We start from the raw sequence: 576,716 nt of genomic DNA, 5'->3' as shown, positions 1-576,716 counted from the left end.
TTAAAGTCCTTATTAACAACCGGAACTAATGCAGGGCTGGCTGTGATCTAGCGTGCTGGCCTTCATTATTAATTGGGGCACTGCATTCAAGAGAATCAGAATCAGATTTAATATCGCTGGCATTTATCATGAAACGTGTTATTTCGTGGCAGCAGTACATTGCAATTGTTGAGGCCCTCTGTTGGTCGGTGTTGACCACGGCAATTGCGTCCCGGCTGTCTACACGATATGCAAGCCCAGGCAGTACGATACGGAGAGCAAGCTGTCGCCCATGCAGCAGGCTCCCCCCCCGCGGCCGATGAATCCAAAGCAACGGCAGAGACCGATGCAGTTCGGCACCAGCGGCATCGCAGGAGTTGTCAGTCAACATTGAACTAAACGTAGGACTGCTTCAGGGACTCCAGTTCTGGATTTTCCCCTCGGGCTTTACTCCCCAAGCCTTCCCCATGAGTGGGTATAGCCACGGGGCAGCGGAGGTTTGAGATCAGAGCTTTCCTTCCTCTTAGATGAGCTGCCAGCCACGGCTGACGAGCCCCCTCAGCTCGAACTGACCAGCTTTAGGGCACCAATAACCTGCCTTTGCCCCTTTCCCAGTAGAAGCAGTTCCACTGGGCCTAGTAACCGAGCCACACGTGACGGCCAGAGCTGGACTTGGTTGTCAGAGGCTCTTTAAGATGCACAATATAGGGAGCATTGAACGGTTTTCCAACTACCTCCCCTGCCTATAACAACTTTAAGAAACCAGTATATCTCAAAACATAACAAAATAACTATAAATTACAATAAGAAATATATATATATTAAAATAAATAAGTAAAGCACAGAGAGATCACTGAAAGGAAACAAAAAGTGAGGTGGTGGGTATAGGATTTGAACCATCATTGCTCCTACCTGATGTTGGCAAGAATGTGATTCATATAACCATATAACAATTACAGCACGGAAACAGGCCATCTCGGCCCTTCTAGTCTGTGCCAAACTCTTACTCTCACCTAGTCCCACTGACCTGCACTCAGCCCATAACCCTCCATTCCTTTCCTGTCCATATGTCTATCCAATTGAACTTTAAACGACAACATTCACCATACTAACATGTCAGACAAGAGTAGAAATGACATCCTGCCAATAGTGGTTAGGCTTGTTAATTCATCATTTAAAAATTGAAAATGAAGTGGACTGAAAGCTACCAATGGACGTTATCGGGACACAGCGCGGAATAGGTTCTCCCGGCCCTTCAAGCCGTGCTGGCCAATGGTCCCCTATTTAACCCTAGCAATCTACAATTACCAATTAACCTAATAACCAGTATGTCTTTGGACTGTGGGAGGAAACTGGACATCCGGTCAAAACCACAAGGAAGAGTTACAGATTCCTTACAGATGACCTCAGAATTGACCTCCGAACTCTGACACCCTGACCTGTAATAGTGCCGCGTTAACAGCTAGGCCTCAGGTCCCACACCACGAGATTCAGGAACAGTTATCACCCTACAACTGTCGGGCTCCTGCGCATTGGTTGATTGCCATTTATTGTTTACCTATACGATTTAGCTCGGTAGCGTAGTGATTAGCACAACGGTTTACGGTAGCGGCGACTAGGGTTCAATTCCCGCTGCTGCCTGTTCTCCCCGTTTTCGCGTGGGTTTCCTCCCACAGTCCGAAGAATTGTTCATTGTAAATTAATTATTCATTGTAAATTGTCCTGTGATTAGGCTAGGCTTAAATTGGGGGTTGGCTCGGCTCGAAGGGCCGGAAGGGCCGATTCCATACTGTATCTCAATAAAATAAAAGAAAATGCTGGAGGAACTCAGCAGGTCAGGCAGCATCTATGGAAATGAATAAACAGTCGACGTTTCGAGCTGAGACCCTTCTTCTGGCCAGAATGAGAAAGTCGGGGGAGTGGAAGGAGTACAAGCTAGAAGGCGACAGGTGACGCCAAGTGGGTGGTACATTATCGATATATTTTTTCATAAATTCTTTATTTTCCTGTGAATGCCTGCAGGAAAATGAATCTTAAAGTGGTTCTTTGATAATAAATTGACTTTGCCTTTGAGTGATGTGTCACTTCTGATGTGTTGCCCAGTTCTTTCAGCTTTTGAATGATACATCGTTGCTGGCGTAACAGCGGATCCGCCCCCTCCAGTCTAACTTCGGGCTCTCTTCATTGATTGACTCATCCCTTATGCTTGACACCACAACATACTGATCAGGCGTGCTTTATTCCCTAGCGGAGTAGGTACGAAGGCTAAAAAGTGTACCCATGTTCCTATAGGGGCAGACTTAGTCAGGAACATAAGAACATAAGAAATAAGAGCAGGAGTCGGCCATCTGGCCCGTCGAGCCTGCTCTGCCATTCAATAAGATCATGGCTGATCTGGCCACGGACTCATCTCCACCTACCTGCCTTTCTCCCATAATTCTTAATTCCTCTACTATGCAAAAATCTATCCAATCTTGTCTTAAGTGTATTTGCTGAGATAGCCTCTACTGCCTCATTGGGCAGAGAGTTCCCCAGATTCACCACTCTCTGGGAAAAGCAGTTCCCCCTCATCTCCATCCTAAATCTACTCCCCCCAATCCTGAGGTCATATTTTTTATGATGCAGTCAGGTTGAAAGAGGAATCTTTGAATGTGTTTATGGGTGTGGCCTCAGAATCAGGTCAAAATCGAGCTCAATATCAATGACTTCGTGAAATTTGTTGTTTTGCGGCAGAACTGTGGCCAGTAAAGCTACTGTCTCAAAGGTCCAGAGATCTAGATTCAATCCTGACCTCAGGTTCCTATCTGTTTCCACATTCTCCCTATGACTACTTTGCTCTCCGCTGGGGCCTCTGGTTTCCTCCCGTGCCTCACGGTATGGTGGGGTAGTGGTTAGCACAACGGTTTACAGTGCAGGTGACCCGGGTTCAATTCCCGCTGCTGCCTGTAGGGAGTTTGTACGTTCCCCCCTGTGACTGTGTGGGTTTCCTTTGGGTACTCCAGTTTCCCCCCACAGTCCAAGGGCATACCGGTTAATTGGTCATTGTAAATTATCCCATGATTAGGCCGGGATTAAATCGGGGATTGCTGGGCGGAGTGGCTACTGAACATATGTCAACAAATGAATAAACCTGCAGGTAGATGAGTCAATTGGCCTCTGCAATTTGTCCTTAGGGTGTAGATAGGTAGAGAATTTTGCGAGAATTAATATAGGTTGTGGAAGAACTAGATGCCCTCCGCCATCGTATTTCTCAATGGTCCATGAAGGTACAAGAGCCTCAGGACTCGCACGATCAGGTTCAAGAACAGTTACTACCCCTCAACCATCAGGCTCTTCAACAAAGGCGATGCCTACACTCATTTAAGGACAATTTTATCCTGTTGTTTCACACTTGTTCCTATTGCTGTTTATTTACTATCTGCATTTGCCCAGTTTGTTTACAGTTTACAGTTCCTGACGTTTACAGATCCCGTTTACAGTTACTGTTCTATAGATTTGCCCACAGAAAAAGAATCCCAGGGTTGTATGTAGTGACATGTATGTACTCTGATAATGAATTTTACTTTGGACTTTTGCTCACTTTCAAGGACTCTTCATCTCATATTCTTGATATTTAATTATTTATTCTTATTATTTCTTTTTATATTTGCACAGTTTTTTGTCTTCTGCACCTTGGTTGAATGCCCATTTGGTGTGGTCTTTCATTGATTCTATTATGGTTATTATTCTATTATGGAGTTACTGAGTATGCCCACAAGAAAATGAATCTCAGGGTTGTATATGGTGACACAGGTGTACTTTGATAATAAAATTTACTTTCAACTTTGAATCGATGAAAAACTCCACACGGAGACTGAACTACCAACCAATGTGCAAAGAAGACAAACAGTACAAATACCAAAAAAAAACAAGTAATAACAGATAAGTAAATAAATAACACTGAGAACTTGAGTTGTAGAGTCCTTGAAATAACCTTTGCTTCCAGATTAGGAAACTGGCAGTTTAATAGGTATTGATGTTCAGTGTGGACTCAGTGGGGTCGAAGGGCATGTTCCCATGCCATATGTCTCTATGACTACGACCCTTAATAGAAAAGCAAATACCCGTGAATCTAGAGTCAAAAACAGAAAATACTGGAAAAGCTCAGCGGGTCAGGCAATGTGTGGAAAGCCAACCAGAGTTAAAGTTTCAAGCTGAAAGAAAATGCAGGGTCTTCACATTGAAATATTGGTTGTACCTTGGTCCATTGATAATTCCTCACCTGCAAGTTTCTTGCGCTTTCTGCTTCATTTTTAGTTTCCTTGATGTCCTGGCCAAAATCAACACCACTGAAAAAAAGAACATTTTTATCTTTTACTCAAGCCTGCTTTTAGGACTTTGCTGTATTAAAATAAGCTCTGATATTTCTGTATGATATTAATGACATTTCAACAGTTGTCATTTGGTTTAAAAACTCCTAAACATGCCAAGTTTGTGAAATGTAAGATATAAGTGTATATTCATTCAATTTCTTTTTGCAACAAGCATCTTATGGGGATAGATTTTTTGTGCTTCTCTCTCGAAATAATTTGGTGTTTGCAAGAGGGATGAACACATGTTGTTGAAGTTCCCGTTGAGGGAAAAAAAGGGAAAAGATTTGAGTTATAAAGGACTTTTAGCTATCTCACCATGTTTTATTCAACCAGGGAAGTACCCTTTGAGGTTTAGTTAATAATGTGGCAACAAACTTTGTGCACAGGAGGTGAAATTTAGATGCAGGGAATTTTTGTTGGTGAGGCCACGCCTGAGTACTGGTTTGATCCCACTACCCAAAACAGGATATAGTAACTTTAGATTTAGATTCATTCTGAAAGTGTTTCACTGAGCTAGTTCCTTGGATGACAGAATTGCCCTGTCAAGAGATACTAAACTGGTTATGTCTGTATTCTTTGGGGGTGAGGAGGATCTTAATGAAACATCTAAGATCTTAAGGGGGAAAGGCAGGGGAGGTGTCAAGTTGTTTTCCGTAGTTGGAGAGTCTTGACGAGGCATACAAAATTATGAAGGGTATAGATAGAGTAAATGCAAGCAAGCAGCCACTGAGGTTGGGTGAAAGTACAACTAGAGGTCATGGGTTCAGGGTGAAAGGTGAAATGTTTAAGAGGAACATGAGGGGAAACCTCTTCACTTGGGTGTGGAATGAGATGCCAGTGCAAGTGGTGGATGCAATTTCGATTTCAACATTTACGGGAAGTTTGGATATGTACGTGGATGGGAGGTGTACAGGGGGGTTATGGTCTGGGTGCAGGTTGATGGGGCTAGGCAGTTCAAATGGTCCAGCATGGACTAGATGGGCCAAAGATCCTGTTTCTGTGCTATCACGTAGCTTCAAGATGAGTAACCAGCCTTTGAAACTGAAGTATATAGAAACTTCTTAGTGGTTTATGGATCTCCAGAATTAATTATTCCTAAGAACTGTGGAGGCTGGATCTTGTGAAGGGTTTTGTCCCGAAAAGTCAACTGTACTTTTTTTTCCATAGATGCTGCCTGGCCTGCTGAGTTCCTCTAGCATTTTGTGTGTGTTGCTTGGATTTCCAGCATCTGCAGATTTTCTCTTGTTTGAGGCTAGCTCTTGTCAGCTATTCAAACAAGAGTTAGATGCATTTTTTTTCAATATTGGGAGATTAAAGTGACTGACATGGAGAGTGAGTTGAGGCCTGTACTGAATGACAGGGCAGGCTTCAGGAGTTGGGTTGCCAACGTCTGGCTCTTGTTTCTGATGTTTACAGAAAACTCCCACCTAGCATTGAGATTCTAAGACAATACCCTTATTTTGGATGTTTATGTCCAAGTCAGTTTTCACATAGTCTTCAAAACAGGAACTTTTCCATGGAGAACCATTAGTTTTTTTTCATCCAAAATATGCATTATGGGAATTATAACATTCCTGCATTCCGGTACCAGATTTTTATGTGCTTTGATCACCAAAGTGGAATTTAAACTCCTGATTTCCTAATCTGGAAGCAAAGGTTATTTCAAGGACCTTACAATTCATGTTCTTAGTATCATTTATTTACTTATCTGTTAATACTTTTTTTTGGTATTTGTACAGTTTGTCTTCGCATATTGGTTGTTTGTTCAGTCTATGTATAGTTTTTCATTGATTCAAAGTTCAAAGTAATTTTTTTTCGAAGTATATGTATGTCACCATAGACAACCTTGAGTTTCATTTTCTTCTGTGCATACTCAATGAATCCATAACAGAATAATAACAATAATAGAATCACTGAAAGATTGCACCAACTTGGGGATTCTACCAGTGTGCAAAAGAAAAACTGTGCAAATACAAAAAGAAAGAAATAATAATATTAAATAAATAAACAATAAAATATCGAGAACATGAGATGAAGAGTCCTTGAAAGTGAGCCCATAGGTTGTGGGAACATTTCAGTGATGGGGCAAGTGAAGTTGAGTGAAGTTATCCCCTTTGGTTCAGGTAATAACTGTTCCTGAACATGGTGGTGTGAGTCCTGAGGCTCCTGTACCACCTTCCTGATGGCAGCAGTGAGGAGAGAGCATGGCCTGGGTGGTGGGGATCTCTGATGTTGGTTGCTGCCTTTCTGCGACAAAGCGCCGTGTAGATGTGCTCAGTGGTGGGGAGGGCTTTAGTTGTGCTGGACTGGGCCATATCCCTTATTTTTTTTAAGGGATTTTTCCATTCAAAGCATTGTTTTTCCATACCAGACTGTGATGCAGCTAGTCAATATACATCTATAGAAGTCTGTCGAAGTTTTAGATGTCGTACCGAATCTTTGCAGACTCCTAAGGAAGTAGAGGCGCTCCGTGCTTTCTTCATAACTGCACTTATGGGCTAGGCTCAGGACAGGTCCTCTGAAATGGTAACACCAAGGAATTTAAAGTTGTTGACCCTCTCCACCTCTGATCCCCTGTCTCATGGACCTCTGGTTTCCTCCTCCTAAAGTCAATAATCGGCTCCTTGGTCTTGCTGACGTTGAGTGAGAGGTTGTTGTTGTGGCACCAGTCAGCCAGATTTTCGATCTCCCTCCTACATGCTGATTCGCCACCTATGATATGGCCTACGACAGTAGTGTCATTAGCAAACTTGAATTTGGCATTGGAGCTGTGTTTATCCAGATAGTCACAGGCATAAAGTGAGTAGAACAGGGGGCAAAGCATAGCCCTGTGGTGCATTTGTGTTGATGGAAATCATGGAAGGGAAGTTGGTGCCAGTCTAAACTGACTGGGGCTTGCAAATGAGGAAATCAAGGATTCAACAGGAATTCTGCAGATGCTGGAAATTCAAGCAACACACATCAAAGTTGCTGGTGAACGCAGCAGGCCAGGCAGCATCTCTAGGAAGAGGTACAGTCGACGTTTCAGGCCAAGACCCTCCGTCATGATTCAGGAATCAAGGATTCAGTTGTGAGGCCATGAAGCTTATTGATTGGTTTTGAGGAGTTGATGGTACTGAATGCTGAGCCATAACTGATCAAGAGCATCTTCACTGTCCAGATGTTCCAGGATTGAGTGATGAGCCAATAAGGTGGCCCGTACGGTGGATCTGTTGTACTGGTAGACAAATCTGAGCGGATCCACCTTGCTTCTCCGGCAGGAGTTGAGATGTTTCATCACCAAACTCTCAAAATACTTCATCACTGTGGATGTAAGTGCCATTGGACAATAGTCACTGAGCCCGGTTACCACGTTCTTCTGAGGCACCAGTATAGGTGAAACCTGCTTGAAGTCATTGGGTACCTCAGACCGCTGAAGTGAAACATTAAAAGATCTCAGTGAACACTCCAGCCAGTTGATCAGCACAGGTCTTTATCACTTGACCACGTACCCCGTTCGGGGCCGGATACTTTTCGTGTGTTCACCCTCCTGAAGGCTGCTCGCGCGCCATCCTCTGAAACTGAAATCACAAAATTATGTTGCATTCCTTTGTTCTACTATGAATATCTGCAAGAAAATGAATCTCAGGGTAGTATATGGTGACATGTACATACTTTGATAATAAACTTACTTTGCAGTTTAAAAGATTTTATTGAGAGAGCTAGGCCTACTTTTTTTTTCTAGTTTCTCCCCCCCCCACCCTATTTTCGCTTGTGTCCTCTCTAAGCTTTTTTCTTCTTACCAATGAGGCATACCTGCTGTGAGCAGGTACCTGCCACATGCTGGGCATCTCGGTTTCCTTCTGGCTCCGAGTTATCCATCCCCCCCCGTTTGGATACTGTCCTTCTAACCATTTCAAATATGCTCTCACCTCACTGCCTCGAACATTATTTTTTTTCTATTGTAACAGGCTGCTGCCCTGTCTCGCATATTTTTGTTTCCAAGGTATGCATTGATTTACTGCATTGATTTACTGATTTACTGCTCCCATTGGAGCAAGTTGAGCTTCTGAGTCCCTGAAGGGAACCAAGGCCACCCTGTGATCCAGTACTGCCGCAACCATGTATTCTGTGCCATGTGTTTACATGTGTATTGTGGTAACCGGTCACACGAGCGGGGAGGGTGTGGTAGAGGAGAAGGGAATAAGTTTCATATTCTTGCTTATTTTGTGGCAGCTTGGAACCAGCAGAGGTCATAGCCAAAGGGTGGTGAAGGTGTGGAATTTGTGGCCACATGCAGCTGTGGAGGCCAGGTCGTTGGGTGTATTTAAGGCAGAGATTGAGAGGTTCTTGATTGGACATGGCATCAAAGATTACGCGGAGAAGGCCGGGAACTGGAGTTGAGGAGGAGATAGAAAAAAAGATCAGCTATGACTGAATTGTGGTAAACCATATATATATATATATATATATATATATATATATGTTGTAACTGGGCTAACTGTCTGGACACGCCCCTCTGCTGACAGCCCCTGTGGCTCCTCCCACAGACCCCTGAATAAAGGTGATTTCGCTCTGCTCCTCCCCCTCAGTCCAGGGGCAGACACGCAGCATGCTGGAAGTCATATTTTACTGCGAATAAAAGCCTTTCAGTACTTACCCTACTTCAGTCTTTTGGAATAATTGAAGGTGCATCAATTTTATTCGCAGTTAATTCTAAAGCACGGAACACGCCCTGAGACCCGACAAGTTAGACCTCAATCCGCAAACACCTGAAGCTGGAAACGCTTTCGAACTCTGGCTGGCCTGCTTCGAATCGTACCTATATATATAGTTTACCACATGAATGGTGGAGCAAACTCAATGGGCCAGATAGCCTAATTCTGTTCCTATATCTTATGGTCTTGTATCTTTGCTGACTGCTTAATATCACCCAATACCACTTAATGTCACCTCAAGATTGTATGATTGCTAATAAAGGATTGGACTCTGAAACAATCATTTCATTGGAACTGAGGATGAATCAGGCAAGTATAGCAACTCCTCCTGAGGTCGCGGGCTGGCGGTAGTTGTTTCGTTTCGATTTTGGATCAATTTTTGCCACTACAAAAACCTCAAACTTGACTTTCCCATATTCCTTCGCGCTATTGATTAACAAAATCCTTCAGTCTCCAATTTATAATTAACATTCGATGAAGCGTCGGCTGTCATTTGTCAAGGTTTGTTTTTTTTCTTTTTACCATGCTTCTTAACTTCTGAATGACCTGGCTGTAGTTTGTAGTTTGGCTCCCCGTCCCACAGAAATAACTTCACTCCATCAATTCCTCTGAATGTCCACGGAACTTTGACCTAATTAACCCCTCCCCCACCCCATCCTTCTAAATTACAGGGACGACAACTCCTGTTTTGTATAATCTCTCTGTCTAATTTAATGCTTGGAATCCAGGTGGCACTTTGGTAAATTTATACTGCTCTCCCCCCCAAAGCCGCTCTATCCCACCTAAGGCATAGTTGCCAGAACACCTTTCATTATTTCAGGTGTGGTCTAACCATGCCTATGACATAAGATCTCCTAACTTTGCACAAAGGCTAGCATTCCGTTATGAACGTGTGGTTGTCAGTCTCTTCACACGGATGTTACCTGACCTCCTGATTATATGCACAATTTTCAGTTTTATTTTAACATTCCATTAGCCCTTTCTGATTATCTTTGACACCTGAACATTTTACTGGTGCGTCGAGTCTATTTCTAGCTTTCTGTCGCTCACAGTTTATATTTTTAAAAACTCTTTTCACTGAGCTCAGCTGTGGCATCCATCTACGGGTCAGCCGGTTGCAGGTTTAAGACGAGCTCTGGAATGTAAGGTCAAACAGATTCAGGGCAGTGCTGAAGGAGTATTGTGCTATTAAAGGTGCTCTTCCCCCCCCCCACCCCCATTCTTCATCGTTGAGGACAAGTACCTTTCGGATAAAATGAAAAACGCAGACCTTGAAATGCTCAGCCGAATGAAAAGCATACCACAGCATGACATTGATAAAGAGCAGGGGAGATATCCCTGATATCTGTGCTCTTGTGTACACGAGGAAGTCTGCAGATGCTGGAAATTCAGAATACACACACTCGCACTCTGTGGACCTGAGTAAACAGTCGGCGCTTCGGCTGAGAGCCTTCTTCAGGGCTGAGAAGGAACGGGGGGAGAGAGATGCCAGAATTAAAAGGTTGGGGGGAAGAGGGGAAGGAGGCTAGCTGGAAGGTGATAGGTGAAGCCAGGTGGGTGGGAAAGGTCAAGGGCTGGGGATGAAAGAATCTCAGAGGAGAGGGGAGTGGACCACAGGAGAAAGGGGATCCAGGAGGGAGTAATGGGCAGGTGAGAAGAGGTGAAAGGTCAGAGCGGGGAATAAAGGAAGGTGGGGTGGAATTGTTCACCGGAAGGAGAAACTGATATTCATGTATTTCCCCCCCCCAACCCCTCCCTTCCCTTCACCCTATGCAGTTTGGCACCGGTGGTGTCACAGGAGTTCCCAGTCAATATTGAATTCAACGTAGGGCTGCCTAACGGACTCCAGGTGTGGATTTTTCCTCAGGTTTTACTCCCGAAGCCTTCCCCGTGAGTGAGTGTAGCCGCAAGGCAGCGGAGGTTTGAGATCAGAGTTTTCCTTCTCCTAGGTGAGCTGCCAACCACGACTGACGAGCCCCCTCTGCCCGAAGCGACTGGTTTTAAGGTGCCAGTAACCCGCCTTTGCCCCTTCTCCTGTCAGTAGAAACGGTTCCGCATGGCTTGGTAGCTAAGCCACACGTGAAGGCCAGGAGCTGGGCTTGGCTGTCAGGAGATATTTCAATGGATTCAAAGTACATGTATTATCAAAGCACGTATAAATTATGCAACCAAGATTATTCTGCTTGCAGACAGCCACAAAGCAAGAAACCCAATGTGCAGAGAAAGAGAGAGGGCGAAAAAAACACGAATCATGCAAGTAACAGAAGCAAGCAACACCATTCAGACCCAGAATCAAGTTTATTATCATGTGTCACGACATTTGTTAACTTACAATGCAATACATAATAAATTAATTGTAGTAAGTATATGTGCATACTGAATAGATTAAAAATAGTGCAAAAGAAGAAATTATGTTATTAAAGAAGTGTGGTGGTGTTCATGAGTTCAATGTCCGTTTTAGGAATCTGGTTCTGAACCAAACTGAGTCCGTAGGCCTGAATCCCAGAGCAGCAGGAGTAGGCCCAAAGCCTCAGTCTCAGTACATCATATAGCAGGGCAAATCACCGCGAAGATCGCAGACGCAAAGCGCGAGGTAGCCAGAGCAGCTGGCTTAGGAGACGCATACAATGAGGAGCATTTAATAGGTAGTGGGAGCTTATCCCCACTACCACTTCCAACTCTAACAACTTTAAAGAACCTGGAAATACTGACAGAGCAAATGTAAATATAAATCTTAAGTAATTATTCAGAATACTCACCACTTCCATATTTTAAGATGGACCTCAGCTCTACAAAATCGTTGGCGTCGTGGCTATACCTCGAGGTCGAGGATGACGGTCTTCGTTCTGTTGATCTACTTATGGGCTCTTCAGCGGCTCATGAGTCCAATCTTGGCTTTGAAAGTTCTTCCGCGTTCAGGACAGGTAGTTCCAGATGGCAGATCGGGCTTTGGTTGTTGCTGCCTCTCTTTCCATTTTCTTCTCTTTTCTTCTAATTCTGCACATCTGTTGGCTTCGAAAGTTGCTGTTCCTTCTCGGATGACAGCTTGCCAGAGTTTCCTGTCCTTGGCATCGGTTTGCCAATTGTTGATGTCGACGTTACATTTCTTCATGTTGGCTTTTAAGACGTCTTTGAATCTCTTCTGTTGTCCGCCTCTTTTACGTTTGCCTTCTTTAAGCTGGGAGTAGAAGATTTGTTTCAGCAGACGTTCGTCTTTCATCCGAACAACATGAAGATTACCCATTACTACCTCCAGACCAGCTTTTGCCTGCATGATCTCCTTCATGCCACCATTGATGTTCTTGTCTTCAGCTGTTTGTGAAATCTGAAATCCTCCAGCCTCCTCTGTCCATCCTCTCAGATCTTGTTGGGCAAAGTTTTGAGACTGTGTGTCAAATCTATTTTAGTTATTTGCTTGTGAAAGCACAGCATCTTTTTTTTTTAACTCCGTGTTATTGCTGTGGCATTGAACAGTCTACATTTCAGGCTGAGACCTAGTTGACGTTTCGGGCCGAGAGCCTTCATGGTCTCAGCCTGAAACGTCGACTGTTTACTCTTTTCCGTAGATGCTGCCTGGCCTGCTGAGCTCCCCCAGTATTTTGTGTGTGTTGCTTGGGCTTCCAAAATCTGCAGAATTTTCTCTTATTTATGACTTGGCTAAATATTTTCAACGTAGGCCAGGAGTCAAGGGTACACCTCATTCTGAGGTGATCCCTGGCTTCTATTTATAATTTTTTTTTCCCACCCTCCCTGTTGGTATTCCAAATTCCGGAATTGACCCTTAGGTTTTCAATCTTCCCTCTTTTATATATTTCTGCTTAGAGAGCTGTCGTAGCATTTAGTATAACTTGTGTGCTGTCAAACTAGGCCACACAGTAGCCTAGTGGGTAGCACAACGGTTTACAGTCCAGGTAACCTGGGTTCGAATACTGCTGCCGCCTGTAAGGGCATTCCGGGCATTCCAGTTTCTTCCCACAGTCCAGATCGTACCTGTTGGTCAGTTAATTAGGCATTGTCCCATGATTAGGCTCGGGTTAAATCGGGAGATTTCTGGGCAACGCACCTCGGAGGGCCGGAAGGGCCTGTACTGGCGGGGCCATGGTAGCGCGCAGTGGTTAGCACAATGCTTTACAGTACAGATGACCCGGGTTCGATTCCCGCCACTGTTTTGGGCGGTGTGCCTCAAAGGGCCCATTCCATGCTGTATCTCAATAAAACAATAATAATGAATAAAAATCAAAACTGCTAATTGGACAGTATTAGATTATGAGGACACACAGTCCTCTTTTATTGTTATTTAGTAATGCATGCATTAAGAAATGATACAATACTCCTCCAGTGTGATATCACAGAAACACAGGACAGACCAAGACTGAAAAAACTAACAAAAACCACATAATTATAACATATAGTTACACAGTGCAACAATACCATAAATTGATGAAGAACAGGCCATGGGCACAGTAAAAAAAGTTCAAAGTCTCTCGAAAGTCCCACATCTCATGCAGACGAGAGAAGGAGAAAACTCTCCCTGCCGTGCCCGACCGCAGTACGACTCTGAGTCGCCTGAAAACTTCGAGCCTCCGACCAGCCCTCCGACACCGAGTACCGAGCGCCGTCTCTGCCGAATGCTTTGACCCCAGCATCGGTCACCAGCAGCAGGCAAAGCCGGGGATTTTGGGGCCTTCCCTCCAGAGATTCTCAATCGCACGGTAGCAGCGGCAGCGAACCAGGTATTTCAGAAATTTCTCCAGATGTTCCTCTGTGCTTCTCACGTCTGTCTCCATCAAATCAGAATTGTGCATGGCATCCTACTTACAAATATGATATCACTTCACCGGAGAGCTGCGCGGCGCTGTGTCACGTCGCCATCTTCTCCTCCTGCCTCTATACTCCTCTGTGAATGTACTCATATATTATACTAAAACCTTAGCTGTAGTATGATTTAATATTTTGAGGGATGGCACAGTGGTAGAACTAGTCCGGCTGCTGTTTGTGTTCAGGTCTTACCTCTGGAGCTGACTATGAAGTTTGCATATTGTCCCTGTAACTGGGACACAAGATATCCTGAAGATGCTGGAAATCTTGAGCAAATCACACAAAATGCTGAGAAACACACGAGACCTGATGAAGGGTGCCAGGCTGGGTTTTTTTTTGGCCCCCCCCCCCAGAGATGCTGCCGAGTTCATTCAGTTTTTTTTTTCATTGAGGTACAGTGCAGAATAGGCCTTTCTGGCCCTTCGAGCCGCATTGCCCAGCAGCCTGCGATTTAACCCGAGCCAAATCGCAGGGCAATTTACAAAGACCAATTAACCCACCAACTGGTACGTCTTTGGACTGCGGGAGGGGAAACCCACACAGTCGCGGGAAGAACGTACAAACTCCTTACAGGCACCAGGGGGAATTGTGTATTTTGTGTGTGTGGCTTGCTCCCCGTGACTGCATAGGTTTCCTCCAGGAGCTGCAGTTTCCTCCCAGATCCCACTGTGGGTTAATTGGCCACTGTAGATTGTCCCTAGTGCGTGGATGCGAGATAGAATCTGGGGGTGCAGGAGTTGAGGGGTGTAAACGTGCACTTCAAAGTTCGAAGTACGTTTACTATCAAAGTATGTATACATTATACAACCTTGAGAGTTGTCTCCTTATAGGCAGCCACAAAACCAAGAAACACAAAGAAAAACTATAAAAAAGATCATCAAACAACCAATGAGCAGAGAGAAAAAAAACAAATCATGCAAACAATAAATGCAAGAAATAGCGTTCTGAACTTAAGTCCACAAGGAGTTTGTCTACAGTTTGTCTTTGGTTTAGGGCAGAGACGAGTAAACGTAGCAGAGCAGCCCGCTGAACCGCCCCATCTCTCGCTTCAGGGCCCTGACACCCTGACCTATTCAAACTGGCCTGGCACCTAAATCGTCATCCAAACATCAGCTTCAGTCGTTCCGGTATGTCCTAGGGCCTGGACCCCTCTGCCTTGATTTGGCTTGTATCCAATCTTTCCCATTCGGCCCGGCACTTAAATCGATTGGACCTCGGGCCTTCCTTGTTCTCGGTGACAGGCCTGCTGCCCCGGTTCTGCCACAGTGAATTGCCTCCAAGTCCAAACGGATTTGATAGCATGGACTTGATGGGCCAAAAATCCTGTTCACAAGCTGCAAGACTTGCTAATTGAAAAGCAAGACTGTCTGTAACCAAAAACAAATACTTGGCCGCGCAGTCATTTATCAAAGCTGCCTATGAAAACAGTAGTGGTTAGCACAAACAACAGGAATTCTGCAGATGCTGGAAATTCAAGCAACATACATCAAAGTTGCTGGTGAACGCAGCAGGCCAGGCAGCATCTATAGGAAGAGGCGCAGTCGACGTTTCAGGCCGAGACCCTTCGTCAGGACTAACTGAAGGAAGAGTGAGTAAGGGATTTGAAAGCTGGAGGGGGAGGGGGAGATGCAAAATGATAGGAGAAGACAGGAGGGGGAGGGATGGAGCCGAGAGCTGGACAGGTGATAGGCAGAAGGGGATACGAGAGGATCATGGGACAGGAGGTCCGGGAAGAAAGACGGGGGGGGGTGACCCAGAGGATGGGCAAGAGGTATATTCAGAGGGACAGAGGGAGAAAAAGGAGAGTGAGAGAAAGAATGTGTGCATAAAAAAGAGTAACAGATGGGGTACGAGGGGGAGGTGGGGCCTAGCGGAAGTTAGAGAAGTCAATGTTCATGCCATCAGGTTGGAGGCTACCCAGACGGAATATAAGGTTAGCACCACGCTTTGCGGTACCAGCGACCCAGGTTCAATTCCCGCCGCTGCCTGTAAGGAGTTTGTACGTTCACCTCGTGACCGCGTGCATTTCCTCAGGTGCTCCAGTTCCCCCCCCCAATCCAAAGACATACTGTTTGATTGGTTAGCAACACACATAAAAGTTGCTGGTGAACGCAGCAGGCCAGGCAACATCTCTAGGAAGAGGTACAGTCGACGTTTCGGGCCGAGACCCTTCATTCTGACTTTTATGTGTGTTGCTTGAAATTCCAGCATCTGCAGATTTCCTCGTGTGTGCTGTTTGATTGGCTAATTGGTTGTTGTAAATTGTCTTGTGATTAGGCTAGGGTTAATTTGGGGGACCTATTCCACACTGTACCTTTACATAAATAATTAAAATGGTACAATTTCAAAAATCAGCTGCACTTTCATAGACTTTTAACCTTTTGCTTACAGAACTAACTTGTGGTTTTGGGGATTATGTTAACATATTTTAAAGGGAGGTCCCAAACACGATAAAATCGGTAGGTGCTGGAAATCCGAATCAATGCACACAGGCAGACAACGTGCTGGAGGAACTCGGCAGCATTTGTCTTAAAAGGAGGCGTTTTGGAAGGGAGCTAGCTTCTCCACCACACGCATTGTTTTTGTTTAGCAGACGGAACTTTTGAGTTTCTTTGCATAAGATGTAGGGATCTGGAAGTATAGCAGCGGAGGCACTGGAAGCTTTGGGAAGGGATGCTGTCACCTGTTTGCGAGATAACTGCAAGTTGGGAGCTGCAAGTGAAACAAAGGCCGAGTTGGGGGGGGGCGGGGGGGAGGGAGGCTGCCCTCACCCAGGATGCTTTGCGCTCGAGTGTCCCAGTGTAGCGCCATGTTGTAGAGAGAGAGGACTGAGAGGGGCCGCAATCCGCTGCAATCTGCCCGCTCTGCCGGTGAGTATCCCGACCTGACCTCACCAGTCGACAGCTTAGACACCCGCGCACCCGGCCGGCCCGGTATTGCGGGGCGGCGGGGCGCCGGCGAGGCAGAATTCGCGCGGCTACTTTTCCTCCAGCTCCCTTCTCTGCCCAGTATTTTGGGCTCGGGGGCCATTGTTGTAGTGTGTGTGTGTGTGTGTATGTAAGTGTGTGTGTACATGTATGTGTGCGTGTGTGCTGTAGGAGCGGGCTGGAGGGCAAGGGCTAGCAGCATTGCAAAGAAGGGAGGGCATATTTATGTTGGGGTGAGTGGGGGAACAGAGGGTGAATTTTAAGGCCCCCGTCCACCTCTTGCACAAAGCCAGATGGTTAAACTTTGATGGAAAAATTGCTTCTTTCAATTATTTCAGGAAACGAATGGGGAAGAAGGGCTGGTTTCAGTGCACGAAATGCTTGAAATGTTCTCCTTAGTACAAAATAATTACTTTTTTAAAAGGCTTGAAATGCAGATTTGAATTTTGAAAAAAAGGTTGTGAAATGTGTACTGTGTGTATGTGTTTTCAATGTGGAGGTATTGCAGTTACGCAAAAACAACAAAAGTATTCCCCTGAAAAAACAATTTATGTTGCCACCTCGTGCATTCTTCGGAGAAATAATAATCTTTATTTTTCTTTTTTTGGATAAGGTATTTGGTTGCTGGGGAATTTTGTAGAAAGTCTGCTAATAAAGAGAGGGAAGACTGTTACAAATCCAATTTTTATTTCAAACTGGTCTGAAATATTATGGATTTGAAAAGTAACTATGCCCAGAATCAGCTGGATTCAGTATTTCGACATGAAAATTGGGTCTGGTTTTGCTTTAAGTTTAGATATTGTGATTTTTCCCTACTCGTGCTGTGTACTGGTGTAGGCCTTAATAAGGAAAGTTGTATGCCTTATGCATATACCCCTAACTGTAGCTGTTTCAGAAGCTTGTTTTTTGCTTTAGAAGTCAATGTAATTTTTTTTACTCTCTTGCATGGTTTTATAATATGTACATTTTGCATCAATTAAAATTTTTTTGCTTCAAACCATGTTGAATCTTGTTTCTTTCAAGTGCTTTAGATTCAGCTGAAGGTAATGCACGTTCTTCACAAACACATTGTTTGAACAAAAAAATGTCTACTGAAGCAACCTAGCTTCATTGCAGTTGTACAGAACAAATATTTAATTGGAACAAGTAACATGCTGAAAGATCTCGGAAATGCATGTGCACACAACCTGTTAAAATTTATTTATTGTTGTTGGATGCATTTTCCCCTTTTAACATGTAAAAGCAGCACAGTGGATTGGGCTTTGAATTAAGAGTCAGGGAAGCTTGTATTGAACTACCGTGGAACAACAAGACAATTTTAGAAAGTGTTTTGATAATGTGGAAAACAAGGATGTTAGGCAGAAGTCGCTAGCTCTGTTCAGTTATTTAATACATAAATTTTACCTTCAGTGGATATAGTAACATCAGGAAGGCTTGGAATTCCTCATAAGATCAGAATATCCCCACCCAGTGCCTTTAATACATACTCTGCATGTTTTCAAAGCTTGGGCCCACTTCTTTGTTGATGCAGCACCAAAGCACACACAAGGGGGAGGGGGTTATATGCTCCTTGCTTGTCAAGTAATATTGCTATATTTTGAAATAATGCAAACTAAAGCAAGGATATATAAAAATTATCAGTATAGCACATCAAGGGTGAAATAACATGTTCCTTGCAATTGGAATAGATTAAATATATACATTTTTTTCTGGCTTGTGCCCAAGTTTGTCCATTGTTGATTGATTTTCTGCATTGAGAAACACATGGTGTGTTGGGGATTCACGTGCTCTTCAAACCACGCTTCAGTAGATTCTTCCCTTTCAGTACTGACTTACACTTGTTCAAATCAGGTAATGGGCACTGAGCTGTTAAGTTCAAGTATTATTTTCCGGGGGTGGGGGGGGCAAACGCTTAACAGTATAGGCCTTTCGGCCCACAATGTTGTTCCAAACCAGTTGAAAAGTAAATTTAAAAAAACTCAAAACTACTCCTCCTATCTACACAATGTTTGTATCCCTCCATCTTCATATTCACGTGCCAATGTAAATGTAAAAGCCTCTCCTGTATCTGCATCTACCACCAACCATAGAAAAAAAGTACAGTGCAAACAGGCCCTTTGGCCTGTCTAGCCTGTGCTGAGCCAGCTTACTATTTCAGAACATCGTACAGACCCTCAGCCCACAATGCTGAGCAAGTTAATTTTTTAAAAATCAAAAAAAAACCTACCCGCGCAATGTCCCTTTTCCTCCAACTTCCTTATGCCCATGTGCTTATCCAAGCGTCTCTTTCAATATTTTTATTAGTTTCTGCGTAGAATACAGAGTACAAGAAGATATATTATAAGTCAAAAGAAAAGAATAAAATACTACTAAATACATTGTATTTAAAAATAGTTACAATCACAAACCCTGTATTCATAAAAATTAAATTGTAATATTGAAATATTTTGTTATACAGAAAAAAATCTAAACCTACTATCAAAGTCTCTTAAAAGCCTGTAATGTATTTGCCTCTACCACCATACCGTAGAAAAGTACAGCACAGAAACAAGCCCTTCGGTCCATCTAACCTTTACTGAGCCATCTTTCCATTTTCAGCAGCAGGTTAAAGGCAGCACATGGGGAGCTATCAAACCACTTTTTTAGTGAGGGTGAAGACCAAGTTCTTTAATTTTTCACTGAAAGCTGAATGTTGCACTGGAGATGTATGTGTAAAGTTGTGTTTTATTTTTTTCTCTCTGTTTTTCAGGACTAGGTGGGATGGTTGTTCCCTGTGTTTTTAAGGTATGAATGAAGTGCTCTGGCAGGACTCCCTCCCCCAGCAGCAGTATCAGCCGCCACCGCCGTCACCCCAGGACAGTCTCGGTAACAGCGTTGTTCACAACATGCCCGTAGTGCTAACCGGACCCTCCTCTGCCGGCTCCCAACAGCAGCAGCAGCAGCAGCACGCCGCCTCGCAGGCGCTCGCCGCCGCCTCGGTCTCCACGCAAGGCCCCGGCTCAATGGGCCCCCCCGTGCCGGTGGTGGTGCCAGCCCTGGCGCTGGCCGCGGGCCGCTCGCAGGACGATGCCATGGTGGATTACTTCTTCCAGCGGCAGCCCGGGGAGCACCTGGGAGGAGGCGGAGGCAGTGGAGTAGCAGGGGGCGGTGGTAGTGGCGGGGGCGGAGGAGGTGGCGGCGGCGGTTACAATGGCAAGCACCGCTGGCCGACAGGCGACAGCATCCATGTTGAACATCACCAGGTCAGTGACATTTTCAATAGATGGTCTTTAATAGTACTCTGCTTGAGCTTTAAGCTTTGATCTGTTTACAGTCCCAAGTCCTATGTAGAGTCTGGCTCAATAATTGAATGAAGCTAAAGCAGGAACTTTAAATCATAATCCAGATCTGCATTATTTTTGGTGTAAATACAGGCCAGTCCTGATGAAGGGTCTCGGCCCTAAACACTTCTGTGTAGATGTTGCCTGGCCTACTAAGTTCCTCCAGCACTTGTGTGTGTTGCTTGGATTTCCAGCATCTGCTGATTTTCTTCTCCAATTTTAAGTTGGTTCCCTTTGCTCCTTATCAAACTCAGTATATCCTATGCTCTTCTATTGGATATTTTTGCTTGGAGTGCACGCTAGCTGTTCTGTGCAATGAGTTCCAAATCCTTTGGGGGTGTGAAGGATCTCTCTTAAATAATCCTACTAAATATAATGGTAGCTGCCCTACATCTCCTTCCTTTGAGGAAATGAAAAGAGTTTCTCCATTTCCTATTGTAATTGTAAACTTGTTACACCACTCAGCTTTATTTTGACCCTGTCTTCCCTTTCTACTGTGTGCATTTCTGATGAAATCTCTGATCTCCCAAACCATCTCCAATGCCTCATTTTCCTCTTCATAATGCAGTGACTAGACCCATGGGCAGTGTCCACACATTAGGTCTCAAGCAACAGGAGAGAGAGAGAGAGAAAAAAAGTTTGGTTTGTAACTTCTAACAACAGAAACAAAAGTTTATTTTATACTTAATGTATTGAATCAAGATATTCTGATACAGTACTAAGAAAATGCATCTTTCTTCATGCCAGTTTTTCAGGAAGGTGTTAATTAAGGATTTGTTTGGAACCAACTAAGATTTTGGGAAGTTCAGTGTCCATGCCAACATTTGCCCTTCACTTATTTCTATTAAAGCAGATTATCTGGTCATCTGTCTTTTTTTTTTGGATTTGATCTTGTCTGTGAATTGCAGTTGTCTACCTAATGATGCAGAAACTTGGAAAAGCAGTTCATTGTAACAGCTTTCAAAGTTTCCAAATCATGGATCACACTCAGTAAAGGCACAGCAACAGCTTTTGGTGTGTGTGTCACTGAAGTGTTCTTGTCTTTACAAATTCTCTGAATTCTGTAAGCAAGTTGTGCACCTGGATTTGCTGAATATCATGCAGAATTAAAATTACGACTTTTTTTGACTTTTTAAAAATGTCTCCTCGTCTCCCATTGCCTCAACACTCTTGGCACAAAGGCTGAAGTAGCTGATAGAGTAGGCCAACTGCTACCTTTTCATCAATATTAATGATTGGTAATACATGCTTGGCATTGCACTCTAGTCAAGAGCAATTAAAAAAAAAATCAAGTCTGAGCACACCAGGGTTAATTTGGGCTGTCCCTCAAGTGCCAACCTAATTAAAAGTAGATCTGTTGGTCACTTGTGGTCGGTGGCATTTTGGTTTGTGTGTCTTTAACTCAGCCGTCAGCAGGGGACACTTTTTCCCCCCCTCCAGTATATAGAAATGCAAAAATTGCATTTCACTTTGGGTAAGGTCAATAGTACTGTTAGGAATGCATAAAACTTAACATTTAATTCTCAAACAGTAATGCACAGCTTTTGATCTTTGCACTTATTTAATTTGCGAATACAGTTCTCTATATCTTCCCTGCATGTAATCCTGTTCATCAGAAACATTGAGTCCAGAACAGACGACTAAATTTGCACATCTGTTTTAATACCAATTTCATAGTCTGTAATTGAGCAGGAAACTTCCAGTGGATGGGAAGCATATCTGCTCTACGTCCTGCAAAAGGGCCATTTTCAGGATTCATTTCAACCGTGGAAGCACAACTAATTTTATTGGAGTGAGTAGCCTCTTACTAGCAGCTTTGAAGATTGTTACGGGAAGGAATAAAATAATAACATTGCATGAAGGCTAATTCGATTTCTTTTTGCTTTAAACACCTTGTGCTAGGTCATTTGAAAGGGATATTTGTTCAAAGCCTGTGCAGTTAAAACAATGCAATGTAGAAACATGCCCTTTTGGCCCACAATCTGCACAGTGTGGGGCAGGTAGGACAGGTTGTGGGGAGAGAAATGGAGTTAGTGTTTCAGATATACTTGGTTTATTAACAGCAGTCCTGAATTACAATGAGTAGTGATATTAGACAATGAATACGACAGAGCAACACACACAGAATTTTGGAGGAACTCAGTAGGTCAGGCAGCATCTATGGAGAGGAATCAACAGTTGACGTTTCGAGCCAGGACCCTTCTTCAGGACTAATGAAGGGTCTTGACCCGAAACGTCGGCTCTTTATTCATCTCCATAGATGCAGCCTGACTTGTTGAGTTTCTCTAGCATTTTGTGTGCGTTGCTCTAGATTTTCAGCATCTGCAGACTTTCTTCTGTCAATGAATACAACAGTTTTGCTCCACCCAGATGCACACAAAAATGCTACTTTACTATGATGAACTTCTTCAGGTTTATGCCTTGGTGACCATTACGAAATGGTTAGAGCGAAGAGACAAGGAATCTGATCCAGATTTGATGGTCGTAGATATAGCCTTCTCAGCAATTAATGAGGGATTGTACTCAAAGTATTTTTAAAGAACATTCGAGCTTAGCTCTGATCTTAACAAATAAAGGTCTGAAATTAAACTGGCGCCTTCTGTGTTTTGGAACTATAAAGTTGCTGCCTTTGCCAATTAGTTTGGGGAGTTTGTAATTTTTACTTGTATATTCCTTGGACAAAAACAACCCCCAGCATGGGGAGCTGAAGAAATCTAGAAGTTGGGCTTTGCCTATCTCAGTAAATCAAGCTGTATGTGTATTTGCTTTGATTTGTGGTGATAGCTTGAGGGGGGTGGGTGAAAAGAGAAAACAGCTTGAAATTCTAGAGGAAGGGTGGGGCTTCACTGTTTCTTACCTGACAACACTCTAAATTTATCCATATCCTCTTGTCTGCTTGGGGAAGGTACTGTGAGGCTGCTGGCCCTCTTGGGACCGGAATGAGCAGGTGCTGATGCTTTCATAAGGAGGGAGGGATCGAGCAAAAATATAATTACTGACACATACTGTCTTCTTGTAAATTTTGTCTATAGATTCTTTTGGTATAAACTTTGCTTAATTATTTTCAACTTGTTGGGAAGTTAGCGATTATGGATCCTGATTTATAGAGTTGATGCAGCCAAGATAAGCAATTTAGCACAGAATATTCCAGAACACTTCCAAGAGATTGGCAACAGCAAGTAGACATTGTAATGTTGTACAGTTATCCATGGAAAACACGAATTGGAAAGAATACTTCTAAGTACTTTTGGTAAATCAGCACGTTTAAGGTTGCAGTTAGAATGAAAGTACACATGAATGGTTCACCTTTAAGTCCTCATGCAACAAATGTTTTTTGAAAGTAGCTATCTGTTAAAGATCACTTTTGGGGTAAATAAATTTTTCTTTGTGGGCTTGAAAATATTATCTGGCACTCTGTGTAGTTTGAGGGTGTGGAGAGCAGGGTTATTTTCAGTGGCTGTTTAACCATAAGTCTTCAGTTTGACTGACTTAAAGTTGGAGCCGCTAATGGCAATTTCTCTTCATCTCATCCTATTCCTGGCCTACAGGGGTATCCATTCACCAGTATCATCTTTGCAATTTTAAGTCAAATATTAAAATGTACAAGTTACATGTATAACTAATAATATTAAAAATACCATTTAATCTTCATGTTCTGTAATAAAGAAATGGGAATGGTTTGGGAGCAGGCAGGATAATGGGAACTGGTGGATACTTTTTTCAGCTTCCCAGCTTGATTGTTCCAACGTTGCTCTGAGCGTCCTTCTGTCTGTCTCATTTATAAGCTAGCATTTCTGAAATTCAGTTTCCTTTGTTCAGTCACTAATACTTCTTGTTCTTCTGCCCTTGCGAATCTCTGTTGCCTTTAGCTCTTCGGTGCTTCTAATGTAAAATTCTCACTGCGTTGTCTGAATTGATCTAATCTGATAATCATTCTTTTTAAGCCCGTCACCCCTACTGGGGAGAAGGCTGCAAACAGCAGCTCGCTAGAGTCATCTCTTACTAGCTCTTCTTCCAGTTAGTCCTGATGAAGGGTCTCGGCCCGAAACGTCAACTGTACCTCTTCCTAGAGATGCTGCCTGGCCTGCTGCGTTCACCAGCAACTTTTATGTGTGTTGCTCGCTAGAGTCATCTGTTCTGGGCCAAACGAAGTTTGATTGGTCCCATGGCTTCTGCTTCCACCATTCTATTTCATAAGTCTTCCAGGTGAGGATCCATCTTCTCCCAGGGATGAGGTATTTGGAGCTTCCACTGGCATTTCTGCAGCTCTGGGTTTTTACGAGATGCAGTTATTAGCCCCATGCCCAACCCTCCTCCGTCTGCAGCGGGGCTTGGGTGACGGAGTTCTTATAACCATGGCATTGTGTTTCATGATCTGATGACGTAACTCCCTCTCCCACCATTTTACCTGTGACCCCACATAAGGAAACTGGGGAAGTTTAATCAAAGTAGCATGAAAGAGGTCCCCTGGCACGCTCTCCATCCGTGCTGGGTTGAGCGCCGAGCTAACAACTCGACCTCGTAAAAAAGAAATTGTCTGCTACAGAAACATCAACAGCAAAAAGTTGATGGCCTGTGCTCCCTGTGAGTTTAAAAGGCAATTTCCTTTTTCCATGACAGAGGAATAGGAAATGGCTGGATTGATGGAAGGAACATTACTGAACTTTCCTGGTTTAATAATATCCTGGGTAAGAAATATGTCATCTTGCCTCTGTATCTCACCAATAACACCTACAGACCTATGAACAAAATAAGGGGTAAACATCTTTTGCATCACTCCTGAGATTGTTTGGCATGCTCTTCTGCCATTTCCCTTCTAAATCCTATGATTTTCTGTATTCCTATAGAAAACCTTTCTTGCTGCTCAAGCTATCAGTCAACACACTTAACACCTCTTTAGGTTCCGTGCCATTTTTTGTTTGAATTATGCCCAAATAAAACTGCTTGGTTTGTTTCTTCCAAAGTCAAAATCACTTTGACTAAAGCAAGTTATTTTTTACTGGTACAATACCATATAAGAGAGCTTTAGTGTTCTACAATGGAATGGAATCTAAAACTGATTAAAATTAAAATGGTTTCCCTGCTGAAAACCGTACGAGTCAACAACTCATGAATTGACGATTGAAGTTTATTGCTTAGGATTCTGAACTTAATTATTTCTTTTTGAAGAGTTCAAACCTTGCTTGAAATGAAATTGCGACAGTAGATTGGGTAGCTTATTTGTTGCTTCCAGAAGAAATGAGCATGATTGTAATGTGAATGCTGAAAACCCTCCAGTAGTTCATATTGCATTAGAAGAAGACAACAATATAGTCCCACAAACAACAGGAATTCTGCAGATGCTGGAAATTCAAGCAACACACATCAAAGTTGCTGGTGAATGCAGCAGGCCAGGCAGCATCTCCAGGAAGAGGTGCAGTCGACGTTTCAGGCCGAGACCCTTCGTCAGGACTAACTGAAGGAAGAGTGAGTAAGGGATTTGAGAGGGGGAGTGGGAGATCCAAAATGATAGGAGAAGACAGGAGGGGGAGGGATAGAGCCAAGAGCTGGACGGGTGATAGGCAAAAGGGATACGAGAGGATCATGGGACAGGAGGTCCGGGAGGAAAGACCGGGGGGGGGGGGACCCAGAGGATGAGCAAGGGGTATATTCAGAGAGACAGAGGGAGAAAAAGGAGAGTAAGAGAAAGAATGTGTGTATAAAAATAAGTAACAGATGGGGTACAAGGGGGAGGTGGGGTGTATAAAAATAAGTAACAGATGGGGTACGAGGGGGAGGTGGGGTGTATAAAAATATAGTCCCACGGTTCAAATGTATCATGACTGATTCTTGAACTCGGTGTCCTAGCCTCATAACTTGATTATTATTTTAAAAAGACAGTGATTTCAGACATGGCCATATTTGGTGACCATGGGCTGCCTGTTAAGTGTCCTCTGGGTAGGGAAATCTCCCTATTCTGAATAACTGACCCCTTATTTCAAGCATTCCAATTGCTGGAAATGTTGACTATAACCATCCTGTAAAGTTGTAGAATTCTAGCTAGGAGGTTTCTTATCCTAGTCCGGTCTGGCTTTCTAGTCCTTTAATGTTTTTAAGTCTTGGTGAATTGTAAAGCAGTTGCTATGATGGACTACCCTCACTATCGCTGTGGGAAGAACACCTCCACTTGTAGAGCAACAGTGACCTGGGAGTGCTCATAGCCGTCACCTTTGAGAAATGAGCCATTGGCAGAATCAATGGGGAGAAAAAAGCATTGGGAGATTACGAAATGCAGTCCTTTTGACCAGAATTAAGGAATGAGATCATAATGTCAATTTTAATGGTTAAAAATTACTTGTAAGATTAAACATGTATTGCTTGATGGATAATCACTTCTGGGAGCTAGAAGGTTTTATTGTGGATCACTTGAGAGCCTACTTGACCTGTTGTAACAGTTCATTGTTGAAGTGTTAGCTTAACCAGTCCAACTGCCTTGTTCTACTCTGGACATCTCTTTTCCTCTACATTTAACATCTTCCTAGAAAGATAAATGGCATCTGCCTTATTCATTTTCTGCAGCAAAAATAATCCACGCTGCAGCAATAAATTTCCATATTTCACCTCAGTTTAAAAAAAAACTGGAGTAAAGTAAAAGATAATTCCTCTTGGCTTGACAATGTTTTGTGATCTTCCTCAACCACTTACAGATCTACAGGTAGAAGGGAGTAAAGTTGATAATGTGGTTATGGGAGGGTAGTGTTGCATTTGGGTCATTTAACAAGTTGATGACCAGCTGATCTGCAAATCTTGCAGAAGTTGTAACAGAGAGAACCAGAATGAACTACCCATGACCAAATTTGATTTGGAGTTGCAAACTCTTGGCTTATTTGGTTCAACCCCATGCAAAGTAGACATTTAACTTAGAGTATGTCTTATGTGGTACCGATTCTGAATAAAGTTCCTGTTTTTAAATCTCTCTCAGTGCAGCCGCTTTGCGTCTCACAATGCATATGCAGTGAAAGCTTAAAATGCTGGAAATAGTCAGGCAAACAAGCTGCATCTGTGAAAAGAGCTGATGTTTTCAGGATTAAGACATTGCTGCAGTTCTGATTGGAACTGATAGAAATACTGATTGTTTCTCTTTCCACATGCTGCCTGGCATGTTGAGTATTTCCAGCATTTTCTGTTTTTATTTCGGATTTCCAAGGACAGTTGCTTAGCTCAAGTGAATAGGTAGGTTTTGAATCTAATCTTCTCCCTGCAATGTAGGTTGCCTTGCCTCTGTGGAAAATCTTTCTAATTTAGTCCTGGCCTTTGCTTTGGCTGCTTGTATGGAGTTTTTTAATGTTAGGTTAAGCTATTTCTTGCCAATGTCCCTTGCAAAGAAATGCTGGGATTCTGAATATAATACCAGAGAAAATACTCAGTTGGATTTGCCTGTGAAAGCTTACTTTGCTGGTTTTCATATAGGGTGAAGGCTTATTCTAAACCTTGGGTTCCGTTCAGACTTTAGTCTGTAAACACAAACTAGTTATGTGAATGCTGGTTATTTGTATCTACAGAGGTCAGCTGATCTGAAAGGAAAGCATTGGGGCATCTTGAAATAATTTGTAGCCAATTAAATCCAGTTGAAATGCTGTCATAATTACAGTTGTGGAGGACGGTGGCCAATTTCTATAAGTTGAACTCTCATACAAGAGTGTGATGGTGGTAAGGTAATTTGGTACTTGTGACCAAGGTTCTGGTTGCGTATCAACTTGCATGTGGCTTTGGTTTTGATTTATTTTTATACACTTGGTCCTCAATTATCCATTGACTTACAATCTGCAGATCTCCATACTTGTAGGTTGGGAGTGTTGTGATTAGGTGTGCGGCCGGGGTTGTGAATGTGGGTCAAGCTGCAATTTGGGCTCTTGGGGTGGAGCTGGGTCTGGAATGCTTGTTTCAGTGAATTGGCAAGCTGTAACTTAAAAAGTATAATTTCTTTAGGAGAGGTTAATTGCTGTATGTCATTGCATTCTTGGTGACAATTGTCAACACCCTTCAGCAGTACCTGTAGGTCCTTTTGTAATCTCCCCTCCGCTACTAAGGAGAATTTCAGTCACTTGTAATTTCATTGACAGTTGGCCTTTTAAGTTTTTAATGAAAACGGTGTTCTTTTCAAGTTATGGTAGTAACTTTCACAAATAGTTTTCATTCCTGGAATAGAGTGGTTGTTGGAGCAGCCTGCATTTATTTCCCATTTCTGGTGACCTTCATTACTAGACCATTTCAAAGAGCTGTTACCCTTGTGAACTTTATACCAAACTAGGTAAGGGTGCCAAGTCATCTTCAGCAAAACACATTGAACTAGATAAATGTTTACAACACTCCAATCATTTAGTAAGCACCAATCTAGATTTAAAATGTTTAGCGGCTCAGGTAAAATTTAAACTTAATTGGTCATTAGTCTAGGCCTCCTGAAAGACTAGTCCAGTAACGTAACCACAAGTTTACTGTGCCCCATCAAAATACTGGTGTGGAATTTCTGCAGTCCAAGTCATGAATTGTGCCTGCATAGTTCCTGTGTTTATTGGTTACTGAACTAATAACCATAATACTGTGGGTGTTATGGTTATTAGCGCACTTGTCTCGTATGAGTCAGGTTGCCAATCCAAAATACTGAATAGCTGACATTAAATAAGTTTCAAACTTCCTCAGATCCTTACGGCTGTCATTTTGACTGTACCCCTGCCCTCTTGTTGAGTACAGCGGTGTTGCATTGGGAATCTGCCTAATCGAGCGGCGGCAGGTTAGATATGGTGTAGTTTCCCTTTCAGTGGAGAGGACTGGCTATGAGGGGATAAAGGCAAGTTCACCAAATTTATATACAAATAATTGAGTTGAATGTCTTGGCTTTAGTTTTTTTTCCCCCCATGTGTTTTTTGCTGTTTTTTAAAAAAAGCATCCTTAGTGTTTCCATATTTCTAATTTTCTATGTGAATCTCAGCCACACAGACTTGGTCTCAACTGTAAACATAAATTTGTTGGATCAAGTAACAACAGCACAAAAAGATCATTATTTATCTTTTCACCCGTTTATTTCTTCGAGCTCAGCTGGCGAGTGAACTTGGTCCCGACATCAGGGAGAGAAGCGTTCTCATCTGCCCGGCGGTTCAACAAGTTCACTGCCTGATGTCAGAATTGTTAGAAGTTATAAGGCCACCGATACAAAAGAACAATCAGTTTGGTAAGCATTCCAGCCAAGTCAATAGACTATTGATACAGAGAACAATCAGTTTGATAGACACTGCAACCACCTTAATTAAAGAAAGGAATGTCCTACCTGGTTTGTTGGAGCCACAACTTAATTAGAAAGATAAGAACATATATCAAATTTATGCTTTAATTAAGAAAGGAATGTCCTGTGTAATTTCCATCAGGTACTGCCTTTTGTCAAAACCAAAAGGTGTGAAAAGCCAGGAGACATCTTATGTGGATCTGGGTGAACTTCAATCCCTGTCTTGCTCCAAAGAAAGGAGCTGTGAGACATTATTTAAACCCACTGCAGTCACCCACAAAATACACAGACATAGTCGGTACTGAACCCATTGTTTACAGGAATCTGAGAATCCTCCATTCCCTTAAACTTTATCACAATTTTGACTGTCAGTAAGCTTGAGGGTGCTGCTGTCCAATTATGGGCTTATAATGGGACAGGCTTCAGGTTTCTGCCATAGGAAGTAGCAAGTAGCAAATGCATTTGGTACATCAAGGGTATATTGGACAAATAATGACAGATTGTTTATGTATGAGTTAACAGTTTTGAGGGTAATAACCCTTCACACTGAATTGATGAAGGCCTTTGAGCAGGCCTGATAATTCCACATTCACTATACTGACCTGAATGAGATTATAAGCTCGAGAAAATCTGCAGATGCTGGAATTCCAAAGCATCACACACAAAATGCTAGAGGATCTCAGCAGGCCAGGCAGCATCTGTGGGGAGAAAAAGAAGTAAATATTTAATGTTTCAGTCCGAGACCCTTCATCAGTCCTGAAGAAGTATCATGGCCTGAAATGTCGATTTGTTTATTTATTTCCTTAGATGCTGGCTGGCCTGTAGAGTTCCTCCGGCAATTGTGTGTGTAGATGTGAAGCAGATTAGATCAGTTTTAAGAGGAAGTTTGGACAGGATTTTAACCATTATTTGGAGGTTGGTTTTTGGTCATATGCTTCTCTCCTCTCTACGGTGCAGGGTTGAGTGTGTGTTCAGTTTACTGGAATACACTTACTATTTAGGATGAGCACATGTCTGGTTCTGTACCCCAGTGGGCTTTGTAGTGATTTGAGTAACTACAGGTGGTCTGCTTAGAGGACAAGAACAGGTTTGTGGAGAAATGTGATGTTGTATGCTGCTGAAATCGCGTTAATGGAATATTTCAGTAGATACGGTATCATTGTGAAGGTTTTGCAAATGTCCTCCATCACTCACCTCCCTAGTTTTTTAAAAGAGGTCTTTGCAGAGATTACTTGTGTTGACTGTAGCTGCGGTCAAATTGAGTTGCAAGGCCCAGGCTGAAAAGTAGAATTGAATTTACATGCTGTACTGCTCTTGTCAATTAGCCTTAAGCCATCAGGGAAGCCCTTACAAATTCTAAAGCTCGACATTAACAAATGTTATGATTCTCTTAAAGGAAATAATTCAATAGCTGTTGGGTTGGTGAATGTCCCAATGCAATGTCAAGTCGGTGTATCTTGCAGAGAACAGAAGCGATTACCATTTACCAATTTCTTTGTGACCTGTTGTATCTTTTTTTAATCTTGCTTTAATTTTCTTAGCGGCAAGTAATTCTGATCAGGGTTGTCATAATCCATTGTTTCAATTGCATTTGAAAGAATGGGGTGGGGGGGATTTGTCTGGCTGCTGCTTTGGTAAACATTACACACATTTTAAGGAAAGAAACCTGATGAAGATTAATCAAATTGTTATGCTATTTGCTGTTTGCACTACTTTTTGATGGATTTCTTCAGTGCTGAGATTGAATGTGAGCACTGGATAGTACTTTGATAAAGCCAACTTTTAGAACACTACAACACAGAAACAGGCCCTTTGGCCCATCTAGTCTGCAGCCTGGTCTTCTGCCTAGACCTATCAACCTCCATAGTCTTCCATACCTCTCTCCTTGTACCTATCCAAATTTCTCTTCGATGTTACAGTTGAACTCACATCTACCATTCCTAGCAGCTTCTTCTAAGCTCATGACTCTCTCTGAATGTAGAAATTCCCCTTCGTATTCACTGCATATCAGCCATAATGAATTGACGGAGCAGACTTGATGGGCCAAATGGCCTAATTCTGCTCTTATGGTCTTGTAGTTTAAATACTTCAGGTTTCACTGTAAACTTCTGGTTCTAGTCTTGTCCAACCTGAGGGGTAAAAATCAGCAAACTTCCAACATATCTATCCCGAATGTGTTCCGAACTTAATCATTTGAAGGACTTCAGTAGCAGAAGCAGCAATGCTATTGAAGGCTGCCCAGCTTTATTGAGCAGTTTATTTTAAACACGACCAAATACTGCAGGGTAAACGGTAGCGTAGTGGTTATAGCGGTTAGCACAGCAATACTTCCAAAGTTTAGTTCTTGCAACGGCCTGTCAGGAGTTTGTACCTTCTCCCTGTGATCACGTGTGTTTCCTCTGGGTGCTCCAGTTGCTGGGCCGATTCTGAACTGTATCTCAATAAATTTCAAAGTACATATATCACCATATATAACACTGAAATTCATTTTCTTGTGGGCATACTCAGTAAATCCAAACTAGAATAATAACCATAATGGAATTAGTGAAAGACTGAACCAACTTGGGTGTTCAACCAGTGTTCAAAAGATAACAAACTATGCAAATACAAAAAGAAAGAAATAATAAATAAGTAAGTAATAAAGATAGAGAACATGAGATGAAAAGTCCTTGAAAGTAAGTCCATCGTTAGTGAAAACATTTCAAGTGAAGTTTCACTTGTTACGTAATAAAAAGGAGTTTACAGTGAGTTACATAAAGCATCACATGTTTTGTGTTCCTATTCTTGCCGTTGCCTGTCAGGAGTTAGTATGTTCTCCCCATGACCATGTGGGTTTCCTCCGGGCGCTCCAGTTCTCTTCTTCCCCCCCCCCCCCACCAAGTCCAAAGATGAACTGGTTGGTAGATTACTGGACGTTGTAAATTACTGTACGATTAGGCTTGGGTTAAATTGGGGGATTGCTCGGCGGCGTGGCTAGAAGGGGCGGAAGGCTGCATCTCAATAAATACATCGATCCACTAGAGCTCCAGTAAATTGTTTTGATACGCACTGAACCTTTGTCCAGTGCTAACTCTCTATTGGAAACGGAGTTTAAAAATTGACTTGTCTTCTGCAGAGACCACTTAGAATAAACTACGGTGGTTACAATGGAACTTTGGGATAAAGCTAGTTTTAACAGATGTGTTAGTACTTCAGTGAAGCGGTCTTGATTTTAACCATGTTTATGATAAATCTGCATACAAACAGCATGGGATTGAACGAGTCTACAAAGTTGGGGTGGGGGGGGAAGTTGCTGGGTTCCATATTTTAGAAGTTGCACACAATCTTATTTTAATGTGATTTTAGAACCATTGCTCCCTTTTTTCCCCAAGTTCATTTCGTACTTTCAGTGAAGAGATCTTGCGATGTTAAAAGACCTGAACAGATTAGATATGGCAAAGTTATTTCCCATGGTAGGGGATTTCAGGACAAGAGGGCACGACTTTAGGATTGAAGGATGTCCACTTAGAATTGAGATGCGGAGAAATTACTTAGAGGGTGGTAAATCTGTGGAATTTGTTGCCATGAGCGGCTGTGGAGGCCAAGTCATTGGGTATATTTAAGACCACAAGATATAGAAGCAGAAGTAAGCCATTTGGCCCATCGAGTCTGCTCCGCTATTCAATCTTGGGCTGATCCAATTCTTCCAGTCACCCCCACTCCCCTGCCTTCTCCCCATACCCTTTGATGCCCTGGCTAATCAAGAACCTATCTGTCTCTGCCTTGAATGCACCCAATGACTTATCTTTCAATCCTGAAGTCGTACCCTCTTGTCCTAGACTCCCCTACCATGGAAAATAACTTTGCCATGTCTAATCTGTTCGGGCCTTTTAACATTCGGAATGTTTCTATGAGATTCCGCCCCCCCCATTCTCCTGAACTCCAGGGAATACAGCCCAAGAGCTGCCAGACGTTCCTGATATGGTAACCCTTTCATTCCTGGAATCATTCTCGTGAATCTTCTTTGAACCCAATGTCAGTATATCCTTTCTAAAATAAGGAGCCCAAAACTGCACACAATACTCCTCACGAGTGCTTTATAGAGCCTCAACATCACATCCCTGCTCTTATATTCTATACCTCTAGAAATGAATGCCAACAGTGCATTTGCCTTCTTCACCACTGACTCAATCTGGAGGTTAACCTTTAGGGTATCCTGCACAAGGACTCCTAAGTCCCTTTGCATCTCTGCATTTTGAATTCTCTCCCCATCTAAATAATAGTCTGCCCGTTTATTTCTTCCACCAAAGTGCATGACCATACACTTTCGAACATTGTACTTCATTTGCCACTTCTTTGTCTAATCCCATAAACTATCTAAGTCTCTCTGCAGGTTCTCTGTTTCCTCAACACTACCTGCTCCTCCACCTATCTTTGTATCATCAGCAAATTCAGCCACAAATCTATTAATCCCATAGTCCAGATCATAGACTTGCATCTTAAAAAGCAGTGGTCCCAACACCGACCCCTGTGGAACGGAACTCCACTGGTAACCAGCAGCCAGTCAGAATAGGATCCCTTTATTCCCACACTCTATTCTACCGGGTGCAACTCACAAACTTAATCTTTAAGGCAGAGATAGATAGATTCTTGATTAGCCAGAGTATCAAAGGGTATGGGGTGAATGTAGGGGAGTGGGGATAACTGGAAGAATTGGATCAGCCCATGATTGAATGGCGGAGTAGACTCAAAGGGCTGAATGGCCCACTTCTGCTCCTATATCTTATGATATAATTGTTTCCTTCTCTGTTGCTGAATCCTGAGAATATTCCAGATAATTTTCCCTCTGCTGGTGACCTAATTACAAGAGTTACTTTACAAACATTGTGAGCCATGCTGTAGGCAGGAGTAAAATGAACTATGATCGTGTCAATAACTTGATGCTTCAGCTTTGCATGGTGCCTTTTCTGATGTATTATACTTGCACATAGAATATGGTGTGGGGCCCAAGTTTGTCTTTCAAGATAATGCCACGGTTCAGAATAGTAAAACAGTTTAAAAAAAAGAGAATAAATGACTTTTAGATGAATGAAAGTCTGAAGATTATAAAGATTTAACTGTTCATAAAACTAAACAAACCTAAGGAAGGTTGATAGTGTGAATTTTATTTTGTGAGAATGCAGCCAGAAAAGAATTAATGATAAAAGGAATTGTAAATCATTAGTTCAAATTTAGATACTTTTTCTGTTATGTGAAACTTGCAGTGTATTAGGTGCCAGCTAGCCCTCAACCTTCAATTCTGTTAGGATGTTCCCTGCCTCTCAACCCCCTTGCCTGTTTGGAAGCACCACTTGCTGGTGAAAATATTTTTTAGTGGACAGAAGATGGTTCTTGTGGACTGTGCATATCCTCTAGCTTCACATTTGACCCATCTCCAAAGGTTCATGCAGACTTCTCTCAGCAGGGTGAAGTGAGCTGAAAAGTATAATTCACAATGCAAAGCAACACATAAAGTGCTGGAAGAACTCTTCAGGTCAGGCAGCATCTATGGAAATGAATAGATAGTTGAAGTTTCAGGCTGAGATCCTTCAGGACGGGAGAAGGATCTCGGCTTGAAACGTTGACTATCTATCTGTTCATTTCCATAGGTGCTGCTTTACCCGCTGAGTTTCTCCAGCACTTTGTGTGAGGTTTCTTGGATTTCTAGCATCTGCAGACTTTTTATAATTTACAATACACTTTACCTATATGCTTTTCCCTGAATTTTTATGTACAGTTTTTGAAAATGTATATTTTCACTTCATTCTTTTTGCTGTAACACTTTTCTGTTTGAAAAGGAAGGTATTTACCGCTAATGTTATAGTCTTACCTATTGCTTTAGGTAGGGTTTTTTATGCAGGCAGTTCATGACTTTCTTGCTGTTTCATTAAGTACATGCTTGAAAAACTGGTATAGTATAGTGTTTCTTTCAGTATGAAAGTTAAATTGTACTTTGTTTTGCATTGACTCAAAAGCTGTCCAGATTTTTGTCGTTCCCCAACTATGATGGAGTTGGGAACTGTGTGATGCTGAACGCTGCTTTGAAATTAATATAGTTTTGCATGAAGTGTGACAATAATGATGCTTTAGTCATGCTGTTGCAGAGTTTTATTTATGATTTTTACAAAGAGAAGGTGGGGGCAAATGAGGCTCGATGGACTTATATCTGTAGGAGTGCTGGTAAAGCTTGGCATTGTTCTTACAACAGAATTCTGTCATCACTGTTTACTTTCTAGTGATTGACATTTGAAATTTCAGACAGCTGGGAACCAGATGCTAATTTACAGTAAAAACACTTCTCAATTTTGAGGAGGAAAGGTGCTTGAATATCGTTTGCAGTGGGGAAAGTGCAAAGAAAAACCCACCTATGCTGGCAATCGGAAATTTAAAAGAAAGCAAATACCAGGTATACTTGTGGGCCAGGGAGCTTATGTAAAGTAACAAATGAGAGTTAATGTTTTGGGTAGTTGAAGTGAAAATTCATCAAGCCTTGCAGCCCTGAATTTTGTTTCTCTCTCCATGGAATGCTGCCTGACTTTCTGAGTATTTCCAGCGTTTCTGTTATTTAATCTTTAAAGATATCAACTGTTTGCCTGAAGTATGAGTTTGTTCCTCTTTCACTTGCTGATCAGTTCACTCCATTTTCTTGATTTTTATTTGAGTTTTCTCCTGTTCAGTGCAACAAAATAAGACTACAGCCAGTATAACAAAATTTTTCTGTGATGTTTTACTTGTCGCTGAAGATTTTGAGGGTTTCCAACTATTCTATGATATATACCAGAATGTATTGAAACAAGATTTTTTTGTGTTGCAAATATAGTTGCTGTTATACCATTGGATCTTAGAGGATTAGAGAAGTGAAAGAGCTTCTCATGATACTTGGTAGAAAAAGATTTTGGAAGATCTTTTCTGATTTTTCTCACTAAAGCCTCAATGATTTGAATGAAGATGTTTTGAAGAGTAATTAGTAGTATGTTTGCTGTAAATGCTGGTGGATCTGTTGAAAAGCCTCATTAATTGACCATGGAGAAATGATGTTTAGTTGCCAAACTTCAGGATAAAGGGGATTTTTTTTTAAAGGATGCAAGAAATCCAGAAAATAAGCTTAGAAGACATTTGTTTTCAATTAACAAATGCACGAATTGAGATTGAAGATCTCAGTCTCAATTGCATATAAAACCAATGATAAAATAGTGTTTTTGAAAATTCAAGTTTTATTCTGCAGTGACTCAAGCCATGCATGTTTGAATTTGGTTCTCATTAAACCACAACTTTTTATATTAAAAAAAAACAGAACCTCCACTCTATAAACCTCCATTAACTCCCATACCACTTCAGATGCCATTTTGTACTTCTGGCCCTCGGTTGATGCCAGATGGTATCTCTGTTCAGTGTTTAAGCTGATAATATCAGTTAACATATTGCACATTCGAGTGATTTCTTATACAGACAGGTCCATAATCCCTTATCTGAAATCCTTGGGGCTAGTTGCATTTAGGAATTCAGAATTTTTTGGATTTCAGACCCCGCCCCGATACAAAAAAAACACGTATGCTGAAGTCCCTTATTTAACCTGTCTCAGTGCAGTGGACTTTAGGACCCAGCGGTGCACCAAACCTATGCACATCCTCCCGTATACTTTAAATCATCTCTAGATTACTTATAATACCTAATATAATGTAAATGCTATGTAAATAATTGTTATACTGTATTGTTTAGGGAATAATGACAAGAAGAAATTTTATTTCCAACAGAAACATCCAATAAAACATAAAAATATACAGCTTCAAACAAACCGAATCAAACACATGGTAAATGACTTATTGGAATTAAGGTAGAACGTCACTGTCACTATAAAACTTCAGTAACTTGTCTTTCTGTTTATTTAATCATGTACAGTGGTAGTTCCGACACTATTTTCTTCAGTAAGACGCTGCACAGACACACCACGATCAAGCTTCTGCAATAACTCCACTTTCTGTGTTATTGATAAGAGAAGATTCCTTCTCTTTTTCTCATTGTTACCCATAGGGGTATCTGCAGCTCTTTTTGACATTTTCACAATGAAATTAAACACAAAGTCAACAGTGAACACAAAATATCAGCGAACAGCAAATACACGTGTAACCAGTACGAGCTCTGAGCCACAACTGATGCCTGGCGGCATCTGCTAATGCTACCACGTCACACCTGAGTGATGTCAGCTGTCGGCAAAAAAACTTCGGTTTTCAGAGCTTTTTGGATTTCAGAATTCTGGATAAAGGAATGTGCACCTGTAGTTGCAAGTTGATGAAATATGTGTTTAGACTACATGTGAATGTACTTAGCGTCTTGAAGTTAAATATTTTAATTTGTCATGTATTTTATTGAATGCTTAATGTACCTCCTGATATCATTAATGACTTCATGTAACCAGTATGAAAATGCATCTTTTTTAGACTATACTGGAGTGCAACTATGGATAGTTGCCATTTTCATTGAACCTCACCTATTGTGTGGCCAGGCTGCCCTTGTTTCACAAACTTGCCGTCTGTGGGTCCGTGCATCTGCCACAGATAGGGAGTGTTGGTAAGGATAGTACATTTGTGCATAACCCCCTTCTGTAGTGTCTGAATAACCCTGTTCACTTTGAGACTGATTTCAATTTGCATTGTGATAGCAGGTAGTAAAATATTAATCAGTGCACAGTTATGTTAGGAAGACTGGGAGCTTGAAGTGTTGATTAAAATGTCCAGATGGAGTAGGGGCCCAAATTCTGGTTCTGAATTGCTACTGGAGCTATACTGGGGAGCACAAGTAGGAGGGTGCACATGGTGGCAAGATCATGGGTAAGTTTGTGGCTGGTACTGGGGTTCTGAGTGGGTTTTATTTAGTTCTAGAAAAAGATGGGACTGGTCTGTAAGTTAAAGGCCCTAAATTTGAGCAAGGCTAATTTTGCTGGCGTTTGACAGGAGCTTGTAAAGATTGATTGGGAGAAGCTATTAGTATATAAAGGGACATTTGGTAATTCAGAGGCTTTAAAAGTAAGATAGGAAAGGTTCAGCATGTTTCTGATTGGGTAAAGAGCAAGGCTGGAAGTATTAGGTTGAATAGAACTATTGAGGCTCTTGGCAGGAAAATTGGGTTCCATGTTGGCATACTTAGCTGGGATCAAGCAAATGCCTTGATTGTGTGGGTTGTAGGTGTACACATAAGAAAAAAATCAGGAAAGCTCAAAGGGGACACAAGATAAAGGAGAATCCAAAGAGGTTCTATGAGTGTTGAGCAAAAATCTAACTAGGAAGTGAATCGAACCACTTAGAAATTTAAAGCCAAGGGAGGTAGGTGAGGCCTTAAGAAAAAATCTTATTCAGCACCTTAGGAACTAGGGAAATCAAGAAAGGGAATGGCGATGTCATGAAACATTGATATTATGAAAGATATTGGCACTCTTGAGGTGCATGAAAGTAAATAAATCCCCAAGGCCTGATCAAGTCTATCTTAGGACATTGTGGGAAGCAAGTGAAGAAATTGCTGAGGCCTTGGCAGAGATTTTTGTATTTTCTTTAGTCGAAAGTGATCCGCTGGAAGACGAGGACAGTCATAGTGCTTTCAGTGAAGAAGGACAAGCCAGTGAGCCTAACATCAGTGGTGGGAAAGTTACTGAGAAACAGGATCTATGTATTTGGAAAATTCAGGGGCAGGTTGGGGATAGTCAATGTGGCTTGCTGCAAAGGGAATTGTTTCATGAATTGGAGTAATTTTTGAAGATGTGACCAAGAAGTTAATGAGAGCAGGGCAGTAGATGTGGACTTCAGCAAGGCTTTAGACAAGGTCCCAAATGGCTGGCTGGTCTGGTGAGTGAGTGAGTGAGCTAATTGGATATAAATTGGCTTGGTAGAAGAAACTGAGACAGTCGTGGAGGGATTTTCAGTTTGGAGGCCTGAAGCCAGTGGTTTTGCTTTAGCGATTAGTGCTGCTGTTCATCTCATCTATTAATGATTTGGTATGATTATTAAATTTGCAAATGAGACCAAGGTAGCTATTGTGAAGATGATTGTCTACAGTTATAACAGGATCTAACTGGGAAAATAGGCCAAGATTAGCAGATGAAATTTAACTTGATGCGTGTGAGGTGATGCTTTTTGGAAAGTTAAACTAGGACAGAAATTGCACAGTAGATCACGTTTCTCCATGGAATGTTGTAAAACAGAGATGCCTGGGGTACAAGTACATACCTCACTGAAAGCGGTGACATGCTGAGGGCATCTATCATGATTGCCTTCATTGGATGGGGCACGAGTACAAAAATTGGGATGTCACATTATAAGTGTAGAAGATGCGGTAATATACAATTCTTTTTGGCAGGGGTCCCCAACCTTTTGCGCACCGCGGACCGGTTTAATATTGATGATATTCTTGCAGACCGGCCGATGGTGGGGGGGCGGGGGGGAGGTGTTCAAGTTCAACAATGCGTGACAGGGAATGAGGAAAGGTGCGCCTGATTCATCGTTTCATATCGCCAAATCATATCATTCCCTCGCGGCCTGGTACCGGTCCGCGGCCGGGTGGTTGGGGACCACTGCTTTATGGCACCAGCAACCTGGGTTCCATTCCTGCAGCTGTCTATAAGGAGTTTGTACATTCTTCCTGTGCCAACATGGGTTTCCTCCCACAATCCAAATACCTACTGATTAGTAGGTTAATTGGTTATTGTCCCATGATTAGGCTAGGATTAAATTGGGGGATTGCTGGGCGGCGCACCTGAAAAGGCCAATTTCATGCTGCATCCCGATAAATAAATAAAGGTTCACAAGACCTTACCTGGAATATTGTGTGCATCTGTGCCCACCATACTACAGGTATGATTAATGAGAGAATGCAGAAAAGATCCTGCTTTGTTCCTGGGACCAGAGTGCTGAGGTATCAGAAGAAACTGGATATGCCAGCACTGCTTTTCATTAGTTGAGCTGTGACCTTGGAGTGGTTCCTCCCTCTCTTCCCCCCCCCCCCCCAGGGTAAGGTAGGCTAAAGGTAGAGGCCATGGGTTTCAGGTGAGAGGAGAAAGGTTTAAAGCGGACTTTTTAATCCAGAGTGTGCTGCCAGAGGAAATGGTGGAGGTGAGTACAATTATGTTTGGACACGTTCTTGATTTGGAAATATTTACAGAGATACAAGCCCAATGAAGGCAAATGGGATGAACTTTGGTCTGCATGGATGATTGTGGCCAAATTTCCATGTTCCTTGAACACTAGTATCCTTCAAGTTGTAGATTTGTTCTTATATCTACAAGTTAGGCGCGGGTCATGCCAGTTCCGCGCACTCTTCTACAATGTTCACTCCTCTCAGTATGCTGTATCCCAAACTGGTACAAGTGATTTTGTTTGAGGTTGGTGTGAAATTTTGCCTCGTCCTTCAGGAATAACTGGAACTTAGTTTAGGGACGTGAGGCTGCTGGAGATCTGGAGGACCACACAAAGGAGCTGGATGAACTCAGCATTTGTGTTGATTGTCCATTTCTCTCTGCAGATGCTGTCTGGCTCACTGAGTGCCCCCAGTTCCTTTTGTGTGTAAGAGTTTGTCACAGGTCCTGTTTTTCAATTGATATACAGAAGGCTCTTAACATAGAATAGTTAAGTTTGCCATTGAAGCTAAGTTTTTGTTTTGTTTATCCTTAAGTGTACATTTGAGTTTGTTCAGTGTTTGAATTAATGGGGCAGTCAGTTCACCAAGGGGTTAGTGGAAGAATATATATTCATTTATAACTTTGGAAAATAGTTTGGCATGTTGTATTGCATAATATCACGAGGTAACTTCTGTTTTATTCTTTCTCGTGCAAAGAGCTGTTGTTTAGCATGGCTTGAATGCAGAGCATATTGATTTGTCTTCCTAAGGCTTCCTTTTATTCGGGTTGGCCTGTTTGTCTTACAGTCTGCCATTATATGGAAGGTATCTGAGATTTCTTAGGTGTTTTGACTGGTGGCATCAACAAGAGTAAGTGTTCTCAGGCTTTCAAGGCAGTTGCTACCATTTCTCTTGACAACTAACCTCCAATTTGTTAGTGTTTGTGTGTCTGTTAATTAGTGGTTTCTCATTCAATCTAATGAACATAGATGTCATTGGGAATACTAAACATACGTGGATCTTGAGTTGCATTTGAGATTAAAAGGTAGTGGCCTTCAGGACTCCACAACTCTTAAGGCATTGGGGCTAAAGGGTATCTTATCACTCCTTCCCCACCCATACATTCCCTTTTGTGCTACTTTGGACTTGCTTTCCAAAGCTGACAAGAATAGGACATGAACCCAGCTGCCATTTGTACTCCAAAATTCAAGTGTCTTGTGCTGGAACACATTATGAGTTTTTAAAGATTTGTCTACAAATTATTAGGGGCATAGTCGACCAACAGATAATTCTGAACTGAGGCACAGTAAAATGAACGTTTATGATGTCATGAGGAAGCGGCTGTGACAGTTCAGTGCGTACTCTGAAGTCATAAACATTTAGGTTTTCCGCTTCAGAATAAGAACTGTGTAAGTTAGGCAATCTGCCAGGATGTGTTTGACTTTTCAGCTTCTCACTTGAAAACTGAGAGATGGGACTAGGTTTAAAAAATTGATCTGCATTCATCCAGCATATACACTTCTTCAAGCTGGCATTCCTGTGATAGCATAATATTGATGTGCGGTAAACTGAAAGGCCTAAAAGGTAATTAAACAGAGCACAAGTACCTTAATATCAGAAGTTTTCCCAATATTTCATAATAATTTGTGTTTACCTTTCTAGTTACAGTTTTACACAATTCTCCAGGCAAAATTTATCCATGGTCATTATATAAGTGTGCAACTAATTAGGAGCAAGGGAATGTGTGACCTTGCATCAGCTAAGTGTTGCTTTTTGCATAGGACTGTTCTGTCAGACTTGCCTCCAATATTATACTTCCGGTAGTTTTCTTGATAATTTGTGAGGAATTCTTGTTGCCCATATTCCCTCTTGCTTTAATTGTTCAGCTCGAGCTCCCTGGTGTTACTGCTTTTACTGTACAAATGCATTATTGAATCATCCATGTTGTGGGGAAAGTATTTGTGGGTGGTGGTATCTTTGTATTTATACTTAATTAGTTACATTTCATTACTAGCTTGTATTGTCCATGGAGCAGCATCTATATCTTGAACTGTGCAGGTTACTTGTCTTCGGATATTGTGAATCTGAAGTATTGCCAATGTGGTTTTGTTTCATTCATTGTCAAGCCTTACTCAGAGCATCAAGACTTGGTAGATTTGTTCTTGAATCTACAAATCAGGCGAGGGTTGGGCCAATTTTGCACGCTTTCCCGTGATGTTCATTCCTCTCTCCACGGTGCTGAGGCTGTGAGACTGCTCTGGCTGGTACTCGCTTCGTATCTGCGAGTTTCGTGGTGATTTTCCCCACCATATGATGAACTGAGACAGGGGCTTTGGGCCTACTCTCACTGCTCACGTCTGTGCTCTTGCTTCTGTTGTTTACATAATTTGTGTTTTTTCTCTTTCTCTGTGCGTTGGGTGTTGGTCTTTTTTATTGGGTTCTTTTGAGTTTCTAGCTTTGAGGCTGCCAAATGTTGTATAATTTATACATACTTTGATAATAAATGAACTTTGAATCCTTTGAAATATTGAACATGCTGAGGCTTTACACTTTACCATCATCTGTGCCAGGTGGTGTCGTGTAGTTTGGTGTGTAAATGAACTTTGAAAAATGATAGGTTGTAGGTGACCCAGGGAGTTCAGGAGGAAATCCAAGGCAGTGTCCTTGAGGCAGTCCGGATGGTGCTTTAGGAAAATATTGACCGTGGGAAATTTAATGTACTGTTCAGAAACTGTTCTAACTACATTTGTTGTACCAGTTTCATCTGTTGACATGCAACAAAATAAAAATTGTTGCAAAACATGACCAGTGTTCACCTGATGTTGATTGGCCTCTGTCCTGTTACAAGTTGATATCCTGCCAAAATTGTGTTGGTTCATGTGGATTCCAAACTAGCATTTGCTAAAGGAGCCACTTCAGGCCTCAGTAATTTGTGTTGAGATGTGCCAGCTTTTTCCAGTTCAATATCTTGACAGTGCGTTGTTATAACTGATGGCTGACAGTGAACTGTTAATTCCCGCCACTGCCTGGAAGGACTTTGTACATTCTCCCAGTGACCACCTGACCTCCCACAGTTAAAAGACGTACCGGTTAATAGGTTAATTAGTCATTATAAGTTTTCCCTTGATTAAGCTAGTGTTAATTTGAGTTGTTGGGCGGCGTATCTTGAGGGCCCTATTTCATGCTACAGCTCAATCAATCAATAAAAATAAAATTGATCAGTAAAACACTGATGTGAGGGCCCGAAAAGCAAAACAAACTGCGGAGACTGGGAATCTGGGATAAAATGACTGAAATTGTTCGGAACATTACAATGTACGGAGAGAAAGTGTTTTGGGTTAATAACTTCCAGTGAGAGCAAATAGAAGATTCTTGTTCTAAAACATTCTGTTTCTAACTTTTCCTCACTTGATCTGAGTATTTCTCAATGTTTTCTGTTTATTTTGATGTGATTGAACTCTGAGAACAAATTTTTAGCCGTTAGCAATGGCAAAGTACTATGATTCACTGCTGTAATATCCTGGCAGAAATTTATGCAGAGAACTTAGTAATTTCTGGGCGTGATCACAGTGATGTAGGTGAGAATGTAATGCAGCTGGTGATGGAAAGGCTAAATCAATGGCTTCTATGATACTGGTGTTATTTCCTTGAAGAATTTTTTTCCCTCTATTTATCCTTCAAGCACGATTTGGATAGTGACGTTTGGTAGACAGATGTTGATATTAGATATTGGGTAGAGATGTTTGGAGGAGTTGAAAATGTGGGCGAGCTGAAATGTTCTTGTTTTTATTTGGTCCAGTATATTCACAGTGCATTTTATTTTGAATATCAAGCTACAGTGTACAAAGTGCTAAGAATGTTATTCTAGAACAGAAAGGATTTGGGTTTTTGTGGAGTAGTGGTCTCAGTTCTTTATTCAGTTGTCTATTTTCAGCATTTGGACATTGCTGGTGGGGCCGGCTCTAATTGGCCATGAGAAGGTGGTAGTGAGCCATTGCTTTGAATTGCTACAGTTACTCTGGAGAAGGTACTGGCTGAACTGTTGCACGACCTGGAACCCAGCAAAAACAAAGGTACGGTGATGGACATCAGGAGTGTGTGTAATTTGGCAGGGAACCTCCAGGTTGTGGAGTCCTTGCTTGAGGTGGTGGGTTTGATGTACTGCTGGTGTAGTCTAGGCCAGTGTGGTGTACACTGCAATCTCCATTCAGCTGATGAGAAAGGAGTGAATGTTTAAAGTCACTGGAGCCTTAGTCATGATGGCTCCTTGGAGGGCGCAAAGTATTTTGAGAACTGTTGAAGCTTCTTTTGGGTAACTTCCATCACACTTAAGTCTTTGAGATGCCAGGTGAAGTGCTTGGCACTTTTATTTTTGCAGTACCAATGTTCTGTGCATCAAGGCTTTTGCCGTGTGCAAACATAGACTGTTTCATTTGGTGAGAAACAAATGGAGTTCATTGTCCGATCATCAATGCATTCCCCCATTCCTGACTTGATGAAGCAACACAAAATGATAGGGGCAGGGTTACTACCCTGAAGAACTATGCAATTATGTCCTGGGGCTGGGATAATGGTGATCTTCCACAATCACAGACACTCTTGGATCTTTATCTTCCCTGCAGCATTTATCAGGGCATGTTTGTCGAATGCTTTATTGGTGAAATAGAAAGCCTTGTTTGTTGCTAGCATTCGGATTAAAGCTCTGCACCATTGTTACATTTCTACCAGTGTATTTCCCCAGAGCTTGGTGCATGCAAGGTTAGTAAAGCATTTTGGATTTGTTATCCATGTATGTTGGGGCATTCATCAGTGGAGTTGTTCATACTGTTCTGTTCTTGATGCTTCAGCTTTCTCAGCCCTGTTTAAGAAACATTGAATGCAGCCCATTACACTGTGTTTGATCTTCCAGTGATTATAGATAGTAAACAGCAATCCATTAACCAATTCTTGGTGCTTGGTGTTACTTTTGCCTCAAGCAAAGCAAGCATTGGAAAGGCGATGTAGGGTTCCACCAAGATTTGGTGGTCTTAATTCAACAGTGTTCAAAGTTTGAACTAAATTTTAATATAGGAGTACATATACAACTGAGATTCATTTTCTTGCGGGTGTACTCAATAAATCCACTATAGAATAATAACCGTAATAAGACTCAATAAAAGACTGACCAAATTGGATTCAATTAATGTGCCAAAGACACAAACTGCAAATACAAAAAGAAAGAAATAATAAATAAATAAGCAATAATTAAAGACGTTATTGGAGGTCAGAGTGAGGGCTAAAATTAAATGGTTAAGTGAATGGTAGCCTGCATCAGCTGGGCTTGGCGATTGTGCCGAGGTGTTAACCGTAGTGACTGCCAAATAACTACTTGGGAGTATAGAACAGTACAGCACAAGAACATGTGCTTGGGTTCAGAACATGTACCGACCATGATGACATTAAAATAAATCCTTTTGGCCTGCACATGTTCTATAATCTCTTACAACAGGAATTCTGCAGATGCTGGAAATTCAAGCAACACACATCAAAGTTGCTGGTGAACGCAGCAGGCCAGGCAGCATCTGTAGGAAGAGGTGCAGTCGACGTTCCAGGCCGAGACCCTTCGTTCTTCCTACAGATCCTTTTAGGTTCTGGAATGGTTCTGGAGGAATAGAAAAATTGCAAATATCACTCGACTCTTCAAGAAGGGAGGGAGGCAGAAAGGAAATTTCTAGGCCAGTTGGAGGAACAACACCTTATATTCCGTCTGGGTAGCCTCCAACCTGATGGCATGAACATCGACTTCTCTAACTTCTGCTAAGGCCCCACCTCCCCCTCGTACCCCATCTGTTACTTATTTTTATGCACACATTCTTTCTCTCACTCTCCTTTTTCTCCCTCTGTCCCTCTGAATATACCTCTTGCCCATCCTCTGGGTCACCCCCCCCCGTCTGTCTTCCCGGACCTCCTGTCCCACGATCCTCTCGTATCCCCTTTTGCCAATCACCTGTCCAGCTCTCTGCTCTATCCCTCCCCCTCCTGTCTTCTCCTATCATTTTGGATCTCCCCCTCCCCCTCCAACTTTCAAATCCCTTACTCACTCTTCCTTCAGTTAGTCCTGACGAAGGGTCTCGGCCTGAAACGTCGACTGCACCTCTTCCTACAGATGCTGCTTGGCCTGCTGCGTTCACCAGCAACTTTGATGTGTGTTGCTTCTATAATCTCTTGTCTCTTGTTCGTGGGCCTGGCTAAATGCCTGTTAATGTTGCTGCCTTGTGAGCTTCCACTACTTCCCTAGCAGCATGTTTCAGGCACCTCATGCTTATAAAGAAGAAACTACTTTTTGAAATCTCATTTAAACTTTCTTTCACTTTCGATCTATGCCTTCTAGTATTGGACATTTCCAATCTGGGGGGTGGGGGGTGGAGACTACCCTATCTCTGTGTTGCCTTTCCCAAGGTTATATCCTTCTATTGGGTCTCCCACACCCCCATCCAATTAATATCCTGGTGAACCTCCGTTTGCACCCTCTCCAAAGCCTCTGCATCTTTCCTATAGTGTGGTGACCAGAAGTTTAGTATCAGAGGTTTAGTGTCAGAAGTTTACTATCTGAGTTTAGTACAGCTGCAGTGTGCTCTTTTGTCTATTTTTGTAGTCAGTGGTCTGACTAATAAGCGCAAGTACACCTTTGTTACCACCCTATTTACCTTAGCTGCCACTTTCAGGGGGTTTTGATCACTCTGCACGAGGCGAAAAGTGTTGCAAACTGCTGTAGACTTTTCTCTGATATTCAATTCCATCCCACACCCAAAATATAATGTCTTATCTGGACTAAACTTCAGCTGCTTTCCTGTGATTCATATTTCAAAGTGATTTATATTCTGTATCCTCTGACAACATTCCTCACTGTTCACATCCCTGTCAATTTTTTTGTTGTGTGTAAACTTGCAAGTCAGCACACCTACATTTTTGTCCAAATCACTTGCATGTAACACAAACGGGATCACGGCATTGATTCATTGGTCACAGACCTCCACTCGAGCTTCTGTAAGGGTTCTGTTTTGCTTCCAGGATGTTCAGGATTCACCCTTTTGTTATCAGGCACTTTTATCTCAGACAGTCAGTAGCACGTTATGCATCATGCACATTCTTATTGATAATGTTGAACATAAAACCAGTCTGCATTCTTCTCCTCCTAACAGTATTTCTTTCCAGACAAACAACTTTTAGAGGAGTATAACTCTGGGGGAAAAAACCCTGCAGACGTAGAAATCTAAAACATAAAATAAAATGCTTGGGATGCAAAGTTGTTTGGTGCAACTGTGGTGTAATATATCCCAACTCTGATTAAAAAGTTCTCACCTTAGTGCAGGGGTTCCCAACCTTTATAATGCTATGGGGCCTTACCATTAACCTGGACTCTGGGGACCTCTGCTGTAGAACATGGAATAAACTATTCAGCAGTGCTGCCTGACCAGCTCTGTGTTTTCAGCAGTTTCTAATTCCAAGGATAGTACTGATGGAATAGGCTATTTGTCTTCATTCACTGTTCCTGCTGCAACATCTTTGCTTGTATGTAGCCATAGTGTGTTTCTCTGTCAATGACCTAGTTATATAAATATACCTGGGTGTATTTAGCCAACTAGCATAAACTGGAGTCTTACATAAACGAATGGACAGAGGCTCCTGATCAATCAGTGGTTAATTCTGTTCTGGCGGTGGCTGTCTTGAATTTAGACGTGTCGAGCGGGGTGTGGGGTAGTTACTTTTGGGAATGTATAATATCGAAGAGAAATTATGGTGAGTGAAAGATTAAACATTTTGTGTGTTTTTTTAGAAGTGTACACTTGGTACAGGAAAATCAAGACAGTGAGAAACTTAAGGTAACCAGTACGAATAAAGATCAGGTAGTATAGAAATTAGACAAAAACAGCCAATTTGGAGCCTGCTCCTCAGAGCTTTAGTTGGGTATGTTGGTGATCATCCGCAATTCTCTGGTGTCTGGTACTGTCTCAGTAGATTGGAATTTATCAGTACACACTGAGGAGAAAATCTAGAATCTACACCAGTAAGCCTGACTCAAATGCTAGAATCTCTTGTTGTGCGCGAGTACAGCACAGCACATAATTAGGAAGAGAAGTAGTGAGGTAGAAGATGGTGGGCTGCAAATTTTACTGAGACTGTTCATGGCTCTGGAGCTCATTTGGTATATATTGATTCCAAAGCTTTCATCCCTAAGTGAGGGGATTGCATTGTGAGGAAAGATTAAGATAATCTTGTGTCTATTGAAATTTAGAAGAATGAGACTAATAAATTTTCAATTTATCAGGGCTTCTGTCTTCTTTAGCTGGATACGTGAGACACCAAATACAGGTTTCCCCCGCCATCCGAAGGTAGAGCGTTCCTGTGAAATGGTTCGTAAGCCGGAATGTCATAAAGTGAAGAAGCAATTACCATTTATTTATATGGGAAAAATTTGTGAGCGTTCACAGACCCAAAAAAAACCTACCAAATCATGCCAAATAACACATAGACCTAAAATAACAGTAACATATAGTAAAAGCAGGAATGATATGATAAATACACAGCCTATATAAAGTAGAAATACTTCCCTACAATCATTGCCGCACTGTTCTCCGTAGTGAAAATCTCAGGCAAGTGCTCTCGGCAGAAACACTCTCTCCAGTAACTGTTAAGCTATGAAGCTGCCAAATCATACCAAATTACACATAAAAATACACAGCCTATATAAAGTAGAAATAATGTATGTACAGTGTAGTATCACTTACTGGAATTGGAAAGACAGTGCTGAGCACACTGATGGTGTGTTAGGCTGAGTTGTTGGAGGTTGGGGTGGTGCAGTGGACCCCAACCTCCAGGCCGCCGACCGATACCGATCTGTGAAGCATGTAGGGGTACAGCGGTAGCAGGGGCGCACCCAACACATCTTTAAAGCCAAAATAAACAAGCTAATTAAATAGGTGCCGGTCGGCAATCGCCTCTGATCTGGGCCGACATTTACATGCCGGGTGGCACCTAATTAATTAGCTTGTTTATTTTGGCTTTTTTTCTTAAAGATGTACTGGGCGCGTCCAGGCTGCCACTGCATTCTCCGCGGCAATGTATCGGTCCACGGCCCAGGGGTTGGGGTGGTGGGACACTGGGGTGTTATCTCATCGTCGTCTGTTTCCATCAGGGCAGGCAGGTCATCTTTTTCTATGTTTGCCTGCCTCGATGTTGAAGGTTGAGGTTCGTTGTCTGCTGTGGCTGATGGGGAAGGCTTGAAAAACGACAGTATGCTTGACTGCTTAGCCTCGCGCATTTCTCTATCATACAGTTCTTCGTAAGCATTCAAACCATCTTGCAAATATGCCCTAAACCGATGTACTTAAAGTCGTACTTTTCTGCAATCATTGCAGCGAAAATCTCACGCAGTTGTTTCAAGTTCAGTTCCTGGACAACTTCACTTTCGGTTTCGATTGTTATCCTTTTCTCTTCCAATTGCATCAGCTCTTCATCTATTAGTTCTTGGTCATGGGATGTCAAAACGTCTTCAACATAATCTTTGTCAACTTCCACAAGCCAAACTCACTTTGTCCTTACTTCGTTCACCATGATTGAAACACTTAATTATGTCTAGTTTTACACTAAGTGTAACACCCTTATGAGCTCTTTTAGGCTTTTCCGATACCTTAGAACTCATCTTGCTTACGGCTGCTCACAGGCACGTGCTTAAGCAATGCCAGCTAGAATGCAGTTCCGGGGGAGGAACTTGGCTGCTCGGGGCGTTTTCTGTTAGCGAAAACAGATAACTAATGTAGGTTACACATAAAAGTTGCTGGTGAATGCAGCAGGCCAGGCAGCATCTCTAGGAAGAGGTGCAGTTGACGTTTCAGGCCAAGACCCTTTGTCAGGACTAACTGAAGGACAGTTAGTCCTGACGAAGGGTCTCGGCCTGAAACGCTGACTGCACCTCTTCCTAGAGATGCTGCCTGGCCTGCTGCGTTCACCAGCAACTTTTATGTGTGTTGCTTGAATTTCCAGCATCTGCAGAATTCCTGTCATTTGCGTTTTTAAACTAATGTAGGTCTTTGGTAACAGCGAGATTTCGTAAAGTGAATGTTCGAAAAGCAGGGGACACCTGTAGATACACTCAACATGCACCAGGAGCCCCCCGCACTCCCCCTCCCCCACCCATTCCCCTCTCTCACCGTATGTCCTTGCCTGCCCGTCGCCTCCCTCTGGTGCTCCTCCCCCTTTTTCTTTCTTCCATGGCCTTCTGTCCTCTCCTATTAGATTCCCCCTTCTCTACCCCTGTATCTCTTTCACTAATTAACTTCCCAACTCTTTACTTCACCCACCCCCCCCCCACAGTTTCACCTGTCTCCATATGTTTCTTCCTTCCCTCCCCTCCCACCCTCTTATTCTCACTCCTCGTCTTATTTTCTCCAGTCCTGTTGAAGGGTCTTGGACTAAAACGTTGACTGTACTCTTTTCCTAGATGCTACTTGGCTTGCTGAGTTCCTTGGATTTCCAGCATCTGCAGATTTTCTCTTGGTTGTGGTTGAGACATCAGGTAGAAGCAGGACTGAGCCACATTGCTGCCAATCGCTGACAAACTTGGTCTCGGCTTCATCTCGTTTCTGCTTCCCTGCTTAGTCCTCTAAAAAGCACAAACCTCATCTGTCGATGTTTTTTGCTTCCTCTCTTCCGAAGGGCAGAGAATTCCAAAAATTTGTGATACCTGGAAGAAATTCATCTCTTCACTTTTGAAGCGGCCACCTGTTCTGAAACTTTATCCCCTGGTTCTAGAATTTCCCGTGAGGAAAAATTGTATCACCATTTCCCTTCTCAAGCCAATTGAAGAGTTCCTGCAGCATTTTGTGTGTGTTACTTGGATTTCCAGCCTCCACAGAATTTCTCGTTTGTGATTGAGACACCAAGTAGAAGCAGGACTGGGCCACATCATTGCCATTCATTACCAAGTTGATCTCTGCTTTCCTGCAGAGATGGAAAGTGGATGAGGTATAGTCATGATATTGTGTGGCAAGAGCTGTATAGCCAACTTTCTCTGATAATGTCTCTGGAGTTGAACTGAGAGGAGGACAATGTTGGAACAGGCTATTGACAACACAATGAAAGTGTACAGAAAGAGCACTGCTACAGAAAGAGAACTTGTACAGTACTGTACAAAAGCCTCGGGGGTGGGGTGTGTGCGCGTGTGTATATATTCAGGTGCCTAAGACTTTTGCTCAGTATTATTTATTGGTTAAAATAGGAAGGTGGTTGGGAAACAGAAATAAGAGTGCTTAGCTTTGTTATTGTGAATTGCTTCTCTTTCAACACAATACACTGCAAGCAATTTAAGTATTTCTGAAATTACCGTCATAGAGAGATGGGACTGCCAGTGTGATGCAGCAAGGTTCTTTGAAAATAGTGATTTGAGATAATGTTGATATGAGACAAGCGAGATTTGTGTGACATTGTTAATGTCGAAAGAATTCAAAGAAGCTTTAAGCATGAAAGAAGGTAAAGGAAATGATTGTGGTAGGTGAACTGTTTATCAAATTTAAAATAAATATTGGGTCAACTTTTTTTTTAGACTTCAACTCTTAAGTACTTTCCTAGACATAGACATAAACCAGTACAGTGCCTGACCTCTCATTATTTTATATACAGTGGTTTCCGGTTAATTGGGGCACATTGGGACCAGTATGTTTTGACCCAGTTAAGCGGCTGTCCCAGTTATCCAAAGTTTCATGGAAATAGTTAAAAAGGTATTTAAAAAAAAATACAAACTATGGTTTAACAGAATAACAAATTATGTATTTAAATGAACTACAGAATAGATTAGGACACTAGCAATATTACTGCTTTACCATAAAATAGTGTATAAGGTCGTAATGGTTACTGTGGGGGGTAGTTGATAAATAATTAATTCACCGAGTGTACTTTGGCAGAAGTAAACCATCCATTCTTAGCCCCTTAAGGTCTTGAGATTTAATGCTTTTCCCAACAGCCAACAATTTCCTTTTATCAGTTCCTGACGTATTTGAATAACACAACACAGTTATAAGGTTTGTTTTGTTTGCATTGTAAATTTCATCTGCACAAAGTTTTTGAAGCAAGCTGGGGAGTTTTGTGGATTTTCATGTTTCTGCACTTACCTTCCTCACCTTGTGCTTTCTTGCATTCAGTGTGAGACAATGACTACCTGTTGCTTTAAAATCTTCATGACCCAACTTCTTAGCTAGCTCCCACCTCATTCGGTTATAGAGGAACACCATTGATTGAGGGCCTCATTAACACCTGGATCCTTACCTTCATGATTTTGTTTATGTGACGTTCCTCAGGTAGGCCCATTCTTCTTGCAGTTTATCTTGCTGATGTATCAAGTGTGTAATTGTAGATTTTGGCACCCCAGTTATCTCTGCCAGCTGTTGACGAGTGGTGTTATGCACATGGCTTTTAATTTGGTCTAGTTGGGTAGTTTTTTTCAGCTAATGTGAAATCTTTTCATGGCAAGAAACACACAAGTTTCTGAAATCAAAATTTTTAAAAAATTATTAGAAACACTGCTTTTTGAATGGATAACAGCTCCTCAGCTCCTCAGCTTCTGATGCTCCATAGAAAACAGTGCAACAGTTCAATCTCCAGTCAAATACTCTCTAATCCAGGCAACATCCTTGTAAATGTTTTTTGCACCCTCTCCAAACTGTCCTCATCTTGTAATGTGACGGCTGGAACTGCGCATAACACTTCTAATGTGGTGTGACTGAAGTTTAATACAGCTGCAACAGACTTTTATATTCAGTGCCATGACTGCTGAAGGCAAGCATCAGTGAGCCATGAACTTGCAACCCAAGAACTCCATTTACTGTATACTTTACCCTTGCATTTGACTTCCCAAGATTCAACACATTAAACTCTACTGCCATTTCTCTGTCCATATTTAGAACCCATCTATATCCTGCTGTATGATTTGGCAACCTTCCTTTATTATCTATTACTTCAATTTATGTCGTCTGCAAACTTGTAATCCTTGAGGAAAGCCGCAGGTCCTAGACTGAGTTGGAGAAGCACCTTTTCTCTACTACCCATTGTCATCCTTGACCAAGCTAGTTTTGGAGCTGGTGTACCTGCTCACCATAGATCCCATGCAACTTAATCTTATACAACCTTGGGTCCACCGTTCCTCGCTTAATGGTATCGGTCCATTGCATAAAAAGGTTGGGATCCCCTGTTCTACACCAACCCTTGTAAAATGGATCTTGACTAAAGTCCCTGTTCACATAGACAGCACCCATTGCTCTGTCCTGTGTTTTAAAAATGTTCTCAGTCTGGAGGTTCGAAATGATTTATAAGCAAAGAATAAAGATGTTCCCCCCCCTTCCCCCCTCTGCCATAATTTTTAAGGGTATTCTTTGCCTGTTCTTTTTATATCAAGTTTGTGGCTTATTGTGGGTATTCCATAAGATATGGGAGCAGAAATAGGCCATTTGGTCTATCGAGTCTGCTCTGCCATTTCATCTTGGCTGATCCAATTTTCCTCTCGGCCCCAATCTCCTCCCTTCTCTCTTTATGCCTTGACCAAGCAAGAATCTATCAGCCTCTGCCTTAAATGTACATAAAGACTTGGCATCCACAGCTGCCTGTGGCAAAGATTTCCACAGATTCACCAATCACCTCTGGCTAAAGAAATTCCTCCTCATCTATGTTCTAAAAGGTCCCCCCTCTATTCTGAGGCTGTGTCCTCTGGTCTTAAACTCTCCCACCATAGGAAACATCCACATCCACTCTATATCAAGGCCTTTCACCATTGGGTAGGTTTCAGTGAGGTCACCTCTCATTCTTCTGAATTCTAGTGAATACAAGCCCAGAGCTATGAGATGCTCTTCAAATGATAAGCCATTCAATCCTGGAATCATTTTTGGGAACCTCCTTTGAACCCTCTCTAGTTTCGGTACATCCTTTCTAAGATAAAGGGCCCTAACCTGCTCATAATACTCCCAAGTGAGGCCTCACCACTGCTTTATAAAGTTTCAACATTACGTGCTTTTATGTTCTAGTTCTCTTGAAATGAATGCTAATGTTGCATTTACCTTCCTCAACTTGCAAATAACCTTTAAAGAATCCTGCATAAGTACTTCCAAGTCCCTTTGCACCTCAGTTTTTTTTGTATTTTCACCACATTTAGAAAATAGTCAATCCTTTCATTTCTTCTACCGAAGTGCATGACCATACACTTCCTGACACTGTTCCATCTGTCATTTCTTTGCCCATTCTCCTCAACTGTCTAATTCCTTCTGTAGCCTCTACTTCCTCAAACTACCTGCTCTTCCACCTATTTTCATATCATCTGCAAACTTTGCAACAAGGCCATTCTATCCAAATAATACAAATCATTGACGTATAATGTAAAAAGAATCGGTCCCAACACAGACCCTTGTGGAACACCACTAGTCACTGGTAGCCAGTCAGAAAAGGGTCCCTTTATTCCCACTCTTTGCCTCCTGCCAATCGGCCACTGCTCTATCCATGCTAGAATCTTTCCTGTAATGCAGGGGTCGCCAACCCTTTTTGCACCGCGGACCGGATTATTATTGACAATATTCTTGTGGAGCTGCCGACCTGTTGGGGGGGGGGAGGGAGGGGAGGGTTGCCAACGGACAAGAGTAGCAGTCACATACGTTGTGTTTACCCCGAGAAAGACTGCTGTGACCATGAAGCCTTGCGCGGGCAGCTGTGTGTGCATGTGTGTACGTGCCAATTTTTTTTTCCTACGAATCGTTTTTGGCGATTCTGTTCGCGGGGGGGAATGGTGTTATTCACGACTGGAATATAGGTGATAGGTCAACTGTGTCACTTATAAGTGGCTCATGCACTCAATTTCGTTTCTAAAAGGGTTTATCTAATGAATTTAATATTAAACACAGCACATATTTTCCTCGCATGAATATAGTGATAAGTTAATAGCATAACATTTTAAGTAACATTTGGATATTAAACACACAGCATATATTTTCCCCGTATGAACATATAAAATCATTGCAACACACCAATATCGCTGAATCAGTGGGAGCCCTGGGCTTGTTTCCCTGCAACAACATGGTCCCATCGAGGGGTGATAGGAGACAGCGATACTTGAAGGGGGTTCCTTGTGTCCAGTCTATTCCGCAATTTAGTTTTCCTTGCATTCATTGCAGAAAAGCTCGCTTTGCAGAGATATGTTGGAAATGGAAACAACATTTTCAGTGCTTTCGTGGCTATCTAAGGATATTTAGCCTTGACTTTGATCCAGAATGCCGGCAGAGATGTTATGTCAAACATACTTTTCAGCCCGCTGTCATTTGCAAGCTCGAGGAGTTGCTCTTCTTCCCGCGCTGACACGGATGACGCGTGCGTAATGACCTCGCGTGCGTTCAAGTTCCAACAGTGGGCGTGACAGGGAATGGGGGAGGTGCAGCTGACTCATATCGCCAAATCATATAGTTTCCTCGTGGCCGGGTAGCACATGCATTGCGGCCCGGTACTGGTCTGCCGGCCCGATGGTTGGGGACTGCTGCTGTAATGCCATGGGTTTGTAGCTTATTAAGCAGCCTCGTGTGGCACCTTGTCAAAGGCCTTCTGAAAATACAAAGTACATAAAATCAACGGCCTCCAAGTACCCTGGATCCTCATCCTTAATAATTGACTCCGGCATCTTCCCGACCACTGAGGTCAGACTAACTGGCCTACAGTTTCTTTCCTTCTGCCTCTTTCCCATCTTGAACAATGGAGTAAAATTTAAAAATTTCCAGTCTTCCGGAACCATTCCAGAATCAAGTGATTCTTGAAGGGTCATTACTAACGCCCCCACAATCTCTTCAGCCACCTTCTTCAGAACTCTGGTGTGTACACCATCTGGTCCAGTTTCCCAAGAATCTTCTTTCAGGGTATGGTAACTTCACATACTTCATGCCCCCTGACACCTGGAACTCCTACCATGCTGCTAGTCTTCTCCACAGTGAATGCAATGTAGCTTTCTGGAAGAAATCTGTTTATATCCCCTACTATTGAATTCAGAGTTGCACATACCATTATTTAAAAACAATTTAAAAAAATTGCTGTATTTTGCTTATTCTATATTAAGCTTGTAGGTGACTGCATGTGTTTTCTATCATTGCCTATCATGCTTTACACGCGAGTGTAAATATCACTGCAGCGTAGACTGAAAGTAATGACTAGCAGAGGATGTGAAGAGGCTTTTCAACTCTCCCTAGATAGATGAGCAGATTGTCATTTGCTGTGTCATTCCTATCGCAGATAAATACAGTCTGTTAATTTGCCATGTTCTAAACTGTCTCCACTTAGCTCAGCAATATTGGGTATACAATGTTTGTCCTAGCCAGTATGGGATTATTTCTTGCAAAGCAGTTCATTGACTGCGTTGTTCTCAAGGATGTCTGGGGAATAAATGGAAGTTCCTAATAAGCCAAAATCAGCATTCTCTTCTCACTAACCAACTGAATCCTGTTCATCATAACTTGGTGTTTTGAATGTTCTTGGCATTCACCATAAGAGTCTTAGTTTCCAAATGGCTCTTGATAAATGGACACTTGTACACCCATTGTTAAGTGAAACCAGAAACTTTACTGCTTTGATGCATTAGGTGTGGCTTTATGCTCTACTTAAATTAGCATTTCTAATATTAGCAATACATGTTTGATGTGTGTTACTAACTTTCATGTCTTGAGAATGGTGTACACGCATAGGTTAAATATCTCCCAGCGAATGAGCAGGCACAATGCAGAGGACCTGCATGGATAGTTATGAGGAGGAAGGTTCTATCCCTTCAGTCCAAATACAAGTTTGTGACTTTAGATTGAGTAAAATGTTTCCTGGCTGGTGAAAACAATTTTTTCTTCTCAGTGGGGATGTACTTGTCTAAATAATTTATTATAAATAAGGAAATAACTTGATCTGGCCCAGTTTTGAGCCCTTTATTGTATAGCAGTTGTGTTACTCTTTTACTGAAGTTACCATTGTATTTGGGTGGCCAATTATATTGTCTGATTCATGAATTCTATGTTTTGTGTCTCATTCTTTCCAATTGGTGTTTTATTTCTTCAGGTACGGTCCATGGATGAACTGAACCATGACTTTCAAGCGTTGGCATTAGAAGGGAGGAGCATGGGAGAGGTGAGTTTTATATTCAGAATGGACGATGGAAAATCACGAAGTATTGATATATATCATTTGACCTTTTTTTGTTTTACTCTGTTTCCTGTCTCAAAACAATACTTTCCTTAAGAATGATTTTACAGATCCGGAATTTCTTACTTCCGTAACTTGGTATTGCAGTCAGAAGTGCCTCATGGTCTAAATTGTTTCTGGTGACTTGGATTAGTGGTTAATTTGTGACCTTACACTTCATTTTCTGTTAGTTTGGCTGTGTTGTTCATGAATTCATTTACAATTTACTTTTTTCTTGATTATGTCTGTGAATGTCTTGTAACAAAAAACTGATCATGGAGTTTGATAGTTAATCAAAGTTTAAAAAGTATTGGTACTTGTAGTTCACTGGAATTGTCTGGTGTGATGCTAAAGTGTACACGAGGGTTCTGATCCGTGTGCCAAGTTAGCTCATCATGTTGGTATGGAAGCTACTTTCGGCCTTTATATTCACTGGGTGGTGAGCTTGGGCTGGTGGGGGGACTCTGCTGTGTTGTGATCTGCACTGGAAAATCCATTTTTGCATCTGCGTTCTCACTGACCTTGAGGCTGAAGAGAGCTGGGCCTAGCGTATCCATATTCACATTTTTTACAGATGTGCAGTAGAGAGCATCCTAACTAGCTGCATCACTGCTTGATACAGAAACTGCACTGTGGCGGATAGGTAGTCAAAACTGCCTGATGCATCACCAGCACCCGCCTACCTGCAGTCAAGGGCATGAAGGGCATGTGTACAGAGAGGTGCAGGAAAAAGGCCAGTAGCATCATGAAGGATCCCACATATCCTGCTCACGGACTGTTTGTCCCACCCCCATCAGCCGGACTACCGGACTCAAAAACAGTTACTTTCCACAAACAGTAAGGCTAATCAACACTTCCACCCAACTTTTCAATGGCCAATGACTCTACTTGTCCACTATTTGAAGCTGTGCAACAGTATTTACAATTGAAATGATTCCCTTCAATTTCAAGCTGAGATGGACCCATATTTTGTTCATGGCCATCTGTATGTATCTGTGCAGTGTTTTGTTTCCTGCCTTAGCACAGTTATGGGCTTACATGGACACCCTGTAAACCTGACGCCATTCAAAACTCTTTCTGAATGGGATCGGTGACTCATTACCCCTGTGACGTAGGCCGTGATTTGTCCTGTTCTTTGTAAACCCTCAAATTAATGCACTACTTCTGTCTGCATGTGTATTCTTAATTTTGCTCAGCACAAAGTTCAGTGATTACTGTGTCTTTATTTGTTAGCTCCCAAACTCTTCCTGAATTCTTCCTAGTTATCCAGTTTTTAAAAAAGATTTCCTTTATATGTTTCTAGAGTGTATGTCTTCCTAATTGCAAACAAATTCCTTAATCCCTAATGCAATCTATTTCTTCCTGTCTTTAGCTGTTTATGATTACAGATTTCTAATACTTGAGTTTTCTTTTTGATTTCTATTTCTTTATTCCATCATTTGTTTTAAATATCATTTGCATGCTATATCAGATTCAGAATCAGGTTTAATATCACCGGAGCAACACACACCAAATGCTGGAGGAACTCAGCAGGCCAGGCAGCGTCTATGGAAAGAAGTACAGTCGACGTTTCAGGCTGAGACCCTTTGGCAGGACTGGAGAAGTGTCTTGGCCCGAAACGTCAACTGTACTTCTTTCTAGAGATGCTGCCTGGCCTGCTGAATCCCTCCAGCATTTTGTGTGTATTGCTTATGTGTGACAGTGCTTCTTTGGGCAGTTTGTTTAAAGGAGTTTGTATAAGTGGGACTGCTGTGTTAGATCTCTCTGTTACTTGGCATGTACATTCATTCTGCTTCTGGCTGCACAGATCAATAAAGTTTGTTTTGGAATGTATTTGTAATACTCTATAGTTTCTAGGCAGTTGAATAAGAAAAGCCGACTTTCTCTGTGTGATTTTGGTGATCGATAAGGAGATGTGGTAGAGGATTCCTTAACATGGAAGATAATTGGAGACGATAAGACTTGGGACCCTTGCCTTTTCAACTGCTTCAGTAATAATGCAGTGTTGTTTACGGGGGAATGCATTTTGAGCACGTTTACTGTTTGCTGCTATTTTGTTGAATGAAATTTCTAATTTTCAATATTGCCATACTCTTTGCGAGTCGTTAATGTGATTCTTTTGTATATAGCAATACTCATGGGACAAGCATGTTAATGGAGGCCAACAGTTCTTTCTTTGAAAGTTTTTCCACTTGATCAGTCATTTTTCATTTTCTAGGGCAGATGTATCCACTGACGCCTAATGCAGTCTTGGTTTAAAACTAGTCTAGTTTTTTTAAAGCATCTGATGGACGTAGTTAACTTTCTGACTCCTAACCTTGTGCTTCTGACCAAAACTTGACAACAGATTCTTATAGCTTACAGAAGAATGATTAACTAATAGAATTATAGGTGTTCTTTCATCAGCTCTTGAAATTCAAGTTAATAGGCTTGTTGTCCCAGTAGGATTCCAGCCTCACTTCAGAATTTCAGCACACAGGCTTGTACTTCAGACAAGATAGCATTCCTTAAGTGGCATCTTTCAAAACAAGTGGTGCTTAATGTTATCTGATGGGGATGTGGTGAGGAGGCTTAATTTATTGTCCTGACTAACATTTATCCTTTGACACTGTTAGATTACATGGACTTGTGCCTTTCTCATTAATTTTTGTGCTACCGCGTTCTGGGATTTTAGCAACGCAAGTGAGTTGCTCTTAAAAACAAATAAGCCCTTCAGCGGTATTTTGGTCTATCCAAGGACATTAGGCCCTATGCTGGAGATACAACGGTTCAAGGTAACCCCAAAATTTCGGTGGATGTTTGCTCCTTAACCATGGATTTGCATACACGTTGATAGCAAAAAGGATCTGGCACATCTTAATAGCTGATTCAGGGACAGTGGATTTGCACTGTGTATAGTGAGCCTTGTTAAACTGCTCTTGAGTAACTTAGGCTATTAAAGTATCTCCTAAAACTGTAGGAGAGTAATGTCTCTGTTATATGGATCTGCTGAACGCTTTGTGCATTTTTTTGACGTGCTTTTTAACCTAGGAGCTGCCAATTTGTGTATGTTCTCTGGGATCCATACTTAAAAGTATTCACAGCATACTGAGTTCAGCATTGTCTCCTTTATCAGCCCTCCTGAGATTATGATCCCAATTTTTCCCACTGGGAACAACTCTTTAGTATCCATCCTGTTGGACTGTTGGAGCTCCCGAAGTTTCAGGAAATAGTTACACTTGCACTTTCAATGAGGTCTATTTAATGTAATAATTCAGATTAATGATTGTGTATTAACAAGTTGGAGACATGTGTCCTGCTTGTACAGATGGCTGCATTGATAAAAGCCACTGTGAATGTCAAAAAGAATGAAATGCTCTGCTGGTTTGGTGTTGGAGTTAACAGTATGAGATGGGAGGTTTATGCTGACCCGAACTTGGGAGTATTAGTTATTTGTCAGAGGTTGGAAATGCTCCATGGAGGCTTAGGCAACACAACCTTTATTCATGTCTGGTGAGATTTTTATTGGGTGTGTATTTGGAACTTTGAAGGAGGGGTCTTAAAGAGTTACAAGGCAGCCTCTCACCAAAACATGCACGTGCAAAGTTGGGAAAAACAGGGGCAGCAAGAGAAACATGCTTTTGGAACTGTTTAATTTTGGGGAATCCCAAAACATCTGCAAAATCAGATGCTTGTCCTGTTCTTCTAGACCTAGTCTTGGAATTTCTATTAGTGGTTTTTGAAGGATGATTTGCATACTGGAATACTGAATGTTTTTCCTCTCCAGTCAGCTGAACTTTCCTTGTGCTCATAAACTGAGCTTGGCATGTTTGGATATTGGCTTCCATTTTCGATACAACTACAGTGACCGGGGGCTATATTGTACTTGTACACATTAATAGGGTGTAAAGTATCGATATGTTATTGTGGAGCTGAAAAGTTGAGATGATTACTGTTTGTTTCATGCATTGTGCTGTGAAAAAAGAGACAGATGATTTGTTGTTTTTGGACTGGAAAACCAACACATGATGAAGTACAGGAGCTGTAAAAGACTTGCACTTCTGTTTCGCTCATCTGGACTCTGTCACATTATGCAGTGCTGGCTCCTCAAGTCTCATTTAACCAATTGTGACAACAGAAAGTTTACTTGTGCATAAATTTGGGGATCTGAAGCTTTATAACAAGCTTGCCCTTTGATATTTTGTAATAAGCAGTGTAGGTGAATGTCTTTTTCTTTGTTTTTAAAATGAAATGTAGCCCAAAAAGATTCAGGATGTAAGGTACTTAGGAAATTTTAGATAGATTGGCAATTCATTTTAGACCTTGATGGTGTAATTTTAAGCCACAGTACTTTTTATCTTAAATATTTATATCACCAGCAATTGAACAAAGTATTCATGACAGTCTGAAGTATTTACTTCGAACCGTCAAAGTGCTATGACTTTGGAAGGTCATTTGGAAAGATTTCACTAAGGTGCCTTGTTTAGAACATAGGGCATTACAGCACAGTGCAGGCCCTTTGGCCCACGTTGTGCTGACCTTCTACCCTACTCTTAACATCAATCAAACCCTACCCCTCCTGCATGGTCCTCTATTTTTCTATCATCTAAGTGCCTATCTCAGAGTTTCATTAATGCCCTTAATGTAGTTACCTCTGTCACCTCCCCTGTTTGATCTAGAATTGGTGTGGGGCTTTTCTGAAAAACATTGCCTGGAGGTACAAAGAGATTTTGCATTTGCCGGAAATTATTCAAAAGTGGCAAAACTATTTGATTTTCTTTCCACATTCATGTTTTGTTTCTGCTATTTGCTGTGCACTCGGGAAAGTTCACTGCTGTTGTAGCTTAGTCACCCGGGGAATATTGCAATTCAGAGTCTAAATTCCTTTAAAGGTTGTGCAGGACCTTGTTCCTCCCAATCACTGAGGCAAGAAATCTTGTTCTAATGAATCTGGCTTGCTTTGAAAGAATGAGGAAGGTTAACCTTCTGTGTTTTGTTTATAGCTTCCTCTTGTGTACTTGTTCAGTAATTCCTTTCGTTTCATTAGCCTTCCATCAGATGCCCACTTGACACAAGTAGGCTTGTAGAATGATGCATCACGCCATCTTGGACATAATTGGAGATCCCTGCTGAAATACTGATGTCAGGAATAGCTCCCGTCCAACTGCAGCATCACAGTTACAGTGACGCTACTATAGCTCGGGCCATTGGAGTTCTGTAAGAAGTTTGTATGTCCTTCCTGTGAGTATGTGGGGTTTCCTCCCGCAGTCCAAAAACATACCATTTAGAAGGTTAGTCAGTCATTGCAAATTGTGGTTAGGCTCGGGTTAAATAGGCAGGTTGCTGGGTGGTGCAGCTTGTTGTGCTGGAAGGGCCCATTCGGCACTGGTTGTCTAAATAAAATAAGTAAATAGGTTACGAATTGAATACGAAACCTTTTTTGTCTGCATGGTTTGGTCACTAACTTGGTAATTTGTAATAACTTTGCCATTCTTGAAAGATTTTTTGGCAAGTGGGTTCTCTAGGAGATTTGAGCGTTCTTTTTGCACTTCTGTACACTGGTCAGTTTATAGAATGGAATTTGTTGGCAGCTCTTTTGAGTTCCCATTTCTACGTTATGGTTAGAACCTAACTTCTGCATTGTATTGGATTTCCTTGAACTTGTTGCATCTTAATGTGTAACTGCTGTCAGCAGTTGGGGTAGAGTCTCGGTCGAATTATCTGGAAGATCGATGTGTGTGTCTGAACCAAAGAAAAGAACTGTTTATTTGCTTATTAGCAAATTACTGTAATAGTTTCTAATTGATTTTAGGATTAATGTGTATTGGTCATAATCTTTCTGTTGCCCTTGTGATTTGATAGGCATTGGGTCTTGCTTGCACTGTCTCAGAAGTGCTTTTTGACAAAAACTGTTACTTTATTATTTTTCTCTTACACAGCAGCTTCTGCCTGGCAAGAAATTCTGGGAGTCTGATGATACAAACAAGGATGGGCCGAAAGGGATATTTCTTGGGGATCAATGGAGAGACAGTGCATGGGGACCTTCAGGTAAGGAGCATGAGCAAATTTCATTTTTTTAAAAAAAAAGTATGAATGCTAAATTAATACCTCCAGCCACTGAGCATTGATACATTCAATTCGGAAGAGAGATAGCTCAGGTGGTTGATGGTTGAGTTGAGTTGTTCTCTGATCTGGGCAATTTACTTGTAAACATTTCATCACCATGTGAGCAGATATCGTCAGTGCGCTGTTGATTGTGGTGTGTCCTCCGAATGCATTGCCTTTATATAATTTACAAACGCATTACTGGCTATAAAGTGGCATGATTGACTCTCCCTAGTTTCTACCCATGAAGAGTGACAGGCGCAAATTCGACTGGGCATCAGTGAAAGCCATGTCATAAGCAAACATGTGGCATCGAAGAGAATTCCTAAAAGTGTGGTTTTCCGCGAACAATCCTGTAAACAAACACGTAGGCCTTGATCCTGTTTATGAACTGATGTGGGCAAAATGCCCGACCACAACACACAAAGTTAGCTAATCAGTGATGAGATTCCCTCACCACATCACTCGAGTTTCTAAAATGACGTCCATTCAGCTGATTTAAAAAGTATATGAAGGCCAAGCATTTGGAGGACACACCATAATCAACAGCACACTGACGATGTCTCCTTGAATCGCGATGAAACGTCAAGTAAATTGCCACGAGCAGAGAACAACTCTACCCAACCATGGATATAAACCTTCTTTTCTGGATTATCTTACTTTTTTTTGTGTTGACATTGAATACAGAGCCATTTAAGTGGTCCGGAACATCTGGAATAGTTGCACAATCTGGACTGTCCAGTTGGAAATCTCTTAAATTTTTATTAGTAAACGTGCCCTCTTTGCTAAATTGAGACTGCACATTTACATCAGGTATGATGACATGCCTTTCCTGATCCTTGGTAAACAAATTATGTTCTTTGCTTTAGTTCTATGTTGAGTCATGGAACTATACTATGCAGAAATCGTTCCTTTTTGCCCAACTAGTCAGTGCCTGACTGACCTAGTCCCATTAGCCTACATTTGGCCCACCTCTAAACCTATCCTATCCAAATATTGTTCGAATGTCTTTTAAACATCTACCACTTCCTCAAGCAGTTCATTCCATCTATGTTGTACCCTCTGTATGGAAAAAAGCTCCCTTTCAGATTGCTGTGAGGTGAAATCAACCTACTGGCAATGATGTGGATCCAGATTTCACCTATTTGTCTTACTTGCAGGGAAACTGAGCTTCAGATTACCCTGTCTCATTTTGAGTATTATTTCTATCTGTGCTATTTTCAGGAGTGTGCAGTTCTTGCCTGGAAATAGTGCTGGTGGCTCTCCTAATGTGTGCAGCCAATGCACTCAGACTGCTTAATGCTGATGATGCGTTACTCGGAGGTGGAGCGCTGCGTAAACCAGCGCTGTGTGGAGTCGTTATGCGTAAATGGACGTGTATGCCTGGTTTTTAAAAAAAATCAAACCTGAGATGTATGATACATTATTTTATGTTTAACAATTAATTTGTGGAGGAACAAACACACAAATAGGCCTAATCTGTACATCTGTGGAGCAGCAACACATCACAGCAGCAGAAGAGGGAAGCAGGTGGTGGTTACACCTTAGAGGAGGGACCAGGCTGAGGGTCCTCCTCTAACTTTAGCTTCTTCAAGTAGCGTCGAGATTTGGCTGCCTTTTCTTAAGTTTCCTCTCATGAAGCAGTTCTCGGGAACAGGAAATCATGTCGAGAACTTTTGCTTCCCAGTCAGGGTAATTAGCAGTGAACTCCATGATTTGTGTGCTCGTGGTGATGCTAGTACTGAGGAATTTTGTGTGAGGTTTCTTGTGGGTGCTTCCTCTCCCCGATCTGGGTCCTCAGATTCAGGCCATTTTGCAGACATTATGTGTGGTGGAGAAATGGAATAATTTGACGAGGGAACAAGAATGTTTACACACGCGGGGGAGGCAGAGCGTGAACTGGTACGTGAATGGCTGTGAGTGGCTTAGAGTGCATGAAGCGCTGTCATTGGCTGATTGGATGTTTACTATAATGGCAGCCACTCAGAAGTTTTAAGTGTTTAGAATGAATTTTTGTCATTTTAAAAAAATTCTTTAATGCATTGAATAACCATCTTGTAATGACTCAGCGTGTGGGGTCTGAGTGTATGAGTATTTGTATTTGCTGTAAGGATTCTCAAATCTGGTATTCGTCTCGAGAGGATTGAATATGTTTGGACTAGAGTTGATCTTAAAAGGAGAGTATTTTTGAACTATTTTACAATGGCTTTTTGGGTTCCAGTGTGGATGGTGCCAAGTTTGGAATTCCCATTTGAAGGGAGCTCCCAGGATTTAATGTTGCAATTTTCTATTTAAAGACGAACATTTACATTTTGCTGCATGCGATTTCATTTGGGGAAACCATCTGTGCAGCTGATTTCCAGTAAACTGTAATGTGGCTATGTGGAGCACTAAAAAATCTCTTCAGTTCTGAGTTGGTGGTTAATAACAGGGACTTGTTCCACTTCTTGCTCAGATCACTCTGTGTCACAACCAATCATGGTGCAGAGACGTCCTGGTCAAGGATTCCATGGCAGCAGCGAAGTCAACTCTGTTCTGTCTCCACGTTCTGAGAGTGGTGGGCTTGGTGTCAGCATGGTGGAGTATGTACTGAGCTCATCTCCTGGGGAAAAACTGGAATCCTGCCTCAGAAAAGGGCCATTTGTAAGTATTGGAAATGTTTGATTTTCAATTATAGGGATAGAGGAACAATAGGAGATGGTTAAATGCATTATTATCAAAATTTGAACAATGAATGTTGTCTGCTATGTATGTTCTTTGTCTCAAGCTTGCCTTGATGCTATCATCTCCCCAACAGCCTATTGTTAGACAACCTCAAATGTTATCTGTGGTGCCAGCTCAAATCACCATCAGTTGCAAGCTGTTTATCGTAAAGTATTCATGTAATAATCTAACATTGATAATTTTCCAGCAGAGGGGTAGATGGTGGTCTGTAAGGTATTTACTTATGTGGCTGATCTTAATTGCCGAAGGTGGTATTTTTCTGTCGGTCTATCTGGTTTAGATCAGCTTTATAAACCTTTTAGGCTTATTTATCTAAGTTAGTATTTCATTAAAACATTTCATTTCGTTTCCATAAGGATCTACTATGCAATTGGTAGCCCTATTCACAAAGTAATTCACTGCTGAGAATTTCTTCTGTGATTGGCATCATCAGTAAAATTGGTCAAAGCTGTGACCTATTTCCTCAGCTATTTAATTTTTTGTTTCACCAGTACGTCATCAGTATGTGTAGTGCTGATGACATCAGAAAGTTAATTGTACTTCCTTGGAGCATTGTGTATGTGCACTTGAGCTCTCCAGGAATCAGAGTAACAGCAGTGATGCTTTGTCACCAGTGCTGAAATCTGTAAAACGCCAGCATGTTAGAATAGTTGGTAAAATGTCCTTTCTGCTTCTTTTTCTCTGCCTTTGTTTAGGGTTCTGGAGATACGGAGGCTCACAATGAAAAAGGAGACAAGAAAGGAAAATCTTCGTTTGATGGGGATAAGATGGGGGACCTGAAAGAAGTAGAAGATGATGGAATTGACAAAACAAATGGCTTGGTGGTGCAAAATGGCATAGATTCTGATAAAGACTTCAGGTATTTGGTAAAATCTACGTGGTTCTTGGTCAGAATTACTTTTTCTATAACCATCAATTATGATATATTTTCATTTTGAAGGGGTTTCAACAATCAGCACGTTTAAACGCCCATCATGTTACATTTAAGAAAAATCCTATACTTCCATCTTGACTTTGTGAGCAGAGCGATTATTAATCTTTTTAATTCTAAAATTATTCAATAACAGAATTATTTCTACTTGCACAATGTAGTCTTCCTGTTAGTGACTTTGTTATGGCTTAAAATAGTTATGGTTTACAACTGCAGAAAGATGGCTGCTGCTCCTGGGGTGGAATTCATTTAGAGCAGGGGCTCCCAACCTTATGCCATGGACCACTAAGCAAAGGGTCTACAGATCCCAAGTTGGGAATCCCTGACTTAGTGGTTCTAAATGTTTCCAGACTTAGTTTTGGTCTAAGGCAGTACTTGATACTAGTTATGAACTTTTGCTTTCAAAACCTCAGTGAATTCAAATCTCAATCAACATTAATTTTTGCATGTTCACTTTGAATTTCCTGTGACCAACTTGTAGTTGTGTAATTGCTGCTAAATGTGCATGTCCTTCATCAGTATGAGATGTTACTTGTGCATAATATTCATGAGGAACTTCTGTTTGTGCAGCCGAACCCCTGGCAGCTGTCAGACCTCTCCAAGCGAAGTGGTGGATCTACTTGGACCTAACCAGAACAATTCAGAAAGCCTGAGTCAGCTGACCAACAGCAACAATGTGAAGCCTACAGAAGATTTCAATAACGTTGAGTCACAGAATGTGCCCTTGGATTCTATGGAACCTGTTGGACTGGATTCGCTGCAGTTTGATTATTCCAGTAGCCAAGTGCAAATGGACTCTGGAACAGCTGCTGTGAGTCTGTTTGATTACAGCTCACAACAACAGGTCAGTTTGTCTTCCGCGCAACCCAGTTTATGTTGGAGAATTGCAGAACTTCCCTGAGCGGAGAGATTAACGTGTATTCCTAATACAAACTGAGGTACCTCAGCCCCTCTTACCCCTATGCCTTTTTATCCTCTGTCAAATAGTGGTGCAATTTTATTTGAACAGCCAAGTTACCATTTAAATAGTTTCAAAATACTGAATGTGTTTTCAATTCTCTAGTGGACTGAAACTGAGTTATTCTGGTGTCGAGGCCCAGAACAATGGCCAGATTTTGAAGAAATATTTTATCTTGGAGACCACAGCCATGAAGTATAGATTAAAGCACTATTTTGCAGAGAGAGCAATAAGAAGGGCATATTGGACGACTGGTGTAGGGGATATAAACTGATCTGAAGACCATGTGTCCTTGTTACAATTTCTTCATAATTGTATATCCCGTTCTTTGCCCTTGAAGCTCATGTTTTTGCACAGAATATGACTGTCATTTTGCTGTGGTTTACATTTTAGCAACGCCTGATACTGTCTTTCCACAATGTTGGCATTCATATATCCTGGAGCATAGCAACAGTGAGTGTGAATACCAGCTGTTTTTCCTGACGCCTGACCTTTAGTCAGAGTTACACAGTGCGGAAGTGAGCCCTTTAGCATAAGGCTAATTGAAGAATATCACTGAGCTGGGAGATGTGTCCTCAATTTGTTTTTACTTCTAAGCGAGACACCCACATGTGACCTGGTGGCATAATGATGTATGTATTCGCCTACTGTTACATATAACATGTAATGAATTATGTCAACAGCAAAGAATGCTTAATCAAACAATATATTTACAATATTCCTCAAATACTAAATACACAACACAGATCACTACCCAAACTTTGCAATGCAGAGTAAAATTTGTGAAGTGGTGCATGCAGTGAGTTTGGTGCTAAGACCTTTCTTGTTTCGAATATATTTTAATGACACGGTTACCGTGGAAATTTGTGGTGTTATGGGTAGTCGGGAAGATGGTTGAAGGCTACCGGAGGATATATTTCAGATGGAAAGTTCTGCAGAGCATTAGCAGAGGAGCTGAATTCTGAGAAATGTGAGGTGATGCATTTTGGAATGGTAGGACACGATTGAATGTTGATGAACAGATAGAGAATGCAAGTTTCAAGTCCACAGTTGATTGAAAGTGGCAAGACAGGTAGGTAGATTTTTGCCATCAATAAGTTGGAACTTTGAATATTAGGAGCAACAACTTAGGTACAGTTGGAGCATTGTGCTTCATGGTAAGAAACATGTGATTGTGCTTTAGAGGATGTTGCCTGAATTGGAAGATTTTAGTGGAGTGAGCTATGGGCTGGGCATCTTTCTCCTGGACTGAAAGTCTATGGCTGTTGCGGTAAGGGTATTATAAGAGGCAAAGTGTAGTTTGTCAGAGTCTCTTTCTTCATCATCATCATCATTATGTGTCCTGTTGTATAATGTGGGCAATCCATTGTTCTCGACAACTTTTTGTACAGAAGTGGTTTGCCATTGCCTTCTGGGCAGTGTCTTTACAAGATGGGCGACCCCAGCCATTATCAGTACTCTAAAGTCTGGTGTCAGTGGTTGCATAATCGGGACTTACAAAATGCACCAGCTGCTCATACGACCATCCACCACCTGCTCCCGTGGTTTCATATGACCCAGATGGGGGGGTTGGGGGCCAAGCAGGTGCTACACCTTGCCCAAGGGTGACCTGCAGGCCAGCATTGGGAAGGAACACCTTACACCTCCTTTGGTAGAGACATATCACCTCTCTGCCACCTGCTGTTTTTTTTTATCAGGGTAGAGATTAAAAAAACAGGAAGTTTAAGAAGAGGGGGAGGAATTTTAAAGGGGATCTGAGTTTTTCAATGTTTGATATCTGCAGTGTTCTGCCAGAGGAGGTGGTAGAGGTGGGATACACTCACTGTTTAAACACTGAATAGGTAAGAGATGGCAGGATGCCAACTTAATACAGGCAAATAGGATTCGTACAGGTGAGCAAAATGGTCAGCAGCAATTGGTAAGATGAGTGGCCTGCTTCTGTGCTGGTTGTTTTTCACCCTAATTAACGCTTACTGTGAACCTTAAACTTGTAGATCTGGAAGTAATCTAGGCACGTGCAAATTAACCAAAGATGATAGGGCTTCAGTTAAACAAAGTTTCAGGTTGGGTAGTATATGGCAGCCAGAAACCATTTGGAGAATAATTTTAATTTACTCTCTGTGGACTTGGTTGATCCTGACTGAGCAAGGTGTTGTTCTGACTGAGGAAACAAAGTTGCTGTTCCTAGCATAAGGGAGATTTTCCCATTCAGCATTTTTTTGAGGGCAGGCAGCCCCAAACTGCCTCTCTAACCCAATTATGCTTCTGTCGGTTTCTTATCGAGAAACGGTAGTTTTAAAATAAGTCATAATAGGTTGGCAAAGCAGCGGCTGAGTTGGTCTGGTATTGGCATAAATATGTTGCATCAGAGTAAAAAAAATTCTTTCATTCTGTTTAGCTTTTCCAGAGGCAGAATGCGTTGACGGTTCAGCAGCTCACAGCTGCCCAACAGCAGCAATATGCACTTGCAGCTGCCCAGCAACCTCACATAGGTAAGGGAAACTTTATATTGAACCTGTCTCAATACCTATACTGCGCCCAACTAAAACAATTAAATTATCATTCATTAGTTGTGAAAATTAAACATTAATACATGTTAAATGTGCAACTGTTGACCTGAATCTTTGATGTCAAATTTATTGAGATACAGCGCGGAAAAGGCCCTTCCAGCCCTTCGAGCTGCGCCGCCCTGCAATCCCTGGGTTTAATCCCAACCTAGTCATGGGACAATTTACTTACCAACCGGTAGGTCTTTGGACTGTGGGAGGAAATCCACACAGCCACGGGGAGAACGTACAAGCTCCTTACAGTCGGTGGCGGGAATTGAACCCTAGTGGCCTGCATACCGTTAAGGGGTGTGCTAACCACTATGCCACCGTGCCGAACCTAAATTTAAAGGAAACCTGAAGAGAAAACTTAACCTTGTAGGTAATTGGTTACTTAATGTGGAGGGTGGGGAAAGAGTGAACAGTATTTAACGACAAAGGTGACGCCCTATTGTTACTTGGAAGTAATCCAATATAATTAGGACCTACACTTCGTTTATAGTTTCATTGCTTTCAGGAGCCACTGAGCTTTCAAGAAGATGAGTCAAATTTGAGCAAAAGTGCTCAAGGGTTCTGTTGAAGTAAAATGTATTAGGTTGGCTCACTAAGTAAATTGTTAAGGGATTTTAAAATCAACCTGTAACCTTTTACTGGATACATGTTGAAACAGATGCACTTGGTTCATCCCAACTCCAATTACTGTGTTTAATTACTGTCTGGTAAATAGAGGGAAATGGCTTCTGAGACATAATTGCTGCTTCACTGTTAAGACTGCAGCTTTTCCATTTGAGGAAATTTTCTGAATTGAATTATGTTGCCACTTCCTATTAGTTAGGTTACAGTCCCTTAAATCGTAATTAATCACAGTGCAGTAGTACTGGGACAACAGAAGGAGCAATGAAATTGTAGTACTATGATGCTTGATTAAATAATATGTTTTTATGCAACTTAATGGATAACCAGCAGGAGAATCCTTGATTTCCTCGACCATTATTTTATGTGTTTTGCTCATAAGAAGTAATAACGTGCATGTCATGGATTTGGGAACCTTCTTCAAAAATAGACCAGTGTGGTACCACTGAACCTTGATAAGATTATAAAGTCCTTAGTTGTCACTCAGGCATTGTTTGTATGTAAGCATTTGGAAGTGATAACATGCTGGAAAGAGTTCTGCATTGAGGGCATTTTGTGCCATAATGAGATCTCGACGAACTGTGACTGGTTGGAGTGGGGTTGTTATGGATTTATCAATGTTTGCAGGTTCACTCCACAGGATGGCTCTGTAGTCTGTCTTGGAAATGCATCGTCCCATACCGTGAGATATAGGAGCAGATTTGCTGCATTTAACAACTAAAGGAGCAGAATTGGCATTCTTTTTCCACTTTAGTTATAATTGGTTGCAGTACACTTGAATCATTCAGTCAGTGGTTCAGCATACATGCCACAACAATTGCTCTCAAGCAAATTAGATACAACGTAATAACCTCCGTTTGGATCCACCGAGGATCCCAGATACTTAGATTTGATTGACAGCTTCTCCCTTCAAATTGTACACACTACCCTTTCTGCTAGGCGAAGTTACCTGCAAGCCCTGTCTCAGCTAAAGCTCTGCGCCCCTCTCTCTACCATTGGCCGTGGACCTCTCTGACATTTCATCCTCGGCTGGATCCACGCCTTCAAACCACCAAATCTTCACCTTCCTTGTGTCCAGGGAAGGATCAGAAGATTACTCAACTCCAGACTGTGAGTCCCACATTCTCCCACCCCGGTTCCAATGGCCCTTCCCCCCTCCACCTTTTTATTTTGGAATTTTCTCCTTTCCTTAATAGTCCTGATAAAGAATCTCGACCCAAACGTCAACTACTTATTTATTTCCATAGATGCTACCTGACCTGCTGAGTTCCTCCAACGTTTTGTGTGTGTTGCTCTGTATTTCCAGAATCTGTGTTTACTATCTAATAGCCATTTGACTACTACTTAAGCTTGAATAACTCCTGTAGAGTGAACATGGGTTTCATTTTGCTACATTTTATGTGCCTGTTCCTGAGATTTTAATTTAAGTTTTTAATGCTTGTAGAAAGAGCTTCCTATAATTTTCTAAATGTTTGGTAGTGTGGTTGCACTTGGAATTAATCAGCTTCAGGTTACATTGCTCAAAGTTCATGTGAGCAATCAGAACCAGAAACAAAGGTAATTTAATAACCCCAGTGATTGTTTAAAACAAGATATGGAGGTGATTCTATGTGATTTTACGTGTTTTATTCTTGTATTACACAGGTATGTTTTCAGCCGGCCTTGCTCCAGCGACATTTGTTCCTAATCCTTACATCATTAGTGCTGCCCCTCCAGGTACAGACCCTTACACTGCAGGGCTTGCTGCGGCTGCAACTCTGGCAGGTAAAACTTTGACAACCATTTCAGTGATCTGAATGAAGGTAATGGCACTACTTGTTTAGTTAGCCCCCTCCCCCTCCCCGCAGCACCATAGAAGGTAAGCGTAAGGAATGGTGTGTAAAGGGGAAACATTCAGTTTGTAATAATTTTTCTGGATGGAAAAGGACATGGAGCGCTGTGAATGGTTTTATCTCATTATGGATACTTTATCTCAATTGCTAGTCTTAGGTTTTTCTTGCACATCCATTTAAATTGATGATGGTCAGCCCACGCAGTGAAGCGTGTTTAGGGGGATGGAGGGTAAGTTTGTCAGTCAGTTTGAAAAGCAGAAATGTCAGTGATTGAGCAGTGAATCACCAGAAGAGGCTGATCAGGCAAATGATGGGAGGAGGTAACGTTCATTAAATGACATTTTGATTAAAATAGAAGTAATTTGAGACCTATCATACAAAGCATTCCTGTGGAGGAATAGATTATTCTGGATCTATGTTGTGGATTTTTTTGTCCTTTTTCAGTAGAGTTTATTCATGCGCCCATCAGTTCCGTCATCTGTCATCTCGTACCAGGATGTTTGAGGCAGAATTAGTTGGCTGTGCCATTTCTTCGCAAGTAATTCCTTTGATCGTGCTTAAAACAGATGCTGAATGGAAAGGCATATAATCCCATTACCCAGATGCAGTCTTTGAGAAACATGGCATCAGATATTTTGTATGATCTTGGAAGTGATCTGGGCGGGTAACCCAATAATTGAGAAATTATTATTTTATTTGATAGCTCCTGAGCTAATTAAAGAAAAACACCTCATATTACAGGTGCATTTGTGAAGAATACATGTTGTATTTTTAAGTAACTGCATAATATTATTCTTTGTGAATGGAGAGGTTCAGAAAATTGTTACTTGGTCTCGTCTGCAGTGTTCTTCAAAGTTTATACTAGTATTTATTGTAACGTTAATAAAATAGCTACAAGTTAAATTTGTTTTCAGCTCCTTTTTGAACAGGGGCATCAAAGGCAATTCGCATCCGAGTCTCACATTGAATGCTTCTGTTATTGTTTATGTTTTGTGGGAAAAGTTAGAATAAAAAAAAAACTTCTCTTTGTTTAGGATGGTGGTGAATATTGGCTGCTGGGGTTGAGGCACTTGATGTTGCAATGGTCGCTGAGCTTGGCAGTTTGCTTGCATACGTTTCAGCAACAGTCGAGGTGACATCTTCAGTGCACAATTGTTGGTGTTTCCCTCTGGGAGTGCTCGCATTTATATGGGCTCCCATTCGCTTGCCTCGGCCCTGAAGAGGTGGCCATTCAAAACCGTGGCAAGTGAACGGGGCCCGTATATACGCGAGCACTTCCAGAGAGAAACACCAATGACTTTGCAATGAGGATATCACCTCGACTGGTGATGAAACGTCTTCAAGCTTTGCGAACACTGCCACCTCAAACTTCTCTTTGTCTTCCGCTCAGAAAAGATACAGTGAACTATAGGGCTGATTTGACTTTTGTGTAGTAATATTGGTCATATTTTTAAATATGACCAAATCATTAAAGCTTTTTTGAATGTGTTTTTATTTGCTGCCGATTTTACTGCCTATGGCTTTTAGTTCAGAAAAATTCCCCTTAACAGGAAGGATGACTCCCAAAGCCGAAGCATAATGTACAATCTTGAAAAGGCTATTTTCAACACATGCTTCAGAACCTGTTCTGTCATGATTGTGGATGTTGATTGTGGTTATGGCAAACTTATTCCGTGTGCGGTAGCTAATATCCTTTTCATTAAGGTTTACACTAAGAATTTGCACTTCATCAGTGCCAAGTTTCCAGTGTTGCAAAACTGGATTCACTGGCATAAAGTAGTTTGCTGCAGAAAGGAAGCAGGCCATTTTATTTTTTAAAAGTGCTAAGAGAGTTGGTCTGGCAATGATGACACACTTGCCCTCACTGAGAAGAATATTCAATAATGAAAACTTAATTCTGTACTCAAATCTGAGCCGGACTAACCATTTAGCTGATGAAGCTCTAAATCAATGTTGTTACTTCTGTTAATAGTTTATCCGTATGCATCTCTTGCTGTAGTTGAGGTAGGAATGCAATTGTATTTGAGGAAAAATGCTTTTATGTGGGGATGAGAAACTTCTTTTCAATTGATTTGATTTAATTTTGTGCAGCTGGACAATACTCCAACCTTCAATAATCCAGGTTTAATTTCAAACATCTGTTTGTGCCTTTAAACCTTCCAAATAGTCAATGGTTAATATAGAGTTGATGCAGCTTAAGAGGCTATTCTAATATACTAAATTCAGCTGACATGTGAATCAATACCTGAGTTCATTAAGAAGGCCCAACTCTTATATAGAGTCAATGGTCAATGTAGTTGTTAGCACAAGGTTGGTTTCTTCGCACAGTCTTCCCACGTTACACAGCTGAGATCAGATCATCTTCAAGAGAATTTCATCTAAACTGTTTAACTCGTCTGCGTAATATGTGTAAAATTAGCAAGGTTGGGTGGGTCATGGGTTAAGGGTAAAGGTGAAAAGTGTAGGGAGAATGTGGGGAAACTTCACTTAAAAGGTAAAACAAACTTGCAGCACAGGTGATACATGCGAGCTCGATTTCAATGTTTAAGAGAATTTTGGATAGCTATGAAGGGCTATGGTCCTGGTGCAGGTCGACGGGAACTGCAGTTTAAATGGTTTGGCATGGACTAGATGGGCTGAAGGGCCTGTTTCTGTGCTGTACTTTTGCCACATTTACTGAACCTTAAGAGGCTATTCTAATATACTAAATTCAGCTGACATGTGAATCAATACCTGAGTTCATTAAGAAGGCCCAACTCTTATATAGACTTATAATCTTTAAGTAAAAGTTTTGGTATCGGGAACTTCTGCAAGAAAGGAATAAGATATATGGAAATGAAGTCATACAATTTGTGGCTTATTGATTGGAGAAATGGATTGGTTGAAATATCTTTCATGAAAGCTCATTTGTGATGTTCCTTGGATTTGTGCAATAATGTTAAAGTTCAACATTTTGTTTCCAATGCCATTGTTTGCTGTATTAGGTCCTGCAGTGGTCCCACATCAGTACTATGGTGTTCCGTGGGGTGTTTATCCAGCAAATCTCTTCCAACAACAAGCTGCAGCAGCCGCAGCTAACAACTCAGCAAACCAGCAGGCTGCATCACAGGCACAGCAGGGCCAGCAACAGGCAAGTCACTTGCATATTTAACCAGCTTGTTGTAAGAGAACGTGACAGTGAATAAGGAAAACTGTGGGAGTGGTAATAGCTAATTTATGATTATGCTGTAGTCTTCCATGATATTATCACCTTTAAGGCATTTCTAGGATTACTAGTCTGTGTTTCAATGATTTGGATCAAATGTGTGGTTAAAAACAGTAACAAGTTATTTAGGCAGCCTGACGATCGTGACAAATCTGCTGTCATTATTTGAAGATCCCAGCCCAACTAGAGTACACTGATGCCTGAGAAAACCTAATGTGGAGGGTGATCCTGGAATTATATTGGTGATCTTCCTTCATTCAGCAAATAGCTGAAGCATACAAACAAAGTCACCTATTTGGTTGTATTGCTTAAGTGAAGTGCTGAGTTTCAACTTGCAAGCATTTGATTAGGAAAGTCAACAGCAGCCAAATCTTGTCCTAATTCTAGTACATCACCCTCTGCCAGGCATGTCAGAATTCAAGAAATAGAAGTAAAGTCGGCAGTTTAAGCTGTTGCACTTTTAACTAAGTTTGTGGCTACTCTTTTGCCTATAATGATACTCCTTAATCAGTGCCAAGAGTGTTAATTCTCTAAAAACTAAAACAATGTCTGTTTATCTTGAATATGCTTCACAGCCCTCTTGGGTAATGATTTACAAACTCAGGTAGAGATATTTCTTTTCAATCTCTCCTGATTGGCTGACCTGTTACTTTGAGACTCCAATTAAAGGTTCTAGGCATGTCAGCCTCATTTGGACATTTATCCTGTTAAACCTTATGGGGTGTAGAAGGTAAATCGTTCGTCATTGTATATCCAGATTCTGACTTGTTCCCATAGCTGCCTTGTTTATCTGTTTGCTCCATTTGGGTTTCTGATCAATGGTGAGCACAGAATGTCGATAGAAGGCTTGGCAATAAGAATGTCATTGTGTGTCGTTGAACTTTTGGTACCTTCTGTGGCACGAATGCTACTTGTAGCTGGTGCTTCAATATTCTTGTTGTCTACAGGCAAGGAATGCTTCATTGAGTTGTAAATTTTGCAATCATCGAAGACTGTCCCCAATTTGCCTTTGTGCAGCTTCGTACCCAGTTATTTTTTGATGCTCTTTTAAAATCTTGTTCAACACGTTGCTTCATTGGGTGAAGATTTGATGACCCTTTCTTTGTCTTTTATACCAGGTTCTGCGTGCTGGAGCCAATCAGCGGCCTTTGACCCCAAATCAAAGCCAACAAGGCCAACAAGCAGATAGCCTGGTAGCAGCTGCTGCTGTTAACTCAGCTTTAGCTTTTAGCCAAGGACTGGCTACTGGAATGCCAGGTAAGATGCCATTTTACTCCGTCCAGCAGAGATGTGTTTTATTTGGTGGTTGGTGGTTTGCTAAAAAGGTGGCTTTGTAAAGAGGCTAAATATTAGCATTGTCAGAGCATGGTTGTATAGGGTAAATTGTTCATTTCCCTTAAATATTTTTATGACCATTTGCAATAAATAATGCAAAGCAAACTTCTGTTACATGATTTAAATTATAACTAGTTTGAAGTTTGTTTTAAGCAATTGAAATCTCTATGCCTATCCTCCTCAATGCTGCAGTTAAACTCACACAGACCTTTTGGGATAGAATTCGTTGTGCAGTGTGACTGTTTATTGATGGATGTTATCATAGTGACAGAACAGAATCAAGAAGAAGTGTAGTTCCAATTTGCACTTTTCAGTGTTAACTCATTCTGGTATCAGCTGGTATCAAGTCCAGCTGTAATGATCGATGCCCATAATGTTGATGGATAACTTTAAAGATGGGGTTTTCCTACTGACTGTTACGTTAAAGGTTTTTTTTTGGAACTGCATTCTTTTAATTTGTCTGGCAATGATGACACACTTGCCCTCACTGAGAATATTGTTCTACCGTGAGGATGTCACTTGTTCACGACCTGAGCCAGCCAGGGCCTGTGTTACAGGCTAAAGCAGTAACTTGCTTAAAACACTTTTTAAATGTTATAATAGTTCTTCATATTTAGTCTTTGTACCTATGCTAATGCATACTTTAATTTCCAGTTGTTTAAAACACATCCCCAGCGCTTGTTATTACTAAATATAGCAAAAGGTTTGTTCTTTAGGCTGTGTGAAAGATTGCAGAAGAGTGTGGCCAGAAATTTGGTCATTCATTATATCACAGGGCACTTCAGAAAAGGAATTCAAAGCAACTAAATGGCAAAAGAAAGAGTGCTGGGGGTGGGGGCAAGTTAGAGTACAGGATTGCGCCACAGGATAGAATAAATCAAATGCAACAATAGGTTTTGAAATGAAATACTCCACTGTGTTTTGCGAATAAGGTGAGGGCAATGTCAAGAGGGGATCCTAAGCACTAAGACCAAGGATTTACAAACACAAGCTGCTACAGATGTTGGAAGTCCAGAAAAACACAAAATGCTGGAGGACCATGGCAGGTCAGGTGGCATCTATGGAGAGGATGAAAGAGCGGACGTTTCTGACCTTCAGTCAAGGAAGGGTGAAGAAGGTGGGAGAGGGGAAAGCGTGTACAATCTGGCAGGTGATGGGCGAATCCAGGAGATGGGAAAGATAGGTGGGTGGGGAGGGGGGGGAGGATGCAAGAAGCTGTGAGGTGATAGGTGGATGAGGTGAAGGGTTGAATAAGATGTAATCTGATAGGAGAGGGGATTGGGCCGGGGAAGGAAAGTAGGTGATTGCAGATTTATATTACAAAGAATTGATGCCAGTGAGAACTGGCTGTAGTGTGTGTGTGTGTGATTTCAGTGGGCCTTAAACAAGGGCAACAAAGTTGAATGGTGGAAGTGTTGACAGGACAATGTGGAATTGACAGTGATTGAGAGTTTTAAACCAGATTATTCTCAGCTTGGATAGAGGTGAAGAATTTTAGGCAGTGGCCAGAGGAAGCATAGCGATGGAAGTTCACTTGGAGTTGGAGAGGGCAAGATGACCTTCCTTCAGCCTTTGCCCCTAGATCGGTTTCCGTTTGACATTATTGATTGTTAGCAGGTAGTGCTAAGTTACGACCATAATCATGCCTTATTTCAGGTTATCAAGTCCTTGCTCCAGCCGCTTACTATGATCAGACAGGTGCTCTTGTGGTGAACGCCGGGGCTCGGAATGGCTTGGGGGCTCCTGTGCGCCTTGTTGCTCCAGCACCTGTCATTATAAGTCCATCCGCAGCCCAAGCAGGTAAGGTTGGCTTTTTGGGAAGACGACTGAAATTAGATTTATATCCTTCAATTCTATTTGTTTACAAACCGACAATGTTCACTGCATCTTAAAACCAAATCCTGATAGATCATTTCAGATGTGTGCGTTTTAAAACTGAACCCTGCTAGGTCATTTCACATGTGCATTGTTTTAATTGAACGACGAACTTGTGAACCCTGCGGTATGACTTGCCGGTAATTCTTCAGTGTGTGCTAGTTCAGCTTTTGATGCTGAATTTTAATTTCTCTCTGGGGTCATAACAGATGAAACTATTGATTCAGCAGAGAAGTTTCACAGCTTCTTAAACACTACCATTTCCTTTCCATTTTCTCACATCCCACCCGAGTGCCTGCGCGTTTTCTAGCTCTGCAGTTCAATTTTTGATCTTGAGGTCGGACTGGTTCAGATAACATTCCAAATTTGGGTGTATTCGGTAATTACCCAAGGCATCAGATGCATTGCAGAAGAAACCTGTTATGCTGGCCAACCTGTTAAGTATTCTAGACTGACATGGTAGTTGGTCATGAATTGTTTGGGAAACTAGCTTCCTCAGCATATCGCACACCTTAAAAACTGATTTATAAAATTCTGGGAATTTAATCATAACATCATAATACATTACAATGTAATTGTTCAGATTTATGTATTCAGATTTACTTCGTTTGAGGTGCTAGTGTATGAATGGTGTAGTTATAAAAGTTTTCTTTCTGTAATGTACTGATTCCTCAAATGTTCAATTACAAGTTAATGTTCTGTAACCTAATACTGGGCCTTTGCAAAAATGTAACACGAGGCATGTTGTAAAACATCAGATTGTAGTGCAGAGCAAACTTTACAATATTTGTTCCTCCTCAAACCTTTTGTGGGATTGGTCATGAGCATGGCAATGACATAATGTCAAGAGCACACATTGTTTCGTGGGAGGTTGAACCTAACCTGGTTTGCCATCCATGTTCCTGCAAAGGACGTTCATAATCTGACAACGGTTGGTAATCTTGCTGTGTTTGGTTGAAATCCCATTGTCTACATGTTTAGTACTAGGCACTTGAATAAACCTTTTGTGTTCCAGCAGTTGAAATCCCATTGTCTACATGTTTAGTACTAGGCACTTGAATAAATCTTTTGTATTCCAGCAGTTGCAGCAGCAGCCGCCTCAGCGAATGGAACAGCAAGTGGCTTAGCAGGGACATCAAATGGCTCCTTTCGCCCGATGAGTAATCAGCAGCCTCAACAGCAACCACAGCAACAGCCCACCAACAGTTTGGCCTCAAACTCATTCTATGGTAACAATTCCCTGTCTAGCACTTCACAGAGCAACTCACTGTTCTCTCAGGGGTCTGGCCAGCCTGGTGGCACCTCCCTGGGCTTTGGAAGCACTAGTTCACTTGGGGCAACACTCGGATCTGCACTTGGAGGATTTGGATCAGCAGGTATATTTAAACTGTAATCGTACAATACTAAGTGCACAACTTCATTGTACAAGCTCAGCCGTCGTGTTTCCCATCAGGCATGCATCTTGCTTTGGACTATTTAAGATAGTGGTCCACGTTGTACCTACTTGGAGAGCAGAAACTTATTTTTGTCTCTCCAGCAAGAAGTTCCACACTATAATCTTAAGTTCTTAAGTAATTTATTTGACATAAAAGGTAATGGCACATACCAAACAGGTAATAATCTGATACTTCATTCTTGCACCGAGGTGTCTTCAGCTTAATTTCAGTTCACTTTTCACATCTTAACCAGTCTTCAATATTATGCCATTGCAATCCCCATGAGCAACATAACTGCAATAGCCATTATTTTCCACCCTAACAGTTTAAAGAAATTATCTTTCCCGTCTTGTTTGCAAGGATACTATCTGTATCTACACTGCTGGGTGGTTTATGCTATTATAAGTGAATTCAGCATGGGATTTTATCCACCAGTGAGAGTTATAGAAATTATAGTCAGAGTATTTTTTTAAGGTTCAAAGGTTCATTTTTATTGTCGAAGTATACAACTCTGATATTTGCCTTCTCCAGATAGCCATGAAATGCCGAAAAACCACGGGTGTTGTGGAAAGAAAACACATCAACCTCCCCTTTCAGAAAGCAACAGCACCAATAACATCAAACCCCCCAACCCCTTCCTCTCAAAAATGAACAGCGACAAAAGCATCAAACCCCCAAACCCCCCAACGCGCACGCGCGCACACATACGTGCGCACATACACGTGCGCACACGCATGTGCGCACATAATCGCCCACACACACGAGTGTGCACATAATTGCCCACACACACACAAGTGTGCACATAATCGTCCACACACAGGCGCACACAATCGCGCACACACACACACACACACACACACACACACACACACACACACACACACACACACACACACACACACACACACACACACACACACATGCATTGTCGCCCACACAGTAAAACAAGAATAATGGACCCTAAATCCCCAACCCCTCCTTAAGTATTTAGAAGAGTTGGAGAGTATCTGATCATTATTTTTCCAAAAAAGCAGAATTTGTCTCTCTGGGTCTTTTGATCATAACTAGTACAAAACATTTTTGGCTTTATTTGCTGAGTTGCTATCATGAGATTTATAATTAGCAAGTTGTGTTTATGTACCCAGATAAAATGCTTTTGGTGATCTGAATACATCAAAAAATGCCTTTAAAAGGCTTATTTGTGTGGCCTTGATAATGTGCACAGATGTTGCTATTGTAAAGAATTAAAAATAAACCACTTTTTAATTCTCTTAAGTTGGCAGCTCAAACACTAGCAGCGGCTCAAGGAGAGACTCACTAACTGGGAGCTCTGACCTATACAAGCGAACAACCAGCAGTCTCGCTCCTATAGGCCACAACTTTTACAACGGATTGGGCTTCTCATCTTCCCCTGGCCCAGTAGGAATGCCTCTTCCAAACCAAGGACCCAGCCACTCGCTAACACCACCACCATCATTATCGTCCCATGGATCGTCCTCGAGCCTTAATCTGGGTAAGAGGGGTGGGTAACTCTCAGTTAATTTTCTCTCGTTCTCATTATACCAGGATTTTTTTAAAGTAACTTGTTATGGATATTTAGCATGATGTTAGCAGTTTATTGTGTGATATTTGTTTTTTTACAGATTGTTAGAATTAGATTTGAACAGAAAGCAGAACTTAGTGCGAATAAATAATATGGTATTTGGAATTACATGGACAGGGCTGGGAAAAACAAATTGTTAATATGTCTTGAATCCACTGGCTTTGGTATACCCCCCAGAGCTGTTCCATTCTGTCCTTTTATGGGACTTCTGTGTATTCATAGTTATTGATTTCATATGAGCTAAAATACATTTTCAAAGCTTGCCCCTTCGCACCAGTGTTGTGCAAATCACAATTATGCTGGAAGTGTTACCTCACTGAAGGCAGTAGATGGTCCTTCTCATTGAAGGTTACTGTTATAATAAGCCGTTACCATCTCAAAAGCTATTCATATCTAAACATTGCTTTCTTAACAAATACTAATATTTTGTGCTAGTTGCCTCAGTGGACGTTGGATACATTAAAATCTTGATGCATTTGTGTGACAGGTGGACTTACAAATGGCAGCGGAAGATTTATTTCGGCCGCCCCAGGAGCTGAAGCCAAGTACCGCAGTGTTAACAGTGCCTCCAGTCTGTTCAGCTCCAGCAGTCAGTTATTTCCGCCATCACGTCTGCGGTACAGCATGTCAGATGTGATGCCGTCGGGCCGCAGCAGACTACTGGAGGACTTCCGTAATAATCGTTATCCAAACCTTCAACTCCGTGAAATAGCTGGCCACATTATGGAATTCTCTCAGGATCAGCATGGTTCAAGGTGGGGAAAATTGATGTATCTTGCGGCATCCAGCATTTAAACAATGCTTCCGAGCAAAGTCAGAAGGTTTAACCTCATTTAGTGAAGTACTACCATTACTTTTCTGGCTAATTAATTTTTTATTATGCTACTCTGTTGTTGCACTTGATCAAAGTATGGGTAAATAAGCAGCCGTACAATATTAAATGGAAGTTGGTTAAAAGGAAAGTTGCAGAATATTGTGCAAATAAAGCCAAAGTAACCCTAGCTCCGATGACTTGTATAGGTAATAGATCGTTACGGAGTCATTTTGACAATTTTGTGGGAAGGCACACAACCATGTAACAGTTGGCCATTTCACAGCTTGTATTACAGAAGAAAAGCAAATGTGTCATATATCGTCGTAAACAAGTGCAATATGTAACTTGCAAGTTGATAAGCATGAACTCGCAAGTTGATAAGCACGCCCGGGCTGAGTAAAATTTGCACTGTTGCTTGGAGCTGGAGATAATATTATGAAGGATGCAGAAGGCACAGATAATGAAGATCGTAACCAGACAGAAGATTCTACTTGGTAAAGAGTACAGATTCACTCTGGAATGGGTTCACTGAAATTTGGCAACTTAGAAGATAGAGATTACCTTATTTGTCGCATGCACGTTGAAACATGGAGTGAAATGCATGATCAAATCTGTAACAATTGTACAAGCGTCGCAGTGCTTCCTGTGTCAGGGTAGTATGTCCACAAATTAACCCTAACCGTACATCTTTGGAATATGGGCAGAGGAGAACATATGAACTCCTTCCAGGCAGTGGCAGAAATCGAGAAGCCTGGTGCAAACCACTGCACTACTGTGTCACCCTACTTTGTAGAATTTTGCAGTTGATGATTCCTGAATATGGTCCATAAACCACTTGGTGCGTGCCCCCGAGAGCCGATGTGCCTACGAGCACCATGATGAACTGCTGCTCTGGGCTGGTATGTCAGATCACCTTGAAGTGCCTTTTAATGAGGTCACTGCTTGTAACAGAGTAGTAAGAACTTTTGAGGAAGTTATAGGGATGAGTAACATTTGGTCATTACTAGGAGAGGCGGGTGTTTAGAACCTCTTTCATGAAAGCTGATCTGTGTGTGATTTTCAAAGATAATTCAAAACATGCGAAGCATTTGGTATGAACTACAAGACCTTTCTGACTCCTTGAAATATCTTGTGGGCCCCCAGGTTCATTCAGCTTAAATTGGAACGAGCTACCCCTGCAGAGAGACAGCTGGTCTTCAACGAGATTCTGCAGGCAGCCTATCAATTGATGGTGGATGTTTTTGGAAATTATGTAATTCAGAAGTTTTTTGAGGTAAGCAGGCAAGAGAAAATGGAGATAATAGTTTAATTTTTGTTTTACATTGCTCATGCTCACAGTGAAAGTTAAGGCCTTTGAAATAAAGAAATCAAAATTAGATGTGAAAAATGCAGTCTGCCTTTAATAAACAAGCTTGTGATTTTTGCTGTCCCAATCTCCAGTCTTCAGAATGGGAAGTAAAGCATTTTAGCTTCATTCCTGCTGACATATGCCACCTCCCGTATATTTTTGCCTGTTAGATTACCTTGTAGAATACCCAAATTTCCTTTATTCCTTGGCCTTTCTATGTATAAATATTTTCCCATTAAGGGTGCCAAGTGCTCAAGAGAATGAATGTTGTCTTTCCCAACTTGGATGAGGGACAGAGGTTGTGCTACGTAATATAGGGCTCAGTGCGTCGATAGGATTTCTACCTTACTGATTTATAACAGACTCCAGCTTTCAATGGGATCTTGTAGATCATTTTCCTTTAATAAAACATATTGTTGCTGCTGCTGCTTTTGATAAAAAGATTGTCTGGATTTATAGAAACATAGAAAATAGGTGCAGGAGTAGGCCATTCGGCCCTTCGAGCCTGCACCGCCATTTATTATGATCATGGCTGATCATCCAACTCAGAACCCCGCCCCAGCCTTCCCTCCATACCCCCTGATCCCCGTAGCCACAAGGGCCATATCTAACTCCCTCTTAAATATAGCCAATGAACTGGCCTCAACTGTTTCCTGTGGCAGAGAATTCCACAGATTCACCACTCTCTGTGTGAAGAAGTTTTTCCTAATCTCGGTCCTAAAAGGCTTCCCCTTTATCCTCAAACTGTGACCCCTTGTTCTGGACTTCCCCAACATCGGGAACAATCTTCCTGCATCTAGCCTGTCCAATCCCTTTAGGATTTTATACGTTTCAATCAGATCCCCCCTCAATCTTCTAAATTCCAACGAGTACAAGCCCAGTTCATCCAGTCTTTCTTCATATGAAAGTCCTGCCATCCCAGGAATCAATCTGGTGAACCTTCTTTGTATTCCCTCTATGGCAAGGATGTCTTTCCTCAGATTAGGGGACCAAAACTGCACACAATACTCCAGGTGTGGTCTCACCAAGGCCTTGTACAACTGCAGTAGTACCTCCCAGCTCCTGTACTCGAATCCTCTCGCTATAAATGCCAGCATACCATTCGCCTTTTTCACCGCCTGCTGTACCTGCCCACTTTCAATGACTGGTGTATAATGACACCCAGCTGTCTTTGCACCTCCCCTTTTCCTAATCAGCCACCATTCAGATAATAATCTGTTTTCCTATTTTTGCCACCAAAGTGGATAACTTCACATTTATCCACATTAAATTGCATCTGCCATGAATTTGCCCACTCACCCAACCTATCCAAGTCACCCTGCATCCTCTTAGCACCCTCCTCACAGCTAACACTGCCACCCAGCTTCGTGTCATCCGCAAACTTGGAGATGCTGCATTTAATTCCCTCATCCATGTCATTAATATATATTGTAAACAACTGGGGTCCCAGCACTGAGCCTTGCGGTACCCCACTAGTCACTGCCTGCCATTCTGAAAAGGTCTCGTTTATTCCCACTCTTTGCTTCCTGTCTGCTAACCAATTCTCCATCCACATCAATACCTTACCCCCAATACCGTGTGCTTTAAGTTTGCACACTAATCTCCTGTGTGGGACCTTGTCAAAAGCCTTTTGAAAATCCAAATATACCACATCCACTGGTTCTCCCCTATCCACTCTACTGGTTACATCCTCAAAAAACTCTATGAGATTCGTCAGACATGATTTTCCTTTCACAAATCCATGCTTTAATCTTCTGAGTATATATTCAGTCACTGGGGTGAAGCATCTTTACCCTGTGAGTGGTGGAGATGTTACCACTCAGTTTATTTACAGCTGGTGGATTGAAGAAGCATACAGGGTTGGGTGAGGGAAGGAGATCTGATTGAAGCAAGAATGGCCTGTATCTGTGTTCTTGTGCTTTCCAGTAAAATGTTTGTGCTCCTTGCCTCTAGTTCGGAAGCTTGGATCAGAAGCTGGCTCTCGCTCAGCGTATCCGTGGACATGTTCTCTCTTTAGCACTGCAGATGTATGGCTGTCGTGTGATACAGAAGGCCCTGGAATCCATTCCCCCAGACCAACAGATCATTGTAAGTTTGATTTTAATGTATGGCCCAGCTATTTATTTCAGGCACTTTACACGTTTCCACAAGGGAATTTGTCATTCAGTCGTACGTACATATACCACCAAGTACCAAAATATGTACAATACAGTACATATAACTCATGCACGTTACACATGAACTTGTATTGCCACCAGTAAATTAACAAATAATGTGTATTTACAACACAAGTTTAAAAAGTAAACAATATAACGCTATTGGCACTTTTTACATATGAGACCTGGTTGGTGGCAGGGAGCTGAGTAGTCTTGTGGCCTGGGGGAAGAAGCTGTTTCCCATCCTAACAATTCTTGTTCCTGCTGTCTGATGGTAGGAGGTCAAAGAGTTTGTTGGACGGGTGGGAGGGGTTGACAATGCCAAGGGCCCTGCATATGCAGTGCTCCTGATAAATGTCTCCAATAGGTGCAAGAGAGACCCCGATGATCCTCTCAGCAGCCCTCGCACTCACTTGTAGGGACTTGCAGTCAGGTGCCTTGCAGCTCCCGTATCGGAAGGTGATCGGGACACTCTTGATGGTGCTCCGTGAAAATTGGTTGGGGGTGGCGGGATTAGGGAAGCCTCACTTGCGTCAATCTCCTCAGGAAGTGGAGATGCTGCTGTGCTTTCTTGACCAAAGAGGTCAAGTTGAGCACACATATTGAAAACATGTTTTTCTCTCCATTAAATTAGAATGGGCAGAACGTGATTAATGGTGGGTGTACTTTCATAGAAATGGTAAAATAGAAAATCTGTCCATTATTCACTTTGCATGCTGACTTTGATTTCCTATACAGCTTTACAGAGTGTACTGTAAAGACAAAGAAAAATCCACAGTTCATATATAATTAATACCAATGTATCCATGAATGCTACATCATTAATCTTTATTTGTACTATTTATCTTTGTATTGTAGATTTTTGTGCCTTTGCACTCTATTTCTGCTGCAAAGCAGCAAATTTCACGTCCTGTGACCGTGAAATAAATCCGAAATTACTTTTCACTTGGGAAAATTGACCACTTCAAACTTGGTCAAACTGCAGAATTAAACTTAGACAGGGTTATGCTTTCCAGGAACATAATCAAACTAGAATCTAGAGTATCTTAAGACCATGAGACATGGGAGCAGAATTAGGCCATTCAGCCTGTTGAGTCTGCACCATTACGTCAGGGCTGAAATAATACTGCTCTCTACTGCATTCTCCTACCTTATCCCTGTAACCTTTGACGCTCTGATTAATCAAGAATCTATCACCCTCTGCCTTAAAAATACCCAATGAATTGGCCTGCACAGCTGCCTGGCAGTGAATTCCACGGATTCACCACCCTCTGGCTAAAGAAATTTTCCCTCTTTTCTGTTATAAATGGATGTCCCCCTATTCTGAGGCTGTGCCCTTTGGTCCTAGATTCCCCCACTATAGGAAGCATCCTCTCCATGTCCACTCTATCTAGGTCTTTCAATACTCGATAGGTTTCAATGAGATCTCCCGTACCCCCAACAATCCTTCTAAACTGCAGCGATTACAGGCCCAGCGCCATCAAGTGCTCCTCATATGTTCACTCTCTTCATTCCTGGGAGAATTATAGTGAACCTCCTCTGAACCCTCCCTAGTGCCAATACATCTTCGGTAAGGGGCCCAAAACTGCTCTCAGTGCTCCGGGTGGTCCGACCAGTGACTACTTAAACCCCAGTATTACATCCTTCCTTTTGTATTCTACACTGACTCAACCTGCAAATTAACCTGTAGGAAATCCTGCATGAGGACTCCCAAGTCCCTTTGCACCTCTGATTTTTGAGTTTTCTCTCCATTTAGAAAAAGGTCAACCCTTTTATTTCTTATGCCAAAGTGCATGACCATCACTTCCTGACACGGTATTCCATCTGCCTCTTCTTTGCCCATTCCCCTAATCTGTCTAAGTCCTTCTGCAGACACCTTGCTTCCTCCACCTATCTTGGTATCATCTTCAAACGTAGACACAAAGCCATCAATTCCTTCGTCCAAATCATTGATATATAATGTGAAAAGCTGTTTCAAGACCGCTAGTTGCTGGTAGCCAACTAGAAAAGGTTCTCTTTATTCCCATTCTTTGTCTCCTGCCAGTCAGCCAATCCGCCTTCTGTCCATGCTAGTATCTTCTCTATAATACCATGGGGTCTTGTTAAGCAGCCTGATGTGTGGCACCTTGTCAAAGGCTTTCTGAAAACCCAAAGAAACAATATTCACTGATCACTGATCAGGTAGTCCTGACGAAGGGTCTCGGCCTGAAACGTCGACTGTACCTCTTCCTAGAGATGCTGCCTGGCCTGCTGTGTACACCAGCAACTTTGATGTGTGTTGCTTGAATTTCCAGCATCTGCAGAATTCCTGTTGTTTGAATATTCACTGATTCTTCTTTGTCTATCTTGCCTGTTATTTCCTCAAAGAATTCCACAGATGTGTCAGGCAAGATTTCCCCTTTAGAAAACCATGCTGGCTTTGGCATGATTTATCATGTGCCACCAAGGACCCTGTATAATAGATTACAAAATCTTTCTAATTACTGAGGGCAGGTTAATTGGCCTGTAATTTCTTTTCTTCTGCTTCCTTCTCTTGTTAAAGAGAGCAGTGACATTTACTACTTAACAGTCCTCCAGAGCCTAGTGATTCTTGAAAAGTCATTACTAATGCCTCCACTATTTTGTCAGCTACTTATTTCAGAACCCTGTCTCACTATACATTGCATCCATTTGTATACCAATTGTCCCACCCTCACCCTTATCACTCTGGTTCCCATCCCCTGCTAAATTAGTTTAAACCCACACTAACAGTTCCAGCAAACCTACCTGCAAGGATATTGCCTCCCTCAGGTTCAGGTGTAACCCATCCTTTTTTTACAGGTCATCCCTCCCCCCAGAAGCGATCCCAATGATCTAGAAATCTGAATCCCTACCCCTTGCAGCAATTCTACAGCCACACATTCATCTGCCAAATTATCTTGTTCCTCCCTCACTGGTACGTGGCATAGACAGCAATTCAGAGACTTCTACTGTGGGAGATAGATAGATATACTTTATTAATCCCGACGGAAACTTGGTTTCGTTACAGCTGCACCAACCAAGAATAGAGCGTAAATATAGCAATACAAAAAACCCCAACAATCAAGCACCAAAATGCAAACTATGCCAGATGGAAAATAAGTCCAGGACCAGTCTATTGGCTCAGGGTGTCTGACCCTCCACAGGAGGAGCTGCACGTTCAATGGCCACAGGCAGGAACGACCTCCCGTGCTGCCAGTGTTGTATCACGGTGGAATGTGGCCGAAGTCCAACAGTAAAAAGTTCAATATCCAGTCTGCAAACACGTTCCTCAATCGTAATATACCCCGGATTGCACCATCCGTTGTTAACCAGATCAGTAAGCATGAAACTCCTTTACGCTTACTGCTCTCGGTGCACTTCCGGTCAGCCGGAACGGTATTATCCACCGAACTCCTCTTCTCCAAAAGTCTCTGTTGTCTCGACCCGGTCCTCTTTCCTTGGCTTTGTGATCCCCCTCTGTGTGTTTTCCTCTGGATTTCAGCAGGGGTGTCCACCGCTCTGTTAGCTAAGCCGGCCGGGATTTGCTGGAATACACAGTGCGACCTTGCTTCTGTCCTGCGTGTCGGGATGTAACCATTTCCAGCGCTAAAGAAAACCCAAATTAAACTCTCTACCAGCATGTTAGATAGGGTGCAGCTTGGACGTGTTACCGTGAGAAAAAAAAACTGCTTTCCAGTTTTCTGCCTAACTCCTTTCCTCATATGGGCTGTCCCTGCACTGCATCCATACAACCAACCTGATCTATTAACTTCATGTTTGGTTATGGATGTGTGTGGCATAAAGTGACCATTTGACCATCAACCCTGCACCAAAGCTGTCTTAGTTGTGTTCTCCTTTACCTTCCTCCACGAGAAATCTTTTCCAAATAATGTGCAAACTGCACGCCAACTGCAGCACGTTCACGCTTGAATTGTTTCTGGCACTATGAGACGGTGCCTCTCCTAGCTGGGTCACTGCTACACTGGGAAAACTATCTTAGCTGGTGTTTGTCAAGTGCTAGTGGTGGGCTGCGATGCAATTCTGGATTTCTTTCTTGAGCAGAAAACTAGGCGATGACAGTGGGAGACCAATTTTTGGATTGGTGATTATAATTCAGTTATATTTACATAGTATCAAAAGGAAAGATAGAATTGTGGTTAAGTCAACCGATAAATGATTTTGTGTAAGTATATTGGAAACAGCTTCAGTATAACAAGTTGAGACAATGACGGGCTTTCAAGAAAATTCTGTGGATTTAGGGTAAGTATTCTCACAAATTTAATGGGACTTTCAGACATAGGATCTCTGAAAAGATTATCAGACACTGAGTACTTAATATACCAAGAAGTCTTAGAGAGTAAAGGCACCGTGGGAGTGAAAGCAAGAGGGAGACTAGGAGAATGACAAAAGAGTATGAAAAATAAAGGCAAGGAAATTGCAAAGTTGTATTAATATTAGGGAGCTTAAGAAAAAGTAGTGGTTAACTACCCCTGTATGTGGTGGTGGACATTGGACAGGGAGGTTCTCGGACATTTTGCAATCCAGGGAAGGGTGACAAAATTGGCTGGCCAGCCGGGAGCACTGGGGGCTGTGAGGTTCACAAAACTTAATACTTTTGATGTATTAATAATCTAGTTCTAAATTGCGAAAGCGTGAACAGAGTTTTCGGATAGTACAGAAGTTAACAGTGTGGTTTACAGTGGGAAAGAAGGATTTTTTTGATTGCAGAAGGATCAAAAGATGGCCAGGAGAATGACAAATGGAATTTATTTAGGGAAGTGAGAGGCTATGTTTGGGTGGTGGAATGTGTAAACGTGAGGATATTGAGATGCATGGAAGAGCACAGGAACTGTATAGAGGTATGCAGATCAATTGCTGAACGTATCAGGATATGTCAATAAGGAGGTTAAAAAGGCAGATGATTTAGGAAATATGTGATTGCACAAGAAGAGACGGGTAATGAGTGGAGATTAGTCTCTACCAAAGGAGGTGAAAGGCACTCCTTCCCTCCACTAGCCTGCAGGTCACCCGTGGGCAAAGAGTAGCACCTGTTGAGCCCCCGATCAGGATCATGTGAAGCCCTGGAAGCAGGTGGTGGATGGTCATATGAGCAGTTGGTGCATATCACGTCCTGGTTATGTGAGCATCCACTGACTTCTGAAAATTATTGATAATGGCTGCGGTCATCTTCTGTGTAAAGACACATTGCCCAGAAGAAGGCAATGGCAAACCACTTCTATAGAAATTTTTTTTCCAAGAACAATTACGGTCATGGATGGACCATAATCGTGTACATCATACAACATGGCACATAATGGTGGTGACTGCAGAGATCTTCTCAGGGCTGGAACGTTTTACCTGTGGAATGATTGGATAAGCCGAGTTGCTTTCTATGGAGGAGAGGAAGCTGCGAGGTGATTTAATTGGGAAGATTTAGGGTGCTTAGAGTAATCTACCTGCAGCTCAGGGGCTAGTAACCAAAGAGATTTAAATACAATTAGAAGATTGGAGGAGTTATGGCAAAAAAAAAGGTGTGAAATTCTCTGCCTGAAGGATAGTGTTGTGAGAAATATACCTAAAAGTATATTTACCTTTGAGGTAAAGTCGAAGTGAAAACATAGGTGAAAATATGTATGACTGTTTTTTTCCTTTATCATGTACACATATTGAGACAGCTGGCCTCCTGCGTCAGATTTTCTGTAACTATATGACTGAAGGTTTCTCGCATAACTGTAGTCCTTCATCCCTAATTCAGTTGAGCACAGTATTCCAGATGGAGCCAAGCCTTTTTTTTAATATCGACATAGCAAAACTTCCTGGCTTTTGTTCTGAATCACTCAGCTATTTGTTCTTTTTCCTTCAAAAAATTTATGCCTGACAACTCAAGTTAAAACCCATCAGGATAATATCTCCTTTGTCATTACTAACCTCATTAACTCTGGAAAAACTCCAATCCACTGCCACCAACTCACGCTGCACTGCTTATCTCTTACCCAAGATCCACATACCTGACTGTCTGGGTAGGCCTGTTGTCTTTGCCTGTTTCTGTCCTACTGAACTCAAGTCCTCAAACCTCATCTTCATTCTATCCCCTTTTCCACCTACATCCATGACTCTTCATGTACATTCAATCTCCTCAACAACTTCAGATTCCCTGGCCCTGACCACCTCATTTTTCACCATGGATGTCTAGTCCCTATACACTTCTATCCTCCCATCAAAAAGGCCTTAAAGCTCTCTGCTGCTTTCTTGGCAAAAGACCCAACTAGTTCCCCTCCACCTCTGCCCTCGGTCTGGCAAAACTGAGCCTCATCCTCAACAGTTGCTCCTTGGCTCCTCCCATTTTCTCCAAACTCAAGGGATAGTGGTGGGAATCCGCATGGGACCCAACTATGCCTGCCTTTTCGTTGGCTATGTGGAACAGTCCATGTTCCAAGTCTTCCCTGTTAATGCTCCCCAACTCTTCCTTTGTTACATTTACAACAACATTGGCGCTGCTAAGCTCATCAATTTAACCAACTTCCAACCTGCCTTTAAGCTCACTTGGCCCATTTCTAACACCCCCTCCCCTTTCTCAATCTTTCTGTCTCTATCTCTGGAGACAAGCTGTCTACCGACATCTTTTATAAACCTACAGATTCCCACGACTATCTCGACTGTATGTCTTCCTACCCTGTCTCCTGACATCCCCTTTTTTCAGTTCTTTTGCCTCCACCGCATCTTTTCCCAGCTTGAGGCTTAAGTTTTCCTTTCCTCCACTATTGTGACTCACCTCGGCTCCATTTCCTCCATTTCCCATACATCTGTGCTCACCCTCTCTTACTGCCGTCTTAACAGCAATAAAGGTCCTCTTGTCCTCACCTACCACCCCATGAGCCTCTGCATCCGACATATCATTCTCCGCAACTTCCGTCATCTTCATCATTCCTCCCTCCTGGGCACATATCCATGCAAGTGACAGAAATGCTACACCTGCCCGTTCACCACCCCCCTCACCTCCATTCAGGGCCCCAAACAGTCCTTCCAGGTGAGGCAACAAAAGGCGAATCTGTTGGGGGTCATCTATTTTATCTGGTTTTCCCGATGCAGCCGCCTCTATGTTGGTGAGACCCAACATGAATTGGGGGACTGTTTTGACATGCAACTTCTCCATCTGCCAAAAGCAGAATTTCCCTGTTTTAATTCCTATCCCCATTCCCATTCTGATATGTCAGTCCATGGCTGCTGCTTTTTGCTAAGATGAGGCCAGTCTCAGAGTGGAGGAGCTGAACCTCATATTGCATTGAGGTAGCTTCCAATCAGATAGCATTAACGTTGGTTTCTCCTTCTGGTGATTTTTTTTTCCTCTTCCCCTTCTCTCTCAACACTTATTCCCACTTGCCTTATCACCCCCCCCCCGGTGCCCCTCCTTCCCTTTCTCCTGTGGCCCACTCTGCTCTCTCGCCCTTGACCTTGCTCATCCACCTGGCTTCACCTATCACCTTCTAGCTGTCCTCCTCTTCTCCCCCTTCCCCTCACCGCCCTCCCAAATCTTTATTCTGGCGTCTTCCCCCTTTCTTCTCAGCCCCGAGGAAGGGTCTCAGCCCAAAATGTCAACTGTAATTCATTTCCACAGAAGCTGTCTGACCTGCTGAGTTCCTCCAGCATTTTGTGTGTGTTGCTTTGGATTTCCAGCATCTGCAGAATCTCTAATGTTTGACATTTGTTAGTAATCTGTTCTTTTCCCTTCTTCCCATTGAAATGATATTCTTGTACTTCGTCATTGCACTACTTCTGTCACTTGTATTGCACATTCCCAGCCCATCTGCTTTTATGTCCTCTTGTGACCAATTTACAAGTTTCATGTTATCTGCAAGTCTTGGGATTCCAAACTAATTTGTTAATACTCAGATTTTGAACTTGTTAACTTCTTCCTTGGTTTTGTGCATTGCTGTTTAAGCTGTACGTTTGCTGATGCAGCAAATTACTGTGTGAAGTTCTATTTCTCACATTCTCAAGAACATTCTTACTTCCTTGATCTCACGGTAGAGGTGCACAGTGAGCAAATGTATAACTTCCCCACTAATAAGCAGGATTTAATTTGTTGGCAATGGCTGAGCCATTGAGATAGTTTATAAAAAGAAACGGAATATTAAAAAATCTATGCAGAAACTTGCTTGAGAATTTGCATGTAATTTGTATGTGAAAGCGAATGATTTGGGTAGTTTGCATTGTTTCCAGCTTAAAGTGTAACTTAATCAGTGCTCATTCCTGCTGGTTTTCAGAATGAGATGGTAAAAGAACTTGATGGGCATGTCCTGAAATGTGTCAAAGATCAGAATGGAAATCACGTTGTGCAGAAGTGCATTGAATGTGTTCAGCCACAGTCGCTGCAGTTCATCATTGATGCTTTCCAAGGACAGGTAGGACCTGATTCCCTCCATCACCACTTTAAACATGGGCTGCATCTTGACCAAGTAAAATTGTTCTTCGCGTTTTATCTCAAGTAGCTTAGATGTTAGTGTGGGTCATTATGGTTGTCCACACTAGCAGCCAGGAAGGGAAACCACATAGTTGGTTGTGAAAGTAGGAATAGTTTTCTCGGCTGACTTGAAATCAAGTCTAAAGATCAAAACTGGTTCCTTAACATACTGGCTTAGCATGGAGCTCTGCTTTCCTTCAACAAGGACTATTACAATTTCTATAGGAAACTTAATCAAGTTTTAAAACAGAATGAATTATTGACTGATGTAGTTATTGGTAAAGGTGAGTTATTTGAACAATCTGTCCATGGGTTCATACAGCAATACAGCGTGGTTACAGAACCTTTGGCCCAAAGAAGTCCAGGCCAACCCTGATGTGTTCGATATGAGCAGGGATGCAGAGCACACAGTAGCACGCAGGCTATCCTTTATTGATAACACTGCTGCTACAATACATGAATTCCTCCCACATGGAAGTAACTGAGTGCACAGGATTAATGCATTAACTAGGTTGACTCTCAAGTGCCTTTTAATTATTTCCCCTTTCATTCTAAATCTATGCCTCCTAGTTCTGGTCAATCCTACACTGTGGTAAAGACTGTTACTGTCCACCTTAGCTATGCTTCTCACATTTAAGCATTTCTATAAGCTCACCCCTCATTCTGCTATGTTCTAAGCAGTAAGGACCTAGCCTGGCCATCCTATATTTGGGGAGCACAGTACTGTAGCACACCGGGATTCACTTCCTGCCACTGTCTGTAAAGAGCTTGTGCGTTCTCCCCGTGACCACCTGGGTTTCCTCCCACAGAACTGAGATGTACTGATTGATGGGTTAATTGGTCATTGTAAATCGTCCTGTCATTAGGTGAGGGATAAATGGGGGTTTGCTGGGCGGTGTGGCTCGAAGAGCTGGAAGGGTCTGTTTCACGCAGTATCTCAATAAATAAATAACGCAGGCCTCTAGTCCTGAAAACATCCTCAAGTCTTTTTCTATGCTCTTTCCAATTTTATACCATCTTTCCCATAATGGTGACAAAAACTGTTGACAGTACTCCCAAATTTATAATATCCCATCTCTTTATCAGACATCTTCCCTGACTGATAAACAGTGCGCTTAACATCCTTTTCACTGCCTGGTGTATCTATGATGCCCCTTTCAATGAACTATGCGCGTGCATTCCCAATCACCCTGTTCTATTACACTCCTATTACTATTAATAATATCAGTCCTACGCTGGTTTGACTTTCCAAAATGAGAGATACCCGAGAGATGATCAACCTGTATATAAACCTGAAGTGGAGAAAATGGTAGGAAAGCTAGAACGTGCAAGTTATTTGAATGGCAAGTTTGTGTTGTACCAGATTGCAAAACATTACCAGGTTAACACGTTTTTTACTACATATAAAACGTAAAATTTATCCTACCTTACAGATTTCCTCTTTTGTGACCTGGTGCTAAGCTGTTCTATTTTTGCTAAAGGTTTTTGCTCTGTCGACTCATCCATATGGGTGTCGTGTTATCCAGCGAATTTTGGAGCACTGCATGCCTGAGCAGACCCTGCCTATCTTAGAGGAACTACATCAACACACAGAACAGTTGGTTCAGGTATGTGTCTTTGTATGCTCATGCAACTGTCTTTGTCTTACTATCATTCTATGATTTAGAGACATGGAATATGAAGCAAGCCTCACTACTGGCCCTTGTGTGTAGTGCCTCTAAACACTGAGATTCTGCCTTTTTATTCTTACCCAAGGGTTCCCAACCTCAGGTCCATGGACCCCTTGGTTAATAATAGGCGTCCATGGCATAAAAAAGGTTGGGGATCCCTGTTCTAGATAGTGCAGTGAGGACTTCTTAAAGGGTGCTGGATAGATATGTTGATAAGGTAGAGATTTCCAGTCTCTTAAGAATTTTCTTTTTGAATAAACTTTTCAGGAAGATGTATTTAGTCTGTTCTACTCAAAGAAAATCTCTCTGACAAAGAAATCAGCTTGATGAAGTACCATGTTGCCTTTATATAAAGAGACTAAAACTTTTGCACACAACGGTGTGTTATAGCAATCGTGTAACAGCTTAAGACATCACTCTCGTAATCCTTTTTTTAAAATTAAGATCAACATACCTTATAAATTTACTTGCTGTGTACTTTGCCACATTCATACAACAGTACGGATTCTATGTGTCCACAATTCCCAAACTCTCGTGAGTTTGATAACCTATTCTGTGCTTTCCCAACAAGGTGGGTGCGTGGATTGCACTGCCAGCGAAGCTGGTAGAGGCGGATGCAATAGGATCTTTTAAGAGACTCTTAGATAGGTACATGGAGCTTAGAAAATTAGAGGGCTATGCGGTAGGGAAATTCTAGGCAGTTTCTAAAGTAGGTAACATGGTCAGCACAACATTGTGGGCCGAAGGGCCTGTAATGTGCCGTAGATTTCTATGTTTCTAAGGTGGATAATTTGATACTTTACATTATATAAGATACAATTTGGCTCAGTTACTCAGCGTGCCCAGTCTACTGTAAAGTGCTGATAATCTGGCATATTTGGGTTTGGGGCTGATTTAGTAGATTGTCTGGACAATTGGATGTTATTTATTCTGATAGTTAATGATTAAACCCAGCACATTTGTTGTACATTTTTTAAGATGTACAATATAACATAATGTTCTACAATTCCCTCATGCACCCAGTAATGACTACAATTAAAGTAATTAATTTTTTGTACAACGGAGACTTCTGGAATCTATCAAATGGAGCATGTGAAAATGGAGCTTGAGTTGTTTGAAAGAGAAATGCAAGGATCAGGCTGATGAATCAAAGGCGAGCATGGTAAACATCTGGTGAGCCAGTTATCAAACCATTGGGTTTCTGAATGGTTGAATATTATGGACTGCTGTAGTTTTTGCTTAGCTCCATATTCCTCTAGAGCAGGGGTATCCAGTTATTTTTTGAATGCCTTGGGCCCCTATTACTATCCAAGGGGTCCATAAACCCCAGGTTGGGAACCCCTGCTCTGGAACCTTTTTCGACTTCCTTGTAGGTTTCAAGGTTTCAAAGGTACATTTAATGTCAGAGAAATGTATACAATATACATCCTGAAATGCTTTTTCTTTGCAACCAACCACGAAAACAGAGGAGTGCCCCAAAGAATGAATGACAGTTAAATGTTGGAACCCCACAGCCGCTCCAGCTCCCCCTCTCCCACCCGTAAGCTGCAACAGAGCAATGATCCCCCCCTCCCCCACCAGCAAATAGAAATATCGGCATCCACCACCGTGCACTCAAGCGTGCAGTAAAGCACAGACTCGCAGTATCCCAAAGGCTACTCATTCCCTCGGTATTCGACATATCACAGGCTCGCGCTCTCCCTGATAAGGGAGAAAGAGGTGTCTCCATTTTACAGCGAGACGGGAGACGTAACAAACAATTCGCTGATTTACCATGTTAAAAGTTTGTTGTGTCGCCTTCTCCATGCTCTGCCCAAAGATCTCGAGGGTCTGAGCACACAGCCAGAGATTTTCCATCTCCCACAACACACTGATTTCCTGCTGAGGCATCAACCTTTGATCCACCCATTTCCAGGGCCACGGAATCCCGGAACTCCGAAGGCAAGCTAATCTCTTAAGGCCGCATCCTTGGCTTATCGAATAACAGCCAGTCGTGAAACCCCGGGAGCGGGTCCCATTCCCGCAAAGAACCAAAGTCTGTGTAGCTCCAGGTCAGGGTCTTCAAAAGAACCCTGAAAGGGAAAAATAGGGATATTAAAGATGGAAATGGAGCTGTTTCTGCAGATGCAAACAAAGGAGTTGCTGTTAGGTGCCATTGTCTCCTCCTAAGCTCCTCCTCCTCTTGTATGAAATGATCAAAAATATTTATCAAAAATTACAAGTGTTACACTTGTGATACTCACCTAAAGTATTGATTTAGATTTTACATAGTTGAGGCCCAAGTCTTTGGGGGCAGTTCACTGTAGCATTTTTTAACCAGGTTTTACTAAAGAGTGGACCAGTCTACCGGTCTTGCCTCTGATATTTTATACAGGTAACTATTCTATTTAATTGTGGTTCATCTGGAAAAGTAGTTGGTGCAATTAATCAACTGAAAACTTTACCTCTAGATATAAATCATGTTTGTTTAAAAATATTACGCAAGCTTACTGAAGTAAAGGTGGATGTGGAAAGCAATGGACTTCAGTTGATCTTTTATGAAACCCTTTGCAGGATTATGGAACTCCCAGTTGGTTTTGTTACAAATACTTTCATGTAGTCATTGTTATAATCTGACAGTTGTTGCCATTTTGCAAGGTCCCACCATCAGCGTTGGTGACTACACTTCTTAAAGGATTCTGAATGATCCTCCTCCGGTTTGAACTGTGCCATGGCTGCTTTTTAATCTACCCGAGTGGGAGGCAACTCCCAGGCTTTGGGTTTCTGCTCAGAGACGATGCCTTGTGATTGTGGCCTGAGTTGCTTGATAATGCACTAAATTGTCATTCTGGAGGTAGCTTTATTGTAGAAAATTTCTGACTAGTCTGCATAATTTTTAAACACATGTTTTGTTATCTAAGGACAAATAATGTAAAATATAGGGATCGAAAATGAATCTTGCATTTTCATTCTGCTCTTTTTGTTTGTGGTTGCCTCTGCACAGTATTTGAACCTGTGATCACTGATCGGTAGTGCCATGGGCCAAGCAACTGTGCAACAGCAAATCCTTGTGATAACTGGAACTTCTCAGCATTGGACACTGAGCTGTTTTTTTAAACGCAAGGGACATGTGTAAGATGTATGGCTCAGAATCACTGGGTGTTGCAGTTGCAATAAATTAATGACGTATGGGACATGCTACTGATTAAGTAATCTGGAGATACTCCTCACTCTGAGGTTGTAGCCTCAGGAAAAGGCATCTCATGTCATCTTTGATCAACAACTTGTCAATTAATTCTTCCACAATTGAAGCTGTGTACTCAATTTCGATATATTGCAATAATTGCTTCCTGATTTTAATTCAGCTCCTCAGATCCGCAAAGCAGAATGATGCATTTCTCTAACAAGGGATACTGAAAATCTAGAGTAGTGGTTGCTAACCTGTCGATCGCGATCGACCGGTCGATCTTTGAGACTTTCCCAGTAGATCCTGAAAAAAAAATACACAAATACTGTCGTAATGTGAGCATTATAAAAATAAGTAATACTAATTAGGATAATGGTAATATAGCAATACTTTCGCAACTGAAAACTCTTTGTAAAGAGAGATTGTTTCTGGGTTACAGGGTTTTAGTTCCGTTCTTTCTGCCCAGTGTGCATGTGTGTAGCTCCCCCGCCATGCACGACGTTTTCAGCGTAGCCCGTGCTGCATCAAAGTGACCAATTAGATTAGGTAAGAGTACAGACTGTCGCAAACATCAATATACTGCAGTGATAGTTGGAATGCACCCAGCTCATCTTTAAGAAAAAAGCCGAAATAAACAGCTAATTAATTATGTGCCGCCCGGCATGTAAATGTCGGCCCAGATCAGAGGCGACGCAATCGGCAATCACCTCTGATTTGGGCTGACATTTACATGCCGGGCAGCACCTAATTAATTAGCTTGTTTATTTCGGCTTTTTTCTTAAAAATGTGCTGGGTGCGTTCTGGCTGCATTCTTCGTGGATCGGTATCGGTCCGCGGCCCGGAGGTTGGGGACCACTGATATACGACACTCGCTGGTGATATCCTGATAGCGTGGTGGAGGCTCCACGAAAGAAGGCGAAAACGTACAAATTCCTTCCAGAATGGGAAGAGGAATTTCTATTTACCTTGGTGAAAGACAAGTGTGTATGTATGTTGTGCCACCAAACATAAGCACTGACTAAAAGAGGGAATCTGGAGTGGCACCACAGCACCAACCACCAACCAGAAATATAAAGACACCTACCCCCCCAAAGAGTGCAATTTGCGCCAGGAAAGTTGAGGAGCTGAAATCGGGGTCGAAGGTCAAGCAATCATTTTTCACAAAACATTCTGCTCGAAATAAGGCTGCTATTGAAGCATCATTTCGTGTAAGTCACCTTTTGGCTAAGCACAAGAAGCCTTTTACAGATGGCAACTTACTCGAGGAAGCAATGGCCATTACCGCAGAGACTGTTTTTAGTGACTTTAAAAGCAAAAACGGCATCACAGCCGCAATACATAATATACCGTTTGGCCCTGCAACAGTGACAAGGAGGGGTAGAGTCACTGTCAGAGGATGTGGATTGACAAGTGTTAAAGGACTTGTCACTCTGTGAATATTTTTCACTACAGTTCGATGAATCCCTGGATGTAGTGCAAATGGCTCAGCTTGTTGTATTTGTCTGAATGGCTTTCCAGGATTTTACAGCAAAGGAGGACTTCCTCACTCTTGCAATTAAAGGAGAGAAGGAGAGGTGAGGATGTTTACAATGAGTTTAAAAAATACGTCTGAAAATGACATCCCCATTCATAAACTGGTGGCAGTTACTACTGATGGGGCCCCAGCAATGCGCAATGGTTTTATAGCACTAAAAGTCAGTGCCTACTTCGGGTCAACATATCAATGTGAAATTGCATTTTCACAGATGAAAATTATTAAATCTAAGTACAGCTGTCTTACTAACAGACACCTCACAAACTTTCTCAGACTGGCTGGCTGTAGTTATGAGCCAAATTTCAGGGAACTAGCTGAAAGTATTCAGCCCCAGTCATCACACTGAGTGCAACAGTCAATTTTTATTCGTTTATTTTTCGTGTTGAAATAAAATTAAGTAATGAAACTTAGCAATAAAGGTAATAAACTTGGTAATAAGTAATTAAAGAAAAGTAATAAAGGTGTGAAGTATTGTAATATTCTTAAAGACAGCTATGGCCTGTTTGATATGCTAGTTACAGTGTTTTCTTGTTTGCCATACTTACAAATTAATTCAGAAGTATTTTGTGTAATTCAAATACAATTAGCCCAAATAAAAGGAAGTACAATCTGAGCTGTTTTTTTCTCTAAAGGATTTAGTAGGTAGATCTTGCTAAGGTCGAGGCAGGGGATCTTGGACTTAAAAAGGTTGGTGACCACTAATCTAGAGCAATCCACACAATGTGGTGGAGGAGCTCAGCAGGTCAGGTAGCATCTACGGACGGGAATAAACAGTCAAAGTTTATGGCCGAGGCCCCTCATCAGGATGTTGATGCAGGGTCTCGGCCCGAAACATTGACTGTTTATTCCCGCCCATAGATGCTGCATGGCCTGCTAAGCTCCTCCAGCACATTGTGATGCATTTTGCTATTTTTGTTTCACATTTTCTTTGCTTGAAAAGCAAAGAAGCAGCAGAAAGTAATGCCAGTTCCTTCAAAGGAAAGTACTGTCAAAGCAGTTATTTTTTAAAGCAGCAGAAGGAAGGCTGTAATTTAATTGTAATATTAAGAGAGAGAGCATATTAATCATGCCCTTCAATAACAACAAATGTGTTTCATAATTAAAATTTACAAAGGCTTTTATAGATGCTGATTTAAGACGCATACTTAATTTAGGTTGTTTATACCCAAGTATGCCTTGTAGTCAGAAAGTGCAAGTGTTAGATAGTAATATTTTTGAACTTTTGAACGATCCTAATATCCACCATGTATGCCCCAATTTCTTTAACCTGCTGAATTCAAAATGAATTCCATATTCAGTTGTGTGTAACATATCAAGCAAAAATTCTTCAAAATGTAATGTAAAATACAGAGTAAAATCTTTTTAGAATGTTATAGGCTTTGTCAAGTATTCTTGAACTATTAAACAATTTGAGTTAATTAGAATACTCGACAAACCACCCTCCTTACCAGAATGAATACACTGTCTCACCAGCAGCGGAAGCTGAGGAGAATATTCCTGGCATGAGTGGTGCTCACTTGCACAGTACTGTGGCTTCTGAGCAAAGCAAATGTCACATCTCACTGGCTATGGGATATGGGTGTTTGTTGCCGATTGTGACGATTATGCCATTGGAACTGAGAAAAGTCAGCTGGAAGCTGGATGTGTGTAGCTGAGGTGTTTTGAAATTGAGCTTTGTAGTCACCCAATGTGAGGTGAAGGAAATTGGAGTTGTGCAAGAATAGGTAAATTGCACTGTGATCTGAGTGTTGTTTTGGATGAACATCAGACTACATTTTGTGATTAATTAATGCAGAAAATGACATAGTTACATAGTTTCAAAGGGTTCACACTTTTTCTTGCAATAGTGCATATATGTTTTCATATACTCCCCTGAGATTTGCTCTCCTAAGAGCATATTCAGCAAATCTGTAGAATAGTAATTTTAACAGGATCAATGAAAGATCAACCAGAGTGCAGAAAACAGCAGACTGTGGAAATAGAAATACTGTATAAATAAATAGCAGTAAATAATGAGGACACGAGATAAAGAGTCCTTAAAGTGAGATCATTGGTTGTGGGAACATTTCAATGTAGTTATCCCCCTTTGTTCAAGAGCCTGATGGTTGAGGGGTAGTACTTGTTCTTGAACCTGGTGGTGCAAGACCTGAGGCTCCTATACCTTCTACCTGGTGGCAGCAGCGAGAAGAGAGCATGGCCCGGGCAGTAAGGATCTCTGATGATGGATGCTGCTTTCCGCCTACAGCACTTCATGTAGATGTGCTCAGTTGTTGGAAGGGCTTTACCTGTGATGTACTGGCCCGAATCCACTGCCTTTTGTAAGACTTCCCGTTCAAAGGCACTGGTGCTTCTAAACCAGGCCATGATGCAGCCAGTCAATACTATCTCCAATAAACAACTATAGAAGTTGGTGTATATGAAAAATAAAACTACTTCAAAGCTCTGAGAAGGTACTTTAATGATATATAGTATTCTTCAAACTAGTGATGAAAAAACACTTAATGTTAGTTTGGGTATTTAGTGGGATCCTTGCAACATGTAAACTCGAGTTTCTGAATATCTGGTTGCATCTTGGTTAGTTGAAGATTCCATCTTTTGACTACATCAAGATGGTTACGAGCTTTTGATAGACCTTAAATAAAACCAAATCCAATTAAAAATAACTGCTTTCTTCCAGAGCTGTGGAAATTTATTTTGAATATCACCAGTTATGTAGAAATTTTGCTCGAACTGTTATATCACTCTGGTAGGCTTCACACGTTCTTGCCGCTCTGCAGTGTAGCCGTTTCTGGCAGATGACCCCTCTGCGGGTTAACTGCAGCCTTCATGTCATGTTTAATAAGTCTTATAACACGCACGGGTCAGTGGAGGGCAGACAGAACCAGCCTTTTGCTGCACACTCGCTGATTGGCCTCGCTGCTGATAGCCCCCACCCAGTCTGCAGTTTGTGATTTGGGGGCGGATGTGGATTAAGGCTCAGTGGGCTGCCCTGCAGGGTGTGAATGGTAATTCGTGTGAATTGTTAAGCAGGAGCAGAGATGATGGCTGCACCCCACACACAAAAATCTGTTTTGCTGCCTCATTTACATCATCTAGCATATTTTTCCATTAATTTCATTCAGGATTCCAATTACATAGACTTATTTATTTTTGTTTATATATGTTAGTAATATTTGATTGAAACAGTAAACTTAAGGCCTTTTCAGGAACTCCTATGGCTGCCAGTTTCTTGTATTTTTCTTGTGGCCCCTACAACATCCAGCGTGGCCCATGGGGAGGGGGAGAAGAGGGTGGATGTAGGTGGTAACCTCTCGCATCTCCAATTCCATCCTGCTCGCTCTGACAAATGGAGGCATGTCAAAGTTTGTTCCTTTTGCAGTGTTTGTTTTTACCCCCGTGTCAATTCTGTGAGAGTGAACTTCATTCCTGATCTCAAATATATTGGTAATGATTTGTGAATTCCATTTACGTGACTTTTCATAACCGGCACAGCTGTGATGAGGGGCTTGTCTGTACAGAGAAAAGAAAGTCCTTGTAGATTTTTGCTCATGAGAATGAGAATTCTTAATTGCCATTAGGGATGTTAAGGCAGGGTTTTTCCATTGAACCGATAATTGTCATTCATGTTTATAATCATAATTAACTCAGTTAATTTTTCGACTTTTTCTAATTTTCTAACTGCAACTGCTTAAATGGTGTTGGGGGAAATCATTGGTTTTCCTGAGTGTATGAGAAACTTGTCCCTTTGTATCATCAGTACACTGGACGTTGATTACACCCCCCCCCCCCCAGTTGGTGTTTTTGTGTGGCCTTTGCTGACTGGTGCTGCAAATAATTCTGCACCTGAGTAGCCAAGCAGCCATTCTAGACCAGACTCGTAGTATTAATGTTGACTGGCATTCAGTGTAATTGCTTGTGCATAGAGGGAACTCCCCATCTGTTGCTGTTGTACTTTTAGCTGATACCCACAATCTTTAGGTTTCTTTTCCACTTCAGCATTGTATGTTTGCCGTAAATATTGGAAACTTTTCTATCTGATTAAAAATGTACTGCATTGGAGAGGGACCAGAGAAGGTTCCCAAGAATGATTCAGGGAATGAAATGGTTAATTTAAGAGGAGCGTTTGATTGCTCTGGGCCTGTACTCACTGGAATTTAAAAGGATGGGGAGATATGGGATCTCACTGAAACCCACTGTATATTGAAAGACCCAGATAGAGTGGAAGTGGAGAAGGTGTTTCTTACCATGGTGGAGTCCAGTAAAGAGGGGCACAGCCTCAGAATAGAGGATCATCCCTTTAGAACAGAGATGAGCAAGAATTTCTTTAGCCAGAGGATGGTGAATCTGTTGAATTCATTGCCACAGGTGGCTTTGGAGGCCAGCTCATTGGGTATATTTAAAGTGGTGGTTGATGAGGTGAGAATGGTAAACCTGATGGCATGAACAACGATTTCTCGAATTTCCAGTATTCCACCCCCCCCCCCCGAATCATTCCCCATACACTTTTCCCTCTCAACTTACTTCCTTCCTTACCTGCCTATCACCTCCCTCTGGTGCTCCTCCCCATTTTCTTTCTTCTTTGGCATTCTGTCCTCTCTCAGCAGAGTTCCCCTTCTCCAGCCCTGTATCTCTTCCACCAATCAACTTCCCAGCTCTTTACCTTCCCCACCCTTCCCGTTTCACAAGCCCATCACTTTCTGTTTCTTCCTCCTCTGCCCCAACTTTCTTGCTCTGACTCTTTTTTCCAGTCCAGATGAGGGGTCTCTGTCCGAAACGTTGACTGTCTATTCATTGCCGTAGATTCTGCCTTGACCTGCTGAGTTCCTCCAGCATTTTGTGTGTGGTACGTTTAGTTTATCTTTTTGGTTCATACTGCAGAGCTTGTACTTGTGATAGCTGTTTTATTTCAGTGTGCAACACCCTGGAATATTGTGATTTTTGAGGCAGCACTGTATTTTGAATGTACAGAGGTGAGGAATAGGGCCATTGAGGTAGAATAGATTTTCTCAGGGAGGGCCATTACCCAAAGCATTTTCTGCTTTCTATTCTAATCAACAACTACTCATTAAATGGAAAATGACGTCAGTGTTTTCTTACATAATCCTCTGATCAACAGTATGTTAAGTGTTGATGGCTGATTATGTAATTAGCATGGGGTGATGTTTACTTAATCACTATTATGCATTTTGTACCTCCCAGCTGAGTAAGTGCCTTATCCTTGAAAGCATCATTGTACAAATCTAATTTGAGCCCTTAAAAAAAGTGTTGAAGTACCTAGTATGTTAATGATTTTGGTTCTTTTGTTACTTTAACTTTATTCGCTTACTTACAGGATCAGTACGGGAATTACGTCATTCAGCACGTTCTGGAGCATGGCCGGCCTGAGGACAAGAGTAAGATCGTGTCTGAGATCCGAGGAAATGTCCTTGCTTTGAGCCAGCATAAGTTTGCCAGGTACGGCTAGCGATACTCAGTTGAATTAGCGGAACTGGAATCTACCTTTGATTTGGTGGTGTGATCTTTTGTACAATGGAGCTCCTAGTTTACGTCCTCAGGCCCATTTTGCAGTGCACTGTTCCTTATAAGCTGCGCGGGTACACAGCTGCGCAGCAACTGAAATGCTCCTGCGCACATAACCTTTGTTGCCACGCAGCTGGAATTTTCTTTAACATGAAGTTTTATTAAAGTGCCGCACAGTTTCCAGTCTGTGTATAAAATAAATAAATAAATATTTCCTGGTCAGAGCAATGGTTGTTCTGTGCAGCTGTAAAAACAAATTCGAGGGAACATCGTTGCAGTGAAAAGACATTCTGATTTACAATTGAGAATTCAGGATTTTTTTATTCTAAGGAGATTGGAAGCCTTTGGGGGAAAATTTAAAAAAAAAGGCTTTTTCATTCAAGCCAGCTAAATTGCCATTTGTGTTCCAAGTTTCTTACCCTGTTCAGTTAACCTGAGGCTTGGATCATCTATGAGCTTTGGATACAGCTTTCTACTCTTAAAATCTTGATCGTTCATAAAGAATGTGAAGAATTGAAATGAATTCCGAGGGTTTGAATTTAAATATTGATTTAAATGCTGATCTCAACTGAAGCATTATTGAACTTCACAGACAGCATCATCCTGTTCAATATAGTGTGTCTGGGACATCTGGTTACTACTTAGTAGAGTGCTGTACCTTTAGTTGAATTGGAAGTTTGTGAACAGTTTGCTGCTTAATGCTTGGAACAGCCAAGTGAGTCTCCCTTTTGCAGAATCTTAAAGTACAGATAGAAGCCATTCAGTCTTTTCTGTTCCTACTGTCTTTTCTGAGCTGAGCAATTAAATCCCATAATCCAGCAAAAAAGGTTTCTTTTCTGTGAAATACCTCATGATTATTTCTATGGGACCTGATTCTGCTGTCCTTTCCGGTAGTTATAACAATACGGTTAGCGATCGGGTTGAAAGATTGCTGAGAAAATTTATAAGGATTTTGATGTGACTAAGTTATAGGGAAAAGGTTAGAACTTTCCACCCTCATTTTCCTATGCTGCAGGGAATATAGGAGAAACCTGTAAGGAGTTCCTATGTTCACCCCGTGACTGCGTGGTTTCCTCCCTCAGGTTAGTTTGGTCATTCTAAATTGTCCGTGACTAGGCGAGGATTAAATCGGGATTGCTGGGCGGCGTGGTTTGAAGGGCTGTAAAGACATATTCCGTGCTGCATCTTTATAAATAAGTAAACAGAATTTGTGAGGGTGGAGGGGTAAATACATGCAGCCCCACCCCCGAGATTAGGTGAGACTAAAACTAGAGGTTATTAGTTTAGGGTGAAAGGTGAAATATTTAAGGGGAACCTGGGGGTGGGGGCTGAACTTTCTTCACTCAGGGTGGTGTGATTGTGGAACAAGTAGTGGTTGTGGTCCAGGTTCTGGTAGATGGGCCACAGGATCTGATTCTGTGCTGCAGTGCTCTATGGTTTTGAAATAAATGTTCTCTTTTTCCTTCTGCTCTGGTGTTGACCGTATTTGAAGGGTAGTCCCATTTGGTTCAGAAAGAGAGCTCCTCATCCAGTCCCCTGTTAAATGTCTGTTCTTTTGGCAGACCCAGTGATTCCCAAACAGCACCCTGTGGCCAAGGCAGCTAGGGTGCAAAGTCTAATTTTTTCTTTTCCTGTTGATATTTCAGCTTTAATAATGTTGAGCTAATTTCATGTTTCACAGTCCCCCTGTGTAAGCCTTTGTCACACCCAGTCTTGATTTTACATCTGACCCCGGTTGGTTGTCAGCTTAGAGGTGCGAATGGATTTTCCGTTTAGCTATATTAAAACGTAGCTTAATTCGGAGTAGTTATTTTTAGTCATTGAACTTGTCAGCTGTCACAAGTGTGGATGCCTTTGTTTTCCAGCAATGTTGTGGAGAAATGTGTGACCCACGCCTCTCGTGCTGAGCGAGCTCTGCTGATTGATGAAGTGTGCAGTATTAACGATGGTCCTCACAGTGCCTTATACACTATGATGAAGGATCAGTATGCAAACTATGTGGTGCAGAAGATGATTGACGTGGCAGAGCCAGCCCAGCGCAAGATCGTGATGCATAAGGTGGGTTGAATACAACACTGATGTATTTTCAGTTTGACAAAGGGAAAAGCTTCATTTGTCACGGTACGTCGAAGCCTACAGTGAAATCCGTTGCTTGCGCCGAATCTTATCAGCGAGGATTTTTGCTGGGCGGCTCGCAGGTGTCAGCGTGCTCCTGGTTCTCACATAACATGTTGCCAATGACTTGCTAGCGCCGACTGTAATCTTTGGAATGTGGGAGGAAACCAGAGCACTTGGATGAAATCCACACGCTCACGGGGAGAACAGGCAGGGTCAGGAATTGAAGCCTGATCTTTGTAGAGTGACTGACGCTGTGAATGGTAATGCTAACGGCTATGCTACCGTGCTGCCTCCAGATGACCCGTTTGTCAAAATGGTCATCTCCGGGTTGCCAGAGGTCAAACGCACTTAAAATTTTTAATGTAATATTTTTTTACTTCTCTGTTTAACACAGAGTATGTAAATAGTTTCTTAATGAAAACTCAGTCCCCAAAATTTTTGTAAATATATCCTGGACCAAATCTTCAGGGGTGTCCATGCCCAGCTTAACAGGCAAGACAAAATATATTTGGGTTAAAAGATCTTGTTTGGGTTACTTTGTGCCCGTGATTCTGAAGTCATAAATTCCAGATTCTTAAGTTGTGGATTGTGAGACTGGTGCAGTGATGCGCTCGCTTGTGTTCTTGCTGCCTGTCCCCTGCATCACGCTGATTCCCATACTGTAGCTTAATCACGCTTCGCATCAACTGGAGGTTTCTTTATTGAATGGTGATGCATGGAATGACGACAGTGAAGTAATGACTCTCCTGACAGACAAAGGAATGTTCAGTCCATTGAGTTATAAATGAAAGTTTGTAACATCTGCCCTCAGGGAGTTCCAAAGGCATAATCTTGTACTCCCAAATCTTGAGACTTATTTATTTGATACTGCAGTTTTTCTCCTTCCTCCTCCCCACATCAAAGTTCTGATGTTTCTTTTTGCTCTTTCCCCGAACTGAAGCTTGTTTTCTAGATTCAATCCAACTTTCTTGCACCCTTGACCCATCTCCTACACCTCAGGCCTCCGGCCACCTACTCCTTGTGCATACTGCTGCTGTCCCTGCCCCCTCAGGAACTCTTGCCCTTCAAAGTGCATTGTCGGCGTGCGTTCTCTCCATAGCTGGCAAAATCATCCAAAAAGGGCTCGTTACTGTCCAGCAACTGTCAGTTACCATCTCCTTTTCCTTTCTAAAGTCCCTGAGCTCATGTTTATTTGTGTTTAGGGACACAGCATGGTAACATAGCATTCCGGCCTGACAACCCTGCACTGTCCAATGATGCCCGAGTGTCCAATTAACCTAGTAACTTGTGCGTCTTTGGAAGGTGAGAGGAAACCAGAGCACCCAAAGGAAACCCACACAGTCGCGGGGAGATCAAACACTGCGCACAGCAGCAGTTTTGAACCCGCATCGCTAATGCTGTAATAGCATTACCCTAACTGCTACGTTACCATGCCACAGATTATTGCTCCAGATTCCAGCGTCTGCAGTCTCTCGTGCCTCATTTGTTAGTGTCAATTTTGTTGTCACTTCCGGAATGAGGCTTGAGCTGGAAACAAAGAATCAGTCATGTTATCTGGGCATCTTGTGATCTGATCTATCTTCCCTGCAGTTTGTGGCTTAAATCCCTCGTCATACTTTGTGCCCAAGCTGCACTACTCTTAGAAAAGTTACCTGTTTCTTATCATCTTTTATATCCTCTACAGGACTTGAAGACTCCTCAAGTACTTTAGAAGTGTTGACAGTCAATCTACCCTTAAGGCTTCAACTAAAACCTGATGATAACTAGATGACCTATGTGGAGGGAAACATTCCTAAATACTCTCAAGATAGTTAGACTGAACTGAGTAATGGGCAGCACTTTACTAATGACGGGAAAGTCTTGAGGGTTTGTGATTAGGATCATGATCATCTCTGGTAGCTGTCCAAAGCTGAACCAGACCATTCACAACCATGTTGTTGTGTTTTGACTTCCAATAGATGCTGACTGCAAAATTTACTGCTCATTTTCATCGCGAATGGCATCACTCGATTCCTTTCCTGCCTTATCATCTTCATTCTTCCCTTTTCCCTTTGGGGAAAAGGTAGGAGAAAGGGTTGATTGGGAAAATAAATGGACTATATGATCAAATGGTAGATACAAAATACTCTGCAGATGCTGGGGTCAAAGCAACACTCACAACGTGCTGGAGGAACTCAGCAGGTTGGGCAGCATCCGTGGAAATGATCAGTCTGACTGATCATTTCTACGGATGCTGCCGGACCTGCTGAGTTTCTCCAGTGTGTTGTGAGTGTTGCTTTGATCAAATGGTCGGGCAGATTTGATGGGCTGAATGGCCCAATTCTGCACCCGTCTCTGTGGTCTTTTGGACCTTGGTGACCTGACCAGTTTGTATCTCCTGCCCAAACTTCCTTCTGTATAAATCCATGCAACTAAAACTACCCATGCCTTAATTTGTTCAAAGTCCTGGCCATCTGATCAGTCTTGTACAGTCAGTGCAGTCTTCCAGATTTGGTTTCACATCGTCATCCCTGTTTTCAAATACCTATATAACCTCAGCTTATTTGTGTCTGGGACAACCTTTACTGCTAAATATCTTTGAGATTTCTGTTCTGTTCCAAATCTGATCTCTTCCACAAATGAATTAGAATTTTTCATTTGCTTTATAAACCCACAAGGTATTGAAGCAGAATTAGGCTATTCGGCCCACCATTCACTCGTGGCTGATTTATTATCCCTCTCAACACTAGTCTCTTGCCTTCTTCCTGTAACATTTGATGCCCCATCAACCTTTTTAAGTATACCCAATGCCTTGGCTTCCACAGCTGCCTGTGGCAAAGAATTCCACAGATTTACCACTTTCTGGCTGAAGAAATTCCTGCTCATCTCTTCTAAAAGGGACTCCTTGTATTCTGAGGCGGTTCTTCCACCCCTAGACTTCCCAAACTATTGGAAATGGAAACATCCTGCCCCTGTCCACTCTATCTAGGTCTTTCAGTATTCGATAGGGTTCACTGAGATCCTGTGCTTTGAACTGCCTCGACCCAAAAATCTTCCCACCACTCAAAACCTACCAGTTTGTCCAAGCCTGTGGCATTTCATTTCACCCTGTGACTCATTCCAAACATATTTAATTGGAAGTAGCTAAAATTACATTGAACTGTGTTAACACAAGTTGTTGAATCATGGGTCCCTGATATGAGGAATATTAAAAGGGTAAATGCAGGTAAGCAGTTGGGTAGGATTACAACCAGCAGTCACGGGTTATGTGTAAGGGGAACATGAAGGGAAACTTCACTCAGAGGGTCGAGAGAGTGTGGAACGAGCTGGCAGCAGAAGCGGTGCATGCGAGCTTGATTTCAATATTTAAGACAAATTTGGATAGGTGCATGGATAGTAGGGGTGTGGTCCCTACTGCACGTTGATGGGAGTAGACAGTTTAAATGGCTCAGCATGGACTGGATAGGCTGAAGGGCCTGTTTCTGTACTGTACTTCTCGATGACTCTTAAGACATTGTGAGTGAAATAAACAACTTTTCTTGCCACAGCAGATATTTAACAGTTGGAGAGGTATGGGGGTATCGTCCATGTGATAGGTTTGGGCAGAATAATAGTTTTGCACAGACTAGATGGGCTGAAGGGGCTGCTTCTGTGCTGCAGTGTTTTGTGTCTGCGACAACCCTCCATCTTAAGGATGGTGTATCACATCACATCACCTGTGTATATTCTTCCCTTCTGCCGGTTTCTGAATGGACGTTGAACCCATGAAAACTACCTCAATACTTTTTATTTCCATTTTTGCACTGCTTAATTAACTTTTTTTTAGATTATGAGAACACTCAGTCCTCTTTTATTGCCATTTAGAAATGCATACATGCATTAAGAAATGATACAATGTTCCTCCAGAGTGATATCACAGAAAACAGGGCAAACCAAAGACTAACACTGACAGAACTATATAATTATAACATATAGTTACAGCAGTGCAAAACAATACCATAAATTGATAAAGAACAAACCATGGGGACGATAAAAAGAAAGTCTCAAGTCCCGATGGACTCCCGAGTCCCCGATAGCAGGCGGCAAAAGGGAGAAGCTCCCTGTCATAAACCTCCAGGCATCGACCACTGCCGATGCCTTGGAAGCAGCTGACCACAGCGGACACTGCGTCCGTCTGTTCGAGCTTCCGACCAGCCCCTCCGATACAGCCTCCCGAGCGTCATCCTCTGCCGAGCGCCTTCGACCTCGCCCCGGCTGCAGAAACAAGCAAAGCCGAGGATTCGGGGCCTTCTGCTCCGGGATTCCGGTTACCACACAGTAGCAGCGGCAGCAAAGCGGGCATTTCAGAAGTTTTCCAGATGTTCCTCCGTGTTCTCACATCTGTCTCCATCAAATCAGAATTGTGCACGGTCCCCTACTTGACAGACTACAGATATCATTCACCGGAGAGGCCGCGCGCGCTGCCGTCGCGTCACCATCTTCTTCTCCTCCTCCCCCCTCATATATATTTAATATGTATACTGTAATTCATGTGTTTATATTATTATGTATTTATTGTACTGCTGCTGTAAAGTCAGCAAATTACACAACGTGCTGGTGATATTAAACCTGATTCTGATTCTGCTTCAGTAGGGGAGGATAGTTTGTGAAAAAGCATGTGAAGGATTGGTCTGTATTTCATTAATGAATTGGAAGGTACATTGTTAGGAACTTGTCTTATCTAGGGGTTGGCCGTAGACAAAAAATCAGGCAGCAGGATTGCAGCACTGTCTGATTTGCTCTGCCTTACGCATGTTTCCTGGTCTTGTTATTAGCAGTAGCACACTGAGAGATCAGCTCTTACTCTTGTAACTGCATGTTCAAAAATTTCTTTACAGATCAGGCCTCACATTGCAACCCTTCGCAAGTACACCTACGGAAAACACATCTTGGCCAAACTTGAAAAATATTACATGAAGAATGGAGTGGACCTCGGCCCCATTGGTGGGCCGCCGAATGGAATGCTGTAAATGTGAAATTTTTAAAGCAGAATTACTCCTCCCAACATCCCTTTCCTGGGGGACTAAAACGCGATTGACTGACGTGATAACCAGCAGCCTAATTCTCCACCTCTGCAGGCTCATAGCAAACAAAAAAAACATCTTGATTTTAGGTTGCCATACCATGCTAGCAAAAAGCAAACCAATTTAGTTTCTTCAGTGAAAGCATTTATAAATTTTATTTTGTCTGTTATGTATATATTATATATGATGCTTAGCAATTCTCAAAGTCCTATTTTTTCCAGGAGATGTTCACACTTTTTTTGGTTAATTTTTTAGAAATGATCACTGCCCTGCTTTTCTACCGTGTCTCAGTGATGTATAGGAATAGTGTACATAAGGTTTAAGATAAAGAAAATACATCAAAATTGTGATATTTTAGCCATCCCATTATATGTACAAAAAGTAGAAAAGTTCAGGGTGCTTTTTGGTGAAATTGGGCTTGTGTTAAATGCAGATTTGGCTCAATATACTCCTGCTGTGACAGTAAGATATCCAAGAAGTTGAAATCTACTTGTAATTATCTTTTTTTCTCATTATGGACATGAGCTTTTCAGCAATTATTTGACAAATTTATATTTAAATCAGTTACACAGGTTTTCAAAACATATGACGATTAACTTTAAAATGAAAGTTATTGTGTAAAAATAATAATTAAAACGGGCCCCACGGGTGTCCTTTTTTTCATAATTTTCCCTAACCTGTGGGTGTTTTTAAACCTGAATACCTGCTGTTTTTATGATTTGCATTGACTGCTCAGCCCCAGCTTTCTGGCCGACTCAAATTCCAGGTATGCTGTTTGGTTTTCTTTCATGTTGAGATCAACCATGGAACACAGTTTCTGTTTGTGTGTGTACTCCCTCTGCGGGCGTGCCGCTTGCCTCCTATTCCTTCACAGGTAGGTGTGTACAATAAAATATAGAACCTAGAGGACTGATGTTTAATGAAATTCAGCCTGAGGAAGACAAAATGAAATCCAACCAAATGTTTGGTCTTGCTTATAAATATGTAGTGTATAATTGTTGTAGACTTTGCATATATATTTGTAGGTTTTTTTCCTTTTTGGCAATTTGATGTCTATCTGTATCTAAAATGTACCCTAGTAGTGGAGCATAATTTGACTGTACAATTGTACATTTGTAAACCTCTATAATGTAAATGTGGAAAGTTTGAACCAACTTTAACCCTTTGAAAACAAAAATGAGACTGTGCATTTCAGTGTATATTCACATTTTTTTCCTTTTGTCGTTAGCATATAGTATTGTACAATGTAAATTCTCAATCAGAAGTAAATTTTTGAAGGAAAATGTTCTATCTTTATACAGCTTAGGGAATGTAAAACACTTACTTTCTTTTTAATCTGTCACTTGATGGAACAGTAGTCTTTATAAATGTTGTGGAAAATTAATAATCTTCACATAGAACTTTTACAAATATTGTAATGTTTTTTTTTGTTGTGACAGTAAAAGAAATTGTGCATAGCAACAGAACCCCTAGTTACCATGGAAACGAAACTTCCTGTTCATCTTGTAAAGTGTGGACCTTACCCCTTTTGTACAGAAGATACCTGTATTTTGCATTTTTTGTCTACTTGTAAGTGAATGTATGATACTGTCAATTTTCTTGGTTTGAATATAGAAATGTAACACTACATTCATGATGTACATTTACAGAAAGCCTTGTGTATATTTCCAGAAGAACTTTTGCAAGTACACCTGTAACCATATGTGTATAATTAACAAACCTGTGTATGCTTGGCCTCTGCAAATATTTTTTGTAACTTTTTTCTTGTGTAGATTGTCTCTAAAAACAATGCGTGCTCTTTATTTTGAAAAGAAAAGTACTTTAAAATCTGTACTTGTGTTTTAAAAAAACTCTGGGTGGTTTGGTTAGACATTTTTGGAAAACGTCATTAAAAGAGCTAGTAATTCAATCATTCGATGGTAGCTATTTTATACGTAGTTGTACTTTCGGCATTTTAGTAGCTTGGGATTTTCTGCCTCTTTTTATACCATAAAGGGGTTTTTCTGTCTTGAACTGATGACACATACTCTGGTACACAGTTCCATCTGTTCCTTTATCTCCCTTTTTCTGCAAGAGCTTGACTATTAGTGACAGACTCGATTGTGGGTGTAGAGCGGATGCCTTCTCGTCTGACATCTGCATTCCGTTCCTGGCCCCGGTCACTTATCCCTGGTCGTTTGTTTTCCCGTTGATGCCTCTTGTACAGAGATACAGTTACACTGCTCCCACTGCTGAACACAGTGAACTGTCCAGATCCAGCGCGAAACCGTTCTGCGCAGTGGGCTGTGGCCAGATTCTGCCTGGCTAGTTGTACGTGGGTGGGAGGGAAACACTCAGAATTACGTTCCTATCCTTAATCTGTAGAAATCCTCATTACCTTACGAAGTTCTACATCTGTGAAATATGTATCAAAATCTTGAATGTAAAGTGTTGTATATCTTATACATTTGTAGTCAGCGTTGAAATTATTTAATGTTTTGCAATCAAGTCGTGTTTTTAAATTTTGTGAAAAGATATCTATTAAATCTATCCTTTTCAAAAAAGATTGGATAAAGAATAGAACTTTCTGAAATGAGCATTTTTTTTACCCTGTGCAAAAGTCCAGGAGGTCGTATTTGCTGAAGTGTTAGCATCAGGCTTCCCAGTAAAAGTAAGGTTTGTTGATAACTGACGTGTATTTTTAAACTCAGTAAGATCACTCAAAACTTATGATTAAACAAAACCACTGTTACGTGTGAATTTACCCGTCTTGCCTGGTGTACTTGTAATCAGCATCAGAATCTCTCTCCGCCTGTGTTCTTGGCCAAAATCATAGCTTGGTTTGCAATAATCAACGATGCTGAACAAGTGCAGCAGAGCAGGCTCATTAGGGTCGATTGAGTTACTACCTGTCACACTGCTGGCGTTTAGGGCAGAAATAAAATCTCTGGTGGTCAGGGCTTCCTTCATCGTGTCAGTAGCTTTCCCTCGATTAGGAAGAATAGGGGGTGGGAAACAGCTTTGCCACCTGAAGCAAGTCGGCAGGTTCTAGGGTTTTTCCTGAAATTCAACAGCCTGCAGTTGGCTGGATCTCTTCAAAGTTACTGGAAGTACATTTTCAGTCATCTCTCTAGGGCAATGTAAGGGCTGGCTGTGTCTGACGTGTAGCTGGACAATGGGTGCTGGAAAGCAAAAGGTGTGCCAGTGCTTTCAGTGAGCAAAGGAACTCCAGGCACGAGAGCTAGTTTCATTTCTGATCTCAATAATGGGCTCTCTCAAATACTTTTCCTGCCTTGGAAACCATTGCCGCACAATGTATGTCGAATGTGGGAGCCCCTGACCACCGGAGCCCTGTGCATCCTCTGTCATGCCCTGGTTTGCCAACTCTATTCGGGAGTCTCTGGAAGACGGCGAAAACTTCAGAAAAAGTGATTGGGGCTGCGGACCCCAGAAAAGAACAAATTTGATTACTTCCAGCCCCTCTCTCCCCCCCCCCCCAAGCAGGAGTTCATTTAGTGCTGGGGGCCACGAATAAGGTAGTTCTGGTCCAATGCTTCCTCCAGCTTTGAGAAGCAGGCATGCGGCAACCGTGGTTAATGCATAACTTCACATGGCCAAAGTTAAATAACATGGGTAAATACCACGACCAGATCCCTCCCTCCCGAGAATTGCAGGTTGTACTGGCAATGCGCACGTTTTAAAAAGCTGGTCGATGCACAGGGGCCTGTCCGCCACCTCCCTCACATTGACGTCCTGGGTAGGTTAATTGGTAACTGAAAATTGTCCTCTGATTTTAGTGTTAATCTGGGTTGCTGGGGCGACAGCGAAGAGCCGGAAGGGCCTACCCTGTACTGTGTGGCTAAATAAATATTTTGGCTCTTGGCGATGGACATAACATACCTGAACTTATAGCATGGTAATTGAGACAGGAAGCGGGGAAATCAATGAGAAGTACTTTACGAAGGAGGGTGTGAGTGATTTCCAACCGGGGTGCTTGTCTTTTTCTGAAAGGTTTGGACACACAGTTGGCCTTAGTTTGTTCCTGGCCACCACACCGTTCTGGTATAAGGTGCCTGCCTCTTGTTTGGAGCATTTGAAGATGAAAATCTACACCACGTTCAACCACTGTCAATCTACCCTTTCTGATGTTTATCGGTACTCTCAAGCATCTACTCTGAAGCAGAGCGCAGTGTATCTGTTTTACAGTGAATGACAATTTAGAAAAAAAACACTAGCTTGTGGAAATCTGAAATATGAAAAGAAGTTGGAAAAGAGGCGATGGAAGAAAGAGCAGTTAACATTTCAGAACTGAGAGGGAAGCCAGTGGTAGAAGAGGGGGCAATACAGTAGGTGAAAGATAAAGCGCGTGTGCTGGAATCTAGAACAGCAATCTGCTCAAGGAACTCGGGGCTGAGAGGATGAAAGGCGTTGTCAAAGTTTTTGACCCAAAACATGGCTGACGGGATAAAGTAATTGCCGACGAGCGGCCATTTAACGTTAAGATTCATCTACATTAACGCCTCGCGTTCAGCGTTCACAATGTGGTACCTCAACGCTGGAGCAGCTAAATGCAGACAGGGTGATTGTGCGGTGACAGGAGTGACCCCGAATGCCGAGCTACATGCCACTTTAATCCGTCATCCCGCACGGTTGAAATAAGGATCAGAGCAGAACTGAAGGATAACATCTAATCTCATTTGTGCACAGATGCAGCCTGCAGGCCTCGAACGGCTTCAGATAACTCGGGCGTTCAGTTTGTACTGGACTATTTTGCCCTCGGCTTGTTTCTGCAGCATTACATTGGCTACATTAGCAACATGTTACACAATCAGGAAGCAGAGCAGCTCCCCCGTTATTTCACCCAGTCTGAGAAATTCCCTTTGTCCACCCACTTCCTTCCTCCAATCTCTCCGCTGCCTCGTCCAGTTTGTCTCTTGAATATGAATATCGATTCACAAGCAAGAGAAAATCTGCAGATGCTGGAAATCCGAGCAACACACACAAAATGCTGGAGGAACTCAGCAGGCCAGGCAGCATCTTGGAAAAGAGTACGGTCGACGTCTCAGGCCGAAACCCTTCAAAAGGACTTTCTCCTTTCAGTTAAATAATAACCCCCGTTCTATTCTTCATTCTGGCTTCTTACCTCTTTTCACTTGCCAGTCATCTCCCCTCCTCCCCTTTCTCCTATGGTCCACTCTCTCCTATAAAGATTTCGTCCTCTCCAGCCCTTTACCTTTCCTACCCACCTAGCATCTGGCTTCACCTATCACATTTTAAATGTCCTCCTTTCCCTCCTTCCACCTTTTTATTTTGGCCTCCCCCACCCACTTCCTTTCCGACCCTGAAGGAGGGTTTCGGCCTGAAACGTCCTCCGTTTATTCATTTCCATAGATGCTGCCTGATCTGCTGAGTTCCTCCAGTATTTTGTGTGTGTTGCTCTGGAATTCCGGCACCTGCGGAATTTGTGCTTTTGTTTTTCTCTTCTCTTCCCATGAAGGTACGCAGACCCGCAATGTTAACCCTCTCTCCATGGAGGCTGCGTGGCCCGCTGAGGTTTTGCAGCATGTTCTGTTTAATTGTTTTTCCTCGAAGGTGCACGGATCCCACTACCCCGGCAGCTCGCCACTGCCCTCTGCTGTCTCCAACAGGTGTTTCCACCGGTGTCCAGTGTGGAGTCCTGGTTAGGAAGCAAATTCTTTCACAGACGGGCTTAAGGTCAGAAGTGAAAAACTGCAGATGTCCTTCATCATTAGTCGCTGGTGTAAAGGGGTCATAGAACATTACAACGCAGAAACAGACCCTTCAGCCCATCTAGCTATGCTGGACTATTATTCCGCCTAGTCCTATCAACCTGCACCTGGACCAAAGCCCTCCCATTCGTGTGCTTATCCAAACCAATCTTAAGTGTCAAAATCAACCACTTCCACTGGCAGCTCGTTCCACTCTCTAAATGAAGAAATCTCCCTTAAACAATTTACATTTCACCTGTAATCTATGACCTCTGTTTTTAGTCTCACCCAGTTTCAGTGGGGAAAAAAAACCTCCCTGCATTTCCCTTCCCTATGCCCCTCATAATTTAATATACCTCTATCAAATCTCCCCTCATTCTCCTGTGCTGCGTTTAGGTATCAATTGTGGACAATTATTAAACACAATTATCGCTTCACGTGGCATTGAGGGGAACCTGAAGACCAAGTAAGCGTTTTGTCATTGGTTAGATATCTCTACATAAAATCATCTCAACTTTCCAAAGTAGATTCCTCAGCCATCTGTCAAGGTAGATGGACGAGGGTTAGCTCAAGACCCTAAGACATTGGAACAGAAATAATCCTCTTAAGGCTTAAAGTGTAACAAGAGCTGTTTGTGAATAACACTGTCCACAAAGCAGTCAATTATGCCAAGTTGCTGCACAGGATATTTATCAGACAAGGCTTGGCACTGAGCCACGGAGAAAGTGAACACCATTAGACATAGGAGCAGAATTAGACCATCCTAGTTCTAGCAACACACACCCAAAATGCTGGAGGAACTCAGCAGGCCAGGCAGCACCTACGGAAAAAAGTACAGTCGACGTTTCAGGCCGAGACCCTTCATCAGGACCGCCGAAGGGTTTCGGCCTGAAATGTCGACTACGCTTTTCCAGAAATGCTGCCTGGCCTGCTGAATTCCTCCAGCATTTTGTGTGTGTTGCTCGGATTTCCAGCATCTGCAGATTTCCTCTTGTTTGTCACTCTTTTTTTTGTAATTTATTTTTCATTGAATTTCATCATCAAACATTTCCATAAGATGTATTTCAGATACTGTAAATATATATCATATATTCATATTTGTCACAATCTCCACATAAGATTTATCTGATGTATACACTTATAGAAAGGAGAGGATAGAAAGAACAATCGAAAGAAGAAAACTATGTACAAAGTTGAAAAGCAGGAGCTCAAGGGTGGTAATCTCAGGATTGCTACCTGTGCTAGGTGCCAGTGAGGGTAGGAATAGGATGCTCTGGAGGAGGAACAAGTGGCTGAGGAACTGGTGTAGGGGGCAGAGTTTCAGATTTCAGGATCATTGGGACCTCTTCTGGGGCAGGTGGGACCTGTACAAGAGAGACGGGTTACACTTGAACTACAGGGGGACCAATATCCTTTCAGGGAGGTTTGTTAGTGCTATTGGGGAGGCTTTAAACTAGATTTGCAGGGGGTTGGGAACCAGAGTGCCAGAGCTGACAGTGTGGCTGGGGTGAAAATAAATGATATTGAAGGTTTAAGCAAATCCGCTGATAGAAAGGTTGTGAGTGGTGGTAAAAATCTTCTGAGGTGTATATATTTCAATGCTAGTATTGCAGGAACGGCGGATGAGTTGAGGGCATGGATTGACACGTGGAATTATGATGTTGTAGCAATTAGTGAAACTTGGCTACAGGAGGGGCAGGACTGGCAGCTTAATATTCCAGGGTTCCGGTTTCGGATGTGATCGAGGCAGAGGAATGAAAGGTGGGGGAGTAGCATTGCTTGTTAGGGAAAATATTACAGCAGCGCTCAGGCAGGACAGATTAGAGGGCTTGTCTACTGAGTCCTTATGGGTGGAGCTGAGAAACAGGAAAGGTATGGCCACATTAGTGGGATTGTATTACAGACCACCCAATAGTCAACGAGACTTGGAAGAACAAATCTGCAGAGAGATAGCAGGCAACTGCAGGAAACATAAAGTTGTGGTGGTAGGGGATTTTAATTTTCCATACATTGATTGGGACTCCCATACTGTTAGGGGTCTAGATGGGTTAGAGTTTGTAAAATGTGTTCAGGAAAGTTTTCTAAATCAGTATATAGAGGGACCAACTAGAGGGGATGCAATATTGGATCTCCTGTTAGGAAACGAATTAGGACAAGTGACAGAAGTCTGTGTAGGGGAGCACTTTGGTTCCAGTGATCATAACACCATTAGTTTCAATTTGATCATGGACAAGGATAGATCTGGTCCTAGGGTTGAGGTTCTGAACTGGAAGAAGGCCAAATTTGAAGAAATGAGAAAGGATCTAAAAAGCGTGGATTGGGACAGGTTGTTCTCTGGCAAGGATGTGATTGGTAGGTGGGAAGCCTTCAAAGGGGAAATTTTGAGAGTGCAGAGTTTGTATGTTCCTGTCAGGATTAAAGGCAAATTGAATAGGAATAAGGAACCTTGGTTCTCAAGGGATATTGCAACTCTGATAAAGAAGAAGAGGGAGTTGTATGAAATGTATAGGAAACAGGGGGTAAATCAGGTGCTTGAGGAGTATAAGAAGTGCAAGAAAATACTTAAGAAAGAAATCAAGAGGGCTAAAAGAAGACATGAGCTTGCCTTGGCAGTCAAAGTGAAGGATAATCCAAAGAGCTTTTACAAGTATATTAAGAGCAAAAGGATTGTAAGGGATAAAATTGGTCCTCTTGAAGATCAGAGTGGTTGGCTTTGTGTGGAACCAAAGGAAATGGGGGAGATCTTAAATAGGTTTTTTGCATCTGTATTTACTAAGGAAGCTGGCATGAAATCTATGGAATTGAGGGAATCAAGTAGTGAGACCATGGAAACTGTACAGATTGAAAAGGAGGAGGTGCTTGCTGTCTTGAGGAAAATTAAAGTGGATAAATCCCCGGGACCCGACAGAGTGTTCCCTCGGACCTTGAAGGAGACTAGTGTTGAAATTGCGGGGGCCTGGCAGAAATATTTAAAATGTCGCTGTCTACGGGTGAAGTGCCGGAGGATTGGAGAGTGGCTCATGTTGTTCCGTTGTTTAAAAAAGGATCGAAAAGTAATCCGGGAAATTATAGGCTGGTGAGTTTAACATCAGTAGTAGGTAAGTTATTGGAGGGAGTACTAAGAGACAGAATCTACAAGCATTTGGATAGATAGGGGCTTATTAGGGAGAGTCAACATGGCTTTGTGCGTGGTAGGTCATGTTTGACCAATCTGTTGGAGTTTTTCGAGGAGGTTACCAGGAAAGTGGATGAAGGGAAGGCAGTGGATATTGTCTACATGGACTTCAGTAAGGCCTTTGACAAGGTCCCGCATGGGAGGTTAGTTAGGAAAATTCAGTCGCTAGGTATACATGGAGAGGTGGTAAATTGGATTAGACATTGGCTCGATGGAAGAAGCCAGAGAATTGCTTCTCTGAGTGGAAGCCTGTGACTAGTGGTGTGCCACAGGGATCAGTGCTGGGTCCATTCTTATTTGTCATCTATATCAATGTGGTAAATTGGATCAGCAAGTTTGCTGATGATACAAAGATTGGAGGTGTAGTAGACAGTGAGTAAGGTTTTCAGAGCCTGCAGAGGGACTTGGACCAGCTGGAAAAATGGGCTGAAAAATGGCAGATGGAGTTTAATACTGACAAGTGTGAGGTATTGCACGTTGGAAGGACAAACCAAGGTAGAACATACAGGGTTAATGGTAGGGCACTGAGGAGTGCAGTGGAACAGAGGGATCTGGGAATACAGATACAAAATTCCCTAAAAGTGTCATCACAGGTAGATAGGGTCGTAAAGAGAGCTTTTGGTACATTGGCCTTTATTAATCGAAGTATTGAGTGTAAGAGCTGGAATGTTATGATGAGGTTGTATAAGGCATTGGTGAGGCCGAATCTGGAGTATTGTGTTCAGTTTTGGTCACCAAATTACAGGAAGGATATAAATAAGGTTGAAAGGGTGCAGAGAAGGTTTACAAGGATGTTGCCGGGACTTGAGAAACTCAGTTACAGAGAAAGGTTGAATAGGTTGGGACTTTATTCCCTGGAGCGTAGAAGAATGAGGGGAGATTTGATAGAGGTATATAAAATTATGATGGGTATAGATAGAGTGAATGCAAGCAGGCTTTTTCCACTGAGGCAAGGGGAGAAAAAAACCAGAGGACATGGGTTAAGGGTGAGGGGGGAAAAGTTTAAAGGGAACATTAGGGGGGGCTTCTTCACACAGAGAGTGGTGGGAGTATGGAAAGAGCTGCCAGACGAGGTGGTAAATGCGGGTTCTTTTTTAGCATTTAAGAATAAATTGGACAGATACATGGATGGGAGGTGTATGGAGGGATATGATCCGTGTGCAGGTCAGTGGGAATAGGCAGAAAATGGTTCGGCACAGCCAAGAAGGGCCAAAGGGCCTGTTTCTGTGCTGTAGTTTCTATGGTTTCTATGGTTTAAAGTAGGGAGTGATTTTTTACAACATATTCATTGACTTATGAGAATAAAATCAGGCCTATGAGGTGTTACGTAGTTAAACCATTTTCCCCAGTATGAATAAAATTGTTCCAACTTATGATTAACTGATGCTGTTATCTTCTCCATTTTGTAAATGTCCATGGTAATTTCCATCCATACATTTAAAGTTGGGCTCTCCTGTGATAACCATTTCCTGGTAAGGGTCTTTTTACCAGCCACCAGCAGTACATTCATTAAATATTTATCTCTTTTCAACCATTCTGGAGGTCTTGTTTGTCATTCTAATTCTAGTCTGCTCTGCCAATCCATCATGGCTGATTTTTCAAATTCCTCTCAGCACCATTCTCTTGCCATCTCCCTGTGACCTTTGACACCTTTACTAATCAAAACCCATCATACTCCACTCTAAGGCCATTTTGTTGGTCATTTAATTTATAGAAGGCCCATTTAATTGGGTTTTCAATGCTCTGTGAAACAATGGGTATGTTTAATAGATGCACTCAACAAATTCCACAGTTAAGGAAATTCCTCCTCATCTCTATTCTAAAGGGACATCCTTCTGTTCTGAGGCTGTGCCCCTGTGGTCCTGGAATCTCCCACTATTGAAAGCATCCTCTTCTCATCCATATTATCCCCATATCCCTATCGACATTGGCCCCTCAGCCAGTCATCAAACACAGCCTGAGGAACCACCCACTGTATCTGCTGCTGCTGCTACGAGTTTTCATCATTTACACTTGCTGTGAATCACTGCGAAGTCGGTGGGGAGCCCAATTTGAGAGCTGTAACTTAACTGCACAGAGATTTGCAATACCCTGAGGCACTGAATTTGATTATCGAACAATAACCTGTGCTGGTAACGGTTGTCAAGGCTGCAAGGTCATGTGTATCAGCCAGATGTCTACAAATACATGTGCTTCTTACCTTCCTCGAGGATATTTTTTATTTGTGTTAACGTGAAACAGTACAGCACAGTAACTGGCCCTTCGGCCCACAATGTTGTGCTGACCCAGCTGAAAAGTAAATAAAAGAACACCCAAACACTGATCCCTCCATCCTACACCATGTCCATATCCCTCCATTTTCCTCACATCCATGTGCCTATCCAAATGTCTCTTAAAAGCCTCCAATGTATTTGCCTCCACCACCATCCCAGGCATCCACCACTCTCTGAGTGGAAAAACTTACCCCTCAGATCCCCCGTGAACCAACTCCCTCTCACATCCATTGCATGCCCTCTATTAGACATTTCAACCCTGGGAAACAGATACTCTCTGTCCACTCTCTCTGTGCCTCTCATCATCTTGTAAACCTCTATCAGGTCTCCTCTCAGCCTCCAGCACTCCAGAGAAAACAACCCAAGTTTGTCCAGCCTCTCGTGATAGCACATGCCTTCTAAACCAGGCAGATTCCTGGTGAACCCCTTCTGCACCCTCTCCAAAGCTCCAAAGCCTCAACATCCTCCCTATCGTGGTACAACCAGAGCTGTATGCAATACTTCAGATGTGGCCTAACCAGAGTTTTATAAAGTTGCAACATAACCTCTTGACTTTTGAACTCAATGCCTCAACTAATGAGAGCAAGCATTCCACAAGCCTTCTTAACCACCCTATCAACCTGTGTCACCTCTTTCAAGGACCTATGAACTTGGACCTCTGTTGCTGGAGTGAACTCCTGTAGCTCAGCAGCCTTACTTTGAGGTTAGTAGATCAATTGGTTACATGGGTGTAATTAGGCAGCACAGGATTACTGGACAGGAGGGTCTGTGTTGGCCAGCCTGGACCAGTCATTCACCTCACAAGCGAACTTGTCTTTCCACTTGTAACGAGCAACCCCCATCCACTCGTGCATTCCTCAGCCACCCCTGTGACCCACCCCTGACATCGTAACAGGGAAGATTTACGAGGACATTGCTGGGACTCGGGGGACTGAGTCACGGAGAGAGGACGAACAGGTTAGGAATTGATTAATTGGCGTGTAGAAGAGTTGGTATTATAAAGGTGTATAAAATCACGGGGGGCATAGGCAAAGTGAATGCACACAGTCTTTCCCCCAGGGCTGGGGAAATCAGGAACTAGAGGGCATGGGTTTAGAGTGAAAGGGGGAAATTAGATTAGATTCGATTATGAGGACACGCAGTCCTCCTTTATTGTCATTTAGTAATGCATGCATTAAGAAATGATACAATATTCCTCCGGTGTGATATCATAAAAACACAGGACAGACCAAGACTGAAAAACTAACAAAAACCACATAATTATAACATACAGTTACAACAGTGCAACAATACCATAACTTGATGAAGAACAGGCCATGGCACAGTAAAAAAGTTCAAAGTCTCTCGAAAGTCCCACATCTCACGCAGACGGGAGAAGGAAGAAAACTCTCCCTGCCATGCCCGACCACAGTCCGACTCTGAGTCGTCCGAAAACTTTGAGCCTCCGACCAGCCCTCCGACACCGAGCACTGAGCACCGAGCACCATCTCTGCCGAGCGCTTCGATCCCAGCCCCGGTCACCAGCAGCAGGCAAAGCCGAGGATTTTGGGGCCTTCCCTCCGGAAATTCTCGATCACACAGTAGTGGCGGCAGCAAACCGGGCATTTCAGAAATTTCTCCAGATGTTCCTCCGTGCTTCTCACGTCCGTCTCCATCAAATCAGAATTGTGCACGGCATCCTACTTACAAATACGATACGTAGAGGTTGATGCAAATGCATTAACAATGTTTTTAAGACACCTGGAGAGCTACTTGGATAGGAAAAGTTTCGATGGAGATGGAGCGAACGCAGATAGATGGGATGAGTTTGGATTGGAACTTGGGGTGGCGCGATAGCGCAGTGGCTAGAACGATGCTTCGCAGGACTAGCAACCCGGGCTCGATTCCCACCGCTGTCCGTAAGGAGTTTGTACATTCTCGCTGCGACTGGGTTTCCCCCGGGTGCGCCGGTTTCCTCCCACATTCCAAAGACGTACTGGCCAGTAGGTTCATCGGTCACATGGGTGAAAGTTGGGCAGCGTGGTCTAAACAGGCCAGGACGTTCTGTTAGCCCGTTGTATCTCTCAGGGATCTTGGACTGTATGCACAGGTTGGGCTGAACAGTCTGTTTTCGTGCTGTACAACTGTATGTATGGTGTGGTACCATTAATGGGATAATCCCCCTCTGCTTGGTAGGAGGGAGTATCAAATAAGATAGACGATGAGTCAGCCACACACAGAACTAGGTCACATGTGCCCAAACCTTGGCTAGAGTCTCAATGGATGTTTCAAAGGAGGCAAGTATGATGACAAGGTGTAAGGAGCAGATTACAGACCTTCGACGCCACTCGGCTGAAAACTAGACATGAGCAGCCAAAAGCGATGAAAGGTGAAGATGTACCAGAGGCAGGAGCTCCGACCGAGAGAAGGAGGCTTCTCCAGTGCTGTAGTAATGAAGGACAGGTCAAGTTCAAGTAATAGTGTAGCACAAAGCAGAGTAGAAATCTAGAATTCTTTCCCCACTCCAATCTCCCCCTCACACCACCCACCCCTCCCCACACACATACACCAGATAGCTAGGGTTTGAAAAAGGCCTCACAGCTAGAGGTCATGGGTTAAGGGTGAAAGGTGACATGTCTAAGGGGAAAACGGGGGGAAACTGCTTCACTCAGAGGGTGGGGAGAGCCAGTGCAAGTGGTGGATACAATTTCCATTTCAACGTTTAAGAGAAGTTTGGATAGGTTGTACTCCCCAGATCTTCCTCCATTACATTGACGACTCTATTGGTGCTGGTTCGTGCACCCATGCTGAGCTCGTCAACTTCATCAACTTTGCCTGTACCTTCCACCCTGCCCTTAAGTTCACTTGGTCCATCTCTGACACCTCCCTCCCCTTTCTCGCTCTCTCTGTCTCCGGTCAACTGACATCTTTTATAAACCTAATGATTCCCATGGCGATCTTGACCATACCTTCTCCCACCCTGTCTCCTGTAAAAATCAAATCAGTCTCTTCGCCTCCACCACATCTGTTCAACATGCAGATTTCCATTCCAGGACATCCGAGATGTCCTCCCTCCTCTATCAATGCCACCCTCACCTGCATCTCCTCCATTTCCTGTATATCTGCACCCACCCCATCTTCCCGCCACCGTAGGAGCAATAGACTCCGTCTTGTCCTTACCCACCACCCCACCAGCCTCCACATCCAACACATTATCCTCTGCAACTTCTACCGTCTCTAAAGGGAGCCTCCCTCTAAACATATCTTTACGTCCCCACCTCCTCTCCACTTTCACTGACTCCCTTGTCCATTTTCCCCTCCCCACTGATCTCCATCCTGGTACTTATCCCTGCAAGTGGCCAAAGTGCTACACCTGCCCGTTCACTTCCTCCCTCACCTCATACAGAGCTTCAAACAGTCTGCTCAGGGGAGGCAGCACTTCACCTGTGAATCTCCTGGGGTCGTCTCCTGTGCCTGAGGCTCCTCTACACTGGTGAGACCCATCGTAAGTTGGGGGACCGCTTCGCCCAGCACCTCCACTCCTTCCGTCACAGGTGGGACTTCCCAGTGGCCAAACATTTTAATTCCCACTCCCATTCACGTTCCGTCGTGTCAATCTATAGCCTCCTCTTGTGCCAAGACGAGGCCACCCTCAGGGTGGAGGAGCAACATCTTATATTCCGTCTGGGTAGCCTCCAACCTGACGGCGTGAACATCGATTTCTCCCTCCGGTGAACGCGGTGTTTCCCCCCCCCCCCCCACCCCCCAGTTCCCCCACTCTGACCTTTCACTTCTTCTCACCTGCCTATGGCTTCGACAAGCCGGCTAAACCAGGTGAGGGTAGCCGACGGGTCTCAAACCCTCGGTGAGATAGGGAGTTGTCTATCCCAGCATGTGAAGACAGACTCCGGCAGATTGAGCGGACAAGACCAATGGAAGGCCCAACGGTCAAGAAGGCGGTCTCTGCAAGTGTCGTGGAACGTGTAGAGCAGGACAAGACACAGAAGACGTCCTGGTCATCCACTGCGCCTAGTCCCAGCTCCAGCCGTCTCGACTCTGTCTTGCCACTGGATCCGGATGGGAATTGGGAAGAGAGAGAGAGGCTGATGCTGTGCAACTCTCCCTCACTTAAATCCAAATCAAGCGCTGGTCTCAACACCATCACCATCATAATAGTGTTGAGGGCTTCATCGACGACGACGATGGACAAACACACAATCTGCCTATTACCTCCCTCTGGGTCCCCTCCTCTTTCCCTTTCTCCTGCAGTCCACTCTGCTCTCCTATCAGATTCCTTCCTTTCCAGCCCTTGACCTTTCCCACTCACCTGGCTTCACCAATCACCTTCCAGTTAACATTTTTCCCTTCCAACCCCCACTACCTTTTTATTCTGGAATCTTCCCTCCTTCCTTCTCAGTCCTGAAGAAAGGTCTCGGCCCATGTCGTTGATGGTCCACTCTTTCCCATAGATGCTGCCTGACCTGCTGAGTTGCTCCAGTGTTTTGTGTGTGTTGGTTTGCATAGGAAGGTGGATGGGAGGGGTACGGAGGGTGGGTTATAGCCTGGGTGCAGGTCGATGGGACTAGACAGTTTAGGTGGCTTGACACAGACTAGATGGGCCGAAGGTCCTGTTTCTGTGCTGTAGTTTTCTATGAGTCTAATTAAGTGTGACAGACTTTTGTTGGTTGTTGGTACTGTATAACAAGATAGATGGAATTAAGGTCAAACGGACCTCACAGCTGCTCCTGATTCAACCCAGTCAGCGTTCTCTCTGTCAGGACGGTAAAACCATCCAAGAACTGTAAATCACTAGCAAATCCTCTGAGTTTAAACCATTGCTACTGGAGGGATCGTTTCACAGAATGCACTCCTTTACCCTTAACACTAGTAACTTAATCTCCAGGATTCATTCACCAAATAATTCCAGTGTTTATAGAATCTGCCAAAGATTCATCTTCACTTGATTGCTTTGGAGAGGTCCCTTACATGGTTTTGCATAAAGGCCGTTTTGGAATGGAGAATGAGTTAATTCCACTCTGATCCTGAGCAGCAAAAGATGCCTGTGTGATTATTTTTAACTGGGGTGGCCGATTCACACCTGCTTCCATACTGGCTTGATAGAAGCCTGGTCTAATGCATGACTGGGGACCAGGCTCACCTGCTGCACAATATTAAAGCCACTGTTACCTCTAAGCTGCATGGGTGTGCGGCCGCACTGTGACCGAAATGCTTTTGCACACATAGCCTTCGTTGCCATGCAACTGGATTTTTCTTTTATAAAATATTAATATAATTTTGAAATTGTGCTAATATAACTTTGCAATCTATGTTAATATAATTGTGAAATAACCTGTAATTAATAACGTGATGAATATTATCCATAAATTTTATGAATAATAAACATACCCATTCTTTACTTTGAAACATTTTAGAGCTTCAATGTATTTACATTGTCAGTGTTTCAAATTACAACACTGTTATAAATTGTAACAATAAACACAGAATGGAAGTCGGTAGCTCATAAACTGCCAGCCTGCTGAATGCCAACACCATCTAGTCAAAACGTTTTACTTTTGCCATTGTATCTGTCAGTTGTTCTGAGTCTTTCATCTGGATGTGAAATTAATCTGGTTAGTGATTATAGACAATGGATTTGTAATAAAGACAGTCAAGAAAAAGTTTATTAAATATGAAAGCTTTTCTTTGTTGTGCTATATATTATTATATTCTTCAATTACTAAATAAAATCGGAAGTATCTGATGGTTTTCAGTTTTCAGTCTAAATATTCATAGTATGCATATTACAAAAAAACATTTAAAGTGCCACACAGTTTTCAGGCCCTGTAAAAATTTCCTGCTGAGAGCAATTGTTGGTCCACGCAGCTGTAAAAAAAATTAGGGGAAATATTATAAAGCACACTTTTCCTCAATCTCACCATGGCCTCCAGTCAGAATGACCCAAAACAGAATTGATCATCTCACTCACCTCCTCTCTCCTCCAAGACCCTGCAGCCCAGTCCTGAGAGAGGTGCATATCCTGAGAAAGATGTTGCAATGTAAAACATTCACAAGCACTGTTTTCTTCAGATTCAGTGTGGATAAAAAATACCAAAAATTGCGGAGATAATGGTCTTATGAGTCTAAATGTGGCAGGTCTTTGTATCACTCAGCAGCTTACAGTAGAGCACTGTAAAAGGTTTACTCCTCAGTAATGACCAAAAAGTAAACATTTCCATAATCTAAAAAAACTAACCAATGAACTTGGGCTAGTAAAAATGAACAGGTTAAAATCAGTACTGACCAGTTGCGTCGTTTATGTGCTATACAACTCGATGCCATTATGAGAGTAACCACAAGATGGCAGTATGTCTCCATTTTTATGGTCAGTATTTCCTTTGCATCAATTGCATTGAATTTAAAGGGATATAATCCCTGAATATAATCCCTCCATGCATGTATTTATTGATATGTACATGTTGTTGCTTTGGACAGCGATTACTACCTAAACTAAAGGGTTTAAGTAAAGGATTTTTTGCATATTCAAATGGCACGGCTACATATACATAGTATTGGTACTGGTTTATTATTGTCACATGTACCAAGATACCACGTGTTGGGCGCGTGGCCAAGTGGTTAAGGTGTCAGTCTAATGATCTGAAGGTCGCTAGTTCGAGCCTCAGCTGTGGCAGCGTGTTTGTGTCCTTGAGTAAGGCACTTAACCACACATTGCTCTGGTGTCTGTGTGAGGAGTGGTGCCCCACACAGACTTCCAATCTGCACCTTGTAAGGCATGAGAATGCCTGACGCAGGCCTCTCATGGTCTGAGTCGACGTTCCCTCCTCCCTCCCCCCCCCACCAAGATACAGTGAAAAGCTTGTCTTGCATACTGTTTATACAGATCAAATCATTACACAGTGCACTGAGCTAGAATAAAGTAAAACAATATCAATGCAAGATCCTAACAAGGTAGATTGTGAGGCCAAGAGCCCATCTGATCGTGCAAGAGATCAGAATCACAAACAAGAGAAAGCCTGCAGACGCTGGAAATCCAGAGCAACACACACAAAATACTGGAAGAACTCAGCAGGCCAGGCAGCATCGATGGAAAAGAGTGAACAGTCGCCGTTTCGAGCCGAGGCCCTTCTTCAGGACACCAAATCAGAACCAGGTTTAATATCACCAGCATGTGTGGTGAAATTTATTGCCTTTGTGGCAGCAGTAAAATGCAATACATAATAATAGAAAAAAACTGTAAATTACTGTGAATTGTGAGTATATATAAATTGATAGTTAAATTAAATAACTAGAGCAAAAATAGAAGTGAAATCAGATCATAAGACACAGGAGCAGAGTTGGGCTATTCAGCCCATCGAGTCCAGTCTGCTATCTCATTCTGGCTGATCCCGGATCCCATTCAACCCCATACATCTCCCCTTTCACCATATCCCTTGATGCCCTGACCAATCAGGAATCTATCAACCTCCGCTTTAAATGTAACCACAGACCTGGCCTCCACCGTAGTCTGTGGCAGAGCATTCCACCGACTCCCCACTCTTTGGCTAAAAACGTTCCTCCTTACTTCTGTCAGAGGAGGAAGAAGCGGCTCCTGAACCGTTGAGTGTGTGCCTTCAGGCTTCTGTCCCTCCTCCCTGATGGTAGCAATGAGAAGAGGGCACGTCCTGGGTGGTGAGGGTCCTTAATGATGGACTCTGCCTTTCTGATTCATCGCTCCTTGAAGATGTCCTGGATCTCAAATTCTGGATCTCTGTGCGACAGGAGAACACACATCATAGTACAAAAGTCTCTGAATTATTAGTTCGTACATTATTATTGTGTATATTATTATTCTGTACTTTATTATTAGTTAATATTATTATTATTTATTATTATTGTTAAGTGTGTTTTTAAATGTTGCTGCTGTAACAAAATAATTTCTCACTCGGGATCAATAGAGTACTTGGTGGTGGCATCCGTTAGTCTTGTGAGACCATGGATCTGACCCTGGAAAGTCTCACTTCAGTCTGTGTTAGAGCAGTGTCTGTTGTGGCTGTAGAGGCCCACACGGGAGTGACAGTCTCGGCTGCAGCGACTGCACTTGAAGGCGCTGTCCTCCAGTGTTGTCTTGGTGCTGTTTTTCCGACGAGTGCGCTTTTCTTCAGCAGCAAGCCTCAGATTCTCTTATTAGAGTACTTATTATTATTATTATTATTATTATGATGCTATGGAGGCTGGTGCCCATGATGGAACTGATTGAGCTTCCAACTCTCTGCAGCTTCCTTCGATCCTGTGTATTACTCCCCCCGCCCATACCAGTCATTGATGCAGCCAGTTAGGATGCTCTCCACGGTCCATCTGTAGAAAGGTTCGAGTGTTTGTGGAGACACACCGAAAGCGTGATCCCTTCAAGAGTCTGGTAACAGCGGGATAGAAGCCGTCTTTGGGTCTGGTGGGATGTGCTTTCAGGCCCTTGTATCTTCTGCCCGACGGGAGAGGGGAGTCCAGTGAAAATGTCCGAAGTGTCTGGGGTCTTCGATTCTGTTGGCAACAGGAAGAATTGACAAGACAAACGGAGGGGAGGCTGGTTCGTGTGGTGTGCTGAGCTGTGTTCACAATTTGTTTTTGTGGTCACATGCAGATTGCATGGATGGTGTTTGCTTCTGAGGATCTAGGAGGTCACAGATTCTAACCTGTGGGAGGAGGAGAAGATGGCGACGCGACACAGCGCGCATGGCCACTCCGATGATGTCTGTTATCTGTCAAGTAGGAGGCCGTGCACAATCCTGATTTGATGGAGACGGACGTGAGAAGCACGGAGGAACATCTGGTGAAACTTCTGAAATGCCTGCTTCACTGCCGCTGTTACTGTGTGATCCGAAATCTCTGGGGAGGAAGGCCCCGAATCCTTGGCTTTGCTTGTTGCTTGGCGGCTGGGGCGGGGTCGAAGTGCTCGGCAGAGATAGTGCTCGGTGTCAGAGGGCTGGTCAGAAGCTCGAAGTTTTCAAACGGACTCAGAGTCGGCTGTGGTCGGGTGCTTCCAGGATGCTGCATCGGCAAGTTTGCGACGCTGGAACCTCATGGCAGGGAGAGTTTCTCCCTTCTACCCTCTGCGTGAGATGTTGGGGCTGTCGGGACTTTGAGACTTTTTTTTACTGTGCCCATGGTCTGCTCTTATCAAATTACGGTATTGCTTTGCACTGTTGTAACTATATGTTATAATTATGTGGTTTTTATCAGTTTTGGTCTTGGTCTGTCTTGTGTTTCTGTGATATCATACTGGAGGAACATTGTATCATTTCTTAATGCATGCATTTCTAAATGACAATAAACGAGGACTGAGTGTCCTCATAATCTAATCTAATCTGACTTTAGCCTGACTTGAGTCATTTACTCTCGCCGTGTGTTTTATATTCTTTCGCGGAATGCGAGGCCCTCTGCCACCACTCATTGCCCGACCCCTAAGGTCCTTGAGAAGGTGGAGGTGAGCCAGCCTTCTTGTAACCCCACGGCAGCTCACGGCAGAGGGGTCGATCATTCCAACAGGTAGTTCCTGAACTCCAGAATCACATTTCACCAGGCAGTGTAAGGAGGCAGATTTTCTGCCTTGTGTTTTTTTCACTTCCTGACCACTGAAGAGTGGTAGAATTGGTTTAAAAATCAAACTGAAGCTCAATGAGTTTAAAGAGCACGTTTGTCTTAATATTGAGGCCGAATCTGGAGTATTGTGTTCAGTTTTGGTCACCAAATTACAGGAAGGATATAAATAAGGTTGAAAGAGTGCAGAGAAGGTTTACAAGGATGTTGCCGGGACTTGAGAAACTCAGTTACAGAGAAAGGTTGAATAGGTTAGGACTTTATTCCCTGGAGCATAGAAGAATGAGGGGAGATTTGATAGAGGTATATAAAATTATGATGGGTATAGATAGAGTGAATGCAAGCAGGCTTTTTCCACTGAGGCAAGGGGAGAAAAAAAACAGAGGACATGGGTTAAGGGTGAGGGGGGAAAAGTTTAAAGGGAACATTAGGGGGGGCTTCTTCACACAGAGAGTGGTGGGAGTATGGAATGAGCTGCCAGACAAGGTGGTAAATGCGGGTTCTTTTTTAACATTTAAGAATAAATTGGACAGATACATGGATGGGAGGTGTATGGAGGGATATGGTCCCTGTGCAGGTCAGTGGGACTAGGCAGAAAATGGTTCGGCACAGCCAAGAAGGGCCAAAAGGCCTGTTTCTGTGCTGTAGTTTTTCTATGGTTTCTATATGTATCGATTTCAACTGCAGCTGGATTGTTCAAAGTTCAAAGTAAATTTAGTATCAAAGCACATATATGTCACCATATAGACCCTTGAGGTCTATATGACCCTTGACCCTTTTCTTGCAGACATTTACAGGAAATGCTAAAGAATTTATGAAAAAAACTATACATAACAAAGACTGACAAACCACTAATGTGCAAAAGAGGGCAAATTATGCAAATAATAAAAAATAACTAAATAATCCGGAGAGCATGAGTTGCAGAGATCATCACGGTTAAAGCCCTCCCCGCCATTGAACAAGTCTACGCCAAGCGTTGTTGCAAGAAAGCAGCATCCATCATCAGGGATCCCCTCCACCCAGGCCATGCCCTCTTCTCGCTGCTGCCATCAGGAGGAAGGTACAGGAGCCTCAGGACTCGCACCACCAGGTTCAGGAACAGTTACCACCCCTCAACCATCAGGCTCTTGAACCAAAGGGAATAACTTCCCTCAACTTCACTTGCCCCATCACTGAAACGTTCCCACAACCTATGGACTCACTTCCAAAGAATCTTCAGCTCATGTTCCCGATATTCATTGCTTATTTATTTATTTTTATTCTTTCTTTCTTTTTTTATTCACACAGTCTGTTGTCGTTTGCACACTGGATGGACACCCAATGCCTTTCATTGATTCTATTATGGTCATTATTCTATTATGGACTTATTGAGTATATCCTCAAGAAAATGAATCTCAGGGTTGTACTTGGTGACATTTATGTCCTCTGATAATAAATTTACTTGGAACTTTGAAAGTGAGTCTGTAAGTTGAGATTTTACTGAATATTAGGTGCTGTTGCATTACAAAGTGTACAGAAAACGTCTGCTTCAGTCACCAGGAACAGGTTCACACTGAAGATTTCTTTAGTGTTGGTGTGAAGTGGTTTCCTCTCACTCCGATACCAGCATTACCGAGCGTACATTAAACATCAAAACCTCGGCCCGACAACTCTGAAAGGAAGCAGGCGAGAGATTCCACTCCCAGGTGAAAATAGCACTCTGCCCGAGGCGCACTGAATCCCAACTAGGAGCAACACCTTGTATTCCAGCTGGGTAACCTCCAACCTGATGGCATGAATATCAATTTCTCCTTCTGGTTTAAAAATAAGTTCACCCCTCCCCTCTTCTTCTATTCCTCACTCTGACCCCTTATCCCTTCTCACCTGCCTATCACCTCCCCCGGTACCCCTTCTCCTTCCCTTTCTCCTGCGGTCCACTCCCCCCTTCAGCCCTTGACCTTTCCTACCACCTGGCTTCACCTATCACCTTCTAGCCATCCTCCATCCCCTCCGACAAACTTTTTATTCTGGCATCTTCCCTCTTCCTTTTCAGACCTGAAGAGAGGTCTCGGCCCGAATCGTCGACTGTTTATTCATTTCCGTAGATGCTGCCTGGCCTGCTGAGTTCCTCCAGCATTTTGTGTGCGTGTTACTACAAATTGCATTCATGATGTGACTACAGCATTCCCAACCGAGTTAAACCAGTTTGCTTTGACTCTCCAAGGTGGCCAGCGAGAACAAACTGGAGGAGAGGCTGTAGATCGAAGAAGATGGAGGTGCATAGCCACCAATCCTGGATTCGGGACGGCACCCACTGACTGACTGACTGACTGTAGAGAGCAATTTGCCTGTTTTTACCCCAATTCTGTGCCGGTAATTTGGTAATTTTCTCTCTCTCTCGGTTTAACATACCTCAGTCAAAGATGGTATTTTGTGTCCAGAGTTGTGAAGAATGGGTCTAGCTCTGTTGTTACACAATGTCAAGGGCAAATCACCATCTGTTATGCGCGAAGGGGGGGGTGCGGTTACTGCACAAGATCGAAGTAAGCTGCAGAAACTTGTAAAATTAGTCAGCTCCATCACGGGCACGAACCTCCACAGTATCTAAGACATCTTCAAAGAGCGATGCCTCAGAAAGGCAATGTCCATTATTAAGGACCCCCATCACCCTGGACATGCCCTCTTCTCATTGCTACCATCAGGAAGGAGGTACAGAAGCCTGAAGGCACACACTCAATCATTCAGGAACAGCTTCTTCCCCTCTGCCATCCGATTTCTGAATGGACATTGAACCCATGAACACTACCTCACATTTTCTTTCATTTCCGTTTGCACTCTTATTTAATTTAACTACTTAATACACACACACACACACACACACACACACACACACACACAGAGTGTGTGTGTATATATATATATATATCTACTGTAATTCAGCATTTGTTTCTATATTTATTTCTATGTGTGGTGTACTGCTGCTGCTAAGTTAACAAATTTCACGATGTATTCCGGTGATAATTAAACCTGATTCTGAAGTTTATTGTGATCCGCACAGGTACAGGTATGTACAGGTACAGTTGTGTACAGGAGCGATGAAAAACTTGCTTGTAGCAACATTTACAGGAAAAAAACATAAATGAGACATAAATTATAGACTTTTAAAACAAGAGAACATAATTAAAACAAAAAAAGAGCCAAGTTAATTTTAGCGTGAAGTGATCATAGTGTTGATAAACTGTAGTGATCCACATTTTACCAGTTTATTCAAGAACTAAATGGTTGAAGACAAGTAGGACAAAATCTCTGAGGACCTAACCTGGTCCCAACATATCGATGCAGCTGTAAAGAAGGCAAGACAGCGGCTATATTTCATTAGGAGTTTGACGAGATTTTGTTTGTCACCGAAAACACTCGCAAATTTCTACAGATGTACCCTGGAGAGCATTTTGACTGGCTGCATCACCATCTGGCACTGGGGGCTGGGCCTACTGCACAGGCTGGAAGAAAGCTGTAGACACAGTCAGCTCCATCATGGGCACCAGCCTCCGTGGTATCCAGGACATCTTCAAGGAGCGGTGCCTCAGAAAGGCAGCGTCCATTATTAAGGACCCCCAGCACCCAGGACATGCCCTTTTCTCACTGCTACCATCAGGGAGGAGGTACAGAAGCCTGAAGGCACACACTCAGCGATTCAGCAACAGCTTCTTCCCCGATTTCTGATGGGACTTTGAACTCATTAGCACCACCTCACCACTTTCTTATTAATTTCTGTTTTTACGCTACTTATGTTAATTTAATCTTTAATATACATATTAATTGATTAGATTCAACTTTATTGTCATTGTGCCGAGTACAGATACAAAGCCAATGAAATGCATTTAGCATCTGACCAGAAATGCAAAGAATAGTGTTATTTACAAAATAACTGTGAATAAAAAGTAAGTGCTACAGCACACAAATATAAAAGTACTGAGACAGTACAATATGGGTGCAATACTGCTTAGCGCTGTGATGAGAGGTTCAGCAGGGTCACAGCCTCAGGGAAGAAGCTCTTCCTGTGCCTGCTGGTGCGGGAGCGGAGGCTCCTGTAGCGCCTACCGGATGGGAGGAGAGTAAAAAGTCCATGGTTAGGGTGAGATGCATCCTTGATAATGCTTTTCGCCCTGCCCAGGCAGCGTTTATGGTAGATGTTCTCAATGGTGGGCAATTGGGTGCCGATAATCCGCTGGGCAGTTTTCACCACGCACTGGTGCTTTCTTACTGTAGTTCAGTTTTTTCCTGTTATTCTCTATTGCATTGTACTGCAGCCGCAAGGTTATCCAATTTCACGACGTACGCCGGTGATATCAAACCAGATTCTGATTCGTGTGGCATTTCAGGGTTTTCTACCTCCTGCCTCGCGGTAGCTGTGAGAAGGGGACACGGTCCGGATAGTGGGGATCTTCGATATTAGATGTTTTCTTTTGAAGCAGCGCCTCCTGTACGTAACTAATGGACATTGCTGCAATACATGTCCTTCGGAGAAAAGTCCTTCTAGGGCAGGGGTTCCCAACTTTTCTTTATGCCATGGACCAAAACCATTCAGCGAAGTCTCCACTGACCCCTGAAGCAGGGAACCACCTTTGACCACAGGTCCATCAGGCAGTGGTCAGCTCCGAGGGGCAGTTCCCCGGGCAGGCTATTTAAATCAACTGGCGGAGCCCCTCATCGCTGGAATGCACCAAGACCTTGCCTGGGTGGCGGCCGTGCTTGGCAGGCTGCCCTCGGGATGCCTGTGGTGGAGAGGGGGGAGACTGTGGGCTCGCTAGGAGGCCTTCGTCACAGTTCGTCCTGAGCAGCAGGGGAACAGAGGGCTCCCTGAGCCTCTGGCTCTTCCCAGCGGATGCCAAGTGGCTGCTGGAAGTTCACCAGCTTGCAGGTGGCCCTTGGTCCGGCCGAGACCTGTTGGGCTTCCCGCCGGGAGATACGTTCGAATGGGAGTGCTGCCGACTGGCACTTTCCCGTCGGCGGGAGCATGTGCTGAGGGACACACTAACACTCAATGCATCCGGTGCTGAGGGTCTGTGGGGGCAAGGGTCACTATCCAGGCTCCTTCTGCTGCTGGACGTTGAGGGTCTGACTCTCTGCCGTCACTGATCAACCGGAAATGTTAATCCTTACGAAAGACTTCGAGGCTTTGGAGAGGGCGCAGAAGAGGTTCACCAGGATGCCGCCTGGTTTGGAGGGCGTGTGCTATCACGAGAGGCTGGGTGAACTTCACTCCACTGTAATACTGATACATCTGACTTTAGCTTCTCCTCAAACTGCAGGGTGAATTCCATCACATTATGATCACTGTGAAGGGTTCCTTTACCTTAAGCTCTCCAATCAGTTCCAGTTCATTGCACAACGCCCAATGCAGAATAGCTGACCCCCTAGTGGCATTAACCATGAGCTGTTCTATAAAGCCAATTTGTAGGCATTCTACAAATTCCCCCCCTTTTTGGATCCAGCACTAACCTAATTTTCCCAATCTACCTGCACATTGAAATCCCCCATGACTATCAGAACATTACCCTTTAGACATGCATTTTCTATATCCCATTGTAATTTGTAACCCACATCTTTGCCACTGTTCGGAGGTGCATATATAACTCCCATCAGGGTCTTTTCACACTTACCCTTTCTTAGCTCTACCCACAAGGATTCTACATCCCGGAGGCTGAGGGGGAGATCTGATAGAGGTTTACAAGATTATGAGATGAATAGATAGAGTGGACACAGAGTATCTGTTTCCCAGGGTTGAAATCTCTAATACCAGAGGGCATTGAAAGTGAGAGGGGGTAGGTTCAAGGGGAATATGAGGGGTAAGTTTTTAACTCAGAGAGTGGTAGATGCCTGGTATGGTGGTAGAGGCAAATACATTAGAGGCTTTTAGAGACATTTTGGATAGAGACATGGATGTAAGGAAGATGGAGGGATATGGACAATTGTAGATAGGAGTGATTTGTGTTTGGGTATTTTTGATTTGCTTTCTAGCCCGTCAGCACAACATTGTGGGCCGAATCGCTTGTTTCAGTGCTGTACTGTTCTGTGTTCTATGCCCTTTCCTTCCCTCCACATTCCCACTCTCTGTTTCTGGCACTGAAATTATCACAAATTATTCAATTATTTGTTGAGATACAGAGTGGAATAGGCCATTCTGACCCTTTGAGTCGAGTCACCCAGCATTCCACTGATTTACTCCTTGACTAATCACGGAAAAATTTACAACGACCAATTAACCTACCAATTGGTAAGTCTTTGGACTGTGGGAGGAAACCAGAGCACCCGGAGGAAACCCATGCGGTCACGGGGAGAACGTGCAAACTCCTTGCAGGCATTATTGACAATTAATGACGATACTGCTTTTATAAATTCTCCTTTTATTCCAGGATGCACTAAAGCTCGTTCAGCCACCGCAGAAACTTGGTGTGGCACAACCTCGATCTACGGTCCTCCCTCACTGAACACGAGGGACTGAAACCCGTGTGGGAACCTCAGCGCACTTCAAGGTAAATTTATTATCAAAGTACATTCACGTCGCCATATACAACCCTGAGATTTCATTTCTTTGTGGGCATGCTCAATAAATTTACAGAATAATAACCATAATAGAATCAATGAAAGACCGGGCAACTTGGGCATTCGTAAGACCATAAGACCATAAGACAAAGGAGCAGAAGTCGGCCACTCGGCCCATCGAGTCTGCTCCACCATTTTATCATGAGCTGATCCATTCTCCCATTTAGTCCCACTCCCCCGCCTTCTCACCATAACCTTTGATGCCCTGGCTACTCAGATATCTATCAATCTCCGCCTTAAATACACCCAATGACTTGGCCTCCACTGCCGCCCGTGGCAACAAATTCCATAGATTCACCACCCTCTGACTAATAAAATTTCTTCGCATTTCTGCTCTGAATCGGCGCCCTTTAATCCTTAAGTCATGCCCTCTCGTACTAGGCTCCCCCATCATGGGAAACAACTTTGCCACATCCACTCTGTCCATGCCTTTCAACATTCGTAATGTTTTGATGAGGTCCCCCCTCATTCTTCTAAACTCCAAGGAATACAGTCCAAGAGCAGACAAACGTTCCTCATATGTTAACCCCCTCATTCCCGGAATCATTCTAGTAGAGTACAGAACACAACAAACTGTGTAAATAAAAAAAGAAAGAACTGATAGTAATAAATTAATAAGCAATAAGTATTGAGAAAATGAGATGAAGAGTCCTTGAAAATGAATCCATTGGTTGTGGTGTCATTTCACTGATGGGGCGAGTCACGTTCATTTTACTATGTATAGTGTAAGGAAGCTTGTGTCTCAAACGTACAGGGAGAGGCAAGGGACCATACTGTCACGATGGACCCTAGACCTGTGGAGATTTAAAATCATGATGTTTGTTATTGTCAGACTTGTCGCATGTATTGGGTGGCAGGGTAGAGATACGTCTCTACCAAAGGAGGTGTGAGGTGCTCCTTCCCTCCGCTCTCCTGCAGGTCACCCTTGGGCAGGGAGTAGCACCTGCTTAGCCCCCGATCAGGGTCACGTGAAGCCAGGGGAGCAGGTGGTGGATGGTCATATGAGCAGCCGGTGCAGATCACAAGTCCTGGTTATGCGACCAGTGACGCCAGGTAGACCATCTCTGAAGAGTATTGATATTGAGTCTTGTAAAGACACTGCCCATAAGAAGGCAATGGCAAGACCACTTCTGTAGAGAAACTTGCCAAGAACAATCATGGTCGTGGAAAGACTATGATCACCCACGTCATACGACATGGAGCATAGCGAACGAAGGAACTGAGGTAAAGCGGAAATCTTTCTCTCTATATGTCATTCACACGGATTATTCATTCCTACCGCAGACACCGAGGTAGTTAAAAAGAGAACGGAACCGTGGAGGAGTACGGTACAGAAGCAGGCTCCTCGACCCACGATGTTATGCTACAATAATTAAATTAATAACCAACATGGCCATAAAACCTGTTCTTTTGAAACTATTGATGACCATTTCTTTCCATTTCCTGCAGATCCAAGAGCCTTTTGAACTATCTGCCTGCATCTCCACCCCGGACAGTACATGCCGAGCACTCCCCACTCTCTGTGTAAAAAACTTACCCCGCACATCTCCTTTGAACCTACCCACCCCCCACCCCCAGCCTTAAGTGCGTTAAGCGTTTCATCCCTGGGAAAAAGCTACTGGCTGTGTACACTATTTAGGCCTCTAATAATCTTATGAACCTCCATAACCTTGTCGTTGGGTTTGGAGGCTTGTGTGCCTCAGTGACCTGGAGAGCTCTGTCGGCTGGAGTCGGGGCTTTATGCTTTGGTTCTTGGTAGGGTCACCCATGCCGAGCAGGTCAAAGGGTAGAGGCCAGACGAAGAGTGGTCCACTGGTCCTCCAGGTTCGGGGGTTCAGCTCACCCTGACTGGTCAAATAAATTGTTCCAGAAACAGCAATGAAGAATCCTTAAAGGAGCTTCATTGTTGCTCTAAAGTCTGAAAGCACAATGAGCAGTGAAAAGAAATAAAATCTTATAACCTTCTATCAAATCTCCCCTCAGTCTCCACTGCTCCAGAGAAAACCATATAACAATATAACAATTACAGCACGGAAACAGGCCATCTCGGCCCTTCTAGTCCGTGTCGAACGCTTACTCTCACCTAGTCCCACCGACCTGCACTCAGCCCATAACCCTCCATTCCTTTCCTGTCCATATAGCCGTCCAATTTTACTTTAAATGACAATATCGAACCTGCCTCTACCACTTCTGCTGGAAGCTCGTTCCAAACAGCTACCACTCTCTGAGTAGAGAAGTTCCCCCTCATGTTACCCCTAAACTTTTGCCCCCTAACTTTCAACTCATGTCCTCCTGTTTGAATCTCCCCCACTCTCAATGGAAAAAGCCTATCCACGTCAACTCTATCTATCCTCCTCATAATTTTAAATACCTCTATTAAGTCCCCCCTCAACCTTCTACGCTCCAAAGAATAGAGACCCAACTTGTTCAACCTTTCTTTTTTTAGGTGCTGAAACCCAGGTAACATTCTGGTAAATCTTCTCTGTACTCTCTCTGTACTTCTGAAATGCCCGGTTTGCTGCCGCTACTACTGTGCGATCGAGAATCTCCGGAGGGAAGGCCCCAAAATCCCCGGCTTTGCCTGCTGCTGGTGACCGAGGCTGAGGTCAAAACGTTCGGACAGAGACGGTGCTCGGTACTCGGTGTCTGAGGGAGGGTTGGAGGCTCAAAGTTTTCGGATGACTCAGAGTCGGACTGTGGTCGGGCTTGGCAGGGAGAGTTTTCTTCCTTCTCCCGTCTGCGTGAGATGTGGGGCTTTCGAGAGACTTTGAACTTTTTTACCGTGCCCGTGGCCTGTTCTTCATCAAGTTATGGTATTGTTGCACTGTTGTAACTATATGTTATAATCATGTGGTTTTTGTTAGTTTTTCAGTCTTGGTCTGTCCTGTGTTTCTGTGATATCACACCAGAGGGATATTGCATCATTTCTTAATGCATGCATTACTAAATGACAATAAAAGAGGACTGCGTGTCCTCATAATCTAATCTAATCTAATCAATTTTGTTGACAACCCAAATACAGTTCTACAGCTTCAGAGGCAATGCAGTGCAGGAAGACTGGTGAAGTGCGGGGCCATGAAGCTGACTGGGAGATCAATAGTTCACCTTTTAGCATCTGGAAAGTCTGTTCAAGAGTGTGAATATAAATATTCACTCTTCCTCAGACGTGGTGAAGCACTGGAGATGACGTGGATTTGATCATCGATGTCTTTCTTCCTTGAGGGATGCCTCCAAACTAAAGGACATGAGCTGCCTTTTCTGGTGGTGGACCTTTCCAACCAGAGGACCAGTTGGATGCAGATCGGTAGGAGCTGCAGGTAGTTGAGTGCAGGGCCACGTCCCTGCTTCCCAGTGGAATGGGCTGGTGATGATTTGGAGTTCAGCCCTTGACTCCGACTCAGATGGGCACCTCAAAGCACTGGAGAGGCATCACTGGTGCTACTTTCATAAACGTGTCCACAGGTAGAATAAGTGAACCAACATCAGCCTAGACCAGTCCTAGAGCCGGGAGTCCCTTTATAGCAGACAGCTCTGATGGGCAGGTCACATTGCTTGCACGGCCAACAGCAAATCTTCTGAAACCTTCATTTGTTGGATCCTGATCCTGACGGATCTTCAGGAGACAAGAATGAGGCAAACACATGTAGTTGATAGTCGTTTTCCTCCAAGAAGACCACAACCTTGTCACTGGATTTGAAGGTTTGCGTGCCTCAATGACCCAGGAGCTATGTTGGCTGGAGTCAGGGTTTTATGTTTTTCCTCTTGGTAGGGTCACCCATGCCAAACCAGTAGAGGCCAGACTAAGAGTGGTCCACCAGTCCTCCAGGCTCAGGTCTAATAACCCTGACTGGTCAAACAAAATTGCTACGGAAACAGCAATGAAGAATCCTTCTCCATCTGAGTGTGGTGGTATTCCTGAGTCTCGACCCGGGACTTGCATGACTGACAGTAGTGACAACCGAGCTACTGACACGATGAAGGAAGCCCTGAACACCGCCAGAGATGGAGGACCTTCGTTGCTGCCCTAAACGCCAACAGCGTAACAGGGAGTAAAAATTAGTTCACATCAAAGTTGCTGGTGAACGCAGCAGACGAGCAACTTTGATGTGTGTTGCTTGAATTTCCAGCATCTGCAGAATTCCTGTTCTTTGAGTAAAAATTAGTTGTTTTATTGCACATTACAGAAACTTAGGGCAAACAGAGAGCGAGAGAGAGCTGAGAGAACCAAGGAAAGACAAAGGAATATGCAGTTGTGGTTGTCTCATACTCAGACCAGAGATAACAAAAATTCCCGTGATAATAATTAACCTATAAAATAGCCAGATTTAAACTGCTACCGAAAACTAAAAACTTTCTAGAAAAATTCGGAAGCACCTGTACTGTAATTGCTGGAAAATTCACAGAATTACTTATATATCGATGATAATACAAAAATACAAACAAAAATAGGAGAGTTGAACTACAAGAAAAAAATAACAATTCTGCACCCCCAATGCCGCACGCTCTACCCTGAGCTCCATCACAGCACCAGGTTAATAAAGAGAATAATTTATTTATTGAAGTACAATGCAGAATAGGCCCTTTCAGCCCTTTGAGCTGGACTGCCCAGCAATCCCCCGATTTAATCCTAGCCTAGTTACAGGACAATTTACAATGACCTATTAACCTACTTCTTTGGACTGTGGGAGGAAACCAGATCACTCGGAGGAAACCCACGCAGTCACAGGGAGAACGTACAAACCCCTTACAGGCAGCCTCAGGAATTGAACCCAGGTCACTGGTACTGTAAAGCGTTGTGCTAATCACTACACTACCGTGCCAATAATTCAAAGGTGTTCCCAAAACTTCCTTGATATCTTAACATCTGAACATCTCCATGAGTCCTGGTCTCCATCTCTTCACTGGGAACACGTGGAAGCCCAAGGGTATCAGTGGAAGGAAAGCCCCAACTCATAAATTACCCACCCTGTCAATCCCCTCCTGCCCCACCTGTGCATGCTTCCTACATTGTTGGTTAGATCATTGTCATAAACACGAGGGGAAAGTTTAATTCCTTGCCCACGTGAAGTTCACAGAATAAACAGCATAGACCAACAAATCAAGGGGCAGGAACAAAACAAACAGAATGTTGCAAAGTACAGCAATGCAAATCGAAACAATTCAAAATAAAATGCTGAAATAGCCATAGCAGATTGGTAGAATTAAGGGTTTAAGAACATGGCAACACCCCCAGGAAGGGGATGTGAGAGGGGTGATTGACTCAGAAGTCTGATGGCAATCGGGAAGACACTGTTGTGGAAAAGTACTTTACTTGTAGTAACAAAATGGCATTTTTGTCTGTAACAAAATGGAACCTGTATTGCACCAGAGTGCTTTGCTAACAGTGTTTGTGCAACATTTTGCCGATGGAACCTTGACAAACTGTGGAAAGACAAACGGATATGGTTACTAGAAGACTGATTAAGCAGATGAACATAATACATACTGACTTTGAACTTGTGTATGAAGGAGTGACTATGCCGTCTATTTTTTTTTTGAAGCTATCACCAGCTCTTCTGCAGTGCTAGTCTTCCCTTGCTGCGAGTAAAATAAATGCGCTTATGATTGATTCACTCTGAGTTCATTGTTGTTTGCTATAACACATAGTGAAAAGATGAACGAAATTGTTCTTGAGTCTGGTTATTTGGGCTTTCAATCTCCTGTATCTTCTAAAAGGAAGATGAGAGAATGGGAATGGTAGGCATTCTTCACAATACTGCTAGCCTTCTTGATGCAACACAACGTGAAGGTAGACTGGATGGATGGAAGCGATGCTTGTGTGATGAAACAGGCAGTGCTTATGACTCTCTGCTGGGTCTGTCAGTCCAGAGCAGAGCAGTTCCTATACTGGGATGAGGTGCAATCCATCAGGATACTTTCTATAGCACAGTTGAAGTTTGAGAGAATCATTGAGGAAAGCTAAAGGTTAAAGATAACGTTCAGTAAAATGTGCCGTTTTGCATTAAATCAAATCAGCGAGGATTGTGCTGGGAAATCCATAACAGTGGCCATTCTTATGGCACCAAACAGGCGTACCAACAACTTACTAACCCTAACCCGTACATCTGAGGAATGTGGGAGGAAACCAGAGCTCCTGGAGGAAACCCATGTGGTCATGGCCAGAATGTACATACTCGAAGATTCAAAGTGCATTTATTATCTATGTATGCATTCAGTATACAACCCTGGGGTTCGTCTTCCCCACAGACAGCCATGAAACACATTCAAAGAAAAGCACCAAACTACCAACGTGCAAAAAAAAGAACAAATCATGCAAATGGCAAAATAGAATTGAAGAAGAAACACAGAGTATAAACCTCACCCTACAAGTTCAATGAAACAGTCCAAGCATGTCCAGCTTCAGCTCAGTTCAGCCTAATCCAGCGCAGTCCATCCCGACAGAGCCAGTCCATTCCGATCAACAGCGCACAAAACAGCAAGTGAAAGCAGCGACTAGAAAGCATAAACACGCCACAGCGTGAACTAGAGACCAGTCCATAAACCGCATCAATCAAACCTTGCCTGGCAACTCAAGCCTCTGACACCATTCTCCGGCATCAGTGAGTGAGAACGAGAGAGAAGGAGAAAGAGGGAGAGACCAATTGAACATAGACACTCTTGTCCAGGAGCGGTGAGCGGGAGGGAGAACCAGACCGGTCTTCTCCTTACAGGCAGTGGCAGGAATTGAACCCTGACCTTACACCTGGTGTGGTGAAGCATTGAGCTAACTTCAGTGGTACCACACTGCTCGAAGTGTGCACGCTGACGTGCCCCCTGGATCACCGCGTCCGTGCGATGGGACCAGGTGAGGGCGCTGGCGATGTGGACGACCAGGAGCTCGAAACTTTCGATCGTCCTCGCAATGGCACCGTTGATGAGGGCAGGATCCACCCCACGACTCCCTCGGGTCAACAGCCAGCTCTCGCATCCTGCTCACGTTAACGTCTGAGCTGCTGCTCTGTCACCAGAATGCAGGGCTTGGGATCCCTTCCCTGTTCCCTGCCTCACCATTGTCATTGATCCGGCTGATAACAGGGGTGTCAGGGGCGAGCTTTAAGATTGAGTTGGCTCTGTCTCTGGCCTCGTGGTCATGGGCATGCAAGCTGTAGAGAAGGTCCTCACCAGCCACCACAGAACCCTAGGACTGGAGTTTTTCTCAATCGCTAGGGATTGTCATAGAGTCATAGAGCACTACAGCACAGAAAAAGGTCCTTTGGCCCATCTAGTCTGTACCGAACTCTAATTCTGCTTAGCCCTATTGATCTGCCCCTGGACCATAGCCCTCCATAGCCCTCTCATCCATGTACCCATCAAAACTTGGCTTAAATGTTGCAATCAGACCCACATCCATCATTTCCCCGAGCAGCTCATTCCACAATTGTATCACCCACTAAGTGAAGGAGATTTCCCGTAGGTTCACCATTCACCCTTAACCTACGACTTCCGGTTCTCGTCTCACCCAAACTCAGTGGCAAAAGCCTGCTTGCATTTTACCCTATCTATACCCCTCAAAATTTTATACAGCTCTATCTAATCTCCTTTCCTTCTCCTACATTCCAGGGAATAAAGCCCTAACTTATATAACCTTTCCCTATAATTCATAAGAACATAAGAAATAGGAGCAGGAGTCGGCCATCTGGCCCGTTGAGCCTGCTCCACCATTCAATAAGATCATGGCTGAACTGGTCATGAACTCATCTCCACCTACCTGTCTTTTCCCCATAACCCTACAGTGCAAAAATCTACCTAACCTTGTCTTAAATATATTTACTGAGGTAGTCTCCATTGCTTCATTGGGCAGAGAAGTCCACAGATTCACCACTCTCTGGGAAAAGCAGTTCCCCCTCATCTCCGACCTAAATCTACTCCCCTGATTCTGGAGGCTATGCCCCCTTTCGGGTCCTCAACATCCTTGTAGATTTTCCCTGGGCTCTTTCAATCTTGTTGGTGCCTTTCCTGTAGGTTAGGTGTCCAGGAAGAAAAGATGCACCAACCTGACCAAGCTAAATGGATTCTTGAGAAGGTCGACGTCTGTATCCTACCGCAAAAGAGCGAGGGACAGGGAGAAAACAAGAGAAAGTCTGCAGATGCTGGAAATCCAAGCAACACACGCAAAGTGCTGGAGGAACTCAGCAGGCCAGGAGAGGTAATTGACTCATTCTCTCACAGGGACCGATGAGGGGCCTCTTTCTCTATGCTAAGGTGCTGAGAGTCCTTCCCCATCACTTCCTCCTCTTACTCCGCACCTGTCTGTCAGGTGTGTTGGGACAACTTTTGAAACTTGATTGGGTCAGTACAACAAACGAGTACCTCCCGCCACCCCCACTGTTCCGGCATCTCATTTACATTGTTAGCTTGTGTTCTGCAGTTAATTACCCCATTTATTGGAACCCTTGATCCCTTTGAAGTCTGCCCCTCTCTGCCTTGTCACCTCTCGTGGGCTATAATGTGACCTAGCTATTTCTTGCAGTGCACACTTCCATGTATCCTTGCATGGAACCACTGGTAGATGTTGGGGAAACAGCCTTGCTTGTTTTATAACAGCCAACAAAGGGAGCAACAATTAAAGCATCTTCGCGATGCGATCATTCAAGTCGAGTATGGTATTCTCCTAAGAGGTTGTCTGTTGGTGGGGGCTCATGTGGCTGTAGAAGCCAGCCCGAGATCCGGCCATTCTGGTGCAGTGTTGGCTGTGGTGAATGGTTAGATCTTTGGGTGGTTCTGTTTGCTTTCACAGTTGCTGCTTGTTCTCTGGGGCACGGTGGAGATTGTTCTCGTGCAGTGCAGCTCCTTTCTGAACAGATTTCCTCCAGGTGTATTGATTGAATTCAACGTCATCCCCATTTCCAGATGTAGTGTTGGATTTCTTCAGGCTGATTTTGATGTTGTCTTTGAAGTGTCTCCTTTGCCCACCAGGGGCTGGCTGACCTTCCTTGTGGAGCCTCTTCACAAACATGCAGCTCCACAGATCTTCCTTCTCCTGGTCTTCAGGTGTATAATTGAGCCATGCATCAGTATTGGCGCAGTCATAGTGAAAGGGGACTCTAAAAACACAGAAAATCTACAGCACAATACAGGCCCTTCGGTCCACAATGCTGTGCTGAACATGTACTTATCTCAGAAATTACCTAGGGTTACCCATAACCCTCCATTTTTCTAAGCTCCATGTACCTATTCAGGAGTCTCTTAAAAGACCCTATTGTATCTGCCTCCACCACTGTCACTGGTAGCCCATTCCACGTACTCACCACTCTCTGCGTAAAATTCTTACCCCTGACATCTCCTCCGTACCTACTTCCAAGCGCCTCTGTACCTGTGCCCTCTTGTGTTAGCCATTTCAGCCCTGGGAAAAACCTCTGACTATCCACACAATCAATGTCTCTCATCATCTCATACACCTCTATCAGGTCACCTCTCATCCTCTGTCTCTCCAAGGAGAAAAGGCCGAGTTCACTCAGCCTATTCTCATAGGGCATGCTCCCCAATCTGGGCAACAGCCTTGTAAATCTTCTCTGCACCCTTTCTACGGTTTCCACATCCTTCCTGTAGTGAGGTGACCAGAACTGAGCACAGTACTGCAAGTGTGGTCTGACCAGGGTCCTACATAGCTGCAACATTACCTCTCGGCTCTTAAACTCAATCCCATGTTTGATGAAGGCCAATGCACCGTATGCCTTCTTAACCACAGAGTCAACCTGCGCAGCAGCTTTGAGTGTCCTATGGACTCAGACCCCAAGATCCCTCTGATCCTCCACACTGCCAAGAGTCTTGCCATTAATACTATATTCTGCCATCATATTTGACCTTCCAAAATGAACCACCTCACACTTATCTGGGTTAAACTCCATCTGCCACTTCTCAGCCCAGTTTTGCATCCTATCAATGTCCTGCTGTAACCTCTGACAGCCCTTCACACCATCCACAACACCCCCAACCTTGGTGTCATCAACCATTGTGACTCTCTTAGGCAAACAATCATAGATGGCCTTGTGTCATAGGTGGTTGTCCAAATAATTTTACGTGTAGGACTGACAGATTTTGCTTAACCAGAGACATTAAGAGATACAGTTAATTCGAGGGCTGGGTCACAGATCCCACGTGATCTCAGAATCGGAATCACTTCCATACAGTACAGTGAAAAACTCTTGGACACATATCTATAGCTAGGGTGCCTAAGACTTTTGCACAGTACTGTAGTAATTTTATGCATTGCACTGTACTGCTGTCGCAAAAATAAAACTCATGATTTATGTGAGTGATGATAAATCTGATTCTGATATGGGTCTCTATTGTGGACTGAGGGTGGGAAGGGGGCAGGGAGAGGGGAAGACTGGTTGGGAAAAGGGGAAGGGAGTGGGGAATCATGGTTGGGAAAAGGGGAAGGGAAAGGGGAACCATGGTTGGGAAAAAGGGAAGGGAGAGGGGAATCGTGATTGGGATGAGGGGAAGGGAGAGGGGAATCGTGATTGGGATGAGGGGAAGGGAGAGGGGAATCGTGGTTGGGATGAGGGGAAGGGAGAGGGGAATCGTGATTGGGATGAGGGGAAGGGAGAGGGGAACCGTGGTTGGGAAAAGGGGAAGGGAGAGGGGAATCGTGGTTGGGAAGAGGGGAAGGGAGAGAGGAACCGTGGTTGGGAAAAGGGGAAGGGAGAGGGGAACTGTGGTTGTGAAAAGGGGAAGGGAGAGGGGAGGGAGCGGGGAGCACTGGAGAGACATTCTGTGATGATCAATAAACCCATTGTTTGGAATCAAATGACTTTGCCTGGTGTCTCAGGGCTGGGTGTGTCTGCATCTGTGACACCCCTCTGACCCCCACCCCTGCCGTCCCCGGCACTCCTTCTCTGCCAACTGACCACCCCCCCCCGCCGCAGCACTCCATCCTCACCATTCCCAGCATCCCTTGGTTTCGCCAGATTTACAAACTTGCTCTACACTCCAGATTAACAAGTACAGTACTGTGCAAAACTCTTAGGCACCCTAGTTTTTTATATATATAAGACTTTTGCATGGTTCTGTATGCCATGTAAAAGCATATGTTTTGCAGCAGCAGTATAGCGCTAAACATAAATATTACAATAAGAATGCTATATATATATATAAATAAATCTAGATAATATATATATAAATGCTGTGTGTGTGTATATATATATATATATATATAAATCTAGATAATATATATATATAAATCTAGATAAAAGTGACAGCAAAATGGTGAGGTGGGGTTCATGGGCTCAGAAATCTGATAGTGGACGGGGAAGAAATTGTTCCTAAAATGCTGAGTGTGGGTCTTCAGGCTCCTGTCCCTCCTCCCTGATGGTAACAATGAGAAGAGAGCATGACCTGGGTGATGGGTGTCCTTTATGATGGACACCGCATCTCTGAGGTTCCGCTCCTTGCAGATGCCTTTGAGTAGGAAGATTTGAAATGGATTTGAGGGCACAGTGTGATGAGGCTGGGCAAACTTGAGCTGCTTTCTCTAGAGCACTGTGGGGAGATCTGACAGAGGTTTACCAGATTATGAGAAGGATAGATAGAGTGGACAGGGAGTATCTGTTTCCCAGGGTTGAAATGTCTAATAGAGGGCATGCATTGAAGCTGAGAGGGGGTAGGTTCAAGGGGGATGTGAGGGGTAAGTTTTTTCACTCAGAGAGTGGTGGATGCTTGAATGCGCTGCCTGATAGAGTGGTAGAGGCAAGTGCATTTGAGGCTTTTAATGGGTAAGAAGAAGGGGGCAAGCTCGTAACCCTGGGGTGTACCTGTGCTGATGTAGATTGTGGAGGAGATATTTTTGCCAATCCAAACTGCCTGGGGTCCGCAAGTGAGGAAATCCAGAATCCAATTGCACAAGGGGGTATTCAGGGCAAGGTCCCGGAGCTTATTGATCAGTTTTGAGGTGATGATGTTATTAAATGCTGAGCTGTAATTGATAAAGAGCATCCTGATGTATGCATCTTTGCTGTCCAGATGTTCCAGGGTTGAGCGAAGAGCGAACAAAATGGGATCTGCTGTGGACCTGTTATTCTGGTTATCAAATTGGAGCAAATCCCATGTCCCCTCTCAGGCAGGAGCTGATATGTTTCATCACCAACCTCTCGAAACACTTCACTCTCTGTTTCGATGTACATGTGACAAATAAAGCTCTCCAAGGCAACAAGAGTTAATGCTACACACATAAAAATTGCTGGTGAATGCAGCAGGCCAGGCAGCATCTATAGGAAGAGGTACAGTTGATTATAGATGCTGCCTGGTCTGCTGCGTTCACCAGCAATTTTTATGTGTGTTGCTTGAAATTCCAGCATCTACAGATTTCCTCTTGTTAAGAGTTAATGCTAAGCACAATTTAACCCTTTAATTAGGCTGTAAAGATTAGTTGGAATGATGATAAAAACGCAAAATGGTTGGACCTGCAGACAATATTTGCTAATCCTGAGGTAGAAAAATTACAACCTATTTTTATTCAATAATAGTTTATTATGAATTTAATATTAGTATAATTTATATATAGTGTAGTATAATTTATATATTATTTACGTTCTTCCCCTCTACCATCCGATTCCTAAATGGACATTGAAGCCGTGAACACTACCTCACTTTTAAAATATACATTAGTTCTGTTTTTAATCTATTCAATCTACATACACTGTAATTTATTTATTTATTTTTCTTCTATATTCTGTATTGCATTGAACTGCTGCTGCTAAGTTAACAAATTTCATGACATATGCCGGTGATAATAAACCTGATTCTGATTCTGTGTGGACTTCAGGAAGGGTAGCACGAGGGAAAACACACCAGTCCTCAGAGAGACACACGTAAAAGTTGCTGGTGGAACGCAGCAGGCCAGGCAGCATCTCTAGGAAGAGGTACAGTCGACATTTTGGGCCGAGACCCTTCATCAGGACTAACTGAAAGAAGAGATAGTAAGAGATTTGAAAGTGGGAGGGGGAGGGGGAGATCCGAAATGATAGGAGAAGACAGGAGGGGGAAGGATGGAGCCAAGAGCTGGACAGTTGATTGGCAAAAGGGATATGAGAGGATCATGGGACAGGAGGCCCGAAACGTCGACTGTACCTCTTCCTAGAGATGCTGCCTGGCCTGCTGCGTTCACCAGCAACTTTCATGTGTGTTGCTTGAAATTCCAGCATCTGCAGATTTCCTCGTGTTTGAGTCCTCAGAGAGAGATTGGAAGTGGAGAGAGTGAGCGATTTCAAGTTCTTGGGTGTCATCATCTCTGAGGACCTACCCTGGGCCCAAGATATCGATGCGGCTACAAAGAAGGCATGACAGTGGCTATATTTCGTTCTGAGTTTGAGGAGATTTGGTACGTCACCTAAGACTGTTGCAAATTCCTACAGTTGTGCCGTGGAGAGCATTTGAAGTGGCTGCATCATCGTCTAGTATGGGTGGGGGGCTACTGCACAGGATTGAACTAAGCTGCAGAGAGTTGTAAACTCAGTCAGCTCCATCATGGGCTCCAGCCTCCCCAGCGTCCGGGGCATCTTCAAGGAGCGATGCCTCAAAAAGGTGGCGTCCATCATTAAAGACCCCCATCACCCAGGTCAGGCCTTGTTCCCATTGCTTCCATCAGGGAGGAGGTACAGAAGCCTGAAGACACACACTCAGTGATTCAGGAACAGCTTCTTCCCCTCCACCATCCGATTTCTGAATGGACATTGAACCCATGAACACTATCTCACTACTTTTTTATTTCTATTTTTGTACTACTGATTTAATTTAACATATAGACATACTTACTGTAATTCACATTTTCCCTATTATTACGTACTGCTGCCACAAAGACAACAAATTTCATGACATACGCCGGTGATGTTAATCCTGACTCTGACTGTCTGCATCTCGGAGCCTATGATGTTACCGCAGGCAAGTTTTCATCGCACCCCTGCCTCAGCGTAGTTGGGCGCATGACAATTTTACTCGACTTCAATCCCCCCCCCTGTCACCTGCCGACGATGACAATCTGAACTGGACCCATAAAATAAAATGCTGGGTGAACGCAAGTGGGGGGGGGGGTCGACGTTTCGGGTCGAGACCCTTCCTCAGGGCTGAAGAATGCGGGTCGTTTCTGTTAAACAGGGCTGCAAAACTCAGGTTGCGCGGTGCCTGTAGGGGGCGGATTGGATTGTGTTTAAATTAATTTCTTGGCTCCCTCGCTCTCTCTCTCTCTCTCTCTCTCTCCCTGTCTCTATATCTAGAGAGTGAGCTGGGGGCGGATCGGTACAGTTTCCCAGCACAGAGAGAGAGGGAGAGAGAGAGAGAAAGAACGAACGGTCGGCGGAGGTAAAGAAATCAAAATCCAGAGCGCTGCTGGCCGCGGAGCGCCGAAACTGATCAGGAGAGGAAGGAGAGCTGAGGGACTCTTTACAACCCGCTTCCAAGGGAGGGACAGACACCGGAGAAAGAGATCCATCAGCTCGGATACCGACCCAGCGCTGTATACCCCGCTTTCCCACCATGTCCAAGCTCTCGGTGCTCCTGTTATGCCTGCTGGTCCCCAGCCTGTGCGACATTGTATCGGTAAGTGACAGACCAGCGGCTACATTGTTGCAAAGCGAAACGTTACTGCAGGAGAACTGGGAATTGAAACGCGATGCTGGCGGCTGCTCAGCTTATGAGGAATTGCTGTATCAAATATTTTAAGGAAAGTGTGTGTGTGTGTGTGTGTGTGATGGTACTCATCTTGCAAACTGTTACAGTGCATTGCTTTCGTGACACCAGTGGCTTATTGGAAGCATTTGATTTGTATTTTAATTTACGTTGTAGAAAATCCCAGGGGGGGATCTACTGCACGTAGTCAGGTGGGGCGCTCTCCAGGCGTCGGTGGGGAGCGTTTGGGAATTTTTTTTTTCACCGTGGAGTACTTTAGAGAGGAATTATTTTTGGAGGGGTTGATTCCATCTCCAGGCAGTTACGTCACCTGCCCCTCCCGTCCTTTCTTGTCCACTCTTCCCGGTCCCATTCTCTCCTTTTCCTCGCTGCCCTACCCCCGCCGGGTTCTCTGTCAACCCCTTTCCCTCTCAGATCCTGCAGCATCTTGCCCGGTCCTTCCGATCTCACTCTCCCTCAGCCCCCAATCCCGGGATGAGAGGTCGTTTGGATTTCCTTGCTTGCTTTTCCCATCTTCCATTCCTTGTTCAACCCTCCCCTCAATCCCCTCCCTCCCCTCAATCCACTCACCTTCCCCTCAATCCACTCACCCTCCCACCTTTATCACGGGCACTATCGGGTGCTGGTTATTTTAGCCGTGCACAGAGTTCAGGGGTGCGGAAATCAAAGGATGTTTATTGCTGACGTGAGGTTTCCCCGCTCTGGTTGAAGTGAATGTTGTTTTGTTTGATGAACTGATTTTTGTCGCAGGTGACTTCATAGCCTGCAGGCTTTGTGGAGATTGACCCTCGGGTTGTCTAGTTGAAGTTGTATATGATGCCGATCCGTTAAAAAAATAATGTGTGATGGGTTCAAAAAAAATGTTGGAAGTCAAATTTATGGTGAATTTTGGGTAATGCTCATGGTGCTGTGGTTCATCTTGAGCACGGGAGGTTGTGGATTCGCACTCTGGAGGTGTGATCCTCGAATCTTGCCTGATACTTCAGCGCAGTTTCGATAGAGACCTCAGCGGTCACAGATACAGTGATAGACTGTGGTCCTGTCTACTCGCTGAATTAGGACTGATCTGAGGAAGACCCCACGCCGCCCACTTGTTATGTTGTGGGAGCTTACTGCGGGCAAGCTCTTCAAAGTTGGAACTTCATCGGGCGTGAAACATTTTTCCAAGGTCACGATTAACAAATGCGAAGTTTCTTTTTTAAATTAAAGCAAGAAGACCCGTTCATGCCACCAGCAAAGCCGGAGAACGTTAAACACTATTTTGAAACAAAATAGATAATCTGGGGTAATCAGTACTTGAGTCTCAGATTCCTGTGGGGCCAGAGGAATCTTCATTTGATTGGAAATCAACACATTCGATTCAAATTGCTGCCTCTTGTTGAGACTAAGTAGTTCATTGCAAGTTTCTTAATTAAAAGTCCAACCAATTCCCAGTTGAGTGAGTGACGCCATTATTCTCGGGACTTGTGATGTAAGGCGCAGATATCTTGATTGTGTGTGTGTGGAAGTTAATTTAGGATCATAGTCTCTCTCTTTCATCACTGACTGATTCATGTCTGAGGAAGTTCAACCACAATTGAGCTGGCACGGGTCCAAACTCGCTGTACTCCCAGTTGACTTTGGTAACCTACAGTTTATGATCATGTGTGTGCTTTATATAGTGTCTGCATTTCAGTCCCACCCCCACTTTGTAAAGGGATCAAAACGTTTTCATCATATTTGTAGTAACCGACCAAAGCTAAAAACAAAATCTGTGATGCACTGGAAGTCCATTAATTTATTCCAAGGCCAATTTTTTAAAAACTCCTCTGGTATGGGAATGGCCTGTTCTATTACTAGTAGATTGGTTAATCAATGATGGGTCCCACAGCACTGACCCAGGGGCCCACTTTAAGATGTATTGTAGATTGCACTGGGTTTTTCTCTCTCACTGTCCAGTTGTTATAAGGCCTCTACATTGAACCAAGCCAAGGTACTCGGGGAAAAAAAAAGAAGTGCTTTCTGTGAATGTCTGCTGCTGATGCAGGCCAATCATTTGAAAGCACAGGACAAACTGAGTCTGAGGTAGTGGAGTAATTTTAAAGTTATAATCGAGGGCTCAGTAATTCTGGGATGCCAGCCAGCATATTGTTTGAATGAATATTTTCATCCCACTGTGTGGGGGAAGAATTAACACACACAAAATGCTGGAAGAACTCAGGAGGTCGGGCAGTGTCTATGAAAAGGAATAACTCTGTCAATGTGGAACGTGTGTGCACGCAGGGCATCTCGGTGCAGAAATGACATTCTCTTAAGCAAAGCCTTATTTTATTTCCAGAAGCATGGTAAAGGCGCAAGTTAATTTAATTCCTCCCCTTTTTCAGAAGACATTGCTAAAACTTCCTGCGGCCTACTCTAGAGGAAAGGACGGTGCTGTATAGTGTTTCTGTAAATATCTTGCTGCATTTGTAGTGACCAATAACATATTTCTTCCTAACCAATCCTGATCGGGTGTTGGAGTGCATCTGTTGTAAGACCAGTCGTTGGATTGTTGGTGGGGGAGCGACACGGGTTAGCTTTGGCCTGGCTTATAAAGGGTGCCCTTGCCTATTCTACATGCTCCTGCACCCAGCTGGGCCGAGGCCAGACGTTGCAGGTGCTCTGGGATGTGACAGGCTGCAGTCTTCGGTCAGGTGCTGCTTCTTGGTGTCTAACTGCGCGGGCTTCGCGTGTTGTAGGAGCTGCTCTGGGACTCCAGAGCCAGAAAACTGAACGCACAGACACCAGCCCAGAACTTGCAGGTATGGCCTGGAACGTCTCTGGTGCACTGAAGTTCTGCAACATCAGAGAGGCATTGAGATATTAAACCAGAAATACCTCATGAGCAGGAATAAAAGATCTAATTTAACCGGATGTTTCCTACACTGGGATAGTGTAAGACCAGAAGGTGCAGCCTAAGAATAGAAAGATGTCCCTTTAAAGATTCAAAGTGCATTTATTATCAAAGTTTTTTACACCGAATACAGCTCTTGAGAGTCGTCCTCCTGCAGGCAGCCACGAAACAAAGAAACACCATGGACCCTTGTTCAAGGAAACATCACACTTCAGAACAAAGACGAGGAGGAATTCCTTTAGCCAGAGGATGGTGAATCTGTGGAATTCATTGCCGCAGACTGATGTGGAGGCCAAGTACTTGGGTATATTTAAAGCAGAGGTTGATAGGTTATTGATTAGTAAAGGCATCAGAGGGTTACATAGGGAAGGCAGAAGAATGGGATTGAGAGGGGTAATAAATCAGAAATGATGGAATGGTGGAGCAGCCTCAATGGGCTGAATGGCCTATTTCTGCTCCCATGTCTTCTGGCCTTATCCAAATGCAGTGTTTCATTATCCCCAGCACCAAGGCCTTGCGCAGCAGCACAGAATATCTGCTCAATATTTCAAACATCAAAATTAAATTTTATTATCAAAGTACATATATGTCACCATATACAACCCTGAGATCTGTAGGCATACTCCACAGAATAGTAACTATAACAGAATCAGGGAAACAAACTGCGCAAATGCAAATATAAATAAATAGCAATAAATAATGAGAGCATGAGATAAAGAGATAAAGAGTCCTTAAGGTGAGGTCACTGTGGGAACATCTCAATTGACGGGGCAAGTTCAATAACTACATTCAATGTCAGAGAAATGTATACAATATACATCCTGAATTTCTTTTTCTTCGCAAACATCTACAAAAACAGAAGAGTGACCCAAAGAATGAAGGGTAGTTAAATGTTAGAACCCCAAAGCTCCCCCCCCAGCTCCCCCCCCACACACAAGCAACAACAAGGCAATGAACCCCCCCACACCCCAACCAGCAAAAAGCATCAACGCCCCCTGAGCACTCAAGTGTGCAGCAAAGCATCAGTAAAGACTTGCAATACCCCAAAGACTACAAGTGAAGTTGAGTGTACTTATCCCCTTTTATTCAAGAGTCCATTGGTTGAGGGGTAATAGCTGTTCTTAAAGCTGGTGGTTCATGGCTCTTTCTGAGAGCTTGTTACATGCAAGTGGGCTGCTATGTTTCTAAGATGACCATACAACCATACTTTGACGCCCTTACTTAATGTACCCAATGACTTGGCCTCCACAGCTGCCTGTGGTACCAAATTCCACAGATTCTTCACTCTCTAAATGAAAGAAATTCTCCCTAATCTCTGTCCAAAATGGACGTCCTGCTACTCTGAGGCGGTGCCCTCTGGCCCTAGACTTCCGCACGATAGGGAACATCCTCTCCACATTATCTCTCCCCGAGGCCTTTCAATATTCAATAGGTCTCAATGAGGTCTCCCCTCATTCTTCTAAATTCCAGCGATCACATGCCCAGAGCCATTAGATGTTCCTCATACATTAACTATATATTGTGTGTGGTCAAGTGGTTAAGGCATCGGTCTAGTGATCTGAAGGTCGTGAGTTCGAGCCTTGGCTGAGGCAGTGTGTTGTGTCCTTGAGCAAGGCACTTACCACACATTGCTCTGCGACGACACTGGTGCCAAGCCGTATGGATCCTAGTGCCCTTCCCTTGGACAACATCGGTGGCATGGAGAGAGGAAACTTGCAGCATGGGTCTTCCACACAACCTTGCCCAGGCCTGCGCCCTGGAAACCTTCCATGACGCAAATCCATGGTCTCACGAGACTAACGGATGCCTATACTATGTAGCAACAGTGCTGTCCCTTCCCAATTAACCCTGTCGGTTCTAAGACACTTTGGGAGCATCATGAGATGATAAGAGGTTCCTTAGGACCACAGAGGTTTTAAAAAACATGGGGTGCTGTTGAAAGTTGAGACTTAATTGAGTGAAGAGTTTATACCAACTGTGGCAAGTTAGAAATCCTGAACGTTAAGCCAAATTGCATTAAGATATTGATTTGTGTGCTTTGCAGATGGACTGTAGGGACAGACCCCGGAGGTTGGCAATCAGTACAAATGGAAAGCGAGGAGAAGCAGAGGAGTTCCTCTGTGAGAGCTGCTCTCGTTCATTAACGGCCCGAGATACCCTTTGATTTAGGCCTGTATTTATGTATAACTGCAAATGCCTTGGGGGAAGGGAAAATCAATCTAAACCTTCCCGGCATTAAATTAGCAGAACCCTTGATCCTTATTAGGTCTTCAACTTTGCAACCTCACGTCTTCGTCGCGCCACGTTGCTGAATGGTAAATTGGATATAGCTACCTTTTTTTCGCCCAGTAGACTTACAGCAGCCAATCATTTGTAAAGTGGACTCTGCTTTGACGAATATTTCCTTTTAAAATGTTGCTACGGCAACCACTTGACTTTAAAATCCTGTTTCCAGAACTCTGCCTTCTATCTCCCTATCAGCTTTTCAGCATGCCAGAATCAGAATCAAGTTTAATGTCGTCGGCATATATTGTGAAATTTGTTGTTTTTGTGGTAGCAGTACAACGCAATACATAATAATAGAGAAAAAATGTGAATTACAGTAAGTATATATGTATACATGTGCTAGACACACACACACACACACACACACACACACACACACACACACACATATATATTTCAAAGGTTCAATTTAATATCAGAGAATGCATACAATATACATCCTGAAATGCTTCTTCTTCGCAAAACATCCGCGAAAACAGAGAAGTGCCCCGAAGAATGAACAAAAGTCAAACGTGAGAACACCAAAGTCCCCCCAGCTCCCCACTCCCGCGCGTAAGCGACAGCAAGGCAATGATACCCCCCCCCAGCAAAAGGAAAAGCGCACCCATTATCGAGCGCAAGCGCTAGTAGTTAATATAATGGTTAAATTTAGTAAGTAGTGCAGAACAGAAGTAAAAAAGTAGTGAGGTTGTGTTCATGGGTTCAATGTCCATTCAGAAGTCGGACGGTAGAGGGGCAGGATCTGCACCTGAATTGTTGCCTTGCCACACACACAACACACTGGAGGAACTCAGCAGTCCAGGCAGCATCTACGGAAAAGAGTATTGTTGACGTTTCGGGCCCAGACCCTTCAGCAGGGCTGGAGGAAGAAAGCTGGCTTAGCTTAAAAGGTGGGGGGAGGGGAGAGAGAAGCTCAAGGTGACAGGTGAAATCCGAAAGGAAGGGCCGGGGGCGTGGGGGGTAATGAAGTAAAGAGCTGGGAAGGTGATAGGTGAACGAGACGGAAGACCATGGAAGAAAGAAAAGGGGGGAGGAGCACCAGAGGGAGTCGATGGGCGGGCAAGGAGACGAGGTGAGAGAGGGAAAAGAGGATGGAGAATGGTGAAGGGGGAGGGGTAGGGGCCATTACTGGAAGAATAATTTCTCGAGCCTGCTACTCTCCTGAATCATTGAGTGTGTGCCTTCAGGATCCTGTACCTCCTCCCTGATGGTAGCCATGTCCTGGATGGTGGGGGTCCTTAATGATGGATGCCGCCCTTTTGAGGTATTGCTCCTTGAAGATGTCCTGGAGGCTAGTGCCCATGATGGAGCTGACTGAGTTTACAACTCTCTGGTCAGTGGTGATTTCAATCCTGGTCAGTGTTAGCTCCCAGCTTTGGAGATTTGCACACTTGCCTCCAAATTCCTCAGACTTCCCTCGCTGGGGGTGGCACCGTAGCCTAGTGGTCAGCCCAATGTTATTACAACAGCAGTAGCTGCTGTTGGTAAAACGTTTGTACGCTCTCCCAGGGACCGCATGGGTTTCTTCTGGGTGCCCCGGTTTCCAAACGCGTTCTGACGACATACCACGAATTGGCCAGATAGGTGTGGTTGGGTTTGATGGGCTGAAGGGTCTGTTATCGTTCTGTACCTAAAAACTAAATAAGCGACACATTACCTTGAATTGAATTGACTTTATTACTTACATCCCTCATATACATGAGTTAAAAATCTTTACGTTACATCTCCATCTAAATGTGCAATGTGCAATTTATAGTAATTTATAATAAATAGTATGTACAACAATACAACATCGAAATACAGTTGTGTCAGCATGATTTAATTAGTCTGATGGCCTGGTGGAAGAAGCTGTCCCGGAGCCTGTTGCTCCTGGCTTTTATGCTGCGGTACCGTTTCCCAGATGGTGGCAGCTGGAACAGTTTGTGGCTGAGGTGACTGAGGTCCCCAGTGATCCTTCAGGCCCTTTTTACACACCTGTCTCTGTAAATGTCCTGAACTGTGGGACACTAGTGAATTACCAATTCAACCCCATTTATATTTGAGTTCCCAAGTAATTAAGGTGAGCCTTCCTCTGAGATAGGGAGTAGCTGCCTGGGCAGGTATCTTGATGGCTCATGGGCTGGTGCAGTGTCCGTCTGTACTCTTGAGGTTCTCCAAGCCATCCCAAGTGCCTTTTCTCCACTCTCATGGGACTTGAGACCATCCTTATCAATGTTTCTATCACTCAATGGGGTTTCTTGTTTTGTGGTTGGCTGTGAAGAGTAAGAATTTCAGGCTGCTTTCTGTATATATTCTCTGATATTAAATTGAGCATTTGAACCTTTTTCCATGGTTAGAACTTGGAACGCAGCATCTGGGGGCTGAGGATGTGTCCAAGGTTAGTAGGTAGCTGGCCATTTAAGGGGGTTGGCCTGAGAGAGAAGTCTCACTGTCCTCTCATTGAACTTGGTGGCCCTCGGGTGCCTCTCCCTTCACTTTCTTTAAACTCTCTGTGCTCCTTTGTTCAGGGCACTTCCTTTTACAGTTGGTTTTCTTTTTCTTTTTCTTTTTCTCTCTCTCTCTCTCTCTCTCTCTCTATCTCTCTCTCCCTCTCCCTCTCCCTCTCCCTCTCCCTCTCCCTCTCCCTCTCCCTCTCCCTCTCCCTCTCCCTCTCCCTCTCCCTCTCCCTCTCCCTCTCCCTCTCCCTCTCCCTCTCCCTCTCCCTCTCCCTCTCCCTCTCCCTCTCCCTCTCTCTCTCTCTCTCTCTCTCTCTCTCTCTCTCATTACCCCTCTACCTCTTCCCTTGGTGAAGGTGCTAAGGTGAGGATGTCACTGGTAGAATAGGTAAGGGAAAGCCCGAGGCTGAGACGTAGCTGAATTTTTCAGAGGTCCCACCAAAAAGGTTAGTGCACAAAATGTGTGGCATAGGGCAGCGATTCCCAGACTTTTTAATGCCATGGACCCCTACCATTAACTTTGCGGTCTGTGGACTCCAGGTTGGGAGCCTCTGTTATAGGAGATCATGTAATGGCTTTCATTGAGAATGAGAGAAGGAATAAATGTGAATGACAGATGGACTGATTCATCTGCACTGGTTAAGGTAGGAGATTCGTCATCAATTACCTAAGATATTAAACTCTGCGAACATTGATGCCATTAGGGCCAAATCAACTAATTAATGGAACAGGGCACTCTGCCCTCCTTTGCTGGTATCCCACTCCCTCAGGTTCCTGCTAAATTTTCTTCAAAACTCTCCAATGTATCAATACTTTGCATGAACTTGTATTGTACCATGTAAATTTAATAATCTAATTCAGAGCTTAGACCTTCGCTGTTTGTCATAGAAATATAGGTTCGTAGAAAAGTATAGCACCAGAACAGGCCCTTCGGCCCATCTAGTCCATGCCAAACCATTTAAACTACCTACTCCCATCGACCTGCACCAGGACCATAGCCCTCCATAACCCTACCGTCCATGTACCTATCCAAACTTCTCTTAAACATTGAAATCGAGCTCGCCTGCACCACTTGTGCTGGCAGCTCACTCCACACTCTCACAACCCTCTGAGTGAAGAAGTTTCCCCTCATGTTCCTCTTAAACTTTTCACCTTTCACCCTTAACTCATGACCTCTAGTTGTAGTCTCACAGAGCTCAGTGGAAAAAGCCTGCTTGCAATCACTCTATCTATACCCCTCATAATTTTGTATAACTCTGTTAAATCACTTCTCAATCTTCTACACGCCAAGGAATAAAATCTTAATCTATTCAATCTTTCCTCACAACCCAGGTCCTCCAGACCCAGCAATATCCTTGTAAATTTTCTCTGTACTCTTTCAATCTTATTTACATCTTTCCTGTAGGTAGGTGACCAAAACTGCACACAGTACCCCAAATTAGGCCTCACCAATGTCTTATACAACTTCAACATAACATCCCATCTCCTACGCTCAGTACTTTGATTTATGAGGGGTAATGTGCCAAAAGCTTTCTTTATGACCCGATCTACCTGCACTTTCAATGAATTTTGGGTCTGTATATGAATAGGGCGAGGGAAGGGAATGAAAGAGTTCAAAGTTTGGCAGTGACACTACACGGTGTGGGGTCGTGAACACAAGAAAGCTCCAGGGGGAGGCGGACGGACTGACCAAGTGGAGATGCAGAATAACAGGGATAAATATGGCGTTATCCTCTTGGATGGGAACACCAGGAAGGCAGTGCTGATGTACAAGAAGACTTGGACAGGCACTCTCGAACACTGGGTGCAAAAACATCGGTGCACTGGGCAGCATGGCACGGTAGTGTTGTGGTTAATGCATCGCTTTGCCGCCCCGGCGGCCGCCGATCGGGTTTCAGTTCCTGTCCCTGCCTTTAAGGATTCTGTCCATTTTCCCCAAGACCATGCAGCTTTCCTCTGGGAGCTCTGGTTTCCTCCCACATTCTGGCGATGTACGGCTAAGATTAGTGAGCTGCGGGCATGCTGTGCTAGCACTGGAAACGCAGTGACAATTGCGGGCTCACCGATTTGATTTGATGCAAGCAATGCTTTCACCGCACGTTTAGAAGTTCAAAGTATGCGTACGTTATACGACTTTGAGATTCGACTCCTTACGGGCAGCCACCAAACAAAGACACCCAGTAGAACCCGTTAAAAATAAAAGGAAGATCGTCAAACACCCAATGTGCAGAGAGTAGAAAACATCAAATTGTGTAACAATGAAAGTAAGCAAGTAGCATTCAGAGAAAAGGCGAGTCTATAGACACAGAGCCCGGAGCAGGTGACCGCCTCAGTTCAGCGCAGGGCTGAGTAATCGTTGTGGAGCCCTCAGACACGGAGCCTGGAGCAGGCCACAGCCTCAGCTTCAGTTCAGTGCAGAGCCGAGTAAACGTCGCAGAGCCTGGAGCAGGCCACAGCCTCAGCCTCAGTTCAATGCAGAGCCCAGTAAACATCGCAGAGCCCAGAGCAGACCACGGCCTCGGCCTTGACGTCTATTCGAAGTGTGCATACAGAACCCACCTCTGAGGTTCATCCTCCCGCAGGCAGCCACGAAACAAGGAAACGCCACGCAACCCGTTCAAGGAAATGCCAGACACCCAACGCGCGAGGAAAGAATGAATCCCGCAAACGGCAAGAAGCGAGCGAACAACATGTAGAATATCAAGCAAAGAATACGTGACACGTGAAGCCAATCTCCCAAGTAACTAAGGAGGCCGATGGCATCTTGACCTTGCAGTGAGTGGGCTTGAGTACAGGAGGAACTACACCTAATATGGAGGCTCTGTGAGCCCTGCCTGGAGTATCATGCGCAGTCTTGGTCTCCATCCCAGAGGAACGGACACACTCTGCCGTAAAGGGAGGGCAGGCTGAGGATCACGAACTGACTCCTGGGGTGAACTGCCTCTGGGGAAGGGGGTTACTTTGACCAAATCAGAAGCTGCCAGAGCTCTGAAGAATGAGTGGGTGTCTAATTAGAGCTTGTAAAGTCCTGACAGCGGCTGGAATCTGGGGAATTTCCACGGGCTGGGAGAGCTAGAAAGGGGATTGCCGCCTTAGTTTGCTTGTCAAGAAAGTTAATACTGGAATGAGGAGAAATTTCTTCACTTGGATGGATGTTTAACGAGGAGATGTAGAAATAGTCAATGAGTATGGGGAAGAGCAGAAAACGGAATCACGTTGAATGATGGAGCAGGCTCAGAGGGCTGAATTGCCTACTATTTCCTACGTTTTTATATGGCCAAAGCCTGCAAATCCCCTATGAATGTGCTGAGGAAATTGAGCCCAGTGTCAGTGAACTTACAAGTCAGCTGGAGGCTGGAGGCCAAAGGTGGCCTGTCCCGACAGTGTATGTGGATGGGAGGGAGGAATGTGGCTTGTCGTGCTGCTGTCGATTTGTTGCTCGTCCTGTTCTGCCGAGCATTGTGGGTACGCTAGACTGGCGCCGGAACTCACGGGCTGGCCCCAGCTCACCCTCGGGCCTGTGTTGGTTGTTAATGCAATCGGCACATTTCGCGGTATCTTTTGATAAATAAAGGATCTGAACGCCTCATAACCTTTCGGTCAGCTGACCGGACAACTTCCCGACGTCAGGTTCCGGTCCGCGCGCTCGAGCCAACTTCCGGGGAGCATTTTCCGCACCAGGCGCGAAGCGTTACTTAAAACTTTGCAGGTGGCACAAACTAGTTCCCAGAGCGGCTCTGAGCGAGGAGCGCGGCAGGAAGCCTTGCCGTCGCGAAGGAGGAGTTCGAAAGTAGGCTGTCGAGCTCCAAAGGATTTGTTCCCCATTGGGGAATGGGTGGGGAGGGTGGAATGCATCTTGGGCCTGTAACCACTGGGAGGGTGGAGAGCTGGAGGATGTCAATACAGCAAATTATCATTCAAGTTTGAATTGGAATGTGTTTATCACATGCACATTTAAACGTACAGCCAAGTGTGTCATTTTCACTCACATCCAACACACCTGGGTGTGTGCTGGGGGCAGCCCGCAAGCGTGGCCACGTATTCCAATGTCGACACAGCAGGCCCACAATGCTTAGTAGGAAGCACAAACAACAAACAAATCTGCTGACGACAGGACCTCGAACACGAGGCCTTGAACTCCTGACTCACTGATGATTGGACACTGAACACTAAGCCTCAAACCAGAATCACTGATGACAGGACCCCAAACACTAGGCCTTGAACTTCTGACTCACTGATAGTTCAGACATCCCACCTCTCCCGTTGTACCGGGAGTCTCCCGCATATTGATAGTGGCTCCCTGATGCCCGCAAATTATATACAATGTCCCGGAAATTGATTTTTTGAGAGTGAGCATGAGAGAACGCGTGAGAAAGAGCGAGAGCAAGAAAGCAAGCGCGAGAGAGCATGAGTGAGAGCGAGAGTGTTCCAATAGAAGAAAATATGAAACGTACATCACCCCAGACTACACTAAAGCGTACCCCTGCCTAATAGGGGTCAAAAATAATGACAGTGTTGCTCGCTGCACTGTTTGCAACAGTGACTTTTCTACTGCCAATGGTGGGTTAAGACTGTAAACGACATGTTTAACAGGTGTCATTCGTTCATTAGCATAGCTAACGTTCTTTAAACTAGCTGGCTAGCTACTCAGGAGCTACTCTATTGCAGGCATCCCACCTCTCCCGGAAGTCTCCCGCAAATTGATGGTGCTACCTCTCTGAAATGAGTTTTTGCAGGATGGGATATCTGGATGGTTGGACACCAAACACTAGGCCTTGAGCTCCAGACTCACTGGTGATTGGACACCGAACACTAGGCCTCAAACTCCTGACTCTCTGATGGTTGGACACTGAACACTAGGCCTCGAGCTCCTGACTCACTGATAACAAGACCCCGAACACTAGGCCTTGAACTCCAGTTTCACCGCTTCACATACCTGAAGGGTCATTGGATCTCATTCCTCCTGCCCGCACGGCACTCCGAGAACCTGTTTACAGTATGTTGCACATCCTTCCCACAGCATGGTGCCCTGAAGAGCACTCAATACTTCACGTGTCCCGGACGGAGACCATTACAACTTAATAAAATATTTTGACTTGTAGGCACTTACAGTGCCGGGGAATGGCTGCCTAGTTACTCATACCTGGACTGTGTCTTGGGACAATTATCTTTGGTGAAGGCACAATTATAGATCCAAATGGTTAGTAGCAAACAGGCTGTGCCTGTGTGAAGAGAGATAAGGAAGGGACTGACACATGTGGAATTGTAGCTAAGCCAAAAACAAAGAGGAAAGGGAAGCCCTAGGGGATTAAGTGCCATCACTCAGCTGAGTGCAGTGCTTTGGGAGCCAATGCTGATATCACATTCAAGCTCCATTGCTTGAAGCCATCTTGGAGCACTTTTCACAGAGTGAATCACACAGGAGCTACGCCGTACACGACTACAATTCATTCTGCACAACTGCATCCGGTGGACGACTGACTGACTGATTCGTCGGCTTTGGGTAGCGTTGGTTAAAGGTGGAAGAATGCCTCTAGGGGATTCTTCATCAGTTACCCAAGGTATTAAAGCTCTGGGAGTATCGATGCCGGTCCTGTTTCAGTGGCAAATCAATCATTTCATGCAACAAGGGACCCTGCCCGTCTTTGCTGATAGTCTTCTCCTGCTGAATTGTGTTTTGAAACACGATTCAAAATGTTAACACTTTAGCTGTAAAGAGGGGCTTTTTGGGAGCTTAAGAGGCTTCGGGTGTGTGTCGCTGTGCCAGGGCCCGGGTCCCAGGGCGAGGTGCTTGGACAATTCAAACGCCAGCCCAGATGGACCAGAAAGCCCCAGTGTCGGGACCGGAGGCGGGGGTCAGATCGATTTTGCTCGCCGCCCCGCGATTTTCATTCCTCTCTCCGGCGGCTGGTGAGTTTCGTGGGTTTTTTTTGCCCCGCTAATATGACGAACCGAGATCGAGGCTTGGGCCTGCTCCTGCTGGTCCGGGGAGCGGATCTAAGGACTCAATCTGGTTCGGAACGCCGTCGTTTGCCCTTGTGGTTTGCACGATGTGTGTGAGCGTTTTTCTTCCTCTTTCCCTGCGCAGTGGTTATTGTCTTTTTTTTAAAAATTGGGTTCTTCGGATTTGTGGCTACCTGTAAGCAGACAAATCTCAAGGTGTAGAATTTTAACATTCTTTGACAATAAATGTATTTTAAATCTTTGAAACCAAGGCAGGAATATACACAGTGAACAGTGGGACCTTGAGGAGTGTGGTAGGACAGAGAGGTCTAGGGATACAAATACAAGGTTCTCCAATTGTGGTCATATTGGTAGACAAAGTGGTGCTTGCCTTTGTTGGTCAGAGCTGTGACACTGCATAATAACTTTACAAATCATTGGTGAGACGGCACCTGCAGTATTGTGTACTGTTCCGGCCACCGTACTGCAGGAATGATGCTATTAGGCTAGAGAAGGTGCAGAAAAGATTCAGGAAGATGTTGGTGAGATTGGAGGGTTTGACTGATGAAGAGAGATTGTCTCGGGTGGAACAGTTTCCGTTGAAGAGAAAGAGGCTGAAGGGTGATTGCTCGGAAGGAAAGAGGACCATCATCTTTATCCCGGAGAGGAGGGGGGGGTCTAAAGCTAGAGGGGAATGATTCAACAAAACTGGAGGGCAATTTTTTACTCGGGGAGTAGTGAGCTGCCAAGGGAGGTGATAGAGGTGGATATAATTACCAGGTTTATAAAGTGTTTGAGCAGGTAGATGGACAGGAAAGGAGGCGGATATGAGCCAAATGCAGACAAATGGGACCAGGTCAGATAGGAACTTTGGTCATTGGGCCAAAGGGCTCATTTCTGTGTGGTAGGAATTTATAAACTTGCATCACCCCATGTTATCTAGTTTAGTGTATATCTGTATCACCAGCCTGTTTGCTTTCCTCATTATTGACACTGTGGGCAATGCTCCCTCTCTTCTCCCTGACTTCCTCCATTTCTCTCTCCCCTTCATCCATCTCCCCCTTTAGCTAGACCGTACTCTGCTATTTTTTCATTTCCCTCCTTATTTCCTCCATCCTGCTATCTCTCCACACACCCTCCTACAATTCCTATCTTTCTTTCCCCGATGACCTGACATTGACTTTCAATCATTGTCCATATCTCTCTGCGCCCTCTCTCTCCCCTCTCTGTGACTCTCGCTCGGTCTGTCCGTCTCTCAGTCACTCTTCCCTCTCTGTGCTTCTCTCTCTGTCTGTCTGTCTCCCTCTTTCTCTCTGTTTGTGTCTTCTGTCACTCTCCGTGGGTGTGTGTGTGTGTGAGAGACTGTGCGTGTGCATCTCTTTCTCTCTGTTTGTGTCTTTCTGTCATTCTCCCTGTGTGTGTATGTGTGACTGTGTGCATCTCTGTGTGTCTCTCTGTCTGTCTCTTGGTGTGTGTCTGTGTGACTGTGAGTCTCTCTCTCTCTGTCTCTCTCTGTCTGTCTCTTTCTCTCTGTTTGTGTCTTCTATCACTCTCCGTGTGTGTGTGTGTGAAACTGTGTGTGTCTCCCTGTCTGTCTCTTGGTGTGTGACTGTGAGTCTCTCTCTCTCTCTCTGTGTCTCTGTCTGTCTGTCTCTTTCTCTCTGTTTGTGTCTTCTGTCACTCTCCGTGTGTGTGTGTGTGTGTGTGTGACTGTGTGTGTGCGTGTCTCTCTCTCTTTGTCTGTGTCTGTCTCTCTTTCTCTCTGTTTGTGTCTTTCTGTCATTCTCCCTGTGTGTGTGTGAGAGACTGTGTGTGTCTCTGTGTGTGTCTCTCTCTGTCTCTCTTAATCTCTGTGTCTCTCTGTCACTTTCCCTCTCTGTGACCTGTGTGTGTGTGTGTGTGTGTGTGTGTGTGTCTTTGTTTCTCTGTCTCTCTGTGTCTCTGTCTCTCGGTGTGTGTCTGTGTGACTGTGAGTCTCTCTCGCTGTCTCTCTTTTCCCCCTCTCTCCATACTTCCTTTCCTTGCCAAGCTATGTTGTAGACTTCCAATATTATACTGCAGTTGTACCTTGCCTGAAAATAGAATACACTGTGCGTTTTGCGAAGCTAAGACTGCGATTGCTTGACAAGTTTAATTGTTGTCACAGCAAGTCAATGTAAACTGTGCAGTAGTCGGGTCGGGCTCACGCAGGAAATCAGCTTTGTTTCCAACGGCTTAATCCGTTCACTGACCTACTGACTGCATGCAGAATGGCACTGGTAATCTGCGGCAGTGAACGGGCTGCTTGAGATGAGGCTCGGTGAATCCAAATGGTCAGCGCGTGAGTGGCTGGTTGTACTTTCCTGGTATCCGAATCCCTCGGCAGGAAAGCTGATGATTCCATTTTTTCCTTCTGGGAGCCAAAAAAAAAGAAGAATCGCACCCAGGAGGCATTGGGCAGGGAGAGAGTACGGATGAAAGTCTGCAAGATTAATTTCCTCTGCACTCTGTGAATGTGCTACAGGCTCAATTTCAGAATCACGTTTAATATCACCGGCATATGTCGCGAAATTTGTTAACTTTGTGGCAGCAGTACAATGCAGTACATGATAAATGCAGAGAAAATACTATGAATTTTTTAGATTATGAGAACACTCAGTCCTCTTTTATTGTCATTTAGAAATGCATACATGCATTAAGAAATGATACAATGTTTCTCCGGAGTGATATCACAGAAAACAGGGCAAACCAAAGACTAACACTGACAGAACCACATAATTATAACATATAGTTACAGCAGTGCAAAGCAATACCATAATTTGATGAAGAACAAACCATGGGCACGGTAAAAAAAACTCTCAGAGTCCCGGAGTTGATCAACTCCCGAGTCCCCGATAGCAGGCAGCAAAAGGGAGAAACTCCCTGCCATAAACCTCCAGGCACCGTCAACTTGCCGATGCCTTGGAATCAGCCGACCACAGCCGACACTGAGTCCATCCGTCCGAAAACTTCGAGCTTCCGACCAGCCTCTCCGATACAGCCTCCCGAGCGCCATCCTCTGCCGAGCGCGTTCAACCTCACCCCGGCTGCTGAAACAAGCAAAGCTGAGGATTCGGGACCTTCTGCTCCGGCGATTCCGGTTACCACACAATAGCAGCGGCAGTGAAGCGGGCATTTCAGAAGTTTTCCAGATGTTCCTCCGTACTCTCACGTCCATCTCCATCAAATCAGAATTGTGCACGGTCCCCTACTTGACAGATAACAGATATTCATCACCGGAGAGGCCGCGCACGCTGCCGTCGCACCGCCATCTTCTCCTCCAACAGTAAGTATGTTAAAATAGTTAAATAAATAGTGCAAAAAAAGAATTTAAAAAGAAGTAGTGAGGTAGTGTTCATGGGTTCAATGTCCATTCAGAAATCGGATGGCAGAGGGGAAGAAACTGTTCCTGAGTCACTGAGTGTGTGCCTTCAGGCTCCTGTACCTCCTTCCTGATGTGAAGAGGGCATCTCCTGGGTAATGGGGTCCTTAATGGTGGACACCAATTAGTTTGAGACACTGTGCCTTGAAGATGTCTTGGATACCCGTGATGGAGCTGACTAATTTTACAACCCTCTGCAGCCCCCCCCACCCCATACCAGACAGTGATGCAGCCACTCAGAATGCTCTCTGTTTTCACCCTCACATAAAGACCTAAAGCTCCCTTTCAGGTGACAACAGAAACAGCCGGCCCTACAGACCGAACTTATTTATACAATCTTCTTCCAACTCCACCCTCCCAGAAGGGGAATAGTGAACGTTTCACAAGGAATCTGCAGAGGGGTTTGGATACGTTTGGGGTCAGCCAAGAAAAAGCGATGGAGGGTGAGAGGTGAGCTGATAGAGGTGTATAAGATGATGAGAGACATTGATCGTGTGGATAGTCAGAGGCTTTTTCTCAGGGCTGAAGTGGCTAACTCGAGAGGGCACAGTTTTAAGGGGCTTGGAAGTAGGTACAGAGGGGAATGCCAGGGGTAAGTTTTTTTTAATGCAGAGAGTAGTGAGTGCATGGAATGGACTGCCGGCGGTGTTGGTGGAGGCGGATACAATAGGGCATTTTAAGAGGTTAAGAGGCTTAGAAAAATAGAGGGCCATGGGTAACCCTACGTAATTTCTAAGGTAAGGACATGTTTGGCACAGCATTGTGGGCTGAAGGGCCTGTATTGTGCTGTAGGTTTTCTATGTTTCTAAGATGGTAGATTGAGATGGAGCAGCACAGTAGTGTAGTGGTTAGCACGACGCTTTACAGTACCAGCGACCCGGGTTCAATTCCCACCACCGCCTGTAAGGAGTTTCTACGTTCTCCCCGTGACTGCATGGGCTTCCTTCCACAGACAAAGGAGTACTGGCTGGTAAGTCAAGTCAACACAAGTCACTTTTAATTGTCATTTCGACCATAACTGCTGGTACATTACACAGTAAAAACGAGAGAACGTTTTTCAGGATCATGGTGCTACATGAAACAACACAAAAACTACACTAGACTACAGACCTACCCAGGACTGCATAAAGTACACAAAACAGTGCAGGCATTACAATAAATAATAAACAAGACAATAGGCACAGCGGAGGGCAGTAGGTTGGTAGTCCGATGGCTTGGGGGGGAAACTGTTACATAAATAAACAGCTGAATGGCGGCGTCCGGAATTCCGTCCGTTTCTGTACTCCAGCCGAGAAACTCATTGGAGTTGGATGTAGTCCAATTTAATGTCCATTGGAGAGCAGAATGGACAGGAGAGCTGGCCGGCTAGGGCTTGCTTTTTTCCTGGCACGGACTCCTGCCCGCTCGCCTTGCGTCCGCTTCCTCGCACACCGCCTACGACGTCCCCACCTCCGGCCCCTGGCTTCAGGCGACTCCGAGGACTACAGGCCTGATTCCCTCAGCAAGCCGAGGTGATTCTAGCGCAATTTAACCAGCAGATCTTCATGAAGTTAATTGCTCATTGTAAATCGCCCCGTGACTAGGCTAGGATGAAATCGGGGGGGATTGCTGTGGGGGGGGGGGCACGTGGCTCAAAGAGCCGGAGGGGCTTATCTCAATAAAAATGTGAAAGAACATTCCAGTGGGCCGAGGCGGGGGAAAGAAACTAAAAACCCAAAGAACCCTGCAGGCGCCGAAATCCAGAGAGGAATAAAAAACCCAGTTTTTTTTTCAGTAAATGTTGGTGTACTGACGTACAGAAAACAAACTTGCCCGTAAGATAAGCAAATGGAAGGGCAGCTGGTATTGCAAGAAGGTTGGTGTATGAAACATTGATAGCCATGTCATAACTGTGTGGGGATTTTTCATTATTTGTGGACTCTGTACCTTAAGATACTCTTTGGAGGCACTGCAGCCTTTTTCTTTGTTAGATCCCAGGGTGAGGGGGTTGTTGTATTTTTTATTTATTGGGATACTGTGTGGAATATACCTTTCTCACCCTTTGAGCCACACCGCCCAGCAATCCCCCGACTTAACGCTAGCCTAGTCACGGGACAGCTTACCATGACCAGTTAAACCACCATCTGGTACGCCTTTGGACTGTGGGAGGAAACCGGAGCACCCGGAGGAAACCCACGCGGTCACGGGGAGAACGGACAAACTCCTTACAGACAGTGGCGGGAATTGACCCTGGGTCTCCCATACCGTAAAGCGTCGTGTTAACCATGAGTTGGCAAACCAGCCTCTCATGCTCAGCCTTCCAGCCTGTTGGGTTTAATTTGAAGCAGGAAGTAACCACCAGACAGCCCAACCCTGGGAAGAAATGCTTTTGGATGCATCTTGTGTGAATTAAAAAAAAATTCCTGTGCAAATGGGTCCATTTTCAAAGTTCAAAGTAAATTTTATTATCAAAGTACATATATGTCACTATATACAACCCTGAGATTTATTTTCTTGCAGGCATACTCAGCAAATCTATAGAGAAATACCTATAACAAGATCAATGAAAGATCAACCAGAGTGCAGAAGACAACAAACTGTGGAAATGCAAATATAAATAAATAGCAATAAATAACAAGAACATGAGATAAAGAGTCTTTAAAGTGAGATCACTGGTTGTGGGAACATCTCAATGGATGGGCAAGTGAGTGTGGTTATCCCCTTTTGTTCAAGAGCCTGATGGTTGAGGGGTAGTAACTGTTCCTGAACCTGGTGGTGTGAGTCCTGAGGCTCCTGTACCTTCTACCTGATGGCGGTAGCAAGAAGAGAGCATGACCTGGGTGGTGGGGATCTCTGATGAGGATGCTGCTTTCCTTCAAAAGCGTTTCGTGTAGACGTGCTCAATGGTTGGGAGGGCTTTACCTGTGATGTACTGGGCCAAAACCACTAGCTTCAGTAGGACTTCCCATTCAAGGGCATTGACGTTTCATACCAGGCTGTGACGCAGCCAGTGAATACACTCTCCGCTACACATCTATAGAAGTTTGTCGAAGTTTTGGATGTCATGCAGAATCTCCACAGACTCCTGAGGAAGTGGAGGAACTGTCTTGCTTTCTTCACAATTGTACTTACGTGCTGGGCGTAGGACAGGTCCTCCAGAATAGTCACACTTGGCATCTCTGACTTCCAGCTTTCCCACCTCCCTCTGTATCATTATGATGTCCCCTCTTTAAATTGTTATATATTTATCATTTCAGTAGATTGTTAATGGCTGAGGATAACCTGCTGAATTTTGAGGCAGAACTCATCTAGAAAGCGATCTCTTTATTCCTACTGTTTGTATTCTGCCAGTTTCCGCAGCTCACGTCCATGTCCTGTCTTCGAGGTGAGGCGCTTGATCACATGACCCTTCCCTGCTAGTGCCACTGTTTAAAAATAGCCAAGACATTTGTTTAAAATGACTTTCTTCTTCCTTTCATTAAGCTACATTAACTTTGCCTAATCGAGTTATGTTTCTCTAAATGCCTAATTATTACTTCCTGTAAATATCAGATTCCCAGCATTTTCCTAATGACTGAGGCGTACAAAGTTCAGAGTAACTTTATTATCAAAGTACATATACGTCACCATATACATCAGACTGAGATGCGTTCTCTTGTGGACATTCACAGTAAATACAAGAAACACGATAGAATCAATGAGACCACACTCAACAGGACGCACAGCCATAACAGATATCCCACCCTGCAAAAACTCATTTCAGGGAGGTAGCACCATCAATTTGCGGGAGACTCCCGGAACTCCCAGGAGAGGTGGGATGTCTGCAATAGAGTAGCTCCTTAGCAGCAAGCCAGCTAGTTTAAATAACATTAGCTATGCTAATGAACGAATGACACCTGTTAAACTCACCTCAACATGTCTTTTACAGTCTTAACCCACCATGGGCAATAGAAAAGTCACTGTCATTATTTTGACCCCTATTAGGCAGGGGCACACTTTAGTGTAGTCTGGAGTGACGTACGTTTTATTTTTTTTGGAACACTCTGCCATGGCGCGCTCTTGCTCGCGCTCTCTCTCTCGTGGTCACTCGCGTGCTCTCGCTTTCTCGCTTGCCTTTGTTCTTGCTTGCTTTCTCTCTCGCTCTCTCTCTCTCGCACTCTCTCTCGCGCGCTCTCTCTCTCTCGTGGTCGCTCTCGCACTCTCTCTTGCTTTTCTCTCGCTCGCTCTCAAAAAAAATGATTTCCGTGATATTGTATATAATTTGCGGGCATCAGGGAGCCACTATTAATATGCGGGAGACTCCCGGAAGTTCCGGGAGAGGTGGGATGTCTGCCATAATGCAAATGCAAAACTGCTCACAATACTCCAAATGTGATCTGACCAATGCCTTACAAAGCACCAGCATTATATCCTTTAAAATGAATGCTAGCACTGCACTTCCCTTCCTTACTGTCGACTCAACCTGCAAGTTAACTTTTTGGGAATCCTGCACCAGGACTCCAAAGTCCCTTTGCACCTCTAATTTCTGAACTTTCTCCATGTTTAGGTATGCCTTTATTCCCTCTACCGAGGTAGATGACCGTACACTTCTCCATACTGTATGCCGTCTGCCACCTATTTGCCCACACCACTGGGTACTCAGCCCGTCCATTCCTTCAGCACCCACCGCCCCCCCCACAGATTCCACCAGTCACCCGGGGCACCCAGCCTTGCACAAAGTCACCTTCACGGTCGATGGTAAGCCAACTAGGCTCCACACAATAAAATGTACCTGAATTTATCGGTAGGAAAGGGTTAATTTGGCAATGTCCGTTAGACAACTTCAGAGGTGAGAGTTCAGTTACATCCACCCCTGTTAGCTCCAACACTCCGTTTGTTGGCACACCCATCATCCCAGCAGCACCCACCCCGCACATACACACCAAATGTTGGTTATTTGACGTACCCACTGCTCCAGGCCCTCCCCCCCCCATCACTCAGAAAGCACGCTCTTCGTTATCCAGTTTCTAATGAGAGAAAAGAGACCTGACACCTTAACTTGTTTTCCTCTCCACAGATGCTGCCTGATGCACTGAGTGTTTCAGGAATCTTGTTTTTATGTCAGATTTCTCGCATTTGCAACGAGATCCTTCAGCAGGACCCATACTTCCACAACCCAGAGAATAAAACCCACAGACTACTAGTCTCAGCCATTTCCTTGTTTTCCCTTTCTCATCCTTGAGGGACCTATATTTACTAAGCCACGCTCTTCCATCATATATCTTGGCTCGAAATGTAGACTGTTTATTCATTTTCATCGATGCTGCCTGACCTGCTGAGCTCCCCCAGCATTTTGTGTGTGTGTGGCTTTGGATTTCCAGCAGCTGCAGACTTTCCTGTGTTGCCTAGTCATAAATGATTTTAGCTATAGTCCCATGTTATCAGTCAGTGGGTGTCGTCCCGAACCCGGGGTTGGCGGCTATGCACCTCCATCTTCGATCTGGAGTACAGCCTCTCCTCCAGTTTGTTCTCGCTGGCTACCTTGGCACTGCCCTGCCGAACTCGAGTCCGAGGCTGTGTTGGCCTCCAGCCGCGACCGCTTCTTCGAGCTCGGCCCTTCCTTAGGCGGAGGCCTTGGGCAGGTCCAGGCACACGGTGCAGCGCCCAAGTTCGTCATGTCTCTTCTAACTAGGTGCATAGCACACGATTTGTAGATACGTGGTGAGGCTTTAATCTCTTCCACGGAAGATGGCCGCTGGCTCACATGGAACTCATCCACCCTTTGTCAGGATTTGTTTTTTTCAGTCCTGCTGGGTGTCCACACACCCTCCTCACCAGACTAAGTCCGGTGGGGGAGCTGGCCCAAGTTGCCGACCACAGCCCCTGACCGAGCGCCGGGCGCCTGCCCCATGTTATAAGTCTCAATTATTTCCTGATTGCTCGAGGCTGCTGTAGGCTTTGGTGCAACAAACTTCCTCTAGATCAGGGCTTCATACCTGGGGGTCCATAACATAAGAAAGGCTGGGAACTCTTGCTCTAGGTACATCTGGGTTGACTGCTTCAACCTGTGATCCAGCATTAGAATAAACTCTTGGTGATCTGTCATTACCTCTGCAAAATCAACAGGCTACTGTCCTGCTTGATGACCTTCCTCCATATCTACTCGGGAGAACAATCACAGTGGTAATGCAATTGGGACTTCAAGTTATAAACAAAGATCTCGAATTCAGCAGCAAAAAATATGAGTTATATTCTCAAAGATAGCTTTGAGGATGGGCTTCATGGAATGTATCTGTGACAGATTCTTTAAACAATATCTAACCAGGGAACAGCTTATTTTAGAACTGGCATTAATTAATAATCTCATATTAAAGGAAGAGTGATTATAGCATAAGAGAGTCGCACATTCAGTTTGAGGGTCAGAAGCTGCCGTGTAAAAATAGAGCCTTTAACAAATTACTATTATTTAAATTTTCGATTGGAGAGCAAGACAGTTGATAGACAGTGGTGGACAGTTAGGGATTATTTTCCGATTGATAGCAAATAAATTCTGTTGAGAAACAGAGGCATTTTGGAGATGGCCCACTGAGGAAATCGGGGAAGTTATATTGAATTATAAGAAACGTTCTACAACGTTGTGAAAATAAGTGGTCGGTCAGGAGTCTGGGAGCTTTTAAAATCACCAGAAGATGTGTAAAAAGATAATAAAAAGGGAGAAAATCGATTATGAGAGTAAGCCATCAAGAAATATGGGAAACGACAGGATGAACTTTTATAGATATATGATGGAAGAGCCTTCACATTGGTTCCTTAAGGATGAGACAGGGAAATATGATAGAAAGCAAGGAAACGGCGGAGACTAGTACTCTGTGGGTTTTATTCTCTGGGTTGTGGAAGTATGGGTCCTGCCAAAGGGTCTTGGCTCGAACTGTCGACTGTACTATTTTCCATTGATGCTGCCTGGCCTGCTGAGTTCCTCCAGCTTTTGTGTGAGTTGCTTGTATTGAACTTTGCATTTTTTTTGTAACCCTTTGATGTGACGAAATGAAGTAAACAATCCCAGAATAAAGCTAATACGTTCCAATATATGTACGTGACTACAGGAAATGTGTTTACCAAAGGAATACATGACTACTAGCACCCAATGTACCGAACATTGTACAAGACTAAGGAAATAGCAGAGGCAAAGTCAACTGCAGATGACAGGATGCAACAAATGTGTCCGTTGATGATTGGAAGGACTGAGCTCACTGGAAATAGAAACCTCGTCTTGCTCTTTTGTATAAAAGGAATGCTTTGTAAACGTTGTGTTGGAAGTCTTCTGCCATCCCTGATGGGAGTGGAGATGAACTTTCCCCTTGAAAGTAATAAAAAATAAAGACACTTTATAAAGATCTACTCACTGTTGGTATTGTGTTTTGTGAGACTTAGTGGAGAGATACTCGATAGGGTGTTATTCCACTGTTATTGAAATATTTTTAGTTGCATTGTAGAAGACACCAAAAGTGTTTCAGTAATAGTGGAATAAAGCCCTTCCAACCATTGAATACATCTACATGAAACACTGCCACAGGAAAGCAGCATCCATCATCAGGGACCCCCGCCACCCAGCCCATGCTCTTTTCTTCAGGAAGAAGGTACAGGGGCCTCAGGACTCGCACCACCAAGTTCAGGAACAGTTACTGCCCCTCAGTCATAAGACTCTTGAACCAAAGGGGATAACTTCATTCGCCCCATCATTGAAATGTTCCCAGAACCTATGGACTCACTTTCAAGGACTCTTCATCTCATGTTCTTGATACTTATTGCTTATTTATTTATTATTATATAACACACTGTAAGGTTTCACTGCTAAGGCTAATGTAAGAGCTTCTACATAATGTTCCACTGCTAAGGTAATGGTTTCTCTGTAGCAGCAATGTTTGGGTTATGGCTCGAGATAACGGGGCTTTGGAATGTGGGGATTATCCAATGGGAGAAATGTTCCTTCTTGTGTGTCTGGGAACTGGATTTTAAGCAGTTGATGGAGAGAGAGGATGCGAATGGAGGGAGTTGGAAGCCCACGGGACAGAGTGGATTGAGGAGCAAGGGTCCGAGGGCTGGCTACGCTTGGAGGTCAATGGGAACAAATGAACGAACAGTGAGCTCCAACGATGCATAATAGACTGTTTTGTGAGAATGGGCCCTTTTTTTTTGTTGTTTCTTTGCTAACCATATAGTCAAATTAAGAATTACAGAGATCTGTCGTTTAATCGCATATTGTGTACTGTCTGATATCTTGGATTTGTAACCAGGCAACACATCACGCAGCATCCAATTATTATTTCTTTCATTTTGTATTTGCACAGTTTGTTGTCTTCTGCGTTCTGGTTGAATACTGTAATTGGACAGACTTGATTGATTCTGTTATGATTACTATTCTATAGATTTATTGAGTATGCCTACAGGAAAATGAATCTCAGGGTTGTATATGGTAACATATGTGTACTTTGATAATAAAGTTTACTTGGAATTTACTTGTGATAATAATAAACCAATAGTAAGGAAAGCAGTGCCAACACAGTTCACAGAGAACACGTTTGGGATATTGAAGTAATTGGATTTTCCCTCATTTTTTCTTAAAGATTTTTAATATATTCATTATTAAAATACTGAAGTTGGAACTTTGAAACTGTTTTTCAAAAAAAAAGGTCATCAAGGTTAAAAAGTCTGAAAATCCAAATGTTGCAAATGCTAGAAATCAGTTGTAAAGTCAAAATTCCTGAAATACTCAGTGGGTCAGGCAGTATCTGTGGAGAGAAAAATGAGTTAAGGTGTCAGGTCTTTAATCTTTCATTAGAAACTGGATAATGAAGAGCGTGCTTTCTGAGTGATTTGGGGCAGGCGAGGGCCTGGAACAGTGGGTACGTCAAATAACCAACGTTTGGCGTGTATGTGTGGGTGGGTGCTGCTGGGATGATGGGTGTGCCATCAAACTGGGAGTGTTGGAGCTGACAGGGGTGGAAGTAACTGAACTCTCACCTCTGAAGTTGTCTAACGGACATTGCCAAATTAACTCTTTCCTACCAATGAATTCAGGTACATTTTATTGTGTGGAGCCTAGTTGGCTTACCGTCGACCGTGAAGGTGACTTTGTGCAAGGCTGGGTGCCCCAGGTGATTGGTGGAATCTGTGGAGGCTTGGGTGCTGAAGGAATGGACGGGCTGAGTACCCAGTGGTGTGGGCAAATAAGCGACAGACGGCATGCAGTATGGAGAAGTGTACGGTCATCTACTTCGGTAGAGGGAATAAAGGCATACCTAAACGAGGAGAAAGTTCAGAAATTAGAGGTGCAAGGGGACCTTGGAGTCCTGGTGAAGGATTCCCAAAAAGTTAACTTGCAGGTTGAGTCGATAGTAAGGAAGGCAAGTGCAGTGCTAGCATTCATTTTAAAGGACATAATGCTGGTGCTTTGTAAGGCATTGGTCAGATCACATTTGGAGTATTGCGAGCAGTTTTGGGCTTCATATCGACGAAAGGTATTGGAGAGGGTCCAGAGGAAAATGATCCTGGGAATGAAAGGGTTGATGTATGGCAAGTGTTGGGGGTCTGAGCCTGTACTTGCTGGAGTTTAGATGAATGGTGGAGGATCTCATTGAAATATTGGAAAGCGTAGATTGAGTGGACCTGGCGGGGGATGTTTCTAATAGTGAGCGAGTCCAGGACCAGCGGGCAAAGCTTCAGAACAGAAGGACGTCCCCTTTAGGACAAAGATGGGGAGGAATTTCTTTAGCCAGAGGGTGGTGAATCTGTGGAATTCATTGCCTCCGATGGCTGTGGAGGCAAAGTCATTGGGAGTATTAATTAGTCAGGATGTCAAAAGGTCATGGGGGGGGAAAAAGACAGAAGATTGGGGTTGAGAGCATCCAGGACACTTTCAACAGGCGAAGACTCAGAAAGGCGGCAACCATCCTTACGGACCCCCATCACCCAGGACATGCCCTCTCCTCATTGCTACCATCAGGAAGGAGGTACAGGAGCCTGAAGGCACACACTCAATCATTCAGGAACAGCTTCTTCCCCTCTGCCATCCGATTTCTGAATGGATAATAAACACATCCTCAGTATATTTTGCCTCTCTTTTTGCACTACTTACTTAATTTAATTTTCTTTTTTTATATATACTTTTTTATATATACTTTTTATAATTTATATTTTTTATTACGTATTACAATGTACTGCAGCTGCAAAACAACAAATTTCACTACATGTGCCAGTGGTGTTCAACCTGATTCTGATAAATCAGTCATGATGGAATGGTGGAACAGACTCGATGGGCTGAATGGCCTAATTCTGCTCTTATGTTTTGCGGTCTTATGGCGTAATGAATGCTGAGGCAGGAATATGGGGGGGTGGTCGTGCTACACATTAGACATCAGCATTCATGTGTGAGAGTTCAAAGTTCAAAGTACATTTATTCCTTCCTAGCGTGTTGCACCAGACAGTCGGCCATTCTTGTCTGGCGCGTGGTGTCAGGATTGGTCTCCTTTTGGATTAACCGGGTCACGATATGAAAGTTCCTGACTTGACCCTTGTTTGTTTTTGTTTTTTATGAGGCCGAGTGGCTAGCTCGACACTCAACCTGGCACGGATGGAAAACGTGCTTGGGGGGGTGGCCCGACTTGGATTCGATCTCGGGAGCCTTCGCTCCGGAGTCCGGCGCTGATGCCATTGCCTACATTTATTATCAAAGTATATTGGAACCTTCGGATTCATCTCCTTACAGGCAGCCACAAACCCTATGGAACCCATTAAAAAAGAGCTCTGTGAAACACCCAATGCGCAGGAAATAAAGAGAACAAACAGTGCAAACAGTAAGATAAGGTCATGAAAGTGAGTTTTCAATCATTAAGCCAGTCGCAGCCGCCCCAGAAGCCTGTTATCTGCAGGCCACAGCCTCAGTTTAGTACAGAGATGAGTAAACCTCACCAGGCTGTGAACTGGCCCCTGGCCTGTCTCTTGCCTCTGGCCCCGACACCCTGACCTTTCCAATCTGGGCTGGCACTTAAATTGGCCAAACTTTGGCTCATTTCATCACTTTTGTACCCTGGGCCCTGCCACTTCGATACGTTCTCGGGTCTGGGCTTCGTCGCCTTGATTCGGTCTGTACCCAACCTTTCCAATCTGGCCCGGCACTTAAGTTACTCAAACATCGGCTCGTTCCTCGCTCTTGGGCACGGGCCCCCGCCGCCTCGCCATGACTTGGCTCAGAACCCCCCCGGCTTCAAATCGACTCCAGCAAACCATACGTTGGCTCGCTCCCCGATCTCCGGCCTGGGCCCCATGGCCTCGACTCGACACAGACACAAACATCACGCCGCAAGAAACGCCAGGTCGTACAGGCAGGCTCAAGACTTCAACTCCGAAAGGGAAGTTGCTGTGATCATTTACCAGAAAGAGGTGAATAATAAACTAGTTAACAGTTTTGTTTGTTGCCAGCTGACTCCCAGCTGGGATATTTTAGTCATTTAGGAACGTGATACTGATTAGGAATTAAACCTGGCAGTTTCTTCCCAACACAAGTAATTAGCCTTTGTAGGTGGCACGTAGCTCATGTGTCGCTTCTCAAGCTTCTAATCCACAAATCAATCTACTGAATGACATACGCTGGCTGGAGTCTGACTAACAGCCCAGTCGCATCCAGAGGAGTCAACTGTAATACCCTCTTCTGAGTCACCGATCATAATTTCCCTTCCGCGCTGCAGTCCTTTGACTGTTATGTCGGCTATGACGGTAAACGGAATCCAGACTGCACAGTCTTCCTTTTACCCCAAGCAGTACTTGGGGGGAGAAAACTAATAGGGTTGTTGGGAAGTCCTCCCCTTTGCACTGTTCTCTGTGGCTCTGCTGCGAGAAGATGCTGGCTTGGAATAATAAGCCTCCGTGGTAATTATTTTTTTTTGCTTGGTCACCCACAACTGTCCGTTCACCACAGCCAATCCCAGGAAATCTCGTGCTCCGTTTAATCTTCTGGTTGAAAATATGTTAAGTGTGTGGCAGAAATCCACCTGCCCCAGGCTGGGGAAGAATCCTCCCCATCCAGTGATGAATGAAACTCCACCCCACCCCTCCCTGAGGTTCACATTCTTCAGGAATTTACCAAAGTCCTGTGGAATTGACACATCTTCTCCCACCGAGAGTTCTGAGGACACCATGGATTTGTAGAACCTAGAACCTACTGCACATTACAGGCCCTTCGGCCCACAATGTTGTGCAGACCAATGGTGTAACTTACTTGAGAAACTGCCTAGGACTTCCCTAGCACGTAGCCCTAATTGTAAAGATGTTAAGGAGAATTCGTGTGCGTGTTTCAACTTTCTTGTGAATGCCTATTAGTTCTATAAAATATTGGGGAGGGGGGAATGTGTGATTGTGGTATTGTCGAGGGGGTATTTCTGAGTGTTTGGTTGTGTATGTGTGTTTGACTTTGTGAACCTTCACGCAGAAATCTGCAAAATAATAAATGCTTGGCCCATTCCACTCAGGGTGATGGAACAGAAGCTATTAATATCAGATGCAGACAACAGGAATTCTGCAGATGCTGGAAATTCAAGCAACACACATCAAAGTTGCTGGTGAACGCAGCAGGCCAGGCAGCATCTATAGGAAGAGGCGCAGTCGACGTTTCAGGCCGAGACCCTTCGTCAGGACTAAGTTAGTTAGTCCTGACGAAGGGTCTCGGCCTGAAACGTCGACTGCGCCTCTTCCTATAGATGCTGCCTGGCCTGCTGCGTTCACCAGCAACTTTGATGTGTGTTGCTTGAATATCAGATGCAGAATCACTGCCCCTCGGTTTTGTAACCTGGCCCCGGTGAGAGTACGGCTGATGAGAGTTTACAGGCATGGGGTGTAGGACCGAATGGCCTTGGTGCTGTATTGTGCTGTGATTTACATCTCTGTGTCTTGTCACTCAATACTTGCCTTTAAACGTTAGCTTTATTTCTCACGTTTTGTACATCAAAACGTTGAAATGCCTCATTTGTGTCAAATCAATGGTTCCATTTAATTTCAGAGAAATGTATACAATTATACAATATGATTGAGTTCAGGAGTTGTGAGGTAATGTTACAGCTATGTAAGACCTTGGTCAGACGCCACTTGGAGTACTGTGTTCAGTTCTGGTCACCTCACTACAGGAAGGATGTGGATGTGATAGAGAGATTTACAAGTATGTTGCCTGGATTGGGGAGCGTGCCTTGTGAGAATAGGTTGAGTGAACTTGGCCTTTTCTCCTTGGAGAGACAGAGGATGAGAGGTGACCTGATAGAGGTGTATAAAATGATGAGAGGCATTGATCGTGTGGATAGTCAGAGGCTTCTTCCCAGGGCTGAAATGGCTAACATGAGGGGGCGTAGTTTTAAGGTGCTTGGAAGTAGGTACAGAGGGGATGTCAGGGGTAAGTTTTTCACACAGAGAGGGGTGGGTGCGAGGAATGAACTGCTGGTGACATTGGTTGAGGCGGATACAATAAAGTCTTCTCAGAGACTCTTAGATAGGTACATGGAGCTTAGAAAAGTAGAGGGCTGTGCGATAGGCAGTAGTTTACATGGTCGGCACAACATTGTGGGCCGAAGGGCCTGAAATGTGCTGTAGATTTCTATGTTTCTATACAACCTGAAATTCTCACTCTCCACAGACATCCTTGAAACAGAAGAAAAAACTCTGAAGAATGAATGACAGAAAAACAATAAGAGCCCCAAAGCTTCCTGTTCCCCCATGCTCATGCAGCAGCAAAAGCATTAACCCTCCCCTCTAGTATTCCAACAGAAAGCACCAGCCCTTCCCACCACCTACCATGCCAACAACAGCAAAGCCCCCAAAGAGAGACCACGGTCTACAGTCCATCAAAAACTAACTGCTCACTCCAACATCTCAACATCCCACAGCCTCTCTCTCTCCCTCACTGACAGGGGAGAGACAGATATTGCTCCTTCCACAGCGACAGGGGAGACAACAGTCGCTATTTTGACGTTACAGTCAGTGTGAAGCGTTGCTTTTATTTCGAGTTCCCCGACTCGAGAATCGGCGGGAAATTCTCACTTGCCATTGAGAGAGAGGGAGACAGACAGCGATCAACCACCGAGCTCAGAGGCCTCCGCCAGGTTCGACATATCGCAGACGCGACGGATAGGCGTGCTCCAAGAATGGGAACATGGCGCCGTGTGGAACTGCAGTTTGAATGCCACTGTAGATCAAAGACCCCACCAGCCACCCTGAAAATGAAAATAAGGGACATTAGAATAGGAAGAATTTGTTTCACTGATGAGCTGGGAGAAGCCGATGGGAATTGTGCTGGGTAGCCCACAACACTGGTGCCAACAAAGCATGCACATGACTCACTAAACCCTAACCCTTAAGTCTTTGGACTGTGGGAGGAACCCTGAGCATTCAGAGGAAACCCACATAGTCATGGGGGTAACATCATCATCATCATCATGAGGTGCCATGTCCAGTTTGAGCTTTGACTGCCATGGCCCACACACTCCTGTTTCGGGTCAGGTGGATCAATTCATTGGTATTCATTTCAAGTTCTCCGGCTGCTGTCTCCATCATCATTTGTCTTTGCCTTCCTCTTGCTTTCTTCCCTTCAATCTTTCCCATAATTACCGTGCATTCTAACTCCTCTTTCCTAATCACATGTCCAATGAAGTTACGTTGCCTTTTCATGATCTCATACATTATTTCTCTTTTTGTGTTTGCTCTGTTCATGACATCCTCATTAGATATTCATTTCATCCATGATATTCTTTGCATCCTCCTCAAAAACCACATCTCTGCTGCTTCAATTCGTTTCCTCATGTTACTAGATATTGTCCAACATTCTGAGCCATATAACATAACTGGATAAATGTAACATTTCAGTGCTCTGAGGCGGGTTGTCATGCCTAGTTTAGTGTTGGTCAGTATACTCTTCATTCTCGTAAAGGTGTCTTTTGCCATCCCTATTCTTCTTTTGATGTCCATGTCGCACCTGCCATCTGATGTCACCCAGCTTCCTAAGCAGCAAAAGTTCTGTACTTGTTTTATGTCTTCCTCGTTTATTCTCAGGCTGCAGATAGGATTCTCCTTCTTTTTGGATATCACCATACATTCTGTCTTTTAGATAGATAGACCCATTCTTGCACTTTCTTCAACAACTATATCAATTGTTTTGTAGTTCTTCTTCCGTACTTACAATTAGCACAGTATCATCCACATATCTAAAATTATTGATGTAAAATTATCGATATAAAATTGTTGATTTTCACCGCCAATTTTGATTCCCAAGATGTTTCTTATTTTTTGTAATATTGTTTCACTGTACGCATTAAACAAATAAGGGAAGAAAACACACCCTTGTCTAACGCCTCTTGTGGGGCAACATATGGGCTCCTTACAGGCTGTGGTGGGAATTGAAGCTCTATTAGCTATCACTGGGACTCTAACAGTGTAACGCTAACACTATGCTACTGTTAAGTTTTGGAATTGAGGAAAAAGTATTCCAGAACTCTGGGGAGCAAGGCTGTGGGAGTAATTGGAGAGCCTCTTCCCTGAGCTAGCAGAAGGCTGAATGGTCTCTTTCTCTCATATAGTTCTGACTCTGGATCCCTGTTTTTTTTTCCCTCAATGAAGGTGCTTTCTTGTATAACTGATCAGCTGGCCAGCACAATATTAAAATCTTACTCTAAACAGTGATACAGCTGAAATGAATGAAAATCTAGTCCCTACCACTATGGCGTTTCTAAGTGGGAGACAGAAGGGGCTCGGGAAGCAGAGAAATCACTGGACCAGAGATTAAAGATTAGCATGTGACGTCTGTGTAAATTTTGCTTCTGGTACTTCAGAGCATTTGCCTTTGTTTGCCAGAGATGACCTTTTGCAGAGTACTCAAAGGAAGATCAGTGGACTTGGGTTCAACCAAGTCCACAGACAGATAATCCCTCTCTGTTTGGGAACACAGGAAGAGTCTGCAGCTCAATACCAATACTGTTGGTCTGCTGCACTTGCCTGGCAATTTTCTTTGAACCGTTTCATGGTTCTTTGTTTCGTGACTGTCTGTGAGGAAATTAATTAATTAATTTATTGAGATACGACACGGAATAGGCCCTCCGGCCCTTCGAGCCAGGCTGCCTAACGGGACAATTTACAGTGACCAATTAACTTACTAATGGGATAATTTACAGTGACCAATGAACCTACTAACGGGATAATTTACAGTGACCAATTAACTGACTAACGGGACAATTTACAGTGACTAATCAACCTACTAATGGGACAATTTACAGTGACCAATTAACTGACTAACGGGACAATTTACAGTGATCAATTAACCTACTAACGGGTACATCTTTAGACTGTGGGAGGAAACCCACGCGGTCACGGGGAGAGTGTACAAACTCCTTACAGGCAGTGGCGGGAATTGTACTGTAAAGCGTTTTGCTCACCACTAGGCTCCCATGCCACCCCGAATATCAGGGTTGCATACTGCATACATATTTTGATAATCAATGTACTTTGAATCTTTTCCCCCCTAATCCTTCAGCTCCCAGCCTCTGTCTTGAATAAATCCGTTCGTCATCCACAGCTCTCTGTGGTGGAGAATTCCAAAGGTTCACAACCCCCAGCAAGGAATATATTCCTCATCCCATTACCAAGTGACAATTTGAGAGAATGAGCCCAGGACAAACTGCACCTGCCCCATCAGGACTCCGTATATGATTCAGTGGCATCACCTAATCCTGAGTGACTGATGTCCACTCCAGTCAGTCTCTTCAGATGGGACAGTTCACCCCTTCTAACCTTTGACATGTGGGAATCGGAATTTGTGGTTAAACAGGCAGGGTAAAGAATGTGATTAATCACAGTTTTGGACCAGGTAGGACTAGATTTTCAACTCTCTTTGGAGTTCACTCTTAGAAAGCCCACCCTTGACTGTAAGGGCACAAAGTGGCTGGGCTATTGGTGGATTACAGTGACATTTCTTATAAGAACATAAGAAATAGGAGCAGGAGTCGGCCATCTGGTCCGTTGAGTCTGCTCTGCCATTCAGTAAGATCGTGGCTGATCTGGCCATGGACTCCTCTCCACCTACCTGCCTTTTCCCCATAACCCTTAATTCCCCAACTATGCAAAAATCTATCCAACCTTGTTTTAAATATATTTACTGAGGTAGCCTCCACTGCTTCATTGGGCAGAGAATTCCACAGATTCACCACTCTTTGGGAAAAACAGTTCCTCCTCATCTCCGTCCTAAACTTACTCCCCCGAATCCTGAGGCTATGTCCCCTAGTTCTATTCTCACCTACCAGTGGAAACAACTTTCCTGCCTCCATCTTATCTATCCCTTTCATAATTTTAAATGTTTCTATAAGATCTCCTCACATTCTTCTGAATTCCAGCAAGTTCAGTCCCAGGCGACTCAATCTCTCCTCATCGTAACTTATAGTTTTTTAAAACTTTTTGCACTGTACTGTTGCTGCAAAACACCAAATTTCACAACATACAGTACTGTGCAAAAGTCTTAAGCACGTATATATAACTAGTGTGCCAAAGACTATTGCACAGTACTGTAGTTATTTTATGTATTGCAATGTACTGCTGTCGCAAAAAAACTCGAACTTTATGACATGTGAGTGTTGATAAACCTGATTCTGAAATACAAGACAATCTGCAGAGTGCTGGAAATCAAAACAACACACACAAAATGCCGGAGGAACTCAGCAGGTCAGGCAGCATCTATGGAAAAGAGGGCTGATGAAGGGTCTTGGCCCGAAACGTTGACCGTTCACTTTTTTCCGTAGATGCTGCTTGGCCCTGTTGAGTCTGGGTTTTGTGTGTGAACCTGATATGGGATTGTGGACTGAGAATGGGAAGGGGGCAGGGAGAGGGGAATCATGGTTGGGAAGAGGGGAAAGGGAGAAGGGAGCACCAGAGAGACATCCCGTAATGATCAATAAACCAATTGTGTGGAATCAGATGACCTTGCCTGGTGTCTCAGGGTTGGGTGTGTCTACACCCGTGCCAACCCCTCCGACCCTGACACTCCTCTGCCACCCCTCCCGCGGTACTCCACATTCACCATTCTCCCGTTCCCAATGCCCTTTGCTCCCGCCAGACTTAGAAACCCGCTCTCCGCTCCACGTTGACAAATGCAGAACTGCGCAAAAGTCCTGGGCACCCTCGCTGTATATATGTACCTCAGACTTTTGCATGGTGCTGTTGCAAATGTGTCTTTTTGAAATCTTTTGACGATGACTCTCCAAATTGTGCAGACTGTCTCCCCAAGCTCTTGATTTCTCACAGGAAATAAAAATAAAGATTCCAGGGGGGAGATTTGATGGAGGTATACAAAATTCTGAGGGGTATAGATAGGGTAAGTGCCAGCGTTCTCTAGCTTGGCGGTGTGGCTGGACTAGCTGGTATGGCCTACTCCGTGCTGTATCTAGATAGTCAGACCGACAGACAACGGGGATCACTGTAATTAATAAACCAAGCACTATTAACGAGTGCAATTGTCCATTTTTAATAAAGTAAAAGCTGAAATCTGCGTAACCTGTTTGTCAGATTCCTATGCCAATTCCATGTTGACACCCTCCCAGTACCAAAGTTACTGAGTCATCTGCGGCAGGAGTGGACGATTGCCCTGTGGCCAGTTTCAATCAACAGTCCTCGGACAAATAAGAAGTCACATATTTAAAATGTGTGTTGTATAAAGGGAGAAGGCGCCGAATTCCACCAGCCCGGTTCAGTTCAGTTCTCCCTGCTATCTAACCTTCAGCTGAAGGCTACCGGCAAATTTTAAATTTCCGTATGCATTAAGAGGAAAGATTTGAAAGTCAGAATTTTAAATGCCCTGCCTGTGTTGTGGGACAGATCACGCCGGTAATTACACATCTCTAATACCAGGCAGCTTGTTAATCTCTCGGGGCCTCAGATCGCCAGAGATAGGCCTACAACATTACTGAAGCTCACCGTGGCTTATCCTGATTTCCCAGTGGGAAAGCCAGAGTTCGCCACCGTTCAAATTTAGATCCAGTGCAGGCAATATACTTCAACTGAGTGTCTCGCTTGCCTTTCGACCTGCTCGCGATGGCAGCTTCGCCGGCTAATTAATATTATTTTTCAAGAAGAAATGTGCACGCTCAACTGCCTTTTATTTCTCATTGAAACATCGGGCAGTTTGTGATGAGGTGGCACTTGCTCATACGTGTGGGAAGAATAGCCCTGACAGTTGTGTGCACGCCATGCCTGACTAACGCCAGTAACGAGTCTCAAAATGAACATGTTAATGGGGTATTGGATCTTTGTGGTCTTGTGTAATGACTCAGAAAGCAGCACATTACAAAAGCCAATGTTTGTCCAACTAACTCTCACCAACGTTTGATAGTTACTTAGCATTCTGCTGGCGCTCAGGTTGAAGAGACTTGCTCAATTAACCCACTGGGAACTAACAAAGCATTTAGCTGACCGTCTACCTCCCCTCAAGGTAGCGTAGTGGCTAGCATGCTGCTTTGCAGTGCAGACGACCCGGGTTCAAATCCTGCCGCTGCCTGTAAGGAGTTCGTACGTTTTCCCTGTGACCGCGTGGGTTTCCTCCGGGTGCTCCTTGGGGGGGGGGGTCTCATTGAAACCTTTCGAATGTTGAAAGGCCTAGACAGTAGATGTGGAAAGGCTGTTTGCCATGGTGGGGGAATCTAGGACAAGAGGGCACCCTTTCTGGATAGAGAGATGTCCTTCCAAACCAGAGCCAAAGGGAATTTGTGGAATTTGTTGCCACATGCAGCTGTGGAGGCCAGGAATGTAATTAAGGCAGAGAATAATAGGTTCTTGATTGGACATGGCATCAAAGGTTATGGGGAAAAGGCCGGGAACTGGGGTTGAGGAGGGGAGAAAAAAGGATCAGCCATGATTGAATGGTGGAGCAGACTCGATGGGCCAGATGGCCTAATTCTGCTCCAATGGCTTATCATAAAAAGTTGTTTCTAGTGTTTACAATGCAGTGACTGAGGTAGTAGATAGAGGGGGTGAGGACTTTACTACACTGGTTGATCAGATTAATTGCCTGGGGGAGGAAACACCCTCTCCGTTAAGATTCTCTTTACCACTTCCCCTTTGACTACCTCCCTCAAATCCTCCAACAGAGATCCTCTTCGAAGTCGGCCAGATTAGTGCTCCTGCAGTTTGACTTCGGTCGTTACGCTGTGTAGAAGCAGTTTGCCATCGACTTGACATCTGATTTTTATTTTGGGTGAGGAACTGTCCCACGTCTTGTCACTGCCAAATATTGCATTGACCTTGGCTGTTGCAACTCCAGCTAAAGCACAGCGTTGGAGCTGGGAGTTGAAGATGCTTGGGGTGTGCAGTAACCTGAGGACCATAAGGTTGTCATAGCCGGGGGTGGTAATGGGGACAAGCTCCCACTACCTATTAAATGCTTCAAATGGCGTGCGCCTCAAATAGCTTCAGACAATCTGGTCCAGCTCCTGGACTTCATGTGTGGCTTAGCTACTAAGCCCAATGGAACCAAGAAGAGGCAAAGGCGGGTTACTGGCGCCTTAAACCAGTCGCTTCGTGCAGATGGGGTTGGGCAGCTCATCTCGGAGGAGGAATGCTCTGATCTGAAGGCTTCGGGCGTAGACCCCGAGGGAAAAATCCGGAGCTGGAGCCCCTAAGGCAGTCTTACGTTGAGTTCATCGCTGACTGGCAGCTCCGGCGATGCTGCTGGTGCCAAACCATATCGGTCTCGGCCGTCCCTTTGGGTTCATCAGACGCATGGAGGGGGGGAGCCTGCTACACGGGCGACAGCTTGCTCTCCGTATTGTACTGCCCGGGCTTGTGTACCTAGACAGCTAGGGCGCAATCTCCATGGTCGACCCTGACCGACGGAGGCCTCAGACTCGGGTAGTCCTGCATGAAGCTCCCATCAGGGCAGGACTGGAAGCATGGCGCAGTGGGTGGACGGAGGAGGGGGCTGGAGGTGAGATTACTGGAGCAAACAGAGTGGAACTAATGAACGGCTCAAAACGTGAGGCCATCTGTTGCGAAAGCCCGCCAGGCTGCCGACTACAAAGGTGGCTCCTCCACTTCAATAGGCTGCGTGCTCACTTTGATATTCGAGCTGCTGTTTTTACTGCTTGTACCTTGATGTGGGAGACGGGAGAAGAGTAATATTGTATGCAGATGTGGCTGAGGGTTAACGCTTCTGAAACTTAATGAAGATTGAAGTCTTGGGGTGACAGGGGTGCGGCTTGCGGTTTCCCGGCAGACTCCTGATCCAGCCTGGTGAAGCTCCCTTGGCACTGCAGTCCGCGGCCCTCACCCTGAAGGTACTGACTTCTGCTGACGGGCTTCCAGACCTCCCCCAGCCCGTACGTAAGGACAAACACTTGGGAGACCCTATACGATGGATCTTCCAGCTCCTGCAGAACTGTTGGTGGGGGGGGGGGTGGGCTCTCACTTTGGAATCACATTTCCCACCTGCAGACTCTACAGATCACGAGACCTGTTGCAACCTGGGGAAGATCTGGTACTCAACAAGGCCCCCCTGACGTGAGACAAAATCAAAAACGTTATCTTCCAATCATCAGCCTATTCACCCCTCCGAACCTGGTTGAACTCTGACCTGTCTGCAACAGAACTCCAGTTACCTGGTGTTTTATGTTTTGAAATTTTACAATTAATAATTTTTTTTAGCAGCCTTTCGAGGAGGGGGAGTTTTTAACAGAATCATAGAACATAGAAATCTACAGCACATTACAGGCCCTTCAGCCCACAATGTTGTGCTGACCATGTAACCCTCTCTAGAAACTGCCTAGAATTTCCCTACCACATAGCCCTCTATTTTTCTAAGCTCCACGTACCTATCTAAGAGGCTCTTAAAAGGCCCTTTTGTATCCGGCTCAACCGTTGTCACCAGCAGTGCATTCCACACACCCACCACTCTCTGCGTAAAAAAACTTACCTCTGACATCTCCCTTGTACCTATTTCCAAGCACCTTAAAACTATGCCCCTCATGCTAGCCATTTCAGCCCTGGGAAAAAGCCTCTGACTATCCACATGATCAATGTCTCTCATCATCTTATACACCTCTATCAGGTCACCTGTCATTCTCTGTCGCTCCAATGAGAAAAGGCCAAGTTCACTCAACCTATTCTCATAAGGCATGCTCCCCAATCCAGGCAACATCCTTGTAAATCTCCTCTGCACTCTCTCTATAGTATCCACATCCTTCCTGTAGTGAACTGACCAGAGCAAGTGGGGTCTAACTGATAGCTGCAACATTACCTCATGGGTCTTGAACTCATTAATGAAGGCCATCACACCATCTGCCTTTTTAAAAACGCTGTCAACCTGTGCAGCAGCTTTTGAGTGTCCTACGGACATGGACCCCCAAGATCTCGCTGATCCTCCACGCTGCTAAGAGTCTTACCATGAGTATTATATTCCGTCTTTAAATTTGACCGACTGAAATGAAGCACTTCACACTTATCTGGGTTGAACTCCATCTGCCGCTTCTCAGCCCAGTTCTGCATCCTATCGATGTCCTGCTGTAACCTCTGACAACCCTCCAGACTATCTACAACACCCCCAACTTTTGTGTCATCAACAAAATCTGTTGCACCAGTCCTCTGTCCAGGATGCTATCTGCTGAGGACATGGATCCTCGCCAGGCTCACCATTGAGTTATCCAGGGTGGGGTGGGAGGTAGGGTAAGACCATCTCCACTGCATTGGACTGTCTCACTTGTCCTGTGGCTTCACCACAGGAAGGAAATCTCCGGTCTGGCTTACGAACATGGATGACTCTTATCTGAGTCTGCAGCCAAACAGCAGTTAGGAGTGAGTCAGAATCAGGTTTAACTTCACTGGAATGTGACGTGAAATTTGTTTTGCGGCAATGTATAATCATAAAAAGCTGTAAATTACAGTTTATGGTCGGCGTCCGTCTGCCTCGAAGGACAATGGGTGACGATGATCACCATCACAGGTATGGAGATCCTGAGATGCCCAGTTGTCAAGATCCCCCTCTCGGCCTCACCAGCGAAAGCTTATGAAGCAATACGTTTGGCACCAGCTCGGCTGCAGGAGCTGCCGGAAGGATGTTCAATGACGTCCAGCCCCCTTAGGGGTTCCACTCCGGATTTGCTGTCTGGGTTTACTTCAGTAGCCTTCGTCTCTCCCGAGGCTGCCCACAAGGCAGTGGGACTATTTACCCGTTGCTGGGGGTCTGTTTTACGAGCACCAGGGCGTGTCCACACACTGGCTGGCCTGCGTGCTAAGTGTGCAGGGGCCAGACCTCCTCCCCGTCCTCTGTAGTTCAGCTCGAGTCCGAAAGGAGCTCAGTTTCCATTTGTCACCTGCGAGGAGGCACCACATGAGACTTGCTGCTGGAGAGGCTGTGTACTGGCAGGGAGAGACTTATACACTCCGCTCTCCTTCTCGAAGCGGCGGAAGCTGAAAGTCAGGGCGACAAACACTACCCACTGCACGACCACACTAGACACATCACAACCGCCATTTTGACATACGTATATTAAAAAAGAGGTAGGATTTCAGGCTGTATACTGTATACATTCTTACCGTTGACGTAAGTAGTGCAAAACGAAACAGTAAAAAAGTAGCGAGGTAGTGGTCATGGGTTCAGTGTCCATTGAGAAACCGGGTGGCAGAGGGGAGGAAGCTGTTCCTGAATCACTGAGCGTATGCCATTGAGCTTCTGTACCTCCTCCCTGATGGTAGCAATGAGAAGAGGGCACGTCCTGGGTGATGGGGGCCCTTAATGCTGGATGCCACTTTCGTCCATTAGCACAGATAACTTCCTCATAGAAACATAGAAGCATAGAAATCTACTGCACATTACAGGCCCTTCAGCCCACAATGTTGTGCCAACCATGTAACCTACTCTAGAAACTGCCTAGAACTTCCCTACCGCTTAGCCCTCTATTTTCTAAGCTCCATTTACCTTCTCTTAAAAGACCCTATTGTATCTTCCTCCACCACCATCGCTGGCAGTGCATTCCACCACCCACCACTCTCTGCGTGCATTCCTGTGAATATTTTTGTATATTGAAATACATTTTATTCATAATAAAAATATATTTAGCAGATATGCGTGCATATATGCTTACGAAAGGTTCAAAAAACTAGGTAATGGGAGAGATGTCGAAGATTATAAAGCTAGCGGGAAGGAGCTTAAGAATGAATTTAGGAGAGCCAGAAGTGGCTATAAGAAAACCTTGGTGGACAGGATTAAAGAAAACCCCAAGGCATTCTACAAGTATGTGAACAGCAAGAGGCTAAGATGTGAGAGAATAGGACCAATCAAGTGTGACAGTGGAAAAATGTGTATGGAACCGGCAGAGATAGCAGAGGTACTTAATGAATACTTTGCTTCAGTATTCACTATGGGAAAGGATCTTGGCGATTGTAGGGATGACTTACAGTGGACTGAAAAGCTTGAGCATGTAGATATTAAGAAAGAGGATGTGCTGGAGCTTTTGGAAAGCATTAAGTTGGATAAGTCACCGGGACCGGACGGGATGTACCCCAGGCTACTGTGGGAGGTGAGGGAGGAGATTGCTGAGCCTCTGGTGATGATCTTTGCATCATCAATGGGGAAGGGAGAGGTTCCGGAGGATTGGAAGGTTGCGGATGTTGTTCCCTTATTCAAGAAAGGGAGTAGAGATAGCCCAGGAAATTATAGACCAGCGATTCAGTGGTTGTTAAGTTGATGGAGAAGATCCTGAGAGGCAGGATTTATGAAAATTTGGAGAGGCATAATATGATTAGGAATAGTCAGCATGGCTTTGTCAAAGACAGGTCATGCCTTACGAGCCTGATTGAACTTTTTGAGGATGTGGCTAAACACATTGATGAAGGTAGAGCCGTAGATGTAGTGTATATGGATTTCAGCAAGGCATTTGATAAGGTACCCCATGCAAGGCTTATTGAGAAAGTAGAAGCATGGGATCCAAGGGGACCTTGCTTTGTGGATCCAGAATTGGCTTGCCCACAGAAGGCAAAGAGTGGTTGTAGGTGGGTCATATTTTGCATGGAGGCCGGTGACCAGTGGTGTGCCTCAGGGATCTGTTCTGGGGCCCTTACTCTTTGTGATTTTTGTAAATGACCTGGATGAGGAAGTGGAGGGATGGGTTAGTAAATTTGCTGATGACACAAAGGTTGGGGGTGTTATGGATAGTGTGGAGGGCTGTCAGACCTTACAGCGGAACATTGATAGGATGCAAAACTGGGCTGAGAAGTGGCAGATGGAGTTCAACCCAGATAAATGTGATGTGATTCATTTTGGTAGGTCAAATATGATGGCAGAATATAGTATTAATGGTAAGACTCTTGTCAGTGTGGAGGATCAGAGGGACCTTGGGGTCCGAGTCCATAGGACACTCAAGGCTGCTGTGCAGGTTGACTCTGTGCATTGGCCTTCTTCAACCGTGGGATTGAGTTTAAGAGCCGAGAGGTAATGTTGCAGCTATATAGGACCCTGGTCAGGCCCCACTTGGAGTACCATGCTCAATTCTGGTCGCCTCACTACAGGAAGGACGTGGAAACCATAGAAAGGGTGCAGAGGAGATTTACAAGGATGTTGCCTGGATTGGGGAGCATGCCTTATGAGAATAGGCTGAGTGAACTTGGCCTTTTCTCCTTGGAGCAACGGAGGATGAGAGTTGACCTGATTGAGGTGTATAAGATGATGAGAGGCATTGTTCATGTGGATAGTCAGAGGCTTTTCCCCAGGGCTGAAATGGCTAGTGCAAGAGGGCACAGTTTTAAGGTGCTTGGAAGTAGGTACAGAGGAGATGTCAGGGGTAAGTTTTTTACGCAGAGAGTGGTGAGTGCGTGGAATGGGTGGCTGGCGGTGGATATTATAGGGTCTTTTAAGAGACTCCTGGATGGATACTTGGAGCTTAGAAAAATAGAGGGCTATGGGTAAGTCTAAGTAGTTCTAAGGTAAGGACATGTTTGGCACGGCTTTATGGGCCAAAAGGGCCTGTATTGTGCTGTAGATTTTCTATGTTTCTAATAAACCATGAAATGCCTTTTCATTCTTTAGATTCGAAGTCAATCCTTTCAGGTCTATCACAATTCCTACACATCAACAGGACGGCTGCCACTCCTGTGAGTGAAATACAACGACAGTAATTGAGGGGCTTCCTCCTGTGAACGGATTTTAAAAAATACTGCTGCATGTCGACCCGTTCATAGAGGTGTGTCACAGTCTAGAGGATCCTTGTTGTTGCCTTCTTCCACTAGCTGGTTTAATTGTTACTAGTCAGACTCACTACCTGGTCAGAACCTTCGCCTCAGTTCTTGTCTCTGCTGATGATTTTTACATGGACTCTGATTCTAGCGTGGTCTGGCACCTCAACCTTTTCAAAATGCATCAGAGGTGGATGAGAGATTTTCGGCATGTGGAGTGGGATGGGCTGGACGTTAATGTTCCGGCACCCGAAAGCCGTGCCATCTCCTCGGCAACAGCCAGTGCCTTCTCCCGTGGCTGTGGGATGGTAATGAGCCTGCGCGCGGTTTTCAGCTTTCACGTTTTTCCCGTCGGCGGCAGCGCGCGCTGGCGAGGGAAGTGATCAGTGGAGGTTGGGGTTGGGAAGGAGTGCTGGGTGGTTGGGCAGGGTGGAGCGAGGAAGGGTACAGAGGGACACACGCAAAGTGTTGGAGGAACTCAGCAGGCCAGGCGGCGTCACTGGAGAAGAGTCACGAGGAAGGGTCCTGGCCCGGAACGGCGACTGTTTACTCTTTTCCGTAGATGCTGGGTTCCTCTAGCATTTGGTGTGTGTTGCTTGGAGTTCCAGCATCTTCAGATTTTCTCTTGTTTGTGAAGGGTACAGGCAGATTCTGGTTTTTGGGGGAAAATACCAGTGCCAACTCGAGTGGGTAAACCTCCGAGGAGCACAACCTTGTGGTTTGGAGGCTTGTGTGCCTCAGTGACCCAGAGTTCTACGTTGGCTGGAGTCAGGGCTTTGTGCTTTGACTCTCAGTAGGGTCACCCATGCCAAACAGGTCAAAGGGTAGAGGTCAGACTAAGAGTGGTCCACCGGTCCTCCAGGTTCGGGGGTTCAGCTCAGGGCTAACAATGCTGACTGGTAAAACAAAATTGTTATGGAAACAGCAATGAAGAATCCTCCTACATCTGAGTGTGACAGTATTCCTGAGTCTCCACCCGGGACTTGCATGGCTGACTGTAGTGAAAACCGAGAGGAAGCTACTGACACGATGAAGGAAGCCCTGAACACCACCAGAGATGGAGGATCTTCATTGCTGCCCTAAATGACAGTGGTGTAACGGACAGTAGCGATATTAAACACATGCACAGTGAGCACGCAATTCATTAATGCATTTCCTTCAAAATCCGTCATGCACACAACCATAGTCTGATGGAACGAATGTGAACTTCATTTCCCTCGACATCCATGTAGATAATTCATGGGCCTCTTTATAGAACCTTAATCTTGTGAAGACTCAGTCTGCTAAAACAAGTCTGTTTGTGTGTTAACACTGCACTCTCCTCCCCATCCATTTCCACCCTCAGGCAAAAAAAAACATACCTTCAAGAAGACGGAAAAGACAATAGGGCTACACGGTAGTGTAGGGGTTAGCACAGCGGCTTATGGTGCAGATGAGCCAGGTTCAACCCAGGTTCGATTCCTGCCACTGCCTGTAAGTGTTTGTACAAAGACCGCATGGGCTTCCACTGGGTGCTGTGATTTTCTCCTGCAGTCTAAGGTGCCCTGGTTGTAGGGTTAATTAATTGGTCAATGTAAGTTGATTAAGCTAGGGTTAAACTGGGGGAAAACGGACGGCATGGGGAAATAAACTAGTAGTCTCTGGTCTTTGGTGGAATAATTGAGGATTCTTCTCCCTGATTTGCTCCGACTGTCATGAGCTGTCAGCGGGTGCAGTCCAGCCAAGTGAACCATCCTGATCATGGAAGATGCTCTGCAGTTGGGAGGAGCGTGGTTGCTCAGGGAAAGACAAGACATACCACTGACGCCTCATTGCCACCAGGGTGAGGGCACTAAACAAGAAACAAATGATAAAGCAAACAACTGCTGTCTCTCCCCAGGGATCAGGGGTTCCCAACCTTTTTTATGCCGTGGACCCCTACCATTAACCAAGGGGTCTACGGGCTCTAATCTGGGAACCTCTGCGTTGAAGTAAAATTTAGGTTTGCGTTTTAAACCTTACTGCTGTCATTTAGATTCGCGTTATTTGTACTTAGAATTAGAATTGAATCTTACATCCATCCCACAACGTGAGGGCGTAAAAATCTTTGTGTTATGACTCTGTTGCAGCGTACAGGCGTGTGAATTTAAAAGTCGAGTGGCCCGTAGAAAGAAGCCGTCCCGTGGCCTGTTGGTCCTGGCTTCAGTGGTGCGGCACTGTTTGCGAGAGTGTCACCCAATCCCCCGCTCTTGCGTTAGCTAATGTGTTGCTTAAACAGCTCAAGACGGAAGGGACTGCAGAGGCTGGTGGGATCAGGCCTGATTCACATTGGAGCTGGAGAGAAGAAGTGGACCATTTAGCCCTTTGAGATAGATCTGATATTTTTCATCATTTTAATGTTACTATCTTTGGCGGGGGGAGGGTGCTCGGCAGCCCACCCAGGAGAAGGAAAACCCCGATTTCAAACCTCCGCTAACTTGCGGCCATACCCACCCATGGGAAAGGCTTCTGGAGTAAACCCCGAGGCAGAAATCTGGAGCCAGGGTCCTTAAGCCGGTCTGATGTTGTTTACAACTTCACTCTGGCAGCCTCTGCGACAACACTAATGCTGAGCTGTATCGGCCCTTGCCCTTCCCTTGGACAACATCAGTGACGTGGAGAGGGGAACCCGCTGCCTGGGCAACAGCCGGTTCTTCAAATCTTCCCGCCCTGGCTTACACCCTGGAGAGGACACAGTCCACCAGAGGTGCAAACCCATGATCCCCTGGGATCGACGGCGGCCTACTAATCTAACCTGATGTTACTATCTGTGTAACCATCCTCGAAGTCAACTTGGCGGGAGGTGTCCACGAGTCCTTCAGTTAATTGTAGGGGTCCAATGACATAAAAAAAAGGTTGGGAACCCCTGCTTGAGGTAACTTCTGGTCTGCTGGGAGTGGCTGAGGAAGAGAATTACCCAAAGTCACGAATGGTTTCCTACCAACCCTTTCAAAACTACCTTATATGATACTAATCCATTGTATAATCGTCTAAGATTGTGGAAAATAATTCTCAGCCCCTGATCTTTTCTACACTTTCTCAGAGGCTGCACCAGCAACGTTCTGTCAGCATCATTATATGCCGTGTTGTACGATGTAGGTCGTGACCACGATTATTCTTGGCAAGAGATTCTATATCCACTAAGTAACATTTAGCCGGCTGGTGGTGTGGTGGCATCTGCACCGGACTGCGAACCGAGAGGTCCTGGGTTCAAATCCAGCCGGCTCCTTGCAAGCTTTCCATCTGCGCTGGCAACTCGGCCTTGTAAAAAAAAAAGTCAGACAAACGCTAAAGAGACGGCAAAGTTGCTCCCTGATGCGCCGCGGAGACAACCGATGAAATCTTTGACGTGTTTTTCTGGTCAGGTGTTGGTTCGGCCTTGCAAAGCACAGTGGCGGGTCTTTCAGTCCAACGCTTTCATGTTGGTGTTTCTCCTCCATGTGAGCCTCCCATTATTGTTCACCTTATTTCTTCCGTTGTTCTTGGCCTCTTCCCAATCTTTCTGTCCAAGCTTGTCCCACCAACGTGCGGCATAGTGTATTCAACCCCCAACCCCTCCCTCAATGAGATCTTCAGAAATTAATGTGTCATTTATTAGTGATTATCGTTATCAAACACCTGGCTCCCTTCAAACTGACTCATGGAAATATCTTTGTGTTAACAATTATGAATTGGTTAGATAAGGAATGTGTTTTCGGAGAAAAAGCCCCATCCTGACAAATATAAATTTTCAGCTCTGTTATCATTCAAGTCGACTCTTTTACAACTCGTTTCCATTCTCTCACATGTAACGTTAGAGATCAGAGCTGTCCAGTTTTCCAAGAAAACTCAACAGAGTTTAAACTGGCACGGCCATGAACAGTTTTTACCTTTCAACCGCCAGGTTGCTGAACCAGGACAGATAACTTCACAACCTATGCATTTATTTTCAAGGACTCAGTATTACCTATTTACTAATTATTACTGTTTTGTATTTGTTATTTACTTATTGAGATACAGTATTGATTACCTTCTAGCCCTTCGAGCCACACCACACCCCAATTTATTCCTAGCCTAAACACGAGACAATTTACCAGTAAAAATCAGTAATTTACCAGTATGACTTTGGACTTTGGGAGGAAACCGGAGCACCCGGGGGAAATCCACGCAGAATTTACAAGCTCCTTACAGGCAGTGGCAAGAATTGAACCTGGGTATCCTGCACTGTAAACCATTGTGCTGACCACTACACTATCATTGCCACTTCCTTTGCACATTGGTTGTTTGTCAGTTTTTCATTGACTCTAATTTTTTTTGTTGTTCTGCTGTGAATGCCTGCAAGAAAATTAATCTCATTAATCTGCGCGTAGCCTCTCCGGTGAAATGATATCGTATTTGTTAAATAGGGTACCCGTGCACAATTCTGATTTGATGGAGGCAGCCGTGAGAGCACGGAGGAACATCTGGAGTAACTTCTGAAATGCCTGGTTCGCTGCCGCTGCTATTGTGCGATTGAGAATCTCCAGAGGGGAAGGCCCCAAAACCCTCAGCTTTGCCTGCTGCTGGTGGCCGGGGCTGGGGTTGAAGCATTCAGCAGAGATGGTGCTCGGTGCTCGGTGTCGGAGGGCTGGTCGGAGCTCGAAGCTTTTGGACGACTCGGAGTTGGACTGTGGTCGGGTATGGCAGGGAGAGTTTTCTTCCTTCTCCCGTCCGCGTGAGATAATAGACAATAGACAATAGGTACAGGAGTAGGCCATTCGGCCCTTTGAGCGAGCACCACCATTCACTGTGATCACGGCTGATCATCCACTATCAGTATCCAGTTCCTGCCTTATCCACATAACCTTTGATTCCGCTATCTTTAAGAGTTCTATCCATCTCTTTCTTGAAAGCATCCAGAGACTTGGCCTCCACAGCCTTCTGGGGCAGAGCATTCCATATATCCACCACTCTCTGGATGAAAAAGCTTTTCCTCAACTCCGTTCTAAATGACCTACCCCTAATTCTTAAACTGTGGCCTCTGATTCTGGACTCACCCATCAGCGGGAACATGCTTCCTGCCTCCAGCGTGTCCAATCCCTTAATAATCTTATATGTTTCAATAAGATATGGGACTTTTGAGAGACTTCGAACTTTTTTACTGTGCTCATGGCCTGTTCTTCATCAAGTTACAGTATTGTTGCACTGTTGTATCTATATGTTATAATTATGTGGTTTTTGTCAGTTTTTCAGTCTTGGTCTGTTCTGTGTTTCTGTGATATCGCACCGGAGGAATATTGTATCATTTCTTAATGCATACATTACTAAATGACAATAAAAGAGGACTGTGTGTCCTCATAATCTAATATGGTGATAAATTCATACTTTGGCAAATCTGGTGCTCAGTGCAGACCAAACACTCAAGTCTTCATGATAACTTCCTTGGACTACTCAAAACAAGCTATAATTCACCAAAATTGAAAGGAATGGGTCACTAAAGTATCCAATTAAATGCAGCAAAGTTAAAATAGTTCCCATCTATGAAAGAATAAAAATATTCTTTTTAAAGAGTGTAATTCCAAAAGCAGCCTGTTTACTTTCCATTAGCCTTGCTGAGTCTCTGTGGAGCTGGTACTATTATTCTAGTCCAAGGGCATCTGCAAAACACAACGGGACATCTTGGAAACCAAGTCCGTCAAAGAAAGTTTGATTGAAACAATCTGGACCAACGAGTTAATTTGAGAACAGATTATTTTGATTTCAGAGCCTTTTAATCCCTCGCAGAATCAGAATCAGGTTTATTATCACCGGCATGTGTCGTGAAATTTGTTAACTTAGCAGCAGCAGTTCAATGCAATACATAATATGGAAGAAGAAGAAAAAAAAATAACAAATAATTAAATAAATTATAGTTTATGTATATTGACTAGATTAAAAATCATGCAAAAACAGAAATAATATATATTAAAAAAGTGAGGTAGTGTTCATGGGTCCAATGTCCATTTAGGAATCGGATGGCAGAGGGGAAGAAGCAGATCCTGAATTGCTGAGTGTGTGCCTTCAGGCTTCTGTACCTCCTACCTGATGGTAACAGTGAGAAAAGGGCATGCAGTTGAAGAAAGCAACACACATAAAAGTTGCTGGTGAATGCAGCAGGCCAGGCAGCATCTCTAGGAAGAGGTACAGTCGACGTTTCGGGCCGAGATCCTTCGTCAGGACTAACTGAAAGAAGAGCTGGTTCTTTCAGTCAGTCTTGACGAAGGGTCTCGGCCCGAAACGTCGACTGTACCTCTTCCTAGAGATGCTGCCTGGCCTGCTGCGTTCACCAGCGACTTTTAAATGTGTTGCTTGAAATTCCAGCACCTGCAGATTTCCTCGTGTTTGCAGTTGAAGAGAGTTAAGTTATCACGGAGAGATGTCTTGATGGAAGAAAAATCTGTTGGAAAGCAAGAAGACGAAGGGGATGGAGTTTCGGACAAGAAGCCATTGTCTACTTTGAAGCTGTCACACTCTTGCCCAATGTTTGAGCCAGCTAATACGCCACACTCTCAAAGCCCACCTTGTTTAGGAGTGTCTGCAGTCCATTCTGTGATGGTCTCCAAGCTGGTTTGAACAAAGAGCACTGGACCATTTATCGATGTGAGGTCAGTTGCCGTGCTAGATGGGGCCTCATTGGGACAGTATGATCAGATATATTTCTTCCATCTCTCGAAGTTGTGCAGATATTCCCAAGATCTCTTAGGGTGTATGTGTCGACCAGAACTTGGTGTGTGTTGCTTTGGATTTCCAGCATCTGCAGATTTTCTAGTGTTTATAACGTTGCCATGGTAGTCTTTCTGTCTGTGCTGTATGTATTAAACATGCAATGTAATTACGCGTGCATATTGGTACTGTTGACTTCTGACAGGGAACTGTGCACATGTTATTGTGGTATGCATTTACTGAATACAATAGGAAACTAGTCTGTCAATACAAGAGATTCTGCAGATGCTGGAAATCCAGAGTAGCACACACAAAATGCTGGAGGAACTCAACAGGTCAGGCAGCATCGATGGAGAGGAATAGAGAGCCGAAATTTTGGGCCGAGACCGTTCATCGGGACCTTTCAGGTCTTGATGAAGGGTCTCAGCCAAAAACATCGGCTCTTTATTTCTCTCCAGAGACAAATCTGTACCTGTTTGAGCCTTTTTAAGAGGAAATAGAGCTTTGAAGTTGTTACCTGCTTCCCAGCTATCCAAATATACCTCAAGGAGGTTACACTCCCATCGCTGCAAGGTCAGAACACTGGAGTTGGTTTATTATGGTCACATGTACCAAGACACAGCGTAAATCTTGTCTTGCATACTGTTAGCACACACAAGATGCTGAAGGAACTCAGCAGGCCAGGCCACATCTATGGAAAAGAGTGCAGTCGACGTTTGCACACTGTTATACTGATCTGTTCATTATTCTGTGCACTGAGGTAGTTCAAGGTCAAGCCATAATAAAGCACAATAAAGTTTAAAAGCTACCGAAAAAGTACAGGTAAATGATACTGTGCAAGATCATAATGAGGCACAGGTCTGTGCAAAAGTCTTATATATATATATATATATAGCTCGGGTGCCTAAGAATTTTGCATAGTACTGTATTTGTCAACGTGGAGCAGAGAGCAAGTTTGTAAAACTGGTGGGAGCAAAGGAGGTTGGGAGTAGCGAGGGTGGGGTGCCACGGGAGGGGTGTGGGACAGTTGGCAGAGAAGGAGTGCCGGAGTGGGTGGGGTGTAGACACACCCAGCCCTGAGACACCAGGCAAGGTCGTTTGATTCCGAACAATTGCATTATTGATCGATACTGGTGCTTCCCGCTCCCTTCCCCTTTTCCTAACCGTGATTCCCCTCTCCCTGTCCCCTTCCAAATCTTGGTCCTCAATACAGACCCATATCAGAATCAGGTTTATCATCAGTTACGTTCCCTCTAGGCTGTGTGCGCGCGTGCGCCCACAGCAGCGCACAAAGGAAATTAATGTGCGCACGAAAGGTTAGTTACCTAAAATAATGTAGTAATTAATAATTATACTTATTGATAATAATCTTTTAGCTAAATATGTATATATTTAGTATATACATTTAGTTTATATATTTAGTTAAATATGTATGTTATTTTGTTGTTATTCTGTGCAGTTTTATGTCAAATATTTTATAAACCTACATAAACTGTCCCATGTGTGCATCCAGTGTGCACATACTTTAGTCACAGGAAAAAAATTTGCACAACATAAGACTTCTGCGCACACTGACTACTAAAAATTAGAGGGAACATTGATCATCAGTCACATACGTCAATTTCGTTTTTATAAATTGAGGCAGCGGTACAGTGTAATACATAAAATTACTACTAATACTGTGCAAAAGTCCTAGGCACCCCAGCTATAATATATACACACGCACACACACATCCCTAAACCCCCAAGGCTGTAGATTGTGAGGTCAAGAGGCCATCTTATCATACAAGAGGCCCATTCAAAGAGACTACTAACACTGGGGTAGAAACTCTCCTTCAGCCTGGTGGTACATGCTTTTAGACTTCTGTGCTTTCTCTCCGATGGGAGAGGAGAGAATATCCGGGCTGGATAGGATCCTTAATTAAGCTGGCTGCTTTTCCAAAGCGGTGAGTAGACAGGGCCTCCCCCATTCCTGAACTCAAGGGATGATGAGACAGCTTGTTGTGATTTACCAACAGCGCAGACCAGAGATTTATGTCAGAGCCTCTTTCACCTTGAAGACTTCCAGCATGAATCGACCGGGGGGAGCAAGCTCTTGAAATAATATTCTAATCAATCATTCCAGGGCAGTTTAAACCAGTGAGGTCAATAATGAGTTTAATCCAGACATATTTCCTCAGAGCCCTGGATGCTTGAGACATTCTGAGGCGGGTATCAATACAGAGTTGAGATTTAAACTGGAACAACACACACAGAATGCTCGAGGAACTCAGCAGGTCAGACAACATCTAGCGAGAGGAATAAACAGTTGACACTTCAGGCCAAGGCCCTTCAGCAGGACTTGATGTAGGGTCTCGGCCCGAAACGTCAACTATTTATTCCTCTCCATAGACACGGCCTGACCTGCTGAGTTCCTCCAGTGTTTTGTGTGTGTCGCTCCGGGTTTCCAGCATCGGCAGAATCTCTGGTGTTTGAGATTTAAACTGAACTTGATTTTGGCGGCAGTGCATTAACAAACCATTAAACTATATTTTGTACTGCATGTGAAGGACCAGAAGCACGGTGTTCTCGGCCTGAAACGGCGACTATTTATTCATTTCCACAGATGCTGCCTGACCTGTTGTGCCATCAGCGTTTTGCACGTGTTGCTTTGGATTTCCATCCTCTGCGGACTTTCTAACGTTTACAATTTCTGCTCCCCGCTTGGTGTTATTTTACATGAAGGTGTAAATTATTGTGTTTGTATCTGAGGCAATTGCTCCTTCTCAGAACTTCCACCATTTATCAAACCCTAAAATGATTGGTCGGAATCTGCTTAATGCTGAAAACTCTGAGGGCAAAATTCTGCTGCCCAATGCTCCAATTTTGCCATTTGGTTCACTGGTGTTAGACTGCAGTAGCAGCAGGCAGCCATCGATCCCAGGGGATCACGGGTTTGCGCCTCTGGTGGGCTGTGTCCTCTCCGGGGTGCAAGATTTGAAGAACCGGCTGTTGCCCAGCCAGCAGGTTCCCCCTCTCCACGTCCAAGGGAAAGGCAAGAGCCGATACAGCTCAGCGCCAGCGTCGTCGCAGAGGTCGCCAGAGTGAAGTTGTAAGCAACATCAAACTGCCTAAGGGAGCCCGGCTCCGGATTTCTTCCTCGGGGTTTACTCCCGAAGCCTTTCTCGTGGGTGGGTGTGGCCGCAAGGCAGCGGAGTGCGTCTGCAGAAAGCAGCTTTAATTGTTAATGGACAAGTCTAGGTCTGATTCTGCAATCCCGTCCCCTAGTCGCTTCCCGTTCGGTGAAAACTGACTCCAGACAACTCTACTTCCGAATACTTTTAGCACATGAACCGGGGCTGCAAGTGTCCGCATCAGGAGGGCAGTCTGAGGAGAAATGGGATTTTACTTGGCTGGACAGACCAAGGAGATATGGTCAAACGTCGGACCGATGAGAGATGGCTTCCCAATGTCCTGGCAGGGGAACGATACAGAGCTGTTGGAGCTCTGGGGTTCAGTCATAGAGTTCTGAATGAGACCAAGTCTACAGGTGAATATGTTGATCGTAGGCTTGAGGTTGGAGCTTTTCCAAAACGTAATGCCCATCACTGATCATGGCAAGGTCTCTGGAGAGGGGAAGTGCAATTAATACATCAAGCCATTAACCATTATTGTCAATATATGGTCTTGATTAGGAAATGGTCAGAGTTTTCTTTTTCCATTCCCCATTCTGGTTACCCCCACATCCTTCTGCTCCATGCCCTCATAACCTCCCTCTTGTTCCCCACCTCCTTCCCTTTCTCCCAGGGTCCACTGTCCTCTCCTGTTAGATTCGTCCATCTATCAGCTCCCAGCTTCTCCCTCCCTCACACTCCCACCTTCCCCCTGACCTAACCTCACCTATCCCCTGCCAGATTGTACCCGTTCTCTTACCTCCAACTTCTCATTCTGGCTTCTAACCCCCTTCCTTCTCAGGCCAAAATGTCAACTGTTTATTCCCCTCCATAGACGCTGCCTGACCTGCTGAGTTCCTCCAGCATTTTGTGTGCGTTGAACAGTATTTTCAGCATCTGCAGAAGCTCTTGCGTCTACAGTGCCGGGGATCAAAGGGTGGGATTTTGGACTGGTACTCTTACTGCAGGATGGGCCAAGTGGGGTCTTGGAATAGCTCGGCTGATAGAAAGTTCCATAGCCATATCACATGGACAGCATGGCAAACGGCAAACAGTGCCCATTAATTACTTACTATCCGTTATGCCGCCGGCGTTTAGGGCCGCAATGGAAGTCCTCCATCCCTGGTGGTGTTCAGCGCTTCCTTCATCATGTCAGTAACGTCAGCCATGCAAGTTCCTGGTGGAGACTCAGGAATACCATTCCACACAGATGTAGAAGGGCTTTTCATTCCTGTTTCCGTAACAATTTTGTTTGACCATTCAGGGTTACTCGCCCTGAGCTGAACTACAGAACCTGGAGGACCGGTGGACCACTCTTAGTCTGGCCTCTACCCTTTGACTTGTTTGGCATAGGTGACCCTACCAAGAGCGAAAGCACAAAGCCCTGACTCCAGCCAACAGAGCTCTCTAGGTCACTGAGGCACGCAAGCCTCCAAACCCAACAAGAAGATTGTGGTCTTCCTGGAGGAGTGTATATTAATATAAATGTTGGCGCGTGGCCAAGTGGTTAAGGCGTTGCTCTAGTGATCTGAAGGTCGCTAGTTCGAACCTCAGCTGAGGCAGCGTGTGTGTCCTTGAGCAAGGCACTTAACCACACATTGCCCTGCGACGACACCAGTGCCAAGCTGTATCGGCCCTAGTGCCCTTCCCTTGGACAACATTGGTGGCGTGGAGAGGGGAGACCTGCAGCATGGGCAACTGCTGGTCTTCCATACAACCTTGCCCAGGCCTGCGCCCTGGAAACCTTCCAAGGCGCAAATCCATGGTCTCATGAGACTAATAGATGCCTATTATAAGTGAACAAATAACTTTCAAGACTAATTCTTCTGAAGTATCTCAGAGGCAAGAGTCATCCTCACTGAAACATGACAGACATTAAACAGAAGGCTAGAATATTTAGTTCTGAAGATGGGCTATTGACTTTGTGTGTGTGTGTGTGTGTGTGTGTGTCTTCACTCAGAGATTTGTGAGAGAGTGGAACGAACTTCCAGCATAAGTGGTGCACGTAAGCTCAATTATGATGTTTAAGACAAGTTTGGATAGGTACGTGGATGGGAGGGGTATGGAGGGCTACGGTCCTGATGTGGGTCAACAGTATGACTCTAAAGTTGCAGCAGTGAGTACTATGTACAAGATGCACTGCTACAACACACCAAACTTCCTAAGGCAGCACCTTCCGGACCCACAACCACTACTATCTAGAAGGACAAGAACAGCAGATGCCTGGGAACACCACCACTTGGAAATCCCCCTCCAAGTCACTCACCATCCTGACTTGCAAACATATCGCCGTTCCTTCATTGTCACTGGGTCAAAATCACGGAATTCCCTCCCCAACAGCACCGTAGGTATACCCACACCTCAGGGACTGCAGCGGTTCAAGAAGGCAGCTCATCACCACCATCTCAAGGGCAGCTAGGGATAAGCATTAAATGCTGGCGACACCCACATCCTGTAAATGAATAATTTTTTGAAAAACGGTGTTATATTTTTGATATAAAGTGTTGCCTCGGTTTCTCTACAGATGCTGTCTGACTTGCTGGGTATTTCAAACGCTGTGTTTTAATGATAAAATGTTTATTTTCTTTATATACTTTCTCATTAAGTTGTTGAATATGGAAATCATCACACTGGAGTGAGATTATAATCAAATGCAAATGCGTGGAAAAAGCGGGAGAGCTGGGACCACCCTCCCGGCTGTGATTACCCAACTCGATTAAACCGAAATGGGCATGGAAGGGGTTTGGTATCTGTCTTTCCCACTCTGTTTCCTGAGATCATCGGGAGAGAAGCCCCTGTTGCACTTCATTGCTCCTGACAACAGCCCAGGTCTTGAAAACTATCCAATGCTGAAAGGCCCTGACAGAGTGGATACAGAGTGGATACAGAGTGGATGTAGAGTGGATGTGGAGAGGATGTTTCCTACGGGTGGGAGAGTCTGAGACCGGAGGACACAGCTTCAGAATAGTGCATAGGGGTGTCCTTTTAGACCGGAGATGAGGAAGAATTTGTTTAGCCAGTGAATGGTGAATCTGTGGAATTTTTTGCCACAGGTGGCTGTGGAGGCCAAGTCGTTGGGTATATTTGAGGCAGAGGTTGATAGATTCTTGATTAGTCAGGGCATGAAGGGATACGGGGAGAAGGCAGGAGATTGGGGCTGAGTGGGAAAATGTATCTGCCATGATGAAATGGTGGAGCAGACTCGATGGGCCAAATGGCCTAATTCTGCTCCTATAATTTAAGGTCCTAGGGAAGAATCCATAATCTCTGTGCTGGATTATCTGCATTCAGCCCAGTTGAGAAAATCAAGAACAACTTCTAGCTTGCAGTTTGGTTCCTTCTCAGGGTATCTGCTGCCAAAACTTGCTCAAGCACAAACAAAATAAATGACTCTCGTTTATTGGCAAGCCAAGAGCTCTCTCATTATCTCAGAGCTGCATGAGATTGACATTGGCATCATCAGGATTATTAAATATGACTGCTCGGAGATAGATATGGACTGATTTGTATTGACAAACAGCGAGTGTGCTGTAATATATCAGGAACCTATTTAATGAAGAAGTATTACAACCATGCCTGCACAGAAAGGGGGAAGCACAGATCGCTGCCGGTGACGGGCTGCCCAGAGCTGTCACAGGTTTCGAGGTGCCAGTCCATTCACTTGACTGGTCGTGGTTCATTGCCATGGTAACTGACCCTTTGCTTCCGCTGCATGGGGCAGAGCGAATGGGACTGTTGTTAACTCTTGCTGCTGTCATATCCCGGGGAATACGAGGAAAAAGGGCTGTTATTATCCATTGAAAAGTACGGCGAGGTCTCAGCCGGTCCTGTGGACTGGAGAAGGACCCAAGACTCCACGCCGAAGCCGCACTGGATGAGTTGGGCAAGTAGATCTGTCAAAACAGGCGTCCCTCTCTCAGCTTAACAGCTGGAATCAGCTTCGGCCTGCAGATCTGGAATGACGCCAGCGTGGACGTGCATGCGTGTGCACGTGTGTGTACACAGCTCCTTTCCGGTACAAAAGCCTGCGCACATTCCTGGCCCTGCGATATCCACAAAGCCCCAAGGCAGGCAGCAAGAATCAGGAGAGACTCTCACGATCCGGGTTACGGTCTGATTTCATTACTCTGATTGAGAAGAGGCCCAGGAGCCTGAAGACCCACACTCAACATTTTAAGAACAGCTCCTTCCCCTCCGCCATGAGATTTCCGAACAGCCCATAAACCCAACACCTCATTATCCGTTATTTGCACTCTATATTATTTTTTGTAACTTACAGTAAATTTTATGTAGTGCGGTATACTGCTGCCGCAAAACAACAAATTTCATGACATCTGTCACTGATTATAAATCTGATGCTGGATGCAGTCAAGTCCACTTACCACGGCAAGGGTTCCCAACCTGCGTTCCATGGATCGCCGGCTTAGTGGTATAAAAAAGGTTGGGAAAGGGGGTTTGGATATTATGTTTAGTAACTCCAGAAATTAATCTAAAGAAAATCACAGATGGTCTTGTTACGTTTTTTTAACTTGCAATAAAAGGATGGGGGAACCAAGGGAAAACTAAGGTCTTAGTTCGTCCTTTACTTTAAGCAAGCTGCGCACGAATGCCATTCTTGTACTCTTGTACTTCTTGCATATAAACCGTTGTTAGAACGATTTTTGGATTTATTGCACTTACATTTAGCAAATGACTTTGGCTATCAGTCTTCACATCTGAATATGAATAGTGGATTTAATTTGGAGTACAGCTTTGAACAATGGGTTTCTGAAAAGCCATGAATCTCTGACCAGCCAATGCTGAGACTAAAATGCATTTGGATGCCTGTGGTGTGCGTGCCAATATGGAGGTGTGAAGTTTCTGTGTAGTTTCAAAGAAAGCATTGTCCATACTTTGTAAATATGGAGTTGCCCTTTGACGCTTGGCACATAAAATATGGAGCCCCATATTATATGGGCCAGCAGACCTTTCAGCCGAAAGCATCTCCATATGATGCCTGCTTTGTCGAATAAAGAAGCTGCTTTGTATCGACCAGTACTTTTCTCCGGTGACTTCATCCACGCAACAACAACCATAATGAATTATGTAAACAAACAGAGAATACTTAATCGAACAATATATTTACAATATTACTCAAATATTACTGTAATATTAAATATACTACATTCCTCCCAGCTTAGCTATAAACTCCAACTCAATACAGAATGCATCTTAACTCAAATATGAAACATATTGTGTTCTTGTTATCTATACACACACACACACACACACACACACACACACACACACACACACACACACACAGTACATAACTGCCATATAGACATCTACAACATAGTAAATTTTAGTAAATTTTAAATTGTTCTATTCAGGCCTAAAGATTTAGTCGCTGTGAAGGACTGTGGGATAACGTCTTTCCTGACAAAGGGGATCACTTTAATTGGCTGGTGAGACTTGTGGCTGTGAAACAATCGCAGGTTCTGAGGTCTCCTCGGTGCTGGTTGTAGGAGTTGGCTCTGGGACTGCAGGAAGTGATTCTGACAGCTCCGGATACCTTCCTTCCCTAATGATTGACTGTGTCATCTGCAGATGACATCAGGCGCCATCTCCACTATGTAGAACAGTGGTCCGGTTCGGTCCTTAATCTTTCCAAGTGCCCACTTTTGATCACCTCTGTGGTCCCTCACCAGAGCTGCTTGCCCAGGAGCGAAACCTCGAACCTCCTTGTTTCAGGAGCCCCCGGTTTGTCTCAGCTGTTTGTCTTGAACCCTCCTTCTGAGATTGGGTTTGAGGAGATCAAGTGTGAATGCGAGAGACGACCCAGGAGCAGCGTAGCCGGTGAGTTGCGGAGTGTGCCGCATTGCGATATGCAAGGAGGAAATTGCTGAGGTTCTGATTCAGTGTTAGTGCAGTGTGCTCTGCTAACATTGCTCAGAGTGTATTCTTCCAGATTCCGGACAAACCTTCGTAGCTGGGTGGTAGAGTGCAGATGTAATATGTCTTATTCCTTTCAGTTTCAGGAATGACTGAAACCACTCCAAAACAAATGGTTCCAAAGCACTGCCTAAGTGTTTAGGAACACCAGTCCTTTAGAAGAGGCTTCTCAACACATCAACAGTTGTGAGAGGCTGTAGTGGAGGCTATTGGGAACACTTCTGGTCACTTTGGAGCTGCATCCACAGCTACCAAGACATTAGTGCCCATGAAGGGTCTGACAAAATCCACACAAGTCCTCTGCCAGGCCAATGCACAGATGGAGAGGTGCTGCTCTTGGCATCCCGACCGGAGCATGGCAAGCTGCTCGATCTGCTTATCTATCCCAGGCCACCAGACAAGGCTTCGAGCCAACGCTTTCATTTTGACCACGCCGAGATGACTTCCTACGCTTGAGCTCTCAGCTTGGATGGTACAACAACTCCCAATCCCCACCTAAGGCAATCCCTGTCAAAGGAGAGTTCATCCCGGTGCTGGTAAGAATGAGGGAACTGGAATTTCTGCTGCGCATTCAAGCCAGTGTTGATGGCCATGTAGACCTGACACAGTGTGGGGTCTTTTCCGATTTCCTTTTGGATCATCCCTGCCATAATAGGGAGACTTTTGATTCACATTGGGGAGAATGCAAACACTGACTACGGTTCTCTGCGGGAAAGGGATACGCTCTCGGGGTTCCGTAACTGGCTGTTGTTCAGCATGCCAAAGGCTCGGCCTAAGAGTCCAGCTCGATTCGGAAGCCTAGGATCTCGGGGCTCTGGAGAAGGGAGGGTCGAGGGTCAGTGTCACGACAGGAGGCCCGTGTGTCATCGGGGGAGTCGAAATATCTATGGCTGTGTGCCTGGAGACCCGGGATCTTTGCAGTCTTCAGGCACAGAGCTCGAAAAATGCGACGTAACGGACTTTTAACCGTAAACCAGCGAGTTGTGTGTTATGTCTCCCCGCTCGCTGGGAAAATGGAGACACCTCTTTCTCCTTTGTTAGGGAGAGAGAGAACCTGTGGTATGTCGAATGCCGGGTGAAACGTGAAGTCTTTGGGGGTAACGGCAAGTCTGTGTCTTTGCTATTGTTTTGTTCACGCTTGGGTGCTCGGTGGTGGTGCTGATGTGTGGTTTTTTTCCCCGGTGGGGGGAGGGGGGATTGTTGCTCGCTGCCGCTTACGCCCGGGAGAGGGGAGCTGTGGGGGGTGGATTTTGGGATTCTAACATTTCACTGTCATCCATTCTTTGGGGCACTCCTCTGTTTTCGTGGATGTTTGCGAAGAAAAAGCATTTCAGGATGTATATTGTATACATTTCTCTGATATTAAATTGTATCTTTGAACCTTTGAATACATCAAGAGGAGTGTCCTCTTTTGTAAACCTTTCAGCTATTTCCTTTTTCAAGGGTAAACGGGACAACCCATCAGCACTTCCACAATTAGATGGCTCTTGAATTCGATCGTGGTCAGTGTATTCATTTTCATCTGTCAGATGTGCTCTTTGTATGTGTCATACTTTGTTGCCTTTTCTGCAAATTTTGCCTTTAAGCTCGCATGCCTGGTGTGTGTGAGCCCTTGATAAAACGGTAATGCAGTTTGTTCAGCCAGGCAGGTTTCTGTTTAGATGTTGTAATTTTGTCCGTTCTCCCTGCGATCGCGTGGGTTTCCTCTGGGTGCTCCGGTTTCCCCCCACATCACAAAAAAATGTACAGTTAGGGTGAGTGAATTACGGGCAGACCATGTTTGCGGTGAAAGAGGTGCCCCCAGTGCATGCTTGGACTCCGTAAAAAAACGACATGTTCTTGGGGTGATAGCTGTAACATATGTGGAGAAATTAGACCTATTGGGACCATCCTCTCTGGAGTTTAGAAGAACGACAGGGCAACTTGTAGAAAACTTAATTTCTTTAGCCAGAGTGTGGCCAATCTGTTGAATTCATTGGCACAGCGACTGTGGAGGCCAAGTCACAGGGTGTATTAAGGCAGAGGTTAATAGATTTTTGATTAGTCGAGGCACGAAGGGGTATGGGGAGAAGGAAGGGGCAGGAAGGAAGGGATGGGGAGAAAGAAGGGGCAGGAAGGGGAGAAGGCAGGAGATTGGGGCTGACAGGGAAATCGATCAGCCATGATGAAATAACAGAGCAGATTTGATGGGCCACAAGGCCTATTTCTGCTCCTATATCTAATGGTTTTATGATCCAAAGCTGTTAAGTTCTAGCAGGATTGGTTAGACTACACTAGACTACACACAGGAAGGATGGCTGGAGTGTCCAAAACCACAGAACAGAACCTGAGGTCATGGGGCATGCCATCAAGAACCAAGAACAGGGGAAATGTTTTTACTCAGAGTGTGAACGTGCGGAATTGTCTACCACAGAAGGTGGTGGAGACTGTTCTGTTTTGTAACTTCAAAACTAATTCAAAGGAAGATACACGAGTCCAAAATGTGAGTCTAACTTCGAGTTTAAGCGAGGCACGCGTGTATCATGTGGTAGCGTGATCAAGTGTGCAATTCACGTATTTATACACATAACCCCTAATGAATTATTTAAACAAACAAGATTGCTCAAATATTACTGAAATATTTAATATATAACAGAGACTGTGTCATAAAGAAGGAAATGGATATACATTTATTAATGTTGAAGCAATCGAGGGAAGTGTGGGTATTTGATGTTGCCTGGATTGGAGGACATACCTTATGAGAATAGGTTGAGTGAACTCGGCCTTTTCTCCTTGGAGCGACGGAGGATGAGAGGTGACCTGATAGAGGTGTATAAGATGATGAGAGGCATTAATCGTGTGGCTAGTCAGAGGCTTTTTCCCAGGGCTGAAATGGTTGCCACAAGAGGACACAGGTTTAAGGTGCTGGGGAGTAGGTACAGAGGAGATGTCAGGGGTAAGTTTTTTTTACACAGAGAGTGGTGAGTGCGTGGAATGGGCTGCCGGCGACAGTGGTGGATGCGGATACAATAGGGTCTTTTAAGAGACTTTTAGATAGGTACATGGAGCTTAGTAAAACAGAGGGCTATAGGGAAGCCTAGTAATTTCTAAGGTAGGGACATGCTTGACACAACTTTGTGAGTCGAAGGGCCTGTATTGTGCTGTAGGTTTTCTATGTTTCTATTCCTCCCTGAGCAATTTGAATGGCAAAGTGCACGGTAGGATCCTCATGACTTATCCCCTGCTCTTGTGTTCTGTTTCTTTGTTTCAAACATCAGTCACAAAGACGTTTGCACACATGTGGCTTCAGCATCAGCTCCCGGAGTGATGGATGGGGCAGGCAGTAGGTAACAGGTGAACCTGCTTCACCACCTCGAACTTCAGGACAAATGGGTTTTCCCTTGCATTGCCATCGGCGTGTGCTTTTTTCCTGCTCCCCCCGTCTTCGAGGACTGCCTTCTCCTGCTGTTCTCAGTCAGTTTCCAGGATGGGACTGAGATGCAAGATGCTGAGGAACAAGACGCTTTGAATCCTGCAGGCGGTCAGTTGACGGCAGGTCATTGGGCGTGGAGGTACCGAGTCATTGCTTACTGCAAAGATTAAGCTGCGGTTCGTGCCAGCTTGGTGGACTGTTCCCACCATAACCCAATGCCAGCTCACCTGACGACCTCTTAGGGGACACAGAAGCAAGGCTAGCATTTTCTCCCCTCTGACATGGGTAGCTTTGCAAAGTCAGTGTGTCTCCGACAGCTGTAACCCTAGAAAGCCCTGGGCCCCACTGGGCATGTTTGGCATCCTGTTACATGAACTAGTTACTTCTGTTTTCCAGTCTGGGTCCTGTGTTTCAATATCTCTCCTTTCACCGTGTGTTGATGTCGCTGTGACGAATGGATTATCGTCAAGTTGCAGTCACAGCAAGTGAAGCAATTCCGAACGAAAGTCAAGCCTGAGCAACTTAATGATTAATCTGGAAAGTTCTAAGGTGATCCTGCGTTATCCCCATGTTCAATAGGTGCCCTCCAGTCTAACTCGAGGACAGTGGCTATATTTCATCGGGAGTTTTGAAGAGATTTGGTTTGTCGCCTAGAACACTTGAAAATTTCTGCAGCTGTACCATGGAGTGTATTCTGACAGGGTGCATCACTGTCTGGCCTACTGCATAGGATAGCAGGAAGCTGCAGAACGTTGCAAAATTAGTCAGCTCCATCATGGGTACTAGCCTCCGTAGTATCCAGGACAGCTTCAGGGAGCAGTGCCTCAGAAAGGCGGCGTCCAGCATTAAGGACCCCCATCACCCAGGTCATCCCTTGTTCTCATTATTACCATCAGGAAGGAGGTACAGAAGCCTGAAGGCACACACTCAGCGATTCAGGAACAGCTTCTTTCCCTCTGCCATCCGATTTCTGAATGGACATAGAACCCATGAACACTACCTCAGTTTTTTATATATATTATTTCTGTTTTTGCACTGTTTTTAACTTAACTATTTGATACACATATATGAAGAAGAAGAAGAAAGCCCTTAACTCCAGGTGGAGTCATCGGGACGCCATCATGATGGTGTTTTTTTAGCAGGCTTTCTTATTTTTACGAGGCAGAGTTGCCAGCTCGACGCTCAAGCCAGCACGGATGGAAAGCATGCAAGGGAGCCGGCTGGATTCGAACTCGGGATCCTTCGCTCCGAAGTCCGGCGCTGATGCCACTATGCCACCAGCCGGCTTATACACATATACTTACTGTAATTCATTTATTAATAATTTTTTTCTATATTATCATGTATTGCATTGTACTGCTGCCACAAAGTTAACAAATTTCACGGCACATGCTGGTGATATTAAACCTATTTCTGATTCTGAAAACCCACTTTAACAGGTTTAAACTCATTTGTCACTTGTGCATTGAAACCTGCAGTGAAATACATCATTTGAGTTAACGGATAACGCATTCTGAGGCTGCGCGGGGGGCAGCTCGCAAAATGTTGCCACACTCCTGCACCAATGAAGCATGCCCACAACTCACTAGCCCGTACACCTTTGGCATGTGGGAGGGAACCCACGCGGTCGTGAGGGGGGGAGCGTACAAACTCCTTACAGACAGCGGCGGGAATTGAACCCTGCAATGCAAAGGCATCTACCTTTTGCCACCGTATCTCTCGTTCGTCAGTGCGGTGCGGAGCGGTCCAGTCCTAATCCCTGTACGGAATGATTTGCTGGCCCATTTAAGTGGGCATTTAGGAGTTAACCACATTGCAATGGGTCAAGAGCTGTGCATAGGTTGGGCCAAGTAACATTGGCTGAATTTATTCAGTAAAACACCTCACTAGTCTTTACAGCAGTTTTAGGATTTCTGTAACCAATGCCGGCTGCTTTTGCCAGATTTATATGAAATTAATTCCTGTAGCTGCCTCATTAAGATTCACAGCCCAGGACCAGAAGCATAATCACAACATTATCATAACTCTCGGGACACTTGTATCCTAAAGTTTCCAAGCTTTTCAAAATCACTGTGATCAAAATTTATAACGGGAGCAACAGCTGCTTTGCCAAGGCGTACTCGCGGGTAGGGGGGCGGGGCGGTGAAATACCCTTTTGTTTCACGAAGCGTTAGTACAATGTGAAGCTTGGCCTCCGGGCACCGCGTTGGGCCTCTAAGCGATTCCTGGCAGCAGTGCGCCGCCACCGTATTCCACGTGCCAGTTCAGCGCTCTCACTCCCCTGTGGGGGCTGAGCATCTCATGCAGGGTTTCTCAACCTGGGGCCTACGGGCGCCTCACTTCAAGGTGCTGGTCCACAGCATTCTGAATTTCAGCTGGCACCTCTTTGCCTGTGCCGCCGGACAGCTGGACTGCGGAGAGTTGAAGAGGGCGTGACATAATTCAGATCTGACGATAATCAAGTTCTGCTCAGACGGACACAGAGTTTGAGTAACTGGTCCATAATCATATTGCTGGGTTTTATTTTTGGAGCTTACCACACCTTCAAAGACTGCTACAAACTTTTACGTAACGGCAAAGATTGTGGATTTAAAAAAAAATATCTTGGCAGCTTCGGGCTTGGGCTGAGGAAGTGAACATGCGAATCATCGGAAGATTCCATCCATATAACATATAACCATATAACAATTACAGCACGGAAACAGGCCATCTCGGCCCTTCTAGTCCGTGCCGAACTCTTACTCTCATCTAGTCCCACTGACCTGCACTCGGCCCATAACCCTCCATTCCTTTCCTGTCCATATATCTGTCCAATTTAACTTTAAATGACAACATCGTACCTGCCTCAACCACTTCTTCCATTCTTTTTTGCAACTGATTTGGCCGGAGATTTTGTGGCTGCTGATTTGAGGAGCGAGTAAGAAATGTTGGCTTCAAGCTCTGCCACATGCATCAGGAGTAAATATGGGATTATCTTCATCTTTTAAACCATTTGAACTAGTCCTTCCTTAAACTGCCATGTTGAATTGGAGCAAGTGGGTCTTTCTGCCTTGTCGTCATAGTTTCCATTGTTTATTTTGCACGCCTTTTGAATCAGAATTAGTGTCAGCATCCGGTTTAGTATCACTGACATAATTATGAACCATGTTGCTTTGCAGCAGCAGTTCAGTGTAATCCATAAATTAAAATTATATATAAGAAATTATAAGGCGGCCCGGTAGCGTAGTGGTCAGCACAACGGTTTACAGTGCGGGTGACCCGGGTTCAATTCCCGCCACTGCCTGTAAAGGGTTTGTCCGTTCTCCCCCGTGACCGCGTGGGTTTCCTCCGGGTGCTCCCACATACCAAGATGTTGGTGGGTTAGTTAATTGGTCATTGTAAATCGTCCCATGATTAGGCTGGGGTTAAAACGGGGAATTGCTAGGCCGCGCGACTCGGAGGCCCAGAGGGCCCATTCCGCACTCTATCTCAATAATTAAATATTCAGTACTGTACTTTACTCTCTGGAAAGATTGAGGGGAGCAAACCTAGAGGAAGACCTTGGCTTATGTACATCAAAAGCATAGCCAGGTGGCTACACAGCGAGGAAATAGAAGTTATCCAAAAAACGAAGGATAGATCTATATGGAAAACCACGGTCACCAGAGTGCACATCGGATATAGTACCTAGACAGACAGACTGTGCAAAAGTCTTAGGCCCTCTATAGGTATGCATACACACAGTATATATCTATATCTATCTATGTGCCTAAGACTTTTGCACAGTATGTATAAAAATAAATAAGTAACGCAAACAGAGAGCGAAAAGCAGTGAGTGAGGTAGTGTTCATGGATTGATTGCCTGTTCAGAAATCCGATGAACACATTTTGTGAAACTTCTTTGCGAACTTTAGAAAAAATAAAAATTTTTTTTTGGATTGTGTTTTGAGATTCCTGCAATTTCTCAATTTCTCAAGTCAGTATTTTGATTGGAAGCTATTTGACTGCAGGAAGGTCCTGTGGAGAAGATCCCTTGAAGCCAACACTCTCTCTCTGGATCAGCTGTTTTAGTTCAATTTCAGCAACAACTTGATTCCAGACTTGTGTACTTTCCCCATTTTTGTTTGACAGGTCTCTTTATCAGTTTTTAAGAAACCAGAAAGTGGTTGGGAGCAGGATGGGGTAACTGAAACAGGAGGTCATGTGGTGGAAGTTGCAGGAAGGCTTACAGCTGGCAACCCAACTGTGATGGAAAAGGTAACATCTTAACAAATCTAATGGCGATGTCTCCTGCTGGAAACCACTGTCTTTTTTAAATAATAATTTTTGTAAGATTTGTACTTTTTTAACGAAGTGATGTATTTTTCACAGTCTCTGGCAGAAAGCAGTATAGCAGCTAAACTAACGGTTTATCACTTTTCTCATTTTTCATTGCCTTAGGATTAGCACATTACCCACGTGATGTAATTGTTTTAATTACGTAGCATATTAATTAATTTTATCACTATCTAGGGAACTTTCCTTCTCTCATCTATAAAAGATATAGAGTTTTCAGAAGCACTGTCCTTATACCTTTGTCTTACACCCCTTTGCATTAATTCCACTCTTAATGTTCTTTCTCAGCTTTTTATTTCATTTGCTTAGTATTTGAGTGTTTGTTTGTACTCTAAAATAAACTGAAATCTTGAATTAAGACTGCTCGACATCCCTGACTCCCGAAGTTAAACAGAGATCCAAAACCCACTTTGTACAAGCTGAATTAGACTGAATCCAGTGTAAATCTCTGGCCAGTATCTGTACAGGAACTCTTCAAATCTGCTCTGCAGTTATTGGTGATTAATGAGAGTTACTGGATTGACTTTAAAGTATTACTACTGTTTTATAAAGCACTGAATGGTCTGGGGCCAAAGTACACCTCTGATCTCTTGTTGCATTATGAACCTTCCCAAACTCCCAGGTGATCTGGGGCAGGTCTGCTTACCGTCCCCAGAGTCAAAATTAAAGACGGTGAAGCAGTTATTAGTTACTATGTTCCACGTATCTGGAATAACCTTCCAGAGGATCTGAAGTCTGCTCCAACTTTAAGTTATTTTAAACCGAGGCCCAAAACCTTCCTTTTCACTGTAGCTTTGAGTTGGAATCTCCTGCACTGTAACGTTTAGTCCTTTTTAAATCTATTTATCATATCTATTTTTGTGTGATTTTATTCTCTTTTACATTGTCTGAAATTTGAATGTTTGATTTTTATATTTTGTTCTGTGTAAAGTATTGTGTTTGAAAAATAAAAGTTAAAGTCTGTCCCGAGCCTCCTCATCAGGCTGGTGCTTATGCCGGTTTCCGTGGTGTGAAGTGACTGAGAGTATGAGACCCTCCCCCCGGATAGGATGCCAGTCTATCACGAGGTTAACCCCTAGCATTTGCCGGTGCCCATTTTCAGCTGGGTGGACTGAAGCAATGTGTGATTAAGTGCCTTGCTCAAAGACACAACATGCTGCCTCAGCTGGGGCTCGAACTCGCGACCTTCAGGTTGCTAGTCCGACGCCTTAATCACTTGGCCATGCGCCACACAGGAAACATCCTCTCCACATCCACTTTATCGAGGTTTTTCAATTTCAATATGACTTTCCATTCCCAAAGAGACGTGTTCTCCTCTACTGTCACAATGAGGCCAAACACCTCAAATTCCATCTGGGTAGTCTCCAACCTGATGGCATAAACATTGATATGACTAACTTCCAATAACCACTGCCATCTGTTTTCCCTCCCCACCCCTGACCTTCTTTTTGTTTCTCCCCTGTTCTGGTGGCCTCTTAGTTCTTTTCTCCCCCCACTCCTACACCCTCATGACCTGCCCATCATCTCCCTCAGTTCTCCGCCTCCTTCCGCTTATTCCACTGTCCCCTCTAATCAGATTCTGTCTTCTTCAGCCCGTTTCCTCTTCCACCTATCACCTCGCAGCTTCTCACATCACCAGCCCCTCCCCCGTCCACCCACCTTGCCTGTCACCTGGACTCACCTATCACCTGCAGCTTGTAGTCCTTCCCCTCCTGCCACCTTCTTATTCTGACTTTGTCCCTGTCCCCCTCCAGTCCTGATGAAGGGTCTCAGCTTGAAACATCGACTCATTTCCCACTATAGATGCTGTCTGACCTGCTGGGTTCCTCCAGCAATTGTTCCAATTTAAGACAGGTGTCTACAGGTAATGGTAGATGACATCATAAGCACCAAGAGATAAATTCTCTCCTGCCTTAAATTGTATCGTTGCCCAAGTACCCTGTCCAGGCCTTGGACCTCAAAGATTTTCTTCGATTCCTGAAATATTTTATACAAGCTGCAACTTCACGCATAATTAATTCATTTCAAATGTCAAAGTTCAAAGTAAATTTATTATCAAAATATATATATGTCACCATATACAACCCCAAGGTTCATTTTCTTGCAGGCATACTCAATAAATCTATAATAGAATCAATGAAAGACCACACCAATTTGGGTGTTCAACCAACAGCAACAAAAAGGAAAGAAATAATAATTACAAATAAGCAATAAGTATTGAGAACATGAGACAAAGAGTCCTTAAAAGTGAGTCAATAGGTTGTGGGAACATTTCAGTTATTGGGCAAGTGAAGTTGAGTGAAGTTATCCCCTCTGGTTCAAGAGCCTGATGGTTGAGGGGTAATAACTGCTCCTGAACCTGGTGATGCGAGTCCTGAGGGTCCTGTACCTTCTTCCCGATGGCAGCAGTGAGAAGAGAGCACGTCCCGGGTGGTGGGGGTCCCTGATGATGGATGGTGTTCTCCTGTGATGGAGTTTCAACAGTAGGGAGGGCTTTACCCATGATGCACTCTGCCACTCATGTTCTCAGGATTGTTTAATTACTTCTTTTTATTAATTGCATGATTTGACCTCTTTTGCACATTGCCTGTTCGTTAGTCTTTGCTATGTATAGCTTTTTTTTCATAAATTCTTTAGTATTTCTGTATTTTCCTGTAAATACCGCTGATGGACTGGGCCGTATCCACCACTTTTTGTGGGGTTTCCCATTCAAAGGCATTGGGTGAAGATTAAAGTTACCTACAATAATTAATAACGGGATATTTTCCCCATCTAAACTCCTCCGCCGAAGCATACGCACTTTATACCCTGGATTTCCACTCTTCCCGTAATTATAGCATCAAAGTCTTTAGAGAAATTGGAATAGACCTAGTTTTATAATGATCCTTGTGCTTTTCTTCAGCTATTTGATGACATTGATGTCTGGGAATATTATGGCTAATGAGGACTCTTGTGCAAATGATATGTGTTCACTTGGTACATGTACTTTGTAGTGGCCGATGTATTTATATCCAACAGCAGTAGCTTTACTTTATATTTATTGAGATATAGAACTGGCCTTTTGAACTGTGCCGCCCAGCAATGCCCTGATTTAATCCCAGCCTCATCATGGGTTTATTAACTTACCAACTGGTAGGTCTTTGGAACGTGGGAGGAAACCCATGCGGTCACGGGGAGAACGTACATTCTTACAGGCAGCGGCGGGAATTGAACCTGGGTCGTCGTCTTCTGTGTGCTAATCACTGTGCTACAGTGCCGCCCCCGGGTACATCGCAGCTTTAGTTCAACATGCCAAGTTTTCCTCTCCGAAACAGTTACCAAAATTTGGCACTGAGCCACGTAGCTGGGTGTTGGATGAGTGACCAAAGGCTTCATGAAAGAGGCACTGTTTCAGGTAGGTCTTGAAGGAGAGGAGGCTCGAATGATTTAGAGGAAGGATTGCAGGACCTAAGATCCCCTGATGTGGGTCTGAGCATCAGACTGCAAGGAGACTGCATTCACCACCATCAAAGCTGTTCTCAGATTAGGATGGATGGTTGCTATTAGATATCTGAGGATGGACCTCCAAGGTCAGATGGAGAACCATTTGTTTTCACAAGTGGAGCTGAGAGGGCAAAGTTTGAAGGAGCACAACTGGACAGCAGCTACCAGTTTCTCAAAATAAGTCAGGTGAAGTCCAGTCTCACAGAAACTGCTTGAGCGCATCTGCTCCAGTTCTTTCAACTTTGCCACTCAGATGTAAGAATGAATTGTTCAAATGCAAGAAAAGCCCAAAGTTGTACAAAGGAGGATGCAAGGCGCACAAGATAATAAGAGGCACAGATCGAGTGGTCCGAGACTTTTTCCCCAGGGCGGAAATAGCTAATCTAGGGGGCATATATATTGGTGAGACTCGATGCAGACTGGGAGATCATTTTGCTGAACACCTACACTCTGTCCGCCAGAGAAAGCAGGATCTCCCAGTGGCCACACATTTTAATTCCACGTCCCATTCCCATTCTGACATGGCTATCCACGGCCTCCTCTGCTGTAAAGATGAAGCCACACTCAGGTTGGAGGAACAACACCTTATATTCCGTCTGGGTAGCCTCCAACCTGATGGCATGAACATTGACTTCTCAAACTTCTGCTAATGCCCCACCTCCCCCTCGTACCCCATCCGTTATTTATTTATATACACACATTCTCTTTCTCTCTCTCCTTTTTCTCCCTCTGTCCCTCTGACTATAACCCTTGCCCATCCTCTGGTTCCCCCCCCTTTCTTTCTCCCTAGGCCTCCTGTCCCATGATCCTCTCGTATCCCTTTTGCCAATCACCTGTCCAGCTCTTGGCTCCATCCCTCCCCCTCCTGTCTTCTCCTATCATTTTGGATCTCCCCCTCCCCCTCCCACTTTCAAATCCCTTACTCACTCTTCCTTCAGTTAGTCCTGACGAAGGGTCTCGGCCCGAAACGTCGACTGTACCTCTTCCTAGAGATGCTGCCTGGCCTGCTGCGTTCGCCAGCAACTTTGATGTGTGTTGCTGGGCATAACTTTAAGGTGCTTGGAGGGAAGTATGGGGAGGGGTAGGGTGCCAGTGGTAGTTTTTTTATGCAGAGAGTGCTGGGTGTGTGTAGAGCATCGCCAAGGGTAGATGCATTAGGAACAATTAAGGGACTGGATTGGGGAGGCATTTGAGTGTAAGAAGGCCAAGTACTAGGAGCTGGCGGAGCAGTGCCAGTGTCTGCTTTACCACGACGTGAGTCTTTGAGTTGGGGTGTAGAGGGTTTTTTTGTCTGTTTGCTGTGCAGAATCTACTCTCTCCTTGGCATTACGGGGTGGGGGGCAGGTGGCGGCAAAGAAAAGAGTCGTCAGGACAGTCACAGAGGCGGCTGAATGAGTCCCCAGGTGGCAGTGGATCAAGAGGTGTGACCCGTGGACCAGTACTGCTGGGACGCAGGCCGGGGCTGGATCAAACATGGCTGGGTCGCCTGGGCGAGGGTGTCTGACGTTGAAAGACCCGAAGCACTCGATAACCCCAGGTGACGTGTCCCAGCGCATCCTAGAATCTCAGCATCATGAGGCTCCTCAGGTAGGTTCATGGATGAAAGGAAAATGGAGGGCTATGTGGGTGGGAAGAGATAGACTGACAGAGGAGGTTAAAGGGTTGGTACAACATCAAGGGCCGAAAGGCCTGCTCTGAGCTATTCTACGCTCTTTGTTCCAGAGTGTTTGAGCTTTAGAAAATGGGAATTATTAAATGCAATTTCTTCCCCATGAACTCTTGACTTTCCTTTCTGAGGATATGAATAGTTATTTTTATCTTAAATGCTTTAAAGTGTATTTAAACATGGCAGCGAAGATTAAAGATTGGAAAGGAGCTTAGCTTTATTTGTCACATGTATATTTAAGCATATACTCAGTGGCCACTTTATTAAGTATCCCCTGAGTGTACATTCGTGGTCTTCTGCTGCTGTAGTCCATCCACTTCAAGGCTCTCCCTGTGACTGTATGGATTTCCTCTGGATGCTTTATTTTTCTCCCACGTTCAGAAACGCTCTTCTGCACACTACTGTTGGAACACGTTTGAGTTACTGTTGCCTTCCTGTCAGCTTGAACCGGTTTGGCCATTCTCCTCTGACCTCTCACATTAACAAGGCATTTTCACCCTCAGGACTGGATGATTTTTGTTCTTGCACCACCCTCTCGAAACTCTAGAGACTGTTGTGTGCAAAAATCCCAGGAGATCACCAGTTTTTGAGATACGCAAACCACCCCATCTGGCACCAACAATCATTCCACGGTCAAAGTCACTTAGATCACATTTCTTCCCCATTATGATGGTTAGCTTGAATAACACTGAACCTCTTGACCATGTCTGCATGCTTTCATGCATTGAGTTGCTGCCACTTGATTGGCTGATTAGATATTTGTATTAATGAGCAGGTGTACAGGTGCAATAAAGCAGTCACTGAGTGTACAGTGTAATGCCTCGTGTGCATCAAATCAACTCAGCGAGAATTGTGTTGAGCAGCCAGCATGTGTCACTACACTGCCAACATGGCATGCCCATAACTCACCTAAATGTACGTCTTTGGAATATGGGAGGAAACCAGAGCACCCGGAGGAAACCTCTGTGGTCACAGTGAGAACGTACAAGCTCCTTACAGACAGCAGCAGGAATTGAAGCACTTTCTTTACAGCAGGCAGTATAAAACACCATGCCAACCACTACACAATCATGTCATTATTAATATTGCAATTAATACAGTGTCTTTAACATAGCGAAACTTGCCATGACACATTTCAGCTGCCTCTCAGTTGCTCATTCACTTCTGTGTCCGAAAACCACTGCTGTTTTCCTCAGGGAAACTCACCCAGTTTTCAACAGTGATGACACAACGGATGTAAAAACCCTCTTTGCACACGCTGAGGCTGTAGAACTGGAAACTGTTCTTTCTATATTAATCTTTTTATTGCTTTAAAAGGAACATAAATACAAACGAGGAGAATTATCTCAAATATATATATCAATAACAATACAGACAGAGATTGAAATAGACATTATCAAAATCATACATAGTGTTAAGCTAGTATATAATATATAATGAAAAAGAAAACAGCAATTCTCCTCTTATCAGTTCATGAAGAGGAAAGAAAAAAAACTTTGAATTTTAAATGAAAGAAGAAAAGACCCCACTACACTATACAAAAAAAAGGGACTGGGCAGTCCATTCTGAGGATACGACCAAAAGAAAAAGAAAGACTTTCTGATCAAATCCAAAACTTCGAAAAACAAATTGGAAGAAAATTAAATGAAAATATTGAGTAAAAGTTCGCCAGATTTGCTCAAATTTAAAGGATGTATCAAATGTCTGACTTCTTATTTTCTCTAAACTTATACAGGACATAATGGAGGAGAGCCAGTAAAAGACCGTAGGTGGGTTAGAATCCTTCCACTTCAGTAAAATGGCTCTCCTAGCCAATAAAGTTGAAAAGGCTATCATACGTTGAGCAGAAACAGGAATATTTCCTGGTGTCGATGGGGTAATCCCAAGGAACTGTTCTTTTTTGAAATCCCTTCTTGTGTGCAGGGCGGTTCTTTGCAAGGTCACCGGAGTAGATGGGATGAACTAGGTTTAACGATTCCTCTTTCCTTTGTGCTAATGGTAACGCGCAGTGGTGCCATCCAGTCGCCGAGAGACCAAATTATTTGATTATTTCCAGAAACCTGTAGCCACTTTCCTCTTGAGTTCCTGCAGATGTAAACTCTGCCCTCTTTGCCTCTACTTGTGAAAAGAAATCGTTCTCCATCTGACCCCTAAAGGTCCCATCAGTGACATCTGATTGCAATCACTGGTCACGGTGGCTCGTGACTTTCCCATTGTAATAAGGGTCAATGAATTCTACAGAGGGCAGAGTAAGTTGGAAACCTCTTGCCAACCGTGGCCACTTTCTTTTGGTTTTTAACATTGCTGAGCACCCCAGAGTGCTTTACGCTTTTGGGCTCAGAGGAAGAGGCAGAAGGAGTTTTAAAAAATGAATTAAGTATGATGGGTACTTTGTTGATGAGAAGATGAGAAAGCATTTGAGAATTTGGTACAATGCTGTTGTTAAGAAGATAAGGAAACATTTAAAAGGTTGGTTCAGGCTGTTTTATTTCAGGTTTTCAGCATTTGCAATTTTTTTTTGTCTCATTGGACAACAAAGATTTTGCTTCCTGAATAGTTTTGGGTTTCGGGCTGCTGATCATGAAAATCACCATGAACTTTCCCTATCACACACCTTTTTTTGTTATTTCAATTCACAATTCAAGTCAGAATGCCAAGATTAAGGAAGGCATTTTTGCTGGTCCACAAAAGAAACAGGTCATCAATGACAGGGGACTCGAAGAACTTCTAGTGGGACTGGAGAAAATCGCATGGACGGCATTCAAGGATGTTGTTGAAACTTTTCTTAGCAACGACTGAGCACCAAACTAGGTGCAGTTGGTTGACAACATGATTCAAAGGCCTGAAATGCAACATGACACCAGAGATCCATTTTCTGCATTCCCATTTAGACTTCTTCCCTACAAATCTTGGTGCTGTCAGTGACGATAATGGTGAACAGTTCACCAGAACATTGTAGTCATGGAGAGGTGCTATCAGGGGAACTGGAATCCAACAATGCTGGGTAATTTTTGTTAGACACTTATGTAGAAGCATCAGGCACTGAGTACAAACGAAAAACATTTTTAGCTCAGTTGAACTATTGCAAAGCGTCAGCACCATTATCCAATTAAACACGTTATATTCAATAGAAGTTAATTTCTTATTTCTCCAAATTCCTACATGATACAAGTAGTTTGAAATTATATTGGTGTTCAGCTTCAAGTGGGCTATCATAAGCAAAAATGATTTCTGAGGAAGCAACATTTTGGAAAAAAAATTAGTTGTCCAGTGTTTTTATCGATAGAAGGATTATTTGCTCAATATGACCACCCTATACGTATTTAAAAGAGTTTCTCTGAATCTCACCACTTGCCCTTCAACTAATTATCTAAAATATTTAATGATGAAAATCCATTCTGGGTGCGTTACTTATATTGGAGGTAATCCACATTTAACTGCTGCTAATTAAACAGAATTTACTTGCTTCGAGATTAATGCTGTTTTGAAATCCAAGTATACTTTTTCATCAAAATCCAAAGTTTTCAACATGCTGATCACATGAATACTGTTCTTTGAAAATGTTTTTGATGAGCTTCCAAAGCAGCTGGAAATAGACCCTGGAGCACAGATAATACCACACAAAAACAGACACTCCAGCCCACGATGCTGAGCCAAGCTAATTAAACTTGTAATTAAATGTCTAACTAAACTAATCCTCAAACTCCGAAAGCCTAAACCAATAGCCATATCTCTCTGTTCCCCGCATATTCATGTTTCTATCCAAAGTCCACTCAAGCACCTCGATATATTTCCGTTGTGTCCCAGTGTGACCGAGGATAAGGGGAGTTCCCACTGGAGAACGTGGGTTCTAATCCCACCCCAGGCAGCTGAGCATTTGGGGCGTAGCTGTTAGTGCAGTGGTTTACAGCACCAGCTCGACGATCGGGGGTTCAATTCCCGCTGCTCGCTGTAAGGAGTTTGTATGTTCTCCCTGTAACCAGTTGTGCATGGAAAGGGTAAGCTCTCTCCACATATAATGAGGACGTCTCCTCTTTGGACTGGCCGAATTAGCCTGCGTCCAGGGTACTGTTATGGTCAGTAGTTTTATGTTTTGTCCAGGTGAATTCAGAATTGGCTTGCCTGCAGAAGGCAGAGGGTGGTGGTGGAGAGAGTACATTCAGATTGGAGGATTGTGACTAGTGGTGTTCCACAAGGATCTGTTCTGGGACCTCTACTTCTCGTGATTTTTATTAACGACCTGGATGTGGGGGTAGAAGGGTGGGTTGGCAAGTTTGCAGACGACACAAAGGTTGGTGATGTTGTAGATAGTGTAGAGGATTGTCAAAGATTGCAGAGAGACATTGATAGGATGCAGAAGTGGGCTGAGAAGTGGCAGATGGAGTTCAACCTGGAGAAGTGTGAGGTGGTACACTATGGAAGGACAAACTCCAAGGCAGAGTACAAAGTAAATGGTAGGATACTTGGTAGTGTGGAGGAGCAGAGGGATCTCGGGGTACATGTCCACAGATCCCTGAAAGTTGCCTGACAGGTGGATAGGGTAGTTAAGAAAGCTTATGGGGTGTTAGCTTTCATAAGTCGAGGGATAGAGTTTAAGAGTCGCGATGTAATGATGCAGCTCTATAAAACTCTGGTTAGGCCACACTTGGAGTACTGTGTCCAGTTCTGGTCGCCTCACTATAGGGAGGATGTGGAAGCATTGGAAAGGGTACAGAGGAGATTTACCAGGATGCTGCCTGGTTTAGAAAGTATGCATTATGATCAGAGATTAAGGGAGCTAGGGCTTTACTCTTTGGAGAGAAGGAGGATGAGAGGAGACATGATAGAGGTGTACAAGATAATAAGAGGAATAGATAGAGTGGATAGCCAGCGCCTCTTCCCCGGCACCACTGCTCAATACAAGAGGATATGGCTTTAAGGTAAGGGGTGGGAAGTTCAAGGGGGATATTAGAGGAAGGTTTTTTACTCAGAGAGTGGTTGGGCGTGGAATGCACTGCCTGAGTCAGTGGTGGAGGCAGATACACTCGTGAAGTTTAAGAGACTACTAGACAGGTATATGGAGGAATCTAAGGTGGGGGCTTATGTGGGAGGCAGGGTTTGAGTGTCGGCACAACATTGTGGGCCGAAGGGCCTGTACTGTGCTGTACTATTCTATGTTCTATAAACTAAGTCAAAGGAATCACAGGAGTCCGGGATTACAGATGTAACTTCGCGGTAGCACGTGGTAGCGCAGTGACATGTGCCATTAACATTTTTTACATATAACCCATAATGAACAAGAATGCTTGATTATGGCATCATCTGTCTCAAAGGACAATGGGTGTTTTGACCACTCCAGGGCACGATCCGGGGCGGAAGGTATGGAGATCCTGGGATGCCTGGTCGTCAAGATCCCCCTCTCGGCCTCACCAGTGTAGTCCAAAGGAAATCTTATGAAGCAATACGTTTGGCACCAGTTTGGCTGCAGGAGCTGCCGGGAGGATGTTCAGTGATGTCCAGCTGTGTTAGGGGCTCCACTCCGGATTTGCTGTCTGTGTTTACTCCTGAAGCCTTCGTCTCTCCCGAGGCTGCCCACGAGGCAGCGGGACTATTTACCCACAGCTGGGGATCTGGTTCACGAGCACCAGGGATTGTCCACACACCGGTGGGCCTGCGTGCTACGAGTGCAGGGGCCAGACCTCCTCCCCGCCCTCTGTAGTTCAGCCCGAGTCCGAAAGGAGTTCAGTTTCTGTGTGTCGCCGGCGAGGAGGCAGTACGTGAGGCAGTACGTGAGGCAGTACGTGAGGCACTGCGTGAGGCAGTACGTGAGGCACTACGTGAGGCACTACGTGAGGCAGTACGTGAGGCACTACGTGAGGCAGTACGTGAGGCAGTGCGTGAGGCCGTACGTGAGGCACTACATGAGGCCGTACGTGAGGCAGTACGTGAGGCAGTACGTGAGGCAGTGCGTGAGGCCGTACGTGAGGCACTACATGAGGCCGTACGTGAGGCAGTACATGAGGCAGTACGTGAGGCAGTGCGTGAGGCAGTACGTGAGGCAGTACGTGAGGCACTACGTGAGGCAGTGCGTGAGGCAGTACGTGAGGCAGTACGTGAGGCAGTACGTGAGGCACTACGTGAGGCTTGCTGATGGAGATTCAGGGAGATACTTACACATTCAGCTGTCCTTCTCGCGAGACTGCTAGCCAGTGGTGGGGGCCGAAAGCGAGAGTGACAAGCACCACCCGCTACACTACCACACTGGATGCGTCACAACAACCATTTTGACACAAACAAGAATGCTCAATCAACCAAGATCTCTCGAATATTACTTAAATATTAAATACACAACAGTGGGCCTGCCCTGTTGGTGCTAGAAGTGTGGTGACACTTACAGGCTGCTCACCCCAATCCTCGCTGATTTGGTGTGACGCCAACGATGCCTTTTACCATGCGTTTCAACGTACACGAGACAGATAAAGTTAATCTTTTAAAATATCTTTTAGGGTATTGCTGGCTCCTGTGCTTCAGTGCCAGAGGAAAGCTGTCGTATTGTGCTTTGCGAACCCACCTGCGAAGTGCTTTGGAACGTTCTGCCGAATTAAGGCGTCCCGTCACTGGGAATGGCTGTTATTGTGATTTGGGCTGATGTCGGGATGCCTTGGCACCATGCCAAGCCGCAGTCATTTTTTTTTCTCTCCCTGCTCCTGCCTTATCTTGATCAGAGTTTGCAAGTCTGTGGCAGAATGCTCTTGAAATCCCTGAAAAACGGTTGTAACAAAAGCTCCCTGTATAAAGTGATGTGGGAGGTTTGGGAATTGGGGTGAGTATCAGAAACCCTTATATCTTAAGAAACTAACTAGCAGACTTAACCCGCTAGATTATTGGTGTCCTTGAGGTTTCTGGGTACAGTTTGGGCTGTCGGGGGGGGGCGGGGTGAGGGGACACATTAGGTTTACTTGGAGGCGTCTAACTGTGTGGTAATTGTAACTGGCCTGTGGCTCCCGGCCAACCACATGGCAACTAATGGCCTTTTGCATTTTCGGCAGCAGTTCGTGCGTAGGGCGAGCACTGAAACGCAGAACTGAAGAACCAGTCGTTTTATTCCTGCTTCTGACCAACGAGCATATGTTTCCCATTTGCAATCGACCAAATTAGTTCCCCCTCCCTTCCTACCTTCAGGAGCGGCTTTGATTTGGAAAGATGTGACAAGGGGAGGTTTCTTCCCCCCACCCCCTCACCTCTCTCTTTTTCTCCCCCTCAAGCTCCTAATCAGCTTTTGCCAAAATGCAGCTGTGCTCTTTAATTGGGCCGGATCTCAGTCCATTTCCTGTCAGCCTATTGCTGACAGTGGCTGCCCCCGCACCCCACCCCCCAGCCCACCCTTTGTACCTGGCCTTACTTCAGCCACCATCTCACGTTGAACAGCCCAGCTGACGCGTAGCTGTTTCCCACAAGGACTCCTGTCGCTTCGCACGGGTGGCCCGGCGGCCTAGTGACTAGCACGACGCTTTACGGTGTATGCGACCCGGGTTCAATCCCCTGTTCTCCCCGTGACTGCGTGGGTTTCCTCACGGACACCTTGGTGTCCGCAGTCCAAGGACCTCCTGATTGGTAGCCTGACTGGTCATTGTAAATTAGATTAGATTAGATTCAACTTTATCTTCATTGTGCCGAGTACAGATAGAAAGCCAATGAAATGCAATTAGCATCTGACCAGAAGTGCAAAGAATAGTGTTATTTACACAATAACTGTGAATAAAAAAAGTGCTACAGCACACAAATATAAAAGTACTGAGACAGTACAATATGGGTGCAATACTGCTTGGCGCTGTGATGAGAGGTTCAGCAGGGTCACAGCCTCAGGGAAGAAGCTCTTCCTGTGCCTGCTGGTGCGGGAGCGGAGGCTCCTGTAGCGCCTACCGGATGGGAGGAGAGTAAAAAGTCCACGGTTAGGGTGAGATGCATCCTTGATAATGCTTTTCGCCCTGCCCAGGCAGCGTTTATGGTAGGTGTTCTCAATGGTGGGTAATTAATTGGGTGCCGATAATCCACTGGGCAGTTTTCACCACTCGCTGGAGTGCTTTGCGGTTCGATATGGGACAATTGCCATACCACAGCGAGATGCAGTTGGCGAGTATGCTCTCAATGGTACAGCGGTAAAAGTCCGTCAGTATCCTGGGACAGAGGTGAGCTTTCTTCATGCTCCGCAGGAAGTAAAGGCGCTGTTGCGCCTTTTTGATCAGGATGGAGGAGTTCACGGACCAGGTGTCTTGCAAATAGGCTAGGATTAACTCAGGGGTTGCTGGGCAGCATAGCTAAAAGATCGGAAGGGCCTAATCTGCATGGAATCTTCGTAAGTAAATAAGGCGTTTAGTGAATAAGAAGCTGTGGAGTCCTGGTGTGTCGGTGTCTGATACGCCCGGGGCCGTATTAACAATACTCAATACTAAGACTGTCTGCCTGTATATGTGCAGTTTCTGCCCACACCCCTCCAAATGACCCCTCCCCCAGACTGGGCTAGTCCCCAAGCCCATTCTGCCATTGAAGCAGATAACAAGTGATTCATATCTGAACTCTGATTGTCTGCTTTGCCCTTTGTGCTAAGTGGAAAGGCATTATCAAAGGAACTGTACAGTTCGAGACTAATTTGATTTATCGGTGTACAAGTTTCTCTCTCTCCTCAAAGGTCAAAGCACAAAGTGCATATGTTATCGAAGCATGTTTGCAGTATACAACCTTGAGATTCGTCTCCTAACCGGCAGCTGCATAGCAAAGAAACCTCAGTTAACCCATTAAGAGAAGACTGACAAACACCCAATGTGCAGAAACATAGAAAACCTACAGCACAATACAGGCCCTTCTGCCCACAAAGTTGTGCCAAACATGTTCCTACCTTAGAAATTACTAGACTTCCCCACAGCCCTCTATTTTTCTAAGCTCCATGTACCTATCCAAAAGTCTCTTAAAAGACCCTATCGTATCCGCCTCCACCACCGTTGCCGGCAGCCCATTCCACACACTCACCACTCTCTGAGTGAAAAACTTACCCTGACATCTCCTCTGTACCTACTCCCCAGCACCTTAAACCTGTGTCCTCTTGTGGCAACCATCTTAGCCCTGGGAAAAAGCCTCTGACTACCCACACGATCAATGCCTCTCATTATCTTATACACCTCTATCAGGTCACCCCTCATCCTCAGAGAGAGAGGAGAAAAAAGCACAAATCGTGTGAACAATAAACGCAAGCAAATTGCGTTCTGAACTGAAGTCCGTAAAGAGAGTCTGTCCACAGACCTTCAGAATGGAGCAGCAAGATGAACTGGCCCAACCCTCGCCTCGGACCCCCCTTGCTCTCAGCGACGGGCCCTTGCTGTCTCACCGCGGTCCTGCCGCATCGATCTGCCTCCACGGCCAAAGGGCAGTTCCAGACTACTGATCACTCACCAGAATAAGTGCAATTAGTAAGTATTTAGTTGTTTTCCTTGTTTCATCAGCCACCAGCCAGAGGTTGCCGAGATTCACCAGTGCCATCTGAAACTCCTCTGCTTATACCTGCCATTTTGATCAGGACTTTGATAACTACCTTTGCGTTCTTTTTGACACTTGGTGCGATGTGTGGATTGTCACAGCTTATATGCGACATAAATCCAAGACATTAATCCTAAATTTATTCATCCCTTGAAAAATTTTCATTTAATAAAATTGTTTCTCCCTGCGGGTTCTCTAGATTCCCTAGTTACTTCGCAAGGATGTGCTGGTTGGTTCAACACCCACTATAGATGAACTGAAGTGAAGCTGGGTGGGGCGGACAGATTGGCACGTGGGAGAGAGTAGGTTACAGGCCTACTGTAACGTAGAGCAACACGTTACAGCGTGAGCAATCGGGGTTCGATTCCTGCCACTGCCTGTAAGGAGTTTGCACGATCTCTCCGTGACCACGTGGGTTTCCTCCGGGTGCTCCGGTTTCAGAATCAGGTTTAATATCACCGGCATATGGCGTGAAATCCGTTAACTTTGCGGCAGTAGTACAATGCCACACATGATAAATATAGAAAAAAACTGAATTATGGTCAGTATATATGTATATTAAATAGTTAAAATAAATGTGGGCACGTGGCCAAGTGGTTAAAGCATTCGACTAGCGACCTGAAGGTCACTAGTTCGAGCCCCAGCTGAGGCAGCGTGTTGTGTCCTTGAGCAAGGCACTTAACCACACATTGCTCTGTGACAACACTGGTGCCAAGCTGTATGGGTCCTAGTGCCCTTCCCTTGGACAACATCGGTGTCGTGGAGGGAGGAGACTTGCAGCATGGGCATCTGCTGGTCTTCCATACCACCTTGCCCAGGCCTGCACCCTGGAGAGTGAAGACTTTCTAGGCGCAGATCCATGGTCTCGCAAGACTAACGGGTGCCTTTATTTATTAGTTACGGTAAGTAGTGCAAAACCAGAAATTAAGAAAAAGTAGTGAGTTAGTTTTCATGGGTTCAATGTCTGTTCAGGAGCTGGACAGCAGAAGGGAAGAAGCTGTTCCTGAATTGCTGAGTGTGTGCCTTCAGGCTTCCATACCTCCTCCCTGATGGTAGCAATGAGAAGAGGGCATGACCTGGGTGGTGGAAGACAGGGACGGGGTGAGGTCCTTGATGATGGAAGCCCCTTTTCTGAGTCACCACTCCTAGAAGATGTCCTGGATACTGCGGAGGCTAGTGCCCGTGATGGAGCTGACTAATTTTACAGCTCTCTGCAGCTTCCTCCCGTACTCCGAAGAGTTACGGGTTAGCACTGGAAAGTTATTGGCTCTGGAAGCATAGTGGCACTTGTGGGCTGTCCCCCAGCATGTCCTCGGGCTGTTGGCCGTTGGTGTGAATGACACATTTCACTGCAGGTTTTGATAAGGCTGATTCGTAAAATCTTAGATGCAGTCATCTGTGTACTAGGTGTAAAACTTTACAGGGTAGGCCCTTGTGCATAAAAGGATTACAATTGTCTCCCTTTAAGTAGTGGAACCAACCTGTCAATGGTTCAAGGAGCATCATAGAACATAAGACATAGAAATCTACAGCACATTACAGGCCCTTCGGCCCACGATGTTGTGCTGACCATGTAACCTACTCTAGAAGCTGCCTAGAATTCCCCTACCATATAGCTTTCAATCTTGCTAAGCTCCATATATCTATCTAAGAGTCTTTTAAAAGACCCTATTGTATCCGCCTCTACTGCTGTCACCGGCAGTGTATTCCACACACCCACCACTCTCTGTGTGAAAAACTTACTCTGACATCCCCCTTGTACCAACTTCCAAGCACCTTAAAACTATGCCCTCTCGTGCTAGCCACTTCAGCCCTGGGAATAAAGCCTCTGGCTATCCACACGATCAATGCCTCTCATCATCTTGAACACCTCTATCTGGTCACCTCTCGTCCTCTGTCGCTCCGAGGAGAGAAGGCCGAGTTCACTCAACCTATTCTCTTAAGGCATGCTCTCCAGTCCAGGCAATGTCCTTGTAAATCTCCTCTGCACTCTCTGTAGAAGGTTACTGAGGTCGCCTAATCTGTAGGAAAGTTTGTGAATCTCCGTGACCTGTGCCTAAAATGGAATGCGCAAAACCTTTGCTGACGCACATCACACAGCACCACCCCTCGATTCTTCAAAACCCCCTCCATCAATAAAAAGATGCATTATGATCATCCCTACTACCAAATGAGGCAGCAAAAGATTTTTTTATAACCCGAGAGCAGTGAGATGTTTTCACAGGAAATGTCTGACGCCAGCTAGATGGATCTAAGAATGTGTGACATTCATTGATGCACTTTGGAACCCTTGCAGACCTGGTGTACAGCTCTGTATTTGGATAGTAAACAGTTACCGTAGCAATACTATTTAGAAATGATGTTATTTTTGAATTGTCTTTTTAAAAAGGTAACATTAATAATTCTCATATTTTCTAAAGTGCTTCATTTGTTTCAATCTCGGTGTTTTTTAAATATTAAAACAACAAATATGCATAAATAAGCAACAGGGCTCATCCATTTTCCTTAAAGTCTCATAATTAAAAAAAAGTTCAAAGTAATTTATCAAGGTACATATATGTCACCGTATGCACTTCTGAGAATAACTTTCTTGTGTGCATACTCAATAACTCCACAATAGAATAATAACCATAATAGAATCAATGAAAAACCACGCCAACTTGGGCATTCAGCCAGTGTACGAAAGACAATGACCTGTGCAAATTCAAAATAAAACAATAAACATCAAGAACTTGAGATGAAGAGCCCTTGAAAATGAGTTCATAGACTGTGGGAATATTTCAGGGATGGTCAAGTGAAGTTGTCCCCTTTGGTTCAACTTCCACATAACCCTATTATTATTTCATTAGGTGACATTGAAGGGATAAAACTGAAACTTAAATTGAATAAATACCGGAAAGAATTTATAAAAATTGCATTGGCAGTAGCCAAAAAGGCTATTTCAGTTACTTGGAAGTCGGATTCGTATTTAAGTATGGATCGTTGGAATAATGAAATTTTTAGCTGTATTCCACTTGAAAAAATTACTTATAATTTAAGAAATAAATATGATACATTTTTGAATATTTGGCGCCCTGATTTACAAAAGATAGGATTGTATATATAGGTGCTTCGATGATAAAGATGTTGGTCCTTTGGGGAAAGAAACAAATACATATATTAAATTTATTTTGAATCCCATGGAGCATGTGGAGACCCTCCAATATCCAGGCAGTCTTTCTTTCTTTTTTCTCTTTTTTTTTCTTTTCTTTTAAGTAGGGGTATGTATCGGGGGGAAGGGTTAAGGGGAGGGGGGAGGGTAGATATTATTATTCCATGTAACCAAGTTTGAAAATTGAATAAAAAATTATTTGAAAAAAAGAGCCTGATGGTTGAGGGGTAATAACTGTTCCTGAACCTGGTGGTGTGAGTCCTGAGGCTCCTGTGTCACCTTCTTCCCAGTGTCAGTAGAGAGAAGAGAGCATGTCCTGGGTGGTGGGGGTCCCTGATGACGGATGCTGCTTTCCTACGACAGTGTTTTGTGTAAGTGTGCTCAATGGCAGGGAGGATTTTACCCGCGATGGTCTGGGCCGTATCCATTACTTTTTGTAGGATTTGCCATACCAGGCTGTGATGCAGTCTGTCAATATCATTACTAATTCATTAATCATTGAAAATCTCTGCTCAAAGATACCATGGCACACAGGAGGAACTTTTGGAAGGTTATCACCAGCTTGGGCACACGCTCTGAAAGGTTCGCCACCCCTGACATGCGACAAAATCTTGTCGAATGGTGATGCACCCAGCTTCTTTGGTTAAACTCTTAATATCCCGGCTGACGCCACGATCCTGCGGGCAATCCCCACGATTTCTCACACCCTTATCCTCTCCCTCTCTCACCAGTTTCCCTCGATTGTGTTTTTTCTCTCTCTTATTCAGTCTGTACCTTTACACTTGTGCATCATTTCAAAACAAAAGTTGGAGACACAAACTCCCCCAGAAAAGGTGTGATAATAAGGTTCTTCTGGGGGACAGGAAGACATTTCTAAGTTTCTCCCTAAATTAGAGCACCCACATTAAAAACCTCTGAGTTCAGTTGAAGAACTGACAGACAAAATTGTGGAACATACATCAAAGTTGCTGGTGAACGCAGCAGGCCAGGCAGCATCTATAGGAAGAGGCGCAGTCGACGTTTCAGGCCGAGACCCTTCGTCAGGACTAACTGAAGGAAGAGTGAGTAAGGGATTTGAAAGCTGGAGGGGGAGGGGGAGATGCAAAATGATAGGAGAAGACAGGAGGGGGAGGGATGGAGCCGAGAGCTGGACAGGTGATAGGCAGAAGGGGATACGAGAGGATCATGGGACAGGAGGTCCGGGAAGAAAGACGGGGGGGGGGTGACCCAGAGGATGGGCAAGAGGTATATTCAGAGGGACAGAGGGAGAAAAAGGAGAGTGAGAGAAAGAATGTGTGCATTAAAAAGAGTAACAGATGGGGTACGAGGGGGAGGTGGGGCCTAGCGGAAGTTAGAGAAGTCAATGTTCATGCCATCAGGTTGGAGGCTACCCAGACGGAATATAAGGTGTTGTTCCTCCAACCTGAGTGTGGCTTCATCTTTACAGTAGAGGAGGCCGTGGATAGACATGTCAGAATGGGAATGGGATGTGGAATTAAAATGTGTGGCCACTGGGAGATCCTGCTTTCTCTGGCGGACAGAGCGTAGATGTTCAGCAAAGCGGTCTCCCAGTCTGCGTCGGGTCTCACCAATATATAAAAGGCCACATCGGGAGCACCGGACGCAGTATATCACCCCAGTCGACTCACAGGTGAAGTGATGCCTCACCTGGAAGGACTGTTTGGGGCCCTGAATGGTGGTAAGGGAGGAAGTGTAAGGGCATGTGTAGCACTTGTTCCGCTTACACGGATAAGTGCCAGCAGGGAGATCAGTGGGGAAGGATGGGGGGGACGAATGGACAAGGGAGTTGTGTAGGGAGCGATCCCTGCGGAATGCAGAGAGAGGCGGGGAGGGAAAGATATGCTTAGTGGTGGGATCCCGTTGGAGGTGGCGGAAGTTACGGAGAATAATATGTTGGACCCGGAGGCTGGTGGGGTGGTAGGTGAGGACCAGGGGAACCCTATTCCTAGTGGGGTGGTGGGAGGATGGAGTGAGAGCAGATGTACGTGAAATGGGGGAGATGCGTTTAAGAGCAGAGTTGATAGTGGAGGAAGGGAAGCCCCTTTCTTTAAAAAATGAAGACATTTCCCTCGTCCTAGAATGAAAAGCCTCATCCTGAGAGCAGATGCGGCGGAGACGGAGGAATTGCGAGAAGGGGATGGCGTTTTTGCAAGAGACAGGGTGAGAAGAGGAATAGTCCAGATAGTTGTGAGAGTCAGTAGGCTTATAGTAGATATCAGTGGATAAGCTGTCTCCAGAGACAGAGACAGAAAGATCTAGAAAGGGGAGGGAGGTGTCAGAAATGGACCAGGTAAACTTGAGGGCAGGGTGAAAGTTGGAGGCAAAGTTAATAAAGTCAACGAGTTCTGCATGCGTGCAGGAAGCAGCGCCAATGCAGTCGTCGATGTAGCGAAGGAAAAGTGGGGGACAGATACCAGAATAGGCACGGAACATAGATTGTTCCACAAACCCAACAAAAAGGCAGGCATAGCTAGGACCCATACGGGTGCCCATAGCTACACCTTTAGTTTGGAGGAAATGGGAGGAGCAAAAGGAGAAATTATTAAGAGTAAGGACTAATTCTGCTAGACGGAGCAGAGTGGTGGTAGAGGGGAACTGATTAGGTCTGGAATCCAAAAAGAAGCGTAGAGCTTTGAGACCTTCCTGATGGGGGATGGAAGTATATAGGGACTGGACATCCAAGGTGAAAATAAAGCGGTGGGGGCCAGGGAACTTTTCGATGATTTTAAGTTCCCTGGCCCCCACCGCTTTATTTTCACCTTGGATGTCCAGTCCCTATATACTTCCATCCCCCATCAGGAAGGTCTCAAAGCTCTACGCTTCTTTTTGGATTCCAGACCTAATCAGTTCCCCTCTACCACCACTCTGCTCCGTCTAGCAGAATTAGTCCTTACTCTTAATAATTTCTCCTTTTGCTCCTCCCATTTCCTCCAAACTAAAGGTGTAGCTATGGGCACCCGTATGGGTCCTAGCTATGCCTGCCTTTTTGTTGGGTTTGTGGAACAATCTATGTTCCGTGCCTATTCTGGTATCTGTCCCCCACTTTTCCTTCGCTACATCGACGACTGCATTGGCGCTGCTTCCTGCACGCATGCAGAACTCGTTGACTTTATTAACTTTGCCTCCAACTTTCACCCTGCCCTCAAGTTTACCTGGTCCATTTCTGACACCTCCCTCCCCTTTCTAGATCTTTCTGTCTCTGTCTCTGGAGACAGCTTATCCACTGATATCTACTATAAGCCTACTGACTCTCACAACTATCTGGACTATTCCTCTTCTCACCCTGTCTCTTGCAAAAACACCATCCCCTTCTCGCAATTCCTCCGTCTCCGCCGCATCTGCTCTCAGGATGAGGCTTTTCATTCTAGGATGAGGGAAATGTCTTCATTTTTTAAAGAAAGGGGCTTCCCTTCCTCCACTATCAACTCTGCTCTTAAACGCATCTCCCCCATTTCACGTACATCTGCTCTCACTCCATCCTCCCACCACCCCACTAGGAATAGGGTTCCCCTGGTCCTCACCTACCACCCCACCAGCCTCCGGGTCCAACATATTATTCTCCGTAACTTCCGCCACCTCCAACGGGATCCCACCACTAAGCATATCTTTCCCTCCCCGCCTCTCTCTGCATTCCGCAGGGATCGCTCCCTACACAACTCCTTTGTCTATTCGTCCCCCCCATCCTTCCCCACTGATCTCCCTGCTGGCACTTACCCGTGTAAGCGGAACAAGTGCTACACATGCCCTTACACTTCCTCCCTTACCACCATTCAGGGCCCCAAACAGTCCTTCCAGGTGAGGCATCACTTCACCTGTGAGTCGACTGGGGTGATATACTGCGTCCGGTGCTCCCGATGTGGCCTTTTATATATTGGTGAGACCCGACGCAGACTGGGAGACCGCTTTGCTGAACATCTACGCTCTGTCCGCCAGAGAAAGCAGTATCTCCCAGTGGCCACACATTTTAATTCCACATCCCATTCCCATTCTGACATGTCTATCCACGGCCTCCTCTACTGTAAAGATGAAGCCACACTCAGGTTGGAGGAACAACACCTTATATTCCGTCTGGGTAGCCTCCAACCTGATGGCATGAACATTGACTTCTCTAACTTCCGCTAGGCCCCACCTCCCCCTCGTACCCCATCTGTTACTCTTTTTAATGCACACATTCTTTCTCTCACTCTCCTTTTTCTCCCTCTGTCCCTCTGAATATACCTCTTGCCCATCCTCTGGGTCACCCCCCCCCCGTCTTTCTTCCCGGACCTCCTGTCCCATGATCCTCTCGTATCCCCTTCTGCCTATCACCTGTCCAGCTCTCGGCTCCATCCCTCCCCCTCCTGTCTTCTCCTATCATTTTGCATCTCCCCCTCCCCCTCCAGCTTTCAAATCCCTTACTCGCTCTTCCTTCAGTTAGTCCTGACGAAGGGTCTCGGCCTGAAACGTCGACTGCGCCTCTTCCTATAGATGCTGCCTGGCCTGCTGCGTTCACCAGCAACTTTGATGTATGTTGCTTGAATTTCCAGCATCTGCAGAATTCCTGTTGTTTGCGACAAAATTGTGGAAATGTTATTGATTATGTTAATTTGCAAAAGTCAGCGGGGTAATTGCTTCTGGAAGAAAGCAGCTTATAATATGTCATTTTCAAAAAAAAAACATTTAATTATGCCATTAAGTTACGTCTGCAGAGTCCACCTAGCAAGTATCTTTTTTTAATATGTATCCCCAGATGCACTGAGATCTTTTTGTTGCCATCCAGTGGTCAGTTGGTTTAGTTTGTTGGGTGGGGAACTATCTGCTCCAGGGAGTGGGTATTCAGAAGGCAGAGACCCTGCGAGTGGGTCAGATACAAACGTCTGACCATGGCTGTAGAGATGTGCTGTTGTGGGATATAGTATGTGATTAGGAGCTGGAGGTGGCTATTGAGTCCTGAGCCTCTGCTATTCACTGGGATTATGGCCAGTTCAACATTCCTTTGGTAAGACGTTGGTGAGGCCAAAATTTGAATATTGCATGCAGTTCTGGTCACTTATCTATAGGAAAGATATCAATAAGATTGTAAGAGTACAAAGATGTTGCCGGGACTTGAGGACCATAGTTATAGGGGAAGGTGGAACAGGCTAAGGCTTTTATCTCTGGAGGAGAAGAGAATGAGGGGAGATTTGATAGTGAGGGGTTTACAGTGCCTTGTAAGAGTATTCAGTTCCCAACCACTTTGTTCTTGTAAATGAGGATTACAATCCAGAATTTTGTTCAATTTAACTGAGAATCATTAATTGTGAATTATATGCTTCTTTTTTTTCATGTAGAATCCCCCAAAAGACAGGGAAAATTGTAGAGCGTGAGAAACTAAATATTCAAAAAAACTGTAAGGTCAGCAGTTCAAAGTGTTTGTCCCCTTTACTCGGTACTCCCAGCTCACAGCTATTACAGCCAGTCATCTTTCTGGATGGGTCTCTATTCGCTTAGCATAATGTGAAGGAGCAATTTTGTCTATTCCTCCTTGCAAATTTGCTCAGGCTGTGCCAGGTTAGTGAGGAAGCGGTGGAGAACCGCAGTCTTGAGGTCAGAGACGCTCGATCGGGTTACAGTCTTCCTTCCAAGCTGAACGGCTTAACACTTTCCCACATTATATCCCCCTTTTTCAACATTTCACCCATTTCTCTGTAGGTTACACTTACATTTAAAGATAAAGAGTTTAGCTTCATTTGTCACATGTACGTCAAAAAATGGAAACATGCAGTGAAATCTGTCAAGCAACACACATCAACGTTGCTGGTGAACGCAGCAGGCCAGGCAGCATCTCTAGGAAGAGGTACAGTCGACGTTTTGGGCAGAGACCCTTCGTCCTGACGAGGCAACTTTGATGTGTGTTGCTTGAATTTCCAGCATTTCCTCGTGTTTGCGAGTGAAATCTGTCATTTGTTTTGTGTTTGGGGCAGCCCGCAAGTGCTGCCTTGCTTCTGGCGCCAACGTAGCGTGCGCACAAGTTTCTGAACCTACCAACCCGTACATCTTTGGACTGTGTGGGTGGAAACCCGGGTACCCGGAGGAAACCCACGTGGTCACGGGGAGAACGGACTAATTCCTCACAGCGGCGGCGGAGTTGAACCTGGTTCACCGGCGCTGTAAGGCGTTACGCTAATCCCCACGCTACTGTGCTGCCCTCACTGTGTGTGTAATCCTCCAAATTTTCTTCTCAACCAGTACTGCAGTTTAAAGGAGGTCTTATATATTAATCGCAGATTCCAGCTATCGGATAGGTGGAAGAAGCAGGCACTTTTACACAAGCACAGATTTCTGATAGGAAGGTCAACACTTTTAAACCAGATTAATCAGAAAGGCAGCTGAGGTGATAGACGTTTCCCCAGGATCTTTGATAGCCTGCTATTGATCTCAGGGAACTCTTGACACAACGTGGGGCAGTGCTTTGATGGCAGTTAACGTCCAAGAATGTAGCGGAGCTGTCTTGTTTACCACACTTTAACAAATCCCTGCTTCTGAAACCAATTCTAACCACTCACAAACCACACACGTTAGGTACTGACTCTGTGTCTGAGAGGTAGAGAGGCCCGTCTCTGCCGGTCACCCTTGGGCAAGGTGAAGCATCTGCTTATCCCACCCGATCAGGGTCACGTGAAACCATTCGAGCAGGTGGTGCATATCACAAATCCTGGTTATGTGACCACCATTACCAGGCAATCTCTGAAGAGTATTGATAATGGCTGGGGTTACCCGTCTTGAGAAGGCACTGCCCAGAAGAAGGCAATGGCAAACCACTTCTGTAGGAAAATTTGCCAAGAACCATCATGGTCATGGAAAGACCATGATTGCCCACATCATAGGACATGGCGCATAATGATGATGTTTTATGACATGGCACATAATGATGATATCATATGACATGGCACATAATGATGATGGACCATAATTAAATCATTGAAAGACAGCATCAAATGGGCATTCAATCAGAGTGCAAAAGGCAACAAGCTGGGCAAATAGAAAAATAAAGAAAGAATAAATAAATAAGCAATAACTATTGAGAACGTGGGATGAAGAGTCCTTGAAAGTGGGAACATTGGTTGTTGGAACATTTCGATGGTGGGGCAAGTGAAGTTGAGTGAAATTATCCCCTTTGGTTCCAGAGCCCAAAGGTTGAGGGGTAATAAGTGTTGCTGAACCTGGTGGTGCGAGTCCTGAGTCTTCTTCGTGGCAGCAGCGAGAAGAGGGCATGTCCTGGGTGGCGGGGTTGGCGGGGGGAGGGGTGCCCTGATGATGGACGCTGCTTTCCCGCGACAGCGTCTCATTTAGATGTGCTCAGTGGCGGGCACACCATGGATATGGGCCTTCTGGCCAAACCAGTCCGAGGCAACCACAGTGCCCACCCAGCTAGTCCCAGTTTCCTACGTTCCGCCCTAAACTCTGCCCTTCCATGTACCTACCCATCTCAGGGCCTCTTAATCAACACCACTGTACCACTTCTTTTGGGCAGCTCATTCCACACACTAACCACCACTACATGAAAAAGTTACCTCTCAGCTCTGTCCAAATCTTTCCCCGATCATCCTAAACCTACGCCCCCAAGGTCTGGATTCCCCTTCTCTGAAGAAAAGACTGTTGGCACCCACCTTATCAAGGCCTCTCATAACCGTGAACATTTCTGTGAGGTTGCCCCTCCATAACAGTCCGAGGCAATAAGGACCTTCCTGACCAATCACTCTCGATAACTCATTTCCTCCCTCCTGGAAACAATCTTGTAAATCTTTTCCAGTTTAACCACATCTTCCCTGAACAGAGTGGCCAAAAGTGCTCACAGTTCGGCCTGTCGACAACATGAATACCTGCACTATAATACCCCCTCTCCTGTCGTCAATGCCTTGACAGTTGAAGGCCAGTGTGCTATGTCTTTGTCACCACCATATCTGCCCTTGATACAGTTTCCAATGAACTATGCACCTAAGTCCCTCTGTTCCATTACACTCCCTTGTGTCCCTTGTGAACAGTAGGACACCAAGGAGTGTGGGTGTCCGTGATTCATTGACAGTGATGTCACAGGTAGATAGGGTCGTAAAGAAAACTTTTGGCACGTTGCCCTTCATAAATCAAAGTCTTGACTGCGGGAGGTGGGATGTTATGTTGAAGTTGTACAAGACGTTGGTGAGGCCTAATTTGGAGTATTGTTGTGTAGTTTTGGTCACCTACCTACGGGAAAGATGTAAATAAGGTTAAAAGAGATCAGAGAGAATTTGCAAGGATGTAGCTAGGCCTGGACGACCTGGGTTATAAGGAAAAACGGAATGGTGTCAGACTTGGAACATAGAAGGTTGAGATGAGATTTGATACAAAATGATGAGGGGTATATGCAAGTAGACTTTTTTCCCCACTGACTTTGGGTGGGACTACAACCAGTGGTCATGTGTTAAAGGTGAAACGTGCCCAACCTGCTGAGTTTTGAGTCCATGCTGGCAACCAGGTGGCCATTAAAGTTAATCCCAGTTAGTTCCCAAGCTATCCCCCCACCCATCCCTCTGATTCTATGGCTCAGCCCACCTGACCCGCACACCTTCAGGACGGGACGGGTTTTCAGTGTCTTGTTTTGGATTTTCAGCATCTGCAGACTTCCTGGTGTTTGTGACTAACAAAGATTTAACCCTGACCTGGGATGCTGTCTTTGTGGAGTTTGCATGCCTACCTGTGATCTTCTGGGTTTCCACGAGGTACGCTCCCACCGTCCCGTCCTGAAGGTGTGCGGGTCAGGTGGGCTGAGCCATAGAATCAGAGGGATGGGTGGGGGGATAGCTTGGGAACTAACTGGGATTAACTTTAGTGGCCACTTGGTTGCCAGCATGGACTCAGTGGCTGGAAGTTCTGTCTGCACACTCTATGATTTTATCGCAGAGTTAAAATAATTGTCGAGAAACCAGACGGGAAATTAAAATTATTCTCACAGAGTGGGCTAAGATCAGCAACACAGAAATGGCAGTATAATCAGATTTCAGCGACGTTTGAGCACAGATGAGCATTGTTTGATTATTGTCATTACCCGCTGCCCTACAGCTCTTCCTGCAGCCTCTACGTAATAAAAAAAGGGCATCAAAGTGTTTTTGGGTATGTGAGTCCCTGCTGATTGATCTGTGTTGGGTTTATGTTCCCTAAAGCTGTTTCTGCATTGAGTATTTAGTAGGCTCACTTTCAATGACATTTCATCTCATATTCCCGATATTTATTGCTTATTTATTTATTATTATTATTATTTCTTTCTTTCTGTATTTGCACAGCTTGTTGTCTTTTGCACACCGGATGAACACCCAAGTTGCTGCGGTCTCTCATTGAGTCTATTATGGATTTATTGAGCATGCCCGCAAGAAAATGAAACTCAGGGGCGGGGATGGGTGGCATGGTAGCATAGAGGTTAGCACAACGGTTTACAGTACCAGCAACCCGGGTTCAATTCCTGATGCTGCCTGTAAGGAGTTTGTATGTTCTCCCCGTGACCGCGTGGGTTTCCTCCGTGTGCTCCGGTTTCCTCCCACAGTCCAAAGATTGGTGGTTAATTGGTCATTGTGTACCATAATTAGGCTAGGATTGATTTGGGGTTGCTGGGGCAGTGCGGTTCAAAGGGCCAGAAGGGCCTACTCCGTGTTGTGTCTCAATAAAATAAAAGAAATATAGCGACAGATATGCACTTTAATAATAAACTTACTTTGAACTTTGAACTTTTCCCACTAACTGGATATCAGATGAGATGTGGCTTTCCAAGTACGGCCCAAGAGGTCAGAAATAGCCAACATCAGAATCTATCGCTGTGGTAAAAGCAAAAATTACTGGAACGCACAGCAGATCGAAGGGCTGAAATCTTAACTGTTTCTCACTCTTCAGATGCTGACTGACCTGCTGAGCGTTTCTAGTATTCTCTGCTTTTGCTTTATGTTTTGCGTTCGCAATTTTTAAAGAACTTCAGAGGTATTTACCTGGACATGTCCCAACAGTACTGCAATATAAACGGGAAAAGATGAATTCAGTATGTTGCCCATGGCAACAGAAAAGGTAATTTATCTAAATAGTCTGTTCCAGTATAAACACTGCACACAAAGTAACAAGCATTTCTCTTTACCTTGCCTTTCATTTCCTTTCACGATCAACAGCTTAGCAACTTCAGATCAGGTTGCACATGTAATGCCCCTTTTTGTGCACTGAAATAATCTTCCAGCTGGAATGCGGGGGTTGTGCGTGGGTAATGGTCCCTGTCACGCAAAATGGTGCAGGGGCTTGGCCAGTTGGATTGGGCATCTCAACCGTCTGATACCAGTGCGCGGGAGGGGGGGTGAGCGAAGTTACCCCTTCTCACGTACCTCAAATCAAATATAGACATCTGTGCTCCTTAAATAAAGAGAGTGCACTGTCTATTGGATTTGCAGAACTCTCATGACACCCAGCTTCCTTCCTGGTGCAGGGGGCCAAATAGTTACATCAAATGAACATGTGGTAGAGATGAGGTCCCTCCAGAACTACAGAGGGTTGTGGACACAGCTCAACACATCACAGAAACTAACCTCCCTCCAGGACTCTTCGCTGACTCACTAAAGCAACCAGCACTGTCAAAGACCCCACTGACACCAGACAATCTCTCTTCCCCTCCTCTCCCGTCGGGGAATGACGTACCACCAAGCTCAAGGACATCTTCTACCCCACTGTAATCAGACCCCTGAACAGACCTCGTATACGATAGTCCCTCTTGTCTTCACAGTCTACCGCGTTATAATCTTACACCTTATTGTTTACCTGCGCTGCACTCTTTTGTTAGTTTGTACACTTTATTCTGCACGGTTATTGTTTTCAACTTCTTCTGGCTCGATGCACCGTGTACTGATTTGAACTGGATGAACAGCATGCAAAATTGAGCTGAACATTCCTGGACTGTTTCAATGACTCTGTGGTTTGACGTTTCACGTTCTGTGTTTGCCGCTTGTGTTTCTTTTTGCTGTTTGCATGATTTGTTCTTTTTTTTTGATGTTTACTTTGAGCGGGTCCCATGGTGTTTCTTTGTTCTGTGGGAAGACGACTCTCAGTGTTGTATTCTGCATATGCACTTTAATAATAAATATACTTCAGATCTTTGACACTGTACCTTCACTCACAACGCGCTGGAGGAACTCAGCAGGTCGGGCAGCATCCGTGGAAACGATCAGACAACGTTTCGGGCCGGAACCCTTTGTCAGGACTGAAGAGGGAAGGGGCAGAGGCCCTATAAAGAAGGTGGGGGGAGGGCGGGAAGGAGAAGGCTGGTAGGTACCAGGTGAAAAACCAGTAAGGGGAAAGATGAAGGGCACTGTATCTTGGTGCTTGAGACAATAACATACTCACCGATACCAACGAGGTGCGCCTGTGATGTGGATCCCATGGTTAGTCTGTTTCCTAATACATCGTCTTGTTGCTTTTATGTATCTTCATAACTTGTTGTGTGTTGTTTGTCCGTCTTTGCTTGCGTGCAGTTTTCCCATTAAACCTATCGTGTTTCTTCGCATTTACCATGAATGGCCAAAAGAAAATGAATCCTAGGGGAGGATATCCTAGGGTGACCTGTATGTACTTTGATAATAAATCTGCTTTGAACGTTAGACTTCAAAGCATCATAGGGTAATCACCCAGGCCCACTTTATTGCAAGTACCTGCTGGAGAAAGGCAGTTGTTCCATCTCCGTCTGAGAACAGTGGGTGTTTAAGGGTTTCAAGGTTTCAAAGCGCATCTAATATCAGTGAATGTGTTCAGTATACAACCTGAAATTTGTCCTCTTCACAGACAGCCACGAAACAAAGAAACCCCATAGAATGATAGGAACATCGAAGCCCCCCCCTTCCGCTCAAACAGCAGCAAAACCATTGATTCCCCCCTTCACCCTACTCGAAACAGCGGAAACACCAACACCACCGCCCCCCCAACTCTGCCGCCAACCATGTGAGCAGCAGAACCTCCAGTGAGTCCATCGAACTACAGTTCACTTCAGCATCTCAGTCGGGCTCTTCCTCTCAAGCGAGGGAGGGAGAGGTCGCTCCTGCATCGAGAGCAGAGACCAGCAACTCTCTGTTCCGACCTTACAATCTTCCGCATCGCTTCTCGCAGTGCGCCCCTCCCCACCCCCCACCCCCTCTCAGGGACTGTCCGGCACACTCTCTTCTGTGCTTGCTCACTGCTTGCAAGTTGGGGCCGATGTTCTGAGGCTCACTGAGGCCACCTTATCCCTTGAAGGAAACATCTTCATTCCACCCACCTGGAAAGCACTATGGCACTCTCCTCCTGCATCGTTGCTTTGTTTCATTCCCCTCTTTGAGATTGAGAAGTTCCACGTGTAGAGGTGGGATCAACATTAGAACAAAGCAGCACAGTGCAGCTCTCTGACCCACAATGTTGTGTTGACCTATAAAAAACTACTTGAAGTTCAAAGTTCAAAGTTCAAAGTAAATTTATTATTAAAGTAGATATATGACACCATATACTAGCCTGAGATATTTTTCCATGCAGGCATTCACAGTAGAGCAAAGAAATGCAATAGAATCAGTGAAAAACTACACACAAGGACTGACAAGCAAGTAACATGCAAAAGGAGACAATCTGTGCAAATGCTATAAATAAATAAATAGTTCATGAGCTGTAGAGGTCCTTGAAAAGTGAATCCATAGGTTAGACCATAAGATATAAGATCAGAATTAGGCCATTTGGCCCTTTGAGTCTACTCCGCCATTTCACCATGGCTGATCCACTTACGCTCTCAGCCCTGATATCCTGACTCCTCCCCGTATCCCTTCAGGAGTCTATCAGCCTCTGCCTTAAATAAACGTGACGACTTGGCCTCCACAGCTGCCTGGGACAAGGAATTGCACAGATTCACCCACTCGCTGTCTAAAGAAATCCCTCTTCGTTTCTGTGCGGAATTAGGTCAGAGCTGCGGTGGGTGAAGTTATCCACGCTGGTTCAGGAGCCTGATGGTTGAAGGGGAATAACTGATCCGGAACCTGGTGGTGTGGGACCCAAGGCTCCTGTAGCTCCTTCCCGATGGCAACAGCAAGAAGGGAGCATCGCCTGAAAGGTGGGGGCCCTTGATGGTTGCTGCTTTCCTTTGGCAGTTCTCCACGATCAATCTAACCTTCCCTCCTACAACACCCATAACTCCCCATTTCTATGGTTTTGAATCTTGGCAAGAGTGAATAGTGAGTTATCTTGCCACCTTTCTTCGGTCTCCCTTATTCCTCCTGTGTGTGTGTGTGTGTGTGTGTGTGTGCGCTTTCTTGATTTGTCTCAACTGGCTTGTGTGGGATTCTATAATTTTTTTTGTCTGAAAGGTTTGGTTCAGTTAGTTCAGGGTTGACAAGGATAAGTGCACTCATTTCATAATCTCAGTTGTTCGTTCTAATCTCTGGCATGGTATCTGCCCACCCACTAAGCCATCACCAATACTGATTCTGCGCTCCAAATTCTACTTGTGATTCCTGCTCCTGAGGTAGCTTGATTGGCTCATTCATTTTTAAATGAATATATTTTATTACTTGGTTACTCCCATAATTTACTGACTTTAGTCAGAACGTCTGAGTGTGGGTCAGGGTAAGACTAATTCATAAGTATTTGAGAACTTGGATCCGTTCCCAATATTTTCTGTTCTGTTAAAAGGCAGCCGGTGTTCAACACCTATTGAATTTCAATTATTTGTGTTGGAACCCTCCGATGGCCTTTGCTATTTATTTCAGTTCGTTTTAGAAGAGCTGGCAAGGAAGTTTGGTTCTTTTCCTGCTGTTAAAACAGGTTTCCAAGCAGATTCCCTTGTCCATTCGTCCCTCCCTCCCAGCCCTTATCCCTGCAAGCGGCCATAGTACTGCACCTGCCCATTCACTTCGATTCAGGGTCCCAAATGGCCCTTCCAGGCGAGGCAACAGCTCACCTGTGAATCTGCTGGGGTTGTCCATTGTGTCTGGTGCTCCCGATGTGGCCTCCTCTACGTTGGTGAGACATCTCGTAAACTGGGTGGCAACCTCATCGAGCAACTCCGCTCCGCCCGCTAAAAGCGGAAGTTCCCAGGGGTCAAACATTCGCATTCCCATTCCCATTCCCGTTCCGGCAAGTCGGTCCACGGGCTCCTCTTCTGCCAAGAGCAGGCCACCCTGGTGGTGGAGGAAGAACATCTTACATTCCCGGTGAAGGGTCTCGGCCTGAAACGTCGACAGTTTACTCTTTTCCATTGACGCTGCCTGGCCTGCTGAGTTCCTCCAGTATTTTGATTTCCAACATGTGCAGATTTTTTCTTGTTTATATTCCATCTGAGTAGTCTCCAACCTGATGCCATGAATATTGATTTCTCCTTCCGGTTAAAAAAAAATGTTTCCCTCCTCCTTCCTCTTCTTCTGTTCTCCACTGTGGCCTCTTATTTGTTCTCCCCCTCATATTACTCCCCTGGGTCCCCTTCTCCTTCCCCTTCTCCCATGGTCCACTCAGATCCCTTCCTCCCGAGCCCTTTACCTTTCCCACCCACCCAGCTTCACCTTTCACCTTCCAGATATCCTCCTTCCCCTCCCCCCACCTTTTTATTCCAGCACCTTCCCCTTCCTTTCCAGTCCTGAAGAATGGTCTTGGCCCGAAGGATCAGCTGTTTATTCATCTCCATAGATGCTGCCTGGCCTGCTGAGTTCCTCCAGCATTTTGTGTGTGTTGCTTTGGATTTCCAGCATCTGTGGAACCTCTTGTGTTTATGATTTCTGAAGATCCTCTATCCAGTCCCAAATAACTTTCATCCAAATATTTTCATTTTAATTCATTTTCTAGACTGGCAACTCCAACATTTATTCTCCGAGCCTAATTGCCCCCGAACTGAGAAGGCAGATAACTAAGAGTCAACCACATTGGAGCTCCTGGAGTTGTGTACAGTTGACTGGATAAGGACGGAAGTCCCCCCAACAAAGGACAATAGATAACCAGAGGGGCTTTTACAAAGGTGCAATAATTTCATGGCTTTACATTTTAGTTTTAAATTCTAAAGTTTATTTAATAACTTATTGAACACTGAAAGACCTAGATGGAGTGGATGCGGAGAAGTTGATTCCTATAGCAGGGAAGTCTAGGACCAGAGGACGCAGCCTCAGAATAGAGGGGTGTCCATTTAGAGTGGAGATGAGGAGAGTGGTGAATCCATGGAATTTGTTGCCACAGGCGGCTGTGGAGGCCCAGTCGTTGGGTGTATTTAAGGATGAGGTTGATAGATTCTTGATTAGTCAGGGTGTGAAAGGTTACAGGCCGGAGAATGTGGGTGAGAGGGAAATGGATCAGCCATGATGAAATGGTGGAGCAGATTCAAAGGGCCGAATGGCCTAATTCTCCTCCTATGTCTTATGGTGTAATTGGAATGTAAATTCCCAAGGTGCCATGGTGGGATTTGAACTCATGCCTCTAGTTGAATGATCCAGCACTGTGGCTGCTTGCCACATACCAACTACAAGAAAGCACCTTTCATTTCTGTAGGAATGGGGTACTGGGGAGACCTTAACTGCCGTTCACGCACTAGGTTATGCTGGTCCATGTGGTCATTTCCAGTAACGAGGTCACAACAGAAAGGTGTTGTCATCAGCGTTTATTGTTTGATGGGAGAATATTGCTTCTTCTGCTGTCATGGGACACTCTACTTCCCCTTCAAGCACAGGTAAGGCCCTCATTGAGTAGATATAGAGAGGCAGTGTTGTGAAGGGCGGCACCATAACACGGTGGTTAACACACCACTGACTCTGGGTTGCATTCATGCATATCCAGACATCTCAGGTCAATGGGGTGTCTCTTGGCTTGTCGTCGAACCCAGACTGCAGCCCCAGAGTCACCATTGGACAAATGTGGAGGCCAGATTTTTGGATATATTTCAAGCAGAGGTTCTTGACTAGTAATGTCATCAAAGATTATGGGTGAATGTAGGAGAATGAGATTGAGAGACATCATAAATGTTATTTATTTATTAAGATACAGCATGAAATCGGTCTTTTTGGCCCTTTAAGCCACACTGCTCAACAATCCTCCAATTTAACCCTAGCCTGATCATGGAACAATTTTAAAATGACCAATTAACCTATGAATCTTTGGACAGTGGGAGGAAACCAGAGCACCCAGAGGAAACCCACGTGGTCGCGGGGAGAATGTACAAATTCCTTACAGGCAGCCTCGGGAATTGAACCCAGCTTGCCGGTACGGTGAAGCGCTGTGCTAACCACTATGCTACCATGCCCCCCCAAATCAAATGGCGGAGCAGACTCAATGGGCTGGATGGCCTCACCCTGTCCCTGGGTCTCGTGGTCTTACACCCTTAGGCTGTGTTGGTCGTTAACGCAAACGAAGCATTTCACTCGATGTTTCAAAGTGCTCATGATCACTAAATCTGAACCTGATGTACGGAAAGAACAAAGAGGAAGGGTGTCGGGCTTAGTAAGGATTGGTCCTCATTTCACCCAGAATAAGGCTTGCACACATACTGTTTGCACCCTGTTAACCCCGAGATAGTGAGAGGGGTGGAAGAAGAATTCTGACAGGCTGCATCACCCTCTGGTCCTGGTGGGTGGGTGGCTACTGCACAGGATCGAAGTAAGCCACAGAGAGTTGTAAACTTAGTCAGCTCCATCATGGGCACTAGCCTCAAAAAGGCAGCGTCTTTTATTAAGGACCCCCATCACCCAGGACATGCCCTCTTCTCATTGATACCATCAGGGAGGAGGTACAGAAGCCTGAAGGAACACACTCAGTGATTCAGAAACAGCTTCATCCCCTCTGCCATCCAATTTTTGAATGGACGTTAAACAAACTCACACACACACACACACACACACACACACACACACACACACACATGACAACAAATTTCACGAGGTATGCTGGTGATATCAAATCTGATTCTGATTCATCAACACACACAAAATGCTGGAGGAACTCAGCAGGTCAGGCAGCATCTATGGAAATGAATAAACAGCCCCCAGTTTGAGCCGAGACCCTTTTTCAGGACCATACATTATTCTATATAAGTGTGTTAAGGCCGGGTGAAGGAGCAAAGGTTGATGGGATGTTGGATTCTGTGGCCATCTGCTGATTACCAACGTTAATCTGACGTTAATTTGGCTCGGCAGTAAATTGGAAGTTGCCAGATCTTTTTTCAGATGGCTACTTCCTGTTCGATGGAGAGGGAGGAAGCAGAGGGGGAACTGTTTGAACTCCTGAGTTATTTTCTCCAGAGTTCTGGGGTTTTATGAATCAATTATCCTTTCAGAAGGCTACCTAAGTTAGTCATATGTTAAAAGGACTGTCACTTGAAGCATCTTACAGCATACTAAGTGGAGGTAATTGGAACCAGCTGGTTGTGGCCTCTTGTTGGGCCTCCAGTAAAAGCCATAAAACATAAACAGGCCTACTGGGTTCTCTGACTCCCAGCTCCAGGACGGTTACTAGGCTACAGACTGTTTAAGTTCCCGCAGCAAGCTCGAGAGTATGGACCAGTTCTTTTGCCCGAGGGAGGGTGCACACGCTGATGACTGCACATTTGCACTTTACCAGCGTGTGTTATTGCAGCGAAGCAGATTCAGGAGCCCGGACGATCTCTGTCGCTGCTATTTCTCCCCATCCCAGTTGATCTGGACAACCGAATCTCATCGTCGGGTTTGTTTTGTTATTGGAGGAGCTAGAGATCTTAGAACAATACAGCACGGTGCAGGCTTTCTGGCCTACGATGGAGTGCGACCTTTTAACTAACTTCAGGATGATTCTAACACTTCCCCCCACCCCCCCCCCAAAAGATCAGCCACGAGGCATCCTTGTTGCTTAAACCAGTGGTCCCCAACCACCGGGCTGCGAAGCATGTGCCATCGGGCCGCGAGGAAACGATATGATTTGGCGATATGAAACGATATGAGTCAGCTGCACCTTTTCTCATTCCCTGTCACGCACTGCTGAACTTGAAATAACCTACCAAATTATACCAAATAACACATAAACCTAAAATAACAGTAACATACAGTAAAAGCAGGAATGATATGATAAGTACACAGCCTATATGAAGTAGAAATAATGTATGTACAGTGTAGCTTCACTTAACAGAATCGGGACGATTAAGCCAAAACCGATTTGTAGAAAAAAAATCGGCACGTACACGCATGTGCACACAGGTGCCCGCACAAGGCTTCATGGTCATGGTAGTCTTTCTCAGGGTAAACACAAGTGTCCCGTATTTGACTGCTACTTTTGTCCCTTATTTGGGAGTGAGAAAGTTGGCAACCCTACTTGAACATTCCCCCCGAACCTCCCCCGTCGGCTGGTCTGCAAGAATATTGTCAATATTAAACCGGTCTGCGGTGCTAAAAAGATTGGGGACCCCTGGCTTAAACATTGGATCTGACTGAGGTTGGTGTCTGCGGTGAGTACGGCCACACTATTTCCTCCTCATCCCTTCACTGGGATCTCTTGGTTAGATTGGACCCCAGCTTCGGGTGCTGCTTCATTCTGCAGGGAAAGCAATGTGCACCTCGGTTGCAAGAAACCTTCCAGCAATATAGAATACTTTACTTTATTGTTGCCAAACAATTGATACTAGAGCGTACAATCATCACAGCAATATTTGATTCTGCGCTTCGCGCTCCCTGGAGTACAAATCGATAGTAAATATAATAAAAATTTAAATTATAAATCATAAATCGGCAGGAGGAGAAGATGGCGGCGCGACTCAGCTTGCACGGCCTCTCCGGTGATGATATCTGTAATCTGTCAAGTAGGATACAATTCTGATTTGATGGAGCCAGACGTGAGAGCACGGAGGAACATCTGGTGAAACTTCTGAAATGCCTGCTTCGCTGCCGCTACGACTGTGGATCCAGAATCTTCGGAGGGGAAGGCCCCGAATCCTCGGCTTTGCCTGTTGCTTGGCAGCCGGGGCCGGGGTCGAAGCGCTCAGCAGAGATGGTGCTCGGTGTCGGAGGGCTGGCCGGAGGCTTGAAGTTTTCGGACGGACTGTGAGTCGGACTGTGTTCGGGTGCTTCCAGGGTGCTGCAGCGGCAAGCTTGCGGCCCTGGAAGCTCATGTCAGGGAGAGTTTCTCCCTTCTACCGTCTGTGTGAGATGATGGGCTATCGGGACTTTGAGACTTTTTTTTACCGTGCCCATGGTCTGTTCTTTATCAAATTATGGTATTGCTTTGCACTGTTGTAACTATATGTTATAGTTATGTGGTTTTGTCAGTTTTAGTCTTGGTCTGTCTTGTGTTTCTGTGATATCATACTGGAGGAACATTATCATGTTTTAGTGCATGCATTTCTAAATGACAATAAACGATTACTGAGTGTCCTCATAATCTAATCTAATAATCTAATAAATAGAAAATAGAAAAGGGAAAGTAAGGTAGTGCAAAATACAGAGCATAGCACAATGCAGCACTGTCCAGGCCTTTGGGCCCACAATGCCCTGCTGACCTTATAACCAACTCGAAGATCAATCTAGCCCTTCTCTCCCCCATAACCTTCCATTCTTTCATTCATCCTCGCGCCTATTGAAATAGCTCTTTAATGCTCCTAATGTATCTGTCTGTACTACCACCCCTGAGAGTATGCTCTTGTTCGCTTAGAGTAATCAATTACGGGCTTTATGTAAAATACATTAATTGCATCTGTCATCATGCTACCGCGTGATATGTGAAAATTGAAGCCAGGCAGCACGCACAAAATGCTGGAGGAACTCGGCAGGCCAGGCAGTATCTGCGGAAAAGAGTACAGTCGACGTTTCGGGCCGAGACTCTTCATCAGGACTGATGAAGGGTTTCGGCCCGAAATGTTGACTGATGAAGGGGCTCGGCATGAAACGTCAACTGTTTACTCTTTTTTGCAGATGCTGCCTGACCTCCCGAGTTCTTCCACCATTTTGTCTGTGTTGCTTCGGATTTCCAGCATCTGCAGATTTTCTCTTGTTTCTGAAACTTGAAGGCAGACCTGCATTCCTGGACTCCCATGTTTTCTTTGAATTTACCTAATGTTTTGAAGTTGCAAAACATAAGATTAACATCTTTATAAGATTACTCAAACATCACTGAAATATTAAATACGCAACATCCACCACTTTCTATGTTTGAAAAACCCTACCTCCGATATCCCCTCTATCCTTTCCATAGAAACCAAAGAAACTACAGCACAGAAACAGGCCTTTTGGCCCTTCTTGGCTGTGCCGAACCATTTTCTGCCTAGTCCCACTGACCTGCACACGGACCATATCCCTCCATACACCTCCCATCTATGTATCTGTCCAATTTATTCTTAAATGTTACAAAAGAACCCACACTTACCACCTCGTCTGGCAGCTCATTCCATACTCCCACCACTCTCTGTGTGAAGAAGCCCCCCCTAATGTTCCCTTTAAACTTTTCCCCCCTCACCCTTAACCCATGTCCTCTGGTTTTTTTTCTCCCCTTGCCTCAGTGGAAAAAGCCAGCTTGCATTCACTCTATCTATACCCATCATAATTTTATATACCTCTATCAAATCTCCCCTCATTCTTCTAAGCTCCAGGGAATAAAGTCCTAACCTATTCAACCTTTCTCTGTAACTGAGTTTCTCAAGTCCCGGCAACATCCTTGTAAACCTTCTCTGCACTCTTTCAACCTTATTTATATCCTTCCTGTAATTTGGTGACCAAAACTGAACACAATACTCCAGATTCGGCCTCACCAATGCCTTATACAACCTCATCATAACATTTCAGCTCTTATACTCAATACTTCGATTAATAAAGGCCAATGTACCAAAAGCTCCAACAGATTGGTCAAACATGACCTACCACGCACAAAGCCATGTTGACTCTCCCTAATAAGCCCCTGTCTATCCAAATGCTTGTAGATTCTGTCTCTTAGTACTCCCTCCAATAATTTACCTACTACTGACGTTAAACTCACCAGCCTATAATTTCCCGGATTACTTTTCGATCCTTTTTTAAACAACGGAACAACATGAGCCACTCTCCAATCCTCCTGCACTTCACCCGTAGACAGCGACATTTTAAATATTTCTGCCAGGGCCCCCGCAATTTCAACACTAGTCTCCTTCAAGGTCCGAGGGAACACTCTGTCAGGTCCCGGGGATTTATCCACTTTAATTTTCCTGAAGACAGCAAGCACCTCCTCCTTTTCAATCTGTACAATTTCCATGGTCTCACTACTTGATTCCCTGAATTCCATAGATTTCATGCCAGCTTCCTTAGTAAATACAGACGCAAAAAACCTATTTAAGATCTCCCCCATTTCCTGTGGTTCTGCACAAAGCCGACCACTCTGATCTTCAAGAGGACCAATTTTATCCCTTACAATCCTTTTGCTCTTAATATACTTATAAAAGCTCTTTGGATTATCCTTCACTTTGACTGCCAAGGCAAGCTCATGTCTTCTTTTAGCCCTCTTGATTTCTTTCTTAAGTATTTTCTTGCACTTCTTATACTCCTCAAGCACCTGATTTATCCCCTGTTTCCTATACATTTCATACAACTCCCTCTTCTTCTTTATCAGAGTTGCAATATCCCTTGAGAACCAAGGTTCCTTATTCCTATTCAATTTGCCTTTAATCCTGACAGGAACATACAAACTCTGCACTCTCAGATTTTCCCCTTTGAAGGCTTCCCACCTACCAATCACATCTTTGCCAGAGAACAACCTGTCCCAATCCACGCATTTTAGATCCTTTCTCATTTCTTCAAATTTGGCCTCCTTCCAGTTCAGAACCTCAACCCTAGGACCAGATCTATCCTTGTCCATGATCAAATTGAAACTAATGGTGTTATGATCACTGGAACCAAAGTGCTCCCCTACACAGACTTGCGTCACTTGCCCTAATTCGCTACCTAACAGGAGATCCAATATTGCATCCCCTCTAGTTGGTCCCTCTATATATTGATTTAGAAAACTTTCCTGAACACATTTTCCTTCGATCACTTTAAAATTGTGCCTCCTTTGTATTAGCTGTTTTGTACACAATTATGTGTGTAAAAATATCATAGAGTTTCCCTTCAGCCTAACTTGTCCTGCTGACCAAGGAGCCTATCTGAAGTACCCATTTCTGCATTTGGCCTATACCCATGATAAAAACTTGCAAGATTATGAGAGGCATGGAGAGGGCAGACAGCTACCATTCTTACCCCTGGGTTGACATGTCTCATACTAAAGGGGGTTAATTTAAGGTGAGAGGGGGGCAAGTTCAAAGGGGATTTGTGAGGCAGGTTTTTTTTTCACACAGAGAATGATGGGGGCCTGAAATGCCCTGAGGAGTGGTGGTGGAGGGAGATACAATAAAGACAATTTTAGAGGATCTTGGGTAGGCACATGAAAGTGTAGAGGTTTAGCAAGACATTAATTAGCGTAAATAGTTCAGTGCTCCATTGCAGGCCGAACACAGGCGAGCGCAGTCGAAGGGCCTGTACTTGCGCTGAACCCTTATACGTTTTGCCGCGTTTATTATGGGTAACTTGTCCTGTGGGTTGGGGCGTGGTAGAAGCAAAGAGGATAGTTGTTTATTTATTGAGATCTGACACACAATAGGCCCTTCCGGGCCTTCGAGCCGCATCACCCAGCAACCCCCCACCCGATTTAAGCCTAGCCAAATGACCAATTAACCTACCAACCGGTACGTCTTTGGCCTGTGGGAGGAAACCGGAGCACCTGGAGGAACCCACGCGGTCACGGGGAGAGCGTACAAACTCCTTACAGGCAGCGTTGGGAATTGAACCTGTGCCACCTGTGCTGTAAAGCGCTGTGCTAACCACTACGCTACGTGCCGCCTTAGTTACATACTCATGTCTTGTCTTAGGTCAGTTTAGGCTAGCTAGAGCCAGAGAGGCAGCTGAACTGATATTATATCTTTGTTGACCACTCATTGCAACACTTAAAAGTGTTTAAATATGCTTAAATATGTTAAGATTGCTAATGTTTAATATCTGTTAGAAACATAGAAAACCTACAGCACAATACAGGCCCTTTGGCCCACAAAGCCGTGCCGAACATGTCCTTACCTTAGAAATTACCTAGGGTTACCCTTCTCCCTCTATTTTTCTAAGCTTCATGTGCCTATCCAGGAGTCTCTTCAAAGACCCTATCGTTTCCGTCTCCACCACTGTCGTCGGCAGCCCATTCCACACACCGATTACTCTCTGCGTAAAAAAACTTACCCCTGACATCTCCTCTGTACCTACTTCCAAGCACCTTAAAACTGCGTCCTCTCATATTAGCCATTTCAGCCCTGGGAAAAAGCCTCTGACTACCCACATGTTCAATGCCTCTCATTATCTTACACACCTCTATCAGGTCACCTCTCATCTTCCGTCGCTCCAGGGAGAAAAGGCCGAGTTCACTCAACCTATTCCCATAAGGCATGCTCCCCAATCCAGGCAACATCCTTGTAAATCTTCTCTGCACCCTTTCTATAGTTTCCATATCCATGTTATTTCATTATGTCTCTAGTTTTAGCTCATTAGTTTTTATCGTTACAAAATTGTTCGTCTTTCCTGGTTTCTTAATAAAGGATCGAGTGTACTTCCTTCGATTTAGAACTTCATTCTTGTGGCAGACGATCTCTGAAAAGAAATGATCTTGGCCGGGGTCATCCGTCTTGTAGAGACACTGCCCAGAAAAATCAGAATTAGAATCAGGGTTTAATATCACCAACATATGTCATGAAATTTGTTAACTTAGCGGCAGCAGTAGAATGCAACACATAAATATAGAAAAAATAAATAAATTAATTATATATATAATTATTAAATAGTTAAATTGAAAGTAGTTCAATAACAGAAATAATAAAAAAAAGTGCGGTAGGGTTGTGGGTTCAAGGTCCATTTAGAAATTGGATGGCAAAGGGGAAGAAGCTGTTCCTGAATCGCTGAGTGTGTGCTTTCAGGCTTCTGTACTTCCTTCCCTATGTAACAATGAGGAGAGGGCATGTCCTGGGAGGTAGGGGTCCTTAATGATGAAGATGTCTTGGATAGTATGAAGGCTAGTACCCATGATGGAGCTGACTAACTTTACAACTTTCCGTAGGCAATGGCAAACCACTTCTTTGAAATACAGGAGGGAAAAAAAAAATTTCTGTATTTTGTGGCTATCTGGAGAAGGCGAATATCAGAGTTGTACATGCATGCTTTGACAGTAAAACGAGCCTTTGAACTTCTGTAAAAAAATTTGCCAAGAACAAATTTTGGTCATGGAAAAACCATGATTGCCTGCATCATATGACATGGCGCATAATGATGATGTCATACGACACGGCCCGTAACGAGTTGGGGGGGGTCCTTGGAGCGGGGAGGCATGAGCGCTAACTGCCAGTCTGCCAGTGATGACGTTGCTCAGAATTGCAGAGCCTTAATGGGAACAAAATTTAAGGTCAGACACAAAACCGACAGTGATATGCTATCACAAGAGATTCCGCCAACGCTGGAAACCTTGAGTGATGCAGACAAAATGCTGGAGGACCTCAGATACCCCAGATAGCATCTATGGAGGGCAATAAACGGCAACGCGTCAGGCCGAGAAGGGTAGGTTGGCTTCCCTCCGTAGGTGCAGCCCGGCTCGCCAAATTCCTCCAGCGTTTTGCGGGTGCCGCGATCTATCGATTTGCCTCTGCTTGTTTCGCACTTTCCCACAAAGTCAGTGTCCGCTTCATACTGGAGTTATTTCATCGCCTCTGGTCGGTCTCCTGAGCACACCATCGGTTCAAAGAGAATCTTCCCGGGGCATCTAAGGATGAGCAGCACATAAAACCCTGGCCTTGTTGTCCAATTCCCAAGATCTCCCAGTGGCCACACATTTTAATTCCACATCCTATTCCCATTCTGACATGTCTATCCACGGCCTCCTCTACTGTCAAGATGAAGCCACACTCAGGTTGGAGGAACAACACCTTATATTCCGTCTGGGTAGCCTCCAACCTGATGGCATGAACATTGACTTCTCTGACTTCCGTTAATGCCCCACCTCCCCTTCGTACCCCATCCATTATTTATTTATTATGATTTTATATATATATATATTTTTTTTTCTCTCTCCTTTTTCTCCCTCTGTCCATCTCACTATACCCCTTGCCCATCCTCTGGGTTCCCCCACCCCACCCTTTCCTTCTCCCTAGGCCTCCTGTCCCATGATCCTCTCGTATCCCTTTTGCCAATCACCTGTCCAGCTCTTGGCTCATCCCTCCCCCTCCTGTCTTCTCCTATCATTTCCGATCTCCCCTCCCCCTCCCACTTTCAAATCTCTTACTATCTCTTCTTTCAGTTAGTCCTGACGAAGGGTCTCGGCCCGAAACGTCGACTGTACCTCTTCCTCGAGATGCTGCCTGGCCTGCTGCGTTCACCAGCAACTTTGATGTGTGTTGCTTGAACAACCCTTTATGAAAAGGTTTCTTTATCCAGCACTCGCAGGGAACTTCAAACGTCCTCAAAGCCGCTTCTTCCGAGGAACTCAGGCTGTGCCAGCTATTCTCCGGTGGACAAACGGGATTCGGAGTGCAGTACGCGCGGGGAGGAGTGTGAGCAGAAAAAGGTTGCAGCATTTTCCATCTACAGAGAAACCCAGTCTCATTACTCACAGCTGCCAGCAAGTCGTGCGGAACACTCGCTTTTGAAAGGTAATACATTTGAAAGGAGATACAGGTGAATAGAGCCGAGTCTGTGGGGTGACTGTATCTCAGCCCAGAACAATTTTGTTTCTGGTTTTGGTGTTGGCTTATCACGTCACATGTACCAAGATCAATCTATTACACGGAGCGTTGAGCTGGAGGGGTTCCCAACCTTTTGTAATGCCATGGACCCCTCCCATTAACTGAGGGGTCCCTGGATTCCGGGTTGGGCATCCCTGTAGGCTAGAGTAAAGTAAAACCACAACAATGCAGAATAAAGGCTGATTTATACTCGTGCGTCAACTCGACGCCGTAACCTACGCAAGTGGCCTACGCGCGCTGTGAGCATTTATACTTGTGCGTTGGTGTGTCTGCATCGCTCTGCAATTCGGGCACGTCGCACATGCTCACACACCTGCCCACGCAAGGCTTCATGGTCATGGTAGTCTTTCTCGGGGTAAACAAGATTAAAGCGAGCATCTTTTTCCGTAAAAGTGAAATGTGTCCTCCATAATTTTGGAGGTCTGTAAAGCTTTATGGAAAGCAATGCAGACAGAGTTCCTTCCCTGCCCTTCAGTCGCCCAATGGGAAGCTATTGCAGCGTAGGAGGAAATGCGATGCTACCAGGCGGACCAGTCACAGTTGTTGTGGTCTGCATTGCCGCGACGCACAGTTACATTTTGGGAGAGGTGCGCATCAGGCTACGGCGTAGGGATCCGCGTAGGCTCTGCGTAGGGTTCGCGGTGACACCGTACCTACGGCACTGAGTTGACGCACAAGTATAAATCAGCCTTGAGGAGTAAAATGTACTGATGGAGTGTAGCACCGGTCAATAAGAAAGTGCAAGAGGTAGATCATGAGGTCAAGAGTCCATCTTATCATACAAGTAGTCCATTCAGGAGTCTGATAACAGGGGGACAGATTTGCATCAGAGGTGTGAACAGTAGTGAAGAACGGTAAAGCACAGTACAGGCCCTTAGGCCCACTGTAGTATTCTGATCAACAATGAGAGCGCAGGGGAAATGGAGTTGATGTCCTTGTTGCCCTTTGTTCTGATTTGTTTTTTGCGTGAAGGGGTCGATGTTCTTTGAATCTTTCCATAGTTTTCTTTGTTTCGTGGCTATCTGGAGAAGGCGAATCTCCAAGTTGCATACTGCACACGTATTTTGATAATAAATGTACCTACTTCCAAACACCTTAAAACTATGCCCTCTCATGTTAGCTATTTCAGCCCTGGGAAAAAGCCTCTGGCTATCCACACGATCAATGCCTCTCATCATCTTGTACACCTCTATCAGGTCACCTCTCATCCTCTGTCACTCCAAGGAGAAAAGGCTAAGTTCACTCAACCTATTCTCACGAGGAACGCCCTCCAATCAAGGCAACATCCTTGTAATCTCTGCACTGGCTCTATAGTATCCACATTCTTCCTGTAGTGAGGTGACCAGAACTCACAGGAAGTCATTGTAAATTCTGAATATTTCGTGGTGACACTTTTGGGTTACCCTAATACAATCCTTGCTTACATGATCTGATTGAAACTTCCCTTTTTTTGTATGTTTCTGTATTTTGATGTACATCTTTTGTTCGTTATATGCTGTGTTGTATGACATCATCATTATGTGCCTTGTCATATTACATCATCATTATGTTCGTGATGTATGGCGATCATGGTCTCTCCATGACTGTGATTGCCTTTGGCAAATTTTTCTACAGAAGTGGTTTGCCATTGCCTTCTACAGGGTAGTGTCTTTACAAGTCGGGTGACCCCAGCCGTTATCAATACTCTTCAGAGATTGTCCGCCTGGTGTCAGTGGTCACATAACCAGGACCAGCTGCTCGTGCGGCCATCCACCACCTGCTCCCATGGGTATGTGACCATGATTGTTAGGCTAAGCAGGGGCTACAACTTGCCCAAGGGTGACCTGCAGGCTAGCGGAGGGAAGGAGTGTCTTACATGTATCACTTCCTCCGCACAATACATATACCTGGGGTGCCTAAGACTTTTGCACAGTACTGTATTTGTCAACGTGGAGCGGAGAGCGAGTTTGTAAATCTGGCGGGAATGTTGGGAAGTGGTGAGGGAGGAGCGTTGCGGGAAGGGGGTGGGACAGGTGGCAGAGAAGGAGTGCCCAAGACATGCTCAGCCCTGAGGCACCAGACAAGGTCATCTGATTCCGAGCAATTAGCTCATTGATCATTACAAAATGTCTCATTAAAAATGTCTTTTGTAATGACATTACAAAAGTCACTTTTGTCACTTATTACAAAAGTGAGAGGGCTTCCCACTCCCTCCCCTTCCCTTCTCCCTTTCCCAACCATGATACCCCTCTCCCTGTCCCCTTCCCACTCTCAGCCCACTACAGAGACCTATATCAGAATCAGGTTTATCATCAATCATATATGTCTTGAAATTTGTTTTGTTTGTGACAGCAGTGCACTACAATACATAAAATTACTGCAGTACTCTGCAAAAGCCTTAGGCACCCCAGATATATGTATATATTTGGGCCGTACCCTCCAATTATCCGGACCTGCCTCTTGGTTTTTTTGCACTACCTTACTTTCCCATTCCTATTTTCAATTTACGATTTATAATTTAAATTTTTACTATATTTACTATCGATTTGTACTCTAGGGAGCGGGAAGCACAGAATCAAATATCGCTGTGATGATTGTACGCTCTAGTATCAATTGTTTGGCGACAATACAGTGAAGTAAAGTATATATACAAACGTGTGTGTGTGTGTGTGTGTGTGTGTGTGTGTGTGTGTGTGTGTGTGTACACGCGCGCGCACGCCACAGTTAAGACTTTTGCACAGGACTGTATATTACACAGACCCACTGCCATCCAGTAGTAAGACATTAGAAAATAAGGGAACGAAGCTTATATTTCTTTCAACATCCTTTTCAGCAGATGCTGGAGTGAATGGTGAAGTGTAGTGACCGAGAGAATACAGATAGAATGCTCCTACAAGCAGCAAATTAATAATGAATGAATTGTCCACTTTACTAATGTAGATGTGGAAAAAGTATTGACTTTATGCATTTTATTAAAATAGCCTGTGGAATCTTTCCCATCAGCTTAGAAAGCCTGTTGAGAATATATTCTCGCTATATTTTATTTACAGTTTGTAGGTACAGCAGGATTAGCCCCTTCCAGACCCTCGAGCTGCACCACCCAAAGGTATATGTCGTGAAATTTGTTTGTTTTGTGGCAACAGCACATTGCAGTACATAATAATAATAACTGTAAATTACATAGAAACTTAGAAAACCTACAGCACAATACAGGCCCTTTGGCCCACAAAGCTGTGCCGAGCATGTCCTTACGTTAGAAATTGCCTAGGGTTACCCATAGCCCTCTATTTTTCTAAGCTCCACGTACTTGTCCAGGAGTCTCTTAAAAGACCCTATCGTATCCGCCTCCACCACCGTCGCCGGCAGCCCATTCCACGCACTCACCACTCCCTGAGTAAAAGACTTACCCCTGACATCCCGTCCGTACCTACTTCCAAGCACCTTAAAACTGTGTCCTCTCATATTAGCCATTTCAGCATTTCAGCCCTGGGAAAAAGCCTCTGACTGTCCACACGATCAATGTCTCTCATCATCTTGTACACCTCTATCAGATCACCTCTCATCCTCCGTCTCCAAGGAAAAAGGAACATTAGGAAGTATGAATTTTTTATTATATATATAGACTTACAAAATACACGTGGACTAAGATGTTAACTGTCCTGTGCTATCACCAGTGGGATCATCAGTTGATCTGCCACCTGTCTTCAGGAGTTTCGGCCCGCTTATGATCAAGACTCCCTCGAGGTGGTGGGCCAGCAGTGCTAAAGCACCACCTCCCACTGGTGAGCTTAAAAACTTGGCATCTGCCTCTATCAGTCACTTCCATCCAACAGATAGTCTGCTCTTCAGGTGTCTATGCAACTACTGAAGGGTTTGCAAGATATGTATACACTGTCTGACTATCTGCCCCTCTGGACATACTTGGTCCACACCCATGCTGATCCTTTCTCTGCTGCCTCAACTACAGGCCTGCTGGTTGACTTGATCTCTCTTCTAGTGAAGCCAAGGTCACACAGCCACTTCTGGATATATATATACACATACACACACACACACCTTGTATATGTTTATATATATATACATATATATATATAGATATATATTTACACTAAATATTTAATTTAACATTTTATGTTAAATTAAGTATCCAAGTCAAGTATTCAGTGCAAAAAGAGAGAAGACAGTACTGTATATGTGACAAATAAAGCTAATTTGTAAAAATATTTTCATACACCATCTTACCAAGTTCTTCATGGAATCTGAGGGCAAAGTTTTTTTGTTCTGAGTGAAGTTCCAACCTGGATCTGGCTGCCAGAGGAGGTGAAGGGTCTCAACCCGTAACGTTGACCGTGCTCTTTTCCATCGATCCCGCCTGGCCTGCTGAGTTCCTCCAGCTTTTTGTGTGCATTGCTCGGATTTCCAGCGTCTGCAGATTTTCTCTTGTTTGTAGGAGGAATCAGATGGGACTACTACGTTGATGGAGAATGTAGATCTGTACTGAAACAGGCGAGCATACAAGGAAGCAGTCCTAATGTGGGCAAGTAGAATCTGTGTAGATGGGCAGAAAGGTTGTCATGGGCAGCGTGGCCTGAAGTTCTGAGTCTAGTGTGCAAGGTTCGCTGTTTGAAGAACCATTGTTATGTAGGTAAGCCAGCGTGTCACAGAGTTCAGCATCAGAATCACCTTTATGCTCTCTGACATATGTTGGGGAACTTGCTTTTTCTCTTTGGTGGCAGCAGTACTGTGCAAGACTTAAAAAAATTACTATCATTTACAATAAAAAAAAACAGTGCTGAAGAGAATAATGAGGTCGTGCCCATGGGTTCATGGACCGTTAAGAAACTGGATGGCAGAGGGGAAGTGAAGCTGTTCCTAAAGCATTGATGGTGGATCTTCAGGCTCCTGTACCTCCTCCCTGGTGAAGGGTTAGTGGTTGAAGATGCTTCTGGTAGGGGCCAGGGGAGTTTGAAGGGATGAATTAAGAATAAGCTTACTGCATAGTGAAATATTGACGATTTATCGAGAGACAGTACTGAAACTGTTAAAAGTATCGATTACATTCCAGGTATTTTCCAGCCTGACGGTTTGGAGGTTTTTTTTTTAACCTGTGCTCCAGTACATTTGCTGTCTTACCTGCCCAGAGTCCAGGTGTGATACCGCCTCCGGCCAGCAGGGGCATCTTTCCCTGTGCTGCCAGCTGCCCCCTTGTGGCTCGGAGGACTCTCAGCCGCCCGACCTTCCACACGAGTCCCACACATGCGCTGCTCTGAAGATGTCAAAGAGCTTTGAATCACTACAGCACATCAAGTCCATGCCAGACCGGTGCTTCATGGTTACCTCAGACTCGAAGGGCTGGAGGGCTGTTTGCGTGGTGTTTTTCTCTATGACTTGTAGGTCGTGTCCTCAAACAAGAAAAAATCTGCAGATGCTGGAAAGCCGAGTATAATGCTCGGGTTATGTAGGCTGCGTAAGTCTGGGGAGGACAGTCTCTGGCCCCACCAAGTGTGTGAAATCTCAGGTGTTAAACCTTCTGTTTGTGTGGATGCTGTGTGATCTGTTCCCCTGTTACAAATCAGCACCACAAAATGACAGACAGTACACCATATGCAACTAAACGATTTAGCTTTATAATTCTTAATTTGTCTAAATGGTTAGTAAAGTAAAACAAAAAGAAAAGGGGCCATTTTAATGAGACGGTCTAGTGCGCTCATTGGAGCTCAGTGCTTCCCTTCCACTGGTCCTTCATCGATTTCCCCCGGCTTCGTCCACTCCCGGCCCCACTCCTTCTCGTGTTTACGATCTCTCTGTTCTGGCATCTTCTTTCTTCATCTTCCGCTGAACAAAAGACCTGGATCACCTCGTTCTGAGGATCACAACAAGAGAAAAACACTCCCTTCATTGGGCAGCGCACGTTCCAAAGCCCCCGTTATCTCTCACCATAACCCAAGCACTACTGCTACAGAAAGACCAGCACGTTAGTAGTGAAACCCTTTCCCAGGGTGTTACACCAGCAACACATACAAAGTGCTGGAGGAACTCAGCAGGCCAGGCAGCATCTGTGGAAAAAAGTACGGTCGACGTTTCGGGCCGAGACCCTTCGGCAGGACTGGAGAAAAATAGATGAGGAGCAGATTTGAAAGGTGGGGGGGGGAGAGAGAAACACAAAGTGACAGGTGAAACCGGGAGGGGAAGGGATGAAGTAAAGAGCTGGGAAGTTGATTGGTGAGAAAGATACAGGGCTGGAGAAGGAGGAGTCTGAAAGGTGGGGATAGAAGGTCATGGAAAAAAGAAAATGGGGGGGGGGGACCAACAGAGGCAGGCAAGGAGATAAAGTGAGGGAGGGAAAAAGGGATGGGGAATGGAGAAGGAGGTGGGGAGGCCAATACTGGAAGTTTGAGAAATCGATGTTCATGCCATCAGGTTGGAGGCTACCCAGACGGAATATGAGGTGTTGTTTCTCCAGCCTGAGTGTGGCCTCATCGTGACAGCAGAGGAGGCCATGGATTGACATGTCGGAATGGGGATGGAAAGTGGAATTAAAATGGGTGGCCCCTGGGAGATCCTGCTTCCTCTGGCGGGCGGAGCGTAGGTTGTGTTCCGAGCCTATTGCAATTTTAACCCTCCCGCGCAAAGTTCAGCTGGTGAGAAGACAGTGTCCCCATTGATTTACGTGAGAGGGAATGGCTGGATTCAGAATGGTAAATAGACCTGTTTATTGATAAAAGGCAGCTAATTTAAAAGTATTTATTAGTTTTAAGAGTCCACGTGTTTGTAGAGCTTTAAACTATTTACGTAGTTTTAAACAAGTATAGTTCCTTAAATATTTTGCAGTTTGAGTGCTTCCTGGGTACATCCTGTCAACTTTGACAGCCGGTGAGTGGGGTTGGTGGTGGGGTAGAGACCGATATTTGTGTCGGCATGGCTGTCCTTTGGACTGTGGTGGGTCGTGGTGATGCACTGGGTCTGGCATCCCCACAGGAAGAGGAGCAGGGAACCATGCTTGAGGGACTTACAGTGAAAGAACAGTTTCTTTATGGGTCTTGTGCCCAGACCCCCAGGGTCTACGAGGATGAAAATACTCCTGCGGTCACTTAGTGTATTTGAGAACGGAGATGAGGAGGAATTTCTTCAGCCAGAGGGTGGTGAATCGATGGAATTTGTTGCCACAGGTGGCTGAGAAGGCCAAGTTATTGGGTGCATTTAAGGCAGAGGTTGATAGGTTCTTGATTAACCAGGGCATGAAAGAGAGAAGGCAGGAAAATGGGGTTCAGAGGGAAATGGATCAGCCATGCTGAAATCGATGGGCTGAATGGCCTAATTCTGCTCCTATCTCTTATGGTCCTATGTGTGGCATGTGGCCAAGTGGTTAAAGCGTTGGACTAGCGATCTGAAGGTCGTGAGTTCGAGCCCCAGCTGGGGCAGCGTGTTGTGTCTTCGAGCAAGGCACTTAAACACACACTGCTCCAGTCCACCCAGCTGAAAACGGGTACCGGCAAATGCTGGGGGTTAACCTGGCGATAGACTGGTGTCCTATCCGGGGGGCAGTCTCGTACTCTCAGTGGCTTCACGTCACGGAAACTGGCATAAGCACCAGCCTGATGAGCCGATAAGCTCGGGACAGACTTTAACTTTTAACTCTTATGGTCTTACCAAAGCGGGGCCAATGCACGTTTCGATACAGTACCTGTTTGCTAATACATGTCCCACGCTGTCCTTGACATGGCTGCCAATCTTTCACTGATGGGAGGAAAGTACAGGAGGGATGACAGAGGTAGTTTTTTTTTACACAGAGCATGGTGGATATGGCAGAGGCAGATACATCAGAGACAATTAACAGACTCTTAGATAGGCACATGGCTGATAGAAAATTGTATTTATGTATGTATTTTTTTTATATTGAGATACAGCCCTTCCAGCCCTGTTTTTTTCACAAATGTTTATTCACACAAAATACACATAATGCAAACATCAAGTACCTACAAGTTCAAACTAAAATATGATTATTACTGTCTATAAAACAGTCAATACCCTGGGGGGCCCACCATTGCTGGAGATCCCTCACTATACCCACCGTGACTGCGTGCTCCCTCACTATACCCACCGTGACTGTGTGCTCCCTCTCCAAGGTCACCCGGGCACAAACACATCCAGCCCTCGACCTGGACCGTGAACGGCCATCTTGGCCAGGCCCAGGAGCAAGCCCACCAGCAGATCCTCCGAGCGGCCTGCCCTCCCCCACTTCTGTACTGGGCGCCCGTAGATCAGGAGCGTGGGGCTGAAGTGTGACCGAAACCTGAGGAGCAAGCCTCTTCAGATACTCAAAAAGGGGCTGCCACCTCTCACATTCCACATAAATGTGGCACACAGACTCCTTCCAGCCTTTCGAGCCGCGTTGCCCAGCAACCCCCAGATTTAAACTTAGCCTAATCACGGGGCAGTTTACAAAGACCAATTAACCTACCAACCGGGACGTCTTTGGACTGTGGGAGGAAATCAGAGCACGGGGAGGAAACCCAAACGGTCCTGGGGAGAATGTACCACCTCCTTACTGGCAGCATCGGGAATGAAGGGCTAAGAGGGAGGCGGGCATTAGATTGACCTTGGAGAAGGTTGAAAGGTCGGAACAACACAACAGGCCTGTAGAAGAGCCGGTACTGTTCTCTGTTTCTCTGTTCAGTCTCTGTGTATCCTGTAATGGAGTCTTTTTCACACTATCATCGTCGTGGGCTCTGTGGACCGTAATAAAGTCCGACAGCATCCTCAAAGTGCAATAGTTGGTCGACCCCAACCCATATTTGAAATGACGTTCGTACAGGTTACGCCAATTAAAATGTAGGTAAGCGTTGAAGATGGCGTAGCTCTTCCTGACCCTGGTGAATGGTGAAGAAACTCTGGGATCATTTCCCAAGCAACCATTACATCAGTCTTTAATCAGTGAAGAGCATGGTACGGAGGTCTGTAATCTAAGAGAGGTGCTCTATTTTAATCCTTTCACCTATCAATGACTTTAAGACTTGGAAGAGAAAGCCAGGTTCCAAGTCAATGGGATGGGATCTGTTTCTCGATAACTATCATCCCCTTCACCTCCAGTGCTCGCGCAACAGGTTTAAGCTGAGTAATGATGTATTTGGTTCAGATTGTAAAATGACATAGAGTCCTAGTTATAGAAAATCACGGCACAGAGAAAGGCCCTTCGGCCCATCCAGCTCATGCTGAGTCATTTAAACTGCCTACTCCCATCGACCTGCACCGGGACCATAACCCTCCATCCGTGTACCTATCTGAACTTCCCTTAAGTGTTGAAATTGAGCTTGCATGCGCCACTTGTGTTCCACACTCTCACGACCTTCTGAGTGAAGAAGTTTGCCCGTACGTTTCCCATAAACTTTTCACCTTTCACCTCTAGTTGTAGCATGCGTCCCCAAATCCTAAGAGCTTTCTACAGGGGCACAACTGAGAGCATCCTGACTGGCTGCATCACTGCCTGGTATGGGAACTGTACCTCCCTTAATCGCAGGACTCTGCAGAGAGTGGTGCGGACAGCCCAGCGCATCTGTAGATGTGAACTTCCCACTATTCAGGACATTTACAGCGACAGGTATGTAAAAAGGGCCCGAAGGATCATTGGGGACCCAAGTCACCCGACCACAAACTGTTCCAGCTGCTACCATCCGGGAAACTGTATTGCAGCGTTAAAACCAGGACCAACAGGCTCCGGGACAGCTTCTTCCACCAGGCCATCAGACTGATTAATTCACGCTGACACAATTGTATTGCAACGCTGTATTGACTGTCCTGCTGTGTATCTTACTGTACACACTATTTATTACAAATTACTATAATTTGCACATTGCACATTCAGACGGAGGCGTAACATAAAGATTTTTACTCCTCATGTATGTGAAGCATGTAAGAAATAAACTCAGTTCAATTCAATACCCAATCTCAGTGGAAAAAGCCTGCTTGCATTTACCTCATCTCTACCCCTCATAATTTGGTATATCTCTATCAAATCTCCTCTCAATTTTCTACATTCTAAAGAATACAGTCCTAACCTATTCAATTTTTCCTTATAACTCAGGTCCTCCAGACCCAGCAACGTCCTTGTAAATTTTCTCTGTACTATTTATACTTTATACTTTACCTTATTGTCGCCAAACAATTGATACTAGAGCGTACAATCATCACAGCCATATTTGCTTCTGCTCTTCGTGCTCCCTGGATTACAAATCGATAGTAAATATTAAAAATGTAAATTATAAATCATAAATAGAAAATAGAAAAATGGGAAGTAAGGTAGTGCAAAAAAACCGAGATGCAGGTCCGGATATTTGGAGGGTACGGCCCAGATCCGGGTCAGGATCCGTTCAGCAGTCTTATCACAGTTGGAAAGAAGCTGTTCCCAAATCTGGCTGTATGAGTCTTCAAGCTCCTGAGCCTTCTTCCAGAGGGGAGAGGGACAAAAAGTGTGTTGGCTGGGTGGGTCGTGTCCTTGATTATCCTGGCAGCACTGCTCCGACAGCGTGCGGTGTAAAGTGAGTCCAAGGACGGAAGATTGATTTGTGTGATGTGCTGCGCTGTGTTTACGATCTTCTGCAGCTTTTCTTGGACAGGACGGCTTCCATACCAGGTTGTGATGCACCCCAGAAGAATGCTTTCTACGGTGAATCTATAAAAATTAGTGAGGGTTTTAGGGGACAGGCCAAATTTCCTTAGCTTCCTCAGGAAGTAAAGGCGCTGGTGGGCCTTCTTGGCAGTGGACCTCTTTCAAACTTATTTACATTTTTCCTGTAGGTAGGTAGCCAAACCTGCACACAACCCTCCAAATTAGGCCTCACCAATGTCTTATACAATTTCAGCATAACATCCCACTTCCTGTACTCACTGGAAATACTTGCTGACAGGCCCATCTGATGAAAAGAATACGGGATTACGAGTTTTAATTATAGAAGCTTGGAGTAAGGGAGGAAGTCGTAATTCGACTTAATTGGAGCATTGTGTTCGAACCTGGCTGACAGGGTTTAGGAAGAATGTCACAGGCTCGATGAGGGTGCAAAGGAATTTGTCAGAATGGTTCATGGGATGAAGAGATTCCGGCACTGGTCAATTTAGGGCAGAGAAGGTTCAGGGAAGATTTAAGATAAAAATTAACTTTATTTGTCACATGTAAGTCGAAACATGCAGTGAAACGCATCATTGGCCCCAAATCAAATCAGCGAGGTTTGCCCCGAGCAGCCCACAAGTGTCACCACGTTTCCGGCACCAACTTGGCATGGCCATGACTCGCTAATCCTAACTGTGCACCTTTGGAATGTGGGAGGAAACCAGAGCACCCAGAGGAAACCCGGGGGTGGTCACAGGGAGAACGTACGGACAGCGGCGGGAATTGAACTCTGATCGGCGGTCGCTGTGTAGCGATGCACTAACCACTACGCTACCGTGCAGCGGAGGAGCCCGGTGCTTTCATAGTGCATGAGCTGGCCGGTGGCGCAGTGGCGTCCGCGCCGGACCCAGGGGCAAGTGGTCCTCGGTTCGAATCCGGTCGGTTCCTTGCTCACTTTCCATCCCGTGCTGGGTTGAGCGTCAAGCTGGCGACTCGGCCTCGTTTAAAAAAAAAAGAAGCAAACAAAATGCTAAAGAGACGGCAGAGTTACCACCCCGATGCGCCACAAGGAATCTACTCAGCTCCCCATCTTGATCCACCATTCAGTGGTATCAATCTTGCGCCTTAACCTCATTAAGCTGTTTTTCTCTGTGTCCCTTAACAGAAATCTATCAGTCTGAAAATTTAAGACCATCAATTATGCCGACGTTAACCATCGTTCACGCATGAGGGCTTTTGAACCTTTGCCACAACATCATAAATTATCCTGGAAACCATCAGTTCTCTAACTTTAAGAAAAAAGTTAAATATTTAATGCAGAACTGGTTTCCAAAGCTGAAGCAGCATTGTAGTTGGTTCCAGAGAACAAGGTTAGTCTGGTTCTCTGTGTTCAATTAGTTGGGCAAGTGCTTGAAAGAGAATTCCTCAGGCACTCTGGTTTAATTTCCAAAGGGGCAAAACATTTTTTGGAGCTCCAAAATAAAGGGAGGATAATACCACAAGAGTTCATCTGTCTGAGGTTGGCATTAGGGAAAAATTCTTTATTCAAAATATAGTACTTTCCACCAGAAAAAGTGGGATCCCCCAGTGGCTGCCCATTTTAATTCTGCTTCCCATTCCCATTCCAATATGTCCATCCACGGCCTCGTCCACTGTCGTGATGAGGCCACGCTCAGGTTGGAGGAACAACATCTTATATTCCATCTGGGTAGCCTCCAACCTGTTGGCAAGAATATCGCTTTCTTGAACTTCCAGTAATGACCCCCAACCACCCCCTTCTCCATTCCCCATCCCCTTTTCCCTCGCTCACTTTATCTTCTTGCCCGCCCATCGCCTCCCTCCGGTGCTCCTCCCCTCCTTTCTTCCTGCCATGGCCTTCTGTCCTCTTCTATCAGACTCCCCCTTCTCCAGCCCCGGATCACTTTCACCAATTTACTTCCCAGTTCTTTACTTCATCCCTCCCCCTTCAGGTTTCACCCATCATCTTGTGTTTCTCTCTCCCCTCCCCTCCCCCCTTTTAAATTAAATCCTCAGCATTTTTCTCCAATCCTGCTGAAGGGTCTCGGCCCGAAAAGTCAGCTATACTTTTTTCCATAGATGCTGCCTGGCCTGCCTGAGTTCTTCCACCATTTTATGTCTGGTACTTTTAGATATTAGTTATACATTTATCTATCTCTCTATCTCTATTTGTACCTCTCTATCGCTCTATCTCTAATCTCTCTATTACTCTATCTCTCTCTATCTCTCCATTTATATATCTCCCCACTTCTATATCTATCTCTCTCTCTATCTCTTTATTTTTACAGAGATACAGATTGTTATAGGCCCTTCTGACCCCTTGAGCCACCAGCAATCCCCCTGATTTAATCCTAGCCTAATGGCTCAATTTAATATCAGAGAATGTATACAGTATACACCTTGAAATCCTTACTCTTCACAGACATCCACAAAACAGAGAGAAAAAAACTCCAAAGAATGAAATACAGAAAATCGTTAGAACCCCAAAGCCCCCCGCCCTCCCATGGACCATTTACAATGACCAATTAACCTACCAACCGGTACGTCTTTGGACTGTGGGAGGAAACTGGAGCACCTGGAGGAAACCCAGGCTGTCACAGGGAGAACGTACAAACTCATTATAGACAGTGGTAGGAATTGAACCCGGGTTACCTGTACTCTGAAGCGTCGTGCTAACCTCTACGCCTCCGTGCTAATTTGTAAACCTCTATTAGTCACGAGTTCATTGCAATGACATTGCAGATTATGCATCAGCTAATTGAGAGACAGAACATTATTGAAGGGATGAATGGCTTTCTCTTACTCTGATGTCACTATTTTTCTCATGAGCCAGATCATTTGATGGAAATGTCATGATTGTGGCTTCATGCCTCTCTCCCTTTGACTCCATCTCAGCGTCCTTGGGAGAGAATGGGCCAGGAACTGGGATGCCTTAGCCAACAGCCTTTTGAACAGTGTAAAGTTCATTCACCGCTGGGACGAACCTACTGGAGGAAAGAAGGTGGACACAAGAGGCTGCAAACACTGGAATTACACACGAAGCACTGGAGAATGGCAGCATGTCTGACAGCATCTAAAGAAGGAACTAGATAGTCGACACATCAGGTCAGCACTCTTCGTCAGGACTGAAGGAAGGGAGCTGGTGTAAAGGGGTGGAACAAGAATGTTGGTAGCAGCAAGAGGGAGAACAGTCTGCCCTTCTGTTTAGGGGGCATGCACCTTGCCCCAGATGCTATGCCGAAGGGTTTCGGCCTGAAACGTTGACTGTCCTTTTTTCCATAGATGCTGCCTGACCTGCCGAGTTCCTCCAGCATTTTGTGTGTGTTGCTCAGATTTCCAGCATCTGCGAATTTTCTCTTGTTTGCTATGTGTAGATGTCCACAGATGGTTTCTTTCTAGAGATACTCCCTGACTTGCTGAGTTCTTCCAGCATTTTGTGCTTGTTACTGCGGGTTTCCAGCATCTGCGGAATCTCTCGAACATCAGTCGAAATCAGTCGAACATCCATCTGTCTAACCTCTCTTGACTCCAGAGGAATAGAGAACAATGAGTATTCACAGATCAGTGGTTCTTCTTATCAATTATTTATTTGTCTGTAGGTTTATTGTTTGGCAATATATGTATAATTCGCAGTGCTGAACATGCCTGCTGTGTTTTGGTAGATAACATTCCCAACACTAAACTAAAAGTTCTGGACTCCCGGAGAGTTTAGTGCAAAAATTTTAGGTCAATCTTCAATTGTAGAGTTGAAACTAAACAGGAAGCTTTGACCTGAAGGTAAAACTTTGAAGTGTCAGGGTCTTCACACTAGGACAGGGTTTGCGAGAGGCTAAGGTAGGATTGAGGGTGGATGGTTCCTGATGGAAGCTGTCTTGGAATTGGAATTGGTTTTTGTAGTCACTTATACTGAGGTACAGTGAAAAGCTTGTCTTGCAAATTGATCATACAGACTGGATCATGAAAGTTCAAAGCGAGTTTATTATCAAAGTACATAGATGACAACCTTGAAATGAATTTTTTGTGGGCATACTTAATAAATCCAAAATAGAATAATGACTATAACTGAATCAGTGAAAGACCCCGCACCAACTTGGGGTTCAACCAGTGTACAAAAGACAACAAACAGTGCAAATACAAAAAGAAAATAAATAATAATAACAAATAAATATCAGGAACACGAGATGAAGAGTTCTTGAAAGTGAATCTATAGATTGTGGGAACATTTCAGCGACTGGGCAAGTGAAGTTGAGTGAAGTTATCCTCTTTGGTTCAAGAGCCTGATGGTTGGGGGGTAATAACTGTTCCTGAGCCTGGTGGTGAGAGTCCTGAGGCTCTTGTACCTTTTTCCTGATGACAGCAGCAAGAAGCGGGGGTGGGAGTCCCTGATGATGGATGCTGCTTTCCTGCAACAGCGTTCTGTGTCGAAGTGCTCAGTGGTGGGGAGGGCTTTACCCGTGATGGACTGGGCCGTATCCACTACTTTTTGTAGGATTTTCCATTCAAGGACATTGGTGTTTCCATACCAGGCTGCGATGCGGCCTGTTAATATACTCTCCACCGCACAGCTATATAGCACCCTGAGGTACAACAAGGCAAAGCAATAACAGAATGCAGAGTAAAGTGTGACAGCCATGGAGAAAGTGCAGTGCAGGTAAACAATGAGGTGTAAGGTCATAAGAAGGTAGATTGTGAGGTCGAGAGTCCAACTTATTGTACTAGGGAACTATTTAGTAGTCTTATAACAGTGGGTTTGAAGCTGTCCTTGAGCCTGGTGGGGATGAAGGTAGGTTGCTCCTCATGGAAATTGTGTTAGAATTGGAATATTATTCTCACGTGTACTGAGATAAAGTGAAAAGCTTGTTTTGCACACTGTTCATACAGATTCAATTCAATTCAATTCAATTCAACTTTATTGTCATTGTGCCGAGTACAGATACAAAGCCAATGAAATACATTTAGCATCTGACCAGAAATGCAAAGAATAATGTTATTTACAAAGTAACTGCGAATTAAAAAAAGTGCTACAGCACACAAATATAAAAGTACTGAGACAGTCCAATACGGGTGCAATACTGCTTAGCGCTGTGAAGAGAGGTTCAAAAGTGTCACAGCTCTTCCTGTGCCTGCTGGTGCGGGAGCGGAGGCTCCTGTAGTGCCTACTGGATGGGAGGAGAGTAAAAAGTCCATGGTTAGGGTGAGATGCATCCCTGATAATGCTTTTTGCCCTGCCCAGGCAGCGTTTATGGTAGATGTTCTCAATGGTGGGCAGTTGGGTGCCGATAATCTGGGCAGTTTTCACCACATGCTGGAGTGCTTTGCGGTCCAATATGGGACAATTGCCATACCACACTGAGATGCAGTTGGTGAGTATGCTCTCAATGGTACAGCGGTAAAATCAGATCAATTCACTGAAGTAGAACAAGGTAAGACCATAATAATGCAGAACAAAGTGTACCACTACAGAGAAAGTGCAGAGCAGGTGAACTATAAGCTGCAAGATCATAACTAGGTAGCTGCGTACTTGGACGTTAAGCTCTCAACTATGATCTTCTTTCAGCCACAACTCAATGATGCCCACCATATCATTCCTGCTTATCTCTAGTTGCGCTACAAGGTCATCTATGTTACTCTGTGTACTGCTTGCATTCAAATATAACTTGAGTCCTTTGTCAGGAATAGCAATTCCCCTACCAGGCGGTGATGCAGCTGGTCAGGGATCTTTGTTGTGTATTTAATATTTCAGTAATATTTGAGTAATATATTGTTTGAATAAGCATTATTTGTTGTTTACATAATGCATTGCATGTTATATGTAAAAGTACGGAAATGGCATACGTCATCACGCCACCATGTGATATGCGTGCACGAGTTATGTCCCAGATCCTTTGTTTTCCTTTCAATTTTTTTTTAATGTTTTGGGGTTACAAAATGTAACAACACTCTCAATGGTGCTCGTGTAAAAATTGGTTCGAATGGTGGTGGGGGCGAGGGTGTGGGGGTAGCCTCACTCGCTTCAGTCTCCTCAGGAAGTGGAGATGCTGCTGTGCTTTCTCGGCCAAAGAGGAGGTATTGAGAGACCAGCTGAGCTCATCTTTTACGTGTTCTCCCATAAACTTGGTGCTCTTAACTTCCCGCGGAGGAGCCATTTATATGCAGCGAGGAGCGGTCAGCCTGCACCTTTCTAACATTTGCAATCATCTCTGTGGTCTTGTCCACGTTCAGGCTCCAGATGTTGTGCTTACACCATTCTACCGGCTGTTCCATACCTCCTCCCTGTACACCATCTCTTTGCTGTTGGGAACCAAGGGAATGCACAATTACTGAGGCTCACTTAAACCTTAACTCGCATCACATCGTGCCGTGGTATTAAAAATGTATTAAACCAGTGTGGAAACAGGGGGAAACACAAGAACTTCTCCAGATGCTGGAAACCTAGAGCAATGCATGCAACATGCTGGAGGAACTCAGCAGGCCAGGCAGCATCAATGAAGAGAAATAAACTTGTCCTGTTGAAGGTCTTCCCCTGAAACTTCAACTGTTTATTCCTCTCCATAGATGCTGCCTGAGCTGCTGAGTTCCTCCAGCATTTTGTAAGTCTAGGAGAAAATAGAATCTGAGATTCAACAGAAAAGGAAGAAAGGAAAACGGTTATGAGGCATAGATAGGGAAGATAGCTTAAAAAAAAATTTCCCCATGGCTGGGATATCTAAAACCAGAGAGCAATGGTTTAAGGTGAGGAATAAGAGTTCTACAGCACAGGAGCAGGCTGTTCGGCCCACAATGTTGTCCTGAACCAGCTAAAAAGTAAATTAAAACATCCCAAGAACTAATCCCTCCTACCTACACGATGTTGATATCCCTCCGTCTTCCTCACATTCACGTGTCTATCCAATTGTCTCTTAGAAGCCTCTAATGTATTTGCCTCTACCACCATACCAGGCATCCACCACTCTCCGAGTCAAAAACTTACCCCTCAGATCCCCCTCTCACCTTCAATACATGCCCCCTGGTGTTAGGCATTTCTACTCTGGGAAAAAGGGTAAAAACTCCCTGTCTACTCTGTCTATGCCTCTCATAATCTTATAAACCTCTGTCAGGTCTCCCCTCAGCCTCCGCTGCTCTACAAGAGAAAACAACCCACCTTTGCCCCAGTGTCTCATGCCCTCGAAACCAGGCAGCATCCTGGTAGACGTGAGGAAGAATTTTTTTTCACCCAGCGGACAACTACCTGAGATGGTGCTGGAGGCAGAGACTCTCATGACATCTCGGTGAAATCACTTTGAATCTCCAAGGCATAATCAGGCTTTGGAACAAGTGCCAATGACTGGGAGTGTAGAGATACCTGATGGTTAGCATGGTTGTGATGGGCTGAAGGGCCTGTGTCTGCTGTATGACTATCCGCTCTTTGTTTTGTATGGAAGAGATCCTTTTACACCATTTTGAAGATGAGGCATCCTCAGTAACTCAATATTTATTACTCTTTCGGAGTCACTAAATAAAACACCTGGTCATTATCACTTTGCTGTTTTTAGGAGCATGTTCTTCACAAGCTAGTTGCCATGTTTCCAACCTTAGAGCACTGGCTGTTGTTCAAAATATAAATAGCACTAAAAGAGATATTGAATGTCATTAGAAGGGTAGGTATTTCTTTCATCGGTAACTTCGTTGTTCCTCTCTGCGCCTTGGGCGGCAACCTTGTCATTTCCTTAGCATTTTTGTCTGTTGTTTTTACGAGGCCGAGTTGTTTGCTCGATGCTCAACTCAGCATGGATGGACAGCGTGCAAGGAGTCGGCCAGATTCGAACCCAGGACCACTCACCCCAAAGTCCGGTGCTGATGCCACTACACCACCAGACAGTTACCTGTGTGTAACTTGGCTAAAACTACAGCATATTACAAAGATCAAACTGATGTCAGTTCTTTTTCCCCCTCTCCCTCCCCTGCCACCTTCTTACTCTGACTTCCTTCCCCCTCCCTTCTCAGTCCTGATGAAGGGTCTCGGACCAAATCGTCGACTGTCAGCTCTTTTCCACCAATGCTGCCTGACCTGCTGAGTTCCTCCAGCACTCTGTGTGTATGTGTGTGTGTGTGTGTGTGTGTGTGTGTTACTTTGATTTCCAGCATCTGCAGATTTTCTCTTGTAACTGATGCCAGCTTTTACAGTTATCTCTACAATTAGTGACTCAATATAGAAATAAGGGAAAGAATCAAGCTTGATTTGTGCATGGAATCTCTGGACAGATGCTGTCCGCACTCCCCTCTATTTAAAGGGATCAAAACGGAAACTGTGGGTGTACAATCAGAGTCAAAGGCAAGTGGCACTGTTCTGAAACTGGGATCGGTAATTACGAAACAGAGACTTCTCATAAATCCCATAAAACCTCAGGTCTCCAATCTCCGAGATTTAAACAAATCCTGTGTATTTCTTTATTGGTTTGTGTTTGGTCACTTGAACTAGAAAAGTCACTTCCCTTTCTGTGCCTGGGAGTTAAGGATTTGGGGTCAGCAAGGCTGTATTCTTCAGTTTCTAAATCAAAGATTAAGTGTCAATCTTCCTTCACTCTTTTTCTGTAGAATCCAAAATCCCATTTTCTCCTCACCGGTGAAGTGGCTGTTGGTATGTTTTAATACAGTGGCACACGATGATGTGAGTTAAAGTTTCAATTGGCTTCAGTAATTGTTCCGCATTCCTCTGGCTCCAAAGTAAATTGGTCCTTTTGTCTGCATGGCCTGGGACCTTTGTCCTGTGAGACTGATTGCTGTTGTTTGAAACAACCCTTTACTCCATCTTATTCACGGCTAAATCCACCTTGCTGAGCTGGCCATAGTTTTCATCTTGCTCTGTCCTGCTATGGCAAGAGATTTCTTCGGCAGTGTTGTCATAAGTCTCAGGCTGTCCTGAACAGATCCAGGTAGACAAATCCGCCACAGCAATGTTGTCTTCAGCAAGGATGCCTCAAAAAATTGGCATCCACCATTAAAGACCCTCACCATCCTCTTCTCATTACTACAATAGATGAGGAAGTACAGGAACCAAAAGACGCACACTCATCATTTTAGGAAAAGCTTCTCCTCTGCAGTCAGATTTCTGAAAGGTCTATGAATCCATGAACACAACCTATTTTACTCTCTTTTTACGCAAACACGAGGAAATCTGCAGATGCTGGAAATTCAAGCAACAAACACAAAAAAATGCTGTGAACGCAGCAGGCCAGGCAGCATCTATAGGAAGAGGTACAGTTGACTTTTCGGGCCGAGACCCGTCGTCAGGACTAACTGATAAATGCTGCCTGGCCTGCTGTGTTCACCAGCATTTTTTTTTGTGTGCGTTGCTCTCATTTTACTTTATTTATTCATTTGATGGCTCCGGACCTGTATTCACTGGAACTCAGAGGAATGAGGAGGGATCTCATTGAAGCCTATTGAACGTTGAAACGACTTGACAGAGTGGATGTGGAGAGGATGTTTCCGATAGTGGGAGAGTCGAAGACCAGAGGGCACAGACTCAGAATAGAGGGATGTCCATTTAGAATGGAGATGAGGAGGAATTTCTTTAGCCAAAGAGTGGTGGATTATTAGAATTCATTGCCACAGGTGGCTGTGGAGGCTAAGTGATTGGGTATGTTTCAACCCCGGGATGCAGATACTCTCTGTCCACTCTGTCTATGCCCTCATAATCTTGTACCTCTATCGGATCTCCCCTCAGTCTCCGTCGCTCCGGAGAAAACAACCCAAACTTATCCAGCCTCTCGTGATAGCACACACCCTCTAAACCAGGCAGCATCCTGGTAAACCCCTTCTGCACCCTCTCCAAAGCCTCAACGTCCTTCCTATAGCGGGCGACCAGAACTGTATGTAATACTCCAGATGTGGCCTAACCAGAGTTTTATAAAGTTACAACATAACCTCTTGACTTTTGAACTCAGTGCCTCAACTAATAAAAGCAAGCACTCCAAAAGCCTTCGTAACCACCTTATCGACCTGTGTAGATAGATTCTACACAGGCCGATAAGGTTGAAGCTTCTATCTTGGAGAAAAGCTGGGTACTTTTCCTTGGCGGTCAAGTCAATGATTATTCCTCAGTTGCCATCAACCAAAGAGATTGCCTTATAATTATTCAGGTGCCATTTGTGGAGAACACACACACATTGCCTTGGACATTGGAGTTGATCCCTGCCTGGCTTCAGAGGAGGGGGAGGGAATGTCAACTCAGACCATGAGAGGCCTGCGTCGGGCATTTTCATGGCTTACAAGGCGCAGATTGGAAGTCTGTGTGGGGCGCCACTCCTCGCACAGAGACTAGAGCAATGTGTGGTTAAGTGCCTTGCTCAAGGGCACAAACACGCTGCCACAGCTGAGGCTCAAACTAGCGACCTTCAGATCACTAGACGAACGCCTTAACCATTTAGCCATGTGCCCAACACTAAGAGGAGGGACAACGGATCTATTACATCAGTCTGAGAGGGCAGAAAGGACTTTTGTTTAATGGCTCCTTGGAAGTCGTCACCTCTAATATTGTCCAAGAATCATGACGCCACAGCACAAGGCTAATGAAACTGAAGCAGTGAATAAAGGCTGGACTAATTCTCCATGCATTTTGAACCTGGGCCCTTTGAAATGTCTCAGAGTACTACATGAGCTTAAAGTTCACCACCATTGGCATCATGTCAATCAGTAGGGCTCACAGTAGAGATTACTCTTCAATGTTCAAAGTAAATTTTATTATCGAAGTACCACATACAACTCTGACATTCGTTGCCTTGTGGGCATACGCTATAAATCTATAGAATAATAACCATAACAAAATCAATGAAAGACCACCCAACTAGGTGTTAAACCACAGCGCAGAAGAGAACCAACTGAGCAAAAGTAAAAAGAAAAAAAAAATTAATAAATAAGCAATAAACATGAGAACATGAGATGAAGAGTCTTTGGAAGTGACTCCATGGGTTGTGGGAACATTTCAATGATGGGGCTGAGTTCAAGACCTGACGGTTGAGCGGTAGCTACTGTTCCTGAACCTGGCGCTGTGAGCCCTGAGGCTCCTGTACCTTCTTCCTGATGGCAGCAGTGAGAAGAGAGCACGTCCTGGGTGGTGGGGGTCCCTGATGATGGATGCTGCTTTCCCTACACATGCTTCACATAGATGAGCTCAATGGTGGGGAGGCCTTATCCATGATGGACTGGGCGGTAACCAGTATTTTCTGTAGGATTTTCCGTTCAAGAGCATCGGTGTTCCTGTACCAGGCTGTGATGCTTTTACCCTTCCTCACGTCCAGTTGGCAACAGAAAAACACAGGAACAATGAATTCTGCTGGCTTTAATCACCAAGCTTCCCTCCGACTTGTGTCACCTATGATCGATGCATAGTATCTACTTAAAACGCGAAGCTGCTGTTACCCAGGGACCATCGAGATTAAGATGCAGGTCAGACTTAGGACCCAAGTCGCCAGTTCTAGGAACCAGAATCAGAAACGGGCTCAATATCACTGCCATACGTCGTGAAAGTTGACAGCAAGTGATTCCCATCAGAGCTGCATGCAATACGTCGCCACTTAAAGAATTTCCCACTTGGGATCAATAAAGTATTTACTATTATTATTAATGGCGCCATCTTGGGATGCTACTCTACAACTGTCAGTCTCCTGAACCGACGTGGATAACTGCATTCACCACAACCAACAGATTCACTTTCAAGGGCTCTTTTACAGCTCACGTTCTCATTCCTGGTTACATTTGCAGTTGATCTTCTTTTCCACAATTGGTTATTTGTCAGACTTTATCTGTATATATATAGTATTTTGTAAAACAATGTTGTATTTATTTTGTCCTATAATTGCCTGTAAGAAAATCTCGAGATAGCATATGGGAACATATACACACTTTGATAATAAGTTTGCTTTGAACTTTGACGAGGTAGTCCAGAACGCATAAGTGTTCCTTCACAGAACCGGAAACCTAGCTATGCTTCTGTCTGTGTGGAGTTTGCACGTTCTCCCTGCAACCTTGTGAGCTTCCCTGAGGACTCCTGATTCCACCCACATCCCTCAGACATTCCTGAATTACTCCTGGTGTGGATGGCTGGTAGGACAATCAAGCATTGGAGTATGAAAGAGAAGGGTCTCCAAGGAAATGGGATTGATGAGACCTAGCATGCGGGTAATGGGTTGAATGGCCTCTTATGTTGTACGAAATTAGAAATATTTAAGCGTGAGAAAAGCATAGGTTTGGTAGCTTCACATTGCTGCAGTGAGCTGTTAATGCTCAGTGTCTAGAGCTGGAAGTAGAGAATCGGAGGAGTGTCCTTTGCCGCTTAACAGATGTCCAATCAAGTGGAACAGCCACAAACCATCTAAAGCCAATCTCCTCAACCTTCCCTTGATGCTAACAGTTGATGGATTGTGGCTTTTCCCCACCTCTGTTCCTTTGCCAATCACCGAAAGCGAGGGCTTTCTGCCCAAGTCTCTTTCCTGTGTCTCCATTCCCCACCATCTGCTTTCATCTTTCTCATGCTCTGCACCATTGGAGATGGCAGGAACTCCTGGTCTTGGCTTCAGGGGCCTTCCTGATCACTGTGTAAGTCACGACCTCTGAGGACCTAACTTGGTCCCAACATATCGATGCAGTTATAAAGAAAGCAAGGCAGCAACTATACTTCATTAGGAGTTTGAAGAGATTTGGTACGTCAACAAAAACACTCAGAAACTTCTGCAAATGTAATGTGGAGAAAATTCTGACAGGCTGCATCACTGTCTGGTATGGGGAGGGGGCTACTGCACAGGACCGAAAGAAGCTGCAGAGGGTTATAAATTTAGTCGGCTCCATCTCGGGTACTAACCTATAAAGTATCCAGGACATCTTCAAGGAATGATGTCTCAGAAAGGCAGCATCCATTATTAAGGACCCTCAGCATGCAGGGATGCGATTTTCTCGTTGTTACCATCAGGTAGGAGGTACAGAAGCCTGAAAGCACACACTCAGCGAGCGATTCAGGAACAGCTCCTTCCCCTCTGCCATCCGATTTCTGAATGGACATTGAACCCATGAACGCTTTTTTAATATATATTATTTCTGTTCTTTTTTCACGATTTTTAATCTATTCAATATACATATACTGTCATTGATTTACTTATTTATTATTATTTTTCTTCTTCTATACTATATATTGCATTGAACTGCTGCTGCTAAGTTAACAAATATGGAGAGAAGGCAGGTACAGGGTTCTGAGTTGGGTGATCAGCCATGATCATATTGAAAGGGCAGTGCAGGCTTGAAGGGCCAAATGGCCTACTCCTGCACTTAGTTTCTATGTTTCTATGGCGGTGATAATAAACCTGATTCTGATTCTGTGGCCGCCATTGGAACAGTGGAGCATCCGTTAGCCTTGCGAGACCATGGATCTGCGCCTGGAAAGTCTTCACTCTCAGGGCACAGGCCTGGGCAAGGTTGTATGGAAGACCAGCAGTTGCCCATGCTGCAAGTCTCCCCTCTCCATGACACCAATGTTGCCCAAGGGAAGGGCATTAGGACCCATACAGTTTGACACCGTGTCATCGCAGAGCAATGTGTGATTAAATGCCTTGCTCAAGGACACAACATGTTCCCTCGGCTGGGGCTCGAACTCACGACCTTCAGGTAGCTAGTCCAATGCTTTAACCACTTGGCCACATGCTCACTGCAGTGGAGCAGAACCATAAGAATTGAACTGGGTGCCAGGTATTTACTGATTCTGTCCCGAGACATCCTGCTTCTACCAACCTGCCTATGATGACGTAGCACTGACTTACTCAAAGGAAATCTGATGTTTCTAATTGTGTTTACAGTAAATCATCCCTTTCATGAAGTTTGGTCACGGGCAGGTAGGAAGTATGGCGGCAGAGATGGAACTGGTGATCCATTGTATTTTAGATGTCAGTTAAGGGCCAGGATACTAAGGGGAGCATCCTTACCTTGGTTCAAATGGCTTCATGGGATTGTGCTGTCGTTGTCTGGAATGATCCAAGAAAGAAAATGCTTAAAATCTCCATCCATGTCACTTTGCCTCAACGTTCTACAGAAAAGAGTCTAGCGTTTATACTAAACACAAGAGATTCTGCAGATGCTGGAAATCCAGAGTAACATGTACAAAATGCTGGAGGAACTTAGCAGGTCAGGCAGCATCTATGGAGAGAAATAAAGTTCAAAGTTCAGAAGTTCAAATTAAATTTTATTATCAGAGTACATATATGTCACCACATCCAACCCTGAGGTTCGTTTTCCTGCAGGCATACTCAGCAAATCTATAGAATAGTAACTGTAACAGGATCAATGAAAGATCAACCAGAGTGCAGAAGACAACAAACTGTGCAAATGCAAATATAAATAAATTGCAATAAATAACAAGAACATGGGATAGCAAGACATAGAATCCTTAAAGTGAGGTCATTGGCTGTGGGAACGTCTCAGTGGATGGGCCGAGACCCTTCTTCAGGTTCAAAAGTTCAAAGTTCAACTTAAACATGTAACCACATATAACAACCCTGAGATTCTTTTTCCTGCGGGCATACTCAGCAAATCTATAGAACAGTAACTGTAAACAGGATCAATGAACAACAAACTGTGCAAATGCAAGTGCAATTAAATAGCAAAAAATAATGAGTATGAAACAACAGACTCTCCCACAATAGAAAACACCCTCTCCATGTCTACTCTATGTAAGCCTTTCAATATTTGATAGGCTCTCCCCTCATTCTTCCAAACTCCAGTGAGTACAGTCCCACAGCCATCAAACGCTCCTTTTATATTAACCCTTTCATTCCTGCAACCATTCTCATAATGGCAGTAGTTTATATAACTGCTCTATGTTTCCACTTTTGTTTTCAATGCAAAGGCTTCACATTAGCGCTAATTAACGGATGAGTTTCCAAATGTCGTAAGTAGAATTCTTTTAAACTTGGACTAGGCTGTGGAAAGCTCTACACGCTACAGGATTATCCTAACTTGAACTAGCATTGCACCCCTTCACCATTTTCTTCACGGCCATAGTAATGAAGTGGGCGCTGGCATTAATGATGTAGTCCAAACAACATCAATGGAATTGATTGAACAGTTTCTGAGCATGGGGCTGCTGTGGTACTATTTAATGAAAGCTTTTTTTTATAAACTGAACAATCATCTCAAAGTACAAGATATTTTTCCTCTGAATAATGGGCTCCCTTGGCTTTTAAGTTAAAATAACAGGGCTTGTTCTGTGGAACATATGATTTGGTCATCTTAACAATACTCTTGTCAATCTACTAAAGCAGTTCTTTTTTCTTTAGAGCTGCTCAGTTGGTGTAAGTTTCATACCCTGAGCTCTGCAGTAACCTGAAACATTCCTCTATTACTTTTACAGAAACTCTTCCCCCTTCCCCCAGGAAGGAGTACGGGTCGTGATTAATTGTGCTGGGAAAATATAGCAGGATCGAAATAAGCTGCAGAGCATTGTAAACTTAGACAGCTCCATCATGGGAGCTAGACTCCCCAGTATCTAGAACATCTTTAAGGAGTGATTCCTCAGAAAGGTGGCGTCCATTATTAAGGATCCCCATCACCCAGGACATGTCCTCTTCTCATTGTTACCATCAGGATGGAGGTACAGAAGCTTGAAGACACACACTCAGCAATTCAGGAACAGCTTCTTCCTCTCTGCCATCCGATTTCTGAATGGACATTGAACCCATAAACACTACCTCACTACTTTTTTATTTCTATTTTGCACTACTTATTTAACTCTCTATATATATACTTACTGCAATTCATAGTTATTTTTCTAGATTATCATGTATTGCATTGTACTGCTGCCTCAAAGCTAACAAATTTCACAGCATAAGATATTAAACCCGATTCAGATTCTGATTCTGAAATATTTCATTCCCGGTTTTCCTCGAGCCCTGGATGTGATGAGGAGCTTGCCACTTTTTGTCTGGAGTGTTTCTGGAATTTTCCACTGTTGGAATTCTGTAGTTCGTATTTCACAATTTCTTCTAAGAAAGTGGAAAATCGGTGTTTGCTCCAGTGATGTGAAAACCTGCTGTTGTTCCTCAACATCTGGGATACAAGAATCCCCAGTGAAGCAAAGGGCCAGTTTATTAGAACTTTTCAAATATAAACTCAGTGGCCCTTGTATAGATCCACTTGTGCACCTGTTAATGCAAATCTCTAATCAGCCAATCACGTGGCAGCAACTCAATGCATAAAAGCACGCAGACATAGTCAAGAGATTCAGTTGTTATTCAGACCAAACTTCAGAATGGGGAAGAAATTTGCTGTAAGTGACCGTGACTGTGGAATGGTGCCAGATGGGATAGTTTGAGTATTGCGGAAACAGCTGATATCCTGGATTTTCACACACAACAATCTCTAGAGTTTACAGAGTATGGTGTGGGTGAAACACCTTGTTAATGAGCGAGGTCAGAGGAGAATGGCCAGACTGGTTCAAGCTGACAGGAAGGTGACAGCAACTCAAACAACAGTAGTGTGCAGAAGAACATCTCTGAATACGCAACATGTTGAACCTTGAAGTGGACGGGCTACAACAGCAGAAGACCATGAACATACACTCACTGGCCACTTTTTTAGGTAGAGGAGGTATCTAGTAAAGTGGTCACCAAGTGTATGCATCCAATTCCTTTGGTAAAGTTACAATTGAATCTACTTCAGCTATCACTTTTTGTAGCATGCTCTCCTCACAAACCTATGCCCTCTCATTTTTGACCGCCATTCCCTGGGAAAACTGAGTATATTTATCCTGTCACAAACAAGAGGACATCAGCAGATGCTGGAAATCCAAGCAACACACACAAAATGCCAGAGAAACTCAGCAGGCCAGGCAGCCGTTACGGAAGAAAGTACAGTTGACGTTTCGGGCCGAGACCCTTCAGCGGGACTGGAGGGAATAAAAGATGAGGAGCGGATTTAAAAGGTGAGGGGAAGGGTGGAAGAAACACAAGGTGATAGGTGAAACTGGGATAGGGGAGGGATGAAGTAAAGAGCTGGGAGGTAGATTGGTGAAAGAGATACAGGTCTGGAGAAGGGGGAATACAATAGGAGAGGTCAGGAGGCCATGGGAGAGACAAAAAAGGGGAAGGAGCATCAGAGAGAGATGATGGGCAGGCAAGGAGATAAGGTGAGAGAGGGAAAAGGCAATGGGGAACGGTGAAGTGGGGTTGGGGCATTTCCAGAAGTTCGAGAAATCAATATTCATGCCAGCCGGTTGGAGGCTCCCCAAACAGAATATAGGGTGTTGTTCCTCTGATCTGAGTGTGGCCTCATCGCGACAGCGAATGAGGCCATGGATAGACATATTGGAATGGGAATGGGAAGTGGAATTAAAATGGGCGGCCACTGGGAGATCCTGCTTCTTCTGGCAGACAGAGCATAGGTGCTCGGCGTAACGGTCTCTAAATCTATGTTGGGTCTCACCGATACACAGGAGGCCACATTGGGAGCGCTGGACACAATGTATGGCGCTAGCAGACTGACAGGTGAAGACATTCATTCATCCTGTCTCTTGTCTATGGCCCTTGTGATTTTATACGTCTCTTTAAGGTTTAATATCACTGGCATATATCGTGAAATTTGTTGTTATGTGACAGCAGTACATTGCAATACATAATAATAACTGTAAACTACAGTAACAAATATATATATTTGTTATATAACATAGGGTTCAATGTCCATTCAGAAATTGGATGGTGGAAGGGAAGAAGCTGTTCAGAATTATTAGCTCTGTGCCTTCATGCTTCTGTACCTCCTTCCTGATGGTAGCAATGAGAGGAGGGCATGTCCTGGGTGGTGGGGGTCCTTAATGATGGATGCCGCCTTTTTGAGACATCGCTCCTTGAAGATGTCCTGGACGCTGAGGAGGCTGGTGCCCACGATGGAGCTGACTGAGTTTACAACTGCTGCGGCCTTTCACTTTCCAACATCTGTAGAATCTCCTTCTGTCCTCATAAATATTCTTCTGCTCTCTTTCCATCTTAGTGACGTCTTTCCTACATCAGGGTAACGAAAACTGGACGCAACTACAGCTGGAAGTTGCTCTAAGTTCATACAGAAGGCATGCTTTTAATATACGGCAAAGGGAGAAGGGTTGCCTCCATTGTCACTGTTGTGAGTAAGTGCGTCACAGGTTTTATTTTGTGGAGTTGAAATGAATACAGGGGTCTCTCACTAACTTTGTTGAACCTCAGGTCCTGCTCTGCACAGGAGGATATTCTCAATGCCCCGGCCAATTATCCCTCAATAAGCATCATCAAAAAAAATCCCATATTTGCTCATTCTCAGTTGATGATATGGGATCGCGCTGTGCATAAATGGTCCGTGGAATCTCCTGACTGACATTTCAGAGGTCAGTCTGTTGGCTGTAAAACACTCAAAAATATGCTCACCAGCTTGCAGGTGGGGCTCTGGAAATGCGGGCTTTTTATTGGCTGGTAGCAGGCTGGAGACGTGCTGTAGAGTTCGGGGCGTTGGCGACCCCTGATGGTTGGGAGTGGAGGTGCACTAATTTATGCAACATGGCAACAGGCCTTTCGGGCCCAAGGAGCCCATGTGACCAATTGCTTATTTATTATTTATTATTATTTATTTCTTTTTGCTTTTGCACAGCTTATTGTCTTGAGCACTCTGGTTCAATGGCCAAGTTGGTGCGGTCTTTCATCGACCCTTATTATGGTTATTATTTATTTATTGATTGAGATACAGCACCCAGCTATCCCCCGATTTAATTTTAGCTTAATCACGGGACCATTTACCATGACCAATTAACCTACCAACTTCTGGTGTCTCTTTTATATCTTTCACCATTTACCTTAAAGTTATACCTTCTCGTTCTCCACTCTGGGGAAAATAATAAATGGTGACATTTATCTTATCTATTTCTATAATATTAGACAGAAGACATTTGGTTTTCATCAGTGTTGAGTTAAGGGCCTCGGAGACATTCCTGGTGTGTTATTCACCCATTTGTGGGCATGGCAATCACTATGCTCCCTTATCCATCACTGGATACCCCCATGGGAGCTCCTTCCCGAAAGAACAGCAGGAAACAATTAGCAGTAAAATCTCTGATTACTTTTCCAGTTTCCCAGCTCAATGAGATTTTCGTTCAGTTCTGGCTGCCCCGAATGATGATGGCAGCAAGAGGTTAATTAGCAGATTAAATAAAATCCCACTCTGAGAATTGGACCTGCTATCTGCTTTAATAATCTCTATAGCAGAAAGCTCTAAGAAAGTTATTTCTGCAGTTGGGTTTGTGTAACCAAAGTTGAAATTAAATTTCAAAGTTCAAAGTAAATTTTATTATCAAAGTACATATATGTCACCATGTACAACCCTGAGATTCATTTTCCTGTGGGCATACTCAGCAAATCTGTAGAATAGTAACTCTAGTATTTCAATGAAAGTTCAGCTAGAGTGTAGAACTGTGCCAATGCAGGTATAAATAAATCACAATAAATAATGAGAACATGAAATAATAAGATAGAGTGCCCTTAAAGTGAGATCATTGGCTGTAGGAACATTTCAACGACGGGGCAAGTGAGTGTCGTTATCCCCATTTATTGAGAAGTCTGCTGATTGGGGGGGATTATAAGCGACGATTCGATGACAAACACTGCCATCTTCTTCAGGGACGATGCCTCAAGAAGGTGGCAGAGTTTGTCATCGAAACATCGATTATAAACAATACCTGTACCCGGCTGGAAGCCCAAGAAGAGCTTATTCATCATATATGTAGGGAAAGCACTAGATCCTTTTTTAGCAACCTTTAAGGGGTTGGGACTTGGACCAGCTGGAAAAATGGGCTGAAAAATGGCAGATGGAGTTTAATACTGACAAGTGTGAGGTATTGCACGTTGGAAGTACAAACCAACGTAGAACATACAGGGTTAATGGTAGGGCACTGAGGAGTGCAGTGGAACAGAGGGATCTGGGAATACAGATACAAAATTCCCTAAAAGTGTCGTCACAGGTAGATAGGGTCGTAAAGAGAGCTTTTGGTACATTGACTTTATTAATCGAAGTATTGAGTATAAGAGCTGGAATGTTATGATGAGGTTGTATAAGGCATTAGTGAGGCTGAATCTGGAGTATTGTGTTCAGTTTTGGTCACCAAATTACAGGAAGGATATAAATAAGGTTGAAAGAGTGCAGAGAAGGTTTACAAGGATGTTGCCGGGACTTGAGAAACTCAGTTACAGAGAGAGGTTGAATAGGTTAGGACTTTATTCCCTGGAGCGTAGAAGAATGAGGGGAGATTTGATAGAGGTATATAAAATTATGATGGGTATAGATAGAGTGAATGCAAGCAGGCTTTTTCCACTGAGGCAAGGGGAGAAAAAAACCAGAGGACATGGGTTAAGGGTGAGGGGGGAAAAGTTTAAAGGGAACATTAGGGGGGGCTTCTTCACACAGAGAGTGGTGGGAGTATGGAATGAGCTGCCAGACGAGCTGGTAAATGCAGGTTCTTTTGTAGCATTTAAGAATAAATTGGACAGATACATGGATGGGAGGTGTATGGAGGGATATGGTCCGTGTGCAGGTCAGTGGGACTAGGCAGAAAATGGTTCAGCACAGCCAAGAAGGGCCAAAAGGCCTGTTTCTGTGTTGTAGTTTCTATGGTTTCTATGGTTTAAGTTTTGATGCAAGTAACACAGAGAAGGTGTTTCTACTTAGGCCCTTATCGTCAGCCTAAAGTACAAGATAGGTATTAGTAAATCCATGCTGGGGATTAAAAAAAAATCTAAATATTTATTGATATATCGAGGTACAATGTGGAGTAGGTCCTTCCAGCCTTTGAGCTGTGGCGCCCAGCAACCTCTGATTTAATAGGAGCCTAATCATGGGAGAATTTACAATGACCAATTATCCTACCAACTGGTACACCTTTGGGTTGTGAGAGGAAACCGTAGCACCTGGAGGAAACCTTTGTAGTCATGGAGAGAACATACAAACCCCTTGCAGACAGCAGCAGGAACTGAACTCAGGTCACTGGTACTGTAAATCATTGCGCTAACCCCTACACTATTGTGCCACAAGCTATGCTGCAAAGTTGGATTGTGATGGGAATTTGTTTCCTGGGCCAGTGGGCCTCTTTATTGTTTTTGCCTAACTGCACTTTCTAAACACAGCAGCTGCCACTTGTAAAGATCAAACAGTTGTAAATTAAACTTCCAACTAATATTCTTTGTTTAGCTTTTGGTCATAAGTGGGAGCCAGCCTTCAGTTCTTAAAATGTAAATGGCAAGCAGTAATCAGTTTGAAGTTAAAAACACAGTTTTGTAAACAGATTGTTCATAAAAACAAGATTCTGGGTCACTGCACTTTGCTTATTGCTGCTCAAGAGGAGCAGTTTAAGAGAATGGGTTATTTAATTGGGCTTGTTTCAAAACAGACCATGCTGGCTAAGTTGTTTAGTTCAAGGAAGCTTGTAGACCAATCACTTAGCACATCAATAACTGATCTATTAATAAGCCGGAAGGTTTATATACTCAGAGAAGTTAGCTTCACAGCATTAATTGTGGGAACCTGGGGACTATACAGAAAAACTACACATAAACAGACAAAGAATAACAAATAACAGTGTGCAAAAAGAAGACAAACTGCGCAAAAAAAATTAATACTGAGAACAAATTGTAAAGTGAGTCTGTAGATCGTAGAATCGGTTCAGAGTTGTGATGAGTGAGGTTATCCATAGCAGTTCAGAAGCCTGATGGTTGGGGGGGGGTGGTATTAAATGTTCTTAAACCTGCTGACGTGGGATCTAAGGCTTCTGCATCTCCCACCCGAAGATAGTCGCAAGGAGAGGGTGGGGTCTTTGATGGTGCATGCTGTTTTCTTCAAGAAGTGATGCATCACCCAGGACATGCCTCTTCTCATTGCTACCATCAGGGAGGAGGTACAGAAGCCTGAAGGTACACAGTCAATGATTCAGGAACAGCTTCTTCCCCTTGGCCATCAGATTTCCGAATGGACATTGAACCCATAAACTCTACCTCACTACTTCTTTTTCTCTTTTGCATTACTTATTTAATTTATTTTTTTTATATATATATATATATATATATATATATATACTTACCGCAATTCACAGTTTCTATTATTATGAATTGCATTGTACTGCTGCCATAAAGACAACAACTTTCACGACATATGCTGGTGATATTAAAAGTGATTCAGATTCTCACTACGTTTTCTATCAGTAGTGACGAATCGGTCAGTCTGTAGTAACAATGGAAGGGTCTCGCTTCTGAAACGTTGTCTGTTTATTCCTCCCCATCGATGCTGCCAGACCTGCTGAGTTCATCCAGTGTGCCTGTTGTGTGTGTTGCTCTGGATTTCCAGCATCTGCAGAATCTCCTGAGTTTGGGAAGTTTGGGAGACTTTCCGGGGCAGTGACTATTTAGCATTGGGAATGGAAGGAGGGCTTCAGCGTGACACAGTGTGGCCATAGTCGGGGGCTGGCTGCTACACGGTGCTGGGTAATTTTCATTTTTCTCCCCGAGGGCCTCACGAACAATTAGTTGACTGTAGCTCAGATTTCATTTCCAGGACAGAGTCACAAGCTAACCACACTGAAACATCACATCAAAGGCAGTAAAGTGAGCTCGGCGATAGCAACCCGGGCCTGCGCGACAATGCCTGACTCTGTTCAGTGTGTGCCAACAGTGAGCCGGGGCTGCCGACTGAGTCAGCTCACAGACCGCCTTCAGCAAAATCATCTGAATGCCGAGCCCTGGTCCTGGGGTCGGCTCTTCATTAAGCTGCCAGATTCCCTCATCCTTGAAAGAAAGGAGCCATACAAACCTGCAAACCGGCCCCCGAGGAGAGCCTCGGGCAAGGTCCGGTGAGATGCTGGCCCTACTTCACGAGTTTTGAGGGTTGTGCAGTCAGAATCGGAATCAAAGTTTAATATCACGGGCTTGTGTCGTGAAGTTTGTTAGCTTAGCAATGCACGAAAATAAAAACTGTAAATTACATTAAGAAGTGTACTGTGCAAAAGTCTTAGGCACACCTATATATATATATATATATATATATATATAGCCACGGTGCCTAAGACTTTTGCATAGTATTGTAGTAATTTTATATATTGCACTGTACTGTTGTACCAGCCAGTGGTGTAGTGGCATCAGCACCGGACTTGGAGGTGAATGGTCCTGGGTTCGATTCCGGCCGGCTCCTTCCCTTGTGTTGGGTTGAGCGTCGAGCTAGCAAATCGGCCTTACTAAAGTCCAAAACTATTGAAGAGTCGGCAAGGTGAATCAGGGGGAAGGGGGCCGGGAGCGGGAAGCATCAGAGAGACATTCTGTAATGAACCAATTGTTTGGAATCAAGCGACCCTGCCTGCTCTCTCAGGGCTGGGTGTGTCTGCACCCGTGCCAACGGCCTGCTCCTGTCACTCCTTCTCTGCCACCTGTCCCACGCCCCTCCCATGGTGCCCCCACCCTCACCATTCCCAACCTCCTTAGGTCCCACCAGACTTACAAACTCGCTCTCCGCTCCACTTTGACAAGTGCAGTACTGTGCAAGTCTTAGGCACCCTAACTATATATACGTGCTCAAGACTTTTGCACAGTACTGTGTATATTTTAAAAGATAAATAACTACTGCAAAAGAAGAGGAAAATAAAAGTAGTGAGGCCGTGTTTGTGGGCTCGTCTGTTCAGAAACTGGATGGCAGAGGGGAAGAAGCTGTTCCTGAATCGTTGAGCGTGTGCCTTCAGGTTTCTGTACCTCCTCCCTGGTGGAGGGGGAGAGGGCATGTACTGGGGATGGGGGCTTCTTAATGATGGTCGCCACCGCTTTGAGGTATCGCATCTTGAAGATGTCCTGGAAGCTGGGGAGGCTGGTGCCCATGATGGAGCTAGCTGAGTTTACAACTTTCTGCAGCTTATTTTGATTCTGGTCAGTGCCTCCCCAACCAGACGGTGATGCAGCCAGTTAGAATGCTCTCTGCGGTACATCTGTACAAAGTTGTGAGTGTCTTTAGTTCTCATCTCATTAACTCTTTCCCTGTAAACGATGATCAAGTGGGAGGTTCTCTCTGTCTTGCTCTCGGTCAGCCTTGCCACTCAAAACGTCTCAAAGTAGCGTGACTGAACTTTCTTCTGGTCGGGAAAGACAATCACTTCGTCGAAACAGCCTGTCTTCTGGCTGCACTCCATTGTTTTGTTAAAGTGGGATCCTGACCAGCAATCGCGCAACCCCACTCCCATCCCGACGGGTCACCATACCCAGATCCATGTGAACTTGAAAGTTGAAGATCTCACCGACCTCTGACCCCCCCTCTCCCAAATAAAAATGACTTCTGGGAAAGGGAATTCACATCGTCACAATCGTTCGCTGTGTGCTGCAGCCTGGAGAGGGGAACTGGGGTGAAGGTCAGGCAAAATCTGAGTGTGGAATAAAATCAAAGGATTGAAAGTCCAGTACTCAAGGAGGGGTTTTTGATGTTGGAAGTGGAATCATCAGCTGCCTTTTATGGAGGGGGAGGGGAAATCCATATAAAGTCACAAATCCTTCTTAAAGCTGCTGAACAGCTTCAGATGCTCGATGGTTCGCTTTCAAGCTGATTGTTCGCGAGTTCTGTCAATTTCACGCTCCTGAATTATTTCTGTGGCCTGCTTGCTTGGTCTGGATAAATAGATCTCCCATTTCCTCTTCCTCTTTTATCCTGGGGTGGGGTGATGGACAGGGGAAGGCATCTGGTTTCTTTCTGCATCTCGCTCACGTTTCCCACAGCCTAACAGAAAGGATCTGAGTTCCTGGTTTAAACAGATTATGTTAGAAGCAAAATACAACAGCCCAGGCCAAGACTGGAAGTGTGCTGACTGCTTGTTACATCCAGTACATCTCAAAAACACAGTCCCCTTGTTTTTGAAATTGAATCCATGTGCATTAGGCAAAATTAATTGAGAGTGGGAGAGAGGGTGTGTTGAAGTGGGGGGCAGGTGGAAAGAAATTAAAACAGAATTGAGTTGTGAAAGGTTAAAGGTCATTGCTTCATGTGTCAGAGGTACTGAACAAACAAGCAGTGAAATTTCATGCCGCTGAATATAAAATTCTCTTGATATATCTGAAGATTGTTAATATCCTCTGTGAAATTCAACACATTTGGACCTGAATGATTATTTTTCTTACATTGCCTTTCAATTGCCTGAGACTTTGATTTATGTTTACTTTATATTTTTCTTGTGAAGGCGATGAACATGATCAAGTTCAAGTTGAGAAACAGAATCAGGTTTAATTAATATCACCGGCATTTGTCGTGAAATTTATCGTCTTTGTGGCAGCAGTCCATTGCAGTGCATAATAATAGAGAAAAGAACTGTGAATTACAGTAAGGATATTAAGCAGTTAAATTAAATAAGTAGAGCAAAAATAACAATTAAAAAATAGTGAGGTGGTGTTCATGGGTTCACTGTCCATTCAGATTCGGATTGGCAGAGGGGAAGAAGCTGTTCCTGAATCATTGAGTGTGTGTCTTCAGGCTCCTGTACCTCCCTCCTGATGGTAACAGTGAGAAGAGGCATGTCCTGGGTGGTGGGGGTCCTTAATGATGGACGCCGACTTTCTGAGGCATCACTCCTTGAAGATGCCTTGGGTACTAAGGAGGCTAGTGCCCATGATGGAGCTGACTAAGTTTACAATTCTCTGCTGCTTCCATTAATCCTGTTCAGTAGCCCACCCCTCCATACCAGACGGTGATGCAGCCAGTCTGAATGCTCTCTCTGGTACATCTGTAGAAATTTGTGAGTGTTTTAGGTGACATACCAAATCTCCACGAACTCCTAATGAAATATAGCCACTGTCTTGCCTTCTTTATAGCTGCATCGATATGTTGGGCCCAGGATAGATCCTCAGAGACATTAACTCCCAGGAACTTGAAATTACCTACTCTTTCTACTTCTGATCCCTCTGTGAGGGCTGGTGTGTGTTCACTCCTCCTACCCTTACCCTTTAATTATTATTCAACCATACATGAACACAGCCAAACGAAACTGTGTTCCTGTGAGGCCAAGGTGCAAAACACATTACCAGTAGCACACAGCACATAGCACGTATATTTCGTTCATCCGATATGTGCTGTGCCTTATGACATGGGCAATCATGGTCTTTCCATGACCATGATTGTTCTTGACAAATTTTTCCACAGAAGTGGTTTGCCGTTGCCTTCTGGGCAGTGCCTTTGCAAGACGGGTGACCCCAGCCATTATCAATACTCTTCAAAGATTTTCTGCCTGGTGTCAGTGGTCACATAACCAGGACTTGTGATCTGCATCAGAGTGTAGGTGCGAAGAAGAAGATGTGTGAGAACTATATGTAATTCAAAGGAAGCATTGTAGATACATTGTACCTATAGATAATTGTCCTGCTGTAACCCTTGACCTTTAGCATATAAAAATGCCGTGTAATATTGGGTCGAACAGGTCTTTTCCTCCAAAAGCATCTCATTTTGTTGAACAAAACACGTTGTATCCACTAGCTTTAGTGTCTCTCCAGTGACTTTGCTCTCATACAACAGCACCTGTACTCAAATGTACTTGTGCATAAGACAACAAGCTTGACTTTGACTTTGACAACCCTGATCAAAAAGATAATCTGCCATGAAATTCTATTTCTCTGCACACAACGCATGTTGTTAACTTAAAGGTCACCTTTATTTGCACATCGAAACACTGAAACATACAGTGAAACGTGTTGCTTGCATCAATGACCAACACAGTTTGAGGATGCGCTGGGGGCAGCCCACAAATGTTGGTCGCCATGCTTCTGGCTTCAACAGAGCATGCCCCACAACTTATTAACCCTTCCCAACCCATGTGGCTTTGGAACGTGGGAGTAAACCAGAGCACCCAGAGAAAATGTACATGGTCACAGTAAGAAGGTCCAGACTCCTTACAGGCAGTGATAGGAATTGAACCCCTGTCAAAACAGATTAATGAAAGTAGAGCAGTGGATGTAGTGTATATGGATTTCAGTAGGGCACTTGATAAGGTTTCCCCTGCAAGGCTCCTTCAGAAAGTAAGGAGGCATGGGATCCAAGGAGACCTTGCTTTGTGGATCCAGAATTGGCTTGCCCACAGAAGGCAAAGGGTGGTTATAGATGGTTCATATTCTGCAGAGAGGTCAGTGGCCAGTGGTGTTCTACGGGGTCTGTTCTGGGACCCCTCCTCTTTGTGATTTTTATAAATGAACTGGATGAAAAAGTAGAAAGGTGGATTAATAAGTTTGCTGATGACACAAAGGTAGGGGCTGTTGTGGACAGTTTGGAGGGTTATCAGAGGTTACAGCGGGACATCAAAGACAGAATATAATATTAATGGTAAGACTCTTGGCAGTATAGAGGATCTGAGCGATCTTGGGGTCTGTGTCCATTGGACACTCAAAGCTGCTGCGCAGGTTGACAGTGTTGTTAAGAAGGCGTATGGTGTGTTGGCATTGATCAACCATGGGATTGAGTTCAAGAACCATGAGGTAATGTTACAGCTATATAAGACCTTGGTCAGACCCCACTTGGAGTACTGTGTTCAGTTCTGGTCACCTCACTACAGGAAGGATGTGGATGCTATAGAGAGAGTGCAGAGGAGATTTATAAGGACGTAGTGATTGGAGGGTGTACCTTATGATAATAGTTTGAGTGAACTGGGCCTTTTCTCCTTGGAGCAACAGAGGATGAGAGGAGATCTGATATAGATGTATAGATGATGAGAGGCATTGATCGTGTGGATAGCCAGAAGCTTTTTCCCAGGGCTGAAATGGGTAACATGAGGGGCACAGTTTTAAGGTGCTTGGAAGTAGGTACAAGGAAGATATTGGGGTAAGTTTTTCACACAGAAAGTGGTGGATATATGGAATGTACTGTCAACGACGGTGGTGGAAGCGGATACAATAGGGTCTTTTAAGAGGTTCATAGATAGGTACATGGAGCTTAGAAAAATAGAGAGCTTTGCGCTAGGGAAATTCTAAGCAGTTTCTAGAGTAGGTTACTTGGTCGGCACAACATTGAGGGCCGAAGGGCCTGTAATGTGCTATAGATTTCTATGTTCTATGTTCTTGCTCATTGGGAATGTAAAGTGTTACGTTAGCCACCCTGTGACTCTGCCGCCCTTGGATTGCTTCAGTAATCTTGCGGCGATATGGAGCTTTCCACTAAAACACCCCAAAGCACTTTATGAAGCTCAAAGTACATTTATTATCAAAGTATGTTTAATTATACAACCTTGAGATTTGCCTCCTCGCAGGCAGCCACAAAACAAGAAACTCGAAAGAACCTTTTAAAAAAACGACCAACAAGCACCCACTGTGCAGAGAGAGAGAGGAAAAAATCAGCCTCTGTGCATCACACAGCGGAGCAGGACATCACAATTTAAGTCATTTATTGCAGCATGGTTACTGTTGCTGTGCCGGGAAACGCAGCAGTGAATTATGCGCAGCAAGTTGCCGCCAACAGCCACGTGACCGGTGATCATGTAAAGTAAAGCCCACTCCGCTCAGGATGAGTTCCTGAGGAAGACGGTGCCAAGTCCATCCGTCCTGAAAGGAGTCATTATCATGTCCTGTGCTTTCATTGGCCGAACATCGGCATCGTCCTCGTTGGTCAAGTAAATGTGATCAAAGTGACTGTGTCGGATGAACTGGTTGCACGCGGCAAGCTGACTTTACTCTTTTACCTTGTAAAAATATATGTTTGGGGAAATAACCGCGCAGTGTTCTGTGGGGTAGCAGAATTCCAATGTAGTTTGTTTTTACTGATGTGGAGGGTGGGTAAATATCAGGCAGGGCATTGCTAAATACATCTCTCTGGTTCCTCACCTCCTTCTCTGTATTCTGTGCTCTACTTTTCTCTCCGAATACATTCCTCCTTCCTCGTGCATTTACATCTTTACTGGAAAGGAAGGGGAGAAGTCAGAGTTACAAGGTGGGGGGGCGGTGGGGGAAGTACAAGGTGGCAGGTGGCTTCTCCCCTTTCTGTCCAGTCCTTACGAAGAGTCTCGGCCCAAAGCGTCGACTGTTGATTCCTTTCCATAGCAGCTGCTTGGCCTGCTGGGTTCCTGCAGCATTTTAGACCAAAGGATACAGGAGCAGAATTTAGGCTGAGTCTGCTCTGCCATTTCATCGTGGCTGATCCATTTTTCCTCTCAGCCCCAGTCTCCTGCCTTCTCCTCGTGTCCTTTCATGCCCTGACCAATCAAGAATCTATCAACCTTAAACGTACATAAAGACTCGGCTTGTGGCAGTGAATTCCACAGATCCACCACTCTCTGGCTCAAGAAATTCCTCCTCATCTCCGTTCTGAAAGGAAGCCCCTCTATTCTGAGAGTGTGTCCTCTTGGTCTTGGACTCCCCCCCCCCCCCCAGAGGAAATTTTGTACGTGTTGCTCCCTCTCCCTCCATGCCTTCTTGATCTGGCTTCTGTCCCTTTTCCTTCCAGCCCTGATGAAGGTTCTTGGCCTTAAAATTCAACTGCTTATTCGCTTCCGTAGATGCTGCCCTGATGTGCTGAGTTCCCGCAGCCTTTTGCGTGTCTTGCAAAATACTTCTCTGCCCTTCGAATTACTGCTGGGGAGTGGCTGACACACTCCTGAGAGAGTTCCTCAACTCAATTTATGGTACCAGCCCAGAGCATGAATTGAACCCACGCCTGGCGTGAAAGCTGACGGTGCCACACATGCAGGGCCAAAGCTGACGTGTTTTTATTTGAAGTTATTTTCATTCTGACTCCTTTTATATTTAGAAAGACCTTTCCGTTCAGGAAGTTGATGCCATAATGTTGAGTGGAGTTTATATCAACACGTGTTCCCTTTTCAGGCATCCACAGGCATTGCTAGATCTTTTCTCAAGGCCGGAGCTCCCAGGGGCATTGCTCAGGATACTGCGACCATTGTCTGTGTTGGACTTTGGCAAGGACTCACTTCTACATCTGTTATACGGTCATTTCCCACATTTCACTAAAAAAAAGGTCTATCTGGCCGTCCCCTTTGTATGCAGTAGTGCAGATAAGTGGGAGTGCAGCTTTAAGAGCTGAGCGTACCATCTGAATTACGAATTACATTCCCGAACCAAGGTCACCACGCTCCCCCCACCCCCCACCCCCGGAGCTGAGTAGCTGTTCGCAGGAGAGACTCCTGTCCGTGCGCACTCAGAGGCCAAGGTCCAGGCCAATGTCACAAACACGAGAAAACCTGAAGATGTTTGCAATCCGAAGCAAGGCACACAAAATGCTGGAAGAATTCAGCAGGCCAGGCGGCATCTGGGGAAAAGAGCAAACAGTCGACGTTTCAGGCCGAGACCCTTCATCAGGACTTTGCTTTCCCATAGATCGGGATTTTTCCTGGACTGCTGAGTTCCTCCAGCATTTAGTGTGTGTTACAGGTTAGGGGGGGCTATGACCAGAGGGAAAAAGGCTGGAGTCACTTAGCACTTTTGTGCACGAGTTTCTATTAGGTGCATCAAAATTCAAACTTACAAAAATGAGCAAAAATAGTGAAAACTGTCAATATTTACACAAAGAAATCTACCGGAAAACATACTATTTTTGTCCAGTGTGAACTCCTGTCAGCTCTGATCTCTTTCTCCCGCTGAGAGTGAATACCCTGTTTATTAGACACCAGGATATACCACCTTTAATTACCCACAAAGTTAAATTAAGACTACACATGAATTAGAATAGGATGCACCCACAATGTAGTTACAATCATATTAGGAAATAGACAGAAGTATCTACCTTAAATGCTGTATACAAACAACACATACACATTTACACATCCCCATTACTAAAGGCGTGGAATTTCCCGCCATGTATGGCAGGAAAGGCACCATAAAGTTAACCCGAGCGCATCAGCTCGCTTTAGGATTCATTATGAGTATATACTAGGACAGGGAGAAGACACTAAAGAGCGCATACTCATCGCAACGACAGCAGAATGACAAGGCGACATGTGTGTGTGTGTGTGTGAGTGTGTGTGTGTGTGAGTGTGTGTGTGTGTGTGTGTGTGTGTGCGCGCACGCATGCATAAATGTGCAGGTGTAAGGAATGCGTTTACCGAGTTTTCTCCACGTGTTGGGCATGTGGCCAAGTGGTTAAGGCGTTCGTCTCGTGATCTGAAGGTCGCTAGTTCGAGCCTCAGCTGTGGCAGCGTGTTTGTGTCCTTGAGCAAGGCACTTAACCACACATTGCTCTGGTATCTCTGCGAGGAGTGGCGCCCCACACAGACTTCCAATCTGTGCCTTGTCAGGCATGAAAATGCCCGATGCAGGCCTCCCATGGTCTGAGTCGACGTTACCCCTCCCTCCTCCATCGCTACTCTTATCTGACTTCCCAAAGACGAACTATCTCACACTTGTTGGGATTATATTTTATCTGCCCAACTTTCTATCTCATCTATACTCTGCTGTAGCCTGTCCACTACACGGCCCAGTTTCCATGCCATTGGCAAACTGACAAATCATCAACTCCTCCACCCCAGCCGTGGTATATCGCTGGTCACAGACTTCCAATCAGAAACACTTTCACTTCTCCACCACCCTTTTCCTCCCAAGTGGATCCAATTAACCGGCTCACCTTGGATCCCAGGAGCCTCAACTCCCTGGTCCAGCCTCCCAAGTGGGACCTTGTCAAACTCCTTATTCAAGTCCAGAGGGACAAGATGGACTACTCTGCCTTCATCGATCTTCTTAGTTACCTCTTCAAAAAAGGAAGAGATCAAATTTCCCCCACACAAGGCCAATGATCTATCATTAGCCCTTGCCTTCTCAAATGTACATAAATCTCTTTTTTTTAATGATATCTCTACCTATAGTTACCTGGCTTATCCCTGCTGACCTTCTTAAACAAATCTTTCAATCTTATTGATATTGTTCCTGTAGGTAGATATTCTGGTCACCTACCTACTGGAAAAGTATCAATAAGATTGAAAGAGTACAGAGAAAATTTACGAGGATGAAGCTGAGACTTGAGGACCCGAGTTACAAGGAAAGATTGAATAAATTAGGGCTTGATTCCCTCGAGTGTAGAAGATTGAGAGGAGATTTTGATAGAGATCGTCAAAATTATGAAGGCTATAAATAGGGGAAATTTTTAAAAAACTTTTTTTTTACTGTGCCCATGATCTGTTCTTTATCAAATTACGGTATTACTTTGCACTGTTGTAACTATATGTTATAATCATGTGGTTTTTGTCAGTTTTTCAGTCTTGGTTTGTCTTGTTTTCTGTGATATCATTCTGGACGAACAGATTCTAGAGGCATTACTAACTGACAATAAAAGAGGACAGCGTGTCCTCATAATCTAATCTAATCTAATACAAGCAGGATTTTTCCACTGAGGTTGGGTGGGACAAGAACTATAGGTCGTGGGTTAAGGGTGGAAGGTGAAAGAGGAACACGAGGGGGAACTTCTTCCCTGAGGGTGGTGAGGATGTGGTACAAACTGCCAGAGAAATGTAAGAGAAATTTGGATAGGGAGGGGTGTGGAGGGCTGTGATCCGTGTGCAGGTCGATGGGTCTAGGCAGAATAGTAGGTTGGCACAGACTAGATGGGCTGAAGGGCCTGTTTCTGTGTTGCAGTGTTCTATGATTCTATTGATCATTGACACTTTGCAGCCCCAGGTTCTTTTATCAGAACTCCGCCTGTCTGAAATGTCTCTGATTAAATAAATAATATTAGATATGTTTCAGTGTTTGGCACCTCGCCAATGACTAATAAAGATTCAAGAACCTCTGTCAGATCCCCAGCTATCTCTGTTATTCTCCCCCGATGGACCTCATGTTCATAATGGGACACTTCGTTAACTTCTCAATCATGTGACCGGAGCTCTCGCTGCAAGATGTTAACGGCATTTAAATGGGATACCAGAGCCCTCGTTTGGAGGCTTATCTGCAACCTGTTCTTTCACTTTCATTCCCCCAAGTCTCCCTCGCCACAGCTGATCGATATTTCCAATTGATGCCTTGACGGCAGCTCATACAACAATCGCCACGGAAACCTTATGCCATGCATCACCATGACAACATGTCAATAAGGCATCCCAAGAAAGCGCCTTCAAGAGGTCTGACTAGTGCCCGCACTCTCCCAGCTCGCTACTCGTGTCAGCTCTGTGGCCTCTCGCAATCTTATCTGAATACTCCCCAATTCCCTAAACTCAGATAATGTCTGTTGAAAGGATCAGCCTAATTGTGAGTAACTTCACAAAGGCAAAATTCCTTTTGCATTAAAGGACTGTAACGATGCGTAGCTTAAACCGTTGCCTTTGGTAATCAGGGTCAGGCATCTAGCTGGTGTCTCCTCCAGCCATTGCTTTGTGTGTTCATATCTAAAGTGTGTACGCACGTATACACAGCTTTGAACGAGCACGTGCGCGCAATAACACGCACACTGTAGTGTTCCAGAAGGCCACTTAAGTCCTCCTTCTTGAGACAACTGGAGGCAAGCTGCTGTCCTTGCCAACAATGTCGTCATTCCATAAAGGGAAACCATCACAGACGCGCCGCCTGGAGTGATGACATCATTAAATTATTTTTAAAGCTTCTCACTGTTCAGAGAAACACAAACAGGGGAAAATCTGCAGATGCTGGAAATCCGAGCAACACACACAAAATGCTGCCCGGCCTGCTGAGTTCCTCCAGCATGTTGCTTGTGTTGCTCAGGTTTCCAGCGTCTGCAGATTTCCTCTTGTTTGAGAATGCTTTCCACGGTACATCTGTAGAAATTTGCCAGTGCTTTAGGTGACAAACCAAAACTGAATTGTTGAGTGTGTGCCTTCAGGCTCCTGTAACTCCTTCCTGATGTTGGCTGTGAGAACAAGGCACGACCTGGGTGATTGGGGTCCTTAATGATGGATGCTAACTTTTTGAGGCATCGTTCCTTGAAGATGTTCTGGATACTACGGAGGTTGGTGCCCATGATCGAGCTGACTAAGTTAACAACTCTCTGCAGCTTATTTTAATCCTGTACAGTATCAGACATCCCACCCTGCAAAAACTCATTTCAGGGAGATAGCACCCCTGCCCCCGCAACCCCATATCCCCCCTTCTGTCGACTCCCAAGGGTGTATGTAATACTTTGTTTAGTGATTTTGTCTAATCTGTAAACCAAGTTGGGTATATGCAGCAAATGTGACATTAAAATACATACTTATATTATCATGTTTATTCTATTACAACTTTAAGCAAGTCTACAGGGAGTTTGGCCTCATCACGTAGGACATCAATAGCATAGCTCCTTGGCAGCTAGCCAGCTAGTTTAAATCAGGGGTCCCTAACTTTTTTTGCACCGAGGACCGGTTTAATATTGACAATATTCTTGCAGACCGGGTGACCTGGGGGTGGGCGGAGTGTTGGGTGTTAAACACAACCGGAATATAGGTGATAAGTCAACTATAGGTCATTTGTAAGTGGCTAATACAATTTAGTTTCTAAAGGGGTTTATCTAACGAATTTAATATTAAACACACAGCGCATATTTTCCTTGCATGAATGTAGTGATAAGTCCATTATAACAGTGGTCCCAAACCTTCGGGCCGCAGCGGTACAGCGGTAGCCAGAACGCACCCAGCACATCTTTTTAAAAAAAAGCCAAAATAAACAAGCTAATTGATTAGGTGCCGTCCGGCACGTAAATGTCGACCCAGATCAGAAGTGATGCAATCGGCAATTATGTCAAAGTTATGTCAAACATACTTTTCAACTCACCGTCATTTGCAAGCTTGAGAAGTTAATCTTCTTCCCACGCTGACATGGATGATTCACTGGGGACATTCACAAATGGGTCACAGACCCATTCCTTTACACGTCTTGGGTCACTGATGACCTCGCGTGCGTTAAAAATCAACAGTGCGTGACAGGGAATGAGGAAAGGTACAGCTGACTCATATTGTTTCATATCGTCAAATCATATCGTTTCCTCGTGGCCCGGTGGTTGGGGACCACTCTTAGCACAAAGAGAGACCAATCAGGATGCTCGCTCTCCCTCTCAAAAAAATCGATTTCCGGGATATTGTATATAATTTCTGGGCGTCAGGGAGCCACTATCGATATGTGGGAGACTCCTGGAACTTCCAGGAGAGGTGGGATGTCTGCAGTAGCCCCACCTCCCCTTGCACCCCTGCTACCAGACAGTGATGCAGCCAGTCCAGTTAGAGTGCTCTCCATGGTGCGTCTGTAGAAATTTGCGAGTTTCTTTGATGACATACCAAATTTCTTCAAACTCCCAACGAAATACAGCCGCTGTCTTGCCCTCTTTGTAGCTGCATCAAAGTGTTGGGCCTAACATATCCTCAGAGATACTGACACCCAGGAACTTGAAATCGCTCACTCTTTTCACTTCTGATCCCACGACACGGAACTGGTGTGTGTTCCCTCCTCTTACCCTTTCTGAAGTCCACAACGGGCCCTTTGGTCCAACTTATAGATAGGCATCTTCGTTGCCATGGATACTAGTCCCATTTGGTTGTGTTTTTGCCCATAACCTTGTAACCCATTCCAATTCATGTCCAAGTCTATCTTACTTGCCTCTATCACCTAGCAGCTCAGTCCACCCTCTGCTGGGGAAAAAACCTGCCCCTCAACCCCTTTCAAATCACTAATATATGGCAAATGATTATGATTATTATGATTATGAGGTCACGCAGCCCCCTTTTATTGTCATTTAGTAATGCATGCATTAAGAAATGATAAAAATGTGTTTCCAGAATGATATCATGAAAACACATGACAAACCGACTTAAAAATTAACAAAAACCACATAATTATAACATATAGTTACAACAGTGCAAAGCAATACCGTAATTTGATAAGGACAGACCATGGCACAGTAAAAGTCTCAAAGTCTCTCGCAAGTCCCATCATCTCACGCAGACGGTGAACCTCCAGCGCTGCCAACTTGCCGATGCAGCATCCTGGAAGCATCCGACCACAGTCCAACTCCGAGTCCGTCCAAAAACTCGAAGCCTCTGACCACCTCTTCGACACCGAGCACCGAGCGCCGAGCACCATCTCTGCCGAGCGCTTCGACCCCAGCCCCGGCAACAGGCGATACGCAAAGCCGAGGATTTGGGGCCTTCATCTCCAGAGATTCTCGATCGCACAGTAGCAGCGGCAGCGAAGCGGGCATTTCAGAAGTTTCTCCAGGTGTTCCTCTGTGCTTCTCACGGCTGTCCCCATCAAATCAGGATTGTGCACGGCCCCTAGTTACACATATCGATATTCATTCGGAACGGCCGCGCGCGCTGCGTCGCGCCGCCATCTTCTCCTCCCTCCAAATGATAAAGGTTACACCATTTTGCATTAATTTATATTGAAAATTACAGAAATTGACAACACCCAAAAAACATTAGTCACACCCAAAGCATTGGCGCGCTGAAGCCCCTGGGCTACTTTTCAATGACCCAGAGATGATCATTGACAAATCTCAGCCAAGGGAAAACTGCTTTGTGAGCACACGGTGCAGTTTCAGTTTTAAGAAGGTCTTCCCCAAAATGAGCTGAGCTATGAAGTGTGAATCGGGCCAGCAGAAAACAAACTGAACTAGATATACCTGGGCTCTTTCTTTGATTTTGTGTATTATATTCTGTGTTTTTGGCTTAATTTTTTTTCCCATTTGCACAATTTGATTTTCTTTTGTGCTTGAGGTGGGGAGTTCATGTTTTCCTTCGAATGGGTTCCGTGGTTGTCTGTGAAGAAGACGAATCTCAGGGTTCTATCCTGCACCCCTACTTTGATAGCAAATGTACTTTGAATCTTTGAAGGCTTTCGTGATTTTTTTCATCACGAGAGGAAGGAGTGAATTACAGTCCTGGGAGAGAGATTGATCTGTAAAAGCTTTCCTTTGTAAGCAGCCAACACATCAGTAGTCTCAGAGAGGGATACAGCTAGGAATTAAATTGCCTTGCGCTAAAAAAGAAATGGAGTTTGCCTTCCCTGTTTCTGTAGAGTATTATTATGCGTTGTACTATTATGCACATAATGACGATAATGACTGCAGGCACCTCCTGCTGTGGTTTTGCAAAGACCAGCTTTTGGCAGCAGCGGAGAAAGGCATGGCATGAGCGTGCTGTGATGTCACTCGGTGCCCGGCTGACACTAGGCAAATACCACCCATGCCCAGGTGAACTCTGCAGAGGGGGAGGTGCCCGGGTCAGTTCCACCGTTGTTGCTGTTTCACCCAGAAAAACTATTGCTAATCTAAAACCTGCACGAGAAAAAAGAGCACATCCGTGCACGATTGGCTTTTATCCATTTTCTGCAGAGCAAGGGAAAGATCCAAGATAATCCAAATGGTACAACTTCCCCAGTGTTCCATTTGGTGCTAAATTGCTGTGTTCTTGGAATCGACCAGTGATACGTTTGGCTTAATGAGGTATGTTACTTACGTGGTTATGCCTGTGTGTGTGTGTGTGTGTGTGTGTGTGTGTGTGTGTGTGTGTGTGTGTGTGTGTGTGCGCGCGCATGCACACATGGACGTATAATAAAGCAGATTCACAGGTTTGGTGAACGAGACAGCAAACACTGATTATGCATAAGTATATTAACCGTTTATTTACAAACAGGAAGTGATCTGACCAAACATCGAAGTCCCCACCCCCCAAAAGTTACACAAAAACTACAAAACTAAACGTTCAACACTGAGATTCATAGCTAAGAGTGTGTGTGGGCTCCCCCAAGCCCGGAGCAAACTTTCCCAGTGGTTCTTCAGCACTGGCCGTGTCCTCGGTGCGAAACGGGCCCGAGGGACAACGGGAAAAGAGGCCAAGCCACCCGCACGTGCTACTCTTGCACCCCCGAGGTGCCTGAAACCGGACACCGGTGCCCTGGCACACATGGCGGCCAGTGGGAACGGGCCGCTGCATCCTTCAAACAGGCCGGTCGCTGGACGCGGCTTTCGACCGACAAGTAAACTAGCCCCCACGTAACAGCAGTTGAGAGCGGAAGGCCGAGCTACCGGCACAGATCTGACACAGGAGCTGCCTGCAGATTCTTTCTGTTGCGACCTATAAATGCCGCAGACCCTCTACAGCTGGAGGGCGATGTGTGAGGCTGTCTGCTCAACCAGACCGGGGTCATGTGAACCAAGCTTCAGTCCAATTACTTTTTCTCTCTGGCACTGTTTGGTCTTTTATTGTTCGGTCTGAATAGCTGTGCAACATATACAAGTGTATGATTCGCTATATTTTTAATGTGATTGATACTCAGGAGATTAAAAGATGTAAAGCTGGGGCTGAGGGGGTTGTGTGAAGCAGAAAGGAAAATCTCCCACAGGGTGAGGCTGTGGAAAAGAATGTATCCCAGCTTGGGGGCTACCAGGGGTCAAGACTAATATGGGGAGCCCTGGGGAATTCACACCTGGAATATCGTGCATGGGTCTCGTAACCTCGCTTCAGGAACATTGTTCCTGCAAGTGAGGAAAAGCAGTCAAAGTTCAACACATCGACCCCGGGATTGGGAAGCAAGTGAGAATAAGTTTGCTGGAAATAATTCGGAAAATGTGTAGCTGGGGTTGAGCTGTTCTCCGATCGTGGTGATTTACCTGCAAACGTTTTGTCACCCTTGCGAGGAGACATCGTTGTGCTGTTGATTGTGGTGTGCCCTCCGAAAGCTTGGCCTTTACATTATTATCAATCCGCTGACTGAACGTTATTCCAGAAACTCATTTGTGATGTGGGGAGGAGATCCTGTCGCTCACTGGCTGTGTGGTGAACTCCCTGTGTTGCGGTCAGGAACTTTGCCTGCAGTGGCACATGAGCAGGACTGAGGCCTACGCGTTTGTTTGCGGAACTGCTCACGGAAAGCCAGGCGATGAGACTTCCTCCCTGCATCGCAATCGAGTTTCCGAAAAGCCGATCGATAAGTAGCCGCAATCGGCTGCCCACTCGATGGTGCCTCCTCGTGCAGTGATGAAGCGTTTGCAAGCAAATTGCCAAGATCAGGAAACAGCTCGATCCGACCAGAATAAACCTGAACGCACATTCCTTTGGGTTTAGCAAAATGAGAGGAGATCGCATTGAAATGTGTAAAAATATTAAGACGTGTGAGGAAGTAAATGCCGAGGTGACACTTCCCCTGATTAGGATGTTTGAATTTGGAGGTCACATTCACAATGTTGCCAGGACTCATGTAACTGAGTTATCGAGAGAGGGTGAGCAAGCTGGGACTTCAGTAAGAAAATGCAGGGTAAACTTTAGAAGTACACAAGACTTTGAGGGGTCCCTTTCTGAGGCATCGTTCCTTAAAGATGTCTTAGATACTACAGAGGCTAGTGCCCATGATGGAGTTAGCTAAGTTTACAACCCTCTACAGCTTACTTCGATCTGTTCAGTAGCTCCCCCACCCCCGCCATACCAGACAGTGATACATTCAGTTAGAAGACACTCCATGGTACACCTGTAGAAATTTTGGTGACACACCAAATCTCCTCAAACTCCAAATGAAATATAGACACTGTCTCGCCTTCTTTAAAGCTGTGTTGCTATGTTGGCTCCAGGTTAGATCCTCAGGAGTAGTGACACCCAGGAACTTGAAATTACTCACTCTCTCCGCTTCTGATCCCTCTAGGAGTCCCGCAGGCTGAGTTATCCACATGGGGCTTCACGTTCAGGGGCACTAAGGCTTAATGTGGAGGCCTGGGTTCCAACTTATTCGTCTACTAGAACTATTCTGAGCAAGTCTTTCATGGTGCTCAGGTCTTGATCATGCAGCTTGGCACAGAGTTTGGTCAGTGGACATCCAGTCCAGGGATTGCCATGGTTTGGTCTGCAGCACGATGCTGAAGCTTGCCAGCATGACGACCTGGCCCAGCCGAGAGACGGGAAGGGGCTCAGTGTCACCCACAGCTACTTGAACTGGAGTAGGTTCACAAGAAACAGTTGGCGGCTGATACCTGATGCCAGTCTGACACGTCGAGATAAACCAATCCAAACAGAGCAGTGAACAGGCCAGGGGCCTTCAAATTCTCCAGGTAATACTGCACTCTGTCAGCACTGAGTTTCTGTGTTCAAGCCACAACACAAATTTACACTCATCCTTTTTAATTGTGCTTAAGAGCAATTCAGCCCAGCAAGGCTGATTACAACCTAATTTACCCAAACTGGTGAGGATGAATTGATTTTTATTGATAGAATTAAAGTTCCCAAGATTGAAAATGTAATGAGTAGGTTTGTAGAGAGTAGCTGGCAAAGAGTCACCTCACTCGGACGCCATCTTGTAAAGAGTCACCTCACTCGGACGCCATCTTGTAAAGAGTCACTCTCACTCTGTCACCATCTTCCTTGGGCTGTCCCCCAGGTCTTAGTAGCATCAAAGTTGAAAAAGTTCAAAGTAAGTTTATTATTAAAGTACATATATGCTACCTTGTGAATCATTTTCTTGCAGGAAAGTTTACAGGAAAATATGATAGAATTTATGGAAAACTACAATTAACAAAGACTGACAATCAATGTGCTAAAGAAGCCAAATCATGCAGATGTTAAAAAAGTAAATAAATATTACTGAGAACATGCGTTGTAGAGTCCTTGAAAGTGAGCCCGTGGGTTGTGGAATCAGTTCGGAATTGAAGTGAGTGAACTTATCCAGGCTGGTTCAGGAGCCTGATGGTTGTAAGTTAGTAACTGTTTCTGTGTGAGCACGTGGCCAAGTGGTTAAGGCATTGGACTAGCAACTTGAAGGTCGTGAGTTCGAGCCCCAGCCAAGGCAATGTGTTGTGACCTTGAGCAAGGCACTTAATCACACATTGCTCTGCGACGACACCGGTGCCAAGCTGTATGGGTCCTAATGCCCTTCCCTTGGACAACATTGGTGGAGAGGGGAGACTTGCAGCATGGGCAACTGCTGGTCTTCCATACAACCTTGCCCAGGCCTGCGCCCTGGAGAATGAAGACTTTCCAGGCGCAGATCCATGGTCTCGCAAGACTAACGGATGCCTTTATAACTGTTTCTGAACCTGGTGCTGTGGGACCCAAGTACCTCCTGTCCGATAGTAGTGAGAAGAAAGCATGACCTGGATGGATGGTGAGGGGTCTTTGATGATGGATGGTTCTCTCTTTACTCCTTGTAAGTGTGCTCAGTGATGAAGTGTGACTTCCCCATGATAGACGGGGTTCCGTTCATCGCTGTTGCCAAACTAGACCATGATGCAACCATGATGCTCCTCTGTGCATCCATAGAATTTTCTCCAAGTTTTAGATGACATGCCAATCTATTTAAGTGGAGGCACATCTTCAGTCCTATAATGAGGACTGGCTCAAGGGTGTCCAGGTTCTTTCTCCTCAAGTCATTAATCAGTTCTTTGGTTTTCCTGACGTTGAGTGAGAGGTTGTTGCTGTGGCACCATTCAACCAGTTTTCAATCTCCCTCCTATATGCTGATTCATCACCAGCTTTGAGTTGGCCAGCTTAAGACGTTGAAAGTGAAGCCAATACTGCGATTGCCGTTCTATTTAGGACTATGAGCTTTATTAACATTGACTTTATGTTTTAACCTTTTTAGGTCGACAATCATAGTGAAGTTTTAATGTTTTAAGAGTTCCACTTGACTCTAAGTTTGCATAACGCCTTGAATCAAAGTCCCATCTGGCTTGTCAGTTGGCTGCGGCAGACTGTATGATATTTCCGAAGGAGCATGAGGATCTTATGGGCCAGCAACACCCGTTAGGGAATGCCACCGTCCCTGACACTCTGGCTGCAATCAGCCGAAACCCTTCAGCGAGACTAGAGAGGTTAAAAAAGGACTGGAGAGTACTAAGTAAATTTTATTATCACAATACATATGTCCCTACAACCAATGACTTCACTTTAAGGACTCTTTATCTCATGTTCTCGTAATTTATTGCTATTTATTTATATTTGCATTTGCACAGTTTGTTGTCTTCTGCACTCTGGTTGATTTTTCATTGATCCTGTTTACAGTTACTGTTCTGTAGATTTGCTGAGTATGCCCACAGGAAAATGAATCTCAGGGTTGTACATGGTGATATATATAAACTCTGAAAGTAAAATTTACTTTGTACTCTCCAGTCCTTGTTTTTTTTCGAATCCTGCCGAAGGGTTTCGGTCCGAAACGTCGACTGTACATTTTTCCACAGATGCTGCCTGGCCTGCTGAGTTCCTCCAACATTTTGAGTGTGTGTTACTTTGTACTTTGTAAGTTGGCTGTTGAGGAACCATAAACATGCTGCCTCAGAGCTGTCTTAGTATCGGTTGGGAGTCCCCCTGAGGTAAAGATCAAAAATGTATCTAATCAGATGGTGATGCAGCAAGTTGCAATAGTTCCTTCGATCATGGTGAGCAAAGTTTGATGGATGTACATGCTTGGCGTTCGAGCTCTGTCGGCTCTAGATGTGACTGGCCTGTGGTCCCAGCTGCTCCGTGCTGTGGGGTGATCACTTTTTAATTCTAGTCTGCAAGCTATTGGTGTAAAACAGTATCGGTTTGCCAAGCAGCTGGCCGGAAGACATCTTTACTGCGTACCTCAGAGAGAATATGCATGAGTTTCTGTGTTGACCTTGATGTGCATTGATACCTGGGACTTTTGCATGTGTAATAATTGTGTGTGTGTGAAAGAGAGAGAGACTTCGGATGTATTTCTATGATTGTATAACTGTATGTATATGTCAGTATGGATGTGAATTTATGTCAGTGATTGACATTATACATGAATGTGCGACTTTTCAGAATCTGAATCAGGTTTGATATCACCAGCATATGCAATGAAATTTGTTAACTTTGCGGCAGCAGTACAATGCAATACATGATTAATATGTTGCACTAAGTATATAAATGTATATTAAATAGCTATCTTAAATAAGTAGTCCAAAAACAGAACTAAAAAAAGTAGTGAGGTAGCGTTCATGGGTTCAATATCTATTCAGAAATCGGATGGCAGAGGGGAAGAAGCTATTCCTGAATCACTGAGTGTGTGTCTTCAGGCTTCTGTACCTCCTCCCTCATGGTAACAGTGACAAGAGGGCATGTCCTGGGTGGTGGCGATCCTTAGTATTGGATGCTGCCTGTCCGAGGCATCGCTCCTTGTAGATGTCTGGGATACTACAGAGTCTCATGCTGACTAATTCTACAACTTTCAGTAGCTTCTTTCGATCCTGTGTAGTGTCTCCCCCCGCCCCTCCCCCATTTCAGACAGTGAAGCAGCCTGTCAGAATGCTCTCCACAGTATATCTAGAAGTTTTCGAGTGTTTTTCTTTAGGTGACAAACCAAATCTCCTCAGACTCCTGATGAAATATAGCTGCTGTCTTGCCTTCTTTACAGCCGCATCGACATGTTAGATATGATAGATTGATATATTTTGGATGACTTGTTTGAACATATGCGTCTCCATTTGTGTAAGACCTTGGATAACTTGGTGTGCATGCACAATAAGTGCTTGCTCGTATGTCGGTTTGTGAAATTATGTGTGTGCACTTATGTCTGTGTGTAATTTGCACTGAGCGAGAAAGGTTTCTGATTGCCTCTCCCTCTCTGGGCCTCACCGCGGGGAACTCATTATAAAATTGTGAGCTGTTGCTTGGTCTCTCTATCGAATGTGGGGTTGGCGCACGGGTCAGGATGGTCTCGCATTCGGTCCATGTTCCTCGCAGCCCTCGGAATGGGCAACAGCAGGGGCCGTGCCCACAGTAGAATAGGTGTGTGGTCATAGTGAGAGAATGGGCTTGTGCTCCATGCGCAAACCTGGGCTATGAACCTTGGCGCACTCCCAGATGAGCTGGGGGGTTGGAGGGGGGCAGAGGCACTGAGCAATGCTTTTCTCTGCGCCCCTTGATGGGATGGGACTACATGACAAAAGTGGAAAGACTGGTCTCCTCACAGCCATGTTAACACAATATTCATCATGAGCTTTGTCACAGCAACACTATTAGACCATAAGATTATAAAATATAGGAGCAGAATTAGGCCATTTGGCCCATTAAGTCTGCTCCGCCATTCCACCATGCCTAATCCGTTTCCCTCTCAGCCCCAATTTCCTGTTAGTGTGTAACCTTTCACACTAATCAAGAATCTATCAATCTCTGCCTTAAATAATGTTTTACTATTTTTAATATTTAATATTTGTAATCCAGGGAGCGGGAAGCGCAGAATCAAATATCGCTGTGATGATTGTACGTTCTAGTATCAATTGTTTGGCGACAATAAGGTATAAAGTATAAATATACCCAATGACTTGGTGTCCATAGCCACCTGCGGCCACGGATTCTGGCTGGAAATTTTCCTCCTCACCTCCATTCTAAATGTACATCCCTCTATTCTGAAGTTGTGCCCTCTGGTCCTAGACTCCCCCATCCTGTCCACATCCACTCTATCGAGGCCTTTCACCATTCAATAGATCTTCAGTAAGGTTTGATCTAAATGGGTGATCAGAACAGTCCCGGAAAGAGAAGCGTAGGAATTTACAAAAAAGAAATAGAAACAGGTTTATTATCACAAACTTAGATGATGAGATTTGTTTTGTAACAACAGTACAGAGAAAATCATAAAAAAAGAATTTAAGTTGCAAAAGATTATGGGGAAAAGGCAGGTAAGTGGAGATGAGCCCATGGCCAGATCGGCCATGATCTTAGTGAATGGTGGAGCAGGCTCGACAGGCCAGTTGGCCGACTCCTGCTCCTATTTCTAAAGTTCTTATAACTTTTTAAAAATCACAGCACAGACATAGATATATACTGACCCACAGAGTGCGGCCTGGTCTCATTAAAATCCCGGGTGTATAAACTATCAGTTTTGTTTATTATCGATCTTTAATGGCATCAGCAGATCTGACCTGACTACTGGCCTCAAATGATAATGTCCGTGTGAATAAAGTCTATCCTGTCACGTAAAACCAAAGAAACCATTCTCTTCCTCCTGTGACGTCAGCACTATTTTCATACCCAATCTGAGGGAGAGTGGTATTGTCACTGGAGGAGATTTTCTGAATTCTGTTGCTAAAATGACCCGGAATTTAAAGTTGAAAGTAATTTTTATTATCAAAGTACATATATGTCACCATATACAACCCTGAGATTCATTTTCCGGTGGGCATACTCTGCAAATCTATAGAATAGTAACTATAACAGGATCAATGAAAGATCAACCAGAGTGCAGAAGACAACAAACTCTGCAAATGCAAATATAAATAAATAGCAACAGATAAGAGTCCTTAAAGTGAGATCATTGGTTGTGAGAACATCTTAATGGAAGCATCACAGCTTAACATGTCCTGGTAGAACAGTTTCTTCTAATTGATGCCTGTTGGTGCAGGTAAAAAGAAGGCTAGATAGTGGTTATATTTCATTAGGAGTTTGAGGAGTTTTAGTATGTCACCTAAAATTTCTAGTGACATACCGTGGAGAGCATTCTAACTCGCTGCATCACTGTTGGATATGGGTGGGGTTTTGGGGGGTGGGGGGCTACTGCACAGGATTAAAGTAAGCTGCAGAGAGTTGTAAACTCAGTCAGCTCCATCATGGGCACCAGCCTCCGTAGTATCCAGGACATCTTCAAGGAGCGATGCCTCAAAAAGGCAGCGTCCATCTTTAAGGACCCCCACCACTCAGGAGGTGCCTCTTCTCACTGATGCTGTCAGGAGCCTGAAGGCACAAACTCAACGATTCAGGAACAGCTTCTTCCCCTCCGCCATCCGATTTCTGAATGGATATTGAACCCATGAACACTACCTCCCTACTTTTTTACTTCTGTTTTTTGCACGACTATTTTTAAGATAGTTATTTAATGTACATTTGTATACTTACTGTAATTAATTTTTTTCCCTATATTTATCATTGAACTGCTGCTGCAGAGTTAACAAATTTTGCGACATACGCCGATGACATTAAACCTGATTCTAATTCTGATTCTGAACAGGCTACCAGGTTGCACTTATGGGTGACGTATACAGAATGCTGGAGGAAGGCTCAGCAGGTCAGGCAGCACCCGCGGAGGGAAGTGAACAGTCAACGTTTTGGTGCGAGACCCTTAACCAGGACCGGAAAGGATGGGGCAGAAGCCGGAATAAGAAGGGGGGGCGAAGGGAGGGGTATAAGCTGGCAGGTGATAGATGATGGGGGGAAGGTGGGTATGGGGGGTGCGTGTGATGTGGGAAACTGGTGATAGGTGGAAGGGGCAGTGAATAGGCTGAAGAAGGAAGAATCTGATAGAAGAGCACAGTGGGCCATGGAATAAAGGGAAGGAGGTGATGATGGGTCTTAACAGCAGGGTAGGGTAGAAATGTGGCCAAATGGTTAAGGTGTTCGCCTAGTGATATGAAGGTCGCTAGTTCGAGCCTTGGCTGAGGCAACGTGTGTCCTTGAGCAAGGAACTTAACCACACATTGCTCTGCGACGACACCGGTGACAAGCTGTATGGGTCCTAATGCCCTTCCCTTGGACAACATCAGTGCTGTGGAGAGGGGAGACTTGCAGCATGGGCAACTGCCGGTCTTCCATACAACCTTGCCCAGGCCTGCGCCCTGGAAACCTTCCAAGGCGCAAATCCATGGTCTCATGAGACTAACAGATGACTATATATATAAAAAGGGTAAGAGATGAGGTGAATGGGCCATCAGAAACAAGAAAGGGAAAAAAAGAGGTGGGGGAAATGGGGGGGGGGGGGTGGTTACTGTATGTTAGAGTGAACAATGTTCAGCATTTATGGACCTGCTTCCTGCGCTCAGTATCTGAAGACAACATAATTGACTACCTTGATATTGAGTGGGGAATCCACAGTGGACAAGAATATTAAGAGCTGGCAGGGTGCCTGACAGCTGCATGTGACGTTTGAATGAATGCAACCCTTGATTCTTTCGCTAGTGCCACTCATTTTTCCCGAGTGGCCAAAGCTCTTCACACACAAGGAAAAAGTTCTCGTCGATGTTTCAGAGAAAGCTCGACACTTGCTTCCAAAAACAGCAGATCAAGAACAGACAGACACTTCTGTTTGGTGGTGATTTTTAGACTCATTTTATTTATTGAGATATTTATTAATAAGCCCTTCCAGCCCTTTGGGCTGCCTGCCTAGTGATCCCTTAATTTAGTCCTAGCCCAATCACAGGACAATTTACACCCATCAGTTAACCTACCAACCAGTACGGCTTTGGATTGTGGGAGGAAACCGGAGCACCCGGAGGAAACCCACAGGGAGAACGGACAAACTCCTTACAGGCAGGAGTGGGAATTGAACCCGGGTCGCCTGCACTGTAAAGTGTCATGCTAACCACTACACTACCATACTCCCCATTATAGTGGTAACCTCAGCCAGTGCCAGTATAACTTGGAAACCCAAGTGTCTTGACCCCCACTTCTCCCACCATTAATTTAATGCTATGCAATGGTTCCCAACCTTTTTTATGTCATGGAACGCCCACCCTTAAACGAGGAGTCCGTGGACCCCAGATTGGGAATGCCTGTAGGGGTTAGATTTCAAAGTAACACTGAATTAGAACATGATGCCAGCCAAGGGGCCAGAGTTGTAAACCTCCTGCCGGGGTATGCAGTGGGGTACAATGTCACGGTGGCATCCAGTCTTCTCTGCTGGTGCACCGACTGCAGCCAAATCAAGTCAGCAGGATTGGTGTGTCCAAGGTTCCAGGAATTCCAGGGATTCCAGGGATTAATCTCTGGCACTGGTTGAGAATTGTTGAAGTGTTGGGACTGACAGTAGTCCTGGATGGACTGTAGATCAGTCTCTTTAGAGGCTTGTTGTTGCTTGCATGGTGGGTGGTGTCGGGGGCAGGGGGTTGATGCTTTTACTGCTGCTTGTGCATGGCGGGGGGGGGGGCTTTGTGGTTCTAGTGGCTTTTTTTGTCATTCATTCATTGGGTTTTTTGCCCAGTTTTGTGGATGTCCGGGAAGAATAAGAATTTCAGGTTGTATTCTGTATATGTTCTCTGATATTAAATGAAACCATTGAACCATTGGTTGAAAATGGTTAACAAGCTAAAACACTCCTGATGCTTATAAAATTGTTGGTGGTGGGAGGTGTTGGCTATGGCTGAGTAGGTTGGCCAAAGACAAAAGGGCACGTGATGAAATGATCAGAATACCCCTGACCAGAATTGACCGACCCTCATCCATGCAATTGTTACCACGACCATTCCTATATTTTCCAAGTCAGCATTCCTGAAGCCTGTGGTCAACTAAAACTCTTTTCCTAAACAGCACTGTCACTTTCACTCAACACCCGCTATGTTTTCTGAGCTACATTAGATCCCACTTGCTTTTAAATCCCTCCCCCACTCTAATCTCTGAGATTTCTGATTGATACCTGAGATAGGTACATAAAATTAGTCTGTATATCAGCTGATCTGATGTATTCATGTTAATTGTGTTTTTTTTATTATGCTCTTTATGCCCATTGTGTTTTATATGCTGCATTGGAACCAGAGTAACAACCATTTTGTTCTTCTTTGCACTTGTGTACCGAAGAGTGACAGTCAATCATCCTGAATCTTGAATTCCTCCAAATTTTAACCCAGTGCATTTAGATTTCCATTTCTAAATCAATCCCTCTCTCCTCCTTTAAGACACTCCTTGAGGCATACCTCTTTGGTTAGGATCTTATTCCCCTGCCATCGTTTGTCTTCTGCTTTGCTTGACAGTTCGGTGAGAGACACTGCAACATCATTCTGCTTTTAAGGCCTCACAGTTGTTGCTGGTGTCACCATGTGTTTTCCTGGACATCTTTCTTCATCGGCTGACTTACACCTGACCTCTTCAACAGTTAATTCTGATTTTTTTTTAAGGAAGTGTTTAGTCTTTAATTCCTCATTTAATTGCCAGGTATCACTGAGGCCTGAGCATCTATTGGAGCCATGTCACAACCCTGTTTCCCATGGCAACCACATGGCTGCTTGTGGGAAGTGGCAGGCACATCATGAGATATATTTCTCCTTCACCACCCTTCCATTTCAATGTAACTGAGATAAAAGGGCCACTTTGTAAAAACTCCCCAGCACGCTCTCCTACTTACACTTTGCGGCCCTAACATGAGCTGTCGGTGCTTGGATGTTTGTGTGTGTGGAGCAGTTTTAATTGACTCCCTGTGCATTTTAAGGTACTACTGCGTGACCCACAGGGGCCATAATTAACTCTGCAATTTTGCTAACATCGTTCAGGCTTTTAATGGACAGAAGATTTAATTGAAACATCATCACCCTCTTTTGATCATGGAGTACCTCTCAGGGTGAGGTCATTAAAAACCACGGGGAGCAAACCTTATGGAGGCAGAAGGAAGGACTATTTTCAAAGAAAAAGGGGCTGGATTATTCATTGCCTTGTGAAGTAAACAAGCTAGATGTATAGGGCCCCATTACAGGAAAAGGGATCTGTTTTCTCTGTCTGTTGAGCAGGCTTAAACTGTTCCCATCTTCTCTGCATTATTGCCTGCGGCTTGTCTGGGCAAAGTGCCTCATGAAGGGACACGGGCAGGGTGGCCTTTTTTTTAGGCTCAGATTCAGCATCAGGCTTAATATCACCAGCATATGCTGTGAAATTTGTTAACTTTGCAGCAGTGGTACAATGCAATACATGATTAAAAAGAAAGAATAAATTAATTACAGTAAGTATATATCTGTGTATTAAATAGTTAAGTAGAGCAAAAACAGAATTTTAAAAAAGTAGTGAGGTAGTATTCATGGGTTTCAGTGTCCATTCAGAATTTGGACGACAGAGGGGAAGAAGCTGTTCCTGAATCATTGAATGTGTGTCTTCAGGTTTCTGTACCTCCTTTCTGGTGGTAACAATGAGAAGGGAGTGTTTCAGCAGCTTATTTGACCTTAAAGAGTGTGACTGAGATTGGTCCTACGCACACAAGAACAGTGCATAGCTCCCATGTTAAATATCATCTCCCCAACCCACCGTGACTCACAGTGCCATCACAGCAAAGATAAGATTGGCCCGACTCAGACACCAATTTGGTTCCCTCCCCCCAACTTTTTATTCTGCCATCTTCCCCCTTCCTTTTCAGTCTTGAAGAGGGGTCTCGGCCCGGAGTATCAACTGCTTATTCACTTTCATAGGTACCGCCTGACCTGCTGAGTTCCTCCAGCATTTTGTGCATGTGTTGCTTTGGATTTCCAGCATCTGCAGGCATTCTTGAGTTTATCACCAGTTTGGCTCTCTACCTCAGCAGCACACCAGTTGTGCAGTGAACCCTTGGTAACATGTAAATAGAGTAAAGGGGTTTGTAAATCCCTGAGAAAGTCTATATGAAAATTCTCATTGTGGATTTACATGGCATTACAATTAGCATTGAATGGAATTGACTTTATTACTTATATCCTTCATATACCTGACGTCTCTTTACGTTATGTCTCTGTCTAAATGTGCAATGTGCAATTTAATGTAATTTATAATAAATGTTATGTACAACAGGATAGTCAATATAACATAGAAATACAGTTGTGTCAACATGAATTAATCAGTCTGATGGCCTGGTGGAAGAAGCTGTCCTGGAGCCTGTTGGTCCTGGCTTTTATGCTGTGGTACCACTTCCTGGATGGTAGCAGCTAGAACAGTTTGTGGTTGGGGTGACTCAGGTCTCCAATGATCCTTCGGGCCCTTTTTACACACCTGTCTCTGTAAGTGTCCTGAATAGTGGGAAGTTCACATCTACGGATACGCTGGGCTATACACACACTCTCCGCAGAGTCCTGCAATTGAGGGAAGTACAGTTCCCATACCAGGCAGTGATGCAGCCAGTCAGGATGCTCTCAGTTGTGCCCCTGGAGAAGGTTCTTAGGATTTGGGGGCTCATACATCAGAATTAAGATTAACTTTTCCGGACTGACGAGTGAAATGGGTCTTGTGTTGATAGACTTCTCAGTGTAAGCTTGCACATTTCTAATGAATATTTAATGATCGACATCAAATTATTCTTCATTCTTAACTCCCGGACACAGTTACCACAAAAGTTATGAAAAGCTTTTTGGTTACTCTGTTCTGACCCAAGATGTTGACTGATTTCTCTTTCCACAGATCCTGCTTGACTGGCTGATTTCTTCCACTATAGTTCGCTTTTTGTTGGTGACTTAGATGTTTTGCTGTTGGGGTGTGGCAGCTGAGGTCTCTAATCCTCTAGACCAGGGGCTTCCAACCTCTTTTATGACATGGACACCTACTATTAACCAAGGGGTCTGTGAACCCTTGCCCTAGACCCTTGCAGAAGGAACAGTCAGGGTCCTGAGCTATTTGTAGCTTGGTGCAGTTCTTCGCCCACCATACTTCAAACTCCACCATGGTGACAACACCTCCATCCCAACTCTATAAACACCTTAACCCTCAAACTTCTGAGATATTTTCTCTCCTCCCCAGCCTTTCAATCATCTTTTATTTTAGTAACTGAACTGTTGTTGTCTGTGCCTTTAGCTTTGGAGGCATTGGTCCCTGGAATTCTGCTTATAAACCCTTGTCTAACTCCTCTACAACCATACAAATCGGAAGCCATTGATCCCTCAAGCCTGCTTTGTCACTCAGTAAGATCTGATTGTAGCTGCAACTCTACAGTCCCACTTATCTCTGGTAATCTTCTTCCCTGTCCCTTATCAAGAACCACCTTCATCTACGTACCATAAGAATATTCTATGACTCCATTTCCAGCACCAATTGAGGAAAAGAGGTTCAAAGACTTTTGATCACTGACATCATCTTTGCTCTAAGTCAGAGGTACAAAGGAACTTGTGAGTCCTAGTTCAGAATTCCCTACAGGTTAACCCACGGATCTGAGTCATTAGTAAGAAAGGCAGCTTTAATGTTGGCATTCCTTTTGAGAGGATAAGAATATGAAAGCAAGAATGTAATGCTGAGGCTTTATAAGGCGATGGTCGGACCACACTGGGAGCATTGTGAGCAGTTTTGGGCCCCTTTTGTAAGGAAGGATATGCTGCCATTGGAGAAAGTCAAGAGGTAGTTCATGAGAATGATCCCGGGAATGAAAGAGTTACTGTATGATGAATGTTTGGTGGCTCTGGGCTTGTAGTCACTGGAACTTAGGAGGATGAGGAGAAACCTCACTGAAACCTAATGAATATTGAAAGGCCTGCTGGGTGGGGTGGACGTGGAGAGGACATCTCCCATAGTGGGAGAGGCTAGAACCAGAGGGCCTCAGAATACAAGGATGGGCAATCTTTTAAAATGGTGAAGAGGAGGAATTCATTTAGCCAGAGGGTGGTGAATCTGTGGAATTCATTGCCACAGATGGCTGTGGAGGCCAAGTCATTGGGTATATTTAAAGCAGAGGTTGAAAGGTTCTTGATTAGTAAGAATGTCAAGGATTACAGTGAAAAGGCAGAATAGGGTTGAGAGGGAAAAAAATGATGGAGCTGTGATCCGATGGGGGAGCAAATTCGATGAGCCAAATGGCCTAACTCTGCTTCTAGTCTTAAGGTCAATCAGGTCCCTGGAGGATCACTTCTAAGGAATTTAACTTTCTGATGGAGTTTTTGTTCCTAATAACTCCTGTAGATGTAGTACCAAGCAAGTGGAGTTATGTAAATGTAAGCTGTTAGTCAGCCATATTGATAGATGTGCCAGATTAACTGTTCAGTCCACTTTTTGGTGAAAAGCATTAGTGAACATAGAACATAGAATAGTACAGCACAGTACAGGCCCTTCGGCCCACAATGTTGTGCCGACCCTCAAACCCTGCCTCCCACATAACCCCCCACCTTAAATTCCTCCATATACCTGTCTAGTAGTCTCTTAAACTTCACTAGTGTATCTGCCTCCACCACTGACTCAGGCAGTGCATTCCACGCACCAACCACTCTCTGAGTAAAAAACCTTCCTCTAAAATCCCCCTTGGACTTCCCACCCCTTACCTTAAAGTCATCCTCTTGTATTGAGCAGTGCTGCCCTGGGGAAGAGGCACTGGCTGTCTACTCTATCTATTCCTCTTATTATCTTGTACAGCTCTATCATGTCTCCTCTCATCCTCCTCTCTGGAGTAAAGCCCTAGTTCCCTTAATCTCTAGTGCACTTCTTCTAATGCTTTATATTCATCCCTCACTCTTCATTGGGATCAGCATCTCTTTCCACTTTCCATTTCTAAACACATACCGTCACTTTTGTAAATGACTGAAGAATCACCCCTTTTGAGCATTGTCAATGATGGTAATTACATCTTGCTGAATAAATATGGAACGCCTCTCAAATCTTACTCTTCCCAATTGCCTTAAATCTTACGACTTCTGCTTCTCGACCCTCTTGCGTTGGCACCGAATGCCGCCCGTTGACTATGTTCAATAGTTCTATTTCACTACTGTATTAAATTTGCCTTCTGATCACGAGTAGAGATCAGCCAATGGGTTCTTGGAAAGTTGCAAATAATGAAGTGCAGCTGTTGCAACGTGACTTTAAAAATCCATTGAAATTTGTTTCTTTTCATTTTTTTTTCTGGTGCAAATAGAAGAGAGCACTGTTTAGAAAATAAAAGCTACATCCGAAGAGTTTAGAGGATCAAAGATTCCTCTTAAAACTACATTTACTATAGTCTCGGTTATAGAAAATTGTTTTGCCTCATTCTGAGATCAGATTAAACGAGCTTAAAGCTCAAGTAGGCCATGACTTCTTCCAGCATGAACAGGGGTGACATAAGGACTCTGTAGCCTGAGAGCCAATATGGACTTACATTTGCCCAAGGGGGTCCCTGTGAGGTAAATGCCACCTGTGGGTGTGAAGTGGACTACCCTCAAATGGAAAATCCTACAAAAAGCAGCGAGTACAGCCCAGTCCATCGCGGGTGAAGTCCTCCCCACCTCTGAGCACATCTACACGAAGCATTGTCGCAGGAAAGCAGTGGCCGTCATCAGGGACCCCCACCGCCTAGGGCCTGCTCTCTTCTCACTGCTGCCATCAGGAAAAAGCCTCAGGACTCACACCACCAGGTTCAGGAACAGTTATTGCCCCTCAGCCATCAGGCTCTTGAACCAGTGGAGTCAACTTCACTTGCTGCAAACAGTCCCGCAACCTATGGAACACACATAAAAGTTGCTGGTGAACGCAGCAGGCCAGGCGGCATCTCTAGACCGTCCTGACGAAGGGTCTCGGCCTGAAACGTCGACTGCACCTCCTCCTACAGATGCTGCCTGGCCTGCTGCGTTCACCAGCAACTTTTATGTGTGTTGCTTGAATTTCCAGCATCTGCAGAATTCCTGTTGTTTCCGCAACCTATGGGCTCACTTTTAAGGATCCTTCATCTCGTTCTTGATATTTATTGCTTATTTATTCATTATTATTTCTTTCTTTATTATTATTATTTTTATGTTTGCACAGTTTGCTGCCTTTTGCACCCTGGTTGAATGCCCCAGTTGCTGCAGTCTTTCATTGATTCTATTATGGCCATTTTTCTATTATGGATTTATTGAGAATGCCAGCAAGAAAATGAATCTCAGGGTTGCATAGGGTGACCTATATATACCTTGATTATAAATTTAAACTTTTTTCACCTATCCATCAGTATTACACTGAAGAGCAAGGGACTTCTCCTGATTAATAGTTATCTTTTGATTAACACCACAAACAGATTGCGTGTTTGTTGCTCCACCTGACTCCTCGCCATGCAGATATCATTTGCAGATCTACTTCCTATATTACCTGAGCAACAAGAAGCTGGAAAGTACTTCTTTGGCTGCTAAGAGGTTGAGGGAGAAAGTCTCTGACCTTTGGGCTTAGGTAGCAGAAGGCACAAACCCTGGTGGTAATTGTGTTATGGGGCTAGTGGGGAATCTTGTCCACCGATACTGCACGTTTGGAAAAGTTGCACTCCTAGATTTCCAATGCGTCACCAATACAGGGAGCAGTTCCTTCCTGACGACACATTATTTGAAGAGAGGAAATACAATGGGTTTCTTTCACAATGATATACTGCACCTTTTGTGTAAATTTAGTTCCACGATGTAAATGTGCATGTTTGGCTTGGGAAGTGCCCCATGCCTGTTAGGAAGTATATTGTTCTCTGGGCCCACTTTCTTCATTCTCGGCTATCAATTCATCTCTGTGTACAGGCTCCCCAAGTATTGTGGTCGCTTCCTGCAATGCTTTCACATCATGCTCTGTAACAGTGTTCATTGCCACTTGCATGGAGTTATTAAACCAATATTAGAGACATGGGTTTTATCAAGATCCTGCTTTGTTATTGTGCTGCTGGACGTGACCAAAGTCTCATTGTCCGGGATTTGGTTCAACTTGATGATGATAATTCTATATAACTCACTTTTTTTTTGTATTCTTGCCCATTCTTTCCTGCTGCCGAGTGGCAGGCTGGGAGGTTTTGGGTCCTTTGTTGGTTTTTGTGTGAGGGAAGGATTGGGTGTGTTTGGGGTTTGCAAGTTGTTGTTTCTTTTTCTTTTTGTACCGTGGTGGGGGTGGGGGATGATGGCTTTCTTCCAACTACTTCCATTGTTTTCTGAATTCTATGGCTATCTGGAGAAGACAAATCTCAGAGTTGTACATATCTACCTTGTTAATACAATGAACCTTTGAACCTTTTCGGGTGGCATGGTAGTGTAACACTTTACAGCGCCAGCAGTTAGGGGTCGATTGCCATCGCTGCCTGCAAGGAGTTTGCACGTTCTCCCCGTGACCACATGGGTTTCCTCCTGCATTCCAAAGGCATCCCGGTTAGGGTTAGCGAGTTGTGAGCATGCAATGTTAGCGACACTTGGGGGCTCTGCACATCTTCGGATTGTGTTGATCATTGATGTAAATAACACTTTTCACTCTGTGTTTCGATGTACATGAGCAAAATAAGGTTATTTTTTATCTTTATAAAGAAGAACTTTTGCTGGAAGGAACAGATTTTTGATACTTTAAAGTCGTGGAGTCTTACAAAAGCACAGCGCAGAACCAGGCCCTTTGGCCTGTCTAGTCTATGCTGGACCATTTAAACTGCCTACTCCCATTGACCTGCACCGGGACCACAGCCCTCCATACCCCTACAATCTACGTACCCATCTAAACTTTGCCTAAACTTTGAAACCGAGCTTGCATGCACGGCTTGTGTTGTTCCACACTACCAGCACCTTCTGAGTGAAGAAGTTTCCCCTCACGTTCCCCTTAAACTTTTCACCTTTCACCCTTAACCCATGGCCTCTAGTTGTAGTCCCACTGAACCTAAGTGGAAAAAGCCTGCTTGCATTTACCCTCTCTATACCCCTCATAACTTTGTATGCCTCTATCAAATCTCCCCTCATAACTTTGTACGCCTCTATCGAACCTCCCCTCATGACTTTGTACGCCTCTATCGAGCCTCCCCTCGTGACTTTGTACGCCTCTATCGAACCTCCCCTCATAACTTTGTACGCCTCTATCGAACCTCCCCTCGTGACTTTGTACGCCTCTATCGAACCTCCCCTCGTGACTTTGTACGCCTCTATCGAACCTCCCCTCGTGACTTTGTACACCTCTATCAAATCTCCCCTCAATCTTCTACATTCCAAGAAATAAGGTCCTAACCTATCCAGTCTTTCCCTATCCGTAACACAGTCCCGGCAACATCCTTGTCTAACTTTATGCCACTGATTCTACAAGTGCTGGACACCTTCAGCAACACACACAGACAAAATACTGGAGGAATTCAACAGGCCAGGAAGCATCTGTGGAGGAGAGCAGTCTTGGCCGACCTCTCGGAATTTTCCAGAAGCGTTGGCTTACGTCCTTCAGCTTTCTAGGTTCTGTGCCGGGGATTCCGTCCCTCAGCCTCTCTGCCTCCCCAACACCCCCACCCCAGCCCCAGCCCCAGTCGAACCACCCTCTTTGATGCTTAATCCAGCTCCCAAACAGGCAGCACTTCCCTTTCATGAAAATGGTTTATAAGGAGCCCATTGCCGAACTTTCTCCTGCCTTCTCTCCCCCCTCCCACTCCTCCTCCCGCCAGTGTGTGTGAAGCGCTGGTCAGGAAGCCGCTGTTACTCATTAACCGCGCCATTGCGAGAAAGCAGAGGGTGCACAGTTGCTCGGCCTGAGGCGCTCTTCCAGCCACAGTGACTTCTGTCTCCCTTTGAATCTCACCAGAGCCTCCCGTGCCCTGTGAATTCCGCGGGGCTGCGGGTCGTCAGGAGGAAGTAGGAGGAATCTATTACGGCGCGTCCTGACCCTCAGTGACCTCTCGAGGTGAAAGGCAAAAAAAACCCAGCACAGCAGAGAAATGCGTTCAATAAACTCCTCGACATCAAAGTGGCTAGTTCTTTATCAGGACAGCCAAAGGAGAAATAGACACTAATGATTAGGATTCAGGTGGCGTTTCCTTGGCAACCTCTTTATCTTGCTGAATACATTATTGTAGTTAAGTAGCCCGTTTCCTCCCAAGGCCTAATTGCTCATCACTCTTCTTGTTTACAGCAGAATAAGAGGAGGTGAAAGGGTAATTAAAATGAAGGCAGACTAAGCACTGTGAAGAGGGGATTGTGAGGACTTAGTGTTGCGCTGTCTGGCTGCTCTCGGCCTGGTTTTTACAGCAGGTTCAAGTTGCACGGATGAGCTTTTCCCTGAAGCAACTCCCTGACATCAAATTGCATCAACCACTGTGCATCTAATTTAACAGATTGGACGGCCGGATCCATCCCAGATCATCAGCATATAAACCGGGCGGAAGGATGTCCAGGAGCAATCACCCATCCCCCGCCACCCTTCTCAGACTATGACAATCTGACATATGCTGTGGAATTTCACGGACACGTTGTGATGGCTGTGGATGACAGGAGGTGTGGACTAACTACATGGATGCCGGCCTCACTTAAGGGCTCACTCAGTCTCTATGGACAGTTATAATTTGCTGGATTGTTTAGCAGTCTTCGCGGACAGCTCTGTCCGCCAGAGAAAGCAGGATCTCCCAGTGGCTACACTTTTTAATTCCACGTCCTATTCCCATTCTGATATGTCTATCCACGGCCTCCTCTACTGTCAAGATGAAGCCACACTCAGGTTGGAGGAACAACACCTTACATTCCGTCTGGGTAGCCTCCAACCTGATGGCATGAACATTGACTTCTCAAACTTCCACTAATGCCCCATCTCCCCTTTATATACCATCCCTTATTATTTATTATTTTCCCCCTTTTTTTTCTCTCTTTTTTCTCCCTCTGTCCGTCTCACTATAACTCCTTGCCCATCCTCTGGGTTTTTCCCCCTCCCCCTTTCTTTCTCCCTAGGCCTCCCGTCCCATGATCTTCTCCCTTCTCCAGCCTCCTATCCCTTTTGCCAATCAACTTTCCAGCTCTTAACTCCATCCCTCCCCCTCCTGTCTTCTCCTATCATTTTGGATCTTGCCCTCCCCTTCCCACTTTCAAATCTCTTTACCATCTCTTCTTTCAGTTAGTCCTGATGAAGGGTCTCGGCCCGAAACGTCGACTGTACCTCTTCCAATAGATGCTGCCTGGCCTGCTGTGTTCAGCAGCATTTTTTGTGTGTGTTGCTTGAAATTCCAGCATCTGCAGATTTCCTCGTGTTTGCGTTTGCACTCATCATCATCTTCATGTCCCATGTTGTATGACATCATCATCATGTGCCGTGACGTATGGCTTGTCCACAGAAGGCAAAGAGTGGTTGTAGACGGGCCATATTCTGCATGGCCGTCGGTGACCAGTGGTGTGCCTCAGGGATCTGTTCTGGGACCCCTTCTCTTCTTGATTTTTATAAATGACCTGGATGAGAAAGTGGAGGGATGGGTCGTTGAGTGTGTGCCTTCAGGCTTCTGTACCTCCTCCCTGATGATAGCAATGAGAAGAGGGCATGTTCTGGGTGGTGGGGGTCCTTAATGATGGACGCCACCTTTTAGAGACATCGCTCCTTAAAGATGTCCTGGATGCTGGGGAGACTGGTGCCCACGATGGAGCTGACAGAGTTTACAACTTTCTGCAGCTGATTCCGATCCTACGCAGTAGTCGTCCCCCTGCCCCCGCCCCCCCCCCCACTAGCAGTGGTGGAGCCAGTTAGAATGCTCTCCATGGTACATCTACGGAAATTTGTGAGAGTCTTTGGTGACATACCTGATCTATTCAAACTCCTAATGAAATATAGCCACTGTCATGCACTCTTGATTACTGCATTGATATGTATAGTCCAGGTTAGATCCGCAGAGATATTAACACCCAGGAAATTGAAATTGCTCACTCTCTCCACTTCTGATGTCCCCTGTGAGGACTGGTGTGTTTTCCCTTTCTGAAATCCACAATCTGTTCTTTGGTCTTACTGACGTTGAGGTCAAGGCTGTGCCTGCGACACCACTCAGCCAGCTGACCTAACTCACTCCCGTACGCCCTCTCGTCACCAGCTGAGATTCTGCCAACAGTAGTTGTTTCGTCAGCAAATTTATGGTTGGCATTTGAGCTGTGTCTAGTCACGGATGTGGAGAGAGAGTAGAGCAGTGGGCTAAGCAGATGTCCCCTGAGGTGTTACTGCAGTAGAATTGAATTGAATGATCTTTATTGTCATTATAGGTAGGTACAATGAAACTCTGTTTGGCTTCCTCTCAGGCAATTAAATAAAGCTGTAGATAAAAACAAGACAGTAATAGAAAAACGGTATTAAATAGACAAGTAGCAGAAAATAAGTTGCAGCAGCACCAGAATATCACAGTAATGCACAAAGTGATAGAAGGAGAAGGAAACAGTAAAGCCCATCACATAGAAACAACTGTTCAGCAACTAGGAGTCAGGAAAACACCCGAATCATTAAAAGGATATTGGGAACAGTGAGGTGTGTATATTTCCTGGGGGAAAAAAATGCTTCTGAAGAGAGCAGGACGATGCACATCAGAATCAGAATTAGAATCAGGTTTATTATCATCAGCATGTGACGTGAAATTTGTTAACTTAGCAGCAGCAGTTCAATGCAATACATAATCTAGCAGAGAGAAAAAAAATAAAATAAAACATACTAATAGATAAACAAGTAAATCAATTATGTATATTGAATAGATTTTTAAAAATGTGTAAAGATAGAAATACTGTGTATTTAAAAAAAAGTGAGGTAGTGTCCAAAGCTTCAATGTCCGTTTAGGAATCGGATGGCAGAGGGGAAGAAGCTGTTCCTGAATCACTGAGTGTGTGGCGTGCAGTGCAATGCATCCTAACAAGCTTCATCACTGCTTGGTACGGAAACTGCAGTGCAGCAGAGAGAGAGGAAGGCTGTACAATGGGTAGTCAAAACTGCTCAACACCAGCCTACCCGCCATCAAGGACATATATATATGGAAAGGTGCCGGAAAAGGGCTGATAACATCTTAAAGGACCCCACCCACCCTGCTCATGGATAGTTTGCCCTCTCCCATCAGGGAGGGGCCTGCACAGCGTCCAAATCAGAACCTCCAGACTCAAAAATGGTTACTTTCCCCAAGCAGTAAGGCTGATCAACACCTCCACCCACTAACTCCACCACTGCTTTATTGTTTCCCGTCCATCACCTTATGTACAGCCTGCTGTCACATTATGGACGTATGATTAACCTATATAAAATACATTATGTATTTATATTTATTGTGTGTTTTTTCAGTATTATTGTGTTGTCTATCTTCTGTGTTTTTCTGCATCGGATCCGGAGTAAGAATTATTTTGTTCTCCTTTACGCTGTGAGGTGAGGACTTCTATCAGTCAGAGTTGACCGTGGATATTGCATCTTGGTTGTCTAGATACGCAAGCCCGGGCAGTACGATATCGAGAGCAAGCTGTTGCCTCTGTAGTAGGCACTCTCTCTCTCTCCACGCAGCCGACGAACCCAAAGCATTGGCAGAGACCGATACAGTTTGGTACCAGCTGCATCGCAAGAGTTGCCAGACAACATTGAACGCAACGTGGGACTGCCTCAGGGACTCCAGCTCCAGAATTTTCCCCGGGGTTTACTCCCGAAGCCTTCCCCATGAGTGGGTATAACTTCAAGGCAGCAGAAGTTTGATATCAGAGTTTTCCTTCTCCTGGAGGAGCTGACCATCCTCGTCTGCCTGAAGCGACTGGTTTTAAGGTGCCGGTAACCCACCTTTGCCCCTTCTTCTGTCGGTAGAAACGTGTAGCTAAGCCACACGTGAAAGCCGGGAGCTGGACTTGATTGTCAGAGGTTATTTGAGGTACACGCCATTGGGAGCATTTAATAGGTAGTGGGAGCTTGTCCCCATTAACACCCCCGACTATAACCGCCTTAAGGAACCTTAATTGCTTTACACGTGTGTACAGGAAATGGCATTAAATAATCTGGAGATGTTGAAAAGTTGAGAGAGAGAGACAATTTGGTCAGAGCATCTCTGCAGCTCTCAAACCTAGGTGGATGGTTGCTAGTCAGCTAACATAGAGTCGGAGGGTCCTACAGTAGGAAACAGGCTCTTCAGCTCTTCTAGTCCACACCGATCTGATCTTCTGCCTCGTTTCATTTATTTGCACCCACACCGTGTCCTTCCCAACCTATCCAAGCTTCTCTTAAATGTCACAATTGAATCCACATCTAACACTCCTGCTGGCAAATCCTTCCACAGTCTTAAATGTTAGGATCAAACCCACATCTAACACTTCTGCTGGTAGCTCCTTCTACAGTTGCACCATCCCTCTGAACAAGCGTCCCCTCAGGTTCCCATTAAGTATTTCACCTTTCACCCTATACCCTATGACCTCTAGCTCCAGTGTCACTCTTTCAGTCCGTGCATTCCAGACCCTGGTAACTCACCACCTTAAGAAATGTTCTGCCCACGTCACTGTGGTACTGTTGTGAATTGCCTTGTACCTTCCTGAACGGTTCAAGGCCTAATGCCCCCGTTCTTTAGCCGGAGAGTAGTGAACCTGTGGAATTCATTGCCGCTGATGGCTGTGGAGGCCAGGTCACTGGGTAGATTTAAAGCAAAAGGTGAGAGACTTTTGATTAGTGATGTTACGGCAGGAGAATATAGCTGAGGGGGTAATAAATCAGTCATGATAGAAACGCAGAACAGACTCGAAACATAGAAACGTTGAAGGGCTGAATGGCCTAATTCTATGTGCCATAGTCCTGTTCCTGACCCAGGTATGGACCAGGAACCCATTCCTGTCCCTTGTGACCTTAATTTTAAACTGTCTATCAGGTGAACTTAGACACTACAGCAGACAACTGCACCCTTATTTTGTTAAGAATAAAATAGTTTTAATGAGGAATGAAAAATATCTTTAATTACATTTTGAGATGGGAGCAGTCTTCCCACCACCAATCCCAACGTGCTCCATTAGCACGCAATAACCTGTTATGGTTTTCATAAAGCTGCTGGATCTAAACGGATCGGATTATCAATTGGGCCATGTTACCGTGGGATAAACTGGTGATTAGTCCCACCAATTAACTTGCAGTATTACCTCTACTGGCCACCAGAAAGTAAAGCCAGATGTGAAGACCACTTTAGAAGGATGTGACCGCGTTTGAAAGGGGTGCTGGGCTATTAAAGAACATGTGTGGTTTTTTAAGTGATTAACTAACCAAGAGGCCAGGTGGTTTTTATCTAGCCCCTCTGGGCATATCGCAGACGGAAGTTCACTTGCCTGTTAAACGATGTCGAGCAGAACCCCCTTAAACACTGACAGACCAAGAGCAGTTGACAGCTTTATTGGATCGCTGGGACCTCGTTAGAGCCGAGGATACCTTTAATGCAGTGTTAAGCACAGCTGAAGGAAATACTTCCCTTTGTCCAATAGTATCCAAATGTTAAGCAATGCCAGGGACAAGTGGATGGCACTGAAGAATGGAACTGGGGGTAGAAGGGATTGGACACCAGCAGGGTTGTGGTGGTCACCAAGCTGGATTTCTGTAGCATCTTCCAAGTGCTTCACAGGATTAAAGATTTTTTTTTATTTATTAAGATACAACATGGACTAGGCTGTAGTGGCCCTCTGAGCCGTACTATCCAGCAATGCCCCGATTCAACCGTAGCCTCATCATGGGACAATTTACAATGTCTGATCAGCCTACTCACCGGGACGTCTTTGGAATGTGGGAGGAAACCGGAGCAAACCCACACGATCATGGGGAGAACGTACAAACTCCTTACAGACAGCGGCGGGAATTGAACCCAGGTCGCCTGCACTGTACAGAATTTTGCTCACTGCTACGCTACCATGCATTTGACGCTCCCCCCAACAAGGAGAAATTTATGGCGGCACGCTGCTGCGGTAAGCAGCTCTGATACCTCCCAGCCGTGGCAACTCGGGTTCAATACCGACCTCCAACGTTGTCCATGTGGAGTTCGCGTGCGCTCCCTGTGACAAAGTGGTTTCCTCCAGGTGCTCAGGTTTCTTCCCACAAACAAAAAAGATACAGCTTTCATAGATTAACTGACACAGGAAATTTCCCCTAGTGTGTTGCTGATTGTTAGACTTGGGAGGCGGAATTGGGCAGAATAAAATGGCGTTGGAATTAAGATGCCAGTCTGACAATCAATGCAGTTAGCAACGTGGAGACGCTCATGTCAAGAATGTCTCATTCAGGCACGAACTGCTGTTCTTTGTCCGTTTGAGGCCTTTAATCCAGAGGTTGGGGTAATCTGCAAAGCATAAAGTAAGGTTGTCTTTCTGTCTTACCTCCACCAGAACCCATGGTGGATGTCTGCCGCCACTGAGGAAATTGCTATCCTAATTTGAGGAAACCTAAAACGTGAAAATCTGCAGATGCTGGAAGTCCAAAGCAACACACACAAAATGCTGGAGGAACTCAGCAGGTCAGGCAGCATCTATGGAAAAAGAAAGTAAACAGTTGATGTTTTGAGCTGACATCCAACCTATTATATGTAGATGGTGTTTAGTCAGTGCGGACTCAATGGGATGTATTTTTATAGAGTCTGGCACCGCGATTCCAAACTGAAACCCTGGTGAACACCATGGGCATTAAGGAGCATCTTAAAGGAGACAATAGAAGCTTATGAGCATGGAGAAGGACCCTCTGGTTCTACGACTTGGACATCTGACCTTCTGTCATAGGACATGTACATCTGACCTTCTGGTCATATGACATGTACATCTGACCTTCAGATCATACAACATGGACATCTGACCTTCTGTCATAGGACATGTACATCTGACCTTCTGGTCATATGACATGGACATCTGACCTTCTGGTCATATGACATGGACATCTGACTTTCTGGTCATATGACATGGACATCTGAAAGCTTGACAGTCAATTGCAGAAGGACAGAAATAGCCAGTTATTGGACCTTTACTGTTAGTAGATGTTGCGAATCCTTTTCTAAAGGATGTGAGATCCATGTAGCCATACAATCTTTCGGATATTTGATCGGCATTGACATTGGGCTGCAATGTAAACCAAACAGAACCATGGTAAACTGATATCTTGGTTTATTACTCTCACATGTACCAAGGTTCAGTGAAAATCTTGAATATCATTCAGACAAATCAATTCATTACCACAGCGCACAGCGGTTATACAAGTTACACAATAAACAGAGAGGAAAGTATCACAGTTACAGAGATAACGACAAGGTTGGCGGAAATTCAAGATAAAGAATTGGCTTTATTTATCACTTGTACTTGGCACGTGGCCAAGTGGTTAAGGCATTTGACTAGCGACCTGAAGGTCGTGAGTTTGATCCCCAGCCGAGGCAGTGTGTTGTGTCCTTGTTATGTGTCCAAGGCACATACCCACACAGTGCTCTGCGACAATACTGATGCCAAGCTGTATCGGCCCTTGCCCTTCCCTTGGACAACATTGGTGTCGTGGAGAGGGGAGACTAGCAGCATAGGCAACTGCCAGTCCTCCATACAACCTTGCCCAGGCCTGCGCCCTGGAGAGTGAAGACTTTCCAAGTGCAGATCCATGGTCTCACAAGACTAACGAATGTACATCGAAACAAGCAGTGAAGTGCATCGTTTATGTCAAATCAAATCAGCAAGGATGAGCTGGGGGCAGCCTGCAAGTGTCGCCATGCTTCTCGCACCATCGTAGCGTGCCCACAACTCACTAACACTTACCATCCATCTTTGGTATGTGGGGGGAAACTGGGGCACCCATATAGTCATGGAGAAAACTTACAAACTCCCTAGAAGCTGGGATGGGAATTGAACCCTGCTCTGTAAAGTGATTAGATTAGATCAGATTATGAGGACACGCAGCCCTCTTTTATTGTCATTTAGTAATGCATGCATTAAGAAATGATACAATGTTCCTCCAGAATGATATCACAGAAACACAAGACAAACCAAGACTAAAAAAACTGACAAAAACCACATGATTATAACATACAATTACAACAGTGCAAAGCAATACCATAATTTGATGAAGAACAGACCATGGGCACGGTTAAAAAATGTCTCAAAGTCTCTCGAAAGTCCTATCATCTCACGCAGATGGTAGAAGGAAGAGAAACTCTCTTCCTGCCATGAGCTTCCAGCGCCGCAAACTTGCCGATGCAGCACCCTGGAAGCACCCGACCACAGCCGACTCTTGAGCCCGTCCGAAAACTTCGAGCCTCCGACCAGCCCTCCGACACCGAGCACCGAGCACCATCTCTGCCGAGCTCTTCGACCCCGGCCCCAGCAACAGGCAATAGGCAAAGCTGAGGATTTGGGGTCTTCCCCTCCGGAGATTCTCGATCGCACGGTAACAACGGCAGCGAAGCGGGCATTTCAGAAGTTTCTCCAGATGTTCCTCCGTGCTTCTCATGTCTGTCTCCATCAAATCAGGATTGTGCATGGTACCTATTTAACAAATCCGATATCATTTCGGAGCAGCCATCTTCTCCTCCCCTCCAACCACTACATTGCCATGATGTGCCTGAAGATAGAGATCACTGTCTTTGAGAGTGTAGTAGCCTCAGTGTTCAAAAGCATCACTGGCCATCACTCGCTTCCTCATGCTCCTGTGAGCTGAAGGAACATTTTCAATTAACTCAAGGATTTTATCCAGTGGATTAGCTGGCAAGTCTGAATGGTGACAGAGTTGAGTTCATATCGTAATCTACAGCCACTGAATGAGAACCTTCATTGATGTCATTCTCATCAAAAACTCTTTTGTCCAGCTTCCTCTTTCAATTTATGCCAGTAACTTGTGCCAATCTATGTAATTTCTTCCCAGCCCCTATAAAACTTTTTTTTAATTTCCGTGCTTCTTCGATTCTAGACACTTGTGTCCTCTGATTCTCTTCATCCCCATGAGTGTCTGGTCTCTCAGAGAGGCAAATCTTTGAGCGTCTCTCTATAAAATGGAGTTATGTTTGTTTCACCTGCAGATGGTCAGTGGTGTACTGCAATATTATGTATTGCATTGAACTGCTGCTGCCAAGTTAACAAATTTCACGACACATGCCGGTGATAATAAGCCTGATTCTGATTCTGAATTCAACAAATACTGACACAGATTGTGACATGATCTATCCAATAAAGAGTTGTAAAATTAGTCAGCTCCCTCATAGGTACCAGCCTCTGTAGTATCCAAGACATCTTCAAAGAGCGGTGTCTCAGAAAGGTGGCGTCCATCATTAAAGACCCTCACCACCCAGGAGATGCTCTCTTCTCAGTGCTACCATCGGAAAGGAGGTGCAGAAGCTTGAAGGCACACACTCAGTGATTCAGGAACAGCTTCTTCCCCTCTGCCACCTGATTTCTAAATGGACCTTGAACCCATGAACGCTACCTCACCTTTTTTATTTTTGTTTTTGCACTACTTATTTAATATATATATATATATATAAAAAAGTCAAAAAAATTTCACAACATATTTTGGGGATATTAAACCTGATCCTGATTCTGAACACCATCGGCCTGAGAAGTCAGGGCTTCTTCACTGGCTCACTGCAGTGGAGTGAACGAGTGGGGTAGACCTGTGAGGAAGCTTCTTTGAAGAGTGTCCCATTCAACCATTTGAGGCCATTAATCCAGAGAGTGCGGGGGGTGGGGGTGGTAATCTGCAAATCGTGAAGTAATTTTTCTTTCTCTCCTAACCTCCAGTAGAACCCATGGTGGATGTCTGCTGTGCCTAAGGAATTTGCTGCCCCAGTTTAAAAAAAAACATTTCCTATCAGTTTCGACTCAGCCCGAGGTGACTGAAAGATTAGTCTGGCCTCTGCCCAGAAAGTCACTTGGCAAAGAATTTTATGATAAGATTTAGAGTAAAATCATTAAAACCATAAGATCAGAGAGTCACTCAGTGATGGATTAGTTGGTTCAACCCAAGCTCATTTATAATTAAGCCACTTGATTCAATTAAGGATCTAATGCACCAATTAGTTGTCCAATTTTTACACATTGCGCTGAACCTCGTGCTAGCTTTCGCATCTGATGGATTAGGGGCCAAAGGCCTTGAGTCGTGATCAGTGGGAATCCTATCATTGGAGCTTTTTCCTATTTCAGAGCTTGGCCCACTGCATTCTTGCCCAGCCTTGCAAAGTGTCACCTTATCCGCAAAATTTCTTGGGATGAGAAGAAAGGGGGAATATGAAAAGAGAGCAGTTCAGGTAATGGGCCGTGAAATCAGAAAAATATACAGTGCCTAGCAGAGGGATCAGCAACTAGGGTACATAGGTCGAAGCTGATACTGGGGACGGGTTGAAGATAACTGCTTTTACCCAAAGAGATTTAGGGTCTGGATTTGAAAGGATGGTGGGGAATTGAGGAGCTGTAGGACAGGGCAACTAAGTAAGAGCTGAGGCAACACACACAAAATTCTGGAGGAACTCAGCGGGTCAGGCAGCATCTGTGGAAATGAATAAACAGTCAAAGTTTCGGGCTGAGAAGAACTCTCAGTTTCCATAGATGCTGCCTGACCAGCTGAGTTTCTTCAGCATTTTGTGTATACATGTGTGTGTGTTGCTTTGGATTTCTGGCATCTGCAGACTTTCTTGTGTTTATAATTAAGAGCTGAGAAGTGTTGTGTAGACGAGAGGGACAAATTTATAAGGAGAGGCTGGTGAGGTAGGGGAGTGTTCATGGGTTCAATGTCCATTTAGGAATCTGATGGCAGAGGGGAAGAAGCTGTTCCTGAATTGCTGAGTGTATGCCTTCTGGCTTCTGTACCTCCTGCCCGGTGGTAACAAAGAGAACAAAGCGTTTCCTGGGTGGTGGGGATCCTTAATGATGGATGCTGCCTTCTTAAGGCACTGCTCTTTGAAGGTGTATACATATATATATTTACAGTAATTCATGTTTTTTAAAAATGATCATGTATCGCATTGTACTGCTGCCACAAAGACACAAATTTCACGACATAAACCTGATTCTGTTTTAAATCTAGTTTCAGGAGACTATGTGGTGTGTAAGGAGGGAAAAGCCTCTTTTGAAACTGTCTGTTGAAGTATTCTGTGCTCTTCAAATGTTGCTCTAGCTGATGGATATTATGCACCCACCCTTTCCTTCACCCGATTTGAAAATCATTGTTTCTTCCATTCTGACTCAGTTCTGGTCACCTCACTAAAGGAAGGATGTGGATACTATAGAAAGAGTGCAGAGGAAATTTACCAGGATGTTGCCTGGATTGGAGAGCGTGCCTTATGAGAATAGGTTGAGTGAACTTGGCCTTCTGTCCTGGAGCAACGGAGGATGAGAGGTGACCTGATAGAAGTGTATAAGATGATGAAGGGCATTGATCGTGTGGATAGTCAGAGGACTTTTTCCCAGGGCTGGAATGGCTAACACGAGGGGTGTAGTTTTAAGGTGCTTGGAGGTAGGTACAATGGGATGTCAGAGGTAAGTTTTTCACACGGAGGAAGGTGGGTATGTGGAATGCACTGCCGGCAATGGTGGTAGAGGGGGATACAATAGGGTCTTTTAAGAGACTGTTAGATAGGTATATGGAGCTTAGACAAATAGAGTGCTATGCAGGAGTGTGATTCTGGGCAGTTTCTAGAGTAAGTTACTTGGTTGGCACAACATTGTGGGCCGAAGTGCTCTAGATTTCTACGTTCCACACTCACTCATTACACATAACGAGCAATTTCCGCAACTTGCCAGTAATTTCCACCTTTTCAAATAACACTTTACTTCCTCCTGAGAGGTGGTTGTACTTGATCTGTGCTAACGCTGGGGTGGAAATATTAAAGAAACAGTTCTGTGGAACAAGATATCAAACTTCAAAACGAGCTGTCATTGTGTAAGTGATGTCGGTTGGAGTCTTTTGAATAATACTCTGATTTTACAGAATAGTTAATTCTGATCAATGGACTCTCCCTGTCATCGTGTGGGTTTCCTCTGACACTCTGGTTCCTCTCATAGTCTAAAGACATAGTGGTTGGTAGTGGTCCTGACGAAGGGTCTCGGCCTGAAACGTTGACTGCACCTCTTCCTAGAGATGCTGCCTGGCCTGCTGCGTTCACCAGCAACTTTTATGTGTGTTGCTTGAATTTCCAGCATCTGCAGAATTCCTGTTGTTTGTGGTTGGTAGGTTAATTAGTTATTGGGAATTGTCCCGCGATTAGGCCAGGATTAAATTGGGGGATTACTGGGAGGCATGGCTCAAAAGGGTGAGAAAGGCTGTTCTGTGCTGTATTTCAATCAATCAATGATGGAGATTGACATTACAAACAAGGGAAAATCTGCAGATGCTGGAAATCAAAGTAATACACACAAAATGCTGGAGGAGCTCAGCAGGCCAGGCAGATCTATGGAAAGGAGTAAACAGTCGACATTTCGGGCCAAGACCCTTCATCAGGACTGGTGAAGGCTTTCGGCCCGAAACGTTGAAAGATTGATGTTCCATTAGGATTCTGGTAGACGTTGGGTAGTTGATTCGATGTGGTGGTGGAGCAGTTACGTTCCCTGTAATTATTGTTATTTCAGAGACCTGGGTTTAATATTCCAGTAAAATTGAGTTCAAATCTTTGCTGGGGCAGTTTGCGCATTGGAATTCAGTTTAAAGCATAATCAGGGATAAAGAAAAAGCGGTCATGAAATGACCAACTGTGAGAGAAGACAAAAGCAACCTGGTCCATAAATTCAGGCATGCCAATTCAAAACAGCTTTGCAAGGTGTGAACACAAGGCATTCTGCAGATGCTGGAAATCTCGGGCAGCGCACACGAAATCTGGAGGAGTCCTGATGATGGGTCTCGGCCTGAAACGGCCACTGTCCATCCATTTCCACAGACGCTGCCTGGCCTCCTGAGTTCCTCTGGCATTTTGTGTGTTTCGCCTTGGGTTTCCAGTACCTGCAGGTTTTCTTGTGTTGGGGTTACAGGAGGAACTGAGCAGCATCGATGGAAAGGCATAAAGAGTCGCTCGAGTTCTTCCAGCATTCTGTGTGTGTTTTTCAAGGTGCATGTGTGTCTGGGTACACACGTGACTGACTGCTGGCTGTTTAATTGATCATAAGGCGGAGGTTGATTCTTTTCAATTAAAAGCAGGACATCTGTGCTCTTAAAGTGAAAGCTTCAGGTGTAAGACCTTTACATTGTTGGATTTTTTTAATATATGTTTGGTGTATTTTTGAGGGGCAATGCCATTATTAATGGCTGGACAGATGGATGTACTTTAAGTTCAATTTCAAATGTAGTAAATGTGATTTGTCAAGCACTTTTTCCAACAGAGATACGTCTCCTTTAACAGGAGCTCTGGTGCATCTCTTCATCCACACACACTGATTCCCTGGTTTCAGTTACATATGAAGTAATATTGTAGCTCTATAAAACTTGTCCATACCACACTTGGTGTCTGGTGTTTAGTTCAGCTTGCCTCATTATAGGGAGGATGTGGAAGCTTGAGAGGGTGCAGAGGAGATTTACCAGGATACTGCCTGGATTAGAGACCGTATCTTATGAGGACAGGTTGAACAAACTAGGGATTTTCTCTTTGGAGAGGAGAATGAGAAGTTACTTGATGGAGGTATACAAGATGATAATGGTCATAGTGAGAGTGGAAAGCTAGTGCCTTTTTTCTAGGGTGGAAATTGCTAAGGTGTTTGGAGGAAAGTATGGAGGGATGACAGAGGATAGGCCTTTTACACCGGGAGTGGTGGGTGTGTGAACAGAGTACCAGAGATGGAGGTACTCCAGAAAAGGATGCTGTCTAAGCTGCATGCCATCTTGGACAATGTCTCCCATCCACTACATAATGTACTGGTTGGGCACAGGAGTACATTCAGCCAGAGACTCATTCCACCGAGATGCAACACAGAGCGTCATAGGAAGTCATTCCTGCCTGTGGCCATCAAACTTTACAACTCCTCCCTTGGAGGGTCAGACACCCTGAGCCGATAGGCTGGTCCTGGACTTGTTTCCTGGCATAATTTACATATTACTATTTAACTATTTATGGCTTTATTACTACTTATTATTTATGGTGCAACTGTAACGAAAACCAATTTCCCCCGGGATCAATAAAGTATGACTAGACTAAACTAAACTAAACTAAACTAAACTAGAGGGAAACAGTTATGTTTTGTAACTCTAAAACATAAAAACTAATTGAGATGTAAACAAGGGAGCTGGGAATGCGAGTTTAACTTGGTTTTTACGCTTAGCAAGGCGCACACGTGACATAGCGACATAATGATGTATGCCATTTGTGTACTTTTACGTATAACCCAAAATGCATGCTGTAAACAACAAAGAATGCTTAATTATACTTTATACTTTATTGTCGCCAAAATATTGGTACTAGAATGTACAATCATCACAGCGATATTTGATTCTGCGCTTCCCACTCCCTGGATTACAAATGTTAAATATTAAAAATAGTAAAAATTAGTAAATATTAAAAATTTAAATTATAAATCATAAATATAAAATAGAAAAATGGAAAATAAGGTAGTAATTACACAATATATTTGCAATCATTATTATCACTATGCCCAGTGCTGTGTGACAAGGGTGGCCATGGTCTATCCGTGACCATGACGGTTCTTGGCAAATTTTTCTACAGAAGTGGTTTGCCATTGTCTTCTTCTGGGCAGTGTCTTTATAAGATGGGTGACCCCAGCCATTATCGATATTCTCCAGAGATTGCCTGGCGTCAATGGTCGCATAGTCAGGACTTGTGATATGCACCAGCTGCTCATATGACCATCCACCACCTGCTCCCTTGGCATCACTTGACCCTGATAGGGGGCTAAGCTGGTGCTACACCTTGCCCGAGGGTGACCTGCAGTCGAGTGGAGGTAAGAAGCACCTTACACCTCCTTTGGTAGAGACGTATCTCCACTCCACGACCCAATATAGTAATTAAAATTATTACTCAAATAACATTGAGATATTAAATACACAGCAGAGATTTGCAAATCAGTGAGTTGCTTTTGTTTTGTCTCCCCTCTCACTGTCTAAGGGGACACCACTCTGTCCCTTGACTGGGGAGGGACAGAGCCTGTGGTATATCGAATTAGTTTTTGTTGTAGTGCAGACCATGGTCTTCCTTGGGGGCTTTGCTATTGCTTGCTTGGTGGGCTGGGGGCACTCATGTTCTTTTTGCAGAAGTGGGTGAGGATGGGGGAGGGTCGTGGTTTTGCTGCTTGTGCTTGGGAGGGGGAAGTGGAGGGGCTTTGGGGTTCTAATGTTTTTACTGTCATTCACTTTTGGGGCACCCTTCTGTTTTCAGGGTTGTTGGCAAAGAACAAGAATTTTAGGATGGACGTATATTGTACACGTTGAATTGAATTGAATAGACTTCATTACTTACATCCTTCATATAACGAGGAGTAAAAATCTTTACGTTATGTCTCTGTCTAAATGTGCAATGTGCAATTTATAGTAATTTATAATAAATAGCATGTACACCAGGACAGTCAATATAACATAGAAATACAATTGTATCAGCATGAATTAATCAGTCTGATGGCCTGGTGGAAGAAGCTGTCCCGGAGCCTGTTGGTCCTGGCTTTTATGCTGCGGTACCGTTTCCCGGATGGTATCAGCTGGAACAGTTTGTGGTTGGGGCGACTTGGGTCCCCAATGATCCTTCGGTCCGTTTTTACACACCTGTCTTTGTAAATTTCTCTGACATTGGAACTCTTGAACTATTGAGATACATTAGGAAGATTTAAGAGACTCTTAGATAGGTATATGGACAGAAGGAAAATGGAGGACTCTGGGGGAGGGAAGAGTTAAATTGGTCTTGGGATAGGTTAGGGTGTTTTGGCACAGCATTGTGGGCTGAAGGGCCTTAATGCCCTGTACTGTTCTACTCTGTGTTCTATATGGATTCAAGGAGTTACTGACTGAGATGGAAACTGCATTCATACTTACAGCTGAATAAATGTTATCTATAAGGCAGTCTATTTGGGAACAGCTTCTTTCCAATTGTGAACAGATCCTGACCCGGATCTGGGCCGTACCCTCCAAGTATCCGGACCTGCCTCTTTGTTTTTTTTTTGCACTACCTTACTTTCCATTTTTCTATTTTCTATTTATGATTTATAGTTTAAATTTTTAATATTTACTATTGATTTGTAATCCAGGGAGTGGGAAGCGCAGAATCAAATATCGCTGTGATGATTGTATGTTCTAGTATCAATTGTTTGGCTACATAAAATATAAAGTATAATAAACTGCACCTCTCTAATTATGGTACATCAGTTCTTCTGCAGCGTCAATCTGACGGGCCATGGGGATTCAGCTGAAAAGGAGAGAGAGTCTCCCTTCTTCACATGAGGCCAGTAGCCTGCAGGTTTAAGGCTGTGACATCTCTTTTGTGATTTATACAAGGTTTTCATCAGATCTGCAGAAGCTTCACTAGTGCTGGGAACATGGTACCAGTCTAGGCTTTATTTGGGCAGTGCTGATGTGTATTGTTCCATATGCCTGCCAAAATTAACATTACATCACTCGTTTCAAATTCTGGGAGAATGCATTTGATTATCTCTACTCTACCTCAGTTCTGTACTGAAGCAATCAAACCATAGAAACTATAGCACAGAAACAGGCCTTTTGGCCCTTCTTGGTTGTACCAAACCATTTTCTGCCTAGTCCCACTGACCTGCACACGGACCATGTCCCTCCATACATCTCCCATCCATGTATTCTTAAATGTTAAAAAAGAACCCGCATTTACCACCTCATCTGGCAGCTCATTCCGTACTCCCACCACTCTCTGTGTGAAGCCCCCCCTAATGTTCCCTTTAAACTTTTCCCCCTCACCCTTAACCCATGTCCTCTGGTTTTTTTCTCCCCTTGCCTCAGTGGAAAAAGCCTGCTTGCATTCACTCTATCTATACCCATCATAATTTTATATACCTCTATCAAATCTCCTCTCATTCTTCTACGCTTCAGGGAATAAAGTCCTAAACTATTCAACCTTTCTCTGTAACCGAGTTTCTCAAGTCCCGGCAACATCCTTGTAAAGCTTCTCTGCACTCTTTCAACCTTATTTATATCCTTCCTGTAATTTGGTGACCAAATACTCCAGATTCGGCCTCACCAATGCCTTATACAACCTTATCATAATATTCCAGCTCTTATACTCAATACTTTGATTAATAAAGGCCAATGTACCAAAAGTTCTCTTTACGACCCTATCTACCTGTGACGCTACTTTTAGGGAATTTTGTATCTGTATTCCCAGATCCCTCTGTTCCACTGCACTCCTCAGTGCCTTACCATTAACCCTGTATGTTCTACCTTGGTTTGTCCTTCCAACGTGCAATACCTAACACTTGTCAGTATTAAACTCCATCTGCCATTTTTCAGCCCATTTTTCCAGCTGGTCCAAGTCCCTCTGCAGGCTCTGAAAACCTTCCTCACTGTCTACTACACCTCCAATCTTTGTATCATCAGCAGATTTGCTGATCCAATTTATCACATTATCATCCAGATTATTGATATAGATGACAAATAACAATGGACCCAGCACTGATCCCTGTGGCACACCACTAGTCACAGGCCTCCACTCGGAGAAGCAATTCTCTACTACCACTCTTTGGCTTCTTCCATTGAGCCAATGTCTAATCCAATTTACCACCTCTCCATGTATACCTAGCGACTGAATTTTCCTAACTAACCTCCCATGCGGGACCTTGTCAAAGGCCTTACTGAAGTCCATGTAGACAATATCCACTGCCTTCCCTTCATCCACTTTCCTGGTAACCTCCTTGAAAAACTCCAATAGATTGGTCAAACATGACCTACCACGCACAAAGCCATGTTGACTCTCCCTAATAAGTCCCTGTCTATCCAAATGCTTGTAGATTCTGTCTCTTAGTACTTCCTCCAATAACTTACCTACTACTGACGTTAAACTTATTGGCCTATAATTTCCCGGATTACTTTTCGATCCTTTTTTAAACAACGGAACAACATGAGCCACTCTCCAATCCTCCGGCACCTCACCTGTAGACAGCGACATTTTAAATATTTCTGCCAGGGCCCCCGCAATTTCAACACTAGTCTCCTTCAAGGTCCGAGGGAACACCCTGTCAGGTGGGCCTGATTAATTTCTGCACCTTTGCAAACACCTAGAATTTTTTAAAAAGGGTGGACCATAGATGCTGAAAATCAAAACTAAAAAGAGAAAAAGCTTGAAATATTCAGCAAGTCAGCCTGCATCTGTGGGAAGGGAAACATTGAATGTTGAAGACAACTTTGTCAGAGTTGTCGCTGAATAATACCAGCGTTTTCTGTTTTGGTATCTGATATGTTTGGTTTGCCGTGATGTTATTGAATTTGAAAAACAGGATGGTTTGTGTAATTTCTCCATCAATTGTGCCCCCTCCCAAACCTTCCCATCCACAGATACCCTGTAGATCCTCTGCACACAAGTGGTACTCCGAATCTTTGGCACTTTTCCCAGAATGTTCTTAAAAGTCTGTACATCTTGTACTCAATTGTGTGATGTGTGTGAGAATGGAGGACAGAAAGAAAGGCCCTGTACTTGTAAAACTTCTAGAGACTCCAATAGCATATTAGAGTGGCTGCCCTTTGGGGAAGGGTGGCTTCTGTTGCTCTCAGTGTCTAAACTGTGGATCTCCACCGTGACAATGATGATGATATAATCTTAAAAGAAAAAGATTTGCTTTCTCATTGTGATCTCAGGACCTTTCTGTGGTTAGTATGCAAGAGTCTATGGCGTCTTGTCTATACTGCACCAACCACCGCCTCTGGGCTATCAACATGCAGGAGTAATGTGTGGTTAAGTGCCTTGCTCAAGGACACAACATGCTGCCTTAGCTGAGGCTCGAACTCGCAACCTTCAGATCACTAGTTCAATGCCTTAACCACTTGGCCACGTGCCAACACCTATTGACCTATGCACACTTAAGACCATAAATACAGAAGCAGAATTAGGCCATTCGGCCCCTCTTGGCTGCTCCTCCATTCTATCATGGCTGATTTATTATCTCTCTCAACCCCATTCTCCTGCCTTCTCCTCATAACCTTTGACACCCTCACTAATCAAGGACCTTTCAACCTCCACCTCAAATATACCCAATCATTTGGCCTCCGCAGCTGCCTGTAGCAATGAATTCCACAGATTAACTATCCTCTCGCTAAACAAATTTTTCCTCATTTTTGTTCTACATGGATATCCCCCTATTCTGAGGCCGTGTCCTCTGGTCCTAGACTCCCCCACAATCGGAAAACATCCTCTCCACATCCACTCTGTCTAGGCCTTTCCATATTCAATATGTTTCACTGAGATCCCCCCTCATTCTTCTGAACTCCACGTTGACAATACACTTACTCTGACTTTGAATTTGACTTTGATTTTCTCAGTGTAGGAAGATATTTTCATATTACAAACTACACAATGATATTGACCAGTTGTGTTTCTTATATCCATCATCCAAGGCACCAAATTCTGCTCTTAGAAATATTCATGGGATCTTGTTAAACCACTCCAAGAGAGCAGGCAGGCAATTAACTGCTTTGTTTAAAAGCTAGCAGCTTATTTCCTCAATATTAGAGTAGAATTTTGTTCTCAAGCCAGATTTGAACTCACAGCTTGATGACTTCAGGACAAGTGGGTTGCCAATAGCAGCTCCTTTTACAGCGGTGCTTTAGGCCTTAAGAGCATAAAATAGAAGCAGAATTAGGCCATTTGGCCCATCAAATCTGCTCTGCCAATCAATCATGGCTGATTTATTAACCCTCTCAACACCATTCTCCAGCCTTTTCTCTCTTACCTATGATACCCTGACTAATCAAGAACTTGTCATCTCTGCTTTAAAGATACTCAATGATTTGGCCTCTGTAGCAATGAATTCCACTGATACACCACCTCTGGCTAAAGAAATTCTCCCTCATCTGTGTTTTAAAAGGACATTCTTCTATTCTGAGGCTGATCCCTCTGGTCCTGGACTCCCCCATGATAGGAAACATCCTCTCCACATCCATTTTATCCAGGACATTCAATATTCTGTAGGCACATGTTTGGAGAGCAATACTGAATGAGAGCATGTTTTAGAAGGGAAAAAAGTCATCAAACTAAAGTCTTATGGCTTGGCTGGAAACCAGAACCATAAAGAATTGTAGCCAGCATTTCTTCCTCAACAAAGCTCATTGCCGTAGTCTCTTCAGGGTGTTTCTAGGAGTTTCCCTACAACAGTGACCTCAGGATTAATTAACCGGTGTGAAGTTTATTAATGTATCCCGAGGAAACACTAAGATTCCAGGTCCATTGGGATTAAATGAAAATCCAAAATCTCCATCACGACCTCCTGGAGAAGTTGGCGGGATGACCGGATTGGTGACTGATGGAATCCCAGCCCATACAAACCCCTCGGAAAACAGGATGTGTTTGGACGTGTTGGACAATGGAATCAGGATAGGGGAAACGGTCCAAAATAGAACCCTGCTGCCATGAGCACCAGAGCTCGGCTTGCATTTCCGAAAAAGAACTTTACTTTTCAAAGAGAAAGGCAGAAAAGATGTTGATTGTATTGAAGAGAAAAGACCACACTCAGCAGGCTCAGAATTTTCAGTCAGTGCATTGTAATTTTACTCTTTGCTCAGTCCAACTCAATCTTTGTAGGCCTAGAATGAACCAGGATACTTTAAATTCTTTCCTCTGCCATCTTCCTGACCTATCTTACCCCCTCCTGTGCTTCAGTCCCAACCACACCTCACCTATCTGACGAGTGTATCTCTTGGAGAATTATGGGGTGATCTAAGTTCAAAGTTCAAAGTAAATTGATTATCAAAGTACATACTGTATATATCACCATAATCAACCCCGAGATTCATTTTCTTGCGGGCATTCACCGCAAATACAAGAAACACAATAGAATCCATAAAAGACCGCCCCAACAGTGCATACCGCCAATGGACAAATGACATCAAACTGTACAAATACTAAAAGATAACAAGAAATAAACATCGAGAACATGAGATGAAGAGTCCTTGAAAGTGAGTCCATAGTTTGTGGGACATTTCAGTGATGGGGCAAGTGAAGTTGAGTAAAGTTATCCCCTTTATTTCCTGCCGAACATCAAGAATGCTCACCTCTGTCCCAGGATACTGACGGACTTTTACCGCTGTACCATTGAGAGCATACTCACCAACTGCATCTCAGTGTGGTATGGCAATTGTCCCATATCGGACCGCAAAGCACTCCAGCGAGTGGTGAAAACTGCCCAGCGGATTATCGGCACCCAATTGTCCGCCATTGAGAACATCCACCATAAACGCTGCCTGGGCAGGGGGAAAAGCATTATCAAGGATGCATCTCACCCTAACCATGGACTTTTTACTCTCCTCCCATCCGGTAGGCGCTACAGGAGCCTCCGCTCCCGCACCAGCAGGCACAGGAAAAGCTTCTTCCCTGAGGCTGTGACCCTGCTGAACCTCACATCACAGCACTAAGCAGTATTGCACCCATATTGTACTGTCTCAGTACTTTTATATTTGTGTGCTGTAGCACTTACTTTTTATTCGCAGTTATTTTGTAAATAACAATATTCTTTGCATTTCTGGTCAGATGCTAATTGCATTTCATTGCCTTTGTATCTGTACTCGGCACAATGACAATAAAGTTGAATCTAATCTAATCTAATCTAATTTAGTTCAAGAGCCTGATGGTTGAGCGGCAGTAACTGCTCCTGAATCTGATGGCATAAGTCCTGTGGCTCCTGTACCTTCTTCCCGATGGCAGCGTGCCCCGGGTGGTGGGGGTCCCCGATGATGGATGCTGCTTTCCTGCGACAGCGCTCCGCGTAGATGTGGAAAAACTGCACTCAAAGACCGACTAACAGCCAATATGCAAAGACGAGAAACTGTCAATGAGAGCGGTCAAAGCAGAAGGGCCAGACTGGTTCAAGCTGGCAGAAAGGCACCAGTAGCTCAAATAATCAAGCTGGTATGTCGAAGAATATCTCTGGATGCACAATGTGTCGAAGCTAGAAGTGGATGGGCTACAGCAACAGACATTCACTGTGGCTACTTTATTAAGTGTGTGGCGCGTGGCCGAGTGGTTAGGGCGTTGGGCTCACGATCTGAAGGTCGTGGGTTCTAGTCTCGGCTGGGGCAGCGTGTTGTGTCCTTGAGCAAGGCACTTAACCACACACTGCTCCAGTCCACCCAGCTGAAAATGGGTACCGGCAAATGCTGGGGGTTAACCTCACGATAGACTGGCGTCCTATCCGGGGGGGGGGGCGTCTTGTACTCTCAGTCATTTCACGCCACAGAAACCGGCATAAGCACTGGCCTGATGGGCCACAAAGGCTCGGGACAGACTTTGACTTTATTAAGTACTCAAAGTAACTGACTGTATTTCCTGTGCTCTTAGGGAGGAGGTAAAAGCAGGGTGCCATCCCTGATTTTATTTTAGAGACAGAGCATGGAATAGGCCCTTCCACCAACACACCAACACACCCTATCCTAATCACAGGACACTTTTCCAGTGACCAACTCACCTGCTAATCAGTGCGCTTTGGGACTGTGGGAAGAAACTGGAGCACCCGGGGGAGACCCGCGCGCTCGTAGGAAGGACGTACAGATGGCGTCGGGACGGAATTCTGAAACTCTGATGCGCTAACTGCTATATTATCATGGCACCCTTCATACCCACTACTTTGTTTTGAAAGCAGTGATCAGTTAACAACCATTCCAACGGAATCTTAATCCCTCGCCCCTCACCCCTCCTGCCACAGAGTTGTTCATTCACCTGCTACTTTGCACAGTTGATCAATTCAAGTATGATAGTAGGAGTAATTCATCCTGTGTGAAGGGAATATTTAGTATTTATTTATTTATTGAGATACAGTGCAAAGTAGGCCCTTCTGGGCCTTTGAGCCATGCCGTCCAGCAACCCCGGATTTAACCATAGCCTAATCCTGGGACAATTTACAAAGACCAATTAACCTACCAACTGGTATGTCTTTGGATTGTGGGAGGAAACCCATGAGGTCACGGGGAGAACGTATGAACTCCTCAGAGGCAGTGGTGGGAATTGAACCCAGGTCTCCTGTACCGTAAGCCGTTGTGCTAACCACTATGCTGCCAAGCCCCCTAATAATTCATACATATACCCACAGTCCACACGATGCCAGGAGGCACATCATTAAAATAGGTAACTCGTCATTAAGGAGTTGAACAATATTTCTTTTAATATGAAACTTATACAGAACTGCATTGTAGATTACCATGGTAGCCCCAGGCAAGATATTAATCTAAAATAAGCTAATAACAGCTGAGCTGCTAATTTTAAGCAGACAGTTTGCTGGCTGCTTGTTCTACATGAACTATCTGCTGTGAGAATGACTAATTACCTTGACATCTGCATGGTTAAAAATGGGTAAAAATAGATGCCTCTCAGCTTAGGAAGCCAGGGCCAAAAGGTCTTGTTTACAGTTCCACAGTTCTTTCTGTTTCCCATCACGTCCCTCTACCGACCTCTCTGCAGGGCTCCACATTTTGTCATCATTGGTGGAAGACGTTCAACTGAATGTCCAAGCTGATGTTTGACAGAATAGATGCTCGGGGGGTTTTCTTTCGTCTGCCTGATCAAGAAATAGGAGAAGACGTTCAGGATGAGAGAATGGCCATTTACGATCTCGGGGAAGAAGACATTTCTTTATTGAACATCGATTTCTCCAGCTTCCAGTAATTGCCCCCTCCCTTCATCATTCCCCATTCTTGTTTCCCTCTCTTACCTTATCTTCTTACCTACCCATCGTCTCCCTCTGGTGCTCCTCACCATTTGTTCCATGGTCTCCTGCCCTCTCCTATTAGATTCCCCCTTCTGCAGCCCTTTATCTCTTTCACCAATCGACTTCCCAGCTCTTTACTTCACCCCACCACCCTCCCAGTTTCACCTATCACCTGCCACCTTGTGCTTCTTCCTCCCCTCCCACCCACCTTCTCACCTTCTTACCCTAACTCCTCATCTACTCTTCCAGTCCGGTGAAGGGTCTCGGCATGAAACGTCGACTGTTTGCTCTTTCCCATAGAGTGTGTGTGCGGTGTGTGTGTGTGTATGTGTGTGTGTGTGTGTGTGTGTATGTGTGTGTGTGTGCGGTGTGTGTATGTGTGTGTGTGTGCGGTGTGTGTGTGTGTGTGTGTGTGTGTGTGTGTGTGTGTGTGTGTGTGTGTGTTGCCTTTACTGTGAAGGTTGTGAATCTTCGACATTTCTTACCTCAAAGATCTGTAGATGCCCACTTGAGGCTGAAGTAGATAGACATTTGGATTTCTTCCCTTCGGGTTAGTCGAGGGGTTACTAATCTGGGGTCCACTCTGCTAATTGTAAGGGTCCATGCCATTAAAAAAAAGGTTGGGACCCCTGGATTAGAGGTTAGACTGGGCAAGTAGGTGGGTATGGTAGAAGCTCTGCTATGACTCAGTGGGTACCACGACCCAGCTCCTTGTTGGGTCTCATGGTTTTGAGGAGTGATGTTGCTCCTCTAAACACTTCAGCTGTCTGGAATCAATAAACCTGGCATCTGAGTGAGGGTGTCGTGGCCTGTGTGGACCAGCAGCAAACTGCCCCCAAAAACCACAAGGGGAAGCTTCTTGGCAGCCCAGCACAGGCAGCACAAGGATGCCCTGGCTGGCAGTGTTGTGTCTGGACTCGGAATCAGAATCGGGTTCATTATCATCGTGTCTCGTCAAATCTGTTGTCTTTGTGGCAGCAGCACCATGAATATGTAATAATAGAGAAAAAACTGAATTATAGTAAGTATGTATTAAATAAATAAATTAAATAATTAGTGCAAAAATAGAAATAAAGTAGTGAGGTAGTGTTCTTGGGTTCAATATCCATTCAGAAATCGGATGGCAGAGGGGAAGAAGCTGTTCCTGAATCACTGAGTGTGTGCCTTCAGGTTCCTGTACCTCCTCCCTGATGGTAGCAATCAGAAGAGGGCATGTCCTTGGTGATGGGGGTCCTTAATGATGGACACCGCCTTTTTGTGGCATTGCTGTCCTGGATACTATGGAGGCTAGTGTCCCTGATGGAGCTGACTAAGTTTACAACTCTCTGTAGCTGATTGTGATCCTGTGCAGTAGCCCCCCGCCCCATAACAGACAGTGATGCAGTCAGTCAGAATGCTCTCCACATGACTTCTGTGGAAATTTGTGAGGGTTTTTGTTGACATACAAAATCTCCTCAAACTCCTAATGAAATGTAGCTGCTGTCTTGCCTTCTTTGTAGCCACATCGATGTGTAGGGTCCAGGATAGATCCTCAGAGATATTGACAGCCAAGAACTTGGAATTGCCCACTCTGTCCACTTCTGATCCCTCTATGAGGGCTGGCGTGCTTTCCACAATCAGTTCTTTGGTCTTATAAGGTTACAAGTGCAAGGCTCCAAGGTTGACTTGGTGATCTAGGTTCCAATTCAGCTTGCATGTTCTCCCAATGACCGTGTGGCTTTCTTTTGGATGTTCTGGTCTCCCACACAACAAGAATTGCATGGTTGATAGGTTAAGTGGGCACTGTGAGTTGCTGCCAGTGTCGATGAGTGAGGATGGGGCAGTGGGGTGCAGAGGAACAATGGAATGAAGAGAGTGATTCACATTCAGTGTGGATGTGGGGGTTGTGGGGTGGGGAAGAGTCTGTTTCTCTGCATAATCTATCTCAATAAAATGATTCCAGTGTTTGTTGAAAATAATGCAATGTCTAGACTCTGAGGAGGTCATTGTACAGTCATCATCATTATATGCCATGTTTTATGACATGGGCGGTCATGGTTTTTCCATACTTGGCAATTCTTTCTGCAGAGGCGGTTTGCCATTGTCTTCTTCTGGGCAGTGTCTTTACAAGATGGGTGACCCCCCCGCCCTCCCAGCCATTATCAATACTCTTCAAGGATTGTCTGCCTGGCATCAGTGCATAACCAGGACTTGTGACATGCCACCAGCTGCTCATATGACCATCCACCACCTGCTCCCATGGATTCATGTGATTGGGGGGGCTAAGCAGGTGCTACACCTTGCCCAAGTGTGACCTGCAGGCCAGCAGAGGGAAGGAGCCCCTTACACCTTCTTTGGCAGAGGTGGATCTCCAACCCACCACCGATTAGAGCATGTTCTGGACTTAGAGTGTATAGTAAAGTGTTAACCTCAGCAACTAACTTCCATGATCAATCTTTAGACCTGAATGTGGACTGTAGATTAAATTTAAAATGCAGCTCTGGTTAATAAGTTCTTGGAGCTCTGAACAGCAGTTAACCGGAAAGCAGACAATGCTGGTCAACATCCGTTTTGAACAAGAGGAAATCCGCAGATGCTGGAAATCCAAGCAACACACATAAAATGCTGGAGGAACTCAGCAGGCCAGGCAGCATCTATGGAAAAGAGTACAGTCGACGTTTGGGCCGAGACCCTTCGGCAGGACTCACCGAAGGGTCTCGGCTTGAAACGCAGACTGTACTCTTTTCCATAAATGCTGCCTGGCCTGCTGAGCTCCCCCAGTATTTTGTGTGTGTGTTGCTAACATTCATTTTGGTTGGCTGGAGCGTGGGTGCGAAGAAGAAGGTGTGAAAGTTTATATGTAATTCAAAGGAAGCATTGTAGATACGCTGTAAATATAGGATTGTCTTTTGATCTTTAGCATGTAAAATGTCATGTGATATTGGGTCGAACGCACCTCTTGCTCTGAAAAGGTGTCAATATGATACCTGCTGCTCCTTTCTGTTGAATAAACCACTTCTGTCTCTCTCCGGTGACTTTGTTCATATTACAACACCGCCCAAGTGCATATCTTCTCTAAAAGGGGTCAGACAGACATGCATCTGTAGATTTTCTCTTGTTTATGATTCAGTGCATCGTTCCTTGAGTCAAACGGTCATTTACTCTATTTAAAGCTCAGCTACTTGAGCAAACAATCCCCATTGACACTACAGCCCTGGTCTGAACGTTGGGTGCAAGATCAGAGCACCAGCCCACTCAGACCTCTCAGGTTAAATTAAACAGGTACATTGGTTTATTATTGTCACATACACTGAATATTTGTTTTTCAAGCCATTCATACAGATCGTTTCACATTTAATGTGGAAAATAAATGCAGGAGGTATGTGTCTCGGTGCTGTGACCTCACAGGTCAGTATCACATGCGACGTAAGGATTGCGTGCAAGCAGGCAACTCTGTTTCTAACATTCAATGTTCAAAGTAAATTCTATTATCATCATGTCATCATATACAAACCTGAGCTTCATTCTGCTGTGGGCATTCTCAGTAAATCTATAGAATAGTAACTATAACAGGATCAATGAAAGATCAACCAGAGTGCAGAAGACATCAAACTCTGCAAATGCAAATATAAATAAATAGCAATAAATATTGAGGACATGAGATTATGAGATAAAGAGTCCTTAAAGTGAGGTCATTGGTTGTGGGAACATTTCAATGATTGAACAAGTGATTAAAATATTGACAATATTATTAGCTGCAAAATTAACTGAATGTTTGCAGTTTGCAAAAGGTGTTATTAAATAATCTTTCATCTCTGCTACAGCTGCCTACTAGATGAGATGGGTCTCTGTTCTCACGTTTAGGTGACTTCATTGAAGCATGTACAATTGCCAGTGCAGACAGTGAGAAGCCTTTTATCAGACTACAGTGTCTATTACTCAGGATAAGGGGCTGCTAATTTCGCTCTTCGATTAGGTAGAGATGAAATTAGAGATACATTTTGCAATTGTCTTTCCCACAAGGATGTGAATAACAAGTGGATGAATAAAGAGGCCTAGATCAATTGATTTTTGATCATCATGATATTCAAAAGAAATCCGGACAAAGAAAAGAGAAAATTTCAATTATTATTTTAAAGCTAGTAGGCATGAGCTCCTTTACTTTTGTGAATCTAAGCAGAGGCAAGAAGATCATTTTGCAGATGACTTGAATGTTTTCTGCAGTAGCTATTTCGAGTTTATAATCTGGACACTTCTTCCCTTCCCTTTTGGCCTTCTCCATTGCCGCAGTGAGGTCCAACTGGAAGAACAACAGCTCTATTCTCTGCTTGGGTATCTTGCAGCCCAGTGATAGGAACACCAAAATTACCAATTTCAAGTTATCCTCACCCCAAGTGTTTTCCTCCCATGATCACTGACCTGTCCCCCCCCCCCACCCCAGGTTTCTTCTCCTCCCCCATCTGGTTCCACCTCTCATCATGGTTATGGGACCATGAACACAAGGCGCATAATGATGATGTCATATGACGGCACGTAACGATGATGTCATATGACATCACATAACGATGATCATGACAGCAGATAATAATGATGGTCATATGACAGCACATAATGATGTCATGACAGCATATAATGACGATATAACAGCACATAACAATGACATCATATGACAGCACATAACGATATCATATGACAGCAGATGATGATGATGCATCCCTGTCAGGAGGGTAAGTAAGTCTGTGCACAGTACTCCAAGTGTGGCTTAGTCAAAGCTCCACAAATTACAGGAAGATGTCATCAGTCTTATTCCCTGAGCCCCTTACAATAAAGGCCAACGTGGCATTTGATTACTTACTGTATGGATGTGGTAAAGGTACGATGGGGTGAGTAATGATATCGCTGCAGGGCATTTGGTACAACACAAACTCCCCCAAAACAATCCTGACAAAGGCTCTTGGTGGCATAGTGGTTAGCACAACGCTTTACAATACCAGCACCCCATGTTCCATTCCCGCCACTGCCTGTAACAAGTTTGTAGGTTCTTCCTGTGACCGCGTGGCCTTCCTCTGGGTGCTCCAGTTTCCTCCCACAGTCCAAAGACATACCAGTTGGTTGTTTAATTGGTCTTTATAAACTGTCTCGTGATTCGGGTAGGGTTAAGTCAGGAGTAGCTAGGCTGCGCGGCTCGCAGGGCAGGAAGAGCCTATCCCATGCTGTATCACAATAAAAAGCCATTTGTTAAAATATTGACGGTTCGTTTCTGTCCATAGACGCTGCCCGGCCTGCTGAGTTCCTCCAGCATTTTGTGTGTGTTGCTCTGAATTTCCAGCATCTGCAGATTCTCTTGTGTTTATGAAAAAAAAACATTTTGTTTCAAAAGAATGGGAATTATGCTCAGCCTAATATAACACAAGTCTGTATTTTTTTTTACTAACTGAACACACTATTGATCTATTTAGTAAAAAGCCTTAAACTATCTTCTGGATTGCTGTGATTTTCTTTTCCTTTACAAACTAAGGCACATTAAAAGACTTCGTCAGATAAGCCTCCAGGGAGGCTTCCCAGGAAACTTAACCATGTCGTGGGTCCATTAACGCAAGCTGAAGTGATAACCCACTCAGCAAAAAACACTCATAAAAATTAAGACGGTACATCGGCCAAAGAAGATGGAACCAATTTCATGCATTTTATAGTTTAAACAGAAAAACTACAGCACAATACAGGTCCTTCGGCTCACGTTGCTGTACCGAACATGTACTTACTTTAGAAATTACCTGGGGTTACCCATAGCCCTCTATTTTTCTAAGCTCCATGTACCTATCCAGGAGCCTCTTAAAAGACCCTATTGTATCCGCCTCCACCACCGTCACCGGCAGCCCATTCCACGCACTCACCACTCTCTGCGTAAAAAACTTATCCCTGACATCTCCTCTGTGCCTACTTCCAAGCACCTTAAAACTGTGCCCTCTCGTGTTAGCCATTCCAGCCCTGGGAAAAAGCCTCTGGCTATCCACACGATCAATGCCTCTCATCATCTTATACGCCTCTATCAGGTCACCTCTCATCCTCCGTCGCTCCAAGGAGAAAAGGCCGAGTTCACTCAACCTATTCTCATAAGGCATGCTCCCCAATCCATGCGACATCCTTGTAAATCTCTTCTGCACCTTTTCCATGGTTTCCACATCCTTCCTGTAGTGAGGTGACCAGAACCGAGCACAGTACTCCAAGTGGGGTCTGACCAGGGTCCTATATAGTTGTAACATTACCTCTCGGCTCTTAAACTCAATCCCACGGTTGATGAAGGCTAAGGCATCGTGTGCCTTCTTAACTACACGGTCACAATTTGCCACAGAATCCCACCTGAACACTCTATATATAGTTTTTCTTTCCTGATCTCATGAAGTCTGTGACTCTGTTCTCCTTACCAGAGCTTTTGAAGGTCCCGGTGAGGATGTAGCAAAAGGCAGCAGCTCAGAAACCGGACATAAGATCAGATAAGATAAAACTTTATTTATCCTGAAGGAGATTATTGTTGCAAGGCCGCTCAGTCAGAAATATATACTTTAAAATACAAAATGTAAACATTGAGATATGAAAGAATACAAAAAGTGCATTAAGAAGTAATAGTGCAAAATACAGATGTGCAATGAAACCATATACTTGTAGTCTTAAGGAGGAGGAGCTTTAGAGTCTTATAGCCACAGGGAGAAAGGATCTCTTGTGGTGTTCAGTGGTGTAACTCAGTGGAATCAGCCTGTTACTAAAGGTGCTTCTCTGTTTGTCCAGTACGTCATGGAGGGGGTGAGAGGGATTGTCCATGTCAGCTGGACAAGCTGGCTGTCAGTTTACAGACACTGACTTCCCCGGTGTGATTACATTAATATGTCGGTGCTATCAGCAAAATCATATTTGAAACCTGGCTGCATCACCGTCTGGTATGGGGGGTCGGGGGGAGGGGTGCAACTGCAGAGAGCTGTCAGATTAGTCAGCCCGTCTTAGGTCCCAGCCTCCGTAGCATCCAAGACAGCTTCAAGGAGCGATGCCTTAGGAAGGTGGTGTCTATCTTTAAGGACCCCCCCACCACCCAGGACTTGCCCTTTTCTCACTGTTACCATCAGGGAGGAGGTACAGAAGCCTGAAGGAACACACTCAACGATTCAGCAACAGCTTCTTCCCCTCTTCCATCTGATTTCTGAAAGAGCACTGAACCCATGAACGCCAGCTCACCACTTTTTTATTTCTGTTTTACGTTGCACTACTTATCTTACCTTAACTATTTAATATACTTACTCCAATTCAGTGTTCTTGATCTCAATTTATTTATCATGTATCGCATTGTACTGCTGCCGTAAAGTTAACAAATTTCACAACGTATGCCGGTGACATTAACCTGACTCAGATTCTGATTGTGATCTGTCAGTCATAGCAGAACGGACCCCAGAGAGACCAGAAGAAATAATTTTGAGAACAAAAGTCCCTGGAGGTCATTATTCTTTCTTCTTGTGTTGTTCCACTGCTGAAAGCATTCATTAAGCTGCTTTCCTGAGGATTTATTTACATTGTTGTAGCTTACTTGTCCCAGCGCAAAGAGCAAGTACCATTGATACTGTGATATTTATGTTTTCTAACTAAATAACCACTAAATTACTTGTTTGGAATGCACACACCATAATTTTGATCAAACTGCTGACTTCCAGTTAGAGCAGAGTGCAAATTCACGTAGGGCGCTCTTTGCTTCAAAGGTTCAAGTCTCAAAGAACATTTATTATCAAAGTATGTATACAGTATTCTTCCCACAGACAGCCACAAAACAAAAAAAAGACGGGACCCGTTCAAAGAAAAACATCAAACTGCCACCCACCTCACGCGCGGAAAAAAAAACAAATTGCACAAACGGCAAAAAAAACGAGGGTAAAACACGGAATATAAAACACAAAGGGTCCAGGCATATTCAGTTCAGTTCAATCTAGCACCGTGTCGTCCCTTAGCGGCAGGGCGCCCTGCTCAAAAACACACAATATAGCAACAAAAAAAATGGAGTGACCAGAAACCAGAAACACATCCTAACATGAACCACAGAGTCCAATCCACAAGCCGCATTGATTAAACTTTGCCCAAGATCTAGGACTCTGGCACCATCCTCTGACAGCATCGCGGGAAAGAGAGACCTTTCCAATGCAGGGGCCTGCCTCTGGGAGCAGCGAGTGAGAGGGGGACAGAGGGACCGTCGTACCCAGACACCTTCCTTTGGCAGCAGTGAGCGAGAGGCTGGTAGAGCTTCCTGACTGAGCTCTGCGGCGTTACACTTACGTAGTTCGACGTGCGTGACTGGATTAAAGGACATTGGGTGCTCCTTGAAGTTTTGGTCTTCAACCACTGGCAATTCGACTGTGTCTATAAACCATCACAAATTCAAAATTCAAAGTAAGTTTTTAATCAAAGTACATATATGACAATCATGAGATTCATTTTCTTGTGGGCATACTCAATAAATCTATAATAGAATAACAACCACAATAGAATCAATGAAAGATCGCTCCAACCTGAATGTTCAACCAATGTCCAAAATCCAACAGACTGTGTAAATATAAGAAGAAAGAAAATAATAATAATAATAAATAAATAAGCAACAAATACTGAGAACATGAGATGAAGACTCCTTCAAAGTGAGTCCATGGGTTGTGGGAACATTTCAATGATGGTGTAATTGGGGTTACAAACAAGAGAAAATCTGCAGGTGCTGGAAATCCGAGCAACACACACAAACTGCTGGAGGAACTCAGCAGGCCAGGCAGCATCTGTGGAAAAGAGTACAGTCGACGTTTCGGGTCTCAGCCTGGCCTGCTGAGTTCCTCCAGCATTTTGTGTGTGTCGAGTGACGTTATCCCCCTTTTGTTCAATAGCCTGATGTCTGAGGGGTAATAAGTGTTCCTGAACCTGGTGGCGTGAGTCCTGAGGCTCCTGTAGCTTCTTCCTGTTGGCAGGGTGAATGTGGCATGGGTGGGCTTCTCACCTCTCCCATATCGAGCCGCAGGGGTGCACACGGGAGGGGTGTGGGTATCAGTTCCACAGAACACAGCATGGACAAGAAGATGGCCTTTGGAGCAGTTCGTGTGGGATCGTTACTCTATTTCTGATGTTCTCGGCATGTTGTGCTAACTCGTTAAAGTCGCCCAGCTCCCTCAGAGTTCCTTCATTTACCGTCTCTCATGTTTTAACATTGACACTGACAGGGGCATAGGTGGGGGGAAATGCTCACAGCCTTTTTCCCAGGAGTTGAGGAATCTAAAACTAAGTGGCATAGGTTTAGGGTGAGAGGGAAGAGATTTAAAAGAGACTTGAGGAGCAACTTTATCACACAGAGGGCGATGCATATATGTGACAAGTTATCAGAAGAAGTGGTTAAGGCAGATACAATAACAAGATTTAACAGATGTTTGGACAGGTAAAGGTTTGGAGGAATATGGGAGCAAATGTCCGCAAATGGGCCTGAGAATGAGGAAGGACCCGAGGTTTGACCGACTTAAGTGCCGGCACTTGTGTTGAACTGAGGCTGCGGCCTGCAGCTGACAGGCTCCTGGATCGGCTCCTGTGATGACCGGATTCGTGACCGTGATTTCACTTTCGTGATCTTCAGTTCTGAATGTTATTGTCTTACTTCTACTGCTTTCATGATTTGATTTTTATTCTGCACACTGGGTGTTTGACAGTCTTTTCAAAATGGGTTCTATTGGGTTTCTAGGTTTTGTGGCTGCCTGTAAGGAGACGAATCTCAAGGTTGCATATGATATACGTACTTCGGTAATAAATGTACTTTGAACTTTGAACCTGGGCAAATTGGTTATAGAGTCATGGAGAAGTACAGCAAAGAAACAGACCCTTCAGCCCATCTAGTCCAGACTGAAACCATTTAAACTGCTTACTCCCATCGAACTGCACCGGGACCATAGCCCTCCATACCCCTACCATCCATGTACCTATCCAAACTTCTCTTAAAGGTTGGAATCGAGCTCACTCCACCACTTGCGCAGGCAGCTCGCTCCACAAGCTCACCACCCTCTGAGTGAAGAAGGTTCCCCTCATGTTCCCCTTAAACTTCTCACCTTTCACCCTTAACCCATGACCTCTGGTTGTAGTCCCGCTCAACCTCAGCAGAAAAAGCCTGCTTGCATTTACCCTATCTAAAAAAGTTGAAGTCTGTCCCAAGCCTTGAGGCCTATCAGGCCAGTGCTTATGCCGGTTTCTGTGGCGTGAAGCGACTGAGAGTACAAGAACACCCCCCCCCCCCCCGGATAGGACGCCAGTCTATTGCGAGGTTAACCCCCAGCATTTGCCAGTATTTTCAGCTGGGTGGACCGGAGCAGTGTGTGGTTAAGTGCCTTGCTCAAGGACACAACACGCTGCCTTGGCCGAGACTCGAACCCACAATGTTCAGATTGTGAGCCCAACGCCCTAACCGCTTGGCCACGTGCCACTATTTATACACCACATAATTTTGTATACCTCAGTCAGTCAGGTCAGTCTGGACGGTTTGGGCTGAAGAGCCTATGATTCAATGACTTCTTCTTTGGGATTGAGGTAGATATGACACCAGTTCTCCAGCTTCTGAGATGGCTGGTGAGGCACCTCACCAACTAAGGTAACTGGACTCTGGAAATGGTGATGTGAGTAGATGAGTCACTCTGTGCTACTGTGCCCATGCAAAGCAAAGTGCACTGTAAAACCCTTTGTTGTCTTCACACTTAGAATGGATGCCATGGTCTTCAGCAGAGAACTGATTGTAGACTTCAGGAGAGGGAAGCCGGAGGCCCATGAGCCAGTCCTCATAGGAGGATCAGAGCTGGAGAGGGTTAGCAACTTTAAATTCCTCTGTGTTCCCATTTCTGAGGACCTGTCCGGGACCCAGCACGTAAATGCAATTGCGAAGAAAGCACGACAGCGCCTCTACTTCCTTAGGAGTCTGCGGAGATTTGGCATGTCATCAAAAACTTCGACAAAATTTAATAGATGTGTAGCGGAGAGTGTATTGACTGGCCGCATCATGGCCTGGTATGGGACCACCATTGCCTTTGAACGGAAAATCCTACAAAAGGTAGTGGATTTGGCCCAGTACATCATGGGCAATGCTCTCCCAACCATTGAGCACATTGACATGAAAAGCAATCTTTGGAAAATAGCATCCATCATCAGAGATGCTCACCACCCAGGACATGCTCTCTTCTTGCTGCTGCCATCAGGAAGAAGGTACAAGAGCCTCAGGACTGGCACCACCAGGTTCAAGAACAGTTACTACCCCTCGACCATCAGGCTCTTAAATAAAAGGGGATAACTACACTCACTTTCCCCACAGCCAGTGATCTCACTTTCAGGACTCTTTATCTTGATATTTCATGCTCTCGTTATTTATTGCTATTTATTTAAATTTGCATTTGCACAGTTTGTTGTCTTCTGCACGCTGGTTGATCTTTCATTGATCCTGTTATAGTTACTATTCTATAGATTTGCTGAGTACGCCCGCAGGAAAGTGAACCTGAGTGTAGTTTGTGGTGACATACATGAACTTTGAACTTTGAACAGTCAACAAGCAACCTTGTGTTGTTTTTCAGCCCCTCATTGACACGATGACCAGATTGTCAAAGTCCATGTGCTTTTGTTAATCGATCACTGGCTGAGGGAGTTGTAAGTTGATACCAACTTTATTGACTTTGTTAAACCGATAACTGAGTGATCTGTTGGGCAAGTAGTTAAGGCAACAACATTTCCCGTTCATGAGTTGTATAAGTCAAGTCCAGATAAAAATGGCAGATTTCATTAACTGAAGGACATCGGTGAACCAGGTGAGTCCTGGTGACAAGCTGGTCGTTTCCTAGATACCATTACTTACCCTGGCTTTTAAATTCCAGGTTGAACGAGCTGGTTAAGTTCCCAGCTACAGTGGTGGGCTTTGTACTCATGTCTTCAGATAACGCATTAAGGCCTCTGGCCCTCTGTTGTTTTCGGATGGTAGCAGTCACAGCTTTGAGAGACAGCAGGAAAAGTGCTAAGGGAATATCACCGCCTGCAGGGACCCCTCTGTATTGCAAACTAGAGATTCTGCAGATGCTGGCACTTCAGAGACACACACACACAAAATGTTGGTGGAACTCAGCAGGTCAAGAAGAAAGGAATAATCAGTCGATGTTTCGGGCCCAGACCTTTCATCTAATGTTGTGATGAAGGATCTCAGGCTGAACCCTCGACTGTTTATTCCTGTCCATAGATGCTGCTTGACCTGCTGAGCTCCACCAGTATTCTGTGCATATTCCCCAGTCTCTCTACTTGCCCGTTACGCCACTGGCGTTTAGGACAGCAGTGAAGGTCCTCCATTTCTGCTGGTGTCCAGGGCTTCCTTCATCGTGTCAGTCGCTTCCTCTCGGTTTTCACTCCTGTCAGTCATGCAAGTCCCGGGGTGGAGACTCAGGAATACAGTCACACTCAGATGTAGAGCAATTCTTCATTGCTGTCTCTGTAACAGTTTTGTTTGACCAGTCAGGGTTGTTAGCCCTGAGCTGAACCCCTGAACCTGGAGGACCGGTGGACCACTCTTAGTCTGACCTCTACCCTTTGACCTGCTTGGCACGGGTGACCCTACCAAAGCCCTGACTCCAGCCAACGTAGCTCTCCAGGTCAATGAGGCACGCAAGCCTCCAAACCCTAGGACAAGGTTGTGGTCCTCTTGTAGGACTTCCCTCTCCAATCCTGACTTCGAGCAATATCTTCACTGTTGCTGTCTCGTTCTGAAATATTCTCCCCAATACCAGTGGGGGAGCAACATCAGTACAGAAATAGCAGTGGACCCAGGGGGTGGTCCTCCCGATCACCACCTCAAGGACCACTAAGGATCAGCGATAAATGCTGGCACTATTCAAAAGCAAATTAAAAATGATAAGGTAACATAATGTTACCCATCATGCCTTGAGATACGAATATTACCCATTCTCTCTTGGTCAGTTTGCTTTCATCTAATGAGTTCCTCTCTGAAAGGGCTTTATAAATTGATTCAATAAAGGACATTTCAAATGAAACGATTCATTAATTTACCTAACTGCATTGACGTGTCCTGGATAACGTCATTCCCTCGATTCCTCTCTGCAATCACTGTCTGCATCTCATCAAATAATTGACCTTGTTTCCTGTCCTGTTCACTGCTACAGCGAGCCCTTTTTAAGCTTCAACACACACATTAACTGCGCTTGATATTTTGGTCAGCTCACTCACGAAACTGGCTGTGAAAATAACAGGGGACACTAACTGCTGTGACCTTAAAGGTTCTGTTTCCTGTAAAGACTCTTCAACTCTGCCGTTAGGTTAAAACCCCCTGAAAGTTTCAGTTTATAAAAGTTCTTTGTTGTAAATTGGTCTGACTTTATTTTCTCATCTGTCTTTCTTTCTTACCTCTTGTATTTATTGTTTTCAGGAAATCCAGGATGATGAAATACTTTGATTGGACAGAATAGAATTTATTTCTTGCACTGCTCTGTAGGTGGTGTCTCGGGCGCAGAAATTAGGGGCAGCCCCTACTTTTGAAGTTTGCTCGGGAATTGCCGATTTGAATTACCGGTCCTGGGAATTGTCCTGAATTATGTGCATCCAAGGCTTATCCCTGAGAGACAACTTGCCATGTGAGATAGAGTCGGCGGGGTTTTATTGGTAATTATAGTTCCATCTGTTTCGTGCCAGTCCACTCCTGAACACACCAGCTGATGTCAGATCCCCACTGCCGGTGTAGGTCCAGTGAAACTTGAGTCCTTTGAAGTTGTTTCACCTTAATGAAGATGGGGTGGGGGGGGGGGCGATACAGAGTCACACAGCCATTTGTTACTGAAACAGGCCTTTCTGCCCATCATGTACATGCCGACCACCAACTCTTATCTATACAACTCCAATTTACCAGCATTTTGTAATCTAGGATGAGGCGTGGAGACCAGAAGCTACAGGAGTAGAATTAGGCCATTTGGCCCATCGATTCTGCTCCGCCATTTCATCATGGCTGGTCCAATTTTCCCTCTCAGCCCTAATCTCCTGCATCTCCCCATATTCCTTCATGCCCTGACCAATCAAGGATCTATCAACCTCTGCCTTTCTTTCTTTTCTTTACAAGTCTTTTTATTATTATATTATTCAAAAAAAAAACATGAGTACATTGAAGTAACAACACTTACAATGTCTCAAGGAAAAAAAACATTACCTTAAAGATTGAAAAATTTTGTGATAATGAAAAAAACTCTACTAAGCAGAATAAGTGGGGGGGAAACCCATTAGGTGTACAACCCCGGAGCCATGCGTCATACAAAAAGCTTCTAAAAATAAACATCAAACCACCAGCAAGAAAGAAAAATATACCAAAAAATTTGGAGTTAGATCGTGGAGAAAATCTATCAATTAGCTCAAATGATAATAACGAGCAAATGAGCCCCATCTTTTCTCAAAATCAAATAAAAGTTCAAAGGTTCGACTTCTAATTTTCTCCAAACTAAGACATAGCATCACTTGAGAGAACCATTGTGACAAAGTAGGAGCTGATGTATCCTTCCACTTCAACAAAATGGCCCTAACCTCTGCCTTAATATACATAAAGACTCGGCCTCCACAGAGACTGACTGTGGCAACGGATTCCACAGTTTCACCACTCTCTGGCTAAAGAAATTCCTCCTTATCTCCGCTCTAAAACAAGTCCCCTCTGTTCTGAGGCTGTGTCCTCTGGTCTTAGATTCCACCCCCCATAGGAGCATCCTGTCCACATCCACCCTTTCGAGGCCTTTCAACATTGGACAGGTGTCAATGAGGTCACCGCTCATTTTTCTGAATTCTATGGAGTACAGGCTAAGAGCCATCAAACGCTCCTCATTTGATAACCGTTTCAATCCCAGTATTATTTTCATGAGCCATAGTGTCATAGGGCACAGAAACTGGCCTTTCTGCCCAATTCATCCATGTCAACCCAGTTGCCTGCCTGAGCTGGTCACATGTGCCTGTTTTTGGCCTAAACTTTTCCCAATCCATGTACCCATCTAAATTACTCTTAGATGTAATTTTACCCGTCTCTACAGCTTCCTCTGGCTGCTTACTCCATATTCCTACCACCTTTCCTGTGGCAAACGTTTCCCCTCAATTTCCTTGTTAAATCTTTCCCCTCTCATATTTAAACCTACGCTCTCTCGTTTGAGACTCCCCAGCTCATAAACACGAGGAATTCTGCCGACTCTGGAAATGAAAAGCGACACGCACAAAGTGCGGGAGGAACTCAGCAGGTCGGGCAGCATCTGTGGAAATGAATAAACAGCTGACATTTCGGGCCGAGACCCTTCATCAGGACACTATGACCATTCACCTCATCAAAGAGTTTTGTTTAATTTAACTTCAGCATTTTACACTCCAGGGAAAATATCCCAGTCTTCCAGGTATCTCCTTATAACTCAAGCCCTCCTCTCCCTGTTACATCCTTGTGATCTTTTCTCAAAAGTTCATTTATTATCAAAGTATACATAAAGATAGAAACCTACAGCACATTACAGGCCAACCATGTAACCTTCTCTAGAAACTGCCTAGAATTTCCCTAGTGCATACCCCTCTATTTTTCCAAGCTCCATTCTCCTAAGAGGCTCTTAAAAGACCCTATTGTATTCGTTTCCATCACCACCGCCATTGGCAGTATATCCCACGCACCCACCACTCTGTGTGAAAACCTTACCCCGACATCCCCGCGGTACCTATTTCCAAGCACCTTAAAACTACGCCCCTTGTGTTGGTCATTTCAGCCCTGGGGAAATGCCTCTGACTATCCACATGATCAATACCTCTCATCATCTTATACACCTCTCATCCTCCGTCACTCCAAGGAGAAAAGGCCAAGTTCATTCAACCTATTCTCATAAGGTACGCCCTCCAATCCAGGCAACATCATTGTAAGTATAACTCTGAAACTCTTCTTCTCCAGATAGCCACGAAACCAAGAAAGAAAAGAACGGCAGCCCAGTCATCAACCCCCAAATCCCTTCCTGCTTAATAACTGCTGCTCCCATAACTGGGCACCCCAAACTACGTGCAATGCGCCACATGGACACACAATGCACACTCAGAATTGCCTGGAGGAACTCAGCAGGTCAGGCAGCATGTATGGAAATTAACGAACAGTCGACGTTTCAGCAGGTCAGGCAGCATCTATGGAGAGGAATAAACAGTTGATGTTTTAGCAGGTCAGGCAGCATCTGTGGAGAGGAATAAACAGAGTCTGGCTTTATTTGTCATGCATACTTCAAAATACAGCATGTTTGTGTCAAATCAGATCGGTGAGGATTGTGCCAGGCAGTCTGCAAGTGCCGCCCTGCTTCCAGTGCCAACATAGCATGCCCACATCTCACTAATCCTAACTCCGTGTCTTTGGAAAGTGGGAGGAAACCGGAGCATCTAGAGGAAACCCATGCGGCCACAGGGAGAACGTACAGACGCCTTATGGACAGTGGTAGTAATCGAACCCTGAAAAGCACTGTCTTGTCACCTACTTGTAATATGAATTTCCAACCCCCGTACTACTTGGTGCCCTGACCAATGAAGGCAAGCATGCCAAAATCCAAGGTTCAAGGTTCCAGGTACATTTATTATCAAAGTATGTATGCAGTATACAACTCTGAGATTCATCTTCTCCAGATAGCCACAAAACACTACTTTACCTGTGTCTCCAACTGTATACCTGCACCATATTCTGAGCTATAAGCACCAAATATTCTTGCTAATAATTCTTGGCAGTGAATTCAGAACAATATGTGATCACTGAGAATGTTTTGAATGCAGAAACTTATTCCATGGATACTTTGAAAAGGGAGGTTCAAAATTCAGAGTACATTTATTATCAAAGTACCTATACGTTATACAAACTTGAGATTCGTCTCCTGAGGTGAAGGTAGAAGAAAGAAAATGGAAGGATATCATATGGACCGAGATGAGAAGTGGAGTGGGAAGGTGAGACGGGTGGGGCAAAGTGCTCCATTTCATTGAGGTTTTGGCTGGTGTAGATGCCCTGCAGATTATTTGTCTGGAGTAAAAGCTTCGAAAGGTGATACTAATCCTGTTGGTTTTGGCTGCTTTAAATTAAACTGAAGCCCTGGCAGGTAGCTACCTCAACAGAAATTCAAAACCAGTAGATTTTTTTTATATGTCATTGCCATCTTCAAGGCATACAAGAAACCTTAGGTCAGAGAAATCAGACGAGGACCTTCCTTGATTGAATCGAGGTCTCTGTTGGTCAGGTTTGGCCATGGATGTTGTGTCCTAGCTATCAAAATACACAAACCTGGATAGTACAATATGGAGAGCAAGCTGCTGCCCATGTAATAAGCTTCCCCTCTCCACGCATCCAATTAACCCAAAGGAATGGCCAAGACTGATACAGTTTGGCACCAGTGGTGTCGCAAGAGTTGCCAGTCAGCATTGAACTCAGCGTAGGACTGCCTTAAGGGACTCCAGTTCTGCATTTTTCCCTCAGAGTTTACTCCCAAAGCCTTTTCCATTTGTGGGTATAGCCGCAAGGGAGCAGAGGTTTGAGATCAGAGTTTTCCTTCTCCTAGATGAGCTGCCAGCCACAGCCTATGAGCCCCATCTGCCCGAAGCGACTGGTTTTAAGGCACCAGTAACCTGCCTTTTCCCCTTCTCCTGTCAGTAGAAATTATTTCACTGGGCTTAGCAGCTAAGCCACACGTGAAGGGCAGGAGCTGGACTTGGTTGTTAGAAGCTATTTTAGACACCACCATTGGGAGCATTTAACAGGTAGTGGGAGCTTGTCTCCATTACCACCCATGGATATGACAACCTTAAAGAACCAAGCAACACTGAATGAGGGTCAGAAAATTAAACTGAACGTCAGAATCGTTTTGTCATCGCTAATGGATGTCATGAATTTTATTTTTGTTTTGTTGTAGCACTATACTGCAATACATAAAAATCACAGTAAGTTACAATAAGAACAATATAAAATACACAAATAGTGAATAAAGAAAGCAAACCAGAGGGAATGTTCAGTTCACAGACCGTTCAGAAATCTGGCGGCAGAGGGGGAGAGGCTGATTCTAAAACATCCAGTGAGGGTCCTCAGTCTCCAGATGGCAGAGATGAGAAGAGGGCACGTCCTGGATAGTGAGGGACTTCAACGATGGATGCTGCTTCCTTGAGGCACTGCCTGGTGAGGATGTGAAAATCCAGTGGGGCCCCAAGGTGCACAGTGGCTAGCGTGAGGCTGTTCCAGCCTGGGACATCTGAGTTCGGAGTTCGATTCTGACCCCATCTGTAAGGAGTTTCGAACGTCCTAACATGTGGGGTTCATCCAGGTCTAAGTCCGGGGTTCGATTCTGACCCCATCTGTAAGGAGTTTTGAACGTCCAAACATGTGGGGTTCATTCTGGTGCTCTGGATTTCTCCCACAGTCTGAAGCCCTAATGGTTAGTAGGATTGCAAATTGGTCATTGTAAATTGACCTGTGATTAGGCTAGGGATTGATTCTGTGCAATGGAGTCGCCACACCGGACAGTGATGCAGTAACGAGTCAGAACGCTCTTCGTGGTACATCTGTAGAAACTTGATGGAATCTCTGGTGACGTACTCAAGCTCCTAATGAAGTATAGTCGCTTGCGTGCCCTCGTCGTGATTGCACCAATATGTTGGGACCAGGATAGATCCTCTGAGTTGCTGTCGTCCAGGTCCTCGAAGCTGCTCACCCTTTCACTGGTCCCCTCAGTGAGGACTGGCGTGTGTCCTCCTGACTTTCCCTTCCTGAAATCTGCGATCGATCCCTCGGTCCTACTGACACTGAGTGCAAGGTTGTTGCTGTGGCACCACTCCACCAGCTGACCTACCTCACTTCCGGACGCCTCCTCGACACCATCTGAGCTTCTGCCCACCGTCGGCTGAGTCTCTGGTGCGTTCATAGATGGCGTCTGAGCCGCGCCTAGCCCCACGCTCACTAGTGCAGCAGCGGTTGCTCAGCACGTATCCTTGAGGTGCGACTGTGTTGATTGTCTCTGGAGATGAGGCACCTTCCAGCCCTTCGAGCCACGCCACCCAGCAACCCCCGATCTAACCCCAGCCTAATCACAGGACAATTTAAAATGACTAATTAACCCACCATCCGGTACGTCTTTGGACTGTGGGGGGAAACCAGAGCACCTGGAGGAAACCCACGCGGTCACGGGGAGAACGTACAAACTCCTTCCAGCCAGCGGCGGGAATTTAACCAGGGTCGACGGTACAGTAAAGCGTTGTGCTAACCACTACGCCACCGTGCCGACCCGTGAAAGTGAGGAGGAGATAAGATAAGATAAAATAAGACTTTATTTATTTACCGGAAGGAAGTTACTGTTGCAAGGTTGCTTGGTCAGTAATTTATACTTTAAAATACAAAATGTAAGCGTTGAGAAACATACAAAATGTGCATTAAAAAGTAATAGTGAAAAATACAGCCAATGAGAGCGCTTGACATACGCACTGAGCCAATCACGTATTAGTTCACACTCTGCCTCCCCCGTGTGTATAAATGTTCTTCCTCCCTCGCCAAAATATTCCATTTTTTCACCCATAATGTCTGGAAAACAGCCTGCAACTTCCAGTGAGGGTAGTGCATCTATGTCTAGGAAAAACATTAGCATGGATGTGAAACTGCATTCTCATGGTGAAAGCCTTAATTTGCATGTTTGTTCCTCCACAAGTTACTGTGTAAACATAAAATAAAATATCATTTATCTCGGGTTTGATTTTTTTAATATCAGGACACCCAACGCGGACACTCTTATCAAAAAAGCTCAGCAGAGGTTGTATTTCCTACGTCAACTTGGAAGTACAACCTGCCTCAGGAGCTGCTGATTCAATTCTATTCAGGAATAATCCAGTCTGTCCTCTGTTCGTCCATCACTATCCGGTTTGGATCAGCTACCAAACCAGACAAGAATAGACTCCAAAGAACCGTCAGGGCTGCGGAAAGGATTATTGGTGTGAAGCTGCCCTCGATCCAGGACCTATATGCATCTAGAGTCAGGAAGCGGGCAAGCAGCATCATTGTAGACCCATCACACCCTGGACACCACCTGTTCCAACTCCTTCCTTCTGGCAGGTGCTTTAGATCACTGTATGCCAGGACAAATAGGTACAAGAACAATTTCTATCCGTATGCCATCAGTCTTATGAACACTTGAATCTTAGTCTATTACAAACCAAGTCCACCTGTACGTACACAGGTACACCTCATTGTATATAGTTCACGATTATTTGCACTATTGTTTTGTTTGCTTTTTGATTCTGTACAGCGAGAGCTCAGGGAACCCGGCATCAAACTCCCTGTATGTGTCCACGTACTTGACGATAATAAAGAATTCCGATTCTGATTCTGATTCTGACATGTCCATTAACGTAACGTTATAACGACCCTACAGAGCGCTGATTTACCTAGTACTCCCACCTGCAAGGAAAGCGTCCTCACCATTAAGCGGGGTCTGACTGTATATTAAATAGTTAAATTAAATAAGTAATGCAAAATATAGAAATTTAAAAAAACGTCGCGAGGCAGTGTTCATGGGTTCAATGTCCATTCAGAAGTTGGATGGCAGGGGATTCAAAGGAGGTTCTCAAAAATTATTTCAGGACTGAAAGGCTTATCATATGAGGTGTGTTTGATGGCTCTGGGCCTGTACCCACTTGAATTCGGAAGAATGAGAGGGGATCCCATCGGGGGAGTGGGACTAAATGGGAGAATGGATCAGCTCATGATAAAATGGCGGAGCAGACTCGATGGGCCGAATGGCCGACTTCTGCTCCTTTGTCTTATGGTCTTATGGAAACCTGTCGAATGTTGAAAGACCTGGGTGTGGAGAGGATGTTTCCTATGGTGGGGGAGACTGGAGCCAGAGGGCACAATCTCAGAATTGAACGGATATGAGGAGGAATTTCTTTAGTCTGAGGGTAGTGAATCTGTGGAATCTTTTGCTACAGACCATCGTGGAGGCCAGGTCATTGGGTATATATGAAGCAGGGGTGGAGAGATTTATAATCACTCAGGGTGTGAAAGGTTATGGGGAGAAGACAAGAGAATGGGGTTGAGAGGGAAATGAATCAGCCGTGATTACATGGTAGAGCAGACTCAATGGGCTGAATGGCCTAATTCTGCTCCAATGCCTTATGGGCTTATGGCCTTAATGGTCGGTATCCTTATTTGACAGGTTTTAGGGGGTGCTGGAGATTACAGAAGGTCCATGGGGCTCAAAGTATTGAGATAATTCAGTGAGAAAGTTAAATGAAAAATATACCAGCACACCAGCTGCCCAGTGAAGAGTTTGCGGGAGATCCTGAGTTTACCTCAGTTCCTTAGAGGGGCAGCCAGTGAACGTCATTAGATGGCTGGGCAAGCCTTTCACTCAACGAGAACAAGTGGGGCTTTCATTCTGAAAGGATGAGAATGATTGACCCAAGGTATTTGAGCACTGTTGGGATAAGAAAAGCCCATGACTGCTCACTTCCTGAAGACATGACTTGAGGTGTTTATCCAGTATTGTCTAGATCCCACATGCCTTTGTGATCGGTACCATATGCTGCAGAGACACAGACCCCACCGTAACAAATCTGAAACATGTTGGGTCACAAATAACCTTTGACCGTGCGAGGTCATGAAATCGTTATGGTAACTACTTCCAGGTCAAAGACAAACAACTGAAAATAAACAACTGCGGACCCATTGGGTGGCAGTGAAATCTCTTGATGATTAATAACGGTTGTTATCTTACAGAAAGCACAAACCGGGACTGATTTTTTGCTTCCTGCAGGCTTTCCCATTCCTCAGCCTGTGGTCACCAATGCAGAAGGACGATCAGGGAAAGAAAAGTGAGGTAGAGTAGACCTTGGTAGATAGAGGGTACGCTGCCTAGTTTCATAAGTATGCACACACAGTTTGAAGACTCTGGCAGCTGGAAGTCTTTACATTACTTTACTTTATTGTCACCAAACAATCGATACTAGAGCGTACAATCATCACAGCGATATTTGATTTTGCACTTTGCGCTCCTTGGAGTACAAATTGATAGTAAATATTCAAAATTTAAATTATAAATCATAAATAGAAAATAGAAAATGGAAAGTAAGGTAGTGCAAAAAAACCGGGAGGCAGATCTGGATATTTGGAGGGTACGGGCCAGATCTGGGTTAGGTTCCGTTCAGCAGTCTTATCACAGTTGGAAAGAAGCTGTTCCCAAATCTGGGCGTACGAGTCTTCAAGCTCCTGAGCCTTCTCCCGGAGGGAAGAGGGACGAAAAGTGTGTTGGCTGGGTGCGTCGTGTCCTTGATTATCCTGGCAGCACTGCTCCAACAGCGTGCAGTGTAAAGTGAGCCTAGGGATGGAAGATTGGTTTGTGTGATGTGCTGCGCCGTGTTCATGATCTTCTGCAGCTTCTTTCGGTCTTGGACAGGACAATTTCCATACCAGGTTGTGATGCACCCTAGAATAATGCTTTCTATGGTGCATCTATAAAAATTAGTGAGGGTTTTAGGGTTCAGGCCAAATTTCTTTAGCTTTCTCAGGGCGCTGGTGGGCCTTCTTGGCAGTGGACTCTGCTTGGGATCTTTGAGATCATGTCACTTTATTGGGGGCAGGGTTCCAAAGAACATAGAACATAGAACAGTACAGCAACAGCCCTTTCAGCCCACATTGCTGTGCCAGACCAGCTAAAAACTAAATTAAATACCCCCAAAAACTAATCCCTCGTACCTACACAATGTCCATACCCCTCCATCTTCCTTACATCCATGTGTCTATCCAAAGTATCTCTTAAAAGCCTCTAATGTATTTGCCTCTACCCCCATACCAGTCATCCACCACTCTCTGAGTGAAAAACTTACCCCTCACACCTGCCTTGAACCTACCTCCTCTCACTTTCAATGCATGCCCTCTGGTATTAGACATTTCTGCCCTGGGAAACAGATACCGTCTGTCTAATCTATCTATGCCTCTCATGGTCTGATAAACCTCGATCAGATCTCCTCTCAGCCTCTGGCGCTCCAGTATAAACAACCCAAATTTATCCAGCTCTCATGATAACACATGCCCACTAAACCAGGCAGCATCCTGATAAACCTCTTCTTCTCCCCCTCAAAACCCTCAACATCCTTCCCACAGTGAAGCATTTTGTGTGTGTTGCTCGGATTTCCATCATCTGCAGATCTTCCCTGGTTTGTAAAGGGAATGTTAATTTGTTAAACCACTCAACACACATCAAAGTTGCTGGTGAATGCAGTAGGCCAGGCAGCATCTCTAGGAAGAGGTACAGTCAACGTTTCGGGCCGAGACCCTTCGTCAGGACTAGCTGAAAGAAGAGCTAGTAAGAGATTTGAAAGTGGGAGGGGGAGGGGGAGATCTGAAATGATAGGAGAAGACAGGAGGGGGAGGGATGGAACCAAGAGCTGGACAGGTGATTGGCAAAGGGGATATGAGAGGATCATGGGACAGGAGGCCCAGGGAGAAGGAAAAAAAAGGGGGAGGGGGGAAAAACCCAGAGGATGGGCAAGGGGTATAGTCAGAGGGACAGAGGTAGAAAAAGGAGAGTGAGAGAAAGAATGTGTGCATAAAAATAAATAACGGATGGGGTACGAGGGGGAGGTGGGGAATTAGCGGAAGTTTGAGAAGTCAATGTTCATGCCATCAGGTTGGAGGCTACCCATAAGGTGTTGTTCCTCCAACCTGAGTGTGGCTTCATCTTTACAGTAGAGGAGGCCGTGGATAGCCATATCAGAATGGGAATGGGTTGTGGAATTAAAATGCGTGGCCACTGGGAGATCCTGCTTTCTCTGGCGGACAGAGCGTAGGTGTTCAGCGAAACGATCTCCCAGTCTGCGTCGGGTCTCGCCAATATATAGAAGGCCACATCGGGAGCATTTAAATTGTTAAACCATTCAGTGAGTTTTCTCCCAGGTGTTATTTGAATGAAATCTTTCATTTTTGGAGGTTGCATCCACCATTCTACCACTACTACTACTACTACTATGTCGACTCAGGCCTAGGGGGCTGGCGTCGGGCACAGTGACTGAATCTCCACTTCTCCCTCTCCCTCATCAGTGAGTTCAGTTCATCTACATTAGCCGCGCCGCTGTCTTCTAGAAGCGCGTTGACCATAGTCTTGGGAGTGTGCCCAGGGTTCATCCTCCCGTGCTTGGGCTCCCATATGATGACTAGGCTGGCAGGTAGCTTGGGTGGCGTAGACAGTGCCCCGCTAGTTGCAGTCTTCTGGCCTTGATTTTAGTGGTGAGCATTGGTAGGTTGTCATAGAGCTCGACGTTCACCCACCATTCCCCCCATTTATTCCCACTACCCCAAGATCAACATAGGGTAGGTTACAGCTAGAGCTTGCATAACTTGTGAAGTAAAGGCATCCGTTAGTCTTGCAAGACCATGGATCTGTGCCTGGAAAGTCTTCACTCTCCAGGGCGCAGGCCTGGGCAAGGTTGTATGGAAGACCAGCAGTTGCCCATGCTGCAAGTCTCCCCTCTCCACGACACCAATGTTGTCCAAGGGAAGGGCATTAGGACCCATACAGCTTGGCACTGGTGTCATCGCAGAGCAATGTGTGATTAAGTGCCTTGCTCAAGGACCCAACACGTTCCCTCGGCTGGGGCTCGAACTCACGACCTTCAGGTCGCTAGTCCAATGCCTTAACCACTTGACCACGTGCTCACACATAATTTGTAACAAGATAGGAAATGGATAAATTTAATGGTTATCTGAGTGCCACTAAGTTCACTTGGATGTCTCAGTCTACTTTTTCCCTTCATTGGACTGTGGATGTTAATGACTACATTATTTGCTTTCACAAAGATCCAGTGGGGTTTGAAATAAGTATTACAAATGTCTCATTTATTTCAAAGTTCTGGGCATATATTGTTAATTATCGTTGCTGAGATTTAGACAGGTGGCAGAGTGGAGGTACGTCTCTGCCAAAAGGGGTCTAAGATGCTCCTTTCCTCCACTAGTCTGCAGGGTACCCGTGGGCAAGGTGTAGCTCCTGCTCACCCCCCCCAGGGTCACATGAAGCCATGGGAGCAGGTGGTGGATGGCCATATGAGCAGCTGGTGCACATCGCAAGTACCGATTATGTGGCATTGATGCCAGGTGGATAGTCTGAAGAGTATTGATAATGGCTGGGGGGTCACCCATCCTGTAATGACACTGCCCAGAAGAAGGCAATGGTAATCCGCTTCTCTAGAAAAATTTGCCAAGAACAGTCATGCAGATGGAAAGACCATGGTGCCTACTTTGTACGATATGGCACACAATGATGATGTCATATGACACGGTGCATAATGATGATGTCATTTGACACGTAACATAATGAATTGAGCATAGAACAGCACAATGCAGTATTGATCCTTTAGCCTAAGCTGTGGTGCTGACCTCGTATCCTATGATCAATCTAACCCTTTTCCCCCAACATAGTCCATAGTTTTGTATTAACCTTACATCATGTGCCTATCTAAGAGTATCTTAAAAGTCCCTAATTTATAAGCCTTTGCCACCCACCTGCGGTAGTGCATTCCAGGAACTAACCGCTCTGTTTAAAAAACCTGCCTCTAATATCAGCCCCTGTCATGACCGGGAGCGAAGCCAGCAGAGAGACACAGCTGGTCAATATAAAAAGTCTTTATTTAGGACACACACAAGTTTTGGAGCCACAGAACAGAGAGAGTGAGAGAGAGAGGGAGACTCCCCAACCCAACAGTATAGCACAGTTTTATATTTTAAAGAACAAAAGTAACAGAACAATTTCCATAATTATAATGCCTTCATAATGTTGTGATCTCTGAGTCATATTCAGACAATGGGTTGTCAATTGCATTCATGCATATGCAGACATCTCAGTCAATTGGATGTTTCTTGGTCTGCAATTTAATCTAAAATGCATCTTCAGGAAGACCATTGTTCTGAGCTGCCCTTTAAATTCAATGTATAATCCATATTCAGATCTGAAGACTGGTTACTGTTGAAGTTAATACTTGCTATATTGTGTATCCCCAGAATATGCAGTAACTCCTCTGAACTTTGCTCCACTCATCTTAAAAAGATGTCCTCTGGTACTAGCTGTTGCTGCCCTGGGAAAGATCTCAGCCAGAGTTGTGAATTTTTGTTTAGAACAGAAGGTTTCAAAACTTGCAGAGTGGTTGTGGAATAAGGTCACAGATCGGCCGTCGTCTCACTGAAGGTCACAGCAGGGCAAAGAGGCGAAATGGCTTCATTCTGTGTCTAAGTTTCACGAAAGTCTGGCAGCTAATCAATAATAGATAACCAATGTTTATTGTTATTTATTCTTCTTTCCCCACTTCCCTAATGAGTGTACCCCAAACCCGTCACATCCTATCACTATCCCTCCTGGAACTGGCACCTGGGCTTCGTAATCGCCAATATACTGTATCTCTTTCTATAACCGAATATAGTGGGTTCTTCATCTTGTGGAATTTACAGGAGAGCCTTTCTGGCTCTATCTTAGCTCAGAAAATGTTAACGATGCATTTTCACTTGACAGATAGGAAGAAGATTATGGGCTGTGGAAGAGTTCTGCATTAACCTATTGAACAGCACTACACTGAGACTTGTAGACTCCCTATTACTTTGATTTAATGTTAGCAAAGTGTTACATTGCTTCACGTCCTATAAGCAGACAAGTTGATCTTTCACAGGACCATCTGTGCTTTTGGATTTAACATAGATGGGCCATTCTCAGTTAAAAGAAGCCTCTTCTTCCATGTTAGATCAGTGTGCATCCTCTGTAAAACTCTCACTTCTTTCTTCTCTCCTTTCTCGTCTTCTTCCAGTTTACCTGCCCTCACCAGCTACAATCCACAACACAATTCTTTTAGGTATTTGACTTCCCCCTTTTCTATCCATGCACCTGTCCAAGCATCAGTTAAATGTTGCTATTGTAACCACCTCAACCATTTCCTTCTGCAGCTTGTCTCATAAGCACACCACCCTCGCTCTGTGTGAAGAAGTACCCCTCAAGTCCCTTTCAACTCTCTCATCTTAAACCTATGCCCTCAAGTTTTTGGTTCCCCAAGCCTGGGATAAAGATTGCTTGCCACTCAATCTACACCCCTCATGATTTTGTGTACCTCTGTAAGTATCAGGATCAGAATCATAAAGTCATATAGTCATCGAAAAGTGCAGCACGCAAACAGGCCCTTCGGCCCATCTAGTCCGTGCTGAACCGGTTAATCTGCCTGCTCCCATCGACCTGCACTGGGACCATAGCCCTTCATACCCCTGCCAGTCATGTACCCATCCAAACTTGTCTTAAACGTTCAAATCGAGTGTGCATGCCACCACTTGTTCTGGCAGAGAGAGGGAGAGAGAGAAGAGAGAGCAGAAAGAGAGAAGAGAGAGAGGGACAGAGAAGAGTGAGGGAGGAGAAGAGAGAGAAGAGGAGAGAGAGAGAGAAGAAGAGAGGGAAAGAGAGAAGGGGATAATGAGAGAGAGAGGAGAAGGGAGAGAGAGAGAGAAGAGGAGAGGGAAAGAGAGAAGAGGATAATGAGAGAGAGAGGGAAAGACAGAGAGAGAGGAGAAGAGAGAGGGAAGAGGAGAGAGAGAGAGGAGAAAAGAGAGAGAAGAGAGAGCAGAAAGAGAGAAGAGAGAGAGAGGGACAGAGAAGAGCGAGGGATGAGAAAAGAGAGAAGAGGAAAGAGAGAGAGAGAGAAGAGGAGAGGAAAAGACAGGAGGATGATAAAAGAGAGAGAGAGAAGAGAGGGAGAGAGAAGAGGAGAGGGAAAGAGAGAGAGGGAATGAGAGAGAGGGGAAGAGGAGTGAGAGACACACACACATTCAGATCTGAAGACTGGGGGCTGTTGAAATTAGTTTTTGCAATATTGTGTAACTCTAGAATATGCACTAACAGTTGACTAAATTCACCTCTTCCTGCAGCTTATTTCAATCCTGTGGCAATGACCCCCTCTCCCCCCAATCCCAGACGGTGATGCAGCCAGTTAGAATGCCCTCCATGGCACATCTGTAGAGATCAGTGGTGAAAATAAGATGAGAACTAGTAAATGTTGGAACTCTGAGATTCGGATGACCTGAATGAGTTAGCACAGCAAGCTGAGAACATCACTGTGAAATAGTGATCCCACATAATTAGAGCCAAATGTTGTTCCCAAAGCCCCTAATGATTTTATACACTTCTGTAAGATCATCCATTATCACCCCTTGTATGCCAAAAGGAGAGGAGGAAGAATCAAATATGCATTTATGACAAAATATAACTAAAGTCAGCTGTGATCCTTTTTGAGGTTATGTTAGTGCTCTGGGGATCACTCAGAAGTGCAGGAAATCCCCAGTAACAAAATGCTCACGGCTTACTGAGATCTCTCCTGAACACATTCCATTAGTAATTGTCCCGGGGAGAGCAGCAGATAATATCAAAGCAGGCTTCAATGTGGATTGGGAGTGCAGATTTGAATGGTGGGTGATGGAAATACACCGGGCTCTTTATGTAACCAATGCATTGCCAAAGTACTTACATACGGCCCGTTATGCTGCTGTCATTCTCTGGCGGTGTTCAGGGCTTCCTTCAGTTTTGGTCTCCAAATTTGAGGAAGGACATTCTCGCTATTGAGGGAGTGCAGCGTAGGTTCACAAGGTTAATTCCCGGGATGGCGGGACTGTCATATGTCGAAAGATTGGAGCGACTGGGCTTGTATACTCTGGAATTTAGAAGGTTGAGAGGGTATCTTATTGATTATTAAGATTATTAAGGGATTGGACACGCTGGAGGCAGGAAGCATGTTCCCGCTGATGGGTGAGTCCAGAACCAGAGGCCACAGTTTAAGAATAAGGGGTAGGCCATTTAGAACGGAGTTGAGGAAAAACTTTTTCACCCAGAGAGTGGTGGATATATGGAATGCTCTGCCCCAGAAGGCTGTGGAGGCCAAGTCTCTGGATGCTTTCAAGAAAGAGGTGGATAGAGCTCTTAAAGATAGCGGAATCAAAGGTTATGTGGATAAGGCAGGAACTGGATACTGATTGTGGATGATCAGCCATGATAACATTGAATGGCGGTACTGGCTCGAAGGGCCATATGGCCTACTCCTGCAGCTATTGTCCATTGTCTGTTGTCTATTCATCATGGCTGTAGCTTCCCCTTGGTTTTCACTACTGTCAGTCACACAAATCCTGGGTGGAGGCTCTGGAATCTTTATTGAATTGAATTAACTTTATTAGTCACATCCTTCACATTCATGAGGAGTAAAAATCTTTACGTTACGTTTCCGTCAAAATGTGCAATGTACAATTTATAGTAATTTGTTTTAAATAGTATGTACAACAGGACAGTCAGTATAGCATAAGAATACAATTATATTAGCGTGAATTAATCAGTCTGATGGCCTGGTGGAAGAAGCTGTCCCGGAGCCTGTTGGTCCTGGTTTTAAAGCTGCGGTACCATTTCCCGGATAGTAGCAGCTGGAACAGTTCATGGTTGGGGTGACTTGAGTCCACAGTGATCCTTTGGGCCCTTTTTACACATCTGTCTTTGTAAATGTCCTGAATAGTGAGAAGTTCACATCCACAGATGTGCTGGGCTGTCCGCACCATGCTCTGCAGAGTCCTGTGTTTGGGGAAGTACAGTTCCCATACCAGGCAGTGATGCAGCCGGTCAGGATGCTCTCAGTCGTGCCCCTCTAGAAAGTTCTTAGGATCTGGGGGCCCATAACAAACTTCTTCAACCGTCTTTGAGGTGAAAGAGGCACTGTTGTGCTTTTTTCACCACACAGCCGGTACGTACAGACCATGTGAGATCCTCGGTGATGTGTATGCCGAGGAACTTAAAGCTGTTTATCCTCTCAACCCCAGACCCATTGATATCAATAGGGGTTAGCCTGTCACCATTCCTCCTGTAATCCACAACCGGCTCCTTTGTTTTTGCGACATTGAGGGAGAGGTGGTTTTCTTGACACCGCTGTGTCAGAGAGATGACTTCTTCTCTGCAGACTACCTTGTTATTATTTGAGATTAGGCCAATCAATGTAATATACTCAGCAAATTTCTGTGACAGTTTTCTTTTACCAGTCAGGGTTGAGTTTATGCGGGCAGGCGGAAAATCATCCCTCTTGTGCTGCTTGATCTCGTCTCTCGAGTTCCAGTGTCACTCAACCCTGCCACTTTGATTTGGCCCACGCCTTCATTTACAAAGTCCAACACTTGCCTTTATTGGACCTTCCCCCTCCTTACACAAGTCAGCTGGTATGTTGGGATGCGGCCGGGGTTAGTCGGGGTGTAGTTAGGGTTAGTTGGGAGTGTGTGGGCCCTTGGACGTTAGGATTAGGGTTATGGGTAGGGTTGGGGGATGTATATGTGGGCCTGGGTTGGAGAATTTAGTGTGATGTGATGTGCGGGGCCGTGGCGGATTGGGTTGTGGATAGTGGAGCCACTTTAATCTGGCCCATGCCTTTCATTAACCTGGTCCGACGCCACTTGGCTTAATTAACCGGGTGTGCACTGGGACACATTGTCAGTAATGCAGCCTGGGGTCTTCAGGTGTTTCTGTTCTTTAATCACTGGGCATCCTCGCTCAGGCGACCCAGCCAGGGTTGATCAGACCCAGCTTGTGTTCATCCCTTGGACCAAGATAATGAGAGGCATGTAATTTTAGGGATAGGGTATTTTAGGACTCATTCCTTGATTTTCTTTTGACCATTCAGGGAGTAGAATTTTTCTGAGGCCTAGTTATGAGGCTTCATCTCAAAGTAAGCTTCAACTTCCCTACTTTAAATTTACACTGGTCTTTCTTTTGCATCTGTGTGCGTGGGATCGCATGGGTTAAATGAACAGAGTTTCCTGGAGATTCAGTGTCACTCCACCCTGTCACACTAAGTTTAATAGTGATTTGTTTTCTGCGGTCCCAGCTGGGGTTTAACTCCTCTCGCCTCGTTGGTATCTCGGCTTTTTTATTGGCATTTCATAGACTGGGAAAGCACGTCACTGCCAGGAAAACGTTAGGTCTGAGCTGAGCCCTGAACCTGGAGGACCGGTGGACCATCTCAGTCCAGCCTTTACCCTTTGACTTGTTTGGCGAGGGTGACCCTACCAAGAGCCAAAGCATAAAGCCCTGACTCCAGCCAACATAACTCCCTGGGTCATTGAGGCACACAGGCCTCCAAACCCAGTGACAAGATTGTGGTCCTTTTAAAGGATTGCTAAAGTACCTACGGCCAAATTCTGTGACCCAGAGGATGTTGGTCTTTCTAAGAGAGATTTCATACAACCAGCAGATTTTTCTTCTTTGGTGCCTAAGAGAGTTTCAAAAGTTGCTTAAAATATGTCCATGCAAATTATCACTTTAGAACTGGAACTTTATTTTATCCTTCACTTAAAAGCGGCCTAGAATTCCAGGGCTGATTTTATTTCCCAGATGACCATCTTAGCAGCTGGGGAGGGAGTTCTCCAGTGAAGATCAATCACTTTCCCAGCCTGTGGACGTCCTGGCAGATACTCCCACATGCCTTTTCCATTTATTGAATAACCACAAACAAAATCATAATGGGAAATGAATCCTATAATTCAATTATGGCATTTTAATGAATTCTCCAGTCATGGCTTTAAAACTAAAGTGTCTATGCATCTTAGAGATTGAATTACAAATCAGCCTCCAGAGCCATGTTTTCTCTCAGTGCAGATCTCTTCTTTGTTTGCCTTCCCTCTTTCTGAAAAGATGCTAACAGTGTACTTGCTCTGTGCTCATAGTGGTGTTAAAGCAAATTCAGTCTCCATAACAACAGGGGGGGGACCACATTTCTCTTTCGGTGTTCACCATAGCAACGGCACAGGTGGCACGATTAGCGGTTAGCGCAACACTTTATACGGCATCGCCAATCAGGGTTCAGTTCCCGTCACCGCCCAGAAGGAGTTTGTACGTTCTCCTCGTGACCGCGTGGGTTTCCTCCGGGTGCTCTGGTTTCCTCCCACAGGTTAACGTTAGTCAGTTTTGCTGCCGGAAGCATAGTGAAACTTGTGGGCGCATCTTCAGACTGTTGGAAACGCAAGCGACCAGCTTTACTGTATGTCTTGATGTTTCGATGTACAGTACACGCAAAGAACAAATAAAACTAATCTTGAAATTAAGCTCATCTCGTTAATTAGCTAAGCTGATGAGCTAAACCTAGGCAAATTTTGTCAGAGCAGGTGCACAGTACCCATCAGACAAGAAGCCAGAATCGGGTTTAATATCACCAGCATATGTTGTGAAATTTGTTAACTTTTTGGTAGCAGTACAATGAAATACATGATAAAAAACTGAATTACAGTAAATAAATATTGTATTAAATAGTTAAGTGGTACAAAAACAGAAATAAAAAGAAATAGTGAGGTAGTGTTTATGAATTCAATGTCCTTTCAGAAACTGGACGGCAGAGGGGAGGAAACTGTTCCTGAATTACTGAATGTGTGTCTTCAGGCTTCTGTACCTCCTTCCTGATGGTAGCAGTGAGAAGAGGGCATGTCGTGGGCGGGGGAGTCCCTCATGATGGACACTGACTTTGTGAGGTACCGTGCTTTGAAGATGTCCTGGATACAGTACTACGGAGGCTGGTGCCCATGATGGAGCTGACTAAGTTTGCAACTCTCTGGAGCTTATTTCGCTCCCGTGCCATAGCGCTCCCCACTCCCCCAGAATACCAGACAGTGATGCAGCCAGTTAGAATGCTCTCTACGGCAGAGGTGAGACATTTGTAGAAATAAACCAGCAGATTAAAATGAAATTCATTTGAAAAGATACCTATGCCTGTATGCTCTTTCCGAATAATGGTAATTCGGTGATGAAAGATGATGAGAGGCATTGATCTGTGGGTAGCCAGAGGCTTTTTCCCCAGGGCTGAAATGGCTAACACGAGGGGATAGTTTTAAGGTGCTTGGAAGTAGGTACAGAGGAGATGTCAGGAGTAAGTTTTTCACACCAAGTTGGTGGGTGTGTGGAATGCACTGCCAGTGACGGTGGTGGAGGTGGATACAATAGGGTCTTTTAAGAGACTTAGATAGGTACATGGAGTTTAGAAAAATAGAGGGCTATGCGGTAGGGTACTCCTAGGCAGTTTTTAGAGTAGGTTACAAGGTCGGCACAACATTGTGGGCCGAAGGGCCTGTAATGTGCTGTCGATTTCTATGTTCTGTGTTCTACGTTCTATGATATTGTCTGGCGCATATCCAGGGAAGGAGGATGAATAATGGCCCCGCTCTTCCCTGTAGTGCCAGCATGGTTCCTGTCAACAGCTCCCAAGGAAAGGATTGTCACCAAATAATTTACAAGTGCAATCCCACCAATAGGGCCCATTGTTCTTTCTGTAAACAGACCCAACCAGGATTATAACTGGATTTTGTCAGAAGATTCAGCAGGAAGCTGAATTATTTCAGTGAGGAACTGTGCCTGCAAATAGAATGTAATCATAGATTTAACCCACACAGCGCCCTGTTCAGTGTACAGGCCAGAGGCTGTGGATATAATGAGCTGAGCAGCAAATTCCACTCAAAGACCGAAGGCTAATTCATTCCACTTCATTAATAAATACTTACTCTTTCCTGAGATGTTTAAGGCAGGAGAATGAGGTTGAGAGAGGCAATAAATCAGCCTTGATGGGTTGGCAGAGCAGACTCGATGGACTGAATGGCCTAATTCTGCTCCTATGTCTTATGATGTTATCCCTGTGTTGTTCCAAAGTTGCCCATCGTAATCTGCACCAAGCAGAAAGGGGCTCAAGACTGCACTGGATTGACTGCCCTCACTTCAAAGCACAGTTAAACCTTTCAACCCGGGGCGGGATTCACACTTAGACCCGAACTAAATGAGAACAGTTGGTTTCCATCCTTAACGGACGCTTTACAACAGCAATCCAACAGCCTCGTTGAATTCCCTTTCCCTGACAATGCCATTTATAAACTTTATTTAATGAGACTTGCATGGAACTTTGCAGACTGGGAATGTGAACTAATCTGCTCAATAATTTATCCAGGTCACCAGTCTGTTAATATAATATTTGTTCATTCATTATGCGCTGTGTCGTATGACACGGTCCTATGACCATGACTATTGTTGGCAAATTTTTCTGCAGAAGTGGCTTGCCATTGCCTTCTTTACAAGGCAGTGCCTTTACAAGACGGGTGACCCCAGTCATTGTCGATACTCTGCAGAGATTGTCTGCCTGGCATCAGTGGTCACATAACCAGGATACGTGATATGCACCAGCTGCTCATACGACCGTCCACCACCTGCTCTCATGGCTTCATATGACCCTGATCAGGGGGCTAAGCGGGTGCTACACCTTGCCCAAGGGTGACCTGCAGGCTACTGGAGGGAAGGAGTTACTTTCATCTCCTTTGCTAGAGATGTGTCTCTTCCCTACTTCCCATTATACCATACCTGATACCATACATGTTCTAATACATTATACCATACAAGTTTCAATAACAGAAGAACATGTCAATCCAAAACAATAATTCAGATAAATTGCATTAAGTTAAGTGATAAAATTCGTTTCTAGCTCGGGGGTTTCTTGGTTTCCAGAAGATATGATCAGTTTATATGAACAAATGCTGAATCTTGTATTCAACACATTCTCATGGTTTGGGTATTTGCCATTGGGCGTATTTGCTTTTAGTAGCTCTGAGATACTTAGCAGGTTGAGTCTGTGGTGAGGAAGGTAAATGCAACGTTAGGATTCATTTCAAGAGGACTAGAATATAAAAGCAAGGATGTAATGTTGAGGCTTTATAAAGCACCAGTGAGGCCGTACTTGGTGTATTGTGAACTGTTTTGGGCCCCTTATCTAAGAAAAGATGTGCTGGCCTTGGAGAGGATTCAAAGGAGATTCACAAAAATGACGCAAACACGAGGAAATCTGCAGATGCTGGAAATTCAAGCAACACACACAAAAAATGCTGGTGGAACGCAGCAGGCCAGGCAGCATCTATAGGAAGAGGTACAGTCGACGTTTCGGGCCAAGACCCTTCGTCAGGACAAAGGGTCCAAACTCCTGACGAAGGTCTCGGCCCGAAACGTCAACTGTACGTCTTCCTACAGATGCTGTCTTGCCTGCTGCGTTCACCAGCATTTTTTGTGTGTGTTTCACAAAAATGACTCTGGAATTGAAAGGCTTGTCACATGAAGAGCTTCTGATGGGTCTCGGCCTGTATTCACTAGAATTCAGAAGAATTAGGGCTGACCTCATTGAAACTGATCGAATGCTGAAAGGTTTCAATAGAGTGGATGTGGACAGGATGCTTTCTATGTTGGGGGAATCTAAGGTCAGAGGACACACCCTCAGAATAGAGGGACATCCTTTTAGAATGGAGATGAGGAGGAATTTCTTTAAGACAGTGGTGAACCCGTGGAATTCGTCTCCACAGGCAGTTATGGAGGGCAAGTTATTGGGCTTTTAAATCTCTTACTAGCTCTTCTTTCAGTCAGTCCTGACGAAGGGTCTTGGCCCGAAACGTCGACTGTACCTCTTCCTAGAGATGCTGCCTGGCCTGCTGCGTTCACCAGCAACTTGTATGTGTGTTGCTGGGTATATTTAAAGCCGAGGTTTATAGATTCTCGATTAATCAGGGCATAAAGGGATACGGGGAGAAGGCGCTGAGTGGGAAAATGGATCATCCATGATGAAATGGCAGAGCAGACTTGATGGGCCAAATGGCCAATTCTGAAACATAGAAACATAGAGATCTACAGCACATTATAGGGTCCTTCAGCCCACAACAGTCAAAGGAAGCATGGCAGTGGCTATATTTCATTAGGAGTTTGAGGAGATTTGGTATGTCACTTAAAACACTTAAGTTTCTGCAGATGTACCATGGAGAGCATTTTGACCGGCTGCATCACCGTCTGGTATGGAAGGGCCACCGCACAGGATCAAAATAAGCTGCAGAGAGTTGTAAAATTAGTCAGCTCCATCATGGGCGCTAGCCTCCATGGTGTCCAGGACATCCTCAAGGAATGATGCCTCAGAAAGGTGGCACATCTCCCAGGTTATGCCTTGCTCTCATTGCTACCGTCAGGATGGAGGTACCGAAGCCTGAAGGCACACACTCAGCGATTCAGGGACAGCTTCTTCCCCTCTTGCATTGAATTTCTGAACGGACATTGAACCCATGAACATGACCTCACTACTTTTTTATTTCCATTTTTTGCACTACTTGTTTAATTTAACTATTTAACATATATATATATATATATGTATACACACACAGTAATTCATGTTTTCTTTCTCTATTATCATGTATCGCACTGTGTAGCCCCTCGGTAAGCCTCAGGCTCGCTCAGCTCGCTTTCGTCTAGCGGGAGCAGCCTTCGGCCCCGCCAAACTGGGTAATCAAGTTTGTGTGGATGCTGTGTGATATACCCCACCCCGCCAGATAACAGACAGTACACCATATGCGATTAAATGATTACACTTTATAGATCTTACTAGAACTATGTAATTAATAGAGATAAAATATAAAAGGAAAGTAAAAGGCGCCAAACTTATCAAAGTTCAACCACTTCGTGCACAACTGTTGGAGCTCAATGAACAGAGTCTTCTTTCCACCATTCGATCCCTTTCGACCTCCTCGACCCGCCGCCTGGGACTAACCACGGTGGTCGACCAGACGCTTCACACGAGTCTGTCCTCATCTCCTCTCCTCGCCGAGGACCCTGGGCCTCGGACTCCTGCTCAGGGTCCGTCCCGCCGCCCAGCTTACAGCATCGCCTCTCCTCTCTCTGTCCCCATTGTGCCTTCTCCCCCAAAGCCCACGAAACAATAGCTTACAGACACACAAGAAAGAATAACATCTATCCCCATTGTTTAACAAATAAATACAACTTTCTTATCAGTAATTGTAACCCAAACAAACTACGAGAGAGAAGCACTTCCTCAGTAGTTAACATAACAAAGAAGTCATTTTATTCTAACATAACAAAGAAGCTATTTTTATTAGCCTTAGCTGTAACATAAAAGAAGAAACCCTTACAACTGTATTGCTGTCGCTAAGTTAACAAATTTCACAACATATGCCGGTGATATTAAACCCGATTCTGATTCTGATTCCATTTGGGACCCACGTTTACTTGCCCACCGTCTCCACTCATTGAGTTAGGCCACAGAGACAAGGTTGGGAATTGTAATGGGCACGGGATAACAGTGCAGGTTGGAGCTCTGCACAGAAGTCTGGGTCACTCCAGAGGGAGAACTTCTATTCAACCCCTGCATTCCCCCTTGGTTAACTGGAGTTGTCCATTTAAAGCAGAGGATCCCAGCCTGGGATCCGCTGTCTCTTCATGGTATGAAAAAGGCTGGGAACCCCTGATTTGGAGCATCGTCAGGCATTTTGTTTCACAAAGGAAGGAAGGGCATGAGAAATTAGCCAGCAGAACATGGATTTGCGTTTGCGGTGCGATGCGCTACCGATCCAGTTTCAAATTTGCCTATAAATCGGTAATTGAGCCCTGTGGTTTGCCCATCTGGAGATCATCTGTCGAATTTTGTTGGGTTGAGGCCCAGCGAGGCTGCCTGTGGTTACGAGAGCAGCTGGTGCCTTTTATCAAGCAATTCTCAAGGTTGGAAAGGTACAGCCCGGTGTCAGACCCAGCTCTGGCAATGCGACGAGTCTTGTGGGAACTGGAGAGAACTGCTTTGAGCTGTTTCAGGGCAAAGTACATTTGATGGAGAGTCAGGTTATCTGCACCATTGGTAAGGCTGGAGATCAGCATGATTTTTGCAGGAGCACAGAAAGACAAGCCTATTAATCATGTTCCTTCTCAAACACTTTAAAGGCCAATTCCATTTATTATGGACAGACACAGTGGACATTGTTGCTGAAGAGGAACATCAAACATTACAGTGCAATTATAGGCCCTTTAGCTCTTGATGTTGCGCTGACCTTGTACCTACTTGAAGATCAATACAAACCTTCCCTCCTACATATCCACAAGCACAAGGAAATCTGCAGATGCTGGAATTCCAAGCAACACACATAAAAGTTGCTGGTGAACGCAGCAGGCCAGGCAGCATCTCTAGGAAGAGGTACGGTCAACGTTTCGGGCCGACACCCTTCGTCAGGACTAACTGAAGGAAGAGATAGTAAGAGATTTGAAAGTGGGAGGGGGAGGGGGAGATCCGAAATGATAGGAGAAGACAGGAGGGGGAGGGATGGAGCCAAGAGCTGGACAGGTGATTGGCAAAAGGGATACGAGAGGATCATGGGACAGGAGGCCTTTTCTAAGGGGGAGGGGGGAAAAGCCCAGAGGATGGGCAAGGGTATAGTGAGAGGGACAGAGGGAGAAAAAGGAGAGAGAGAAGAAGAATGTGTGTATATAAATAAATAAATAACAGATGGGGTACAAGGGGGGGTGGGGCATTAGCGGAAGTTTGAGAAGTCAATGTTCATGCCATCATATCCCTCCTTTTTTCTATCATCCTAAAAGTTTGTAAAGTCTGTCAAAAAGTTTCTCAATAGTCGCTAATGTACCTGCCGCTACTTCCACTCCTGGTTGGGTGTTCCATGCACCCACTACCCTATGTTTAAAAAAAACTTACCTCTGACATCCCTCTATACTTACCTCCGATTATGTTAAAATTGGTTGGATGGCATCCGTCTGTCTCGAAGGACAATGGGTGACAATGATCATCGTCACAAGCCTGGGCGGAAAGTATGGAGATCCTGAGATGCCCAGTCGTCAAGATCCCCCTCTCGGCCTCACCAGCGAAAGCTTATGAAGCAATACGTTTGGCACCAGCTTGGCTGCAGGAGCTGCCGGGAGGATGTTCAATGACGACCAGCTGCCTTAGGGGCTCCATTCCGGATTTGCTGTCTGGGTTTACTCCCGTAGCCTTCGTCTCTCCTGAGGCTGCCCACAAGGCAGTGGGAATATTTACCCACAGCTGGGGATCTGGTTCACGAGCACCAGGGCGTGTCCACACACCGGTGGGTCTGTGTGCTACATGTGCAGAGGCCAGATCCCCTCCTTGTCCTCTGTAGTTCAGCCCGAGTCCGAAAGGAGTTCAGTTTCCGTGTGTCGCCAGCGAGGAGGCACTACATGAGGCTTGCTGTTGGAGACGGTATATACTGGCAGAGAGAGACTTACACATTCAGCTCTCCTTTTCCCGAGACAGCTAGCCAGCGGTGGAAGCTGGAAGTGAGAGCGACAAGCACTACCCACAACACTGCCTCATTAGACGCATCACAACAACCATGTTGAAATTATACTCCCTCATTTTAGGCATTTCTACCCTGTGCCTCTTATCATCTTGTACAACCCTATCAAGTCACCTCTCATCCTCCTTCGCTCCAGGGAGAAAAGCCCTAGTTCATTCAATCTATCCTCATAAGCTGCACTCCCTGTTCCAGGGTTCATCCTGGTAAATCTCCTTTGCACCCTCTCTAAAGTTTCCTGCAACGGTGGAAAACCAGGAGGCCCCAGGGCACAGCATAAATGAATAATCAGGAGCAGCAACCATTCAAGTTGTGGCTTCAACCCGCACCAACTTTCAATAATGCTCTTATTCATTGGGAAGATGGTGGAATTTCTTGGGAAAGGTGCCTTTTATTGTCCATCCTAATAGTCACTGAAGCAAAAAGATTCTCATGGCCCTTCAGAGGGCAGTTAAAAATCAAGGCTATGGATATACACAATCAATGGCCACTTTATGAGATACCTCCTGTACCTAGGTACAGGGAACGTGGGCACGTGGCCAAGTGGTTAAGGCATTCATCTAGTGATCTGAAGGTCGCTGGTTTGAGCCTCAGCTGTGGCAGCGTGTTTGTGCCCTTGAGCAAGGCACTTAATCACACATTGCTCTAGTATCTGTGCGGGGAGTGGCACCCCACACAGACTTCCAATCTGTGCCTTGTAAGGCATGAAAATGCCCGACGCAGGCCTCTCATGGTCTGGGTCGACGTTCTCCCTCCCTCCTGTACCTAATAAAGTGGCCACTGAGTGTATGTTCATGGTCTTCTGCTGCTGTAGCCCGTCCACTTCAAGACGGTCACATTCTGAGATGGTTTTCCGCACACCACTGATGTAATGCGCAATTATTTTGAGTTACGGTGGCTTTCCTGTCGGCTTGAATCAGTCTGGCCGTTCTCCTCTGACCTCTCTTGTTAACATCTACTCACTGGATTTTTTTTTGTTTCTTGCACCATTCTCTGTTAACTGTAGAGACTGTTGTGTGTGAAAATCCCAAGACATCTGCACCAGCAATTATTCAAAGTTCAAAGTAAATTAATTATCAAAGCACATTTCTGTCATAATATACATCCCCGACATTCATTTTCTTGTGGGCATTCACAGTAAATACAAGAAACAGAATAGAATCAATGAGAGATCGCCCCCAACAGGACAGACATTCAATGTGCAACTGACAACCAGTGCAAAAATAAATACAGAAATAACAATTATAATAGATAACCAATAATTGTAATATTGCGGTATGTTGACAGCTCGGGTTGGCTATTTGAATGTTTGGTTGATTGCCGAGCTTGGCAAAATGTTTGCAGACATTTCGGCTCCAATCGAGAAGCCATCATCAGTGCGCAGTTGAGGTTGTTGTTGTCTCAGAATTCTGGCTTCTATACTCCTCCGGGGTCCGAATGGATATTGATTAGATGTCGTGGGTTGCAGGTGGTCGATTAGAAGTGTTTGCTTCGCTGTCCAGGTCTGGAGATTACTGGCAATCTTTGATTGTTGACATCATTTCTCTTTTCTCTGTAAGAGTTCATATACAAGATCTACGTCGATGTACTTGTTGATGGATCCTTCTGTAGAGAACCACGCTTTGAGAAGTTCACGGTCTTCTCTTGTTCTGATCGATCAAACTCACAAATGACAATAAATATCTAGAACGTGAGGTAAAGAGTCCTCTTGGGTTCATATACAAGATCTATGTTGATATGTTTCTTGATGGATCCTTCTGTAGGGAACCACACTTTGAGAAGTTCACGGTCTTCTCTTGTTCTGATCAACCAAACTTCCAAATAACAATAATTATCTAGAGCTTGAGGTAAAGAGTCCTTAAAAGTGAGTCCCTATGGTGAGGGAGCATTTCAGTGATGGGCGGATGAAGTTGAGTGAAGTTATCCCCTCTGGTTCAGGAACCAGATAGTTGATGGTTCACGGTCAAAGTCACTTAGATCATATTTCTTCGCCATTCTGATGTTTGGTCTGAGCTTCTTCACCATGTCTACACCCTTTTATGCATTGACTTGCTGCCACAGGATTGGCTGATTAAATATTTGCATTAATAAGCAGGTGCACAGGTGTACCCGATGAAGAGGTCACTGGGTGTATATTAGCTTTTTAATTCCAGCTTTAAACCGCTAAAGCAACACACATCAAAGTTGCTGGTGAACGCAGCAGGCCAGGCAGGATCTCTAGGAAGAGGTACAGTCGACGTTTCGGGCTGAGACCCTTCGTCAGGACTAACTGAAGGAAGAGCTAGTAAGAGATTTGGCCACTGGATCTAACTTCCACAACTGCTGCAGCGGGATTTGAACAGTCTCCAGATCATTAGGCCAGGAGTCTGTATCACTAGACCTGTAATGTATGAATCTAACCCACTGTAACCATGGGATGCCATCAAGGACAATCTGCTGTGGTAATTTGGCTTTGCTCTGGCCTCAAATCCTTTTGAAACCTTGCTAGCCAAAAAACACCAATCTTTGTGGTAATCTGGTCTTCATTTGAGGATCCCAGTGGCAGTGGTCTCCCAATCTCCACCATTTCAATAACTATTTTCCTGTTCTGGCATATGGCTCAGGGGTGATCCCCACCACAATGCCGAGGTTCACTGAGTAGATTTGCACTGACGGCAGGAGATTGGAGAGCGGTTGAGTTCTTTCAATCGGACAAGGGGTTTTGATAGGGTGCGTTTGCTGCTTGAATGCATAGAAATGGTCCCTCTTGACAGGGAAACGGGAATCGTGACAGTGAAACAGAGCTGGACCATTTGAGGGGGAGAGATTTAAAGTTCAAAGTACATTTATTGTCATAGAATCATAGAAATCTACAGCATATTACCGGCCCTTCAGCCCACAATGTTGTGCCGACCATGTAACCTACTGTAAAAGCTGACCAGAATTTCCCTCAAACAACAGGAATTCTGCAGATGCTGGAAATTCAAGCAACACACATCAAAGTTGCTGGTGAATGCAGCAGGCCAGGCAGCATCTCTAGGAAGAGGTGCAGTCGACGTTTCAGGCCGAGACCCTTCATCAGGACCCTACCCTATGCGGTAATTTCCCTACTGCATAGCCCTCTGTTCTTCTCAGCTCCATGTACCTACCTAAGAGTGTCTCAAAAGACCCTATTCTATCTGCCTTTACCACCATCACTGGCAGTTCATTCTACACTCCCACCACCCTCTGTGTGAAAACTTTTCCCCTGACTTCCCCTCTGTACCTACCTCCAAGCATCTTAAAACTGTAAGCACGAGGAATTCTGCAGATGCTGGAAATTCAAGCAACACACATCAAAGTCGCTGGTGAACGCAGCAGGCCAGGCAGCATCTCTAGGAAGAGGTACAGTCGACGTTTTGGGCCGAGACCCTTTGTCAGGACTAACTGAAAGAAGAGCTAGTAAGAGATTTGAAAGTGGGAGGGGGAGGGGGAGATCTGAAATGATAGGAGAAGACAGGAGGGGGAGGGATGGAGCCAAGAGCTGGACAGGTGATTGGCAAAAAGGATATGAGAGGATCATGGGACAGGAGGCCCAGGGAGAAAGAAAAGGGGGAGGGGGGAAACCCAGAAGATGGGCAAGGGGTATAGTGAGAGAGACAGAGGGAGAAAATGGAGAGAGAGAAAAAGAATGTGTGTATATAAATAAATAACGGATGGGGCACGAGGGGGAGGTGATGCATTAGCGGAAGTTTGAGAAGTCAATGTTCATGCCATCAGGTTGGAGGCTACCCAGACGGAATATAAGGTGTTGTTCCTCCAACCTGAGTGTGGCTTCATCTTTACAGTAGAGGAGGCCGTGGATAGACATGTCAGAATGGGAATGGGACGTGGAATTAAAATGTGTGGCCACTGGGAGGGGGCCACTGTGCCTCCTCTTGCTAGCCATTTCAGCCCTGGAAAAGAGCCCCTGGCTATCCTCACGATCAATGTTTTGATGGCATCTCTGCTACCTTCTTCGGGGATGATGCCTAGGTATGTTAAGTCCAGTGGTGTTTATATGCCTGAAGTCCGTCCCTCCTGATTGGGTTAGTCCTCATCCAATCAGGTTTCTTCTCTCCCTCCTTGTTCACAATTGAATTCCAGTTCTTACTTAGTGCGAGACCTTTGACTTTATTAAAGTTCTTTTCCTCTACTGATATCTCAATGGCTTTCTTCACCAGGAGGTCCCAATTGGTTTATTGATCATTACAGAATATCTCTCTGGTCCTTTCCGCTCCCTCCCCTCTCCCTGCCCCTTTCCCATTCTCTGATAGAGACCCATATCAGAATCAGGTTTATCATCACTCACATGTCATGATTTTTTTTTTTGCCGCAACATTGCAGTGCAATGCATAAAATTACTACAGCACTGTGCAAAAGTCTTTTGCACTCCAGGGAGATCTCCATTTAACTAATCATGTGACTTATAAAACCAATTGGCTGTACCTGTGATGATTGGATGTGTCATACTAAAGAAGAGTAATTACTTCTGGATCAATTATTTTGTGTTCTGTATTTGTAATTAATTTAGATCACTTTGTTGAAATCTTTTTTCACTTTGGCAGGAAAGAGTCTTTTTCTGTTGATCAGTGTCAAAAAAGCCAAATTAAATCCACTGAGATTTAATGTTGTAAAACAATAAAACAAGAAAATTTCCAATAAAACATGAATACTTCTTATAGGCACTATATATATATACGTGTGTACCTAGGACTTTTGCCCGAGAAGAAGCTACTGGCACAATGTAATGTTCCCTTTCAGTTCTGGTCACCTCACTACAGGAAGGATGTGGATACTCTAGCAAGAGTGCAGAGGAGATGTGCAAGGATGTTGCCTGGATTGGAGAGTGTGTCTTATGAAAATAGGTTGAGTGAACTTGGCTTTTCTCCTTGGAGCGTCAGAGGATGAGAGGTGTCCTGATAGAGGTGTATAAGATGATGAGAGACATTGACCATGTGGATAGCCAGAGGCTTTTTCCCAGGGCTGAAATGGCTAACACGAGAGGGCATAGTTTTAAGGTGCTTGGAAGTAGGTACAGAGGAGATGTCAGGGGTAAGTTTTTTGACACAGAGAGTGGTGGGAGTGTGGAATGCACAGCCAGCGACAGTCGAAGAGGTGGATAGATTAGGGTCTTTCAAGAGACTCTTCGGTAGGTACATGGAGCTTAGAAAATTAGAGGGCTATGTGGTAGGGAAATTCTAGGCAGTTTCTAGAGTAGGTTACATGGTCGGCACAACATTGTGGGCCGAAGGGCCTGTAATGTGCTGAAGATTTCTATGGTCTATAAAGGACGTCCTGAACATTGCCAAGATGACCAAGGACAGACAGAGATGGAGGACCTTCACTGCTGCCCTAAACACCAGCTGACAGTAACCGACTAACCAGCTAGGACAGCGCTGTAAGTATCAAGGTGAGCAGCCCTGTTGGGCCACCTGCATTTTCCAGGCTCTGTGAACGAAAAGCAGGCCCAAGCCACCCACCCCCCACCCCCCAGCCATAAAGAAGGGAAGGTTACGAGGTATCGGCAAACTGCAAGCCCACTTGCGCGGAATTCACACTGCAGTGCTGATTGCGTATTGGCACAGCCCACAGGCACCACTTTAATGGGCCTCGGTGGGGGAAGAAAGTAATCTAAGACAAGTTTCAGTCATCTCTAGATGCTTTCAAACACTTTCAGTCCAAGGTACAATGGCAGCCTTGTGATTGCCCCGTCCACTCTGTCTACATTACAGCATTGATTCCACTTCAAAGAACTTTATCACCTCTGAAGTCCTTTGAGTATGAGCTGCAGTGTATAAAAGCAAGTTGGCTGAGCAGCCACATCTTAAGAATTTATAACCAGCACTGAGTCAGAGGGCGCAGTTACTTCTCAAGTCTGACAAAAATAACTTGTATTAATGTGGTGGTGTTTAAGGCACTAAGTGTCCCAGGGGGCGATGTGGAAAGGAACACACACACAAAATGCTGGAGCAACGTGCCCGGCCTGCCGAGATTTCCAGCATCTGCAGATTCTCTTGTGCTTATGGTGTGAGGAGGTATCAGTTCCAGCGACGAGGAGCTCAGACAGCCGAGGTTTCCAAGAGCCACCGAGACATAAACGAACATGGAGAGAATATGTTGGGGATGCTCAGCTGGTCAGGCAGCATCTGCAGAGAGAGAGGGACACAGTCCAAAGCGAATTCGTTATCAAAGTACATATATCATGTGACGATTGTACGTTCTAGTATCAATTGTTTGGCAACAATAAAGTATAAAGTATATGTCACCATATACAACCCTGAGATTAATTTTCTTATGGGCCACAAGTACTTACGGGGGTTCACCTGGCTGACAGACTTGAGTGGAGCACCAACACGGAGGCTGTGTACAAGAAGGGCCAGAGTCACCTCTACTTCCTGAGGAGGCTGAGGTCCTTTGGAGTATGCAGGCCTCTCCTTCACATATTCCATCAGTCTGTGCTCAATAAACTGATTATAAAGGCTGGCTCTGTTATAGGAGTCAGACTGGACACACTGGAGGCTGTGGTAGAACAAAGGACCCCTTGGAAAGTCCTGGCAATTCTGGGCAATGTTTCTCACCCTTTGCATGCCATCTTGGCTGAACAGAGGAGCACTTTTAGTAATAGACTAAGACAACTGCACTGCTCTAAAAAGCGATATATGAGGTCATTCTTACCCTCGGCCATTAGGCTCTATAATGGGTCAACCTTTAGCCAGGGAAGTGATGACCCCTCCTGTTAGACTGTTTGAGGTAACTTATTTTTTATTCTTTCTTACTTCTCTTCTAATATTTGTACATCTGTGCACTTGTAATGCTACTGTGACACTGTAATTTCCTTTGGGAACAGTAAAGTATCTGTCTATCTATCTATCTAAATCCATAAAATAATATCCACAACAGAATTAATGAAAGATTGCACCAGCTTGGACGTTCAACTGCAGTTCAGAAGACAACAAGCTATGTAAATACGAACAGAAAGAGATAACAATAATGAATAAACAAACAATAAACATCAAGATGAGTAGTCCTTGAAAGTGAGTCCATTGGTTGTGGGAACATTTCAATGATGGGGCAAGGGAAGTTGAGTGAAGTTATCTCCGTTGGTTCAAGAGCCTGATGGTTGAGGGGCAGAAACTGTTCCTGAAACTGGTGGTGTGAGTCCTGAGGCTCCTGTACCTTCCTCCTGATGGCAGCAGCGAGAAGAGAGCGTGGCCTGGGTGGTGGGGATCCCTGATGATGGATGCTGCTTTCCTACGACAGTGTTTCATGTAGATGTGCTGGATGGTTGGTAGGGCTTTACCCATAATAGACCGGGCCGTATCCACTACTTTTTGTAGGATTTTTCATTTCAGGGGATTGGTGTTTCCATACCAGGCTGTGATGTAGCCAGTCAATATACTCTCCACCACACATCCATAGAAGTTTGTCAAAGCTTTAGATGTTATGCTGAATCTCCACAAACTTCTAAGGAAGCAGAGGCACTGCTGTGTTTTCTTAGTAATTGCACTTATATGCTGGGGTCAGGACAGGTCCCCCGAAATAATAACACTAGGATGCTGACCCTCTCCACCTATGTAGAGTTGGTGGCCATTTGTCAGTATTGTGCCTCTCTCTTCACAGATGCTGCCTGATCCTATCAGTAGTTCTAGCATTTCCTGTTCTTGCTTCCTATTTCCCGTATACACTCAGTGGCTGCTTTGTTAGGTACACCTGCTTGTTAATGCAACTATCTAATCAGCCAATCATGTGACTGCAACTCAATGCATAAAAGCACGCAGACATGGTCACGAGGTTCAGCTGTTTTCCGGATCAAATATCAAAATGAGGGTGAAATGTGATCTAAGTGACTTTGACTGTGGAATGATTGTTGGTGCCAGATGGGGTGGTTTGAGGATCTCAGGAGCTGCTCTTCTGGGATTTTCAATCACAGCAATTTCTAGAGTTTACAGAGAATGGTGCACAAAGCAGAAAAACATCGAGTGAGTGGCAGTTCTGTGGGTGAAAGCGTTTGTTAATGAGAGAGGTCAGAGGACAATGATCGGACTGGTATAAGCTTGAACTGGTTGGGCTACAGCAGCAGAAGACCACAAACGTACACTCAGTGGCACAGGAAGTACCTAATAAAATGGCCACTGAGTGTATGCAGTAATTTAGTTTTGTCGGAACATAAAGTAGAAGGCATTCGCAATGATTCTGATCCTGAATTATTCTCTGGACGGTAGCACTGCGAAGACGGTATGTCCTGGCCGGTGGAGGTCCTGAATGCTGAATGCTGCAATTTTTGAGGCACCACCTTTTGAGGATGTCCTTGAACCTGTGGAGGTTAGTGCCCAGGATGGAGCTGGTTGATTTTGTGACTTTCCGCAGTTTACCCAATCCCGTGCGGTAGCCCCTATACATCCGATGGCGACGCAACCCAGAGAAAATGCTGTCCGTACTCCATCTGTACAAATCTTCTGGAATCTTTGGCGACTACTACTACTACTACTACGTCGACTCAGGCCTAGGGGGCCGGCGTCAGGCACGATGACGGACTCTCCACTTCTCCCTCTCCCTCATCAGTGTGTTCAGTTCATCTACATTAGCCGCACCGCTGTCTTCTAGGAGCGTGTTGACCATAGTCTTGGGAGGGCGCCCAGGGTTCATCCTCCCGTGCTTGGGCTCCCATATGATGACTAGGCTGGCAGGTAGCTCGGGGTGGCGTAGACAGTGCCCCACTAGTTGCAATCTTCTCGCCTCGATTTTAGTGGTGAGCATCGGTAGGTTGTTATAGAGCTCGACGTTCGTCATGTGCTGTTGCCAACACACGTCAAGAGCCATCCGGAGCATTCGTGTATAGCAACCATCCAGAGACTTTCATATCGATATACCAAGCCACCTCAAACTCCTAATGAAACATAGCCACTGCCACGCCCTCTTTGTAATCGCATCGATATGTTGGGCGCAGGTTAGATCTTCAGAGATGTTGCCACCCAGTACCTTGAAAGAGCTCACCTTTTCCACTGGTGACCTCTCAAAGAGGTGTGTGTTCCCTCGACTTCCCCTTCCTGAAGTTTGCAACCAATGAAGACAGATGTGAGAAGCAGAGGAACATCTGGAGAAATTTCTGAAATGCCTGGTTCGCTGCCGCTGCTACTGTGCGATCGAGGATCTCCGGAGGGAAGGCCCCAAAATCCCCGGCTTTGCCTGCTGCTGGCGACCGAGGCTGAGGTTGAAGCGCTCGGCAGAGATGGTGCTCGGTGCTCTGTGTCGGAGGGCTGAACAGAGCTCGAAGTTTTCGGATGACTCAGAGTCGGACTGTGGTCAGGCATGGCAGGGAGAGTTTTCTTCCTTCTCCCGTCTGTGTGAGATGTGGGACTTTCGAGAGTCTTTGAACTTTTTTACTGTGCCATGGTCTGTTCTTCATCAAGTTATGATATTGTTGCACTGTTGTAACTATATGTTATAATTATGTGGTTTTTGTTAGTTTTTCAGTCTTGGTCTATCCTGTGTCTCTGTGATGTCACACCGGAGGAATATTGTATCATTTCTTAATGCATGCATTACTAAATGACAATAAAAAAGGACTGTGTGTCCTCATAATCTAAATCTAAATTCCTACAACCTCCAGCCCCAATGCCACCGCTTTAAAGCAGGGATTCCCATCTGGGGTGCGCAGACCCCTCGGGTCAGGCTCCGTGCAATAAAAAAGGGTTGGGATGTTAAAGGGACGTTTCTGTTTGGATGCTTGGAGTGAGGCTCTGTGCTGGGCTTGTGAACTGGGTGCTGCGGAACCTGAATGGGTCACCTGCCCCAGGCTGTTGGAGCAGGATTTCTTTTTGACAAGGTCCCTTTCATCGCATCGTAAGCCAACGCCCATCTAACGTTTGCACAATCTCGCCTCGCGGTGATGCATACTGCCGGACCCTTGTCATCATTGGAGAACTGACTTGTCACGGCTGCAGACCCAATGGTCGCGGTGGGAGCTTGCCCATTCTTGAGAGAGATGATAACGTGTCTATTTCCAGGGTAATCCACCTACATGCGCTTTGACTCCTGGTGAAATCTAGATGTATTTACAACGTGTGCGTTTAACATTGTTAGACCGGGCCGGCGTTGAGAGTGCGGACTGAGTGTAAATCTAGGGCCAGATGTCTCTTGGGGTCCAGAATTGAAGGATAAATTGATTGTAAGTGACGTGAAATCACAAGTTAAAATTCTTTTAACTACATTTGTCGGTCCTGAAAATGTCGGGAGTGTGGGTAACAAGGCAGACGGTAAAGATTTACTTTATTTATCACCTGCGCTCTGAAATACGCGGTGAAAGGCATCCCTGCATCAAATCAAACCAGCGAAGGTGGTGCTTGGCGGTGCCACACTTCCAGTGCCAACGTAATATGCCCACAACTCACTAACCCAAACTGTACATCTTTGGACTGCGGGAGGAAGCCTGTGCAGTCATGGGGAGAATGTACAGGCTCCTTACGGGCGGCGAGGGGAGTTGCACGCCTATCGTCCGGCTGGCGCAGTAAAGTATTGTGCTGGCCGTTATGCCACCGTGCGTCTTTTGGCTGATTCTGCGGGTTATAAATTAAATAGATGATTGTCCCCTTTGTGTTGCAGCCCCTTGGGAATTTGCACTGCAGTCTGTCAACCAGTTGATTGCTGCGTGGGTGAAGTGCGTTGACGTTGCTAGGCAGCTCGCACAATTGAATTCTATTCCTGCCATACCTGCTGGCATCTTTTAGAACCCATACAAAATGGTCAGTTCTTCCAGCATTTTGTGTGTGTGTTGCTTTGCATTTCCAGCATCCTCGTGTTTTCTCAGGGGAGGGGGAGGCTCAACGCTTTTGTTGCTGTTTGTGCATGGGATAGGTTGGGGGGGGGGTCTTTAGAGTTCTGATACCGCTATCATTCTTTCTTTGGGGTTTCTTGTTTCATGAGTGTATCTGTGAAGAGTAAGAATTTCAGGTTAGATTCTGTATACATTCTCTGATATCAAATCGGATCATTAGAACCATTTTATAATTTGCTGCTCCACTGTGAAGTCTCTTTGTGGGATGCCTCCCCTGAAGAAGTGTAAATCTTCTCTTTGAAGGGAGTTCAGTGGGACCCTCTCTCACTGTCACCTTCTAGCAATCTTCCTTCCCCTCTACCCATCTTTCTCTCCTCTTCCCCCTCCCTTTCCAGTCCTGGTCCAGGGTCTCGGCACGATGCATCGACTGTTTATTTATTTCCAGAGATGCTGCCTGACCTGCTGAGTTCCTCCGGCATTTTGCCTTTGTCGTTTATGAATTCCAGCATCTTCAGATTCTCTCGCGTTTACGTTTTTCAATCACTTGCCTTCGTTTGCTGTTTGGGACTGGGAACTTGGACTGATTTAATTACTGTTTTCTTTCGCTGAGGAGTATTGAAGCTGATTTAGTTTGTACAATAATCCCATAAAAGGGCAGGATGAAGGCAACCCAGGCCTAATAGCAAGATCTTCTTACTCCAGGCTGTCGCTCAGTCCAATGTAATTAGAATGCTGGATTGTTGGTGAGACATTATAACAGGGTCCTAAATACTCTCTAGGGTGGCAGGGTATCGGTACGTCTCTGCCAAAGGAGGTGTAAGGTGCTCCTTCCCTCCGCTAGCCTGTAGGTCACCCTTGGGCAAGGAGTAGCACCTGCTTAGGCCCAAGGATCAGGGTCACGTGAAGCCATGGAAGTAGGTGGTGGCTGGTGCATATCACAAGTCCTGGTTATGTGACTCCTGACGTCAGGTAGACAACCACTGAGGAGTATCTATAGTGGCTGGGGTCACCTGCCTTGTAAAGGCACTGCCCAGAAGAAGACGATGGCAAACCACTTCTGTGAAAAAATTTGCCAAGAACACTCATGGTCATGCCCACGTTATATAACATGGCACATAATGGACGAACAATATACTTTCTCAAGTGGATGTAAAAATTTTGTGGCGGTTTTGAAGATTAGGAGACTTGTCCTTGGTGTTCTGGTCAAATGTACCTCTCCACTGGTCATTATCGCATCGCTCTTTGTGGGAGCTTCCTTTATATGAATGGTCTTTCATCTATCTGCACCTCAGAAATATTTCTGTCACTCTGAGGACATCCCGATATTGGCAAAACAGAAATAGAACATTCTCTTTTTAACTTGCTGCAGAACCTGCAGGCTGTTTACTGGGCAGCAACATTGGGGACCTAGTCATAGTCGGCCTGATCTCATAAGGACACAAAAGTGGAGTAACCTTAGTAATGTGCAAATTATTTTGGCATTCTGAATGGTCCAAATGGTGGTGACCATTTTTCAGATGGTGACGAGAGGGCGTACAAGAGTGAGATTAATCAGCTGGTTGAGTGGTGTAACAGCAAAAACCTTGCATTCAATGTCAGTAAGACTTAAGAACTGATTGGGAACCTCAGAAAGGGTAAGACAAGGGAAAGTAGTCTTCATCGAGGGATCAGAAGTGGAAAGAGTGAACAATTTCAAGTTCCTAGGTGTCAATATCTCTGAGGATCTATCCTGATGATCAACATATTGATGCAGTTACAAAGAAGGCTATATTTCATTCGGAGTTTGAGGAGATCTGGTTTGGTCACCGAAAACGTCGGCAATGTCTACAGATGTACTGCGGAGAGCATTCTAACTGACTACATCGCCGTCTGGTATTGGGGGAGGCGGGGTGTGCTGCAGGGCTACTGCACAGGATCGAGACCAGCTGCAAAGAGTTGTAAACTCGGTCAGCTCCATCGTGGGCACCAGCCTCCGTGGACATCTTCAAAGAGCAATGCCTCAAAAAGGCCCTGTCCACCATTAAGGACCCTCACCACCCAGGACATGCCCTCTTCTCATTGCTACCATCAGGAAGGAGGTACAGGAGCCGGAAGGCACAAACTCAACAATTCGGGAACAGCTTCTTCCCCTCTGCCATCTCATATCATATCTGAATGGGCATGGAACCCATGAACACTACTTTTTTTATTACTAATTTTGCACTACTTGTTAGATTTACTATTTTATATATATATAAACATACATACACATGCATAGTTCCTGTAATTCATATTTATCATGTTTTTTTCTATCATTATGTATTGCATTATGCTGCTGCTGCTACGTTAACAAATTTCATGACATATTGCCGGTGGGAGTAAACCTGATTCTGACCTGGACGAGAAGTATTGACCAGTCGAAGGCAGGATATGCTGCCACCAGTTCCCACCATATATCCAGTTACGGTCATGCTCTTAATCGCATCCTTTGTACGAGCCAATGGGAACAATCATAAATGGCTGCGAATCTGGGCTGACGCGTTGTCCTCTTTCCCCGGGGATCGCTGAGGCCAGAGGAGTCATCTTGTCTATTATCCCTCTCGCCCTGCTGGCACCGGCTCTGGGATCAAGCCTGGGATTTATCCAACCTGCATGGGCGCACCGGCGCGTGACTTGGACGGTGAGTCAGCGACGAGGCAAAATTGTTTCCCTCTTTCTTCCGAGCGCTCATCTTCAAATGGAGGTGGCCACAGAGTCTCTGAGTAATTGTTATACAAAAGCATATAGATACTTAAGAAGCAAGGGGTTGAACGTGACTGGTGGTTGTGGGCTAAAGGGTTTGTGGACCACTTGGGGTTAAATAGGTTTGCTGTCAGATCAGACATAATCGTATTGAGTGGGGCAGCAGGCTCAAGGGACAGAGAGGCCTGCTTGTGCTCCTAATTGAATCCTTGCACGAGCCAATGGGAACAATCATAAATACAGAGAGAGAAAAAAATACTCTCCTTAAAAGATCTAAACCTGAAGTAACTTAAATAGCCACAACTCTTGTAACATTCCCAGCCTTCTCCAACGAGAAACCCAGCTTATTTTCGAGGTTATCCAAATAATAATCCGGACTTGGTGTAAGTTATATGTTTGAAATTTTCAACAGCTTGGTTAAGTCGTGCCAATTTTAGTGCTGCAGGGCTGCAGTTTTGTGGGGAGTTTAGAATGCTCTACCCTGGGGCGTAGCAGCTTGATTATTGCTCTTTCCTCTTGCTGGAGGTAATTTATTCCTTGTCTGCGATTTCTTGGGATGTTGTGGATTATTCTCACATTCTGTGCTGCCAGTATTCAGCTAATGTGAAATGAAAGGAAATTAAAATACAGATGGAAATAAAGGAGGAAAGCATTAGTGTCACTGTGGTGCCTGTCAGAACTTCAGTAAAACCTCAAGTACTGTGTGTTGACGTGCACTGTGTCTAATAATATAGAAAACACGGCTCAGCGTGGATATAAAAGACATAATTTGCATTGTTTTCGTGTTGTCATATGTATCAAGATACAGTGAAAAGCTCGTCCTGAATTCCGTTTGTACCAATCAAATCATTACACAGCCCAATGAGCTGGAATAAGGTAAAACAGTAAAAATGCACAATAAAGTCTTAAAAGCTACCGGGTGAATTCCAGTGCAGGTGAATGATAAAATGCAAAATCATTACCAGGTGGACTGTGAGGGAAAGAGTCCATCTTATCGTACTGGAGATCCATGCAAGAGTCTGATATCGATGGGGTGGAAGCTGTCCTTGAGTCTGGTGGGGTGGGCTTTCAGGCTTTTGTATCTTTGGTTCAGATAGAGTGTGGAGTTGGCCCAGCAATCCCTGATATAACCCTAGCCTACATGGGACAAGTTACAATGACCAATTAGCCTACCAACCAGCACGGTTGGACTGTGGGAGGAAACCGGAACACCCGGAGGAAACCCACACGGTCACGGACAGAACGTACCAACTCCTTACAGGCAGTGACGGGAATTGAACCTGAGTTGCCTGTATTGTAAACCGTTGTGCTAACCACTATGCCACCTGTACCTGTTGGGGGAGGGGAGAATAGAAAATGTCCAGGGTGAGGTACTTAGACCATAAGACAAAGTAGCAGAAGTCGGCTATTCGGCCCATTGAGTCTGCTCCGCCATTTTATCATGAGCTGATCCATTCTCCCATTTAGTCCCACTCCCTCGCCTTTTCACCATAACCCTTGATGCCCTGGCTACTCAGATACCTATCAATCTCTGCCTTAAGAACACCCAATGACTTGGCCTCCACTGCTGCCCGTGGCAACAAATTCTGTAGATTCACCACCCTCTGGCTAAAAAAATTTCTTCGGATTTCTGTTCTGAATGGGCGCCCTTCAATCCTTAAGTCATGCCCTCTCGTACTAGACACCCCCATCATGGGAAACAACTTTGCCACATCCACTCTGTCCATGTCTTTCAACATTCGAAATGTTTCTATCAGGTCTCCCCTCATTCTTCTAAACTCCAAGGAGTACAGTCCAAGAGCGGACAAACGTTCTTCATATGTTAACCCTCTCATTCCTGGAATCATTCTAGTGAATCTTCTCTGTACCCTCTCCAACGTCAGCACATCCTTTCTCAAATAAGGAGACCAAAACTGCCCACAGTACTCCAAGTGAGGTCTCACCAGCGCCTTATAGAGCCTCAACATCACATCCCTGCTCCTATACTCTATTCCTCTAGAAATGAATGCCAACATTGCATTCGCCTTCTTCACTACCGACTCAACCTGGAGGTTAACTTTAAGGGAATCCTGTACAAGGACTCCCAAGTCCCGTTGCATCTCAGAACTTTGAATTCTTTCCCCATTTAAATAATAGTCTGCCCGTTTATTACTTCTGCCAAAGTGCATAACCATACACTTTCCAACATGGTACTTCATTTGCCACTTCTCTGCCCATTCTTCCAATCTATCCAAGTCTCTCTGCAGACTCCCCGTTTCCTCAGCACTACCGGCCCCTCCACCTATCTTCGTATCGTCAGCAAACTTAGCCACAAAGTCATCTATTCCATAATCCAAATCTTTGATGTACAATGTAAAAAGAAGCGGCCCCAACACGGACCCCTGTGGAACACCACTGGTAACTGGCAGCCAACCAGAATAGGGTCCCTTTATTCCCACTCTCTGTTTCCTGCCAATCAGCCAACACTCTATCCACGTATGTAACTTTCCTGTAATTCCATGGGCTCTTATCTTGTTAAGTAGCCTCATGTGTGGCACCTTGTCAAAGGCCTTCTGAAAATCCAAATATACAACATCCACTGCATCTCCCTTGTCTAGCCTACTGGTAATTTCCTCAAATTACTTGATCATGCTGGCTGCTTTACCGAGCCAGCAAGAAGTATAGACAGAGTCCATGGAGGGGAGGCAGGTTCCTGTGATGTGCTGGGCTGTGTACGCAACTGTGGAGTTTCCTGCAGTCATGGACAGACCCATTATAGATCCGGACAGACCCAATATAGATCCAAACGGAATGTTTTCTGTGGTGCCTCAATAAAAAATTGGTAAGATTCGACAGGGACACGCCAAATTTCTTCAGCCTCTTGAGGAAGTGGAGATGTTGGAGAGCTTTCTTGGTTGTGACATCAATGTGGCTAGACTATGACATAGATGTGATTGAACATAAACCTGTTTTAGATATGTTGATGGAGTGATAAGTATTGATCAGGTCACCATGAAGAGAAAACTTGCCAACTTTTATTCCAATTAAAGCAGTGGGACCTTCTGTACTCACCAAAAATGATAGTTGGAAACTTGGTTTAGCTTCCTTGTTGCTCTATTAGTTGCACTCTCAACTCCTGAGTCATAAGTTTGTCAGATCAAGCTTAGAATATAAAAGCAATGCTGAGGCTTTAGAAAGCACTAGTGAGGCCTCAATTGGAGCATTGTGAGCAGTTTTGGGTCTCTTATTTAAGAAAGAATGTGTTTACGTTGAAGAGAGTTCGAAGGAGGATCTTAAGGACGATTCCAGGATTGTCAGGCCAATCATATATGCGGGCTCTGGACCTGTGCTTGCTAGAATTTAGAAGAATGAGGGAGGGATTCTCGTTGGAACCTATCAAATGCAGAAAGGCGCATACAGAGTGGATGTGAAGAGGATGTTTCCTTTGGCGGGGGAGTCTCGGACCAGAGGGTACAGCCTCAGAATAGAGGAATGTCTATTTAGAATGGAGATGAAGAGGAATTTCTTTAGCCAGATCTGTTGGGATTCGTTGCCACAGTTGGCTGTGGAGGCCAGGTAAGTGGATGCATTTAAGGCGGAGGTTGGTAGGTTCTTGATAAGTCAAGGGCGTGGAAGTTTATGGGGAGAGATCTAGGAATAATGGTGCATAGTTCCCTGAAGTTGGAATCTGATGTGGATAGGATGGTGAAGAAAGCTTTTGGTATGCTGGCCTTTATTAATCAGAGCATTGAGTATAGGAGTTGGGATGTAACGTTGAAATTGTATAGGGCATTGGTAAGGCCAGATTTGGAGTATTGTGTACAGTTCTGGTCACCGAATCATAGGAAAGATGTCAATAAAATTGAGAGAGTACAGAGGAGGTTTACTAAAATGTTGCCTGGGTTTCATCTCCTAAGTTACAGAGAAAGGTTGAGCAAGTTAGGTCTTTATTCTTTGGAGTGTAGAAGGTTGAGGGGGACTTGATAGAGGTGTTTAAAATTATGAGGGGGATAGATAGAGTTGATGTGGATAGGCTTTTTCCATTGAGAGTGGGGAAGATTCAAAAGAGAGGACATGTATTGAGAGTTAAAGGACAAAAGTTTAGGGGTAACAGGAGGGGGAACTTCTTTACTCAGAGAGTGGTAGCTGTGTGGAACGAGCTTCCAGCAGAAGTGGTTGAGGCAGGTTCGATGTTGTCGTTTAAAGTTAAATTGGACAGATATATGGACAGGAAAGGAATGGAGGGTTATGGGCTGAGTGCAGGTCGGTGGGACTAGGTGAGAGTAAGAGTTCGGCATGGACTAGCAGGGCCGAGATGGCCTGTTTCCGTGCTGTAATTGTTATATGGTTATGTGGTTATATGAGAAGGCAGGAGGCTGGAGTTGAGAGGGAAAATGGATCAGCCATGATGAAATAGTGAAGCAGACTCAATGGGCCGAATGGCCTAATTCTGCTCCTATGTCTTATGGCCTCGCAGAAGGGAAACACCGCATTATCCAGGTTGATGCCCCAGTGTGGTACTGAGGGAGTGTTCAGCTGTCAGAGGAGCTCCCTGTTGGATCATTTGCTAATCTGCAGGCTCTCTAATCTTCTTAACTGGATGTAAAAGATCCGTTTTCACTACTTTTAAGTCTTACCCCTTGTGCTCTGGCCGGTATTTCTCTCAGTCAACAGGGTAGCAGGCCATTCTTTCAGTGCTGTGAGAGAGCTTGTTCTCTGTAAATTGCCTGCCTTGTCTGCTGCAACAGCAGCTGTACTGTGAAGGTAGTTAATTGGCTCTAAACCATTTCTGGATGCCACAAGATCATGAATGGAACTCTGGAAATGCACATCTATCCTCTTTATTCGAACTCGGTGCAGGCAGGGAACTTGATGAAAAGAAACTACCTAAAAAGGAAATCCAGCGACAGTTCTGGATGATTTCCTGCCAATATTGAAATGCACCCAAGCTCCAAATTCCAGTCGTGATGGAAACATTCTGAACATCTTGAAAAATCCTTGGGCCGTCTCCTCTGTGAGTGAACGCTGGGATCAAGTTCCCGGTTGTCTGCAGAGCGTAGCTCTCGTTTATCCCAAGCCGACCAGCCTTTGCAGCCAGTCCGCTTGTGGTGAACATCAGTGACTCCTCTTGCACGTCTCTAAGGGGGCAAAGGAGGTGTGTGGGCTTGTGAGTGGAAGAGCTGAGTATTTAGCAAAAAGACATCGTGAAACCAAAGTCAGATATTTCACATCCCACTGGTGTCATTGGTATTAAGGAACCTAAATAAGCATAACTGTTGTGTTGGTTCATCTATGTAAACATTGGGTGGCGGGGTGGAGCTACGTCACTACCAAAGGAGGTGTAAGGTGCTCCTTCCCTCCACCGGCCTGTAGGTCACTCTTGGGCAAGGAGTAGCACCTGCTTAGCCCCCGATCAGAGGCACATGACCATGGGAGCAGGTGTGGATGGTCGTATGAGCAGCCGATGCACATCACAAGTCCTGGTTATGCGACCACTGATGCCAGCCAGACAATCTCTGAAGAGTATTGATAATGGCTGGGGGTCACCCGTCTTGTAAAGCCACTGCCCAGAAGAAGGCAATGGCGAACCACTTCTGTGGAAAAATTTGCCGGAATAATCAAGGTCATGGAAAGACCATGATCGCCCATGTCATACGACATGGCACATAATGATGATGTCATATGACTCGGCACATAATAATGATGCTGATGACAATGATGTAAACAATGACTGTCTGCCTGTGCTGATCTCAAGTTGGAGCATTGAATTTGACCTGAGAACCACAGCAGATGAGGAGGAAAGTCCCATTCCTACTTCCCATTCGAATTCCGACATGTCAGTCCACAAGCTCTCGTACTGCCATGATAAGGCCACACTCAAGTTGGAGGAGCAACACCTCATTCTGTATGGGTAACCTCAAACCTGATAGTATGAACATTGATTTTTCTAATGTCCATTACTTTCAATCCTCTTTCCTTTCTTTCTTTTCCCATTCCCCATTCTGGCTCCTCTCCCAACCTTCTCATCACCTCCCTCTGGTGCTCCTATTCCTTCCCATTCTTCCATTGTCCAATCTGCTGTCCTATCAGATTCTTTCTTCTTCAGTCCTTTACCTTTTTCCACCTATCACCTCCTAGCTCACTTCATCCTCCCTTCCCCCGTCCACCCACCTTCTCTCTCTCTTGGCTTCATCTATCACCTGCCATCTTGTGTTCCACCTTCTTATATCAGCTTCTGCCCCCTTCCATTCCAGTCCTGAAGGGTCTCTGCCCAAAACATAGGCTGTTTGTCTTCCTCTACAGATGCTGCCCGACCTGCTGAGTTCCTCCAGCATTTTGTGTGTGCTTCCAATCTTGGCTGATTTTTTGTGTGTGAATTGGATGGCCGTGAACTTGAACACAAATCTCGAGTGTTAAAAGCCCACAGGACATTTGAGCTGAGATGAGTGGAAGGCTGGTGAATCCGATGAAAACTCACTGTAGGGGCACTTTCCACAAAGCAGCAAAGCCAATGAGGAAAGGTATTCCGAATAATCAGGAACTCTGATCGAACAGAAAAGAAGATAACTTTTCCACTAACACACATAAAAGTTGCTGGTGAACGCAGCAGGCCGGGCAGCATCTCTAGGAAGCGGTACAGTCAACGTTTCGGGCCGAGACCCTTCGTCAGGACTTTTCCACTTCCAGGAGGACCATTGACTGGCCAAAGATAACAGTTTAAGATTAATTAGCAGGATTAGCAGAGCGGAGAGTAGCTGTCGTTGGTCCAGTCAAAGGTGGTGACGAATTGGCATATTGGAGAGAGATGGAAAATGTGGCTGAATGGTGCCACAGTGAGAACCTCTCGCTCAATGTCAGCAAGCTGATTATTGACATCAGGAGGAAACGGAGGTCCATGAGCCAGTCCCTCATTGGGGGATCAGAAGTGGAGAGGGTCAGCAATTTTCGATTCTTCAGAGTTATCATCTCAGCAGACCTGTCTGTCCTGGCATGGCAGCGCCTCTACTTCCTTAGGGGTCTGCAGAGATTTTGCATGACATCTAAAACTTTGACAAACTTTTATAAATGTGCAGTGGAGAGTATATTGACTGGCTGCATCACAGCCTGGTATGGAAGCACCAGAGGAAAGCCCTACAAGAAGTAGTGAATACGTCCCGGTTCATCACGGGTAAAGCCCTCCCCACCATTGAGCACATCTTCACGGAAACGCTGTTGCAGGAAAGCAGCATCTATCCAGGACCCCCACCATCCAGGCCATGCTCTCTTCTCACTGCTGCCATCAGGAAGAAGGTACAGGAGCCTCTGGACCCACATCACCAGGTTCAGGAACAATTATTACCCTTCAACCTTCAGGCTCTTGAACCAGAGGGGATAACTTCACTCAACTTCACTTGCCCTGTCACTGAACTGTTCCCACAACCTAATGACTCACTTCCAAGAACTCTTCATCTCATATTCTCAATATTTATTGCTTATTTATTTATTTATTATTGTTACTACTTTTTTGTATTTGCAGAGTTTGATGTCCTGTCTACATTTGCACATTGTAATTTTGTCCGTATTTTTGGGTGCAGTCTTTCATTAAGTCTATTGCATCTCTTGTAGTTACTGTGAAGGCAAGAAAGAAAATGAATCTCAGGGTGGTATATGGTGATATGTATGTACTCCAAGGTTTCAAAGGTACATTTAATGTCAGAGAAATGTATACAATATATATCCTGAAATGCTTTTTCTTCGCAACCATCCACGAAAAACAGAGGATTGCCCCCAAAGAATGAATGACAATTAAATGTTAGAACCCTGAAGTCCCCCCCCCAGCTCCCCTCCCTCCCGTGCATAAGCAGCAACAAGCAATGATCCCCCCTCCCACCAGCAAAAAAAAGCATCGACACTCACAACCGAGCACTCAAGCATGCAGCAAAGCAACAAAGCAAAGCAAAGACACAGACTCGCAGTACCCCGAAGACAACTCGTTCACCCGGTATTCGACTTACCTCAGGCTCTCTCTCCCCCTAATAAGGGACAAAGAGGTGTCTCTGTTTTACTTTGATAACAAATCTACTTTGAACATTGAAAAGTGTGTAGAAATCTGGAATGGGCTGCTGGAAGATTCAAAGGGAATTTCTGAAAGGGTTTCCGGTTAGTATTTGAAAAGAAAAGCTGCAGAACTCCGTGGAAGAGCATGGGCTTGGACCTTATGGATGATAAGGTCCACATGATGGCCCACATGCATTCCTACATTTTAGACCTGTGCGTTCTAGACACCCCTCCCCCTCTGCACTACCCCTGCCATCAGGGTAATTAGAAGAGATGTAATGAAAACATATCCTATCAGTGTTTGCTGGCTCCCTTGACTGGAAATTTGAATCACATTTACAGTAGATTACATGCAGAGCCATCTGGCAAAAAAACAATAAATTCCTAACAATGCTGTCTCTTTATTCTGTTGCAGCCTATTTTAATTGTATGATATCATTCAAATATATATTGCATGCCACAGACACAGTTTTGACCCAGCCAGTACTTAACGTACATCTGAAGGGAATTTTGCTAATGCCTAATGGGACATATATATATTTTTTTCTTCTGAGTGATTTAAGGCAGTGGGTTACAGGGAACAACTTTACTGCACTCCCAGTCTGTGGGAAAGAAACTGTGTTTTAGGTTTTAACGTAAACATTATGAGTCAGTGATGGAGTGTTGGCTGTGTTACCCAGCTGTGCATTCCTGCCTCATCCTAGGTCAGAACATGTTGTCCTTACTCTGTAACTTTATTTGGATGTTTGCTCACCTCTTACTTATTTATACTTAAGCTCTATAAAAACAAATTATTCAGTAAACCCAGCTGATTCTCCTTGTTGAAAAGACTCCAGCCCACTGAAGTAGAGTTGTAGACTTGACTCAGTGCTTAAGAGTACAGTAGTCTAGACAGGCAGGTATCCTAATAGCCAATAATTAATGCAGATGCTAGTCATGGGGGTGGGGGTGTTTAATAGATGAGTCAGATACCTATCCATTGTCTTGAGAACTTGTCTACATGGTCGCAGTCATCACGAGGAAACGTTGGAGATGGATTGGGCACGTGATGAGAAGAAAGGCCAACTCCATCATCAAACTTTACAACTCCTCCCTTGGAGGGTCAGACACCCTGAGCCAATAGGCTGGTCCTGGACTTATTTCCTGGCGTAATTTACATATTACTATTTAACTATTTATTGTTTTATTACTATTTAATTATTTATGGTGCAACTGTAATGAAAACCAATTTCCCCCGGGATCGATAAAGTATGACTGTGACTGTGACTAAGACAGCACTTCGTTGGACCCCTGAAGGAAACTCGGGAGACCAAAGACAACTTGGTGCCATACCGTAGAGGCAGACCTAAATCACACCTGGGGCACAATGGAGAAGATGGCCAAGGACGGACATAAACAAGAGAAAACCCGCAGACGCAGGAAATCTGAGCAACACACACAAAATGCTGGAGGAACTCAGCAGGCCAGGCAGCATCTATGAGAAAGAGTACAGTCGACATTTCGGGCCAGAACCCTTCGGCAGGACCAACAGACATGGGAGGACCTCCATTGCTGCCCTGAACACCAGTGTAACAGGCAGTAACTACTGATACACATCCATTGTCTTGAGAACTTGTCTACAATGTTATTCATCTTGATGATTAATAGATTAGTCTATAATGTTGGGGATGGAATTAAACAAGAATGTTTCCTATCACAGTCACAGGTGAATTCGTCTAGACCAGCAGCCCACGGACCCCTCTGTTAATGGTCACGGCCAATGGTATTATAAAGTTTGGGAACCCCTGGTCTAGACTGATGTCAATCCCAATGCCTCCAGAGGTAGGTGAGACTGGTATCCATCCTGTAGGACTTTCAAGTTCAAGTTTATTGCCTGTCAACTGGACACATGTATACGGCCAAAGGAAACAATGTTCCTTCAGACTAAGGTACATGGCACAGTACATATAACTCATACATGTAACACCAAAAGTAATACTACCACTAGTAAATTATCAAATAATACGGTACATTTGCGACAAGTTAAAATTCAAAGTAAATTTACTGTCAGAGCACACATGCAAGCAGAATAACTTTACTGGCACTTCATGCATGATGAGACTCGGGTGGTGACAGGGAGTTCGGTAGCCTCACGACCTTGGGGGAACAAGCTGTTTCTCATCATAATAGCTCTTGTTCTAATGGTATGGTACCTCCTGCCTGATGGTGGGGGGGTGGGGTTGGGATGGGGGTCAAAGAGATTCCTGGATGGATGGGAATGATCATTGACAACGTTAAGAGCCAAAAATATGAAAATATGTTGAACTGTCAGAAGGCATAACGTGGGAGTAAATGCGTAAATGACGATATCAGAATTCCTTACTGTGGGTCAAGGATCTCTTTTTTAGTTTGAAAGATTATCCTGGTATAAACAAGAGATAATCTGCAGATGCCGAAAGTCCAGGGCAACACACACAAAATGCTGTGGGAGCTCGGCAGGCCAGGCAGCACCTACGGAAAAAGGTAAACAGTCGACGTTTCTGGGCGAGTCTCCTCTTCAGAACTGAGAAGGAAGGCGGGGGTGGGGGGGGTGGGGGAAGATGCCTGAATAAGAAAGTGGGTGGGCGGGAGGGGAAGGAGGATAGTTGAAAGGTGATGGGTGAAGCCAGGCGGGTGGGAAAGGTCAAGGGCTGGAGAAGAAGGAATCCGATAGGAGAGGAGAAAGGGAAGGAGGAGGGGAACCTGAGGGAACTAATAGGCTGGTGAGAAGAAGTAAAACGTCAGACTGGGGAATAGAGGGGCGGGAAATTTTGTTCCTGGGGAGTAATCCATTGGTATATTTTGTCACATTGTGGAGATGGCGATCCTACAAAGATTCAATCCTATCCCATTGCCTGAACTAGAGCCCTCATTATGACTGCCTCAAAGCATTAGAAGAGAATAATTTTATTACAAAGGATTTCAAGCTGCTGGCAATGGTCCCAGAAGTAGGGGTGTTTTATGTTTTAGAGAAGCGATCAAAAGCCGTTTTTATTTAGCAAGAATTGACTGCCCAATCGCACATCAAGGACCTTCAGGCAGTCTAATAGTATGTATAGGGCCAATGAGCACTTCTAATGACCATCTGCTATTTTATTGGACAATTATGGGATAATGAGCAATTCCTGTGGAATGTTGCCCGCATGCAAAGGAAGCTGTCGGAAAGCCCACCTGCTCCCCCTTTTTTGCATTCTCTGAACGAATTCAGCCTTCAACAGTGTCAACCTGCCCCACAGGTGTCATAAAATTGGATTTAACTCTCTCAAAAAGGTGAGAATAGGATCTGGGCGCCACTAGCCCGAAGTCTGCCAGATATACTTTGGCCAGATGATTGTTGAGCAAGAAACAGGCAGTCGATCACAGTGCTAATTACTCGGGGGCATCTCACTCTCAGTGAGATGATGGGAACGTCGGTTGTTTATTCATTTCCGTAGATGCTGCCTGGCCTGCTGAGTTCCTCCAGCGTTTTGTATACGTTGCCTCATTCTAAACTGTAATGGTAAGGAGGGTAAAATGTGTTATATTATGTTCCATTCAACCGAGAGCTTACTTCACCCACCGGACATTCCTTCCTCTTCCGCCCTTTACCTTTATACCACCTTGCATCTCCCAGATTACCTCATTCCCCTTCCCCACCCACCTACGCTCTCCCTCACCTGGCTTCACCTAACACCTTGCAGCTTGTACTCCTTCCCCTCAGACTCCCACCCACCCTCAACCTTCTTATTCTGGCTTCTTGCCCTTTCCTTTCCAGTCCCAATAAAAGGCCTCAGCCCAAATATTTATTCCCTTCCATAGATGTTGCCTGACCCGATGAGTTTGTGTGTAACTGCCAGCTCTTCTGTTTTATGAAGTTTATTCACAATCAAAACACTAAGGCTACGTCCACACTACGCCGGATCATTTTGAAAACGAAGCTTTTTCTCTTCGTTTTGACCTTCCGTCCACACTGAAGCGGTGTTTTCAGCCCCCAAAAACGGAGATTTTCAGAAACGGTCTCCAGAGTGAATAAATCTGAAAACGCCTAATATCCGTTGCAGTGTGTACGGGGTAACCGGAGCTTTTTAAAACCGTTGTCATGACGTGCCGGAACAAATGACGGCAGCACCGCATTTCATTGTTTTCTTATTATTCTTATTACTACTTTATTGTCGCCAAACAATTGATACTAGAGCGTACAATCATCACAGCGATATTTGATTCTGCGCTTTGCAGAACCTAACAATTTCAGAACAGACAGCAACGAGACTGAAGCCAGAAGAGTTAGAAATGTACTCACCAAATACTTTGACCCATAGCTTACTGAATAAATAATTATACTCACTTTGCTCTGTTTTCTGTCCTTGCTTGTATGAAGGTGGTTTACCTATTTATGCAAGTACTTCTCTGTCAATAGATGTGTAACAGCCTAACGTAACATTGTATGGAAATACAAGATAACACTGATGCAGACATGTTTTATACATTTAACAAGGTGCTTTATTAATTCAACAGAGTTGGTCAGTTTTTCAGTGTTCGTCATCAGCCGGGTTATACTGTCTGTGAACTCCCAGTCGGTTGCCTCCATACGCTCCAGTATTTGTTTTTGTTTTTGTCATAAGGAGGTGGCTGGGAAAGGATCCAAGTGCAAGACACAGACACTGAAGTACTAGGGACAGGACTAGGATACACAGTGAAGGCTAGGACACGGACACAAAAACCGGGAACCTGGAACAGGACTGGACCAGAGAGCTAGGAGCCAGGGCTTGGACTCTGAGCCAGAGACTGTACAAGGACCCAGAACCTCGGTCTTGCCTCTGGCTCAGATCCTGGAACCAGGCAAGGACGTGACTTGGCTGGCAGGCAGGACGAGGCTTGAGACCAGAGACTTGAGGTGAGGCTTGGGGGCTTGAAGCTCCTCCTGGGCAGGGCGTGGTACTCCACCTGACGGTGGCAAGGGACAGAACCCACCGCGGGGTAACAGCAATCTGATTGGCTTACCCGACGGAGGCAAGGGACAGGAAGGGACAGGACCCACCATGGGGTAACGGCAATCTGGCTTGGCTTACCCGACAGAGGCAAGGGACTGGAAGGGAGCTAGGTACAGGGTGGCTCAAAGACAAGACTTCAGGCAAGACGAGACGAGAGTTACCGGCAAGACAAAGCAAGGCTTCAGGCAATGCAAGGCAAGACAAGAACCTAAGGTGAGGCAAGAGTTACTGGCAAGACAAGGCAAGGCTAGGCTTCAGGCGAGGATACAGAAGGCAGGGGAAGGGATACAAGGAGTAAGGACAAGAACAATCCAGCAGCCACGCCCTGGTCTCTGGAGATATTTATACAGCCAGCCCCAACGAGAATCAGCTGCCTCAATTAGTGCTCAACAGGAACAGAAACAGGGTAGGCAGGAAAACCTGGAGCAAGGGTCGGTGGACCGGACCGTGAACCGGAATGCGGACTTCACGGAAGACCATGACAATTTTAGTTTTAAGTCCTCCTGCGCGAGAGCCAAGAGCAATTCCTTTTAAGTTTTTTCTACTCTGTAACTGGACAGATGCGCACTAAGTATACCGTTTCCTCTTCGCTTGTTTTCTGTGTGTCCTGCGCAAGCCCAGTAGAGGAGATTCACCCAAATATCCATGTTAGTGTGGACAGGGATATTTTGAAAATCACTTAGTGTGTACGCCTGTCGTTTTTACTCGAAACTGGCGTTTTCAAAATTATCTGGCGTAGATGTGGACGTAGCCTAAATTGGAGCTTCATGAATTATTTAGTCTCAAATTCAAATACGATATCGCCATCTATGACACATTTGAGCCCCTGAGGGGCCTTCTGTTCTTGGAAACCCCCACTGTACCCATAGAGACCATGTGATCCTTCTCCAGGGACACCGGAAGAGGGGCAGGAAACATTGGCTTCGTCAGAGCCCTTGACTGCCCACATCATGGATCTGGGAAGTCTTTAACAAATGCAAGAGATTCTGAGGTTTCTGGAAATCCAGAGAAACACACACAAAATGATGGAGGAGTGCTATTGAGAGATGCTGCCTGACTTGATGAGTTCCTCTGGCACCTTATGCATGTTCCTCTGGACCATGGGAAGTTTCTTTAATGGTATTGCTATAACCAAACTTGGGAAGATATTAGGAAGTGTGCAACATGATTTAGTTGGCAGTGTGGAGATATGTCTCTACCAAAGGAGGTGTAAACGCTCTTTCCCTCTGCTAGCCTGCAGGTCACTCTTGGGCAAGGCGTAGCACCAGCTTAGGACCCCCCCCCCCCCCCAGATCAGGGTCATGTGAGGCCATGGGATCAGGTAGTGGATGGTCGTATGAGTAGCCGGTGCATATCTCAAGTCCGAGTTACGTGACCACTGACATCAGGCAGAAAATCTCTGAAGAGTACTGATAATGGCTGGGGTCACCAATCTTATAAAGGCACTGCCTAGAAGAAGGCAATGGCAAACCACTTCTATAGAAAAAATTGCCAAAGATGGTCATGGTCATAAGACTATAATCGCCCACATCACACAACACAGCACATAATGATGATGTCATGCGATATGGCACATAATGATGATGGTGACAACAGGTATATGGATAGTTGCTAGGCTGTTACTGGAAATAGCTCTAGGCTGATAGATTAAGTGCTTTGTCCAAAATTACATAACAGATTCAGTTGCACTTTTTTTGCTTTCCTTGTGCACTGCCAGAAATGTGTAAAATGAGCTTGGTAACAACATAGAAAGTTAGTGCCATGCTTTGAAGAGTTGGATTATTACAACAATAATTGGGCACCCAGCCAGGGCTCTCGTTATCACTCAGATTAAACACCAAACTCCCGAATGCTCTGAGCTTCAGTAGCTAACCGATACACTGCCGGGGATTGGGTTCAACCACATTCAGCCAAATATCTGAAGACAGAAAATTGGTGTTTCAGCCTGTGTTCAGTGATTTTGAATGTTTGACACAAATTGGTCCAATTATATTTTCACCTTGGGCGAAATCTCCCTCTGCAACTGAATTCACTTTTAGTTTAGTTGTAGCTCAATATACACTTGGTGGTCATTTTATTAGATACCTCCTGTACCTACTACAATGGCCATTAAGTGTACGTTCATGGCCCTCTGTCGCTGCCCAGCCATGCAGGTTGTGTCTTCAGAGATGTTCTTCTGCACTCCGCTGTTGTAATGTGATTATTTGAGTTACTGTCCCTTGAACTAGTCTGGCCATTCTCCTCTGACATCTCTCATCTACAAGAACTGCAACTCACCTACGGTTTTTTAGGTTTTTCACACCATTCTCTATAAACTCCAGGGACTGTTGTGTGTGAAAATCCCAAGAGATCAGCAGTTTCTGAAATACTCAAACCACCCAATCTGGCACCAGCAATCATTCCACGATCAAAGTCATTTAGATCACATTTCTTCCCCATTCTGATGTTTGTCCTGAGAAACTGAACCTTCTGACCATGTCTGCAGGCTTTCACACGTTGGGTTGCTGCCACACGATGGGCTGATTTAGATATTTATATTAATAGCAGATGCACCTGATAAAGCGGCCACAGAGTGTAAATCCTTAGTATTCAATCTTTCTGTTTGACGTATTTAAGATAGTATTAGTATCATCATCTTCATTGCGTGCAGGGTCATATGATGTGGGAGATCATGGTCTTCCATCTGAGAAGTTGAAAAGTCCAAAACTTTTGCCTGTCCATCCCTTGATGTTACTCTTGAATGTCATGCATTGTCAATATTTTCTTCCACCAATTTTCCCGGTCACTGCAAGGGGTTTGAGCTACTCTTTCCTCAGTACATGTCCCAGAAGTTCCAGAGGCCGGTTTCTGACTGATCATATCAGCTCTCTTCTTTGTCCAGCTTTTCGCAATACTTCCTCATTTGTTACTCTGTTAATATAAGGGAATAAAATCATGGGGTGGGAGAAGGGGAAGGGGTGGTCACTTATGCTAAGTGTGTGATGGAGCATTTCTGGCTTCCACAACAAATTATCCCTTTCCCAATCTTTCCTGCCATGTTTCCCGCGCTATCAAATTGGAGCCAAGCAAAAGTAAATCTTAAATCCTGTGACTTCTCTCTTGGATTTCAGATGTACCGCACATCCAGACAGACCCAGGACCTCGCAACGTTAACCGATCTGGAAGGATCAGGGTCGGATGATGAAGATGAGGGATTTTACTCTGGCTCCGGGGGTTCAGGATGTAAGTTGCAACTGTTTAGCATGTTCTCCATAACGAATCTGTGGAATATTGATTACCATTTCTAATAAGAAACAACTCAAAGTGATCTAACATCCCTTGGAAAATGAACAAGCAAGCACATATTGATTACAAATGGCATTCCCTCTGTAGAATTGTATTGATCATTGAAACTTTTGCTCTTGTTCCCGATGATCTGTTAATCTTATTTATTTTTGATTTAACAGTCTTTTGAGCAGCACCATCCCAGCAACCCCCAACAGCATTGAGGTAATCATGGGACAATTTACAATGACCAGTTCACCTACCCGGTAGGTTTTCGGACTCTGGGAGGAAACTGGAGCATCCGGGGACCAGAGCAGGTCCCAGTGCAGGGTGATTGGAGTAGGCAGTTTAAGTGGCTTGGCATGGACTAGATGGGTTGAAGGGCCTGTTTCTGTGCTGTACTTTTCTATGACTCTACGAAGTTCAGACTCCTTACAGAGGGTGCTGGGAACGAACTCTGAACTCCGATGCCCTGAGCTGTAATAGTGTTGCGCTAACCGCGAAGCGCCAATGAAGGGTGACCCCGTAATGAATCAGAATCAGGTTTATTATCACCGACATGTGACATGAAATTTGTTAACTTAGCAGCAGCAGTTCAATGCAATATGTAATCTAGCAGAGAGAGAAAAAAATAATAAATAAAATAAAACATAATAAATAAACAAGTAAATCAATTACATATATTGAATAGATTTATAAAAATGTGCAAAAACAGAAGTACTGTATACTAAAAAAAAGTGAGGTAGTGCCCAAAGCTTCAAAGTCCATTTAGGAATCAGATGGCAGAGGAAAGAAGCTGTTTCTGAATTGCTGAGTGTGTGTCTTCAGGCTTCTGTATCTCCTACCTGATGGTAACAGTGAGAAAAGAGCATGCCCTGGGTGCTGAAGGTCTTTAATAATGGATGCTGCCTTTCTGAGACGCCGCTCCCTAAAGATGTCCTGGATACTTTGTAGGCTAGTGCCCAAGATGGAGCTGACTAGAATTACAACCTTCTGTAGCTTCTTTCAGTCCTGTACAGTAGCCCCACCATACGAGTCAGTGATGCAGCCTATCAGAATGCTCTCGACAGTACATCTATAGAAGCTTCTGAGTGTATTTGTTGACATGCCAGATGCTACAAACTCCTAATAAAGTATAGCTGTTGTCTTCCCTTCTTTATCACTACATAAAGAATTTTGGCCTGACATGTTCACTGTTTAGTTCTTTCCATAGATTCTGCCTGTCCTACTGAGCTTCTGCTCTGGAGATTTTGGGTTCGATTCTGACATTGGGCGCCGTCTGTGCGGATGACACCCTGACCTTTTCAATTTGGCCCGGCAATTAAATCGTCCAAACCTCAGGTCATTTCTTGCTCTTGGACCCGATCCCCCATCTTGTTCTTCATTGAAAGCATTTTGGTTTGTTGAATGCCAGTCTCAGTCTTTGGTCTTCCACCCTCCCTTTTAGCAGCCCCCAAAGGATCTCCTACCAGAGATTATTGGATAGTCATGTCGATAATAATCCATTGTACAATGCCTTCATCCACACCAGGGGTGTAGTGCCAAAAACAAAAAAAAAAAGCATCCAGCGAGTGGTTGTTCTGTGAGCGAAAACATCTTGTTAAATCCACTCACTGGATTTTTTTTTGTTTTTGGCACCATTCTTTGTAAACTCCAGAGTCTGTTGTGTGTAAAAATCCCAGGAGATCAGCAGTTTCTGAGATACTCAAATCACCCTGGGCGGCACCCAATTAATTAGCTTGCTTATTTCAGCTTTTTTTCTTAAAGATGTGCCGGACACACTCCGGTGTGCTCCGGCTAGCACTGCACCCCTGATCCACTCCAACCCCTTCACCCACCTTCCTTTCCCAGGTTACTGGGGAGATGGTACTAAGAATATCAAAGTAGGAAAGGAATGCATGAACTCAGATCAAAAATGTTATTTCAGGAAAGCAGAGTATAATACTATAATATTGGTGTAATTTTCAGTACGTTCATGACTTCAGTGAGTAGATTAAGGAGATTTAGAACATTGGAGCATTAGTGGAAGTGTTTTTGGATGAAGAGCACCCTTTCACAGCGAGGCCAGCTGGGAACAGGTAAAACATCAGCCCACATGGACACAAGAGACTCTGCAGATGCTGGAAATCTCGAGAAACACACACTAAATCTGGAGGAACTCTGTAAGCCAAGCAGCATCTATGAAATGGAATAAGCGGTCGACGTTTCAGGCCGAGACCCTTTGTCGGGACTAGAAAGGAAGGAGGAAGAAGCCAGAATAAGAAGACGGGGTGGGGGGGGGGAGGTAGGGAAGGAATGCAGGCTGGCAGGTGATAGGCGAGACCAATGTAAGAGGGAAGGTGGGTGGTTGGGAGAGGTGGGGTGAAGAAAGAAGATGGGAGGTGATAGGTGGAAGAGGTAAAGGGATGAAGAAGGAGGAATCTGATTGGTGTGGGCAGTGGAGCATAGAAGAAAAGGAAGGAGGAGGGGCACCAGGGGGAGGTGATAGATAGATAAGTGCTTTATTGATCCCAAAGGAAATTACTGTGTCACAGTGGCATTATACATGCACAGATATACAAATACAGAAATATTAGAAGAGAAGTAAGAAAGATTAAAAAGTAAGTGACCTCAAACAGTCTAACGGGGCGGGGGGGGGGGTCATCACTTCCCTGGCTATAGGTTGACTCATTACAGAGCCTAATGGCCGAGGGTAAGAATAACCTCATATAGCGCTCTTTGGAGCAGTGCAGTTGTCTTAGTCTGTTACTAAAAGTGCTCGTCTGGTCAGGTGAGCAGGTGAAGAATAAAGAAGGGGTAACCAAACAACACAAACAAAATTGAATTGAATGATTTTTATTGTCATTAAACATAGGTACAATGAAACTCTGTTTGGCTTCCTCTCAGGGAATTAAATGAAGCGGTAGCTAAAAACAAGACAGTAATAGCAAAACAGTATTAAATAGATAAGTAACAGACAATAAGTTGCAGCAGCACCAGAATATCACAGTAATGCACAAAGTGCCGTTAGTGCAAGTATTTGAGTCCTTGTGTGTGTGTGTGTGTGTGTGTGCTCACAATTTCAGTCATTGTTCTGTGGGAGTGCTGTGATGGAGGCCACAGCTCTGGGATAGAAGCTGTTCCTCACTCTATTTGTTCTGGCTTTTAGCGTCCTGAACCTTTTGACGGACGGCAGCGGGTCAAACAGGGAGAGGCCGGGGTGTGTGGTGTCTCTGGTTATGCTGATTGCTTTCCTCCTGAGTCAGCTGGAATAGATGGTGTCCAGTCCCGGGAGCTCCATCCTGACAATTCCTGACAAATGCTGGAGGAACTCAGCAGGCCAGGCAGCATCTACGGGTAAAGGTACGGTCGACATTTTGGGCTGAGACCATTCATCAGTCCTTCTGAAGGGTCTCAGCCCAAAACGTAGACTGTTTATTCATTTCCATAGATGCTGCCTGGCCTGCTGAGTTCCTCCAGCATTTTGTGTGTGTTGCTTGGATTTCCAGCATCTACAAATTTTCTCTTGTTTGTGAAGAGTAATCAGAACGAGGAATGGAAAAGAGGGAACATCAGCCACCTGCCTGCCCTGACATCTCACTAAGGAGAAGAAATTTGTTTTTAGGTTGATAACAATGGACATTTATGTGTCACTTGCTAGTTATCCACACCTAAGTCATTGTGGGCGAATGAGCACTGGTGTATATATCTAGTGTTTGCACACTTGCTTAACACCAGTAACCAAAGATGAATTTCTCTCTCAACTGAGTACCTTTGTATAATTTTCATAATTAACCTTTTCATTATTAATGTGATTGAAATTAGACAAGAACTCAGAAAGTGAAATAAAGACTCAGCAGATCAGCCAGCATCCGTGGAGAGAGATACCGAGTGAAAGTCTTTGGCTCATCAGAGCTGGTCACAGCTCGCTCTTGTTCCGCGTACCTTTTCTGATAAAATCTCATCGTTTGAGACGTAGGTTTGTTTCCTCTGCATAGATGCTGTCCAACTGTTGAGTATTTCTAGAACTTCCCTCTTTTTATTACAGATCCTCAGCCCCTGCAGTATTTAGCTCTTGGAAATGAAACTGTGGGCAACTCTGAGTCGAAATTGGCCCCATTGACTTTGTAATGAGGAATACCCGCAGCACAATCGAGGCACAAGAGGCTGTAGAGTCCGGAATCTAGAACAAGAAACAACCTGCTGAAGGAACTCAATGAGCCGAGCAGCATCTATGGGGAAAGGAATTCACACTTCAGATTGAAGTCCTGCATCAGGAGCGTTGGACCCCAAACCTTGAGATTCCTTCCCCTCCCACAGATCTTGCTCAATTCACGGAGTTCCTCCAGCAGATTGATTTTTTTTTAATATAATTTTTATTAAGTTTTCAAAGTAATACATGAGAAAATAATATCTACCCTCACCTCTCCCCTTAACCCTCCCCCCCGATATATGCTCCTACCTAAAGAGAAAAGAAAAAAAAGAAACTGCCTGAACATTGGAAGGTTTGCACATGCTCCATGGGATAAAAATAAATTTAATATATATTTATTACTTTCCCCCAAGGAACCCAGATCTTCATCATCGGAGCTATAAATAAGGGCTCCAAATATTCAAAAATGTTACATATTTATCTCTTAAAATCTAAAACATTATTTAGCTTCTCAACTCTCATAGTTCCCTGGGGAATCTCTTTGAACTTCACCACGTTGCTATGTGTTTCCCTCCCAATCATCCAGGCAAAAAGAAAAAAAAAGATAGATAAGATACAAAAAAAGAAAAAAACAAAATACCCCCCCCACTAATGTTGTGAATGAAAAGATACACAACACTACCCCCCTCCATTGTGCGGGTCGTGGCTATTGCCACGCTTGCACACACGAATAACGTAGCGATTGGTCAGTGTTTCTTCCAGCTCCCCCGTAACAAAAAATTGTATATATATTAAAAAAAATTAATGTCATTATTCCCAGCTAATATTCCTCAAATTTTAACCTTTCTTCCCCTCCCTCATATAAATAATAATATACTTATATATTCATCCGCCTAAAAATCCAACAGGCCTAATCCTTGATCCGGTCTTCATCTTCAATCCATCTCGCTCCCCTAGGTTTGTTCTTGTATCTGGTGAATATTCAAAGAATCTCGCACAAACTCCTCCGCTTTCCGGTAACCGTCAAAAAATCTTTTTTCTCCACCAGACAAAAAAATCTTCAAGGTTGCAGGATAACGCAATATAAATTGATAACCGTGATCCCATAGGGCTTTTCTCACTGGATTAAATTTCTTCCTTCTCTTCAGAAGTTCATAACTTATGCCAGGGTAGAAAAAAATTTTCTTCCCTTCTATCATCAGCGGCCCTTTTCTCTTCTTGGCAGCTTGGACAGCCGCCTGTAGAATCCTTTCTTTGTCTTGAAATCTTAAGATTTTTATTAAAATTGATCGTGGATATTGGTCATCTTGTGGTTTTGGTCTCAGAGCTCTATGTACCCGTTCAATTTCAATTGATCGGTCTTCCTCTTTCATTTGCAAGATTTTCGGGATCCATCTTTGAAAAAATTCTATTGGATTATCTCCCTCTACACCTTCTTAAGACCAACAATTTTAATGTTATTACGTCTACTAAAATTTTCCAACACGTCCACTTTCTCCAAGAGTCGATTTCTTTCCGTGTTCCAGACAAGCACATCATTTTCTGTTTTTTCCACTCTATCGTTAATATGCTCGATTGTTCTTTCCATCTTCTGAAGTTTCTTATCCATTTTATCCTGTCTTTGCATAGCTTTATCATAGCACATCTTCACGTCTCTAAGCTCTGTTCTTAATTTTCTTAGTTCAGCCGTTAATTGCAATAAAGCCTCTCTTATATCTCCGTCGTCTCCTTTTCTTCCAGTCTCTTCCAGTTCTTCCTCCTCTTCTTCATCTGTATTCTCTGTGGTATCCAATTCTGACTCTGAGTCACTTTCAGTTGCAGTGGCTGTCGGTTCTTGTAGTTTAAAATGCGTCGATTTGCGCATGCGCATTTCCGGCATCTTCTTCCGAGAGACCGCTACCGCCGCCATTGTTCCCTGTTCTTCTACGCCAGAGATAAAATACGTCTCCTCCAAAGGAGATCCAACCTGAATCCGAGGCTCCATCGCTGCAGTCGGCCCTTTTTTCTTCCCATCTCGCGGCGACTTCACAACAACAGACTTCTTCTGTTGTGGTTTACGAGGCATATCGTAGAGTAGTCTTACGAAGTTTATAAGTAGTTTTCAGAAAGTATTTATTAACTTTACTTTGCTTAAACGGTACTTTGCTGATTTTTTACGGGAGAGCTGGATTTACACGTCTCAATCCCACGTCATCACGTGACGCACCCCAGCAGATTGATTGTTGCTCTACATGGGCACAATACCCTTCCTTCCTTCGTCATGACTTTTCCCAAACATTGTGCCTGACCCTGCTGATGCACTTCCCACATCCATGTTCTCCAATCCCAAACTTCTGACCAGAAGGGCAAAGCCAACCTTACTGGGCTGATGTATCTCAGAGTCCAGTGGTATGGACTAGGTGGCATCAGAGTAACTGGCAGTGCAGTAAGGAGAGCCCACCCCAAACTTCTCTGATAGTTTTGGCAGCTGGCAACATCCTGCCCTATTCGGCCAACTGCTAAAGCTGTCATTGATGTTTAATTGATCCCGTAGGTACGTGGGTTGAAATGGGGCCAGTTACCAATCCACTGGATTTTTTTCTTTTCATGTAATTATCTTGGATTTGATTGCCTTTCCCTTTCTGTTTGGGTAGCTCGTACTTCAGCCAGACGGTGGTGTGGTGGTGTCCACAATGAACTTTGAGGCGAGCGGTCGTGGGTTCGAATCTAGCCAGCTCCTTGCACGCTTTCCATCTGTGGTGGGTTGAGCGTTGAGCTGGCAACTTGACCGTGAAACGCAACAGCCAATAGTACTAAAGAAATGGCAAAGTTTCCGTCCAATACAGACAAAAAAAAAATGCACTTCATACGCCATTCTGCCAGTCGGGTCTCCCTCCTGATTCTTTTACCCATCGACTTAAATCTGTGTTCTACCACTGGGAACCGTAGTCCTGATGAAGGGTCTCGGCCCAAAATGTTGACAGTTTATTCCTCTCCATAGATGTCTGATCTGCTGAGTTCCTCCAGCATTTTCTGTGCGAGTGTGTGTTACTTTAGATTTCCAGGATCTGCAGAACCTGTTGTGTTCATCTCTCCTTCACCATGCCAACGCAAATTTGGTTCTGATCTCCTTTACGGAATCTCTTCTTAGCATTCTCTGGTCCAAGTAGAACAAGCCTAGATTCTACAGCCTTTCACCCATGACAAAAGACCCTCATCCATGCCAACGTTCATACTTAACTCTTTTGCATCGATCTCCAGGCACTTGACACGTTTTTGAATGGGCAGTGCTCGGAGATCCAATACCCTTTGAGACCCGCTCCAGATCCCAGAGCCTCAAAATCTGATCTTTCAATCCCGAGCAGTGTTGAAGGAGTGCCAGACAGTAAGGGGTCCCGTTTCTTGGAAGAAACACGGTCATATGATGTAAATCAGAGCAAGTGAATCATCCTCAGTGTCTTGTCCAATATACAACTCTCAATTAAAAGTGCTCTAAAACTGGTTTGTTGTATTCTTCTCACATAGCGGTTTGTGGGAGTTTTCTGGGTACATATCACACATTAAAGTTCAAAGTTCAAAGTAAATTTATTATCAAAGTATATATACGTCACCATATACAACACTGAGGTTCATTTTCTTGTGGGCATACTCAGTAAATCTGTGATAGAATAATAACCATAATAGAATCAATGAAAAACCACACCAATTTGGATGTCTAACCAGTTAAACTAGTCTTAAATAGCTAAAAGTCTGGAAATCATGAACAGTATTTTAGAAATGGGAGTTCTTTCTCTTTATGTATGTGAAACATTTTTCAGTGTGTGCAGTTAAGAGGATGGTGGGGTGGAGATACGTCTCTACCAAAGGAGGTGTAAGGCTCTCCTTTCCTCCACTGGCTGGCAGGTCACCCTTGGGCAAGGCATGGTACCTGCTTAGCACCTCCCCCTCCCCTCCCCGATCAGGGTCAGCTGAAGCCATGAGAGCTGGTGGTGAATGGTCGTACGAGCAGCTGGTGCAGATCACAAGTCCTGGTTATGCGACCACTGATGCCAGGCAGACAATCTCTGAAGAGTATTGAAAATGGCGGGGGGGGGGGAGGGGCGGCGGACACCCATCTTGTAAAGACACTGCCCAGATGGCAAACCACTTCCGTGGGAAAATTTGCCAAGAGCATTCATGGTCATGGAAAAACCATGATCGCCCACATCATATGACACTACGCGTAGTGATGGTGTCATACAACACGGCACATAATGAACGAACACCTGGTCATTGCTCAGCTGCCTGTGTCTTTGATACTTTTTCTGTTTGTTAATTTTGTATAATGTGTGTAATTTCCTTTGGGATCAATGAAGTATCTATCTATCTATCTTCCCAACTATTTTTCCACTTATCTATCTTTCTAGCTATCTATCTATCTCTCTCTATCTGTCTTTCTATCCATATCTATCTGTGTATCTATTTATCTATCTGTCCATCTATCTATCTCTCTATATACCTATATATATATATTTGTCTGTCTATTTATTCATCTGTTTGTCTGTCTATCTATCTATCTGTCTGTCTATCTATCTATCTGTCTATCTATCTATCTGTCTGTCTATCTGTCTATCTATCTATCTATCTGTCTATCTATCTAACTAACAGGAAGAGGAAAGCATCATTATTGTTTCAATGTTCATACAGCAAGAGGTTTCATGTTTATGGCACATTATGAACAATCTGATTGAATTTAATGAGCTGTGTATGTAATCTGAAATATCCAAGTGTCTGAGGAGTCTTTCACTGGTATTTGTTGTGGTGTCGGGAGGTGTGGATGGGAGGGGAGGCAGTGGCTGGCTGATGACATTTACAGACTGTCTGTAAAACCTGTTGCTCAACAGCTGTTCTGACATCTTTGCTAAAATATCACCACAGGCTTAGCCTTGAAGCTCAGTCATATCTTTTGTATATACCCTATTGACATACGAAGAGTAGATTATATAGAGTAGCAATTTCTCTTTAATGAGGTTCTTAGCTCCAAGTTGCAATTGTTCCATAATGAGCTTTATTTGACATTTTGAGTTTTCATTGGAGAGAGGTCATCCTACTTTTTGGCAGTGTAATTGTTCCTGGTCTGGATCTCCAGGTTTGGTCCACATTCCAAAACTGACTTCCAATTTAATAACACTTTCCCTTCCTTTGCAGAAGTGTCTGTGTCTCTGGTTTCCTTCTCCATTATTTATGATGAACCATGCCTTTGCTTCCTGTTTTGTTTTCAGGAGCATGTTGTTCTTGCAGAGATGCCTCCTGCTGGTTCTTAGAACACCTTGTAATTTGCAGTGTCAGCTACCATCCTGTGAGAGTCCACATTTTTCCTCCCGTCGCTGTCGGTGGGCGCCTGAGATTGAGGGAGTGCTCACACGTTTGCTCAAGGTGAAAGCTGCCAAAGGCCTGCCTCATCTGCTTTCTCTCCCTCCCCCTCTCAGTGACCTTCCCTCCATTCCCGAAGGCGCCAACATCACAGCCAAGTTGCAGTTTATATCAGACCTGATTTGGCGACCGGCTCTGAAGGGGAAGGGCAAAAGTGCCTGTTCCACAGTACACTCCCATAAAATGCATGAGTATTAAAGTGCCCCTCCAGTTGCTGCCAAATTTCATTTCCTGCACTTGGCCTTGGGAAAGTGCTGTATCCAACTTGCGAGAACTGAGCCACTTGTAAAATATAAATTAGATTAGATTATGAAGACACATGGTCCTCTTTTATTGTCATTTAGTAATGCATGCATTAAGAAATGATACAATATTTCCTCTGGTGTGATATCACAAAACACAGGACAGACCAAGACTGAAAAAACTAACAAAACCACATAATTATAACATATAGTTACAACAGTGCAACAATACCATAACTTGATGAAGAACAGTCCATGGCACAGTAAGGTTCAAAGTTTCTCAAATGTCCCACATCTCACGCAGACGGGAGAAGGAAGAAAACCTCCCCCTGCCATGCCCGACCACAGTCCGACTCTTGAGTCATCCGAAAACTTCGAGCCTCCGATTAGCCCTCCGACACCGAGTACCGAGCGCCATCTCTATCCGAACGATTCGACCTCAATCTCAGTCGCCAGCAGCAGGCAAAGCCAGGGATTTTGGGGCCTTCCCTTCGGAAGATTCTCGATCGCGCAGTAACAGCGGCAGCGAACCGGCGTTTCAGAAATTTCTCCAGATGTTCCTCTGTGCTTTCACGTCTGTCTCCATCAAATCAGAATTGTCCACGGCCCCTATTTAATAGATACAATACCATTTTCACCGGAGGGCTGCATGCGCGCGGCATGCGGCTATCTCCTCCTCCTGAAATGAACAGAGAATCAAGACCAACTCCCTAATCGTAACGGCCTGCTAGATCATTTGTGCTTCTGTGATGGAAGGGTTGGTGAGCGGAAGCTCTACTCAACGTGCTCGGTTACCGGAGGGAACTATTTTGCGGTCTGCATCAAGGGTGGCAGAACAATATTCACCAAAAAAAAAATTAACCGAAGCGACTGACCTCCGATGCTTGGACGCCGATTTAGGCGCTGCGCCAGGTTGAAAAGGTCAGGGTGTCAGGCCCTGAGGTGAGGTAGGGGCTGGTTCAGTTCTGCTCTGTGCTAAACTAAGAATCTGGGAACGGACTTTCTTTGCGGACTTCAGTTCTGAACGCAACTTGCCTGCGTTTATCACTTGCATGTTTTTTTTTCTCTCTGCACATTGGGTGTTTGACGGTCTTCGTTTTCTTATGGTTCTTTCGGGTTCCCTAGTTCTGTGGCTGGCTGTGAGGAGCAGAATCTCAGGGTTGTATAATGTACACATACTTTGATAATAAATGAACTTTGAACTTGAACTTTGAAGACTTGAAATATGATGTGAAGAGGGTGCAGTGCGATTAATGTGAAGAGCTCTGCTATGGTCCTGGCCCAGGTCATTGAACATATAAATGCTAGACCCCAGGAATAGTCCCTTCAGCCCACAGTGTCTAATCTGAAATTAACCCAGTGTCACGGTCCCGACCGTTAATTCCTCTTATTATCCTAATTCCCTTTTCCCTGTGTTCTCTTGGGCTCCTTGAGTGCAGCACCTGATTCTCTTCTAAACCAGCTGCATAAAAACCCCGGCTTTGGATCCACTCATTGCCAGACCGTTGTTTCAGCCAGTGTGGTAATTCACGTTCCTGGCAGCCTAGAATAGTGTATTCTAAGTTATACTTCAGTACCAAGGTTTACCTGTGAAACTCTGTCTCTTCGTGTCAAGATAAGTATTCTAAGTTTTACTTCAGTACCAAGGTTTACCTGTGTAACTCCGTCTCTCCATGGTAAGAAAAGTATTGTCTGCCGCTTGTCTTTCTACGCTTCGTGTCAAGATAAGTTTTGCCTGCCGCCTGTCTCCTGTTTGCCGTTCAGCACTGGCAACGCCCTGTGTCACGAAAAGTTTTGCCTGCCTCCTGCTCCTCTGTTCCCCCGCGCTGTTTGCCTGTGTTAATTCTGTCTCTTGACCGCTAAGAATTGTGTATTCCAAGTTCTGTTTCCGTGCTGTTTGCCTGCGTTAACTCTGTCTCTCTGTGTTAATGGGAGCATTGCGTGCCGTCTGTCTTCCCGTTCATCCTTCCGCCTGCTGTTCTCCTCAAGCCATGCTCGCACCCTGGTCTGCATTCCTGCTCTGCCTCGTTCCGCCGCCCGCCTTCACTCCCCGTTGGCTCAGTGGTTAAATGCCGCGTTCCCATCGTAGCGACCCGGGTTCGATCCCCGGCCAAGCCTTCCTCGCTTCCCGGCCTTTCCTGTAACCGTTAATAAACCCTTTAGATTACTCTAACTCCGTGTCTGCGTTCTGTGTTTGGGTTTGCCCCGTTCCATTGCAACACCTAGTCTCTTCTCAGAATCAGAATCAGGTTTATTATCACTGGTATAAGCCGTGAAATTTGTTGTTTAGCAGTACAATGAAGGACATAAAAAATTCGATAGCTTACAACAAGAACTATGTAGAAATAATAGAGTCGTGCAGAAAGAAAGCAAAATAGCATTTGTGTACTGTTCAGAAATCAAATGGCAGAGGGGAAGAAGCTGCTCGTAAAACATTGAGTGTGTGTCTTCAGGCTCCTGTACCTCTTCCTTGATGGTAGCTATGGGAAGAGGGCATGTCCTGGGTGACAGGGGTCCTTAATGATGGATGCTGCCTTTTTGAGATATCAGCTTTTGACGATGCTCTCAGTGATGGGGAGGCCCATGAAGAAGCAGGTTGAGCTTACAACCCACTCCAGCTGCCTACCTCTCTGTAGGCCCATGACTGTGTGGCTAGGAGTAGCTCAAATGAGTTCTATAAGTTTGACGATGATACAACCGTTGTTGACAGAGTTTCAGCTGGTGATGAAACGGTGTACAGGAGCAAGATAGATCAGTTATTGGAGCGGTGTCGCAGCAACGACCTGGCACTCAACGTCAGCCAGACCAAAGAGCTGATTGTGGACTTCAGGGAGGGTAAGATGAGGGAACACACACCAATCCTCACAGAGGGATCAGAAGTGGAGAGAGTGAGCAATTTCAAGGTCCTGGGTGTCAATATCTCTGAAGACCTAACCTGGACAAAATATATTGATGTAGCTATAAAGAAGACAAGAGAGTGGCTATATTTTAACAGGCATTTGAGGAATTTTGGTTTGTCAACTAAAATACTCAAAGACTGTTACACGGGCGTGGCGGTGGACGAACCCAAGTGCAGAACGCAGGCGCGGGGGCAGAGCCAGGAGGCGTTATTGCTGTAGTGAGCATGGAATCGAATTCCAGGAGAGTCTTTACCCGGAGTCTTGGGGTTGGAGAGAATCCAGGAGCGATGCTAGACTTAAAACTGACAGTCCTAAGAACAATGAAATGAGGTTACTCACACCGGAGTCAACCACCAAACTGGCGGCTCCTTGTTGTGATCACAGGGTCTTTATCCTGCATTTTCCGATGGAAAGCAGGTGTGTGTAGTTAGTGGAACCTGGGAATGATTGGAAGTTAAACGAGGGGATTGAGGTCCAATTCCTGAGGTAAATAGTAAGGTGGGGGATTGCCAGAAGGGACCATGGCAAAGACTTCTAACAAGTGTAGCGTGGGGAGCATTCTGACTGGCTGCTTCACCATCTGGTATGGGCGTGGAGGGGGGGGGTTGTTACTGCACAAGATCGAAGTAAGTTGCAGAAACTTGTAAAATTAGTCAGCCCCATCATGGGTACTAGCCTCCACAGTATCCAAGACATCTTCAATCAGCGGTGCCCTAGGAAGGCGGCGTCCATCACCAAGAACCTCCCATCACCCAGGACATGCCCTCTTCTCATTGCTACCATCAGGAAGGAGGTACAGGAGCCTGAAGGCGCACACTCGACGATTCAGGAACAGCTTCTTCCCCTCTGCCATCCGATTCCTAAATGGACATTGAACCCATGAACACTACCTCACTACTTTTTATTTCTAATTTTTTGCACTATCTATTTAACAACTATTTAATATATATGCTTACTGTAATTCACTTTTCTCCTTGATTTTTATTTTTCATGTATTGCATTGTACTACTGCCGTAAAGTTCACAAATTTCACCACATGCGCTGACGATGTTAAACCTGATTCTGATTCTGATCTCCTTGCCCACCTATCGCCTCCCTCTGGTCCTCCTCCCCTCTTTTCTTTCTGCCCTCTCCTATTAGATTCCCCCTTCTCCAGCCCCTGGATCTCCTTCACCAGTCTACTTCCCAGCTCTTTACGTCCCCCTTCCTCCTCCCGGTTTCAACCATCACCTTGTGCTTCACCCTCTTCTCCTCCCTCCACCTTTTAAATCTACTCCTCGTCTTTATTTCTCCAGTCCTGCCAAAGGGACTCGGCCTGAAATGTCGACTGTACTCTTTTTCCCATAGATGCTGCCTAGCCTGCTGAGTTCCTCCAGCATTTTGTGTGTGTTGCTCGGATTTCCAGCATCTGCAGATTTTCTCCTGTTTCTGATTCTGATCATTCATTTCCCTGCATTCTCTTTGTGGAACTGGTTTATTTGTGTCACATGTACCAAGAAACATCTGGCCAGATGAAGCTCATTAGCCGTGGTTGGCAACTCATTCAGGAGAAGAAAAACTCTGATAGTCATAGTCATAGTCATACTTTATTGATCCCGGGGGAAATTGGTTTTCATTACAGTTGCACCATAAATAATAAATAGTAATAGAACCATAAATAGTTAAATAGTAATATGTAAATTATGCCAGTAAATTATGAAATAAGTCCAGGACCAGCCTATTGGCTCAGGGTGTCTGACCCTCCAAGGGAGGAGTTGTAAAGTTTGTTGGCCACAGGCAGGAATGACTTCCTATGACGCTCTGTGTTGCATCTCGGTGGAATGAGTCTCTGGCTGAATGTACTCCTGTGCCCACCCAGTACATTATGTAGTGGGTGGGAGACATTGACCAAGATGGCATGCAACTTAGACAGCATCCTCTTTTCAGACACCACCGTGAGAGAGTCCAGTTCCATCCCCACAACATCACTGGCCTTACGAATGAGTTTGTTGATTCTGTTGGTGTCTGCTACCCTCAGCCTGCTGCCCCAGCACACAACAGCAAACATGATCGCACTGGCCACCACAGACTCGTAGAACATCCTCAGCATCGTCCGGCAGATGTCAAAGGACCTCAGTCTCCTCAGGAAATAGAGACGGCTCTGACCCTTCTTGTAGACAGCCTCAGTGTTCTTTGACCAGTCCAGTTTATTGTCAATTCATATCCCCAGGTATTTGTAATCCTCCAGCATGTCCACACTGACCCCCTGGATGGAAACAGGGGTCACCGGTACCTTAGCTCTCCTCAGGTCTACCACCAGCTCCTTAGTCTTTTTCACATTAAGCTGCAGATAATTCTGCTCACACCATGTGACAAAGTTTCCTACCGTAGCCCTCCTCTGCCATGCGATGATACCCACCGATGGGGAAGGCTTTGGGAGTAAACCCCGAGGGAAAAATCCAGAGCTGGAGTCCCTGGGATGGTCCTATGTTGAGTTCAGTGTTGACTGGTAACTTCTGTGGCACTGCTGGTGCCAAACGCTATCGGTCTCCGTCATTCCTCTGGAATCTTCGGTGGAGAGGGGGGTCTGCTGTACGGGCAACAGCTTGCTCTCCGCACTGTACTGCCCTGGCTTGCGTATCCACAACGTAGACAGCTGGGACGCTACATCCATAGTCGAATCACCAAAGGTTGGTTTGCAGGTCAGAATCAGAATCAGGTTAATTATCACCGGCATGTGTCGTGAAATTTGTTTACTTAGCAACAGCAGTTCAATGCAATACATAATATAGAAGAAAAAATAATAATAGATAAATAAGTAAATCAATTACAGCATATGTATATTCAACAGATTAAAATCATGCAAAAAACAAATAATATATATTAAAAAAGTGAGGTAGTGTTCAAGGGTTCAATGTCCATTTAGGGATTGGATGGCAGAGGGGAAGAAGCTGTTCCTGAATCGCTGAGTGTGTGCCTTCAGGCTCCTGTATCTCCTACCTGATGGTAACAGTGAGAAAAGGGCATGCCCTGGGTTCTGGAGGTCTTTAATAATGGACGCTGCCTTTCTGAGTCACCGCTCCTTGAAGATGTCCTGGGTACTTTGTGGGCTAGTACCCAAGATGGAGCCGACTAAATTTACAACCCTCTGCAGCTTTTTTCGGTCCTGTGCAGTAGCCCCCCCGCCCCCCGCCATACCAGACAGTGATCCAGCCTGTCAGAATGCTCTCCATGGTACATCTATAGAAGTTTTTACATATATAAGAGATACAGCAGGCTATCAAGAGGGCAAATGGAATGTTAACCTTCAATGCTAGAGGGATTGAATTTAAGAGCAGGGAGGTTATGCTGCAACTGTACAGGGTACTGGTGAGGCTGCACCTGGAGTACTGCGTGCAGTTCTGGTCTGCTTACTTGAGGAAGGATATACTGGCTTTGGAGGCAGTGTGGAGGAGGTTGATTCCAGAGATGAGGAGGTTAGAATATGAGGAGAGGTTGAGTCACCTGGGACTGCACTTGCTGGAATTCAGAAGAATGAGAGGAGATCTTATAGAAACATTATGAAAGGGATAGATAAAAAAAAGAGGCAGGAAAGTTGTTTCCACTGGTAGGTGACACCAGACCTAGGGAACATCGTCTCAGGTTTCGGGGGAGTAGATTTAGGATGAAGATGAGGAGGAACTGCTTTTCCCAAAGAGTGGTGAATTTGTGAAAATCTCTACCTAATGAAGCAATGGAGGCTACCTCAGTAAATCTATTTAAGACAAGGTTGGATAGATCTTTGCATAGTAGGGGAATTAAGGGTTATGGGGAAAAATACAGGTAGGTGGAGGTGAGTCCATGGTCAGATCAGCCACGACCTTATTGAATGGTGGAGCAGACTCGACGGGCCAGATGGCCTACTCCTGCTCCTATTTATAATGTTCTTATGACTATGACCAACACGGGGCTTCTCCAAGATATTGTGAAAAGTTTGTGTTTTGTGTGCCATCCAGATAGATGGTTCCATACATAAGCACGCTGAGGTAGCGCTGAAAGGGAAAGCCAACAGAACATAGAGGACAGTGAAAGCGTCATCCGGGTAGACAACAAGGGCCATAAGGAGGTTGATTGAAGGATCAAGATCATGCCCATGTGCCTGTCCAAAGGCCCCTCCAACCCTCCAACATCACTGCTTCCAGCACCAGCCCTGGCATCCCAGTCCTGGCACCCTGCACTCTACGTTTGAAAAAGAAAAGCTTGCCCAACCCGGCTCCCAGCCATGCCAACTTCTCACAGCTGCCACTGGGCTTGAGGTACAGAAGCCTGAAGTCCCACCCCACCAGGTTCAAGAAGAACTACTTCCTTTCAGCCATTGGGTTCTTAAACCAACCTGCACAATCTGAATCACTCCATCAGTACAAGAACACTGTCACGTTGCCCTTCAGATCCACGCTCGGGTTTATTCTTATCCCACCATTCTAAGGGACTGGATATATCAGTATTGAGGTAGACAGGGACAGATCCAGGTTAGTCAGCATAGCCTTGAGTCCCTAGTGGGTCATGTCTAACCAGTCTTACAGAGTCTTTCAAGAGAATTGCCAGGAAAGTTGATGGAGGCAAGGTAGCGGATGTTGTCTGCATAGACTTTGGTGACGCATTTGACAAGGTCCTGCATGGGTGGTTGGCCTAGGAGGTTCAGTCCCTTGGCATTCAGTATGAGGTAGTAGATTGGATTAGACGCTGACTTTGCAGGAGAAGTCAAAGGGTAGTAGTAGATGGTTGCCTTTCTGATTGAAGGCCTGTGACTGGTGATGTGCCGGGACTGATGTTGTTTGTCATCTATTCCAATGATCTGGATGATAATGTGGTTAACTGGATCAGCAAATTTGTAGACATCAAAGTTGTAGTGGACAGCGAAGTAGGCTATCAGGGCTTGCAGCGGGGTTTGGACTGGACCGGCTGGGAAAATGGGCTGAAAAAAAGGCAGATGGAATTTATTTCAGACACGTGTGAGATGTTGCGTTTCGGGAGGACAAACCAGGGTAGGACTTACTCGGTGAGTGACAAGGCAGTGGGGAGTGCGGTAGAGCAGAGGGATCTTGGAATACAGATCCTTCATTACTCGAAAGTGGTGTCACAGGTAGATAGGGTAATAAAGAAAGCGTTTGGCACATTGGCCTTCATTAATCAAAGCCATGAGCACAGGAGACGGGATGTTATGTTGAAGTTGTATAAAACATTGTTGAGACCTAATTTGGAGTATTGTGAGCAGCTTTGGTCACCTACCTACAGGAAAGATGTCAATAAGATTGAAAGAGTGCAGGGAGAATTTACTATGATGTTGCCAGGACTTGAGGACCTCAGTTATTAGGAAAGATTGAATAAGGCCAGGACTTGATTCCATAGAGTTTAGGAGAATGAGGGGAGATTCCATAGAGGTATACAAATTTATGAGGGGTATTGATAGGGTAAATGTAGAGTGTATCTACATTCATATGCATACTCACACACGCACACACACACACACACACACACACACACACACACACACACACACACACATATATATGTATGTTGGGTGTATATAGAGGAGTATAGATAGGGTAAATGTAGAAGGTATATATACAGTGTGTGTATATTTATGTATTGTGTGTGTGTGTGTGTGTGTGTGTGTATATATATATATACGTATGTGTGTGTATATATGTATATATGTAGGGTATATATAGAGGGGTATAGATAGGGTAAATGTAAGCAGGCTTTTTCCACTGAAGTTGGGTGAGACTAAAACCGGAGGTCATGGGTAAGGATGAAAGGTAAAAAGTTTAAGGGTAACAAGAGGGGAAACTTTGTCATTCAGAGGGGGTGAGAGTGTGGAACGAGCTGCCAGTGGAAGTGGTGGATGTGAGTTTGATTTCAACATTGAAGAGAAATTTGGGTAGGTACATGGATGGGAGGGGTATGGAGAGCTAATGGTCCCAGTGATGGAACTAGGCAGGTTAATAGTTTGGTATGGACTTGATGGGCCGAAGGGCCTGTTTCTGTGCTGTACTGCTCTAGGACTCTCTCTCTCTCTCTCTTTATACAGATATGCCACCAAACAAAATATTATTCCTCTGGACCAAGGTGTACAACACATTACATATAACTCACACGCAATACATAAAGTACTATTACCACAAATAAATTAACAAATAATAAAATATATTCCAGAAGGTTGACTTTTATCATGAGGTGCATTTACGACACAGGTTAAAATGTAAACAGTGTAACGCTACCGGTGTTTCGTATGTGATGAGACACAGGTGGTGGGAGGGCTTTCGGTCGTCTTACCACCCGGGTGAAGAAGCGTTTGCCATCCTGACATTTCTTATCCTAATGGTACGTTACCTCCTACCTGATGGTCGGGACTCGAGAAGATTGGGGAACAGATAGGAGGAATCATTGACAACGCTGAGGGCCCTGCGTACTCAGCACACCTGATAAATATCTCGGATGGGTGCAAGAGAGACCGCAATGATCCTCACAGCCCTCTTTCCAATCGCCGGTAGTGTCTCGCGTCAAACGCCGTGCATTTCCCGTACCAGGTGGTGATGCGGCTGGTCAGGATATTCGCAATAAGGCTCCTGTAAAAATTGGTTAGAATGATGAATTAGTGTATTTTTGTTATAATTCTGGTTTTTCCTTGCATAATTTCAAATAATTTAGTTATTTTTATCTTGTGAATGTTGAATATTGGATGCTGTGTGCCAACGATTCTACTGCAAGTAAGTTTTTCATTTCACCTGAGCATAAACTTGACCTTGACTTTTTGAACTTTTGAACTTTTCCTTCAGACGTTCCTCCTGTCACCTTCTCGTGTTGGACAGGTCCAGCAGGTGTGGGGTGTCATGGTTCAGTATTGTTGGTCTGGACTTACCTGGGTTTTTGTATTCCTTTTCAGACCCCGACTTTGAAAGCGAGCTGAGGCTCACTACAGGAGTGACCAGGGCAGTCACGGCCACACCCGCCACCTCCGCCTTTGGCTCGGTCCAGCCCTTCGCCTTCACCTTCAGGAGCACCACCCTGACAAGCGGTAGCAGCACCCGAGTGCCGGCCCCCACCTCCGCCGCCCCCCCCACCCAGCGGGTTGCGACGGCGGCCCCCGCCCCCGCCACCGTGCCGGCCTCCTCCGCCGCCGCCACAACCCCGCGGGTGACCACGGCAAGCACGGGCGCGGCCACGACCTCCACCGTTCAGGCTCCGACCACCCACAGCAGCACCATCGCTGTCGTCCCACTGGCCACCACGGTGATAGCGGCCACCACCAAGCAGAGTATGACCAGCGTGGGAGACGTTGCCAGACCTATCTCCACGCCCAACCCACAGACAGATAGAACAACCTTAGAAAGCTTCACGGCAGGCACGAGTAAAACCATCCTGTCTGCTCCTTACGTCACAGAGGTAAGTGTTGCCAACGTCTTCTCCTTTATATCAGAATCAGGTCTATAGTGACATCAGCGTTGGACTTCGGGACAAAAGGTCTCGAGTTCAAATCCAGCCGGCTCCCCTGCACGCGTTCCATCGGTGCTGGGTTGCGAGCTGGTGATCTCTTTGGAAACTCACCCAGCAGAAGGCAATGGCAATGGCTGTAACTTGCCTCGTACGCGGTTCCCCACTACGTCAGAGAGGAGTGGAGGGAAATCGTCCGCTAACCGGAGGAACTCCTGATGCGAAGTACCTTTCCTTTTTTCCCTATTATCACTGACATATGTCATAATATTTGTTGTTTAATGCCAGCAGTTCAATGCAGGCATAGCAAATTACTCTAAGCAACACACACAAAATGCTGGAGGAACTCAGCAAGTCAGGCAGTGTCTGTGGAAAGGAATAAACAGTCGATGTTTCGGGCTGAGACCTTCAGGACTGAAGGGGAAGGGGGAAGATGCCTGAAAAGGTTGGGGGGGAGGGGAAGGCGGGTAGCTGGAAGGTGATAGGTGAAGCCAGGTGAGTGAGGAAGGTAAAGGGCTGGAGAGGAAGGAATCCGATAGGAGAGGAGAGTGGAGCATAGGAGAAAGGGAAGGAGGAGGTGACTCAGGGGAGGTGTTAGGCAGGTGAGAAGAGGGGAATGGAAGAGGAGGGGAGGGAGAGGGATTTTTTTTAACTGGAAGGAGAAATCGATATTCATGTCATCATGTCAGACGGAATATAGAGTATGGTTCCTTCACCTGGTGGAATATAGTGTATGGTTCCTCCTCGTGGCACAAGTGGAAGCCATGGACAGACGTGTCAGAAGCTCTAAGTTACAATAAGGATCAACAAGTAAAGAAAAGAGGAAAGCGAGGTAGTGTTCATGGGTTCATGGGCCATTCAGAATTCTGATGGCAGAGTGGAAGCAGCTGTGGGTCGTCGGGCTCCTGTACCACTCCCTGATTGTAGTAATGAGAAGAGGGTGCTTCCTGGAGGGCAAGGGTCTGTCTTTTTGAGGCGCTGCCTTTTGACAGTGTCCTCGATGATGGGGAGGGTTGAAGCCTCCCTCGATCCTGCGCACTGGTGTCTCCGTACTAGGCAGTGTTGCAACCAGACAGAATGCTCCCCACGTCGGAATCTATAGGAACTCTTTGGTGGCATCCCAAACCTCCTCAGACTCCACGTGAAGTATAGCCGCTGGCGTGCCTTTGTCGTGATCCCATCGATACAGTGGGCTGTGGGATGTCTATTTATTTATTGTCTATCCCAGCATGTGAAGACAGGCTCCGGTGGATTGAGCGGACGAGACCAATGGAAGGTCCAACAGTCAAGAAGGCGGTCTCTGCAAGCGTCGTGGAACGTGTAGAGCAGGACAAGACACAGAAGACGTCCTGGTCATCCACTGCGCCTAGTCCCATCTCCAGCCATCTCGACTCTGTCTTGCCACTGGATCCAGATGGGAATTGGGAAGAGAAAGTGAGGCTGACGCTGCGCAACTCTCCCTCACTTAAATCCAAACCACACGCTAGTCTCGACACCATCATAATGGTGTCGAGGTCCTCATCGACATCGACGATGGACGAACAACCATTTATTTATTGAGGTACACGGTGGAACAGGCCACGCCAGCCAGCAACCCTCCGATTTAACCGTAGCCTAATCACAGGACAATTTACAAGGACCAACCGGTAGGTCTTTGGACCACGGTAGGAAACCGGAGCACCTGGAAGAATCCCGCGCGGTCACGGGGAGAACGTACAAATCCTTGCAGGCGGTGTGGCGGGAATTGCACCCGGGTTGCCTGTACTGTAAACTGTTGGTGCTGAGGCTTCGGAGAGGGTGCAGAAGAGGTTCACCAGGATGCTGCTTGGTTTAGAGGGTAGGTGCTATCACGAGAGGCTGGTTAAACTCGGGTTGTTTTCTCTGGCCGCTGAAGGCTGAGGGGAGATCTGATAGAGGCTGACAAGATAATGAGAGGTGTAGACCCTTGGACAACATCGGTGGCGTGGAGAGGGGAGACTTGCAGCATGGGCAATTGCCGGTCTTCCATACAACCTTGCCCAGGCCCCGCGGCCTGGAAACCTTCCAAGGCGCAAATCCATGGTCTCATGAGACTAATGGATGCCTTGGAAGAGTAGACAGGGAGTATCTGTTTCCCAGGGTTGAAATGTCTAATACCAGAGGGCATTGAAGGTGAGAGGAGGTAGGTTCAAGGGGGATGTGAGGGGTAAGTTTTTTTCTCAGAGAGCAGTGGATGTCTGGTATGGTGGTAGGGGCAAATGCATTAGAGGTCTTTAAAAGTCATTTGAACAGGTACATGGATGTAAGGAAGGTGGAGGGATATGAACATGGTGTGGATAGTAGGGATTAGTATTTGAGTGTTTTTGATTTGTTTTTCAGCTGGTTCGGTACAACATTGTGGGCTGAATGGCCTGTTCCTGTGCTGTACTCTTCTATGTTCTTTGAAAGCCTGAGATTGGGGTTGAGAAGAAAAATATCTCAGCCATCATTGTAGAGCAGAGCAGATTCAATTGGCAGAATGGCCTACTTTGTATACATATGGTCATATCATAGGCCAGTTCCATTTCCAGCATAAGAGGCTGGTGCATAATTTCAGAGCTCATGGTTTTGTTGGAAAAGATTAAAAACAGCTTGTTTCATAGAGAACAGAAATCTGGAATAAATGGATAATTTCCAGACTGGAAGGAGATACCTAGTGAAACATCTGAAGGATCAGATCTCGGCCTGTGGTTGTTCATTCTTCACGTGAATGAACAGTATGTAAGGTTTCCAAATCTGCTCATGAATTGAGAAACGTTGGAGGACAATCTGAGGTGAGGTTGCTTGAGTCTGCAACGGGATACAGATGGAGACATAGAAAAGTACAGCACAGAAACAGGACCTTTGGCCCATCTAGTCCGTGCCAGGCTGCTTACTCCCCTCGACTGCACCATAGCCCTCTATAGACTGAGTGAGTAAGCAAAAGACTAGCAAAAGTTTAATGTGAGACACTATGTGCCTGTGCACTTTAGTAAGAGAAATCAGCATGCAGATTATGATTTAAAAGGAGAGAGTGCTGAAAGTGGGTGAAGTACAGAGGGATCTTGGTAGTTCTGGTACACAGACTGCGGGAGTGGGGAATGAAAGTGAGTCTGTCAATTGGCAGCTTGCTGGGCTCGGCACATCACAGTCTCCTGCACACGTAAAGCTCAAAGCAGAACTCCACGATACCATGACATCAGACGCTGACACACTTGAATTCACCAGAGGTCTGAAGGCTTAGAGGGAGACTGGTGCAGCTTGTACTAAACTACTCAGCTTCACGCCAGGTGGGACAGCGGCCCCAGTCATTTATTGAAGATAAACGTCTGCACCATTTCACTTTATTTTGATCTACATTTTAGTATCTGAAGACACTTACAATTAAACTTTTCTTATGTTGTTAATTCTGTCTGAATAGTTTTTAAGTATTTGTGTGGGAGGCCTTCAAAATCAGTTCAGAGGTTCTTGGGGGTGCTGATCCAGCAATGGGGCGCGGGGAAACACTGCCTAAACCCTACAAGGCTCTTGGAGCCAACTCCGTCTTGGCATCGCTTTCAGTGTGGCGAAGCAGCTTGCTCCACCCTGTTGTAGAGTGAACAAAGTCACCGGAGATAAGTAGCCCGTAGAAATGAGGCGGTCTGTTTATTCAACAAAATGAGACACAGCAGACATCATATTGAGACCCCTTCAGAGGAAGAGGCCTGCTTGACCCAACACAACATGATATTTTATATGCTAAAGATCAAAGGACAATTCTGTATTTACAATGCATCCACAATGCTTTCCTTTGAATTACATATAACTTTTACACCTCCTTCTTCACACCTACACTACAGACACACAAATGAATTTTAACTCAGCATTGTCTGGTCTTCCAATTAACTGCGGTTCACAACTTTTAGGAACCCATTGTCCAGAGCTGCATTTTAAATTTAATATGCAGTCCATATTCAGATCTGAAGGTTGGTGGCTGAAGTTACTTGCTAAAGTTATTTTCTATATGTCCTAACCCCAAAAACCCCCGAACATACCCTTTGTGTTGAATAAATGCTAGGCCAGGTGGGTGAGCACGGGGGCCAGTGTATGCATACACCATGCCTTACTTGCATCATCCATCTGTTTGCAGTTTGCAGAACGAACTACTAAATTTAATGTGTAGCTTTAAAGATTTAAGATTAGATTTGTTTATCATGTGTTCATCAAAACACTGAAACATACAGTGAAATGTGTCATTTGCGACAGTGATCAACACAGTCCAAGGATTGTGTTTGAGACAGCCCGCAAGTGTTGCCACACTTCCAGTGTTGATGTAGCATGTCCACAGCTCATTAACCCTAACCCGTGCATCTTTGAAATGTAGGAGGAAACTGGAGTACCCCGCGGAGGCCCATACAGTCACGGGGAGTGGGTACAAACTCTTTAGGGACAGCGGTGGGATTGAACCCTGGTGGGTGATTTCTGGTGCAGTAAACTGCTGTGCTAGCCTGCCATGGTCAGTACTTGTGAGGGAGAGGAGTGGAAGAACGAGGCGATAAGGTCAGATGAAACGTATAACAGGTAATTCCTTTTCCTAACCCTGTCTGTGCTGATTTTGTCCCTTATCCCTGCGGCTGGCCAAGTTTTCCATAGGTGCTCTGGTCTCTGCCACCATCCCAGAGGTAGACTAATTGCCTGCGATCTGCAGTTTGATGGTGTGTTTTCTGGCCAATTGGGCAATCTGGCAATTTGCTGTCTCCAAGAAGGTTCCGGGAGGCCAGCAGTCTTCAGGCTGAGATACTTAGAGATGAGGCACGAGCCCATGGCCGACTCCATTTCTCTCCAGTCTCAATGATTAAAATGTCGAGGTAGATTGAAAGGTCGAGGAGAGTGCGGAAGGTGCTCAGCGCCGTCTACTGGCCTCTTACTTGCTGCTGCCAGAGGAAGGTGTCGGCGTGTGATGGTCTCTTGCAGCTCCCGAAGGAATATCCCTGCATTCAACTGGTCTCTCTGTCTCTCTGTCTCTCTCTTCCTCAATGCAATTGGAGGACGGTACCCAAGTTCTGGGTCTGCGGTTTGTGGATTCAACTTTAGTTCCTGGTCGACCCTTTATCTCTTGCTATTCTGGGTGACTTGGGATCAGGGCAGTCTGCACACCGAACGCTGAGCTGAACTGAATGCGGACTCTTTCGAAGTAGTGTTCTACCCTCTGTGTTTTTGCTCGTTCTTGTTGCCGTTTGCACGACTTGCTGTTTTGCACATGGGTTGGGAGGGGATGTTGAAGTTTTTCTTTGAACGGGTTCCATGGTGTTTCTTTGTTTTGTGGCAGTCTGTGGGGAAGACAAATCTCAGGATTGTGTACTGCACGTGTACTTTGGTAAGTTTCTCATGGACCCGAAAATTCCCTAATGGTCTCGTCCTGATAAACGGAGGCACAGTTCCAAGCAAACTTTCACTCAGAAACTCAGAAATAACTTTTATCCCAAAGGGGCAGACTTGTCTAGCTGCATAAGCTTTAATAATATTTAAGATATCTCCAACATTGTTTGTTGGGACTGTGTTTGATTCCAGAATTCACTGTGACGAATTTACTAGTTTCATGCTTGTCAAAATTAGATTAGATTAGATTAGATTCAACTTTATTGTCATTGTGCCAAGTACAGATACAAAGCCAATGAAATGCAGTTAGCATCTGACCAGAAATGCAAAGAATAGTGTTATTTACAAAATAACTGCGAATAAAAAGTAAGTGCTACAGCTCACAAATATAAAAGTACTGAGACAGTACAATATGGGTGCAATACTGCTTAGTGCTGTGATGAGAGGTTCAGCAGGGTCACAGCCTCAGGGAAGAAGCTCTTCCTGTGCCTGCTGGTGCGGGAGCGGAGGCTCCTGTAGCGCCCACCGGATGGGAGGAGAGTAAAAAGTCCATGGTTAGGGTGAGACGCATCCTTGATAATGCTTTTCGCCCTGCCCAGGCAGCGTTTTTGGTGGATGTTCTCAATGGTGGGCAATTGGGTGCCGATAATCCGCTGGGCAGTTTTCACCACACTCTGGAGTGCTTTGTGGTCCGATATGGTACAATTGCCATACCACACTGAGATGCAGTTGGTGAGTATGCTCTCACTGGTACAGCGGTAAAAGTCCATCAGTATCCTGGGACAGAGGTGAGCTTTCTTGATGCTCCACAGGAAATAAAGGCGCTGTTGCTCCTTTTTGATCAGGGTGGAGGAGTTCAGGGACCAGGTGAGATCCTTGGAAATCTGGACACCAAGGAATCTGAAACTTGATACATGCTCTATTACAGCTTCATTGATGTAGATGGGGACGCGAGTGTGGCTCCTAGCATGCCTGAAGTCACAATGATCTCCTTGGTCTTCTGGGTGTGTATAAAATATGTATAATCCTGGGATTAGTAGGAACACATCAGCAAAAGTTCCCTAACAGTCTCGTCCAGGTGAATGGAAGCATAGCTCTGAGCAAACTCTCTCTGATGAACTCAGAAATAACTTTTACCCTTAAAGGGTAGGTTTATTATTTATTTATGGAGCGACAGCATGGAATAGGCCCTTCAAGCCTCATCGCCTAGCAACCCCCCGATTTAACCCTAGCCTAATAACAGGACAATTTACAATGACCAATTAACTTACCCTCCGGTACGTCTTTGGACTGTGGGAGGAAACCAGATCACCCGGAGGAAAACCCAGGCAGTCACGGGGAGAACGGACAAACTCCTTACAGGCATTATTCACACACACAAGTTCGATAGGCGTTTGTTCCCTGTGTCTTATCTTTAATCCATTTAAACCATGTTCAAGTTGGGCCAACTTGAAGGAGATTTTCAGTAGAAACACTGCGCGCTGCCAGTACATCCTGTGTGCCATTCTTTCTGGTTGCGATCATGATCCGTTGGGCACTGCCAGGGTCGCCAAATATTGAAACCTCCTGGGCACGTTCAGGAGGTCTCAATTCCTGGCCTTCTCCCCTCCCAGAAACCTGGCCCACACTGTAGCCAATCCCCAGTTACAGGCCAACCTCGTCACGCTTTGCCTTCCCAAACTGCTGAGTGAAAAATGATTGGCTCACGCGTGAGGGCAGCTGGGCTCCCAAAGCAGGGTCAGGTTCAAGTTTATCATCACTGACAAACGTCGTAAAACTAGCTGCTCGGTGGCAGCAGGACAGTGCAATACACAAACAAATCCATATAAGTTTTAAATAAGAAATATAATAAAAATAATAAATAAATAGTGTAAAAAGAGAGCAAAAAAAGTGAGGTTGTGTTCATCGTCCATTGAGAAATCTGACGGCAGAGGGGAAGAAGCAGCTCCTAAAACGTTGAGTTTGTGTCGTCAGGCTCCTGTGCCTCCTTCGTAACCTCTGTAGTGTCCAGGACATCTACAAGGAGCGATGCCTCAGAAAGGCGGCATCCATCATTAAGGACCCCAGCACCCAGGACGTGCCTTGTTCTCGTTCTACCATCAGGTAGGAGGTACAGAAGCCTGAAGGCACACACGCAACGATTCAGGAACAGCTTCTTCCCCTCTGCCATCCGATTCCTGAATGGACATTGAACCCATGAACCCTACCTCACTATTTCTTTATTTCTATTTTTGCATGACTTAATTAGTTTAACTATTTACTATAATTTCTGTAATTCACTTTTTTCTCTATTATTGTGTATTGCATCGTACTGTTGCCTCAAAGACAACAAATTTCACGACACATGCCAGTGATATTAAACCAGATTCTGATTCCTTGATGGTATCAATGAGAAGAGTTCAAAAGAAGTAAAAGATATGCCTCCTTTCCCTCGGTCGTTGCATTTCAATTTGAAGGAACTCGGAGTGAATGTTGCTCTTACTGAACGTTTTCATTTTCTTTTTTGAATTGCGGCCACAGAAAGCGAGTTCCAGTGAGCAGGTGGAAGAGGTGACCATTAACAATGAAGTCGAGGCTCCAGCGGCAGGTTCTCCAAGTGGAGACTTCGAAATCACCGAGGAAGCGGAAGTGGCGAATCCCGAGGCAAATAACGAAGTGTTTGCAGCTATCACACAGCCAACGGTCCGGGGCACTGGGAAAATTGACCTGCCTGATATCATAGACAATGCAATAGACTCTGGCAGTTCATCATCAGCTGCACAATTACCCCAGAAGAACATATTGGAGAGGAAAGAAGTTTTAGTAGGTAAGGGAATTGGTTAACTCATCTTCCTTGCAGTCTGCACCCAACATGTGTCACTTGTAATGACCCTTTTATCTCCACTCTGCTTTGGCTTTGTACTGGTGTCGGGAGCATCTGTGTTTGGGACACTTTGGCCAGTGCTGCATTGCTAAGTACAGGGTGACAAGAATCCAGGAAACTGGGTCTTGAAGAGATTCTTAGAGGAGAGAAATTGATCCCAGTAATTCTACGTTTGGATGACAAGTGTGGTTTATCAGTTAAATACATTCACACACATTCTTATAAAGTAGAAGTTGGAAAATTTCAAAATAAATATTGGGATATGATGTTAAGGCATTCCACTGGCCGGTGGTGTAGTGGTATCAGCACCAGACTTCGAGGCGAGTGGTCCTGGGTTCGAATCCGGCTGGCTCCCTACACGCTTTCCATCTGTGCTGCGTTGAGCATCGAGCTAGCGACTCGGCCTTGTAAAAAAAAAAGTCAAATGCTATGGATACGGCAAAAATGACACCCAAAGTGCCACAAGGCACAAAAAGGATCAACAGTGTAAGGTGTAGGAAGACACTGAAGCCCTGAAGAGCAAACACATTCATGGTTTCAATATTGAGCAGAGAACTGTACAGTATAGTACAAGCCCTTTGCCCACAATGTTTTGCCGACCTTTTTACTGACTCTAATCTAACCTTTCCCTTTCACCCACACACACAAAATGCTGGAGGAACTCAGCAGGTCAGGCAGCATCTAGGAAAAGAGTAAACAGTCAATATTTTAGGCCAAAATCCCACAGCAGGGTTTCGGCAGGTTTCGTCCTGAAAAGTCAACTGTACGCTTTTCCATAGATGCCGCCTGGCCTGCAGAGTTCCTCCAGCATTTTGTGTGTGTGTGTTGCTCGGATTTCCAGCTTCTGCGGATGTCCTTGTGTTCCTGATTGCTTCCCCGTTCACATGGTCTTCCATTTCTCCTTCATCCTTGTGGTTATCTCAGAGACTCTTCAATGCTCCTGATGTATCTGCCTCTACCATCACCCTGGCAGTGCGTTCCACACACCAACCATTCTCTGCATAAAACGCCTCCCTCTGACATCCTTCCTACCCCACCAATCATCTGGAAAGCTGCTCAATCTATGCCACTTATCATCTTGTAGCCCTCTATCACGTCACTTCTTATTCTCATTTGCTCCTTAGTTCACTCAATCTAACCACATAAACCATGCTCTCTAATCCAGGTAGATCTCCCCTGCACCCTCTCTGAAACTTCCACATTCTTCCAGAACAGAACCCAACACTTCAAGTGCAGTCCAGCCAGAATTTTACAGAGCTGCACCATTTACCTCACAGCTCTTGAACTCAAGCATAGACAAATGAAGGCCAAATCACCCTGTCGACTTGTGCTGCAACTTTGAGGGTCTATAGATGTGGACTCCAAGATCCCTCTGTTCCTCCACACTGTTAAGAATCATAACATTTGACCTTCACTTTCACCTATTGACTCTACTTAACTCAATTCAAATTTAATTGTCATCCATTCACACATGAATATAGCCAAATGAGCCACCATTACTCCACGGCTAAGGTGCAAAACACAATACCAACAGTCATACACAGCACAAAGCACTCATAGCATGTATAAGGTAGAAAGACATAGCCACTCAGTAACAGAGTTTAAACTTAAGCCATGTAACACTGCCGTGATCTGCAGACGACCGTGACGAAGCTTGCCTTCAGCTGAGTGAACGCTGGGGAGCTGCACCGACTCCAACCTGGACACCGCACCACACTGCCCCCGGTGGAGTGCACTGGCTCCTACGCCTTTCTCCCGGCAGCTGTAAACAGGTGACACCACAGCTCGAGGCCCCGTCCCCACACATAGAAGATAGCAATCACATTTAGGATATCAGTAAAATATATATATATAAGTCGAGTTACCTGAAGACCACAAACGAGATGTACAGGACAGCTGTGTAACGCTCAGCTATATCGGCTTGTATTTATCTAGGGGAAACCCCATCTGCCGCCCAACCTTGTCTCCTTCTTGCGTCGGTTGCTATGCAATGCCACCTGATTCGCCCTCAAACATCGATCATCAGCCAGCACACAATGTACATTTTACAAATTACACTTTATAAATCTTACTAGGACTATGAGATTAATAGAGGTACAATACAAAAGGGAACGGGGATAAAAAAGGCGCCAGACTTATCAAAGTTCAATTTTTTCATGCACACAGTTGGAGCTTGGGACCTTCCTTCTTCACCCTGCGATCCACTCCGACCCCCTCGACTCGCAGCTCGGGCCCACCCAAAGTGATCGCCCAGAGCACTCCCAGCACGTCCATCGTCCACCCGGTCTCTCCTCCAACTCCCCGCCAAAACCCCTGCTTCCCAGCCATATGAGACAGCACGTCACCCCAAAAAAGAATAACATGGACGCCCATTGGTTCATTCGCTCTCTTATCAATAAGATAACCCAAACAAACTGCAGTGAGAGAACCTTCTCAGCATTTAACATAACAAAGAAGCCATTTCGATTAACATACGCAGTAACATAAAAGAAGAAACCTCTTACACCTGCAACATCCAAGTGCCTCCAAAGAGCCAGGCAGGTCCTAAAAAGCCAGCTGAATGGGAAGAACAAGATCAGAGCCATCAACACATTCACCCTACCGGTAATGAGATACCCAACCACAGCAGTGTGCAGGCCAAGGAACGAACTGGAAGCCGTTGATATCAAGACCCGGAAACTACTAACAATACTAACAATTTAGGTGTATAAGATGACAAGAGGCATTGATTGTGTGGATAGCCAGAGGCTTTTTCCCAGGGCTGAAATGGCTAACGCAAGGGGGCATAGTTTTAAGATGCTTGGTACGAGTGGGTGTCAGAGGTAAATTTTTGACACAGAGAGTGGGGAGTATGTGGAATGCACTGCCGGTGATGGTGGTAGATGTGGATACAATAGGGTCTTTTAAGAGACTCTTAGGGGGGTACATGGAATTTAGTAAAATAGAGGGCTATGCTGTAGGGAAATTCTAGGCAGTTTCTAGAGAGGGTTACAAGGTCGGCACAACGTTGTGGGCCGAAGGGCCTGTAATGTGCTGTAGATTTCTATGTTTCTAATACATAGAGGATTCCACTCAAAGTCCAACATCCAGCAAATGTAAACCTGCCGGAATAAAGGAGGACGGGGATTTGGAAGTGTCAAGGCCACATTACTGGAAGAAGTGCGAAACATCCATGAGAATATCAGGATAATGGTCCCTAAGGATGACCTGCTAGGAGAATATCCCAACAGCAGGCAGGGATATGGAATTGGAAGTGGGTGAAGCAGAGTCAGAGGACCAGAGACCATGGCAGGACAAGTCACTGCACGAGATGTCCCATCACCAGGTATCAGAGGTGGCAACAAAGTCCAACCAACGGCTGGAAATGGCAGGGCTGAGGGACAGCGCCGAGGCGTTGCTCATGGCTGCACAAGGACAGGTACTGAACAAAAGAGCAATAGAATCAGGGGTCTATCACACCAGACAAGACCCAAGATGCAGACTGTGCAAGGAATCTGCTGAAACCATCCAGCACGTGGTAGCAGGGTGCAAGATGCAGGCAGGGACAGCAGACACTGAACAGCACAACCAAGCTGCAGGAATTGTTACAGGAACATCTGCGCTGGGTATAGATTGGACTCTCCCAAGTCCAAATGGGAAACACCCGAGAAGATAGTGGAGAACATCAGAGCTCAGATCCTGTGGGCCTTCCAAATACAGACTGATAAGCAGGTACTGGCCAACCAACCAGACAGTAATACTAGACAAGGAACAGAAGAAAGCAATAGTAACAGATGTGGCAATCCTGAATGACAGTAACATCAGGAAGGAAGAATGTGAGAAGCTGGAGAAATACCAGGGATTGAAAGAGCAGATGGAAAGGATGTGGAAGGTCAAAACCAGAGTAATCCCGGTGGTGATAGGAGAACTGGGAGCTGTGACACCTTGACTGGGAGAGTGGCTCTAACAAATCCCAGGAAGAACATCTGAGATCTCGGTCCAGAGCACAGCGCTACTAGAAACAGCAAGGATACTGCACCAAACCCTCAAGCTCCCAGGCATCTGGAAGAGGACCAGAGATTGAGGGAAAAACACACATACTCCACCCATAAGGGGTGAGAAAAATATGTGTGGGTGCTTGTCATATGCAGAGCATTTGATGGCTCTGGGCCTGTATTTGCTAGAGTTCAGATGAATGAGGGGTGACCTCATTGAAACCTATCGAATGCTGAGAGGCCTCGATAGAGTGAATGTGGAGAGGACATCCGCCACGTTGGGAGTGTTGAAGATGAGCGGACTCAGGATAGGGGGTGTCACTTTAGAACAGAGATGAGGATGAGTGGTGAATCTGTGGAATTCTTTGCCACAGGGAGCCATGGAGGCTAAGTCTTTATGTATATTTAAGGCAGAGGTTGATAGATTCTACCCTGGCATCTCCACAACAGTTTACACCTCCATTCATGCAAAGATAAGACTAATGACCCTCTCATTACCTCTACAACTCTTAATGACCCTCATGTGATTGCAATACCTTTAAACAACTCACAGAGTTTATAAACTGGAAAACTACCCACCATGGATCAGAACTGAAGAAACTCCTCGGGTGAGTAGCAAAATGTCTTCCAGACAGCACAGCAAGTCCAGTTGCCTGGATTTACCACTGCTTGATATACAATGACCTGGATGACTGAGCACCTTCATAGGCATATTCTCCTTATCCTTTAAACCTTTGTCAGATCTCTCCTCAGTCTCCAGCCCTCCAGAGAAAACGACCCAAGTTTATAGAAACATAGAAATATAGAAAATAGGTGCAGGAGTAGGCCATTAAGCCCTTCGAGCCTGCACCGCCATTCAGTATAATCATGGCTGATCATCCAACTCAGAACCCTGTACCAGCCTTCCCTCCATCCCCCTGATCCCTTTAGTCACAAGGGCCATATCTAACTCCCTCTTAAATATAGCCAATGAACTGGCCTCAACTGTTTCCCGTGGCAGAGAATTCCACAGATTCATGATAGCACATGCCTTCTAAACCAGGCACCATCCTAGTACACCTCTTCAGCACCCTCTCCAAAGCTTCAACGTCCTTTCCCTAGAGGGGTGACCAGAACTGTACACAGTACTCTAGATGTGGCCTAACCAGAGTTCTATAAATTTGCAACATAACCTCTTGAGTGTTGAACTTAATGCCTCGACTAATAAAAATAAACATTCCATAAGCCTTCTTGACCATCTATTGACCTGTGTAGCCACTTTCAAGGAGTTATGAACCTGAATCTCAAGATCTCTCTGCTCAGGAACACTGTTAAGGACCTTACCCTTAACAGTGTACTGTCTCCTTGCATTTGCCCTACTGAGGTGCACTTATCTGGGTTAAACTGCATCTGCCATTTCTCAGCCCACATCTGCAACTGATGTATATCGCACTGTATTCTTTGCCAGCCTTCTACACCAGGGGTCCCCAATCTGTTTTGCACAGCAGACCGGTTTAATATTGACAATATTCTTGCGGACTGGCCGTCCGGTGGGGGGGGGGGGTGGTGGTGTTCAAGTAGGGTTAAACTCACCTCAACATGTCTTTTACAGTTAGGGTTGCCAACTTTCTCTCTCCCAGATAAGGGACAAAAGTAGCAGTCAAATCCCGGGACGCTTTACCCCAAAAAGACTACCATGACCATGAAGCCTTGCGCGGGCACTTGTGTACGCATGTGTGATGTGCACTGCACGTACCTGCCAATTTTTTTCCGCCCCGCAAATTGGATTTGGCTTAATCTTCCCGTCTACACTGTACATACATTAGGTCTATTTTATATAGGCTGTGTATTTATCATATCATTCCCGCTTTTACTATATGTTAGTGTTATTTTAGGTTTTATGTGTTATTTGGTATGATTTGGTAGGTTATTTTTTGGGTCTGGGAACGCTCAAAAATTTTTCCCACATAAATTAATGGTAATTGCTTCTTCGCTTTACGCCATTTCGGCACGAGAGGTTTCATAGGAACGCTCTACCTTAGCGGGGGAAATACAGGTCAAGGGCGGTCCCGTATGGAACAAACCAATTTAGCCCAATATACGGGATGTCCCGGCTAATACGGGACAGTTGGCAACCCTATGTTCAAGTTCAACAGTGTGTGACAGGGAATGAGGAAAGGCGCGGCTGACTCATATCGTTTCCTCGCGGCCCAGTAGCACATGCTCTGCGGCCCGGTACGGGTCCGCGGCCCGGTGGCTGGGGACCGCTGATCTACACTATCCACAACTCCAGCATCTGCAAATTTACTGACACACCCATCTACATTCACCTGTGACACTGCTCCAGCTGGAACACGGCTGCTCGCGGTGCGCGCAGCCACTGTCGCTAACACGTTCTGCTTCCTTTTGCACAGCGGTCGTGGTTGGGGGAGTGGTTGGTGCCCTCTTCGCCGCCTTCCTGGTCATGCTGTTGATCTACCGAATGAAGAAAAAGGACGAGGGGAGCTACACGTTGGAGGAGCCAAAGCAGGCGAGCATAGCTTACCAAAAGCCCGACAAGCAGGAGGAGTTTTATGCATAAACAATTCGAGAGTGCCTCAAATTGTTCGGACTGTAAACTGATCATTCTCTTTAAAAAAAAGTACATAGAAAAGAATAATAATCCCAAATGTCACTTGAGCAAAGTTCTGCCGAGTCGGAGAGATGTTTTAATGCTGGCCTTTTTCACTCATATTGTTGAATTTACTGTCATTGTTCCAACTAAGACTCACGGGGGTGCGGGGAGGGGGGTGGGGTGGTGTCTGTAGTAGGGGGACCAGAAACCACAAAGCACAGCGACTGCTTCTAGACAACTGCAGCACCACAATAGAACGGGGGCAGAGCACTGGGAGTAGTCTTGGCGACTGAGAAATGCTGGAGCTTTGCATATCAAACAAAAAGAATGGGTCTTAATACACATTGCTCACCCAGAATGTTACATTCCCTTATTCGAACTAATAGTTGCATTGTTACCAAGGCTACTTTCTGCACCCCCCCCCCCACCCACCCCCACTTTCAGAACTCCTTGTGAGCCACAGCTTGGTACTGTGTTAATGTTACTTTTCTGTTCTTGAATGAAAATGCTGAAAGAGGTGATTCCTGTTTGATTGCCCAGTGAAGATAGACAATCAATCCCTGATGTCTATAGAGAGTTACTTTACTGAAAATGCTTAATGACAAAGTATTAATATCCAATGAATAGCTGTGGTTTGAAGGGGACAAGACATATCCTTAAGTTAATGTTGCTGAATTTTTGAATGAATATGCAGTATGTTTGTGTCAAATTGAATAAAGAAAAGAATTTGTTTTGAAAGAGCTGTTCCTACCTGTGATTCAGATGGAGATTGAGGAGGGTTTGATTTGATCTATAGGCAACACCGGAAAACAGAACCTACTCCCCTAAAAGTAGGCATTCAGCTGTAGTGCGGTGTCCGGACATTTCCCATTCATTGATGTGCCCGAACATTTCCCATTTACTGATGTGTCCGAACATTTCCCATTCACTGATGTGTCCGGAAATTCCCCATTCACTGACGTGTCCGGAAATTCCCCAATCACTGATGCGTCCCAACATTTCCCATTCACTGATGTGTCCGGACATTTCCCATTCACTGATGTGTCCGGACATTTCCCATTCACTGATGTGTCCGACATTCCCCATTCACTGATGTGTCAGAACATTTCCCATTCACTGATGTATCCGGACATTCCCCAATCACTGATGGATCTGGACATTTCCTATTCGCTGATACGTTGGATGGAATAAATCTGAATGAACCACTGGGAAGAAGAGTGCTGGGAATAGTTGTGTGTGAGCAGAGGTGGGCAATTTGCCATGACGTCCCGAAGCCTTTCTCCAGCTAATCCTGCCCATTGACAGCAGCAGGAATCCTTCCCCCTTTGCCTTCTCTCCTTCCCTTCTCTCAATTGTCCTTTCTTTCACTTTCCCTCTTAATTTTTAATGTCCTTTCTTCCTCATTTCTCTCTCTCTCACACACACAAACTCCGCACCACCCACCCATGCCTGCCCCCCTCATTCTTTTCCCTCCAGTTCACCCTCCGCGGTGACCAAGTCAAGCAGCAGTATCATTCGCTGCGCCTTGCCCTCGCTCAGTATCTTGTTTACAGCTGCTGTAGTAGCTGTTTTGATGCTATTACTCTGCAGGCTCTACACCTGGTTTTGGGACTATTTAATAATTGTGCCCACATCTGTCTAGCAGGACAGTCCCTGGCTCTGTTGACTAATGTGCCAGAGAGCCTGCCTGGGGAATAGGGTGAGCAACCAGGCAGAAAGTAACTTAATTGGTAAACGTCACTAAAAAAATGTTTATACATCCATGGAAGTGATAACCAGGAGAATGTAATGAAACTCTCTGGGTCAGCCTTGTAATAATCTGTTGATATTTGTCAATTACATTATCTGATGGAGGTGACAGGGCAAAGATTCTTCCTGTTGTAGAATATGTTTGGCCGATTTCCGATATAAGAAGCAACACACACAGAATTCTGGGGGAACTCAACAGGTCAGGCAGCATCTATGGAAAAGAGTAAACAGTCAATCCTTTTGGTTGAAGACCCTACTTCAGGACTGGAAAGGAAGGGCCTCGGCACGAAACGATTGACTGTTTTCTCTTTTCCATAGCTGCTGCCTGACCTGCTGAGTTCCTCCAGCATTCTGTGTGTGTTGCTTGTACTGCCAGTATCTACAGGTTTTCCCCTGTTTGTGTTCCTATATAATTCATTTTGTTCCGGGTACACTCAGTTGAGCGGGTACACTGCCCAAAAAATCATCCACACTTTGGGTGTTTAAAGATTGCACACTGTCAATGATTAATACTACATTTGGAAACCAGCCGATTATCCCAGGCATGCATCTAGGAAGAGAAATTAAATATTTCAGTGCTGGGAAAGTGAAACAAAATTAACTTTTGGATGGTCTGTCAATTTCTGGAAGGGGCAAAGCAAGTTCAATACTTTGGAGAAAGACGTCTGGTTTCAGATTTCAGACGCACATAGCTATGGCTTCGCTCTTTCCATTGCTGATCAAAGGTCGCATCATGCTCTTCACGATACAATGGTCAGGTTTTCCTTCTTTACTTCGGTGCATTCCATTGATGAAGAATGGACGTGATGCATTTCCAACACTGTCTTCTCTTTAGGTACCGTCCCCAGAAGGAACGCTTTGGGTGAAATTATGTGGATCGAGCTACTGAGCTCATTAATAGTGGGAACACGATGGAGAGGCTGCATCCCCAAGGTACAAGAAACAGGAGACTTATTGCACTTTCTCTCAAAAAAATTACCCTGGTCCCTACTGGGGGAAGTTGCAGTCTTCTCTATTTCACTTTACCCCTTAAGCAGACGATCGGCTGACTTTAATCACTGTTAGCTGGGAATTAGAATTCCTGCCATATTTCCAAATTATTAGCCATGTGTTGTCAATGTCCATCCCCATACTTAAATATGCAATTTGCTTAATTAAGAGTCAAAAGCCAGTAACTTGAAACTGCCAGCTAGTCATAAAAGTCTTTCAGGAAAGGAATTCTGCTGTCCTTTCTTGGTCTGGCTCATATGTAACTCCCCACCTCCCCCTCGTACCCCATCCGTTATTTATTTATTTATATACACACATTCTTTCTCTCTCTCTCCTTTTTCTCCCTCTGTCCCTCTCACTATACCCCTTGCCCATCCTCTGGGTTTCCCCCCCCCACTTTTCTTTCTCCCTGGGCCTCCTGTCCCATGATCCTTTCATAACCCCTTTCCCAATCACCTGTCCAGCTCTTGGCTCCATCCCTCCCCCTCCTGTCTTCTCCTATCATTTTGGATCTCCCCCTCTCCCTCCCACTTTCAAATCTCTTACTAGCTCTTCTTTCAGTTAGTCCTGACGAAGGGTCTCGGCCCGAAATGTCGACTGTACCTCTTCCTAGAGATGCTGCCTGGCCTGCTGCGTTCACCAGCAATTTTGATGTGTGTAACTCCAGACTGATTAACAAGCTTGGTTTCAACTGCCCCCCTCCCAACCCCAGTTCCACAATAATTGGGGCAGTAAATAGTCACATTAGGTTATGAGAACACTCAGTCCTCTTTGATTGTCATTTAGAAATGCATACATGCATTAAGAAATGATACAATGTTTCTCCAGAGTGATATCACAGAAAACAGGACAAACCAAAGACTAACACTGACAGAACCACATATAGTTACAGCAGTGGAAAGCAATACCATAATTTGATGAAGAACAAACCATGGGCACGGTAAAGAAAAGTCTCAAAGTCCCCGAGTCGATCAACTCCCGAGTCCCCGATAGCAGGTGGCAAAAGGGAGAAACTCCCTGCCATAAACCTCCAGGCACCGTCAACTTGCCGATGCCTTAGAAGCAGCCGACCATAGTCGACACTGAGTCTGTCCGTCCGAAAACTTTAAGCCTCTGACCAGCCCCTCCGATACAGCCTTCTGAGCACCATCCTCTGCCGAGTGCCTTCGACCTCGCCCCGGCTGCTGAAACAAGCAAAGCCGAGGATTCAGGGCCTTCTGCTCCAGAGATTCTGGTTACCACACAGTAGCAGCGGCAGCGAAGCGGGCATTTCAGAAGTTTTCCAGATGTTCCTCTGTACTCTCACGTCTGTCTCCATCAAATCAGGATTGTGCACGGTCCCCTACTTGACAGATAACAGATATTCATCACCGGAAAGGCCGTGCGCACGGCTGTCGCGCCGCCATCTTCCCCTCATGACCAGTGATGTCCACATTCCCACAGAGAAGCAAGAAAAAATAGTCTTCATGTTCCTACCGTTGAAAACTCCCTGGCGGTATCACTCCTGGGAATAGGCATTGGTCGATAGGTACTGTGAGCAGCTTTAGGCCCCTCATCTAAGAGAAAAAGTGCAGGGGTTAGAGAGGGTCCAGAGGAGGTTCACGAGAATGATCCAGGAATAGAAGGGTTAATGTATGAGGAGCCTATGGTGATGTAATTTGCTGTAATTTAGAAGTACGGTGTGGGGTGGGGAGGGGAACATCTCACTGAAACCTATCGAATATTGAAAGGCCTAGATAGAGTAGATGTGGAGAGAATGTTTCCAAAAGTGAGGGAGTCTAGGACCAGAGGGCTCAGGCACATACAAGGACATCCCTTTAGAGGAGAGATAAGGAAGAATTTCTTTAGCCAGAGTGTGGAGAATATGTGGAATTTATTTTCACGGATAACTGTGGATGCCAAATCGTTGGGTAAATTTAAAGTGAAATCAGCGGCGGGGAAGAAGCTGTTCCTGAATCGCTGAGTGTGTGCCTTCAGGCTTCTGCACCTCCTACCTGATAGTACCAGGCTGGGGTCCTTAATGATGGACGCCGCCTTCCAAGTCACGGCTCCTTGAAGATGGTGTTGGATGGTATCCAAGATGGAGCTGACCAATTTTACAAGTTTCTGCGACTTAGTTTGATTTTGTGCAATAACCCACACCACCCCACCCCCCACCAGACAGTGATGCAGCCAGTCAGAACACTCTCCAGGGTGGATTTGCAAAGTTTCGAGTGTTTTAGTTGACAAATTAAATCTCCTCAAACTCCTATTGAAATATAGTCACTGTCTTCCTTCTTTGTAGCTGCATCGATATGTTGGGACCAGGTTAGATCCTCAGAGATCTTGACACCCAAGAACTTGAAATTGCTCACCCCCTCCACTTCTGATCCCTCTGTGTGGATTAGTTTGTGTTCCCTTCTTGATTGGTCAGGGTGTCAAAGGTTACGGGGAGAAAGCTGCAGAATGGGGTTGAGAGGGATTATAAATCAGCTATGGATGAATGGCAGAGCAGAGTCAATGGGGGTGAATGGCCTAATTTTTCTCCTATGTCTTATGGTCATAATATGTAATTAGAATAACATTGGGTAAGTTGGCAGCTTTCATCATGAAGGTGGTCTTTGGAATTCATAATGATAAAGGAAGGGAAAAGAAGACAGAATGTATGAATATAAAATGGAACAGAATTAATTCTGTACTCACAGGTCTAATTACATGCTCCTCTCAAAACCCTTTTTCACCTGAAGACTACACTCTCAATGTGATTAGCCACAAGGGCCCGCAATAAAAACCTCGTATTTAATCAAGAAAGCGAAATGCAGAATAAAGGCTGTTAACCTAAATTATCTTGAGTGTTCCTCCTAGGAGCTGTTCCTGAGGCTTGACGTAGGAAGGTAGATGAATTTTACATTTTGCCCTCTATAATAATTATTATTTTAGAGCCCATAAGTAGGCTTTTATGTAAGCGCTCCGCAAGTTTTTATTGCTGCAGTCTGTTCGGTTTCTGCCCTAGTGACATGTCGATGTCACTGCATGACTTTAGACTCAAAATATATTCCTTCAAAATTTACTCATTTAAAGATATACTTCCAAGCCTGCTGAGAGAGTGACTGAAATGTAAGTGGAGTAATATTGGGGAGAAAACTTACATTCTTTATGAATATTATATGCACTCAGTGGCTACCTTAATTTAGTACCTCCCGCAGCTAATAAAGCTGCCAGGGGCTGTACGTTCCTTGTGTCCTGCTGCTGTGGCCCATCTGCTTCAAGGATCAACGTGTTCTGCGTTCAGAGCTGCTCTTCTGCACACCACTGTTGTAACGTGTGGTCATTTGAGTTACTGTCACCTTTCTGTCAGCTTGAACCAGTCTGGCCGTTCTCCTCTGACCTCTTTCATCAACAAGGTGTTTTTGCCCATTGGGCTGATACTCACTGGAAGTTTTTTTTTATTTTTGCACCATTCTCTGTAAACTCTAAAGGCTTCTGTGCATGAAAATCCCAGGAGACCATCGGTTTCTGAGCTACTCAAAGCAACCCAATCATTCCACTGACAAAGACACTCAGATCACATTTCTTCCCACATTCTGATGTTTGATCTGAACAGCAACTGAACCTCTTGACCATGTCTGCATGCTTTTATGCATTGAGTTGCTGCTACACGATTGGCCAATTAATTATTTGCATTAACAAGCAGGTGTACCTAATATTGTCCAGTGTGTACATGTCCTTTATGAGGCTTTAAATGAGCCTGATCAGTTCAGGTCAGATTAAAATTATTAACTGATTCATCAGGATTACAATTTAATTAAATTCAGCATCAAGGTGAAGATTCATGTTGGTCTTTATGCTTGGCCATACGGATCCATGTCGGTCTTTACGTTTGGCCCTGCAGATCCATGTCAGTCTTTATGTTTGGTCCAACAGATCCATTTCGGGCTTTATGTCCCACCCTTATCAGGCAACCCCATCCTTGGAGAATGGAGGATGTAACTTGCAGCCTGATTTTATATCGCAATTTATCCAACATATAAACAGATGGGATACGATGGGAAGTTAGCAGCATGGGTCTCTGTGATTGGGTTAGGTTCAGATCAGTACAGATAACTTCACCCAACAACTTAGATAAACAGATGGCTATTTAGTACGAGATCATTCCTTATATTGAAGAACATTACGGTTTTTAATTTTAGAATATTAGTTAAGGTACTTAACCATTAAGTAGCCAAAGCCTGACCTTGCTTAATCCACTGCCAATAAAGACGAGACTTTGGTACCTAAGACTTGACAATTTGACCTTCTGATGGGTTTCCCTGTTTCTACCCTTCATAAACTCGGTCAACCAAAATATGCCTCGCGCAAGCTAACCTGCAGAAAATTCCGTTCGCCATGTATTAACCTTCATTTTCTCTCAATCTGACAGTGTCTCAAGTTCAAAATGCTCATACTTGTTTTCAACTTATTGGAAGGACTCTCTACTCCAATATACCTCATGCATGCGCCGTCAAGGTCCCGAATTTTTCAATTCTTTTGTATTGACCTCACTGCCTTCTTACCTCTTTCTTACTTTATATTGATCCTTGAAAATGCCTCCCTGCTTGCCATCTGCCCCACCTCTCCAAACTTGGCCGTGCATCAGTTTGATAACATTCCTAAGAAGGCTTTGGGACGTTTTGCCATTTTCAGAGTTCAAAGTAAGTTTTGTTATCCGTGTGTGTTTATGTCACCACATACAACCGTGAGATTAATTTTCCTGCGGGCGTACTCAGTAAATGTATAGAATAGTAACTATAACAGGATCAATGAAAGATCAACCAGAGTGCAGAAGACAACAAACTGTGCAAATGCAAATAGTAATAATTACCAAGAGCATGAAATAACAAGATAAAGAGTCCTTAAAGTGAGATCATCGGTTGTGGGAACATCTCAATAGATGAGTGTAGTTATCCCCTTTTATGCAAGAGCCTGATGGTTGAGGGGTAGTAACTGTTCTTGAACCTGCTGGTGCGAGTCCTGAGGCTCCTGCACCTTCTACCTGATGGCAGCAGCGAGACGAGAGCATGGCCCGAGCAGTGAGGATCTCTGATGATGGATGCTGCTTTCCCAGATGTGCTCAATGGCTGGGAGAGCTTTTACCCATGATGCACAGGGCCATATAATCTTGTTATTAAGTTCCAACCTTGGCAATCATTCATTAGTTTTCTCTCTTGAATGTTTTGTTGAATTTGAGAAGAAAACCCACAGATATTTTGGAGAAGTCTTTCAATTAAAGAGAGGGCTGTTGTTTCTTGTGAAGCTTTGCACTTACAGGAGGAATTAAACTGGCGGTACTTATCATCAGCTCAGTCAGGCCAACCTGTCAAGACTGATTTGATTAAGTGGACAGCAAAGATAAAGAATAACCTTATCCTGGCTGTTCTGTGCTGGGGAGTTTAAGAAGAAGCGTTACATTAGATCACTTCCGTTGCCTTCCTGATCCAATTGCAGCAGCCCCAGCGGAAATAAATCTTCTCGGTGATTTGTAGCAGCTTGGTGTGGCTGCCGGCCTATTAATCATGCTGTTAACCTGCAAGATATCGTCCTGGAATTGCCATTGCTCATAATACTAGACAGCAGCCATATTAGTGCATGATGGACGGCTGTAAATTCAAACAGAATACAGGTTGAACAAGGGTATTAATCCAGGCCCACTATGACATTGAGCCACAGAGCACTACAGCACAGAAACAGACCCTATAACCCATCTGGTCCATGCCAGTCTAGCATAGACCCCCACCCAGCTGCACCCAGACCCCTCCCACCCACGTACCTGTCCCAACTTTGCATAAATGTTACCTCTGTAACTTCTGTCAGTTCGCTTCACACCCACACCTCCCTCAGAGTACAGTAGTCCCCTTTTCAGATTTCCCTTAAATATTTCCCCCTTCACCCGAAACGTATGACCTCTGGTTCTAGTCTCACTCAACCTGAAGGGGCAAAGAATGCATCCGTTCACCTTGTCCCTACCCCTCACAATTTTGCAAACCTCTATAAGATCTCCGCTCATTCATCTATCTCCTGGAGAAATATTCTCTCTGAAACAGTGACCAGCAGGGGCCCAAAGCTGCTCACAATACTCCCGAAGTGAGGCCCCACAGTGCTTTATAAAATCTCAAAATTACATCCTTGCTTTTATATTTTAGTCCTCTCGAAATGAATGCTAACATTCAGACTCAAGCTGCAAATTAACCTTTAGGGAATCCTGCACCAGTCCTGGTGAAGGGTCTCTGCCTGAAACGTCGCCTGTTTACTCCTTTCCATAGATGCTGCCTGGCCTGCTGAGCTCCTCCAGCATTTTGTGTGTGCTGCAAGGACTCCCAAGTCTCTTTGTTTTCTGTATTTTCTCTCCGTTTAGAAGATAACAAACCCTTTAATTTCTTCTACAAAAGTGCATTAGATTAGATTAGATTAGATTATGAGGACACTCAGTCCTCTTTTATTGTCATTTAATAATGCATGCACTAAGAAATGATACAATGTTTCTCCGGAATGATATCACAGAAACACATGACAAACTGACTGAAAAACTGACAAAAACCACATAATTATAACATATAGTTACAACAGTGCAAAGCAATACCGTAAGTTGATAAAGAACAGACCATGGGCACGGTAAAAAAAGTCTCAAAGTCTCTCGAAAGGCCCATCACTTCGATACACTTCCTGACATTGTACTCTGTCTACCACTTCTTTGCCCATTCTCCTAATCTGTCGAAGACCTTCTGTAGCCTCTCTACTTTCTCAAAGCTACCTATCCCTCCACCGATCTTCGTATCGCCTGCACTCTTTGCAACAAAGCCATCGATTCCACCATCCAGATCACTGACATATAACGTAATAAAAGGATCAGTCTCAACACAGGCCCATGTGGAACACCACTAGTCACTGACAGCCAACCAGAAAACGCTCCCTTTATTCCTACTCTTTGCTCCCTGTCAATCTGCCAATGCTTTATCCATGCTGGAATACCATGAGCTCATAGCTTGTTCAGCAGCTTTGTCAAAAGCCTTCTGAGGTGAACAGGGTGTGTGTGCATGTCAGGGTGCCGTCCTGTTATTGTGAGTTGGAACCAACTTGACATAAGACATCCAAAGTTACTGGAAATAATTCGGAAAATGTGCCACTCTGGTAGTTGATGGTGGGGCTATTCTCCGATCTTGGCAATTTACTTGTAAATGTTTTATCACCGTGCAGGGAGACATCGACAGTGCACTGTTACTGTTTCAGAAAAAGCAAAAGGGTTTATCCTGTCAGTCCTGGTGAAGCGTCTCGACCCAAAATGCTGACTCTCCATTTGCATCCACAGATGCTACTTGACCTGTTGAGTTCCACCCGCATTCTGCGTGATGGTTAGGTTTCTTTCGGTCAATACTTACTTACACTTCAGTTAATGTCACTAAAATGGGTTTTGCCTGAAATATTATCCTAGCAAGTTTCAGTAATCCACCCATGAGCTAAAAACCGCCATTTGTACTCTGCCCCTGAACCTCATTAATACTGAAGTCGATTTCGGAGATTGACTATAATGTGTTATTGGTAAGACCGTTACTGATGGATTTCTCAGCAATGATTTGTTCTTTAATATGTTACTGATTGTGGAAACAGTGTTGTACATTGGCAGCTGTGTTTGCAACGTTAAAAATTCAAAAATCTCTTTATTATCAAATGATTTACAAGCAAATGTCCCAAGGCTGTGAAAGGTGATTTATGAGAGAGCTTTTTCGTAGCTTTGTATTCAGGATCATCTCATGGAGCCTGTGAGATGGTTGAAGACCTTGTTCTTGTTTCAATTAGAGATAAAAGCTTCCTTTCTCGTTAGCCCATCTTTCTTCGACTGATTGCTTCTGGATGTAATGGATTAACCTGAGTAAATTAATCCAAACACAATGTATTGGAAGGTTCGAATCTCTTCCTCTCTCTTTACAAATTAAATCTCTTATTATGGGCATTTTTTTTTGCAGAGCTAAAAATAGATAATGGTTTACCAACAACAATATCTAAATTCTATATTGGTTTTCTCTCTTAGTACATATTTCTAAACTTGAATGTTAGTTAGAACATCTAAAGCATCCTGTTAGCTTAATTCTGTTTCAGCTTCTAACAAGATTTAATGAGTGTGGGCATCTACCAACTGGAGACCTTCAAAGTAAGTTTTATTGTCAAAGTACATGTATGTCACCCTGAGATCCATTTTCCTGGGGGCATACTCAGCAAATCTGTAGAATAGTAACTATAACAGGATCAATGAAAGATCAATCACAGTGTGGAAGACAACAGACTGTGCAAATGTAAACATAAATTAATAGTAACTAAGTAACGAGAAAAGAGTCCTTAGTGAGATCACTGGTTGGGCATCATCATCATCATCATCTCAATGGATGGGCAAGTGAGTGCAAAAATCACTTTGTTAAAAATCCTGATGATTGAGAATGTTCTTAAACTAGGTATTGCAAGTCCTGAGGCTCCTGAACCTTCGACCTGACCACTTGATCTCTTGCATGAAGGTTTTTGTGAAGGCATGGACGTGTTTCCGTAGCCCTTTCATGTTGGGAGACTGAGTAAAGCCGAGCCCTGGCTCATGACACCAGACTGCCAGCCTCAACGCCCTTTACTTTGATAATCTTGAACGACTTATCAGGAACAGATTGGATTTGGAAGATCTCACTATGACCTTCACAGAGTTGAAAGAGAGCTTGCTGGGCTGAGACACTAACAATACGCCAGCCAGTTGATACTGAACGTGAGGAATAGGAAGTCAAGTCCTTCAACATCTTCAATTATTGAAGTTTGATCAGTTTTGCTTCAGAAGATCAATTCAACCAGAATTTGTTGGGTAGCTGCAGGAGTCACGGTTTCACCAAAGCCGGAGCCAATGGCTCCAAAAATGATATGGGGACAGAGTGTGAGGAATCTATAGTATCCTATTTCATCCTGCTCCTGAATAATAAATTTCTAAATTAGTTGCAAAGCTTCAATATCCTCTCACGAGCTATACGTTGCCTTGGGACTATCTGCAAACAGAGGACCAGAGGGGAAGCATCTCAGTGTCAAGTTAGAGTCATGATCACAAGTCATACTGTGTAAGAACAAAACTCTATGGTCCAACTGGCCCATCTTGGCCAAGATCCATATCTAAGCTAGTCCCGTTAGGACCATGGATCACTATGACATAAAAGAATGTTGGAGACCCCTGGACTAAACCTTCCCTGTCCATGTACCTGCCCAAGTACCTTTTTCATGTTGTTAATGTGCCTGCTTCAACCACGTCCCCTGGCAGCTCTTTCCATGTGCTGACCACCCTCTGGGCAAAGAAGTTGCCCTTCAAGTTCCTATTAAATCTCTTTCCTCTCACCTTAAACTGATGCCCTCTGGTTCTTGACTCCCCAACCTGGAAAAAGTCTGCGTATTCACACGATCTTCTAAGTGCCCTTCATAAATTTATACACCCCTGCAAGATCACCCGTCATTCTCCTGTGCTCTAGCGAAAAAAGTCTGAAGCTGCTCGACCTCTGTCCGTAAACCTGTCCGATAAAATTCAGTTCTATTAAGTGAAATTTGCTCTGAGGAAAAAGAGCAAAATGAAAACATCCGTGCCTGTTTCCACTGTAGCTACAACTTACTGCCTTTTGAATTTCAAATTTCAAAACTTTGTCATCAGAATAGCATTGGTCGTGACCGTGTTTCGAACTCCACAAGTAAAGATGAAGAAAACTTTTGTCTGGCATGCAAGAAATAGTTGATACATTTTACTCTATACTTACTGTGAAATAATTTCTGCTTGTCACATCGCTGCGGAGTTTTTATTGCTCTGCGTCTCAATGAGATTGAGGACTGATGTTCCCAGCCCTTCTACCACCGTTGGTCATTTACTCCTGCAGGCTCTCTTGCTTATTCTGTTTGCTCAGCACTTAGATGGGGCATTATAGAATCATAGAATGGAACCAGGCCATTCGGCCCAACTCACCCATGCTGACCACAGTGCCCAGCAAGCTAGTCCCATTTGCCTTATTTCAGCCCATATGTGTCTAAACATTTCCTGTCCATGTACTTACCCAAATATCTTTTACATTTTGTTATTGTACCTGCCTCGACCACTTCCTCTGGCAGCTCATTCCTTATATGCACCCCCTTCTGCATGAATGTTGCCCTTCAAGCCCCCTTTATCTCTTTCATCTCACACTCTATTCTTATGCCCTCCAGTTTTTAGTTCCTCTTCGCTTCATTTTATCTGTAACCCTCATGATTTTATATACCACTGTAAGGTCACCCCTCAGTTTTCTATGCTCCAAATAATAAAGTCCTAGCCTACCCAACCTGTCCCTTTCTTCTGTTTTTGAAGTCACATTATGGGGGCACGTGGCCAAGCGGTTACGGTGTTCGTCTAGTGACCTGAAGGTCGCTAGTTCGAACCTCAGCTGTGGCAGCGTGTTTGTGTCCTTGAGCAAGGCACTTAACCACACATTGCTCTAGTGTCTGTGCGAGGAATGGTGCCCCACACAGACTTCCAATCTGCGCCTTGTAAGGCATGAAAATGCCCGACGCAGGCCTCTCGTGGTCTGAGTTGACGTTCGATGTATGGGGGCAGGAGTAGGGATGATCCAAACCTACCTTCTATGAGTTCACAACCATTGGACAATGTGAGTGAGCAAAATTTGAAAGTTATAACGAGGCCTGGAAATTGTGGCTTGATGGCAAGTGCCCAACTGTGAGTGTAGGAGGTGAGAGAGAGAAAGAAGACAAACCAGACGCATTTAATTTGTAGTTTTCTGCTTCATACCATTGACCGCGAAAAAATAAAATCCCATTAAGCTGGATGACAGTATTAAAGTGATGAGAACTTGCCAATCAAGAGTAGATAAGTGTATGCCTTTCATTAGGATTCAGTTTTGTGCAAGAAATCTGCCGTAGTCATTAAGAGAGCTGGGAGCTGTAGAGGTTTCCCCACTGGATACACTTACTGTCTTGTTTATATTACATGGTTGTCACGGCTACCTCAGTGGCCCTCGACAAGAATAATCAATCTGCAAAAATAGACTGGCGCCCTGCAGGACCTGCTCCTACCCACGGTAAAAGAAAGAGTGGGCCTCCTGAGAAGGTGGTGGGGGGGGTGTTGGAGGGGGGCAGATCAGTGAATAATGAGATCTGTATTCAACAATCGAAACTGAAAATACTCAAAGCTGTGTTTGGAAGATTCATGATCTTGTCGACAAATATTTAACAGGTGGTAGGTGTAATCTGAGGAAAAGTAGCACACTTTGAACCTTGCCCTCTGACAAATTATGTAAATAGATTAAAAAAAAACTGTACAAATTTTAATGCATTATTGTGTGAATTAAATGACGTCTGTATAACAACGTTCCCCGCGCAGCATATGGGAACCAAATGGGGATTGGAACATCAGCTTCTGATTATTTGTACAATTGTATTGTGTGCGCTATTAGATTCCACCTTTTGAAGAAGCATGTAAATATTTTTAATAGGAAGTATATCATAAATGAATCATGGTTGTCTTGTATATAATCCTTGTAGACTCGTAGCATTCTTGAACTTCTAGAACTGTGTCTTTCCAATTTGTTAACTCTTTTATTTCAAGTTGCTGGCCATGAGAAAGGATTTTAAAAATAAAAGATTTTGCCTTTTTTTATTATATATATCTGTGCTGTGCCCATTTATAAAATAAATAAAACAACTGAACTGCCTTTTAGATGTGGTTGTGTTTTTTTTCATACTAACTCAGCGGGAATTAGCAAAACATCTCTAAAAAGAAGGTTCAATGGTTCTTAATGTCAGAGAATGTATACAGTTTGCAACCTGAAATTCTTACTCTTCACAGACATCCATGAAACAGAGAGAAAAAAATCCAAAGAATGAATGATAGAAAATGTTAGAAACCCAAAGCCCCCTCCCAGCAAAAGCATCAACCCTCCCACCCTCAAACAAGAGAAAATCTGCAGTTACATGAGAAAATCTGCAGATGCTGGAATTTCAAGCAACACACATAAAAGTTGCTGGTGAAGGCAGCAGGCCAGGCAGCATCTATAGGAAGAGGTACAGTTGATGTTTTGGGCCGAGACCCTTCATCCCACCCTCCCCTCCACTTGGAAAAGCATCAGCCCCCATCGTCCCCCATACAAGCAATAGTAATACCCTCAGAGACCATGATCCAGAGTTTATCAAAAAAAAACTACTGCCCATCTACATCTCAGACAGGTTTTTTCTCTCACTAACGAGGGAGAGAGAGATATCACCCCTGCCGTGGCGCGAGGGGAAACCCACCGCTCACTATTTCAGTTTTACAATGCGCAGCGCTGCTTATTTTAACAGCGGTGTTCACCGCCGCCTCGATGTTCCAATCTCCTGCGAGGCTCCAGTCCGCGACACCGGCGAGGAATTGGGTCGTGTGCAGGGCCGAGCCCTGGGGGCAGCGGCCTCTGTGGCTTCTCCTGGAGATATCGAAAACGCCGGGCTGCCCGGCGAGCTCTGAGAGCCAGAAGCTTCGGCCGTGAAGAACTGCGGTTTTAGCGCAGCCGCAGATGGCAGACTCCCACAGGGCCCCAGCCACCTCGGAAAGGAAAGAAAAGACACTGGAGAGAAGAAATTCAGCTGTTTCGCTGATGAGCTGGACGAAGTCACCCTCATCCTCCTTGGTTCCTTAAGGTGTATGAGAACCTGGCTTTACAAGTTGAAATAGAAAGGAATAAATTAAGCAAAGCAATGGTAAACTCAAACAAATCAAAGCCCTCATAATAAGTCTCCAGCTCCTTGGTATAAACATAGAATTCTCCAACTTCCAGTAGTTCCCTCCCCCTCCCTTCCCCTATCCCTATTTCACTCTGCCCCCTCCCCCAGCTGCCTATCACCTCCCTCATGGTTCCACCTCCTTCTACTACCCATTGTGTTTTCCCCTATTCCTTCTTCACCTTTCCTGCCTATCCCCTCCCTGCCTCCCCTCCCCCACCCCTTTATCTTTCCCCTTACTGGTTTTTCACCTGGAACCTACCAGCCTTCTCCTTCCCACCCTCCCCCTACCTTCTTTATAGGGCCTCTGCCCCTTCCCTCTACAGTCCTGACGAAGGGTTCCGGCCCAAAACGTCGACTCATCGTTTCCACAGATGCTGCCCGACCTGCTGAGTTCCTCCAGCGTGTTGTGAGTGTTGCCCTCATAATATTATACCAGTTTTGGCTCCAGTTGGGAAAAAAATTCACAAAACCATGAAGGTGAGTGCAGGAGAGAACTAGAACATAGAATGCAGAATATTACAGCACGGTCAGACAGAGGAGATTTGGCTATTCAGCCCATCGAGTCTGCTCAGCCTACCCTTTTAACCGACTCTAAGATCAATCTAAGCCTTCCCTCTTTCAGAGCCCTCGAGAAGGGGTGAGGGGATAGAGATTACCAGAAGTTAGAGAAATCAATGTTCATACCGGCAGGTTGGAGGCTGCCCATACTGCATTCAGTTAGTTTTCACACAGATTACACGAAGACACGAAGGATTTGGCAGATTAAAAGGAGATAAATCTTCTGTGTGTGAAGTAGGTTTGTGATCTGGTATTAATAGGATTGGCTCAAATTCTACTCATGATGGTTTCCTTCCAGCCTTGAGAATTATTTTATTTTGAACTTCGAAGTTGTGTGTTGCTCCCACGCTGTGAAATTTTGGAGGTTTGGTCACATGGATGCAAAGCATCTATATTAGATTTCAGAGGAATGAGTTCATTGCAGCAACTCAACTGAGCTTTAAGCAGCATTGGCCATTTCCTTAGCAACACCAACTGGGTTCCTTTACACTGAAGGTTTATGAAAGGGAAATTTCCCTTGGTCACAATGCTACGATAAATTTTTGGCTACATATTGTTCCACTTGTAAACTTCATATCAATTAACAGTTTACACATTCAGCACATTTTTAATACATTTATTCTGAGGTTTTGAATATTGCTAGCAAACCTGCATTTACAGCCTTGCTCCCCTGAGTGGCTTTCTAAGACATTTTAGAAGTGTGTCTATAAGTTGGAGAGTCAGTACTGCACAGAAACTGGCCCTTCGGCCCACACTTTCTCTGCCAACCGTTGAGCCCCGCTTTATACTAGTCACATTTTACTGCCCCGCCCAATTCCCACCAACTCTCTAATTTTCCCTACACAAGGGCAGTTTAGATTATGAAGACACGTAGTCTTCTTTTATTGTCATTTAGTAATGCACGCATTAAGAAATGATACAATATTTCCTCCGGTGTGATATCACAAAACACAGGACAGAGCAAGACTGAAAAATCTGACAAAACCACATAATTATAACATACAGTTACAGCAGTGCACAATACCATAACTTGATGAAGAAGTCCATGAGCACAGTAAAGTTCAAAGTTTCTCAAATGTCCCACATCTCACGCAGACGGGAGAAGGAAGAAAAACTCTCCCTGCCATTCCCGACCACAGTCCGACTCTGAGTCATCCGAAAACTTCGAGCCTCCGATCAGCTCTCCGACACCGAGTACTGAGCGCCATCTCCGTCTGAACGATTCGACCTCCTTCTCGGTCGCCAAAAGCAGGCAAGGCCGGGGATTTTGAGGCCTACCCTCCGAAAGATTCCCGACCACACAGTAACGACAACAGCAAACGGGCGTTTCAGAAATTTCTTCAGATGTTCCTCTGTGCTTTCACGTCCATTCTCCATCAAATCAGAATTGTCCACAGCCCCTATTTAACAGACACGATATCATTTTTCACCGGAGGGCTGCGCACACGCAGGCGCGCCGCCATCTTCTCCTCCCGAGTGGCTAATTAACCTACTGTTCTGCACACACGTAAGTAAGCCACACTGGGTAACCATGACAAATTTCCTTCCCCTGCGGTTATTAGTACATCCGAGTCAACAGGCCAGCTGGTTTTCATTACCAGTGTGTTTTCACTTTCTGCCCGTAACGCCGCTGGCGTTTAGAGCAGCAATGAAGGTCCTCCATCTCTGGCGATGTTCAGGGCTTCCCTCATTGTGTCAGGAGCTTCCTCTCGGTTTTCACTACTGTCAGTCATGCAGTTCCCCAGTGGAGACTCAGGAATACCATCACACTCGGATGTAGAAAGATTCTTCATTGCTGTTTCTCAAACAGTTTTGTTTGACTAGTCAGGGTGGTCAGCCGTAAGCTGAACCCCCAAACCTAGAAGACGTGTGGACCATTCTTAGTCAGGCCTCTACCCTTTGACCTGTTTGGCATGGGTGACCCCACCCAGAGCCAAACCATAAAGCCCTGACTCCAGCCAACATAGACCTCGGGGTCATAGATTCACGTAAACCTCCCAACCCTACGACAAGGTTGTAGTCCTCTTGGAGGACGAGTGTTTAAGTTCCAACTGGATTTGGTTACTTGAATTTAAGTTCACCAGTTGCATGATGGGATTTGAATTCATTTCTCCAGGTTCATAGTCAATGCCTCTGTATGTTTATCCAGAAATTTACGTGATCAAGAATGAAGTTTTAAACCTCTTGGAGAATATTGTTGTGACATGTTTTCTTTATCAGCCTGAACCAAATAAAGTTATACACACAACGTGCTGGAGGAGCTCAGCAGTTCAGGCAGCATCTATGGAAAAGAGTAAACAGTCAACGTTTCGGACCGAGACCCTTCATCAAAACTGGAGAGGAAGTGGGAAGAAGTCTGAATAAGAAGGTGGGGGGGACGGGAGGAAGATGTACAAGGTGGCAGGTGATAGGTGAAACTGGGAGGGGGAAGGGGCGAAGTAAAGAGCTGGGAAGTTGATTGGTGGAAGAGACAAAGGGCTGGAGAAGGGGGAATCTGATAGGAGAGGGCAGAAGACCATGGAATAAAGGGAAGGGGGAGGACCGTCAGAGGGAAGTGATGGGCAGGTAAGAAGAGAAGGTGTGAGAGGGAAAACAGGAATAGGGAAAGGTGAAGGAGGTGGGAGGGGGTCAAATACCAGAAGTCTGAGAAATCAATGTTCATGCCATCAGGTTGGAGGCTACCCAGATGGAAAATGAGGTGTTGCTCCTCCAACCTGAGTGTGGCCTCACTGTGGCAGCAGGGGAGGAGGCCGTGGAGAGACATGTCGGAATGGGAATGGGAAGTAGAAGTGAAACGGGTATCTGTTTTGAAATAGAAATAGAGTTAGAAGTGTATCATTAGGAAAGCTTCTACCCATCACCTGTTTGTATTTATCAAACTAGCCATAATAATATTCAATTCCATTCATAGATAAAGATAGATAGACAGATACTTTATCAATCCCAAAGGAAGTTACAGCATCACAGTAGTATTACAAGTGCACAGATATACAAATATTAGAAGAGAAGTAGAAAGAATAAAAATAAGTGACCTCAAACAGTCTAACAGGAGGAGGGTCATCATTTCCCCGGCTACAGGTTGACTCATTATAGAGCCTAATGGCCGAGGATAAGAGTGACCTCATATATCGCTCTTTGGAGCAGCACAGTTGTCTTAGTCTGTCACTAAAAGTGCTCCTCTGTTCAGCCAAGGTGGCATGCAGAGGGTGAGAAACATTGTCCAGAATTGCCAGGACTTTCCGTAGGGTCCTTTGTTCTCCCACAGTCTCCAGCGTGTCCAGTTTGACTCCTATAACAGAGCCAGCCTTTATAATCAGTTTATTGAGCGTGTTTGAATCACCCGTGGTGACGCCGTTGCCCCAGCACACCATCACATAGAAGATTGTACTGACGACAACAGACTGGTAGAATGTGTGAAGGAGAGGCCTACCTACTCCAAAGGACCTCAGTCTCCTCAGGAATTACAGGTGACTCTGGTTCTTCTTGTACACAGCCTCCGTGTTGGTGCTCCGCTCACGTCCGTCATTCAGGTGCACCCCCAGGTACGAGGGGTGATGGGTAAATTCATGGCCTAATGTAAAAGGAGTCAATTTTAGAAAACCTAGCACATTTATTTTTCAACATAGTTCCCTCCTAAATTTACACAGTTAGTCCAGCGGTCGTGGAGCATATGGATCCCTTCTTTGTAGAAGTCGGGGTCTTGGACCTCCAGAAAGTAGTCCACAGCAGGGGTGATTGATAAGTTCGTGGCCTAAGGTAGAAGGTGATGAGTTATTAACTTCAAACTTTCTGCATAAATCACTCAAAGAGTTGAACTGCACGTGCATGTAACGAGAGCTGTATAACTCATCTTCTTCTATCTTAGGCCACAAATTTATCAATCACCCCTGCTGTGGACCACTTTCTGGAGGTCCAAGACGTCGACTTCTACAAAGAAGGGATCCGTATGCTCCACGACCGCTGGACTAAGTGTGTACATGTAGGAGGGGACTATGCTGAAAAATAAATGTGCTAAGTTTTCTAAATTGACTCCTTCTACCTTAGGTCACGAACTTATCAATCACCCCTCGTACTTGTGGGTCCTCACCGCATCCACATCCTCACCATTAGTAGTAACAGGTAGCAATACAGGCTCAGCCTTCCCAAACTCCATCACCATCTCCTTTGTCTTACTGATGAAGTTTTTCTGGAGTATTAAATTCCAAGCTCAAATAAAGGAACGAAATGGTTTGTTCTGATGTTGCTTCAAATGCTACATTGAGTTTTTCTCAGAGAATCCTTATAAGCTGAGGGTTCATAAGACCATAATACATAAGAAGAGAATTAGGGCCATTTGGCACATTGACTCTGCTCTGCATTTCCATCGTGCCTGGAATTCCTCCTCATCCCTGCATGAAAGGGGCCTCCTTTCACTCTGAGGCTGCACCCTCTGGTGCTAGACTCCCCCACTATTAGAAGCATCTTCTCCTCGTCCACTCTGTTACATTTTGTAGCTCCAAAACAAAACGTTAATTTGATGAAAACAACGGGAGACCAAGGGATGCAAGTCTCAAGTTTGTCCTTTAAGCGAGGTACGTTCATATCACATGGTAGAATCATGACATGTGCATTACATTTCACCCTTAATAAATTATTTAAGCAAATAAAGATGCTTAATCAACAACATGTTTACAAGATTACTCAAATATTAAATACACAACATACTCTATCTAAGTCTTTCAATATTTAATAGGTTGCAATGAGTCCCCCTTTCGTTCTTCTAAACTACAGGGAGTGCAAGCCCAGAACCATCATACGCTCCTCATAAGTTAACCCTTTCATTCCTAGGAAATGTGAACCTCATCAGGACCCTCTCCAACGCTAGCACGTCCTTTCTCAGATAAGAGGCCGAAACCAGCTCACGCTACTCCAAGTGTGGTCTGGCAAATGCCTTAAAAAGCCTCAGCATTATATCCTTGCTTTTATATCATAGTCCCGTGAATATCATATAACTGTTGACAAGGTGATGAGAGAGATTGATGATGGTAGGACAGTGGATGGTGTCTATATGGATCTTAGTGAGGTGTTTGACAAAGTCCCTCAAAGGAGGCTAATCCAGAAGATTAAGATGTACGGGGTCTACGACAAATTGGCTGTTTGAATTCAGAATTGGCTTGGTCATAGAAAACAGGGTAATGGTTGAAAGGACATATTCGAGCTGGAGGTCTGTAATTAGTGGAGTTCCACAGGGATCTGCGCTGGGACCTCTGCTGTTCATGACGTATATAAATGACTTGGATGAAAATGTAGATGGGTGGATCAGTAAGTTTGCGGATGATACCAAGATTGGTGGAGTTGTGGATCGATTAGGCGTCTGGCAAAGAATACAGCACGATATAGATCAGCTGCAGATATGGGCAGAGAAAAGGCAGATGGAGTTTAACCCAGATAAATGTGAGGTGTTGCACCTCAGTAGGGCAAACACAAGGAGACAGTACATTGTTAAGGGCAAGGTCCTTAACAGTGTTACTGAGCAGAGAGATCTTGGGATCCAAGTTCATAGCTTCTTGAAGGGTTGACAGGGTGGTTAAGAAGGCTTATGGAATGCTTGTTCTTATTAGTTGAGGCACTGAGTTCAAAAGTCAAGAGGTTATGTTGCAACTTTATAAAACTCTGGTTAGGCCACATCTGGAGTATTGTGTACAGTTCTGGTCACCCCCTGTAGGAAGGATGTTGAGGCTTTGGAGAGGGTGCAGAAGAGGTTTACCAGGATGCTGCTTTGTTTAAAGGGATTGTGCTTTCATGAGAGTCTGGATAAACTTGGGCTGTTTTCTCTGGGACGCCAGAGGCTGAGGGGAGATCCGATAGAGGTTTACAAGATCATGAGAGGCATAGATAGGGTAGATAGGGAGTATCTGTTTTTCAGAGGTGAACTATCTAATACCAGAGGGCATGCATTGAAGGTGAGAGGGGGTAGGTTCAAGGGGGAGGTGAGGGGCAAGGTTTTCACTCAGAGAGTGGTGGATGCCTGCAATGTGCTGCCTGGTCTGGTGGTAGAGGCAAATACGTTAGAGGCTCTTAAGAGACGTTTGGATAGGCAGGTGACAGTGAGGAAGATGGAGAGATATGGACGCTGTGCAGGTAGGAGGGATTAGTATTTGATCTGCTTCTCAGCTCATTCGGCACAACATTGTGGGCCGAAGAGCTTTGCTGTACTGTCCTGCATTCTACACAGTTTATTGTATTCACTTTACATTTTGCTTTTTAATTTTGAAGTCTCAATGAAATAGCGTTGCTCAGCCAAACACCTGCCTCTGTCCCTGTTTAAAACATAACAAGTAACATGGAAGATACAGCAGTCAGTAAAGAGGCTTCTGAACAGAACTGTGAAATTCTGGCTTCAGCTCCTTTGAATAGAGTTGCTATTAAACATGAATCAACACCTAGAGTCTGAAGGAGATCGTGGCTGGCATGAGTAATTAAACCTCTAGATCAGGATGTATGTCCTTGACGGGTGCAAAGGTCAAAGGTCTAATACAATGTCAGAGAAATGCACACAATGTGCATCCTGAAATGCTTTTTCTGCGCAAACATCCACGAAAACAGAGGAGTGACCCAAAGAATGAATGACAGTTAAACGTGAGAACCCCAAAGTGCCCCCAGCTCCCACCTCCCCCCCCCCCACCGGCAAACAAAAAGCAAGCATCAGCACCACACTGAGCACACGTGTGAGCAAGGCAATAGCAAAGACACCGACCTTGCAGTTACCCCAAAGTCCGTTACGTCGCTTTTTTCGACCTCTGTGCCCGAAGGCCGCAAAGACCTCGGGTCTTCGGGCCCACAGCAAAAAATTTTACGGCTCCCCCGACGACACGCGAGTCTCCTGCCGTGACACCGACCCTCGACCCGCCCCTCTCCAGAGCCCCGAGATCTTAGGCTTCCAAGTACGAGTGAGGCTCTCAGGCCGAACCTTTGGCGTGTCGGATAACGGCCAGTCCTGAAACCCCGAGAACAGGTCTCATTCCCGCAAAGTCTGCGCGTAGCTCCAGGTCAGGGTCTTCAAAAGAAGCCTGAAAGGGAAAAATTAAGGTATTAAAGATGGAAATAGAGCTGTTTCCAAAGATGCAAGTAAAGGAGCCGCCGTTTAGCAGAAATGCAGAGATCCATATTCTTGGCATCAAGTGTATTACTGTACTTGATTATTTCCATGAGTTGCTTTTCTTTCTTTTCAACCGTAGAAGGTGAAAACGTTGAGAACAGTGAGAATACTTTTCTAAATCTTAAGGAACAGCAATGGTTAAGAAACCTGACTGGGTTCCAGCTCGTTAGCTGGAGAGAAAAGATTCCTCAGCAGGTCCCGTACACAGGGTACAGCACCTGCCTGTCTCTCTGAGGAGAAGGTCCACCACCAGGGATGTTCCTCCTAACGTGCCCCAGGATATCTAACCTGTAGTACAGGATTATCTCCTGTGAGCAGATTGCTTGGGCACACGCTGCCTCTGCGGGCTCGCTCAATCCCATGACTGTACAGCCCTTTCTGAATAAAACTCGCTCCTTGCTGTTGGCACTGGAACAGACACCCTGTGGCGATTACCATTAGATGCTGCTAAATGCTCAGCCCGGTTGCAGATGAGGGATTAGAATCAGAACCAGGTTTAATATCACGGATGGATGTCATGAAGTTTGTCATTTTGCAGCAGCAGTACAATGCAGTACTTAAAAATTACTGACAAAATATATCAAAATAAACAGATGGTGCAAAAAGGGAGTAAATTTCAATTTAATTCAAGATTAATTGTCATTCAACCAAACATGAATACAGCCAAACAAAACAGCATTCCGCCAGAGTCAAGATGCAAAACGTAATACCAATAGTCACACACAGCACAAAGCACACACAGCATCACACATAATATACACAGTGTTAGAGTGATTTTTGGGTTTAGGCCACATACCCTGTACATTTAACAATTGACTTTGGCTCCCAGTCTTCACATCTTGAAAATGTATTGTGGATTTAATTTGGAGTGCAACTCTGAACAATGGATTCCTAAAGCCCAGACAATGCTGATTAAAATTCATTTGGATGTCTGTGGTGTGGATGTGAGCCTGGGGGTGTGAATGTTGTATGCAGTTTCAAAGAAAGCATTGTGGATACATTGTAAATATGGAGTTGTCCTTTGATGTTTGGCACATAAAATATCGAACCCCACGTTGGGCCAGCAGACCTTTCTACCGAATGGTTTCAAAGGTTTCAAAGGTACATTTAATGTCAGAGAAATGTATACAATATACATCCTGAAATTATTTTTCTTCACAAACATCCACAAAAACAGAGGAGTGCCCCCAAAGAATGAATGACAGTTAAATGTTAGAACCCCACAGCTCCCCCAGCTCCCCCCCCACACATAAGCAGCAACAAACCAACAATCCCCCCTCCTCCACCAGAAAAAAAAGCATCGGCACCCACCGCTGAGCACTCAAGCGTGCAGCAAAGCAACAGTCAAGATACAGACTTGCAGTACCCCAAAGACTACTCGTTCCGCCGGTATTCCACATACCACAAGCTCTCTCTCTCCCTAATAAGGGAGAAAGAGATGTCTCTGTTTCACAGTGAGAGTGGAGACATGACAAACAACTCACTGATTTACGATGTTAAAAGTCCATTGCATCGCTTTTTCTGAGCTCTGTGCCCAAAGATCCCGGGTCTCCGGACACACAGCAGGAGATCTTCCGTTTCCCACAACACACCGATTCCCTTCCAAGATACCGACCTTCGGTCTGCCAGTCTCCAGAGCCACAAGATCCAGGAACTCCAAAGGCGAGCTAACCTCTTAGGCCGCACCCTTGCCATATCGAATAACGACCAGTCGTAAAACCCCAAGAACTGGTCCCATTCTCACAAAAAACCAAAGTCAGTGTGTAACTCCAGGTTAGGTTCTTCAAAAGAACCCTGAAAGGGGAAAATAGAGATATTAAAGATGAAAATAGAGCTGTTCCAAAGATGCAAGCAAAGGAGTCTCCATTAGGCACCATTGTCTCCTCCGAAGCACCTCCATATGATGCCTGCTGTACCTAGTTTGTACCTACCAATAATTTTGTCTGGTGACTTCACTCACGCAACAATACACAGTACACGCAAAATAGTGAGGTTGTGTTCACAGGTTTGTGTTAGATCTAGTTTTGACCCCTCTAGGGAGTAGGTTTTGTTTATTGGCCTAGGTTTTTAGGCTTCATTCAGATCAAACGAAATCTGATGGCAGAGGGGAAGAAATTGTTCCCAAAGCGTTGAGTGTGCACCTTCAGGCTCCTGTACCTCCTCCCCGATGGTAGTAATGAGAAGAAGGCATGTCCGAAAAGGTGAGGCTCCTTCCACATGGAAACTGCTGGCCTGCTAGCAATGCGGATGAATGATTAATCTGTCAATATTCCTCCTTCAGTTCTATTTCATTAATAATGAAATGCCATGGACCCTCTAATGTCTGATTTAATATGTTTGGTCATTTAAGGACAGTAATTCAATTGCAGCTTGGTCATGTATTTAACCTGACTAATGACAACAGGATTCAATGCAACAAATTGGCTGCTAATAAGTAATGATTTTACTGCAGGGGTTCCTAACCTTCTTTATGCCATGGGCCCTTACCATTAACCAAGGGGATCTGTAGACCCCAAGTTGGGAACCCCTCTTTACTGTAACAGATAAGAATACTTTGGCATATTTTCTTTCTTTAAAACCGGCCATAAAAAAGCTATAAGCATCAATTTAAATTGACAGGGAATATCTTGAAACATTGAGTTTAGCAATTTCAATAATGATCCTGCTGTTGCCTGTCATCCCTCCCTGAGAACATCCTGTGCTTTCTTTATAGTAAATTCTGAAATCTGTCTGCCTTTACCTCATCTGGGAAGCTAGGGGATTAATAGAGTGCTACAGCACAGAATCAGGCCCTTTGGTCCGTCTAGTCCATGCTGTACTATTACTCTCCCTAATCCCATCGACCTACACCTGGACTATAGCCCTCCACGACCCTTCCATCTATGTATCGTACTTATACAAACTTCTCTTAAATGTTGAAATTGAACTGATGATACAACCATTGTTGGTGGAATCTCAGGTGGTGACAAGAGGGCACACAGGAGTGAGATGTGCCAACTAGTGGAATGGTGTCGCAGCAACAGCCTGGCACTCAACGTCAGTAAGATGAAAGAGCTGATTGTGGACTTCAGAAAGGGTAAGACAAAGGAACACATACCAATCCTTATAGAGAGATCAGAAGTGGAGAGAGTGAGCAGCTTCAAGTTCCTGGGTTTCAAGATCTCTGGGGATCTAACCTAGTCCCAACATATTGATGTAATCATAAAGAAGGCAAGACAGCAGGTATACTTTATTAGAAGTTTGAAGTGATTTGGCATGTCAACAAATACACTCAAAAACTTCTGCAAATATACCGTGGGGAGCATTCTGACAGTCTGCATCACTGTCTGGTATGGAGGAGCTACTGCACAGGACCGAGAGAGGCTGCAGAAGATTGTAAATCTAGTCAGCTCTATCTTGGGCACTAGCCTACAAAGTACCCAGGACATCTTTAGGGAGCGGTGTCTCAGAAAGGCAGCGTCCATTAAAAAAGACCTCCAGCACCCAGGGCATGCCCTTTTCTCACTGTTACCATCAGGTAGGAGATACAGAAGCCTGAAGGCACACACTCAGCGATTCAGGAACAGCTTCTTCCCCTCTGCCATCCGATTCCTAAATGGACTTTGAAGCTTTGGACACTACCTCACTTTTTTAAATATACAGTATTTCTGTTTTTTCACATTTTTAAATAATCTATTCAATATACATAATTGATTTACTTGTTTATTTATTAATATATTTTATTTTATTTTTTTTTTTCTCTCTCTCTCTGTTAGATTATGTATCGCATTGAACCGCTGCTGCTGTTAACAAATTTCACGTCACATGCCGGTGATAATAAACCTGATTCTGATTCTGAACTTGCATGCACCATTTCCACTGACAGATCATTCCACACTCTCACCACCCTCTGAGTGAAGGAGTTAGAACCTAGAACATCGAAATCTACAGCACATTACAGGCCCTTTGGCCCACAATGTTGGGCTGACCATGTAACCCTCTCTAGAAACTCTGTACAGCATAGCCCTAAGCGCCAAGTACCTATCTGAGAGTCTCTTAAAAGACCCTATTGTATCCGCCTCTATCACAGTCGTTTAGTGCGTTTCATGCATCCACCACTCTCTGCGAGAAAAACTTAGCCCTGACGTTCCCCTTGTACCTACTTCCAAGCACCTTAAAGCTGTGCGCCCCCCCCACCCCCATGTTAGCTATTTCAGCCCTGGGAAAAAACCTCTGACTATCAACATGATCAATGCCTCTCATCATCTTATACACCTCCGTCAGGTCACCTCTCATTCTCCGTCGCTCCAAGGAGAAAAGGCCAAGTTCACTCAACCTAGTCTCATAAGACATGCTCTCCAATCCAGGCAATAACCATAGAAACCATAGAAAAGCTACAGCATAGAAACAGGCCTTTTGGCCCTTCTTGGCTGTGCCGAACCATTTTCTGCCTAGTCCCACTGACCTGCACACGGACCATATCCCTCCATACTCCTCCCATCCATGTATCTGTCCAATTTATTCTTAAATGTTAAAAAAGAACCCGCATTTTTTGTAAATCTCCTCCGAATCAGTCATATTCAAGTTCCTCCTCATGTTCCCCTTAAACATTTTACCTTTCACCCTTAATCTATGACCTCAGCGGAAGAAAAACTGCTTGCATACACCCTATCTATATCACTGGTAATTATATATACTTCAATCAGATCTCCCCCCGTTCTCCTACGCTCTACAGAATAAAGTCCAAACCTATTCAAGCTTTCCCTAGGGTTCAAGTCCTCAAGTCCCTGTTACATCCTTGTAAATCTTTCTCCCTTTACACACCCAAGAAATGTGAGTCAATCTGGTGCTAGACTCTGTGAACAACCGTACTGATGCTTGCCCAGAGGAATCTGCTCCCTGATGCTCACCCTTGCCTGGAATTATTACTTAACATAAGACCATAAGTCATTGGAGCAGAATTAGGTCATTCATCTATCAAGTCTACTCCACTACTTCATCGTAGCTGATTTATTATCCTTCCCAACTTAATTCTCCTGCCACGTCCCCCTAACCTTTGATGTCCTGATTTATCAAGAGCCTGTCAACCCCCACTTTAAATATATCCAATGACCAGGCCTGCACAGCCGGCTGTGGCAATGAATTTCACAGATTCACCACCCTCTGGCTCTTTCTTCATCTCCGCTCTAAATGGACGTCCCTCACTTCTGAGGCTTTGCACTCTGGTCCTAGACGCCACCCCACCCCCCTGCCACTGCAGGAAACACCTTCACCACCTCTACTTTATCTAGATCTTACAGGAGGGAGGAGAAGATGGCGGCGCGACGCAGCGCGCACGGCCGTTCCGAATGATATCGATACGTGTTAACTAGGGGGCCGTGCACAATCTTGATTTGATGGAGACAGCCATGAGAGGCATGGAGGAACACCCGAAGAAACTTCTGAAATGCCCGCTTCGCTGCCGCTGCTACTGTGCGATCGAGAATCTCCGAAGGGTGAAGGCCCCAAATCCTCGGCTTTGCCTACTGCCTGTTGCCGGGGCCGGGGTCGAAGCGCTGGGCAGAGATGGTGCTCGGTGCTCGGTGTCGGAGAGCTGGTCGGAGGCTCGGAGTTTTCGGACGGACTCGGAGTCGGACTGTGGTCGGATGCTTCCGGGATGCTGCATCGGCAAGTTGGCGGCGCTGGAGGTTCACCGTCTGCGTGAGATGATGGGACTTTCGAGAGACTTTGAGACTTTTTACCGTGTGACCATGGTCTGTTCTTTATCAAATTACGGTATTGCTTTGCACTGTTGTAACTATATGTTATAATTATGTGGTTTTTGTCAGTTTTTCAGTCGATTTGTCTTGTGTTTCTGTGATATCATTCTGGAAAAACATTGTATCATTTCTTAACGCATGCATTACTCAATGACAATAAAAGAGGACTGCGTGTCCTCATAATCTAATCTAATTTAACATGTCCCACCTGGAAATCCCCCTCCAAGTCACTCACCACCCTGGCTTGGAAACATATCGCCGTCCCTTCATTGTCGCTGGGTCAACATCATGGAATTCCCTCACTAACAGCACTGTGGGTGTACCCACACCTCAGGGACTGCAGCGGTTCAAGAAGGCAGCTCATCACCACCTTCTCGAGGGCAGCTAGGGATGGGCAATAAATGCTGGTATAGCTGGCGACGCCCACAGTGAATAAATTGAATAAAAAAGTGTCCTGCCTTCCCCCATTACAGCCATTTTCAGTCATATTTTCATCCCATTAAACATTTATATGCACCTTTGAGACCTGCTAACATTAACTTCCCACAGCTTTGATGAAAGTTGATGCAGTCACACGGATTGGAAGCGGGTCTCCACGACCATGCTGACCAATAAGTCCACATAAGCCTCGTGGTTAACAAGACACCTTGCAGGGCTGCCAACTTGAGTCCAGTTCCGTCGCTGTCTGTTAAAGAGTTCGAACTTTCTCCAGGTGTCCTCCAGGCGCTCCACTTTCCTCCTACGGCTCCAAAGTCATGTGGGTTAAGGTTAATATGTCGGCACTGGGAAGTGTGGCAGCATTCGCAGGCTGCCCCTGGCACACCCACAGATTGTGCTGGTCGCTGACGCAAGCAATACACTTCATTGCACATTTTCAAAGTTGCAGGTGAGAACCGAGGCTAATTTTTACCAACACGTACGCCTTTGGGATGTGGAAGGGAACCAAAGCACCATCGGGAGAACGTGCGAACTCCACATAGACAGCACCCAAGGGAAGGATTGAACTTGAGCCACCAGAGCTGCAAGGCAGCAGCTCCATTAGCTACGTCACCGTGCCATCACTGCTTCAGGTTGCTGAGGTGAAACACTATCGTGGCCCTGGTGTCAACTGTCGCCGTTATGTTCCCCATTAGCCCAGATTTTCCTCCTCTGGATCTGTGGGACTGAACTTATTGAAATGGGTCGTCCTGGAACAAGACCAGAGAGCGAAATGAGTAATCCACAGCTCTGGCAGCATCAATCCGTGGCGAAGGAAATGGAGTCAACAATTCACATCAATTACCTTTCAGTGCCACTTGGAAAAGTTGCACATATTTTAAGGCGCAGAAAAGGTGGAGGGGTGTAGAGGACAAAATGAATATCTGCGATAAATCAAAATAAGCTGCAAAGAGTTGTAAACTTAGTCAGCTCCATCATGGGCACTAGCTTCCATAGTATCTTCAAGGAGCGATGCTTCAAAAAGTTGGTGTCCATCATTAAGGACCCCCATCACCCAGGTCATACCCTGTTCTCACTGCTACCATCAGGAAGGAGGTACAGAAGCCTGAAGGCACATATTCAGTGATTTCGGAACAATTTATTCCCCTCTGCCATCCAATTTCTGAATAAACAGTAAACCCATGAACACTAACTCACTCAAACAATAGGAATTCTGCAGATGCTGGAAATTCAAGCAACACACATCAAAGTTGCTGGTGAACGCAGCAGGCCAGGCAGCATCTCTAGGAAGAGGTACAGTCGATGTTTCGGGCCGAGACCCTTCGTCAGGACTAACTGAAGGAAGAGTTAGTAAGAGATTTGAAAGTGGGAGGGGGAGGGGGAGAACCAAAATGATAGGAGAAGACAGGAGGGGGAGGGATGGAGCCAAGAGCTGGACAGGTGATTGGTAAAAGGGATATGAGAGGATCATTGGACAGGAGGTCCGGGGAGAAAGACAAGGGGGGGGTGTGGGAAACCAGAGGATGGGCAAGGGGTATAGTCTGAGGGACAGAGGGAGAAAAAGGAGAGAGAGTGAGAGAAAGAGTGTGTGTATATAAATAAATAACGGATGGGGTACGAGGGGGAGGTGGGGCATTAGCGGAAGTTAGAGAAGTCAATGTTCATGCCATCAGGTTGGAGGCTACCCAGACGGAATATAAGGTGTTGTTCCTCCAACCTGAGTGTGGCTTCATCTTGACCGTAGAGGAGGCCGTGGATAGACGTATCAGAATGGGAATGGGATGTGGAATACTTTTTTTTCAATTTTTGCACTACTTATTTAATGTAACTATTATATATATACCTACTGTAATTCACAATTTTTTCTCTATTATTATGTATTGCAATCTACTGCTGCTGCAAAGACAACAAATTTCACAATTTATGCCGGTGATACTAATCTGATTCTGATAGGATGGAGACCAGGAGAAATTAACCGTTCAAGTGCCAGTGCGACTGGCTGAGCAACGGAAGGGACAGTTCTTCAATCACAGCTTATCTGTCTGAGCAGACATGAATCGAAAGAAATGGATGAAGGCAGAGTAAAGGGAAAAGAAAAACTCTGTGATATTTAGAAAAAAAGACACAAGAATAAAAAATAAAGAGCAGAAAATAACCAGTAGATCAGTATGCCACTGTGGAGATAGAAAGACTGAGGTCACTTCATCTGCGTCTCAGGAGAACATACACTCAGTAGCTGCTTTATTAGGTACCTAATAAAGTGGCCACTGTGTGTCTGCCTGCTGTAGCCCATCCACTTGACGGTTTGATGTGTTGTGTATTTATAGATGATCTTCCCCACCCCACTGTTGCTTATTTGACTTATTGTCGCCTTCCTGTCAGCTGGAACCAGTCTGGCCATTCTCCTCTGACCTCTCTCATTAACAAGGCCTTTTCGCCCACGGAACTGCTGCTCGCCGAATGTTCTTTATTTGTTAGTTTCTCGCACCATTCTCTGCAAACGCTCGAGACTGTTCAGCATGAAAATCGCAAGGCAGCAACAGCCTCCGAGATATTGACACCACCCTGTCCTGTGCCAGCGGCCAAGGTCACTTGGATCACATTTCTTCTCCCATTCTGATGTCTGGTCTGAACAACAACTGAACCTCTTGACCACGTTGGCATGCTTTTGTACATTGAGAGGCTGCCACATGATTGGCTGATTAGATATCTGCATTAACGAATAGGTGTTCAGGTGTACCTAATAAAGTGGTCACTGAGTGTACAGTCAGCACTGAACACACTGAACCAAACTGGAAGAAGTCCATGTGATTCTCTGTTTCAACTGGAAGGAATGCATGCGAGATATAAAAATTTAACTGCTTAGTGGGAAGGGAGGTATAAAAAGGTGGATGTTGTATCTTCTGACTGACCCCACGAGAAGCGGTGTCACAACCACGGACCCTGCTGCAGGGCCTACGTGCCCGCGCAGGCAGGTAACGCAGCAGGTTCGGCAATTGAACCCCTGGGTATGCAAGTTCCAGTTAAATACAGTTTCATGTTGTGTTGTTTCGCTCCCTTCTTTTCATTCTAGTCTTGTTAAGACTTGCCTGAAACATAACAACGTTTACGCTCCCTGTTTACTCTGGTCCTTATCTGAGATAAAAGGGCGGTCATTTTGGCTGATGATAGAAGTAAAGTGGTATTTGTTTAGTATTTAGTTAGTGCTTCTAGCTGTGGCGTTGGTGCCTAACCACCAGTTTGAGAGTTTAAATTAATGGCCCTGTTGGCCTAGTGTTTATTGTTTTTCTTATCCTTCAAATTCTATCAAGCTCACATTAAAATCTGTGAACTGTCCACTCTCTTCAGTGTCTCTCTCTGTTTCCGCACTTGGGCCATATCTGGATGTCCAGAGAGCAAATCTCGACCAGGTAAATGGACCCATCAGAGAGGGAACAGCTGACCTTGGCCTTGAGATGCATTGGCCAGCTAGGGGAGAAGTTACAGGCAATCAAACCTGGGTTGGGAAGAAGTGATTGAAGCAATGCGGCAGATAATCTCAGTAGCACGAGCCCAGTATCAGCTGGAGGAACAGATGCCATGCCTCGCAGTGACAGCTCAGCAGCTCTCCGCAGACAGTCGTAGCAACGTGGCAGCCATCTTTGCTCTCACAGCCGCAGTCCATGAAATCACAACCAACAGCCATTAGCGTACTGGCAAGCACAACTCATCAGGCGTTGGCCCCACCTTGCAGATCCTCCTTTTCAGCTGCCTCAGCACCCTCAGCCACGACCTCCCACATCTGGACCAGAACTGACTTCCATATCCGCACCAGAGCCGAATATTTCCCCACCAGGCCGATACTCTAGTGACCCGGATGGTTGCAGGGATTTCCTTACCCAGTGCGAGCTGACTTTCAAGCTCAGCCTGGTCGGTGTGGTGAGGATGCGTGGAACCTGGCGTGTCAAATCTCCTGGATGAACCGCCACTCAGTCTGTTGAACACTCTACCAGAGCAAGGCCCCACCATAGGCCAGTCATTTTGACATTTTGTGGCTGAGTCAAGGAGAGTTTTTGACCTTCCTGTATGGGGTTAGCCAACTAACTCCTGGACCTGCGCCAAGGTAGAGGGACAGTGAGGATCCATGCAGTTAAATTCTGCACGCTTGCAGCAGAGACGGGATGGAATGAGAGATCCACTATCTCTGCCTTCCAGCAGGGACTGAACACAGGGGTCCTGTTCTCTGTGATGAGCAGGACAGCCTGGATGACCATTGATCTGGCTATTCAAGCTGACAGCTATGTTACTGAGTGGCGCAGGAAAAGAACACCATGGGCTTCCTACCCTTTGGATCACCGTCTTGTCTTTCAACCTCTCCCTCAGGAGGAACGAGATCGGCGCAGGAGAACATGTTCCTGCCTCATTCGTGGCGATCCAGGACACTTCTGGGCGTTATGTCCCAGGTATCCAGCAAAAGAAAATATCCGTCAGCCGGGAGGGGAGCTCTGACGTGCTGGTCTCCCTGCAATTAGCTTCCGATAATCGTGTGGCGCTCTCAGCTCCCTTGTCGTGGGGGTCACGGACCCAGGAATCTCTTGGCCATCTCCGTAGCTCAAAGATGGGGAGCTCTGACTCAGAAGTTGAGAGAAAAGCTCGACACCGAGTCCCAGGATGGTTGACCTCTGGCCACCGGCCAGGTCCTCTTTTCCACCGAACCCCTCCAACGTGTGCTGGGACAGCAATCGGACGGGACAACTCTCCTTGTATCCGGTTGATTTACCTGAACTGCCATTGGTGCCTGGTCTCCCCGGTTATCCCGACTGAACCCACTGATCGATTGGTCCCTTAAAGCACTCCAAGAGCGGGGACTGGCGTGCCTGTCTGCCTGTCTGGGTCCAGCTCAGGCTCCGGTCTGTGAATCCCCTTCTCCGTCAGTGACTGATGGGGACCTGTCTGGAATTCTGGCTGAATATGGTGATCTTCTTGAGGTCCTCAGTAAAAAGAAGGCCACCTCCCTGCCTCCCCACCGGTTACACGGCTGCACCATTGACCCCTTACCTGGCACCAGTCATTCCTGGGGTCGTCCTGAAACAGTGGCCATGGAAGAATACTCTTTGTCCAGGAGGCATCGGCCTTGGGCTTTATCTGTCTGTCAACCTCGTCAGGCAGGGTGGGCTTCTTATTTGTGAGCAAGAAGGAAAGCAAGCTCTGTCCGTGCATCGATTATCGGCCCCCTCAACAATGTAACAGTGAAGAATCACTCCCCTTTTCTCCTGCTTGCCTCCGTGTTTGAACATCTCCGGGTGTGGCGGGGTTCATATTTTCCAAATATGACTTGTGCAATGCTTATAATGCTTGTATCGGAGAAGGGAGGAAAAAACACCAGGTGATGGGTGAAACCGGGAGGAGATGGGATGAAGTAAAGAACTGCATCCATTTACTATTTAGTTATTGCTTCCAGATGTGATGCTGGCAGTCTGAGAGTTTTAGTTAACGGCTCTTATTGTTTTTCTTTTCCTTTCAGTTCTGCGACAGTTCTCATTAAAGTCAGTGAACTGCCGAACCGCTTCATTGTGTGTGTGTGTGTCTCTCTCTCCGCTCCTTGCCCATCTCCCAAGGTTCTGACAAGTGGAGGGGTACTAATGAAAATGGAAGAGTTTACCAGAGCCGGCCGAGCAGTAGCTCTCAGAATGCTGAAGTGTCGTGGGGCATGAGGGGAGAAGTTCAAGTTTATTGTTGTCATAAATTCTGGTATAAACACCAGGAAGATTTGCTTTTTGCAGCAGAACTGTACGTTAAAAGGGGAAGGCAAACATAGACTTAAATCAGTATAAATTATACATAACTTACACTTATGTGAAATAAGCAACAAAATAGATTCAGATTCATTTTATTCATTGCATACACATCAAAACATATCATGAAATGAGTTGTTTGCATTAGCAACTAATACAACCTAAGGCTGTGCTGGGGGCAGCCCCCAAGTGTCAAAGTTCAAAGTTCAAAGCGAACTTATTATCAAAGTACATGATGACACCCTGAGATTCAGTTTCTCGTGGGCATACCCGATAAATCTATAGAGTGAAAGACCACGCCAACTTGGACGGTTCAACCAGAATGCAGAAGACAACAAACTGTGCAAATATAAAAAAGAGAAAAATAATAATAAGAAATAAATAAGCAATAAATATTGAGAACATGAGATGAAGAGTCCTTGAAAGTGAGTCTGTTGGTTGTGGGAACATTTCAATGATGAGGCGAGTGAAGTTGAGTGAAATTATCCCACTTGGTTCAAGAGCCTCATGGTTGTGGGGTAACATCTGTTCCTGAACCTGGTGGTACAAGTCCTAAGGCTTCTGTACCTTCTTCCTGACATTGCCACACATTCAGTTACCAACATAACATCACACATAAAAATTGCTGGTGAACGCAGCAGGCCAGGCAGCCTCTATAGGAAGAGGTACAGTCGTCATTTCGGGCCGAGACCCTTCGTCAGGACTAACTGAAAGAAGAGATAGTAAGAGATTTGAAAGTGGGAGGGGGAGGGGGAGATCCAGAATGACAGGAGAAAACAGGAGGGGGAAGGGATGGAGCTAAGAGCTGGAAAGTTGATTGGCAAAAGGGATATGAGAGGACACGTTCCAAGAAAGGAAATACGGCTGTAATAACGAGTCTGAGTCAAAATGTGGTCGAAAAGTTGAAGGGCCAAAGAAATTATAGATGGGGAGCAGTGAGAGATGGTTTCACTGAACTCCCGTCGAAGAGAAGATTTAAACTGCTTCAGTGTAAGCATCACCCAACATAGCATGCCCACAATGCTTGGCAGAACAACACAGAAGACAACAGGCAGCAAAACAATAGATAATCAAAATGACACTCGTGCAAGCTGAAAGAGACCGGTAGGTACAGTGCAAGGTAGTGTTAAGGTGTTTCAGGTTGGTTCAAGAACCAGCTGGGAGTTGGAAAGAAGCTGTTGAGGTCTTCAGCCTCCTGTACCTTCTGCCTGATGGCAGCAGAAAGAGGAGAGTGTGAGCTGGATGGGTGGGGGTCCCTGGTGATGGATGTTGCCTTCCTGTGGTATCAACTCTTGGAGAGAAATGACCTTGACAATAATGTCCCCACACTGTGTCTGGATCCTGTTTGAAATCCTTCAACAATGCCAAATGGTGGGGAGTCCTGCTGCCCAAATGACTCAGAAAGGTGGCATCTGTCGTTAAAGACCCCCATCACCCAGGAGATGCCCTCTTCTCATTGATACCATCAGGAAGGAGGTACAGAAGCCTGAAGGCACACACTCAACGATTCAGGAACAGCTTCTTCTCTCTGCTATCCGATTTCTAAATGGATATTGAACCCATGAACACTACCTCACTACTTCTTGTTCTCTTTTAGCCTTAATTATTTAATTAATAATATACATATTTAAAATAGATATATATATATATATACACACACACAAACACACACACACACACACACACACACACACACACACACACACACATATACATACACCCTTACTGTAACTTCACAGTTTTTATTATGTATTGCAATGGTTTGGGTGGTGGTCCTGAGGAACATTTTTTGTAATCAGGCCGCTGACATACTGGACAAGTCTCTCATCCGGGCCTTCCACTGAGCACAGACCTGTGGGTGCCCCAGGAGGTGCACCGAGCGAGGGAGGCCCTGTCACAATCATGGACTCTGCTGCAGAGCATCAGAGGTGTTTACTTCCTCCGTTTTCCAGACATCTGCCCTCACGTTATCTTCCCGCCGCCTTAATGGGGATAGTGTTCTTCTTGTCCTCACCTGCCACGCCATTAGCCTCTGCATCCAGCCGTCATTCTCCACAACGTCTGCTCTTCCTCAACAGGATCTTACCACTAAACACATCTCAACCTTCCCCCACTCTCTGCTTTCCACAGGGGTTTCTCCCTCCAAAATTCCCTTGTCCATTTGTCCTTCCCCACTAATCTCCTTCCTGACACTTATCCTTGCAAGTAGTAGTTCTATACCTGTCCATTCATCTCCTCCCTCACCTCCATTCAGGACCTCAAACCGTCCTTCTAGGAGAGGCAAAACTTCACCTGTGAATCTGTTGGGGTCATCTACTCTATCTGGCACTCCTGATGCAGCCTCCTCTACATAGGTGAGACTCAGCATAGATTGGGGATCTGCTTTGTCGAGCACCATCACTCCTTCTGCAGAAACAAGATTTCCTGGTGACCAGCCATTTTAATTCCAATTCCTATTCCCATCCGAACGTATTGGTCTGTGGCCTCCTCTACTGCCACGGTGAGGCCACTCTCAGATTTGAGGAGCAACACCTCATATTCCCAACCTGATGGCATGAACATTGATTTCTCTTACAGTAATTTTCCCCCCCTCTCCCTTCCCTCTTCTTCAATTCCTCACTCTGCTTCCCCTCTTACCTCTTCTCTCCTCCTCACCTGCTTATCACCTCCCTCAGGTGCCCCTCCTCCTTCACCTTCTCCCATGGTTCCGCTCTCCTCTCCAATCAGATTCCTTCTTCTTCAGGGCTTTACTTTTTCCAACCTATCATCTCCCAGCTTCTTACTTTATCCCTCAGCTCCCCCACCCACCTATCACCTGCTAGCTTGTACTCCTTCCCCTCCCCTCCTCCCTATCTTATTCTGGCTTCCTCGCCTGCCCGCCTTCCTGTCCAGTCCTGATGAAGGGCCTCAGCCCAAATTGACGACTGCTAATTCATTTCCATGGATGCTGCCTGACCTGCTGAGTTCCTGCAGCATTTTGTGTGTGTCGCCAAAAAAAAAGAGAGATGGCATTCCTTAAGTGCACACCGAAGCACACTATATTCCTTCCGTTGGCTGTCAGTTGAACTATGACACAGGTGGCTAGGAATCGTTCAAAGTGGAGAATGCTGCGTAGACTTTGTATGTCCGACCCTCTAAAAATAGACCGAGGGGGAATGCTACAGCAGAACAGCTCCCCCTGTTCCTTCACCGCTGCCAAACAAATGCTCTATTTTAACATTAAATGGTGTCAATTGTAGGCTTGGATTGACTATTCAGAGCAGTTGTAACTCTTTGATATTTAATTGGCACCGTATGGTTGCTTAGTTCAGGCATCAGATTATCAGGTGACTCAGATATTTATTCGGGAACTCGTTTAACTTGTTTTCAGAAATATTGCTGTAAAGGCTTTAAATATAACAAGAGCTGTCAGTGCACAACATTGCCCACAAAGCAGCCAATTATTCCAAGTTGCTGCACAGTATATTTATCAGACAAGGTTTGACACTAAGCCACGGAGAATATGCAGCATTGAGAATCAGGTTTAATATCACCGGCATATGTCATGAAATTTGTTAAATTTGCTGCAGCGGTACAATGCAATAGGTAATAATAGAGAAAAAAAACTGTGATTTACACTATGAATGCACGTATTAAATAAGTAGAGCAAAAAAAAAATTAAAATGGAGTGAGGTAATGTTCATGGGTTCAATGTTCCTTCAGAAATCAGATGGCAGAGGGGAAGAAGCTGTTCCTGAATCACTGAGTGTGTGCCTTCAGGCTCCTGTACCTCTTCCTTGATGGTAACAATGAGAAGAGGGTGATGGGGGTCCTTAATGATGGATGCTGCCTTTTTGAGGCGTCACTCCTTTAAGATGTCCTAGATACTACGGAAGATATACAGTGTAGAAATGAGCAGATTTGGGCTTTCGGCCATCCAGACTATTTTGTTATTCAATCTGATCATAACCAATTCTGTACCTCATCCATCTTCCGTTTGGTTCCCGTGTCCGCAAATTCCCTCTGTGCCTCTGCAACTCTGGGAAGAAGGCGCTGGCTCTCCACTCTATCTTTGGCTCTTTTAGCAAGGAGGAGAGGTTGAGCCTTAAGGAGAGAGGGTTCGAGCTGAATGCTTGACGCTACAGCTGCCAAAGACAGAGTCGATGGAACGGGAGAGGTGCCACGGATAGAGTAGAAAGATCCCAGTAAGTTGTAAAGAGGGAGGAGATAACAGAGATATGGGCTGAGGCCAAGGAAGGTTCTAAACACAAGGATGAGAAGGTTAAAATTCCAGAATGGGAACCAAGATGGGTCATTCTGGGATGAAGGCCAATGGGTGCATTAGTCTTCATTAGTCAGGGGATTGTGTTGAAGAGGAAATGTTGCAGCTCCGCAAAAGTCTAGCTCAGGGGTTCCCAGCCTTTTTTATGCCGTGGACCCCGAACATTAACCGAGGGATCCGAGAGCCCCGGGTTGGGAACCCCTGCTCTAGCTAGGCCCCTCTTGAAGTACCATGTCAGTTTTAGGCCCCTCATTGTAGGAACGTTGTGGAAGCTTTAGGGAGGGTGCAGAGGGGATTTGCTAGGGTATTGTCTGGATGAGAGAACATGGCTTATGAGAAAAGTCTGTGTGAGCTAGGGCTTTTCTCTTGGGAGTGAAGAAGGATGAGAGTGACTTGAGTGAGGTGTAGGTAGAGTGGACAGCCAGCGCTTTTTCCCCAGGGTGGCATTGGCTTACACCAGAGGATATTCTTTTCAAGTGAGTAGAGGAAAGGATTAAGGTGTGGGATGTCAGGGGTAGGTATTTTTACACAGAGAGCGCTGAGAGACTGGGACACACTGCCACTGGGGTGCTGGTAGAGGCAGATTCATTAAGGACATTTAAAAAACTCTCAGATAGGCTCACGGATGAAAGAAAAATGTAGGCTTATAGGCCGTGCAGGAAGAAAGACTTAGATTGATCTTGCGGTAGGTTAGAGGTAGGCACGGTATTGTGGGCTGAATACCCATACTGTGCGATACTATTTGATGTTCTACGAGCATGCGGGACTTTGAACAGGTTATCATACTGAGATGTGGTGGGGGGGGTGGGGTGCTACTGCACAGGATCGAAATAAGCTGCAGGGAGTTGTAAACTCAGTCAGCTCCATCGTGGGTGCTAGCCTCTCCAACATAAAGGACGTCGTCAAGGAGCAGTGCCTCAAAAAGACGGCGTCCATGATCAAGGACCCCAGTCACCCAGGACATGCCTTGTTCTCATTGCTACCATCAGAAAAGAGGTACAGGAGCCTGAAGGCACACATTCAACGATTCAGGATTTGCCATCCGATTTCTGAATGGACATTGAACCCATGAACACTACCTCACTTCTTTTTTTATTCCTATATTTGCACTATCTATTTAATTTAACAAAATAGAGAATATGGTTGGCCTCTGTCTGTCTTGAAGGACAATGGGTGATGATAATCGTCATCACAAGCCTGGGTGGAAGCTATGGAGATCCTGAGATGCCCAGTCGTCAAGATCCCCCTCTCGGCCTCACCGGTGTAGTCCAAAGGAAAGCTTATGAAGCAATACGCTTGGCACCAGTTTGGCTGCAGGAGCTGCCGGGAGGATGGTCAATGACGTCCAGCCACCTTAGGGGCTCCACTCCGGATTTGCTGACTGGGTTTACTCCCGTAGCATTCATCTCTCCCGAGGCTGCCCACAAGGCAGTGGGAGTATTTACCCATAGTTGGGGAAACTCCATATATACATATATATATAAAACTGTAATCCACAGTTTCTTCTGTTCTTCTATATTGCATTGTAATGCTGCCTCAAAGACAACAAATTTCACAACATATGCCAATGATATTAAACCTGATTCTGATCAACTGGTTTAGAAATCGTTCTACACTTAAACAGCATAGCGGTCAGTATTGTAGTCTGCCAGTTTGTGAAGGTTGCACAATTCAAGGTTTCCTGACGAAAATTTTACGGTTTTACTGCAATACCCCAGGTCAAAAGTGACATAAATTGTTTCAGCATAATGTTCCTGGTTAAAATATATAAAGTTTATGCAGATAACACAGTGTAGTGGAGCAGATGTGATCGTTAACAAGAGAAAGTCTGCAGATGCTGGAAATACAAAGCAACACACACAAAATGCTGGAGGAACTCGGCAGGTCACGGAGCATCAATGGAGATGAACAGACAGTAAACCAAGAGTCCTGCCCCAAAACGTTGACTGTTTAGTCTTTTCCATAGATGCTGTCTGACGTGCTGAGCTCCTCCAGCGTTTTGGGTGTGATCTTTGCTCCTAAAGGGACATCTCATTTCACTGGCATCTACCTCCCAGCATCTGGAGAGTTGCAGCTAAGTAAGAGAAGGGTGGATTGAATTCCCAGAAGGTGAGAAGAAACTGGTCAGGAAATATTTCAGGAGATGAGTGAGACGTCGGAATGACCTCACTTTGAGGAATGACTTTGGAGATACCTGTGCTCGTTCTGTTGTTCCTTTGTGCTGAAGGAGATGTGACTAACATCTCTTCTCTTTGAGTACAGAGTTTCGGGGGAGCTTGTTGATACAGCAGTGAGCAGCAAAGTGCGAGGTGTAGCAGGAATCGGAAACGGCGTGGAATGGCCCTAAGACTGGGAAGCCTGGAGCGAATGTGTCCTGGACATCCATGAGCAAAAACAGTCAAGGGACCTTCCAGAGGTGATTCTTGAGGTTGCGTCCAAGTGAGGAAAAGAATGCACTGGTGGGAATCTTGGGGAAATGGAGGAGCAATCTGTGGCTAATTCTTGGATAATAAGCCAATCTTGGTGAATCTATGAGGTTCCGTGCTGTAATTGTTTTATGGTTATATGGTGAGAGTAAGCATTCGGCACGGACTAGAAGGGCCAAGATGGCCTGTTTCCGCGCTGTAATTGTTATAGGTTGAAAACCTCACTGCGGTGAACATTACATCAGAAAGGCAAGTACCAGAGGGAGAATTAAAGCCCAAGGGAAAAATGAAGCAAAGAATACAGTAACGACACAAAATGCGGAGGGATTCAGAGTTGTGAATTGAGTTAGTCAGTCCTGATGTAGGTCTCGACCTGAAACATTGAAAGTTCCTTCCTCCCACAGATGATGCTCAGCTTGCTGAGTTCCTCCAGCAGGTTGTTTGTTGGTACAGAATTGACCGCAGTTTACTTCCCCTATACATTTTCCCCACCCTGCGTCACAGCCAGTCACAGTCTAATCAGAGCAAAGATGTGTGCTTAGCCCACTGTTGAGCTCTCTCTACGCTCATGACTCTGTGGCTATAAATTTGCAGAGGACACAGCTGCTGGTGGTAGAACCTCAGGTGGTGACCAGCAGGCGTGCAGGAGCGAGATCGATCAGCTGGCTGAGTGGGGCCACAGCAACAACCTCGCTCTCAGCGTCAGTAAGTCAGAGGAGTCGATTGTGGCCTTATGGAAGGGGAAGTCAGGAGTATTCACACCGGTCCCGCATCGAGATGTCAGCAGTGGACAGAGCGAGCAACTTCACGTTCTCCGGCGTCAACGTATCAGAGGATCTATCCGGGGCCCAATATATTGCTGCGATCACAGCGAAGGCACGCTAGCAGCTTTGGTACGTCACCAAAGACTCCAGCAAGTTTCTACAGGTGTGCAGTGTAGAACATTCTGACTGGATGCATCACCGTCTTGTATGGAGGCTCCAAAGCACGGGATCGGGAAAAAAACTGGAATGACTTATAAACTCAGCCAGCTCCATCACAGGCACGTAGCCTCCCCACTGCTGAGAAGGTTAGAAGAATGGGGTGGGGGGATCTCATTGAAACCCGAAAAATATCAAGAATGTATCAACCTCCACTTTAAATATACCCAATGACCTGGCCTCCACAGCCGCCTGTACAATGAATTCCACAGATTCACCACCCTCTGGCTAAAGAAATTTCTCCTCATCCCTGTTCTAAAGGGACATCTTCATATTCTGAGTCTATCTCTTCTGATTCCAGACTCACCGACTAGAGACAACATCCTCTCCAAGTTCAGTTTATCTAGGCCTTTCAATATTCAATATGTTTCAATGAGATCCCCCCCCCCAATCCTTCTGAACTCGAGTGAGTACAGACCCAGAGCCGTCAAATGTTCCTCATATGTTATGGTAGGATAATGGAATGAAGCAGAATGTTAATCCACGACCTTGTTCAATGTCAGGATCTCCCAGTGGCTACCCATTTTAATTCCACATCCCATTCCCAATCCAATATGTCTATCCATGGCCTCCTCTACTCTCATGAGAGGCCACACTTAGGCTGGTGGACCAGCTCCTTTTATTCCGTCTGGGTAGCCTCCAACCTGATGGCATGAACATCAATTTCTCGAACTTCCAGTAATGCCCCCCCTCACCATCCCCCATTCCCTTTTCCTTCTGGTCTTGCCCGCCCATCACCTCCCTCTGGTGCTCCTCCCCCTTTTCTTTCTTCCATGGCCTTCTGTCCTCTTCTATCAGACTCCCCCTTCTCCAGCCCCGGATCACTTTCACCAATCAACTTCCCAGCTCTTCACTTCATCCTTCCCCCTTCAGGTTTCACCCATCATCTTGTGCTCCTCCCTCTCCTTCTCGCCCACCGTTTAAATCTACTCCTCATCTTTTTTTCTCCAGTCCTACCGAAGGATCTTGGCCTGAAACATCAACTGTACTTTTTTCCGTTTATGCCGCCCGACCTGCGAGTTCCTCCAGCATTTTGTGTGTGTTGCTCAGATTTCCAGTATCTGCAGACTTTCTCTTGTTAGTTCAACGTCAGAGCAGCTTCTAGGGACATGTGTCCGTTCCCTCTTTTATTCCTAACTTCTCGGCATTTGGACTCTACCAATATTCCTGGGAGGGAACTATCACTGTAGTTTCCCCAAATACAAGTATGTTGCAGCAGGAAGCACTTTGTAACGATTTTAGGAAGATTTGCTACTTCCCAGACGCTAGGGAGAATGGAGGTCAAATTGTGTTGTCTCTCCATGCTCCCAACTGAGAGCAACTAGCTCACACAAATCAAAACTGGAAGCTGAGGCTTTCAATTTAGTATAAGAATATTGTCTCCAGGGGTTCCTTAATAATCCTCTTCCAAGGATATCAACAATCCCATTTGTTACAACCGCTGGACTTGAAAGACGAGGAGACAGTGCAGAAACCAGCGCATCAGAACTATAAATGAAAATGGATATTTATGTGAAGCGCATCTGAAAGAGAAAATACCGATTAATGCTTCAAGTGCAGATATATTTTGGTTGGTCCTGGGTTGATGCAGCAACATCAATCGCAGCTGTCTGCTCCGAAGCCCGGGTAATTGATTTGTTCAGTGGATTTGACTGAATATGAAAACATTGACATGAAAATACTTCCTGTCGTTGGCTCCAGAACGTTTCAACTTCAGATCCAATTCTCACCATCTGCTACGGATGACCAGACACAATTCCACCTGAATAAAATAGAAGCATTTGTCATGGAGTTCATGTTGTGATGCTTTACAAGAGTGCTTCATATCAATATTAATTAAGTGGGGCAGAAGTACAAATATGTTGAGAAGCCAAGTTTAAGCATTGGAAATTTGTACTTAATCAGTGGATCTGGGGTTGAGAGGGCGAACAGCTTTAAGTTCCTCAGCATACACATCACCGAGGATCTCACGTGGTCTGTACACACCAGCTGTGTGGTGAAAAAGGCACAACAGTGCCTCTTTCACCTCAGACAGTTGAAGAAGTTTGGTATGGGTCCCCAATTCCTAAGAACTTTCTACAGAAGTGCAATTGAGAGCATCCTGACTGGCTGCATCACTGCTTGGTACAGGAACTGTACTTCCCTCAATCGCAGGACTCTGCAGAGAGTGGTGCGGACAGCTCTGTGCATCTGTGGATGTGAACTTCCACACTGTTCAGGACATTGACAGAGACAGGTGCGTAAAAAGGGCCTGAAGGATCATTGGAGACCTGAGTCAACTCAATCACAAACTGTTCCAGCAGCTACCATCCGGGAAACGGTACCACAGCATTAAAGCCAGGACCAACAGGCTCCAGGACAGCTTCTTCCACCAGGCCTTCAGACTGACTAATTCACACTGACACAATTGTATTTCTATGTTATATTGACTGTCCTGTTGTACATACTATTTATTACTATAATTTGCACATGGCACATTCAGACAGAGATGTAACGTAAAGATTTTTACTCCTCGTGTGTGTGAAGGATGTAAAAAATAAAGTCAATTCAGTTCAATTTAGATTAGATTAGATTAGATTATGAGGACACTCAGTCCTCGTTTATTGTCATTTAGTAACACATGCATTAAGAAATGATACAATGTTCCTCCAGTATGATATCACAGAAACACAAGACAGACCAAGACTAAAACTGACAAAAACCACATAATTATAACATATAGTTACAACAGTGCAAAGCAATACCGTAATTTGATAAAGAGCAGACCATGGACACGGTAAAAAAAAGTCTCAAAGTCCCGATAGACTGATCATCTCACGCAGACGGTAGAAGGAAGAAAAATCTCCCTGCTATGAACCTCCAGCGCTGCAAACTTGCCGATGCAGCACCCTGGAATCACCCGACCACAGCCGACTCTGAGTGCGTCCGAAAACTTCGAGCCTTATTAGCTGTTTAGGGTGTATGGGGTGTCCAGCGAGGGGCAGCACCTCTGGTGAAGGGGCTTGTCGGGTCCAGTCCAGGGCAGTTCACTCATCTTTGGTCCCCACCAGAAACTCAGCTCTCATAATCTTATAAACCTTGATCACATCTCTCCTCAGCCTCTGGCACTCCAGAGGAAACAACCCCAGTTCCAAACAAGAGTGAATCTGCCGATGCTGGAAATCCAAGCAACACACGCAGGACACCGAAGGAACTCAGCAGGCCAGGCAGCATCTATGGAAAAAAAGTGCAGTCGACATTTCAGGCCGAGACCCTTCAGCAGGACTGGAGAAAAAAAGATGAGGAGTAGATTTTAAAATTGGGGGATGGGAAAGAGAAACATAAAGTGACAGGTGAAACTGGGAGGGGGAGGGATGACTTCATAAGAATGAGGGGTGACCTCTTTGAAACTATCGAATGGTGAAAGGCCTCAATAGAGTGGATGTGGAGAGGATCTTCCCTATGGTCTAAGACCAGAGGACACGGCCTCAGAATAGAGGGGCGTCCATTCAGAACAGAAATGAGGTGAAATTTCTTTAGCCAGTGAGTGGTGAATCTGTGGAATTCTTTGCCGCAGGCAGCTGTGAAGGCCAAGTCTTTATGCATCCATCAAGAAGTTGATAGATTCTTGATTGGTCAGGGCATGAAGGGATATGGGGCTACATAGGAGATTGGGGCTGAGAGGAAAATTGGATCAGCCATGATGAAACGGCGGAGCAGCCTCGATGGGCCAAATGGCCTAATTCTGCTCTTATATCTCAAGGTCTTCTGTATGTACCAGGTTTTCAATGTCTTAGAAAATAGAGGAGGAGAGGGGAGTTGCACTGCTAGAGAGAAAGAGGGCATCCATTAGTCTTGCGAGACCATGGATCTGCGCCTGGAAAGCCTTCACTCTCCAGGGCACAGGCCTGGGCAAGGTTGTATGGAAGACCAGCAGTTGCCCATGCTGTAAGTCTCCCCTCTCCATGACACCAATGTTGTCCAAGGGAAGGGTATTAGGACCCATACAGCTTGGCACCAGAGTCGTCGCAGAGCAGTGCGTGGTTAAGTGCCTTGCTCAAGGACACAACATGTTGCCTCGGCTGGGGCTCGAATTCACGACCTTCAGGTCGGTAGTCCAATGCCCTAACCATTTGGCCACGTGCCCACACTGCTAATCAGGGACAATATTACAACTGCACTTAGTGTAGTTAATGAAGGAGTTAGATGCTGAGTCCATTTGGTTGGATTTCAGCAGTAGGAGGGGTGCAATCACACTGATGGGATTGTACTGCAGACCAATGTTCCCTCTAGCGTGTGTATGCACACACCTTTTGCTACAAGCACTCCTTTTGCTACTGTTGTCACTAACAACTGTAGGTCTCCTTTTTTTCAGCTTTCACAGGGGACAAGACAAGGTTGTCCATTAAGTCGTTTGTTCTTTAATTTAATATTAGAACCCCTTGCTATTGCTCTTCGTGAAGCTAAAAATATTCATGGGATTTTTGTGAATGAGACCATTCATAAGATTTCTCTTCATGCTGACGATTTATTGGTTTATATATCTAATCCCGATGACGGCGTTTTTTTTAGCGGGCTTTCTTACTTTTACGAGGCCGAGTTGCTAGCTCGATGCTCAACTCAGCACGGATGGAAAGTGTGCAAGGGAGCCGGCTGGATTCGAACTCGGGAGCCTTTGCTTCGAAGGGCAGCGCTGATGCCGCTACACCACCAGCTGGCTCAAAGGAACTTAAACTGCAGCGAAAGGTTGTCACCTTCTACTCATTGGCACAATAAATATATTTCACGGGATTGTACACAATCACATTTCCTTTCCTGGTTTATGATGCGGACCAGGCTGGCAAGGAAGGGTTTGTCATGATTTGTCTGCAGATTTTAGAACCGGCTTGTTTATACTGTTGTTATTGAATAAGTTATTGATTCACTGGGTCACATTCCAAAGAGGCAAAGAGCATGAAGCACAAGAGAACTGCTAGTTAATTTAAAGCAGAATGGCTTATTATCCTTCGAACAGCTTCGGGTTTACTTCCACGTAAAAATTCCATGCGCACATGTTGTCACTGGGCAAAAAATTGCACAGCACAAGATTTTTGTGCACACTGGTCATTACAAGTTCGAGGAAATATTGCTGCAGACCCCCTAATAGTCACTGGGACATTGATGAGCAGAGGAGTAATCAGATTAAGTAAAAATAATTGGGTTGTTGTCATAGGGGATTTCAACTTCCAAGTCAAGTCAAGTCACTTTTTATTGTCATTTCAACTATAACTACTGGTACAGAACACAATAAAAATGAGACAAAGTTTTACATGAAACAATACAAAAACTACACTGAACTACGTAAGAAAAAACACAAAAACTACACTAGACTACAGACTTATCCAGGACTGCATAAAGTGCACAAAACAGTGCAGACACTGCAATAAATAATAATAAATAATAAACAAGACAATAGGCACAGTAGAGGGCAGTAGGTTGGTGTCAGTCCAGGCTCTGGGTATTGAGGAGTCTGATGGCTTGGGGGCAGAAACTGTTATATAGTCTGGTCGTGACAGCCCGAATGCTTCGGTGCCTTTTTCCAGATGGCAGGAGGGAGAAGAGTTTATATGAGGGGTGCGTGGAGTCCTTCATAATGCTGCTTGCTTTGCGGATGCAGCGTGTGGTGTAAATGTCTGTGATAGTGGGAAGCGAGACCCCGATTATCTTCTCAGCTGACCTCAATATCCGCTGCAGGATCTTGTGATCCGAGATGGTACAATTTCCGAACCAGGCAGTGATGCAGCTGCTCAGGATGCTCTCAATACAACCTCTGTAGAATGCGGTGAGGATGGGGGGTTGGGAGGTGGACTAATATAAACTGGGAGTTCTTCGTGCAAGGAGTTTAGATGGGGCAAAATTTGCTAAATGTCTCCTGGAAGGGATTCCTTTTGATTATTGGGTACCCTCTGCTGCTTAGTTTAGACAGGAGACTGTTGCCAAACAGTTTCTCATGAGCATCAGTTGGGTGCATCTCTGTGGCTATTAGACTCTACACTGCGTCTAGAGCAAACAGATTGTGTCAATTATGTGTGTTTGCATTCAAGGAGCAGGAATTTTTGTCACTGATACTCGGTGAGAAATAAGCAGTAAGACAATTCAGAACTGATTTGTTCATGGCAGAGTCAAGCATTCAGGCTTGGAGATGCCGGAAACAGCCACGAGTGAAAACGAAATGATTTCGCTACTGCAACACTACGAAGAATGTGAAGTTAACTATAAGGTTAAGACTGTAAGACCATAAGATATAGGAGCAGAATTAGGCCATTTGGCCCATCGAGTCTGTTCCACCATTTCATCATGGCTGATCCATTTTTCTCTCAACCCCAATCTCCTGTCTTCTCCCCGTAACCCTTCATGCCCTGACTAATCAAGAATCTATCAACCTCCTCCTTAAATATACCCAATGACTTGTCCACCACAGCTGCCTGTGGCAACAAATTCCACAGATTCACCACTCTCTGGCTGAAGAAATTCCTCCTTATCTCCATACTAACTGGACATCCTTCTATTATAAGATTAGATTAGATTATGAGGACACGCAGTCCTCTTTTATTGTCATTTAGTAATGCATGCATTAAGAAATGACACAATATTCCCCTGGTGTGATATCACAGAAACACAGGACAGACCAAGACTGAAAAAACTAACAAAATCACATGATTATAACATATAGTTACAACAGTGCAACAATACCATAACTTGATGAAGAACAGTCCATGAGCACAGTAAAAAAGTTCAAAGTTTCTCAAAAGTCCCACATCTCACGCAGACGGGAGAAGGAAGAAAACTCTCCCTGCCATGCCCGGCCACAGTCCGACTCTGAGTCATCCGAAAACTTCGAGCCTCCGACCAGCCCTCCGACACACAGCACCGAGCACCATCTCTATCCGAATGATTCGACCTCAGCCTCGGATGCCAGCAGCGCAGGCAAAGCCGGGGATTTTGGGGCCTTCCCTCCGGAAGATTCTCGATTGCGCAGTAACAACAGCAGTGAACCAGGCCTTTCAGAAATTTCTCCAGATGTTCCTCTGCTTCTCACGTTTATCTTCATCAAATCAGAATTATCCACGGCCCCTATTTAACAGATATGATATCATTTAACCAGAGAGCTGCGTGCGCGTGGCGTGCTGCCATCTTCTCCTCCCGCCGATAGGAAAACCTCACCATAAGAAACATCCTCTCTAAATCCACTCTTTTGAGGCCTTTCAACAGTCAATAGGTTTCAATGAGATTCCCCTCCGCCCATTCTTCTGAATTCCGGTGAGTGCAGGCCCAGAGACGTCAATTGGGCCTGATATGGTAACACTTTTACTCCAGGAATCATTCTCATGAATCTCCTCTGAACCCTCTCCACTGTCAGCACATCCTTTCTTAAATAAGGGGCCTAAATATGTTCACAATATCTCAACTGAGGCTTTTCCAGCGCCTTACAAAGCCTCAACATTACATCCTTGCTTTTATATTTTCGTCCCTGCGAAATTAATGCTAGCATTGCATTGCCTTTCTCACCACCAGCTCAACCTGCAAATTAGCCTTTAGGGAATGGAGCACGAGGACTCTCAAGTCCTTTTGTACCTTGGATTTTTTGAATGTTCTCTCCATTTAGAAAATAGTCCATTCTCTCATTTCTTCTGTCAAAGTGTATGACCATACACTCCCAGCATTGTATTCCACCCGCCACTTCTTTGCCCATTCGCCTAACTTATCTAAGTCCTTCTGCAGCCTCTCAACTTCCTCAACACTACATACCCCTCCACTTATCTTTGAATCTTTCTGCAAACTTGGCCAGAGAGCCAATTCCATCATCCAAATAAGCAGTCCCAACTCAAACCCCCGTAGAACACCACTAGTCACCAGTAGCCAACCAGAAAATGATCCCCTTATTCCCACTCTTTGCCTCCTGCCAATCAGCCACTGCTTTATCCATGCTAGAACCTTTCCTGTAATTCCATGGGCTCATAGCTTGTTAAACAGCCTCACGTGTGGCACCTTGTCAAAGGCCTTCTGAAAATCCAAGTACACAACATCCACTGAGCCTCCTTTGTCTATCCTGCTTGTTATTTCTTTAAAGAATTCCAGCAGAGTTGTCAGGCAAGATTTGCCCTTAAGGGGCAAATGCTGACTTCAGCCTATTATACTTGACTCTAAGTATCCCAAAACCACATCCTTAGCAATCGACTCCAACATCTTCCCAACCACCGAGGTCAGACTAATTGGCCTATAATTTCCTTTCTTCTACCTCTCTCCCTTCTTGAAGAGTGGAGTGGCATTTTCAATTTTCCAGTCGTCTGGAACCAAGCCAGAATCTATTGATTCTTGAAAGATCATTAACTATTATCATCATTAGATCATCTTGAATGTTACTATAAAAATGAAGATTTGGACGATGCAGTTGTCTAAAGCATCGTGTGAAGGCAGTCCATTTTCTGTACTAGTGTTGGCACTGATTTTGTTCATTTACAGTCAATCAAAGGAACATGGCAGATGAATTCTTCTGTCGATAACTATTAGAACTAATACTCAGTTTTATTGTACTATAGAGGTATTGGCAGTTCTCTAATTTGTTCTGTATTTCATTTAGATACATAAAGAATTTATGTAGGGACTGCAGTGGTTCAAGAAGGCAGCTCATCACCATCTTCTCAAGGGCAACTGGGGATGAGCATTAAATGCTGGCTTAGCTGGCAATGCCCACATCCCATAAATGAATGAATAAATTGCTACCCGGTTATAAAGAAGGCAAGACAGCGGCTATACTTCATTAGGAGTTTGAAGAGATTTGGCACGTCAACAAATAAACTGAAAATCTTCTATAGCTGTACCGTGGAGAGCATTCTGACAGGCTGCATCACTTGTCTGGTATTGGGGGCGGGCGTCTACCGTGGAGGACTGAAACAAGCTGCAGAGGGTTGTAAATTTAATTGGCTTCATCTTGGGTACAAGCCTACAAAATGCCCCAGGACATCTTCAAGGAGTGGTGTCTCAGAAAGGCAGCGTCCATCATTAAGGACTTCTAGCATGCCCTTTTCTCACTGTTACCATCAGGGAGGAGGTACAGAAGCCTGAAGTCACACACTCGGCGATCCAGGAACAGCTTCTTCCCCTCTGCCATCCGATTCCTAAAGGGACATTGAACCCTTGGACACTGTATTATTTTTTTTTAAATATATAGTATTTCTGTTTTTTACACGATTTTTAATCTATTGAATAAATGTATACTGTAATTGATTTATTTATTTATTTATTATTATTATTTTATTTTGTTTTTTTCTTCTATATTATGTATTGTATTGAACTGCTGCTGCTAAGTTAACTAAGTTATCATGACACATGCCGGTGATAATAAGCCTGATTCCGATTCTGATTCTGGTAGTTTGTCTTTTTTCTATCCCTTTTAACTATTTCCGTGAAACTTCGGCTAACTGGGGCAGCCGGTTAATTGGGCTAAAATTCACTGGTTCCAATGAACTAGAATCTAGTACATCTTAAGGTAATATATGGTAACTTATATATAATGTGATAATAAATGTACTTTGAACTTTAACCTCTTATGGTACATTAGTGTGATGAGCTGTATGACCAAAGAAAGGATCAATATAATATAAAGTCAGATGCAGCAAGCATAAGCCTCTTTAACTATTTGTTATAATTCTATAGTTATTGTATAGGATTCATTGAATAAATATAGAAACAATTTCAAGCATTTCTTTGGAATAAGGATGGCCACAGAGGTGCATAAAGCTGTGAAGATGATAGAAAGGTTGAAGAAGAATGCTCAAGCTCTCTGGGATCTTCACAGCTCGGATAGACAGGATGCACAACCGCCTCCCTCCCCGTCGTCCTCAACACGGGTGCCCCCCCCCACCCGAGACTGTATGCAGAGCCCGTTGCTGTACACGCAGCTCACATGTGACTGCACAGCCAAACACCCGAGCGATCCTATCGTCAAGTTCGCCGGTGACACGGCATTGTTGGGGCTCACCACCAGACGTCTCCACCAGAGAGGCGGTGGAAGAGCTTGAGGTCTGAACCTCTTCCTGAATGTCAACAGGCCAAAGGAGGTGGTTACCGATTTCAGGGGGGCTCGCAACACTCACACTCCCCTTTTACGTCGGCAGCACAGCTGCGCAAACTGCAAGGAATCTCTAACCTCCTGGGCGTCCACATCTCACACAACCTCTCAGCATTCCAGAACACATCCCACACAGTCAAGAAAGCTCACTGGCGCCTCTACTTTCTGAGGAGGCTGAAGGGAGCTGGACTGTACACATCCATACTCACACCATTCGACGTATGGACCGTAGAGAGCATCTTGACAAGTCTTGCCACTGTTTGACACAAAAACTGCACTGCGGCAGATGGAAAAGCTCTCCAAAGGGTTGTCGGAACCACCCAGCACATCTCTGGCACCAGCCTACCCGCCATTTAGGCCACATATACAGAAAGTGGCCAGTAACATCATGAAGGAGCCCACACACCTTGCTCATGGACTAGTTGTCCCACGTCCATCGGGGAGGAGGTTACACAGCCTCTAGAGCAGGACTCACCATCTCAAAAGCAGTTACTTTCCCCAAGCAGTAAGGCTGATCAGCACCTCCACCCATTAATTCCACCTCTATTATTTCCTGTCAGTCACCTATGTACAGCCCAGTGTCACTTCATGAGTTCTAAGTATATGAGTTATCTTATGTATTTATATTTATTGTATGTTTTCATTATTATTATTATTATTGTGTTCTTTATCTTTTATGTTTTTTTCTGTGCTTCATCAAATCCGGAGAAACACTAATATCATTCTCCACACACACACTGAAAATGACATTGAACAGTCTTGAACTTGAATTTGAGCCACTGGCAGAGGATTGTGACCAGGAGATGTAGTGTAAATTTACTAGAGGCATTCGAGGAGAATCAAAGAATTTCCTGGGCTTTGAACTCTGCCTGGAAGTGTCATGAAAACATTAAGTATCATCATGTTTGAAGTTTCTGTAAATGAAGTCTTGATGTGTCATTACACAATGTGCCTTGTTTGTGGTAAAGCAGAGCACTAAGATTGACTAACCATCTATTGATGTAGAAGTAAGTCCTACAGGCATTATTGAAGGTCTGATGTAGGACCGTAAGAACATAAGATATAAGAGCAGAATTAGGCCATTTGGCCCATCAAGTTTGCTCTGCCATTTCATCATGGCTGATCCCATTTTCTTCTCAGCCCCAATTTCCTGTCTTCACCTGTATCCCTTCATGCTCAGACTAATCAAGAATCTATCAACCTCTGCCTTAAATAGACATAAAAACTTGGCCTCTACAGCTGCCCGTGGCAAAGAATTCCACAGATTCACCACTCTCTGGCTAAAGTAATTCCTCCTCATCTCTGGTCTAAAAGGACACCCCTCTATTCCGAGGCTGTGCCCGCTGGTCTTTGACTCTTCATTTAGAAAATGGCTGCCCCTTCATTGCTTCTAGCAAAGTGCATAATCGTACACTTTCTGACACGGTATTCCATTTGCCATTTCTTTGCCCATTCTCCTAATCTGTCTAAGTTCTTCTGCAGCCTCTCTACTTCCTCAAAACTACCTGCCCCCCTCCACATATCTTCATATCGTCTGCAAACTTTGCAACAAAGTCATCAATTCCATCACCCTAATCATTGACATATAACGTAAAAAGAATCGGTCCCGCACAGACCCCTGTGGAACACCACCAATCACTGGCAGCCAGCAGGAAAAAGTTCCCTTTATTCCCACTCTTTCCCTCCTGCCAATCAGGCACTGTTTTATCCATGCTAGAATCTTTCCTGTAATACCAGGGGCTCATAGCTTGTTAAGCAGCCTCATGTGTGGCACCTTGTCCAAGGCCTTCTGAAAATCCAAGTATACAACGTCAACCCATTCTTCTTTGTCTTTCCCACTAGTTATTTCTTGTAATTATGCCTATTATGTCATAGTGGAATAGTCGCCAAAGGTACAGGCCAGAAATTCTCATTATACAGGCCAGGGGGTTTCCTTAACAGATCTCTAGTCGAGATCTCCTTTGCACAGTGGGTCATTGAAACCCGGAAAGCAATGTCTCAAAAGGTGATAGAAGGTTCACTTGTGTCAAAAGCGAGTTAGAAAAATACGAGGTTTAAAACTCAGCAGCACCGCCGGGAGAGGGCAGGAGAGCGTAACTAGTAAGAAGCAGAGTAGGCTGTATATTTTCTGTGCTACCTGATTTCACAAAGGGGAAATTACAGGGGAACGCCGGTCAAGCAGCATTGGGTGGGCAGAAGGGTTCCTCTTTATGACTCTTGGAGCAACCATGGAAAGAGAAGTAGGGAAAATTACAAGCTGAAGACCTTTGGTGAGAACTGGAATAATGGATTCCAGCCTTTTCCCCAATGACATTTGCGGCCAATCTGGCCTATTGTTTTCTGATTGTCTTTTTTTTCATCATCTTATCATCACAGCACTAAGCAGTATTACACCCATATTGTACTGTCTCAGTACTTTTATATTTGTGTGCTGTAGAACTTTTTTTTATTCACAGTTATTTTGTAAATAACACTATTCTTTGCATTTCTGGTCAGATGCTAAATGCATTTCATTGGCTTTATATCTGTACTCGGCACAATGACAATAAAGTTGAATCTAATCTAATCTAATTATTATTCTTTCTCAGCTCAAAGTTGGTAAAACTGAGGCACAGGCACGCTGATTTTGTTAATTGCTAGGAACTTTTGTACTATTCTAGTAGTGTTTAGAACTGTGGCTTTCTGAAGATTTACATAGATATTGCTGCATAGCCCTAGTTGTTTAATGTTAGTACATGGTGCTTTTGGGATGATACCAGTTGTAGATATCACTATTGGGACAATGAACTCTCTGTTCATGTTCCAAAATCTTTCAATTTTCTCTTTTAATTCAGCATATCTCTGGTGTTTTCCCCTATTGATTTTGGTTAGTTATGTGTGTTTGGAGTGGCTATATCTATTAAATAAGTTTTTCTTGCTTGTTTATCCTGTATTATGATATCCATATAGTTATTATGGATTGTCCTATCCGTCATAACTGATCGGTTATCATATAAATTGTGGTATTCTGACTCTAAATCTGGATCAGGCTTGTATTTATAGTCGCCTGGATTTCATTTATGAGTTTGTATTTTAAAACAAGATTTTGATGAATGATGTTTGCCACTGATTGTCCCTGTGTAAGTAATCAGATTGAGTTAAACTGCTACAGGATCCTGTAATGTGTTGGATTGTTTCTGTTTCTTTTCTTGGCATTTTCTATATTTTTCATCTAGAATTTGTTGGTCTTTTTTATGTATGTTTAATGTTTTTTTGTGTTACCCACTTGGCCCTGTATTGCCAGAAGGAACCCTTCTGTTTCTGGGAAGAGATCTCCAACTCTGAGCCAGACATTTGATGCTTCCTTGTCGACGTCTACCCTGCCCTTCCATGGAGGGTCATGCTCTTCCATTGTAAACTTTTTCCTTAATAGTTATAATGTCTTCCGGTTCCAAGGTTGTTAAGCCGAGGAGTGGTAGTGGGGACAAGCTCCCACTACATAAAAGTGCTCCTCACAGCATGCACCTCAAATAGCCTCTGACAACCAAGTACAACTCCTGGCCTTCTCGTGTAGCTTAGCCTCTAAGCCCGGCGGAACTGTTTCTACTGACAGGAGAAGGGGCAAAGACGGGTCCTGGCGCCTCAAAACCAGTGCTTCGGGTAGATGGAGCTCGTCAGCCTGGGAAGGCAGTCCATCTAAGAGAGGGAGAACTCTGATTTCAAACCTCGGCTGCCTTGCGGCCATACCCACTGATGGGAAAGGCTTCGGGAATAAACCCTGAGGACAAATCCGGAGCTGGAGTCCCTAAGGCAGTCAGACGTTGCCTTCAACCTTGTTCTGGCAACTCCTGCGATGACACTGGTGCCAAGCTGTATGGGCCCTTGCCTTCCCTCGAACAACATCGGTGTCGTGGAGAGGGGAGACTTGCTGCATGGGCAACTGCCGGTCTTCCATACAACCTTGCCCAGGCCTGTGCCCTGGAACCAGGTGCAGATCCATGGTCTTGCAAGACTAACGGGTGCCACCACATAATGTCTTTATTATTATTATTATTCTTGAAAGAGAGCAGAGAAAATGTTCAGAGATAGTGCCAGAACTTGAGAACCTGAGTTACAGGGATAGGTTGAATAGGTTAGGACTTTATCCCCTGGAGCGCTGGAGAATGAGCGAAAATCTTACAGAGCTACACAGAATATTGAGGGTACAGATAAAATGAACGCTTGCAGGCTTTTTCCCCTCACGTTGGGTAAAACTAGTACCAGAGGTCATAGGTCATAGAATGAAAGATGAAACAATTAAGAGGATTCTGTGACACCAAGTTCGGATATGGCCCAAGTGCGGAGCAAGAGACACTGAAGTGGGTCAATAGTTCACAGACTTTAATGCAAACAGAGTTAAAGGGAAAAGAAAACAATAAGTGCTCGGCCAAACAGGGCTGTTACCTAAAAGTCTCAAATGGAAAATGAAGTCTACCACTGCGGCTGAAAGGAATAACTAAATATAAAACGAATACCGCTAGTCTTCAGAGTCAGTTGACTCAACAGTCCAGTTTCTCAGACAAGGCCAAATGCAAGCAAGCAGCAAAGCGTTGCTGTGCTGGGTTCAAGTCTTGACAAGCACTATGACGGAAAGAATGGAGTTAAGTACTATCACAATGAAATAATAATTAGCTGGCACGTGCATATTCACGAGCGCAATTGCTGTATCTGCTGCGCTGCCCAATCCGTGGTTGTGCCAATCTGAGGGGGATCTTCACTCAGAGGTTGATGTGAGCTGCCAGCGGGAGAGGTAGAGGTGGGCTCAATTAAAAGAAGTTTGAAAAGGTAGGTGGGAAAACCAAGCTGGCGTGAGCTAGACGAGTCAAAGGGTCTGTTTATGTACAGTAGCGCTCTACGAGTACCAAAGTACAGTGAAAAACTTGTCTAGTATAATGCCCATCAAATCAATTCTGTATCCAGCACATTCAGGTAGTACAAGCTAAAACAATAACTTGTTTTAACAATAACTGAGTCCAGGATAAAGTGTTACGGCAAAGAGAAAGTGCAGTGCGGGTAGACAGTAGGTGCAAAGTCACAGTGAAGTAGATTCTGAGGTCAAGAGTCTATCTTATCATACAAAGGACCATTCAAAACTCTTATAAGAGTGGGATAGAAGCTGTCCTTGACATTTCCCCTCTTTTCATTAATAATCTGAAACCAATCTATCCACTTTCTTTCCAGCCACTTCCAGGTTATAGAGGCCATCACTTCCAGAGAATGACAATCATTAGCCACGTTAATTAGTGTAATATTTTTTCACTAGTGATAGAGATTGCTTTAAGTCCCTCCCTTCTATAACTGCTTGATTATCTGTTGTCATCGGGATGCTTTTAACATCTGCCATGCATACTAATCTCAAATAATTACTTAGAATGTTGACTCTGACCTCTCTCGACCCTTTTGATTTTTCACAGAACATTAAGTGTTTCTGATGGGATTATCAAAGAAGGGCAGGGGGTCAAAACAGTCTCATGCAGTTGAGGTGGAAGATCTAGCATTTTCTTACTAACCGGTATCTCTGGTTGCCTGATTTACTGTTAAGATAAACATTATAGATTCTTTTCTGTTCTAGTCATTGGACACGAAAAAGAATAGCAGCCTGGAAAATAACAGATGTGAAAGTTAATATTATGGGCTCTGTTGCCAGGAAGACAAAAAAAAACCTTTATATTAACCCTTCTTTATCTGTGATATGTTCTCCTATTTGTTAGTACAATAGTGTAATAATACGAGGGGTGATTGATAAGTTTGTGGCCTAAGGTAGAAGGAGTCAATTTTAAAAAACCTAGCACATTTATTTTTCCTACATTTACACACTTAGTCCAGCGGTCGTGGAGCATACGGATCCCTTCTTTGTAGAAGTTGGCGTCTTGGACCTCCAGAAAGTGGTCCACGCAGCAGGGGTGATTGATAAGTTGGTGGCCTAAGGGAGAAGGAGATGAGTTATTCACTCAGTCTTTCTGCATAATCACTCAAAGAGTTGAATTGCACGTGCATGCAACGAGAGCTGTATAACTCATCTCCTTCTACCTTAGGCCACCAACTTATCAATCACCCCTGCTGTGGACCACTTCTACAAAGAAAGGATGCGTATGCTCCATGACCACTGGACTAAGTGTGTACATGTTATTAATGATTATGATATAGTTGGGATCACAGAGACATGGCTCCAGGGTGACCAGGGATGGGAGCTCAACGTTCAGGGATATTCAATATTCAGGAGGGATAGACACGAAGGAAGGGGAGGTGGGGTGGCGTTGCTGGTTAAAAAAGAGATTAACGCAATAGAAAGGAAGGACATAAGCCGGGAAGATGTGGAATCGATATGGGTAGAGCTGGGTAACACTAAGGGGCAGAAGACGCTGGTGGGAGTTGTGTACCGGCCACCTAACAGTAGTAGTGAGGTCGGAGATGGTATTAAACAGGAAATTAGAAATGTGTGCAATAAAGGAACAGCAGTTATAATGGGTGACTTCAATCTACATGTAGACTGGGTGAACCAAATTGGTAAAGGTGCTGAGGAAGAGGATTTCTTGGAATGTATGCGGGATGGTTTTTTGAACCAACATGTCGAGGAACCGACTAGAGAGCAGGCTATTCTGGACTGGGTTTTGAGCAATGAGGAAGGGTTAATTAGCGATCTTGTCGTGAGAGGCCACTTGGGTAAGAGTGACCATAATATGGTGGAATTCTTCATTAACATGGAGAGTGACGTAGTTAATTCAGAAACAAAGGTTCTGAACTTAAAGAGGGGTAACTTTGAAGGTATGAGACATGAATTAGCTAAGATAGACTGGCAAATGACACTTCAAGGATTGACGGTGGATATGCAATGGCAGGCATTTAAAGGTTGCATGGATGAACTACAACAATTGTTCATCCCAGTTTGGCAAAAGAATAAATCAAGGAAGGTAGTGCACCCGTGGCTGACAAGAGAAATTAGGGATAGTATCAATTCCAAAGAAGTAGCATACAAATTAGCCAGAGAAAGTGGCTCACCTGAGGACTGGGAGAAATTCAGAGTTCAGCAGAGGAGGACAAAGGGCTTAATTAGGAAGGGGAAAAAAGATTATGAGAGAAAACTGGCAGAGAACATAAAAACGGACTGTAAAAGCTTTTATAGATATGTAAAAAGGAAAAGACTGATAAAGACAAATGTAGGTCCCCTGCAAACAGAAACAGGTGAATTGATTATGGGGAGCAAGGACATGGCAGACCAATTGAATAATTACTTTGGTTCTGTCTTCACTAAGGAGGACATAAATAATCTTCCAGAAATAGTAAGGGACAGAGGGTCCAGTGAGATGGAGGAACTGAGCGAAATACATGTTAGTAGGGAAGTGGTGTTAGGTAAATTGAAGGGATTGAAGGCAGATAAATCCCCAGGGCCAGATGGTCTGCATCCCAGAGTGCTTAAGGAAGTGGCCCAAGAAATAGTGGATGCATTAGTGATAATTTTTCAAAACTCGTTAGATTCTGGACTAGTTCCTGAGGATTGGAGGGTGGCTAATGTAACCCCACTTTTTAAAAAAGGAGGGAGAGAGAAACCGGGGAATTATAGGCCGGTTAGCCTAACGTCGGTGGTGGGGAAACTGCTGGAGTCAGTTATCAAGGATGTGATAACAGCACATTTGGAAAGCGGTGAAATGATCGGACAAAGTCAGCATGGATTTGTGAAAGGAAAATCATGTCTGACGAATCTCATAGAATTTTTTGAGGATGTAACTAGTAGAGTGGATAGGGGAGAACCAGTGGATGTGGTATATTTGGATTTTCAAAAGGCTTTTGACAAGGTCCCACATAGGAGATTAGTGTGCAAACTTAAAGCACACGGTATTGGGGGTAAGGTATTGGTGTGGGTGGAGAATTGGTTAGCAGACAGGAAGCAAAGAGTGGGAATAAACGGGACCTTTTCAGAATGGCAGGCGGTGACTAGTGGGGTACCGCAAGGCTCAGTGCTGGGACCCCAGTTGTTTACAATATATATTAATGACTTGGATGAGGGAATTAAATGCAGCATCTCCAAGTTTGCGGATGACACAAAGCTGGGTGGCAGTGTTAGCAGTGAGGAGGATGCTAAGAGGATGCAGGGTGACTTGGATAGGTTGGGTGAGTGGGCAAACTCATGGCAGATGCAATTTAATGTGGATAAATGTGAAGTTATCCACTTTGGTGGCAAAAATAGGAAAACAGATTATTATCTGAATGGTGGCCGATTAGGAAAAGGGGAGGTGCAACGAGACCTGGGTGTCATTATACACCAGTCATTGAAAGTGGGCATGCAGGTACAGCAGGCGGTGAAAAAGGCGAACGGTATGCTGGCATTTATAGTGAGAGGATTCGAGTACAGGAGCAGGGAGGTACTACTGCAGTTGTACAAGGCCTTGGTGAGACCACACCTGGAGTATTGTGTGCAGTTTTGGTCCCCTAATCTGAGGAAAGACATCTTTGCCATAGAGGGAGTACAAAGAAGGTTCACCAGATTGATTCCTGGGATGGCAGGTCTTTCATATGAAGAAAGACTGGATGAACTGGGCTTGTACTCGTTGGAATTTAGAAGATTGAGGGGGGATCTGATTGAAACGTATAAGATCCTAAAGGGATTGGACAGGCTAGATGCGGGAAGATTGTTCCCGATGTTGGGGAGGTCTAGAACGAGGGGTCACAGTTTGAGGATAGAGGGGAAGCCTTTTAGGACCGAGGTTAGGAAAAACTTCTTCACACAGAGAGTGGTGAATCTGTGGAATTCTCTGCCACAGCAAACTGTTGAGGCCAGTTCATTAGCTATGTTTAAAAGGAAGTTAGATATGGCCCTTGTGGCTACAGGGGTCAGTGGGTATGGAGGGAAGGCTGGGTTCTGAGTTGGATGATCAGCCATGATCATAATAAATGGCGGTGCAGGCTCGAAGGGCCGAATGGCCTACTCCTGCACCTATTTTCTATGTTTCTATGTTTCTATGTAGGAGGGGGCTATGTTGAAAAATAAATGTGCTAGGTTTTCTAAAATTGACTCATTCTAACAAGTGTCCTTGTTCATCAGTCACTGAAAGTAAGCATGCAGGTACAGCAGGCAGTGAAGAAAGCTAATGGCAAGTTGGCCTTGATAACAAGGGGTGTTGAGTATAGGAGCAAAGAGGTCCTTCTGCAGTTGTACAGGGCCCTGGTGAGACCCCATCTGGAGTATTGTGTGCAGTTTTGGTCTCCAAATTTGAGGAAGGACATTCTTGCTATGGAGGGAGTGCAGCGTAAGTTCACTGGGTTAATTACAGGGATGGCGAGAATGTCATATTTTGAAAGACTGGAGCAACTGGGCTTGTATACACTGGAATTTAGAAGGATGAGAGGGGATCTGATTGAAACATAGAAGAATATTAAGGGATTGGACATGCTAGAGGAAGGAAAGATGTTCCCGATGTTGGGGGAGTCCAGAACCAAAGGCCACAGTTTAAGAATAAGGGGTAGATCATTTAGAACGGAGTTGAGGAAAAACTTTTTCACACAGAGGGTTGTGGTTCTGTGGAATGCTCTGCCTCAGAAGGCAGTGGAGGCCAATTCTCTGGATTCTTTCAAGAAAGAGTTAGATAGAGCTCTTAAAGATAGCGGAGTCAAGGGATATGGGGAGAAGGTAGGAAAAGGGTACTGATTGTGGATGATCAGCCATGATCACAGTGAATGGCAGTGCTGGCTTGAAGGGCCGAATGGCCTACTCCTGCACCTATTGTCTATTGTCTACCTTAGGCCACAAACTTATCAATCACCCCTCTTATGTCTATGTAACAGTAAACAGATTTAGATTCACTTGCAACAAACACAAATTGCTGGAGGAACTCAGCTGGTCAGGCAGCATCTATGGAAGAGAGTGAACAGTCGACGTTTCGAGCCAAGCTCCTTCTTCAAGACTGGAAAGGAAGGGGGGACGAAGACAGAATAGAAAGGTGGATGGAGCGAAGGAGGATAGCTGCAAGGTGATGGCTGGAGCCAGGTGGGCCGGAAAGGTGAAGGGCTGGAGAAGAAGGAATCTGAAAGGAGAGAATCGGAGTCAGAATCAGGTTTATTGTCCCCGGAATGTGACGTGAAATTTGTTAACTTAGCAATAGTGGTTCAATGCAATACTGTACATAATATAGAAAATAAATCAATCAATCAATCAATCAATCAATCAATTACAGTATATGTATATTGAATAGATTAAAAATCGTGCAAAAAACAGAAATACTATATATTAAAAAAACGTGAAGGAGTGTCCAAGGGTTCAATGTCCACTTAGGAATCTGGCGGCAGAGGGGAAGAAGCTGTTCCTGAATCGCTGAGTGTGTGCCTTCGGGCTTCTGTACCTCCTTCCTGATGGTAATAGTGAGAAAAAGGGATGCCCTGGGTACTAGAGGTCCTTAATAATGGACGCTGCCTTTCTGAGACACCACTTCTTGAAGATGTCCTGGGTACTCTGTAGGCTAGTACCCGAGATGGAGCCGACTAAATTTACAACCTTCTGCAGCTTCTTTCGGTCCTGTGCAGTAGCCCCCACCTCCCCATACCAGACAGTGATGCAGCCTGTCAGAATGCTCTCTGCGGTTCATCTATAGAAGTTTTTGAGTGTATTTGTTGACATACCAAATCTCTCAAGAAGTGGACCTAAGGAGAAAGGGAAGGAGGAGGGGACCCAGGGGGAAGATTCATTTATTTGTCACATATATATTGGTAGGTATGATACTGCGGGCATCGCTGAGTTAGACAATAGACAATAGACAATAGGTGCAGGAGTAGGCCATTCAGCCCTTCGAGCCAGCACCACCATTCACTGTGATCATGGCTGATCATCCACAATCAGTATCCAGTTCCTGCCTTATCCCCATAACCTTTGATTCCGCTATCTTTAAGAGCTTTATCCATCTCTTTCTTGAAAGCATCCAGAGATTTGGCCTCCACAGCCTTCTGGGGCAGAGCATTCCATATATCCACCACTCTCTGGGTGAAAAAGTTGTGGCTGAAAGAAATTATGGTTGGGAACTTAACACTCAAGGATACACATTGTATTGCATGGACAGGCAGGTAGACAGAGGGAGTGGGGTGGTTCTGTTGGTAAAAGATAAAAATCAAATCTTGAGAAAGAGGTGACGTAGGATCAGAAGGTGTCGAATCCATGTGGGTAGAGTTAAGAAACTGCAAGGGTAAGAAGACCCTGATGGGAGTTATATACAGACCTCCAAATAGTAGAAAAGGTGTGGTCTACAAATTACAGATGGGAGATAGAAAATGCATGTCAAAAGGGCAATGTTAAGATAGTCACGGGGGATTTTGACGTGCAGATAGATTGGAAAAACCAGGTTGGTGCTGGATCCCAAGAGAGGGAACTTGTAAAATGTCTATAAGATGGCTTTTTAGAGCAGCTTGTGGTTCAGCCCACTATGAGAAAGGCTATTCTGGACTGGGTGTTTGTAAGGAACTGGATTTGATTAGAGAACTTTAAAGGAATCCTCAGGGGAAAGTGATCAAAATGTGATAGAATTCACCCTGCAATTTGAGAAGGAGAAGCTAAAGTCAGGCATATCAATATTACAGTGGAATAAAGGGAATTACAGAAGCATGAGAGAGGAGCTAACCAAGATTGATTGGAAGGGAACACTAGCAGGGATGACAGCAGAGTAGCAAAGACTAGAGTTTATTGGAGCTATTTGAAAGGTGCAAGATAGATACATCCCAAAGAAATAGTATTCTAAAGACAGAATGATGCAACTGTGACTGACAAGGGGAATCAAAGGCAATATAAAAGCAAAAGAGAGGGCATATAATAAAGGAAAAATTAGTGGGAAGTTAGAGGATTTGGAAGCTTTTAAAAAGTAACAAAAAAGCCATAAGAAAAGAAAAATATTAAGGTAAGCCGGCCAATGATATCAAAGAGGATATTTGAAAAGCCTGCAGAGGGACTTGCACCAGCTGGAAAAATGGGCTAAAAAATGGCAGATGGAGTTTAATACTGACAAGTGTGAGGTATTGCACGTTGGAAGGACAAACCAACGTAGAACATACAGGGTTAATGGTAAGGCACTGAGGAGTGCAGTGGAACAGAGGGATACAAAATTCCCTAAAAGTGGTGTCACAGGTAGATAGGGTCGTAAAGAGAGCTTTTGGTACATTGGCCTTTATTAATCAAAGTATTGAGTATAAGAGCTGGAATGTTATGATGAGGTTGTATAAGGCATTGGTGAGGCCGAATCTGGAGTATTGTGTTCAGTTTTGGTCACCAAATTACAGGAAGGATATAAATAAGGTTGAAAGAGTGCAGAGAAGGTTTACAAGGATGTTGCCGGGACTTGAGAAACTCAGTTACAGAGAAAGGTTGAATAGGTTGGGACTTTATTCCCTGGAGCGTAGAAGAATGAGGGGAGATTTGATAGAGGTATATAAAATTATGATGGGTATAGATAGAGTGAATGCAAGCAGGCTTTTTCCACTGAGGCAAGGGGAGAAAAAAACCAGAGGACATGGGTTAAGGGTGAGGGGGGAAAAGTTTAAAGGGAACATTGGGGGGGGGCTTCTTCACACAGAGAGTGGTGGGAGTATGGAATGAGCTGTTAGACGAGGTGGTAAATGCGGGTTCTTTTTTAACATTTAAGAATAAATTGGACAGATACATGGATGGGAGGTGTATGGAGGGATGTGGTCCGTGTGCAGGTCAGTGGGACTAGGCAGAAAATGGTTCAGCACAGCCAAGAAGGGCCAAAAGGCCTGTTTCTGTGCTGTAGTTTCTATGGTTTCTATGGTTAAAAGGTTTTTTTCAGATATTTAAAGAGTAAAAGAGAGGTGAGAGTAGATATCAGACCACTGGAAAATGACGCTGGTGGATGAACTAAACATGTACTTTGCACCCGTCTTCACTGTGGATGCACTAGCAGTATGCTGGAAGTTCAAGAGTGTCAGGGGGCAGAAGTGGGTTCAAATCCGATTACTAGGGAGAATGTGTTTGGGAAGCTAAAAGGTCTAAAGGTACATAAGTCACCTGGACCATATGGTCTACACCCCAGGGTTCTGAAAGAGGTAGCTAAAGAGATTGTGGAGGCATTACTGTAGTCATGAACGTTTAAGAATCACTAGCTTCTGGCACGACTCTGGAGGACTGGAAAATTGCAAATATCACTCCACTGTTTGAGAAGGGAGGGAGGCAGAAGAAAGGAGACAATAGGCCAGTTAGCCTGACCTCAGTGGTTGGGAAGATGTTGGAGTTGATTGTTAAGTATAAGGTTCCAGGGTACTTGGAGGCACCTAGTAAAATAGGCCAAAGTCAGCACTGCTTCCTTAAGGGAAATTCTTGCCTAGCAAATCTGTTGGAATTCTTTGAGGTAATAACAAGCAGGATAGAGAATTGGTGAATGTTGTGAACTTGGATTTTCAGGAGGCCTTTGACAAGGTGCCGCACATGAGACTAATTAACAAGATAAGAGCCTATGGTGTTACAGGAAAGATATAGCCATGGATAGAGCATTGGCCAACTGAGGGGAGCAAAGAGTGTGAATAAAAGGGGCCGATGACTAGTCGTGTTCCGCAGGCGTTGGTGTTGGGACCATTTCTCTTTATGTTATATGCCAGAATTAATGACTTTGTGGTCAGGTTTGTGGACAATATGAGGATAGATGGAGGGGCAGGTTGTGCTGAGGAAGTAGGGAGACTGCAGAAGGACTTGGACAGGTTGGGAGAATGGACAAAGATGTGGCAGGTGGAATACAGTATCAGGAAGAGATTGGTCGAGCACTTTGGTCGAAGGAATAAAAGAGTAGACAATTTTCTAAATGGGGAGAAAATTCAAAAATCTGAGGTGCAAAGAGACGTGCAAGTCCTTGTGCAGGATTCCCCAAAGGCTAACTTGCAGGTTAAATCAGTGGTGAGGAAGGCAAATACAATGTTAGCATTCATTTTGAGAGGACTAGAATATAAAAAACAAGGATGTAATGCTGAGGCTTTATAAGACACTGGTAAGGGCTCACTTGGAATATTGAGTGCAGTTTTGGACCCTTTATCTAGGAAATAATGTGTTTACATTGGATAGGGTTTAAAGGAGACTCACAAGAATGATTCCAGGAATGAAAGGTTTATCATATGAGAAGCGTTTGCTGGCTCCGGGCCTGTACTCACTGGAATTCAGAAGAATAAGTGGGGACCTCATTGAAACCTATCGAATGTCGAAAGTCTTAGACAGTGTGGATTTAGAGAAGATGTTTCCTACAGTGAGGGTATCTAGGACCAGAGGGTACAATGTCAGAATAGAGAGATGTCCATTTAGAACGGAGATGAGGAGGAATTTCTTTACCCTGAGGGTGGTGAATCCGTGGAATTCATTGCCACAGGTGGGAATGGAATCCAGGCCATTGGATGTACTTAAAGTGGAGGTTGATAGATTCTTGAAAAGTCAGGGCATGAAAGGTTATGGGAAAAAGGCAGGAGAATGGAATTGAGAGGGAAATGCATCATCTATGGTCAAATGGTGGAGCAGACTTGATGGGCCAAATAGCCCAATTCTGCTCCTATGTTTTATAGTTTTGTATCAAAACATACATTGGAATGCGACATTTGTGTTAACAAATAACACAACCTAAGGATGTGCCGGGGGCAGCCGGTGAGTTTCACCACACATCCCATCACCAACATAGCATGCCCGCAATGTTCAGCAGAACAACAGAAATAAAACAATTGAATTGACTTTATTCCTTACATCCTTCACATACACGAGGACTAAAAATCTTTACGTTACAACAGATAAACACTCCCCTCTCCGCCTCCCCTATCCACACATCCATCCCCTCACACACAGACAGACATCCCCAGGACAGGCTGCCATCTGACCTTTAACCTCCATCGGACTCATGGACCCACAGACATCAGGCCTCCAAGTTCCCGATGGACTCACAAACCCAGGGCATCGGCAATTGGGCCTCAACTTCGAAATCCCAACATGATTTTTGGAATATTGTATTACCAAATACAATATTATCAGTGTAAAATTGACTGGAATATAACAGCTTAATCTCTCAGATGCAGGGAAATAATTCCTTGGAATACTTGAGAGAAAACAAAGGAATCCTCCTCTCCTGACTAATGGGGTGTATCTCAATCAAAACTGGTAGAAACAAGTTTTCACTTTCTCAGATTGCAGTGCATGGGGGCTTGCAGTGAAAACCTTGGCCGCCATACTTCCTGCATTACAGCTGTGATTACCTTCGAGAATTACACCATTAACAGTAAAGACTTGGCTCACGAAAAAGATGACGGAAATGCAAGCATTTCTTTCCATTGTCGGACTGACCGAGCAGGCTGTGGAATGGCCAGAAGTTCTGCAGGTGCTGGAGATCAAAGCAACACACACGAGACACCGGAGGGACTCAGCAGGCCAGGCAGCACCTGTGGAAAAGAGTAAACAGTCGACTTTTCGGGCCGAGACCCTTCTTCGGGACTACAAATATTGTGAGTCAATCAGACAGTGAAGGGGATCATTTGTTTGTTCACCTGCTGCACTGAGTTTTCGCTAAAAGAATTTGCACACGCATCAAGGAAACTCAGTAGGTGTTGTCAGGTTTGCCTGTGGTTGCGGGCAACTGTTTCCAAACCAAAGGTTAAGATCCTCCATTTCTGGTGCAGTGTACAAGGTGACTTTGTTCTGTTATGGATTGATGTCCCAGTCTAGGTACAAAATATTTCCTTACTGTAACCAGAGCTAAAAATTCAACTCCTTGAAGCCATTCATTCCTTAGTCAGCACTTTCCCCCTCAATCATTGCATTTAGTGCCTGACAATTCACTGTGCACGATGTACAGACGTACATTTTAATGCCTGAATAACAGTGGTGTCCTAACACTATTGGCCTTGCTGAAACCTGAGCTTTAAGCAAAGGCAAGGAACCTGCAGTAGTAATGTTAGCAGAGTGACCAGCATTTTTTAATCGCAACACACACAAAACGCTGGAGGCACTCAGCAGGTCAGGCAGCATCCACGGCAATGGATAAACAGTCAGACTGGGACACTCCTTCAGGACTGAGGAAGAAGCGGGAAGATGATAGGATAAAGAGGTGTGGGTAGGGAGGAAGGAGGCAGGCTGGAAGGTGATAGGTGAAGCCAGGTGGGCGGGAAAGGTCAAGGGCCGGAGAGCAAGGATCCTGATTGGAGGCCAAGTGGAACAAGACGGCAGCAAAGACAAGCTCCCGGGAAGGATACGTTGGTCTGGGTGAGTAAATGGTTGAAAAGCCAGAGAGAGATCCCGGAGGGAGTCAGTATTGCTTCAGGTCGTTTGGAGCTGATGGATCATTTTTTAAAATTTCCTGCATCTCAACCACCACCCCCCTTCACCTCAGCAAGGAACATGAAGAATCGTCTGGGGGAGGTGGGGGGAGGGTGGGAGGCAACTGGATTCAAACAGCAAGAGACAGAGATAGAGACTGTGCCTCCACGCGCTGCTGGAGTGTCCTTTCATGCATCTCATAAATGTACTCAGCACAAAAGCACTCAATCCAAAGGATAATATTGCTCTGTGATCCTGAAAGGCACATGTTAAACTAAAGATGGATACTTCCTTGTGAAGCTTAGCGTATTGGCCTGATCAGCTATTGACACAAGAACAACCCCACTGATTGATGGCTCAGTTATCAATTTAAAACCATTCACGAACTTCACTTGATTAGTCTGATAATCAATGGTTTAATTTGTGCTTTCTGTTTACAGACTTCTTAGGCAAGGACAATATTGTAACTGTAAATCTGGCTAATTGTTAAACGATGAAGCAATCATCTGATGTAAATAGACCTGTTCCAATGGAAGTATCAGCTTGAGTGATTCAATTTGCTTTATGGCACGGAAGCTTGCTTCAAGATTCAAAGTACATTTTTATCAAAGATTGCATAAGTTATTCAACCTTGAGATTTGTCTGCTTACAGGCAGCCTCAAAGCAAGAAACCCAAACAACACCGCCCCCCCAAAAAAAGAAAGATCAAAATGACTCCACAGTGAAAGAGAAAGGAAAAAAAACACAATCATGCAAACAATGGAAGCAAATGACAGTGTTCCAAACCAGACTGAGTCCTTAGGTCCACTCTGTGGAGCAGCCAAAGTAGGTCCAGGCCTTGTTCACAGTAGCACAGCAGCTGGAGTAGGCCCAAGCCTCCATCTCAGTAGCACGGCAGCCAGAGTAGGCCCAAGCCTCCATCTCAGTAACACAACAACCGGATTAGGCCCAAGCCTCGTTCTCAGTAGCACAGCAGCCAAAGTAGGCCCAAGCCTCAATCTCAGTAGCACAACAACCAGATTAGGCCCAAGCCTTGATCTCAGTAGCACAGCAGCCAAAGTAGGCCTAGGCCTAGAGTTGCCAACTGTCCCGTATTAGCTGGGACATCCCATATATTGGACTAAATTGGTTTGTCCCATACGGGACCGCCCTTGTCCCGTATTCCCCCCGCTAAGGTAGAGCGTTCCAATGAAACTGTTCGTTAGCCGAAATGGCGTGAAGTGAAGAAGCAATTACTGTTAATTTATATGGGAAAAAATTTTGAGTGTTCCCAGACCCAAAAAATAACCTACCAAGTCATACCAAATAACACATAAAACCTAAAATAACACTAGCATACAGTAAAAGCAGAATCGGGAAGATTAAGCCGAAACCGATTTGTAGAAAAAAATCAGCACATACGTGCATGCACACGTCACGCATACATACATGGGTGCCCGCGCAAGGCCTTAGCAGTTCACCGCTGAGAGAACAGTGAACATCATGGGACAGCGAACGAAATCAGCCCGACCCTTGCCTCCAGTCCCAACACTTGGGCTTCCCAGTCCATCTGGACTGGCGTTGAAATTGTCCAAGCATCAGACAGTGCCTCGCTCTAGGACCTGGACCCCAGCATAGCGACATGCTTGGGATTCTACTCACTCTCTGCAGTCACCTGAAAAGTCAAGCCTGAAAGGTGACAACAAGCCATTAGAGATTCACTGGCAGTGAAATGGAGAGACAGGAGATGGCTGGTGTGGGAATCTGGAACAGTAAATAATCTCCTGGAGGAACACAGCGGGTTGAGGAGTGTTTTTGGAATGGGGAGGGGGAGGTAGGAGTGGAAGGACTCGTCACTATTCCAGGTTGAAACCCCGCATGAAGATTGAGAACGGAGATCAGCACACACAAAATGCGAGAGGAACTCAGCAGGTCAGGCAACATCTGTTGAAGTGAATAAACAGTCGATGCTTCAGGCCGAGGCCCTTCTTCAGGACTGAGAAGAAAGAGGGAAGATGCCAGAATGAAAAGGTTGGGGGAGAAGGGAAGGAGGCTAGCTGGAAGGTGAAATCAGGTGCCGCCCCCCCACCCCCCAGATCCTAAGAACTTTCTACAGGGGCACGACTGAGAGCCTCCTGACTGGCTGCATCACTGCCTGGTACAGGAACTGTACTTCCCTCAATTGCAGGACTCTGCAGAGAGTGGTGCGGACAGCCCAGCGCATCTGTAGATGTGAACTTCCCTCTATTCAGGACATTTACAAGGACAGTTGTGTAAAAAGGGCCCGAAGGATCACTGGGGTCCTGAGTCACCCCAACCACAAACTGTTCCAGCTGCTACCATCCAGGAAACGGTGCCACAGCATAAAAGCCAGGACTAGCAGGCTCCAGGACAGCTTCTTCCACCAGGCCATCAGACTGATTAATTCAGGCTGACGTAACTGTATTTCTATGTTATATTGACTCCAGAAGTGGCTGCGTGACCTTGGCTTCACTAGAAGAGAGATCAAGTCAACCAGCAGGGCTGTAGCTGAGGCAGCAGAGAAAGGATCAGCATGGGTGTGGACCAAGTATGTCCAGAGGGGCAGATAGTCAGACAGTGTCTACATCTTTTGCAAACCCTTCAGTAGTTGCACAGACACCTGAAAAGCAGACTATCTGTTGGATGGAAGTGACCAACAACTCTGATAGAGGCAGATGCCAAGTTTTTAAGCTCACCAGTGGGAGGTGGCACTGCTGGCCCACCACCTCGAGGGAGTCTTGATCATAAGTGGGCCGAAACTCCTGAAGACAGGTGGCAGATCAACTGATGATCCCTCTGGTGATAGCACAGGACAGTTAACATCTTAGTCCACGTGTATTCTGTAACTCTTGAGAAACAACACTTCATATTCCATCTGGTTAGCCTCAGTCTGATGGCAGGAATACAGACATTTCCTTCTGGTAATTTTTTTCCATCCCCCTCCCCTCTTCTTCTATTCCCCATTCTGGCTGCTTGCCTCCTCTCACCTGCCTATCACCTCCCCCTGGTGCCCCTCCTCCATCCCTTTCTCCTGTGGTCTACTTGCTTCTCCTATCAGATTCCTTCCTCCCCAGCTCTTGACCTTTCCCACTCACCTGGCCTCACCTTCTGGCTAGCCTCCCTCCTCTACACCCACCTTTTGATTCTGGCGTCTACCCACTTCCTTTCCAGTCTTGAAGAAGGATCTTGGCCCGGAACATTAATTGTTCATTCATCTCCATGGATGCTGACTGACCTGCTGAGTTTCCCCAGCATTTTGTGTGTGTGAATTTCTCTTTAATTTTTATATTTAGCCCAGTGAATGACCCCTTCAACTGCATTTGTTTGGAATTAAAGTTTTATACGTGATATGAACTGAAGGTATTATTACCAGTGGGATCTTTATTTTCAGGTTCTCCCCTGAAACTGATGACTCCAGCAGCTCTCCTGTTACCCTCCCAGGTGACATGCTTTGCTTGTGACCATGGAAACGGTGCCAAAAAACAAGTTTACCTCATGATGCGGGGTACATGCTGATCGGAATCAGAGCCAGGTCAAAGGTCATTGGCATACGTTGTGAAATATGTTGTTCTTTCTTTCAATAAATCTTTTTATTAATTTAAAAAGAACATAAATACAAACAAGAGGAAAATTATCTCAAATATATATATCAATAACAATACAAACAGATTGAGATAGACATTATCAAAATCATACATAGTGTTAAGCTAGTATATAGTATATATGATTATGATTATGATTTTATGATTATGAGGACACACAGTCCTCTTTTATTGTCATTTAGTAATGCATGCATTAAGAAATGATACAATATTCCTCCAGTGTGATATCACCAGAAACACAGGACAGACCAAGACTGAAAGACTGAAAAAAAAACACATAATTATAACATATAGTTACAACGATGAAATCAATACCGTAACTTGATGAAGAACAGGCCATGGGCACAGTAAAAAAGTTCAAAGTCTCTCGAAAGTCCCACATCTCACACAGACGGGAGAAGGAAGAAAACTCTTCCTGCCATACCCGACCACAGTCCGACTCTGAGTCGTCCGAAAACTTCGAGCTCCGACCAGCCCTCCGACACCGAGCACCGAGCACCATCTCTGCCGAGCGCTTCGACCCCGGCCCCGGCAACAGGCGATATGCAAAGCCAAGGATTTGGGGCCTTCGTCTCCGGAGATTCTCGATCGCACAGTAGCAGCGGCAATGAAGCAGGCATTTCAGAAGTTTCTCCAGATGTTCCTCTGCGCTTCATGGCTGTCCCCATCAAATCCAGACTGTGCATGGCACCCCTAATTACACATATCGATACTCACTCTGAACGGCTGCGCACGCCGCCATATATAATAAAAAAGAAAACAGCAATTCTCCTCTTATCAGTTCATGAAGAGGAGATATGTTGTTATGTGGCATAGCTTTACACCCTGTTTCGGAGAAACATTAGCTCATTTGATGGTATACATGTATATAGCTAAATGACAATAAATTTGACTTGACTTGATGCATAATAATAACAGTAAGAAGTACATATATCTTAAGAAGTTAAGTAAGTAGTGCAAAAATAGAAATAAAAAAGTAGTGAGGTAGTGTTCATGGGTTCAATCTCCATTCAGGATCGGATGGCAGAGGGGAAGAAGCTGTTCCTGAATCGTTGAGCGTGTGCCTCCAGGCTTCTGTACCTCCTACCTGATGGTAGCGGTGAGAACAGGGCATGACCTGGGTGATGGGGGTCCTTAAAAAGATGGATGCCGCCTTTTTGGCTCCTTGACGATATCCCAGATGCTGAGGGGTGGGGGGAGTGTGGCCAGTGTTCACGTGTGTATCAGCAAGGCCTCTGTACTTCAGTGATAGTTCAAGTGTGATGAACCTTTCGTGACCTTACTGCCCCAAAGTTCTTCAGTTTAGTTAGATTGAAATGTGCTTACAGTTGTCATGGCCTACAGCTTTGCAAGTTGTTAAATAAATGCAAGCATATTTATCTTTTCTGGGCATTGTTTTTCCCTGGTGGTTTCTGCAGGGCTAACCATGTAAGACCAATCAAATTTTCATCAAACTCCACAGCATAAAGAGTCACTATCTAATTCCTCTGCTTGCATTTGGGATTTTTCAGTGCTGGTTGTCATGGGACCGAGCTGTCATGCCTCAGTGTTAGCTCTGGTGGGTCCACACCAGAATGGCGAAAATTATTAATGTCTCACTCGTCACCTCAACTGCAGAGAGCATGTTCATCTATAGCTGCTTTTTAACATCGTTTTAACAGTTTATTGCTAGTTATCACCTCGCCATGGAGGCTTACTCTGTGAGAATTGGCTGCCACATTTTCTATATTTCATCAGCAACTGTACATTAACAAGCAATTGGAGGTTGTCTTGAACGGGGATGTCTTGTTCTCATAAAATCAGAATCAGAATCAGGTTTAATAGCACTGATCTATGAAGTGAAACTTGCTGTTTTGCAGCAGCAATACATAAGAAACATAAATTATTATGTGTATGTGTATATATATAGCTAGGGTGTCTACAACTTTTGCACAGTACTGTAGTAATTTTATGTACAGTACAATAGAGACCCATATCAGAATAAGGTTTATCATCACTCACATACGTCATGAAATTTGCTTTTTTTGTGGCAGCAGTACAGTGCAATTCAGAAAAAAAACTATAAATTATAATCATTTTAAATATATATATATAAAATTCTGCGCAAAAATCTTAGGGGCATGTGTACTGTACAGGTCCACAATCCCTTATCCGAAATCCTTGGGGCCAGTTGTATTTTGGAATTCAGGATTTTTCGGATTTCAAACCCCCCCCCATACAAAAAAACACGTATGCTCAAGTTCCTTATTTAACCTGTCTCAGTGCAGTGGACTTTAGGCCCCGGCGGCGCACATCCTCCCGTGTACTTTAAATCATCTGTGGATTACTTATAATACCTAATGCAATGTAAATGCTATGTAAGTAGTTGTTATACTGTATTGTTTAGGGAATAATAACAAAAAAAAATTATTTCCAACAAAAACATTCAATAAAACATAAAAATATACAGCTTCAAATGAACCGAATCAAACACATGGTAAATGACTTATTGGAATAAATGTCACTGTCACTGTCACTATAAAACATCAGTAACTTGTCTTTCTGTTTATTTAATCATATACAGTGGTAGTTCCGACACTATTTTCTTCAGTCAGACACCGCTCAGACACACCTCAATCAAGCTTCTGCAATAACTCTACTTTCTGCGTTATTGATAATGATAGATGCTTCCTTCTCTTTTTCTCATTGTTATGAGAATTTTTCTCATCTGCAGCTCTTTTTGACATTTTCACAGTGAAATTAAACACAAAGTCCACAGTGAACACAAAATATCAGCGACCAGCAAATACACGTGTAACCAGTACGAGCGCTGAGCCACAGCTGACGTCTGGCGGCCTCTGCTAATGCTGCCACGTCACACCTGAGTGATGTCAGCTGTCGGCAAAAAAACTTCGGTTTTCGGAGCTTTTTGGATTTCAGAATTTCATATGAAGGAATAAGTACCTGTATATAGCTAGGGTGCCTAAGACTTTTGCACAATTCTGTATATGTACTGCATTGTACTGTTGCCGTTGAAAAGAAACAAATTTCATGACATATATGAGTGATGATAAACCTGATTCTGATATGGGTCTGTATTGCGGACTGAGAGTGGGAGGGGGGGCAGGGAGAGGGGAATCATGGTTGGGAAAAGGGGAAGGGAGAGGGGAGGGAGTGGAAAAGCACCAGAGAGGCATTCTGTAATGATCAATAAACCAATTGTTTGGAATCAAATAACCTTGCCTGGTGTCTCAGGACTGGGTGTATCTGCACCCGTGTCTTGCCCCTCCCCACCCCCACCCCGCCACTGTGTCTCCTCCCCGCCACCTCCACCCCGCCCTGGCACTCCTTCTCTGCAGCTGTCCCACACCCTTCTTGTGCCAATCCCCCCTCGCCATTCCCAACATTCTTTGCTCCCGCCAGATTTACAAACTCGCTCTCCGCTCCACGTTGACAAACACAGTACTCTGCAAAAGTCTCAGGCACCCTAGTTATATATATGCACCTTAGACCTCAATGGGTATGTGTGTGTATTTACATATTCACTTCATTCTCTTTCTCTTCCACTCTCTCTCACTTTCTCTCTGTTCTCTCCTTCATTATTCGTCTCTCTCCTGAAGAAATGGCTCCATCACACTCTGTAAGTTTCCGTTTCGCAGGCCCAATTAAAATTAAGGCAGACGCACAAAAGGCTACAGATGCTGAAACCTGAATATAAAAGAACCAAACTGCTGGAAGAACTGATTGGGTCAGGCAGCATCTGTGGAAGCATTTCAGGTCGAGATCCTGCACCACGACTGAGATTGAACAAGGGAAGGGTGAGGCAGGAGTTATTAAATTAAAATTACTCATTCGAAAATTCAAAGCACCACAGTTGCAGCCGCACTATGGACTCAAGTATTATGAGAACATTTGTTTTGCATGAGGGAACAGAAGTCATTATGATAATTGCATTAATACCATGGTCCTGCATATGCCACAGAGATGTGTGTATATTAAGTGCATTCTCAGCAGCTGCCAAAACAAGTTGCCGGTCAGTCCATCTTATACCTGACTTCTTCCCTTATAATGAGCCCCTGTTGTTGGCACAGTGTCGCACCGTTCTTTTTTGCCTCACACAAAACACAGGGAGAATGATTGACGTGGAATACTGCTGTGTGCTCTGAAATAATAACAAAAAATGTTCAAAATATTCATCAGGTTGAGCAGTCTGTGTGGAAAGTGAAGCAGTCTTTATTGATTCTATTCTGGTTATCATTCTATTACAGATTTATTGAGTATGCCCTCAAGAAAATGGATTTTTAATCTATTCAGTATACGTATACTGTAATTGATTTACTTATTTATTTTTTATTATTAATTTTCTTCTTCTATATTATGTATTGCATTGAACTGCTGCTGCTAGGTTAACAAATTTCACGACACATGCCGGTGATTCTGATATATGGTGACATATGTACTTTGGTAATAAATTTACTTTGAACTTTAGTTAATGCTTCTTGTCAAAAGCTCTTTCATTACTCAAAAGTTCTGGTATGGAGGTCTGTGCTACAGGTTCAGATCAATGGGATTAGACAGAATAATCAAAATCAGGTTTAATGTTGTTAAATTTTGTCGTTATGTGGAAGCAGTACAATGCTATACATAATCATTTTAAAAACTGTAAATGACAGTAAGGAGTGTGTATAGATATATTACTTTTAGTAATAGACTAAGACAACTGCACTGCTCCAAAGAGCGCTATGTGAGGTCATTCTTACACTCGGGCATTAAGCTCTATAATGAGTCAACCTGTAGGCAGGGAAGTGATGACCCTCTCCTGTTAGACTGGTTGAGGTAACTTATTTTTTATTCTTTCTTACTTCTCTTCTAATATTTGTACATCTGTTCACTTGTAATGCTGCTGTGACACTGTAATTTCCTTTGGAAATTATCTATCTGTATATCTGTTTAAATAAAGGCATCCATTAGTCTTGCGAGACCATGGATCTGTGCCTGGAAAGTCTTCACTCTCCAGGGCGCAGGCCTGGGCAAGGTTGTATGGAAGACTGGCATTTGCCCATGCTGCCAGTCTCCCCTCTCCACAACACCGATATAGTCCAAGGCAAGGGCAAGGGCCGATACAGCTTGGCACCAGTGTCATCGCAGAGCAATGTGTGGTTAAGTGCCTTGCTCAAAGACACAACACGCTGCCTCGGCTGGGGCTCGAACTCACGACCTTCAGATCGCTAGTCGAATGCCTTAACCACTTGGCCATGTGCCCATCTGTTTAAAAAAGTTAAATTAAATAAGCAGCACAAAAATAGATTAAACTAAGTAATGATCTAGTGATCATGGGTTCAATGTCCATTCAGAAATCGGATGGCAGAGGGGAAGAGGCTGTTCCTGAATCGTTGAGGGTGTTCCTCCAGGCTCCTGTGCTTCCTGTCTGATGGTAGCAATGAGAAGGGGGTGATGGGGGTCCTTAATGATGGATGCCACCTTCTTGAGGTGCCACTCGTTGAGGACGTCCCGGACGCTGGGGAGGATGGTGCCCATGATGGAGCTGACTGAGTTCGCAACTTTCTGCAGCTCATTTCGATCCTGCGCAGTCCCCAACATCTCCCCCCCCCCCATACGAGACTGTGATGGAAACAGTTAGAGAGAAGCAGCAGTGTAACTCGGACTAGACAGACCTAAGGGTCTGCTACTGAACTGCGGTGCTCTATAACTCAATCAGAACTCTGATTTCTCTGAGTAGTTTTATCAGTGATTGGTCAGCAAGTATAATCTGTGGGATATGCCGTTACAGGTTTTATAATTTTCCATGGTTCCATAAGGTCGTTATAGCTGGGGATGGTAATTGGGACAAGCTCCCACTACCTATTAAATGCTCCCAATGGCGTGCGCCTCAAGTAGCCTCTGACAAACAAATCCAGCTCCTGGCCTTCGCATGCGGCTTAGCTACTAAGCCCAGCGGAACCGTTTCTACCGACAGGGGAAGGGACAAAGGCAGGTTCAAACTAGTCGCTTTGGGTGGATTGGGCTCGTCAGCCATGGTTGGCAGGCTCATCTAGGAGAAGGGAAACTCTTATCCCCAACCACTGCTGCCCAGCGGCTATACCCACTCGTGGGGATGAGTTCGGGAGAAAACCCCGGGGGGGGGAAAACCTGGAGCTGGAGCCCAACATTGAGTTTAACACCGACTGGCAACTCCTGCAACACCGCTGGTGCCGACCTGTATGCCTCTATCGTTCCTTTGGGCTCACCAGATTTGTGGAGAGGGGGAGCTTTCTACACAGGCAACAGCTTGCTCTCCATATCGTACTGCCCTGGACGGCTAAGACGCAACATCCGCTGTCGACCCTGACCGAGGGAGGACTCGAATTTTCCAGCTTCCATCCCACCTTTGATGCTGCTGGAGCCTCACTGTCACACAGAGCATGGAGGGAGGCCTGTCAGCACACTGAGCTGTTAACATACGTTCATCGGCACTAAACGTTGTTTTCCCTCCTCATTCTTAACAACTCTCCTCTGATTCTATCACTCAACCACACAGTGAGACACAGAACATAGAACAGTACAGCACAGGGACAGGCCATTTGGCCCACAATGTTGTGCTGCACCAGCTAACAAGCAAATCAAAAACACCCAAACACTAATCCCTCCTATCTACACCATGTCCATATCCCTCCATCTTCTTTACATCCATGTGCCTATCCAAACATCTCTTCAAAGCCTCAAGTGTATTTGCCTCGACCACCATACCAGGCAGCACATTCCAGTCATCCACCACCCTCTGAGTAAAAAACTTACCCCTCACATGCCCCTTGAACCTATCCCCTCTCACCTTCAATGCATGCCCTCTGGTATTAGACATTTCTACCCTGAGAAGGTCGCTAGTTCGAGCCTCAGCTGAGGCAGCGTGTTGTGTTCTTGAGCAAGGCACTTAACCACACATTGCTCTGCGACGACACTGGTGCCAGCTGTATTGGCCCTAGTGCCCTTCCCTTGGACAACATCGGTGGCGTGGAGAGGGGAGACTTGCAGCATGGGCAACTGCCAGTCTTCCATATAACCTTGCCCAGGGCTGCACCCTGGAAACCTTCCAAGGCGCAAATCCATGGTCTCACGAGACTAATGGAAGCCTATAAACTCTATCTATGCCTCTCATAATCTGATAAGCCTCTATCATATGTCCTCTCAGCCTCTACCGCTCCAGAGAAAACAACCCAAGTTTGTCCAGCCTCTCGTGATAGCACGTGCATCCTCTGCATCGTCTCCAAAGCCTCAACATCCTTCCTATAATGGGGTGACCAAAACGGTATGCAATACTTAGTTAATACACAGAGAATGAACAGTGACTAATTAACTTCCCAATACTCAGGGCTTTGGGAATGTGGGAGGGGTCAAAGGTGGTGGGTCGGAGTCACGTCTCTACTCTTGGGCAAGATGTAGCATCTACTTAACCTCTCTCCCCCCACCCCCACTCCGATCAGGGTCATGTGAGGCCATATGAGCAGCTGGCGCATATCACAAATCCTGGTGATGTGACCACTGACACCAGGCAGACAATCTCTGAAGCGTATTGATAATGTCTGGGGTCACCGGTCTTGCAAAGACACTGCCCAGAAGAAGGCGATGGCAAACCACTGCTGTGAACACGTGACACAGCAAATCCATAGATAATGATGATCATGGCTGATGCTCAAGGCTGTGAAATGAGCTACATAAATGACATTCTTCACTTCTAATATTAGAACTACAACTTTCAGCTACAAAGATGAGCTTCACTCACAATATAATCAAAGGACATATTAGCATCAGCTCTCTGCAAGCAAAAGACATGGACCGTCTCAGCATCCTGCTCCTGGGCAGCGCAGTTTCAGAACATCTTGAGTTTCTATCCTGCTCCTGGCTTCCATTACTAGTTATTAGTTACTAGTTTACTCGAACCCTATTTATTCCCCTCCATAGGTGCTCCCTGACCTGCTGAGTTCCTCCGCCATGTTGAGTGTGTTGCTCTGGGATTTCCAGCGTCTGCAGAATCCCTTGTGTTTGGGTTACTAAACTTATTCTGTTCCCCTTACTCAGGAGAAGATGGGAAAAATTATTGTGGGCGCAAAAGACTTTATTTCAAAAGAAGTTGCTACATAAATACAACCTCGTTTTTGCCAGTTGGAATTTTGTACATAAGTGTCTTGCTCCACCAGCATGGGCCATCTCTTCCAGGGGAAAAATCAATCAACCTTTCAAAGTCCAGTTTGAGTAAATTTAATATGAAACTCATATATGTCACCATATGCAGCCCTGAGATTTGTTTTCTTGTGGACATAATAAATCCAGAGAATAATAACCATGTTTCTATATTTTGGGGGAGCAGCGTTGGTGCTGGTGATGCAAAAAGACGAAATAAACTCATCAAAAAGGCTGGGTCTGTCCTTGACTACAGCCTGGACTCTTTTGAGTTAGTGATGGAGAGGAGGTCACTAAACAAACTGTTATTGATTATGGATAATCAGGCACATCCCCTCCATGACCTGAATAAGCAGCAGAGCACCCTTTCAAACAGACCCATTCAGCTCCGCTGTCACAAAGATCGTTACAGAAAATCTTTCCTACCAAATCCAATAAGCATATACAACAGTTCATCTCTGTGTGATAGAACACACATCATAGTACAATAGTCTCTGCTTTATTATTTTGTACGTTATTATTGCACATTGGTAAATTATTATTGTGTATATTATTATTCTTTACTTTATTATTAGTTATTATTACTATATTTATTATTATTTCTAAGTGTGTTTTTAAATGTTGCTGCTGTAACGAATTAAGTTCCCACTCAGGATCAATAAAGTGCTCATTATTATTTTATTATTATTATTATTAATAGAGACAATAATAGACCGCACCAACTTGTCAGTTCAACCAGTATGCAAAAAGACAGCAGACTGCAAATATGAAAAGAAAGAAATAATAATAATAAAAAAAAATCCATAAATATTGAGAACATGAGATGAAGAATCCTTGAAAGTGAGTCCATAGGACGTGGGAACATTGTGATGATGGGGCGAGTGAAGTCGAGTGAAGTTATCCGCTCTGGTTTAAGAGCCTGATGTTTGAGGGTTAGTAACTGTCCCGAACCTGGCGGTGCGAGTTCTGAGGCTCTTGTATGTTCTTGCCATTAACGGTAGCGAGAAGGGAGCATGCCCTGGATGGTGGTGGTCCCTGATCACGATGATAGATGCTGCTTTCCTGTGACAGCATTTCATGTGGGTGTGCTCAGTGGTGGGAAGGTCTTTGCCTGTTATAGACTGAGCTCTTCCCACTACTTTTTGTAGGACCTTCCATTCAAGGGCACTGGTATTTTCATACCTGGCTGTGTTGCAGCTTATGTATATCATCTATATAGAAGTTTGTCGAGGGTTTAGATGTCATCGAAGGGTTCCGGCCCGAAACGTTGACTGATCGTTTCCACGGATGCTGCCCGACCTGCTGAGTTCCTCCAGCATGTTGTGAGTGTTGCTTTGACCCCAGCATCTGCAGATTATTTTGTGTATAGATGTCATGTTGTGTCTTTGCAAACTCCTAAGGAAGTGGAGGTGCTGCCATGCTTTCTTCGTGATTGCACGTGCTGGGCCCAGGACAGATCTTCTGAAATAATAACACTGAGGAATTTCAAGCTGCTGACCTTGTCCACCTGGTTTTTTCCCTGATGAGGACTGGCTCATGGTCTTCTGAGTTCCTTCTCCTGAAGTCAATGATCATTTCCTTGGTGTAGCTAACATTGAGTAAGAGGTTGTTGTTGTGACAGCAGTCAGGTTTTCAGTCTCCCTCATATTCTGATCCATCACCGTTTTGATTCGATCTATGACAGTGGTGTTGTAAACAAACAGTCGACGCCGAAGGGTCTCGGCCCGAAACGTCGACCATACTCTTTTCCATAGACGCTGCCTGGCCTGCTGAGTTCCTCCAGCATTTTGTGTGCGTGGCTTGGATTCCCAGCATCTGCAGATTTGCTCTTGTTTGAGAACAAATTAACTTTGAATGCAATGCAGCAGGGAGTTCAGAAGCCTCATGGCCTGAGGGAAGATGCTGTTTCCATCCTGACCGTTCTTGTCTTTATGCATCAGAGTCTCCTGCCTGATGGCGGAAAGTCAAAGAGGATGCTGGATGGATGGGGTGGGATCCCTGATAACACTAAGGGCCCTGCGTACACGGCACTCCTGATAAAGCTTTGTGCTGGACTTTTACACCGAAGTGAGACTCAAATTTGCAACCTCTGACTCGGAAACAAGTGCATTGCATCTAAACCACAGCCTGGATAGGACTCGGAAAAAATTACACTTCCACAATCTGAAACAGATGGCATGTGATCTTACATCGGAAAACAACAGCCAACTGGATGAATTAATATTTGCCCATCCATGTTTACGGATTCAGATCAGGGATCAAAAATCAACTTCCTTCACTATGTGGTACATGCTTATTCACCAGATACATTTGCACATATTGGGAAATTGCTGTGGCACGTTAGCACTACGTGCAACAAAAAAAACGGCAACATTCAACAATTATACCAAATAAAGAGTTATATAAAAATGAAGGTATAAGGGGGAGATCTGACAGAGGCTTACAAGATTATGAGAGGCATAGGTAGAATGGACAGAGAGTATTTGTTTCCCCAGGTTGAAATGCCTAATATCAGATGGAAGGTATTGAAGGTGAGAGGGGGTAGGTTCATGGTTTTCACTCAGAGAGTGGTGGATGCCTGATCTGGTGGTAGAGGCAAATACATTGGCGTCTTTTAAGAGACATTTAGATAGGCATGTGGATGTAAGGAAGATGGAGAGATATGCACATGGTGTAGTGTTTGGGTGTTTATGATTTGCTTTTCAACTAGTTTTCAACACGACCCACCCATCCAACACACCTTTCGTCCCTCTTCCCTCCGGGAGGAGGCTCAGGAGCTTGAAGACTCGTACGGCCAGATTTGGGAATGGCTTCTTTCCAACTGTGATAAGACTGCTGAACGGATCCTGACCCGGATCTGGGCCGTACCCTCCAAATATCCGGACCCTCCTCTCGTTTTTTTTTTGCACTACCTTACTTTCCATTTTTCTATTTTCTATTTATGATTTATAATTTAAATTTTTAATATTTACCAATTTTAATATTTTTAATATTTAATATTTGTAATCCAGGGAGTGGGAAGCGCAGAATCAAATATCGCCGTGAAGATTGTACGTTCTAGTACTAATTGTTTGGCAACAATAAAGTATAAAGTATAAGTAGTTCAGCACAACATTGTGGGCCGAATGGCCTGTCCCTGGGCTGTAATCTTCTATGTTCTGTGTTGAATAGCGTGTGCAAATGCCAGCATGCATTTACAATGCAAACAGCATTACAACATAATGATTATGGTGTATACTGCACAGTGCAGTGATTGAGGTGGTAAATAGGTGGGGGTGTGGGGGGGCTAACTAGGACAGTTACTACCCCTCAACCATCAGGCTCTTGAACAAAAGGGGATAGCTACATTCACTTGCCCATCCATTGAGATGTTCCCACGATCAATGATCTCACTTTAGGGACTCTTTATCTCACGTTCTCATTATTTATTGCTATTTATTCATATCTGCACTTGCACAATTTGTTGTCTTCTGCACTCTGGTTGATCTTTCATTGATCCTGTTATAGTTACTATTCTCCAGATTCTCTGAGTATGCCCACAGGGAAATGAATCTCAAGGTTGTATTTGGTGACATGTACGTACCCTGATTATAAAATTTACTTTGAACTTTGATTAGATTAACTGCCATGGAAGAAGAAACTTTTACGATGGTGTGACGTTTTAGTGTTAATAGCCCGAGAGCACTTTGCCGAAGGGAGTTTTTGAAAAAAGCAGTTTGCTGGGTGATTGCAGGATGACGAAATGTCTTCAGAATATATATATAAAACCATTAAATAATAAAAGTGACTATAACTGAATTTATCAGTACTCTGTGTCCCACTGTAATAGGATTCTTCACAGAGCTGCATAAAGCTGAGTAGGCATTTGCATTTCCTCCTGAGATATTAAAACCCACTGTCTAGACGTGCAGTAGCGTGTTAGCTAATGTCTGACATGATTCTGCTGGTGATTTTAATAACATTTATATGATCTGTACAGTACTTCAAATGAACTGACAGGCATTGCCACAAATAGAATATTGAAAGGGGATTTAGAGAGAGAACAGATCCAGCATCATTCATTGAATGGCCACTGTTCTGGTTGCAAAGTTAAGTTTATTATTCAGTAGCTTCTGATTGTAAATTTCTGAATAATGAGATGCCTCAGGTAATTGATCTCTTCAGATTTCTTTTTTTGTCACGGTTCTATATTATGGGGTCATGGGGTCTGAGGTGCTTTACTTTAATAGGTGCCTCCTGAGTGTAAGATCGTTATTTAGTGCTGCTGTAGCCCATCCACTTCAAGGTTCGATGTGCTGTGCGTTCAGAGATACTCTTCTGCACACCACTGTAATAACATGTAGTTACTTGAGTTGCCGTCGCCTTCCTGGCAGCTTGAACTAGTCTGGCCATTCTCCTCTGACCTCTCGCATTAACAACGTGCCTTCGCCCACAGAACTGCTGCTCACCAGATTTTCTTTTTTTCTGTAAACTCTACGTGAAAATCCCAGGAGCTCGGCAGTTTCTGAGATACTCAAACCACCTCATCTGGCGCCAACAATCATTTAGGGTCAAAGCCACTTCGATCAGATTTCTTCCCCGTTCTGATGTTTGGTCTGAGCAACAACTGAACCTCCTGACCATGTCTACATGCTTTTAAGTATTAACTTGCTACCAAATGATTGGCTGATTAAGTATTTAGATTATGAAGACACGCAGTCCTCTTTTATTGTCATTTAGTAATGCATGCATTAAGAAATGATACAATATTTTTATAATTTAGATTATAAATTTAGATTATTATTTGCATTAACAGGCACGTGTACAGGTGTATCTAATAAAGTAGCCACTGAGTGTACACGTCTATATGTTTGTGGGTATATGTTTCTTTGAGATTGCATTTATATACTTGCATGGGAGTGATTGTAAATACATTTACATAAGGTGCTAAGGAAAGAAAATGCACTGTTAACATTCATTTCAATAGGACTGGAAAATAAAATCAAGGATTTAATGCTGAAGCTTGATAAGGCATTGGTCAGGCCACATTTGGAATATTGTGAGCAGTTTTGGGCGCCTTATCTAAGAAAGGATGGCTGACATTGGAGAAGATCCAGAAGAAGTTCAGGAGAATGACCTAGGAGTATAAACATTAATGTCTGAGCAGCGTTTGATGGCTCTGTGCCTGTACATCTGAAGATTAGAAGAATAAGTGGAGATCTCATTGAATGCTATTGAATACTGTAAGGCCTACGTGGATGTGAAGAAGATGTTTCCTATGGTGGGGAAGCCCCAGACCAGAGAGCACAGATTCAGAATTGAAAGATACCCCTTCAGAATAGAGATGAAAAAGAATTTCTTTGGCCAGAGAGTTGTGAGTCTGCGGAATTCATTGCCACAGATGGCTATGGAGGCCGGGTCTTTTGGGTATATTTAAAGTGGAGGTTGATAGATTCTTGATTAGTAAGGCCGTCGAAGGTTATGGGATGAAGGAGAAAGCAGGAGTTAGGGGTTGAGAGGGATAATAAATTATTCTGAAGTGGCTCACCTTTACTGATAATGTTTGGAATTATAAGTTTGTCAGATACATCTTACTGGCACCTCAACAATTATCTCTCTACTTTCTCCTCCAATGTCATTTTTAAGTAGTCACACCTTTAAGGTATGGCCAGTGTCAAGTTGCCCCTAATGACCTAACTGATCCCATCCCCACCCACTGCTCTAGGACAGTGCAAGAATAAGTTGAATTTACATACAATTTTTAACTTTATTAAATGTTGCAAGATATACCAGAGTTAACAAACAAAATGGTACGTACGTCAAGTTACTTGAGCAATAATAAAGGCAAGCAAGGAAAATGACCAAAATGTGGGTAGAGAAAACAGAAATCCTGACTAATTTTTAAATAGTGAGAGGCGAGGAAATATTGATGTTCAAAAGGACCTGAGTGTCCTTATATAACAAATCATTGAGTGTCACTTGGTAGACAGTTAGAAAGACAAGTGGTATTGTTGTGACTGTGAATGAGGTCACTGGAGAGGCAAAGAAGCTGATGATATTGTCAGCACAACATTCTGAAGACATTCTTGGTAGAGGCTCAGAAACCCAAAGATACATCACATGTTTATATCCTTAAGATCAAAGGTCACATTAGCTGATACAATAAAATTTCAATAGTGACAATGACATCATTTCCTTCAATGATTTGGGTTGGCAATGATTCTTTTGAGTTACATATCTATAGTGACAGAAATATCTGAATGTTCAAGCACCTTTGTTGCAAAGTAATTCACACAAATAGTCTAAAAGCTTCTGAAGATAGAGAGCCAGACACCCAAAATTAATATTGTCAGGGCTGTCTCTGAGAACACAAATACCATGAGTACACAAAAATTATTGATTGCCTATACCTTGTGACCATATTTGATATGCTAAGTGACAACATCAGCCTGGTCTGTCAGCTTGAACTCGGTCTCAGTGGTGCAAATAACTTAGCTCATGTTGCCTGGTTTGATGCAAGTCGATTAACTTAACCCCACTGTTTTAGCGTCTCACTCATACATGTGCAATCGCTTAGTCTGTGGAGCAGCCTGTGCTTTTAACTTCAATTTGCCGCTTGCAATTTACAAAAGAGCTGAAGGTTAATTGCAACCATCCTGAACTTCTTTGCATTTAAGATAAGAACTGAAGCCTGGTTGTTGTTTGAATTAATATCTTCTTTAGTCAGGTGATTCCAGAATACTCTCTAACAGTATGTTGAATTATATTGCTGGAGGATTTGAATACAAGGATGTCTTTATACAGTTATACAGGAATATAGGAGAGCTTGCGTATAGATTTTCTTCTATAGATGGATAGATAGGTAGATAGGTAGATATAGTTCATTGATCCCGAGGGAAACTGGGTTTCGCTACAGCCGCACCAACCAAGAATAGAGCATAAGTATAGCAATACAAAAACCACAAACAATCAAACAACAAAATGCAAACTATGCCAGATGGAAATAAGTCCAGGACCAGCCTATTGGCTCAGGGTGTCTGACCCTCCACGGGAGGAGCTGCAAAGTTCGATGGCCACAGGCAGGAACAACCTCCCATGATGCCCGGTGTTGTATCTCGGTGGAATATGGCCAAGGTCCAACAGCGAAAAAGTTCAATATCCGGTCTACAAACACGTTCCTCGGTCGTAATATGACCCGGATTGCACCATCCGTTGTTAACCAGAACAGCAAGCACCCAACTCCTTGCTATACTTGCTATAGGGGGCAGCACATCAAAGATTCAGCTGGTTGTTTTCTGAGATGTCAGATGTGTCATATCATGGACAGAAGTATTTTTTACTCAGTTCTCCAGATGGTTGCCATATTGACAACAATAATGCAGCAAAAATCCACAGGAGCCCTGAACTGGAGGAAAGAGGGTAGTGAAGGTTATAGTAGAGAAAGAGTTTACAGAGATCCTGTAATGGGCTGGGTTGATCAAACCCAAGCAATCTGAGTGTCCAGGAAATGTGGTAGTAAGTGTGCAAGCACAACAAAATAACTTAAGCCTAGTTTATTATCATAAAACTGAAAGCGCAAATAATCCACACTAAATACTATTAAGTCTATTACAAAGATTTCAGGGCTCACAATTCTTAGTCTCCACATCAGGGGACTTGATGGTCATTGTTGTTGGGGGAGCTCTGAATTCCAACATGTTAAAGTACCCTGGGTCTCCTAGTCGTTAACCACAATGCCTCCAGTCTAGGTGAGGTCCCAAGAGCCGAGCAAAGTGTACCCCAATTAATAGAGGGTTCCACAAGCATAGAGAGACACACAGAGATAGATTAACTCAGTGATCTTTTGCTCTCATGCCACTAACCCAGCATGGTTTCTTTCAACTCATGGGTTCATTGTCAGATGGCCTCATGCCACTGGTGCCTGAGGCCAGGGAAGAATCCAGCTGCTATCAGCAAACAATGTTTAACACTGTTTAACTTGCACAGACACCTTCCATTCTCCAAGCTCACAAAGTGTTAAAAGTGCAACTTGGAGCTGGTCAGGCCTTCATCCAATATATTACAAAAATTAATACACCACAACACAGATCCATCAACTAATCATATAGCAATATAGTCCCGAGCAGGACTAGCTCAGTTTAGAATCCAATTTGTCTCAAGCACTGCAGTAACATATTACGTTTATCTTTGCCCTCTTCAATCGATATAGCTGACAGTGGAAATCATTGATTGGTTCTGATGATCAATTGAACTGAATCTTTGAATTGATTCCCCTGCTTATTTTCCACATGGTTTCAGGTTCACAGCGGGGATGTAAATGAAGATGTGAAAGTCGTCAACAAAGTTAAATGAGAGCAGACAGAAGTCTGTGAAAAATGGAAATCAGCTTTACACACAGCTGGTGCTTATACACACAAACAACTTGGGACGGATAGTTCTGAATGACTGTAAACTCCAATAATTGATTCAATGAATGAAAGCAATCAAAATGTCCACATTTTCTCAATTAATAAAAGTTCTGGCCTTTCCAGTTTACCCCAAAACTTCTTGATTCAAAATGACAAATTAATCACTTTTAATTACAGCTTTTTAAATAATCCGATTCTTATCTAACTAATTAATCAAGTACTCATTGCATTGAGACTCTGGCTACATTAAATTCACCATCATCTTACATCTTAAATAACACATTGGAAATAAGTACTTTAACGAAGTGGTATGAACGGGGGGCATCTGCGACCAATAGTTCATCAGTTGAACTGTGAATGGTGTTGACAGTTATGTGAAAATTACAGGTCTGCTCTTGATAAATATAGCAAACACCTTAATGGACTGGATCTCTGTTTAAAAGTTAAAAGCTTCACTTGGAAGTGTCATATTTTACTTGTATAACTAGGCTCGCCTTTTCACTTTTAATGGAGGTCAATGTTTGACTGGCATTCAAGCTGGAAAAAGATGATGCCAGTGGCTTTTACAGACCCAGGAGACATCTTCCAGTTCGTCCGCAAAAGAGATTCTTCTTTTTTCATATCCTTCTTTTCTTCTCAAGGTGGCTGGGGTCCTGTCGGAGTCCGTGATCTACAGCTGCAGCTCAAGATACAGTTCCCCACAGGCAGTGTTTTTTCATTCTCAGACTCACCAGGTGACCTGGCGTTTTGATATTTCCAAGTGCGGCCTGGAAGACGTGCGTCTTCAGGGTGCAATCCTGTGTACGAGCTGGTTCCTCACTGATGTCGTCGACAGAAACGTCGCGGGAGATCGAAACATCGAGGCAGCAGGTGTAGTGCGCTGCTGTAGAAAGGGCCCTGCACTTGAGCGATCTCTCGCTCTCTTGATGGTAAGTGAGAGCCTGTTGGCCCTCGAGTTGGGGAGGGGGTTGCTCGAAGAAGCCATGTGGTAGATTGTAATATCGAAACATTGAGCTGTTGTTCTCCCCTCTTATTGTTCTAGGAGCAATACCTCTCTCTCCTTCGCTAGTGAGTGAGAGAGCCTGTCTGAGATGTCAAAGTGCTGGGATGGACTGTAGTTTCTGATGGATTCTAGATCACGGTCTGTTTGGGAGTTCTGCTATTGATTGCATGGTGGGCAGTGGGGGGGGGTGATGCTTTTGCTGGAATAAATGGGGATGAGGGTTGATGTTCTTTGCTGCTGCCTGTCCGTGGGAGGGGGAGGAGGTCTTTGGGGTTCTAATGTTTTCTGTCATGAGTTTTTTTTTTGCTGCTTTGTGGATGTCTGTGAAGAGTAAGAATTTCAGGTTGTATACTGTATACATTCTCTGATACTAAGTAAATCCATTGAACCATTAAAATCTGACCGCTGTGCCTTTGCTAGGTTAATGAGGTACAAATCAAGCAGGCCCATTATTGTTAATGAGAAAAAACAGCTGTGGAGCAGAAGAATTCTGTTGAACTTCGTTAGCTGTTTCCTAGTCTTTTTAAGTAGTTTTATTTGTTTACTTATTCAATTTATAGCCTTGACTTTTAATGGTTTTTAACTTTAATAGTTGAACCAACCCCCTCGGTTTCCTTGGTCTGCGTAAATTTAGAGAATACACACTCCGGTCCTGACAAATCTGTGAGATTGGGACAGCTCTCCCACTCGAACCCTGGTTTCTGTGAATGCTGGGTCATTTTCTACCCTGTTACAACTCAGTTACAACTATGTTGTTGTTCATCCATCATCGATGTCGATGAGGACCTTGACACCATTATGATGGTGTCGAGACTAGCGCGTGATTTGGATTTAAGTGAGGGAGAGTTGCGCAGCGTCAGCCTCACTCTCTCTTCCCAATTCCCATCTGGATCCAGTGGTAAGACAGAGTCAAGACGGCTGGAGATGGGACTAGGCACAGTGGATGACCAGGACATCTTCTGTGTCTTGTCCTGCTCTACACGTTCCACGACGCTTGCAGAGACCGCCTTCTTGACCGTTGGACCTTCCATTGGTCTCGTCCGCTCAATCTCCCAGAGTCTGTCTTCATATGCTGGGATAGACAATTCCCTATCTCACTGAGGCTTTGAGACCCGTCGGCTACCCTCACCTGGTTTAGCCGGCTTGTCGAAGCCGTTGCCCGGGGTGTGGCCGCTGTCGCATGCAAACAGCTACGGGGAGCCACAGTGGAGAGCTGAGTGCCAGGTGGGGACCAAAGGTGGGCAAACCGCTTTGAAAAGGACGCGACGTGTTCCCCCACCAGCGGTGCTACCCCTCCGTGACACCCCATACACCCCAAGATATAACAGACTGTACACTGCATTTGATTAAAGGAATTATATTTATGAATTTTAACTTAACTAAAGGGTTAGTAAAGAAAGGGAAAAAATACTCCAAGAAGGGCCCATTATAATTAAACAGGCAAATGTACACAAGTTGGACCTCAACTCGTCCAAAAGTCATATTCACTGATCCTCAGTAGACTTTGGCACCTTGCTCCATCAAATCACGGTCCCCCACCGGGTCGAACCCCACGACCATTTCTCTCCAGCGTCTTCTCTCTTCATCTCCCGCCAAACAAAGACCCCAGCTCACACCGGCGTCAGGCACCCAAAAGAAAACCCGCTCCCCGGATTGGATGCCTCACGTTCCAAAGCGTCCATAACCCAGACACTGCTCTTACAGAACGACCAGCACGTTAGCAGTGAAATCTTGACCAGGACGTTCCATAGTAGTTGATTTTTAACAGTGCTTTGCATATTTTGAATGTTTATATGTAAGGCTCCATCAGCACTGGAGCACCACACAGCTGTATGCCTAGCCCCCACTCGACTTCATACTTAATAACTATGAGACTCAGCACAGCTCCAATGCCGTATTTAAATTGGCGGACAACACCGCTATTGTTGGCGGAATCAAAGGTGGCACTGAATCAGTATATGGGGGGGGGGGGGAGATTGAAAGTCTGGCTGAGTGGTGCCATTACAACAGCCTCTCACTCAATGTCAGCAAGACCAAGGAGCTGATTATTGACTTCAGGAGGAACAACGAAAACCAGAGGCCCATATTGTCAATAATCAGCTCCTTGGTCTTGCTGGCATTGAGTGAGTGGTTGTTGTTGTGGTACCACTCAGCCAGATTTTCAATCTCCCCCCCGCCATACACCTTCTTTCGCTGTCCCGATGTACCAGCTCCCTGCGACACTGTTGTCGCTGCTTGTGTCCCGTGTCCTGATACTGAACATTGTGGTGTCCTGATACTGAACCATGTTGGTGCAGGAATGTGTAGCTAAACTTGTGGGCTGTCCTAAGCACAATCCCGGGTGAGTTAGCTGTTAGCACGATTGATGCATTTCACTGTATGTTTTGTTGTACATGCGATAAGTACATCTTTATCTGAATCCGGATCTACTACCCCTCCTTAATCATCCTTGAGAAGGTAATGGTGGGTCAAATTCTTGAAAAATCTTTCCGGTTTAGGTACTCTCACCGAGCTGTTGAAATATAGAAACGTAGAAACATAGAAATCTACAGCACATTACAGGCCCTTTGGCCCACAATGTTGTGCTGACCATGTAACCTACTGGAGAAACTGCCTAGAATCTCCCTACCGCATAGCCCTCTATTTTTCAAAGCTCCATGTACCTATCTAAGAGTCTCTTAAAAGACCCTATTGTATCCACCTCTACCACCTTCACTGGCACTGTTGTTGGGGAGGAAATGATATGATTTAGACCCATGTTGATGAAGGACAACATGCTGTATGACTCAAAGGGAACTGGCTGTATGACTCAAAGGGAACTTGTCGATCGTGATTTCATGGATCTAGTACCCTTGTCCTTTGTAGTGGAGGCAGAAACAGGGACCTTTCATCCTCTCCATGTCCACTCTCTCAGGGGCTTTCAACATTCTGTCGGTTTCAATGATATCCCCAAACCCTCATTCTTCTGAACTCCAACAAGTACAGGCCCGGAGCCATCAAACGCTCAGCCTGTGAACTGCTCACGCAGCCGAGGACTTTATGTGTCTGGTTGTCTGGTCGAGTTTCTGCTCAATGTTGCCCCCCAGAATGCTGATGGTCGGAGAGCTGGCAGTGGGAATTGCCCCTGGACATCTGCTACAGGCAGGTGGAGCCATAGCAACTGATGACAACTGTTAACTGGCAACATTAAAGCCAGTTTTCCTGACCAACTTACAGTACCGGGCAAAGGTCTCAGGCAACACACACTTTATTGGTATATGAGTATTTTTCCCTCAATCTCAGGTCCTCTACCAGAGGACTGGGAGCTAGAGGGTTCAGTGCAAAATCCTTGCTATTCTGAACATTGTGCTCTTCTTGACCAAGATCTCAGATGTCCTTCCTGGGATTTTCTGGAGCCACTTTCCCAGTCCACATGTCACAGCTCCCAGTGCTCCTGTCACCACTGGGATTACTCTGGCTTTAACCCTCCACATCCTCTCCATCTCCTCTTTCGAGCCCTGGTATTTCTCCAGCTTCTCATATTCTTCCTTCCTGATGTTACTGTAATTCAGGATTGCCACATCTGTTACTATTGCCTTCTTCTGTTCCTTGTCCATTATTACTGTCTGCTTGGCTGGCCAGTACCTGCTTATCAGTCTGTATTTGGAAGGCCCACAGGATCGGAGCTCTGACGTTCTCCACTATCTTCTCGGGTGTTTCCCATTTGGATTTGGGAGAGTCCAATCTATACCCAGCGCAGATGTTCCTGTAATAATTCCTGCAGCTTGGTTGTGCCGTTCAGTGTCTGCTGTCCCTGCCTGCATCTTGCACCCTGCTACCACGTGCTGGATGGTTTCAGCGGATTCCTTGCACAGTCTGCATCTTGGGTCTTGTCTGGTGTGATAGACCCCTGATTCTATTGCTCTTTTGTTCAGTACCTGTCCTTGTGCAGCCATGAGCAACGCCTCGGTGCTGTCCCTCAGCCCTGCCATTTCCAGCCGTTGGTTGGACTTTCTCATGTCAGCCACCTCTGATACCTGGTGATGGGACATCTCATGCAGTAGCTTGTCCTGCTATGGTCTCTGGTCCTCTGACTCTGCTTCACCCACTTCCAGTTCCACGTCCCCTGCCTGCTGTCTGAGCAGGTCGTTCTTAGGAGCCATTATCCTGAGGTACTCGTGGATGTTTCACATTTCATTCAGGACTGTGGCCTTGACATTTCCAAATCCCCGTCGGCCTTTATTCCAGATGGTGTACAGTGCTCGACGTTGGACATTGCAGGGAGGGGGAGTCCTCCATGTATTGTTAGTAGCTTCCCTGGCCAGCACACTATTGCAGGGCAAATGTGTTGTTGTCTCTGATCTTGTTTATCCCACTCAGCTGGCTTTTTAGGACCTGTCTCACTCTTTAGAGGTACTTGGATGATTTGTGTCCTTGTGTCCTCACCGTGACTTCCACGCGCCTGCAGGGTCCCCAGGTATTTGGCCTTCAGGTAACTGGACTCCTTCAGTCTTAATGATTGAATGAGTTTGGCTCTTTTCACGACCATCCGGCTGCACTCTGCCAGTCCTAATGACATCCCGATGTCTCTGCTGTACACCCTTGTCAGGTAGATTCACGAGTCAACGTCGCTTTCATTTCTGGCAAACAGCCTGATGTCACCCATCTACGAAAGGTGGCTGATGGTCATTCTACTCTTGAACTTGTACCTATATCCACTCTATATATATAGTTGTAGCGTGGATGAAATCACCAGAGGGACAGAGTCACTGGTAGATACAAAGCAGCTTCTTTATTCGACACAAGGTACAGCAGACATCATACGGACAGAGACGCTTTCCGCAGAACGGTCTGCTAGCTCAATGTGGGCTCGGTATTTATATGCTAAACACAAAAAGGCAATCGCTACTTAAAAAGTTATAGACAATGCTTCCTTTTGAAGCTACATACAAAATACCACACCATCCTTTCCTTCCGACGCCAACATGTCTGGGTTGGTATCCACAGCCTTTAGGATTTACTTGGCATTTTATGTGCTAACGTAGAAGACAATTAATATTTATAATGTATAGATAATACTGTCTTCGAAACTACGGTATTAAATCAAACTACGGCGCCAGAAGCATCTGGGATTCGCACCTTTTTAGGAAGCCCATTGTGGTGGACTTAATCCACAGTATTTTGTCAAATAGAAGTCTGGTGGCCAAAGTCATTTAAGTGTAAACAAATCATCTACCCAAAAAAACTCACTCTAACATATATATATGTATGTGTGTGCCCATCAGTTACCAAATAACACTTAATACTGCTGAGCAAATACAAAGCCAAGTACTCGTCTTTCCCCAAATCCTAAGGACTTTCTATAGGGCACGACTGACAGCATCCTGACTGGCTGCATCACTGCCTGGTATGGGAACTGTACTTCCCTCAGTCACAGGACTCTGCAGAGAGTGGTGCGGACAGCCCAGCACATCTGTAGATGTGAACTTCCCACTATTCTGGACATTTACAAAGACAGGTGTGTAAAAAGGGCCTGGAGGCTCACTGGGGACCTGATTCACCCCAACCACAAACTGTTCCAGCTGCTACCATCCAGGAAACGGTACCGCAGCATAAAAGACAGCACCAACAGGCTCCGGGACAGCTTCTTCCACCGAGCCATCAGACTGATTAATTCACGCTGATACAATTGTATTTCTATGTCATATTGACTGACCTGTTGTACATACTATTTATTATAAATTAGTATAAATTGCACATTACACATTTAGACGGAGATGATTTTTACTTCTCATGTATGTGCAGGATGTAAGAAATAAAGTCAATTCAATTCAATTTCTGTTTCTCAACCACGTTCCGATTTTAACCAATATGCAGTGCTGTGCAAAAGTCTTAGGCACCCAAATTATAGATATACCTAAGACTTTTGCATGGAACTGTAGTAACGCCACAGCATGGTAAATGTGAACCCTGCCTTCCCTCCCAGCTGTGTTTTTCTTCTGTTGATACTGCAGTCCTTGCTTCATTGACTAGTGCATCCATCTGCGTAAACCATTAATCATTGTAATGAGGGGGTCTACTGCGTCAGAACTCTGCAGTGTAAGCACTTGTATGACTAAAAGCTTCTAGTGTCACAGAAATGTCAGAGGAGGGAAAAAAAATCGTTACAATGAAGGAAACCAGACATAAATGAGAAGAACGTGGAATTGTAACTTTAAAAAATTTAAAAGTAAGACTGAATCAGGAAAGAGCATAGGAGTGAGACGAATCAATCTGTTTTCTCAATGTGCTGGAACAAGATGATGGGCTGAGTTGTCAGCCTCCCATTCTGTAACAATCTACAACTTACAGCAGATTATTTAGAAAACTACAGACGGCAGCATGTTTCAAGTTGTTAGGCAGAGGAGTCAGGTTCTCTTCTACACAATCCAGGACATCTTCAAGGAGCGATGCCTCAAAAAGGCGGCATCCAACATTAAGGAGCCCCCACCAGCCAGAACATGCCCCCTTCTCTTTGCTACCATCAGAAGGAGGTAAAGAAACATAGAAACATAGAAAAACTACAGCACAATACAGGCCCTTCTGCCCACAATGCTGTGTCAAACATGTACCTACTTTGGAAATTACCTAGGGTTACCCATAGCTCTCAATTTTTCTAAGCTCCATGTACCTATCCAGGAGCCTCTTAAAAGATCCTATCATAAACACCTTCACCACCATTCCTGCAGCCCATTTCACGCGTTCACCACTCTCTGCATAAAAAGCTTACCCCCGACATCTCCTCTGTACCGACTTCCAAGCACCTTAAAACTGTGCCCTCTCGAGTTAGCCATTTCAGCCCTGGGAAAAAGCCTCTGACTATCGACACAATCAATGCCTCTCATCATCTTATATAGGCCGGCTGGTGGCGCAGTGAGATCAGCGCCGGACTCCGGAACGAAGGTTCCCGAGTTCGAATCCAGGCCGGGCCACCCCCGAGCACGCTTTCCATCTGTGCCGGGTTGAGTGTCGAGCTGGCCACTTGGCCGCGTAAAAAATACAAGGGTCGAGTCAGGAACATTCATAACGTGACCCGGTTAATCCTGACACCACGTGCCAGATAAGAATAGCTGAATGTCTGGTACGACACATTTAAAAAAAAAATCATACACACCTCTATCAGGTCACCTCTCATCCTCCGCCACTCCAAGGAGATACAGAAGCCTGAAGGCACACACCCAGTGATTCAGGAACACCATCTTTCCCTCTGCCATCAGATTCCTGAATGTTCATTTAGCCCATGAACACCACCTCACTACTTCCTTATTTCTATTTTTGCACCACTTATTAATTTAACTTTTTAAATATATGGAACCTTCCTAGTTTCCTTGGCCGTGTAATTCTAGGGAATACACACTTTGGTCCCGCCAAACCCGTGAGACTATGACAGCTCTCTCACCCCAAGCCCCGGTTTGTGTGGATGACATGTAATTTGCTACTCTGTTACAACTCAGTGCCAAGAAACAACAGCACACTGCATATGATTAAAGGAATTATATTTATGAATCTTAACTTAACTAAAGGGTTAGTAAAGAAAAGAAAAAGAACAATAAAGGCCTATTATAATGAAACAGTCAAATGTGCACAAGTTGAAGCTCAACTCTTCCAAAAGTCACACATATTTACCTACTGGCCAGTCGAAGTCAGCACCTTGCTCCATCGAACCACGGTCCCCCATCGGGTCAAATCCCATGACCGGTCCTATCAACCACCTTCTCTCTTCATCTCCCGCCGAGCAAAAGACCCAGCTCACGTTCCAAAGCACTCATTATCTCTAACCATATATATATACTTCTTACTGTAATTTACAGGTTTTATTATCATGTATTGCAATGTACTGCTGCCACAAAACAATAAATTTCATGACATAGGCCAATCATTCACGAGAATGATTCCGGGAATGAGAGGGTTATTGTATGAGGAACATCTGGCAACTCTTGGGCTGTATTCCCTGGAGTTCAGGAGAATGAGGGGGGGTCTCATAGAAACATTCCGAATGTTAAAAGGCCTGAACAGATTAGATATGGCAAAGTTATTTCCCATGGTAGGGGATTCCAGGACAAGAGGGCACAACTTCAGGGTTGAAGGACGTCCTTTTACAACTGAGATGCGGAAAAAGTACTTTAGTCAGAGGGTGATAAATCTGTGGAATTTGTTGCCATGAGCGGCTGTGGAAGCCAAGTCATTGGGTGCATTTAAGGCAGAGGTAGATAGGTTCTTGATTAGCCAGGGCATCAAAGAGTACGGGATGAAAGCAAGGGAGTGGGGATGACTGGATGAAGTGAATCAGCCCATGATTGAATGGCAGAGCAGACTCGATGGGCTGAATGGCCTACTTCTGCTCCTAAATCTTATGGTCTTATATTAAACCTAGTACTGATTCTGATCCCAAAGGAACCGGGATTTTGCACTCAGAGGGCATTTTATTAGGCACACCTGTACACCTGCTCGTTAACGCAAATATCTAATCGGCCAATCGTATGGTAGCAACTCAATACATAAAAGCATTGTAGATGTCAACAGACAACATACATCAAAGTTGCTGGTGAACGCAGCAGGCCAAGCAGCATCTATAGGAAGAGGCGCAGTCGACGTTTCAGGCCGAGACCCTTCGTCAGGGTCTCGGCCTGAAACGTCGACTGCGCCTCTTCCTATAGATGCTGCTTGGCCTGCTGCGTTCACCAGCAACTTTGATGTATGTTGCTTGAATTTCCAGCATCTGCAGAATTCCTGTTGTAGATGTCAACAGGTTCAGTTGTTGTTCAGACCAAACATCAGAATGGGGAAGAAATGTGAACTACGTAAATGACTTTGGAATGATTGTTGGTGCCAGACGGGGTGGTTTGAGTATCTCAGAAAGCGCTGATCTCCTGGGATTTTTCACACACAACCATCTATAAAGTTTACAGTGAATGATGTGAAAAACGACCAGAAAAAAAAGCATCCAGCGAGTTGCAGTTCTGCGGGTGAAAATGCCTTGTTAATGAGAGTGGTCAGAGGAGAATGGCCAGACTGGTTCAAGCTGACAGGAAGGCGACAGTAACTCAAATAACCACACGTTACAACAGTGATGGGCAGAAGAACATCTCTGAACATAGAACACGTCAAACCTTGAACTGGATGGGCTCCAGCAACAGAAGACCATAGATTCACACTCAGTGGCCACATTATTAGCTACATAATAAACTAGGCACTGAACGCATGACCAGGACGTGTGGTGCTGTGAATGGAAGTTATTGGGAGGTTAAATCCAAACTGTGTTTAATAGCCTCAGTCCCCATGTGTATGATTTCACAGAGCAAAGTGTATTTAGCTTGCTGGTAAAACAGTATTTTTAACAATGACAAGTTGCATTAGTTTGGTGCCATTAGTAAAATGAACAAGTACTAAAAGGTCTGTAGGGAAAAAAGCAATGGCCAATGAGCTAAATTGAGGAATGTCCATATGCAGTAAAGACCATGAGGCAGAGTTAATGGGGTTAATGTTTGTCCCAGGCTGCTGAAGAGCGATGCTGACAGGGACCAAGAGAAATGGGAAACGTTTACAATCCCCAACACAGGAAACGCAGAGCAGAAATAGCAATAAATCCAGATGAAAGGTCCCTCAAGGTCTAGAAATATGAATCTCTTCATTCCCCAGGCACAAGAAATTCTGCAGATGTTGGGAATTTTGAGTAGCACACACAAAATGCTGGAGGAATTCAGCATCTTTGGAGTGAAATAAATAGTTGACCTTTTGGGCCGAGGCCCCTCATCAGGGTAGGTGAAGGGTCTTGACCCAAAATACCGACTGTTTATTTCCCTCCATGGATGCTGCCTGGCTTGCTGAACTCTTCCAGCGTTTTGCATGCGTTGCTCGTGTTCCCTTCTGTTAGGGCACATCCTGGGCTAAGAGTGCTGAACTTCAGCAACCAATCTTTAGGCCGAAACAAGGACTGTGACTTAGGCTATGTCCACGATACGCCGGATAATTTTGAAAACGGCGATTTCGAGTAAAAACGACAGGCGTCCACACTAAGCGTTTTTCAAAATATCTCCGTCCACATTAGACGGATATTTGGGCGAATCTCCTCCTACTGGGCATGCGCAGGACACACAGAAAACAAGCGAAGAGGAAACGATATACTCGATGCGCGTTTGTCCAGTTACAGAGTAGAAAAACTTGAAAGGAATTGCTCTTGGCTCTTGTGCAAGAGGATTTAAAACTAAAAAAAGAACAAATACTGGAGCGTATGGAGGCAACCGACAGGGAGTTCATGGACAGTATGACCCGGCTGACGACGAACATTGGAAAACTGGCTAACTCTGTTGCATTAATAAAGCACCTTGTTAAATGTATAAAACATGTTTGCATCCGTGTTATCTTGTATTTCCATACAATGTTACATTAGGCTGTTACACATCTATTGTCAGAGAAGTGCTTGCATAAATAGGTAAACCACCTTCATACAAGCAAGGACAGAAAACAGGGCAAAGTGAGTATACCTATTTATTCAGTAAGCTATGGGTCAAATTATTTGGTGTGTACATTTCTAACTCTTCTGGCTTCAGTCTCGTTGCCGTCTGTTCTGAAATTGTTAGGTTATGTGGGGCGTTGCGTTCAAGAAAACAACGAAATGCCGCGCTGCGACCATCTGTTCCGGCACGTCGTGACAGCGTTTTTAAATAGTCAAAAAAGCTCACTTTACAATTTAACTCTCACGCCGTTCACACCGACTGCGCGTTATAACAGCCGTCCGGCAGTGCTTGCGCAGTACCAAGCAGAAGCAGAAAAAGCATTGTTGTTGTGGTGTTGTCATGACAGCGTTTTTAAATCTCTCCTTTTACCCCGTACACACTGCAACGGATATTAGGCGTTTTCAGATTTATTCACACTGGAGACCGTTTCTGAAAATCTCCATTTTCCGGGGATGAAAACGCCGTTTCAGTGTGGACAGAAGGTCAAAACAAAGAGAAAAAGCTTCGTTTTCAAAATTATCCAGCGTAGTGTGGACGTGCCCTCAGATTTAAAATGCAACCCTACTCAATAGGTCCCTGGAGATGAGAACAGCAGTTAATTGAAAAACCAGACTATGCTGATTAACATTCGCTTTGAGTGGTTGGAGTGTGGGTGTGAAGAAGGAGGTGTGAAAGTTATATGTAATTCAGGGGAAGTATTGTAGATGTAGAATTGTCCTTTGATCTTTAGCATATAAAATGTCATGTAGTGCTGGGTCAAACAAGCCTCTTCCACTGAAAGGGTCTCAAAATGATGCCTATTGCACGTTCTGTTGAATAAATCACTTATAAATCACAAAAAAGTCTCTCTGGTGACTTTGTTCACATTTCAACAACTTCCATTTGGTCTTTCTCAATAAGGATGGTTTTATACCACAGGGCAGCTCAGTGCTGCTGGGGGGAAGAGTCATTGCGCCAAACGTCAATCCATCTGTAGGAACGTGACCTCACTTAGAAAAAAAACACACCCACAGTGCAGCCTATTAGAATATTTTCCAATTATGGGAGAGTTATCTTATCTCTAGGAAACCTCACCAACATCCAGTTTTGGGCACATGTATGTGGTTTAGGTGCCTAAGACTTTTGCACAGGACTGTATATTGGTGAAAATAGGAAGGTGTTTGGGAAACAGTAATAAGATTACTTAGTTTTGTATTAACTCAGTAGTTTTAAGTGCTATTTGGTAACTAGAAAGACATTGTATACAGAACTATGCCCCCCAACCATTGAGCACACCTACATGAAACGCTGTCGTAGGAAAGCAGTATCCATCATCAGAGATCCTCGCCACCCAGGCCTTGCTCTCTTCTCGCTGATTCATCAGGTAGAAGGTACAAGAGCCTCAGGACTCACACCACCAGGTTCAGGAACAGTTACTACCCCTCAAGTATCAGGCTCTTGAACAAAAGGGGATAACTACACTCACTTGCCCATCCATTGAAATGTTCCCACAACCAAATGTTCCCACTCACTTTAAGGACTCTTTAACTTGTTATTTCATTCTCTCGTTATTTATTGCTATTTATTTATATTCGCATTTGTTGCCTCCTAGTTGATCTTTCCTTGATCTTGCTATAGTTGCTATCCTATAAATCTACTGAGTATGCCCGCAGGAAAATGAATCGCAGGGTTGTATGTGGTGACATGTATATATTTTGATGATAAAATTTACTTTGAACTTTGAACTTTGAACTTTTGTGCAAAAGTCTTAGGCTCCCAGTTGTCTCTATCTATTTTTTTTAATACACACACACACACACACACACACACACACACACAAATACACACATAGTATATATGTGTGTGTGGGTGCCTAAGACTTATGCACAGTACTGTATAGGAAAATTCTCCCACTTATAGAAGATAACTCCACCTAATGAAAATTGAGTCATCTCTAGCAAGGCGATTCCACTCACAGAAAACAACATACCCACCTATAAGGAATAGTCTGGGCCGTAAAATAAAGTCCTGACCAAATGGAAACTCCACATCTCTGTAAGAAATTAGTTCCATAGATGGGAAAAACTTCCCACATTTAGAGAAAAAGGGACCAATAAAGGCTCACATAAAGGAAAATATTACAGCTTTTGGAAATTAAAACCTCCTGTATAACAGCCCAATCTATTCAAAGATAGCTCCATTGTTTCTGTATGAACGAGATGATAATATTCTTATCTACAGAGTTGTTGGTCATCCCTTTGGAAAATTGTTCCATCTGTTAGAGTGCTAGGGCGTATTCTGGAGTTAGGATATATAGCAAATATTAACTTCATCAGCAACAAATCTTCAGGTTTGAATGTGTTTTGCAGATTGGATTTAAAACACTGCTCAGCACAACTAGACCTCAGATGTCTGAATGCTGCCCGGAGTCAGTGGCAATTAACGTTCAGTCTGGGTGTGAGGAAGAAGGTGTGTGAAAACTATATGTAATTCAAAGGAAGCATTGTAGATACATTGTAACTATAGAATTGTCTTGCTGTTACCTTTGATCTGTAGCATATAAAAATATCATATAGTATTGAGTTGGGGGGGGGGCTCTTCTTACGGGAGTGTCTCAATATGATGTCTGTTGCTTGTTTTCGTTGAATAAAACACTTCTAGATCCACCAGCTTCAGTGTCTCTCTGGTGAGTTTGTTCATGTCACAACAGAGCAGTCCTACCAATTTTAGAATTATTCCGCTAATGGAGCTTAGAAAAATAGAGGGCTATGGGTAACTCTAGGTAAGTTCTAAAGGAAGTACATGTTCGACACAGCATTGTGGGCCGAAGTGCCTGTACTGTGCTGTGGGTTTTCTATGTTTCTGTGTTTTATTCATTGGGCAGTTCTTCTAAACTGCACAGTGGCATTGTGGTTAGCACAATGCATTAGAATACAGGCAACCCTGGTTTAATTCCCGTGACTGCGTGGGTTTCCTCTGGGTGCTCTGGTTTCCTCCCACAGTCCAAAGACGTACCAGCTGGTAGGATAATTGGTCATTGTAAATTGTCCCATGATTAGGCTAGGTTTAAGTCAGGGGATTGCTGGGTGGCATGGCTCGAAGTGCTGGAAAGGCAAATCCCACACTGTAAAATAAAATAAGTCTCTTGTGGGGAACCATGTTAACAAAACCTGATGATTCTGTGCTGTGATCCGGGAATGTTGCATGGCAACTGCACGACTAGAACTGGAAATGTTATTATTTCTGTTGAAGGAATTATTAATTTTTTATCAATGTGTTAAGTGTTCACTGATTAGTGCATGAATATAGAATGAGAATATGTTTTATTTTCCTTCGAGAACCATATGGCAAACTGCAATTTCAGTCTGATATAATATTGATCTTAATGCCTTGAAAACTTTAGCCTGCACCAGGAATCATTGCTCTGATTGTCTGCCATGGACACAACCGAGACTTCAGGGCAGACACAATTAACAAAATTAACACCATTTTGGATAACCTGAACCACAAGCTGATAAAGGCAACCTTGGCCAGGGAGTTGATGTGGAAGAACTGTTGACATTTCAAACTGTGATACATTTGTAACCTTTTCAGAAATAAGTTGAAAAACATGTTACCAGAAACAGAATGAGAGGGAGAGAGTGTGTCTGGGAATGCAAGCTGAATTTCTAGCACGGTTTCAAGAACAACCCTGGTAAATGGCAACGGGTACTCCATTTGGACTGTTCTACTTTTGAAATATCAAGATCTCGGCAACAGAATGTGATTATCACATACTGGGCAATCTTCTCCTTAGACCAGCCACAGATCCTTCCAATAATGAGACCAATGGTGTTAGCTTTTTCAATGAAAGATTCAGCAGAATTGGTCAGGGAGACTCCCAGGACCATTAAGATAGGCACTGAAGAAGAAACTTCTTCACATTTGCAAAATTCAACGTTCAAGGTAAATTTATTATCAAAGTACATATATGTCACTATACACAACCCTGAGATTTATTTTCTTGTGGGCATACTCAGCAAATCCATAACAGGACAATAATCATAATAAAATCAATGAAAGACCACACAAACTTGGGCATTCAACCAATGTGCAAAAGACAACAAACTGTGCAAATACAAAAATCATAATAATAAATAAATAAATAAGCAGTAGATAACAAGAACATGAGATGAAGAGTCCTTCAAAGTGAGTCCATTGGTTGTGGGAACATTTCAATGATGGGGTAAGTGAAGTTATTCCCTCTAGTTCAAGAGCCTGTTGGTTGAGGGGTAATAATTGTTCCTGAGCCTGGTGAGGTGAGTCCTAAAGGCTGATTTATACTTGTGTGTACTAACTTACGCCGTAACCTACGCAAGTGGACTACGCCGCTCTGCAATTCACTGCCAAATCGCTAGTTGGCGATGGGGTTTCTATGCCACTGTGTTGAGTTTCTTCGTGTTGATACTCAACACGAAGAAACTCAAACTTCAAACAATGGCCACTGAAACTGAAGGAGGGTATATTTTCTGTGCTTGTCCGGCCACTGAGAGACATGGACGAGGAAATGCATTTCAAATATTTTCAGATGTCGGCAGGTAGATTTGATGATTTGGCTCATCGTATCCAACCATCTATTTCACATCAGTGTGCGCACAGTATACTCAGGGGCTGGCAATCACCATTTGAGTTTTAGCTTCAGGTGGAAGTCAACAGGCTGTAGCAGCTAGCTATAAACTGGCGTCAAGCACAGGATCCTCCATAATTTTGGAGGTTTGTAAAGCTTTATGGAAAGCATTGCAGACAGAGTTCCTTCCCTGCCCTTCAGTCACCCAGTGGGAAGCTATTGCAGGGTAGGAGGAAATGCGATTCTACCAAGCGGACCAATCACAGTTGTTGTGGTCTGCGTCGCAGCGACGCATAGTTACATTTTGGGGGAGGTGCGAGTTAGGCTATGGTGTAGGGTTCGGTGTAGAGTAGGGCGTAGGGTACGCGGCTACACCGTACCTACAGTGTGCATTTGACGCACAAGTATAAATTAGCCTTAAGGCTCCTGCACCTTCTTCCTGATGGCAGCAGCGAGGAGCGAGTGCGTCCTGGGTGGTGGGGGTCCCTGATGATGGACACTGCTTTGCTGCAACAACACTCTGTGCAGATGTGCTCAATGGTCGGGAGGGCTAAACCTGTGATGGACTGGTCATATCCACTACTTTATGTAGGAATTTTGTAATGGAGGGCAAGTGGGATTAGTGTAGGTTGCCAGTAAGGTTGGCATGGTGAGTTGAGGTCCTCCGTCAGTCAGAGTTGCTCATGGATGTTGGGTCCGAGATACGCAAGCCTGGACAGTACGACGTAGAGAGCAAGCTGTCTAATAGATGTCACTTGGCCTCAGCAAAATAGAGGTCAGTCTGCCAGACTACTACAGTACCCCTCTTATCTGCAAGCCTAATGGTGAGGTTGGGATTAGTGCAGAGGGAGTGGAGAGCAGTGCGTTCGGAAGGAGTGAGGTTGGATTTGGAGAAGGGCCGGTGAAGTTGAGATGGTTGATGTTTCGTCGGCCCCAGTAGCAAACTCCTCCTCTCCAAGCAAATGATGAACCCAAAGGAATAGCAGAGACCGATACGGTTTGGTACCATAGTTCCCTCTAAGCTGTGCGTGTGTGCATGCACACACGTTTTTCAACCAGCGTACAAAGAAAATTAATGTGCACACAAAAGGTTAGTTACCTAAAATAATGTAGTAGTTAATAATTATACTTATTGAAAATAATCGTTTAGATAACTGTTTCTGTTAACTAGTTAGTGGGTTTTTCAAATACCACAATGCACGTCACTAATTTACGTCACCTCACCTATCCTGTTCCGGTTTGTACAGCTGTATCACGGCAGACAGTGTTCCTATCGTAAAGTTTACAAAGATCTGTTTCAAATCCTGTAGATAGCTTACTAAGTTTTTATTGGAAAAAATATTAATTCACTATGTCGAATTCAAAAGAAGCGAAGAGCGTGAAGTGCAAAAGAACTACAAATTTGTTTAACGTTGAATGGCTTAACAAAATAGTAGAAACTGTTACACCGAAAGCTCATGAGGTCATGAACGTTAATGACTTATGTCTAAAATACCATGATTTTCTAGCTGAAAATATTGTAATAGACAGTTTAATGATTTCAAATTTTCCGTGCAAGAAAAAATTAAATCCAAACCGATTTCAAACTTTGCTCAAATGGTGGCATTTGTACTTCAAAATGAACAGTTTTGCGACCTTGCACAGTTGATGGTCATTGGGGGGAACTTTTCTTGCGTCTAGTGCGGACTGTGAGTGAGGTTTTAGCCTAGTGAATCAACACAAGCTGAGAAATCGTTTAGGTGAATGTCATTTGGATATGTTAATGAGAATCAAAAGCTATCAATGGAATGGAAGTTCTATTGGTCGAGATAGAGTTTACAAAGAATGGGTAAATGCCAAAGACAGGAGAGAGAAAAAATAACAGTGAATTAATTATGATAAAAATTAAATATCTCCAACTTTATGGCATGAACATTGACTACTCTAACTTCCGCTAATGCCCCTCCTCCCCTTTGTACCTGATCCCTTATTTATTTATTTATTTATTTATTTATTATTATGATAATCATTATGATCTTTTTCTTTCTCCTTTTTTTTCTCTCTTTCTCCCTAGGCCTCCCGTCCCATGATCCTCTCCCTTCTCCAGGCTGTCAATCAATTTTGCCAATCAATTTTCCAGCTCTTGGCTCCATCCCTCCCCCTCCTGTCTTCTTCTATCATTTCGGATCTCCTCCTCCTCCTCCCACTTTCAAATCCCTTACTATCTCTTTTCTCAGTTAGTCCTGACGAAGGGTCTCGGCCCGAAACGTGGACTGTACCTCTTCCTAGAGATGCTACCTGGCCTGCTGTGTTCACCAGCACTTTTTTTGTGTGTGACTTAAATATGTATGTTATTTTGTTGTTATTCTGTGCAGTTTTATGTCAAGTATTTTGTAAACCTACATAAACTGTCCCATGTGTGCATCCAGTGTGCACATACTTTTGTCACAGGAAAAAAATTTGCACAACATAAGATTTTTGGGCACACTGACTACTAAAAATTAGAGGGAACATTGTTTGGTACCAGCAGCATCGCAGGAGTCGCCAGTCAGCGTTGAACTCAATGTACGCCTGCCTCAGGGGCTCCAGCTCCAGATTTTTTCCTCAGGGTTTACGCCCGAAGCCTTCCCCATGAGAGGGTACGGCCACAAGGCAGCAGAGGTTTGAGATCCGAGTTTTCCTTCTCCCAGATGAGCTGCCAACCACAGCTAACAAGCTCCATCTGCCTGAAGCGACTGGTTTTAGGGTGCTAGTGACCTGCCTTTGCCGATTCTCCTGTCAGTGGAAACGGTTCCGCTGGGTTTAGTAGCCACACATGAAGGCCAGGTCCTGGATTTGGTTGTCAGAGGCACACACCATTAGGAGCATTTAATAGGTAGCGGGAACTTGTCCTCATTACCACCTCCGTCTATAACAATCTTAATGAACCATGGAGATAGATAGATATAGTCTATTTTATTACAATTTATAGTATTTTTATGCATTGCAATGTATTGCTGCTGCAAAGCAACAAATCTCATGACATATGTCGCTGATATTAAGGCTGATTGCGATTACTCTGTTAGGAAGTATTCTGGAGTTTTGTGAATATAGCAGATATTAATTCAAACAACAATCAAGCCTCAGTTCTATTGGATATGTAAATCAGTTCAGGATGCTTGTAATTAGCCTTCGGTTCTATTGCAAATTGCAAACAGTGAATTGAAGTTAAAAGCACAGGCTGTTCCACAGACTAAGAAATTGCATATGTATGAGTGAGACGTTAAAACAAAGGGTTTGTTTTCAGTGGTTTACATCAAAGCTGGCAACACAGTGAAGTTACTTACACAACTGTGGCTTGAGTGCAGGCTGGCAGACTAGATTTAGCATATCAGAGGTGGTCCCAGGTATAGGTAATCAATAGTTTTGTGTATTTACCATATTTGCATACTCAGGGACAGCCCTGATAACATTAATTTTTGGTGTGTGGCTCTCTGTTGTCAAAAGGTTTTAGAATATTTGCCCTAGTTTCTCCCAAAGGGACTTGGATGTTCAGGGGTGTCTTATCAATTGCAATGTGCTTCCACTGTGAATCCCAGAGACCATAAGATATAGGAGCAGAATTAGGCCGTTTGGCCCATCGAGACTACACCACCATTTCATAAAGATGAAGCCACACTCAGGTTGGAGGAACAACACCTTATATTCCGTCTGGGTAGCCTCCAACCTGATGGCATGAACATTGACTTCTCTAACTTCCGCTAGGCCCCACCTCCCCCTCGTACCCCAGCTGTTACTCATTTTTATGCACACATTCTTTCTCTCACTCTCCTTTTTCTCCCTCTGTCCCTCTGAATATACCTCTTGCCCATCCTCTGGGTCACCCCCTCCCCCGTCTTTCTCCCTAGGCCTCCTGTCCCATGATCCTCTCGTATCCCCTTTTGCCTATCACCTGTCCAGCTCTCGGCTCTATCCCTCCCCCTCCTGTCTTCTCCTATCATTTTGCATCTCCCCCTCCCCCTCCAGCTTTCAAATCCCTTACTCACTCTTCCTTCAGTTAGTCCTGACGAAGGGTCTCGGCCTGAAACGTCGACTGCACCTCTTCCTATAGATGCTGCTTGGCCTGCTGCGTTCACCAGCAACTTTGATGTATGTTACCACCATTTCATCATGGTTTTAAAGGAACCATTTGTTAACCCAAAGTATTGAAGTAAACAAAAGTCGTTGAATCGTCATCTGTAACCTTTTGAACTTAAGGCTACGTTCAATTCAATTTAATTCTTCTCTAACTTCCGCTAATGCCCCACCTCCCCCTCGTACCCCATCCGTTATTTATTTATATACACACATTCTCTCTCTCTCTCTCTCTCCTTTTTCTCCCTCTGTCCCTCTGACTATACCCCTTGCCCATCCTCTGGGTCCCCCCCCACCTTGTCTTTCTCCCTGGGCCTCCTGTCCCATGATCCTCTCATATCCCTTTTGCCAATCACCCGTCCAGCTCTTGGCTCCATCCCTCCCCCTCCTACCTTCTCCTATCATTTCAGATCTCCCCCTCCCCCTCCCACTTTCAAATCTCTTACTAGCTCTTCCTTCAGTTAGTCCTGACGAAGGGTCTCGGCCTGAAACGTCGACTGTACCTCTTCCTAGAGATGCTGTCTGGCCTGCTGTGTTCACCAGCAACTTTGATGTGCGTTGCTAATTTAGTTTGAGTTTAATTGTCATTTCATCGTCGTCGTGGCTATCCCTCGGGGTCGAGGGTAATGGTCTTCGTTCTGAAGAAGTGGCCCACAGAGCGAAGACGTCTGTGTGTGTATTTGTTTAACGTGTACTTGATGTTGCACTCCAAGAAGCACACAAAACTTCACAACTCAACCAACTGATTCCAGTGGCGTGGAAACCACGACGACTGGAGCTGATGGATTTGTTGCAGCCTTCATCCGCCTTCACAGCCGTTGAGTTTGAAGTAACTTCGTCCGCCTGTTCCACCGTTGAGGTCTTGGTTGGATTGTTCTTTGTCAGGGACCTCACCCTCGACCTTACCGCCATGGGTGACCCTACCAGGAGCATAGCTCCAGACAGCATCGCTCTCGGGATCACAGGACCACACAAGCTTCTCCACCGCGACAAGGTGACAATCCACGGAGAAGAATTGTCATTTCAGCCATATGTGAATACTCATGAATGCAGCTAAATGAAACAGCATTACTATGGGGTTAAGGTGCAGAACTCAGCACAGAACATACAGCACAAAGAACACAAAAAAAAGTATCACAATCACACAATAAAAGAACCACAAAAAAAAATCTCGTGCCATTAATTGACAGTCGGCTACAATAGAGCCCGACTCTTCCAGCTTGGGTGACACTCCACCACCAACCCCCGCCTACCGCCAGGCACCACAGCTCCACACACAGACAAGACTACAAGCCCAAACAGAATGTCAGAAAAAAAGACGCAACCACAAAAACTACCTAACAAAAACATCCGTCGATCACACCCCTCCTGGTAGAGCACACCGGCTTCGTTGACCCCCTCCCCTTCCCTCGCCCCAGGCTGCAGCTTGAGGCCCAGTCCGTGCACATACAGGACTACAAGCCCATATAGAGCATCAGGGAAAAAAAACGACACAGCCGCACGAAATACCCGTCAAAAACTTCAGTCGATCGCCACGCTCCCGGTGGAGCGAACCAGCCCTGACAACCGCGCCCCGTGCGACACCGCAGCCTGAGGCCTAGTCCATGCATAGACAGGATAACAGGCCCATACAGAATACCAGCAAGAAATACAACAACACAAAATATATATGTATGTGTATAGTCTAAACCCTTAGTCCATTGAAATCTTCAGACGATCAGAAAAGAGCTTGTCTTCAGCCGAGCAACATGGCGGGGGGAGTCCCTGGTGACGTACCTCTGGGTTTGAGAGCCTGTGCTGAGAATGTCTCCAGAATGATGTCTGCTTGCTTTGCTGAATATAGACTTCTATACCACCAGGTTCAGTGACTTTGATCACGGTCACAGCAAACTCTATGAAATAAACGGGGAGGATGACAATTCATGGCATTTCTCTTAGAGCGAACATGAACCCAATGGGTTAAACGCCTTCCATCCACATCCCAGGAAATCTGAAGACATTTCCTTCATAGAAATTGCAAACAGTGAAGTTCAGTTATGAATATTTTTTTCATTGATTCTGTTACAGTTATTATGGATTTACAAGTACGCCTGCAAGAAAATGAATCTCAGGGTTGTATATGGCGACGTATATGTACTTTGAAAAAAATTTACTTTGAGCTTTGAAACTAAAATTGCTGAACCAGGACCCTCTGTGAGTAGCTGATAGAAGCGAGTTTGATGTGTAGTCACCAGTGTGAACAGAAATTGATTCTTGCCAATCACATCAGCATTAATTGCTGACGAGTGAAGTTTGCCTCTCCGAGTTTCAGCAGTCCTGTTTTATTTGCTATTTGTGAAATAAATTCTGACACCGGGAGTCCTCGTTTCAAGTGCTCCCTTTCTTGTTTACTCTTTCCCTGAACATTATGATTCAAGTCAGGTTGCTTTCTGCTCCGTGGGTTTTCCTTAGCTCACTTTATGTAGCTTATGAGGGGTTTGTTGTCAGATGCACTTATCAAATCTTCCATAACATGAGAGAGAACAAAGCAGACGCAAGGAGGAGACTGGTTGGGAAGAGACGCCCAGGGAATATAAACACTAGAGGAGACCAGGAAGCTCAGTTGATCTGATTATCTCATCACACCTCATATTCCATCTTGGTACCCTCCAGCTTGATGTCATGAATATCGGTTTCTCCGTCCAGTAAGCAGATCCCCCTCCCCGCCCTTCCTCTATTCCCCACTCTGAACTTTCACTTCTTTCCACCTGCTTTTTTTTTCTGGTGGGGGAGGGGTAGTCGTGGCCTGGCTGCTGCTTGTGTGAGGGAGGGGGAGTTGGGTTGGGGGTCCTTGGTGTCCTAACCTTTTAACTCTCATTCATTCTTTGGGGTGCTTCTCTGTTTTTGTGGATGTTTGTGAAGAAAAAGAATTTCAGGATGTGCAGTATATGGTATACATTTCTCTGACATTAAACATACCCATTGAACCTATTGAAACCCAGTGAGACACAATGCTCTTGAACCAAAGGAATAACTCCACTCAACTTCACTTGAAATGTTCCCACAACGAATGGCCTCAATTTCAAGGTGTCTTCATCTCATGTTCCCAACATTTATTACTTATTTATTTACTATTAGTTCTTCCTTTTGTATTTGCACAGTTTGTTGGCTTCTGATCTTTCATTGATTCTGTCATGGTTATTATACTATAGTGGATTTACTGAGTATGCCCACAAGAAAATGAATCTCCGGGTTGTACATGCTGACATATACATACTTTGATAATAAAATTTAGTTTGAACTTTGGCGAGTTTGGATTCCCAGACCCAGAGACCATACAATGGATCAGTACTTTAGAGGCAGCCCAGTGTGACGTACCCATACGTTCCCGTGTGTTGTTTGCCCAGTGTGGCGTACCCATACACACCAGTGTGTTGTTTGTCCAGTGTGGCGTACCCATACACCCCAGTGTGTTGTTTGCCCAGTGTGGCGTACTCATAGACTCCCGTGTGTTGTTTGCCCAGTGTGGCGTACCCATACACCCCAGTGTGTTGTTTGCCCAGTGTGGCATACTCATACACCCCAGTGTGTTGTTTGCCCAGTGTGGCGTACCCATACACCCCAGTGTGTTGTTTGCCCAGTGTGGCGTACTCATAGACTCCCGTGTGTTGTTTGTCCAGTGTGGCGTACCCATACACCCCAGTGTGTTGTTTGCCTAGTGTGGCATACTCATACACCCCAGTGTGTTGTTTGCCCAGTGTGGCGTACCCATACACCCCAGTGTGTTGTTTGCCCAGTGTGGCGTACCCATATACCCCAGTGTGTTGTTTGCCCAGTGTGGCGTACCCATACACCCCAGTGTGTTGTTTGTCCAGTGTGGCGTACTCATAGACTCCCGTGTGTTGTTTGTCCAGTGTGGCGTACCCATACAAGCCAGTGTGTTGTTTGCCCAGTGTGGCGTACTCATAGACTCCCGTGTTGTTTGCCCAGTGTGGCGTACCCATACACCCCAGTGTGTTGTTTGTCCAGTGTGGCGTACTCATAGACTCCCGTGTGTTGTTTGCCCAGTGTGGCGTACGCATACACCCCAGTGTGTTGTTTGCCCAGTGTGGCGTACTCATAGACTCCCGTGTTGTTTGCCCAGTGTGGCGTACCCATACACCCCAGTGTGTTGTTTGTCCAGTGTGGCATACCCATACACCCCAGTGTGTTGTTTGCCCAGTGTGGCGTACCATACACCCCAGGGTGTTGTTTGCCCAGTGTGGCGTACTCATAGACTCCCGTGTGTTGTTTGTCCAGTGTGGCGTACCCATACACCCCAGGGTGTTGTTTGTCCAGTGTGGCGTACTCATAGACTCCCGTGTGTTGTTTGCCCAGTGTGGCGTACCCATACACCCCAGTGTGTTGTTTGCCCAGTGTGGCGTACTCATAGACTCCCGTGTGTTGTTTGCCCAGTGTGGCGTACCCATACACCCCAGTGTGTTGTTTGCCCAGTGTGGCGTACCCATACACCCCAGTGTGTTGTTTGTCCAGTGTGGCGTACCAATACACCCCAGTGTGTTGTTTGTCCAGTGTGGCGTACCCATACAACCCAGTGTGTTGTTTGTCCAGTGTGGCGTACCCATACAACCCAGTGTGTTGTTTGTCCAGTGTGGCGTACTCATACACCCCAGTGTGTTGTTTGCCCAGTGTGGCGTACCCATACACCCCAGTGTGTTGTTTGTCCAGTGTGGCGTACCCATACACCCCAGTGTGTTGTTTGCCCAGTGTGGCGTACCCATACACCCCAGTGTGTTGTTTGCCCAGTGTGGCGTACTCATAGACTCCCGTGTGTTGTTTGCCCAGTGTGGCGTACCCATACACCCCAGTGTGTTGTTTGCCCAGTGTGGCGTACCCATACACCCCAGTGTGTTGTTTGCCCAGTGTGGCGTACCCATACACCCCAGTGTGTTGTTTGCCCAGTGTGGCGTACTCATAGACTCCCGTGTGTTGTTTGCCCAGTGTGGCGTAC

General features: G+C 44.6%; 2 protein-coding genes and 3 non-coding genes across 5 annotated transcripts; all 5 read left to right on the top strand.

The window, feature by feature from the left end:
- Positions 1 to 19,533: 19,533 nt before the first annotated feature.
- Positions 19,534 to 117,298, top strand: pum1 (pumilio RNA-binding family member 1). The gene is given in 22 exon segments (XM_063035150.1): positions 19,534 to 19,554; positions 19,557 to 20,015; positions 57,565 to 57,633; positions 63,606 to 63,714; positions 66,227 to 66,414; positions 67,191 to 67,354; positions 67,997 to 68,270; positions 70,783 to 70,876; positions 73,208 to 73,327; positions 76,380 to 76,525; positions 77,719 to 77,857; positions 79,592 to 79,735; positions 80,890 to 81,186; positions 82,523 to 82,759; positions 83,337 to 83,604; positions 84,807 to 84,936; positions 86,965 to 87,099; positions 95,432 to 95,569; positions 97,110 to 97,235; positions 107,331 to 107,452; positions 109,384 to 109,576; positions 114,493 to 117,298. Coding segments are annotated over 22 exon segments (3,705 nt in total). The 3' UTR covers positions 114,625 to 117,298.
- Positions 75,232 to 75,314, top strand: LOC134339191 (small nucleolar RNA SNORD103/SNORD85). Its single transcript, XR_010016366.1, has one exon. It is a non-coding gene; the product is annotated as a small nucleolar RNA SNORD103/SNORD85 (small nucleolar RNA).
- Positions 78,395 to 78,475, top strand: LOC134339181 (small nucleolar RNA SNORD103/SNORD85). The gene has a single exon (XR_010016356.1). It is a non-coding gene; the product is annotated as a small nucleolar RNA SNORD103/SNORD85 (small nucleolar RNA).
- Positions 100,274 to 100,409, top strand: LOC134339184 (small nucleolar RNA SNORA50). The gene has a single exon (XR_010016359.1). It is a non-coding gene; the product is annotated as a small nucleolar RNA SNORA50 (small nucleolar RNA).
- Positions 117,299 to 156,227: 38,929 nt separating the features above from the next.
- On the top strand, positions 156,228 to 476,695 carry LOC134339072 (syndecan-3-like). The gene is made up of 5 exons (XM_063035371.1): positions 156,228 to 156,563; positions 427,193 to 427,304; positions 446,916 to 447,415; positions 455,339 to 455,624; positions 462,049 to 476,695. The coding sequence occupies exons 1-5, from the start codon at positions 156,501 to 156,503 to the stop codon at positions 462,213 to 462,215; spliced, it is 1,128 nt and encodes a 375-aa protein (XP_062891441.1). The 5' UTR covers positions 156,228 to 156,500; the 3' UTR covers positions 462,216 to 476,695.
- Positions 476,696 to 576,716: the final 100,021 nt, after the last annotated feature.

Source organism: Mobula hypostoma, chromosome 28 (assembly GCF_963921235.1).
Source record: "Mobula hypostoma chromosome 28, sMobHyp1.1, whole genome shotgun sequence".
NCBI classification, from domain to species: Eukaryota; Metazoa; Chordata; class Chondrichthyes; order Myliobatiformes; family Myliobatidae; genus Mobula; species Mobula hypostoma.
The sequence above is the reverse complement of the archived record's forward strand: the minus strand, read 5'-3'. Positions and strand labels throughout refer to the sequence as shown.

Excerpts from the sequence above, each read along its gene's own strand:
- LOC134339072 (XM_063035371.1), top strand. The coding sequence starts at position 156,501 with ATGTCCAAGCTCTCGGTGCTCCTGTTATGCCTGCTGGTCCCCAGCCTG. Across the intron at positions 427,305-446,915 it reads TGGCTCCGGGGGTTCAGGAT|ACCCCGACTTTGAAAGCGAG; the intron begins GTAAGTTGCAAC and ends ATTCCTTTTCAG. Across the intron at positions 455,625-462,048 it reads GAGGAAAGAAGTTTTAGTAG|CGGTCGTGGTTGGGGGAGTG; the intron begins GTAAGGGAATTG and ends CCTTTTGCACAG.